We start from the raw sequence: 576,716 nt of genomic DNA, 5'->3' as shown, positions 1-576,716 counted from the left end.
CAGTGTATTAACCATTATCAATTGTTAATACATAAAAGGTAATAGGCATATATAAAATCAAACATTGCAATAACAGGCTGGGAGCAAAAATATAAACATAAATCAGTAAAATCAGGACAGAAACATGTCCTGAATAACAAGGGAAAACAGAAAAAACAATAAATAGTGTTGGAACTGGAGAACCCACCCCACCCTCACAACCCAAAACTAGATGGCTACTCAAAAAAGCAGCTAGCTCTACAAAAAAATATGTTACCCCAAAAATAACTTCCAGTTCCGTATCATTGACATAGGCTCCGTATAGATAATATAGCAAATACTAACTAATTTATGCACTAGAGAGCAAAATTACAAATAGGAACAACTTCGTCAGAAAAAATATAAAACTTAATACAAAGAAAATTTTTAAAAAACTAACCTACCCATGAGAAACTATGAAAAATTGAAAGAGAAAGATAAAGGGGGGGAAGGGAGAAATTATAAATTTAAAGAGAGTACATATCAGCTGTTTAAAAAAAAGGCAAGTCTTATACCATAAATCAACAGGGAGGCCTTCAATAAGAAACTCCAAGCCTCCGAAACAAATTAAGACCAATTGTAGTTCTCTATAATTAAAGTTATTCAGAAGTAGAGTAAATTACACAAGTAAAATCTAAAGTCCGCAAGGAAACATTAAATTTAGATCATCTATTTCAGAAAATCGCACCAAGTCCAGGGAGAGACTGACTAGAACCCTTAGAATCTCAGTAGTTAATGTCTGAATTATTCAAGTAGGGTCTGAGTTCGCAAAAAAAAACTTTAAATCAAGAAGTACTTATCAGCCATTTAAAAAAATCAAACCGGGTCCGAAGAAGTCAAGATGGCTGGAAGATTTCCAACAAACAACTCAGCCTCCTTCACTGATTTAAACCACTTATATTCTCCAGTAGTAAGCGTAATTCAAAGATCAGCAGGGTTACGAAGAGAAGGTTTGAGTCCACGATTAAAGAGCTCTTTCATTACACCTTTGAACTCAGCACACATCTTCAGAACTTGGGGGGCATAATCTTCCACGATACGAATGGTGGTATTTTGGAAAGTCAGAGTACCTCTTCGGCGTGCCTCCATAATCAAACGGTTTTTCACCTGATATCGATGAAAACACAGGATAATTGGCCGTGGTCGAGAACCCAAAATAGCACAAGGGACATAAATCCTGTGAGCCCTTTCTAGCTCAGGTGGAGTCGGGAGAAATTCTTTCCTGAAAATCTCACAGAGAAAAGAAGAGAAAAATTCAACGGAACAGCCCTTTTCGATGGCCTCCGGCAAACCGAGAATTTGCAGATTACAGCACCTGCTCCAATTTTCGAGATCTGCCATTTTGGAAGTAAGTTTACTGTTTTGCTCCGTTAGGTTGGAGCAGAGAGTTTCTAGATGTTGAACACGGCGTTCTAAATCTTCAGAGGTTAGGTCGATGCGAGATAGATGTTCAGCATGGTCATCCACTCTGGCGTTAATCTGATCCAATTTTGACTCCAGCTGACTGATAGAAGCTCTAAATTCAGTCTTAATATCCGTTAGAGTATCTTGTCGATGCTGTTCCAGGATAGAGAGAATCTCGGCCGACAGAGCCGTGGGAGTTTCTTTTTTCCCCGAGTTTAGTACTTTTTGTAGCCATTATAAGATAGATGTATTTGCAGGCAGATAAAAGAAAGCAAATAAAATAATGAACTAAGGTTTAAAAAGGGAGACACATAGTGCGAAGATAAGAAGTATAACGGAGCAAAAGTTTGAAGCGACTAAACAATCGCCATCTTACCGGAAGTCTGTGATACATCCTGTAGACTTTTTGTATGAACCAACAGTCATTTGCATCTTGGGAGGATTTACCACATTGTTAACATCTTTAGTTTTTTGCAACATTCAGGGACATCTTTTGCATTTTACATTCTAACCTCCTTTTCTGTAGTTCTGCTGCACCCTTAGCAGGATCCAATTCGTCAGTTTTCCCGAATGAAGCCATTGCCACATTATTTTCACTTTAAGTTCAGTGTGTCTTTCACTGTTACTAAGTGCTGTACTCATGTGGTTGTTAACATCTGTGACGACCTTCTCATGCTGTTCAACTCTCACTCTTTCATCCCGTAACTGTTGCTGCAATTCATGATATTTTCTGACATTCAGATTCGTACTCATCACCAATTTGTTAGGTCTGTGCACAACTACATATCACGACATCAAAGGTTATGAGGAGAAAGCTGGGAAATGGGTCTGAGGAGGGGCAAAAAGGATCTGACATGATTGAGTGGCAGAGCAGAATTGATGGACCAAATGGCCTAATTCTGCTCCTATGTCTTATGGTCTTATAAAAACATGCACACAGGAGATAGATTTAACTGTTGTATTCACATTGCAACGAGAGAGAGAGAACAATATGCTTGCGTAGACAACAGTGCATGCAAAGACAACAGATCAATACATAATGCTGGGGGGGACGTCATTGTTCTGAAGGAAATAAATCAATACATTACAGTTTAGATGTTTCAGAAAGGACAGGGAGGGAGGCCAAAGAGGTGGAGGTGTGGCACTGTTGATCAGAGATAGTGTCACAGCTATAGAAAAGGAGGAAGACAAGGAGGGATACTCTACAGTGTCCCTGTGGGTGGAAGTTAGGAACAGGAAGGAGTTAATAACTACTGACCACCCAGTAGTAACAGGGACATCGAGGAGCAGATAGGGAGACAGATTCTGGAAAGGTGTAATAATAACAGGGCTGTCGTGGTGGGAGATTTTAATTTCCGAAATACAATTGACATGTCCCTAGAACGAGGGGTTTACATGGGGTGGAGTTTGTTAGGTGTGTTCAGGAAGATTTCTTAAACAACATGTAGATAAGCCGACAAGAGGAGAGGCTGTACTTGATCTGGTATTGGGAAATGAACCTGGTCAGGTGTCAGATCTCTCAGTGGGAGAGCATTTTGGAAATAGTGATCTCAATTCTATCTCCTTCACCATTGCATTGGAGAGGAATACGAACAGACAAGTTAGGAAAGCGTGTAATTGGAGTTAAGGGAAATATAAGGCTATCAGGCAAGAACTTGGAAACATAAATTGTTCTCAGGTAAACATACGGAAGAACTGTGGCAAATGTTCAAGGGATATTTTCATGGAGTTCTGCATAGATACATTCCAATGAGACAGGGAAAGGAAGATAGGGTACAGGAGTCATGGTGTACAAAGAATGTTCTAGTTAAGAAAATAAGAGCTTACGAAAGGTTCAAAAAATTCGGTAATGACAGAGATCTAGAAGATTATAAGGCTAGCAGGAAGGACCTTAAGAATGAAATGAGGAGAGCCAGAAGGGGCAATGAGAAGACCTTCGCAGACAGGATTAAGGAAAACCCCAAGGCATTCTACAAGTATGTTAAGAGCAAGAAGATAAGACATGAGAGAATAGGACCAGTCAAGTGTGACAGTGGAAAAGTGTGTATGGAACAGGAGGAGATAGCTGCGGTACTTAATGAACACTTTGCTTCAGTATTCACTATGGAAAAGGATCTTGGCGACTGAAGGGATGACTTGCAGTGGACTGAAAAGCTTATGCTTGTAGATATTAAGAAAGAGGATGTGCAGCAGCTTTTGGAAAGAATCAAGTTGGATAAGTCACTGAGACTGGATGGGATGTACCCCAGGCTACTGTGGAAGGTAAGGGAGGAGATTGCTGAGCCTCTGGCAATGATCTTTGCATCATCTATGGGGACAGGAGAGGTTCCAGAGGATTGAAGGGTTGTGGATGTTATTCCATTATTCAAGAAAGGGAGTAGGGATAGCCCAGGCAATTATAGACCTGTGAGTCTTACTTCAGTGTCTGTTAAGTTGATGGGGAAGATCCTGAAAGGCAGGATTTATGAACATTTGGAGAGGTATAATATGATTAGGAATAGTTAGCATGGTTTGTGAAAGGCAGGTCATGCCTTAAGAGCCTGATTGAATTTTTTGAGGGTGTGACTAAACACAGTGATGAAGATAGAGCAGTAGATGTAGTGTTTATGGAATTTAGCAAGACATTTGACAAGGTACCCATGCAAGGCTTATTGAGAAAGTAAGGAGGCATGGGATCCAAGGGGAAATTGCTTTGTGGATTGAGAATTGGCTTGCCCACAGAAGGCAAAGAGTGGTTGTTGATGGGTCATATTCCACATGGAGGTTGGTGACCAGTGGAGTGTCCCAGGGATCTGTTCTGGGGCACCTAATCGTCGTGATTTTTATAAATAACCTGGATGAAGAAATGGAGGGATGGGTTAGTAAATTTGCTGATGACACAAAGGTTGGAGGTGTTGTGGATGGTGTGGAGGGCTGTCAGAGGATACAACGGGACATTGATAGGATGCAAAACTGGGCTGAGAAGTAGCAGATGGAGTTCAACCCAATAAGTGTGAAGTGGTTCATTTTGGAAAGTCAAATATGATGACAGAATATAGTATTAATAGTATGAATTTTGGCAGTGTGGAGGATCAGAGGAATCTTGGGGTCTGAGTCCATAGGACACTCAAAGCTGCTGTGCAGGTTGACACTGCAGTTAAGAAGGCGTACAGTGTATTGGCCTTCATCAATCGTGGGATTGAGTTTAGGAGTCAAGAGGTAATATTGCAGCTATATAGGACCCTGGTCAGACCCCACTTGGAGTACTGTGCTCAGATCTGGTCACCTCACTACAGGAAGGATGTGGAAATCATATAAAATATGCAGAGGAGATTTACAAGGATGTTGCCTGGATTGGGGAACATGCCTTATGAGAATAGGTTGAGTGAACTCAGACCTTTTTCCTTGGAGCGATGGGGGATGAGAGGTGACCTGATAGAGGTATATAAGATGATTGTGGCATTGATTGTGTGGATAGTCAGAGGCTTTTTCCTAGGGCTGAAATGGCTAGCACAAGAGGGCACAGTTTTAAGGTGCTGGGAAGCAGGTACAGAGGAGATGTCAGGGGTAAGTTTTTACGCAGAGAGTGGTGAGTGCGTGTAATGGGCTGCCAGTGACGATGGTGGAGGCCGATACAATGGGGTCTTTTAAGAGACTCCTGGAAAGGTATATGGAGCTCAGAAAAATAGAGGGCTATGGGTACTCCTAGATTATTTCTCAGGTAAGGACATGTTCAGCACAGCTTTGTGGGTCGAAGAGCCTGTCTTGTGCCATAGGTTTTATATGTTTCTAGTTATCATTGGATGAGGGGGAGGAATATTTGAGCAAGAGGGGATGCAGTCATGAAGGTCTGGAATGATCAGGTGTAAGAAAGTTATTGATTGAGATTGAGTGAGGGTTTCAAGTGTGCGAGATGAAGTATGCTGCTGCCTTTCAATGGCCCAGTGGAGGCTCTGCTGAATCCATGTTACAGTAAATGTGTCTTAATGAAAGCTTGTCTTTTTGCTGATCGTTTTGAGTCGTCAAATTGATCTTCAACTACACCTCTGCTGCGAAATCTTAAAATCTCTTTTCAGTTTAATAATGTTTAATTTATATTTTAAAGGAGACAATTATAAAAGCCAGGTCTGTTCGTTGATGTCTAATTTAAAATGTCGAATGTCGATCTAACAACCTCCTTTTGAAGAGCAACATGAGAAACAGCCTGCATCAATAAATTATTAACCTGACTTTGTAGAACACTGTGCACAATTGAGTTGGTTATGCATTCAAAGTCCTCCACATATGTATGCATTCTAAATGCATGAATGCCCCCTTGTGTCTGGGGCGTTTTGTACATAATTTATAAAATCATGTCATTAATATTCTGCAATGACAACATCTTAAAAACAGTAAAATGATTAATGTGCTGATATTCAGCAAATACCACCATTAAAGTAAGCCATTAGTGAGGTTTTTGAAAACTATTTATCTGTTTATTTTCCCTTGTATGCATTTTTGTGAAGTTATTTTTCCACCTCTCATTAGTTCCTCATGTGTTAAACAATCCTCATGTGTTAAACGGGGAGGTTTGCTAGGGCTACGGGGCAGACTTTAAACTAGTAAGATGGGGGGGCGGAAATCAATTTGAGGAAACTATGGGAGAGGAGGTTAGTTCACCAGTAGAGCAAGTAAGTAGACAGTATGTGAGGGAGGAAAGGCAGGAGCTGGAGAAGGGATGCGCTCAGCCCGAAGTTGTAGGGGAGAAGAAAGAAAAGGATAATAAATTTGAATGCATTGCTAGGGATGAAAAGAGAGGAGGAGGTGGAGAATATCTTAAATGTATCTATTTTAATGCTAGGAGCATTGTAAGAAAGGTGGATGAGCTTAAAGTGTGGATTGATACCTGGAATTATGATGTTGTAGCTATTAGTGAAACATGGTTGCAGGAAGGGTGTGATTGGCAACTAAATATTCCTGGATTTAGTTGCTTCAGGTGTGATAGAGTAGGAGGGGCCAGAGGAGGAGGTGTTGCATTGCTTGTCCGAGAAAATCTTATGGCGGGGCTTTGGAAGGATAGATTACAGAGCTCCTCTAGGGAGACTATTTGGGTGGAATTGAGGAATGGGAAAGGTGTAGTAACACTGATAGGAGTGTATTATAGGCCACCTAATGGGGAGCGTGAGTTGGAAGAGCAAATGTGTAAGGAGATAGCAGATATTTGTAGTAAACACAAGGTGGTGATTGTGGGAGATTTTAATTTTCCACACATAGATTGGGAAGCTCATTCTGTAAAAGGGCTGGATGGTTTAGAATTTGTGAAATGTGTGCAGGATAGCTTTTTGCAACAATACATAGAAGTACTAACTAGAGATGGGGCAGTGTTGGATCTCCTGTTAGGGAATGCGATAGGTCAGCTGACAGATGTATGTGTTGGGGAGCACTTCGGGTCCAGTGATCACAATAGCATTAGCTTCAATATAATTATGGAGAAGGACAGGACTGGACCTAGAGTTGAGATTTTTGATTGGAGAAAGGCTAACTTTGAGGAGATGCGCAGGGATTTAGAGAGAGTGGATTGGGTCAAGTTGTTTTATGGGAAGGATGTAATAGAGAAATGGAGGTCATTTAAGGGTGAAATTATGAGGGTACAGAATCTTTATGTTCCTGTTCGGTTGAAAGGAAAGGTTAAAGGTTTGAAAGCGCCATGGTTTTCAAGGGATATTAGAAACTTGGTTCGAAAAAAGAGGGATGTCTACAATAGATATAGGCAGCATGGAGTAAAGGAATTGCTCGAGGAATATAAAGAATGTAAAAGGAAACTTAAGAAAGAGATTAGAAAAGCTAAAAGAAGTTACGAGTTTGGTTTGGCAAATAAGGTGGAAGTAAATCCGAAAGGCTTCTACAGTTATATTAAAAGCAAGAGGATAGTGAGGGATAAAATTGGTCCCTTAGAGAATCAGGGTGGTCAGCTATGTGTGGAGCCGAGGGAGATGGGAGAGATTTTGAACGATTTCTTCTCTTCGGTATTCACTAAGGAGAAGGATATTGAATGGTGTAAGGTGTGGGAAACAAGTAAGGAAGTTATGGAACCTATGACAATTAAAGAGGTGGAAGTACTGGCGCTTTTAAGAAATTTAAAAGTGGATAAATCTCTGGGTCCTGACCGGATATTCCCCAGGACCTTGAGGGAAGTTTGTGTAGAGATAGCAGGAGCTCTGACGGAGATCTTTCAGATGTCATTAGAAACGGGGATTGTGCCGGAGGATTGGCGTATTGCTCATGTGGTTCCATTGTTTAAAAAGGGTTCTAGAAGTAAGCCTGGCAATTATAGACCAGTCAGTTTGACATCAGTGGTGGGTAAATTAATGGAAAGTATCCTTAGAGATAGTATTTATAATTATCTGGATAGACAGGATCTGATTAGGAGTAGCCAGCATGGATTTGTGCGTGGAAGGTCATGTTTGACAAACCTTATTGAATTTTTTGAAGTAGTTACGAGGAATGTTGACGAGGGCAAGGCAGTGGATGTAGTCTATGTGGACTTCAGCAAGGCCTTTGACAAAGTTCCACATGGAAGGTTAGTTAAGAAGGTTCAGTCGTTAGGTATTAATGCTGGAGTAATAAAATGGATTCAACAGTGGCTAGATGGGAGATGCCAGAGAGTAGTGGTGGATAATTGTTTATCGGGATGGAGGCCGGTGACTAGCGGGGTGCCTCAGGGATCTGTTTTGGGCCCAATGTTGTTTGTAATATACATAAATGATCTGGATGACGGGGTGGTAAATTGGATTAGTAAGTATGCTGATGATACTAAGGTAGGAGGTGTTGTAGATAATGAGGTGGGTTTTCAAAGCTTGCAGGGAGATTTATGCCAGTTAGAAGAATGGGCTGAACGTTGGCAGATGGAGTTTAATGCTGAGAAGTGTGAGGTTCTACATTTTGGCAGGAATAATCCAAATAGAACATACAGGGTAAATGGTAGGGCATTGAGGAATGCAGTGGAACAGAGAGATCTAGGAATAACAGTGCATAGTTCCCTGAAGGTGGAGTCTCATGTAGATAGGGTGGTGAAGAAGGCTTTTGGAACGCTGGCCTTTATAAATCAGAGCATTGAGTACAGAAGTTGGGATGTAATGTTAAAATTGTACAAGGCATTGGTAAGGCCAAATTTGGAATATTGTGTACAGTTCTGGTCACCGAATTATAGGAAAGATATCAATAAATTAGAGAGAGTGCAGAGACGATTTACTAGGATGTTACCTGGGTTTCAGCACTTAAGTTACAGAGAAAGGTTGAACAAGTTAGGTCTCTATTCATTGGAGCGTAGAAGGTTGAGGGGGGATTTGATCGAGGTATTTAAAATGTTGAGAGGGATAGATAGAGTTGACGTGAATAGGCTGTTTCCATTGAGAGTAGGGGAGATTCAAACGAGAGGACATGATTTGAGAGTTAGGGGGCAAAAGTTTAAGGGAAACACGAGGGGGTATTTCTTTACTCAGAGAGTGATAGCTGTGTGGAATGAGCTTCCTGTAGAAGTAGTAGAGGCCAGTTCAGTTGTGTTATTTAAGGTAAAATTGGATAGGTATCTGGACAGGAAAGGAGTGGAGGGTTATGGGCTGAGTGCGGGTAGGTGGGACTAGGTGAGATTAAGAGTTCGGCACGGACTAGGAGGGCCGGAATGGCCTGTTTCCGTGCTGTGATTGTTATATGGTTAATCCACTCATTGATTGCATAGGCAGCTGACATTTTACTGTGCTATTGTCTACCGCAGGGTTTATCAGCCAGGGATCTACTGAACCCTAGGGTTCAGTGAGAGATGGTGATTTAAAAATATAAACATGGTGTGTTTTAAACTTCATACAACACTCCATGCTTGTGCTCTCAGTTTTGGACAGTGAGTGATCTCACATTCTGTGAGTCTAACAGTGCGCAGTTGGACCAGGTTTATTTGGTTGTGCACATTCTCAATTTTTTGACACAAGATAAGGGAGGCTGTTGATAATTAGTGAGCGCTGTATTGCACGAAAGGGAGGACGGTAGGTTGTTGAGGAGCGTGAACTGTGTTTTCTGAGCATTGAATGGACTGCCCAACTTGGCTGTGACATCAGCCTCTCCCTCCTGAATTACTTCCCCTTAGGCACTGCCAACCAACTTATGGGAGCAAACAAACTACCAGTGCAGTAGAAAATTGGAGGGAAATTTTCATTCTGAAGATGGTCCAATGTGGCGATTTTTGAAGAGGAGGTATGAGATGGAAGATAGGGCTAGGCCTATGGACAATTCTGATAAGGTTAATGATGAATAATTACAATCATTTCACAGTACTAGTGCAACAACGGACATTAAAAAGGCCTGTCTTTACAACGAAAGCTACTTATCAATGGGTTTTACATGGACTGGTGATCGAAGTTGTCCTATTCCATTGTGCCATGTCTGCTGCAAGTGTAGCAATGGTTTGCAACAAAATTGAAAGGACACTTAACTGCAAATTACAGACATGTGACATGTAAAGCTGCTGATTATTTTAAACGACTATTGGAATCTCAATACAAACAGATTACGGCTTTTGAAAGTAAAGTCACAGTCAGTAAAGACTCAGGAAGCAAGCTATTTAGTAGCTTTAAGTCTAGTCCACGTGAGAATGTTGAAAAAAACTGTATGGAAACCTGGACACACACCAATCTCCTGCTACATAGAGAAATCTAGTGGCTTAGCAGAGGAAATGTTCTCAACAGGGTGTTTGAGCTGAAAGGTGAATTGAAGGAGTACTTTCAAGAAAATAGGAGGCCAGATTTTGCTGAGTGCTTTGAAGATGAAGAATGGCTGCAAAAACTAGAGTACTTAACAGACATTTTTTATCATATGAACCAGTTGAATAAGTCTCTGCAAAGCCCTGGAGAAAATGTTTTGACTTCAAATGACAAGATTCTTGGATTTAAAAGGAAACTGAATCTTTGGAAAAATAATGCTGCAAAAAGAAATCTTGAAATGTTTCCACTGCTGCTTGGGCTTGAGAGTGAGGAAGGATATCAGAAAGTCTCGGGAATTATTGACAAGTCTGACATAGCAGTATTTCAGTGAAGTAAGAGAAATTACAGTGGTGTGAGAGAGGAGTTGACCAAAGTACAGTTGAAGTCAGAAGTTTACATACACTTAGGTTGAAGTCATTAAAACTCATTGTTTAACCACTCCACAGATTTCATATTAGCAAACTATAGTTTTGGCAAGACGTTGAGGACATCTACTTTGTGCACAACATGAGTAATTTTTCCAACAATTGTTTACAGAGACAGATTATTTCACTTTTAATTGACTATATCACAATTCCAGTGGGTCAGAAGTTTTACAAACAAAATCAAAAGAAATCAGCCAAGACCTCAGAAAAAAGGAAATTGTGGACCTCCACAAGTCTGGTTCATCCTTGGGAGCAATTTCCAAACGCCTGAAGGTACTACGTTCATCTGTACAAACAATAGTATGAAAATATAAATACCATGGGACCACGCAGCCGTCATACCGCTCAGGCAGGAGACGCATTCTGTCTCCTAGAGATGAACGTACTTTGGCACGAAAAGTGCAAATCAATCCCAGAACAACAGCAAAGGACCTTGTGAAGATGCTGAAGGAAACAGGTAGACAAGTATCTATATCCACAGTAAAATGAGTCCTGTATTGACATAAACTGAAATGCTGCTCAGCAAGGAAGAAGCCACTGCTCCAAAACCACCATAAAAAAGCCAGACTACAGTTTGCAAGTGCACATGGGGACAAAGATCTTACCTTTTGGAGAAATGTCCTCTGGTCTGATGAAACAAAAATTGAACTGTTTGGCCATAATGACCATCATCATGTTTGGAGGAAAAAGGGTGAGGCTTGCAAGCTGAAGAACACCATCCCAACCGTGAAGCATGGGGGTGGCAGCATCATGTTGTGGGGGTGCTTTGCTGCAGGAGGGACTGGTGCACTTCACAAAATAGATGGCACCATGAGGAAGGAAAATTATGTGGATATATTGAAACAACATCTCAAGACATCAGCCAGGAAGTTAAAGCTCAGTCACAAATGGACAATGACCCCAAGTATACCTCCAAAGTTGTGGCAAAATTGCTTAAGGACAACAAAGTCAAGGTATTGGAGTGGCCATTACAAAGCCCTGACCTCAATCCGATAGAAAATTCGTGGGCAGAACTGAAAAAGCGTGTGCGTGCAAGGAGGCCTTCAAACCTGACTCAGTTACACCAGTTCTGTCTGGTGGAATGGAACAAAATTCCAGCAACTTACTGTGAGAAGCTTGTGGAAGGCTACCCAAAATGTTTGACCTAAGTTAAACAATTTAAAGGCAATGCCACCAAATACTAATAAAGTGTATGTAAACTTCTAACCCACTGGGAATGTGATGAAAGAAATAAAAGCTGTAACAGATCATTCTTTCTACTATTATTCTGACATTTCACATTCTTAAAATAAAGTAGTGATCCAAACTGACCTAAGACAGGGAATGTTATCTGGGATTAAATGTCAGGAATTATGAAAAACTGAGTTTAAATGTACTTGGCTAAGGTGTATGTAAACTTCCGACTTTAACTGTGAATTGGAAGGAGCTGGTGGCATGAACTGACAAGGGAAGTCAAAGCCATTGTAAAAGCAAAAGAAAGGGCATACAACAAAGTAAAAAATAGTGAGAAGTTAGAGGATTGGGAAGCATTTAAAAACCTACAGAGAGCAACTAAAAACATCATTAGAAGGGAGAAGATGAAATATGAAAGCAAGCTAGCAAATACTATCAAAGTGGATAGTAAAGTGCACCGCTAGAATATGAGGCGGGAGAAATAATAACAAGGTACAAGGAGATGGCTGATAAACTAAATGCATATTTTGCATCAGTCTTCACTGTGGAGGACACCAGCAGTATGCCTGATGATGTAGTGTGTGAAGGAAGAGAAGTGGGTGCTCAAGAGAAGGTGCTCAAAAGGTTGAAAGACCTACAGGTACATAAATCACCCAGACAAGATTAACTGCATCCTAGGGTCCTGAAAAGAAGTAGCGTTAGAGATTGTAGTGGCATTAGAAATAGTTTTTCAGAAATCATTGGTCTCTGGTATGGTGGAGCGGACTGAAAAATTGCAGATGTCACTCCACACTTTAAGAAAGGAGGAAGGCAGCAGAAAGGAAATTATAGATCAGTTAGCCTGACCTCAGTGGTTGGGAAGATGTTAGAGTCAATTGTTAAGGATGAGGTGTTGGAGTACTTGGTGACACAGGACAAGATAGTACAAAGTCAGCATGGTTTCCTTCAGGGAAAATCCAGCCTGACAAACCTGTTGGAATTCTTTGAGGACATTACAAGTAGGATAGATAAAAGGGGATGCAATGAATGTTGTATATTTGGACTTTCAGAAGACCTTTGACAAGATGCCACACATGAGGCTGCTTACTTAGTTAAGTGTCCATGGTATTACAGGAAAGTTACTAACATGGTTAGAGTATTGGCTGATTGCTAGGAGGCAGTGAATGGGAATAACAGGATCCTTTTCTGGTTGGCTGCCAGTGACAAGTGGTGTACTGAAGGGGTCGGTGTTGGGATCATTTCTTTTTATGCTGTATGTAAATGATTTAGATGATGGAATAGATGGCTTTGTTGCCATGTTTGTAGATGATATGAAGATAGGTATGGGAGCAGGTAGTGTTGAGGAAACAGGTAGGATACAGAAGGACTTGGACAGATTAGGAGAATGGGCAAGAAAGTGGCAAATGAAATACAATGTTGGAAAATGCATGGTCGTGCACTTTGGTAGTAGGAATAAATGAGTGGACTATTTTCTAAATGTGGAGAAAATCCAGGAATCTGAGATGCAGAGGGACTTGGGAGTCCTTGTGCAGAACACGATGAAGATCAACCTGCAGATTGAGTCACTGGTATGGAAGGCAAATGCCATGTTAGCATTCATTTCAAGAGTTCTAGAATACAAGAACAAGGATGTGATGCTGAGGCTTTATAAGGCACTGGTGAGGCCTCACCTTGAGTATTGTGAACAGTTTAGGATTAATAATTTTTATGCAGGGGTTTTCTGAGACTGAAAATTATTTTAAGGGTCCTCCAAGGCAAAAAGGTTGAGAAAGGTTGGTCTACAGAGTCTGCTTTTCAAAATCATCAATCTGGCATACTAATTGATTTGAGGATGGAAGGCATCTTATCCAATATTAGATATTTCAAAGCAGCAGGTATGCCATGCAATTCACTGTCTGGAACTTTCCCTCCACTGGTAAACCGTTGTTTGCTTCTAATGCAATGATAATATGCAGATCATGATCAGCAGGTTCTTTGGTGAATTATCCAAATTTTAGTATTGAGAAATCAAGTTATACACTCTCAACACCTGAAGCAGTAGCATACTGTAGCTCCTGACAACCTGGATAATTTCTCTTATCCTAGCTGAACTTTACATTGCAATGAGCATTCATGGACAATTTGATGCAGAAGGTGGAAAGTCTTTGAAATATCTATTCAATTGTGTATAGGACTTTTAAGTTGCTAACTCGAACACAGTATTTTCTGGTCAGATAACTACTCAGTCAATTGCTGCAGCTTCTACCTTGGTGAACCAAGGTGTTTTTGCATTTTTTAGAATCTCAAGATGCTGCTGGATATTAAGAGCTTAAAGTACTGTAGGTGTACCCCATCAGTGCTTTGCTCGGTGGTACAGAAACTGAGCCCCAGTGTTTGCTTCGCAGATGACAAGCTATATTGTATTCAACTGCAAACAGCTGCAACATTCATGCACTCAAAGTCTTAAACTATTTTTTGTATGACTATTTTACTGAAATGTGCTTGCTATCTTTTATGTGCTATAAGTGCTTTGTGCTGTGTTTGACTATTGGTACTGTGTTTTGCACCTTGGCCCTGGAGTAACACTGTTTTATTTGGCTATACTCATAGATATTCATGTATGGCCAAATGACAATTAAACTTGAACTTGAAATATTAATCTTAAGGTCTTTAACTCCTTTGCTTGCAGATAAAATTGAGGAGGTTGAATAGCTTTCATCTTCTCAGAAAAATTCTCTGTCACTTGGAACCAAGAAACTGTCAACAATGAGGTCATTAAGTGAATTAGGCTTCTGCAAATGCAGACTATGTTGTCCACTTCTAGACTTGAATGACTGGACTACATGAAATGCTTGCCAAAGGCTGGGTACTGAATCAAGACCTGGTCATTGTACAAAGCAAAGCCAAAGCTCTGATGCAGCAAGGTTGCATTCTCAAGAAATTTTCACTGAAGACTGGAAGAAAACTGCTCAAAACTGTTACTCTGGGAAAGCGGGTCAAATCTGAGATTGGTAGGCAAACCATGAAGCAGAATATGCTCTGGCTTTTATTTGGTGAGTGCATTGAGAGAAGGTTTGCAATTCCACTATTGGCTTCTTTTTCCCACACCACTGCCAAGCATTACTGACTATAACTTAGTGGCAACTCCTTTCATCTTCCTAATTGTTCATCATCTTCCCTGTTTATGGTGCATTTGGATTGACCAGGCGGATACAAAAAAGCGAACATGGCTGCTCCACTTATTCCCTTCTCAAGAAATGTGTCATGTATCAAGTTGTAACTTTATGAATATTGACTGTAATATTTTCAATTATCTTGCACTTCACTACTATCTTAGTATGCATGGTAGAATGTTGTTACCATCTTGCAATGGCAGGACACCAGGAAATCTAATGGAACAGAGGGACCTGGGATTACAACTATATTATAGCCCATTGAAGGCAAACAGGGTGTGAAACAGGTGTTTAGCATTCTGAGCTTCATCCTTCAGGCCGTTGACTAGAGGAGTTGAGACGATATGTTGTAGTTCTATAATTTGTTGAGGAGGTCACATTTGGAGTACTGTGTAATGTTTGGTCAGCTTGTTATCAAGAATGTATGGTTAAGTGCAGAAAAGTTTTAGGTGGATGATACCAGGATTTTAGAGCCTGAGTTATAGAGAATCAAAAGTGAAAAGGGTCAGTAGCTTTAAATTCCTTGGTGCTAGCAGATCACAGGATCTGGCCTGGGACCAGCATGAAAGTGCCATCACAAAGAATGCACAACATCACCACTACTTTGTTATAAGTTTGTGTAGATCCGGCATGTCACCATAACTTTGAGAGACTTCTACTGGCTGCATAAAAGCCTGTATGGAAACGCCAATGTCCTGGAGCAGAAAGTGGTGGATACTGCACAGTCCATCATCCCAGGCAAAGACTTCCCCACCATTAACATGGAGTGCTGCCTCAAGAAAGCACATCCATCATCAAAGACACCATGCTCTCTTGTTGCTACTGCCATCAGGTAAGAGGTCCAGAAACCTTAGTTCTCACACCACCAAGTTCAGGAACAGTTATTACACTCCAACCATCAGGCTCCTGAACCGGTGTGGATAACTTCACTAGCCAGAATGCCAAACTGATTCTACAACCTTTAATGCACTTTCAAGGACTCTTACAACTCATATTCTCTGTATTTTTTTTACACACAGCTTGTCATGACTTGCACAATGATTGATTGTTAGTCTTTGTGTATCATTTTCATAGATTATATTGTATTTCCGCATTTTTCCTGCAAATGCCTGCAAGAAAACGAATCTCAAGGTACTATACAGTAACATATGATTATTTTTAAATTTTATTTGAATAATACCATATGGTATTTAATTTGATAATAAATTTACATTGAACTTTTGAGGTGTTCATAGAAATGTTTAAATTATAAGAGGCACAGGTAAGAGGGATGGCATAGGGGAATCCAAAACTAAAGGGGCATAGATTTAAGATGAGAGGGGGAAAATTCCAAAGGGACCCAAGAGGCAGAGGGTGGTAAATATATGAAATGAGCTGCTAGAGGAAGTGGTTGAGGCAGGTACAGTAATGCCATTTAAGAAATACTTGCATAAGGGAGAGGAGCCTGGAGTGATATGGATTGGGTTGATTGTAGAAAAGCTAGGTGTAAAAGATGGTTGGAATAGATCCATTGGGATGAAGAGCTTGTATTCATGTTGTATTCCTCTGACTCTTCCCCCACTTCAAAACAATGAAACTGATAGATTACGTCAGTGAAAATGTAATCCATTAATATCATCTTGAGTTAATGACCGTGTATCTCTGTGCAGCCCATGGGACATCAACATCTAATTCAGAAAATCTATTTCAGACCAAATCAGTACATGCCTGTTTATTCATTTAAAGTCAGTTGTTGGTTAATTTTATATTTGCGAAGTCTATTACACAAGATGGCAGAGAACCATAAGAAGACACAAAGTAAGCAAAAATATTAGCTTTTAATACTTTTCTTTTATAATGGGGTATTTCTGAAAACTAATAGTAAGACTTTATTGCAATGTTTTTCTTTCTCAGTAATAGTGCATAAGCTGTAAGATTTAAAACTTACCCTCTTCTCAATTGATATGACAGAATGTAATGCATAAAAAGTAATTGCTATTTCTCTGAAACTCGCTCTCTCTGTATCTCATTCAGCTCCAGTTTTAATCAATGAATTATCATGTCATATTGTGATCTTCCAAAAGTATCGGTTGTTAATTCAACATGAATATAAATTTGAGTACAAAATGTTTCATACCATTTATTTCTTCCAAAGCATCAAACGATTATGACACTGAAAAAATGTTTAAGATGTTTCGTAACCATATGAATAAATAAAGTCATTTCTATTTATAGCATGTTTATAACAATGATTATTTTTACTGATGTAAATCTACATTATATGTCATCTCTAATCCAAAGAAAAATTGAAATTCTTAGAAAAGTTATGTGTGCACTTCAGAAAAATTCATCCATGTGTAATTTGTATTCCATGTTTTTATGTGAACTTTTAATTTACTAGTACTACAGAGTATTAATGACAGCCACAGGCCTGGGTCAAGCTTATCAAAGATATGCTATGCTCTCAAATGGGATCCAAGACTTGCCACTGAGACACTATGTCCAGAGTTTTCTCACAGGCTAAGTATATCAAAGCTACATGGATTTCTGATAGCTTCAATAAAACCACTACAAAATGGTATCCTAAAGGATTGCTAATAACTATATACCCGAACAAAAGAAGTCATTTGAGAAGAAAATTGTGACCTTAAAATGGAATGGAACCAGTAAAACATTTTGGGTCTCATGGATTGTGACAATAAATAAAAGCCAATTTCACTTGAAATTTCTAGGCAGAGATAAAATACTGGCTGAGATATTGCAGCACAGAACAATTTATCACTTCACAGATGAGAGTGGAAAGAATAGTTGCTTCTCATCCTCTTAGTTTAAACCCCCTGAGGCTGATAACTATGATATGCTATTTACATATCTTTGTGTTGGCTGTCTCCCTCACTGGTTCTGTCTGACATGTTTGGCTGTGTTTTGATATGCTGTGCTTTTTTTTTGTGTTTCATCCACTTCAGCAGATGTTGGTCACAGTACATCGTTCCACATAAAGATTAACACAAACTGTTTTAGCAGACTGCATGGAACTTTAACTAATTCCAGTCTTTATTTTGTGCTGCAGATTTTTGTTTGTTTTATGCCTTCCTATTGTCTTCACTCATCATTAAGCTAATCCCATCATTAAATGTGGAAAGTAATGGATGTTGAAATTTCACACATTGGGTTTAATTAAACAGAATAGTACGGAGGAAAATTGGATTCTATTTCATATGCCATGAGTTTGCAAATAATATTCAAAAATAACCACATACAAAGGACAAGCAGTCATGTAAGTACAGACAGTTGGGCAGAGAGGATGGGTGGCTTTGTAGGTTTAAAAAAGATGAAAGCAAATGCTTAGAAAGAAGTGACATTGGATCAGAAGATGTAGGATCCTTGAAGTAGAGTTGACAAATTCCAAGGGTTTAAAAAAAGACCTGTATAATTCCAGTATTATATACAGACCTCTGAACAGTAACCAGAATATGGAGTAAAAATTACAATGGGAAATAGAAAGGACTTGTAAAAAGGGCAATGCTATGAATGTCATGGGATTTCAAAATGCAGGTAGATTGGGAAAATTAGGTTGGTGTTGGACTCCAAAAGAAGGGACTTGTGGAATGCCAATGAGATGGCTTTTAGAGCAGCTTGTGTTTGAGCTCACCAGGGAAAAAATGTAGGGTAATGTAATGGGTGACAGATGACACAGGTTGTTTATAACTGTTCTACATCATTCACAAACTCTATCATTGAGTTGTCATGTTCAGTTTAAGAGATTGTGTCTGATGTAGTGACGTCAGGGTAAGGACACTGCTTTTGTGATGAAAGTAAAGGACAGCGGCTTTTGGTAAGCATATAAAACAACTCTTGCATGTTTTATTCACAAAGTCCTACACTGGTGACCCCAATACTCTCAGACGATTCCAGAGTTAGTCAATGACATGTTGACCAATGCAATCAATTTGAAGCTGCTGGAGTTTAGGGAGCAGAACTCTACTATGTGGTGTACAAGTGTAGCTTCACTGCAGCCAGAGTGGTGAGTCTATTAGAAGACCCGCCTGTGCGTGATACATATGTCACTTTGAAAGCTCACGTGTTACAGACTTCTGGATTGTCTAATTCTGAGCATGTCAAACAGTTGTTCTCCTTGCCTCGGCCTTCAGAACTAATAGAGCACATGCTATCTCTCCTGGGCAATCACCATCCATCTCTGCTGGGCCAGCACCATCCTTCTTTTATTTTTAAAGAACTCTTTATGCAACAAATGGCTGATCAAGTTCACACAACCCTCACTAAAGACTGGGGAGCTTGCCGATGGTCTACACTCAGTCTGTACTCATTCCCCCTCCTTACCCTGTCTCAATAACCCCTGTTAGCAGAGCCTCCAGCAATCTCACACCCGGCTCCAAACAAGAGGAGGCTGGGTTTAAGTTTTTACCACATATGCTTCAGCAAGAATGCCAAGAAATGCCAACCGCCATTCAGCTTCAAGAGTGCCAGCACGTCAGGACATTGGAGGTGACTGAACACCATGGGTTCGAGCTGACTAGGTCATCTATAGTTTATTATAGACATCCTTTCAGGGCGACGCTTTCTGCGTGACACAGGCACTCAAGTGAGTGTGCTGCCAACGTCGTCCATTGATAATAATCCAGAGAGCGACAGACCCTTGCTGGAGGCTGAAGACAGCAGCAGGAGCCAGACTTATGAGCCGATGTGTGATACTCTGCTTTAGTGGAGGATGCTACTCATGGGACTTTGTCTTGGCTAAATTTGCTAGACATGCACACCTAAAGACTGTTAGTAGATCTTAAGAATTGCTTGGCATTGTGTGGCGATCAAATAGTCCTTGGGCTTCACCCGTCCCCATGGTCACTAACCCTATGGCAGTTACCATCCATGCAGCCATTACCACCGCCTTAATGAAGCCACCACCCCCGACTGTTACCCAGTTCCATGTATTCAAGACTTTTCAGCACGTTTAACCTGAATGACGATTTTCTCTTAAGTGCAATTAGTGACTGCCTGTGTTCACTGAGGACATTCCCAAAGCTGATGTTCTAACCCTGTTTGGCCTATTTGAATTTCTGTGCATGCCATTTGTGCTGACAGATGCAGCACAGACTTTCCAGTGACTGATGGGCTCTGTGTTGAAAGACTGAGGTTTTCTTTTTCTTTACCTGGATGACATACTTTTTGCCAGTGCATCCAAAACAAAACACTTAACACATCTCCGCACACTTTTCAAACACTGAAGCCAACATGGGCTGATTATTAACTCCGATGAATACCAGTTTGTGTTGTTTACTATTGACTTTCTCAGCCATCGCATCTCAGCAAAAGGTGCGACACCCCTGCCATCAAAAGTTGCCACTATAATGGACTGTCCATTGCCCCACACTACCAAGGCACTGCAAGAGTTTTAGGTTTGGTGAAATTCTATCACCATTTTATTCCACGGGCTAGTGAATTTATGCTCCTCTTGTATCGTGCCCTTAAATGCAGTGCCCCAAATTGCATGCGTGAGTGGTCAGCGGACATGACCAGAGCATATGAGGACACCAAACGAGCTCTCTCAACAGTGATCTGGATGATGGAATTAGTATCTTCGTGGCCAGGTTTGTGTATGATACGAAGACAGATGGAAAAGCAGACAGTGCTGAGGAGTCAATAAGACCTGGACAGATTAAAAGAACGGGTAAAGGAGCGGCAAGTGGAAATCACTGTGTGGAACTGTATGGCCATATACTTCGGTGAGACAAATAAAGGTATAGACTTTTTTTTAAATGGGGAGAGAAAGTTCAGGAATCAGTGGTGTCGAATGACTTTGAATTCCTAGCTCAGGATTCCCAAAAGTTTAACTTTCAGGCTGAGTAGGTAGTAAAGAAGACAAATGCAAGTCCAGAGGACTGAAATATAAAAGCAGAGATGTAATGCTGAGGCTTTACAAGACATTGGGCAGACTGTGTTTGGGGTGTTGTGAGCAGTTTGGGCCCCTTTATGTAAGAAAGGATGTGCTGGCATTGGAGAGGATTCAGAAGAGTATGACAAGACTGATCTCAGGAATAAAAGTTAATATATGAGGAGCATTTGATGACTCTGGGCCTGTACTTGCTGGAGTTTAGAAGTATGAAGGAGATCTCATTAACAGCTATTGAATATTGAAAGGCCCTGTGTGGTGAACTACATATACCTGTCTGGACACGCCCCCCCCCCCCCCCCCCCACTGACTGCTCCTGTGGCTCCTCCACGGACCCCGGTATAAAGGCGATTGGAGGCACAGCCCCGGTCTCAGTCTCCAGGATGTTGTGTGGTGGTCACTTGCTGCTTGTTCTTTTTTCCAGCCAATAAAAGCCTATATCTCGCCTCACGTCTCCGAGAGTTATTGATGGTGCATCACCCTGATAGAGTGGCTATGGAGAGGATGTTTCCAATAGTAAGAGAGTCTAGGACCAGAGGGCACAGCTTCAGTACAAGAATGTCCATTTTGAACAGAGATCATGAGGAATATCTTCAGCTAGATGGTGGTGAACCTGAGGAAAACTGTGCCACAGGCGATTGTGGATCTAAGTCATTTTCTATATTTAAAGCTGAAGTTGATTGGCTCTTGATTGGTAAGGGGATCAAAAGTTATAGGAAGGAGGCTGGAGAATTGGGTTGGGAGGGAAAATAAATCAGCCATATTCGAATGGTGGACAGAAACAATGCTCCTATGTTTTATAGTCTAATAACACTATAGTCTAATACAGAATAAAGATTTCACATTTTGCAGTTTTCAGTATGGCATGGAGTACTTCAGCTATAGGTTAAAGGACAAACCTCTGGGTGTACTAAACACCAACATTTCCTGGATTCTGTGGATATTTCCACCATGCCCACAATTTATGTTCTACTCTTGAGATTACGGTTTCATGATCAGCTCATTTGCTATATTTCACATCAAGCTCTGTTTCTTCCAGCCCCTTGCTCCCTGTCATAAATTCCAAGCAGACAGTCTTCATGCAGATGCTAACCTGAGCATCAAATGTTGACCTGAACACTCAGTATCATGGAGAGATGAACAATTTTCAAAATGAGTCCACTTCAAGTCATTCAGAATTGTTGTCTGTGTGAAATATCTTTTCCACTTCATAACAGCAGACAATTTCCAGTGGATGAAACCAACGTACAACTGGGCCCATGAATCTCTGACCTTCCATCAAAATGCACGGTTGAATGAGATTGCTTTAATATTGTTGCAATAAGGAACGCTCAATATAAAACTGATCTATAGACTTCACAGAACTGTATCTCCAATAGGTCTGTGATGTCATTAATTCTCTCCAAGTCGTGTCTGTTCTGTTTACAAATGAGAGGCATTGATGGAAGGTAGCTTCTCTTCTCTGCAAAATCATGTTAAATATAGCCACCTACAGAATTAATTGGCAGAATACTTAGTATATACAGTATTGTGCAAATCACCCTCTATAGCTAGGGTGCCAAAGACTTTTGTGCAGTACTGTAGTAATTTTATGCAATGCACTGTACTGCTGCTGCAAAACAGACAGATTTTATGATATATGTGAGTAATGATAAACCTGATTCTGATATTGGTCTCTATTATAGACTGAGAGTGAAAGAGGTCTGAGAGAGGGGAATCATGGATGGGAAAAGGGGAAGGGAGAGGGGAGGGAGTGGAAGCACCAAAGAGTTGTTCTATAATTCATAAACCAATTGTTTGGAATTAAATGACCTTGCCTGGTGTTTCAGGGCGGATGTGTCTGCTCCCATGCCATCCTGCTGCCCCTGGAACTCCTCCACTGCCACCTGACCACAACCCTCCCGCATTACTCCACCCTTATCATTTGATCCCACCAATTCTACAAAGTCAACCTGCACTCCGTGTTGACAAATACACTACAGTGTAAAAGTCTTAGGTACCCATGCTTAAGACTCTTGGACAGTACTGTAATATAATTGTATTCTGTTGCAAACATAGTGATTGCTATGGTCACTTCAAAGCTCAAAGTAAATTTTATCATTAAAGTACACATATGTCACCATATACAACCCTGAGATTAATCTTCTAGTGAGCATACTCAATAAATCTACAGAATAATAACCATAATAGAATCAATGAAAGACCACTAAATAGAGTGCCTGATTAGAGTGCAGAGGGCAACAAACCGTGCAAATACAAATACAAGGTTGTTGTTATGACTCCGCTCAGCCAGGTGGTAATTTTACTTTTATACGATATACCGCATATAAAATGCTTACAGTCAAAACAGACATTCACAACCTTAGGTCGCTTAAAGCTAATTATGTGGAAATACATCACTGTACTTTCTTGTAGTTACTAAATCCAGGAATTCCTGGCCTAACAGTATTAAATTATATGAGAAAGGCGTCAAAAAAATGTAATTATCAACCTGGAGAAATGAGCTCTTCCAGTGGAAAAGTCTACCAAATGGACAATGGAAAGGATGTAAGGAAGTTTTCATAGCCTCCTTTAAGTATGGTCTTCAATAGTTCAACAGTTCCATTTAATATCAGAGAATGTATACAATATACATCCTGAAATTCTTACTCTCCTCAGACATCCTTGAAACAGAAGAAAAAACCTCTTCTTCTTCTTGTTTTACAGCGGTTGGCAACCCGATTAATGGTGCATTACCACCACCTTCTGTTCCGGAATGCGGATCAGACAATAGACTTCCATTCTAAATCTAAACTCACTCACTCACACTCTCTCTCTCTCTCTCTCTCTCTCTCTCTCTCTCTCTCTCTCTCTCTCTCTCTCTCTCTCTCTCTCTCTCTCTCTCATACACACACACAAATCTACACTTTATCCTTCCTTTCTTTGGCTATCCTAGTACCCTATTCCTACTTATCCATCATATCCTATAAAAAACTATTGTATCCCTTAAGAAAGCTAAAAGTACCCTGACCTGTGCTCTCTCACCCATGCCCAGTACCCCTTTTAATGTGAATTCCTGCACCCCTAATTCCCTTAGATTAATTCTCATCTTCTCTCTCGGTATCCCATACTTCCTGCAACTCAGAACTACATGTTCCACTGACTCCTCTTCCTGGCATTCCTCACACAAATCTGTCTGGTGTTTCCCTATCTTTTTCAATGTTTTGCTTAGTGCACAGTGCCCCAGCCTTAACCTAGTCCACACAGTTTCCTCTCTGTATCCACTGTCTCCCCAGTACCTCATTTGTATTTGATATAAATGCCTCCCTTTCCCCTCTCTGTCCCATCTTTCTTGCCACATTTGGATGATTTTTTCCACACACTTAGCTTCTGCTTTGCTGATACTAATGTGCATGTCTATATTTTCTTTCCTTAACACCCTCTTTGCCAACTCATCCACCCTCTCACTCCCCCTTCACCCCTACTTGAGCTGGAACCCATAGAAATTTTACGTGACCTCCCTGATTTGCAACTGTCATGACTGACTGAAGAACTTCATAAAGTACATCTTGCCGGCTGTTTGAGTGAAAAGACCTTAAACTTGCTAGAACTGAGGATGAATCTGAGCATATCAACACTTTGACTAGTCTAGCTTTCTTCACCCATTGCAACTCAACCAACACTGCCATCATCTCCACTGTATACACCGCTAACTTATTAGATGTTCTTCTGCTGATTCCAATTGCTTTTGCTGGTATAGCCACCCCAAACCCTGTCACTCCTGTTTCAGGTTCCTTAGCACTATCTGTATAAATCTGAGTATAATCACATAATAGTTAAATGCACTTACCAAATCAGTTTTATGTTTTTCTATCCTTTTTACCTCTAACAAATGCCAGTCTACGTCAGGCCATACAATCTTCCATGGGGCTACAACCAGATAAACAACTGAAGGAATTATCATTAGACTAAACACTTCACATTCTTTAGCAATATCATTCCCTACCCAACTAAAGTTATCCCTCTGAAACCTCCCATTCTCCCAGCACTCCTGCAACACTCCTTTTGCAGGCTGAGAATCATTGTGCCCCTGCAAATTAGCCCTGTTGCATCAATTGCATCCTTCTTAGTTCCAAAGGCATTATTCCCAATTCTACCTGTAGGGCTGATACTGGTGATGTTTTAAAAGCCCCACTGTACACTCTCAAAGCCTGAGCCTTTTCCTTACATCCAGTTTCCTTATAAGAGACCTAGCTACTGATACTTAGTCCAACACAAAGAAAAAACCTCAAAGAATAAATGACAGAAAGAATCACCAGACCCCAGAGCCCCCTGTCCCCTCCCATGCACAAGCAGCAGCAAGCAACATCAACACTCCTTCTCTCCCTCCCCCACTTTTTCTAGCATAAAGCATCAGCATTCCTACCCACCATACCAGCAACAGCAAAGCCCCAAAAGAGAGACCATGATCTACGGTACATCAAAAACTCACCGTTCACTCCAACATTTTCAACATCCCCCCAGCAGTCTCTCTCACCAACAATGGAGAGATAGATATTGTTCCTTCCACAGCGAGAGGGGAGACAGTGGTCCCTATTTCAATGTCAGTGAAGCGTTGCTTTTTATTTCAAGTTCCCCAACTCAAGAATCAACAGCAAACTCTCCTTCACCATCGAGAGAGAAAGAGAAAGAGAGAGAGAGAGTGAGACAGAGAGAGAGAAAGAGAGAGTGAAAGATCAACCAATTTCTCAGCGCAGAGCTCTCTGAAAGCCACTCACACTATCTTCAAAGTTCCCGCTACACTCCAGTACGCAACACCTGATTGATTCCTGGGAACTTCTTGCCTATCACTGCTCAAATGGAGTAAGGACATTCAGACATACACTTAACTCCTGCACAAGCAGCATTAATATCTCACAAACTCCTTACCCCATTAGCCACAATCTGCCCCATCTGTGGAAGACTCTGAGGTTCTCAAATTACTCTCAGGAGCTATTTCAGAACCCACATACTGGAGCAGAAGCAAGTAATTTTGTAAAGTCATCTTTAATATTGAAAGACTGCCTAAGATGACGAAAAAGAATGTGCAGTGGGAGATAAATTGGTGGCTTTGCCAATGATATCCAAATTCTGAACAATGAGTGAACAGTAAAATTACAACTCCAGTGCAATCATTACTGTCATGTAGGGAGGCATGACAAACAAGCTTGTATAGAAAAGGTTATAAATTGAAATGTAATTATGGTAAGATCTATTTCAATCTGGAAATCAGAGTGAAAAGTTGAGCAGACCACTGTGGAGAGCTCAGCCATTTGCTTTGAATACTTGTGTGCCATATTTTACAGCCATTTGCAAAGTGAAACGGGCTATTTATCTGTTGTCTCATCCGCATAGTTTCCTCAGCACCCATCACCTCCTCTCTCCCTTCTCCCCACCCCCTTCCTTCTCCTCACTATCCCGCCCTCTACTATTATAGAAGGAGACCCGGCGGGGGTGGGAGGTGTGAGGTGAAAGTGCCAGGCAACTGGTTGGAATGCTCAAGGATATCTTCAACCTTTCACTACTGCAGTTGGAGATTCCTAACTGCTACAAAGTTCAAAGTAAATCTATTATCAAAGTACATATATCTTATCATTTACTACCTTAAGATTTATTTTCTTATTGGGAGGGAGAAGAACCACAATAGAATTTACGAAAAAATCTATATTCTGTATAAACAGACATAGACTGACAAGCAATCAGTCTGCAAAAGAAGACAAATAACAAATAATGCTGAGAACATGAGCTGTAACGAGTCCTTGGAAGTGAGTCTGTAGGTTGCAGAATCAGTTCAGAGTAGTGGCGAATGAAGTTATCTGCACCTGTTCAGGAGATTGATGTCTGTAGGGTAGTAAGTGTTCCTGCACCTGGTAATGTGGAACCTAAGGTCTCTGTACCTCCCATCCAATGGTAGTAGCGAGAAGAGAGCATGGCCTGTATGGTGGGATCTTCGATGATGGATGCTGCTTTCTTGTGGCAGTGCTCCATGTAAATGTACTCCATGTAAACGATCAGAGGATAGATCAAGTGAATAGACAGAGGCTTTTGTCCAGGGCAGAAATACAAGGAAGAATAATTTTAAAGTGATTGGAGGTAAGTATGGGGGGGTTATCAGAGCTAAGTTCTTTACACTGCAAGTGGTGGGTGCATGGAATACCCTGCCAGGGGGTGATGATAGAGGCAGATTCATTAGTGACATTTAAGAAATTCTTAAATAGGCAGATGGATAATAGAAAAATGGAGAGATATGTAGGAGGGAATTTATCTTAGAGTAGATTTAAAAGTTAGCACAAAGTTGTGGGTTGAATGGCCTGTACTGTGCTGTAACGTTCTATGTACACAGTGGTGGGAGGGCTTTGCCTGGAATGAGCTGGACTGTATCCATCATTTTCTGTAGCCATTTCTGTTGCTGGTGTTTGCAGGCTGTGATGCAAACACTTAGGATACACTTAAATCCAAAGTGCATCATAATAGTGCTCAGGAAGAGCAGGTTTAGCTGCCTCAATGATTATCGCCCTATAGCACATACATCTACTCTGATGAAGTGGTTTGGGAAGTTGGTCATGGCTAAACCTTACTCCTGTCTGAGCTAGAACCAGGACTCACTACAATTTACCTAGCGCTACAACAGGTCTACAGCGGGTACCATCTCACTGGCTGCCCATTCATCCTTGGACCACCTGGTCAACAACAATACCTACATCAGGCTGCAGTTAATTGATTACACTCAGCATTCAACATAATCTTTCCCTCAGTACTATTCGACAAGGTTCAAAACCTGGGCTTCTGTACCTCTCTCTTCAAACGGATCCTTAACTTCCTCATCAGAAGACTATAGTCACTGAGGATTGTTTATTAAACATCCTCTCGCTGATAATCAATACAGGCTTGAGTGTTTAGCCCACGGTCCTCCTCTCTCTACACTCATGACTGTGTGGCCTGGCACAGCCAAACACCATATATAAACTTTCTGATGACATCACTATCGTTGGCAGGATTTCTGATGGCAATGAGAAGATGATAAGATGAATCAAGTGGAAGTGGTTTTGTAAAAAATATCTTGCACTCTGCGCCAGCAAGACCAAGGATTCAATTGTGGACTTCAGGAAGAGGAAGCTGGAAGAACACAAGAGCCCTCATCAAAGAGTTAGCAGTGAAAAAAAGTGAGCAATTTTAAGTTCCAGGCATTAGCATCTGATTTACTTAGTGATACAGAACAGCGTAGGCCCTTTTGGCTCTTAGAGCAATTTTCGACAACTCCAATTTAACCCTAGGCTAATCATGGAACAATCTACAATGCCCAATTAACCTACCTGGTATGCCTTTGGACTGGTGGGAGGGGAGAAATTGGACCACCCAGGGAAAAACTATGATTTGCACAGGGAAGAAAGACACTGAAGTTGAACTCCAACTCCCCGAACTGCAATAGTGTTGCACTAACCACTATGCTACTGGGGCACCTAGAGGATTTATCCCAGGCCCGGCATATTGATGCAATTGCAAAGAAGGTGTGCCAGTGGCTATACTCTACCAGAACTTTAAGGTGACTTGGTATGTCATCAAAGACTCTAGCAAATTTCTGCAGTTGTGTTGTGGAGAGCATTCTGATTGGCTGCTATGCAGGCTCCAATGCACATGACTGAAAAAGGATTCAGAGAATTGTACACTCGGCCAACTCCATCACAGGCATAAGCCTCGCTACCATCGAGGACATCTTCAAAAGGCAGCATCTCTAAAAAGGAGCATCAATCATTAAGGACCCTCACCATTCAGGAAATGGCTCTTCTCGTTACTACCATCGGGGTGAGGTATAGGAGCCTAAAGATACACACTCAACATTTTAGGGAGAGCTTCTTCCCCATTGTTTTTGATCGGTCCATGAACCGATGAACACTACCTCAATATTCCTCCCTTGCATTATTTATTATAACTTATAGTAGTATTTTGTTTTGCACTGTACTGCTGCAATAAAACAACTAATGGTATGATGTATGGCAGTGATACTAAACCTGATTCTGATAGTTAACAGCAGAAGTCTAGAATTCACCTTCACTTTTCCTTTAAAGTCAGTATGTACAGTTAATTGCACTGTATTTCTAATAATTACTGATGTAATCATTTTCAAAAAAATATGTTATACAAATGGAAAAATAAATATGTTCAATGTTCAAAGTAAATTTATTATCAAAGTACATATATGTACTTGGGGGTGCTTTGGGGTTCTAACGTTTTAACTGTTGTTCATTCTTTGAGGCACTCCTCTGTTTTTGTGGATATTTGCAAAGAAAAAGAATTTCAGGAAGTATATTTTATACTTTTCTCTGATATTAAATGCGCCTATTGAACCATAGATTTGTTTTCTTGTGGGCATATTCAGTAAATTCAAAAATCATAACCGGTTAACGAAAGACTGCATTCAACACCACGGACAAACAACCAACGTGCAAAAGACAGAAAAAAACTGTGCAAATGTAAAAGAAAAAGAAATGAACAACCAACAAATATTGAGAGCATGAGATGGAAAATCCTTGAACGTGAATCCATAGGTTGTGGGAACAGTTAAGTGATAGAGCGAGTGAAATTTTCCCTCTTGGTTCCAGAGTCTGATGGTTGAAGGGTAATAACTGTTCCCGAGCCTTTTGGTGAGAGTCTTGAGGCTCCGGTACCTTTCTCTTATTGGCAGCAATGAGAACAGAACATGACCTAAGTGCTAGGGGTACTTTGGTAATGGACACTGCTATCCTTTGACAGCTCTCTGTGTAGATATGCTCAATGGTGGGGAGGGCATTACTTATGATGGACAGGGTCATACCCACTTAGTTTTGTGGGATTTTCCATTCAAGGGCAATGGTGTTTCCATACTAGGTAGTGTTGCCACCAGTCAATATACCCTCCACTACACATCTACAGAAGTCTGTTAAAGTTTTAGATGCAATGCTGAAACTTTGCAAACTCCTAAGTAAACAGAGGTGCTGCTGTGCTTTCTTCACAATTTACTTACGTCATGGCCCCAGGAAAGATCCTCTGAAATGATAACACAGAGGAATTTAAAGCCACTGATCCTCTACACCATATATGTCAAACTCAAGGCCCGCAGGCCAAATCCAGCCCGCGGTGAAATTATCTTTGGCCCGCGAGATAATATCTAATTACTATTAAAGCTGGCCCCAGTAATCGAAGCACCTATGGCGTATGATATGGCTAATGCTGAGTTTATTCAGGTACCAGGTTTTTAGTGTTTATTCGGCAGTCTTCTTCATAAGAAACGGAATTTGTAAAGTGAAACACTTTGTAGTTATAGCAGAGACTGAGACACATGAGAGCAGGCTGAAAAAACGGAGGCAACGAAAGCTGCGTTCGCACGCGTCCGACTGATCCGGCCCACATGAAGCTGCATTTTGCTCAATCCGGCCCGTGACCTAAAATGAGTTTGACACCCCTGCTCTACACCTTCTGATGAAGACTGGCTCATGGACCCCTGGTTTCCTTTTCCTAAAGCCAATAATCAGCTCCTTGGACTTGCTGACATTGAGTAAGAATTTGTTGTTACAGCACCACTCAGCCAGATTTTCAATCTCTCTTTTATATGCCGATTCTTCACCACCCTTGACAGCCTACGACAGTAGTGTCATCAGAAAACTGAATATGACTGTGCTTTACCACACAGATAAGTGTAAAGCGAGTAGAGCAGGGGGCTAAGCACACAGCCCTGTGCTGATGGAGATTGTGCAGGAGATGCTGTTGCCACACCAAACTGACTGGGGTCTATGTTGTGTCTCTACAACTACGTATCAAATGAATAAAGGCACACACTCCAAGGAGAGTTAGCTGCTACATTCACTTTGCAAAGAGAGCAACACCTGCATAAGTTATCAGTCAATAATTCTTATGTAACTGTATATGTAACAAAACATTCAATTTCCCTTAAACAGAGTTCGAATATACAAAAAAAGGACGTTGTCTACCTTGTGCTTTAGAGAAATGTCCTCCTTGTCCATACCTTTAATGGACTTCCTGAATAATTTCGGCAAACCTTTCAGCTAACCTTTCATTGTTGGGTGGTGAGGAGCTAACTTGAAATGTTTGATGCCGTTTTTCTTCATAAAGTGTCTGAAATCTCTGACATGTATTGTGGTCTGTTGCCAGTCATAATGTGTTCTGATAAGCCTGTCCAGAGAGGACAGTTTTCAGAATGGAAACTGTGATGTGGTTGTCTTCATTGGTATGACTTCAGGCCACTTCAAATGAGCATCCACAGCAATCAGAAACATGGAATTCATGAATGGCCAACTAAAGTCAACATGCACCCTTAAAGCACCAATGCCATTGATGCACTATCAATAACTCTAGGAGACTGGAAGTGAACGATAGGCTTTTATTAACAGTGAAAATGGAGCACAACCATGTTGAAGACTGAGGGAGGAGTAGTGCCCCAATCACCTTTATACAGGGGTCAGCAGAGGGGCGTGTCTAGACAGATGTACATGGTTTACTGGGGCCATAAGGGAATGCATTATATGTCAGTCTGATGGGCAGAGATGGGTCATAATGGGTGAGCAGTTTATTAGTCTTTTTGTTTCCCTGAATGGTCTCACATTTTTCTGACCATTCCCACTTTGTCCTGTCTGTAACAGTGCATTCAATGGGTGCACCACTGTAGCAATGTTTGGGAGAAACTAGTAGTAGTAGTTTACAAGGCCCAAGTGCGACCTGAGTTGTGACACATTTTCCAGGTTCGGTGCCTGTAGCATTGCTTCAATCTTCTCTTGTGACTTACGTAAGCCATGCTTGTTCACACTATGAGATTTCTTCCTTGAAAAACTCACGTTTCTCTCTCTTTGCAAGCACACCATACTCACTCAGCCTAGTAAGCAGTTTACCAAGGGTCTGGAGGTGCTCTTCATCAATTTTGCCAGTCACAATGATGTCATCAAGGTAACATTGTGTTCCTGGAATATCTTGGAGCACTTGGTCAATTGCTCTTTGCCAAGTTGCTGAACACTAAAGATGAGACAATTATACTGGAACAGTCCCTTGTGAGTGTGGATTATGAGGAACTTCCTGCTTGGCTCCTCAAGCTCCATTTGCAGATAAACTTGTGACAAGTCAATATTTGAAAGCCTCTCCCTGCCTGCCAAAGATGCAAAGCTGTCTTCTATTCGCAATAGGGGATACTGCACAGTATGCAGCACTGGGTCGATGCTCACTTTGAAATCCCCGCATATGCGAGCATCCCCAGGCTTCCCTTTCTTTATCACTGGGACAATGGGCAACCTACTCAACCTTAGAGAGAATTCCGGATACCTCCAAACTTTGAAGTTCAGCATCCACTTTAGGATATAATGTGTAAGGTACTAGATGCACTTTATTGAATCTTGGTGTTGCTGTTTCATCTTGTTCAATTCTGGCCTTCATGCCTTCGAGTTTGCCAATACCTTCTCAACACCTTCTCATTAGCATTAAGCAGCTGTGCCAGTCTCTGGTTAGTGCTACCATTTGGGCTGCTGTTGCCTGTTGATGACACATTAAGAGCTTTGATGGTCTGTCATTCTAGTTGGATTTTTCTCAACCATTCACGGCCAAAAAGTAGTAGCCCTCCACTTTCAACATGTATACCTCTAACTGTTGTGTTTGGCCTCTGTATGTCACATTTACTTTCAGTTTGTCTTTGGGATACACTTTTTTGCTTGTGTTGATCTTTAGCAACACTGAGGTTTTTTCTAATGGTAGCTTAGAAGACAATCTGTTGTAGTCAGCTTCTGAAATTACAAGTAAAACTGTATCCAGCTCCATTTTCAGTTTTACACCAGACATATCTATTTTCATCCACATAATGTTGTGATCTGCTTCAGTAATGCTGTACAGTTCTAGGCATGACAGTTCACCTTTGTCAGACTCTGTGCTGTTTGATTCCGTTTCACATTCAGTCACTTTGTGTATTTGCTTGGTTTTGAGTTTGAAAAATTTCCCTCTGTGCAGTTTTTCTCTTTGGTTGTGCTTTTTGTCTGCCTTGTACACTCTTTCTCTGGGTCCTTGTCTGTGACACTTTCTGTAGACTTTTTCTTTGAACCAACAGTCATTTGCATCATAGGAGGATTTGCCACATTGATTACATTTTTGGCTTTTTGCACCATTCAAGGACATATTGTGCATTTTGCATTCTAACCTCCTTTCTGTAGTTCTGCTGCATCCTTTGCTGCATTCTCTAATGATACTGCAATAGTCAATGCCCATTCTAAGGTTAGATCTCTTTCTTGCAGTAGCCTCTTTTGAGTGCTTTGACTTTGCCACATACAAGCCTTTCCATTAATTCATCAGAAATTTCATCTCCGAAGTCACAGCATTGGGAAAGTTTGCACAGTTCTGTAATGTATTCAGAAAGGCAATCATCTTTTGCTTGGTTCCTTTTGTAAAATCTAAATCTCTCTGCCATAGCTAGTAGTTTTGGCTCAAGTGATTTTGCAAAATTGCAACAATTTTGTCAAACGTCTTGCTTGTTGGCTTCTCAGGAGTAACTAAGTTGCATAAGAGACTCTATGTTCCACCACCCATTAAGCTAAGAAGTGTGGAGACTGTCATTATCTCATCCATTACAATACAGTTCAACCCTCTCGATATACAATTCCCAATCCTCATTAGCGCCATGTCTCTCACTGTGTACTGTGCACCGTTATTCACACGCCCTTTTCTAGCATCCATGACCACATTCTCCATCATTGTACTCGCTCAGTTCACTTTTTCATCTCGCTGTCTCTCTCCCTTCCTCTGAATTCTATCATCTGTAACTGTCAGTGATAATGGCTGTTATTCAGGTTCATCCTCATCACCAATTTGTAGTGTCTGTAAAACTATATATCAAATAAATAAAGGCATGCACTCGGAAGGAAGTTAACTGGTACTATGATTTTTCAGAGAGAACAACAACTCAATGTGCACGCATAAGTTATCACTCAATAATTAGTGCTAAGAGGAGTCATTGCGCTAAAAGAAATAGATCTGTATAATAGAGTCTGCAAGTGAGGAAACTGGGGAGGTATTGAGGCCCAGGTCTTGAAGCTTATTGATAAGTTTTGAAGAGATGGTAGTATTGAATGCCAAGCTGTAGTCAATAAACAGCACCCTGATGTGTGAATGTTTGCTGTCCAGATGTCCCAGGGTTGAGTAAAGTGACATTGAAATGGCATCTGCTGTGGTTCTGTTGTGCCAGTCAACAAATGGGAGCATATCCAAGTCACTTCTCAGACAGAAGTTGATGAGTTTCATCACAAACTTCTCAAAACACTTCATCGTCGAGGATGCAAGTGTCGCCAGATGAATAGTCATTGAGGCAGGTTACCGTGTTCTTCTGAGGCACTGGTGTAATTGATGCCTACTTGATGCAAGTGGCTACCTCAGTCTACAGAAGCGAGTGGTTAATGATATCGGTGAACACTCCAGCCAGTTGATCAGATATGTGGGAATGCAGCAGGTGAAGACTGAAGTGGGACACTTCATTAAAAATGATGATGAAGGTCAGCTATCTCAATCAAGCTGCTGTCTTCAGTTGTGATGGAGAGTATGTGTGTTATTATAATTTTATAGATTTTTCATTAATATATTTAAATGCTGTGCAGCTGCCCTTTTCCTTTATCATCTTGACATTCAGAAGTTCCACTGGGGTTCTCAGGTAGTTCAGCAGAGATCAAACTCTCCATAAATATTGCCTACAATGATACTGCTTCAGTATGAAGCACCAAGTAGACGATGAGTAACTGAGCCTTATAGATTTGAATGGGTCTAATTTCAAATTCTGTCCTCTGAGCTGGTGAATCACAACTGAAAGAACAGGAACTATTTTGCAATTTGCCTCAACACACCTAGGTTCCTGTGTCTTGAAGGTCTAACCTGCTGGAAATGCATTGCAGTGGGCCTGGGTGAAGTGTGGTTTATATTGTGCATGACATTTCTGCAGTTAAATATCCAGTGACATATGCTGTTCAGAATTGAGTTTACATCATAGACATACAGTATGTGCCATAGTTTAGAAGTTGGCATAGCAGCGAAAATTAGTTAAAAACAATCAAGAAACCCTACGCAACTTCACAGCAAGAAATTGAATTCCAGTGAAATGTCTAATGCAGTGTTGTCATCAATTAAAGGGGAATTATGGTATAATAGGGCTAGAGGTATGGAGTAATTGTGTTATAATTAGTGAGTTTAAAGCATAGCAAATTATCTTAAGATTGTGTGGGCTTCATATATTAAAGCTAAGAAGGTCCAAAAGAGAGATTTATCAGGTGAGAAATTAAGGAAGCTTTTGAGAAATAAAAAAATGATACATTTCAGTTATGTTTTACATGGAAGCACAATAGTTAGATTTAAATAAACTATTTTATTTGAGCTCCCACAGATATGATCAGCTGAGAGGCTTCCTGCTTGTTTTGCAAATTATTTTGAGGGCGAAATGTTTCAAATGTTTGAATGTCAAAATATCATTATTCCCACGGAGAAACCATTGAGTCTGAAAACATGAAAATTTTGATGACAATAACAATGACAATATTATTATGGGGTTTGTTGTGGGTGCCATTATAGCTTTGAAAGCTTTTGAATTTGAGGTGCATTAAATGTCTGTGCTTGCTGTAATCTGCTTGTATTTGATCATCAATGGCAGGGATTAATGCCTGCTTAAGCTGTTACATCTCTCTCACTTCCCAGTGTGTCATGTAGACCTGAACTATGAGAATATTAGTGCATTTTACTTAAACAGTACGCAAGTACAAAAATTTGTCTGTTTATGTTTTAGGAATGGGAGGATTTTTAATGGAAAATCAAACCAGTCTGGATTAATAGTTTGCTGTTGAATGGTTATACAATTACATAGAAATAATGTCATCTTCTTATCAATGTCTATTAAATCTTCAATATTTTAAAATTTACTTACACACTTCAAAGTGCATTCTTACCAAAAGCTCATAAATATTAAACCCACCAATAACAAGTGGGCATAAATATAGGGTGAGAGGAAGGAATTTTGAAGGGGATCTGATAAATACATTTTTTTACACAAAGAGAGTTGTTGATCTCTGCAATGTGCTGTTGCAGGAGATGATGGAATCAGATACAATTAGTATGTTTTAGAGCAGGGTTTCCCAACCTGGGTTCCACAGACCCTTTGCTTAATGGTATTGGGCCATGCCATAACTGTAAACTGCAACATCAGGAACTGTAAACAAACTGTGCTAATACAGATATAAATAAATAGCAATAACTAACAAGCAGGAAATAACAATATAACAGAGCCCTTAAATGAGTGTAGCTATCCCCTTTTGTTCAAGAGCCAGATGGTTGAAGAGTAGTAACTCTACTTGAACCTGGTGGTGTGAGTCCTGAGGCACCTGTACCTTCTACCTGATGCCAGCAGTGAGAAAAGAGCATGGCCTGGATGGTGAGGCTCTTTGATGATGGATGCTGCTTTTCTACGGCAATGTTTCGTGTAGATGTGCTCAATGGTTGGGAGGGTTTAACCTGTGATGTACTGGGCCAAATCTACTACCTTTTGTAGGATTTTCCACTCAAAGGCATTGATGTTCTGATACTAGGCCATAATGCAGCCAGTTAGCACACTTTCAACCATACATCTACAGAGGTTTTCCAAGGTTTTCAATGACATGCTGAACTTCTGCAGACTCCTGAGGAAGTAGAGGTGCTGTTGTGCTATCTTCGTAATAATATTTATATGATAGGTCAAGGACAGGTCCTCTGAGATAGTGACCCCAAGGAATTTAAAGCTACTAAGCCTCGCTACCTTGGTTCCTCTGATGATTACTGGCTCATGGACCTCTGGTTTCCCACTCCTGAAGTCTACAATCTGTTCCTTGGTCTTATTGACATTGAAAGAGAGGCTGTTTTCATTACACCACCAGCCAAATTTTCAATCTCCCTCCTTTACGCTGATTCATCACCACCTTCGATACAACCCACAACAGTGGTGCCGTCAGCAAACTTGTATATGGGTTTGGAGCTGTACTTAGCCACACAGAATAGATGTAAAGTAAGTAAATCGGGGGCTAAATATACGTCCCTGTGCTGCCTTTTTCACCGAACTGTCTACTTGTGCCACCACTTCCAGCAAACTGTGCTCTTGTACACCCATGTCCTTCTATTCCACAACACTTGTCAATGCTCTGCTGTATGGATTCACTGTATAGATCCTACCCTGGTTAAACTGTACATCCACCTCACTAGCTCTCCCTAATTCAATGTGCCCTATCATTCCAGACCAGCATGCTATGTGGTACCTTGTCAAAGGGCTTACTGAAGTCCAGGTAGACAACTCCCATGGCCCTGCCTTTATCTAATCCCTTAGTTTCTTCTTCTTCCAAAAAAAATCCAAAATGTGACCTTCCTTGCCCAAAACCTTGCTGACTATTCCTAATCAAGCCTTGATTATCCAAATGGTAGATCTTGTTCCTCAGAATTCATTCCAGTAACTTCTCTGGTCAGTATTATTAGTTCACTGGCCTGTCCTTTCTACAGAGGAACAATATTAGCCACCCTCCAGTCTTCTGAAACTTTGTCAACAGCTAATAATGAAGCAAATTTCACTACAAAAAATATCACTACAAGAGCTTTCACAATTTCTTCCCTGATCTCCCATAAGATTATGGGCTACATTTAGTCAGGCCCTGAATATTTTCCCACCTTAATGCATTTCAAGGCTCTAAATACCTCCTTTCTCATAATATGCATGCGATCCAAGATCTTACTACTTATTATCCTCATTTCATTGGCATCCATGATCCTGTCCACAGTAAATACTGAGGAGAAATGGACTTTAAAAATCTCAGCCATCTGCTGCTGTTCCATACAGAGGTGACCCTGATAGTCTAACTGAAGACTTAGTCCTTTCCTAATTACTCTTTTACTGTCTATATAACTGAAGAACCTTTTGGGAATATCTTTAACCAATCTGCCAAATCCATCTGATACTTTCTTTTGTCCTCCTGAGCCTGGTCTTTAACTGTTTTCTGTTCATTAAGGGATTTATTTGTATCCAGCTGCCTAAACCTGATCTGTACATAACTCCAATGAGTGAAAGCATCTCAGCATCCCATCTTGCCAAGCCCCTTTAGAATCTTAAATATTTGGATAAGGTCATTAATTATTCTTCTAAACTCCAAAAAATTCATGCCCAAACTGTCTAGCATCATTTACTAAGACAATCCTCCCATTCCAAGAATTAGTCTCTAATGCTATTAAATCGTTTTTCGGTAAGGGGACCAAAACTGTTCTAGTATTCCAGCCATTTTACTTTTTACCTTCATTCCATTTCTGACATGGTCCTCCATGGCCTCCTCTTCTGCCAAAATGAGGCCACTCTCTGGTTGGAGGAGCAACATCTCTAGGTAGCCTTCAACATGATAGCATGAACATCTATTTCTCCATTTTCCATTATTTTTTCTCCCCCTTTCCTATTCTTCATTTCCCCGCTCTGGCCTTTTACTTCTTCTCCTCATCAGCTTACTACCTCCCCCGGTGCCTGTCCTCCTTCCCTTTCTCCCACAATCCTCTCTCCTCTCCAATTAGATTCCTTCTTCGCCAGCCCTTTGGCTTTTCCACTTATCACCACCCAGCTTCTTACTTCATGCCCTCTATCCCACCAACCTGGCTTCACCTATCACATTTTAGCTTGGCCTCCTCCTCCTTGCCCCATCATTTTATTCTGGTATCTTCCCCCTTTCTTTCAGCATGAAATGTCAACTGTTTACTCATTTCCATACTACCTGATATGCTAAATTCGTTCAGCATTTTGTGGGTCCTACTCTGGATTTCCAGCATCTACAGAATCTCTTGTGTTTAAGTATTCAAAGTATGGTCTTACCAAAATCCTGTATAACTAATAAAATCTCCTTATTCTTAAACTCCAATGCTTTTGCAATATAAACTAATATACTTTTTGCATGTTTAACCTCTTGTTTGATCCACTTGCTATTTTTTTGTGATTCCTGCACTGGAAAATCTAGACTTTCATAAATTACTCATTTACAATTTCTCTTTATTTTGATTCCTGTTGTTAAAATGCATGGCTTTGCACTTATCCATATTAAATACTAAATTCCTGGTCTTAACTCAATCACTCAATTTAGCTATATCTTATAGTAGTCACAATGCCCTTCTACCTATCTTTATATCAATGGAAAACTTGGAAACTCACCTTTTATGCCTTCTTCCATGTCATTAATGTAACCAGTAAAGATGTAAGGGCTTAGAAATGGTCCATATAGTATTCTGTTCACTCCATCCCTCCAGACTGAAAAGGACACATTTCTTCCAATTCTTTTTTTTTATGTGTGACAGACAGTTATCAATTCAAGCTGAAAAACAGTTCTTCAAATGCCTAGAGCAAAAGGAAAGGGGATCCAGTTAGGTATAAAGTTCACAGCTTTCTTGCACAGAGTAATATATCTCTCCTAGCAGTTTAACTCAATCAAGACATTTCCACATACTTTATAGCACTTACTCAGATAAGGTGAATGCTGAAAAGCTGTTTTATTACATCATCAAAACACTCTTTCCTTTTCATTCTAAATCTCTTAATTCCCCTTAAGCTTTTCCAAGACTATGTCCTATGTATTTATTTCCCATTCTCTCTCAGTTATGGAAGTCTTCTTCAGACATTTTTAATGAGTAGCTCAGCATAAGCTGCATGAATGCAGCCCACCAGTGGTTTTCTTGAAGCCATCAGAAAACTCCCTAAGAACTAACATGCCCGTTTCGGTGTCACAGAAACTTGCCTTGTCCCAGACCATGCTCAGGCCCACATCACAGTGCATGTTGATACCCTGAATTTACACCAGTGGCTACAAGATAAATGGGAGCATTTCAGGCGGTTTTGTACCCTGGACGCCTATGGGAAGGAAGGTAGGGCCTGATAATGACTTGATTAGGAAGGAAAATAAAGAATGAATGATAGTTGTTGTCATTTAGCACAAGCTCAAACTGGTTGCCATGATCTTTTATATGTTTGATGTTGTAGCCGGGAAAAAGTACGCACTCGAGACAACAACTACTTTTTTGGGTTTTAATTCCTTTATCTGTTTTAGATGTTTAAGTGCCAGAAGAGGGTCTTAAAACAAAACTGACAAACTTTACAATCAGATCCCGCCGTTACAATCTCCATTTAACGTTCGATCCACAGAATGGCCAGTTAGGATGGCCGAATTAAGGGGAGGTTTCTCTGGTGAGGGACGCTAAAGTTGGACTTGGGGCTTTAGTCTGAGGGGAGATGAAGTGGGAAGACGTAGGAGAGAAGAGGACATAGATTTTGACCCTGAGCGTGGTGCGTCGAAGACCGAGATCGATTGACGATCAGTGACGACAGAGAAACTTGAAGCTCCAACTTGTGCACTTCTGACTGTTTCATTAAAATAGACCCTTTTCTTTTTTTTCATTTTCTTTACTAACCCTTCAGTCAAATTAAGATTCATAAATATAATCTTTTAATTGTATGTGGTGTACTGTCTGTTATTTTGTGGCACTAATTCGTTACAGGGTAGCAAATTACACAGCATTCACACAAACAGGGATTTGGGGTGGGAGCACGCCTTAATCTTACGAGTTTGGCAGGGCCAGAGGTTGTCTTCCCTTGATACACAGCCGAGGAAACAACAGGATTTCACTTAGATTTCTAGCATCTGCAGATTTTCACTTGTAGACAATTGCTTAAGCTGCACGGAGGAGAATATGTAAATTCTAACTGGACAGATTCTGCTTGAAAATGAAGTGGCCTATGTGTTTAAAATGACGTACGTGATCCATGTCATGTGCTTTGATGTTTCAGTTTACCATTGTAAATCAGACTTTCATTTGAGGCATTGCACAATTTTTATTTCAGTTACACATTCTTAAGCGTCTTTTATGTTTCATGTAAGACCTCAGATTTTAATTCTCTTTAGATTACCCATGCTCTAGTAATTATTTTATTTTATTGGATTACAATGAGGGATATGAAACATATATTGTATAGATTTTGTACTTAATATCGGATTTTAAAAGAGTACATTTAAGAAATGAAATAAAATTACATTGGCAATAAATTTAATACTATGTTTAAAATGTGTTTCTAGCTTTCCTTATAAAGATGCAAAGCGATACTCAGCAACACAAATATTTCCAAGATGCTTAATCAGATAAAAAACTGGACAAGGAACCAACAATAGATGATACAGGAGGAGAGGAAGAGTAAAAGGAAAGAGTGACCATAAACTGAATCATTCAACTATCTGATAATGGGATGAAATGAGACTGGGTGTAAAGAACACGCAGGAATCCAGTCTAAGAAGGAGCCCAAGCAGGCAAAAAGGGTGGAGGAAATCACAACATGAGAGATAACAAACTAATGAAAACATACGTAGAATTTCGTATTTAATTTATGCCTTTCACAGCTAACTGGGGACTTTTGAACTGCAGCATTACTGTGGTAATTTTGGATACTCTAGGAGTAGAGCCCATGATGTTTTGCCAAACGTTCAAAGGTTGAAAGGTCAAAATTAATGTCAGAGAAATGTATATAATATACATCCTGAAATGCTTTTTATTCGTAAACATCCACGAATACAGAAAAGTGCACCAAAGAATGAATGACAATTAAATGTGAGACCCCCAAAGTCCCCCCCCCCACCCAGCTCCCCCTCCCATGCATAAGTGGAGGCAAGCAACAAATCCCCCTCTCCCCACCGGCAAAACAAAAAGTGCACCCACTACCGAGCGCAAATGTGAGCTAAGCAATACCAAAGACACAGACTAAAGTTACCCTAAAGGCTTCACATTTCATCCAACATTCAACAAACCACAGGTTCTCTCTCTCCTTGGCAAGAAAGAGGGAGGTGCCCCCTATTTTCACAACATGCAGGAGACATAACAACAATCCTCTGGTTTACGATGTTAAAAGTCCTTTTCAATCTAACGCTTCCTTCCTACATAGCCCTCAATTTCAAAGAACACACACAAAATGCTGGTGGAACGCAGCAGGCCAGGCAGCATCTATAAGGAGAAGCACTGTCGACATTTCGGGCCGAGACCTTTCGTCAGGACTAACTGAAAGGAAAGATAGTAAGAGATTTGAAAGTAGTGGAGGGAGGGGAAAATGCGAAATGATAGGAGAAGACTGGAGGGGGTGGGATGAAGCTGAGAGCCAGAAAGGTGATTGGCAAAAGTGATACAGAGCTAAAGGAGGGAAAGGATCATGGGATGGGAGGCCTAGGGAGAAAGAGGGAGGGGAGCACCCAGAGGGAGATGGAGAACAGGCAGAGTGATGGGCAGAAAGAGAGAAAAAAGGGAGGGGGGGAGAAAAACTAAATATATCAGGGATGGGGTAAGAAGGGGAGGAGGGGCATTAACGGAAGTTAGAGAAGTCAATGTTCATGCCATCAGGTTGGAGGCTACAAGTCCTATCACAATATGCATATTATATATAACCTTGTGATTAGTCTCCTTACAGGCAATCACAAAATAAAGAAACCCAATAGAAACCATTTAAAAATCAAACACCCAATGCACAGAAAAAAACAAACTGTGCGAACAATAAAAGTAACAAAATAACATTTAGAAATGAAGTTCTCAAAAGTGAGTCCGTAGTCATGAAGCTAGTCATCACTACAGCCGATCCAGGAGCCCACTAGTTGCAGGCCCTGGCCTCGGATCAGTGCAGTGACAAGTAAACCAAGTGAGCAGTGAGCTGTATGTTGCCTTTTTCTCTTCTTTGGCCCTGACACATTGATCTTTCCAATCTGGCACAGCACTTCAATCAGCCAAACTTTGGGTTGCTCCTTGCTTTCGGACCTAGGCCTTGCCACTTCAGTATGTTCTCGGATCTGGGACCCGCTGCCTCAATTCGGCCAGTACACAGCCTTTTCAATCTGTCTCAGGGCTGAAGTTGGCCAAATAGTGATTCATCCCTCATTCTCGAGCCTGAGCCCTGCAGCCTCGACTCTTCCTTACCCCAGTTCCGTCACTTCAAATCACCTCCAAATTTGCTTCAGCAATGGCCTAACATTGGCTCATTCCTCGCTCTCGGACACAGGCCCCGCAACCTTGGTTCAGCCTGTGTATGCCCTGCTGCAACCATCCTGCACCTTTGAGACTTCAGTTCACACCGCAGAAATGCCACGTCGTGCAGGCAGTTCAAACGCTCAACTCTGAAAGGGAAGATACAGGCTATTGATTGTAATGATTGTTTCTGAGAAAAAGTGTGATTAATAAAGCAGTTAGTAGTTTCGTTTCCCGCCGGAAAGTTGTCGCTTGCACCATCATATTACAGAATAGTTTCTTAAATGACCATAATGTATTCGCTTCTGCCACCATCCCTGATAGATGCTGGTAAATCTAGTAGAGCAGATTTTAGCATCAAAGTGTGTTTATATGGTTTATTTAATAAAACTTAGCTCAATGACAGTTGACTTGAGTGTAATGTTCATTCTTCCATTTACTGCTCCTGAATATAATTTTCTTCCAGTTTTGCAAGTCTTGATTTATCAAAAGGATTTAGCAAATAGTGAAACAATCTTTGCAGATCTGGGTGGTGGTGGGTGGGGTGGATTTGTAATTTTGATGCAAATACTTTGTAACCAAAAAGGAAAATATACTTTTACTTTCTGACATTAAGCAAGAACAAAGAGGAGGTCAGTAAAATGCTATTGGAAGCATGGATTAGTAAGGAGATCAGGATCAATGCACATAAGTTCATTAAAGCATATCTTGTCTGAACATGAACCACGGAATGATTTTGAACAGGAAATCCTTTAGTCTTGTTGATCTATTTCCTACAATTGGGTGTATGCACAATGGTTTATGGGTCAATGAGTCTTTTGGGTTATTTTTGTAAATTGGTTAGATAATAACTTTCCACATTCACGGTGAGTTGCTGCTTCTTGCAGCCACATAAAAGTTCATTTGTTTATGTCAATTCTCAGTAGAATGACCTAGTCAGTTCCATTCATTTCTCATTTTCCCACAGGCCAGCAAGTTTATTTTTTCTCAAGTACTTTTTTAATCTCCTTTCCAAATCAAAGTGGGTGAAATTCATCTAACCAAGATGGAATTAAGAATTAATTCCTTTACAGACAGTTAATATGGACTAATCCCAAGTGTATTATCAAAGTGGGTGGGTGATTCACAAACTGTAATTTGGAAAAAGACAGAGGACAGTTTGAGTAATAAGGAGCTATTAAATATGCTCGTTCTGTACCAAGGAATTATATTTTCTGTGTCAGTGTTGGAGTCATTGAAGATCAGTTAATTGCTATTTATTCAAATAAATGAAACTAGCCTTTTCAATCATGTTAATAAGCCTGGCACTTAAAAGGGATTAAATGAATTAAGGAAAGTATTTTTGCACTGCAGAGGGAGAGAGTATGTCATTTAAAAAAAATCTTTTTAAAGGATCTGTGCAATGTTAGCAACACCAACATTTCTTCCCCATTGCTAATTGCCCTTGAGAAGATAGTGAGCTGCCTTTTCAAACAGCTGCAGCCCTTGTTATGGAACAATAGAAGCTGTCACACAGTTCATTCTCCAGTTATTCAGAAATATATTTATTACTGATATTAAGAAAAAATGTGAGGGCTCAGGAAAACTCAGGAAATGACAGGAGCATTTACTTTTACAATTTAGTAATGAAAAAGCATGAAATCCTCTTACTGGGGTGCCTTGGCGCGACTCAGGTAACAGCAGTATTCTCAATGGATATGATTAAATATTCCCGTTTCAGCCTGATGCAGCTAAAAACCACAGTTGCTTCCAAGGTCAGTATAGTCACCAAAGATGTCTTAATGATTTTAAATGAAATATTGCTGCTTAAAACTGATGGAAACAACACTGATTGTTGTTGGAAGTGCCCACAGAGGATACCTCGAAGAAGGCGCATGTGTAGATCAGGGCTACAAGTGCGCTTAAGGAAATGGGGTTTTAAACTCCCTATACTGACTATCATGCTGGTGAAGTGCAATTTCCTGTGAATAAAATCGATGACCTCAGAGCTAGGGTGATGAATCAGAGTGACATAAGGACCGTGTGTGTCCTTTATTTCACAGAATCCTGGTTAACCCCTTCCATATTGGATGGAGTATTCCAGATTGACGGGTTTACTATACACTAGTGGTCAATAACATTTTTAAGCCTAAGATCGCCTACCTTGGTCTTAGTGAAAGGCAAGATCGACCCCAAATTGATTAGTCACATGCATGCGCACCAGGGCAGAAAAGACCGGAAGTAAAACCCCGCAACCCGGAAGTAGAAGTAGAAATAATGTATGAACACCAGAGGTCACCACCCTTTTTTTGCACTGTGGACCGGTTTAATATTGACAATATTCTTGCAGACCGGCCGACGGTGGGGGGGGGGGGTGCGTGGTTAAACACGACGGGGATACAGCGATACTCGAAGCAGGTTCTTTATGTCCAGTCTATTCCACAATCTAGTTTTTGCGGCTTTCAGCACTTAGCTTCTGTCCCGCTTGCTCACGTTTTTTTCTTGATGCACCAACTCTCCGAGACGTGAGGCGAGATATCGGCTTTTATTGACTGGAAGAAAGAACAAGCAGTAATTGACCACCATACTACATCCTGGAGACTGAGGGCAGGGCTCAGGCCTCAATCGCCTTTATACCGGGGTCTGTGGGAGGAGCCACAGGAGCAGTCAGCAGGGGGGCATGTCCAGACAGGTATATGTAGATCACCACATTCACCCCCCACTTTATTTTAAAAGCGAGTCCCCATGGGGCGAAGTTTCTTACAAGTATATTTACAGGTTAAGTCTATCAGGTGGTCGAATCTGTCGCTGTGATCTACGTAGCACCGGCTGTGATTGCACAGGTACCGGTGGTGATTGCACCGGAGACGGTGTTGTGCTGGTTCCGGCCTAACTGGAGGTGTCAGCCCACTAGGCGTCAGTGATCCCTCATGCGCGTGCGAGACGGCCGGTGTAGGAGTGTCGTGAGGAGTCTGTATAGGGCTCGGTGTGCACGGTGTCACCTCAGGTACAGGGGTCGTAGTTACCGTGGAGTGTTTGGGGTAGGGGTCTGCTGCTCCTGTGGGCGCCAGGTCGCGGATGGAGACCGTGTCCTCCCGCCCATCAGGTAAGACCACGTAGGCATACTAGGGGTTCGCATGTAGAAGGTGAACCCTCTCGACCAGCGGGGAGTATTTATTGCTCCTCACATGTTTCCGGAGCAGCACTGGCCCTGGGGATGTCAGCCAAGCTGGTAGGGTGGTCCCAGTGGCAGACTTCCTGGGAAAAGAAAAGAGTCGCTCATGAGGGGTGGCATTGGTGGACGTACATAACAGGGAGCGGATAGAGTGGAGTGCCTCGGGGAGGATCTCCTGCCATCGAGAGACCGGCAACCCTTTTGACTTAAGGGCTAAGAGTGTGGCCTTCCACACCGTGGCATTCTCCCTCTCCACCTGTCCATTTCCTGGGGATTATAGCTCGTGGTCCTACTAGTAGCAATGCCCCTAGCCAGCAGGTACTGGTGCAGCTCATCACTCATAAAGGAGGACCTTCTATCACTGTGGATATAGCAGGGATATCTGAACAGAGTGAAGAGCTGGCGCAGGGCTTTTATGACAGACGTGGCAGTGGTGTCGGGGCAGGGGATGGCAAAGGGGAACCGCGAGTACTCGTCGATAATGTTGAGAAAGTAGACATTGCGGTCGGTGGAGGGAAGGGGGCCCTTAAAGTCAACACTCAGTCGCTCAAAGGGGCGGGTGGCCTTGATAAGTTGTGCCCTTTCAGGACGGTAGAAGTGCGGTTTACACTCAGCGCAAACTTGGCAGTCCCTGGTCATCGTCCTGATGTCCTCAAGGGAGTACGGCAGGTTCCGGGCTTTCACGGAATGGTAAAATCGGGTGACCCCCGGGTGGAAAAGATCTGCATGAGGGCGTATAGCTGGTGAAGCTGCGCGCTGGCACACGCTCCCCGGGATAGGGCATCGGGGGCTCATTGAGCCTTCCAGGCCGGTACAGGATATCATAGTTGTAGGTGGAGAGTTCTATTCTCCACCGCAAAATTTTATCATTTTTGATTTTGCCCCACTGTTGGTTGCTGAACATGAACACAAAGTGAACCTTTTGCCGGCGAGATAGTGCGTCCAGTGCCTAATAGCTTCCACTATGGCCTGGGCTTCTTTCTCCACCGCGGTGTGCCAAATTTCAGGGCCTTGAAGGGTAGGAGAAAAGAATGCTACCGGCCTTCCTGCCTGATTGGGGGTAGCAGCCAGTGCGAAATCGAAGGCGTCACTCTCTACTTGGAAGGGAATGGTCTTGTCCACCGCATGCTTCGTTGCTTTGGCAATGTCCCCTTTAATGCAGCTGAAGGCCGCGCGGGCCTCGGCAGAGAGGGGAAATGTGGTAGACTTGACCGGGGGCGGGCCTTGTCTGCATAATGGGGGACCCATTGGGCGTAATAGGAAAAGAAGCCCAGGCACCGTCTGAGGGCTTTGAGGGTGGTGGGAAGAGGGAGTTCTAACAGGGGGCGCATACGGTCGGGATCAGGGCCAATGACCCCGTTTTCCACGACATACCCAAAGATAGCGAGCCGGGTGGTTCCGAACACACACTTGTCCCTGTTGTAGGTAAGGTTCAGGGCTTTGGCCACTTGGAAAAATCGTTGGAGGTTGGCGTTGTGATCCGACCAGTCGTGACCACAGATGGTGATATTATCCAGATAGGGAAATGTGGCCTTCAGTTGGCACTGGTCCACCATCCGGTCCATTTCCCTCTGGAAGACAGAGACACCATTTGTGACACCGAAGGGGACGCGCAGGAAGTGATAGAGCCTGCCGCCCACATCGAAGGCAGTGGAGGGGCGGTCCTCTGGGTGGATGGGGAGCTGGTGATAAGCGGATTTCAGATCTATTGTCGAGTACACCTTGTACTGAGCTATCTGGTTGACCATATCCGCGATGCGGGGTAGGGGGTACGCGTCAAGCTGCGTGAACCTATTGATGGTCTGGCTATAGTCCATGACCATCCTATTTTTCTGCCCAGTCCGAACAACAACCACCTGGGCCCTCCAAGGACTTGTGCTTGGCTCAATGATCCCCTCCCTGAGCAGCCGCTGCGCCTCTGACTGAATGAAGGCCCTGTCCCCCGCGCTGTACCTCCTGCTTTTAGTTGCCACAGGTTTACAGTCGGGGGTCAGGTTGGCGAACAACGGTGGGGGAGGGATCTTGAGGGTGGAGAGGCTGCAAGTGGTGTCAGTAGCACAGCTATCGGCATGGTGCTGGGCGGGATGTGCGGGTCAGTGTGTGTGTGTGGTCAGTAGCGGGGTATATGACGAAGTCCCACAAAACTGAGGATTCCTGACAGTGAGTAGTGGGAGGGGCCTGTCATACGCTATTGTCACCCTTTTTAGGTGGCTCTGGAAGTCCAGCCCCAATAGCACAGGCCCGCACAGTTGAGGCATGACCAGTAGCACAAAGTTCCGATATTCTGTGCCCTGCGCCACCAATGTCGCTACACAACCCCCCGGATGTCTGTGGAATGCGATCCAGAAGCCATGGCGACCCTCTGGCTTACCGGCCGTGTCATAAGTCCGCAGCGTTGCACCGTGTCCGGGTCAATAAAACTCTCAGTGCTGCCCGTGTCAAACAGGCAGTTAGTCCTGTGCCCCTCCACCAGGATGTCCACCATTGACCTTGCAAGCTGGTGTGGGGCGCTTTGGTCGAGGGTTGCGGAGGCCAGAGTTGAACTGCCGTCTTGGTGCCCGGTAAACACCGGTGGGTCGGGGGCGGGGGATGTTGGCGCCGACAAAGATGGCGGCCCCCATGCCTCGCACAAGACGGGCAGACAAGATGGCGGCCCCCATGCCTCACACGCAACGCTGCCCGACCCCGCTCATGTTTAGATTTACAGACCTTGGCGAAATCGTCCTTCTTCCCGCAGCTGGAACAGGTCGCTTCTCGGGCCGGGCAGCGTTTTCGGGGGTGCTTTTCGAGTTCGCAGATGTAACACTGCGCGGACTTGTGACTGGCAGCAGCTGTGGTCGGTTTTGGGGAGTTCGTGGACTCGCGACTGGCAGTGGCGGTGGTGAATTCGCTCACGGGAACCGGCAGCGGCGGGGTCTGAGGTGTCCACGGAACCGGCGGGGGATCGCGCAGCTGGACAGTGTCAGTGTTCTTTATGTCCAGTCTATTCCACAATTTAGTTTTTGCGGCTTTCAGCACTTAGCTTCTGTCCCGCTTGCTCACGTTTTTTTCTTGATGCACCATCAATAACTCTCCGAGACGTGAGGCGAGCTATCGGCTTTTATTGACTGGAAGAAAGAACAAGCAGTAATTGACCACCATACTACATCCTGGAGACTGAGGGTCGGGCTCAGGCCTCAATCGCCTTTATACCGGGGTCTGTGGGAGGAGCCACAGGAGCAGTCAGCAGGGGGGCATGTCCAGACAGGTATATGTAGTTCACCACATTTCTGCTGGAAAAAAACTCAACGGGTTTGTCTTTAAGTGCGAGGTGCTTGGGCTCAAGGTGCCAAAGCAGTTTTGAGTGCTTCATTGCCCCATTAGACAGCCTCCCGCCTGCCCGCCACCAGATGCCTTGGCCAGATGCAGCTGTTCCCTTGCCGGGGCCGTGGCGGTGGCAGTCCAGAGAGAGCGACTGACTGACCAAGCGAGCAGTGCGACAGGGCGCGCCTGACCCCTTGTAGGATCTATCGGCTGACAAAAGTTTGGCTCGAGGGAAAACTTTCAGTAGATCGCAGCGAGGTAGCTGCTCTGCTACTTACGAAACCCTGAGCCCAAATTAGGTTGTCTGCGAATATTTTAGCACCGGGTTCCCCATGAACATTCAGCATGCTAAACAAGTTTAGAGGCTGCGCCTGTCTGTCCGCCCTCCAGGACAGCACTTCTCGCCGGCCGCACTAAGCGGCCGATTACCCGAGGCCAACCAGAGATCCCCAGCGCTAGGGTATCACTGCGGTTAGGCGACTGATGACCTCGCTTGGGTAATGACCTTGCATGTATTCAAGTTCAACAGTGAGCGTGATAGGGAATGAGGAAAGGTGCAGCTGACTCATATCGTTTCCTCGCGGCCCAGTGGTTGGGAACCATTGGAGTACACTGTAGTGCGTGGCGGGGCAGCTACAAGCATGTGCACTGGGCAGAAAGAACAAAACTAAAACCCCGCAACCTGGAAACAATCTCTCAACAGTATTTGTGGGGGGTTTTTTTGGGATCTACTGGGAAAGTCTCAAAGATCAACCAGTCGATCACGATTGACAGGTTGGCAACCACTACTATACACTGTTAGGATAGATCTATAGAGTCTCTCAAAAGCAGAGGTGGAGGAGTTTGCCTCATGATCAGCTCTTCTTGTTGCGCAAATATATCAGTGCTGTCCCAATTCTGCTCACCAGACCTGGAATATCTAGTAGTAAAGTGTCGTCCATTTTACCTACCACGGGAGTTCTCTGGAGTAATTTTGATAGCAGTTTACATTCCACCTCAGGCCAATGATCACCCCAGGCTTCAGATGATCTGAGCAATGGGATCAACATGCACGAAACAGCGCACTCTAATGCCTTCACCATTGTTTTGGAAGATTTTAACCAGGCCAAACTGAAAAAATCACTAAGCAATTACCATCAACAGATCACTTGCAATACCAGAGGAAACAACACACTGAACCATTGCTACACCACCATCAAAATGCCTACAGTACTATTCCATGCCCTCACTTCAGGAACTCTAGCTGTACTTCTACTCCCTGAGTACAGGCAGAGACTGAAGACTGCAGCACCAGCAGTGAGGACCAAGAAGGTATGGACAAGGGAAGCACAGGAGCACCTACAGGACTGCTTTGAATCAGTGGAATGGACTGTATTCAGGGATTCACCTTCTAACCCGGATGAGTATGCTGCAGTTGTTACCAACTTCATTAAAGCTGTGTGGATGAGTGTGTGTCCACAAAGACTTAATGTACGTTCCCAAACCAAAAGCCGTGGATGAACCAGGAGATACGCCATCTGTTGAAGGTTAGATCTGTGGCATTTAAGTCTGGCAACCCAGGCCTGTACCAGAAAACCAGGTATGATTTGCAGAAGACTATTTCAAGGGTGAAGAGACAATTTCAAATGAGGGTGGAGGCAATATCAGATGCACGGCAACTTTGGCAGGGTCTGCAAAACATTACTTCCTACAAAATGAAACCTAATAGCATGAATGGCAGCGATGCCTCACTACCAGATGGACTCAACACCTTCTATGCATGCTTTGAAAGGGAGAACACAACTACAGCTGTGAAGATCCCTACTGCACCTGATGACCCTGTGATCTCCATCTCAGAGGCCGATGTTAGACTGTCTTTAAAGAGAGTGAACCCTCACATGGTGGAAGACCCTAATGGAGTACCTGGTAAGGCTTTAAAAACCTGTGCCAACCAACTAGTGGGAGAATTCAAGGACATTTTCAAACTCTCACTGCTACGGGCAGAAGTTCCTAGTTGCTTCAAAAGGGCAACAATTATACCAGTGCCTAAGAAGAATAATGTGAGCTGCCTTAATGACTATCACCCGGTAGCACTCACATCGACAGTGATGAAATGCTTTGAGAGTTTGGTCATGACCAGACTGAACTCCTGCCTAAGCAAAGACCTGGACCCATTGCAATTTGCCTACCTCCACAATAGGTAAACGGCAGACGCTATCTCAATGGCTCTCCATCCACGGGCTTTAAAACACCTGGACAACACAAACATCCACGTCAGGATGCTGGTCATCGACTATAGCTCAACATTTAATACCATCATCCCCACAATCCTGATTGAGAAGTTGCAGAACCTGGGCCCCTGTACCTCCCTCTGCAATTGGATCCTTGACTTCCTAACCAGAAGACCACAATCTGCATATTGCTGGTAACACATCCTCCTTGCTGACGATCAACATTGGCGCACCTCAGAGATGTGTGCTTAACCCACTGCTCTACTCTCTGTATACACATGACTCTGTGGCTAGGCATAGTTCAAATACCATCTATAAATTTGTTGACAATACAACCGTTGTTGGTAGAATCTCAGATGGTGACGAGAGGGCGTAAAGGTGTAAGATATGCCAAATAGTGGAGTGGTGCCACAGCAACAACCTGGCACTCAACACCAGTAAGACAGAAGAGCTGATTGTGGGCCTCAGGAAGGGTAAGACAAAGGAGCACATACCAATCCTCATAGAGGGATCAGAAGTGGAGAGAGTAAGCAACTTCAGGTTCCTGGCTGTCAAGATCTCTGAGGATCTAACTTGGTCCCAAAATATCAATGTAGTTATAAAGAAGGCAAGACAGTGGCTGTACTTTATTAGGAGTTTGAAGAGATTTGGCATGTCAACAAATAACACTCTAAAACTTCTATAGTTGTACCGTGGAAAGCATTCTGACAGACTGCATCACTGTCTGGTAAATGGGGGGGGGGGGGGGAGCTACTACACAGGACTGAAAGAGGCTGCAGAAGGTTGTAAATCTAGTCAGCTCCATCTTGAGTACTAGCCTACAAAAGTAGCCAGGAGATCTTTAGAGAGCGGTGTCTCAGAAAGGCAGCGTCCATTATTAAGGACCTCCAGCACCCAGGGCATGCTCTTTTCTCACTGTTACCATCCGGTAGGAGGTACAGAGGGCTGAAAGCACACACTTAGCGATTCTGGAACAGCTTCTTCCCCTCTGCCATCCGATACCTAAATGGACATTAAATCTTTGGACACTACATCACTCTTTTTTAATATGCAGTATTTCTGTTTTTGCACATTTTTAAAAATCTATTCAGTATTCATAATTGATTTACTTGTTTATTTATTATTATTATTATTTTTATTTTATTTGGGTTTTTTTCTCTCTGCTAGATTCTGTATTGCATTGAACTGCTGCTGCTAAGTTAAAAAATTTCATGCCACATGCCGGTGATAATAAACCTGATTCTGAAATCTGTTTATTTATAAACTGAATGCTGGGCTGATTGTAGTTGATGAGAGAAAAAGGAGTGAAAGTAACTTATCAAGAAGCTAAGATCAGAGGAACAGAACATCAAAGTGTATGGTGTACAGATCTTTCATCAAGATTATTTTTAAAAAAACAACCAAGTAGATGGTTGGCTGAGATATGTTCCAAAGCGATATTACTATTTTTATATAATAACAAAATATGCAGGGTTCAACATTCTTCTGATAAATTTAGGAGTTTTGGGCATTCTGCTTTTGCATCACCTTGTGTATGCAATTTTTCTGTTTAGGTAACTCCTTGGCCTTCATAAAGCGATGTATTGAATATAGAAAATGGGATGTTATGTTGAAGATCTATAAGACATTGGTGAGGCCTAATATGGAGTATTGTGTGTAGCTTTGGTCACCTACATCCAGGAAAGATGTAAATAAGGTTGAAAAAGTACAAAGAAGGTTTGCTGGGTCTGGAGGGCCTGAGTTATAAGGAAAGAACGACTAGGTTAGGACATTATTCTGTGGAACATAGAAGGTTGAGAGATTTGTTGGAGGCACATAAAATTATGAGGGGTATTGATAGGGTAAATGCAAGCAGACTTTTTCCACTGAGATTGGGTGGGACTACAGCTAGAGGTCACGACTTAAGGATGAAAGGTGAAAAAGTCAAAAGGAACATGAAGGGAAGCTTCTTCATTCAGAGGGTCATGAGAGTGTGGAACAAGTAGCCAGCACGAGTGGTGCATGTGAGCTCGATTTCAACATTTAAGAGAAGTTTGGATAGGTACATGGATGGTAGCAGTATAGAGGGCTATGGATTCAATGCAGTTGATGGGAATGGGCAGGTTAAATGGTTCAGCATGGACTAGATTGTCCAAAGGACGTGGTTCTGTGCTGTACTTTTCTATGACTCTATGACCACGTAGGTTTTCTCCAAGTGCCTTGGTTTTCTCCCATGTCCCAAAGACATACTAGATTAACTGGATACAGTAGATTTCCCCTGGTCTGCAAGTAAGTGTTATATTTGCAAGAGCTGAAATGTAAACAGGAGAAATAAATTATATTGGTGAATAGGGTTTAGTACAGGTGTTCCCAACCTTTTTATGCCATGGACCACTGTTATTAAAAGAGGGGTCCGTGGACTCCAGGTTGGGAGCCCTGATTTACTGTAAGTGGTTATTTGGTAGTCAATGTGAACATGGTAGGCCAATGGCCTGTTTCTGTTCTGTATCTCTTCATGACTCAAACTCATCATTGGATCCTGAAGGCTTTCCCACTCTCACTTGATCACATTCCCCACTAAAGTTATCATGATTTAACGTTCAAAGTCACAGCAAAGCTTTCCTTTATTAATGTACAGCATATCATCACCTGACATCGAGGACTCACGCATTCATTACTATTTCCCGCAATCAGCCTTCCTTTGAATTTGTTTTTGCACGTAACGTCTTTCTGTATTTTGTAGATTACTAAATATTATTTCCGGGGCTGGGGTGAAGAATGGCTGTACCAACTGAAGCAAATACAGACTCCTTGTGTAGCAGCTTCTGAGGTGTGAAGTTATTCCAATTGCTTTGTGTTTCAGGTCCTTGAAACCTGGAGAGTCTTGGCCCAAAACATTCTCCTCCATAGATGCTGCCTGACTTGCTGAGTTCTTCTAGGATTTTGTGTGTATTGGGTAAATTTACTGCTTGTATTTCAAAGACAACCTCATATATTGCTGCTTTCTCATTAGTTTTCTACGTTTCGGCCTGCAGTGCCCTTATGTGTAACCATCATTGCTTCGAAAGTTTGATTCTATTGATATTGACAGCACGTTATCACAGCCCACAGGATACTCAGCCAACTACCGCAAGAATCTTTACAGATCCGAAGCTGTGGAGAAGGAAAGCAGCAGTTCACACTACTTATAACACATACTGACTCAGATTTATTCTGATTTGCTATAACTTCACCACGGGTGAAGCAGCAACCCCACAGATGACTGTAATTTTTTGAAGATTAAAATTGTTGAAATCAGACTATCTCCAATTTTTCAATGGAAAAATGAGGACACTAAAATGACAGCTGGTGGATCTCAATAAATTTAAATGGAGTCACACTGCCTGGGCTGACAGGTAAGTTAGGAGGAAGCAGATGACAGTCTGTGCAACATCAGGAGGTATGTGACTCTTCCTTCCTGCTTGAATACCTTCTTCTAACAGGCTTTCATCTAGTAACAATACAGTATCACTGAACAAAAAGGGAGTTTAAATTGCTCTCCCAATTAGGACCCAATTACACTTAAAGAAAGATACCATTGTCTTTGAGCTGAAAAAAAAAGACATCATAGAAGATCTGAACATGAATCAATGCATCTGCCTGAATTTTGCTGATTTTGTTCAAATCCCTGTCCATTTAGCAGAATTTCTTTGGAGCTGCTCTCATTCTGTTACCTCAATTTCATGCAAGATGCAGCAGAAATCTGGGCTTGATTTAATTGTCCACAAGTATCCATTACAGAAGATCTTGCCTTTTATTGGTATATATTAAAAAAATGATTGTACATACAAAATAGATATTCAGTTTTGGAGATTCATAAAGCTCATTTTTCAAACTGTTTCCACAGAAATTTTAAAACCAATTTTTCTTTTCCTTTTTACATTTTTGAAAAGTTAAAACATTCCTCAGTTTTGTCAGAATCACCTATTCCTCCCTCCAAAAGTAGTTTGTTTGCCAAACAAACATAATGTTGTGCTTTAGAGGTTATTACTGTGGATCAGAAGGTTATGTAATGAAATAAACGAAAGAGAAGGGAAATCATTGTTCCATTCCAGCAAAGAAATCAAACACAAACCTATAACTATCATATTCTTTTACAACATGAAAGGGGTCTTTCAATCCCATTCTCACACTTATTTCCTTTCACGTCCATCACCTCCTGATGTTTTTGCTTCTAACAGTGTGTAACTTACAGGAGTTAACCAACCTATCGATGTACACATCTTTGGAATGTGGGAAGAACCCAGACTGCAGAGTCACATGGAGATACTGATTGAACCCAGGTTGCTGGAATTCTAAAGCAACATTACTACACTAATGCCACTCCATAGATCCGGGGTTCCCAACCTGGGATCCATGGACCCCTCGGTTAATGATCAGGGTCCAAGACATAACAGAGGCCGTGATGGACTGGTTGACTGGGTTTTCAAACTTGGTCTGGTGACATTTTTAATTTTATACAATTCAACGTCTAATATATGTATATCCTCACTGTTTTTAGATTACTGTCTGTAATCATTTAATTCTACCAGAACTACCTTTGTAGAACGATATGCCTTGTTAAACTGCTGTAAGATTGCAGACAATACAAAATGTCACCCTGTTCCCTCCAACTTGTAGCTTACAGGTTGAAGGTAGAATTGTCGATCTTGTGGAAAAAAAATAAAATTCCTCAGCTGTCATATACGAAGATGGTGAAAAGTTAGAGTGATATATGGTTGTCATTGCTCCTTAGAATGTGCATATTGTAGAACCTGTGAGTTCTTTGTTAATTTATTTATTAACTGCATTTATTAATGTAACTTGACATCTAACTGTTTATAATTATGTAGTAAATTATATGAATTCATTTCCATCTTTCACCTGCTTTCTTTTATATTCCTGTCTTGAACTCATCAGTAATTACTATGTCACCATATGAGATTTTCCTTAAGGATGTTGCCATATACAGAGCTTATTCCAAATGTTATGTATTTTGCCAAATGTTTTCAATCAATCACAAAGTAATGAAGAAGAGCTCGTCAGCTTATTTGACCTAGTGCTTCAAGAATGGTATAATAATCATAGCTGATTGCTTTCTGGCAATGCTCCACAGATCCACCAACTTTGAACGCTTTTTGTCAATCTATTCTATGGAAACATAAAAGTGAAAAAAATAATTTGCAAATAATAATCCTAATATTTTACAATACTTATGGGTGTTCTATGTTTGTGTGAATTGCGCACTTATAGAGTGATGACATTTCAATCCTACACTTGACTGTAGAAGACTATGGAAATTGCTGAGAGATAATACTGAGGCAATCAGATTCACTGCTACAATGGAGGAAATTGCATAGTAACTTCTGAAGTTCATACTTGTAAAATCAAACATGGAAACACAGAAGCTGCTGTCATTGCCAGCCCTTGACCTTTCCTGCCCACCTGGCTTCATCTATCACCTTTCAGCTAGTCTCCTTCCCCACACCGCCCCCCCCCCACCTTTGAATTCTGGCACCTTGCCCCTTTCATCTCAGTCCTGAAGAAGAGTCTCAGCCCACAATGTTAACTACCTATTCATCTCCATAGCTGCTGCCTGACCTGCTGAGTTCCTTCAGCATTTTACATGTGTTGTTTTGGATTTCCAACATCTGCAAATTTTCTCATCCTTAAGTCATTAATAGTGTTCTGCTTTTATTTGATAGAATCAGGGATTACAAGTGTTAGTGATGAAGTCAGCAGTTATTGCCCATCCTTAATTGGTATAGCTTCTGGGTGATGTCACGATAGTTAAGAGAGTTCATTTCAGAAGCTAATAGGTTTAGAATAACATTTTGGCCTGATAACAGTAGCAGTTCTTCTTTTATAGTGGATTTGAGTTAACCAGATATGTTTTCACAACAATCCAATACATTCATTGTTGATATTAACCTTTTTATTCCAGATTTATTAAATTAACCGTGATAGCAGTTGAACTCATTTCTCTGGGTCATAAGTTCTGGCCTGTTAGTCAGAATTATAACATCTCTGCTATGATTCACACACCCTGCAGGTGGAATCAAAAAGAATTCCATAAATTGATAAGAACTTAAAACTTTTTTGCATTATCCTCTTTACTGATGTATATTAAATGTGATGTAACTTGGGTTCTAAAGCTGCACTAAGCCACAATTACTGCTGAACAGCCCTTCTGATCTTGAATAGAATTTCATTTCCCGACAACACTTACTTCAAGATTGCCTTAGCTTTAAATGATTTAATCAGAATCAGGTTTGTTATTATCAGCCTGTTTCATGAATTTTGTTAACTTAGCAGCTCAATGCAATACATGACAACATAGGAAAGAATAAAATAAATAAGTAAATCAATTACAGTAAGTGTATATACATATATGTATGTGTGTGTGTGTATTAAAATAGAGTAAAATAGTGCAAAAACAGAAATAATATATATTAAAAATAAAGTGAGATAGTGTTCATGGGTTCAATGTCCATTTAGGAATCGGATGGCAGAGGGGAAGAAGCTGTTGCTGAATTGTTGAGTGTGTGCCTTCAGGCTTCTTTACCTCCTACTTGATTGGAACAATGAGAAGAGAGCATATCCTGGGTGATGGATGTCCTTAATAATGGACCGCTTTCCTAAGGCGCTACTACTCCTTGAGGATGTCTCGAGTACAATGGAGGCTAGTACCCAAGATGGAGCTGACTAATTTTACGACTTTCTGTAGCTTCTTTTGGTCCTGTGCAGTAGCACCGCCCCCCCCCCCCACCCCCTGTACCAGACAGTGATGCAGCTTGTCAGAATGCTCTCCATGGTACATCTATAGAAGTTTTTGAGTGTTTTAGTTGACAAACCAAATCTGTTTGAACTCCTAATGAAATATAGCCACTGTCTTGCCTTCTTTACAGCTGCATCAACCAGGTTAGATCCACAGAGATCTTGACACCCAGGAACTTGAAACTGCTCACTCTCTCCACTTCTGATCCCGTTAAGAGGATTGGTATGTGTTCCTTCATCTTACCCTTCCTGAAGTCCACAATCAGCTCTTTCGTCTTACTGACATTGAGTGCATGGTTGTTGCTATGACACCACTCAGATAGCTGTCCCCTCATCTCCATCTGAGATACTACCAACAATGGTTGTATCATCAGCAAATTTATAGATGCTATTTGAGCTCTACCTAGCCACAGAGTTGAGTATAGAGAGAGTAGAGCAGTGGCTTAAGTACACAACTCTGAGGTGCACCAGTGTTGCTTGTCAGCGAGGAGGAGATATTATTACCAATCTGCAGAGATTGTGGTCCTCAGGTTTGGAAGTCAAGGCTCCAATTGCAGAGGGAGGTACAGAGACCCAGGTTCTGTAACATACCAATCAGGATTGTGGGAATGATGGTGTTAAATGCTGAGCTATAGTTGATGAACAACATCCTGACATAGGCATTTGTATTATCCAGGTGATATGAGTTTAATATGAGTTTCTATAAATAAAGGAAAAAAAAGTAACTGAAGCTTCATGTCCAAAATAAAAAGTAGAAAATGCTGCAAACATTCATTAGGTCACACAGCAGCTATGGCGGTGATGTGGGTGGGCAGGGGGTGGGCAGGAAGGAAAGCCATAGTACTATGGAAGCTACACAAATGGAATATAATAGTGGGTGTGGGTATAAGGTGAGAAAGGAAAGATTTAACTACCAAGTGTAGGATTGGTTAATGGGAGGAGAAGCCAGAGGCAGGTACAATTACATTTAAAATACATTTGAATATTCCTAGGCTCCTGGTTTGATGTTTGATATTCTATGTATTGTTCACACACTTTTTGTCATTTGTGCAATTTGTTCTTTTTTTGTGCATTGGGTGTTTAATGTTTTTCTCGGAATGAGTTCCATGGTGTTTCTTTGTTCTGTGGCTGCCTGTGGGAGGATGAATCTCAGAGTTGCATTCTGAATGCGTACTTTGATAATAAATGTACTTAGAACTTTTGATTGATACATGGATAAAAAAATTTGAAATAAATGCAGGCAAGTGGGACTAGCTCAGGTGGACACCTTGGCTGGTATGAACAAGTTGGGCCATAGGGCCAGTTTCCATGTTGTCCAACTCTTTGACTTCAATGAATATAGTATACTAGATTGAAAGGAGTGTAAGTGAATCACTGTTTTACCTGGCAAGCTTCTTTGGGGTTCCTGGATGATGGGAAGAGAAGATGTGGATGGAAAAATGTTCTATCTTCTGCAGTTGCTTCAGAAAATGTAGGAATGAGAATGATTGTTGGTGACAGTAGAGTGGGCCAGGGACTTTCAAATGGAATGGTTACTTCAAAATGTTACAAGGGGAGGGGTGGGGAATATACCTCTGACTGTGGGAGTGTAGAGTTGAGCCATAGTCATAGAGCATGGAAACATACCTTTTGGCCCAACTCAGCCATGCCATCTGTGTTACCCTGAGCTTGTCCTATCTGCCTATGCTCAGCACGTAGCTCTTTAAATCTCTGCTGTCCATGTCCTTGTTCAGCTGCCTTTTAACTGTTGCTAATGTGCCTGCCTCACCATTATTTCTGGCATTTTCTGCACCACCCTATGACTGCCCCGATATCTCTTTTCAGTCTCAAACCTTTGATCTTAAAGCTATGCCTTCTTGTTTTTAGCACACCCTCTCTGATGAATGAAAAGACTGTGATTTCACCCCCTCTGTCCCTTATGATCTTATACGTCTCTATTTGGCCTCTCAATTTCCTATGTTCTAGGCAATAAAATCCTATTCTACAAATCCTCTCTCCTTGTTGAAGGTTGTGGGGAGTTGCATAGGATGATTTGTTGAAGACAAGGGCTGGCGTTCAGTTTCAGTCAGCTCGAGGTCACGACTAACATTTTTTTGGATATTTTTTCACAAACAAAATCTGTAGCATTGAGTCTGATTCTCCATTAACACAGCCAGAGGATTGTGTTAACAGCCAAAAGCAGTCAGTGGTCAAATGAGGTCTCTTTTATGAAGTAATGTGTATATTTTCACAAAACCCCCAAAATCCATCTCTGTATAACTACAAAACTTCTTGAGCTTGAGCTTTGTTCTGACAATTGACATAATCAAAAACAACACACACAAAATGCTGGAGGAACTCAGCAGGTCAGGCAGCCTCTATGGGAGTAAATAAACTATCAATGTTTCTGGCTGAGACCCTTCTTCAGGACTGGAAAGAAAGGGAGGGAATGAAAAAGTAGGGAAATTTTTACCGGAAGGAGAAATTGATTTTCATGCCATCAGGTTGGAAGCTACACAGATGGAATATAAAGTGTTTAATGGAGGAGCATCATCATCAAAGCCATATTGGCTTGCAGTTAACAATGTCTTAGGAAGGTGGAAGATCAGCACAATATTTTCAAGAGTAAATAGGGATTATAATAAATATTGGCCTTTCCAGGAGTTTCCAAATCTGAAAAAAGAATAATAAAAAATCACCTTTAAAGATCTTCAATGTGTTTTAGCAACACAATAAGACGCAACACTAATTCTATCCCAGACAACCTGAAAGAAAGTTGAGACAACAAATGTATCATAAATCTTGAATAGAATACAAGATACTGCAACTTCATTATGGACATCCCATGCCTGGCTGTGAAAGGACAAGGGATTGGTATGGGGCTAGCAACCCCATAACATAAAATTACAGTGCTACAGAAATACCAACAGAAATGCCAAAGTCCTCATTCCTGGGAAAGAAAGGATCTTTGTCTAGAAGATATAAAATGGCCTATAGTTGGGCATAACTTGAAAGACTGGTCTAGGACAGGGGACTCTAGTGAGCTGCTGATGGTGGCCTGTGCCCCAGTAGGGGTGATGGGCTTAAGTAAAGTAAGCAACATACTTCAGAAGCTATGAAGTTAGCTTATATACATATTAAGTATATAAGTATATACTGAGACAACTAAGATAAATCCTCTGCTAACATGGTACATTAACTTTGTAACTGGAGTTTGATGTGATGCCCTTAGGTTGAATTTTAACCATTAATCTCATAGTGGATTAATTCGATAGAATGTAAATTATATGTTGGCTCATTTGCAAAGTTATTTTTTACTTCTTTGTCATGTTTTTGTAAGATGGCTGTTATATTTATTATTACTCTTTGCAAAATTATTCACCAGTCTGTCTGACCAATACCTTCAAATGTCACTGGGATGAAATAATAATAGTGGTGGGACAATTGGACTTCATTTTCAGGATTCAGAACCTTTGAACCTAATTCTGATATCAATTTCACAAAATTTATTATGTACAAAGTACGTAAATGGCATACATCATTATGCCACCAGTCTCATGTGAATGCCTCACTAAAGTAAAACTAAGTAGACACATTTCCCGGCTCACATGTTTTCCTTTCAGTTCGTTTTTTGGAATTACAAAACATAACATATTCCTGCTAATTCTGATTTTAAAATGAAACATCTGGAAACCCACATTGTTTTAAGATATATGGTAGGGACTAAGGATGCATGGTGGCAGAAAGAATACATACTGTGTGCATTGGGAAGGGTGAAATCAATTACCATTTTTTCCATTCATTACTTAACATGTTATTTGCGCTTTGTTTTTTAGTAACAATATTGAGCATAGGTACCTTGGTTCCTCTTTGCAATGAACCGGTAAATAGAAAACTTAATTTTTTTAAACTTCAAAGACGAGGTCAGGATTCCCTGCAGCAGGTCCATAAATCAAAAGGTGACATTCTGCCATGTAAAACTGAGCTCCAAGGTTAGTAATTAACGGGGTTGCAAAATACTCTTGCAACAAATAAACAGCATGTTCATGAATCCTTTTGTTCATATAAAGAAACATGGTTTTTTTTTTCAACCTGTAGAGCACTGTAGAACTTAGCAAAGTGAATGTTCTAAAAGGTGAGAAGGTATAAATATTTTAGTATTCCAGTGCAGATAAAATGGTTAACCTGTGAAATGATATAGTTTTGGAGTAATATCTAGACATGGAACTCCAATTTTCAGGATAGCTTGAGGAACTGTAGCATTTGGGAGACTAGTTAACACATAATAATGAAATGCCATTGTGCTCATTATCCATAAAATTGTCATGCCCATGTATCACAGTGTTAGGAAACAGACCAAAAGAAAAGATTTACCAGGCCTGAATCCTTACAAACTGTGTCACTATACCTGAAATGAGAGATCTGGGAAACCATTAAAGTTGATGTTGTCACATTAAAAAGAAACCTAGCAAATGTTATTAATTTAATTTCAAATCTCAGCATTGTTACAATTTTGATTGAAATTCTCTTGTGGGATGCTATTCACAGCTATTCAGAATTTATTTCTCAGTTTTACAAAATGAAGTACCTTGTAATAATATAATGATGTTCAAAAAACTGTTATGGATATCAGACTGCCAAGAAAAGTAGAATATTAATCATTACTCTCTGCTGAGTCAGCTCAGGCTTCCATATGACAAATGTTTCCTCAGTTTGAATTGCTCTATACTTTCTCATTAATAGAAGTTGTGTGACTTTAATACAAAACTTCTATGGAAATGTTATAACTTAGAAAAAAATTGGCTGCCCATTTATATATATCTGGATTTTTTTTTCCAGTACATTATTGCTCTGTTGGTCAAATGAAGTGGAGACTTGGCACAGACAGAAAATTTGACTGTTGTCCAAATTCTCTGTCTGTTAACTATTGAAGCCATATATTCTTCATGACTTTTTAAATCTGTATTTCAACTAAATCCACTGGAATGGGTATCACAGCTCCAAATTTGGTCATGGAAAATAAATTTTGCAACTCCTAATTTGTTCTTAAGGTAACAAGGCTGATTCAATACCCAGGACTCCAAGGCTGTACCATTTATAAAATTTAACATAAAACAAAGGCAGATAATTCCCTTCTGTTCAAGTTGCAAAAATGACTGGGATGTAGATCTGTATTTCACTGAATGCTCCAATATACAGAAATATACTGAGAGACCGTAACCTCACTACTAACCTCTTAGGACAGACGGGAGTGGGTCAAGTATTAAAACAGCAAAATGTGTGGAACATAACCCTGACACATTAATGATGGGCTGCCAGATAATCTAACTATGCTTTGGCAGAACATTACCATAACATTTAATTTTGGGTACCGCAATACAACTAGTAGAATTATTTTTAAGTTGACTAGACATACATACATACATATAGGAAATTCGAAAAATCCAGGAGACACAAAAGAAAGAGGTTGCCTACTCCAGATTAAGTCCACACAGATGGTATCTGGTGGATGATTGAACAGATAAATGTCAATGATAACCTTCAGCAGGACTCTGTCATCATTGGATGCTATCTTGCAATAGTGAAAGCATTTGCTGAACAACTGCTATGGCTCAGGAGGGTAGGGAAAGGAAGAGGATGGCAGCAATGATAGGGGACTCTATAGTCAGGGGGTCAGCAGGCGATTCTGTGGATGCAGGAAAGAAGCATGGATGGTAGTTTGCTTCCCAGGTGCCAGGGTCTGGGATGTTTCTGATCGTGTCCACAACATCCTGAAGTGGGAAGGTGAACAGCCAGAGGTTGTGATACATATTGATACCAACGACATAGGCAGGAAAAGGGAGGAGGTCCTCGAAGCAGACTGCAGGGAGTTAGGAAGGAAGTTGAGAAGCAGGACCACAAAGGTAGTAAGGGATTACTGCCTGTGCCACGTGACAGTGAGTATAGGAATAGAGTGAGGTGGAGGATAAATGTGTGGCTGAGGGTTTGGAGCAGGGGGCAGGGATTCAGATTTCTGGATCATTGGGACCTCTTTCGGGGCAAGAGTGACCGGTACAAAAAGGAAAGGTTGCACTTGAATCCCAGGGGGACCAAAATCCTGGTGGGGAGGGTTGTTAAAGCTATTAAGGAGAGTTTAAACTGGATTGCAGGGAGGTGGGAACCAAACTGAAGAGACAGAGGAAGAGGTGGTTGGTTCACAAATAGAGAAAGCTTGGAGACAGTGTGAGAGGGAGGATAGGCAGGTGATAGAGAAGGGATGTGCTCAGACCAATGGTTTGAGATGTGTCTATTTTAATGCGAGGAGTATTATGAACAAAGTGGATGAGCTTAGAGTGTGGATCAGTACTTGGAGCTATTATGATGTGGCCATTACAGAGACTTGGATGGCTCAGGGGCAGGAATGGTTACTTCGAGTGCCAGGCTTTAGGTGTTTCAGAAAGGACAAGCAGGGAGGCAAAAGAGGTGGGGGCATGGCACCATTGATCAGAGATAATGTCACAGCTGCAGAAAAGGAGGGAGACATGGAGGGATTGTCTACGGAGTCTCTGTGTGTGGAAGTTAGGAACAGGAAGGGACAATAACTCTACTGAGTGCATTTTGTAGATCACCCAATAGTAATAGGGACATCGAGGAGCATCTGGAAAGGCGTAATAATAACAGGGTTGTTGTGGTGGGAGATTTTAATTTCCCAAATATCGATTGGCATGTTCCTAGAGCGAGGGGTTTAGATGGGTACATGGAGCTTAGAAAAATCGAGGGCTATGGCTAACCCTAGGTGATTTCTAAGGTAAGGACATGTTCGGCACAGCTTTGTGGGCCGAAGGACTTGTATTGTGCTGTTGGTTTTCTATATTTCTAACTACTTATCAGATTCAAACCACAAACAAGAGAAAACCTACATATGCTGGAAATCCGAGAAACACACACAAAATGCTGGAGGAACTCAGCAGGCCAGGCAGCATCTATAGAGTTCCAGTCCTGCTGAAGGGCTTCGGCCCGAAATATCAACCATACTTTTTTCCATAGATGCTGCTTGGCCTGCTGAGTTCCTCCAGCATTTTGTGTGTGTATTGCTATTTATAAGATTCTTTTTTTTTTGTTCAAAGAAACATTGAGTTACATGAATGCTAATTTTGAAACAATTAACTTATTTTTCAATGCGTCTTTGGTCAGTTAGAACAGAAATTACTTCGTTTCAGGTTTCCCTTGGGTACTTTGCTTTGAATGCTCATCATAAATATTCCAAATATATTAATATGTTTGATAATTTGCCTCTGGGAGGTGGGCTGACCTTGAATGCTACCTGTGTGAAATGCAGATGTCCTTGGACAATATTCACATATTAGATTAATTTAGGCTGCAGTTAAAAACAAAGTTGCTTATTTCTGTATTGCCAACAGTATACAATTAAAAAAGCAATTTCATGTATCTCATTTTCATTGAAGTTTCATTTATTTGTTAATCTATGGCATGAGCACAATTTGATCGACAAAGAAAATGGTCATTCCAACATGTCACAACTTCACGTTAACAAACTGTGCACCCAGCCATAGTTTCTAGAGTAATACAGTAGATAATTTATCTTTGGTGTAATTCTGATGGGAGTGTGGATGTTGTATTTATGTTGGTGCTATATTCTACCAAGATATGGAAGTCATCAGATCACGAGGACACAATTTTAGATACTCAAAGCAATGTTTTAAAAGATGTAGCTTAACAGACAAATTTTATATCAACATCAATACTGTGTCAAAATTTGTATCAAGATTTTCGATTTCATTGAATACTCAGTGTTTCTTGCAACCATACAAGTGGAAACTATTTTGGTAGGCTAACTACTGCCGGCCAGAAAGCTTAAAAATTTCCTCTATTTCACTGTCCATCAAGTCTTTATTGTTTAGGAATGTGATGGATTCAAAAAGAATAAATTGCCAACTGTTTTGAATTGGTATCTTCTCCAGGATTTGATTTTAGATTTACCCAAATGTAGTTAAAATTTTGTCCTGTTCAGTTCTAAATTTAAAGAAGAGAAGTATTGATTCATAGTGAAGTTAATAATTCAGAACTGTCACGACTGACATTTGGAACCTATACATAAACAGTTTATCATTTACCGCCTAGAATATAACAAAGCTCAGACCTAAGAGGAATTCTTAGCTAAGAGCAACACATGTACAAACTGGTGGAGGAGCTCAACAAGTTAGGCAGCATCAACGGAGCGGAATAAACAGTCTGCATTTCAGGCCAAGTTTCTATAACAGATCTCTTCAACTTAGGAGAGATTACATTTAGCTGTGATTACTGGCACAGATGAAACAACTTCAGGTATTTTTCTGCATTTATTAATATTCCAGGAACTTCTTAACATTATGTCCACCACTGAGAGGAATCATAGGGCTTATACAGACAGACAGCACAGAAACAGGCACTTCAGTTCACCGCACATGCTAAGCATCAGCCGTCCATTTAAAATGGCACACTCATTCCATTTGATTCTCTTTAGATAAGACCATGAGATATAGGAGCAGAATTAGGCCATTTCGTCCATTGAGTCTGCTCCACCATTTCATCATGGCTGATCCAAGTTTCCTCTCAGCCCCAATCTCCTGCCTCCACCACCTCTCCACTCATCCCTTCATCCCCTGGATCCCATCAAAAATCCATCAACCTCTGCCTTAAATATATATAAACACTTAGCTTCCATAGCTGCCTTTTCCACAGATTCACCATGCTCTAGCTAAAGAAATTCCTCCTCACCTCCGTTCTTCAAGGAGGCCCCTCTATTCTGAGGCTGTGTACTGTGGTCCTAGACTCTCCCACCATAGGAAACATCCTCTCCACATCCACTTTATTGAGCCCTATCACCATTTGATTGGTTTCAATGAGGTCACTCCTCATCCTTCTGAATTCTAGGGAGTACAGGCCAGAGCCATCAAATGCTCTTCATATGACAAACTACTCAACCCTGGAATCATTTTTGTGACCTCCTTGTGAACCCTCTCCAGTTTCAGCACATTCTTTCTAACATAAGGGGCTCAAAACTGCTCACCATACTCCAAGTGAGGGCTCACCAGTGCTTTATAAAAAGTTTCAACATTACATCCTGGCTTTTATATTCTAGTCCTCTTGAAACTAATGCTAACATTTGCATTTGCCTTCCTCACCACAGACTCAACCTGTAAATTAACCTTCAGGAAATCCTGCACAAGGATTCCCAAATCTCTTTGCACCTCATATTTTTTGTATTTTCTCTCCATTTAGAAACTAGTCAACCCTTTCATTTCTTCTAGCAAAGTGCATGACCATTCACTTCCCAACACTGTATTCCATCTTCCATTTTTTTTTTTGGCCATTCTTCTAATATGTCCAAGACCTTCTGTAACCTCTCTACTTCCTCAAAACTACCTGGCCCTCCACCTATCTTCATATCATCTGCAAACTTTACAACAAAGCCATCAATTCCATCATCCAAATCATTGACACATAACGTAAAAAGAATCAGTCCCAACACAGACCCTGTGGAACATTACTAGTCACCGGCAGCTAGTTAGAAAAGGCTCCCTTTATTCCCACTCTTTGCCTCCTGCCAATCAGCCACTGCTTTATCCATGCTAGAATCTTTCCTGTAGAACCACAGGCTCATAGCTTGTTATGCAGACTCATGTATGGCACCTTGTCAAAGGCCTTCTGAAAATCCAAGTACACCACATCAACCGATTCTCCTTTGTCTATCCTGCTTGTTATTTCTTCAAAGAATTCCAACAGATTTTCTCCTGAGGAAACAAAGCTGACTAGGACCTATTTTATTATTCGATCCGGGAATCTCGTTCTTGCCCACAGAACTTCCTGTCCATTCCCGTAACTAACCAATCCCCATTACCACAGCGTGCCTCTTCTCCCCCTCCTCTCCCGAGTCACAGAGCCAGAGACTTGATCACTGTGACTTTCCTCTATTAAGTCATCCCCCCAACAGTTTACAAATGATATACCTGTTGTTAAGGGGGATGGCCACAGGGGTACTGTGCACTGGTTCCTTCACCCCATTCCCCTTCCTGTCACCCAGTTTACTGTGTCCTGCATCTTGGGTGTAACTACCTGGCAATATGTTCTATCCATCACCCTTTCAGCCTCCCAAATGATCCAGAGTTCGTCCATTTTCAGCTCCAACTTGTTAACGCAGTTTGTTAGAAGCTGCAGCTGGTTGCACTTCTTGCAGTTGTAGTCATCAGGACACTGGAGGTTTCCCTGCCTTCCCACATCCCCCAAGAGGAGCATTTCACTATCCTGCCTGGCATCCCTACTGTCCTAACTGACCAGATGTAAAGAAGAGAGGGAAAAAAACTTGGCCTTTTCTTTTCCTTGTTTTCCCTAAGTGAAGCCTCTCTTCGCTGAAGCCTTGAAGAGCTGAAGCCTTAAGATCACCACTCTGATGATGGCTGCAGTACTTAACCCTGCCTTCCTTAAATTTGCTCCTGCTAATCAATCCCAAATGCTGACTGATCACTGGTCAAAGCTTGATACGCTGCTCCAACCTGTTCTTGCCTTTTTCCTCGGTCAGTGAACCTGATTGAAGTCCCCCCTCCTCTCCAGACTTCTAATGTCTGAATTGGCCGCTGCTCAAAGGTGCCCACCGGCTCCCCCTAAATTCCACCATTCACTTGGGGCAACATACAGTCGCCAATTCATACACCAACCCATGCTTTTTTGTCCAGTGAGGGGGGAAACAAATCATCCATGGGATTACAGGAAAAACACATAAACTCCATATAGGAGGACAGGATCAAGCCCAGGTCTGTGATGCAATGACTATATTAGCCATGTTATTGTTCCACACATACTAAATATGTCTGCAATATTTTTAAATGTTCAACTGACTTCAGGTTTGTTAAAAATTAAATGGAGATTATTTTCATTATGCATTGTTTTTTACTGTTTTATGGCTTAATGCTTCTTATTACTTCATGACCTATGGTCCTTTAAACATTTAAGAGACATTGAACAGCAAATAAAATCTATGAAAGTAAAAATAAGCAATTTTTCATGGTTATGAATGTATATTGCATTGAAAGGTTTCATGATGAAGCATAAGGCAAAGAGGGTTATTTTGAAATTCATAGTTTTAACACTGTTCAAATCAAGGTATTTATAAATTAATTTAAAATAATTGAATGCAGATAACTTTGAATTTTCGATCTAAATCTCATCCTTAATAGATCCTAAATTATAGATAAGGATCCCAGGCTGACAGATTGCCATGACAACTTAAAGAATTCACATCTGATATAAATGTCACTGGCATCATATAATTAGCATAATTACACATATACTAAAGAGCATTAATTTGCCCAAAATTATAGCAAAGTATTCCATCAATATTGTGCACAACTTGCGTTTCTAAATGTTTGAAATGCCAAGCATGCTGCAAGTGTAAGTGCTAATTACAGAGACTGCATAAGGTTGCAATTGAATTCATTTCATTTCTGTTTGAATTTTTGCTTTCCAGCTAATAAAATGAATGCCTTGAAACCATCAAGCATTCTAAGCAAAAATTGCTTTCTCGTTACAAAGTTCGGCTGTGGAGTATTACCCCATCTGTTGAACAGACAGTAAACATCGGAGTGCTTGTACTTGTAATATTATAATTTTCTGCCTGAAGCACCCTGGAGCACCTTCTCTAAGCCTTCAAAAATGTTTCACTCAACAGAATATCAAATGCACTCTTTACTTGATTGACAAGGGATGTTTTGGTGCGATTATGAATGGGTTGATTATGGCAGTTTCCTATATCCCCTGACACACCATCCTAGCAATGACTATAGGTTCCAAAGTACATCTGGAATCACCTTCCGCCTGATCAGGAAGGACTTGAATCCACTCTGGTTTAGTGGGTTCGGAGGTGCTTTTGAGGGCATTATCTGGGATAATGCATTGCACCTGTGCTTACTCGGGACCTCTGTGTGCTCCTAGTACATAGCACTGAGTTCTTAATACTGTCCTTTCTTTCTTTCTTTTTTCAATCTTTTCATTGATTAAAAAAAAGTGTATATATAAATAGGAGGAGAGTATTTCTGGTAAATACGTCAGATGTACCTGATCTGGATTTACAACCAAACTTATTTACAGCTATTTTTGGGATTATTCCATCGGAAGCAGGATCCATTCCTGCTTCCACTCAGCGGATGATAGCCTTTTCAACCTTATTGGCTAGGAAAGCCATTTTACTTAAATGGAAGGCCTGTAACCCTCCTACCACCTTTAATTGGCTTTCCTCTATCATGTCCTGTTTACGTCTAGAGAAAATAAGAAGTCAGACATTAGATACATCCTTTAAATTTGAAGAAATCTGGTGACCTCTTAATACTGTCCTGAAGGCTTCTTTCCCTTTTGGAGCAGTAATGAGCTAAAGAATCCCAGAGGCGGTATCATAGTGTAGTGGTTAGCACAACACTTTACAACACAGGTGACCCGGATTCAATTCTCACCACAACATGTAAGGAGTTGGTACTTTCTCCCCGTGACCGTGTGGGTACAGGTTGCTAGGTTACTTTGACAATGTAACTTGCCCCAGGATTAAATCAGGAGGTTGCTGGGAGGTGTGACTCAAAGGGCCAGAAGGCCTGCATTGCACCGTCTCTCAATAAATAAACATCAGGGGTTGTTGCTTCTTGTCAAGGAGGCTTTGACAAACCTGAGAATATTTTGTTCACCTGGTAATCTCCTCCCATGGCAGAGCTCAGATAAAGTCTCTGTTTCCGGAGATTAGGCACATGAATGACATGCATTTTATGTGCATTTACACAAGTTCAATTTTTAAGCACACATTTCTTATATAATCACTGAACACCCTTTATAACCCTGTTTTTATTGATCCCATGCAATTTAAAGCCAGAACTTAAAATGCAATCACTAAGATGTTTGAAATCACATGAGAGCAAATATAGCCTCTTGCCTACCTCTATTGGTTTGCTCATGGAATTCAAAACACGATCGCTATTTTTTGTGAAAGAACTGAGACTATCCAAAGTTATAAACTTGTTAATATGTCATAAGTAACTACCACTCAGTAGCACTTATGTCCACAGTGATGAACTGTTTGGAGAGGTGATGATGAAACGTATCACCTCCTGTCTGAGAAGCAACTTAGATCTGCTCCAATTTGCCTACCAGAGCAAAACATCCACAGCAGATGTCATCTCATTGGCTTGTCACTCAACTAGAACATCCAGATAGTAAAGATGCATACATCAGGATGCTCTTTATCGTCCAGTACCATCCTCTTCTCAAAACTAATGAATAATCTCCAAGGCCTTGACTTCAGTATCTCTTTGTCCAATTGGATCTTGGATTTCCTCACTTGCAGATTCCAGTCAGTTCAAATTGGCAACATCTCCTCTACAATCTCCATCAGCAAAGGTGTACCACAAGGCTGTGTGCTTAGCCTCCCACTCTACTTGCTTTAAACTTATGACTTTGAGGATAAGCACACCTCCAATGCCATATTCAAGTTTGCTGATGACCCCTCTGGCATAGGTCGAATCAAGGATGGTGATGAATCAGCATATAAGAGGATACTGAACATCTAGCTGTTTGGTATCATAACAACATCTTGCTCAATGTCAACAAGACTAAAGAGTTGATTATAAACTTCAGGAGAAGGAAACCCAGTGATCCATGAGTTTCAACAGAGGATCAGAGGGTTAGCAACTTTAAATTCCTAAGTGTTGTTACTTTGGAGGGCCTGTCCTGGGCAAGCACAACAGTGCCTCTACTTTCTTAGGTGTTTGTGGAGATTTGGCAATAACATCTAAAACTTTGACAAACTTCTAAAGATGCAGAATGGAGAGTATATTGATTGGCTGCATCACAGTTTGATATGGAAACACCAATGCCCTTGGACAGAAATTATTGGATACAGCCCAGTTCACCATGGGTAAGGACCTCTCAACCAATGAGCACATCTATCACAAAAAAACATCACCCATCAGGGACCCCCAACACCCAAGACCTGCTCCCTTCTCACTGCTGTCATCAGGAAAGTGGTACAGGAGCCTCAGGACCTGCACCACCAGATTTGGGAACAGTTTTTACCCATCAGCCATCAGGCTCTTGAACTAAAGGGGATAACTTAACTCAACTTCACTTGCACCATCATGGAAATGTTCCCACAACTCATTTTCAAGTACTCTTCATCTTATGTCCTTGATATTTATTGTTAATATATTTATTATTATTACTTATTCTTTTTTTATTTGCAAAGTTTGTTGTCATTTTGCTCTCTGGTTGAACACCCTAGTTGGGTAGATTTTCATTAATTCTGTTATGGTTATTATTCTACAGATTTATTGAGTATGCACACAAGAAAATAAATTTAAAGATTTGTATATGGTGATATATATGTACATTAATAATAAAATTTACTTTGAAGAACTGTACACTATTTGTGTAGGGACAGTATGAAAATTCACAGTGAAGTCACAGTAATTTTAACATGCAGACTAGAAACAAAAGTATCTGAGTGGAAGAAATTGCTTTTAGCCAAGCTTGCTGGTAGTTCAGACCTATTTTGGATGCATCAGGATATCTAAAGTTTATGATAACACAAATGAACTTGTTTTTTTTAATGCAGAAAAGATGTTGCAGTTCATTCAGATTCAGATAACCAAAATGGTTGAAAATAAGGGCAAGGATGAGGGATTGAAATTTAGGAAAATGGGTGAGGGTCTGCTCAAAACTAAGCTGTACTGGAGTATCAGCAAATACTACAAACGGGGGGCACACTTGGACCATAAGACATGGGAGCAGAATTAGGCCATTCAGCCCATCAAGTCTGCTCCGCCATTCCATCATGGCTGATCCCAGATCCCACTCAACCCCATACCCCATGTCTGTCACTTCAGTAATTCTCCCAGCAGTACGTAATGTATGTGGATGTTTTATTTGATGAAGTGACAGAGTATTTATTGATTTACTTGAATGAGAGATCATAGAAATCTACAAATTTGGAATGAGAATCAAAGGTTCAAGGAGAATATTAATGTTTCTATAGTCAAGTTGACAAACCTATATCAGCATCGTAATTTTGAGAGCTTTGTGGGCTGAATGCTGTGGAGCAAGTTTGTATGAGGGTAACAGCTGAAGAAATTCAATCTAAATACATGAGATTTGGCCTGTAAAATTACCACAACTTTCGAGCTAGCTTTAAATATTAACCAATTTAAGATCATGCATAACATCAAGGTTAAAACTTTACATAAACTCAAAAAATAAAATTCAGATATCTGAAACTAAGCTCAGGTTGATGAGTGAATCTGGCATGAAAGCCCCCTGATTATTTGACCATTGACATAACTACATCACACAAATGTACATTTGCACAAACTCAGCAATAATATGTGTTTGTATAATGGTAGATACCATATACTTAATCATATCAATAACAATGGGTGGCTATGCCCCATTACCTTATTCTTCTGCCTCATTTCAGGGTAGCATTCTAACTGGTTGCATCAGCATCTCATATGGAGGGGCCACTGCACAGGATTAGAAAAAGCTGCACAAAGGATAGTTGCCTCCACAGCACTGAAGACATCTTCAAAAGGAAATGCCTCAATAAGCTGGCATGCGTTGCTAAGGAGCCCCATCACTCAGGACATGCCCTCTTATCATTGATACCATCAGGGGTGTGATACAGTAGCACAAAGACTGTCAGGTGTAGGTAAGCGTGCCCGACAAACGCATTAGTGCAAAGGGGTTTTATTTAGTGCCAGGAGGAAAAAGTGCAAAAGCTACCCAAAACTTTTGAAGAAAAATATTTACAAGTAGACAAATGGAAAAAAAACGTACAAAAAATTTAAAAATATACAGAGGCTTTCTCCATGACACACTTTTGTCTTTAACTTTCCAATATAACTATAACTGGCCATCAAATCCAACTTCTACACCTCTCTAGTAAAGTCAGACTGAGTGTGACTGCCTCCACCTGGCCAAGAAGGAACAGGAAATTCAACTGTCGGTCTGGGGGTGAGGGGGGTAAATCATGTGACCAGACCATAATAATTTTTCAGATGCAGAATTGGAACATTTTAAACAGGGATTTTAATCATCTACAGATTTATCCCATAACAAATGTCTTAGTTACACCCATAGATCAGTGTTCACATGCTCAGATAATTATAAAAGAATAATGCCTCCCCCCAGTGGTGTTGCCTGCGTAGGGTATAGTGCGCCTGCTCCCACTAGCCCAAGCATTATTTTAGGACGCCCTGAACTGTCCCTCGGGTCTTTTAGGGCCATTCTGTTGTCTACAAACTGATGTAATAGTGTGAGTGAAAGAGCATGTTAACTGAAGGGATTGCTTGATTAGCCAGAACAGCGATTGTTTTACTGTTGGGATGTGTAAATGGTGAACTGCAGAATGGGAGGGCGAAGTGTGTGAACTACTGGGAAAACTGGACCAGGGAGAAAACGAGGAGGAGTGACTAACTGGGAAAAGGGGCAAGGTTAGTAGGAGAACTAGCATTGCCAACCTGTTCTGTCACATCTTATTCAACACAGGTAGAGTCCTTTCAGATGACTCTCCAGTTTGCACAAACCTCCGCTGGAACCTCAGTTGCTAGGTCTCTGGCAATGCGTTGAATTTTGCTCAGGGCACCTCCTTCAGGTCAGGGTAACAGTTGGACCTTGCCTCATCCATGGCTCGACCAGTCAGAAGAGGTACGAGTTGAAACGCCCACTCCTCCATTGGCCACCCCCATGTCTTGGGCAGTCGTTCGAACAGCAGAAGATAATTCTCAATATCCTCTCCCTCTTGGAAGATTGGCATCTTGGGTTCTGACCGGTAGGCAAAGTCTCCACATCTTGGCTCAGATGTAAGACACCTGTGGTGGATGTGAGGGCTGATCTTGAACACCTGGAGGCCCAGGTAAACAGACAGCACTGGGGTGCTGCTGGTGGAAGCAGCAATCTTGGGCTTCTGCTCTCGGAGGGGTGGAGAGACGCTATGAACTTTGGAGTACCTGATGCAGTGGGTGCTCCTGGGTCAACACTTGTCCTTACGAGACTTCATCCCTGGAGCATCTGGATTAACTCTGGTCTTCCAAGAGCACAGCCCAGCTCTTTTCAACATCTTCATCCCTTTCTTGGCTTACCATCCCACCTCTGTCACACCTCGCTCTCCAAGTAAACAAATGAAAAGAAAATGTATGTACAAATATACAGAGGGTTTCTCCTCAACACATTTTGTCTTTTACTTTTCAAAACCACTATTCACCCATTCGTGAGTAGTGGTTGATTTATATTGGAAAGTTAAAGGCGAAGTGTGTCATGGAAAAAGGCTCTGTATATTTGTAATTTTTTGTACGCACATATTTTTTCTTCATTTGTCTACTTGTAAATAATTTTCTTCACAACTTTTAGGAGCTTTTGCACTAGATAAAACCCTTTGCACTAATGTGCTGTTGCGACTTACCACCTGTGTTTTTCCAACTGGTGACCCCCACTGGGCACACTAACCCATACCTGATAGCGAACTGACACAAAGACACACACTCGGTGTTTCAGAAACGGCTTCTTCCCCCTCCTCTATCAGATTTCTGAATGGATAATAAACCCATGTAAACTACCTCACTACTTTTTCCACTCATTTTCACTGATTTAATTCATAGATACACTGTACATAGATTCAAGATTAAAGTACATTAATTATCAAAGAATGTATAAATCAGACAACCTTGAGATTTGCTCGCTCACAGGTAACCACAAAGCAAGAAACTCGAAAGAACCTAATTTAAAGAAAAAAAGGAATAAAAATAAGAATAAATGAAGAAAAATAAATACAAGTCATGCAAACAATTGCATTCTGAGCTAAAAATGAGTCCCCAATTCTGAACCCCGGAGCAACCCTTAGTACATCCAAAGCATCGCTTATCGGTTCATCATATAAGTGGGCACGGAGCACAGCAGCCGACACAGCTTCATGGCCTCAGCGCTATGGAGATGACCATCGTGGAGAAAAAGAGAAATTGGCTCTTGTTCCGACTGCCGCAATGTCTTTTTCAGTCTATCTGGGTCGGCATTTAAATTAACCCAACAACGAAACAGAGAAAGGCTCCAGCACCCTGGAGCGTGAGCAAACTTGGCACTCACCTCCAATTGGGGCCACCGTTTAAATTGTGTAAACAGCAGCATTGTACCTTGCACTAGGACCCAGGCAGCACTGCTGCGAAAGGCCCTGGGCCTAGACTAGGCTGCTGTGCAACTCGCTCTGGGCCCAAGTTTCATCGCCCAGCCCAAAGCTGCTCTCAAGCTGTTCAAATCAGTTTGGCAACAAGAGCAATCCAACTTCATACCCGGGCTAGTTGTGTGAACATTGAAATTGAAACACCCCTGCCCAGGCCTCGAGTCCTTCAGCGCCCGGCACAATCCCACTTCACTCCTGAGCTAGCTGGGCGGGTATCGGAACTCAATTCATCCCCTGAACTCGCCTCGCCAACGCTTGCCCCTTCACTGTTTGCGGCGATAACTTAACTCAGTTTACCTCAGAAAAGGTATTTTTAGATGGATTTTTTAGCCTTTTGACTACAAAGAAGCTGTTGCACGTGTTCAGTAGTGCTATCATAACAGGAAAATATATGGAGACAAATGTAATTTAGTGTTTTTGAGTATTGCACTGGACTGCTGCCACAAAACAACAAATATCACGACTTAGGCCAATTACTTTAAACTTGACTCTGTGCTGCAATGCGGATGTACCTCTGCTTGTGTTAAACTAGTTATTGTCCATCTTGTTCAAGGATGACAGGAAACCTGTGTGGGATAGTATTTAAAATGAAAAAGCCATTGTTCTGGGGCAGTTCCACTCTCTTGATGTTAGAAGACAGCGCCAGTGGGATGAACAGGCATCACAAACTGGTGTCTTCCTTGGTTGCAGTGGATGACCGTGAAGTCTTCATGCCTTGTCATGCCCTTTGTTCTCCACTGAGTGTTGAGTACTGGCTTCCCAAACATTGGAGCTCACTGCAGGTCTCATCTGCCCAGTCCGCTGGAGCTGACTTCGCATGTTGGGACAGGCTTGTCCCCATCTCCCCACCTACCAAAGTGGTGTACAGGGGTGTGGCTGCTGTCGCTGAGTGTCCAGCTACTTGGAGACGTAGGTGAGAGCTGAGTGTCCAGTGGGGACCAGAGGTGAATGATCTGCCCTGGAATGGGCACAAAAAGCCACATCACCAGAGGTGCTACCCCTCTCTGAACATCCAATACACCCCAGTAAGTGTTCACCAACTCAATTGCCAAGCAACTTGTGCATTGGCTGAAAAATATATCAAAGCTATCAGCACTATGATCATTTTTATTGACATTTATATTATTCACGAGACCAATTGTTGTTAAACATCTTCATTGTTCTAAATATATTTGTCATATCGCCAAAGGCTATTTGTTTGTTATTTCCAATCTAGAAAGTTATCAATATTATTCAATATTTGCCAACGTTAAACAAACCTGGCCTTGCAAAATGAGGTGACTCAGCATTCCCTATGGCAGAGCAGATACTCATTACTTCTTTTAAAAACAGCAAAAGTGAGATTGGTGTGAACTTTCAGTGAAGAGAGAAATTAATGTTAACATTTCAGAGCTTATGAAAAGTGATCAGCCTAAAATATTAACTCTGTTTCTCTATCCATAGATGTTATCTGACCTCCAGAGAGTTTCCAAGAATTTCTGCTGATATTGCTAATGACACACTGCAACACTAATGTCTACTGAGCGGCTGTTCTGAGAATTTATCATTCGACTACACATCATTCAGACTTGCAAATTGTTAATTTTGAAACCGTACCATTAAGATTTAGTTAGACTATTTCTTTTCTGTTTTATTAGTGCTTATTATGTTGTACATTGAAAAACATTCACATTTTAAGCCATTTAAACCACTGTCAAATAATGTTAGAAGTAACTAAAATAATGGAGGTTATTGCAATATTCTGCCATACTGTTGAGCCTTACAGAAACTACTTACAGAATATAACTGTGTATGAGTAGAGTGTGGCTTGTTTTTGCTTATTTAAGCTGTACAGCACATGAAGGCCAAGCATCCTCTGCATCTCATTTGTTACAGGAGCATTAATCAACAATTATATGTGTTAACAAGTCTCGTGCTCACAGGAAAATATATGCAATAATTTTACAGAGTTGTCTTTAAAAATACAAATTTAAAAATACCATTTTATGTGTGAAATGCTGCCAGGTGTATGCTCATGTATAATACAAAACTGTCAATCAGTCAAGTCACTTGAAGTGGTTGAGGCAGCTACATTAACATCATTTAATGGGCACTTGAACATTGTCATGGATAGGAAGATTACAACAGTTTAGAGGGATGTGGGCCAAATGTAGCCAAGTGGGACTAACTTAGATAGGAATCCTGGTAGGGGTGGACTAATTGGTTCGAAGGGTCTGTTTCCATGTTGTATGACTCTACGAGTCAGTGGCACTTTCTGCTGTGTTTGCTTTTGAAAACATTCAGTATAACGTAATAGAGGTTAAGGAAGCACTTTACATAATGCTCTGGGCCTTCGTAAAAGTAAATAACCGCTGAAAAAATGGAGACCTGTGATTTGTGGAGTTTCCTAGTATCATTGCTTTTTGCCATCTTTGTCGATGATTTGGTTGCAAATATACAAGGCTGGAGTAGTAACTTTGAGGTGACACTAAAATAGGTCATGGTTTTGACAATGAAGATGGTTATCAGGATTTCAAGAGGGATCTTGCTCAGCTGGGTAAGTGTGTCGAGGCATGGAAATGGAGTTTAATTAGAGTAAGGTGTTGCATTTTGGGAAAACAAATGAGGATTTCACAGTGGATGTTATGGTTCCAGAAAGTGGTGTTGCAAGTAGACAGGATGGTGAAGAAGGCTTTTGACATGCTGACCTTCATCAAACAGGCCAGAGAGTGTTGAAGATTGGATGTTATGTTCTACAAGACATGGGTGAGGAGACTATAGGAAAGATGCCATCAAGCTGGAAAGAGTGCGGAGGAGGAGGCTGCTGGTCTCAAGGGGCTGTGTTATGGAGAGATGTTGAGTGGGTTAGGATGTTTTTTCGTTGGTGCATAGGAGAATAAGAGGTGATCTTACAGAGATGTATAAAATTATAAGGAGCATAGATAAGGTGGATGGGCTAGTTGTGGAATCAGGAATTGGAGGGGACAGAGAGGGGAGAGATTTAACAGGAACCTGAGAGGCATCTTTCTCACCCAGAGAGTGAGCAGTATATGAAATGAGCTGTCAAAGGAAATAATTAAGGCAGGTATATTAACAACATTTAAAAGACAGGTGTGTGGAAGAGAAAGCTTTAGAGGCCTATGGGCCAACACAGGCAAATTGGATGAGCTTAGGTGAAAATCCTAGACCATTTGGACCAGTTAGGCCAAAGAACCTGCATTTGCATTTAACACTAACTCTAATTACCAGGTTGAAGCTAAGAGCATAAGAGGAGAATAGAAGCATTATAGAGAGAATGTGATTGTAGAATGACAACTGAATTTATGTGTTTATAAATTGTAAGCAGAGGTAAGCTGAAAACTTAATGGGAATAATAGTTCCTAACAGTTTATGTTCAGTCGTAAATTACAAGGCTAGGTAGTTCAGAACAATATGTTCAGAGGTATACTACTTTGCTGGATTGGTTAGTGAGCATACCATATTGCTCTTTACTCAAAATGAATACTGACAAAATATCACTTGATGTGGGAGTAGCCAAGGATAATAGATGGTTGAGAATTGATAGTAATGATGTATTGGTACTACATAGAATGATTAGGCTGAGTGGATATATCTTCTAATCCTATGGGAAATAGGGCTAGAGAAGTGGAAAGACCTACCATAACATCCCATGGATGTGAGGAGGATACCAGAGGATGTTAAAGTGGCAAACATGATATCTTTGTTTAAGACAGAGTGTAAAGAACACTTGTGATAACTGCAGGTCATTCATTTGAACACTTGGTCTGTAAAGTTTTCAAATAACAATCAGGAAAAAAAAAAATAACAGGCGCCCTGGAAGATTCAATTAATTTTAAAAAACCATCACAGCTGTGTGAAATGGAAATAGTGTTTGAAGAACGTAATTAATTTTTCCATGGTATGCTGAGCTGTGTCCACAGTTCTCTGCAGTCTCTTGTAGTAACTTGCAGAGTGGTTGTCATACCAAGCCATGAGGTATCCAGATAGGGTACATCGATAAAAATTGATTCAATGAGGTCATAACAAATTTCTTTAACCTCCTCAAGAGGTGGAGGTATTCATGAGATTTCCTGGCCTTTGCATCTACATGGTTGAACCAGGACTGGCTATTGGTGATGTTTTCTGGTTAACCTTCTCAATTTCATTATCGTTGGTGAGGATAGAAGCATGGACACCTTCCTCCTTCTGGAAGTCAATGACCAACTCTTTTGTTTTGCTGATTTTGAGCGGAAGTTTATCGTCATGACACCATGCTTTCTTTCTCCGTCCTGTATGCTGACTCATCATTATATGAGATAAGGTCCACTACAGTGAGATTATCTGCAAATTTGTGGATTGATTCAGAGAAAATACTGGCTACACAGTTGTAAGTACAGTACAGGAGTTGAATAGGGAATAGAAGACACAATCTTGAGGAGCACCAATCTTTAGAATAATCATTTTGAATGTCTTGCTACTATCTTACTGATTGTGGTATGTTAGTCAGGAAGTCAAGGATCCTGTTGCAGAGGGAGGTGATGGATTCCTGAATCCAGAGTTTGGTGGTGAATTTGCTTTGAATTACAGTACTAAATATAAAGTTGTACTCAATAAACAAAAGTCTGACATAGTTGTCTTTACTCTCCAATGCTCGAGGGATGAGTGTAGAGCCAACGAGGTAATGTCAGCCATAGACCTGTTTCAGCAATAGGTGAATTGCAGTGGGTCGAGATAGTCTGGGCAGCTGGAGCTGATGTGTGCTCTTACCAGCTTTTCGAAGCAATTTGTGATGGTATATGTCAGAGCCACTAGGTGATAGTCATTAAGGCTTGTTACCTTGTTTTTCTTAGGTACCAGGATGATAGTGGCCTCCTTAAAGCAAGTGGGAAACACATTTTGAAGCAGACAAAGTTTAAAATCATCTGTGAATTCCCCAGACAGTTGGTTTGAACAGGATCTAAGAACACAGCCAAGGACACTATCTGGGAAAATACTTCCCGGTTCACTCTTCAAGTCATGATCTGGTTTATCATCATTGACGTATATTGTGAAATCTGTTGTTTTGCATCAGCAGTACAATGCAATACATTAAAAAAATTACTGCACATTACAATAAGAAATAGATTAAAAAGTATGTTACAGAACAGAGCAAAATAGTGAGATTGTGTTCATTGATTCATGGACCATTCAAATATCTGATGGTGGAAGGAAAGAAACTGTCCATAAAACTTGGAGAGGCTTCAGACTCCTGTGCCCATTTATTAGTGAGAGCTGAGAGATGTGACAAATAAAGCCAATCTCTCATGTACATCAGAAGCATACAGTCAAATGTGTGTTTTCATCCAATCAAGTCAGCAAAGATTGTGCTGGGGACGGCTTGCAAATTTCAATACACCTCAGGTGCCAACATAGCATGCCCACAAACGACAAAACCGAACCCTCCTGAAGGAGGAAACTGGAGCACTTGGAGGGAAAAATACGCAGAGGGGGCAGGTCATGGTGTTGGGGTCCAAACCGAGGGACGGGCTTGTTCAAATCTCTGCTCCAAGGCTCGGCTCTGCACTGAACTATGGGGCTCTCTTTGCAGATTTCAGTTCAGAAAGCTATTTCCTTGCAGTTACTTTTCGTATGATGTATTATTTTTCTCTGCACATTGGGTCTTTGATGGTCTTCTTTTTTTATATGGGTTCTTTTCAGTTCCTTGGAGAAATATCTCAAGGTTGTATAATCTATGCATGCTTGATAATAAAGGTACCTTTCAACGTTAAACTCCTTACAAGCCATGGAAGGTATTGAATTGTAATCGGTGATTGCTGGCATAATAAAGTGATTGTGTGAATTGCTATGCTACCATGCTGCCCTCCTCTGTGATGTTAGTAACTTGATGTCCTGGATGGCAAGGGTCCCCGATGATGCATGTTGACTTCCTGAGGCACCACTTTGTTAAGATGCCGTTGACGCTGGAGCAGCTAGTGCTGATGGTGGAGCTTGCTGAGACTACAACCCTCTGTAGCTTTTTTTCATCCTGTGCCTTGGAACCTGTTTCACTGCTGACCAGTTGAGGAGGACTGGTGTGTGTTCCTCTGACGTCCCCTTCCTGAAGTCCACACTCAATTCCTTGGTCTTACTGATGTTGAGTACAAGGTTGTTGCTGTGATACCACTCAATCACCTGATCTATCTCCCATGCTTCCTCTTCGCCATCTGAGATTCTGCCAACAATAGTTCTTGTAGCTATCGGGTGTCCACTGGTCTTTTTGGTAATCACATGCTAGGACTTTTTGTCCGGTCTCAAAGCTCCTTGCTGCTTCACATGGCAACTGTCCAAACTGTTCCCACTGGAGGTCTGGTTTCAGGAGGTCGACGTGAGCTCTCAAATTCCTGCTTCTGAACAGCATTACAGGTGTTTGATTTGTTGTCGCATGAACAGAGTTCCGATACACAAAAAGGAAGTTGTCCACCTTGTGCTATAGAAAAATGTCTTCCTTGTCCATTGCTTTAATTGACTTCCTGAAGGTTTGGATAAACCTTTCAGCTATTCCATTCACTGCTGGGAGGTGAGGAACTCACTTGAAACGTCTGATGTCATTTTTCTTAATGAGCAGTTGGAATTCTTCTGATATGTACTGTGGTCCATTGTCACTCACAGTTTGCTCTGGTAAGCCATTTCTGGTGAACAGAGTCCTCAGAATGGAGACAGTCTTGGCTGAGGTGGTTGACTTCATTGGTATAACTTCAAATGAGTATCCACAGTAATCAAAAACACGGAGTCCAAGAATGGCCCAGCAAAGGCAATAAGTAATCTTTGCCATGGTGATGACAGCCACTCCCCCAGGTGTAATAGTGCCTGTGGGGGTGCATTTTGAACTTTCTGGTAACCCAAACAACTTTCGGCCAAATGTTAAATCCATTTATCTATTCCCAGCCACCAGATGTAGCTCTGGTCAAGACTTTTCATCTTGACTGTACCAAGGTGTCCTTCAGGCAGATTTTCTAACAGTCTGGTGCACAGCTTAGAGGGAAGCATAATACAACATCCTCGCATCAGTATTCATTACAGTACTGACAGTTAGTTTCATCTAGCTGAGAACACTGGAAGCATAGGGATACCATGAGCTGGCCATCATAGCATGGTGATTTCATAGACTTTTGACAATGTTGGGTCATTCCTTGTTTCCCTTTGTATTTTGGAATTTTTTACTAGCAACTGGTCCACCAAATCAGTGTGGAACACTTCTACTGGGTCACAGTGTGAAGACTTTTCTTCTTCAGCTGCCAATGTCGGAAGACATGATAAGCCATCAGTGTTACTGTGTTGCTTGATACCCTTAAACTCTATGTCATACGTGAGGGCTCCTAGGAATAGTGCCCAACGTTGTAACCAGTTAGCAGTCATCACTGGAATTCCCTTCCGAGGATAGAAAATGGAGACAATGGGGAGCTGATCTATCACTAGTGTAACTTTTGTCCATAGGTGTAGTAGTGGAACTTCTTTATTCCCCGTGCTAGACTAAGGGCCTCTCAGTTGATTTGTGCATATTTGTGTTCTCCACTCATCAGTGATCTTGAAGCAAACACAATCGAGTGTTCAGATCCATATTTCATAATGTGTGACAAAACGGCTCCAATGACATAAGGGGATGCATTGCATGCCAGTCTGATGGGTGATAATGGGTGAGCAGTTTATTGGATGTTATTAGTCTTTTTGTTTCCTTGAATGCTTTTTCACATCTTTCTGACCATTTGCGCTTTGCTTCTGTCTGTAATAATGCATTTAATAGGTGCAGCACTGTAGCAATGTTTACGGTGGTGGTAGTTTACAAGGCCCAAGTGTGACCAGATGTGTGACACATTTTCTGGTTTAGACGCCTGCAGCACTGCTTCAGTCTTCTCTTGCAGCTGATGTAAGCCGTGCTTGTCAATGACATGTCCATAATATGAGATTTCATTCCTGAAAAACTTACATTTCTCTCTCTTTGCAGACTGTACTCACTCATTCCGGTAAGCACTTTACCAAGGTTCTGGAGGTGTTCTTCATCATTCTTGCCAGTCACAATAACGTCATCAAGGTAACATTTTGTTCCTGGGATATCTTGGAACTCTTGGTCCAAGCTTCTTGCCAAATTGCTGAAGTTGATGTGATGCCAAAGATGAAACAATTATACTGGAACAGTCCCTTGTCAGTGTTGATTGTGAGGAACTTCCTGTTTAACTCCTCAGTCTCCATTTGCAGATAGGCTTGTAACAAGTCAATCTTTGAGAACTGCTGCACTACTGCCAAAGATGCAAAAATGTCTTCTATTTGTGGCAGGGGATACTGCACCGTACGTAGCACCAAGTAGATGCTCACTTTGAAATCCCCACATATGCAAATGGCTCCCCACTTCCCTTTCTTGATCACAGGGACAATGTGCATGGCCCAATCACTCCACTCAACCTTGGAGAGAATCCTAGACACCTCTAAGCTCTGAGGTTCAGCACCCACTTTAGGAGTGGTGCTGTGAGGATTACATTCCTTGACTTCTCTAGTGCCTTTAACACCATCCAGCCCAAGATCTTAAGGCACAAACTAACGGAGATGGGAGTAGACTCTCACATGGTGGATTGGATAGTGGACTACTTGACAGATAGACCTCAGTATGTGCGGTTGGGAGACTGTAGGTCTGACACGGTGGTCAGCAGCACAGGAGCGCCGCAGGGGACCGTGCTCTCTCCGGTCCTGTTCACCCTGTACACATCAGACTTCCAATATAACTCGGAGTCCTGCCATGTGCAGAAGTTCGCTGATGACACGGCCATAGTGGGGTGTGTCAGGAATGGACAGGAGGAAGAGTACAGGAAACTGATACAGGACTTTGTGATATGGTGCAACTCAAACTACTTGCGTCTCAATATCACCAAGACCAAGGAGATGGTGGTGGGCTTTAGGAGATCTAGGCCTCATATGGAGCCAGTGATCATTAATGGAGAATGTGTGGAGCAGGTTAAGACCTACAAGTATCTGGGAGTACAGTTAGACGAGAAGCTAGACTGGACTGCCAACACAGATGCCTTGTGCAGGAAGGCACAGAGTCGACTGTACTTCCTTAGAAGGTTGGCGTCATTCAATGTTTGTAGTGAGATGCTGAAGATGTTCTATAGGTCAGTTATGGAGAGCGCCCTCTTCTTTGTGGTGGCGTGTTGGGGAGGCAGCATTAAGAAGAGGGACGCCTCACGTCTTAATAAGCTGGTAAGGAAGGCGGGCTCTGTCGTGGGCAAAGTACTGGAGAGTATGACATTGGTAGCAGAGCGAAGGGCGCTGAGTAGGCTATGGTCAATTATGGAAAACCCTGAACAACCTCTACATAGCACCATCCAGAGACAGAGAAGCAGTTTCAGTGACAGGTTGCTATCGATGCAATGCACCTCAGACAGGATGAAGAGATCAATACTCCCCAATGCCATTCGGCTTTACAATTCAACCGCCAGGAGTAAGATATGTTAAAGTGCCGGGGTTAGGACTCAATGTATTTAAGTAAACTACTTAAGAACTTTTTAAAAGCTATTATTAATGCTTTTTGAGAGGGTGATTTTAGATGCATATCATATTTTTACTGAGTTAAGTATTGTATGTAATTAGTTTTGCTACAATAAGTGTATGGGACATTGGAAAAAATGTTGAATTTCCCCATGGGGATGAATAAAGTATCTATCTATCTATCTATCTATCTATCTATCTAAAGCACTCGAGGTGCTTCATGGAATCTTGGTGTTGCTGTTTCATTCAGTTCAATTGTGGTCTTCATGCCTTCAAGTTTACCAGTCCCCTTCCAATAGCATTAAGCATCTGTGCCAGTCTCTGATTAGTGCTACCATTTGGGCTGCTGTTACCTTTTGGTGTCAGCCTGAGAACTTTGATTGAGTGCCAGCTGAGATGGATTTTTCTCAACCATTCATGTCCAAAAAGTGCTGCCCCTCCACTTTTCAACACATAAAGTTCTATCTGCTGTGTTTGGCCTCCATACATCACATTCCCTTCAGTCTGCCTTTTGGAGACACTTCTTGCCTGTATAAGTCCTTATCATCACTGAGTTCTTCTTTAATGGTATCTTAGAAAAAAATCTATTATAGTCAGCCCCTGGAATTATAGACAAAGCTGACCCTGTATCCAGCTCCATTTTCAGTTTTACACTGGAAACATCTTTTGTGATCCAGGCATGACAGTTCACTTTTGTCAGACTCTGTGTTGTCTGATTCTGTTTTACAGTCGATACAGTTATGCGTTTGCTTAGTTTTTTTTTGTTTTAAACTTTACACTCAGTTGTCCTTTTCGTCTGCCTTGCACGCTCTCTCTATGTGACCTTGTCTGTGACACTTTCTGCAGAATTGTTCTTTGAAACAACAGTCATTTGCATCATGGGAGGATTTGCCACATTGATAACATCTTTGGCTTTTCACACCATTCAAGGATATTTGTGCATTTCACATTCTAACCCCCTTTTCCCTAGTTCTGCTGCATCCTTTGCTGCAGTCTCGAATGATATTGCAATGGTCAATGCCCGTTTTAAGGTTAGGTCTCTGACAGTAGCCTCATTTGAGTGTTTTGACTATGCATGGCACAGACAAGCCTGTCCCTTAATGCATCAGAAGGTCCATCACAAAAGTCACTGTACTGGGAAAGTTTGCACAGTTCTACAATGTATTCAGAAAGGTTTTGATCTTTTACCTGGTTCCTTTTGTAAAATCTAAACTCTATCAACCATTACCAGCAGTTTAGGACTCATGATTTTGTAAAATTGTAACAATTTTGTTGAATGTCTTGCTTTTTGGCTTTTCTAGGGTTACTAAGTTGCATAAGAGACTCAAAAAAAAATGCTGGTGGAACACAGCAGGCCAGGCAGCATCTATAGGAAGAAGTACATTCAACGTTTGTACATTCGAATGTACTTCTTCCTATAGATGCTGCCTGGTCTGCTGCGTTCTACCAGCATTTTGTGCGTGTTGCTTGAATTTCCAGCATCTGCAGATTTCCTCGTGTTGGGGCTTTCTTTTGCTCTTCCATGTAGTTGACATTACAATACAGTTTCACCCTCTCGATGTACGAATCCTAGCCTTCATTAGCACTATCAAATTCATCAACTTTCCTGACTGAAGCCAGCGCCACGTTATTTTCACTTTAAATTCAACATTGTTCACTGTTACTCACTCCTCCTTTGGCTTTCTCATGCTGTTAAATTCTTGCTGTTTCGTCCCGTAACTGTTGGTGCAGTTCATGATATTCCTGACGTTCAGGTTCGTACTCGTAGCCAATTTTTTTGTCTGTGCATCTGGGTGATGGCTTTAACTGGTGCATTCACATTGCAATGAGAGAGAGAACAACGCACATGTGTTGACAGCAGCGCTTCACAGATAACAGAGCGCGAAGGGGGGAGAGCCAATGCTCCAAAAGAAATAGATCCATACATTGCAGGGTCACGGCATTTGAGCTCTGCCTACCACAAAGTCATGAGTGTAGATAGGGTAGAGCAGCAGGCTAACTTGAGGTACGCCTGTGTTGATTGCCATTGAGGAGGAGATGTTTTTTCCAATCCACATTGACTGTGTTCTTCCAATGAGGAAGTCAAAGGTCCAGTTTCAGAAGGACCTGCAGTGGCAGTAGGCAAATAGCAGCTGGCCCAGGCCTTTTCTCAGGCAGGAGTTAATTCTGGAAATGAGTAACCTCTCACAGCATTTGCGAGTGCTACTAGGCCACAGTTGTTGAGGCACCTCATCCTGTTCTTCATGGGTACCATTGTGATTGATGTCTTTTTGAAACAGGTGACAACTTCCAACTACAGCAGTGAAAGGTTTTCAGTGCCTGATCAGGTACAACATCGAGGCCTGGTGGCTTGCGAGGAAAATAGCTTTCAAGGAAAATCATGGGTGAATTGGATTTATTCACTCGTTATGTGGCATGTTGTACGACATGGGAGATTATAGTCTTGGTCACGATTGTTCTTGGGAAATTTTTCTACAGAAGTGTTTTGCCATTGCCTTCTTCTAGGCAGTGTCTTTACAAGAAAGGTGAACCCAGGTATTAACAATACTCTTCAGAGATTGTCTGCCTGGCATCAGTCGTTGCATAACCAGGTCTTGTGATATGCACCAGCTGCTCATATGACCATCCACCACCTGCTCCCTTGGCTTCAGGTGACCCTGACTGGGAGCTAAACAGGTGCTACTTCTTGCCCAAGGGAGGGAAAGAATGCCTTATACTTCCTTTGGTAGAGATGCATCTCCACCCTGCCACCCTCAATTGATGGACAGGCATTTCAATGTCATAAGAATGTGAATGTATGATTAACAGTGGGGATGATATTAATTGACTGTAACTGTTAGGAATGCCATTAAGAACTCTGTAATGCAGGCACTGTTATTAACCTGAAATTTGTTGGCCTCCTGCTCTGTTGTGATTCCACTATGATTCAATGAACTGCCTCTTCAGTTAGGCCATACAATGGCTTAGCAACCTCAATTTTATAAATGTTGCTCCCGTTTTGTACAACAACCTAAGTGAAGTAAAATACATTGCAGATTCAATTCCAGTAAATCAATTTTGTCTTAGTGCTTTGAACCTTTCACATCACAGGTTAATTTAAAGATGCCTGCAATCAAATAGATTATTTGAATCTCAAAAGCTGACTGCACAGATGGGGTTATAATTCAACTAGTCTGTGTAATTGAAGTCATTATCTTAATGTGGATTCTTGCTAAAATAAAATATTGGTCAACGGGCAAATTAATCTGACAAAATATGTTTAGCCTGGATGTAGTGTTCTGACAACGTGAGACTCTAAACATTTCAGAGAGAATTTTGGCCACTGCAGTCACTGTGCAGATTTGTTTTATAGAACACTGTTACACGATCAGAAGTGTTTTAGGTTTGCAAACATTAATGCAAGTAATAGCACATCTCTGTTATTAGGTGATTGAATTAGTTTGTGGATGACAATTTTATAATAACTGTAGACAGAAAATATCAGGAATAAACATTAATAAATAGTATTGGAAATTTCATCTTTATTTTATCTTGAAGCTAGTCTTCCTCCCCCTTTTCCACCCCTTCCTCCCTTCCCCTTCCCCTCTTCCCCCACCTCTTTTCTCCTCACCTCCTTCCCCCACTTCCTCCTTCTACCCCCTCTCCTTTCCCTCTCCCCCTCCTCTCCCTTCCCTCCCCCCTCCCCTCCCATCCTCTCAAACCCCCTCCTTCCTCCTCTCCCTGCCTCTTCTGCCTCAGCAGTCCCTTGAGGCCAAAATGGGAACACACCTTCCTCCGTAGAAGAAACAGGAGCTACCTGGAGAGGGCATTTGGTTGTCAAGTTAGTGTGTTGCTATCCTCCTCTTGTTCACACCAGGCTCCCACGTGCTTCCATCACATGGACTTGAATTTCTTCCTGTCCCATCGAAAGTTCCTTCTGTATCTCAGTTGTCATGGTTCATGGTTTCCCAGGAACCATCAAAAATGCAGCACTACCTCAAGGAGTATTTCTGCACATTCTTGATATTTTCATAGGTACAGTACTTGATAATTTCTTCCTGTGAAAGAGCTCAAAATCGAGATGGATAGTAATTAAGGAATCCATGCTGGGCATTTTGGGCTGAAAGTCACTGATATTGGTTTGCTTATCTTTCCAGTGTTTTGTACGATATTGCAGAGCTGCATTAGTGATATCGTTTCAGTGCTGGAAGAGTCTGCAGATCACAGATGTAAGCAAGAGGTTAGCAATCACTGCTGGTTGGATGAGGTAGAGGAAAGGCACTGTTGGCACCAGTTGCTGATTTTAATTTCTTTCATGTCAGTGGATGATTGGCTACAGGTATTGTGAGAATGATCTCTGGGCTATTTGTGATATTTATAGGTAGTTCTCCATACTAAAAAGCACTCTAAGTTTTCAATAAGGTTTGATCTACCAACATATCTTTGCCTTCTTGTGAATGCCGAGGATTTTAGAGAAGTAGAAAAAAAACTGTCATCTTGTAATATTTGGGCTTTTTGCAACACAAGTACCTTTTAGGAAAACAAATTTGCTGTCATTACTCAGCTCACCCTAAATGTGATTCAAATCCCACTAACGTAGCTGACAATTAATTACATAAGAAACTTACCTACTTACTTTTCTGTCTGTCTGTTTGTCTATCTTGCAGACCAGGCCCTTCCAACCATTTAAGCCATGCTGCCCTACAAACTCCGATTTAAGATTAAGCTAATCACAGAAAAATTTACAATGACCAATTAACCTGCTAACTGGTACATCTTTGGACTGTGGGAGGCAACCAGAACACCTGGAGAAAATCCATGCATTCCACGGGAGAGCGTGCAGACTCCTCACAGATGAAGTGGGAATTGTACTCCAAACTCTGATGCCCTGAGCTGTTAATAGCGTTACATTAACAATTGTTTGGGGGGAGGGGGGGTCACGTGATGACGTAGGATCGAGACGTTGGGAACCCAGCTCCCTCGTAAAAAGTAATGAAATAGGGTTTAAATGAAGAAGAGTTAACAAATACCTACTAGAAACTATTTATAAGTAACTCAGGATTATCTTTTGATATGGCTCCTAAACCGAAACAGAAGAAAGCTACTACTTCGAAGACTGCGCAAATCGGCGGGGGAAAAGGCCTAACCGTCTTGCCGAAGCCTCGGACTCAAGTTGGATCTCCTCCCGGCGAAGTGCATGGCACTTCTGATGATGCGGGACAGGAAGTTGCAGCAATGTCGGCGGTCTCTAAGAAGAAACGGCAAGAACAACGCATGCGCGAAAGTACGCATGAACAGATATTAACAAAACTACAAATCCCAACTACGGCTGGAAGTAAAACTGGAAGTGAATCGGAAGTGGAATCAGACTCTTTGGGAAATTCAGAGGAAGAAGAAGAGGAAAAGAAGGAGGAGATTAAAGGAGACATAAAAGATATCCTGATATATATGACGAATGAATTAAAAGCTATAAGAACAGATATAAGAAGGATGCAGAATACACTCAATAATGTGGTGGAAAAACAAAAGAAGATGGATAATAAAGTTAAAGAGATCGAAGTAAAAGTGGAAGAAAACTCTGAAAGAATAGATAAGATAGAAGACAATAATCTTGCCTGGACAATAGAAAGAAAATGGATGTTGGAAAAAATAGATGCGCTTGAAAACTCTAGTAGACGAAATAATATCAAAATTGTTGGTCTTATGGAAGGTAAAGAGGGAGAAAATCCAATAAAATTCTTTCAAGAATGAATTCCGAAAATTTTGGAAATGAAAGAAGGAAGCCAAGTAATTGAAATTGAAAGAGCACACAGAGCTTTAAGACCAAGACCTCAACAAGATCAAAATCCAAGATCAATTTTGATAAAATGCTTAAGGTACCAAGATAAAGAAATGATCTTGAAGGCAGCTATTCAAGGTGCTAAAAAGAGAAAAGGGCCATTGATAATAGAAGGGAAAAGAGTTTTTTTTTATCCAGACATAAGTTACGATCTTCTGAAGATGCGGAAGGAATTTAATCCAGTGAAAAAGTCTTTATGGGAAAAGGGCTATAAATTTTTATTGAGCTACCCAGCAAAATTGATAATTTTCCTGGATAATGAAGAAAGAAGATTTTTCGTTGACTACTGGAAAGCGGAGAAATTTGTACAAGAATTACCTGATGTCCACGAAGAGAAGTAAAGAATTATAGAAATGAAATGGACTAATGATGAAGACTGAAACAAGGTTGGACTTGACGGACATTTATAAAAAAAATAGTTGAGGAGTATTAATTGGGAGTAGAGACATTAATTATTATTTTTTTCCTTCACTAATATATTTTCTTTTTTTTAGTGGGGGAGCTGGAAGACCTCCTGATCGATGGCTGCAAGTTTCACGTGTACAATCATGGCGATTGCCATGACCCGTAAAATGGGGGGGGGGGGGGTAATGTTGTGTTCTTTTTATTTGCAACATTAGTGGGGGGGTACTTTGTTTTTTTTTACTTATATATTAGTTATCTTTCTTCTATTTTTCTTCTTTTTTGCCTGGATAGTTAGGGAGAAACTCATAGCAACATGGAGAATTTTAAAGAGTTCCCAAGGTATTATGAATGATTAATTTACTTAATTTTTTAAGTTTTAATGTTAATGGAATTAATGGACCTGTGAAAAGAAAAAGAGTTTTAACATATATTAAGAAAATGAAAAGAGATATAGCTTTTTTACAAGAAATACATTTAATAGAAACAGAACATAAGAAATTAAAGAGGGATTGGGTTGGAAATGTCATTGCAGCTTCATTTAATTCAAAATCGAGAGGAGTTGCAATTTTGGTTAATAAATCTTTACCAATTAAAATACAAAATGTAATAATTGATTCTGGGGGGAGATATGTGATTATACATTGTCAAATTTTTTCAGAATTATGGAGTTTTATGAATGTTTATGCACCAAATGAAAATGATGCAAAATTCATACAAGAAGTTTTTTTGAACTTGGCTGATGCACATGATAAAATATTAATAGGTGGAGATTTTAATTTTTGTTTAGATCCAGTTTTGGATAGGTCAACTAAAATTGCTATAAAATCAAAAGTAATAAAACTAACTTTATCATTAATGAAAGATTTAAACCTGATTGATATATGGAGGAAAATTAATCCAAGAGAAAGAGATTATTCATTTTATTCAAATAGACATAAAACTTACTCAAGGATTGATTTTTTTTATTATCAAAAAATATTCAAGATAGAGTGAAAAGTGTGGAATATAAAGCAAGAATACTGTCAGATCATTCCCCCTTGATAATGACAATGATAATGATGGATAAGGAGGAATCGATTTATAGATGGAGATTTAATTCAATTTTATTAAAATGTCAAGATTTTTGTGATTTTATGAAAAAATAGATTCAATTTTTTTTGGATACAAATTTACATTCAGTTGAGGATAAAATTGTATTATGGGAAGCAATGAAAGCATATTTAAGGGGTCAGATTATAAGTTATACATCTAAAATTAAGAAGGAATACATGGCAGAAATAGATCAATTGGAAAAAGATAACATAAAGTTAGAAAAAGAATCTCAAAGATATATGACAGAAGAAAAACAAAGACAACTTGTTAATAAAAAACTTTAAAAACTACAATATAATACACTCCAGACATATCGTACAGAAAAAGTAATTATGAGAACTAAACAGAAATATTACGAATTAGGTGAAAGATCACATAAAATTCTTGCAGTTGAAAACATAACAGGCTTCTAAAACAATAAATGCAATTAGAACAAGTGTAAATAAGGTTACTTATAAACCTTTAGAAATTAATGAAACTTTAAAAAATGTTTATACTGAACTATATCAATCAGAATCACAAAATAAGATTGCTGAGATAGATAAATTTTTATCACAAATAACCCTTCCAAAATTAAATTTGGAAGAACAGAAAGGATTAGATAAGCCCTTTACATTAAAAGAGGTTGAAGAAGCTTTAGGATCACTTCAGAGTAATAAATCCCCAGGAGAAGATGGTTTTCCTCCTGAATTTTATAAAAAATTTAAAGATTTATTAATTCCTCCTTTTATGGAATTAATATACCAAGTGGAAAGAATGCATAAACTCCCACAATCTTTTTTAACAGCGATCATAACTGTATTGCCAAAAAAAGATAGAGATCCTTTAAAACCAACATCATATAGGCCTATTTCTTTGTTGAAGATAGATTATAAAATAATAGCAAAAATTTTTATCTAATAGAATATCTAAATATTTACCAAAATTAATACATATGGATCAAACAGGTTTTATTAAAAACAGACAATCAATGGATAATATAACCCGGTTACTTAGTATAATTCATTTGGCACAAAAAAGAGAGGAAATGAGTGTGGCAGTTGCTTTGGATGCAGAAAAAGCATTTGATAGATTGGAATGGGATTTTTTATTTAAGGTATAGGAAAAATATGAGTTAGGAAAATCTTTTATACAATGGATTAAAACCTTAAATACTAATCCTCAAGCTAAAGTAATTACAAATGGTCAGATTTCAACACCATTTTGTTTAACGAGGTCAACTAGACAAGGCTGTCCATTATCACCTGCTTTATTTGTATTGGCAATAGAACCATTAGCTGACTTAATTAGAACAGATTCAGACATTGAGGGCTTTAGAGTTAATCAAGAAGAATATAAGATTAATTTATTTGCTGATGATGGTTTGATTTATTTAACAAACCCATTGCAATCTTTGCAAAGATTATCTTTTAGATTGGAAGAATATGGGAAAGTATCAGGGTATAAAGTAAATTGGGATAAAAGTGAAATTTTACCCCTTACCAAAGGAAATTATAATCAATGTTGATTAGTAACTCAATTTTGATGGTCAATAAATGGGATAAAATATTTAGGTATTAGAGTTGATAATGATGTAAAAAATTTATATAAACAAAATTATTTGCCATTATTAAAAAAAATAAAAGAGGATCTTGATAAATGGATGATGTTACCAATAACATTAATAGGTAGAGTTAATGCTGTAAAAATGAATATATTTTCTAGATTGCAATATTTATTCCAAACTTTACCAATACAATTACCTCAGAAGTTTTTTCAAGAACTAAATAAATATGTAAGGAAATTTCTTTGGAAAGGAAAGATGTCAAGAATATCATTGGAAAAATTGACATGTAAATTTGATTTAGGAGGGTTACAACTTCCAAATTTTAAGAATTATTATAAAGCAAATCAATTTAGATTTATTGCGTCTTTTTTTGATGAAGAATAACCGGCATGGGTTAGAATAGAATTAGATAAGATAGATAGATAGATAGAGATAGATAGATAGATACTTTATTCATCCCCATGGGGAAATTCCAACTTTTTTCCAATGTCCCATACACTTGTTGTAGCAAAACTAATTACATACAATACTTAACTCAGTAAAAAAAATGATATGCATCTAAATCACTAACTCAAAAGCATTAATAATAGCTTTTAAAAAGTTCTTAAGTCCTGGCGGTAGAATTGTAAAGCCTAATGGCATTGGGGAGTATTGACCTCTTCATCCTGTCTGAGGAGCATTGCATCGATAGTAACCTGTCGCTGAAACTGCTTCTCTGTCTCTGGATGGTGCTATATAGAGGATGTTCAGAGTTATCCATAATTGACCGTAGCCTACTCAGCGCCCTTCGCTCAGCTACTGATGTTAAACTCTCCAGTACTTTGCCCACGACAGAGCCCGCCTTCCTTACCAGCTTATTAAGACGTGAGGCGTCCCTCTTCTTAATGCTTCCTCCCCAACATGCCACCACAAAGAAGAGGGCACTCTCCACAACTGACCTATAGAACATCTTCAGCATCTCACCACAGACATTGAATGACGCCAACCTTCTTAGGAAGTACAGTCGCCTCTGTGCCTTCCTGCACAAGGCATCTGTGTTGGCAGTCCAGTCTAGTTTCTCGTCTAACTGTACTCCCAGATACTTGTAGGTCTTAACCTGCTCCACACATTCTCCATTAATGATCACTGGCTCCATATGAGGCCTAGATCTCCTAAAGTCCACCACCATCTCCTTGGTCTTGGTGATATTGAGACGCAGGTAGTTTGAGTTGCACCATATCACAAAGTCCTGTATCAGTTTCCTATACTCCTCCTCCTGTCCATTCCTGACACACCCCACTATGGCCGTGTCATCAGCGAACTTCTGCACATGGCAGGACTCCAAGTTATATTGGAAGTCTGATGTGTACAGGGTGAACAGGACCGGAGAGAGTACGGTTCCTTGCGGCGCCCCTGTGCTGCTGACCACCGTGTCAGACCTACAGTCTCCCAACCGCACATACTGAGGTCTATCTGTCAAGTAGTCCACTATCCAATCCACCATGTGAGAGTCTACTCCCATCTCCGTTAGTTTGTGCCTTAAGATCTTGGGCTGGATGGTGTTAAAGGCACTAGAGAAGTCAAGGAATGTAATCCTCACAGCACAACTGACCCCCTCTAGGTGAGAGAGTGATTTGTGCAGCAAATACGTGATAGCATCCTCCACTCCCACCTTCTCCTTATACGCAAACTGAAGAGGATCCTGGGCGTGCCTGGTTTGTGGCCTCAGATTCTGTATTATCAGCCGCTCCATGATAGGAGATGATAGGAGAAAACATACCAGAAGATTTTATATATAAATGGGAATCCAAATGGATACGGGAAAAAAAAGAATCTCCTATATTAAGACACTTGATTGATTTATGGAATAAGGTAAATATGGACAATGAGATAAAGAAATCTTTAGCAAAAAGAACTTTAATTCAAAATAGGCTTATTCCTTTTACAATGGATAATAAACTTTTACATAATTGGTTCCAAAAGGGGATTAAATATATAGGTGATTGTTTTGAAGGAGGTATATTGATGTCGTTTGATCAATTAAAAAATAAATATAAAATATCAAATAACACTCTTTTCTGTTATTTTCAATTAAAGGCTTATTTACGAGAAAAGCTGGGACAAACAACGTTGGTGCCAAAACCTAGTGAAATAGAAATATTAATTCAAAAAGGAAAAATTAAAAAATTTACATCTTGTATGTATAATTTGATTCAAAAACAGACAACTAAATCAGGAATTCATAAATCAAGACAAAAATGGAAATCTGATTTGAATGTCAAAATTGATGGAAAAAACTGGTCAAGATTATGTTCTGATAGTATGAGAAATACAATAAATGTTCGACTTAGATTAATACAATATAATTTTTTACATCAATTATATATAACACCACAGAAAATAAATAGATTAAATTCAAATATGTCTGACCAATGTTTTCGATGTAATCAAGAAATTGGTACTTCTTTACATTCTACTTGGTCTTGTTTTAAAATTCAACCATTTTGGATAAATTTAAGACTTTTATTGGAACAAATTACTGGAGTACAACTCCCACATAGTCCAGTATTATTTTTATTAGGAGACATTGAAGGTACAATACCAAAACTTAAATTGAATAAGTATCAGAAAAAATTTATAAAAATTGCATTGGCAGTAGCCAAAAAAGTTATCGCAGTTACTTGGAAATCTGATTTATATTTAACTATGGATTGTTGGAATAATGAAATACATGGTTGTATTCCACTTGAAAAAATTACATACAATTTAAGAAATGAATATGATAGATTTTTGAAAATTTGGCTCCCCTACTTACAAAAGATAGGACTAAATACATAGGTCCTTTGAAGATAAAATTATAAAGTAATTGGGGAAAGTAAAAATAAATATTAAAATTATTTTGAACTCCATGGAGCATGTGGGGGTCCTCCGATATCCAGGCAATCTTTCTCTCTTTTTTGTCTTTCTTTAGATAAGGGTTAAGGGGAGGGGGGGAGGGTTAATATTATTTTTCTCACTTTTTATCATTACATTTATTCTTTGTAATTTTCTAAAATTTAATAAATAAATAAATATTTTAAAAAAAACAATTGTTCCAGCATGCCCATCAAACTGCCAGGTTCAATCTTTAGAGTAAGTTAGGATAGGCAATAAATACTCGTCATACCAGCTCTGTATACTTCCTGGCAATAACTTTAATAAAAGAACCTCTATTTTTCAGAGGGAATGGAGCTGTATTCCAGAAACAGTTGATGTTTTGGTCTGAGACCCTTCTTCAGGACTGAAAAGAGAGGGTGAAGATACCGAAATGAAAGGTGGGGGAGGGGAAAGATAACAGCTAAAAGGTGATGGTTCACTCTCCTCCTATCAGATTGCTTCCTCTCCAACTCGCTACCTTTCCCAACCACCTGGCTTCACCTATCACTGCCTAGGTATTCTCCTTCCCCTCTCCCCACCTTTTTATTCTGGCATCTTCCCCCTTCCTTTTCAGTCCTGAAGAAAGGCCTTGGCGTGAAACATCAGCTGTTTACTCATTTCCATAGATGCTGCCTGACCTGCTGAGTTCCTCTAGCATTTTCTTGTGTTGCCAGCAATCTACGTCTATAAGCCTTTCAAAGATTCAAAGTACATTTATTATCAAAGTATGTATACAGTATACAACCCTAAGATTTGTCTTCCCACAGACAGCCACAAAACACAGAAATTCATGGAACCTGTTCAAAGAAAAACATCAACTGCCCCCTACGTGCAAAAAAAGTCAAGTAAATGGCAAAAAAAAGCGATAAATAAAGAACATAAAACACAAAATCAGAAAAAGTCCAGGCATATTCAGTTCAGTTCAGTTCTAGTACTATCCAGGACTGTGTCATTCATTATCTGCAGGCTGCCCCAGATTTAAATTGTCCAAAATTAGCAATTAAAAAAAGGAATGACTAACTGCACATCATAACTTGAAATAGAGAGTCTAATCCACAGGTCTCCGTTACTGTCCTCCGACAGCATCAAGGTGGAGAGAGAAAGAGACCATTTGAATGCAGGCACCTTTCTCTGGGAGCAGTGAGCTTTAAGAGGGAGAAAGAGCTTTAATCAGCGAGATTGGCAAGACGTGAAGTTGATCATAGTCTTGTGTCCTGGCTCCAGACTTTTTTGGCCTCAAGGCCAAATACCCTCAGAGACAGCAAAGCACCAGATCGCTCAATCAGCTCAAAAATGCACCACCAATATGTAGATCACAAGATCACAAGACAAAGGAGCAGAAGTAGGCCATTCTGCCTATCAAGTCTGCTCTGCCACTCCACCATGAGCTAAACTATTCTCCCATCTAGTTCCAATTTCCAGCTTTTTTCCCATATCCCTTGATACCCTGACTAATTAGATACCTGTCAATCTCCTCCTTAAAAACCCTCAATGATTGGGCCTCCACAGCTGTATGTGGCAACAAATTCCATAAATCCACAACCCTCTGGCTAAAAAAAATTCTCCTCATCTCTGTTTTAAATGGGTACCCTCTAATGCTAAGACTGTGACCTCTTGTCCTGGACTCACCCACCAAGGGAAACAGCCTTTCCACATCTACTCTGTCCAACCCTTTCAACATTCGCAATGTTTCTATGAGATCTCCTCTCATTCTTCTATATTCTAATGAATACAATCTAAGAGCCGACAAATGCTCCTCATATGTTAGTCCCTACATTCCAGGAATCATCCTCGTGAATCTTCTCTGAACTCTCTCCAACATTAGCACATCCTTTCTAAGATAGGGGGCCCAAAGATCACAGACTCGACTGTAGAATAACCACATTTGAAAGAAAAGGAAGACTCCAAAGAAGTAAAAGAAGGCGTTTCGTGAACCATCTGAAAGATGTCGCTCTTGGTTGCATTGTTCACTGGCACCAACTTCATCATCATGCTCTTCCATCCTTTGTGTGTATATTTATTATTGTTTTTTGTTTATTGTGTTTGTTATGCTGTATCAGATCTGGAGTGATAAATATTCTGTACACTTGTGTACAGGAAGTTGCCGAATATTGAATCTTGAATATAGATATATGTATAATCTATAGGTATTACTGCATCCTCACTAATTCAGCTGCAATTTATTATAGAAAACATAGTCTGCTTTATGTATTTAATGCTTGGAAGTGGCTGATTTTACTTAAACATTTGAAATAATAAACAAAAAACCCTTAAAGTAAAAATGAAAAGGCAAATAATTTCAATCCTAATTATAGAAATTAATATCACTAAAAGTCACATTTCAAATTTAGCTGCATTCTTTTTAACTGGTTACCAAAGCTCCTTGTAATAGTTGTTCATTGACTTTGTGTCAATGACTAAGTAATGCTGAAGTCAGCTATAATTTACTTCCTCCCTTTAATCTAAATGCTGTTGAAATCCCCTGTTAATCTGCAATTAGATAATTATAGCTTTCCTTTGAAGCCTTGGTCGGAGCTAAAGCCTTTTGAAGCGGCCTGAGGCTGTACACTGCTGAGAGAAACCAGAAAACTTGCTAGGAATGATCAAACTAATTAGGCTATGAAACTGTTCCAGATCAAATGTCTAACTTAATAACACAGAAATAAACTAAAAAGGACAATTTATGGATTTTTCAAATTCTAATTTCTCATAGTTTAATTCTCGACTGGTTGTCAATGTGTGGGAAATAGCTTGGATTCTTTAATATTTATTTAAAAATAAGCATAGAAACAAGCTCTTCCAGACCCACAGAGCTGTGCTACCCAGCAGCCCACTGATTTAACCCTAGCCTAATCTCAGAGTAATGTACAATGACCAATTAACTTACTAACTGGTAAATCTTTAGACAGTGTGAGGAAACCAGAGCCCCTGGAGGAAACCCATGCATTTCACGGAAAGGGCATACAAACTTTCTTAAAGGACCCCAGAATAGAACTCTGATGTCCCAAGCTGTAACGGCATCACGTTAACAGCGACACTACCATGGTGCCCGATACCACCGTCAATTTGATCATTTCTTATAAATCAGTCATTTTGAAAGTGAAGCAAATCACCTCATGATTTGAAAAATTTTGTCTGCATTATAATAGTTGTAACTTTGCACTGATATTTTATGAATCATAACACATCCAAAGTTTATTATAATACTTCTGAAGAATTAATACACCCACCAGAATTTTGAAGGGATTTAAATTTTACTCTCATCTCCCTCAGTTGAAATTATCATTCACCTTGTCCTATGGCTGGATAATTCATATTCTTTCCACCCTAATTTTATGTTGTGGGCTAAATGGTGCTTTATTTGTTTCCTCAGTGCAATGTCACCAGTTTCACCAATGTCACCAAATGGCCTTGTGTGTCAGGAGACACTTCTAGTGGATTAAATGTTGTTGTCTTGCAATCTAATTTGTTCAGGTCCTGTGTAGTTGCACACATTTGCAAAATGTAAGATTATCACACCAGAAGATCCCACCCCTGAAGCTTTTCAGGTAAACTTTTGACTGTCAGCTCTGTCCCATCCTATATGAGGCTGCCTATCAAATCTGTCAAGCACTAAGGATGTTTCAAAGTGTTTTGCTGTTCAAAAACAGTCAAAATCCATTAAAAGTAGATGAAATGCTTAAACATTAAAAATGTTTCATTCGTTTAGAAACATTAAATTAGAGAGCAATTTGTAAAACTCGATTCATACCATATTTTTGCTGTTTCTTCTGTCTTCTGTCTGACATGGGGAGGATTCCCCAAGGAAAATGTTGGGGAAAGTGGAGCTAAGGAGACAGTGGCACCTAACGGCAACTCCTTTGCTTGCATCTTCAGAAACAGCTCTATTTCTATCCTTAATATCTCTATTTTTCCTTTTCAGGGTTCATTTGAAAATCCTGACCTGGAGTTACACGTTAACTTTGGTTCTTTGCGGTCTTGGGTTCTCACGACTGACTGTTTTTCGACGTACCAAGGGTGCGGCCTAGAAGATAAACTCACTTTTGGAGTTCCAAGATCTTGTGGCTCTGGAGATAGGCGGACTTGTGGTTGGTGCCTCTGCAGGGAATTGGTGTGTCATGGGAGACGGAAGATCAAAAGATCTGAGTTCTCTGGGCACAGAGCTTGGAAAAAGTGACGCAATAGACTTATAACATCATAAATCAGCCAGTTGTTTGCTATGTCTCCCCTCTCGCTGTGAAATGAGGACACCTCTTTTTCCTTTATTAGTGAGAGAGAGAGCCTGGGGTATGTCGAATTACCGATGAACAGGTGGTCTTTGGGGTACTGCAAGTCTGTGTCTTTATTGATGCCCCGGTGGAGGGCACCGATGCTTCTTCCTGCTGGTGGGAGAGGGGGATCATTGCTTTCCTGCTGCTTACGTGGGGGGGGGGGGGTGGAAGCTGTGGGGTGGGGTTGGGATTCTAATAGTTAACTGTCATTCATTCTTTGGGGCACTCCTATGTTTTTGTGAATGGCTGTGAAGGAAAAGAATTTCAGGATATATATTGTATACATTTCTCTGACACTAAGTGTACCTTTGAAACCTTTGAAATGCAAAAGTTTGATCGTCTGCTGCTGGATCTCATTGTCAGAATACAAATCCCAATGAACATACTTGACTTAGAAAAATTCTGTATTCTTGTGGGCTGCAATGATCCTAAAATTGATAAAAACAGTTATGTAAACAAATGCTAGCCATTTGGCAGAAAAATGTCTGTATTTAACAATAAGACCATAAGACAATTAAGCAGTATTAGGCCACTCAGCCCATTGAGTGTTCTCCGTCATTCCATGATGGCTGATTTATTATCCCACTCAAACCCATTCTCCTGCCTTCTCCCTGTAACCTTTAACACCCTGACATCAAAAATCTATCATCCTCAGTTTTAAGTACTTCAATGACCTGGCCTCCACAGCTGCCTGTGGCAATGAGATCCACAGATTCGTCACTCTCTGCCTAAAGAAATTCCTCCTCATCCCCATTCTAAATAGACATTTCTCAGTTCTAAGGTTGTGGCTCTGGTCCTAGATTCCCCTACAAGAGGAAACATCCTCTCCACATCCATTCTATCTAGGCCTTTCAACATTCAAAAGGCTTCAATGAGGTTTCCCCTTATTCTTCTAAAATCCAGCAAGTGCAGACCCAGAGTCATCAAACACTCCTCATGTGATATGTCTTTCAATCCTTGAATCATTTTTGTGAACCTGCTTTGAACCCCTCCAATGTCAGCATGTTCTGCCTTAGATAGGGAGCCTAAAATTGCTCAAAGTACTCCAAGTACTATAAAGCCTCAGCATTACATCCTTGTTTTATATTCTAGTCCCCTCAAAATGAAAGTTAACTTTGAATTTGCTTTCCTCGCCAGTGACTCAATCTGCAAATTATCCTTTAGGAAATCCTGCACGAGGACTCCCATGTCTCTTTGCGCCTCAGATGTTTGAATTTTCTCCTTGTTTAGAAAATAGTCAATGCTTTTATTTATTCTACTGAAGTGCGAGACCATACCCTTCTCAACACTGTATTCCATCTGCCACTTCTTTGCCCATTCTCCTAACCTTTCTGAGTCCTCTGCAGCCTTCCTGCATCCTTAACACTCCCTGCCTCATCTCCTATCTTCATATCATCTGCAAACATGGCCACAAAGCCATCAATTCCATCATCCAAATCATTGACATACAACGTAAAAAGAAGCAGTACCAGTACCAACCACTGTGGAACACCACTAGTTTCCTCACAATTAAAAAAAGCTCACTTTATTCCCATTCTTTATCTCCTGCTAATCATCCAAAGCTGTATCCATACTAGCATCTTTACTGTAATACCTCGCTAACAAGTCTCATGTGTAGCACCATGTCAAAGGCCTTTTGAAAATTCAGGTGCACAACATCCACTGATTCTCCATTGTTTATCCTGTTGTTATTTTTTCAATGAATTCCAACAATTTTGTAAGCAAGATTTTTCTCAAGGAAACCATGCCGACTTAGGCCCATTTTATCATATGCCTCCAAGTACCCCGAAACTTCATGCTTAACAATTGACTCCAACATCTTCCCAACCACTGAGGTCAAGCTAACTGGCCCATAATGTCTTTTCTTCTGCCTCCCTCCCTTCTTGAAGAGTGCAGTGACGTTTACAGTTTTCTCTGGAAACATGTCAGAATCAGGTGATTCTCGATAGATCATTATCAATGCTTCTACAATTTCTTCAGCCTTCAGACCTTCCAGCTTTCCAAGCACCTTCTCTCTAGTAATAATGACTGCACTCACTCCATCCCCCTGAGTCTCCCTAACATCTGGCATACTGCTTGTACTTTCCAAACTGAAGACTAATGCAAGATGCTTATTCAGTTCATCCACCATTTCCTTGTCCCTCATTACTACCTCTCCAGTATCATTTTGCAGTGGCTCAATATCTGCTCTCGCTACTCTTTATATATCCGAAAAAGCTTTTTGTATCCTCTTCGATATTACTGGCTAGCTTACTTTAATATTTCATCTTTTCACTCCTTATGGATTTTTTAATTGCCTTATATTGGTTTTGAGAAGCTTTCCAATCCTCTAACTTCTCACTAATTTTTGCTCTATTATATGCCCCCTCTTTTGCTTTTGTGTTGGCTTTGACTTCCCTTGTCAGCCACAGTTGCATCATTCTGCCTTTAGAATACTTCCTGTATCTACCCTGCACCTTCCAAATTGCTCCCAGAAACTCCAGCCATTGCTCCACTACCATCATCCCTGCTAGTGTCCCTTTCCAATCAACTTTGATCAGATCCTCTCACATGCCTCTGTAATTCCCTTTACCCCACTATAATACTGACACATCTGACTTTAGCTTCTCCTTCTCCAATTGCAGAGTGAATTCTATCATATTGTGATTGCTGTCTTATAAGGGTTCCTTTACCTAAGTTCCCTAATCAAATGTGGTTCATTACATGACACCCAATTCAAGATAACAGATCTCCTAATGGGCTCAACCACAAGCTGCTCTAAAAATGCATCTCATAGGCATTCTACAAATTCTCTCACTTGGGATCCAATATCAGAACCAACCCAATTTTCCCAGTCTACCTGCACATTGAAATCCCATATAACCAGTGTAACATTGCCCTTTTGACATGCATTTTCTATCTCCCATTGTAATTTGTAGCCCACATCCTGGCTACTGTTTGGACATCTGTATATAACTCCTATCAGGGTTTCTTTTACCCTTACAGTTCCTTAGCTCTACCTACAACAATTCTACATCTTCTCATCCTATGTCACCTCTTTCTAAGGATTTGATTTCATATTTTACCAAAAGATTCACCTCACCCCTCCCTACCTACCTGTCTGTCTTTCCAATACAATGTGTACCCTTGTATGTTAATCTCCCAGCTAAAATCTTTATTCAGCCACGATTCAGTGATGCCCAAAGTATCAAACCTTCCAATTTCTAAATGCATTACAAGACCATCTACCTTACTTCATATACTGTGTGCATTTAAATATAGTATCTTCAGTCCTGTATTTGAAACGGTTAATCTGTGAGGAATGTTTGATGACTCTGGGCCTATACTTAATGGAGTTTAGAAGAATTAGCTGGGAATGAAACCTATTGAATATTGAAAGGCCTAGAGAGAGTGGACATAGAGATGTTTCCTATAGTGGGGGATTCCAGGACCTGAGTGCACAGCCTCAGAATAAAAAAAGTAAGTCCCTTTAGAACAAACTAGAGGATGGTGAGTCTATGGAATTCATTGCCACAGACAGCTGTGGAGGCCAAGTTATTGGTATATTTAAAGTGAGCAAGGTTTATCATTGTAACAAAGCTTCAAATAATATTGATGGAATCCAATCAACTCTGAAAAGAAAAACAATTTATTTGCACATTTTCAGTGAAAGGTTTTTCATAGCAGTTGGTTGCTCATCAATTTTTATGTATAGTTTTCCCATAAATCCTATTATATTTCCTTATTTTCCTGTAAATGTCTGCAAGAAAATAAATTTCAAGGTAATGGTGACATGCACTGCATGTACTTTGATAATAAATTTATTTGGACTTTGATATATAAAATTTGTAAACAATAGTTTCTCATATTTTAATTTTCAGATTCTGAACATTTAAGAACTCAAGTATTTTATATTGGTAGAATCTATCTTCTAGTAAGCGAGATATGTGGAATTAAGCCATATTACAATGTAATGTTCAGTACTGAATTTCTATTTCACTTGAATCTTTTAATTTCCTAATAATTAGGTAAATTGAAAGATTAGAATATTTTCAGTTGCCAGCTTTAAAACACAGTGGGAGTGGGAGTGGGAGTGGGAGTGGGAGCCCATCCATCCATTAATTAAAAGATTAGATGTTGCATTGACATTCCTAAAGCCAAAACAGCAGAAAAAGACAACGGTGGAATGTAATACAACCCAATATCATATTAATAAATGCCACAAAATTCTGTAATTTAAGCACAATATTTGTTTTGCTGTAATTCATATACAAGCAATCTGAATTATTACTGTTCCTAGTTAAAATAATTTTAAGTATAATATGATCCAACTATACTCAAAGCAGAAACAGAAACTCATAGACCTTATAAATTGAAATGAAACCATGAAGGACTTGCAGTGAGAATGGTGCATGTTGGTGATAAGAAGTTCAAGTGAAATATTACAATTCATTCAATAGGTTTCAATAGGTTCATATAATGTCAGAGAAATGTATATAAAATATATCCTGAAATTCTTTTTCTTCACAAGCATCCACAAAAGCAGAGGAGTGCCCCAAAGAATGAACAACAGTTAAACGTTAGAACCCAAAGTACCCCAGAGCAACCCCCTCCCACACATAAGTAGCAGCAATGCAATGAACCCCCCCCTCCCTCCCCCACTAGCAAAAAAGCATCGGCTCCCTCCACTGAGCACTCAAGCGGCACAGTCACAGTCTTGCAGTACCCCAAAAATTATCTGGTCACCCGTTAATTCGACATACCATAGACTCTCTCTCTCTCTCTCTCCCTAATAAGGGAAAAAGAGGTGTCCTTGTTTCACAGCGAGAGGGGAGGCATAACAAAACAACTCGCTGATTTATGGTGTTAAAAGTCTATTGCGTCGCTTTTTCCGAGCTGTATGCCCGAAGTACTTGGGTCCCTGGGCACACAGCCAGCAGCCAGCTCACTGCTTTCGATCTTCCGTGTACTCCCACGACACATCAGGCGGCGGCACCGACCTCGAATCCACCCACCTCCAAATCCACAGACATCCAGCACCCTTAAGGATCACTATTCTTCCAGGCCACGTCCTTGGAATATCGAAAAGCGGCCGGTCGTGAGGCCCTGAGAGTGGGTCCCCTTTCTGCAGGGAACCAAAGAGAGTGTAACTCCAGGCCAGGGTCTTCAAAAGAACCCCGAAAAGGAAAAAAAAAGATATTAAAGATAGAAATAGAACTGATTCCAAAGATGCAAGCAATGGAATCACCTTTAGTTCCATTCTTGCCTTTAGTTCCATAAAAATATCAGCCTCTATTTTTCACTTACAAGTGAACCATTTCCAGTAACTTGTTATTATTTAATTAAAGTACATGCTATTTGAAAAAAGAAGTTGCCCCTTCCTGAAAAGACACAAGGACTCATTTTCTGACTTCATCTCATTGATATTGAGACTTCGTTGGTTGTACAGACACAAATTGCATGAAGCAATGATAACCCAATTACTTTTCTGACAGAGATTTTGAGTGGAAAGAAAATGGGACTTCTGTTAAAGTAAATTACAACGGAAAGCTAAGAATTAAAGTGAAAATTCAGATTTACAGAGAATATTGTATTAAAAGACAATATTGTAGGATCACATCTGTACTAATCTAAAATTAATTCACCAAACTTCAACTTCCTGCACTAGGTATATAATCCTGTATTCATGTTTCTCCAAGTACATAGTAAGTATAGTGTGCCTCTAACATCATTTGAGTGTTGGGTTTCAGATCTTTATCACCAACCATGTGATTGTGTGTATTTATTTTGTATTTCATCCTGCTGCCAATTACTTTAATCCTATGACTGCAGAATATTCACTCATCTCCTCAGAGCAATCCATCTTTTCAGTTTAACCTCTCTCAGCCCCTCACAACCTTAGATACTTTACGTAAGTTTCCTCTCAGCCTCTTATGTCGCAAAGGAAACAATGCTAGGTCACACATTTTTCCTCATTAGTGCAAGAATCCTCTCCTGGCTATGTGCTCATAAAAAGGCTTCTATACCTTCTCTAGCACATTTACATCTTTCCCCTGATTACAAGAAAGTATACAGTATCCAAGCTGTGATCTAACTAGTACTGCATGCAGTTCTGAATTTATCTCTTTGCTCTTATAATCTACAACTCATTTAATGAAGTAAATGATCCTTTATGCCTTTTTATCAAAATTGTCTTTTGTACGATCAGAAGGACTTCATGGGAGAACCATATCTCCTTCATTAACAAAAGGTTCAGCAGAGCATGTAATTCTTGCAGTAGGTGGTAAAATTCCATCTTCTCCAGAACATACTACTGCCATCACAGAGAGCATCCTCTCATCAGCCATTAGTGTCTAGTTTGGTGCAGTATCCTCTCACTATATATGCAAACTACAACAATTTGTCAGGTCAGCAGGAAAGGTCATTGGCTACAGTCTACCATCACTGCAAGACTTGTATGTGTCTTGGACAAAGAAGCAGACAGGGAAAAAAAACATTGTGGACTCTACACACCCAACAAACTACATTTGATAAAAGCTCCCACCTAGGAAGTGCTATAGGCTATTAAACAATAGCTTTAACATCATCTTAAAAGTTCCTTCCCCATGCAGTTAATCTGATTGAATCTTAGCCCCAATGCCCATTATCTATTACCTTTGTCACTGCACTCTACTGTAAACACTTTAAATCAGTTTTTATAATGCTATTTACATTGCAGATACATGCTGGGATTTATGTACTTATGCATATTTTATTTCATACCTGTACTTTTACACCTAACTTTATTTTTTACATACAGTGGATCCCAGCCGTTGTTTAACCTGGGCAAGCGCTTATTTGGGACAAATCCAAAAGAACAAAAACTAATTGAGAAAATCATCAGGATTCACTTTGTTTGGGACACCATGTGCTTAATTGGGACAGGAGATTGTTGCCAAACAGTTTCTAACTATCGTCAGTCATGTGCACCTTGTGTGGATGTTAGACACTATACTGTGTTTAGAATGAACAGTTTTTATATAATGTTAGTCATGCGTGATTGTGTTATGTTATCCATTTGGGCTTATAGATGCCAATTAAAAAAGTAGTGATCTTTGATAATATGGGATGAGCTGCCAAAGGTAGTGGTTGAGGCAGGTGGGTTGATACCATTTTAAATGTATTTTGACAGGTAGATGGATAGGAAATGTTCAGAGGGATATGGGTCAAATGTCAGCAGTGAGACTAACCAGACTGAAATCCTGGTCAGCATGAACCACTTAGACCAAAAGGCTTGATTCCATGCTGCATGGCACCGGAACCAAATAATGAATCCTGTTAAATCCACTATAGCCTTCCAATCACATAGGCAATAAGTATTAATGGCCCAACCATTACTCCAAGGTTCAAGACACAAAACTAGTTTTCAATCCAATTACCTATCTGCCTTAGATCCCATTTCTGCATTACAGCAACTTAGCAATGGCTTGCTAATGTCTATGTAGACCATATAAAATGTAATGGTCTCGTTTATTCTTGAACAGCTTCAAAATTTATAAGCATACTGAACATATTAAAACCTGAATAAACTATTTTAATTACATAAATAGACCATTTAAATAATATTGATTTATCTCTTCACTTCTAATAATTTCCTACAAACCTCTACATCATTTTAAAATCCTGTATTACTTCATTATTTTATTCTAAAGAAATAGACTCTAGTCTGTCCAACCTTTGAATATTGTATCACAAATATTCGTTCAGACGAAACTGTAGCCAAATTATAGAACTCATTTCTCCAAACTCTAAAAATGTCAGGACAGTTAGAGTTTACAGATTTGAGATTGAAAGATGCTTGTTTTGGTATCCAGAATACAGAGGCAGGTGAGTAAATTTGTGTGGACTAGCATAATTCTACTCATAATATTTCTTATTCATTATTTGCCATTTCTTAATTTTTCTTTGGTTTTGAAAGAATATCAAAGTTAACATCCAACACAACTACTTTAGTTTCTACACCACCTTTTGCTTCATAGGTGATTTTGGGGCAAAATGACTTGCTCTCCAGGTAAAGCCTAGTACAAAGATATAACCACAAAGTACATTGCAGATGCTGTGGTCAAATCAACATATACAAAAGCAGGATGAACTCAGCAGGTCGGGCAGCATCCGTTGAAATGAGCAGTCAACCCAAGGGTCTCGGCCCGAAACGTTGACTGCTTCTTTCAATGGATGCTGCCCAACCTGCTGAGTTCATCCAGCTTTTGTACGTGTTGACAAAGATCTAAATCTGCTTAAATTTCTGAGAATGACTGATGCTGAGTAGATAAATCTATGAAAACAATGGATTTAACAGTACACAATTCCTTTTCTTTAAATAACTTGCAGAAATAATTTGTGTTTAACATTGCAAAGGATTTTGATTTGTAGGATGTGGAAAACTGTTTCTAATTCTGTTAACTCAAAACCAATGAGAACAAATCTAAAGCAAATACTGGGAGATCAAACAGTGTATGTAGAATTTTTTTGCCACATCATGTGCTTGAAATAGGTGGGGCAAAGCATAAAGGGGGATATGGGTATAGGTTGCAAAAGAGTAATTAAGAGGATATTTATTCAGCATAATTTTACTTGCAGCTCTGCAGCTTTCTAGATCTATTTGTTACAGTATGCATGCATGCCCACTTTTATAGGTATGTAATTGGCTACTATCTAGCACAAGTACATTTGGATTTTCATTTTTTCCCCAGCAGGCTGGCATGCATTAGATTGTTTTATATTTACTAATATTTTATATTTTAAGACCTTATAATTGCTGCTTTCTGTGATGAATGTTTGGTCCAAGTTCTGTTAGCAAGATAACATTCAATTGCTGAAACATTTGCAAAACATCCTCTCCTTAAATCAAGGGCACCAAGCTTATTACATTCCTCTGATTGCCTGGGGTTAACGCAGAGTACAGATGAGGGACCAGCTGCAGAATTTCTAAATTAAATGGGCTCTAGGCAAGAGGTTGGCAGTGAGATGATTAAATTAGATCTTGGACTTCTTAAGAATCCTGCTTTATATTTATTTTGTAAACTACTGTAGGGAGCTTTATGAGATTATTATCCAATAAAATTTAACACTGACCCATATACAATATAGGAGGACAAATGACTAAACATTGTTACAAAGATGTAAGTTTTAGGAAGAAATTCAAAAAGTAAGAGGGTGAAAGAAGTTTAGGGAGGAAATTCCAAATCTTTATGGCCTTGGCAGCTAAAATCACAGCATTAAAAACATCTCCCAAGACGTGCCCATTTCTCATTACTACAATCAGAGAGGAGGTACAGGAGCCTGAAGACGCATACTCAACATTTTAGGACCAACTTCTTCCTCTTTGCCATCAGATTTTTGAATGGACAACGAACCAACCCTTGAACACTACCTCACTATTTTGCTCTCTTTTTGCACTATTTAAATAAATTAATGTGAGGGAGTGTGCAAAAAGATGAGTCAAAAAATATATACATACTCATCTCCTTCTACCTTAGGCTATGAACTTATCAATCATCCCTGATGAGTTATTAACCTCAAACTTTCTGCATAATCACTCAAAGAGTTGAACTGCATGTGCATGTAACGAGAGCTGTATAACATCTCCTTCTACCTTAGGCCACAAACTTATCAATCACCCCTGCTGTGGACACTTTCTGGAGGTCCAAGATCCGTATGCTCTATGACCTCTGGACTAAGTGCGTAAATGTAGGAGGGGACTATGTTGAAAAATAAATGTGCTAGGTTTTCTAAAATTGACTCCTTCTACCTTAGGCCACAAACTTACCAATCACCCCTTGTGTTGCATGGATTCTCCAGATATTACAAACAGCTAGCAAACAGCAGAATACCTAACTCAATATGATGATGCAGTCTTATAAATACTAGTAAATTATTTAGATTTTATATCTAGAATGAAGAATCCTCTGAAGCAATTATTTATCAACCTATGGTTACTAATTTGGAACCAAATTGGCATCAGATGTTCATGGCTAGTTTGTGAAGCATGTGTTGCTGAACACGTTCATGATGAGAGCCTTTGTACTTGTATAGGTTAATGTCCAGCAGAACTGTGCAGACGAAGCAGAATACAACATCAAACGGCTCACAGTTTGATAACTGTATTGGCACAATTAGAAAATTGGCTAAGGAGGAAGGAGTAACAGTATAACATTCTTTCTCAAATAGAAGAGAGATGTACCGTGAGGTTTCCCTTAAGATCATGGCTTTTGGTAATGCATATTAATAACATGGACTCTGATAGAGACATTTCGAATCATGAAGGGTATAGACAGAATATTTGGAAAGAACCTATCTCTTTCATGAGCTACTGGATTTGGGATAACTGTAGTTGACAAATGAACAAACAGTAACTTAAGATTGGGATCTAGAACGCACTGCTGAGGTGACAGTAGAGGCAGTAAATTGAATTGTAGTATTCAAAAATGAGCTGGATAGATATCAGAAACAAATTAAGTTACAAGAAGGAGCTGGATAGATTTTACATAGAGCCAACAGGCCAAATGGTCTCCTTCCTTGCAGTAAAAATCATGCAATTTCATGCTTCTGACTGACAATTAACTAGAATTACCCGCTTCTCAATCAATCTGCCAGTGACTTCCAGATCAGAATTGGAATCAGTTTTACTATCACCAGCATATGTCGTGAAACTTATTAACTTTACAGCAGCAGTATAATGAAATATGTGATAAATAAATAAAGAGGAAAAAAAATAGTTACATGAAGTAGATATATGTCTATTAAATAGTAAAGTTTAAATAAGTAGTGCGAAATAACAGAAATAAAAAAACTAGTGAAATAGTGTTCATGGGTTCAATGTCCATTTAGAAATCGGATGGCAGAGGGGAAGAAGCTGTCCCTGAATCACTGAGTGTGTGCCTTCAGGCTTCTGTACTTCCTTGCCAACAGTAGCAGTGTGAAGAGGGCATGTTCCGGGTGGTGAAGGTCCTTAATGCTGGACACTGCCTTCCTAAGGCGTGGCTCCTTGAAGATGTCTTGGATACTATGGAGGCTGGTACCCATGTCAGAGATGACTAATTTTAAAAATTTCTGCAACTTATTTTGAACTTGTGCAGTAGCAACCCCCCCCCCCCCCCACCCCAAACCAGACAGTGATGCAGCCAGTCAAAATGCTCTCCATGTGCATTTGTAGTTAGGTCTCAGACATACTGACACCCAGGAACTTGAAACCCAAGTTACTATTGCCTTAGATGTTCTAATGTTCTGTTGGGAGGACTTCTATCTTCCAGTTTTCATTGATGGTGCACCATGGTAGTGGTTATTTCGGAGTTTGCAGTTCAATTGCCACACCATTCTGTGCGTCCACTCACCCGTGGAATGGGTGGGTTTTCTCTGAGTGCTCTGGTTACCTCCCACAGTCCAAAGGCATAGCGGGCAGGTTAATCGGCCATTGTAAATTGTCCCGTGATTAGGTCAGGGTTAATCAGGGTTGTAGGGTTGCTGGGGCATCACAACTTGAAAAGCTGGAAAGACCTACTCCTATCGCTAAATAAAAAATAAATTCATTCTGTTGTGCAGCTCTAAACTAACCCATTCAACTTTCAAGACTTGTTTAAAATTCTTCAATTTGTCTTTAGGTTGCTTAGTGACCACATATCTCCTTCTCCTTGAAAATAGCTGCACCAAGCCATGGACAAAGGTATACTTCCAATTTTATTAGAAATTGTAAAATATATTTTCAATACAACTTGCATTTATCAGCAGTGTCTGTGCACACCTGAGGTATCGAGAGAGTGGCCATACAAGACATCAATTCTCATGTAATATTGATTTGATGCCATTCCCATTAAATTGGCCATTGGCAATCCCATGAACATTACATTTTAATCACACACAGGAAATCTGTCAGGAAGAATCACTTTTTGTGTGCTATTTAAATTGTCCTCAATAACTTCCAGGCTAGTAAGTGATTGATTGAAATCTTTGGAGGAAAGTGAAGTAATCGATTTTCCCAAGTAGGTGACATTCTTTACACACTGCAGGGAGTACAATGATTGGGTTCTCAAGTTGTATGATCCATTTGCCTGAAGAAATAAAAGCTTCAATGCTTGTTCCTGTTGCCCTGCAACAAAATAGTGAGGAGATGATGTGCCCAGTAGGACTACCTAATAAAAGTGAAAGGAAGAAGAGGGACTCTGAGCATAAAACCATAAGACATACAGGAGGAACAGAAATAAGTCATTTGGCCCATCAAGTCTGCCCCACCATTTGATCATGGGTGATTTATTATCCCTCTCAACCCCGTTCTCCTGCCTTCTCCTGTTTTAGATGCTCCTGTTCTTCTTTATATTTAACCACACAATTTGAGTTCGTCATTGAACTCAAGGATTGCTTTTACTCATGAAATGCTCATGAATGTCAGAGGTTTATTTCCTGTGTCTATCTGCGATATAGAGGATTCGCCACTAAACTTCTTCTGACTGAGAGCAATGAAACCATCCCGAAAACGCATGTCTCCAGAAGGTAAACAAGTGGGTGCTCTGGTACGCTGGAGACATAGAGACTTCCATACTGCTCTTCCAGCAAATCTGCCTTTCAAATGACTATACCTCATTAGGAGTTTGAAGAGATCGGGCATGTCAACAAATACACTCAAAATCTTCTACAGATGTACTGTGGAGAATATTCCGACAGGCTGCATCACTGTCTGGTATGGTGGGGTAGGGAGCTACTGCACAGGACTGAAAGAAGCTCCAGGGAGTTGTAAATTTAGTCGGCTCCATCTTGAGCACTAGCCTACAAAATACCCAGAACATCTTCAAGGAGCGGTGTCTCAGAAAGGCAGCGTCCATTATTAAGGACCTCCAGCACCCAAGGCATGCCCTTTTCTCACTGTTACCATCAGGTAGAAGGTATAGAAGCCTGAAGGCACAAACTCAGCGATTCAGGAACAGCTTCTTCCACCATGTCATCCAATTCCTAAATGGACATTGAACCCTTGAACACTACTTCACCTTTTTAATACATATTATTACTGTTTTTGCATGATTTTTAATCTATTCAATAACGTATACCGTAATTGATTTACTTATTTATTTATTATTTTCTCTCTCTCTCTCTCTCTCTCTCTCTCTCTCTCTCTCTCTCTCTCTCTCTCTCTCTCTCTCTCTCTCTCTCTCTCTCTCTCTCTCTCTCTCTCTCTCTCTCCCCCCCCCCCCCCCGGATTATGTATTGCATTGACCCGCTGCTGCTAAGTTAACAAATTTCACAACGTGTGCCGGTGATAATAAACCTGATTCTGATTCAAATGTCTGCTCTTTTCCAAATAAGATAGATGAGTTAGTGCTGTCTTCAGGACTAACAAGGATTATGTACATATTTCTGCCTTTTGTTTTGCTAAAACATGGCTTACCTCAAGAAAACTTTGTTCAAACGCCAGGATATCAGCTATTTAGAGCAGATTGTAATAGTGCACTATGTGACAAGTCACATGGTGGTCTGCGCATGTTTACAAATAGCAGATGGTGCAGGGAAGTATCTGTCATTTGTTCTTTTTCCTCTGTTGACTTAGAGAACATAAGAACATAAGAGATAGGAGCAGGAGCAGGCCAATCGGCCCCTCAAGCCTGCTCTGCCATTCAGCAAGATCATGGCTGATCCAATCTTAACTCTAGTTTTCACCGAATCCCACAAGGCAACAGTGCCAACCAACAGGGCACCATGCCGCCCATTTTATTTTATTATTCATCCCGCCCAAACCCATGTGATCACCCGGGGGAAAAAAAACCGATTTGCCAATTGAGGAGAAAAAATCTGGAAAATTCCTCTCCGACCCATCCAGGCTATCGAAAGCTGGTCCAGGAGATCACATGGCTGATCTAAACCTAGCCTCATGTCCACTTACCTGCTCACTCACCATATCCCCTAATGCCATTTTTATCCAGGAAAATGTCTATCTCCGTTTTGAATTTATTGAGTGTAGTAGCTTCCACAGCTCTCTGGGGCAGTAAATTCCACAGCCCCACTACCCTCTGAGTGAAGAAATTTCTCCACATCTCAGTCCTGGAACGGCATCCCCTTATTTTAAGATTATGTCCCCTAGTCCTAGTTTCACCCATCATTGGGAACATTCTCCCCGCATCCACCCGATCAAGCCCCTTCACAATCTTATATGTTTCAATAAGATCGCCTCTCATTCTTCGGAACTCCAATGAGTGGAGTCCCAATCTACTCAACCTCTCATCATACATCAACCCACCCATCCCCGGAATTAACCTAGTGAACCTTCTCTGCACTGCCTTGAGAGCCAGTATGTCCTTTCTTAAATATGGACACCAGAACTGCACGCAGTACTCCAGGTGTGGTCTCACCAATACCTGGTACAACTGCAGTAAGACCTCCCTGTTCTTATACTCCATCCCCCTAGCAATAAAAGAGCATTCCATTGGCCTTCTTGACCACCTGCTGCACTTGCATACTAACTTTTTGTGTTTCCTGCACCAGGACCCCCAGATCCCTTTGCACAGAAGCACTTTCCAGTTTCTCTCCATTTAGATAATAACTTGCTCTATTATTTTTCCTGCCAAAGTGCAAGACCTCACACTTGTCAGTATTATATTTCATTTGCCAAATGTCTGCCCAATCACTCAGCCTATCTATGTCCCCCTGCAGGGTTTCAATGTCCTCCGCACTCATTACACTCCCTCCCATCTTTGTGTCATCAGCAAACTTTGATACGTTGCACTTAGTCCCTTTCTCCAAATCATTAATATAGATTGTAAAGAGTTGGGGTCCCAACACCGACCCCTGCGGAACACCACTAGTCACCAGCTGCCAGTCTGAGAATAAACCATTTATCCCAACTCTCTGTTTTCTGTTAGAAAGCCAATCCGTGCTCGCTTCGGCAGCACATATACTAAAATTGGAACGATACAGAGAAGATTAGCATGGCCCCTGCGCAAGGATGACACGCAAATTCGTGAAGCGTTCCATATTTAAAAAAAAAAGAAAGCCAATCCTCCACCCATGCCAGAATATTATCCCCAAGCCCATGATTTTTTACTTTAAGTAATAATCTTTGGTGTGGCATCTTGTCAAATGCCTTTTGGAAGTCCAAATACACCACATCCACTGGTTCCCCTTTATCTACCCTATATGTTATGTCCTCAAAGAACTCCAACAAATTTGTCAAACATGACTTCCCTTTTGTAAAGCCATGCTGACTTTGTCCTATTAAGCTATGTTTATCCAAATGCCCTGTTACTGTTTCCTTAATTATCGATTCCAACATTTTGCCAACCACAGATGTTAGGCTAACTGGCCTATAATTCCCAGCCTTCTGTCTATTGCCCTTTTTAAATAAAGGAGTTACATTAGCATTTTTCCAATCTGCCAGGACCATTGCCGAGTCCGGCGAGTTTTGAAAAATTATCACTAATGCATCCACAATCCCGACCGCCACTTCCCTTAAGACCCTAGGATGCAAGCCATCCGGTCCAGGGGATTTATCCACCTTCAGTCCCATTAATTTATCAAGTACCATTTCCTTGGTGATTTGAATCGTAGTTAGCTTCAGTATTGGGATATTTGAGTGTCCTCTACTGTAAAAACTGATACAAAATATTTGTTCAGCGTTTCTGCCATCTCCATGTCCCCTACCATTAATTTCCTGGTCTCATCTTCTAGGGGACCAACATTTACTTTAGCCACCCTTTTTCTTTTTATGTAACTGTAAAAACTCTTACTATCTGCTTTTATGTTTTTCGCCAATTTACTTTCATAATCTATCTTCCCCTTCTTAATCAATCTTTTTGTTATTTGCTGCTGATCTTTAAAAGCTTCTCGAACTTCAATCTTCCCACTAGATTTAGCTGCCTTATATAACTTTCTTTTTAGTCGTATACTTTGCTTTATTTCTTTACAGCCACGGATAACTATTTTTTCTTTTATACCCTTTTTTCTTCAGTGGAATATATTTTTCTTGATAGTTGTAAAATAACTCCTTAAATATACACCACTGATCAAGTACCGATCTACCCTTTAATCTATTTTCCCAATCCATCTTAAGCAATTCCACTCTCATACCATCATAGTCTCCTTTATTTAAGTTCAGTACGCTTGTTTGAGATCCAACCCTCTCATCCTCTAATTGAATATGGAATTTGACCATGTTATGGTCACTCATTCCAAGGGGATCCTTCACTAGGACATTTTTTATTAGTCCTGTCTCATTACACAGGACCAGATCTAAGACTGCTTGACCCCTTGTCGGCTCAGTAACGTATTGTTCAAGGAACCATCCCGAATACACTCAATAAACTCTTCTTCAAGGCTGCCGTGTCCGACTTGATTAGTCCAGTCAATATGAAAGTTAAAATCCCCCATAATTATAGCTGTTCCCTTATTACAAGCCCCAACTATTTCCTGATTTATGCTCCGACCAACTGAGTTACAGCTGTTTGGAGGCCTATAGACTACTCCCACCACTGCTTTTTTCCCTTTACTATTTCTTATTTCTACCCAAATTGTTTCCTTATCCTGATCCTTTGAGCCAATATCATTTCGCTTTATTGCAGTGATTTCTTGCTTTATTAACATAGCCACCCCACCTCCTTTTCCTTCTTGCCTGTCTCTCCTAATTGTCGAATACCCTTGTATGTTTAATTCCCAGTCCTGGTCACCCTGCAGCCATGTTTCCGTAATTGCCACAATATCATAACCATACGTAATTATTTGTACCGTCAACTCATCAATTTTATTCCTAATACTACGTGCCTTCAAATAAAGGACTTTCAAATACGTTTGACACTTATTTCCTACCTTTTCCTTTTGTACAACTTTACGCTTATCTCCGTACATTCTTTCCCCTCCTGACACACTCTGTCTTTTTATTCCTCCACTTTTACCTACATCCATTACCTTCTTCATTGTCTTTTTAATTATTTGCTCTCTAGAATCTTCCCCCCCCCACTAGTTAGTTTTCATTCATTCACTAGAGGTTCTTTTCATTCATTGTAAACCATTCTACTTACCCAGGGAATTTCACTCTGTTATCCTGGCTGGTATTTACATTCCCCCTCAAGCAAACACTCAATCTGCACAACAGCTGTTGGCTGATAACATTTATGATTTGGAAAATAAATTTCCTAATACTGTCATTTCTGTTATAGGGGATTATTTTAACCATTGCAATATGAAACATGATCTGCCCAAATACCACCAGATGATTAGCTGCCCTACACGTGAAGACAGAACTTTGGAACACTTCTATACCAACATTAAAGAGGCATTCTGCCATTTTCTCCAGGAACCCCTTGACAACTCTGACTACGGCATGATCATGTTGTTCCCAACTTTAATTGAAAACTGGGATGGTCTAAATGAACCAGGACTATCAAACGCTGATAGACTCCTAGGCTGTTGCAAGGCTGAAGGACTGCATAGGCTCCATGGATTGAAAGGCTGGTGTAGAAGTATAAATGAATATGCTCATTGTAAACACTACATATCCTTCCAAAAAGATGTGTGTCTTCCTAAAAAGATACAGCAATGAAAAGCTGTGATTCATCTAGGAGATGAGGACTCTCTGATCTGCAAAGGATCATGCCTACAGATATGGAAACAGGGAGGAATATACTGTATTCTGCTAGAGAGAGACTTCAACAATAGTCAGGCAGTCTGGAGTTCCCTGCAAGTCTTACCAACTTCAAACAGAAGTGCTCCCAAGTCCTCCCCTACCTTGGTCAATCAGCTCAGTCAGTTTCGTTGCCCATTTGATAAGGACAATCAATATCTATCTCTTCTCACTTCCTCTGATCCTGATATGCTGAGTTTTTACACCTCTGTGTACTTTACTTTCTGTGAAGCAAGAAGACATTTTGCAAACCATTTGGATAACAGAACCTCAGGAAAGCAGCAGGCCCTGATTGTGTCTCACCTAGTACTCCAGGGCACTGAGCAAATCAGCTAGCACCTGTCTTCACTGAGATATTTAACATCTCCTTGCAATTATGCAGGAGTCAGGACTGCTTTAAAACTGCTACAATCATTCCAGTTCCTAAGAAAGACAAGATCTCTGGACTTAATAATTAGAGAGATGCTCTGACTTCAGTTCTTCCCACTTCAGTTTAGGAAACTTAACATCTCAGGGCATAGCCTGATGAATTAATACTCAGAATCAGATTTAATACCACTGGCATCAAATCAGTAGAAAGATGTGACATAGGATCAGAAGATGTTGAATCCTTGTGGGTTGAGTTAACAAACTACAAGACTAAAAGGACCCTGGACCCTGATGGCAGTTATATACATGACTCCCAACAGTAGCTGGGATGTGGAACACAGATTACAATGGGAAATACAAAAGGCATGTCAAAAAGTCAATGTTATGGTAGTCATGGGAGATTTCAACATGCAGGTTGATTGGGAACATCAGGTTGGTAATGGACCTCAAGAGAGTGAGTTTGTTGAATGCCTATGAGATGGATTTTTAGAGTAGTTTGTCATTGAGCCTCATAGGGGATCAGCTATACTGGATTGGGTGTTATGTAATGAACTGGAGGTGATTAGGGAGCTTAAGGTAAAAACAACCCTTAGGAACTAGTGATCACAATATGATTGTGTTCAATTTGAAATTTGACAGGGAGAAAGTAAAGTCTGTCACAGCAGTATTTCAATGGACTAAAGGAAATTACAGTGGTATGAGAGAGGAGTTGGCCAAAGTAAATTAGAAGGAGATGCTGGCAGGGATGACAGCAGAGCAGCAATGGTGTGAGTTTCTGGGAAAATGAGGAAGGTTGAGGATAGTTGTATTCCAAACACAAAGAAATACACAAATGACAAAATCATATAACTGTGGCTGACAAGGGAAGTCAAAGTTCATGTGAAAGCAAAAGAGAGGGCATGCAACCAAGCAAAAATTAACAGGAAGATAGAAGATTGAGAAGCTTTCAAAAACCTACAGAGAGCAACTAAAAGAATCATTAGGAAGGAAAAGATGAAATATGAAAGCAAGCTAACAAACAACATCAAAGTGGATAGTAAAAGCTTTTTCAAGTATGTGAAAAATAAAAGAGAGATGAGAGTGGATACAGGACCACTAGAAAATGAGGCTGGAGAAATAATAATGGGGGACAAGGAGATGGCAGATAAACTAAATGAGTATTTTGCATCAGTTTTCACTGTGGAAGACATCAGCAATGTGCCAGATGTTGAAGGGTGAGGGAAGAGAAGTGAGTGCAGTTACCATTATAAGGAAAAAGTGCTCAAAAAGCTGAAAGACCTAAAGGTACATAGGTTACCTAGACCAGATGAACTGCACCCTAAGGTTCTGAAAGAGATAATGGTACAGACTGTGGAGGCATTAGAAATGATCTTCCAAAAATCATTGGACTCTGGCATGGTGCCAGAAGACCAGAAAATGTCAAATGTCACTCCACTGTTTAAGAAAGGAGGAAGGCAGTAGAAAGGAAACTATAGACCACTTAGCCTGGCCTCAGTGGTTGGGAAGATGTTGGAGTCAGTTGTTAAGGATGAGATTATGGAGTACATGGTGACACAGGGCAAGATAGGACAAAGTCAGCATGATTTTCATAGGGGAAAACCTTGCCTGCTGAACCTGTTGGAATTCTTTGAGGAGATTACAAGTAGGATATATAAAGGGGATGCAGTGGATTTTTTTATATTTAGACTTTCAGAATGCCTTTGACAAGGTGCCACATGTGAGACTGCTTACTAAGTTAAGAGCCCATGGTATTACAGGAACGTTACTGGCATGTTTAGTGCATTGGCTGATTGGTAGGAGGCAGTGAGTGGGAATAAGAGGATCCTTTTCTGGTTGGCTGCCAGTGACTAGTGGTGTTCTGCAGAGGTCAGTGCTGGGACCGCTTCTTTTTATGCTGTATATCAATGACTTACTGTAGATGATAGAATAGATGGCTTTGCTGCCAAGTTTGCAGATGATATGAAGATTGGCGGAGGGACAGGTGGTGTTAAGGAAATAGGTAGACTGCAGAAGGACTTAGACAGATTAGGAGATTGGCAAGAAAGTGGCAAATGAAACACAATTTTGGAAAATACATGGTCGTGGACTTTGATAGTAGAAATAAATGTACAGACTATTTTTTAAATAGGAAGAAAATCCAAAAATCTGAGATACAAAAGAACTTGGGAGTCCTTGTACAGAACACCCTAAAGGTCAACTTGCAGGTTGAGTTGGTGGTAAGGAAGGCAAATGCAATGTTAGCATTCATTTCAAGAGGTCTTGGATACAAGAGCAGGGATGTGTTGCTGAGGGTTTATAAGGCACTGGTGAGGCCGCACCTTGAGTATTGTGAACAGTTTTGGGCTCCTCATCTAAGAAAAGATGTACTGGCATTGAAGAGTGTTCAGAGGAGGTTCAGAAGGATGATTTTTTAAAAAATATTTATTTATGAGATGTGGGTATTGCCAGCTAAGCCATCATTTATTACCCATACCTAGTTGCCCTTGAGAAGGTGGCGATGAGCTGCCTTCCTGAACTGCTGCAGTCCCTGAGGTGTAGGTACATCCACAGTGCTGTTAGGGAGGAAATTTCATGATTTTGACCCAGTGACAATGAAGGAATGGCAATTCAGGATGGTGAATGACTTGGGAGGGGATTTCCAAGTGGTGATGATCCCAGGTATCAGCTGCTCTCGTCCTTCTAGATGGAAATGGTCATGGGCCTGTGTTGTTGCAGTGCATTTTGTAGATAGAACACACTGCTGCAACTGTTCATCGATGGTGGAGGGATTGGATGTTTGTGGAAGGGGTACCAATCAAGTGGGCTTCCTCATACTGGATGATGTCAAGCTTCTTGAATGTTGAATGAGCTGTTCTCATCCAGGCGAGTGGCAAGTATTCCATCACATTCCTGACCTGAGCGTTGTAAATGGCTTTGGGGAGTCAGCAGGTGAGTTACACGCCACAGGATTCCTAGCCTTTGACCTGTTCTGGTAGCCATGGTGTTTATATGGCTAGACCAGTTCAGTTTCCTGGCATTGGAAACCCCCCCAGGACGATGGTAGTAGGTGATTCAGTGATGGTGATGCCCCTGAATGTCAAGGGATGATGGTTAGAGCCTCTCTTGTTGGAGACGGTCATTGCCTGGCACTTGCTTGACTCAAATGTCTTTTGCCACTTGTCAGCCCAATCCTGGATATTGTCCAGTCCTGCTGCATTCCAGGAATGAAAGGGCTTAGGCAAGACCAACCTCTCAAGGAGGTGAGTGCCACGGGACATTGTCATCCAGATGGTTCACCTTGCTCTTCTTGGGCACTGGTATGATTTTCACCCTTTTGAAACAGGGCGGGATTTCTGACTGCAGCAGTGAGAGATTCTTCTAAACTCCAGCAAGTACAGTATAAGCCCAGAGGCATCAAATGCTCCTCATATGTTAATCCTTTCATTTCCAGAATCGCTCTATTCCCCTCTGATCTCTCTCCAATGTCAGCACATCCTTTCTTAGATTAGACTCGCCCTGTGGCATTAACGTCAACCATTACAAAATGCTTTGAACGGCTGGTCATGGAGTGCATTAAAGCCTTTCCCCCAGTTAAATTGGACCCTTTCCAGTTCACTTATTGCTCGAATCAATTCACTGATGATGCTATAGTCTCTGCCCTCCACTTTGTCCTGTCCCACCTGAAAAGTAGTGTATCATATGCCAGATTGCTGTTTATAGATTTCAGTTCAGCGTTTAACACCATCATACCCCAGGAACTGGTGAGGAAACTGTCCTTGCTGAGTCTCAACACCTCCCTCTCTAACTGGATCCTTAACAATCTGTGTAGGCAGCAATGTCTCTGCTCCCATAGTGCTAAGCACTGGCGTTTCCCGGGGCTGTGTGCTCAGCCCGCTGCTGTTCACACTGCTCAAACCATGTCATCTAGTTTGCAGATGACACAACCGTGGCTGGCCTCATCAACAGCGATGATGAGACAGAGTACAGAGAGGAAGTTGAGCAGCTGGTAGACTAGTGTAAGAACAACAACCTAAGTCTGAACATACTTCAGGAAGGTCCAGATAAACCATCACACTTTGTGCATACATGGCTTCTCCACAGAGAGAGTTAAGTGAACCAATTTCCTGGGAGTTCACATCATGAATGGCCTCACATGGTCCCTCATGTGCCTGAATAAGAAGGCACAGCAGCACTCCCACTTCCTGAGGAGATTGAGGTGAGTGAGGCTCCACCCACCACCCCACCATCTTAACTGACTTATACAGGAGCAGCATTGAGAGCATCCTGACAAGCTCCTTCTCCATCCGGTGTGGGAGCACTGGATTGGAAATCCCTACAGAGGAATGTGAGAGCGGCTGAGAGCATTATAGGGGTCTCCCTACCATCCACTGGGGACATTTATCAATACTGTTGCACTCGCATGGCATTTAGTAATATTAAGGATCCCACCCATCCATCCAGCATCCACTTTGACTTTCTGCTATCAGGAAGGAGAATCTGATGCATAAAGAAAAGAATGGTCAGGATGGAAAACAGCTCCTTCCCTCAGAGCAATAGGTTTCTGAACTCACTGCTGCATCGCATTTGAAGTGTCACCAGATAAGTTGTACTGTTGTGTGTTATATGTGTGTTTTGTGTACTACTGTGCTTTACCCCCTGCTCTGGAGGGTGTTGTCTTGTTTGACAGTATTCATGTATATAGTTAAATGACAGTAGACTTGACAACTTGATAAGGTGGCCAAACTGCTCACAATCCTCCAAGTACATTCTAACCAATTCCTAATGAAGCCTCAGGACTACATCTGTGCTTTTACAGTCTACTCTAGACCTCTCAAAATGCATTTGCTTCCCTTACTACCCACTCAACCTGCAAATTAACTTCTAGGGATCCTACACTCAGACTCCCAAGACCACTTTCACCTCTCATTACTGAATATTTTACCCATTTAAAAATAGTTTACACTTTTATTCCTTCTACTAAAATGCATGATCATACTGTTCACTACACAGTATTCTATCTCCCACTTCTTTGCCCATTCTCCAAGTCTGTCCAAGTCTTACTACGGAGTCTCTGACTCCTCAAATTACCTGCCCCTCCACCGATCGTTGTATCTGGCACAGACCTGGCTGCAAAGACATCATCCAGAACAGTGACATACAGTATAGTGCGAAAAGAAGCAGTCCCAACACTGACAGGTGCAGAACACCACTAGTGCTCTTGGACTACAGTTCAACATTCAACACCATCATTCCATCCAGGCTCGACAGGAAGCTCAGAGACCTCGGCCTTCACCCTGCCTTCTGCAGCTGGATCCTGGACTTCCTATCAGATCACCAGCAGGTGGTAAGAGTGGGCTCCCTCACCTCCACCCCTCTGACTCTCAAACACAGGAGCCCCTCAGGGCTGTGTACTACGTCCCCTCCTTTACTCCCTGTATACACATGACTGTGTTGCCACCCACAGCCCTAATCTGCTACTTAAATTTGCGGACGACATTACATTGATTGGCCCAATTTCAAACAATAACGAGGTGGCCTACAGGGAAGAAGTCATCTCTCTGATACACTAGTGTCAGGAAAAAGACCTCTCCCTCAATGTCGCAGAAACAAAGGAGCTGGTTGTGGATTACAGGAAGAATGGAGACAAGCTAACCCCTATTGATATTAATGGATCTGGGGTTGAGAGGGTGAACAGTTTTAAGTTCCTCGGCATCCACATCACATCACGTGGTCTGTACACACCAGCTGTGTGGTGAAAAAGGCACAACAGCACCTTTTTCACCTCAGTTGGTTGAGAAAGTTTGGTGTGGGCCCCCAAATCCTAAGAACTTTCTACAGGGGCACAATTGAGAGCATCCTGACTGGCTGCATTATTGCCTGGTATGGGAAATGTACCTCCCTTAATAGCAAAATTCTCTAGAGAGTTGTGTGGACAGACCAGGGCATCTGTAGTTGTGAGTTTTCCATGATTCAGGACATTTACAAAGACAGGTGTGAAAAAAGGGCCCGAAGGATCATTAGGGACTCGAGTCACCCCAAACACAATCTATTCCAGCCGCTATCATCCGGCAAATGGTACCACAGCATAAAGGTCAGGACCAACAGGCTTTGGGATAGCTCCTTCCACCAGGCCATCAGACTGATTAACTCACACTGATTTGAGTGTATTTCTATGTTACATTGACTGTTCTATTTATTGTAAATTATTATAAATTACTATGATGCATATTGTACATTTAGACAGATATGTAACGTAAACATTTTTACTCTTCATGCATGTGAATGATGTAAGAAATAAAGTCAGTTCAATTCAAATCTATAGTCACTGGCAACCAACCAGAAAAAAAACTTTTATTCCTACTCTTTGCCTCCTGCCAATCAGCCAATCTTCGGTCCATGCTCATATCTTTCCTGTAATACCATGGATCTTGTGTTTAGCAGCCCCATGTCAATCTTGTCAAAGGCCTTCTGAAAATCTAAGAAAGCAACATCCACTGACTCTCCTTTGTCTATCCTGCCTCTTATTTAAGAATCCCAACAGATCTCCCCTTAAAAAAAAGTTGACCTGTGCCAGTTTTATCATGTGCCTCCAAGTACCCCAAAGCATCCTTAATAATAGTCTCCAACATCTTACCAACCACTGAAATCAGGTTAACTAGCCTATAATTTCCCCCCTCCCTTCTTAAAGAGCAGAGTGACATTTGTAATTTTCAAGTACTCTTGAATCATTCCAGAATCCATTGATTCTTGATACCTCCACATATTGTACAGAAGTGTGCAGAGATAGTTTGCCAAGACCTAATGCCTGTGATATCAGCACCAAAGGTGAGAATCTTGATGAAGTGCCCAGGAAAGTCTTCGTGTGTTTTGAGGGTCATCCTTATACTACCAGTCATAATCATGAAATAATTGTATCTTCTTTTATGCATCAATTGATATCAATAACAGTGCGTTTTCTGTTGGGAGGCAGCTTTTTTAATGAGTGTTAACATTTCTAAATAGTGGCATGTTTTTAAAAAATCTACATTCCTGCAAAGACTTTCAATTCCTTTAGGACCACATCTTGTCTTAAATCTAATTAAGCTTGCAATTAAGTTTAACCATGCTTTATACTTTGATACTAAAATTAAGATTGTTTCATGGAATTGCACAATGTTGCACCTTAGCTGGGTTTTTCAAACATTTAATCCACACTTAATGTTTCACTGCTCAACCTTTCAAATGAATTATCTCAGGTACATACACATTAGTTTTCGAAAACTTTCTAATGGCGTACACATGTAGTTCAATCCATGTTTCTTGTTTCCTTTAGTTTCTTTGGCAATTATTTTAAAGCTGTGGTATTTGGTTACTGATCCAGTTGTCAGTGAATACAAAACCACACTTATTCTATTAAAATATTTTAGGAGAGAGATTTAAAATTAACTATATATATATAGTTCTGTGCAAAAGTCTTAGACACATAGCTAGGGTGCCTAAGGCTTTTGCACAGTACTGTAGTGATTTTATGTATGCACTGAACAGCTGCCACAAAAAAAAGCAACAAATTTCTCGAGAGTGATGATAACCTTGATTCTGATATGGGACTCTATTGTGGGCAGGGAGAGGGGAATCGTGGTTAGGAAAAGGGAAAAGTAGCGGGAAGCACCAGTGAGACAATAAATCAATTGTTTAGAATCAAATAACCTTTCAGTCTCAGGGCTGACTGTGTCTGCACCCATGCCAACTCCCCCACAGCACTCCTTCTCTGCCACCTGTCTCACACCCCTCCCACGTCGCTCCACCCTCACCATTCCCAACATCCTTTACTCCTGTCAGATTTACAAACTCGCTCACCATTCCATGTTGACAAATAACATACTGTCCAAAAGTCTTCACCACCCTAGCTACAGTATCAGTCACCAGTCATCAATTATCTTTGCCATCATCTGCTCCTAAAGTAAGAGCACAATGCATTCCTTTAAACTCAATTTGCAGCATGTACGTAGTACAACCAGAGACCAATAATCTAATTTATTGGTATAGAGCCTAAATGCACATTTATCTTCAAAACAATTTGAAAGAGAAACAGGAGAAAATCTGCAGATGCTGGAAATCTGAGCAACACACACAAAATGCTGGAGGAACTCAGCAAACCAGGCAGCCTCTATGGAAGAAAGTACAGTTGACATTTCGGGCCAAAACATCGATGGCAATTTGAAAGCAAGGCTGAGTTCTCATCAGTTAATTATCCTGATGTACTCAAATACTTCTCACACTTCAACCTATTCTAATATTACTGTAATGGAGAATGTGCCACACAGGGCTTTGAATGGACAGGTTCTAAGTTCTTATAAAAATATCTGCCGATTTAGCCGGGTAGAGAAAGCAGGAAGGCAACATGTTATGCATCAAATGGATGAACTTAATGTGATAGACTAAAAGTTGGGAGAATTTCAGATAGCAACGAGGAGATGTATAGGAGTGAAATATTTTGGAATTGATTGTGGACTTCAGGAAGGAAGAATCAGGAGAACATATCACCAGTCCTCATTGAGGGGTGGAAAGGATAAGCAACTTCAAATTCCTGGGGTTAACATTTCAGAGCATCTGTCCTAGGCTCAATATATTGATACCATCACGAAAAAGACATGCCAGCTGTACAATTTCCTTAGGTGTTTGATGAAATTTGGTATGTCACCAAAGTCTTTTTTTAAATTTCTATCGATATACAATGGAGAGCGTTCTAACTGGTCACAACCTGCCAGGTATGGAGGCTCCAATGCACAGGATCGCAGGAGCCTGCGGAGGGTTACCAACTGATCCATCTCCACCCTGGGCATAATACTCACCAACGTGAAAGATATCTTCAAGAGATTGTGCTCCCATCACTCAGGATCCTCATTAGCCTGGACCTGCCACATTCTCATTACTACCATTAGAGAGGAGCTACTGGAGCCTGGAGACCCACGTTCAACAACTCAGAAACTGTTTACTGCCCTCTATCCTAGATTTTTGAATTGTCTATGAACACTCCCTTGTTATTCAATGTTTATACTTATACTTATTTTTGTAATTTATAACAATTTTATGTATTGCTGCCACAAAAGTTGAAATGTCATGTCATATGAATCAGTGATAACAAATCTGATTCTGATCTTAAAGTATAGAATACTGGTAATTAACAAGGTAGGCATATATTAGTTTTTTGTCTATGAGTGAGGGGAGTAAATTGCTCATATTTTCCTTGAACAAGTGGAGATTGATAGTTAAAGGCTGTTCTGTATTGATGCTTGAAAAGTGAATGAATAATAAAGAACATAGACCAGAAATTGTTCTACATGGGTAAGCCTGGAGACAGGATGTGAGGCCATGATCAATTCCATTTCTCGCCAACCTTGCTGATTAAATCACAGAGGAAAATCAAAATTATTGAAGAGAGCGTGCAAGGCGAGAGGTGTTCAGCGACATCTACCAGCCCCTTGTTCACTGCTGCCAGAGGAAGATGTCTCCATGTGATGATTTCTCTCGCTCTCTCTCACTCTCTCTCGCTTGCTACATCTGAAGGAAAGTATCTGTGTTCAAATGGTTTCTCGGTTTCGATGCTGTCAGAGGATGGTGCTGGATTTATGGGTTTTGGGCAAGGTTTAATCGATGTGGTTTGTGGATTAGACTCTGTAGCTCAAATCCCAGTTTATGTGGGTCAAAATATGGAAAACAGTAACCCGATTGGTTGAGGACTAACCAATCAGGAGAGATGGACAATGGAAGTTGTGTCTATATACCACTGGACTAGACATGCCTAGGCATCACCCCTGATGAGGACGGCAGAGTTTGTCGTCAAAATGTCACTTAAAATCAACAACTGGACCCGGCTAGAAGCCTGAGAAAAGTTTATCTATCACATACGCTGCAAAAGCACTTGATCGTTTTTTGGACTCTGTAGTTCACGTTACAATGCATTTCCAGTTTTTTGTTGCAAATTTGGGAGATTTTGATGCGGGGGGGTAAGCTGCAGTTAATGAACTGAGTTGAACAGAATATGCTTGGACTCTATTGATTTTGTGTTTTATATTCTGTGTTTTTCACTTTTTTTTGGTTGCCTTCTGCACGATTTGTTTTTTTTTGTGTGGGGGGGCTGATGTTTTTTTTCTTTGAATGGGTTCCATGGTTTTCTTTGTTTCGTGACTAGGGGGAAGATGAATCTCAGGGCTGTATTCTGCTTACATATTTTGATAATAAATGCACTTTGAATCTTTGATACATTCCTAATCTGGGAAAATGGGATTAATATAGATAAACAAAAAGATCATCATAGAAATCGTCTATGAGAGCACATTTTTCTGTGTTATACAACTCTATTATTCAACTTCAGCACAGAGCTCCCTGTTATTTATCAATTGCAAAGCCCTGCAGCTATCAGCACTGAACTACTTATATTTCATCATCATCATATGACATGGGCGAGCATGGTCTTTCCATGACCATGATTGTTTTTGGCTAAATTTTTCTACAGATGTGGTTTGCCATTGCTTTCTTCTTGGTAGTGTCTTTTTGAGACGAGTGACCCCAGCCATTATCGATACCTCTTCAGAGATTGTCTGCCCGGTGTCAGTGGCCGCATAACTAGTACTTGTGATATGTACTAGTTGCTCATATGACCATCCACCACCTGCTCCCATGGCTTCACATGACCCTGATTCATGGGAAAACAAGGTGCTATACCTTGCCCAAGGATGACCTGCGGGCTAGCAGAGGGAAGAAATACCTTACACCTCCTTTGGTAGAGATGTATCTCCACCCCAATCTGCCACTTACATAATCAGTTTGTAAAGAGACTTACAAGAATTGAAACAACAATTTGCCATTGACTGAATAAATTCTAATGGAAAGAGTGAACAGCTAAAGTTCCCGGGTGTCAACATCTCAGAAGATCTGTTTTGGACGCAACACATTGATGCAGAGACAAAAAAAAAAGCAGGTACGTGGCTCTGTTAGGAAATTGAGATTTGGTATGTCACCAAAGACTTGCAAATTTTTTTAGATGCACTGTAGGGAGCACTCTGACTGCTCGCATCACAGCCTGGTATTGACGCTCCAATGCAGAGAATCGCAAGAGGCTGCAGAGGGTTGCGGACTCAGCCTTTTCCATTACAGGCACATCATCGAGGATACCTTCAAGAGGTAATGTTTCAAGATCATCAATTCTTTTTTTTTTGCACTACTTATTTTGTAATTTATAGTATTTTTTTCTTTCCATTGTGCTGCTAACATAAAACAACAAAATTCACGTCATATGAGACAGCGATAATAAACCTGATAATGATCTGTGTTCAAGAGAAAATAGAGCAGCTCTGCTGAATTTTTAAAACTTGGTGGAGAGGAACTTCAGCCACAATTTCACATCCTCATCTCTCATGTCTGAGAAAGATCTGATAGGAATCTCAGGGTCACAATTGGGGATAGCTAGCATGAGAAGACATAGTTTTTTTAAAATAAAGAATGGTTAACTTCAGACAGGGATGAAGAGGATTTACTCTCAGAGTGTAATGACATTTTGAAATTCTCTAGACTAGAGAACTGTGGAAGTGGAATCAATGAATACATCCAAAACAGAAACAGAAAAGGCTAGAAGTACTCAGTAGGTCAGGCCGTATTCATGGGAGGAGGAATGGAGACAATGCTGCAGGTCAGATATTTTTCATCTGAACTGCACTTATGCTGGACTTTGCAGATATTTGAATAAGGAACCTACGGAGAGATTGGAAAGGTTTTGTTGAGAGCAAGACTGGAACAGACACAGTCTTATTAAATGGTGGAGCAGACTCATGGGATATTTTCGCAATTTGTTTTTTTCTCTACACATCGGATGTTTGACGGCCTTTTTTTTGAGGGGGGGGGGTGTTCTATTGTGTTTCTATGTTTTGTGACTGCCTGTAAGGAGATGAATCTCAAGTTTGTATATAGTATACACAATTTGATAATAAATGTACTTCAAAATTTGAACCATGTTTTATGTTCTTACAAGTGATGCTACAATATTGGGAGAATGTAGGAGAGACCTACAGGGCCCTTTTTCTGCACAGGCTCATGAAAGCACTTCAGGTTTATAGCTGGGAAGACAGTTCCAAGTAGATAATTGTGAATGGATCCAGATGAAGTGTCTCGGCCCGAAACGTCAACTGTACTTTTTTTCCATAGATGCTGCCTGGCCTGCTGAGTTCCTCCCACATGTTGTGTGTTCTGCTTCGATTTCCAGCATCTGCAGTTTTTCTCTTGTTTAAGGCTACATCTACACTACACCGGATAAATCTGTAACCGAAGCTTTTTCTCTTCATTTTTACCCTCCATCCACACTAAAATGGCATTTTAGTCCCCCGAAACCGGAGCTTTTCAGAAATGCTGTCCAAAGTGTGTAATTTTGAAAACGCCGGAATGGCCGGAGCAGTGTGGACGGGGTAACCAGAGAAATCAGAAAACGCTGTCAGACGGCAGCGCGCTATTTCATTGTTTTCTTGAACGCAGCCTAACAATTTCAGGACAGATGGCAACAAGACTAAAGCCAGAAGAGTTAGAAATGTATTCACCAAACACTTTGACCCATGACTTACTGAATAAATAAGTATACTCACTTTGCCCTGTTTTCTGTCCTTGCTCATATGAAGGTGGTTTACCTATTTATGCAAGTACTTCTCTGAAAATAGATGTGTAACAGCCTAATGTAACATTGTATGGAAATACAAGATAACACTGATGCAGACATGTTTCATACATTTAACAAGGTGCTTTATTAATGCAACAGAGTTAGTCAGTTCTTCAATGTTCGTTGTCAGCCGGGTCAATCTGTCTGTGAACTCCCTGTCGGTTGCCTCCGTACACTCCAGTATTTGTTTTCTTTTTAACTTTTAAGTTCTCTTGCGTGAGAGCCAACAGCTGTCTGTCATTTTAAGTTTTTCTAGTCTGTAACTACACAAACACGCACTTTCACGGCGAGATTCGACACCAAACACGTCGCTTGTTTTTGGTAGATGTGTCCTGCACATGTGCAGTAGGAGATTCACCGAAATCTCCGTTTCAATGTGGACAGAGATATTTTTAAAAACGCATAGTGTGGACGCCTATTGTTTTTACGCGAAACAGGCATTCTCAAAATTATCCGGTCTAGTGTGGATGTAGCCTAAGAATCAGAGATAACTGTTCATTAATTGTGAAACCACGTGCAGCTATCCTACTCTAAAAAAGCAATAATTAGACCTCACATGATTCGGTGATAATCATTATCATAGTCTTGACAAGATAATGGGGAAAGTCATTTGCAGATCAATTAAGTTTAAATCTTGACAAAACAAAGTACTGTACATAAACTATAAGTAAAAAGGGGTGAGTCACATATTATCCAGAACAATGGGTTAATGTCAAGAAGGAAAATGCCTGGGATTAGAATGATTGTGTTTAGAGAATGAGAGTGAAAGGGTGTCTTGGAGACAGAATTTGTACTCTGATTGATACAGAGATTATACAAGAATCTAGGTACAACCATGAGTATGGGATTCAAAGTTTCTCACCATAAATTCGAGGCTGATCACTTCAGTTTTGATGCCAATATTCTGTGTAAGTTGTGGCTATTTGTACTTGGGAATCAATAATAAACTAACTTCCTTATGTATGTGTATCTATGCCCACTCTCCATACACCCGTATGCTAAAGGAAAGTAGATGGAATCTCTTCTCCTTGACTATGAAGTTTGGAACACCTAATGCAGCAGTGAACAGCAAACCATGAGGTATGGCAGGGGATAGAATCAGAATCAGAATCAGGTTTAATGTCACCACATATAACACAAAAATACAACTGCAGATGCTGTGGATCAAAGAATATGTACACAACGCTGGAAGAACTCAGCAGGTCAGGCAGCATCCGTGAGAAAAGAGTGCCAACGTTTCGGGCCGAGACCCTTCAATCAGGAATGGGGGTGCCCGAAACGTTGGCTACTCTTTTCTCACAGATGCTGCCTGACCTGCTGAGTTCTTCCAGCGTTGTGTACGTATTAATGTCACCACATATGTTGTGAACATTATTATCTTTGCAGAAACAGTACAATGCAATACACAATAATAGAAAATAACTGTGAATTACAGTGTGTGTGTATATATGTATGTATGTATATATATGTGTGTATGTGTGTGTGTGTATATATATATATATATAGAGAGAGAGGGAGAGAGAGAGAGAGAGAGAGAGATTAAATAAGTAGTGCAAAAATAGAAATTTTTTAAAATAGTGAGGTGGTGTCCATGATGCATTGTCCATTGAGAAATCGGATAGCAGAGGGGAAGAAGCTGTTCCTGAATTGTTGAGTGTGAACGTGTGTCTTCTGTACCTCCTTCCTGATGTTAGCAATGAGAAGAGAGATGTCCTGGGTGATGGGGTCCTTAATGATGGACATCGGCATCATTAGCAATAGCCCATGCCTAAAATTCTGAAAGAGATCGGAAGCCTGACTTCCATAGGCTTGGCAGTTGAGCATGTGTGTGAGAGTCTATATTGGAGTTTGCAGATGCCACTGAGCAGAAAGAATGCAGCTAACCATTGAAGTATGTTGGTTTCAAATGAATATGGGTTAAGGTAGTGAATTCTGAGAACAATTAAGTATTGTCATTCTTCAGCCCAGTTAGGTTAATATTAGTTGAAGGAATTATAAACCAGGTAAAAGATTCTATGAGGAATGAAAATCCCATCAAGTTGTCAATAATTTCCATTGACTACCAATATACCCAGAATTATACTCCAGCAAAGCCAATTTTCAGCTGTACTATTTTGAGTAAGATGAGTAAGAGCCAATGCATTTTACAGATGATGCTCATTGCAATCTCTTTCTCCTATAGATGAAGGAAATTAATGTTTCAGATTGTTGATAGAGAGCCAGTCAAGCAGGTTGTTTTGTCCTGGATGGTGATAGGAACTTTGAGAGTTATTGGAACTGCAGTTATCAAGAAAGTGAAGACTTTTCCATCACCCTCTTGATTGTGTGCCTTATTGTTGATTGAAAGGTTTTGAAGTGTACAGAGCTGTCTTCAGGGCTCCAAATCTCTGATCTATTTGTGTAGCTTCAATATTTATATGGCTGGTCCATTGGAGTTTCTGTTGATGATGATGTCATTGAATGCCAAATGTATGTGTGTGATTTGTTCCTATGAGAAACGGTCATCACATGATGCTTGTTATTACATGCCCAGCCCTGAATATTGCCTAATTATGAAAACGAACAATCATTTGAAAATTACCCCTATGAAATAGCTTAGATTGTCACTGATGCTGGCCCTTAAGAATTATGGTTTCTAAACCCCTTTGCAAGACTGAACAATAAAATTTATGATTGCACAGAGTAGTAAAGTGACATCTCAAAGTGATATCAAAAAAAATCTGACTTCAGGCATGCAAACCCTTCGTCCAAGACGCAGGTTGAATGAATATCCTAAATGGGAGGACTTTATAAATAATTTAAGAAGAGCTTAATGTCTAAACAACTGAAAGGTTAGTTGATAGGGTAATAAAACATCAGAACTGAGTTGCCATGCAACCTGGAAAACTTCTTATCCACAACTATTCCCCAAATCTATTAATGTTTTAAACATTGAGATTTTCACACCTGGGGAGATCTGCTGTGCAAAATTATAGGAATTTTATTCCCCTCCATATGTTATGATGTCAACAGTCATTAATCAAATTCTTTAGTCATCAAAACATGGGATGAATGAGAACTAATCCTACTAAATTTGTTTTATTTGCAGATTGTGCATAATTCATTTTGATGTTGATTCTTTTTAATATATCTGAACTTGTGAGGATAATTCCACAAGAATGTGTACATTTTCCCCAAAGTAACTCCAGCAAAATATTTGCATCAAAATAATCTTGAGCTCTGTCATAATCATCTTGTCTTAGCCTTCGATGATGGGAACAATGAGTCTCTTTGTAACATGCTTTTAATCTGCCTATCTGTAATTTAGCTTGTGACTGATATGTTAGATGTGATTGCAATAATAAACTACATAGGGCTGTCAGAGCTACTTCCTGATAATATACTGTGTTCATTGATTGATTGGTATTGTAACTAAAAGCTCATTGTTTCAATTGCTGTTCAACAATCACCCAAAATTTTTCTTAATCATCAAGTGGAGAGCTTAGTTAATGCGTACTTCCTTCTCCTTTAGGGCATGAAGATGAATCCATTTCAGGCTGAAAGGATGACTAATGTGACTGTGAAGGATATGACCATAACTAGAATTGTCAGATTTCATTCTTATTAGTTGAACTAAAATGGGTGTTGTATATAGTACTAACACCTATTCAGTGACCACAAAATAATTACAAAATTGGAGAAGAACTCTTCTTAAAAATGTATCTTTTCCTCTACTATAGTACAGTGTAACCAGTACGATACCCAACTGAACAGTCAGAAGACATTTCTTCTGTCTCATCATTGCTGCCCGAAAGTTTGGAAGGAGTGGCAGAGCCTTGGAAAAACCTTACGCCATGGCAGCTAGAGCAGCAGCAGCAAAGGTTGCCATGGGGATGAGGGGAACCATCGGGGCTGGGTTACAGTGTCTGAAAAGGACACAGAAGGCTAATCAGGCTTTCAAGTATGATGTGCCATACAATAAGGTCTTGGCCATTTTGATGGTAACCTCAGCTTTGCCTTTCTGCCTATTCCCTGGTGACAGTTCACTCTCCTATTATCAAGAGAGTATTCAGCTCCACCTCAGGGACTTTGCTTCCACAATCCTTTGAAGAAAAGAGTTCCAAAGACTCAAACAAATGAAAGAAATTTTCAGTTCATTCTATCTTAAGATAAAAGTAAGTGACAACTATGGCCATAATTCTAATTTCTCCTAAAGAATGGACGCATTACTCACCATTCACATTTACATCCACCCTGTGGACACTATTTATGGTGTGTGTGTGTGTGTGCGTGTGTGCGTGTGTGCGTGTGTGCATGTGTGCGTGCGTGCGTGCGTGCGTGTAACTTTGTGCATGGTTTTCTTTTTGCTTTGTCGAGATGTAAAACTAATGGTTGTAGGTCAAACATCACTGTTTCAATTGCTAAATTTAAGGCAGAAATAACTATTGTGTATATTTATATCATTGTGTACCCAAATTAAGTTCCAAAAATACCTGCTGAGTTAAGCTTAATTGTGCTTGGAAATTCCTAATCTAGTTTTGCATTTGGTGGAATATATCTGCAATACCATAAGCTCAAAATGTCATTTCCAATTTGTGGCAAATTACACAAATGTGTCCCATTTCTCCAGTACTTCCTAGATATTTTCTCACTTTTTGTCTTCCTATATTGAATGAATCCCCTCTGGAAGTCAGGCCTGCTGGTTTCTGCAATTACAGCCAGGTGCCTGTTTCAGTCATGAATAGAATTTCCTAGTTGTAAGATGCTGCTCTATGAAATTCCCCACCTGAGTCTGATTGTGTCTCATTGCATTTTGAATTTGCTTGTCTTGCATTGAAGGAAAGTGATCCTGGATGTTTCTCCTGTCCCATGTCAGAATCTAAGGTCAATTATAACATTTATTATAAAGTTTATCCTTGTGCACATTTATCTATATTTTGTTCATTTATAACTCTCCATCTATTGTATTAATTTTGTTTATATGGGCTACAGATTTATTTGCACAAATCCAGGTCCTTGATTTTGTTGCTGTCATCGAGGGTCTTGATTTTCGTTGTGTCAGGGGAGCTCTGAATTCCAACTTGTGAAATCACCCTGGGTACATCCTAGGCACCGATGATCGTGATTCCTTGGTCTAGGTGAAGTCCCAGAATTGAGCGATATATAAATAGGGCTTCAATCCACAAGCATTGGGAGACTCAGAGACAGACAGACAGACAGACTTCCAGGGCATCTCAGGGCGACCCGTGTAGCAGCAGAACTCTCAATGGATGTGATTAAATATTCTTGTTATAAAGAAGGCAAGACAGCAGCTATACTTCATTCAGAGTTTGAAGAGATTTGGCATGTCAACAAATACACTCAAAAACTTCTATAGTTGTACCACGGAGAGCATTTTGACAGGCTGCATCGCTGTCTGGTATGGGTGATGGGGGGTGCTACTGCACAGGACTGAAAGCAGCTGCAGAGGGTTGTAAATCTAGTCAGATCCATCTGGGGTACTAGCCTACAAAGTACCCAGGACATCTTCAAGGGGCAGTGTCTCAGAAAGGCAGCATCCATTATTAAGGACCTCCAACACCCAGGCATGCCCTTTTCTCACTGTTACCATCAGGTAAGAGGTACAGAAGCCTGAAAGCACACACTTAGCAATTCAGGGACAGGTTCTTCCCCTCTGCCATCCAATTCCTAAATGGACGTTGAACCCTTGTACACTACCTCAGTTTTTTAATATACAGTATGTTACTTATGCTTTTTGTACGATTTCTGATCTATTCAATATACATAAATTGTAATTGATTTACTTTTATTATTATTATTATTATTATTTTCTTCTATATTATGTATTGCTTTGAACTGCTGCTGCTAAGTTAACAACATTCACGATACATGCTGGTGATAAAAAAAACCTGATTCTGATTCTGATAGACTCTTTGGTCTTTTGTTCTCATGCTACTAGTTCTTGAAGCCAAAAAGAATCCAGCCACTATTAGCAAACATTTAACAAACCTACAGTGCTTAACTTGTACAGCCACCTTACGTGCTGTGAGATCACAAAGAGTTAAAGTGTCACTTGGAGTTGTTCAGACGTATATCTAATATTTCTTACAAAATTTAATACGTCACAGCACACATGAGCAACTACCTTGCTATTCCTCTTTGGCACTGTTTATTTATTTATTGTAACTTATAGTAATTTTTATGCCTGTAACGCACTGCTTCCAGAAAACAACAAATTTCATAACTTTGACAGTGACAATAAACCTAATTCTAATTCTGATTCCCAACTGGAGAGGATGAAATTAACACATTCACTCTAGTTTGTCTACCATATTGGTTGATTTTTTATATCCTGTGCAAATGGTTCTCCGAATGATGTTAATTGTAGTCAAATGGAAAAACTCATCTGCAGTGATACTTCTAAACTCACTAATCTGAAAATTGACATTTCTTACTTTTTCGTAGAGTATAGTATCATAAATTATTTTACAAAACAGTCTCCTACTTGGAAAAATCAGTTTTTTTCAGCCCAGCTTCACATTAAACCATGCTAATAAAAGACCAGCAATCAAACTGGATATTTTGCATCCTGACTGTGACTTGAAACCTTCTTGACCTCAAATATAATATCACATTTGTTCATTAACTCTTCTTCATTGAGATCAGGCTTTTGGACACCCTCAAGGTCTGAACATTGAGATTCCAATCTGTGGCTAATGATCTCTGCCACATCTCACAGTTGGTTGCCCATTACTGCATTAGAAAGGTCTTTAAAACTCCATATCCATGAATGGAAGACTTACTTTGATTTACTTTCATTCCACGGAAGCAGGCACTATGGACATAGACATTTGTCTGCGTGCAGGATTCCCCGAAGTGCAGTCGATGCATGTTGCACTTTTGTCCTTACAGATAAATCCTTATCAATTTATTGACCCTGACTAAAAGCTTGGGAGTTTTCCATGGATCTCTTGCTGAAAAATATGCTTCTCATGTGCAACATTTATCACAAGCCTGCATAGGTCCCTCTGAAAGATTTGGAACTCTCTTCCAAACCTGCTGAAATTTTTTGAATCAATTTATTCAGTATTACCACTCGTATGCAGCCAGAAGAATGCTGATTGTGTTGTGGTATGCCATTTAAGAACTGTCTGCAAAGATCATACTACAAGCTGAGTACAATGAGAATTGGCAACATCTCCATAGGGAATGCCTTGCATTGACAATTTCAATACTGGATTACACTGGGAACCTGCCATTTTTGTTAAGTGAAACTCAGAAATGAAGTTCTTGTTCTTTATGGAATTTTTGCAAATTGCGCTGGAGAACCCACCACATTGCTTTAATATAAGTAATGTGGAAAATTTCCTGTGGCAAACTTCTAAAACATTTGGAACTGCAAGTGTACATTACTTGTTTGTAGGGTATGGTATCATAACTTATTTTACAAAACAGTCTTCTACTTGGAAGAATCAAAAAATCCATATTGCATCTCTTCAGAATTTAGTAGTCTCTGGCCCAAGTGCAGCTTTTGCCATTTCTTATCATTTCCCTTTCCCACTGTTGGTACAGTTAAAACTCCAATTTGTTAAATTGCTATGATTCTTAATCTGTTTTGTTAATCTTAGATAAAGAACTTTATCATCTATTAAATACCTGGGAGTTTTCAAGTATGTTATCGCTGCTTCATTATCCTCAGAATAATCTCTGTTATTTATTTCAATTAATTCTAACATCTTGATGAACACAACCCAATCTATTCAAAAGCTCCCTATATATTACCCACCAGAAAAGAAAGTCTTTTATTTGAATGTCAGCAAAACTTTTGCTATCCTACAATCCTCAAGTGTATTTCATGTGAGCTTTTGGCTTTGTGAAAGCACTAAAAATATTAATCAATGACTGCATGCTTCTCTATTCATTAGTGCTAAGCAATTAGCTGAAACTAACACCAGCTGTTTATCATTTACTTTATTTTACATTCAGTGCAATGTTGATGAAGGACTGTTCTTTAAACTGTATTATGGGAAAGACCTAGTTCTTCATTGGTCACTGTTAAAAGACGGTTACTATCTCATTATGGTTTCAAAAACTCCTGAAGTTGTAATGGATTCTCAGAGCATCAGTCAAACTTTAGTTGCAAGTTATAAATAGTTGCAAAAGTACAAATATATTGTAGTAACTTTATCAAAGTTCAGTGTGAAGATAGCAGTGTGAAAATAAACAAAATCTAACCTTCCTTACCAACACGTTGTTTTTATATTCCAATACTGTCGTAATTTATCTACCAGGAAGAGTCAGGTCCCAGAGATTCCGCCTCGTGCATGGGATTTGTTGCTTTTCTTTGAGGAGGTTTTGAACAAGCCTTGAATTTTACTCCCCACCACTTAATCTCTTCCCAGGACAGAACTTGGAGAGAGTACATGTTTTAAGAGCCTGGTGTAGTGCATGCAAATGACCTGGCCAGCCCAACACAGCTGTTGGAGAGTAATTAAAGCCTTGAGATTAAGATTATTGACCTGAGAGAGCATACTAATATTGGTTCATTTATTCTTCCAGTGAATTTGGAGAATTTTTCAAAGACTGCATTGGTAGTATCATTCTCGTTCCCTGAAGACCTGCTGTAAGTACTACTCGTTTCAGAAGCATACGTTCATTGCTGGCCTGGTAGACCACGAGTCTTCTATCATGTCTGAGGTACTGAGTTTTAAACATTCTTTTTTCTCAATTAGCCAAAGACTGTTCTGGTGCATTGATGGACCTGGTGAATTTCATCATTGCTGTCAAATTTTACTGAGAGTTAACTCCTAAAATATGGAAGTCCTCCACTCTTTCCAGGGATTTGTCATTCATATTTATTGTCAGACCATAATCAGAATCAGGTTTAATATTACTGGCATATGTCATGAAATTTGTTGCTATGCTGCTGCAGTACATTGCAATACATAATAATAAAAACTATGAATTATAGTAAGTATATATAATAGTTAAATTAAATAAGTAGTGCAAAGAAAGTAGTGAGGTAGTGTTCATGGGTTCAATGTGCACTCAGAGTTCGGATGGCAGAGGGAAAGAAGCTGTTCCTGAATCACTGAGTGTGTACCTTTGGGCTCCTATACCTCCTCTCTAATGGTAACAATGAGAAGGGGGCATGTCCAGGGCAATGGGGATCTTTAGTGATGGATACCATCTCTTGAGGCATCGCTCCTTGGAGATGTCCTGGATGCTGGGAAGACAAGTTTGCAACTTTCTGCAGCTTATTTCAATCCTGTGCAAGACCCCCCTCCCATACCAGACAGTGTCGCAGCCAGTTGGAATGCTGTCCACTCACCAAGAGCTTCTTCCCTACTGAAACTGTGGATTTTGTCTATTCAGAGGCAGTTTGAACCCAATCTTCACCCTGCAACAGCTTCAAGACAAATGCACGGGCAGCAGCAGTCACTTTAAATGACCTTTCTCAGCCTCATGAAAACACCTCCCTTGGAAAGGACTGTGGAACTTCTCCATCATGATTGTAACCAGGGATCTACAACAGAATATTCTCAGTGAAGGCAGATGTCATCAAGGCTCTGCCATCTTCCTACCACTTTACTAGTTCTTGTTGCAATATCACATCTTACCTCCAACAAACTTCATGTACGAGTTGAGTTTCTTGTGTTAATAAAAGCGTAATAACTTAATTTTGAAATCTAACCCACAGTAATAAAGAATTACAAAATTATTCCATATGCATAACATTTTACTAAAATCGGGTTTAACTCCTGTTTTAATGCGTATTACTCTCCAGCATGGTCAAACGTTATTTAATCAGAATGATTAGTGACCAACTGGTGAAGAGCAAACACGTGAAGAACACATGGTGTTCAATGAGGTAATCTTTCTCAGGAACTGTCTAGCAGCACAGGGAAGTTTAATCTATGATAGATACACTGCAGTTATGTCTTTTCAGTAGCATTGCCTTAGTGAATCAGGAAGCAAAGATTGCTGTTCAATGGGGAATTTTATTCTTTTATTGATAACTGGGCATGGGCTTCAATGATGTGCTGCAGAAAGGAAACAGTAAAAATCTATTGAAATGTTTTTTTATTGCAGCCTGTTAAAGGTTATAAGCTTTGATGACATTCTCTTGATTGTTATTTTTAAGGAAGGGATTAATTAGTTTTATTTAAAGTGAGCTGATGCTCATAAGAAAAATGGCTAATGTCAATATTAGAATAATAGGCAGAAAAATGCCAAGTAGATATTTTAATCATTTCCCCAGTGATATTATTCACAGTTTAGAGCTTACAAATCCTTGTTGATTTCTTAAACTTTTATCATAGCCTAAGCACCATAACTATTTGGTGCAGATTGCATATTGATTGGCAGATCCTCACAAAGTTATAACAAAATAAAATATAAGTAGATAAAAGTAGGTATGATTAAACACGCCATTCATTAGCATAAAGGATTAGGTGCATCAAATTGCACAATGTTTCTGAGCCATAAATATCACCTTTGTTGAATATCTTTGCAAGTTGTTTTAATAGCTGTTTCTGTAACAATTTTTTTTTAAATGACCAGTCTGGCTTAGAAACATAGAAACATAGAAAGCCTACAGCACAATACAGGCCCTTTGGCCCACAAAGCTGTGCCAAACATGTCCTTACCTTAGAACTACTTAGGGTTACCCATAGCCCTCTATTTTTCTATGCTCCATGTACCTATCCAGGCGTCCCTTAAAAGACCCTATCATGTCCACCTCCACCACCATCGCCAGCAGCCCATTCCACGCACTCACCATTCTCTGCATAAAAAACTTTCCCCTGATACCTCCTCTGTACCTACTTCCAAGCACCTTAAAACTGTGCCCTCTCATGATAGCCATTTCAGCCCTGGGAAATAGCCTCTGGCTATGCACATGATCAATGCCTCTCATCATCTTATACACCTCCATCAGGCCACCCCTCGTCCTCTGTCGCTCCAAGGAGCAAAAGCCAAGTTCACTCAACCTATTCTCATAAAGCATGCTCCCCAATCCAGGCAGCATCCTTGTAAACCTCCTCTGTACCCTTTCTATGGGTTCCACATCCTGTACTGGGGTGACCAGAACTGAGCACAGTACTCCAAGTGCGGTCTGACCAGGGTCCTATATAGCTGCAACATTATCTCTTGGCTTCTAAGCTCAATCCCAGAATTGACGAAGGTCAATGCACCATATGCCTTCTTAACCACAGAGTCAACTTGTGCAACAACTTTGAGTGTCCTATGGACTTGGACCCCAAGATCCCTCTGATCCTCCACACTGCCGAGAGTCTTATCATTAATACTGTATTCTGCCATCATATTTGACCTATCAAAGTGAACCACCTCACACTTATTGGGTTGAACTCCATCTACCACTTCTCAGCCCAGTTTTGCATCCTGACAATGTCCTGCTGTGACCTCTGACAGCCTTTCACACTATCCAAACACCCCAAACTTTGTGTCAACAGCAAATTTACTAACCCATCCCTCCACTTCCTCATCAAGGTCATTTATAAAATTCACAAAGAGTAGGGGTCCCAGAACAGATCCCTCAAGCACTGGTCACCGACCTCCATGCACAATATGACCCATTTACAACCACTCTTTGCCTTCTGTGAGCAAGGCAATTCCAGATCCACAAAGCAATGTCCCCTTAGATCCCATGCCTCCTTAATTTCTCAATAAGCTTTGCATGGGGTACCTTATCAAATGCCTTGCTGAAATCCATAAACACTACATCTACTGCTCTTCCTTCATCAATGTGTTTAGTCACATCCTCAAAAAATTCAATCAGGCTCGTAAGGCACGACCTGCCTTTGAAAAATCCATGCCAACTATTCCAAATCATATTATGCCTCTCCATATGCAAGCAGGCTTTGTCCACTGAGGCTAGGGGAGAAAAAACCAGAGGACATAGGTTAAGGGTGAAGGGGGAAAAGTTTAATGGGAACATTAGGAAGGGCTTCTTCACACAGAGAGTGGTGGGAGTGTGGAATGAGCTGCCAGATGAAGTGGTAAATGTGGGCACACTTTTAACATTTAAGAAAAACTTGGACAGGTACATGGATGAGAGGTGTAGAGAGGGATACGTGCCGGCTGCAGGTCAGAGGGACTAGGCAGAAAAATGGTTCGGCACAGCCAAGAAGGGCCAAAAGGCCTGCTTCTGTGCTGTAATGTTCTATATGTTCACATATCCCACCTCTCAGGATCTTTTCCATTGTCTTACCTACCACTGAAGTAAGACTCACTGGTCTATAATTTCCTGAGCTATCTCTACTCACTTTCTTGAAAAAGGGAACAACATCCGCAACCCTCCAATCCTCTGGAACCTCTCCTGTCCCCATTGCTGATGCAAAGATCATTGCCAGAGGCTGAGCAATCTCCTCCCTCACCTCCCACAATAGCCTGGGGTACATCTTGTCCAGTCCCAGTGACTTATCCACCTTGATGTTTTCCAAAAGCTCCAGAAGATCCTTTTTCTTAATATCTACATGCTCAGGCTTTCCAATCCACTTTAAGTCATCCCTACAATCGCCAAGATCCTTTTCCCCAGTGAATACTGAAGCAAAGTATTCATTAAGTAGCTCTGCTATCTCTTCTGGTTCATGCATACTTTTCTACTGTCACACTTGATTGGTCCTATTCTCTCATGCCTTTTCCTCTTGCTCTTCATATACTTGTAGAATGCCTTGGGGCTCTCCTTAATCCTGTCCGCCAAGGCTTTCTCATGGCCCCTTCTGTCTCTTCTACTTTCATTCTTCTGCTCCTTCCTGCTCACCTTATAATCTTCTAGATCTTTATCATTACCTAGTTTTTTGAACTTTTCATAAGCTCTTCTTGACTAGATTTACAACAGCCTTTGTACATCATGGTTCCTCTACCCTACCATCCTTTCCCTATCTCATTGGAACATACATATGCAGAACTCCATGCAAATATCCCCTGAACATTTGCCACATTTCTTCTGTACATTTCCCTGAGAACATCTGTTCCCAATTTATTCTTCCAAGTTCCTGCCTGATAGCCTCATATTTCCCCTTACTCCAATTAAATGCTTTCTTAACTCATCTGTTCCTATCCGTCTCCAACGCTATGGTAAAGGAGATGGAATTGTGATCACTATCTCCAAAATGCTCTCCCACTGAGAGATCTGACACCTGACTAGGTTTATTTCCCAATACCAGATCAAGTACAGCCTCTCCTCTTGTAGACTTATCTACATATTGCATCAAGAAACCTTTCTGAACACACTTAACAAATTCCACCCTATTTAAATCCTTTGTTCTGGGGAGATGCCAATCAATATTTGGGAAATTAAAATCTCCCACGATGACAACCCTGTTATTATTACACCTTTCCAGAATCTGTCTTCCTATCTGCTCCTCAATGTCCCTGTTACTATTGGGAGGTCTATAAAAAACACCCAGTAGAGTTATTGACCCCTTCCTGTTCCTACCTTCCACCCACAGAGACTCCATAGACAAGCCCTCCATTACTTCCTCCTTTTCTGCAGCCGTTGACACTATCTCTGATCCACAGTGCCACGCCCTCACCACTTTTGCCTCCCTCCCTGTTCTTTCTGAAACATCTAAAGTCTCGTTGTTAGCTGAATCCCTGAATCCAGAGGACCAATAGACCCCTCTTAATCTGGCCTCTACCCTTTGACATGTGTGACCCTACCAAGAGCCAAAACACAAGACCCTGACTCCAGCCAACATAGCTCTTTGGGGCATTGAGGCACGCAAGCCTCTAAACCCTACAACAAGTTTGTGGTCCTCTTGGAGGGTTTTAATAGAGAAAATTCAAATAAAAAGTAACTTAAAATATTGTGAATTTTTGTAATGTATGAGTGTGCAGTTTGAGGTGCTGTCATGATTATTCATCAAGGCCACAAAGAAGTACTTCACCCTGTTGTCTTAACACCTCATTAAGGAATCACCTGGGGATAAACACCTTCTAAACGAGTCTCCATCTGACACTTTAATGTACCTCTAATTAGTCTCTCCAAAATCCATCAATCGAATAAATAAATTCTTTCTGTCCATTCAAAGAAAAGCTAGATCACACAATCTAGAACGTGCTTATCATTAAATACAAAAATCACAGTAAATTCAAAACAATAATTTTATTTTTACTTACAGTATGAATATTGTATCTGTTGTTCACCTTCCTCTGTCTCTGAATGCTGAGACCTGTTTGCCCATTCAGTTAGCAGTTAAAGTCAGCCACACTGCTTTGAATCTGGAGTCATATATTCACCAGACTGCCTAAAAATGGCAATGTTGCATAGCTGAAAGACATTAGTGAATTGGTTAGATTGTTACACCAGTCTTGCAGTTTTATGGTCAATGTTACTGATGATGCTTTTTAAAATATTAGTTAACATTGAAATTCAGCTACTGCCATGATGAAATTTTAATACTTTGGATTAATAGTTCAAATTTCTGGATACTCGTTCACTGACTTAATCACTGCCTCAGTCCCTAGATTACTGATTATAAATTTAGCATTGAACTCCTGGTCTCTATTTGGTTTAAAATTACTTTTTGATTAAAGACCCTAAATATTTGATAGTAAAAACACAAAAGGAAGTCGTTTGGATAGATTATGCTACTAGATAGTAATGTTTATAAAATTTACAGTTCTTAAATTGCCATCTGTATGTTGTTTTACTCCATTAGCCTTTTAAGATATCAGACTGATATGCTCTGTCTGCAATTGCGTTGCCCATTCTTCAGGGAATTTCAGTTCCTGTATTTGAATTAAAGTGCTTAAATATCAGTTCCGATACTTTCATTGAAATCCATTCAACCAAAAGTGATCAGCAACCACTAGGTGTATCTTTCTACCAAAACCTTTCAAAGTTGCAGGCACAGTTTCTAATTATATAGTGACAATTTTTGCATCTACAATTTACAAATCTTTTAAACCTTCAACCAAAAAGGCCACTAATAGAATAGATCTAAGCAGTAATATTATGAACTAATTATTTGAATGTCAAAGTATCACTTTATCCTTGTTTTCAATTAAGGTACCTCAATTTTTTTCAGCAATCTGGGAACTATCTTGATAACATAAAACTGAATGGAGACTAGGAAGTCATTTCATAACTATCTTGATTCTTTGCTAATAACGTAATCAAACATGGGGTGGGGGTGGGGATGGCTTCAAAACTGCCATAAAATACAGTTAATATCTCACTCTACTCCCACCGACCATTCAGTCTGTAGCCTCCTGTACACCAGCTCTGGTAACAATAAGTCTGCAGATGGCACTGAAGTAGATAGTCTTGTAGACAGTGAACCACATTTTCTCACTCATCTGGTCTCTCATATCACTGACCAGCTAATACTTGTTACCCTCCTTTCCAGTCTGTTTATTCACTCTCATAGATGTTACCTGACTTTCTGAGTTCCTCCAACAGTTTGTGTGTGTTGCTCAAGATCTCCAGCATCTTCAGAATCTCTTGTGTTTGTCTCTAGTACTCTGGTCCAAATTTCATTTAGATGGTCCCAAAGAGTGGCACACATTTTTTTCATATTTGACACCTGAGTCCTGAGAGAAGTTCCATCATGACAGGAGGACAGAGGAACTGCTAAAGGATGTTCCTAAAGACTTATTGAAAAATGTAACATCCTTGTCGACTTGTGAGTCTGGCCAGTGATATAACAAATAAAATAGGAGAATTGAAGAAGACAGTAAAAATCTCAAGGTTTTTCAGAAGTATACATAGTGTATGCCTAGCAAAAATGGCGGAACCTCAGCACCTCCCACCAGTTATCCATCTCCCACTAGCACACATGACCAATTTCTGGAATCAGTGGATTCCATTAAGACATATTTGGCTGCTTCAGAATTCACAGGACTGGAGTAGCGGGAATGCATCCTCAAAGACTAAAATGAGAATAGATATTCCTTCAGGATGCTTACCGTGCACACCCCAGTGCTTCAACAGTAGCTACGACTGCAGCCTCAAAGTGGAGCAAGGAAAACATTGCTTGTAACTAGCCATATGAATTTAATGAATAATCATTAGCTTTTTTGTCATCAGCTGAGGGAGATATAAGTGAAACTTTGGGCCATGCAGTACATTGCTTCATTCATGGGTCGTGAGTGGCTGCTGTTGGAAGAAGAAGAAACTACATGGCTGTAGTTTTGCCCTTCAACCTTATGCTCGGGACCATAGTACTGCAGCATTATACGGCCTCTGAGGTTTTTATGCAGCATTAACAGATTTGATGGCAGCTACAATGATATCAACCATCAGACTATGCAACATTGTGGGTTCTACCAATGTAATGACTGACATGGCCAGCTATTTTCTTTATTTTGCCAAGCCTGGAGTCAAACTCTGCACTAGGACCTTTTGAAAGTTGTGATAATGTCATTGAGGCGTACTCATTAGAGCACCAAAATAGGTCCATCAGCTATCATGCAGGTGTCAAATGTCAAGTACAAATCACTCTCCATATCACCCTCAGCCTCCCATAACCAAGGCAATTTGGATCCATTCTGTCAGCTTGCCTTGGATCTCATGGGTTTTAGTATTTTGGAATAGCCTTCCCTGTGGGACCCTGTAAAAGGCCTTATCAAAGTATTTTTCTTTTAACTTCAGAAACTCAATCAAATTAATTAGATAGGAACTTCGCCAATGAATCCACTAAAAAGTTTCCTTTTTAGTTCCGTGTGCTGGTCCTCTGCATTTAGTGTTTGGTTGAGAACATCTGTGATTTGATTTCTATAGCACCTGTTACCTTGTCACGTGCAAAGGGCTTGCAAATTCCATCGTCTGAAGTGAGTGCAGACAGCTGATTTTAGGCAACAAGTGCAAAATCAAGTCACTTCTTCATTATTACAATTTTCTCCCTCTGACTGGCAAGTTTTCAGTTCTTGAGTATCCAAAATGAAAGAAAAGATTTGATTGTGTAGTGCAGGGTCCAGCAAACTTTTTTATACCATGGACCTTTACCATTAACCAAGGGGTCCACGGACCCCAGGGTGGGAACCTCTGATATAGGGGGAGAGGTGAAAGTGAGAATTGGGTGCTTAGACAATCGGCAGTTTTCAAGAGTTGCCCAGAGGAATGAAAGGGATGAGTGATTAAGATAGTAGACTCATCATCATCTCAAACACTCTGACTGGCCTCAGCATCAGAATTGGCTTGGAACACAATGACCAGTCCTGACCTCACCAGGAAAAAAGTGTGCAGCACTGCTTGTTTTCAGATGTAATCTTTGGGTGTAGGTAAGATGCAGAGAGAAAGTTGGGAGTGTGTGAGTGAATACACTGGAGGACATTCTATGTGATATCCCTGCCAAGGGTGAAAAACTTTTATTGCCTGTGGTGTATTTTTGATGTGTAGAAGTGTTAAATTATGTGAATAAGTAAAACCATAGGAATTAAAGAATGCATCAATGATATACAGCACTCCATTTAATTTCCTAATTTTCAGCCTTGTTTTTTTAAGTCCTTCCATAGTTTTTCTTTCATTCTCATTATCTTTTTAATCCCTTCAGACTTATAATTCTCTGAGGTATATTGCAAGGAAGATATCCCAGACACATCTTGCAACTAGCAGCTCTATGTGATATTAACAGTAGAGAAAGAAAACTACTTAATTCTGGCTGTGTTTTATAGCCGGGAGCTGAATTTTTCAAACAGATATCATTTTCTTCAAATCTTGACTTCAAAAGTAAATGAGCAAGCCTGTGTTCTCCAGCTTGGGCGAGTTACCCATATGGAAAACTCAATGATAAAAAGAAATTGAGCTAGGTAAATGAACCTTAATTTTAGCAACAAATTAGTTCCAAATTCAAAACTATTAATTTCAAAAGAGATCACTAACACCGTACAAGTTAGCATACTGTAGTTGTTCTAATGAGATAGGCTCCACCAGAACCACGCTGGGACCAGGGTCGACGCAAATCATGTAGCTAGGGCTGTGTATAGGGCTTTAAACTAAATAGTAAGGGTGTGGGTACAACAGCTTGGAAAAGTATGGATAAAATCAAAAGGAAGTATAGAGCATGAAAGGTTATGAAACTGTTTGAATAAAGAATAAGACAGGAAGCTTAGAAAGGAATAAGGATTTATCTTCATGGTAACATGGAGACAAAATTGAAAAAGGTGGTGAATACATTTGTCTCTCTCACACCCTGTCTCTGTCAACCTGTCTCCCCAGTCCCTCTGCCTATGTCTGCCCCTCCTCCTCCACCTTTGCTCTTCACCCTCCCCCCCACCCCAGATGTAGTCATGATGATTCCCTGGGTGCCTAAAACCACAGTTACAGTCTCAATGTACGGGCTCAGCTGTTCATGACATTGATGAGGACATTTCCTTCAGCTAAGGATGAATAGTACCCAGTGGCTGAGTATACCCTACAATCATTAAAGATAAATAGATTTAGGACAAGTACAGAACTGAAATGGAAGAACAGCCACAAGCATACTGGATGGCAGAACAAGTCTGAGAGCCGATCACTCTACTCCTGCTCTTATTTGTAGTTATACTGGCTTGCCAATATGATTATCAGAGTACTATGTTTCTGTTGATAATTATATTGGAAATACAGTTACTTCGTTTCTGCTAGGTTCTGTGCTTTTGCGGCTGCATTTTGAAAATATTATCTCTTTAGGACTCAATTATATACATTTTTGAGGTTTAATACAGAGAGCGGATAGCTTCAGCAACTAAATTCAGTCACCAATATTCAGATCCGAATATGGACTGCAGATTAAATTTAAACCGCAGCTCTGAACAATGGGTTCTTAAGAGCTATGAACCACAGTTAATTGGAAGACCAGACAATGTTGATTTAAAATTTATTTGGGTATCTGTATTGTGGGTGTGAAGAGGGAGGTGTGAAGTTTCTGTGTAGCTCAAAGGAAGCATTGTGGATGCATTGTAAATATGGAACTGACCTTTGATCTTTTGCATATAAAGTGTCGTGAAGCATTGGACCAAGCAGGTCACTTCCTCAGAAAGGGGTTCAAAATGATTCCTGCTGTGTCTCATTTTGTCAAATAAAGAGACTACTTCATATCTATCAGCTACTCCTCTCCAGTAACTTTGTTCACAGGGCTAATGTGTCTCTTGGCCACTCATCTGGGAGAGGAAGTGCATTGGAAAACTTCACATTGACAACTGTATGGTGTCCCCCGACCTGTGAAGGCAGCAAACTCTGATCTGTCCCTCTTAATCCTTGCCTTCATATGACTTTTGCATGTGTACTCCAAGCTGCTGTCACTGGAGAGCACAGAGGTGTGAGGAGGATGGAAATAGAAGATTGGCTCTTGTTCTTCCCCCACCCCTCAGGATCCATCATTTGGGGCAGTGCCAGCCACTGAAAATGTCCAACAGTCCAAACTCCATCAGAATGAAAGAATCATATATGTGTTTCCAGGAAACAAGTCATTCATCTGAGGAATTCTTCTTCATTACTTCAGAATGCTGCCATGGAAACCTGCTATCAGAATAGTCTTGGTTGCAGTAAACAACTTTACAGGAATGCAATGGCTATTTACCCTCCTGAAAACCACCAATGCTGGAAAACACTGGCATCTGAGTTCTCATTTTATCCATAATGACATGAAAGTAATTGACATAATTTCTTTACAAATGCAGTGCCTGGCTGACATCTCTGATGCTGAAGGAACTCAAAGGCTGTACCTTTGAAGAGGAATAAACAGAAGACACAGAAGAGGAGGGAGATCTGGTGGGAATGAAGTTGAAAATCAATGTGTAATTTCCTTCCACAGAGAGAACAGTTCACATAAGAGAGCGTGGCTGAAGGTCTTCTCAGCAATGATCACATTATTCAGGAATGTCATTCTCATAAAATCAGCCCCAAAATGCTACTTCAACAGCAGCCCACATGAAAGAGGATACATCAAGCACACGTGGGGACTCTGGAAACAATGAGGGCCATCGTCCACATTCATGGAAAAACAACTGGTTACTGAGTGATCAAACATTGTCAACAGAGGATTGCTATCACATCTTGAATTAGCAGCCATACAATCATGATGCACTCCAGCAAAATCACCGCAGAACCAAGCTGATCGGGAAACAAGAGTTCAAGCCCCACCTCCGCAACTCACAGATGCTGTAAAGCTGAAAGCATTGCCTTGTACACGGGAAATCCACGTTCAAATCTCACCTTAGGGCATATTAACGTTGGCTACTGCAATCAGAGAGAAGATCATGGCTAAACTGGCGACTGTCAATGAACAAGCTGGGCTCCCCAGACTTAGTGATAAAATTCCATCAGACAGCATGCTAAAAGCAGCCAATGAAGCACTACTCACAATTGCTACCTCCATTATAACTGAATTTGAGAAATGCTGAAACACAGTGGAGAGTACTGTCATAACCCCCCATGGAGATCTCGATTGGAAGCCAAGATGAAAACCACAAGGGTGGAAGTGAGCAGACAAACTCAGCTGCAGAAAGTTGTGAAGATCAAAGATTAATCTCAGCTACCAAGGAAGTACAGATCAGTGGTCGCCAACCACCGGGCCACAAAGCATATGGTACTGGGCCGCGAGGAAACGATATGAGTCAGCTGCACCTTTCCTCATTCCCTGTCGTGCCCACTGTTGAACTTGAATACATGCGAGGTCATTACCCACAACTATTCGATGAGTAAAAAACAAACGTCGCTTCAGAGTTTCTTTAGAAGAGGTGGTAGGGGACATAAAAGGCCCAACGATAATGATAACACAGAGACAGCTGAGGCCGAGACTGAAAAAAAAGAAAACTTCCTTCAACAGAAAATACGATGAGTCGTACATAAAATATGGCTTTAATGCGCCCGGTGACTCGCATGCTCCAAGCCCCCTGTGTGTGATATGTGGAGACAAGCTGTCTAATGGGGCAATGAAGTCCTCAAAACTGCTTCAACACCTTGAGTCCACAATTAAAAACAAACCCGTTGAGTTTTCTGAGCGGAAAAAGCGTGAATAAGTGGGACAGAAGTAAGTGCTGAGAGCCACCTCCTCCACAAATGCTGCTTCTCTGAGAGCATCGTACTTAGTGGCTAGCCGTATTGCTGAGGCTAAGAAGCCTTTCACTGTTGGTGAAGAATTGACGAGTCTACTGACGTCAACAACAAGGCAATACTGCTGGTTTATGTGCGATATACAAAGCATATTTCAAGACGATGTGCATGAGGATATGTTGTGTGCACTGCCACTGCCAACTAACACAACTGGGGCAGAATTATTCAAGTCAGGCAAACCAGACTGGTCATTCTGTGTTGTAAATATGCACAGACGGGGCTGCAGCTATGACTGGACAGCTGTCTGGTTTCACTACCCGAATCAAAGAGGTTGCTCCTGAATGCCAGTCGTCACACTGCGTCATACACAGGGAAATGCCGGCTAGCCAAAAAATGTCACCTGATCTTAATAACGTATTGAGTGACATTGTTGAAGTTATCAATCACATCAAAGCAAAAGCTTAACTCAAGTCTTAACTCATATCTGTTTGAGCAGCTTTGCGTTGAAATGGATGCAGAGCACAAACACCTTCTCTTACACACTGAAGTCAGGTGGCTGTCAAGGGGGAGAGCCCTGGCCAGGGTTTTTGAGTTAAGAGAGCCGCTACAGAGATTTCTTTCAGGAGAAAAGTCACCACTGGCTGCACACTTCAGTGACGAGGAGTGGATAGCAAAACTCGCTTATCTGTGTGACATCTTCAACCTGCTCACTGAACTCAATTTGTCACTTCAGGGGAGAATGACAACTGTCTTCAAGTTGGCAGATAAAATGCCTGCTTTCAAAGCCAAACTAGAACTGTAGGGACGTTGAGTGGACAGGAGTATATTTGACATATTCCCAACATTAGCTGGGATTTTGGGAGAGACTGAAGCTGCACCATCCTTCTCACAGTTGGTGCACGATCACCTATCTTTGCTGTCGACAGAATTCAAGCGTTACTTCCCAACTGCAAATGACCCAAGAAGTGCAAAGGAATGGGTCCGTGACCCATTTGTGAATGTCCCCAGTGAATCATCTATGTCAGCGTGGGAAGATCAACTCCTCGAGCTTGCAAATGACGGTGGGCTGAAAAGTATGTTTGATATAACATCTCTGCTGGCATTCTGCATCAAAGTCAAGGCTGAATATCCTGAGATAGCCATGAAAGCACTGAAAACATTGCTTCCATTTCCAACATAATATCTCTGTGAAGGGGGGTTTTCTGCAATGAATGCAACAAAAACTAAATTGTGGAATAGACTGGACATAAGGATCCCTCTTCGAGTATCGCTGTCTCCCATCACCCCTCAATGGGACCATCTTGTTGTAAGGAAACAAGCCCAGGGTTCCCACTGATTCAGCGATATTGGTGTGTTGCAATGATTCTATACGTTCATACGAGGAAAATATGTGTTGTGTGTTTAATATCCAAACGTTACTTAAAATGTTATGATGCTATTGACTTAAAAGTGACTTATAATTGACTTATCACTATATTCATGCAAGGAAAATATGCGCTGTGTGTTTAAGATTAAATTTGTTAGATAAACCCTTTTAGAAATGAAGTTAAGTGTATTAGCCACTTATAAGTGCCTTATAGTTGACTTATCACCTATATTCCAGTTGTGATTTACACCCTGCCCCCCCCCCCACCCCCCGTCGGCTGGTCCGCAAGAATATTGTCAATATTAAACCAGTCCGCGGTGCAGAAAGTTTGGTGGCCCCTGCCATAGCTGATACCCAGGAAACTGCCAAGCGATGCATAACAGCTCTGGCTACTGGACTACAGAGGTACACTGAGGATTCATTCACCAAGCGAATAAACGCACTCTTCTCCAAGGACCAGGAAAAGTATTCACACAGTTTCAGAGTAACAAAATGCCAGTACATGAGTGAACCAAAACAGAAACTGGAAGAACATACGGAAGAAAGAAGCATTACATGATGGCTGAAAGACCTACTTCCTCTACAGTAGCACCACCTCCGCTCCCCCCTCCCCACCTACCGGACGGTGATGCAGCCAGTTAGAATGTTCTTCACAGTACATCTGTAGAAGTTTGTGAGTGTCTTTGGTGACATACCAGTCTCCTCAATTTCCTAATAAAATATAGCCACTGTTGTGCCTTCTTTGCAGCTGCATCAATACATTGGATCCAGGATAGATTGTCATAGATACCCGGGAACTTGAAGTTGTTCACTCTCACTCTTTCTATGATTATTGCTGGAATGTGCATCATGCAGTTAAAAGTATGTTAAAATGAGCAGCAAATCGCCCCGTTCAATTTTACTCATGAATTATCTGCAGTGTAGTCCATTCCAGCTATGGTTACAGTTGTCTAGAGTACCACCTAATAACTGAAACCTACACGTTTCTATTTCAAAGCAGATGTTCCACAGAACTTTCCAACTAGTTAAGTTCTTCTGAAAGCACTCATGTAACATGAAAAATGTGGCAGATAAGTTGTATCATAAATATGATAAGAAAGTCACTATATAATCTATTTTGATTCTGTTGGCTGACTGATAAATATTTTGCCAGGAAATTGGGAGAACACCTGCGCCATTTTGCAGGTCTTTCACATCAGTAAGGATGTCTGGATAAAATCCATGTCTGGGTTTTATGGTTCATCTTGAAGCTGTACCTCCAACAATGCATATACCTTTGTTACTGAACTTCAATGTTAATTGTGTTAATGTGCTCAGATCTCTCAAACAGAGCTTGAATTCAAAGCCGTTCAACTATAAGACCAGTACAGGATGACGGACACATTAGCACTGCCAAGAAACTCTTAATTATTATCCTTTACAGAATAGGAAAATATCCCCTTTTTTGGAAAAAAGAGCAGATGCTGCATAAGTAAATCTGTCCAGATTTATTCTTGGAATGCTGGCCTAGTCTTGGTCAGAATGTTCTTCAAAAAAATAATTAATGGGTATAGTCAGTCAGGACAGCGATTGGTATCAAAAATGGATTTTTGAGAGCATTTGATTAATGGAAAATGGAGGGCTTCTTTATACATAGTCTCAAGGAAACTGGTGATTGACCCAGGTACAGTTCTTTCAATTACAGTGTCAGCTCTTGTCCATTGTTCGTTGCTGCTCTCTACTGCCTGCTGTTGATCACTGCTTCATGAGAAAACATTCCTTCCATCAATTTGTTTGGCCTTTAATACCTATAAAAATATATTCAGAGGGAGGTGTTTTTTAAGAATTAATTAGTGGATTACATCTAAATTATTCCGATTTCTAATGAATGTTTTAAAAAATTGTTTTAAGGTCTTGTTGAGAAAGAAGCTGGCAGTTGAATTATTAATATACAAGCACTTATATCTAGATACAGGAATGATTTCTGCTTGGAGTAACTCCATAATCTCATCTATATTTTTATCCATAATATACATACCTTTGGTAAATGTACAATATTTTAGTTTTTGAGTTACGGTAGTTACTTAAAGAGACTACAGCTGCTTCTCACACTTTCTTTTTAATTTATTAAGAATAATTGATGGATACATGGCGTGCCTATTACACAGCTCACAGAAATTCCGTGATCACTCTGTTCCTGCAAGACGCTTTGAAGCTTTGAAGCAGAATGCTCTTTTCAAGATAATGGCTGCTGCTGGCAAGGTTTGTACAATAGGCTTTCTTTTAACGGAATTATTAACAGACAGAAGTCATGCGGGAGATGAATTGAAATCTCCTTCCAGTTGGCCACACTGGGGCTATTATAAGTGAATTCTTAGTTTCTTTACTCTGCTGTCAGAAAAGGAAATTGGCCAGAAGATGTGCATCTCTCCCGCAGGATCAAAAACATTCTCTTGTCAGATTATGGTTGAATGAGAGCTTAGAGAAAAACTCTAGTGCTTGATATCTATCTGAGATGTTGTGTTCACCTAGGCCTAGATTTCAAATTATCCAGAGGAAATGCAGTGAGTAGGGTTCAATTTATCTTGTTATATGATTCTTCATCCAGGAAAAGGAGCTGTGCCAAGAAGCTTTCCATTTCGGGTTTTTAACTGTTTCATTAAACATGAGAAGTTATGCTCACATAATTTGCAGAAGGAATTTCAAAAATTTGCAGCTGAGCTGCCAATAGAGAGACAAAATATGGACAAGAAATATTACATTTCAATTAATTGCAGTAATTTGAAAAATTTAAGAGATACATTAGGTTCTAGGGGTAAGGAAGCTTAAACTCTCTCAGCATATTTTATATTTTTAAATAAACATAACCTACACTAATATTTCTGATATGCAGTCATTGTTTGCTGTATAATACAACTAATTGTTAAACACTTTCTGACTTATTTGTTTCAGAAAAATAAATGAACTACAGTGCCGATAGAAAGTATTTAACCCCCTTGAAAGTTTTCATGTTTTATTGTTTTACAATATTGTAGCACAGCGGATTTAATCTGGCTATTTTGAGACCGATCAACAGGAAAGACTCTTTCATGTCAAAGTGAAAACAAATTTCTACCAATTGGTCTAAATTTATTACAATTATTAAGCACAAAATAATTGCATAATTACAAGTCGGTATTTAGTTGATGAACCTTTGGCAGCAATTACAGTCTTGAGTCTGTGTAGATAGGTCTCTATCAACTTTGCACATCAGGACCCTGCAACTGTCCCCACTTTTCTTTACAAAACTGCTTAAGCTCTGTCGGATTGCATGGGGATTGTGAGTGAACAGCCCTTTTCAATTCCAGCCACAAATTCTCAGTTGGAATAAGGTATGGACTCTGACTTGGCCACTCCAAGACATTATCTTTGTTGTTTTTAAGCCATTCACAGAACATAGAAATCTACAGCACATTACAGGCCCTTTGGCCCGCAATGTTATGCTGACCATGTAACCTACTCTAGAATTTCCCTAGCACATAGCCCTCAGTTTTTCTAAGCTCCATGTACCTATCTAAGAAGCTCTTAAAGGATCCTGTTGTATCCCCTTCCACCATCGCCACTGGCATTGCATTCCACACACCCACCACTCTCTGTATGAAAACTTGCCCCTGACATCCCTTCAATTCCCATCACCAAGCACCTTAAAACTATGCCCCCTCATGTTAGCCATTTCAGCCCTGGGAAAAAGCCTCTGGCTATCGACATGAGCAATGCCCCTCATCATCTTATACACCTCTATCAGGTCACATTTCATTCTCCATTGCTCCAAGGAGAAAAGGCCAAGTTCACTCAACCTACTGTCATGAGGCATGCTCCCCAATCCAGGCAACAACCTCGTAAACCTCTCTATAGTGTCCACATCCTTCCTGTAGTGAGGTGACCACAACTGAACACAATACTCCAAGTGGGGTCTAACCAAGGTCTTATATAGCTCCTGATGAAGGGTCTCGGCCCGAAACGTCGACAGTGCTTCTCACTATAGATGCTGCCTGGCCTGCTGTGTTTCACCAGCATTTTGTGTGTTGCTTGAAAATCCAGCATCTGCAGATTTCCTCATGTTTGCGTCTTATATAGCTGTAACATTACCTCATGGCTCTTGAACTCAATCCCATGGTCGATAGTCCAACACACCATATGCCATCTTAGCAACACTGTCAATCTGCGCAGCAGCTTTGAGTATCCTATGGACTTGGACTCCAATATCCCTCTGATCCTGCACACTGCCAAGAGTCTTACCATTAATACTATATTCTGTCTTCAAATCTGACCTACCAAAATAAACCACTTCACACTTGTTTGGGTTGAAGTCCATCTGCCACTTCTCAGCCCAGTTTTGCATCCTATCGATGTCCCGCTGTAACCTTTGACAACCCTCCAGACTATCTACAACACCCCAACTGTCATCAGCAAACTTACTAACCCACCCTTCCACATCTTCATCCAGGTCATTTATTAAAATCACAAAGACGAGGTTTCCCAGAACAGATCCCTGTGGAACACCACTGGTCACCGTCCTTCATGCAGAATACAAAGCATCTACAACCACCCTTTGCCTTCTGTGGGCAAGCCAATTCTAGTTCCACAAAATAAGGTCTTCTTGGATCCCATGCCTCATTACTTTCTGAAGGAGCCTCGCAGAGGGAACATTATCAAATGCCTTACTGAAATCCATATACACTACATCCACCGCTCTACCTTCATCATGTGTTTTGTTACATCCTCAAAGAACTCAATCAGATTCTCAAGGCATGACCTGCCCTTGACAAAGCCATGCTGGCTATCCCTAATCAGATTATCTCCCTCCAAATGCTCATAAATCCTGCCTCTTAGGATCTTCTCCAACAACTTGCCCACCACTGAAATCAGACACACTTGTCTATAATTTACTGAGTTATCTCCACCCCTTTTCTTGAACAAGGGTACGACATTTGCAAACCTCCAATCCCCCAGTACTTCTCCCATCCCTATTGATGATGCAAAGATCATCACAAGAGGCTCAGCAATCTCCTCCCTCGCTGGAGTTTATCTCACCCAGTCCTGGTGACTTGCCTATCTTAATGCTTTTCATAAGCTCCATCACCTCCTCTTTCTTTATGTCTATATGCTCAAGCAGCTCAGTCCACTGTAAGTCATCCCCACAACTGCCACGGTCTTTTTCCCTGGTGAATACTGAAGCAAAGTGTTCATTAAATATCTCCACTACCTCCTCCATCTCCATGCACACATTTCCACTATCGCACCTGATTGGTCCTATTCTCACACAGCTTATTCTCTTGCTCATCACGTACTTGTAGAATGCTTTGGGTTTTTTTAAAATCTTGCTTGCCAAGGCCTTCTCATGGCCCCTTCTAGTTCTCCTAATTTCATTCTTGAGTTCTTTCCTGCCCCCCTTGTAATTTTCTGGAGCTCTAACAGTACCTAGCTTCTTGACCCTTTTGTTAGTTTTTCTTTTCTTCTTAACTAGATATTTTACATCCTTTGTACACTATGGTTCTTTAATCCTACCATTCTTTCCCTGCCTTAATAGAACATACCTATGCAGAACTCCATGCAAGTATTTCTTGAACATTTGCCACATTTCTGCCACACATTTCCCTGCCGCCAATATCTGCCCCCAATTTATGCTCCCAAGTTCCTGCCTAAGAGCATTATATTTCCCCCTACCTCAATTAAGTGGTCTACTCCTATCTCTCTCCCGCGCAATGGTGAAGGAGATAGAGTTGTGGTCAGTATCTTCAAAATGCTCCTCCACCAAGAGATCTGACACCTGACTTGGTTCATTTCCCAATACCAGATCAAGAACAGCCTCTCTTCTAGTTGGCTTATCTACATATTGTGTCAGGAAACCTTCCTGAACACACCTAACAAACACCACCCCATCTAAACCCCTTGCCAATCAATATTAGGGAAGTTAAAATCTCCCATCACAACAACCCTATTATTATTTCACCCAGAATCTACCTCCCCATCTGCACCTCGATATCCCTGTTAGTATTGGGAAGTCTGTCAAAAAAAAAACACCCAGTAGAGTTATTGCCCCTTTCCTGTTTCTGACTTGCACCCACACTGACTCAATAGACCATCCCTCCATGGCTTCTTCCTTTATTGTAGCCATGACCCTATCCCTAATTAGCAATACCATGCTCCCACCTCTTTTGCCTCCTTCTCTGTTCTTTTTGAAAAATCTAAAGCCTGGCACACTCAGCAGCCATTCCTGCTCCTGAGACATCCAAGTCTTGGTAACGGCCACAATGTCACAGTTCCACATATTGATCCACACTCTAAGTTCATCCACCTTGTTTATGATACTCCTTGCATTAAAATAGATACATCACAAACCATCAGGCTGAGTGCATCTTTGCTCTAACATCTGCCTATTCTTCCTCACAAACTCACTACAAGCTGTCTCTACTTGTGCTTCAATCTTCCCATCCTCTGCTTCTTCGTTTTGGTTCCCACCCCCCTGCAAAGCTTGTTTAAACACTCCCCAATTGCATTAGAAAACTTCCCTGCCAGGATATCGGTTCGCCTCAGATTCAAGAGCAACCCATCCTTTTTGTACAGGTCACACCTGTCAGGAATAGGTCCCAATGATCCAAAAATCTGAATCCCCACCCCTGCTCCAATCCTTCAGCCACACATTTATCTTCCAAGTCGTTCTATTCCTATACTCACTGTTGCATAGCACAGGCAGCAATCTCAAGATTACTAGCTTTGAGGTCCTACTTCTCAGCTTTCTTCCAAATTCCCTGTAGTCTATTTTCAGGACCTCTTCCCTTTTTCAACCAATGTCGTTGGTACCAATATGTACCATGACCTCTGGCTGCTCACCCTCCCATTTCAGGATATTGTGGACACGCTCTGAAACATCATGAACCCTGGCACCTGGGAGGCAAACTACCATTCTTCTTTCTACTTCATGCCCACAGAATCACCTATCTGTCCCATTAACTATAGAGTCCTCTATTACCATTGTCATCCTCTTCCGTTCCCTAGCCTTCAGAGCCAGAGGGCCAGACTCAATGCAGAGGCACAGCCACTGTTGCTTTCCCCAGGTAGGTTATTCCCCCTAACAGCACTCAAAATGGAGTACTTATTGTTAAGGAGTACTTAGTCCTGTGTAGCTTTGGCCTTATTCATGTCATCATTGTCTTGCTGGAAAACAGATCTTCTCCCAAGTCACAGTTCTCTTGTAGACTGCATCAGGTTATCAAAGCAATGAGATAATGCTGAGGTTTTACAAGACACTGGTCAGGCCGCACTTCGAGTATTGTCAACAGTTTCGGGCCCCATATGTCAGATAGGACTTGTTGTCATTGGAGAGAGTCCTGAGGAGATTCCTGAGCATGATTCTGGGAATGAAGGGGTTAACATATAAGGAGTGTTCGACAGCTTTGGGCCTGTATGCACTGGAATTTAGAAAAACACAGGGGATCTTATTGAAATCTACCAAATGTTGAAAGAACTAGATAGGGTGGATGTGGAAAGGATGTTTCTTATGGTGGGGATATCCAGAACTAGAGTCTGTATCCTCAAAATTGAGGAGTGATCTTTTACAACAGAGGGACCTTTTTTTAGCCAGAGTGTAATGAATCTGTGGAATGCTCTGGTGGAAGCCAGGTCTATGGGTACATTTACTGCAGAAGTTGATTGTTTCCTGATTGGTCAGGGTATCAAAGGATATGGCGGTAAAGCAGGTGTATGGGGTTGAGTGGGATCGGAATCAGCTATGATGGAATAGCAGAGAAGATTCGATGGGCTTAATGGTGTAAATCTGCTCCTATGTCTTATTGTCTTCACTGTATTTTGTTGCAATCATTTTACCCTCTATCTCTATTTTTTCAGCTGATCTATGTAAAAAAAAACAAATTAAAGCCACTGTAATTCGAAGTTGTAGAACAATAAAACATGAAAACTTCCAAGACAGTTGAATACTTTTTATAGGCATTGTATATAAGCAGTTTGTGCCTAAATAGTCAATAACTTTTTTTTTTCACTGCATCCCTTCTCGAGCTGTCGTTCATTGCTACAAGCCACATTCTAGGAATGTGAGTGATGAGTTTCAGGGGTCTGCTATAGGAGCAAGAGGGACTGGGGCAGAAGATTGGAAAGGCAGAATCTTGTCATAAGGGGACAGGAGGCCGGACCCAAGTGCAGGATGCAGGCACAGAAGTACTAGGGGCAGGACAGGAACAACAAAACGATAGACAAGATGTGGTGACCGTGGTGTGCGTGAGGGACGTGACAGTCAAGGCGATTTTGGGGGTTCCGGGACAGTCTTAGAGTTTAGGCAAGGAGGATCCCGGAGTTCAGGCAAGGCAGGATCCCAGAGTTCAGGCAAGGTCCAGGAGTTTGCTGGGCCTGAGCAGGTCGCGGGGCACCTGGGTAGGTTGCGGGGCATGACCCGTCGGCAGCGAGGGATGGAAAGTGGCAGAGTCCCCGCACCGGGCAACAGCAGTCCGGCCAGGCTTGCCCGACAGAGGCAAGGGATATGAAGGGAACTAGGTCCAGAGTGACTGCCAGACTTACTCGAAGAACTCATCTTTAATGAGGGGAACTCCAAGCCAGGGCAACTGGAGGAACAGGATAAGCAGGACAACCCCCCAACTCCACTCAGTCCCAGAGCCCCCTATGTACACCACCAGCCGATGGGCATCAGGTGCGCCTCCTTGAGCCCAACAAACCACGATGATCCACAGGTGTGACTAATTGGGCTCAAGGGCAAAAGGAGGGACGGCTACAAGACCCGGAGTCCGCGGACCGGATCAAGACCCGGAATGCGGGCTCCAGACCGGACCATAACAAATCTAAGTTCTGGAAATGGCCAAGGAAAAAATAGAAACATGGAGAACCTACAGCACAATACAGGCCCATCGGCCCACAATGCTGTGCCAAACATGTGCTTACTTTAGAAATTACTTCAGATTACCCATAGCCCTCTATTTTTCTAAGCTCCATGTACCTATCCAGGAGTCTCATAAAAGACCCTATTGTTTCCGCCTCCACCACCGTTGCCGGCAGCCCATTCCACACACCCACCACTCTCTGTGTAAAAAAAACTTACCCCTGACATCTCCTCTGTACCTGCTTCCAGGCACCTCATAACTGTGCCCTCTTGTGTTAGCCATTTCAGCCCTGAGAAAAAGCCTCTGACTATCCACACAATCAATGCCTCTCATCATCTTGTACACCTCTATCAGGTCACCTCTCATTCTCCGATGCTCCAAGAAAAAAAGGATGAGTTCACTCAACCTATTCTCATAAGGCATGCTCCCCAATCCAGGCAACATCCTTGTAAATCTCCTCTGCACCCTTTCTATGGTTTCCACATCCTTCCTGTAATGAGGAGACCAGAACTGAGCACAGTACTCCAAGTGTTGTATGACCAGGGTCTTGACACCCCCAAGTGGAGTGTTGGTGATCCTCTATAGCTCGACACTACCAATCCATTATGCCAAAAGCATATTATTTTGGGACTTGCAATTCTGATAAACCATGTATCATATAGGGTGTTAGCATATAGTAATTAATGTTGAATTGACCTACTGAACCTATTCCTTCTAACTATTATGGAAAGCACACTCAATGAAGAACTATGTGGTGTGTAGAAAATTAAAAACTATTTTTTTCTTCCTTAGGCAGAGTGAAACTTGGGTGAAAAAAAATCAGCATTTCATAATTAACCATTCTACGCATGAGTGTGCTATTAACATTTTATTCTCTTCCTTGCTATGATTAATGAATTTACTTTTATGTAGAAGATAAATTTTAAGGCAATTAAAACTTCAGCATGTTAACTTATGTACCTACCATTAAGGCAGCCTGTTGGTAATTTGCATTTGACCTTGTGATGATACCAAACAGACTTCAACCATTAGTGGGGAATTTTCTTCAAGCTGCTCCTGTTCCAGCAGTGTGACTTTAGCAGAGGTGTGGAGAAACGCCCATTGTGTATATGAGTGTTGTTTCTGACCAATAGACCATATTGAAGGAGTATTGAAGCAGTGCAAATCGCACCAAGGTACTGCTCAGCCACTGTGTTCTGATGAGAGTACCAACCATCACACACAGCACCTAGCACATGTAGTTATGAAAGCAGAGAGACATACAGTCACTAAATAATATTGCCCACATCCCTGTAGACTGATGGTGCACGGATGCTGGCCTAGACCCAGGTTTCTGCAAGAACAAGCAAACAGTGGTTCCTCATCACACACCAGGTCAATGCATCAAACTGAAATGTCCACAATACCTTTCCTCCCACAGGGCAGATTTGCAGATTGGCAGAAAGCAAAGAGTGGGAATAAAAGGGGCCTTTTCTAATTGGCTGCTGGTGACTAATACTGTTCTGCAGCCATTAGTTCCAAACTTTTCACATTATACTGTGGCCAGCATTTGGTCCATGATGACAGACGAGAGAAGCTTGTTTAACTCAACAACTGGTTTTATTGCGACAAGCACAAAAACAGACCAGTCACACAGACCCGGGGAGAGAACCCACTCAGTCACACAGAGAGGGGAGAGGTGATTGTCACACATCCCAGTTACATTCAGGGTGGCCCACAAACACACAAGGAAATAACTGTATAACCCAAGCTAAAACATAACAATAAATGAATTTGAACATCCCACCATAAACCCACAAAATCATTTTAACGCAAGAATAATAGATAGCGCTGGTCATTATGAATGCTGAGGCAGGCTGTTGACTGCACTGCCCTCACCTTCTGGGACGTGCAGTGCATGAACAGCTCCACATCCTGCCTGTTCGCAGGCCAGTAAAGTGTTTGTGCAGCCTGCTCAAAGTCTTTGCAAACTCGAAATGGCCGGCTCTCACCAGCCCGTGCACTGACCACGGCACTGCGATGTGGAGCCGCCGGGGGACCAGCAACTGCAGGAGATGCCTGTTGCAGTTGGAAAACTGCCACTGCCGGAACAGCAACCCATCGTGCTCCTCCAGCGTTCCCCACTGCGAGTACAGGGCTTTGGTCTCTGGGTCCAGGGCGGAGATCTCTGCCCACTCCGGCCATCGTCCCACACTCAGCCATTCCCTCTCCCGGGCCAACACGGGATCGCTCACCTGTTCTTTGCTCAGCTGCTGCTCCATGGTGGGGAGGTGGTCGCCGGCTGGCACCTGAAGGGCCGTCACCGTCGCTTGCCCGTGGTTCAGCTGTGTTGTGCTGGGCCGCTGCCGGGTGTGCTGCACTGCCCCGGGCCGCTGTGAAACCGGTGGTGCTGGCTGCCCCCGCTGGGACCGCTTCCTGGAGCTGCCCTGCCGGAGAGCCACGGCTTCGGCACCGAGGTAGAGCGTTGCCCCCGACACATCCACACGGGCCCTCCAGCGGGGCAGCAGGTCCAGGCCAAGGATGCAGGACTCTCGGATGTTGGTGAGACACACCTCGTGCTCCACCGTGTTTCCCCAGTGCGATGCGCAGCCTTCTCTTCCCTCGCATCGCCGCACAGTCACTGGTGACCGTCGCCAGCTGGGCCGCAGTCGTTGTCCACCCAGGCGGGGATGCTGGTCCGTGTTGGGGAGGACACCGGGACGGATGATGGTGATGGTTGACCCCGTGTCCACCAATGCCCGGCATCTGATGCCCCCCACCACGCAGTCCACGTATAAACCTCGCTCTTCCCCCAAACTGCCCACCGGAGGGGCGACACCGGACGGATTCCGCTGGAGGTCTGAGGTGGCTCCGGCCACTCAGCATTTCTCAGCTGGGCCGTGGCGTGGTGCTGGTGCGGGGCAGACCGGGGCCAACTGGCCTGCCTCACCGCTCCGGTAGCAGAGGTCGCTCCGTGGCATGTGGCAGGGCTGGCATAGACCTGTCTCAGGGGCTCTTCCTCCGCCTCAGTGACGCAAGCCTGGGCTCACGGCATGTGGGGTGATGCTGGAATGTCTTGGGGGGCTAAAAGTGCTTCTGCCCTCTCCGCCTCTGCTAGTGCCTCATCCAGTGATGTCAGGCGAACATGCTGCCAAAGGCGCTCTGGTGTCAATGTCTTTACAAAGGGGTGGAGAGCAAACTCTTCCTGGGCTGTGGGAGGGAACTGGGGGGAGCCGTGTCGTGCACAATGGCGGAGATCTGCTGCCAGCGCCCCCAAGCTTCCGCCTGCACTGTGCTGTCTGCTGCCCGGTTCTTCCTGCTGGAGGGTTTCAGCCCAAAACATCCACTGTTTATTCTTTTCCACAGATGCCTGGCCATCTGAGTTTCTCCAGCATTCTGTGGGCGTGTTGCTTTAGAGTTCCAGCATCTGCAGATTTTCTCTTGCTCTCCTTGCTTCCTGCAATGTCCTCTGCCCGAAACACCGCTCCGGTGTCACTACGAGGACCTGGTAGTCACACTGCTCAGTCAGCACTGGGTTGAGAAGGGTCTGCAGGGCAGCGCCCTCCAGCGCCGGGGCAAGGCGCACTGACTCCTTGGTGGGGCACCACCTGTTGTGCCACGCGGCAAGTTTGACTTGCTCCAGCCGCCTGGCGCCATTATACCCGGGTATGTTCAGGGTGGACCTTGTTTCGTGAATTGCTGAGGCCCTTTGGTCTTCCTATTCCTTCACCGGTGTCGGTGTATCTGCCATGTTGCCTGTCCCCCCCATGGCTGCAAGGGTGGCGGGTGTACATTCTACCATGTCTTCTAGGTCGGGGAGCCTGGGTACGCTCGCTCTGTCAGGGTTCCCTAGGAAGCCGCGATGCTCATTTCCCTGGTACCCCCTCCGGGTCCCACTTCAATGGGCTGAACGGCCTAATTCTGCTCCTGTGTCTATGGTATCTGCCTGACCCATTGAGTTCTTTCAGCTGATTGTTTGTTGCCAGAGAGAGCAGTATTGCAGTCTCTTGTGTTTTCAATAATATTAAGCCTATCTCTGAACATAGTACAGCACATGAATAGGCCATTTGGCCGAATTATGTAAACTAGTAATTAAATGCCCAAAACTGATCCCTTTTGCCTACACAGTATCCATATTCCTCCATTCCCTGCACATTCAGGTGCCTATCTAAGAGCTCTTTCATATAAACCTTCTCCACCACCCTTTGTGCCTTCCAGGCACTCACTGTGTAAAACAAAACACCCCGCACATCTCCTTTGAACATCTCTCCTTTTAAATGTACACTCTCTATTATTAGTCTAGTACTAGACTATTATTACTCTAGCATTAGACATCTCAACCCAGGAGATAAGATACTAGCTGCCTACTCTGTCTATGCCTCTCATAATCTCATTCATCTCCCCTCAACCCCACCTCTCCAAAGAAAACAGCTCAAATTTGTCCAAACCCTTGTTGTAGTATATATGCCCTCTAATCCAGACAGCATCCTGGTAAACATTCTCTCAACGCCTCGATTTGTTTCCTCCAATGGGGCAACTCAAACTGTATTCCAATAAAACTGCAGATGCAGCCTAACCAGAGTTTTATAAAGCTGCAACATAACTTATCAGCTCTTTAACCAGGTCCCTCAATGAATAAAAGCAAGCTTGTGATATCCCTTCTTTACCACCCTATCAACCTGTGCAGCTACCTTCAGGACCAATTTTCGTCAGGTGGTTCAAGGTTGATTTTTATCACAAGCACTAAGTGAAGCGGCAGGAATAATATAGGGGCTCGCATGGTTAATGGGCCCAGTCAAGAATATTGAGTTCTTAAACGTGAGCTGCATCCCTTAAAGTTGATTACACTACCCCTTGTGCTTTTCACCCTTATTGAAAATTTTCTCAGTAGTTCTGGAACTACTACCTGCAAGAATTGCAGATTTTGCTTGAAATGGTGGGGGCATTATATTAATTTATTTCTTCTAGTAAATTTTAGTTTTGTGGAATCATTAATCAAGTGAGTTACAATTCAATCACTGCAAGAATTTGAAAGAAAACAAACAAATTAAAGAAAGAAAGCAGTATTAATTTTGATGCAGAAAACACCTGTTTTGATTTTAGCAACAATGGATAGAATATGCCAACAGATAACTAAGGTGACATAGTCTTATTTGAACTTGGATCAGGATCAAAATCAGAATCAAATTTAATATCACTGGCATATGTTGTGAAATATGTTGCTTTGCGGCAGCAGTACATTGCAATCATTCATTCATTATGTGCTGTGTCATTTGACATGGTTGATTGTGGTCTGTCCATCACCATGATTGTTCTTGGCAAATCTTTCAACAGAAGTGGTTTGCCACTACCTCCCTCTGGGCAGCGTTTTTAAAAGATGGGTGACCCCAGCCATTATCAGTACTCTTCAGAGATTGCCTGTTGTCAATGGTTGCATTACCAGGACTTGTGTTGTGCACCAGCTGCTCATACGACTGTCTAACAACCACTCCCATGGCTTCCCATGACCCTGATCAGGGGCTAAGCAGGTGTCACACCTTGCCCAGGTTGACTGCAGGCTAGCAGAGAAAAGGAGCACCTTACACCTCCTTTGGAGGAGAGGTCTCTCAACCCCACCGCCGATCATTGCAATGCTAATAATAAAGACCATAAATTGCATTAAGACCAGAAGATAGAAGAGCAGAAGTAGGCCATTCAGCCCATTGAGTCTGCTCCACCATTCAATCATGGACTGATCCAATTTTTCCAGTCATCCCCACTCCCCTCAATCAATAAGGAATATTAAAAAATAAATTAATTTAGAGAAAAAAGAGAGCAAAAAATATTGAGGTAGTGTACATGGGTTTACCATTCAGAAATCTGATAGCAGAGGGCAAGTGGCAGTTCTTAAAGTGCTGAATGTGACTCTTCAGGCTCTTCTACCATCTCCTTGGTGATAGCAATGAAAAGAGGATGCTAAGCATGCAACTTTGAGGTGTGCCGCTGTTGATTGCCAGTGAGGAGGAGTTGTTATTTCTGATCTGCACTGACTGTGCTCGCCTGGTGAGGAAGTGAAGGATCCAGTTGCAGAAGAAGGTACAGAGGTCCGGGTTTTGGATCTTGTTAATTAGTTTTAAGTGTATGATTGTGTTGAACACTGAGCAGTAATCAACAAACTGCGGTAGGCATTTCTATTGTCCAGATGATCCATTGATCAGTTGGTAAGTGAGTTATTAGACACCAAGAAGGCTGTACAGGTTCAAATTTAAAATTACTTTTATTATCAAAGTATGTATACTATATACACCCTTGTGATTCAGCTCCTTACAGGCAGCCACAAAGCAAAGAACCCCAATAGAACCCATTAAAAGAGAAGATTGTCATACACACAATGTGCAGAAAAAAACACAAATTGTGCGAACAATAAGAGACCATAAGATATAGGAGCAGAATTAGGCTATTCAGTCCATTGAGTCTGCTCTGCCATTCATTCATGGCTGATCCTGCACCCCACTTAACCCCATACACCTGCCTTCTCGCCATAACCTTCGATGACCAAAATAACAGCAAATAACATTCCAAAATGAAGTTCACAAAAGTGAGTCCACAGTGGACTCACATCCGATCCAGGAGTCCATTAGTTGCAGGCCACAGCCTCAGTTCAGCCCAGAGAATAGTAAACCTTGCAAGCAGCAAGCTTATCACCAGCCCTTCCATCTCCTTTAACGCCAACACCTTGACCTTTCAGTATGGCCTGGCACTTAAATTGGTCAGACGTCAGCTTGTACCTTACTGTTGGGCCAGGGCCCCACCACCTCAACTCTGAATGGCCTGAGTTGTTGTTTGAAATCAACCCTAAGTCTACTCCAACAATGGCCCATACATTGGATCGTTCTCCACTCTTGGACCCAGGCACCACAACTACTACTGGAGATATAAGGCTGCTAGATCTTCACACAATATTCCTGCTCCTCTAATGCCCTTCCAGGTAATAATGCCCTTCCATCACCTGTTGAACTATGTTGAATTTGCATTGTTTGAATGGCAATCAGGCTGCTAATTAAACCCTACACTACTGATTGCTCCCTGTTGACTGAAAAGACAGACCCAGAAGAATTTAGTAATATTGAAATCTCTATCAGTTTCTTAGTGCCATGAAGGTGTTTAGAATCAGCACAAACACACATTTATTTCCTAAGACAGTGCATGGAACTCTAGCTTACAGATCCAGATATAGACTGGTGCAATTAACATCAAGTTTGTATTTTGGTAAAATGTAAATAGTTGGAGACAATTAAAATGAACTAGCACAATGTTGGTCCAATAGAATTTCTCTGTGAGTTCCTCATCTCAGCATGTCATTACAGGGAAATCTGTCAGTGTCTGGAAATGTTACATGAAAGGAAATGAAAACAAAAATTGTCATTACAGTTTATATAAGCCTATGAATCGCAGGGGAATTTAAAACAAAAATAATTTTGGGAATAAATGGTCAAAAATGGTCTTAATGCAGAAAAGATCTTTTGTATTGATCTTTTAAACATACTAAAATCTTATCAATTAGTGGTGGGAACTTAAGTTCCATACAACACTTTTCTATCAATTTGAAAATTGGCAACTTTGCTGCCTATTTCAATCAAAACACACAGATAGAAACTTGTCATTGCAGAATGGTTGCCCATTCTAGGCCTTGCACAATATTTGTTTCTATTGCCATCAAAAGAATTTAGTAAACAATAGCTCTACAGCACAGAAGTAGCCACCTTGATCCTCATGTCCGGGAGCTAACAAATGCCTACTTTACTAATCCCCAGTACTTTACAGAGCCAGGCATCCTGATATGAACTGCAGTTCTCTGTTCATCTGGACGCTCTTTAATTGTTGCAAAAGTACCCATCTTCACCACCTTCTCAGGCTTTTTTTGGATTTCACCTATCACGTGGATAAACATAAATCTTCCTTAGATGCCAAAAGTATAATACTGAATGACCACGGATGCTGCAAATTTGAAAGAAAACAGAGAATGTGTTATTTCAGATGCAAAATTTTAACTCTGTTTCCCTTTCCACAGATACTACCTGATCTGTTGTCTAAGTTGAACTAGTAACGGGCTGAGCCAAGACGACATTCCTTCTCAGAGGGTCATTAGTCACATTCAGTCATTAACTGACAGAAGTTCTTATTCAATCAATAATTAATGGATGGGTGCCAATCTCCCACTCCTATGATCAAAACTTGTTTCAACTCTCTACATACATCTGATGATCAAGAATTTTTAGAAACTCTTGAAATACATTTGGCTACTTAAAATAAATTTAAAAATAATTAAGGATTGAAAAACTGTTAGGATAAATAAAAATTTTAAAAACTAACTTAAAACATACATATCAATGAAGTAAGGAAAAACAAATAAGAAACTTCTTTCTTAATGAATACAAGTGACTCCAATCAAATGGATTTATCATAGTTTATACAGCAGTGGAGGGAGAGACCAGATACTCTGGCATTTGACTCCAATACATTCAATATTTCTGTGCTGTGTTGCACAGCTATTACAAATTGTTGGCCAAAAGTATACAGGATATAGCCCAAGGCCTGAAATTTTTGCTCAAGTATTAAATCTTAAAGGATGCCATATGCCTATTTGAGATGCAGGACCTGGAACTCAGTTTATATGAGTTTATTTACTTATTTACGTCCCATAGAACAGAGGAGTAACCAGTGTTTCTGTTTTGAAGGACACTGCTGAATTGCTGAAGAAGGAAAAGGAATAACGTTCTCACTTGCTGGGTTCACATCAGAAAAGGGCATGGAAGTAGAGGGGAACAAGAGTCAGTCAGAAAGGTGTTGCTGAAAATTTCTGGTGTGATCTGGGTACAGTGACCTTAACAGTTACAATAGTGGCCTATGACTTTGAAGTCTAATCTATTGTCCTGTGATCATGATGTCAAGGTTCACTAAAGAAGCATAAACACTTAAATCCAATTAACAAAATTAATCAGAAATAAAAAGTCAGTATTGGAAAAGCTGTAAAAATCCAGTTGGGTTCACTAATGTCCTTCAGTGAAGGAAATGATAGATAGATAGATAGATCTATAAATGTCCTTACTTAGATTGACTTCACTCCAGGCATGTACAGCCTCTCAAATGTCACATCAAGCAACTCAGTTCATGGGCAATTTGCAATGAACAGTCAATGCTGTTGTGCCAAAGATACCCACATTAATGAAGGAGTAAAAAGCTCCAAGTCATGAGGTTTATCTTCTCTATTCTAGTTTAAGTTGCCACTGTTCATCCTTAAAGACCGTGCTGCAGCAATTAACTCATCCAGGATTGGGAAATTCCGACCCATATTGACCAAGATTTTGAAGACATGCATTTAAACTTGAATAGAATTCTGCTAGAGCATGAGAAAGAGGTTGTTTTAGCAGCAGCAAGACCTTTGTTTGATACACTGGAGTTTACAACAAAAATTTGGGAATTCAGAGTTCAATTTTAAAATAGCAGGATAATGTATTAAATATGGCATACCATACCCGGAGGAACAGTGGAACAATGGAGAATAAAATAATGCTTTTCACCAGTAAATGAATATCATTTCTATTATTAGCTGGTCTATCTACAATTTATTTGGACTACACTAGAAAAACAATATAAGCAAAATATTTCAAAAGATTCAAAGTACATTTATTATCAAAGTATGTATGTAGTACACAATCCTGAAATTCGTCTTCCCACAGACAGCCACAAAACAAAGAACCACCATGGAACCATTCAAAAAAAACATCAAACACCCAACACGCAAAAGGAACAAATCATGCAAATGGCAAAATATGAGCAGAAAACAGACAGAATATAAAACGTCAAACTACAGAGTCCTTGAAACAATCTAAATATGTTCAGTTTGGTTCAGTTCAGTTCAATTTAGCATCATAGCATTTGTTGACTGCAGGTTGCAGAGCCAGGCCACCGCAATCAAAATTGCATAAAAAAGCAATTAAAAAAAGGAGTAGTTAGAAACACATATAACATGAACTTCAGAGCCCAGTACACAAACTGCATCGATTAAACCATGCCCAAGATCCAAGACTCTGGCAGCAGTGAGCGAGACAGAAAGAGAGACTAATCAAATGCAGGTACTGTCCTCTGGCAACAGTAAGTGAGAGGGAGAGAGAGAAAACATTCAAACTCAACATATGTTAGGAAAACACAATATTGATTTAATTTCTTCTTTCCTAAGGCAGTATAATGAAGACATCAGTCATAGCAGTGAACTGTTGCTGCCTGTATTATACACCAATTACATTTTAACGACATCTTCTATATAGAATGATAATAATTTAGCAGATGCAAAAACTGGAACATGCAACTCATTCCAATGAAAGAAACAGCTTAAAATCAAATGCAGTTGCCAAGCCACAAATGTGACATCATAACGTAAGACGTCAAAGGACTGCTCTGTATTGTAGATAAAACAGCATGGAGATTGAATTTTGAAGGTTGTTTCACAATTAATAAGGTTTATTTTGATCATGTGCAAGAAAATTATCTGAGTATGTTTACAGTAAAATGTCAAATGATACCCCTCAGATCTTAGTAAATTCATAAGCTGTTAATTATTATTATAATTTTTAACATGTGCAACAGTTGTAAACTTATCAATTTTTATAAGAAAGTGTTTTAAAAATACACCTCATTTGTTAAAGTTCTGTTTGTGTGGGTTACAAACAATTCCCAGTTCCTTAAACAGAACACAGATCCATGAAGCACCATAAAGGCCCTTCAAGATCTAAGAGACTCTTAAATAACCCTCATGTATCTGCCTCTACTACCAACCCTGGCACTGCATTCCATGCACTTACCTGTCTCTGTGCAAAACAAAAACGACCTCTGATATAACACCTACACTTTCTGCAAATCACCTTAACATTATGTCCTCCCACATTAGCCATTGCCGCCCTGGCTTTTCACTATATTAATTTCTCTTACCTTTGCTCTATTTTTCTCAATCTTTCTTCATATGATATACGCTCTAATCCACACAGCATGCTGGTAAACCTCTTCTGCACCCATTCTAAAGTTTCCACATCCTTCCTATAATGAGCTGACCAGAACTGGACACAATACTCCAAGTGTGATCTAACCAGAGTTTTTATTGAGCTGCAACATTACCTCATGGCTCTTGAACTCAATCTCCCAACTCATGAAGGCCAACTACCCTATCAACTTGTGCAGCAACTTTGAGAGCTCTATGGACAGATCCACCTGTTTCTCCACACCTCTAGTTCTGCCATAAACCCTGTATTCTGCCTTCAAGTTCGACCTCAGTCAGTCTGGATCTGGAGCAGCATCTCCAACACCATTACACTGAGCACAGGGCCCCCCCAGGGCTGTTTGCTCAGTCCACTGCTGTTCACTCTGCTGACCCATGTCTGTGCTGTAACACACAGCTTGAACCACATCATCAAGTTCACCGATGATGGTGGGTCTCATCAGCAAGTACGACGAGTCAGCATACAGAGATGAGGTGCAGTGGCTAACAGACTGGTGCAGAGCCAACAACCTGTCTCTGAAAGTGAACAAAACAAAAGAGATGGTTGTTGACTTCAGGAGAGCACGGAGTGACCACTCTCCACTGAACATCGATGGCTCCTTGGTAGAGATCGTTAAGAGCACCAAATTTCTTGCTGTTCACCTGGCAAAGAATCTCACCTGGTCCCTCAACAGCAGCTCCATAGCAAAGAAAGCCCAGCAGCATCTCTACTTTCTGCAAAGGCTGAGGAAAGTCCATCTCCCAGCCCCCATCCTCATCACATTCTACAGGGGTTGTATTGAGAGCATCCTGAGCAGCTGCATCATTGCCTGGTTTGGAAATAGCACCATCTCGGATTGCAAGACCCTGCAGCGGATAGTGAGGTCAGCTGAGAAGACCATCAGGGTCTCCCTTCCCACCATTACAGATATTTACACCACACGCTGTATCCGCAAAGCAAACAGCATTATGAAGGACCGCACACCCCTCATAAAACCTCTTCTCCCTCTTGCCATCTGGGAAAAGGCACTGAAGCACTTGGGCTCTCACAACCAGACTATGTAACAGTTTCTTCCCCAAAGCCATCAGATTCCCCAATACCCAGGGTCTGGTCTGACACCAACTTACTGCCCTCTACTGTGCCTATTGTCTTGTTTATTATTTATTGTAATGCCTGCACTGTTTTGTGCGCTTCATGCAATCCTGGGTAGGTCTGAGGTCTAGTGTAGTTTTTTTTTGTATTGTTTTACGTAGTTTAGTGTAGTTTTTGTATTGTTTCACATAGCACCATGGTCCTGAAAAACGTCTCATTTTTACTGTGTACTGTACCAGCAGTTATGGTCGAAATGACTTGACTTGACTTTTAAAGCGTATCACTTCACGCTTTTCCAGGTTGAACTCTATCTGCCATTTTGCAGCTCTGCTCTGCATCCTATCAATGTCCTGTTGCAAACTAGGACAACCTTCTACACTATCCACAACACCACCAAAGTTCATGTCATTTGCAATTGAGTCATTCATTGCACTGATTCATTCCTTTTAAAATCTGTACGTTGGCGGTCATGTATCTGTGTTGTGAAATTCAACAGTAACGATAATTAATCTGTTTTTATAGCTTTGTTGAAATGTCTGCATGTTATACTTTCCTTCTGAAATTTTGTGTTATTGAAGTCAAATTCAAAAATGTAATAGGCAAGTAATGTGCATCTGGCATAGGCATCCAAAGATTAGAATTAAAGATTAGAATTAAACTTCTCAAGTTTATTTTTAAATAACTAGAGCTATGTTCCTTACTAAAGTTAAGAATGGTTCTTAACTAAAGTTAAGGATAAAGTTAAGAAAGTTAAAAATTATTTTCAACATTAACATCTGTGAATTAATCAAGCAAAATAGTTTACATATTCTGGCCTGTGTCAATGACAAGAACAACATGCATTTAACTGACATCTTCATTTAATATAAAATTTCCAAGACAGAAGCATAATTGGGGGGAAAAAAACAATGAAACAGAGCTAGAGGAGAGGTCAGGGTGACAATAGAATTGTGTGCTGTCCACAATTCCTTCATTCCTACTTAAGCACACAGTGTCCGATATGTTCGATATCAGCATTGTGGAAAAGCTGCAAAGCTGATCATCTGTAAGCAGTGACACTGAGTAAACGAAAACCCTGACCACAAACTGACTTGACAGCCTTCTGTCATCAGAAGGACTTTTCCACTGTTTCTGAATGAATTTAGGAGCAGGAGAAAATATTTTTAAAATGTGAAACACAATATTAGTAATTCATAATAAGTAATCTGAAACTGTATTAAGTTTATACAAATTCATCAGAAAGTCAGAGGTGCCCTTTTTCAGAACTCCAGTGCATTCCAGAGTACTACATACTGTAGCTACCCAATGTCTGCCAAATATCAATGTGATCTGTCCCATAAGGAAAACATTTATTAGTATAGCGTACCTGTATGTCCGTAATCCCATAAAATGCATGTCTATCTCTTGGAATGGACAAGATGATTAAGTTACTCTATGATCCATATTGTACTGTCAAAGCAAAAGTAGCGCAGATAAAATAAATCATCAAACATAAGTTACTCCATATTATAAAATTCATACCTAAACAGAAATTGGTTGTTTTATTAACTAGTTTGAAGAATTTTTATACCGTACACTACATCTGCATAGCTAAGTAATCAGCAAATGAAATGCTAAGACTAGGTCAAATGAAACAATTATAGCAATTATTTTAAAGCATTTAATATATCAGATAATATATGATTATTTTAACAATATGCACTAATATCTGTTGGGATCTAGCATAGACTTGCTGGGCTGAATGGCCTCCTTTGCATTCCACTATGTCAGTTGTTATGTACCCCATAACTGGGTCACTTACCAGCAAAGATAGAGAGGTCCGTTGAAGTCTGATGGTACTATTTTTAACAGTATTTATTGATAAAAATACACAAAATAATATCAATGCAAACATACAGATAATATACTTCGTCAATACTAAATCTAAAAGCGCGGGTATAATAATAATCAATAAGAAATAGCTCTATCGTTGTCTAGGGGATAATGTATTGTCCGATGGAAATATAAAAGTCACTGTAGTTCATTCAAGCTGCAGCTTTTTGGTTGGAGAGAAAGACGGGTTAAAACTTGCCCATTCCTTTTATGATGTCAATCCTTCGAGAGTCGTTGGGAGTTGATTTCCCCGTTGTTAGCTAAAAACCGTTCTGCCATGGTAAAGGGCCCACCGATTCTGGGGCAAATGGAAAAGGACGCACGTGGCCTTTCCACCAGTTTTTGCTATTACGGGATCGCTAGCGTTTCTTCTGGTGCGTCTTAAGGGGCTGTTTCTCAGACCCTCTTTTATCCTGACTCACAGGGTCTCAGATGTCAATCAGGGTGGGATGATGCAATCCCTCCACCAACCCCCCCCCCCCCGGTTCATTGCCTGGGGGGTGGGGGGGGGGGGTTCGATGCATCGTACAGGATTCAATACACAATTCCGTCTCCAAGAGACAATAGCCATTATCAATGGTTCCGCCTTTTGGAGGCCAGGACACATTCCAAACTCTTTGTGGATTCTGCATGTCTTTCTCTCATTTCCTGGGTCTCCTGACTCGAATCAATAGCGATCCTGCGATTCTCAAAAAGGAGGGGGCCACGGGCGTAACACAGTGAAGAATGATGGTGTCATACTTCACAATTTAGTCATGCATATAAATACTCTACCTCCATGTCAACAGGAAGTCACATTAAAATTACTTTCTTAAGTTAATTTTATTTGAAGGTTTATTGATTTTTATCAACAGACCCAAGAAATACTTAATGTGAGTTAAGCCTGTATGTTTGACCAATAAAAATGTGACTTGAAAATGTGTCTCTGATTGCCTTATGAAAGATATTAGGTCTGATTGAAGATTGAATCAGTGGAGCAGCGTGTAATAGTACTCAATCACAATCATGCAGAATAAAATCTATGGAGACCAGCCACAAAGTGACACGTTAGGGCAAAGGTCCACCTGATTATGGGGAAAAGTAAACTACTGAAAGTATCCCACATAATGAAGCATTTAACCTAATCATATCCATTCTGATTTCCAAAGATTTATGGAAGCAGTGAAACCATAAAACAAGGTTTATTGCTTCTAACATCAGTAACCTCATTTATCCTGAAAAACACAGCTATTGCTTTCTACATCACTCCTGGCATCAACCAAATTCTTTTGCAATCAATCTATTGATTTGAAGTGTCAGTCATGGCTCAGTTATCAGTGCTATTGCCTCTGAGTCAGAAGTGTGTGTGTCTTGGTTCCATGCCCATGCCAGGGGCACAGAAATCTAGGCAGACCTATCAATGGAATGGAAAAAGTCTATTGTGCGTTTTAAGATGCTACTTCCTCACATAAGACATAAAATAGAAGCCCATCTAGTCTCTTTGGTGGATAAAAAAAATCTTAAATTTCAATTTTGAAAAAGAGCAGGTATGTTATCCCGTTTTCTTCATCATCCCCATCCAAGATCACCAGAACTCATTACTGGTCATTATTACTGTTGGGGATTGCGTACAAACTGACTGTTGCGTTTTCTTAATTGAAACACATTTCAAAGAATCGGACTTGTCACTGAAAAGAGCAATAGATGTAATGTGGATATTCACCTGTTATAAAGCAATACACTGTGAATAAAACCAAAACCAAACCACAACTGTTTCCATTTCAGTTGCTCTCCTTTGGAGAATCAAATATATTTCTTCGTCAGATTTTCTTTTCTGTTTTATTCTAAATTTCCAGTCGGTGCAGTTTGTTGACTTTCAGTCATCATATAATATCTCACCAGTCACCAGCTTTTCAATCTATAGCACTTATAAAATTGTTGCAGTTGAACGTCTGGGCAATGATAACCCCTGGACTGCCAATGGTCACAATGTCAGAGATGTTAACATAATTAGCATTTAACTGGCCACCTGCCTCCAAGTAAAATATCAGTATGCTTGAGAGTTGCGACTTTAGGACCTGAGTTATAGGGAAAGGACTTTATTCTCTAAAGCAGGAGATCCCAACCTTTTTTATGCCATTGACCCTTACCACTAACTGAGGGGGTCCATGATGGGGAATCCTACAGAGCATAGGAGAATAAAGGGAGATTTGATGGAGGTATATAGAATTATGAGGGGTATAGATAGGATAAACGAAAGCAGTCTTTTTCCACTCAGGTTTGGTGGAACTAGACGTAGAGGTCATGGGCTAAGGATGAAAGGTGAAATGTTTAAAGTAAAAATTACGGGAAATTTCTTCCTCAGACTACTGAGGGTGTGGATAGAGCTGCCAGCGGAAGTGGTAGGTGTGGTTTCAATTTCAACATTTAAGAGGAGTTGGCTAAGTACAGTACGTGAATGAGAGTGGAATGGTGGGCTATGGTCCAGTTGGAAGTTAAAATGATTAGGAAGAGTAATGGACTAGATGGGCTGAAGGTCCTATTTTTGTGCTGTTGTACTCTAATTGAATGTCAAAGGGATATTGTTAGTTCTTTTGCTTAATAAGTTCATTGCATTGTGCCTATGTGGCAAGAATGTTACTCTGTTTAAGTGTAAATGAGAAAAATGTCTTCAGGTGATATAATTTTATGGACTTAGTAATACAATTTCTTGCCCTTAGTTGCCAGTTCCAGAACACATTCTAAAAGTCGACAGCAGCAAAATGACTGCAAAATTAATTGCATACTTCTGTGCTCAGATCTGCAATAAATTGAAGCTGTTTATAATTAAAATTGCTAATGATGGTCTTTCCATCTTAATTTATCTTGATTTACTTAGATTGTGAATAATTAAATGACCTTCTACAGTACCTTTCAAAGGAATTAGGTGAAGTTTTCAAGTTTTATGAAGACACAATTTGATTGTGCTTCTTTTGATGCTGAGATACATCCTAGGACACGCTGGGACACATCATCAGGGATGTAACCTGGGGTTGTTGGGTGTTCTGGGTCTTTCAACATCAGGCACTCTTGCCCAGGTGACTCAGACGGTATTGGTCAGGTCCCGGTTTGTGTCCCAGCAGCATTTTTTCCACGGCTCACACCTCTTGATCCATAACCGTCTGGAGGCTAGCTCAGCCGCCTTTGTGACGGTCCTGGTGGCTCTTTTGAATGGATTGAAAATAAACTGTTTGAAAACCTTATACTTATTGTATTTTTATTGCCATGAAAAAGTTTGTTTGAAATGCAGTAACCTGTCAATTCATTCAAAGCCAATCCATTGGTTATCTTGCTGAATTAGGATTGTGTTTAACGCAGTGTCCAGCTCCATGATCATCTCCAGCCTAATGCCAATGATTACACTATTCTTTTGAATTAATTATTTGATGGAAGGAGCTGGAAAAGATGCTGCCAGAGGTTTTTGCAGACCCAGGCAACTACTTACAGTTTGTCCACAAAACAGTTTATTCTTTTTTTCTCATGTCTCTTTTCCCCTTTCAAGGTGGCTGGGGTTCTGCCGGAGACTGTGATCTACAGCTGCAGCTCAAACTATGATTCTCCATAGGCAGTGGGTTCTCGTTCTTTGACTTGCCATGTGGCCTGGTGCAAACCAGGCGATTTGTGCCTTCAGTGGGTGGCCCCATTTATGAGTCAGTTCCTTTCCAATGTTGCCAAGCGAAGCGTCACGGGAGACTGGAACATCGGGATATCAGGCCATGTGCGTTGTTGTTGTTGGAAGAAGACCTCTTTACTCGAGCGATCCTTCTCTCACTCTCTTCATGGAGGGTCTCTTGTTCGAGTCTAGGGAATTGAAGAGGTAATGTGGCAGATTATAACATTATAACAGTGAGCTGCTGGTCTTGCTAGTGAGAGAGAGCTTGTCTGTGAAACCGAAGTACTGGGTTATGGACTGTGGTCTTCTGACGGAGTCTAGACCAAGGTCTCCTCTGCTATTGCTTGCATGGTGGGGGGAGGGGGAGGTGCTTTTACTGGAGCAAGTGGGGAAAGGGTTGATGTGTCTGTTGCTGCTTGTGCCTGGGAGGAGAGCTTTGGGGTGCTGATATTCCTGTCATTCATTCTTTGGGTTTTTTATGTTCCATGGATGTCTGTGAAGAGTAAGAATTTCAGGTTGTGCACTGAATACACTAACTGATATTAAATTGAACCATTGAATCTCCTACCTGTCAACATCTGATGGCCTCATAGCTGTGATCATAATGCAGGAGGGAATGTCCACAATCAGTTATGCAGTCTCAGGCTATGCAAGCTGGAAAACCTTGAGGCTCTCTGACAGTTCGTGTTGTTGAAGGTCTATTCCAGTTCCTCAATGCCCTGAATGACCAAAGACATCTCGTTTCAGTTTAAATACATTTTTTAAACAAATAGACATCAATTAAAATAAATAAAATAGTAGACTTATTTGAGAACATACATATGCAGTAAACAAGAAAACTTGAAATTTGTCGTTTATTAGAAAATGGATCAAACCAAAAAGGATCTATCAATTTAAAAAGGAAACTAGCCATTTAATTTCACTCTCTGTTCATGGTGATGTCACTATCAGAGCTGCTAGATCACAGCACAACTGAGTCGGTTCAATCCTGACTTTGACTGGAGTCTGCACGTTCTCCTTACTACCATGTGGTTTTCCTTTGCAGATTGGCGACTGTGAGCTTCCCCGCATGAATCATGGAGGATGAGGACATAAGGGGAATAAAGGAATACCTTGGGATTAGTATGAGATTCATCTAAATTGGTGTTTGATGGTTGGAACAGATTTAGTGGCCAATGGGCTGTTTTGTGCTGTATCCCTCTAGCAATCTGACTCTTTGGCTCTATGCAAGTAATCAAGGTCTTCGCAGTATCTCAGATGAGGCTGGCATAAAACAAATGTTGGGGGGGGAGGTGAGGAAAGAACTACATACAAAATGTGCCCAAACCTTCAGCTCAATATGAACAGTGCCAAATTTTGAGAAAGAACAGTTCATCCCACCCCTGTAGCTTCCAGTCAACCATGGCTGGGATGCTGAGGGATTAAATGGGCCAAATGGATGCGCAGACTCTTTGCCCCTGTAGAGCCAGCCTTTGACTTGTTGTACAAGATGATTGAGGGTGAGGGTGAGGGGAAGGGAATCAATAAGGTAAAATACCACCAGTAACCACACACAAAATGATGGAGGGGTCTCGGTCCAAAATGACGACTGTTTATTCATTTCCATAGATGCTGCCTGACGTGGAGTTCCTCCAGAATTTTGTGTGTGTTGCTCCAGATTTCCAGCATCTACAGACTCTGTTGTGTTTAAAATACCAGTATTCCCATCATTTTGTCTCATTAAAGTCCTAGAAGAACTGTTGCCTCTGAGCCTTCAGAACCCAGGCTCAATCCAAATCGCTAGTGCTCTCTGCATGGAGTTTGTATATTCTCCCTGTGACCACATGAGCATCTCCAAGTTCCTCATTTTCTTTCCATGTACAAAAGAAATGCAGGTTGGTAGGTTGCTTGTCCATTATAAACTGTTCCTAGTGAATAGGATCAGTGGTAGAATCTGGGGAGAGTTATTGGGAATGTGGGACAAATAGAATTTGCATAGACTTGTTGGGCTGAATAGCCTCCTTCTGCATCATAAGGAACTATAGAAATTCAGGGCAGTTGCCAGTAATAGGTTTGAATGGTGTTTAGATATATATACAGTTTGTTCATACTTTATGTGCTGTGTCGTATGACGTGGGCAATCATGATCTTTCGTGTCCTTGGCAAATTTTTTCTACAGAAGTAGTTTCCATTGCATTCTTCTGGGCAGTATCTTTACATGACAGGTGACCCCAGCCATTATCAACACTCTTCATAGATTGTCTGCCTGCTTCACTGGTCCAATAACCAGGACCTGTGATATGCACAAGCTGTTTGTATGACCATCCACCACTTGCACCCATGAGATAACATGACCCTGATCAGGGGATAAGCAGGTGCTACCACTTGTCCAAGGGTGGTCTGTAGGTCAGTGGAGTGAAGGAATGCCTTACACCTCCCTTGGTAGGGATGTATTTCCACCCCACCACCCAGATACGTACAGTACGTCTTGTTAAAAACAAATCAATGTGGTTCACAAAGGTGAAAGAATTAATTACTGACAAATTCAGTCATAAATGCCCTTGAAACAAGATAAGTTTGTAATGTGTTCAAATATGTACATCCTTCCATTCAGAACCTGATACAAAAGCTTTTAGTTCCTTGAAGAAAATGAACTAATTTGCTGTTGTAAATATGATTTATTTGCTTAATATTAGTGTATCTTTTAAACTCACTGATAAGCAAATATTGGCTTATTATTGTCACATGTAGTAAGATACAATAAAAAAGTTCAAATTCAATTTATTGTCATCTGACTGACTGTAAATATATATGGTCAAATGAAACAACGTTCCTCCAGACCATAGTGTACCCACAATACATATATCACACCCAGCACATTAAATAAAATATTACCACAGCAACACACATGATAAGCTGGAGGAACTCAGCAGGTCAGGCAGCATCTAGGGAAATGAATAAACAGTCAATATTGCAGGTCAAGACTTTTCTTCAGGAGGAAGCTTCCAGAATAAAAAAGTGGGGCGAGGGGAAAGAGGATAGTTGGAGGGTGATAGGTGAAGCCAGGTGGGTGGGAAGAGTAAAGGGCAGGAGAAGAAGAAATCTGATAGGAGAGGAAAGAGTAGGATAGAAGAAAGGGGAGGAGCAGGGGATCCAGGAGAAAGTGATAGGCAGGAGGGCAGGAGAGAAGAGGTAAGAAGCCAATGTGTGGAATAGAGGAAGAGAGAAGGGTGAGGGAATTTTTTTAACCAGAAGGAGAAATTGATATTCACGCTATCGGGTTGGAGGCTACCCAAATGGAATATAATGTGGTATTTCTCCACCCTGAGGGTGGCCTCATCTTGGCTTGACAGGGGCCCATGAACTGACATGTCAGAACTAGAAGGGGAATGGGAATTAAAATGTTATATTTAACGTCACTGGGAAATTTGGCTTTTGGCGAATGGTGCGAAGGTGCTTGATGAAGGATATCCCAATTTACAATGAGTCTCATCAATTTAGAGGATTACCTGCAGCACAGGTAAAGGGTAAACTGTTCACTGTCCTAGTGACAAGATCTCAGTGGTGGCAGGATATTCATAGTCTCACAGTCTGGGGGAAGCAGCTAATACCCAGTCTGGCAGTCCTTGCCCTGAAGTTTGTCTTGCATATTGTTTATACAGGCCAATTCATTACTCAGTGCATTGAGCTAGAATAAGGTAAAACATTAACAATGCAGAGTAAAGTATAGAAGTTACCAACAGAGTGCAGTGCAGCTAAATCATAAAAGTTCAAGATCATAACAAGGTAGATTGTGACGCCAAGAGCCCATCATAAAGAGGTCCATTCAGGAGTCTGCTAACAGGTGGATAGAAGCTGTCCTTGAGCTTGGTGGTACATTCTTTCAGGCATTTGTATCTTCTTTCCATGGGAAAGGGGAGAAGAGAGAACATCCAGGGTGCAAGGGATAGTGCTGGCTGTTTTACTGAGGCAGCGAGAAACATTGACAGGGTCCTTAAAGGAGAGACTGAATTCTGTGATGTTACTGATATTCTTAAATGCAACCTCCAATCTATGAAAGGTTTTCAAAATTCCTCATTCTCCTTAGCATCACACTTTTGAAAAGACTGAATATAGTTGGCTCGGGCTCATGCATCCTGATTGGATGCATGATCAGTGAAGCATGAGACCATGACAAAGTGACCTGCTCTTCATCGCCTCTCTCAGCCTGTGAACTGTATATTACAGGTTTAACCACACCAGTCCCTCTCAAGATGCATTGTCATTATTACATTATATTCTATTATAACTAGGTAATCAAAGACAATGATTGCCCATGCCTTAAAGACATGGCACATAATGATGATGATGACTGCGCATGTTCCCAAGATATCCACTTGGCCTCTCCATTTTCTCATTTGACCAGTAGTGGTATCTTGTCATGTAAATGCTAAGCCAATGTTCATTAATGTCCAGTTCTAACTCACAGCCACTTCTTGAAACATTGAATGATGAATGAGCAGATTTTTTTTAAACCAACAATGGACTCATTGTAGGCTCAGCTCTTTATCTATCCAACTCCCTAGCAAAGGCCTCTCTTCCATCGTATGGTCTGACTGCCCTTACCATAGCTCATCTGCTGGCTAGACTGGGGTCCATGGCATAATAAAGGTTGGGAACCCCAGGTCTAGGCATAAATATACCAATTCTTGATCAACTTCCCTCATTATATCTTCCACAACTGTGCAGGTCATGTCCTGGCTCATAATAAGTCTCTTCCCCATCATTATTTTGCTCATTAAGCTATATTGACTCAACCTTGATTTTAAAATTGTCATCCATGTTTTCAAATTCATACATGACCCTCACAACCCCTTTAACTGTATCCTTCTTCAGCCCTATAATTCACCAAGACCTCTGCCAGCCTTTAGTTCAAGCCTTTTCAACGTCTCTGAAATTAATTGGTCACTAATGCCAGTTTTGGCATCAGCTCAAGCCTTTTCAAGGTAATATGTTAAATACCTCTCAGCCCATGTATGTTTTTTGTTCATCTTTAAGTATATCTCCTCTACCAAACTTTTTGCTGAATCTCTTTGTCGATTAGTTTCAAACTTAACTGTTACCACACTGTGAAGTACTTTTGGAGAATTTATGACTTTAACAACACCATATAAAAACAAGCTGTCATCTGAAAGCTCCTGTCTCTGTAAATTTATTAAGATCCAGGTTCATTCATGTTGCTTTCTTGCTTAATTCAGAAGATTTCAACATTACCTGAGATATACAATTCTGCTAAACCAGCATCAGTATTGAAAAATCACAAACAAGAGAAAACCTGCAAATGGTGGAAATCAAAGCAACATACAAAAAGTGCTGGAGGCACTCTGCATTTGGGGGGTGGTGGGGTTTGTCTCTATGTCATAATTCCTTTAGCAACTTCTGCTTCTAAAGGAGAGTCCCTGGCTTGAAACGTCAACCGTTTATTCAGTTCCATAGATGCTGCCTGACCGGCCGGTTTCATCCAGTACTTTTTGTGTTGCTTTAGATTTCCAGCAATTGCAGACTTTCTCATGTTTATATCTTTTGTTTCATGTATGTTTCCAAATGTATGATGCCAAATGGATAAACTTTACTCCTGCAAAATGCTGGAGGAACACAGCAGGCCAAGCAGCATCAATGGAAAAGAGTAAACAGTCGACGTTTTGGGCCCTCTTTTTTCCATAGTTGCTGCCTGACCTGCTGACTTCCTCCAGCATTTTGTGTGTGTTGCTTTGGACTTCCAGCATCGACAGATTTTCAAAATACTATCTTAATCCACTTCTTCAAGAAATTTCAGGCATTATCAAAACATTTGAACTGGTGATGATAGCAATATTTTAATGGAAATTGTAGATAATTGAAACATTAAAATGTTAGGAAGTGAGTTTGAAGAACTTAACATGATTATAAATAAACTATTCTCATGTTTCCATCCAGATACAGGAATCGATTTTAACTCTTCCATCGTCGGTGACATCTCTTCCATCTTCATCAGGGATGGGCCAGTGGTATTTATACCCCCATCGTCCATCCTTCCTGATTGATTAGTTTCATGGTTTTTGGAAGTATTGCCAGGATCCTGAAGAAATACAGGATTAATATCATTCACAAATCTGTAAGAAATCACAGCTTATGTGGGTCAAAGATGATCAGAAACTCAGGATGGCTGGTGTTTACAGGATTCCCATGCGGAGCTGTGTATACTGGCCAGACGGGACATACGCTGGAAACCCGCATCAAGGAGCACAGGAGGGGAATCTGTTTGGGTTACCCAGAGAAGTCGGCGGTACAGGCAGTCCCCGGGTTACGTACGAGTTCCGTTCCTGAGTCCGTCTTTAAGTCGGATTTGTACGTAAGTCAGAACACGTACATCCGGTATTATTTAGCATCAGTTCATGAAATGTTTGTCTTACTATATAGTATATATTTTACCTTTCTATGCATATAAAACACTTAAGAAATGTATGTATTCCAATAATTAAATCACTGCGTTGCTTAGTAATAATTGTAGCTTTCATCGGGGCTGGACTTTTCACAAGCTCCATTATTCTCATTTTATCCTTTAAAATTGTTTCGATCGTTGACTGACTGTAGCCTAATGCTTTTCCAATGACCGATGGCGTTTCACCTCTTTCCAAACGCTTTATTATTTCCACTTTATTTTCAATCGCGATTGCTTCCCATCAATGGAACAGAATCACTGCGGGTGGCGGCTCCCGAGCTTCGCCGGCTCCCGAGGTCCGCTGGGTCCTAACGACCACCACACTGAGACAGGCTAAATGGGACAAGTGGGGGCCGTGCTGGGTTTGGGTATTTGATCCTCCACAATATTCTGTGTGGGAATTTAAACTGGAGGTGGTAGTGTTTTTTTTTTACGAGGACGAGTTGCAAGCTCGATATCAACCCGGCACGGATGATACGGGAGTCACTGGATCGACATCAACCCGGCACAGGAGCGGTCTGTCACTGAATTGAATCTCCGTTCTCGAGCCCGGTGCTGATCTCATTGCGCCACCATCCGACCGGAACGGGGGGAGGGGGGGTTCAGGGTGAATCTTACTAAGAAAAATTTAAGCCAAATACAAAGTTAAACACTCAATACAGTGTCAATGGCAATGACTTAAAATGGCGGGTGGCATGCTGCTTCCCCAGTTCATAAGTACAAGTTGTCCGTAAGTCAGACGTTCGTAACTCGGGGACTACCTGTACAGAACATTGCATTCACAATGGCCGTAGGATTGATTTCAATGGCACAAAACTACTGTGCCGAACTGAACCAATGGCTTTTGTGACTGCCTGGTGAAGAAAGCCACTGAAATAAAACCAGAGTAAAAGAATTTTAACTCTCTAAGACAGAACTGGAATTCAATTGTAAACAAGGTGTGACAGTGGAAACCTGATTGGATGAAGACTAACCAATCTGAAGGGACGGACAACAGGGATATATTTACCATTGGACTAGACATACCTAGGCATCATACATGAAAAATTTGGCAGAGTTTGTCATCAAAATGTCAGTTAAAATCGATATCTGTACCTGGGGCTGGAAGCCCAAGAAGAGTTTATTTGTTGTTTACATTTTGTTTGAATAACTAGGAATGAGCATGCTTTCTTTTTGCCTATATTTTTCTGAGCTCCTGCTCCGGTGGCTCAGGTTCAACCCTGACCTCTAGGGCTGTCTGTTCTCACTCAGAGCTCATGGGTTTCCTCTCAAACGCAAGAAGAGAAATACAGGCTGGCAGGTTAATTGGTCACATTAAGTTCCCTCTGGTCTGTCATATATGGTAAAATCACAGAGGTGTAGATGGCATTGTGGAAAGGAAAATGAGATTGATGCGAATGAAGCTTAATTGTCAGCCTGGACTCAGTGGGCCACAGAGCTTGTCTCCATTTTGAACATGACCCATGACCATATGAATACTTCTGTAGGGGAAAGAATGTGGGCTAGTAACTAGTAAATAAAGACATGGATTATGCTAATGTGGGGGGTTAGGCAAAACCGAGAAGTAGAGACATGAATCGCATGTAAAATGTACTGCGTATGTTAATCAAAATGGTTTCTTTGTTTTGTTAAGAGTAGGAATGCTTCTTTTTATGATAAGTGCTTTCTCTCACAGTTGTTTAGCTTTAGAACTGCTGATAACGGGATTGTATTCATTTGTTAACCAATGGGGAATTGTTACTTTGTCTCGTGGGTCTGGGAGGGGGTTGTTTCGCGGTCTTTTCGGGAGTTGGGAAGAAGACGCCAAAGAAGGTGGACATGCGCTGCACTGCTCGGTCGACCACGAGGGTGGTCCCAGGTGCGAGGACGTGGAGGTCGGAGGAAAGTGATGAGGGATCGAATGGTTTGATGGTTGAGCTCCAACAATGTGCACTAAACTGACTGAACTCTGATAAGTTGGCACCTTTTACTTTATTTTCTTTTCCTTCATATATACTGTATTGTTAGTACTCATTTAGTTCTAGTAAAATCCTTAAAGTATATTCTATAATGGTATCTGGTGTGAGTTTGATATTGTGTGTGTGCGCCGCGGCATAAACTTAATTCCCACAGCACCTGCAAGTACGGGAGGTGGGGTTGGTGTGCGGCTAGATTTCCTTTTCGCCTACACATATACCTGCCTGTTGGGTAAGTGTTACATGTAACAGTGATGATGTCCAAGATTCAGGAGTTTTATTAATTATGTTATAGCAGGCACCCATTGTTGTAATAGAAAACTGGATTTACTGTTAGACCTGAGGACAATTACTGTCTCTGCAATATGGACACAAACACATACAAATGACAACATGACAACATGTATTAGGTAATGCGACAATAGTCCCTCAGTGATCGTGCACTTCTGTCTATCTGTGCTGTACTTTTTCTGTAGCTTCTACACTTTATCTGTATTGTTATTGTTTTTACCTTATTTTAGCTTAATGTACTGGATAATGATTTGTTCAGCATGAACAGTATGAAAGACAAGTTTTTCATTGTCTTTTTGGTACATATGACAATAATAAAACAACACAAAGATCAGTATTGAAGTAACTTATAACTAAAAAGCCAGTCCTTAATAAACAATAGCTATTAAGCTAATCAAAAAGCAAAAAAACGAAAATTTTGGAAAGCTAAAAAAATGCATTTTCAGCAAATCAGGAAGCATCTGTGAATAATGAAGCAGAATTAATATTTTAAGCCAATCATCCTTCATCAGAATTGCTTCAAGTATTAATATTGGAAGTCAGTGATATCAGTAGCAATGGAGAAAACAAAGGAAATATCTGTGATGGATTGGAGACAAAGTTACCCAGATGAAGTAATGAATTTGCATCTCTCTAGCTAGTAAATTACTGAAGACGATTACTAAGAATACACCAGCACTGTGAGAGGTTGAACAACAGTGAATGGTAAAAACACCCACGAGCGAAAATCTGCAGATGCTGGAATTCCGAGCAAAACACACAAAATGCTGGAGGAACTCAGCAGGCCAGGCAGCATCAATGGAAAAAAGTACAGTTGACATTTTGGGCCAAACCCCTTCAGCAGAACTGTTGTAAAAACACCCAACAGATCAGGCAGTTTCAGCAGTAAGATAATTAAGACAAAGTTATACATATACTTCCTAAATGGACATTGAACCCTTGAACACTACCTCACCTTTTAAATATACATTATTTCTGATTTTTGCACAATTTTTAATCTATTCAATATACATAATTGATTTACTTAGTTTTATTATTTTTTTCTTCTATATTATACTCTGCATCGAACTGCTGCTGCTAACTTAACAAATTTCATGAAACATGCAGTGATAATAAACCTCATTCTGATTCTGATTCCTTACATCATTTCTAATACAATCAGTAAAGGCTGTTTATCTGAAATAGTCAAACTATAACTGTAATCTAGTAGCTATTTTCAATGTCTTTTTGTTCTCCCAATATATTTTGTTGTCAACACAGTTCTTTGAATAGCAATAAGTCATAAAATTCTGGAAATATTGAGGAAGTCAGGCAGCATCTGTGAAAAGAGAAGCTGAGTTGCAATTTCAGGTTGTAGACATGTCACCCACACTCAATAAGAAAGTGATTATGGAAAGTAGTTTTCAAAAAAAATTCTTAAACCCCAATTGGTGGAACGGTGCATTTTCAATACAGTTTCTAACTTCACCTACTTTTGAAACTATTCTGAGTATTTTACATGGAATTGTACTTTCTTGTGATTTAAACATGTTTTTCTGTTTTTGATGTTGAAAAAGAAAAAATAGTTTAGTTATCATACAAGGGGTGATTGATATGTTCGTGGCCTAAGGTAGAGGGAGTCAATTTTAGAAAACCTAGCACATTTATTTTTCACCATAGTCTCCTCCTACACTTACACACTTAGTGCAGAGGTCATGGAGAATACGGATCTTGGACCTCCAGAAAGTGTCCACAGCAGGGGTGATTGATAAGTTTGTGGCCTAAGGTAGAAAGAGATGAGTTATACAACTCTTGTTACATGCACATGCGGTTCAACTCTTTGAGTGATTATGCAGAAAGTCTGGAATTAGATAACTCATCTCCTTCCACCTTAGGCCACAAACATATCAATCATCCCTGCTGTGGACCACTTCTGGAGGTCCAAGATGCCGCCTTCTACAAAGAAGGGATTCATATGCTCCACAACTTCTGGACTAAGAGTGGGAATGTAGGAAGGGACTATGCTGAAAAATAAATGTGCTAGGTTTTCTAAAATTGACTCCCTCTACCTTAGGTCATGAACTTATCAATCACCCCTCGTAATTTTGGCAAATTCTACATATAAACATATAGGAGAGTGTGGGACTAAGGTACACAGGCTCAGAATAACAGGATGTCCCTTTAGAACGGAGGTGAGGAGGAATTTCTTGAATCAGTGGACTTTATTGCCCGTGGACTGTGGAGGCCAAGCCTTTGGATACATTTAAAGGGAAAGTTGATAACTGTTGATACAGAAGGAAAGCTTTCATATCTGTGGGGCATGGGAACCAGTTCCGATGAGGTGGCACCAATACAAACAGGACAGTCTACACCCGGGCAGGACCGGGATCAATGTCCTAAGTGAACTGTTTGCTGGTGTTGTTGATAATGGTTCAAACTAATATGACAGGAGGGCAGGGATCTGCATGGAAAGAGAGAGAGAATCAATGCAAAAATCAAAGCAAAAGTCAGAAAAAATATAAGAGTGGGGTAGATGGGGATAAAATGCAAAGGACACAAAGATTACTGGATTCTAAAAGTACACTGAGTGTAAGGGTACTTTACCTGAAAACACATAATATTCGAAACAAGACCATATGAAGAGCATTTGATGGCTCTGGACCTGTATTTATTAGAATTCAGAAGAAAGAGAGGTGGCCTCATTGAAACCAATCAAATGGTGAAAGGCCTTGATAGAGTTGATGTGGAGTGGATGTTTCCTATGGTGGGAGAGTCTAACACCAGAGAACATGGCCTCAAAACAGAGGGACTTACTTTGAGTACGGAGTTCAGGAGGAATTTCTTTATCCAGGGAGTGGTTATTCTGTGGAATTCTTTGCCACAAGCATCTGTGGATTCCACATCTTTATGTATATTTAAGACAGAGGTTGATAGATTCTTGATTGGTCAGGGCATGGAGGGATATGAGGAGATTGGGGCTGAGAGGGAAACTGGATCAGCCTTGATTAAATGGTGGTGCAGACTCAAAGAACCAAATGGTCTAATTCTGCTCCAATATCATATGGTTTTATGGAAATTATTTCAGGATATAGATGTGGAGAAACTGCTCTTCCCGAAGAGTAGTGAATTCTCTGCTCAGGAAAGTAGCAGCAACAACATCGTTAAATATATTTAAGATGCAGTGATAACATTATTGAAAACTCAATGAGCCAAACAGCCTATTTCAGCTCCTATGTTTTAGATACAAACTAACACGTATTGTGGAAGTTCTTCAAGACATTTGGTACTAAAATAAACAGTTAATCTTGGTCAGGTGCTGTAATGTATGGACATATTTCCTTTAGCGCAATGACTCCCCTTAACACTGATTATGGACTGATAACTGCATATGTGCATTGATCTGTTCTGTCTCTCTGCAACCTGAATACACCAGTTAAAGTCACCTCTGCATGTGTGCTTTTAATTAATTGATGTGTAGTTGTACAGACACAACAAATTGGTGATAGGTTCGAACCTGAATATCAGTGAATATCACTAACTGCACCAGCAGTTATGGGACGACAGAATTCAGACGAAGGGAGAGAGACAGTGAGAGGAAAGAGTGAATCAGTGTGGAGAGGCAGTTGCTTATGATAACAAAGGGATGTGTGAGTACCAGTGCATGGTGAGAAATGTACAACTAGCAAAGCTAATTTATTAAAAATAACATGTTGATGGCCTTAGTTGGGAAAGTAGACAAACTTGATAGCACTAATGAGGACTGGGAATCGTAAATCAAGAGAGTTGAATTGTATTGCAGTGCTAACAATGTGAATGAGGAAAAGAAAGTCTCCACACTTCTGAGCTTAATGGGTGTTAGAATGTACCATCTTTTACTTAACTTAGTAACTCCTGAAAAGCTAGCAAGCAAAATGTTCGGCAAAATTGTTACAATTTTACAATCAGAAACAAGGGGAAATCTGCAGATGCTGGAAATTCAAGCAACACAGACAAAATGCTGGAGGAACTCAGCAGGCCAGTAGTCAGTATCTAATGAAAAGAGCATAGTCTACGTTTCCGGCCAAGACCCTTCAGCAGGAGTCCAGTACTGTGTGTGTTGCTACCATTTTACAAAATCACTTGAGCCCTAAACCACTGGTTAATAGCGGAGAAGTTTAGATTTCACAAAAGGAACCAGTCAAAGGATGAAAGTCTTTCTGCATACATTGCAGAACTGCGCAAACTTGCCCAGTATTGTGACTTTCTGATGTATTAAGGGATAGGCTTGTATGTGGTATGCATAGTCAAAGTATTACAAAGTACTGTCAGAAATAGACCTAACCTTGGAATTGGCACTGACATTGAAATATCATTAGAGACTGGAGTAAACGATGCAGCAGAACTACAGAGGATGAGTTTAGAATGTGATTCGCACAAAATATCCCTGAAAAGGCCAAAAATGTTATTGATATGGCAAGTCCTCCCATGATGCAAGAGACTGCTGGTTCCAAGATGCATGAAGTGCCACAGACAAGGTCACAGAGTGTGCAAGTCAGATGAAAAGCACAGACAAAGAGAAAAATCATAGAGTGAAAAGTTTCAAACACAAAATCAAACAAATGCATAAAGACACTCAATGTGCAACTGGATCAGACAGAGTCTGACAAAGGTGAGCAGTCATGTCTCGAACTGTCCAGCATTACTGAAGTAGATAGCAAAATAATATGGACCACAATGGATGCGTCTGGTGTAAAACTGAAAGGGTTAGGTTTGTCTGTAATTTCAGAGGCTGACTACACCAGACTGTTTTCTAAGCAACCCTTAGAAAATACCTCAGTGATGATAAAGACATACACATGCAAAAAAGTGCCCCCTAAAGGCAAACTGAAAGTATATGTGATGCACAGAAAGAAAACACAGCAGTTAGAGCTATACATGTTGAAAAATGGAGAGCCAGCACTTTGCAAACTGCAATGGTTAAAAAGAATCCAACTAGACTGGCACACAATCAAATCTCCCAATGTGTCATCAACAAGCAACTGCCCAAATGGTAGCATTAACCAGAGACTGTCACAGCAGCTTAATGCTAATGAGAAGTTGTTTGAGTAGGGTATTAGTAAACTCAAAGGCATGACTGCCAGAATTTAGCTGGATGAAGCCGCAAAACCAAGATTCCATAAAACACGTCCAGTGCCTTACACACCATGTCCTAGAGTGGATGCTGAACTACAGAACTCGGAGGTGTGCGGTACTCTCTCTAAAGTTGAGTGGAGTGATTGTGCCACGTTCATTATCCCGGTGATCAAGAAAGGGAAGGCCAGAGCTGTTTGCATATGCAGGGACTTCAAAGTGACCATCAACCCTGTGCTGCATACTGTGCCACAAATAAAAGAAATTTTTGCATCTTGGGCAGGTGGGGAGAGGTTTTCAATGATTGACTTGTCACAACACTATCTGCAAATGGAGAAGGAGAAGTCAAGCAGGAAGATCCTCACAATCAACACTTGCAAGGGACTGTTCCAGCATAATCATCTCATCTTTGGCATCGCATCAGCTCCAGCAACTTGGCAAACAGCAATGGACCAAGCACTGCAACATATTCCAGGAACACAATGTTACCTAGATGACATCATTGTGACTGACAAGAATGATGAAGAGCACCTCCAAACCCTTGGTAAAGTGCTTACCAGACTGAGTGAGTACGGTCTGCACTCAACAAGAGAGCAATGTGAGTATTTCAAGAATGAAATCTCATATTGTGGACATGTCATTGACAAGTATGGCTTACATCAGTCACAAGAGAAGACTGAAGCAGTGCTACAAGCACCCAGACCGGAAAATGTGTCGCAACTCAGGTCATACTTGGGACTTGTAAACTACTACCACTGGTTTCTTCCAAACATTGCTACAGTGCTGCACCCATTGAGCACACTGTTACAGACAGGAGCAAAGTGGGAATGGTCAGAAAGATGCAAAAGCGCATTCAAGGAAACAAAGAGACTAATAACATCCAATGAACTGCTCACGCATCCCTGCCCATTAGACTGGTGTGTGATGTGCCCCTTATGGCATTGGAGCCGTTTTGTCACACACTATGAAAAATGTATCTGAACACCCAATTGTGTTTGCTTCAAGATCACTGACGAGCGCAAAACGCAACTACGCTGAGAGGCTCTTAGTCTAGTATGGGGAATAAAGAAGTTCCACCACTACCTCTACGGACAAAAGTTTACGTTAATGACAGATTACCAGCCCCTTGAATCCATTTTGAAACCCAGGAAGGGAATCCCATTGATGACTGCTACCCGGTCGCAATGTTGGGCAAATTTCTTAGGAGCCCACTCTTATGACAGAGATTTCAAGGGTACCAAACAACACAGCAACATTGATGGCTTGTCACATCTTCCACTGTTGGCAACTGAAGAAGAAAAGTCTTCATTCTGTGATCCATCAAAGGTGTTCCATACAACATTGGTGGACCACTTACTGGTAACAAATTCTGAAAAACAAAGAGAAACAAGGACTGCTCCAACATTGTCAAAAGTCTGTGACATTACCATGCAAGGATGGCCAGCTCAGGGTAATCTGATGTTTCCAGTGAGATGAGACCAACTATCTGCATATATTTCAAAGAACCCTGATATGTGGATCTCGTGTTGTGGTTCCCTCTAAACCGTGCACCAGAGTATTTGAGAATCAGCATGTAGGACACCTGGGTATACTCAAGATGAAGAATCTTGCCCAGAGCTATGTGAGGTGGCTGGGAATAGATAGATAGACTGAAGACTTGGCCCAAAGCTGTTCAGCCACAAAATTCAAAATGCACCCCCACAGGCACCATTCCACACGTGGGAATGGCCATCTTCACCATGACAAAGAGTACATAATAACTTTCCTGAGCCATTCATGAACTCCATATTTCTGATTGCCGTGGACACTCATTTGAAGTGGCTGGAGGTTATACCAATGAAGTCTACCATCTCAGAAAAGACTGTTTCTGCTCTGAGGACTACCTTCACCAAAAGTGGCTTACCTGAACAAATTCTCAGCGACAACAGAGCACAATACACATCAGATGAATTCCAACTGTTCTTGAACGAAAATGGCATCAAATATTTCAATTCAGCTCCTCACAACCCAGCAACGAATGGGTTTGCTGAAAGGCTTGTCGAAAACCTACTAGAAGTCCATTAAAGTGATGGACAAGGAGGACATATCTCTACAGCACTAGGTTGACAACTTCCTTTTTGTGTATTGCAACTCTGTTCATGCGATGACAAATCAAATACCTACAATGCAGTTCATGAGCAGGAATCTGAGATTTCACATAGACCTCCTGAAACAGGATCTACAGAAGGAAGTGCAGGATAAACAGTTCAGCCAGTTACAAGGAAATTTGAGGTAGAACAGGAAGTCCTAGCACATGCTTACCGAGGAGACAAATGGACACCCGGTAGGATAGGTACAAGATCTGGACCACTGACATACACAGTGGATGATGTAGATCATACGGGATGTCATGTCAACCAGATGCTTAATGCTCAACTGAAGAACACACCTGAGTTGACTGCGTCCAACAAGCTGGACACATTACAGCCATCGGACTTGCCTCTCTCTGATGATCTGTCACTAACAGCAACTTGATACCTACAACAGAGAATGTTGTCTTTGACAAGACACCTGCCAAACATGATGTCACTCCACAGGTCCAGATGCACTATCCTGAAAGGAACAGAGCACCACCCAAAAGACTGAATCTTTAGTACTGTGAAATTAGTTATGGACTGTTACTGTGAAAGCAAGTTTATTTGAATATGGGTTATTAAAGGGAAATTGAATGTTTTGGTATATATACAGTTTTATGTTTCATTAATCTAAAGGGGAAGGAAGTAGAATGTATGAATCTATTTCCTTCAGCACAATCACTCCCCTTATCACTGATTATGGACTGATAACTACACACTTGCAATTGATCTGTTGATTCTTTCTCACTGCAATGTGAATATACCAGTTAAAGCCACCTCCATGCATGTTTTTATTTAATTAATATGTAGCTGTAGAGACACAACAGGTGTGATTCTAACAAAGTGGTATTAGCTTTGGTGGCAATTTATCCAATCACTACAAGTGTTAATCATCCATTTTTGTTGTCACAGCTGACTAGGTAACTTCTTCATTTTTAACTTCCCTCACACTGAATAGTGGTGAACTCAATTGCAAAGAAAAGTCTGAGGAAAAAAATCCAGCAAGGCTTGATTGGATTCCTTAGCAGACAAGGTAGTGTCAGAGGGTCCAACAAACTCACAGGCAAATTCAAACTCCCAGAAAAACATTAACTAGAGTTTCAGAAACTAGAGATTCTCTTGCAACAGATGACTCCAAGACTAAGAAAAGGAACAAAGGGCTACAAAGGCAAAGGGCTACAAACTCACAATCAACCTAATAAGTAGGTGAGCAGGAAGGGGTTGGCCTTATCAACTCTGCCTCCCTCTGGTGGCCAGCTTGAGCTGTGACATCTCTATGGTATTCACTCAGCTGACATCAGTTTCTGGAAGATGCTTGTCAACAATACAAACTCATTACAGTTTAATATATTAGGTGAAAATAGAAGTTTAGAAATGCAGTTTTCTAATGCTGGAAAATCCCCTAAGACTTAACCCATGCTGTACAACAAAGCCAAAATTCAATATAATATTCATATTCCTAAGCATTTGAAAATAGAACCAAAATTCAACATGTATAAATATAAGTTGAAATTAAAGTAAAACATTTACAAGAGCAACATTTTTATAGAAGATCCTTAACATGATATCATGTTTCATGATACTTTGCAGCATCTTATTAAAATAAACTTTGATTCCTACACACAAACAGATATTTGGTTAGGTGAACCAAAAGCTGTGCAAACAGTCAGCAAAGAGGTATTAAGTAAAAATTTCAGGTGATATGATTTGGGGAAATGTAAGGCCATCTTCTTTAGTGGGATGAATGGAAAGAGAGAAAACTATTGTGATGGAGGAAGACTATGGAAAGCTTCAGTATACAAGGTTTGAAGTTGGTTGAACGTTGAACACCTAAGATCGTAATGTAGACTAAGTAAGTAAAATATAGGTCTTAACTGCAGAGAGGTGGAATATAAAAGCAGATACGTGTTACCACAATTTTCAAGATGTTGTTGAGGGAACTCCTACTGCAGTGTTGTGTACAATGTTGGTTTCAAAATTGATATGTTAACACTAGAATCTTATCAGGGCAACATCAAGGTAAATTTATTATCAAAGTACATATGTATATGTCACTATATACTACCCCGGAATTCATTTTCTTTTGGGCAATCACAGTAAATACAAGAAACACAATAGAATCACGAAAAGATCGCACCCAACATGATGGGCAACAGCCAAGGTGCAAAAAAAAAACCCAAATGGTGCAAATAAAAAAAGGAAGAGAAAAAATAAATAAATAAATGATAGTTATGTTAAATCAAAATGAAACATGAAGTTGACAAGAGCTAGAAAGAAATCAGTCTAAAGACCATAACAATAATATGGAAGAAAATAATGAAGATGCAACCCACCGAAGCACTGATGAAAAGACAATTATTTCAACTGCTTCACAATCAGACATTAACAGCAATTACACAGATCCAAAGCCTTCACAGAATGCTGATGATGAAGCTGAGATCACGGACAAAATTACCCCAATAGTTAACATTGCACTGACAGAATATATGGGCATTGATCTAACAAAAAGACCCTAGATACCAAAACAAAATGTGTCATCAAAATTTGCAAAATCTGTTAATACTTTCAACAATATTATATTACCACCACAATTAGGAAAACTTGAAACATTTGAAGAACTACACACAATAACATTCTGTGCAGTATTAATGGAAGTGCAGTGCAATGCTTCAAAACAAAGGCACTCATTAATAGAGACTGAAAACTGAGTAATGAAATAAGAACACAGAAATAACAGAAGAGATTAAAAAATAAAACTGTAATCTTAAGATCAGAAGTAACTGGATAAATGAAGTACTGTATAAAAAGGATAACTCAAGCAAAAAAATTAAGAGAAAAGCTTAACTAAAACAAAAGCTTGGTACATACAAATCCAGACTAAATAGATGCATGAAATGTACCAGACAAAGAAACAGAATTATCAGTTCAGAAACAGTGAAAAGGCTTTGTACAGGACTTTGAAATTAAATTTGGCACATCAAAATGCTACCATATACTACCCCAATCCTAGCACAGAATTTCCAGCAAACACAGAGATAATGGACTTTTGGTCTAATATCTGGTTAAACAAGGTGATGCACAATTAAGCAGCAAGCTGGATTAGGGAGGAAAAAGAACATACAAACATATTGATAAAATGCAAATACCTGAAATTACAATGGATATGCTGAAAGAGGTTATACAAAGATACCTGCAGCTGGAAAAGTAATGGAAGTGATAGGATTCATAATTATTGCTATAAAAATTGAATTGCCTTCATCCCTACCTATTAAAACATACAAACAATTTTCTTATAAGTCCTGGAAAAAATGCCTGAATTCTTGACAGAAGGTAAAACATTTATTTTACCTAAAGGGGAAATCACAAAATATCCATCAAAATATTGTCCTGTTAATTGTTTTCAAACTATATAAAATTGTAAAACCATGTATCTTGCAACTAAACACCACCTACTTAGATAACCACAATATACTTACAGAAGAGCAGAAAGGATACCGTAAGGGTATGGAAGGATGTAAAGAACAACTGATAAGAGATTCCATAATCCTAAATCAGCTGGAGGAAAAGCAGAAATTATTCATGTCGCTTTATTGACTACCAAAAGGCATGTGACTTTGTCGCACACTCGTGGTTAATAGAATTTCTCAATATGTATAAACTACAAACAATATTTGTGAAATTCCTGCAAAATCTAATTGTGTGCATTGGCGTACTGTAATCACTCTATCTATTAACAATCAAAAAAGAACAACCACCATTATCAAAATAAACTGAGGCATTTCCCAGGGCAACTCTCTAAGTCCACCATGGTTCTGTCCAGCTTTAAACCTACTCTCCAATTAACCAAATCAGACAAAAATTAGGTATCAAATAGGAAAAAAATGCAATGAGCTATACCTTAACACAACTTTTATACATGGATGATTTGAAATTAAATGTTCCTTCATCAGTTAAGCTAAAGCAATTCACTCAAATAATAGTCAAATCACAAACAAGAGAAAATCTGCCCATGCTGGAAATCCGAGCAACACACACAAATGCTGGAGGAACTCCGCAGGCCAGGCAGCATCTAGGGAAAAAAGGACAGTCGACGGTTTGGGCCGACACCCTTTGGCAGGACTCTGGCACATAGAACAAGGTGGGAGAAGCAGTCAATTGAATGTGAGTACCTGGGGTCCTCAGAGGGTTCAAAATAAGCAGCTTGAAAATGAATCTGGAAACCGTGTGGTCGAAGCTGGTGGCGAAGCCATGTTCCCAGAAAGGCTACATGGCTGGAGTAGCAGGTCTGGGTAAGAGTTGGAGAGCAGCAGGGATCACAGCAGGGGAGCAGTGCGAGAGAGTTTCACTGAACTCCCCTTGAAGGGAAGATTTAAACTTCTTCATAGTAGCCATCCCGGGAAGAGACTTCGCAGAGTAGTAATCAAATCACAAACAAGAGAAAATCTGCAGGTGCTGGAAATCCAGGCAACACACACAAAATGCCAGAGGAACTCAGAAGGCCAGGCAGCATCTATAGAAAAAAGTACAGTTGACATTTCAGGCTGAAATGTTGACTGTACTTTTTTCCATAGACGCTGCCTGGCCTGCTGAGTTCCTCCAGCATTTTATGTGTGTAATTCACATAGTAGAACTATTTTCTAAAGATATATACATGAACTTTGGACTGGATAAATACAGAATATTAAACATAATGAAAGGTGCAATAGAGCTAGTAGAATACAAAACAGAACAGCAGGATACAATACACTGATGGATGAATACAAAACGTGCAAGTATCTGAGATATCAACAAGGAAAGAAAATAGATCACAGTGTGATAAAGGAAAAACTTTTGGCAGAACTTACTTCAAGGCTTATGAAAATCTGCCAAACAGAGCTCAGCAGTAAAAATATAACAAAGGCAATAAATACATTCACAATACCTATGTTAATGTATTCTTTTGGCATAGTATCTTAATCTAAAACTGATCTGGAAACTTATAAAGGAAAATAAGAACCGAAGTGACGAAGTTCAGAAAACTTTATGTGCATTTGAATGTGCTTAGATTAACACTACCTAGAACAGAATGGGGAAGAGGAATAGCAGACATTGAAAATCTACACAACCGTCAAACTTCTAAGGATATACTTACATCAGCGAAAACAGGATTCAGCACTCCACACAAGCATGTAACACCACTAAGAGGTAACACCACTAAACCTAAATGTGAGCACAAGCCAGTAAAATGAAGACTATCAATATTGATAAAAAGTTAACCAGTGAAAAAGCATGACCCTCCATAGAAGACATCCCCACAATCTAAGCAGACTAGATGTCAACAAGAAAGTGTTGAACATCTGTCTCAGAGTTGGAAACCTCTACCCAGAAACAGGAGGGCTCCTTGTGGCAATACAGGACCAGGTGGTTAATACAAAAAATGATCAAGAATGCATAATAAAAGACCAACAAATTTAAGATCTTAAATGTAGAAATTGCCAAGAAAAAGCAGGAACAATCCAACACATTATAGGATCCTGTAGCGGTTTAACACAATCTGATTACTTACACAGGCACAAGCAAGTGGCAAACATCATTCATTAAAATTCCAATTCATAAAAGAAATTATACCTTACCATAAATACAAGCCTAATCCAGTTTTAGAGTCAGAATGCCACAAATTATATTATGACCGATCAGTTATTACAAACAGGACAATCCATAATAATCCTCCAGATATAATAATACAGGATAAGCAAGCAAGAACAACTTATTTAATAGATATAGTCATTCTAAACAGACATAACTCAGTAAGAGAAAAACACCAGAAATATGCTGAATTAAAAAAGGAAATACAAATACTTCAGTATATAAACAGGGTATACAATGTCCTGATAGTAACATTTACAACTGGTCTCATTCCAAAGACACTACACAATAGCATTGAACAATTAGGGGTACACTGCAGTATCTGTGTACATCTGCAGAAAGCCACAATACTAAATACCACAAGAACAGTCTGAAAGTTCCTTGTAATTGACAAATGAGTGTGCTTGGCTATGCTCATACCTCAGGTTTTTACCAGCTTGAGCTGAGATAAATAAATAGAAATAATAGTAATAATAGTGATAATAAATTAGCGATAAATATCAAAAACATGAGATGAAGAGTCCTTGAAAGTGAGTCCGTGGGTTAAGGCAACAGTTCAGTGATGAGGCAACAAAAGTTAACCCCACCTCTTCGAGACCCTGATGGTTGAGGGATAATAGCTGTTCCTGAACCTGGTGTTGTGGGTCCTGAGTCTTCTCTATCTTCCTGGCGGAAGCAGTGAGAAGAGAGCATGGTCTGGATGGTGGGGGTCTTTGATGAAGAATGCTGCTTTCCTGTGACTGTGCTGCATGCTGCTGTGCTTCAATGCAAGTGGATTGAATCACAGCTGAAGGGGATTCCCCATGAGGAAAGGTTAGGCTTCTGCCATATCAATGACTCCGATAGTCCTGGAGATGTGTGATGAGGTCTTATGCCCCATTCACCAAATTCCTCTGAAAATCTTTGACTATTCGTCACCCAAACTTTTGCCCAATCAAAACATTTAAAATGAATTAAATGAAATAATTAATTAAACATAATCAAAAAAGGCATGCAAATTAATTATTTTTAAATAATGACAAGCACCAAACACAGTTACTGAAATAAAAAGCAACAAAGACTTTCCTTATTGGTCCCATTCTTTTTCACAGTTCTATGTTCAAATGCATAACATTTCATCTGTATAACCTGAAGCAAGATTCAGGAGCAAATTCTCCAGCATATGTATTGAGGGACCTCAGCATTGATTTGCTCCATAGCTGGACTCCATGGGGATCAGAAGTGGTGCCTAGCCAGTTATTTTAAGACTTCTCCATTGGCACAGGAGTCCAGAAACGTGTCAGTCCCTAATTTGAGAAGTGCCTGCTGTTCCAAATTGAAGAGCTGGCATATCCTGCTAAATCTAGCCAAGTGTAATGGAGATTAACAATGAAGATCCATTAATTCGCATGCACACTTCAGGCTGGATTGAACATCTTGTTTTACAATAGCTAATTATGCTCCACTGTGGTATGTATAATCTCATTTTATCAAGGATTGTCTGCTGGAGGTTATCTCTCATGTTCCTTGTGGTAACCATTATCTCATTCTCACAATAAAACTACAGGTGTCCTGATGTGTAAAAGCTGGTGGTGCAGTTTAATCACACCTTTAAATAAGAAGCATGTTTTTTTTTAATTAGTTTATAAAGACTCAAGTTTAATTGCACGCCTTTGTGACATTTAACATTATTTTCTTCAAAATTGCTTTATTTCAATTTTGCCATGGTTTTAATTAATCTATTGTTGTGCCTCACATTTTAAAATTAATCTCTAATTTCATTTCTTCCTAACATAAGATCCTCTGAAAGAAATTACAAAGAAAAACATCTTAATAGGTTACTTCCTTGTTGATGTATTACAATTACATTAATTACTACAATTACATGAAAAGGGGTTCTGCAAAAGGCAATTAAAATGATGAATAATATTCCTAAACCTGTGAGTTGCCTTCATCTCAATTTCTGAAAGGCTGATGCTAAGCTGATCAATGGGAGTAAAATATAATATACAATATCTGGCCCACTTAATTTGTCAGTGTGGATGGGCACGATGAAATTCTGCCATTTGTGCCATTTGTACCGGTAATCATTTGAAATAGTGAGGTAAACATTCAAATATAACTTAAGATTTCAGTAGTTGAAACAAATAATGTGGATTAAGATAATAGCTCACCACAGACTTCTTGAGAACATTAAGAAATGGCAATAAATGCCAGCCTTTCTTGTGCCACTCAGATCCAGAAAAATGAATAGTAATGTATATTTAATCTAATGTATATTTTAAATTAATTATCTGGGATGTGGGATTCTTTGACACGGATAGAATTTGTTGTGCTGCCTTCACTACCTTTGGGAAGGTGAACTGCTTTCTTCAATCGCTGCAGTCCTTCTGTTTCCAAGTCCTCCTGTGAGGTGCAGATTTATGTAAGAACATAAACCACTGAAGCAAGAGTGGACTGATTGGCCCCTCTAATGCAGTCAGCCAATGAATAAGATGATATCTCATCTAGTGTTGACCTAATTGCCACTTCCCTCACTATTCATTAAACCCCCAATTTTGGTATCATCCACAATTTCTTTTTATCCAGTTATCATCCAGATCATTGATATGGATGACGAACAACAGACCCAGCACTGATCCCTGCGACACTCCCACTGGTCACAGGACTCCAGTCAGAGAGGCAACAATATACAGCTGCTCTCTGGCTTCTCACGCAAAGCCTCATCTTGAATGCCTTCTTGACCAACCTTCCATGTGGGACCTTGTTAAATGCCTTGTCCAAGGGGATCACCCTTCTCAATTTTTGATTTCTTCCATGTACAGTAGTAAAGGCAACATTGTGAACATTGAATGCAGAGCACTAGATAAGAGGTCCACTCCTGACCTAATAAAGAGGCCACTATGATTTTGTGACAAATTATTTCATCTTTTATTGCTATAATGATCAGTGGTTTCCCACTTCCAAGTTAAAACCAGTTTTGGAGAAGTATACATGTTACACAGAAGTTTCATTTCATTCAATTGTTTTCTACGTGAAACAGCCTCTAATTAGTCCATCTCAAGAAAATGAGTTATGGAGAGAAGTTGAGCAGGCTAGGACTTGATTCATTACAGCCTAGGAGAATGGCAAGGTAATATTATATAGGTACATCAAATCATAAGGGTCATACACAGTGGCCACTTGATTGGGTATCTACTATACCTAAAAAAGTAACTACTGGGTGTATATTTGTGGTATTCAGCTGCTGTAGCCCATCCCCATTCCAAGGTACATCATGTTGTGCATTCAGAGATGCTCTGATTTCTCTCATTAACAATGTGTTTTCACCCAGAGAAATGCCGCTCACAAAATGTATTTTGTTTTCCACACCATTCTCAGTAAACTCTAGAGACTGTTGTGTGTGAAAATCCCAGGGGAACAGCAGCTTCTGAGATACTCAAGCCACCCTGTCTGTCACCAACAATCATTCCATCATCAAAGTCACTTAAATCACTTTTCTTCCCCCATTCTGAAGTTTGGACTGAATACCAAATGGACATCTTGAAACAGTCTGCATGCTTTTATGCATTGAACTGCTACCACATAATCGGCTGATTAGAAATTTGGATTAACAAGGTGCACAGGTGTACCAAATAACATGATCACTGAGTGTATCTTCCCAGTTCTATTTTCATTAGTACATGCTACAGCTAGTTGACTGGAGATAATCTCTTTTCAAAATCCTTAAACTTTGCTTCCAAGAATAGAAATTAACAGAAAGAAGTGAAGAAACAACTGAATATTTTTAAGTCAAGAAAGAGTGTGACTTGGAAGGAGGGGCACTGCCAGTGGAGATGTTGCCATGCAATGGTTGTCCTGTCTTCGTTGGTAGACTAGGACATGTATATTCTGGATGGTACACCCACCAGCTAGAGCTGGTAGAGGGAATGAATGCTTAGTGTGGTGGATGGAGTCAAATTCATTTGTTCTGGGTGGCATCGAGCCTCTTGATTATTGTTGGAGCTGCACTCGATGATGAGTATTCCATCATGTTCAATCATCAGCAAGAGTTATTTACTGGTGGATACTCAATCAAGGAACCGTTCTTGTAGTCACAGTTGCTCCAGTGAGTTCCTGGTCAAAATGATTCCATCCCTTCATTCCCCCCATTACCACCATTCTTAATTCGACCAACACACACACACAAAATGCTGGGAGAAAGGGATATAGATAGGGAGATAGATTCTGGGAAGGAGTAATAATAACAGGGTTGTTGAGGTGGGAGATTTTAATTTCCAAGATATTGATTGGTATCTCCCTAGAGTGAGGGGTTTAGATGGGGTGGAATTTGTTAGGTGTGTTCAGGAAGGTTTCTTGACACAATATGTTGATAAGCCTACAAGAGGAGAGGTTGTACTTGATCTGGTAGTGGGAAATGAACCTGGTCTGATGTCAGGTCTCTCAGTGGGAGAGCATTTTGGAGATAGTGATCACAATTCTATCTCCTTTACCACAGCATTGGAGAGGGATAGGAACAGACAAGTTAGGGAAACGTTTAATTGGAGTAAGGGGAAATATGAGGCTATCAGGCAGAAACTTGGAAGCATAAATTGGAAACAGATGTTCTCAGGGACATGTATGGAAGAAATGTAGCAAATGTTCAGGGGATATTAGTGTGGGGTTCTGCACAGATACATTCCAATGAGACAGGGAAAGGGTGATAGGGTACAGGAACTGTGGTGTATAAAGGCTGTTGTAAATCTAGATAAGAAGAAAAGAAGAGCTTACAAAAGGTTAAAAAAACTAGGTAATAATCGAAATCTAGAAGAATTATAAGGCTAGCAAGAAGGAGCTTAAGAAAGAAATTAGGAGAGCCAGCGGGGCCATGAGAAGGCCTTGGCGGACAGGATTAATAAAAACCCCAAGGCATTCTATAAGTATGTGAAGAGCAAAAGGATAAGACATGAGAAAATAGGATCAATCAAGTGTGACAGAGGAGATGGCAGAGGTACTTAATGAATACTTTGCTTCAGTATTCACTATGGAAAAGGATCTTGGCGATTGTAATGATGACTGAAAAGCTTGAGCATGTAAATATTAAGAAAGAGGATGTGCTGGAGCTTTTGGAAAGCATCAAGTTGGATAAGTCACCAGGACCGAACGGGATGTACCCCAGGCTACTGCGTGAAGTGAGGGAGGAGATTTTTGAGCCTCTGGCGATGATCTTTGCATCATCAATGAGTACGGGAGAGGTTCCGGAGGATTGGAGGATTGCAGGTACAGTATTGTTCCCTTATTCAAGAAAGGGAGTAGTGATAGCCCAGGAAATTATAGACCAGCAAGTCTTACCTCAGTAGTTGGTAAGTTGATGGAGAAGATCCTGAGAGGCAGGATTTATGAATATTTGGAGAGGCATAAGATGATTAGGAATAGTCAGCATGGCTTTGTCAAATGCAGGTCGTGCCTTACAAGCCTGATTGAATTTTTTGAGGATATGACTAAATACATTGATGAAAGAGGAGCAGTAGATGTAGTGTATATGGATTTCATCAAGGCATTTGACAAGGAACCCCATGCAAGGCTTATTGAGAAAGTAAGGAGGCATGGGATCCAAGGGGATGTTGCTTTGTGGATCCAGAACTGGCTTGCCCACAGAAGGCAAAGAGTGGTTGTAGATAGGTCATATTCTGCATGGAGGTCAGTGACTAGTGGTGTTCCTCAGGGATCCGTTCTGGGACTCCTACTCTTCGTGATTTTTATAAATGACCTGGATGAGGAAGTGGAGGGATGGGTTAGTAAATTTGCTGATGACACAAAGGTTGGGGGTGTTGTGGATAGTGTAGAGGGCTGTCAGAGGTTACAGCGGGACATTGATAGGATGCAAAAATAGGCTGAGAAGTGGCAGATGTAGTTCAACCCAGGTAAGTGTGAGGTGGTTCATTTTGGTAGGTCAAATATGATGGCAGAATATAGCATTAAGAGTAAGACTCTTGGCAGTGTGGAGGATCAGAGGGATCTTGAGGTCCAAGTCCACAGGACACTCAAAGCTGCTACACAGGTTGACTATGTGGTTAAGAAGGCATACAGTGCATTGGCCTTCATCAATCGTGGGATTGAGTTTAAGAGCCGAGAGGTAATGTTGCAGCTATATAGAACACTGGTCAGACCCCACTTAGAGTACTGTGCTCGGTTCTGGTCACCTCACTACAGGAAGGACATGGAAGCCATAGAAAGGGTGCAGAGGAGGTTTACAAGGATGTTGCCTGGATTGGGGAGTGCAACTCGGTCTTTTCTCCTTGGAGCAATGGAGCATGAGAAGTGACCTGACTGAGGTGTACAAGATAATGATAGGCGAGGCATTGATTGTGTGGATATTCAAAGACTTTTTCCCAGGGTTGAAATGGCTAGGATGAGAGGGCATAGTTTTAAGGCACTTGGAAGTAGGTTCAGAGGAGATTTCAGGGGTAGGTTTTTTACGTAGAGAGTGGTGAGTGTGTGGAATGGGCTGTCGGTGGCAGTGGTGGAGGCAGAAATGATAGTGTCTTTTAAGAGACTCCTGGATGGATACATGGAGTTTATAAAAATAGAGGGCTATGGGTAAGCTGAGGTAGTTCTAAGGTAAGGACATGTTTGGCACAGATTTGTGAGCTGAAGGGCCTGTATTGTGCTGTAGGTTTTCTATGTTTCTCCATGTTTTCACTAAGCAGGCGAGGCAGCATCTATGGGGAAAGTACAGCTGATGTTTCGGGCCAAAACCCTTCGGCCGGACTGAAGTAGATTTAAAAGGTAGGGGGAGGGGAGAGGGAAACACCGGGTGACAGGTGAAACCTGGAGTGGGAAGGATGAAGTAAAGAGCTGGGAAGTTGTTTGGTGAAAGAGAAAGAGGGCCATAGAAGAAAAAAAATAGGAAGGGAGCACCAGAGGGAGGCGATAGGTGGGCAAGGAGTTAAGGTGAGAGAGGGAAAAGGGGATGGGAAATGATGTGGGGGTGGGGGCATTTCTGGAAGTTTGAGAGATAGGTGTTCATGCCATCATGTTGAAGGCTATCCAAACAGAATATAAGGTGTTGTTCCTCCAACTTAAGTGTGGCCTCATCACAACAGTGGAGGAGGCCATGGATGGACATATTGGAATGGGAATGGAAAGTGGAATTACAATTGGTGGTCACTGGGAGATCCCACTTGTTCTGGTGGACAGAGCGTAGGTGCTCAGTGAAGCGGTCTCCCAATCTACGTTGGTTCTCATTGATACTCAGGAGGACACACCGGGAGAACCAAATACAGTAAGTGATCGCAACAGACTAACAGGTGAAATATGGCCTCAGCTGGAAGGACTGCTAGGTCTCTGAATGGTAGTGAGGGAGGAGGTGTAGCTGTAGGTGTAGCACTTGTTCCGCTTGCAAGGAAATGAAAAAAAAGCAATGGTTTTCTTACAAGTAGCAGGGTTGGACGAGGTGTAGTCAAGGTAGCTGTGGGAGTCTGTGGGTTGTAATAGACATTTGGTGGATAAGCTGTCTCTGGAGATAGAGACAGTAAGATCGAGAAAGGGAAGGGAGGTGTCAGAAATGGACCAGGTGAATTTGAGGGCAGGGTGGAAGTTTGAGGCAAAGTGGATGAAGTCTCACATTCTTAATCTGACATTATTTTTTGATGTAGTCCTTTCCACTGGATACTAATGGTGGGGGATTCATGAATTTAATGTCAGAGAATTTTAATTAGAATTGGAGTTGGAACTGGAATTGATTTGTTATTATCCCATGTAGCGAGATACAGTGAACAGCTTGTCTTGTATTCTGTCATGGTGGTCACTGGCAAGACTGGACCCAAATGCGGATGAATGGCAGACTCTATCATGGCAATGTCTCAACACAAAATCAGTGGAACAGCAGACTCCCCTTGAATTGATAGAAACAAGAGGTTAGACAAAGGTATAGACAATAGACAATAGACAGTAGGTGCAGGAGTAGGCCATTCAGCCCTTCTAGCCAGCACCACCATTCACTGTGATCATGGCTGATCATACACAATCAGTACCCCGTTCCTGCCCTCTCCCTTGATCCTGCTATCTATAAGAGCTCTATCTAACTCTCTCTTGAATGCATCCAGAGACTTGGCCTCCACTGCCTTCTGGGGCAGATTCCACATATCTACCACTCTCTGGGTGAAAAAGTTTTTCCGCATCTCTGTTCTAAATGGCCTACCCCTTATTCTTAAACTGTGGCCTCTAGTTCTGGACTCACCCATCAGCGGGAACATGTTTCCTGCCCCCGGTGTGTCCAATCCCTTAATAATCTTATATGTTTCAATCAGATCCCCTCTCATCCTTCTAAATTCCAGTGTATACAAGTCCAGTCGCTCCAATCTTTCAACATATGACAGTCCCGCCATTCCGGGAATTAACCTTGTGAACTTACGCTGCACTCCCTCAATAGCAAGAATGTCCTTCCTCAAATTTGGAGACCAAAACTGCACACAATATTGCAGGTGGGGTCTCACCAGGGCCCTGTACAGCTGCAAAAATACCTCTTTACTCCTATACTCAATTCCTCTTGTTATAAAAGCCAGCATGCCATTAGCTTTCTTCACTGCCTGCTGTACCTGCATGCTTGCTTTCATTGACTGATGTACAAGAACACCTAGATCTCGTTGTACTTCCCCTTTAACTAACTTGACTCCATGTAGATAGTAATCTGTCTTCCTGTTCTTGCCACCAAAGTGGATAACCTCACATTTATCCACATTAAACTGCATCTGCCATACATTTGCCCACTCACCCAACCTGTCCAAGTCACCCTGCATTCTCAGAACATCCTCCTGACATTTCACACTGCCACCCAGCTTTGTGTCATCAGCAAATTTGCTAATGTTACTTTTAACCCCTTCATCTAAATCATTAATGTATATTGTAAACAGCGGCGGTCCCAGCACCGAACCTTGCGGTACCCCACTGGTCACAGCCTGCCATTCCGAAAGGGACCCGTTAATCACTACTCTTTGTTTCCTGTCAGCCAGCCAATTTTCAATCCATGTCAGTACTCTGCCCCCAATACCATGTGCCCTAATTTTGCCCACTAATCTCCTATGTGGGACTTTATCAAATGCTTTCTGGAAGTCCAGGTACACTACATCCACTGGCTCTCCCTTGTCCATTTTCATAGTTACATCCTCAAAAAACTCCAGAAGATTAGTCAAGAATGATTTTCCCTTCATAAATCCATGCTGACTCAGACTGATCCTTCTACTGCTATCCAAATGTGTCGTAATTTCCTGTTTTATAATTGACTCCAGCATCTTTCCCACCACTGACATCAGGCTAACTGGTCTATAATTCCCTGTTTTCTCTCTCCCTTCTTTCTTGAAAAGTGGGACAACATTAGCCACCTTCCAATCAGCAGGAACTGTTCCTGAATCTATAGAACATTGGAAAATGATTACCAATGCATCCACGATTTCTAGAGCCACCTCTTTAAGTACCCTGGGATGCAGACCATCAGGTCCCGGGGACTTATCAGCCTTCAGACTCAACAGTCTATCCAACACCGTTTCTTGCCTAATATAAATTTCCTTCAGTTCATCCTTTACCCTAGTTCCTTTGGCCACTATTACATCTGGGAGATTGTTTGTGTCTTCCCTAGTGAAGACAGATCCAAAGTACCTGTTCAACTCATCTGCCATTTCCTTGTTCCCCATAATAAATTCACTCATTTCTGTCTTCAATGGCCCAATTTTGGTCTTAACTATTTTTTTGCTATTCACATACCTAAAGAAGCTTTTACTATCCTCCTTTATATTCTTGGCTAGTTTACCTTCGTACCTCATTTTTTTCTTGGCGTATTGCCTTTTTTGTTATCTTCTGTTGCTTTTTAAAAGCTTCCCAGTCCTCCGGTTCCCCACTCATCTTTGCTATGTTATACTTCTTCTCTTTTATTTTTATACTGCCCTTTACTTCCCTTGTCAGCCACGGCTGCCCCTTACTCCCCTTAGGATCTTTCTTCCTCTTTGGAATGAACCGATCCTGCACTTTCTGCATTATTCCCAGAAATACCTGCCATTGTTGTTCCACTGTCTTCCCTGCTAGGGTATTGTTCCATTGAACTTTGGCCAGCTCCTCCTTCATAGCTCCATAGTTCCCTTTGTTCAACTGTAATACTGACACATCCGATTTTCCCTTCTGCTTCTCAAATTGTAGGTTAAAACATATCATATTATGGTCATTACCTCCTAATGGTTCCTTTACCTCGAGGTCCCTGATCAAATCCGGTTCATTGCACAACACTAAATCTAGAATTGCCTTCTCCCTGGTAAGCTCCAGTACAAGCTGTTCTAAGAATCCATCTCACAGAGATGGTATCCATCTCGTATACCAGCAGAGCATCAGAGGTACAACCGAGCAACACTGCAAGACAAATCATTCTCCACAAATGCATCGGACTCCACCACAGCACTAACTGAGTGTCCCCTTTAAATAGTCATCACAGAAACCTGTGCCAGTCCCAGTGAACTTGACAAGATTAAACAGAAAGCACCAGGGCTTAATGGCTCTTATTTAGATGACAATTAGTAAATACAGGTGCTCGAGAAACCTAGAAGCCCCACACTCCACAGCAAGCCGTAGAGGTCTTTGACACATACTGTTCATACAGATCCAATTATTACACAGTGCATTGAAGTAGAACTATAACAATGCTGTATTACAGCTAAAGAAAAGTTCCAGTGCAGATAAACAATAAGGTACAAGACCAGAACGAAATAGATTCTGAGGTCAAGAGTCCATCTTTGATTATATTACTTTTCTATCATTAAACAATGGTTAGACTCCCTTTTATTGGAGATGTTATTGGAATATTTTGTGGTTTGAACGTTATTTGCCATTTCCTAGCCTGTACTGGAATAGGACTGATTCAGTCTTCTGAGGTAGAGAGAGTGGAACTAACCCAGTGCAATGGTATTTTCACTTTAAGAATTCTCCCGCACAGGTTTTTGTCACCATCGGATATGATGGACAACCAGCACTTGAATTGGACATATCTGGGCAATTTCCATCTTTGCTACATAGATGCTAGTGTTACAATTATACTGGACTAGTTTGCTTTGTTGAACTAATTCTGCAAAGCAGCTCTTTGGTATACAGATGAAATGCTTAACGTTCCCATAAAATTATCTGTATTCTGTGCTTTTAGTCATTTCATATCTGTAGAGTTTATCAAATGAGAAGAATATTGGCTTCTGGGGTGGTAGGAGATGTCAACATGTCTTCACAGCAGTTTTTTCCTCATTGCATTTGAACCTCCAGTCAAATGAATGAACGTGCAGATACAGTGTTGGAACAAACCCTGTGGAGACTCCCCTGTAGTTAATAGGGATTCAAGATGGCAGAGCAAGTGTCATCAAGGTTAAATACATTTACTTTTTCATAAAATGGCTGGCATTAACAAAATGCTTTTAAAAAGCAATTTGAACTGACTTACTGAAAATTGTTGTTATTTTGTCATTCAAAAGCCCCGAGAATAAATTCAAAGCTACTTTGACTATTTGATCAGCAAAGTGTAGATTCACTTATACCACAGTCCACTTTTATAGTTCAGTTCAAATCTCCCTGATATGGCATTCTTTCACCTCAGGTGAACAAGAAAACGTTATTACAAAATTCAAGTTGAAATAATTAGACATATTGTAAGAGGATGTATCTTCTGCAAATCATCGCCTATTCAGAAACTGTCTTCAGATTAGTTAACTGCACAGTTACCATGTTAAATTTAACAGAATTGTTATGAAGAAATAATTTTTACAACCACTTGCTCAGTCAGACTCTGACTTCCATCTGCCTACTCCTCCCTGGGAATGAAGTCACCAATCTGTAATCGGTATTTTACTACACACTCTACACATGGCTAGCACTTCTTCACATTCCTAGCAATTCATTTACTGCTCATTGGCTCTGTTTGCTCTCTAGTTAGTTATTCTTTTCACTATTTTCATCAATTTTCTACTTGTTTATCTGTCTTTCTCGTAGTTATCTTCACTCTGCTTGCTGTAACATTCCTTTTTTTATTGCCCTCATATAATCCAAACAATTTTTCTCCATACTATCTCCAAAGTCACCTGCCTTAATTTGTTTGGTCAGCTCTCAATTGCTTATCTGTTCCAATTATTTGTGCCCATTATCTTCATATCTCTTTTACTGTCACCAACAAATTAGTTACTGGGACACTGACTCTATTCATTTCCTGATTTGTTTCCTGTTCCTTGTCGCTAATGATACCCTGCTTAGGTCTGTTTTCACAAGATTTGACTGTGATTTTATTTAGTTTCACATGGATGAAATTCATTTCCTTCTGGTTTTTTCTGTTCATTCCCTGCACTGATGAGGGTCGGTTTGGGTTGTTTGGACGCAAAGCAAAAACAGTAATGTAGAATATATCCATGATAAAGTGCAAAAAAAGTCATTTCCTTTTCTATTGGATTAAATAACTTTCCTAACATGGGAATTCATGAAAACTCAAGTGAGTACTGGAAATGCATTTACAAAGAGTTTTTGCTGTTCTCCGAAGTATGATGAAGAGTTAGCTGGTTGGAAATCTACAGGATGAAGACATTTTAGACTAACAGCAATCATCTAGCATGGTGACTCTTAAAAAGAAAAGGTTTTGAAGTTCTCAGTGCTCCTTCTCCATTTTGAGAGGTGATGGGACAATGCTCAGAGTCATTGAGAATATTGCAGTTTTTCATGGAGACATTGAAAGCATCATTGAATCATTTTCCCTGTGCAACTAGCAGTCAGTTCGGGGCACAGAGGTCTGAACAGAGTGCACATTTCAGGAGTCTAGAGCCAAAGATGCCAACAATATGGTTGGCCCATGGAGCTCATTGAGTGCAGTTAGTACCAGAATGCTGAGGATGCTGACCGTGGGGGAGAATGCTCGTGAAATGTGGAGGTTTGAGAAGGGGAGCGTGGTTAAGATTCAGATTCACATTCAGATTTATTTATCACATGTACATCAAAACATACTGTGAAATGTGTAATTTGCATTAACAAACAACATACCCAAGGATGTCCACAATACTTGACAGAACCACACAGAAGACGAACGGACAGAGCATACCAAGTGACAAACAAACAACAACAGCATAACAAGTCCCATTCCTCTCCCAGCACACATACATGGTCCTCTAACCCAAGGACAGGCTGTCTTTTAGCCTCTAGCCTACAGTGGACCTGTGGATTCACAGGCATTAAGCCCTCAACTTCCCCAGTAAACACGTCAGGATTCATAGACTTGGGCCTTGACTTTTAGACTATTATCAACCTTCAGGCGGTGATGTGGACTTCTGATCGATCTTTGGGCTACGATCTTCGGAATACACCCAGGCTTCACCAATGACAACGACACTGGATGAGGACCTGAACTCCAGTCTTCAAGCTCCAGATCTGCCGACTGAGGGACCCTGAACAGGAAGCCACGGATTCTGGTCTTGACAACACGTGTACCTTGGGGCCCCACATGCTCTCTGGTGTGCCAGTCCAACATCCGACCATGTCCAGGTCGCTTGCCTTCAAATGTGGAGTGGAGGCTTAGACTCTGGCCTGACATCCAATTGCCCCACATCCTTGTCCCTAAACCCTAAGCTGACCCTCAACTCCCCCTCTTTTGTTTTTTTCTGGTCCCCAAAACCACCCCGACAAACTTTTAAAAAATCCTAAAAATCAACTAAGTCTGAGCCATGACAACGACAGAGACTGCAGCTCCACATCAACTTGAATAGCTATAGAAGGATAGTTGTTGGCTCACTTATCCTTCCAGTGTAATTGAAGGATTCACCCGTGAGCTTTCTTTGGTGCTCTGAGGTTTTTGCTATATGTAAAAAATTCAAAGATCAAAGAAAATTTATTATCAAAATACAGATATGTTACCATTTTCTTACAGGCATTTACAGGAGAAAAAGAAATACAATAGAATTTATGACAAAACTATGCATAAACTCTTAGCCTTTGACAAGGTGCCACACATGAGGCTGTTTAACAAGATAAGACCCCATGATATTACAGGAACGATACTAGTATGGATAGAAGATTGGCTGTCTGACAGGAGCAAAGAATGGGAATAAAGCGGCCTTTTCTGAAATTACCACAGCATTGGTGATGGGACCACTTCTTTTCACATTACATGTCAATGATTTGGATCAGGGAATCGATGGCTTTGTGGGCCAAGTTTGTGAATGATATAAAAAGATAGTTGGAGAAGGAGGTTGTTTTAATTATTTAGGGATACAGCACTCGAAAGACCCTTTCAGCCTGGTAGTAACCCCCCATTTAAATCTAGCTTAATCATGGAACAGTATTACAATGACCAATTAACCTACTAAGTCCTTGACACAGTCTCTGGTCTGTGGGGAGAAAATGGAGCACATGGAAGGAACACACACATTCCATGGGGAGGATGTACAAACTCCTTACAGAGGAGACCGGATTGAACTCTGAACTCTAACGTCCCTCCCTGTAATAGAGTCACACTAATTTATCTGCTACCTTTACGTGTTGAGAAAGAAGGGAAATTGCAGAAAGACTTAGACAGATTGGGAGTATGGGCAAAGAAGTGGCAGAAGGAATATAGAGTAGCAAAGACTATGGTCAAGCACTTTGGTGGGAGGAATTGTCAATCTTCATAATTGAAAGAAAATTCAAAAATCAGAGCTGCAAAAGAACTGGAGAAACCTTGTGCAGGATTTCCTCAAATGCAGTGTTATTATTCATTTTGGGAGGACTACAATATAACAGCAAGGATGTAATGCTGAGGCTTTATTGGGCACTGATGAGGCCTTATTTAAAGTGTTACTAGCAGTTTGGGGCACATTATCTAAAAAGAGTTGTGCTGGCCTTGGAGAGGGTCCAGAGGAAGTTCACGAGAATTATTTTGGGAATGAAAGGGTTAAAGTGTGAGGTGCATTTGAAGGCTCTGGGCCTATACTCACTGGAGTTTAGAAGACTAAGCAGGGATCTCATTGAAACCTAGCAAATATTGAAAGGCCTAGATAGAGTGGATGTGGAGAAGATGCTTCCTATAGTGGATGAGTGCAGGTTCATAGGGCACAGCCTTAGAAAAGAGGGATGTCCATTTAGAACAAAGATGAGGAGGAACTTCTTTAGCCAAGGAGTAATGAATTGATGGAATTCATCGCTATGGATGGCTATGGAGGCCAAGTCATTGAGTTTATTTAACTGTGGCTGGTAGTTTCTTGATTAGTCAGGGTGTCAAAGGTTACAGCAGAAGGTAGGAAAACGGGGTTGGGAGGGATAATAAATAAACAATGATGGATCGGGGAGCAGACTCAATGGTCTGAATGGCCTAATTTTGCTCCTCTGTCTTATGCTCTTTTGGTTTAAGTGAACTAGCACCGACAAGCTACAAAAGTGCAAAAGAAGACAAACTGCAAGTAGAAATAAAATAGGGATTGATGACTGGTTGCCCATCCATCCTGATGATGACAGAAAGGGACCTGGGTGGCCTTTTACAAGGTGCCACACAGGAGGCTGCATAACAGTCTACAAGCCCATGGTATCACAGGAACGATTCTAGCATGGTAAATCAGTGCCTCGTTATCAGGAGCAAAGAGTTGGAATAAAAGAAGCCTTTCCCACACTAGATGTGTTCCACAGAGGTTTGTGCTGAGACCGATACTTTTTGCATTATATATATCAATAATGGAATTGATGGCTTTGTTGCAAAGTTAGCAAACAATATGAAGATAGTTGGAGAGGCAGGTAGTTTTGAGGAACTGGAGAGGTAACAGAAGGACAGACAGAATGGGAGAATGGGCAAAGAAGTGGCAGATGGAATACAGTGTAGGGGAGTGTATGATCATGCACTTTGGTAGAAGAAATGAAAGGGCAAATATTTTCTAAATGGAGAGAAAATACAAAAATTGGGATGCAAAGAGATTTGGGAGACCTTGTGCAGGATTATCTCAAGGGTAATTTGCAGGTTGAGTCTGCGGTGAGGAAGTCATTCAGTTCAGGAGGACGAGAATATAAAAGCAAGGATGTAATGTTGAGACTTTATAAAGCACTGGTGAGGTTTCACTTGGAGTACTGTGAACAGTTTTGGGCCCCTTAGAAAGGTTGTGCTGAAACAGGAAAAGATTCAAAGGAGGTTCATGAAAATGATTCTTTGGATTGAATGGCTTGTCATATGAAGAGTGTCTGTTGGCTCTGAGCCTGTATTCACTGGAATCCAAAAGATCTCATTGAAACTTATCAAATGGTGAAAGGCCTTGATAGGTTGGATGTAGAGAGGATGTTTCCTATGGTGAATAGGAAACTCAGTAGTGGAGAGGACTTTGCCCCTGATGAACTGGGCTGTATCCACCACTTTCCATAGACTTTTCCATTTCTGGACATTGGTGTTTCCATACCTGACCATGATTCAACAAGTTAAGATATTCTCCAGTGTGCATCTTCAGAAATTTGTCAAACTTTTTGGAGACATGCTAAATAAACAGTTCAAGTAGAAGGGTCTGTGAGTTAAACTCGCTGTAGACTGTGAATTTTGTGTTGTTTTTGAGGTATGGATCTTCACACACCCTTTAGCTCAATTGGCTAAAGGTTGTACTGATGCACTGAAGTGAATTTCATGAGATCTGGCTGCCGATATATTGGAAGTGGTTCAGGTTTTCAAGAGTCTCATCATAAATATTCTAAAGGTGGTCGTGACAGTTTGCTATGCAGAGCACTGGATAAATGGTAGGATTTCAAAGCTCTTGTACATTATTTTGGTGAATGAGCCTCCAGTGCCTTATACTATCATTTCAGTTCCATCATAAAATTACATCCTTGAAATCACTCCCATGATACCTATTTCTTTTACAATATTATCTCTGAAGTTCATTTTGCTGCTTTGGTCCATTTTTAACCAGTAATTATCATGACAGATGTCAACATCCAGTACACCTTGTGCAATTGATGAAATGCCTCATTATCTCTGAAGGATTAATGATTCCCTTGCTTTCATTGTAAAACTAAGTGATAATGGATGAACAAGGTCATTATATTTCATCATCTTAAATTTAAAATTAACCATTCTTATACACTTAGATCAGTTAATCAAAACTGATTTCTATTCAGCGTTGAACTACGCGGGAAAGTATTTAGGAATTACCCATTAGTAGTTACCTACTGACCTAGTGCATGTTGAAATAATGATATGTTTCAAATGACTGGGAAAAATTTACAAAGGTATATTATAAAATATTTGTAGTGCTAAGAAATAGCCTTCCAAAGGCTTTTAAATGCTGCTAAAATTTCAATAATATTTAAAGAGAAATATGTTCATTAAATTTCAGTCCTGCACAACTTGTCACAAAAATAAATATTAGTAAAAGAATTCAATAAATTATCTACTCTGTGTGTAAAGAAACATTAAATGTCATGCATACTTCTCCCATAATGTATTGTCCTTCTTTTTGTGTTCGTGAAATCTATCCTCACTTGATGATAGTTTTGCTAAGGATATCGAAACTCATTATTCACCCATCACGGCAAACTTTTCCAGGCAATCTGAATTTCTCTCTGCTGGAAGTAGTGGAATTCCAAACATGGCAGACCACCCCACTACATGAGTGCTATATAGTCAGCTTAAGAAATATGGCTACATAATGCAAGTTGAAGTGAGACTTAATTAAATTATACAAATATCCTTCTCTTTCGTTTGATGAATCTTATTAAATATTACAACACTGCCACATATTCCATATTGCCTACTGGCAGGTTCCCAGTCATCAATGGCACCTGCATAAATGAGTTAGTGCTTCAGATCAAGGGGATTTTGTCAGCTCCAATAAGATCTCATCACAAGTCACACACCCTCCTCCCCACCCCACTCCACTTTCCACCAGGATGGGACCCTTTGCGACTCTCTAGTTTTGTAAAGCCCACACTCCCATCCAACCCTGGAGCTTTAGACTGTAGGAAGTGCAGAAACCTGTCTCGACACCTCCTCCCTCCCCATAAATAGCCTTCCAGATCATACCATGATTCACGATCTCCAGCCTCTCCTACTGCATTCAGTGCTCTCCAATGTGGTCTTCTACATATCAATTAGACCAAGCATGGGCTCCATTGACATCTTGTTGAAGCAAAGTACTGAAAGGCAGGTGTGTGGAACATTTATTATACCAAAATGTTTGGTTCCTGGTGGTAAATAGGTTAAATTACTTTTTCCTGAAGAAGGGTCTTGGCCCAAAACATCAACTGTTTATTCTTTTCCGTAGATGATGCCTGGCCTGCTGAGCTCCTCCAACATATTGTGTGTTGTGGTTTGGATTTCCCAAATCTGCAGACCTCCTCGTATTCTTAAATTACTTCTCTTTGTATTCATCCTAAGAAAGACAAAATGTGATATTCAATACTAAATACTGTCTAATATGGACCATTATGCCTTGAAATTAATCAACACATCTTTTTATTTCACCAGCAAACACGAGGAAGTAACGAAGGGTCTCGGCCCGAAACGTCGACATCGCTTCTCCCTATAGATGCTGCCTAGCCTGCTGTGTTCTACCAGCATTTTGTGTGTGTTGTTTTTTATTTCACCAGGTCAGTTTTATTAATCATCACACTGGAACATGTAAACACCAAGGGAAGAAGATGCTTTAAAAACATTTGTACATTTCTAAAAGAATTAGAATTTTATGGGAACACATCCATCCTTTATAAAAGAAAAACATCAAAATGATGAGAGGTTGTAGAGGAACATTAACTTATCTTTCCTCTCCAGAGAAGTTTGTTCTTGGTGTTATCTGCTTTTGGTTTTATTGTGACTACTCAAAAATAAATTATGTAATTACAGTTTCCAACTACCCCAAAACTTTGAATTTTTTTAAATTTACTCTTCATTCTATCATCCGTGGTGTTTTCAGGAAAGATTTTACCAGAAAACATCCTCTCCAATTATTACTATATCCATTGTCCATTGTCCAAAATATGTTAAACAAGAATAAATCACTGTCTATTGCTTCGTAAATTTATATCAAATTAAATCAAGTTTAATTATTATTTAAGTTATACATAGATACAGCTAAATGAGACCACGTTCCTCTGGAGCCAAAAGTGAGTAACATAATTGAAAGAAGGATATTCACTGGAAAAAAAAATAATATATGTATAGTCCAAGAGCCTGAGTGACAATGTCCGGCAATTGATGGTACAGAACCCTGGCAGTGTACAGATGCACGCAATCCAGCCTGTCATTCCAATGCTCGAACACAAGAGGGCAACACTGATGGACAAGGCCAGGCCCCAGCCAAGCTCAATCACACTATAGTGCTTCCATGGCCCTCACCTGGCCTGCAGGAGCAGGCAAGACCTGCTACACCATTCATAATCGGCATTTAGCCTCTTTACTGAATTTCGATTGCTGTAATAAAGTTTCTATTTGAGGTGTCATAGGGAGAAAAGAACATTTTCTGAAACTACAACAGGATTTAGGTCAGTTGGAGACTTGAGCGGAGGACTGGTAGATGGATTTTAATCCCAACACATGAATTTTTTGGAAGTCGAACAATTGCCCCGATGAGTGTTGATGAACGGAATATGTCAATTCTTTCCTGAACGTGTCATCAAAAGTGGATAATGTGGTGAAGATAGCATATGGGAGGTTTTCCTTCATTAAATGAGGCATAGAATATCAGATCTGGGTCATCATGTTGCAACTTTATGAGTCATTAGTTAGGCCACCTTTGGAGTATTGTCACAAACACAACGAAATCTGTAGATGCTGGAGCAAATTATACAAAATGCTGGAGGAACTCAGCAGGCCAGGCAGCACCTATGGAAAAGAGTTAACAGTCAATGTTTCAGGCCAATACTCTTCATCAGGACCGGGGAGAAAAGATGAGCGGTCAGAGTAAGAAGTTGGAAGGAGAGGAGGAAGAAATACAAGGTGGTAGGTGATAGTTGAAACCGGGAGGGGTGAGTGCTGGGGTAAACAGCTGGGAAGTTTATTGGTGAAAGTGATAAAGGGCTGGAGAAGGGGGTATATGATAGAAGAGGGTAGATGACCATGGAAGAAAGGGAAGAGGGAGGAACCCCAGAAGGAGATGATGGGCTGGTAAGGAGATAAGATGAGAGAGAGAGAAAGAGGAATGGGGAATAATAGGTGGCAGGCAATTACCAGAAGTTCGATGTTCATGCCATCAGGTTGGAGGCTACCCAGACGGAATATAAAGTGTTGCTCTTCCAACCCGAGTGTGGCCTCATGGCGGCAGTGGAGGAGTCCATGGACTGACATGTCGGAATGGGAATGGGAAGTAGAATTGAAATGGGTGACCACTAGGAAATCCCGCTTTTTCTGCTGGATGGAGTGTAGGCGTTCAGCAAAGAAGGAGAACTTAATTTGTTTCAGGTAACACCGATATACAAGAACCACACCAAGAGTACTGGATGTAGTAAATGACTCCAACAAACTCACAGGAGAAGTGTTGCTTCCCCTGGACGGTCTGTTTGGGGCCCTGAATGGCAGGAGGATGTGGATGTGGAGAATGGAGGAGGCGTAGCAGCAGGTATGGCACTTGTTCTGCTTGCAAGGGTAAGTACCAGGAGGGTGATCAGTGGGGAGGGATGAAGGACAAGGGAGTTGCAAAGGGAGCAATCTCTGCAGACAGTGAAAAATGGGGGTGAGGGAGGGGAAGTTGTGCTTGGTGGTCGGATTCCATTCGAAGTGATAGAAGTTAAGGAGAATTATGTGCTGGACACGGACACTAGTGAGATGGGAGCTGAAGACAAGAGGAACCCTATCACCGGTGGGGTGGCGGGAAGATGGGGTGAGAGCAGATTTGCGCGAAGTGGAAGAGATATTGTGAGGGCAGCATTGATGGTGGAGGAAGGAAAGCACCTTTCTTTGAAGAGGGAGGACAACCTTCTACCTTACTATCAGAACAATATAATTGCACTGAAGAGGGTGCAGGAGATATTCATGTAGATGTTGCCTGAGTTGGTGTGCTTCAGTTGTAAGAAGAGATTGGATAGAAATGAAGGAGGCTGAATGGTGACCTGATATAGGTAAGTAAAATTCTGGAAGAATTAGATAAGGCAGATTGTAAGAGTCTTTTTTTTCCCCTTGGTGGATGTGTCTAACCCAAGAGGACATAGGTTTACATGGAAAGGAAGGAGATCAAAGGGGAAGGCTTTTCACACAGAGAAGGATTCACTTCAGGAATACACTACTGAAGAGGTTGTGAAGGCAGATACAATGACAACATTTAAGAGGCATTTTGACAAGCATTTGAATAGGCAAGTTATAGAAAGCTATAGACCTAACAAGGGCAAAATAAGTTTGTCTTTGTAGTTGCAACTGTCACTATAGTTGTAATGGGTTAAGGGGCTTCCTTCTGTGCTGTACAATGCTATAACTATGATTTCTTATTTCAATAATGGAAAATCATTAAGATGGGACCTATTGTACTGAGAAACGGAAATTATCCCTCTTTTCTCTTAATATCTGTGGAATTTCAATGAAGCATGACCAGTCCAGCAAGGGTTACTGTATGACCCCAACAGTCTATGGTCCTTTGGTCATATCTGTGAGTAGAATCTTGGCATAAAATCCGTTAATTCAGCAGGGCTAAAATCAGCTGACTCAATAGGTCAGACAATGCATTTGCAGAGAGTAAGAATTTTGTTATTTCCAGTCAATGATCTTTTAGCAGAACTTGAAATAATTAATGGACATTAAAAACGTTGACTAAAATGTTATGGCACACATGGCACCAATGACATAATAGAAAAGGAGAAGATCTGCACAGTGAGTATAGGGAGTTGGGGAAGAGGCTGAAGAACAGGACCTCCAATGTATTAATCTCTGGATTACTCCTGGTGCTACATGCCAGTCAGGGCTTAAATGGGATGATAGTACAGATGAATGAGTGGTTGAGGAAGTAGTGTAGAGGGCAGTGGTTTCAGATTTCTAAATCAATGGGATCTCTCCTGGGGAAGATATGACATGTACAAAAAGAATGGGTCACATCTGAACCCGAGGAGAAACAATATCCTTGTGGGAAAGTTTTCTAGAGCTGTTGAGGAAGGTTTAAACTAACTTGGCAAGAAGGTGGAAAACAGAGTGATAAGGCTGAGGATAGGGAAATTGGTATACAAGTCAATGCAGTGTGTAGTGAGAATGTGTGGAAGGACAGGCAGATAACAGGGAAAAATTGGAGTCAGTGGGATGAGTTGAAGAGTAACATGGAGGCAAACTTGAAAAGGGTGATGAATACAAGACTGAAGGTGTTATGTATGAATGCACGCAATACACAGAACAAGGTAGATGACTTTGTAGAGCAGTTTAAAATTTGCAGGTATAATGTTGTGGGCATCACTAAGTTGTGGCTGAAAGAAGATCATATTTGGAGCTTAACATCCAATGATACACTTTGTATTGAAAGGACACGCAGGTATGCAGAGCAGTGGTTGGCTCTGTTGGTAAAAAATGAAATCAAATCCTTAGAAAGAGGTGACATATGATTAGGTGATGTAGAAACCTTGTGCGTAGAGTTAAGAAACTGCAAGGGTAAAAAGACGCTGAAGGCTCCTGAACAATAATCAGGATGCAGAATATAATATTACAACAGGAGATAGAAAAGGCACGTAATAAGGGCAATGTTACAAAAGTTATGGGGTTTTAAATATACTGGTCAATTTGGAAAATCCGGTTGGTGCTGGAACAGCTTGTCATTGAGCCCATGAGGGAAAAGGCAATTCTGGCTTGGGGGTTGTGTAATGGACCAGATTTGATTAGGGAGCTTAAGGTAAAGGAACTCCTAGGAGACAGTGATCACAATATGATAGAATTCACCCTACAGTTTGAAAGGGGGAAAGATAAAGTCAGATGTATCAATATTACTGTGGAGTAAAGGGAATTACAGAGGAATGGCAGGGGAGTTGGTCAAAGTTGATTGGAAGAGGACAGTACCAGGTATGATCACAGAACAGAAATAGCTGGAGTTTCTGGGGTAATTCAGAAAGCACAGAGTAGATGCATCTAAAGATGATGATGAAGTATTCCAAAGGGAGGACAAGGCAACCATGGCTGACAAGGGATGTCATAGATAGCATAAAAACCAAAAAACCATGAACAAAAAAAAATGAAATACTCTTGAAGTTAAGCTCATAAATAATATCAAAGAGGATACCAAAAATTTTTATCAATGGATAAATTCATTCCACACTCTCATCACCCTTTGAGTGAAGAAGTTCACCATCATGCTCCCTTTAAACATTTAACCTTTCACCCTTAACCCATGACCTCTAGTTGTAGTCTTACCCAACCTTAGCAGAAAAAGCCAGCTTACGTTTATCCTACTTAGGTCCACTACCTGCCCAATCTTGATGTCGACCATAAAATTGCTGATCCTGTTAACCACATTATTATCCAGATCATTGATGCAACAACCTAGCACTGATCCCTGTGGCACTCTGCTCAGCAGAGACCTCCAGTCAGAGAGGCAACCATCTACGACCACACTCTGGCTTCGTCCACAAAGATAATGTCTAATCCAGTTTACTTCCTCATCGTAAACACCATGTGACTGAATTTTCTTGACCAACTTTCCATGTGGGACGTTGTCAAAGGCTTTGCTAAAGACCATGTATACAACATCCACTGTCTTGCTTTCAGCAACTTTTTGGTAACTTCCTCAAAAAGCTCTATAAGATTTGCTAGGCACAACTTATCATGCACAAAAACCATCCTTAATCAATTGCTGCCTATCCAAATACTTATATGTCTGGGTAATTTAGAATACCTTCCAGTACATTTCCCACTACTGATATCAGGCTCACAGGCCTATAATTTCCTGGCTTATTCTTAGCACTTTTCTTAAACTACAGAACAAAATTAGCTATCCTCCAATCCTCCAGCTCCTCATCCACAGCTAAGGATGTTTTAAATATCTCTGCTAGGGCCCCTGTAATTTCTGCACAAGCTTCCCACAGGGTCTGAGGGAGCACATTTTCAGGCCCTGGGGATTTCACCACCTAACTTTGCCTCAAGACAGCAAACACCTCCTCTTCTGTAATCTGTATAGGGTCCATGACCTTGTAGAGGGATCTTGTTGCCTCACATCTAGAGACCCTGTGTCCATCTCCTGCGTAAATAGAGATGTAAAAGATCCACTTAGAATTTCCCCCATCTATTTCAGCTTCATGCGTAAATTTCCACTTAGTCCTCCAGAGGACCAATTTTATTCCTTGCTATCCTTTTGCTCTTAATATATCTGTAGAAGCCCTTTGGATTCCTGCCTTCATATACCTGCTATGCACCTCCTTTTCTTAATTAGATCCTCAATATCTCTTGAAAACCAAAGGACTCTAAACCTGATTCATAGTCTTTCACTTTGTCAGGAACATACAAACTCTGTAGTCTCAAAATTTCACTTTTGCTCTCCCACTTACCAAGTGCACTTTTGCCAGAAAACAGCCTGTCCCAATACACATTTGCCAGATCATTTTTGACACCATCAAAATTCCCTTTCTCCAATTTTGGATCTCAACCATAGGACCAGACCTAACCTTTTCCATAATTACTTTGGAACCAATGGCATTATGATTAGTAGATGTAAAGTGTTCACCTACAAAAACTACTGTCACCTGCCCTGTCTCATTCCCTCATAGGAGATCTAGTATCACACTCTCTCTAGTTGGGAATTCTATGTACTGATTAAGGAAACGTTCCAGAACCATTTGAAAAAATCTTTCCCATCTAGCCCATTTACACTATGGGAGTCCCTGTCAATATCTGGAATGTTAATATCACCTATTATCACAACCTTATGTTTCTTGTGAACTCTTGACAAATTTGCTGCTCTAAATCTTTATCAATCTTTTTATTGAGTTTCAAATAGATAAACGTAACAATGATAATGATTCAAAGAGATCAGAATTACATTAATAACAGTTAACGTATACACCAACAGACTCCGAGTGACACGTGTAATCTGAGCTTCCCAATCTCTTAGTAACTAAACAAAAGATTTTTACAAAAGGGAAAAAAAAATCCCCTTAATCTAACAAAAAAAGGCAAAGTAAAAACAAAACAAAACAAAAGCTGGGCTGCCTTGTTTCATTGGTAAAATCATTATTTGTCATTAACTTTGCTCCTCTATACACAAACAAAAATATATTAAGAAGGATGCGGAAAAGGTTAGCTTACATTATATGAAAATGTTGAATAAATGGTCTCCAAGTTTCTTCAAATTTAACCAAAGTGTCGATAGCGCCATTCCTAATTTTGTCCAAATTTAAATATGTTATAGTTTGGGAAAACCATTGAAATGTAGTAGGGGGATTAGAATCTTTCCATTTAAATAAAATGGATTTTCTGGCTATTAATGTAACAAATGCAATCAAATGGCAAGCTGAAGGGGTTAATTGACTAGAGTCCATCACTGGTAATCCAAAAATTGCAGTAACAGGATGATGTTGTAAATCAATACGCAAAACTGCTGAAATAATAGTAAAAATATCTTTCCAATATTTTTCCAAAAGAGGACAAGACCAGAACATATGAGTCAAGGAAGCTACCTCAGACTTATGTCTGTCAAAAACAGGATTTTTATGGCAATAAAAATGAGTTAACTTATTCTTGGACATATGGGCCATATGAACCACCTTAAATTGTATCAAAGCATGTCTAGCACTCATTGAAGAAGTGTTAACTAGTTGGAGAATTTTCTTCCATTTCTCTATAGGTAAAAATGCCTGAAGTTCTCTTTCCCATTCATTCTTAATTTTATCAGATGTACCTAGACGTATTTTCGTAATCAGATCATAAATAATCGTTACTAAACTCTTCTGATAGGGGTTTAAACCTAAAAAAAATTCTGTAATTTTAGTTTGATGTGATATCGGAAAAGTGGGTAAAATAATATTCAAAAAGTTTCTAATCTGGAAATATCTGAAAAAATGTGATCTAGGCAAACTATATTTATTAGACAACTGTTCAAAAGACATGAGGCAGTTATCCATGAATAAGTCATGAAAACATGTTATTCCCTTCGTTCTCCATGAAAGAAACGCTTGATCAGTTCTGGATGTTTGGAAGAAAAAATTAGATATAATAGGACATGATAGGATAAATTTGTTCAATCCAAAAAATGTACGGAATTGAAACCATATTTGTATTGTAGGTTTAGTTATTGGATTAGTCATTTGTTTATTCAGTTTAGTAAGTGCAAAGGGAAGTGAGGCCCCTAAGATAGAAACCAATGAGAACCCCTGTACAGACTTGCGCTCGAGGTTCACCCATCGTGGACAATGAATTTCATCCAGATCTTGTCTCCAAAATGTTAAATATCGAATATTAATTGCCCAATAATCGAATCTTAAATTCGGCATTGCCAAACCACCCTCCTTTTTTGATTTCTGTAAATATTTCTTACTTCAGCTAGGATTTTTATTCTATAATATCAAAAAAGGATTTAGAAATGAAAATTGGTACCATCTGAAGTAGATACAGAAATTTAAGTAGAATAATCATCTTAATAGTATTAATTCTACCAATCAACAATAAGGACAATGGGGACCATTTAGTAAACAATTGTTTTACATGATCAATTAAGGGTAAAAAGTTAAATTTAAATAGATCCTTATGCTTCTTAGAAATTTTAACACCCAAATAAGTAAAGTAACCAGTAACCAGTCTGAATGGTGATTGTCTATAGATTGGAACTTGCATATTTAATGGGAAAAGCTCACTCTTATTAAGATTCAATTTATAACCAGAAAAACTACTAAACTGAGCAAGTAGTGATATTATTGCAGAGATAGATTTCTCTGGGTTAGAGATATATAGTAACAGGTCATCTGCATATAGTGATACCTTATATAACCCATTCCCACGAATAATGCCAAATATATTGGGTGAATCACAAAAAGCAATTGCCAAGGGCTCCAAGGCAAATAGTAAGGGACTTAAAGGACAGCCCTGTCTAGTACCTCGAAAAAGCCTGAAAAAGGGGATCTCTGATTTTGGTAAGTACAGAAGCCAAAGGTGTATGATATATCAATTTATTCTAAGATATAAACTTTGGACTAAAATTAAATTTCTCAAGTGTATTAAATAAATATTCCCATTCAACTCTATCAAACGCCTTCTCAGCGTCAAGTGAAATAATACATTCTGGAGTTTTAGATGAAGGAGTATTTACAATATTCATTAACCTCCTAACATTAAAATATGAATAACAATTTTTAATAAATCCTGTCTGGTCATCAGAGACAATTTGTGGCAATAAATTTTCCAATCTAATTGCCAATATTTTGGAAAAGATTTTGAAGTCCACATTCAACAAGGATATAGGTCTATATGACGCACATTCAGTGGGGTCTTTATCTTGTTTAGAAATTAAAGAAATAGATGCTTCATAAAATGATTGTGGTAATTTACCTACAAATAAGACATCCTTAAAGATTCTGCATAACCAAGGGGAAAGTAGATTTGAAAAAGATTTGAAAAAATCTACTATGTACCCATCCAAACCAGGTGCTTTACCAAAATTCATCAAAGAAAGTGCTTTCTTTATTTCTTCTTCCATGATGGGTGCATCTAATGCTAAATGTTCATTAAGTGGTAATTTTGGAATATTCAATTTCCTTAGAAATTCATGCATTATGGTAGAATCATCAGGAGATTCTGATTAGTATAAAGAGGTATAGAATTCTTGTACAGATTTATTAATTTCATCATGGTCAACCATCAAACTACCATCCCATTTACAAACTTTAATAATCTGACATTTAGCCGAAGCAATTTTCAATTGGTTGGCCAATGATCTACCCGATTTATCACCATTTATATAAAATTTTCTCTTAGTTTTAAGTAATTGATTTTTATTTGGGGATGTTAATAACAAACTATGTTGCATCTGAAGTTCAACTCTTTTTATAAAGTTCTAGGTTAGGAGAAGCAGACTATTTTTTATCAATTTCTTTAATCTTATCAACCATTGTACTTATTTCATTATTAATTCATTTTTTCAATCCAGCAAAATATGATATAATTTGGCCACAGATGTATACTCTAAAAGTATCCCATGATATCCCACTGGAAATTTCTTCTGTAAAGTTAGTTGAAAAGAAAAAGGCAATCTGTTCTTTAATAAAGTTAACAAAGTTTAAGACCTGAAGTAGAGTAGAATTGAACCGCCATTGCCTAGTGCTAAAAGTTACATAAGTTAATTTGATTGATAGTTTCAAGGGCACATGATTGGAAACTGTGATTGCATCATACTCACAGACAATAACAGGTGGAACTAATTGAGAGTAGATAAAAAAGTAGTCAATTCTAAAGTAATTATGACATACATGAGAAAAAAATGAAAATTCTTTTGGGATGTAAAAACCTCCAAATTTCTAAAATTCCGGAGTCAACTAAAAAGGAATTAATAAGAATAACGGATTTGTTTGGTGGTACCTGATTGTATGCAGACCTGTCCATCAAAGGATTCAGGCAACAGTTAAAATCTCCGCCCATTATCAACATATATTTATTTAAATTGGGAAGAGATGCAAGTTGCTTTAAATCGAACGGACAGTTGGTGGTCTATAATATAATCCCAATAACATTGTCATGCCTTTCTTATTCCTCAGTTCTATCTATAAACTCTCATCAGTCAAGTTCTCCAGTCTGTTCTGACTGAGCACTGCCATGACATTTTCCCAGACTAGTAATATCACCCCTCCGCCTTTGATCTCTCTCACTCTATCATGTCTAAAACAATGGAACCCCTGAGCATTGAGCTGCCAGTCCTGCCCTTCCTGCAACAAAGTCTCACTAATGGCTACACTGACATAACTTCACATGCTGATCCATGCCCTGAGCTTATTCACCTTTCCTACAACACTCCTTGCATTGACATATACACAGCACAGAACACGTACAGCACAGGGCAGCACAGGACTCTAGTAGTTAGCACAGCACTTTACAGTACAGGCGACTGAGGTTCAATTCCCACTGCTGCCACTAAGGAGTCTGATGTTCTCCCTGTGACCCTATGGGTTCCCTCCAGATGTACCAGTTGGTAGGTTGATTGGCCATTGTAAATTGTCCCATGATTAAGCTAGGATTAAATTGGGGGATTGTGGATGGGGTTGCTTGAAGGGCCAGAAGGGTCTATTCTGCGCTCTATCTCAATAAATAAATAAATTTGTCTCGCCATACTTGACATCTTGATTCTTGACTTTGAATACAGTCTTAACAACATCTTTCTCCAGCACCACTCCACTATCTGGCACTCTGGTTCCCATCCCTCTGCAACTCTAGTTTAAAACCCCTTACTTCCAACATGCAGCATGAGCAAACCTTCCCAATGGGATATTAGTGCCCCTGCAGTTCAGATGAAAACCATCCATTCTTATAGGTGTCACATTCCCTGGAAGAGAGCCCAATGATCCAAAAAGCTGAAGCCTTTCCTCCTGCACCAACTCATTAGACATGTGTTAAACTGTGTGATCTTATCTTAGCACGTGGCACGGGTAGCTATCTTGCAACCACAACCCTGGAGGTCCTGTCCTTTAACATAGCATCAAACTCGATGAGCTCACCCAACCTATCCATGTCATTGGCACTGACATGGACCATGACTTCTGGCTGCTCACTCTCTCATTTAAGAATGCAATAGACTCAATCTAGGATGTCTCAAATCCTGGCATCCAGGTAGCAACAAACTATCGAGAAGTCTCATTCTCATCCACAGAACCTCCTGTCTGTTCCCCTAACTGTCGAATCCCCTATCACTCCCCTCGTCCCATCTGAATCACAGAGCCAGACTCATTGCCAGAGACCTGACAGCTGTGACTTTCCTCTGCTAGGTCATCTCCCCCAGTGGTATCCAAAATAGTACCCCTTCTGTTGAGCAGATTGACAACAGGAGTACTTTGCACTTCCTGCATCTCTCCTTCATGTTACCACTCCCCACCCCCCCCCACCCACCGATGGTCACCCAGTTACCTATGTGTTTCCCCTTGGGTGTAACTAAATCCCTGTATGTCTTGTTTATCAATCCCTCTGCTTCTCAAATGATTTGGAATTCATCCAGTTCCAGCTCCATCTCCCTAATACAGTCTGTTAGAAGCTGCATCTGGAAGCACTTCTTATAGGTGTAGTCTTGCCTTCCCACATCCTTCAAGAGGAGCATTCCAGTATCCTGTCTGGCATCCTCTCAACTCCAAATGTGCAAACAAGAGAAAAAAATAACTAATGAGAAAGAATCTACTATGGTCTATGCCTCTGCTTGTCAAAACCTTGATGAGCCAAAACCTCAAAGTCCCACTCCAACACTGACCCACTCCCACAATAGCCACTCCACATAAACCTAACTTCTTTTTGCAAATTCCAGCAGGAGTCTTAAGTATTTTTCTCAGTCTTCACTTGCTTAAGGTAAAAGCACCCTTGGAGCAAGTGATCATAATATGATTGAATTCACCCTGAAATTTGAGAAGGAGAAGTTAAAGTCAGATGTATTAGTAGTACAGTAGAGTAAAGGGAATTACACAGGGATGAGAAAGGAGCTGGCCAGAGTTGATACGATGATGGCAGAGCAGCAATGCCTGGAATTGCTCGAAGCAATTTGGAAGGCACAAGATATATACATCCCAATCAGGAAGATGTATTCCAAAGGAAAGATGACAGAAGTTTGACCAATAAGAGAAGTCAAAGCCAACCTAAAAGCCAAAGAGAAGGCATACAATAGAGCAAAAATTAGTGGGAGGTTAGGGGATTGGGAAGCTTTTAAAGACCAACAGAAGGTGACTAAAAAGTAATTAAGAAAGTAAAGATGGAATAAGCAAGTAAGCTAGCCAATAATATTAAAGAGGATGCCAAAAGTTTCTTCAAATACATTAAGTGTAAAATTGAGGTGAGGGTAGATATCAGACCACTGGAAAATGATGCTGGAGAGATAGTAATGGGGGACAACGAAATCATGGCTGATCTGACTAAGTATTTTGCATCAGTCTTCATTGTGGAAGTGACTAGTGTCAGAGGTCATGAATTGGGTGAAACAGGTACTTGGGAAACTGAAAGGTCTGAAGATAAGGTCTGTAGATAAGTCAACTGGACCAGTTGGTGTATACCACAGAATTCTGATAGATGTCATGAAGATATTGTGGAGGCATTGGTAATGATCTTTCAAGAGTCACAAGATTCTGGAATGGATCCAGAAGACTGCAAATTGCAAATGTCACTCCACTCTTCAAGAAGGGAAAGAGGCAAAAGAAAGGAAACTATAGGTCAGTTAATCTGACCTCAATGGTTGGGAAGATATTAGAGTTGAATATTAGGGTTGAGGTCCTAGGGTACTTAGAGACACATGATAAAATAGATCATAGCATGGTTTCCTCAAGGGAAAATTTTGCCTGACAAATCTGTTGGAATTTCTTTGAAGAAGTAACAAGCAAGATAGACAAAGGAGAATTGGTTGTTGTTGTGTGCTTGGATTTTCAGAAGTCCTTTGACAAAGTACCACACGTGATGCTGCTTAACAAGTTATGAGCCCATTGTATTTCAGGTAAGATTCTAGCATGGATAAAGCAATGGTTGATAGGCAGGAGGCAAAAAGTGGCAATAAAGGGAGCCTTTTCTGGTTGGCTGCTGATGACTAGTGGTGTTCCATTGGGGTCTGTGTTGCAATTCATTCATTTTGAGAGGATTGGAATATAAAAGCAAAGATGTAATGTTGAGACTTTCTAAAGGACTAGTGAGGCCTTGCTTGGAGTATTGTGAGTAGTTTTGTGTCGCTTGTCATAGAAAGGATGTTCTGAAACAGGAGAAGGGTTCAAAAGTAGGTTCAGGAAAATTATTCTACTATTTAATGGCTTGTCATATGAATATTTTTTGATGTTATGGGCCTAATTCATTATAATTCAGAAGAATGAGGGGTGACCTCATTGAAACCTACCTTCATACAGCAGATGTGTTTCATACTTCATGTGCTTCATGTGCTTCATACACCATAGTTTCCTATGGTGGGAGAGTCTAAGACCAGAGGACTCAGCCTCAGAATTGAGGGTTGTCCTTTTTGATCAGAGATGAGGGTAACTTCCTTAGTCAGAGAGTGGTTAATCTGTGGATCCTTTGCCACAGGCAGCAGTGGAGGCCAAGTCTTAATGTATATTTAAGGTGGATGTTGATAGATTTTTGATTGGACAGGACATGAAGGGATATGGGAAGAAGGCAGGAGATTGAGCCCAAGAGGAAAGTTGAATCAGCCATGATAGAATGCCAGATCAGACAGAATGGGCCAAATGGCTCAATTTTGCTCCTATTATCTTATGGTCGTATAGACTAAGATAGTCGCAATATTCCAGAATTTCAAGAGTGTAAGGGGATAGAAGTGGGTGTAGCTGCTATTACTAAGCAGACGATGCTCGGGATGATGATAGGTCAGAATTAGTCACCTGGACCAGATGGACTACATCCCAGGGTTCTGAAAAGTGCATAGTGGAAAAGATGGTGGAGGCATTAGTAATGATCCTACAAGAATCACTAAATTCTGGAATGGTTCTGGGGGATTGGAAAATTGCAAATGTTACTCCATTCTTTAAGAAAGGAGGGAGGCATTAGAAAGGAAATTGTCGGCCAGATAGCCTGACTTCAGAGGTTGGGTAGATCGTGGAGTCCATTATTAAGGATGAGGATACTTCAAGGAGCATGATAAATTAGGCCAAAGTCAGCATGATTTCCTCAAGGGGAAAACTTATCTGACAAATCTGTTGAAATTCTTTGAGGAAATAATAGGCAGGATAGAAAAATGAGAGCCAATAGATGTTGTGTACTTGGATTTTCAAAAGGTCTTTGACAAGATGCCATACATGAGGCTGCTTAACAAGATAAAAGCCCATGGCATTACAGAAAAGATACTAACATAGATAAAAATTAGTTGACTGGCGGAAGTAAAGTGTTGGAATAAAGTGGACCTATTCCGATTGGCTGCTGCTGACTAACAGTGTTCTGCAGGGGTCAGTATAGGGTCCACTTCTTTTCACGTTATATGTCAATAATTTGGATGATGGAAACGATGGATTTGTGACCACATTTCTAGACAATAAAATGATAGGCAGAGGGTTGGTAATGTTGAGGAAACAGGGAGCCTGCAGAAGGACTTAAACAGATTGAGATAATGAGGAAAAAAGTGGCAGGTGTAACATAGTATAGGGAAGTGTATGGTAATGCACTTTGGTAGAAGGAATAAAGGCATGGGCTATATTCTAAATGGGAAAGAAATTCAAAAATCTAAGGTGCAAAGGGACTTGGGAATCCTTGCACAGGATTCCCTAAAGTTTAACTGGTTGAGTCAGTGGTAAAATGGGAAAAGCAATGTTAGCATTCATTTCGAGACGACTAGGATATAAGAGCAAAGGTGAAATGCTGAAGCCTTATAAGGCATTGGTCAGATTGCACTTAGATTATTGAGAGTAGTTTTGGGCCCTTACCTGAGTAAAGATGTGCTGGCATTGGAGTGGGCCCAGAGGAGGTTCATGAGAATGATTCCAGGAATGAAATTGTTAACGAATGAGACTGGTTTGATGGATCTGAGCCTGCACTCACTGGGGTTTAGAAGAATGAAGGGGGATCTCATTAAAACTAACAATTATTGAAAGGCTGAGATAGATAGAGTGGATGTGAAGAGGATGTTTCCTTTAATGTGTGAGTCTAGGACTACAGGGCACAGCCTCAGAGTAGAGGGAGATGGAATTAGAACAGAGATGTGAAGAAATTTCTTTGGTGGTGAATCAGTTGAATTTATTGCCACAGATAGTGGTGGAGGCCACATAATTGATTATATTGAACACAAAAATGGATAGGTTCTTGGTTAGTCATGGTGTCAAAGGTTACAGGACGAATGCAGGAGAATGTGATTGAGAGGGATAATAAATCAGCCATGATGGAATGGCAGAGAGACTCGAATGGCTGATGGCCTAATCCTGCTCTTATGTCTTATGGTCTAAATAGAGAGGCAGTCAAACATGTAAGAGGAGGAAAGAACAATAACGAAGCTCTAAGAAACAGTGGCAAGCAGCAGAGATTAAATCACGGGAGATAATGGTGCAAGTAAAAGAAGTAATGGAAATGAGACAAGGAATTCAATAAAACATGCATCCAGGGAAGGCATAGCAGAAATTTTACAAGACGCAAATTTAGATCATCATAAGAAACTGGTGATTAGATCTAGTAATTACCATAAAAGGCTGTTTGGCTTTGAAATCCATTTTTTATATAAAATGACCAAAGGATTTAAATTTTTTGTGATCTGCAACATATGTGCATCTGTGAATCCAACAGCTGGCAATATAATTTAAATGGATCTCTTGCACCTGGGAGGATTTGCTTTGCTAAGTTTGAAATTAAAATAATTGTTTTTTTAATAAGCAACATCTGTTGTTTATTGTATTTTGATGCAAATGTTCTGCTTTGTAGACCAAGTGAAGGGGTTATTTGCTGTAATTTAGAAAAAAAAACTCATGCTTTTTATTTAAACAAATGTGCTGATAGTGCTGAGAATTCAAAAGAAATGCAGTTATGAAATATGTGAATTGGGGATAATATGTGAAAAGAGCCAAAGACATTGATTTCAAAAATAAGTGGCAAACAATATTCACTGAATTCATGTCATGAACTACATTTTTCTTTTATCAAGGTAAATTGCAAATTGAATTTTGCCTGCCTTTCTGGGGCAAATTTGTAATGAATTGACTATGGTCAACTGTTAAGGCCCTTGTCATATTCCAAGGAATATTTATGGTACCACATTTTCTGTTTTCAGTATTTCATTCCTTTGTAAGGAGATCAAAACTGCATATGATACTTCCAAGTGTTTTCTCACCACTGTCTATGTACTTGCAGTAAGACATCGTTTTTCCTGTACTCAAAACCTCTTGTTATGAAGGCCAGCGTACCACTTGTGTTCTTAACTAATTTCTGAAACTACATGCTTGTTTAAGTCATCGACGTAAAAGGATAAAAAATGCATCAACATTTCTTAAGCTATTGCAATTTAAGTAATATTACTTCTTTCTTCAACCAAGGTAGATACTTTTAGATGTTGAAAGTTCAAAGTACGTTTATTATTAAAGTACGTATACATTAAATAGCCTTGAGATTCGTCCCCTTACAAGCAGCTACAAAGGAAAGAAACCCAAAAGAACCCATTAAAAAAGTCTGTCAAATACCGAGAGAAAACAAAAACAAATCATTCAAACAGTCAAAGTAAGCTAATAGCATTCAGAAAGAAAGCAAGTGCACAGACACGAAGCCTAGAGCAGCCAGAGCAGGCCACAGTTCAGCCTCAGTTCAGTGCAGGGCTAAGTAAACGGCACAGAATAGCAAGCAGAACCAGCCTGAGCCTCATCTCTGGTTCCCACACCCTGCCTTTGTAATCCATCTGGCCGAGCATTTAAATTGTCCAAACATCGTGCCGTTCCTCATTCTAGGACGTGGGTCCTGTCAAATCGATACACCATCTTGTTTTGGTCCATACATGAACCTTTCAGCTTGACTTAGTGCTAAGATCAATCAAACCTTGATCTTGGTTTAGGTGGATGGGCTTCAAATCTGTCTCCCTTCCACTCTGACTTAGATCCATTCCATTCACCTTGACTTTGCCTTGAATATGTCTTAATCTCACCTCAACTTCGCTCGCACCTGCACGCTTCGACCCTTGACTCAACCTCATAATTCCATTATATGTGGTGATCACTTACTATAATTTTACAAGAAAAAGTATTGATAAATAAATATTAATTAACCATATAACAATTACAGCACAGAAGCAGGCCATCTCGGCCATTCTAGTCCATGCTGAACGCTTACTCTCACCTAGTCCCATCTATCTGCACTCAGCCATTTCTTTCCTGTCTATATACCTATACAATTTTTTTAAATAAAAAAATCGAACCTGCCTCTACCACTTCTACTGGAAGCTCGTTGCACACAGGTACCACTCTCTGAGTAAAGAAGTTACCCCTCTTGTTACCCCTAAACTTTTGCCCCTTAACTCTCAACTCATGTCTTCTTGTTTGAATCTCCCCTACTCTCAATGGAAAAAGCTTATCTATGTCAACTCTATCTATCCCCCTCATAATTTTAAATACCTCTATCAAGTCCCCCCTTCAATCTTGTATGCTCCAAAGAATAAAGACCTAGCTTGTTCAACCTTTCTCTGTAACTTAGGTGCTGAAACCCAGATAACATTCTAGTAAATCTTCTCTGTACTCTCTCTATTTTGTTGACATCTTTCCTACAATTTGGTGACCAGAACTGTACATAATACTCCAAATTTGGCCTCACCATTGCCTTGTACAATTTTAACATTACATCCCAACTACTATACTCAATGTTCTGATTTATAAAGGCTAGCATACCAAAAGCTTTCTTCACCACCCTATCCACATGAGATTCCACCTTCAGGGAAATATGCACCATTATTCCTAGATCACTCTGTTCTGCTGCATTCCTCAATGCCCTACCATTTACCATGTATGTCCTATTTTGATTAGTCCTACCAAAATGTAGCACCTCATATTTACCAGCATTAAACTCCATTTGCCATCTTTCAGCCCATTTTTCTAACTGGCCTAAATCTCTCTGCAAGCTTTAAAAACCTACTTCATTATCCACAACGCCACCTATCTTAGTATCATCTGCATACTTACTAATCCAATTTACCATCCCATCATCCAGATCATTAATGTATATGACAAACAACATTGGACCCAGTACAGATCCCTGAGGCACACCACTAGTCACTGGCCTCCAACTTGACAAATAGTTATCCATCACTGCTCTCTGGCATCTCCCATCCAGCCACTGTTGAATCCATTTTACTACTTCAATATTAATACCTAACGATTGCGCCTTCCTAACTAACCTTCCGTGTGGAACCTTGTCAAAGGCCTTACTGAAGTCCATATAGACAACATCCACTGCTTTACCCTCGTCAACTTTCCTCGTAACCTCTTCAAAAAATTCAATAAGATTTGTCAAGCATGACCTTCCATGCACAAGTTCATGTTGACTGTTCCTAATCAGACCCTGTCTATCCAGATAATTATATATACCATCTCTAAGAATAATTCCCATTAATTTACCCACCACTGACATCAAACTTACAGGTTGATAATTGCCAGGTTTACTCTTACCCTTTTTAAACAATGGAACCACATGAGCAATACACCAATCCTCCAGCACCATCCCCATTTCTAATGACATTTGAAACATAGAAACATAGAAACATAGAAAATAGGTGCAGGAGTAGGCCATTCGGCCCTTCAAGCCTGCACTGCCATTCAGTATGATCATGGCTGATCATCCAACTCAGAACCCTGTACCTGCTTTCTCTCCATACCCCCTGATCCCTTTAGCCACAAGGGCCATATCTAACTTCCTCTTAAATAGAGCCAATGAACCAGCCTCAACTGTTTCCTGTGGCAGAGAATTCCACAGATTCACCACTCTGTGTGAAGAAGTTTTTCCGCATCCTGGTCCTAAAAGGCTTCCCCTTTATCCTTAAACTATGACCCCTCGTTCTGGACTTCCCCAACATCGGAAACAATCTTCCTGCATCTAGCCTGTCCAATCCCTTTAGAATTTTATACGTTTCAATAAGATCCCCTCTCAATCTTCTAAATTGCAGTGAGTATAAGCCTAGTCGATCCAGTCTTTCTTCATATGAAAGTCCTGCCATCCCAGGAATCAATCTGGTGAACCTTCTCTGTACTCCCTCTATGGCAAGAATGTCTTTCCTCAGATTAGGGGACCAAAACTGCACACAATATTCTGTCAGATATATTTCTGTCAGAGCCCCTGCTATTTCTACACTAACATCCCTCAATGTCCTAGGGAATATCCTGTCAGGATCCAGAGACTTATCCACTTTTATATTCTTTAAAAGTGCCAGTACTTCCTCTTCTTTAATCATCATAGTTTTCATAACTACCCTACTTGTTTCCCTTACCTTACACAATTCAATATCCTTCTCCTTAGTGAATACCAAAGCAAAGAAATTGTTCAAAATCTCCCCCATCTCTTTTGGCTCCACACATAGCTGTCCACTCTGACACTCTAAGGGACCAATTTTATCTCTCACTATCCTTTTGCCATTAATATAACTGTAGAAACCCTTTGGATTTACTTGCCAAAGCAACCTCATATCTTCTTTTGGCTTTTCTAATTTCTTTCTTAAGATTCTATTTACATTCTTTATATTCCTCAAGCACCTCATTTACTCCATGCTGCCTATATTTATTGTACATCTCTCTCATTTTCCGAACAAAGTTTCCAATATCCCTTGAAAACCATGGCTCTCTCAAACTTTTAACTTTTCCTTTCAACCTAACAGGAACATTAAGATTCTGCACCCTCAAAATTTCACCTTTAAATGACTTCCATATCTTTATTACATCCTTTCCATAAAACAAATTGTCCCAATCCACTCCTTCTAAATCCTTTCGCATCTCCTCAAAGTTAGCCTTTCTCCAATCAAAAATCTCAACCCTTGGTCCAGTCCTATCCTTCTCCATAATTACATTGAAGCTATTGGCATTGTGATCACAGGACCCGAAGTGCTCCCCAACACATACCTGTGTCACCTGACCTATCTCATTCCCTAACAGAAGATCCAACACTGCTCCTTCTCTAGTTGGTACTTCTATGTATTGCTGCAAAAAACTATCCTGCCAACATTTTACAAACTCCAAACCATCCAGCCCTTTTACAGAATGGGCTTCCCCGTCTATGTGTAGAAAATTAAAATCTCCCACAATCACAACCCTGTGCTTACTACAAATATCTGCTATCTCCTTATAAATTTGCTCCTAAAATTCTCACTGCCGATTATGTGGTCTATAATACACCCCTATAAGTGTTACTACACCTTTCCCATTCCTCAGTTCCACCCAAATAGCTTCCATAGATGCGGCCTCTAATCTATCCTGCCAAAGCATCGCTGTAATATTTTCTCTGACAAGCAATGCAACACCTCCTCCTCTCGCCCCTCTGATTCTATCACACCTGAAGCAATGAAATCCAGGAATATTTAGTTGCCAATCACACCCCTCCTGCAACCATGTTTCACTAATAGCTACAACATCATATTTCCAGGTATCAATCCATGCTCTAAGCTCATCCACCTTTCTTACGATGCTCCTAGCATTAAAATAGATGCATTTAAAAATCTCTCCAACTCTTACTCTCTGTTTATCCCTAACGGTGCAAACAACTTTATTATCTTTTTCTTCCTTCTCCCTTACATCTTCAGTCTGAGCACTCCCCTTCTCTGTTACCTGCCTATCCTCCCTCACACACTGTCTATTAGCTTTCTCTATTTGAGAACTAACCTCATCTCTCCTAGTCTCTTCAATTTGATTCCCACCCCCCAACCATTCTAGTTTAAAGTCTCCCCCGTAGCCTTCGCAAATTTCGCCGCCAGCAAATTGGTCCCCGTAGGATTCAAGTGCAACCCGTCTTTTTTGTACAGGTCACACCTGCCACAAAAGAGGTCCCAATGATCCAGAAACTTGAATCACTGCCCCTGCTCCAATCCCTCAGCCACGCATTTATCCTCCACTTCATTCCATGCCTACTCTCACTGTCACGTGGCACAGGCAGTAATCCCGAGATTACTACCTTTGCAGTCCTTCTTCACAACTCCCTTCCTAACTCCCTATATTCTCCTTTCAGGACCTCTTCCTTTTTCCTACTTATGTCATTGGTACCTATATGTACCACAACCTCTGGCTCCTCACCCTCCCACTTCAGGATATCTTGGACGCGATCAGAAACATCCCAGACCCTGGCACCAGAGAGGCAAACTACCATCCGGGTCTCCTGATTGTGTCCACAGAATCACCTATCTGACCCCCTAACTATCGAGTCCCCTATTACTACTGCCTTCCTCTTCCTTTCCCTACCCTTCTGAGCTACAGGGCCGGACTCTGTGCCAGAGGCACGGCCACTGTTGCTTCGCCCAGGTAGGCTGTTTCCCCCTCCCCCAACAGTACTCAAACAGGAGTACTTATTGTCAAGGGGCACAGCCACTGGTGTACTGTCTAGTACCTGACTCTCCCCCTTCCCTCTCCTAACCCTGATCCACTTGTCTGCCTCGCATGGCCCTGGTGTGACCACCTGCCTGTAACTGCTCTTTATCAACTCCTCACTCTCCCTGACCAGATGAAGGTCATCGAGCTGCAGCTCCAGTTCCCTAACACTGTCCCTTAGGAACTGCAGCTCGACGCACCTGGCACAGATGTGGACTTCCAGGAGGCTAGGAGACTGCAGGAACTCCCACATCCGACACTGAGAACAAGCTGCCCTCACACTCATAATTCCCCCTTTCCTCAAATAACATGAAAAATTGAACCTAAACCTACCTTGCCTCACCCGCTTCCGCCTAAGGCCATTGAGCCAAAGCCCTTAAGCCTACACTCTGCTCCCGGCTCACTCCGCTGCCCCCTGTATAAGGCTGTGTTCCTTTTAAATCTTCCGCGCTTCACTGCCCAATGTCACATGCCTATGTAGTCCTGCCTCTCTTAACTCTGATGAGAAGAAGTAAAAAAATCAAAATGGCTCCCGCCGCACTCCTGTTCCGATTCTCAGACTTCATTCTCCAAATTAATAAAGTATTTATTTGTATTCTTTGTTTTGTTTTCCGAAAATAAGTAGTCACTGGGCTTCACTAGCACCATCATAAACCAGAAGCCAGAGCGTGGATGCATTCCTCCACTACCACAAATTATGCTGTTGAGTACCCTACACTGGTGGATATTGCAGGCATCAGCACACCCAAAATGCAATGGGATAGCCTTGTCTTGAAACCTTGGCCCTCTTAATGGTCTCCTACCAGGTAAGTATCCATATTATACTGAATCTGTCATGTATTACTCAACTTGTTTAAAGTCAAATTTATCGTCATATGGACAAGTATATGTATGCACAGGTGGAATGCCTCAATGACTATTGTCCAGTAACACTTATATCCACTGTGTGAAGTGTTTTCAGAGGTCAGTGATGAAACACATCAACCCCTGTCTGAGAAGTGACTTGGATCCATTCCAACTTGCCCACTGGCACAACAGAACCACAGCAGCTGCCATCCCTCTTTGGCTCTTCATTCAACCCTGGAACATCTGGACTGCAAAGATGCATATATCAGGATGCTCTTTATCGACTACAATTTGGCATTCAGCACTATCAACCCCTCAAAACTAACCAAGAACCTTCAAGATCTTGGCCTCAATACCTCCTGGTGCAATGGATCCTCAATTTGCTCACTGGCAGATCACAGTCAGTTTGGATTGGCAGCAACATCTCCTGCACAATCCCTATCAGTGCCACAAGGCAATGTGCTTTATCCCCTGCTCTATTCGCTTTACACTTATGACTGTATGGATAAGCACAGATCCAATGCTATATTCAAGTTTGCTGATGACACCATTGTTGTAGGCTGAATTAGAGGTGGTGACGAGCAGTACGCAGAAGAAAGATTGAAAATCTGGCTGAGTGGTGCTACAACAACAATGTATTACTCAACGTCAGTAACACCAAGGAGCTGATTATAATCATTATTAACTTCAGGAGGAGGAAACCACGAGCCAGTTCTCATCGAGAGATCAGAGATGGAAAGGGTCAGCAACTTCAAATTCCTTGGCGTTATCAATTCGGATGACCTTACTTGGGCCTAGCACATAAATGCAATTATGAAAGAAGCACAACAGCGCCTCTACTTCCTTAGGAGTTTGCGATCATTAAGCATGACATCTAAAACTTTGATGAACGTCTAAAGATGTGCGGTGGAGAGTATATTGACTGGCTGCATCACAGCCTGGTATGGAAACACCAATGCCCTTGAATGGAAAATCCCACAAAAAGTAGTGGAAATGGCCTAGCCCATCATGGACTCCCACCATCGACACAGAGCGTTATTGCAGAAAAGCAACATCTATCATCAATGACCTCCACCACCCAGGTCAAGCTCTCTTCTCACTGCTGCCATCAGGAAGAAGGTGCAGGAGCTTGAGGACTCACACCACCAGATTCAGGAACACTTATTTCCCCTCAACCATCAGGCTCTTGAAACAAAGCACTTCACTTGCCCCATCACTGATATGTTTCCACAACCAATGAACTCACTTTCAAGGATTCTTCATCTCATGTTCTCAATATTTATTGCTCATTATTATTATTATTATTACATTTTTCTCAGCTCAAGCTGGTAAAACTGAGGTATGGATCTAGCCAAGCACACTCATTTGTCAATTGTTAGGAACTTTTGGACTATTCTATTGGTGTTTAGAATTGTAAATTTCTGAAGATTTACATCTTCAGCTCTAATTAATTAATGCTATTGTGTAGAGACTTTGGAATGATACCCGTTTGAGGATATTACTATTGGGACAATGTATATCTTGTCCAAAGTTTTTCAATTTCTCCTTTTAATTCAGCATATTCTGGTGTTTTTCACTGACTGGTTTCTGTAAGCTATGTCTGTATGAAATGGCTATATCTATTAAATAAGTTGTTCTTGTTTGATAATGCTGTATTATTATATGCAGACAGCAATTATGGATTCTCCTATCTTTAATAACTGATCAGTCATAATATAATTTGTGATATTCTGACTCTAAAACTGGATCAGTCTTGTATTTATAGTAAGGTATGATTTAATTTATGAATTTGTAGTTTAAAGCTAGACTTTGATAAATGATTACCACCTGATTGTGCTTGTGTAAGTAATCATATTGTGTTAAACTGCTACAGGATCCTGTAATATGTTTCTGTTTCTGTTTGAATTCTTTCTGGGGTTTTTTCTCAGCAGTTTCTATGTTTATCATCTTGAATTTGTTGGTCTTTTATTATGTATTTTTGATCATTTTGTGTGTTAACCACCTGGTCCTGTATTGCCACAAGGAACCCTCCTGTTTCTAGGAAGAGGTCTCCAACTCTGAGCCAGGTATTTGATGCTTCCTTGTCAATACCTAGTCTGCTCAGATCATGGAAGTGTGTTCCGTGGAGGGTCAAACTCTGTCATTGGTTAATTTTTTTGTCAGTAGTGATAATGACTTCATTTTTCTAGGTTGTGCTCTCATTTACATTTAGTGGTGTGCACTTCTTAGTGGAATTGCATATGCCTGTGTGGACTGCTGATTCCAGTTTTTGTTGATGAAACTATATCCTTAGAAGTTTTATCTGACTGTTGTGTAGATTTTTAATGTCTGTTATTCCTCATCCCCCTTCTGTCCTAGATAGTGTTAATCTAAGTGCATTCTAATGCACATAATGTTTTCTGAAATCTGTCATTTCAGTTTTTATTTTTCTTCATAAATTTTCCAGATCAATTTTGGACAAATGTATTATGATAAAAGAGTACATTAATACAAGTACAGCAAAAGTGTTTATTGCCTTTATTGTATTTTTACTGTTGAGCTCCATTTGACAGGTTTTCTTCAACCTTGAAGTAAATTCTGTCAAAAAATTTCCCTTTGTCATTACCAAGGTCTATTTTCTATCTTTTTTGATGTCCCAGATACTTATACACTTCATATTCATCCATTGGTTGTACTGTATCCTGCTGCTCTGTTTTGTATTCTACTAGCTCTAATGCACCTTTCTTCATGTTTAATGTTCTGCACTTATCCAGTCCAAAGTTCATGATTATATCTTTCAAAAATAGTTCTGAAATTTGAATTAATTGCTTTAGCTTTACTGATGAAGGAGCATATAATTTCAAATCATCCGTGTATAAACTGTGTGTTAAGGTATAGCTCATTACATGTTTCTGGTTTGATACCCAATTTTTATCCATTTCAGTAACTTAGAGAGCAGGTTTAAAGCTAGACAGAACCGCAGTGGACTTAGAGAGTTTCCTTGGAAAGTGCCTTCTTTTATTTGATAATGGACGCTATTCTTTTTTGGCTGTTAATAGATAGGGTGCTTACAGTATGCCAATACATACAATCAGATGTTACAGCAATTTCACAAGTTTTGGGTGCAGTTTATATATATTAAGAAATTCTATTAGCCATGACTGACGGACAGAATCAAATGCCTTTTGATAATCAATATAACAATATGAAAGAATTCTGCTTTTCCACCAGGCTTGATTTAGAATTATGGAATCTCTTACTAGTTGTTCTTTACATCCTTCCATACCCTTATGGCATCCCTTCTGCTCTTCTGTAAGTATATTGTGGTTATTTAAGTGAGTGGTGATCGGTGGCAAGATGCATGATGTTATAATTTTATGTATAGTTTGCAAACAATTAATAGGATGATATTTTGATGGATCTTTTGTGATTTCCCCTTCAGGTAAAAGATATATTTTACCTTCTGTCAAGATTTCAGGTACATTTTCAGGATTTTTAAGACGATTGTTGATATGCATTCATGGGTAAGGATGAAGGCAAGTAATTTTTTATATCAATAATTATGAATCTTAGCAGTTACAGTACCTTTCCAGCTACGGGTATTTTTTATAACCTCTTTCAGCATATCCATTGTGACAAGTATTTGCATTTCTTCAATCATGTGTGTGTGTTCCATTTCCTCCCTAATTCTGCTTGCTTCTTGATTGTGCATCAACCAGTTTGACCAGATTTTAGACCAAAAGTCCATTTTCTCTGTGTTTGTTGATATTATTATTATTGTTACTATTTCTTCTTTCTTCTAATATTTGCAAAATTTGTTGTCTTTTGCACACTGCTTGAGTGCCCGGTTAGTGTGGTCTTTCATTGATTCTGTTATGGTTACTGGATTCATTGCGTATGGCTGCAAGTGAATGAATCACAGGGCTGTAAATGGTGACATTTAGATATATATACTTTGATCATAAATTTACGTTGAACTTTGAATGAAAAGATAAATGCAGAAGCAACGCAAATTGTATTATCAACATTCACAAGAAAAATACATAAATATAAATTACATACATGAAAGAAAACAATTAGAACAGAAAATTTTGTAAGTGCAAAGTGATCAAAATGGTCACTGTATTGCTATAATTAATGAATAGGATTGCACCAAATGGTTCAAGAACTGAATGTTTGAAGGGTTGAAGGAAAATGGTGCTAATAGAAACAGTACTCTTCATATCAGGGCTTCAGTATTTTGAATGCCGGTCTGCTACTGGGTCATGAAGTATATTTCCTTATCATTGATGGGAAATGGAAATGGAGACATTATCTTTTTTTATGCTTTATCCCTAATTGTTTCTGATCAGAGGAGGAAGTTAAGTTCAACCATGGTGGTGCATTTGGAATCATGCTGCATATGCCAGCATGTAATTCCTTTGGCCTGCATAGGCATTTGAAGTGATAAGCATGTGTCATGTCAATGGCCATTTTTGGGTAGTGTCTTGTTGTTTTAAAATCCTAGGCTTCATGAATCTACAACACTTGAGGAGCAATTAAATCAACTGGAAATGATATCTGTGGATCAGTGGGTTTTTAGGTGGTGAGGCGGTCAATGAGTTGTTGATGGGTGATCAGAGGGAATAATTGATCTATAAGTTTGGAGATTATCAAATACTCGATCTAGTTGGGCTTTCCAGCTGGACAATCAGTGTCTTCATTCTTTACATATCAGATTCATAGAGGAGCTCTGAAAAATGTAATAGTCTTCATAAAATTGATATTAAAACATTATTTTTCAATGAATCTGGATTGCATATTGCAGAAAATCTTGGACTTTATGAAAACATTTCTTTCATACACGACCTGAAGGTACTTCTGGAAAAGACACTATTGTAAAAGAAACTGGCCCTGGCATATGACAATCCCAGCGTTATTATTCAAAATAAACTACTTACATGCCTTTCATTATCTTGACCTTGTAAGTGACTGACTTTGTAACCGTCAGGAATGGAAGCCTCTCATTCTATGTAAGTTGTATTACTTCCCCTGAAAAAGCATGCCACGTGTTTCCAAGGAGAACAACAGTTATTTTAAATGTTATTTTTTGTATGTTTTTTATATATAAGTTATGTAGCAACAATACTGTGCTGTCAGGCAGCATCAGTTCACAAGTTGCAGAAATTTTCACTGTGTGAAACCCATGCTATCAAAAGCCAACTATCTGCATTGGATTTCTTCAGCATTTCCAAGCGTCCAGAGCAGAAAGAAATTCTAAGTAGTGTACCTAATATTTCATATGGCAGTTTCAAACATGAAATATGTAAAGAAATTTTTAAGTCCTTATATAAGTCAGACTTTGTGGTCTGTATTTCCTCTGTATATTGACACGAAATTACCACATAATTTTTATAACTAAATCCAACCGGACAACGTGCTGCAATTAAGACTTCAAGCACAGACAAGCTTATTTTACAGCCAATACGTCAAAAGTGTTTACAAGCAAGTTATACATCCTGAAGGTTTTTGGGGACTTTGGGACAATGTGATTTATGCTACAATGAATAAATGTTCTTGCAGCTGTATTATCGAATAAAATTGGGCTGTTGTGACTGCCAAGATTTTGCAAATATTATATTTTTTCTGCATATGAGTTCTGGTCATATTTTGTTCAATGCACTTTATGAAAAAGGACAGCTGATTAAACACTGCATTAGACATGTCATTATTAACAATGTTTTGGCACCAAAATTTATTAATATCAAGATTTTTCCACATTATTTTGAAATAATAGTTGCAAATGAAATCAAAAAACATTATTTCCATATATGCTTGAGATCAGCTTTCCTAATATAACATTTCAAAATTTCTAAGTCTTCCAAATTGCAGGTGGAGTTTCCCCTGTGGTTAATGCTATTGATGGCAAATCATAAACACATGAGTTTCTGCAGTTACTGGAAATCCGGAGAAACATATTCAAGATGCTGGAGGAACTCAGGAGATCAGACAGCATACATGGAAATGAATAAACAGTCAACATTTCAGGCTAAGACCCTTCATCAGGATTGGAAAGAAAGTGGGAGGATGCAGAATAAGAAGATGGGGGAGGGGGAGGAAGATTCTGGAAGCCTTTTGGTTGAGAATGGTAAAGGACTGGAAAAGTTTGGTCCAGGAGAGAAAGGGAAGGAGGAGGGGCAACAGATAGAGGTGATAGGAAGGTGAGGAGAAGAGGTAAGGGGCCAGAGTGGGGAATAGAAAGAGAGCGAAGGAGAGGTAAATAATTATCAGAAGGAAAAAGTGATGTCCCTGCATCAGATTGGAGGCTACCCAGATAGAGTATGAGATGTTGCTTCTCCTCGCTGAGAGTTGCCTCATCATGGCAAAAGAGGAGACCATGGACTAACATGCTGAATGGGAATGGGGATAGGAATTAAAATGTTTAGCCACTAGGAAGCTCCCCTCTTGACAGATGGAATGAAGATGCTCGACAAAGTGGTCGCCCAATTTATGTCAGTTCTCTCCAATGTAGATGAGGCCACACTGGTGCACCAGGCACAGTAGAAAACCCCAACAAGTTTGCAGGTGAAGTGTTGCCTCGCTTGAATGGACTGCTTGGGGCCCTGAATGGAGTGAGGAAAGAGGTGAATAGGCAGGTGGAGCATTTCTGTCACTTACAGGGCTAAGTGCCAGGAGGGAGACTGCTGGGGAGAGACGAGTGGACAAGGGAATCATGAAGGGGTAATCCCTGCAGGAAGTGAAGAGTGGGAGGGAGGGGAAGGTAAAAGCATGCCTGGTGGTAGGATCCCCTTGATGACAATGGAAGTTGCGGAGAATGATGTGTTGGATATGGAAGCTCATGGAATGGTAGGAGAGAACACGAGGAACTCTATCTGTGTGAAGTCATTTCTAATCTCCAATCTTGCCTGTCATCTTCCTCTGGTGTCTCTCCACCTCCCCTTTCTCCTGTGGTCCATTATCGTCTCCTATCAGATTCCTTCTTCTTTCACCCCCACCACACTGTTTTATTGTGGCATCTTCCTCTTTCTTTACAGTTCTGAATAAGTGTTTCAGCCTGAATCATTGACTGTTTATTCATTTCCATTGATACTACCTGACCTGCTGAGTTCCTCCAGCATTTTGTTGTGCATTGCTCTTGATGGCAAGTCTTGATTTAGAATAGTTCTTCAGAATCTGAAAGACAATTGCATAATACACTAAACTATCAATTTACTCCTTGCTGGTTTAGTTTGTTTCAAGCCAGCATGCTTAAATCCTCTGTCCATTCTATCTTTTTAATCCACATCTAAATGAACTGCATTCCACACAGCATGTGAACAAGTGATGGATTAGTAAAATGAAGCCGTTGACAGCCGAGGCTAATTGACATGTGGATCAGAATACCCCACAAGTGTGCAGTAAGCATAATGTTTGGTCAAACATTCTTTCAAAGTGACATCCCGGAGATGCCTAGTGTCCCAACTATTTTCTTTATAATGGAAGTCTGGCTCAGCCAGATGGGGAAGAAGAGCAAGTAAAACAATAACCTGTCTTTGTAGAACCTTAGCTGCACGAGTGAAAATGTCACAAATATTCAGCATTATACAATACAATATCTAAATTAACTATGGGTTTAATTAGCTGCAAATACAAATATATCTTTAGGAATATCTTCTTATTGTTTTACATTTAAATCAACAAAAAAGTACTTTTTTAACTAAAATAACTACAATAATTTACAAATTAAGTTATCACATTTCTGCACATTTATCTCCCAGGAGCTGGCATTTAAATGTAATTAATTATTTATTATGTTATAAGTAGATGTCACAAGCAATTCTGGTACTGATTGTACATTCCTAATTGTCTCTGAACTGAGAAGTTGATCACAGTGATAATATACAAGTAGCCCGGTTAGGGATAGTAGATTTATTTTTCTGCAGAACATTACGGAACCATAGATAAGGATTTGCTGATATATTCTCTGACCTTGACCCTTTGTGCAAAGTCACAAGACTTTATCCACTACTGTGTTGCCATTTTGATGCCTCATTCCTGACAATAAACTTACTAGCTCCCTCAAAAAAGTTTCATTTCATAATAGATCTCCGTAAACTTCTAGACCTCTGGGCTAAGGTATTTGATCTCCTTTTCTCCACCGCTTCAGTTTGGAATTCAGAGGACCATTTGGCATTTCGGGTACTTAGCCTTGTGTTTGCTCTGCCACAACTCGATGCATGCAGTCTACCCAAGGATGCAACTCAATGAAGAGACTTTCGGTCGGTCACATCCAAGGACATGTTGATAATTTTGATTGTTATTCCCCATTTTGTCCAATTTATAAGCACTTACCCTAGGCTGGCAGTTTTTAGAATCACAAATAGAAAGAAAACCATAACTTATTTGGCTCTTTGTTTATCCATCCAACTCAACCTCCCAGCACTAAGGTCCATGGTTCCTCAAGAAAACCTTCAAGAACTTTATAATTGTGATGAATATATCTTTTTTCAGAAAGGAGGTCCAGTCTACCCATCATACTCTGAATGAATTATTTCCTTCATCTCACCTTTAGATTTCATCATCCCATGAGTGATTTTATTTTCCCTTCATCTGCTACTTGCTTTAAATCAATAATCTCTGTATTTTAATACTTTTCCTAAAGGAAATACAGCCTTTCTATTCATTCAGTCCAGAGCCCTTATAATTTTGTCCATCATAATTAAGACTCAACACAGCCTCTTCTATTCCAATGAAAACAAAGCTAGATTATCTGAAGTTTTCTTATGGCTGCAATTTCCTGCTCCGAACAGCATCCACTGCCTATCTCCAGTGCAATCATATTTTTCCTACAATTTGCTGACCTGAACTTTTTGAAACATGCAATCTTACCCTTATTAATAATGTATACAAGTGTAGCATAACTTCTCTGCTTTTATATTCTACTGCTCTGCTAATAAAAGTAAGCATCTCATGTTCCTTTTTCAGTGCCATATTAACAATTCCTGTTACATTTAAGAATCTGAGGACATGCACTCTTTGTGCATCTATCCCAGTCAATAGACTGCCTTTTGTTTTATATTCCCTGCCTTGTTGCAAATTCCCAAATGCATTATCTCAATCCTGCACTTTTACTGCAACCATTACATGGTACTACATTCATCAAAGATGTCATCATTCAGTGAAGCCGATAAACCAAAGATCTATTTACACTACCGGTGGTTAAAGAAAATAGTAAATTCTGGTGCTGGTTAATTAAATGTGCTATTAAACAGACATTATCTCAGGAAGCAACTCAGCAATGGACTTATGCAATGTTCAATGGACATTTACCGGGATAGGTGTGTAAAAAGGGCCCGAAGGATCATTGGGGACCCAAGTCATCCCAACCACAAGCTATTCCAACTGCTACCATCCGGGAAGCGGTACCGCAGCATAAAACAGGACCAACAGGCTCCGGGACAGCTTCTTCCACCAGGCCATCAGACTGATGAACTCATGCTGATTTGAGTGTATTCTATGTTACATTGACTGTTCTATTTATTATAAATTACTATGATTGCACATGACACATTTAGATGGAGATGTAACATAAAGATGTATGTGAATGATGTAAGAAATAAAGTCAATTCAATTCAGTTCAATTCATGTCACCGAAGGTAATACCGCAGCTCTGCCCTGCTGTTGGTGAGATTTTACTCATTGCTGTGCCGTTCTGTTATCTGTCAGGACGCTCGCTCATTGCGGTTCTTCTATCAGCCTAGCAGCTGCCTCTGATGTGCCAGTAATGTACGGAATAATCAAACTTTTATTGCATATAAAACTCCACTAAGTAAAACAATAGCAACTTTCCTCATGGGGAAAGAGTAAGTGTATCATCAGTGCTTTGATGAGCTTTCTCAAGACTTACAAAGAATATCACCAGGGTAATACCTCATTTAGATAACTGAAAAGACAGTTTATTCTGATTTCTGTTATAATATCTGACAAAAACTAACAAATTAGAAATTCATGCACAAATGCACTCATTTGAAACATGCTGCTTTTTGCCTAAGCTTCCACACCAGCTTATAAAAATACTGACAAACACAAAATGTGCTAGGATTGGGCTTTTTAAAAAATTTGATTTAAAGATATCCCTTGGTATAAAGGTTGTAGGTTGATTGAAGTGTTTCGTGATTGCTTTAATCATAACATTTAAACATTAAAATCATTACCCATCTGTTATTCAACAATGAATAATACAATTATAAATCACCAAAATTATTTAATTTTTTAAAATTTAGAGATACAGTATGGTAACAGGAATTTCTGGCCCAACAGGCCCTCACAGCCCAATTACACCCATGTGACAAATTAGCCTACTAAATTGTGCACCTTTGCAATGTGGAAGGAAACTGGAACACCCAGAGAAAACCCATTCAGTCATGGGGGGTCATGCAAACTCCTTATAGACAGTGGCAGGAATTGAACTCGGGTCACTGGCGTAGTAAAGCAGTACACTAACCACCCTGCTGCCATGCCATCAATTTTCATGAAGATACCTTCAGTTTTCCAGTTAATTGGTTCATTATGTGCCGTGTCATATGATGTAGGCAATCATGGTCTTTTCACGATCATGATTGTTCTTGGCAAAATTTTAGAACCTTTAGAAGACAGGTGATCCCAGACATTATTAATGCTCTTCAGAGATTGTCTGCTTGACATCAGTGGTCCCATAACCAGGACTTGTGATCTGCACCAGCTGCTCATACAACCATCCACTACCCACTCCCATGGCTTCACATGACCCTGATCAGGGGCTAAGCAGATGCTACACCTTACTCTGCAGGCTAATGGAGAAAAGGAGTGCCTTACACCTCCTTTGGTAGAGGTGTATCTTCAACCCGCCACCCAGTTTATTCATGTTTTTTTAAAATGGCTTAATATTTCAACAGGCATGAATGGTTTCAAATACAGATGTCCAGTGTAATTAATTTGTTTTAAGCCAGTTTTCTGAGTATACCCTGCTACAAGAACAAAGTTTTTAAACTACTTGCATTCTACTTGTGGTAGCGAGCTACATTCAGGTAAACAGTTTAAAAAATCTCTTCCTGAGACATACCAGTACATAGTTTCATGTATCCTACCCCAACCCCCCTCCTCTGGCTTTTGCAATACAACAAAATGTTACTGGAGTTGGTATTCTGCCCATTAGAAGATATAAGTGGAAACATTACTCAAGCATCAGATTTTGTAGTGTGACAAATCTGCGGAAATTGCTTCTGCATGTATTCCATTTCAAAGTCTCTGTGTAGTATAGCAAATTTACTACTTGACTGACATATTTATACAACAAGAACACTATGTGACTGAGATATTGCTCATTCAGTAGTTACTGGAAACAATCTATTTATTGGTTCAATTTTTAATTTATTTATGATAGTTTTTGGCAGCAACCAGAAATACTGTAAAAGCCTTCTAGTTTTAATTTTGTTCTGGAAATGCAGCATGATTGGTGATATTCACTGATGACTGATAGAACTGGCATTATATCCAATCTGTCTTCCCAATATTTGTAATCAGTTCCTATCTTTCCTTGCAGATATTGAAATGTCTGCAATTGGCCCATTGTGTGAAACTTACCAATTTCTCTGCTTCCTTACTCTTTCTCTGTCTATTTTCCCCTAACTTCTCAAAATCTAGTTATGTCCAGTCTTAACTGTTGTTAACTTTGAACTCTTAGCTAAATTTAAATTTATTTAGCATTTTCTCAACTTTTGATTTGTGGGATGAGAAGCGGTGTTAATAATGCACAGTAATGTAGTTATAAAGAAGGCAAGACCACGGCTATACTTCATTAGGAGTTTGAAAAGATTTGGCACATCATCAAATACACTCAAAAACTTCTATAAATGTACCGTAGAGAACATTCTGACAGGTTGCATCACTGTCTGGTATGGAGGGTTGGTGGGGGTGGGGGGGGGGGGGGTGGAGGTCTAAAAGAAGCTGCAGAAGATTGGAAATCTAGTTAGCTCTATCTTGGGTAATGGCCTACAAAGTACCCAGGACATCTTCAGGGAGCAGTGTCTCAGAAAGACAGCGTCCATTGACCTCCAGCACCCAGCACACCCAGGCCCTTTTCTCACTGTTACCATCACATAGGAGGTACAGAAGCCTGAAGGCACACACTCAGCGATTCAGGAACAGCTTCTTCCCCTCTGCCATCCGACTCCTAAATGGACATTGAACCCTTGGACAACCTCACTTTTTTTTAATATACAGTATTTCTGTTTTTTGTACATTTTTAATCTATTCAATATAGGTATACTGTAATTGATTTACTTGTTTATTTATTATTATTATTTTTTCTCTTCTAGATTATGTAATGCATTGAACTGCTGCTGCTGCTCCAAAAATAACAATTTCCCGTCACACGCCAGTGATAATAAACCTGATTCTGATTCTGATTCTACAGTGGTGCTTTGAGTGGCTGGTGTTGCAGGTACTCCCTCTTGGACTCTCGCTGGCGATTTAAGGCATCTGATCCAAGAATAATAAAGGAATACCAATTAATCTCGAAGTCAATATGTTGTGTGACTTGGCGGGAAACTGAGAAATGATGATCTTTCAAACATTGCGTTGTTTGTTCTTCCTGACTGCATGGATCATGGAATCAAGGGCTCAATTAAGTGTAACCTTGGGGAGTCACACCGATTCATCCTTCTTTTACAGCCACAATCATCCTGTTTTGGAGAGGATAGTGATCCTGGATTCAGTGTCAGAGCATGAATTGGTATTAAAGATGATTAATGTTGTTAAGTTTCTTGAATGCTGTTGCAGTTGTATCTTCAATGTGGTTGATTAGTACTCTATTATACCCTGAAATGAGCCTTATAGATGATAAAATAGCATTGACAAATTGGAATGTGAGCCAATTTTTGTAAATGAGCTTGTTTGTATAATTTCCATTTTTGACACTGTTAAAACATGTTTCTGAGTTTTACTTCATACTGTAGAAGGCGTTATTGAATGTTCTCTGCAATATGAAAGAAAACTTGTTTTAGGCAATCTGTGAGGATTTTGATTGAGTAGCTTCAACTATATTTCTGTAGATTCTAAGGTTATGAAGGTTATGTGGGAATTCCAGACAAATTGGGCAAGTTTGCTGATAAGGTAGAGCTAATTTATTTAGAAATATTGTCTTAAATTACTGCCTTTTGAATCGCTCAATATTATACATTATCAGACAGCACTGTTTCAAAGCACAAATGTCGGTACCACTGATATTGCACAACTTAGACAGGACGTAAGAGGAATAAATGGATGCATGCAGACAGAATACGTGTGGAAAGTGTATACAAGTAATTCAGTATAAGTGTGATCCCAGAGGAACTGCAACAGTATCAGTTCTTCAGAAATGGAGAAAGAAAATTGAGGCAACCTAAATAAAACCAAGAGGAAAAGTTTCAGTTTGTGTCTAAGTGTGAAAGAAACTTGCAGGGTTAGATTATCATTGACAATGTATCCACCAGTGGCCCGATCCAGAAATTGGTCTTAAATTCCAGAAGTGAGCTCTTTTGCAATGGTGTTTCTGGATCTCCTCATTCGTCACAAACTTTGCAATGATCTCCCTGTTTAACTGTTACTGATATTTTGAGATGCACCATGGGAACAGGACCTTGCGATCTATCAAGCCCCGTGCTGCCCTTTTCCACCCATGTGACCAATTGACATTTTGACCCTTACATTTTTGGAATGTGGGAGGCAGCCAGAGCTCCTGGAGGAATGGCACGTGGTCATGGGGAGAATGTACAAACTCCTTACAGATGGTGTTGGGAATAGAACCCTGGTCGCTGGCGTTGTAATGGCCACCCTAACTGCAAAGCTAATGAATATAGCCATTACTTTCCACAGACGTTGTGCTACACGTTATGGAAAAGGAAACCATGATCTAAGGGGCTGAATTGAACTTGAGAAGCTAAACTTCAAATTCTTCTAATTAACTCCAAATTGTTATAAGATTCTTATGGACAACTTAATAAGGTTTTTTTTGCTCCATTTTTTGATGTAATCTGAATAGCCATTGAAGGTTTCTTTTGCCTCAACTGGCCATCCACATAAAATACAAAATATTCAAAACATTCCCTTTGATACCTGCTGTCGTGCCATGGACTACTTCACATGAAATGTGGGCATATTGCTGTTGGATTGTCACATATGTAGAACTACGTGATGGTGTAGAACAGTATAATGCCCAACAGATTGGTTATGTTATTTCTAAAGCGAAGCCAGTCAGTTGTTAAATTGGGAATCATCAGCCTTTAGTTAAATCTATACGCAAACAGATTAGGTGAAGCTGGTTGGAAAGTGAATGGAGAAAGACAGTGAATAAAATATCAGTTGAACCACTTATATTATTTCATTGACTATGTTTTTTTGAAAATACATAAACATTGCAAGGTGAAATACATTCAGTGGCCACTTTATTAGGTACACCTACACACTTGCTCATTAATGCAAATATCTAATCAGCCGATCATGTGGCAGCAACTCAATGAAGGACAGAAAATAGACATGTTCAAGAACTTCAGTTGTTGTTCAGGCTAAACATCAGAATGGGGAAGAAATATGATCTAAGAGACTTGGACTGTGGAATGATTGTTGGTGACAAACAGGGTGGTTTGAGTATCACAGAAACTGTTGATCTCCTGAGATTTGCATGCACAAGTCTTCAGAGCTTGCAATGAATGGTGTGAAAAACAAAACGAAAAAAAATCCAATGAGCAGTAGTACTGTGAGTGAAACCACCTTTTAATGCCTTGAGCCAGACTGGTTCAAGCTAACAGGAACGTGATACTAACTCAACTAACCATGCGTTACAACAGTGGTATGCAGAAGAGCATCTCTAAATGCATAGCATGTTGAGAGTTGAAGTGGATGGGCTATAGCAGCAAAAGGCCACTTTATTATAATAGGAGGTACCTAATAAAGTGGCCACTGAGAGTACACACCATTTGCTGCACCTGTGCTATTTAGTAAAATAGCTGGAGGGCATCTGTTCACAGAGCCTTTTAATCCTGTGAGCTGTGAATCTGGTGATCAAGTCTCTCAACTAGTCTGCTGCTCTATCTGCTAATGTTATTCTGGCAATTTAATTTTTTTTTCTTGAGGTTTGGTTCCATAGAGGGGTATGGACTTTCCTGAAGACATCGCCAGTTGCGCATTAGACCTACTGATGTACCTTCATATTTATCTGGCTAATGAAGATTGGCATGAAAATAACTGAGTGTTAACGTTGATAATGGCACTAAATTTGCAGACAACAGTGAGACACCCATGCTTATGTCCAAAAAGGGTTTGGACTTACTGTGCTTCCCTCAGTGGTAACTTTTGATTGGTTCTGTGTTGCATTGCAAGGCCGTATGTGACAAAAGGGCTTCTTCCTGCAATGGAATGAAAACATGTGGTGAGAGTAGGTGGGTCAGTGGGTGGGTTTGCAAATTAAGCCTTGCACACAAAAATGATGCAAAACCCATGGGTTATCTGTTAAGCCATTTCAAAGTGGGAGAAAACACAAAAGTACATTAAAAATATGTGTATAATGTTAACTAGTTAATTGGACAAGAATGAAAAAATGATGAAAAAACTTAAATCTCATGTTCGAATTCTCTGGTCTGATGCATATTGCCTTACTCCTAGAGCTAAATCCTGACCAGATACATCCATATACATTCTTAACAATGTTGTTCACGAATACAATTCTAATGATGATTTTTTTCAGCCCCCAGGACATGGCAATAAAGTAAAGTATGGCAGATACTCAGGCTGTGCAGTGGGGAAAAACAGATAATTTTTCAGATTAATGAGCATCCTTTAAAACCTTCCCCATTTCTATTTGTCCTCAAAAGGCAGACATGGGCTTTCTTCTTAAACCACTGAAAGCAATTACGTGCAAAGAACTTTGCTTGTCATTTATTTTCTGATACTAAGTAATATTCAACCAACTTGAAAGGGAATTGACATCAAATGCAAGTAGGAATGAGAAAGATTCTGATCTTCGCTGTATGAACATCTTGAACATTTTCTATTTTATTTCGGATTTCAGGTAACCACTGTATTGTAACTGTAGCCATTTGTCTTAGGAGTGTGAAATAGTGAGAAATAATATCAATCTTGCTCAAAGACAAAGTGTATTTTCAGTTTGTTAATTTAAAAGAATATTGCAGATGCCCCAGTTGTGTTATCAACATCTGTGTTATTATTTTGGCTGAAGCTTCGTGTGTAATGTATGTCTTAACATGATGATGCCTTCACTAACTGCAAAGCTCTTTGGAGTAAGACCAACAAATCCTCATTTTCTTGATTCCTCTTTTGGTTCTATTGATTTCTCCAATGATAATATTAAATTTCTTTACTTCACTATTATCAGAAACTTGGTTCTTAATTAACATGTGTATAATTATTTGTGTATGAACTGTGAATATGTGTTTTGCATCTCATTGATACCCTTATTCTCCACTATAACTTCTTCCATTTCTTCCACTAAGGATTGCTCTTGCTACTCCTTAATCTGTTTTTATATTTCTTGCTGGTTTACTCCCATTCTATTGAATTGAATTGAATTGTCTTTATTTCTTACATCCTTCACATACGTGAAGAGTAAAAATCTTTATGTTACGTCTCTGAATGTGCAATGTGCAAATTATAGTGATTTGTAATAAATAGTATATACAGTAAGATATACAGCAGAACAGAAAATATAGCTTAGAAATATAATTGTGTCAGCGTAAATTAATTAGTCTGATGGACTGGTGGAAGAAGCTGTCCCAGAGCCCGTTGGTCCTGGCTTTAATGCTGTGGTACTTGCTTCCTCTGTATGTCCGAGTCCCAATTTGTTGGTATTTAATACACAACTAATCCTCTGACACTGTTTCTTTTAAACTAATCCTTAGCTGCTTTCATTTATTTGCTCATGGGGAGTGGATATCCCTGGGAATGTGAGGATTTATTGTCCATCCCTAATTACTTCAAACTGAGGCTGTGAAGAGTAAATCACTGGGTCTGGAATTACATTTCAGCCAAACCAGATAAGGATGATAGCCTTCCTTACATGAATGGCATTAGAGAACTAGGTCGAGCTTTTTTTTTGTAATCAGTATGTGATTTATTTACATTCCCCAGTCATGACTTATGGTTGGATTCAAGATGATGTCTCTGAATCAATGGTCTAGGACTATTTGTCCAATAACCTAAGCATTCTGCTACTTCGGAGAGGAACAGCTTCTTTTCCCTCTACCATAAAATTTCTGAATGGACAATGAACCAACCCACAAATTGTAATTTATAATTTTAATGCATTTTCTGTATTGCTGCTGTAAAACAGCAACTTTTCATGACATATGCTATAATAAACCTGATCCTGATTCTGATACTCCCTTAATTAGCATGGATCTACTTTTTTCTATGAGTTTTCAATCTCTTAATGAAATGTAAATTCATTGAGAATCATATTTCTTTACCATTTTAATTAACATCAGACCTTTGAGTCTAATTTTTGAATTTCCCTGTATCAAAGACTGTCTAATGCTTAAGTCATTGACTTTATTCATGTTTAAGGCCCTCATTTTTGAATTATGTCATCCTCAGTGGAAAATCATCTCACTCTGATCACCATTCCCTGAAGATTGCTATATTATGGTATTACTAATAAACTTGTCCCCACTGAATAAAACATAACGTATAAGTGCCTTTTCCCGGATTGATTCTTTGGCATATTGGTCCAAGAAACAGTTTCAAATGCACTGTAAGAATCTGATCTTTAAATTACTTTTGACAACTTGATTTCTCTAAACTCTAGGTCTGCTGGCTTTCATCAGTCGGGTATTGAGTTTAAGAGTAGTGACATTATATCACAATTATACAAGTCATTGGTGAGGCCACAGGTTTTGATCACCCTGTAGTAGGTAAGGTATTATCAAGCTGGAGAGGGTGTAGAAGAGACTTATCAGGATGTTGTCTGGATGAGAGGGCATGAGTTTTAGGGGGATGTTGGCCATGCAGATCTTTATTCTCTGAAGCACCGAAGAACGAAGTGACCTCATGAAAGTTTATGAAATTATGCAGAGCATGGATATGGTGAATGGTCATTGTCTTCTTCCTATGGTTGAGGAGTCCAAGCCTAAAGGGCACAGATAAAAGATAAGAGGGGAGAGATTTACCAGCATTTGGTTAGATGGAGTCCAGTTAAGAGGAGTCTGCATGGTTTTTGTGTGGGAAGCCATGTTTGATAAATATTTTAGAGTTTTTTGAAGATGAAACCAGAAAGATAGATTAGGTTAGGGTAGGGATGTCTGTTTAGACTTTAGGAAGACCCTTTGACAAAGTTTCATATAGTAGGCTGGTCTAGAAAGTCCCATGGAATGTTTATTTTATTGAGATACAGCCTGGAACAGGCCCTTCTGGCCCTTTGAGGCATGCTGCTCTGCAACCCCTGATTTAACCCTAGCCTAAAGATGGAAAGATTTAGACCGACCAGTTAACCTACTAACTGGTACGTCTGTGGACTGTGGGAAGAAACTGGAGCACTCGGAGAAGCCCTACGCATTCCATGGGGAGGATGTACAGACTCCTTGCAGATGATGTCAGAATTGAACTCCGAACTTTGACATCTTGAGCTGTAATAGCATTGCGTTAACTGTTATGATAGTGTGCCGCAGCGAGCTAGCTGTTCAGGTGAGTTCAGAATTAGTTCAGAGGTGGAAGGTGAGGGTGGTGGTTAATGGTATTATTCAGAATGGAGGGCGATGATCAGTGGTGTGCTGCAGGAGTCGATATTGGGCCCATTTTTATTCATTAGTCATAGAACTGATTTGCATGCAAATCGCGTGGCCAAGTGGTTAAGGCTTTGGGCTGGTGACTTGAAGGTCATTAGTTCGAACCTCAGCCGAGGCAGCATCTGTGTCCTTGAGCAAGGCACTGAACCACACACTGCTCCTGCATGTTTATAGCCCAGTGGCAGCAGTTGGTGCAGTTTGGACAGGACAAGACAAATCCACAAGGCTTGAGCTGCAAGTTTGCTGATTCCGCAAAATTGGGAGATGTTATTGATAGATAGTGAAGAAGGTTATCTCGATTACAAGGGGATCTTGATCAGTTCAGGAAGTGGACCAAGGAGTGGCATATGGATTTCAATATAGCTACGTGTAAGGTGATGAACTGAGGGAAGTTAAACCAGTATAGGATGTGTGCTATTAATGATAGGGCACTAGGGAGTGTAATTGAACAGAGGGATCTAGGAGTGTAATTGTGTTTTTTGTTGAACGTAGAAGCCTATATAGAGAGGGGGAAGAAAAATGTGTTTAGCATGTTGGCCTACATTAATCAGGGTACTGGGTACAGGAGCGGGGAGACTAAGTTGATGAGACATTGATATTGAAGTGCCTTGTCCAGTTTAGGTGACCATTTTTTAAGAAGCACATGATGGAACTGGAAAGATTTATGAGGATGTGGCCAGGACTTGAGGGCCTGAGTTATAGGGAGCTAGATCTTCATACCTTGCATTCCTTGCAGGAAAAAGTGCTTTGAAACTGCCTTTTCCTGGAGGTAGGAGAGATCAGAACTAGGGGGCAGAGATTTAGGGTGAGAGGGGAAAGATTTAAAAGGGACTTGAGGGCAATTTTTGCGTGTGAAGATGGTGAGTATATGGGATAAGGGAGTGGTTAGGTGGCATTTCAGAAGCACTTAGATTTGGCACATGGAGTGGTGGTTCTTAGAGCGTTACTGGGCAGACACGGGAAATTGGGCTGAAGGTCCCCTATTGCTCCATGACTATATTGCAGCGCTGTCTGAACGGTTACCAGTGACTGTTTGTTCACATTTTCAATTAATTAAATTAACTAATAATTCAATATTCTAGTGCCATTTCGTCGTCTTGTCAAGGAAAGTTTAAAAAAGTATTGTCCACCTTGTAGAATTGTAGGAAATCAGATAAAAATCTTGTTGGGTAACAGAAATAGCAATACTTTCCAACTTTAATTTGTAATCATTAATGGGTTGAGATCTCTCGCGTTAACGAAAAGCTGCATGAAATATCACTTGCATTTTAAACGGTAAATTGTTTTTTTAACTTCATCTGTCATTGAAGATTTCGAGAGGTTGGATACCCGAGCATGCCTTTCCTGTGTCGGAAATGCTAATGTGGGAATGTTGTGAGCCCTCTGCAGGATTATTGCGATCTGACACCAGCCGGGATTGCATGGCGCCGCCTGACTGCACCCGCTGACTTTCTGCAGCCTTTTTTGATGGGATTCTGCTTGAAATCAACAAGGACTCCGCGGTTCATACGGAAGAGCGTGGCGCAAATGAAACGTTGAATTCACCATGTCCCCTTTGCGTCTACAAGCATTATCTGGTCACTATCAACTCTTTGGGCTTTTTCTACTCAGCGTGTATATATCTTCTGCACAGTTTGGTAAGAATAAGTTTGTATTTTTTATATAAATGAAGGTATCTTTTAATATAACTTTTTACATGATTGTTAAATATTCTAACGCTTAAGTTATATGGCGAAAGAGCAATGTGTTTGTCAAAAAAGCATTTTGCTGATAATACATCTCCGTGTTTAATCAGTCTGCGTTATTAGAGTTGGCAGCTGGATTCTACTTTACTTTAGCGGATAGGGAAAACACACGAGCATGTCAGTGATAAGTTTTCCCCGTGAGGCATTTTTATGGCTGCCTTTTGTTATGCCTAAATCCTGGGAGGTCACGGGCGGAACTTGCAGACAACGGGAATGCGAAAGAAAAGTTGAAAAGATCAAACGAGACTGCGGGTGCTCCGCGCAGTGAAAGGTGCTGGTTTCTACGCTGCTCTTTGGTAGGGGCACGTAGTCAGAGTCGCTTTTGTTTGAGAGGGGGTTGCACACATGCATTTGTAATCTTAGAAGAATGATCTGAGGGGAGGTGATGAATTTGCCCAGATTGCAGACTGATTGAAAACAAATTTGGCGTGTTTCTGTAAGGTGTGGACCAGGCATAATAGTAATCACCACAGACGCCTGTGTCCGATACTGACAACACTGTCAAAGTATTAAATCAAAAACTTGCCACCCCAAAGCTCTTGAGCTGACTTCTTTTTAGTGGTTTGTTTAATTGCAAGTACTTATCCTAACGAATAGACAGATTCAACGCAACTGTAATCTAATAGGTTGAAAGAGATGTTTACTGTTGTTGAGACAAACTTTTTATCAACCTTCAAAGCTTGTCATGTAGTCAAGTCTCCTTGAGATAGGAAATTGTAAAATTTAAAGAAAAAACATTTTTAATGTCTGTATTTGTGTTGTAAGACCTTGTATTTATTTTAAAACAACACTTCAGTTTTGTAGAATGATGTTAAAAGGATCTGCAAGTGTCCTCTTGTCACAAATGTGGTTGTAACTTACCAGGACACTTTGATATATAACCATTGCTATTAGCAGGTAAATGTGCTAATTCAGTGCCAGCTTTGATGCAACTGAAGGTAAACTTGCTTATAAAGCAAGTAAGTGTCCCTCTTGTTTTAAAATAAAGTGACCAAATGGGTGATACATTTTCCAACTTAAACACAAAACAAGAAATTTCTACCGAGTCTTCTTCATACACAAGGAAGATATAAGTTATGATTATGTGAACTTATCTGACTATTCTAGCTCCAAATTGACAGCAACTTTCATTTATATAAAATTTTAAATGCAGCAAATTATTTATTAATGTATTTGCATAATATCATTTTGTTTGTTAGATGAGTCATATGTACTGTGTTGTGTATGTTGTTCGGAGGAACATTGTTCCATTTGACCATATACATGTGTACAGTTGAATGACAATAAACTGAACTTGAACCTGAACTTGAAATTCCCCTTGGTTCTTCAAAGAAATAATGGGGAAAAAATGGCCACTAGGAACATTATCAGAGATTAAGGCAGCATGGATTGCCAAATTCGAATTTCAAGTAACTACAAACAAAAAAAAGAGTGGTCAATAAAGTGAGAATTGGACACATGGGTTTACAAAGGGGATTCCAGAGTTTGGAATATAGAAACTAACTTTGGAGAGTAAATTAATTTCGGGAATTGTCGAGAAATGAGAATGAATGAGTCCAAATATCTTAGAAAGTTTTAGAATAAAAATTAAAAACAAAACTTCAGCTGCTAGAGATCTGAAATAATAACAGAAAATGCTAGAAACACTCAGCATTGTGGAAATTTAATGTTTAAGGTGCTGAACACCAGGGCAAGAGCGATGACTGATTAGGGATGGATAAAACTATTGAGGAATTCGAAAACTGGGGAAGAATATAAAAGATTATGATTAAATAAATATGTTTTTCAGGGATCTAAAAATAAGTATAATCTTCATGCTTGTGTTGCCAGTGTTTTGTTAAGGCAGTTTCATGTCCATGACTTATTTAACTTCTGAAACATAATAAAATAGGACAGGTTGGGGTAAACACAATATGATCATTTAATGTTATCCTGTGGTAGAAGTGGCAGCTTTTAATATTTGTTTTACAATTGCGTATGATTTGCATTGGAACAGTGAACAAGAATGACTTTAGAAAAGACTATCTAAATGGAGTTAGAAAGGTAACCAGTTACAGGTATTAGTAGATGTTATGGTGGGCTATCTTTTAATCAAGTAAACAATAAACCACAATGGGATGTGGAATACATTAGGAGGATTCAAGCTTTATACCTATAGTAGTAATTTTGGAAAGATGATGCTGTAATGAGAACTGATTTATCAGTAGTTAGAATTGTACTGTATAGAAAGATTTACAGTATATGCTCCCCATCTACCTCCAGGAATAAAGAAAATTTGAATTAGTAGGTATAAATTATTTTGATAAACTCTTCCTTACAGTTTTGGATAACAGTACAATAACACAATCCAAATTTTATTTTGAAGAATTCCAGATGTGAAGATATAACTTCCTGGATTAAAATCAGACCAAAACAGTGGTAGTGGAAACCAATGTGAATATTTGTTTTTATTCAATATTAAAGAAACATGGTAATGTGTTTGATGGAGGCACAATCAAAGCAAGGAATCCAAAAGTAAAGGAGAGAAAGTCGTGTTTGGTGAGAGGTAGAAGTTGACTGTTTTCATCCCAACTCCAAATTGATACTGTGAAAGGGATGACCATTAACTCTTGGATGAAGAGAGGATAAGAACATGTCAAGAATTGTGTAGATGGCTGGGGAGATTAGTGAGAGTAAAATGACGGATACAGGCTGTGAAGAAAATAAAATATAGTGTTCTGATTCCTGTGTTTAATTTATTGTGGTATTGGGAATCAATGTTGGTTAGTGAGGGGCCATGTTAATTTACATGGGGATTTTTAAAATCCACGAATGGGATGTGGAACAAAGGAGCACAGAAATAATTGAATGTGGAAGTTGTGTACTGATACTGAGACACATCCTATGATGTGCTGAAACACATCATCAGCTATGTAACCTGGGGTCACTTGGTGTTTTGGGTCTTTCAATATCAGACACTCTTGCCCAGCTGACCCAGCCAGGGTTGATCAGGCCCCAGCTTATGTCCCAGCCGCATTGGTCCATGGGTCACACCTCTTGATCCATAGCCAACTGGAGGCTCACTCAGCAGCCTCTGTGACACTCCTGATGGCTTTTTTCTTTGCAGCCCTGTAATGCCAATGTACAATGTCCTGTGTATGTTACTCAAAATGGCTTTTTTGGTTTGTTAAGAGTAGGAATGCTTCTTTGTCTGATAAGTGTTTCTCTCGCAGTTGTTTAGCTTTAGACTTGCTGATATGGGGATTATATTCATTTGTTAACCAATGGGGAATGTTATTTTGTCTTGTGAGGCTGGGAACTTGGGGGGGGTTTCGCGGTCTTTTGAGGAGAGACGAGAGGAAGACGCCGAGGAAGGTGGATGTGCGCTGCACTGCTTGGTTGACCACTGGGGGTGGTCCCAGGTGCGAAGACGTGGAGGTCGGAGGCAAGCGACGAGGGGTCGAATGGTTCGATGGTTGAGCTCCAACAATGTGCACTAAACTGATTGAACTTTGATAAGTTGGCACCTTTTGTTTTTTTTCTTTCCTTTCATATATATTGTATTGCCTAGTACTCTTTTAGTTTTAGTAAACTCTTTAAAGTGTATTTCATAACGGTATCTGGTGTGAATTTGATACTGTGTGCGAGCGCAGGGCATAAACTTGATTCTCACAGCACCTGCGTGTACGGGAGGTGGGGTTGGTGAGTGGCTGGATCTCCTTTTCCCCTAGACATATACCAGCCTGTTGGTTAAGTGTTACACCAAGGAGAGGGTAGATTCTGCACAGTGAGCACCCAGCAAAACCTCCACACCCTACTTCTAAAATTTTAGTCACAGAGGTCAAATTAGGTGGTCTGCAGTCAAAAAGATAATGTGATCCTATGCATGTTAATATGCAAAATGTGAAGAGTCTAATTCTTTTTAAGATGGTGTCTTGGGCTTGAGGATAGATTCAGTGTTGCATGCAAAAGTATTAGACAATGTCAAGTTCAGTGGCTTCAACCTTCTCAGAATTTGACTAAAAGAAGTTCAGTTTCAACTGAGTTAGTCCTGACAAAGGGTCTCGACCCGAAACGTCTACAGTGCTTCTCCCTATAGATGCTGCCTGGCCTGCTGTGTTCCACTAGCATTTTGTGTGTGTTGCTTGAATTTCCAGCATCTGCAGATTTCCTCGTGTTTGTCAATTATGCTTAAGTTGAGAGGGTGGTGGAATGCTGGGGAAGATGGTTTGATGATCTTTGCCAAAAGCTGCAAGGAAGATAAAATATAAGGTGGTGGGGGGAACAAGAAGAATGAGTTGTGGGGTGGGATTTGGAGTAGAAGTTGTTCAGCAGCAGATAGATATAATCCATTCCCACATTGAGTTGAGGTTGGCTGAAAAGAGTTCTCCAACTGGGTTCAGTTTCCCTTTTCTTGGTGTGAAGTCTTGCTGGTTATGAAACATCAAACTCAGCTCTAGGTATCTGACAATGTTCCATTGCCTTGTCAGAAAACTGATGGTACGAAGATTCAGACTCTTCAACAGAAAAGCTAGCTGTATTTGATATCACAGGGGTTCCCCAGATGTCCTTCAGCCCAAAATAAATTTTAAAAAAGCATACATGAGAGAAGATTGAAGAAACATATGTGATTGGGATGTCAGCAGCCACAGTGAGAGCGGTGGTCAGCTGGCTTTACTGAATCAGTGAGTGAGCGAGTAAGTTTGCTCAGTTCTCCCAGCTCTTCTTGCCTCAATCCATCGCCCACTTGTTGCACCTCAGTTGGGATGAGGAGGTATGTACCCTCCTGGCAAAAGATGCCTGCAGGACATGTCAATCCCCACCCATCCTACCAGTCTCACAAATACTCATTTTTAGACACTGAATGGCCACTTTATATACACAGTATAGGAATAAGGTAGTTGAACTTGCAGTACAGATGCATCTTGGTGGGTGTGATGTTGTAGGCATCAGGGATTCATGGCTGAAAGATTACATCTGGGCGATTAATGTCCAAGGATGCACATTGTATCAAAAGGATTGGCAGGGAGATAAAGGCAAATAACGGCAAATGCAATGTTACCATTCATTTCAAGAGGACGAGAATATAAAATCAAGAACGTAATGCTGAAACTTTATAAAGCACGGGTCAGGCTTCACTTGGAGTGTTGTGAGCAGGTTTGGGCTCCTTATTTTAGAAAGGATATGCTGAAACTGGAGAGGGTTCAAAGGAGGTTTGCGAAAATGATTCTAGGATTGAATGGCTTGTCGTATGAAGAACATCTGATGGCTCTGTGACTGTATTCAGTAGGTTTCAGAAGAATGAGGGTCGACCTCATTGAAATCTATCAAATGGTGAAAGGACTTGATAGAGTGGATGTGGATATGGAGAGGATGTTTCCTATGGTGGGAGAATTAAGACTAGAGGATACAGGCTGAGTTTAGAGGGGCATCCTTTTAGAATGGAGACGAGGAATTTCTTAAGCCAGATGGTGGTGAATCTATAGAATTCTTTGCCACAGGTAGCAGTGGAGGCCAAGTCCTTATGTATATTTAAGGCAGAGGTTGATCGATTCTTGATTGGTTAGGAAGTGATGGAATTCGGGAAGAAGACAAGAGATTGGGGCTGAGGAAAATTGGATCACCCGTGATGGAATGGTGATGCAGACTCAATGGGCCAAATGGCCTGTTTCTGCACCTATATCTTCTGGTATTGTGGTCTTATAGTCTTTACTAGGCACAGGAGATACCTAATAAAGTGTCCACTGACTGTATGTTCATGGTCTTCTGCTGTTGACCATCCATGTCAAGATTCAACGTTCAGAGATGCTCTTCTGCATACCATTGTTATAATGGTTGTTTGAGTTACTGATGCCTTCCTGTCAGCTTGAACCAGTCTGGCCATTCTCCTCTGACCTTTCTCATTAGCAAAGCTTTTTCACCCACAGAACTGCCACTCACTTTGTGTTATTGAAGCCATGGGATAGTGCAAGTCCTTCAAAAAGATAAGTGGCTGGTAGAGAAAATAGTCCTGTACACCTCTGCCTTGTGGAAGTAGAGGCTGAAGAAATGGAACTAGTACTGCCCACTGTGATACCAATAACACATCTGAAGGTTTTAATACATATGACTGATGTATTTACATAGATTGCAAAATGAACTACAAAAAATATATAGTTTGTTTTGTGATAGGCTAAGATGTGTATCAGGAATATTTTTGCCATTTTGAAGTGATGTCAACCAAGATATTGTTGTGCATATTCTGAGGGGACATTCTCAGAGTCATGTGTGATAAAGACTGGTCAGTATTGGTAGGTCAAATTACCTTTTGTATGTTTTCGTCTATGAGGATACACCAGTTATCTGGGAGTGAATTGGATCAAGTTGCTCGGATTGTCTTATTCAGAGGTCTGGGGCATTGAGTAAATCCTGAAGCAAAACATTCTATTGCCAGAAGGACATGGTTGGTACAGAGTGGTCTCCAGTTAGCAGATGCTGGGTGTGAAAGGATGCTGCTTGACTGAGATAAAGCAGAGGAAACAGTGAGAAATAAAGCAACTGAGAATGTGAAAAGCAGAAGCTGAAGGAGAGGAAGATGTATTACAGGAAATATGGGCAACAACTTACTGTCTTTGGCAGAAGAGCAGCCTTCCCTTCAAGCAAACAAAATTGAGTCATCTGGTTCATCTGGAATGTTCGCAAAGCAATAACTGATCTTCAGTAAATGTCAGAGCTGTCATCAGCTTAGAAGGTTTCATTCCAGCAATGTGGGGCAACATACTGGTGCAACTAGTACAGGTACTGCCTCATTGCTGTCACACCCCAATTTAAATTGTTATGTTTCATTTGTTGTCTGAAAGGAGTTTCTGTTTTTCCTGTGACCAGGTATGCATTTTCCCCTCAAGTATTCAGATTTCCCTTCCATTCCCCAAAGACATGTTGGTTGGTTAGTTGGCAAATGTATATTGACCCTTCTGTGTAGGTTCATGGTAGAGTCTGTGATAATTAACTAAACCAGGGAAAAATGGAATACAGAGAAAATTAGTGGTGAATGGGGTTATTCTGTGAGCTTGCATAGGGTCAATCACTTCCAATGTTATTAGGAAATATAGAAATGAGATTTTTTATATGTGCAATGCAATACTTTGGAGAAGAATGTTAAAATGAGAGAAACAAGAGTGTTAAACTTTCAAGCTACAAAGCTAACCAGAGATAAACTGATGAAGGTGCACGTCAGGGAAGGTAACCTGAAAAATACGCACATGCAGGATGCTATTTTTGAAATGCTTCCAGGCAAAATGGAAAATGCCACTGATATTAAAATTTGTACCTCTCAAGTTGGCACAGAATCTTTGGGGGGTGGGAATGGAAACAGAAATGAGATTTTCAACTTTCCAGCATATACAATTTTTTTGACTTTTTGAGAATGTGGTGTGTTGCATTTATAGAATTTCAGAATGAAGTATCTGCAGTATCAGTAATGTGCAGCAGAACAGCACAAGCCAAAGCCACGTGCACAGACACCAAGACAATCTGACTAAGCTTGGCTGGGAGCAGACCAAATATGCCATGCATTTTCAATATGAATGCAATGAAGAAAGCACAAGTGGAGCACCGAGGCTGAAGGAAAGATGAGAACATGATTACAATAGTTTACAGATCAGTGAAGCTGCTGGAAATAATATGTCAGGATGAGGCCAATCTAAATCCATCTAGAGATGGGAGCAGTGTTGGTAGTATGTATGCCTACGACAACAATAAACTTGAATTTGGAAGCATGTCATGCAATCAGAGCTGGAGGGAAGTCTACACTTTGATGCCCGAGTGTTCATAATAAATGTGCAAGCAAGAGACATATGATTAGAAAACAAAGAAAGTCTGAAGAGAACATAGACTGTGGTGGGCATCTATCACACATGCCTGATCAATGTTGCCCAGAGAATCAAAATGGAGAACGCTTGCTCCATAGAAGTGATAATCGTGCTTAAGGTAATCAGTTTCATTCACAGTTTGGGCAAAGGAAATTTGAGTTCCTGACAGCTGTGTATAGGTCCTATTGGTTTGCTGTCACTACAGCATAGCAGTTCTGTGTGCGAAATGTCCTGAGGGCACAAGCTTTGAATGAGAAAGGAATGCCAATTGTCATAGAAAAGGCTAAAAAGGCAATAACAAAAGAAAAGGGAAAAAGGATAAGCAAGATTTGGGAATAAGTAGAGAAGTCATCCTGAAATTAAACGCAAGAAGGTGGTGGGCGTTGAAAGATAACTGAAGCATAGACTGTTACCAATTTATTTCAAGGTATTTAGTGGTGCTAAAAGCCTGTAAACTTGTATTTGATCCAGTTAGTAATGATCATTATTGGATGTTTGTCAAAATCTGTACAAACAGTGCATCACATGGTGTGCTCAGTTATGGAGAAAATAATCTGACGGTTATAGACTTTTGAAGTGAGCTCAGATATTGTTAAGTTTGTGTTTGACTTTATATTATGGGTTTCTTACTTTTTTTCTTAAAGGAGAAGCTGCGTAACCTTCTTTCAGTACAAAGTTTGACATTGTTTTCCCATGATGCACTGCAGTTCCTGATGCTGTTTTTTATTTTGCTAATAAATAATAAAATAAAAAGACATTCTGCTGTTATCTCTGTGAGTGATTGAGTGATACTGAAATAAAATCTCTGTTATATAGTATATACCAAACTTAACAAGTAGTAGTTAAGAAACCAGTTAGCCTGCTGCATTCCTCATAACTGCCCTGGTGTTGGTTGAGGGTTCATTGAATCTGGGGATCACAGCATATTTGTTGGGTATTAGCAAACTCCTGCCTGAAATAAACGAAGAATTTTCTGAGACAAGCTGATTCAAAATGGTCAAGCGTTGGCCTGCCATTGTATGAGAAGTGATGCTTAACTTCATGCTACCACCCTTCCCCTGTCTGTGCTCGCACCACAATTATTCCCAAGGGTTTAAGTCATTGTACATGGACATGGAGCCAGCAACTGGATGCAGCACATGTTGCTGCTCATGGGGAAAATGGCCTCTGTGGAATCAGCATAACCTATTATAGATAAGCATTTCTTTACAGTTTTGGTAAGTAGTGCAATTAATATAAATCAAACTGCCAAAACAAACCACAAAGGAGAGAAGATTGTATCTTTATATTGATATGCGATTTATTTTCTGGATGAATGCTATATCCCTTGCGTTATGTTTTGTAATTTCAAAACATTAAACTAATTCAAGTGAAGACGTGAGAGTCCAAAGTGCAGGTCCTACTTAGAGTTTACTTTAAGAAGGCATGCATGTATCATGTGATGATGTATGCAATTAACATATTTCTACATGCAACCTGTAATTAATTATTTCAATGAACAATAATACCTAATCAATATATACATATAAGATTATTCAAATATTACTGAAATTATAAATACAAAACACTTCTCCATGCTTAGCTATAAACTCCAACTCAAGAGAAAATATATCCCGACTATTTACACAGTATAGCATATAACACAACTACTATATACAGTCAGCCTTCCTTATCCGTGAGGGATTGGTTCCGGGAACCTTCGCGGATACCAAAAAACGCGGATACTCAAGTCCCTTATTTAACCTGTTTCAGTGCAGTGGTCTTTAGGACCCGGCGGAGCTCTGAATCCGCAGTGTTTCTGTTCATGAAAATAATCACAATCTCCATTGAAAATAAAGCGGAAATAATAAAGCGATTGGAAAGAGGTAAAATGCCATCGGTCATTGGAAAAGCGTTAGACTACAGTTGGTCAACGATCTGAACAATTTTAAAGGATGAAGTGAGAAAGGCCCTGCCCCAATGAAAGCTACAATTATTACTAAGGAACACAGTGGTTTAATTATTGAAATACATATGTTTCTTAAGTGTTTTATATGCATACAAAGGTAAAATATATACTATTTTCTAAGACAAACGTTTCACTAACTGATGCTAAATAATACTGGATGTAGCTGTTCCGACTTACTTAGTAAGAGAACTTATGATTTTTTAAAATCCCGATCCACGATAACCAACGCACATACTCCCATATACTTTAAATCATCTCTAGATTACTTATAATACCTGATACAATGTAAATGCTATGTAAAATAGTTGTTATACTGCATTGTTTAGGGAATAATGACAAGAAAAAAGTCTGTACATGCTCGAAGAACGAGTGCTGGAAGAACACTTCTGGGTTTTCCTGATTCGTGGTTGGTTGAATTCGTGCCTGCAGAACTCGCGGATAAGGAGGGCCGACTGTACAGACATCCACAGCATAGTAAATTTTAAATTGACCCATTCATGACAGAAGATTTCATCGCAGTAGAGGCTTTTTTACTGTTGTGGGATAATATCTTTCCTGACAAGGAGGATCCCTTTGCTTGTCGGGAGTCACTTATGGTTGTGAAAACAATCTCAGGTTCTAGGGCTTCCTCTGTGGTGGTTGTAGGAGTTGACTCTGAGCTTGTAGGAAGCGATTCTGACAGCTCTGGAAACCTTTCTTCTCCTTTTCTCCCTCTGGATCTACTTTGATCCATTTTTCTTTCTCATGTTCCTGTTCTCTTTCACACCATTCACTTTCTTGTTCACATTCTTTCTCCCCATCTCTTTCTTTTCCTGGTTTTTGTATCTTGATTGTGGGAAAGTCCAGTTAGCTCACTGAAGTATTATCTTATTAATCCTTCTATTGCTCTCTTTCCAATCTGATCTCTCCTCTTGGTTTCCTCATGCACAACATCATCTCACAAATCCTCTTCATATTTCTATTGACTCCTTTTTCTTTACCTTTCCATTCATCCAGCTGGGCATTGGTCATTGCATCTATTTGTATAAGCAGCCTATTGTCTTCCACTTGAAGTTCATGCATTAACCTTAATGCAAGCAGAGTAGCTTCTGGTTCTTTATATTCACAGTAGTTGAAAGCTTGCAACTTTCGTGAAGGTCATTGAACACTCTTCCAGCTTAAAACCAAGCCACATTTTGCAAGTATCAGAAGCTTTCTCAGCTATATTACCTACAAAAGCTGTTGTAACCGGACTACTGCTTTTGTTACTTTCATGATTCCTCTGAGCAGCAAGGTCTTCCTTTAGCCCAATATGCTTTTCAGTCAGTTGCACAGAGGTTGGCACCAGCACCTGTTTGTCCATTGTGGGGCAACGGTTCATAATGTACAGCGTGGAGATAGTTTTGGCATCATCTAGTGCCTTCTTTAATTTGCTTTCAGTTGGCTTCATTGCAGGGGGTGTGGCATGCAAATTGTTGATGGATCTCCAATCAAGTGGTACTTGCCTCAGCCAATCACATGTCAACATTGCTGGTCCTTCTGTTTTTACCACATACAAGCTCAATGTGGCTTGTTGGTTATGGTACTTCACAGTTATCGGATACAACAGGGTCTTTTAAGAAACTCTTGGATAGGTACATGGAACTTAGAAAAATAGAGGATATGGGCAACCCTAGGTAATTTCTAAAGTAAATAAATGTTCGGCACAGCATTGTGGGCCAAAGGGCCTGTATTGTGCTGTAGGTTTTCTCTGTTTTCTCTGTTACTTATGCTTTTCTCCAGCATAAGTTCTTAGTTGAGTATCTGCAAGCTTCAGTTGAGCAGGTGCAATCTTCATGGCTCTCCACACGGCTTTAGACCACCTGGACAACGCAAACACCTATGTCAGGATGCTGTTCATCGACTATAGCTCAGCATTTAATACCATCATTCTCACAATCCTGATTGAGAAGTTGCAGAACCTGGGATTCCGTACCTCTCTCTGCAATTGGATCCTCACCTTCCTAACTAGAATGTCACAATCTGTGTGGATTGGTGATAATATATCCTCCTTGCTGACGATCAACACTAGTGCACCTCAGGAGTGTGTGCTTAGCCCACTGCTCTGCTCTTTATATACAGATGACTGTGGCTAGGCATAGCTCAAATAACATATATAAATTTGCTGACGATACAACCATTGTTGGTAGAATTTCAGGTGGTGACGAGAGGGTGTACAGGAGTGAGATATACTAACTAGTGGAGTGGTACTGCAGCAACAACCTGGCACTCAATGTCAGTAAGACAAAAGAGTTGATTGTGGACTTCAGGAAGGAAAGACAAAGGAACATATACCTCATAGTGGGATCAGAAGTAGAGCAGTTTCATGTTCCTGGGTGTCAAGATCTCTGAGGATGTAACTGTTTCCAGCATATCGATGCAGTTATGAAGAAGGCAAGACAGCGGCAATACGTTATTAGGAGTTTGAAGAGATTTGGCAAATCAACAGATAAATTCAAACTTCTATAGATGTACCATGGAGAGCATTCTGACAGGCTGCATCACTGTCTGGTATGGAGGGGCTACTGCACAGAACTGAAAGAAGCTGCAGAGGGCTGTAAGTCCAGTCAGCTCCACCTTAGTTACCAGCCGACAAAGTACCCAGGATATCTTCAAGGACTGGTGTCTCAGAAAGGCTGCGTCCATTATCAAGGACCTCCAGCACCCAGGGCATGCCCTTGTCTCACTGTTACCATCAGGTAGGAGGTACAGAAGCCTGAAGGCACACACTCAGTGATTCAGGAACAGCTTCTTCCCCTCTGCCATCCGATTCCTAAATGGACATTGGACCTTTGAACACTACCTCACTTTTTTAATATACAGTATTTCTGTTTTTGCACAATTTTTGATCTATTCAATATACACATTGTAATTTATTTATTGAGTGTAATTATATTTTATTTTAATATTTTTTCTTCCATATTAGGTGTTACATTGAACTGCTGCTGCTAAGTTAACAAATTTCACAACACGTGCTGGTGATAAGAAACCTGATTCTGATTGTGATATTGATACCTTTTATAAACACACTGATTCTCACAGCCAGCTGGACTATACCTCCTCACACCCTGTTACTAGTAAAAATGCTATCCCTTCCTCTCAATTCCTCTGTCTCTGCTGCATCTGCTCTCAGGAAGAGGCTTTTCATTCCAGAACAAGGGAGATGTCCTCCTCCTTCAAAGAAAGAAGTTCCCCTTCCTCCAGCATCAATGCAACCCTCAACAGCATCTCTTCCATTTCATGCACATCTGCTCTCACTCCATCCTCCCACCACCCTACCTGAGATTGGATTCCTCTTGTCCTCACTTACCACCCCACCAGCCTCCGTATCCAACATATAATTCTCCTCAAATTCTGCCATCTCCAACGGGATCCCACCACCAAGCACATCTTTCCCTCCCCCCACTTTCTACTTTCCGCTCCCTATGCGAAGCCATTGTCCATTTGTTCCTCTCCACAGATCTCCCTCCTGGCACTTATCCATGCAAGCAGAACAAGTGCCACACCTGTCCCTACACCTCATCCCTCACTACCATTCAGGGCCCCAAACAGTCCTTCCAGGGGAAGCGACACCTCCTGTGAGTTTGTTGGGGTCGTATACTCTTGTCTGGTGCACCTGGTGGGGCCTCCTGTATATTGGTGAGACCCAGTGTAGATTGGGAGACAGTTTCACCGAGCACCTATGCACCATCCGCCAGAAAAAGCGGGATCTCACAATAGCCAGCTATTTTAATACCGCTTCCCATTCCCATTTTGATATGTCTATCCATGGCTTCCTCCACTGTCATGATGAGGCCACGATTAGATTGGAGGAACAGCACCTTATATTCTGTCTGGGTAGCCTCCAACCTGATTGCATGGACATCAGTTTCTCAAACTTCTCTGGTAAAGCCTCCACCCCTTCTTCACCATTCCCCATCCCCTTTTCCCTCTCTCACTTTACCTCCTTCCTTGCTTCTCCCTCCGTTCTTCCATAACCTTCTGTTCTCTTCTATCAGACTCCCCCTTCTCCAGCCTTGTATCTTTTTTCACCAGTCAGCTTCCTTGCTCTTTAGTTCATCGCTCCCCCTTCGGGCTTCACCAATCACTTTGTGTTTTTCTTTCCCCTCCCCCACCTTCTCAATCTACTCCTCAACTTTTTATCTCCAGTCCTGCTGAAGGGTCTTGGCCCGAAACGTCAGCTGTAATCTTTTCCATAGATAACACATTTTTGTGTTATTTTTGCTTCAACAATTTATAATATTTCAGAAATGTTGCTTTAAGTGTACACATCTCCTGTAGACATTATTAACCCCAGTGATCCATAGTTTTGCAATCCGTACCTATTAATCATTCATGGAATATAAGATTAAAATCTGGTTTGATCATTTGCTTTTTACTATGTAAATTATCTTGATGCAAAGAGTGTTTCAAATGTACAACAAATGAAGGGAAATTTTAACTATAAAATAAAGTGCAGATCTTGGACATTGAAGATACTTTGCACAATGGTGCCTTGCCTTAATGTGTTGAGAATTGCATATTCTCAGAGATATTAATATTCAAAGTCTCTGTTCTTAAAGTGACTAATCATCTCCAGTGATGTCAGCCCAATAAAGGCTGTTTTGTAATGTATTGTAACAAAAACTGTTATATTAAAGTCTTTTGTTACTTACAAATACTGTCTCATAGTGTACAGAGATAATTGACACTACAACACATATACATAATACAAGTTATTTACATAACATTTTTAAAGCTGCATTGTGATCTTTATTAAAATCGAGGAACGATTGCGCAGGCGCGTGGATGTCAGTGAGTTAGACCAGCGGGAAAAGAAAAAGAGGTGATCATTTTTTCTTTGGCAGTTTTAATCGAGGAAGGGCTGCGCAGAACGTGGACGTTAACAATTTAGACTGGCGGGAAGAGTTTAAAACAAAGACAGCTTTTTCGAGCGGGCGACTGAGTAGGGGTAGACAGAGTCAGAAGGCTTCAGTGATAACAGGTTGAGGTGAGGTAGGTTACTTGTGAAGAATAGAAGCAGGAAGTATGTCCGAGGCTGGTGTTCTGTACTGGGTGTCAGATGTGGAAAGTCTGGGAGACTCCCAGCCTCTTGGAAGGCCACATCTGTATCAGGTGTGTTGAGCTGCCGCTCCTTAGGGACCACAATAGGGAACTGGAGCTGCAGTTCAGTCTGGTCAGGGAATGTGAGAAGGTGATAGAGAGGAGCTATAGGCAAGTAGCACTGTGTCTTTGAGAGACAGATGAGTGGGTTACAGTCAGGAGAGGGAAGGGCAAGGGTCAGATACCAGAGAGTACCCCTGTGGCTGTCCCACTTAGCAATAAGTACTCCTGTTTGCGTACTGTTGGGGGGGGGGGGGGGGCGAACAGCCTACCTGGGGGAAGCAACAGTGGCCGTGCCTCTGGCACAGAGTCTGGCCCTGTGGCTCAGAAGGGTAGGAAAAGGAAGAAGGCAGCAGTAATAGGGGACTCTATAGTTGGGGGTCAGATATGCAATTCTGCGGACGCAGGAAAGAAACACAGCTGGTAGTTTGCCTCCCAGGAGCCAGGGTCCAGGATGTTTCTGATCGTGTCCACAGTATCTTGAAGTGGGAAGGAGAACGTCCAGAGGTCGTGGTGCATTATTGGTACCAATGACATTGGTAGGAAAAGGGAGGAGGCCCTGAAACCAGACTACAAGGTGTTAGGAAGGAAGTTGAGAAGCAAAACCTCAAAGGTAGTAATATCAGGATTACTGCCTGTGCCACACAGCAGTGAGTATAGGAATAGGATGATGAATGCGTGGCTGAGGGATTGGAGCAGGGGTCAGGGATTCAGATTTCTGGATCATTGGGACCTCTTCTGGAGCAGGCATGACCTGTACAAAAAGAACAGTTTGCACTTGAATCCGAGGGGGATCAATATCTTGTTAGAGAGGTTTGCTAAGGCTATTGGGGAGAGTTTAAACGAGAATTGCTGGGGGGTGGGAACTAAACTGAAGAGATGGAGGAAGGGGCTGTTGGCTCACAAATAGACAGAGCTTGTAGGCAGTGTGGGAGGGAGGATAGGCAGGTGATAAAGAAGGGATGCGCTCAGACCGATGGTTTGCGATGTGTCTATTTTAATGCAAGAAGGATCATGATGTCGTGGCTGTTACAGAGACTTGGATGGCTCAGGGGCAGGAATGATTACTTAGAGTGCCAGGCTTTAGATGTTTCAGAAAGGACAGGGAGGTAAGCAAAAGAGGTGGAGGTGTGGCACTGTTGATCAGAGATAGTGTCACAGCTACAGAAAAGGAAGTCATGGAGGGATTGTCTAGAGCCTCTGTGGGTGAGGGTTAGAAAGAAGAAGCGGTCAATAACTCTATTAGGTGTTTTTTATAGGCCACCCAATAGTAACAGGGACAACGAGGAGCAGATGGGGAGACAGATTCTGGAAAGGTATAATAATACTTTTCATGGTTGTCATGGTGGGAGATTTTAATATCCCAAATATTGATTGGCATCTCCATAGAGCGAGAGATTTAGATGGGGTGGAGTTTGTCGGGTGTGTTTCCTGACACAATATGTCAATAAGCCTACAAAAGAAGAGGCTGTACTTGATCTGGTATTAGGAAATGAGCCTGGTCAGGTGTCGGGTCTCTCAGTGAGAGAGCATCTTAGAGACAGTGATCACAATTCTATCTTATTTAACATAGCGTTGGAGAGAGATAGGAACAGACAAGTTAGGAAAGTGTTTAATTGGAGTAAGGGGAAATATGAAGCTATCAGGCAGGAACTTGGAAGCATAAATTGGGAACAGATGTTGTCGGGGAAATGTATGGCAGAAATATGGCATGGTTCTGCAGAGGAACATTCCAAGGAGACAGGGATAGGATGGTAGGGTACACGGACCATGGTGTACAAAGGCTGTTGAAAATCTAGTCAGAAGAAAAGAAAAGCTTACAAAAGGTTCAAAAAACAAGGTAATGGTAAAGATCTAGAAGATTTAAGGCTAGCAGGAAGGAGCTTAACAATGAAGTTAGGAGAGCTGGAAGGGGCAATGGCAAGGCCTTAGTGAGTGTGATTAAAGAAAACCCCAAGGCACACTACAAGTATGTGAAGAGCAAGAGGATAAGATGTGAGAGAATGGGACCAATCAGGTGTGACAGTAGAAAAGAGTATATGGAACCAGAGGAGATAGCAGAGGTACTTAATGAATACTTTGCTTCAGTATTCACTACAGAAAGGATCTTGGCGATTGTAGGGATGACTTGCAGTGGATTGAAAAGTTTGAACATATAGACATTAAGAAAGAGGGTGTGATGGAGCTTTTGGAAAGCATCAGGTTGGATAAGTCTCCGGGACTGGATAAGATGTATCCCAAGCTACTGTGGGAGGTGAGGGAGGAGATTGCTGAGCCTCTGGCAATGATCTTTGCGTCAACAATGGGGACGGAAGATGTTCCGGAGGATTGGATGGTTGCAGATATTGTTCTCTCTTTCAAGAAAGAGAGTATGGATAGCCCAGGAAATGATACACCAGTGAGTCTTACTTCAGAGGTTGGTAAGCTGATGGAAAAGATCCTGAGAAGCAGGATTTCTGAACATTTGGAGAGGCATAATATGATTAGGAATAGTCAACATGGCTTTGTCAAAGGCAGGTCGTTCCCTACAAGCCTGATTGAATTTTTTGAGGATGTGACTAAACACATTGATGAAGGAAGAGCAGTAGATGTAGTGTATGTGGATTTCAGCAAGGCATTTGATAAGGTACCCCATGCAAGGCTTATTGAGAAAGTAAGGAGGCTTGGGATCCAACATTGCTTTGTGGATCCAGAATTGGCTTGCTCACAGAAAGCAAAGGGTGATTGTAGACGGGTCATATTCTGCATGGAAGTCGGTGACCAGTGGTGTGCCTCAGGGATCAGTTCTGGGACCCTTTCTCTTTGTGATTTTTATAAATGACCTGGATGAGGAAATGGAGGGATGGGTTAGTAAATTTGCTGATGACACAAAGGTTGGGGTGTTGTGGATAGTGTGGAGGGCTGTCAGAGGTTACAGCGGGACATTGATAGGATGCAAAACTGGGCTGAGAAGTGGCAGATGTAGTTCAACACAGGTAAGTGTGAGGTGGTTAATTTTGATAGGTCAAATGCGATGCCAAAATCTAGTATTAATGGTAAGATTCTTCGCAGTGTGGAGGATCAGAGGAATCTTGGGGTCTGAGTCCATAGGACACTCAAAGTTGCTATGCAGATTGACTCTGGTTTAGAAGGTATACGGTGCATTGGGCTTCATCAACCGTAAGATTGAGTTCAAGCACTAAGAGGTAATGTTACAACTATATAGGACCCTGGTAAGACCCCACTTGGAGTACTGTTCTCAGTTCACCTCACTAGAGGAAGGATGTGGAAACTATAGAAAGGGTGCTGAGGAGTTTTACAATGATGTTGCCTGAATCAGGGAGCATGCCTTATGAGAATAGGTTGAGTGAACCTTTTCTCCTTGGAGTGGCCGAGGATGAGAGGTGACCTGATAGAGGTGTATAAGATGATGAGAGGCATTGATCGTATGGATAGTCAGAGGCTTTTCCACAGGGCTGAAATGGCTAACACAAGAGGGCACAGTTTTAAGGTGCTTGGAAGTAGATACAGAGGAGATGTTGGGGTAAGATTTTTATGAAGAGAGTAGTGACTATGTGGAATGGGCTGCCGGTAATGGTGGATGAGGTGGGTATGATAGGGTCTTCTAAGAGACTCACTGGATAGGTACATGGAGCTTAGAAAAATAGAGGACTATATGTAATCCTAGGTAATTTCTAAATTAAGTACATGTTCGGCACAGCATTGTGGGCCAAAGGGCCTGTATTGTGGTGTAAAATTTCTATGTTCCTAAAATTAAATAATAAAAAATGTTGTATTCAATAGAAATTCATTGCAATATACGTTTTATCTTATAGTATTTAATCAAGTTCCTGGCTTCCTAAAGTTTCCAGCTGCCCTGTATGGATTTTATAGACAATAGACAATAGGTGCAGAAGTAGACCATTCGGCCCTTCGAGCCTGCACCGCCATTTTGAGATCATGGCTGATCAATTCCTATCAATACCCAGTTCCTGCTTTGTCCCCATATCCCTTGATTCCCCTATCCATAAGATACCTATCTAGCTCCATCTTGAAAGCATCCAGAGAATTGGCCTCCACTACCTTCCGAGGCAGTGTATTCCAGACCCCCACAACTCTCTGGGAGAAGAAGTTTTTCCTTAACTCTGTCCTAAATGACCTACCCCTTATTCTCAAACCATGCCCTCTGGTACTGGACTCTCCCAGGATCTGGAACATATTTGCTGCCTCTATCTTGTCCAATCCCTTAATAATCTTATATCTTTCAATCAGATCCCCTCTCAATCTCCTTAATTCCAGCGTGTACAAGCCCAGTCCCTCTAACCTCTCTGCGTAAGACAGTCCAGACATCCCAGGAATTAACCTCGTGAATCTACGCTGCACTTCCTCTACAGCCAGGATGTCCTTCCTTAACCCTGGAGACCAAAACTGTACACAATACTCCAGGTGTGGTCTCACCAGGGCTCTGTACAAATGCAAGAGGATTTCCTTGCTCTTGTACTCAATTCCCTTTGTAATAAAGGCCAACATTCCATTAGCCTTCTTCACTGCCTGCTGCACTTGCTCATTCACCTTCAGTGACTGATGAACAAGGACTCCGAGATCTCTTCGTATTACTCCCTTACCCAACTCTATACCGTTCAGATAATAATCTGTTTTCCTGTTCTTACTCCCAAAATGGATCACCTCACACTTATTCACATTAAACGCCATCTGCCAAGTATCTGCCCACTCACCCAGCCTATCCAAGTCACCCTGAATTCTCCTAACATCCTCATCACATGTCACACTGCCACCCAGCTTAATATCATCAGCAAATTTGCTGATGTTATTTTCTATGCCTTCATCCAAATCGTTAACATAAATGGTAAACAGCTGTGGTCCCAATAGCGAGCCCTGTGGCACTCCACTAGTCACCACCTGCCATTCCGAGAAACACCCATTCACCGCTACCCTTTGCTTTCAATCTGCCAACCAGTTTTCTATCCATGTCAATGCCTTCCCCCCGATGCCCTGAGCTTTGATTTTACCCACCAATCTTCTATGTGGGACCTTATCAAATGCCTTCTGAAAATCGAGGTACACTACATCCACTGGATCTCCCCCGTCTAACTTCCTGGTTACATCCTCGAAAAACTCCAACAGATTAGTCAAGCATGATTTACCCTTGGCAAATCCATGCTGGCTCGGCCCAATCCTATCACTGCTATCTAGATATGCCACTATTTCATCCTTAATAATGGACTCTAGCATCTTCCCCACCACCGATGTCAGGCTGACAGGTCGATAGTTCTCTGTTTTCTCCCTCCCTCCTTTCTTAAAAAGTGGGATAGCATTAGCCATTCTCCAATCCTCAGGAACTGATCCTGAATCTAAGGAACATTGGAAAATGATTACCAATGCATCCGCAATTTCCAGGGCCACCTCCTTTAGTACCCTAGGATGCAGACCATCTGGACCTGGGGATTTGTCAGCCTTCAGTCCCATCAGTCTTCTCATCACCGTTTCCTTCCTAATGTCAATCTGTTTCATTTCCTCTGTTACCCTATGTCCTTGGCCCATCCATACATCTGGGAGATTGCTTGTGTCTTCCTTAGTGAAAACAGATCTAAAGTACTCATTAAATTCTTCTGCCATTTCTCTGTTTCCCATAACAATTTCACCCAATTCATTCTTCAAGGGCCCAACGTTGTTCTTAACTATCTTCTTTCTCTTCACATACCTAAAAAAGCTTTTGCTATCTTCCTTTATATTCCTGGCTAGCTTGCATTCGTACCTCATTTTTTCTCCCCGTATTGTCTTTTTAGTTAAGTTCTGTTGTTCCTTAAACACTTCCCAATCATCTGTCCTCCCACTCACCTTAGCTCTGTCATACTTCCTTTTTTTTAATGCTATGCAATCTCTGACTTCCTTTGTCAACCACTGTGGCCCCTTTCCCTCCTTTGAATCCTTCCTTCTCCGAGGGATGAACTGATTTTGCACCTTATGCATTATTCCCAAGAATACCTGCCATTGCTGTTCCACTGTCTTTTCTGCTAGGCTATCCATCCAGTCAACTTTGGCCAGCTACTCCCTCACGGCTCCATAGTTTCCCCTGTTCATCTGCCACACTGACACCTCCGAGCTGCCCTTATCCTTCTCAAATTGCAGATAAAAGCTTATCATATTGTGATCACTACCTCCTAATGGCTCCTTGACTGCGAGATTGCTTATCAAATCCTGTTCATTACATAGATAGATAGATAGATAGATACTTTATTCATCCCCATGGGGAAATTCAACATTTTTTCCAATGTCCCATACACTTGTTGTAGCAAAAACTCATTACATACAATACTTAACTCAGTAATAATATGATATGCATCTAAATCACTAACTCAAAAAGCATTAATAATAGCTTTAAAAAAAGTTCTTAAGTCCTGGCAGTTGAATTGTAAAGCCTAATGGCATTGGGGAGTATTGACCTCTTCATCCTGTCTGAGGAGCATTGCATCGACAGTAACCTGTCGCTGAAACTGCTTCTCTGTCTCTGGATGGTGCTATGTAGAGGATGTTCAGGGTTTTCCATAATTGACCGTAGCCTACTCAGCGCCCTTCGCTCAGCTACCGATGCTAAACTCTCCAGTACTTTGCCCACGACAGAGCCCGCCTTCCTTATCAGCTTATTAAGACGTGAGGCGTCCTTCTTCTTAATGCTTCCTCCCCAACACGCCACCACAAAGAAGAGGGCGCTCTCAACAACTGACCTATAGAACATCTTCAGCATCTCACTGCAGACATTGAATGACGCCAACCTTCTAAGGAAGTACAGTCGACTCTGTGCCTTCCTGCACATAACACTAAATCCAGAATAGTCTTGTCCCTGGTCGGCTCTCGTGCAAGCTGTTCCAAGAACGCATCCCGTAGGCACTCTACAAACTCCCTATCCTGTGGTCCAGCACCAACCTGATTCTCCCAGTTCACCTGCATGCTGAAATCCCCCATAACTACTGTGACATTACCTTTGCCACATGCCAATGTTAACTCCCTATTCAACTTGCACCCAATATCCATGCTACTGTTTGGTGGCCTGTAGACAACACCCATTTGGGTCCTTTTGCCCTTACTGTTCCTCAGTTCTATCCACACAGACTCTACTTCTCCTGACCCTATGTCCCCCCTTGCAAAGGACTGAATCTCATTCCTCACCAACAGGGCCACCCCACGCCCTTTGCCCACATTTCTGTCCCTACGATAGCACGTATACCCTTGTACATTCATTTCCCAGGTCTGATCTCCCTGCAGCCATGTCTCCGTTATCCCAACAACATCATAGTTACCCATTCGCACCTGGGCTTCAAGCTCATCCGCCTTATTTCTGACACTTCGTGCATTCAGATATAGAATTTTTAGCCCATTTCTCCTCTCTCTGTTTGAATCGCTGCCTATTGTGCTTAACCCAGCTCCCCGAACTCCCATCGGGCTATATGCCCCTAGAATTTTGTTGTCTTTCCTAAATTTACTTATTCTTTCAACACATTTAACTCCATGTTCCGTCAGACCATCCCTCTGTACATGAGTCCTCCTTATCACTTGTTCCGCCCCACCTTCCTCTACTACACACTTAATATTCCGGAACCGTGTAGTCCCCACCTGTCCTTTATTCTTCCTCTCGCTATCCTCTCTCACATTCTGGATCCCCGCCCCCTGCAAATTTAGTTTAAACCCCCCCAAGAAGCACTAACAAACTTCCCTGCAAGAATGTTAGTACCGCTCCAGTTCAGGTGTAAACCGTCCCTTCGGAACAGATCCCGCCTTCCCTGGAACAAAGCCCAATTATCTACAAACCTGAAGCCCTCCCTCCTGCACCATCCTCTCAGCCACGTATTAATCTTTATAATCCTTCTGTTCTTTGCCTCACTCGCACGTGGCACAGGTAGCAATCCTGAGATTGTTACCTTGGAGGTCCTGCTCTTCAGCTTCGCACCTAACTCCCTGAACTCCCTACGCAGGACCCCCTCACTCATCTTACCCACGTCATTGGTCCCTACATGGACCACAACATCTGGATTCTTGCCCTCCCTCTCGAGAATAACCTACACCCGATCTGAGATGTCCCGGACCTCGGCACCAGGGAAGCAACATACCATCCGAGACTCCCCATCTTCCCCACAAAATCTCCTATCCGCCTCCCTGACTATAGAATCCCCTATCAATACCGCTCTCTTCTCTTCCCTCCTCCCTTTCCTAGTCAAGGGTCCAACCTCAGTGCCAGAGACAGGACCACTGCAGCTTGTTCCTGGTAGGTCATCCCCACCAACAGTATCCAAAACGGTATACTTATTTTTGATGGGAACGGCCACAGGGGTGCTCTTCTCTCTCTGTCTGTTCCCCCTGCCTCTCTTGACTGTCACCCATTTGCCTACCTCCTGTCTTTTCGGTGTGACTGCCTCCCGATAACTCTTATCTATCTCTGCCTCCCGAATGATCCGTAGTTCATCCACCTCCTGCTCCAATTCCCTAACTCGGTCTGATAGGAGCTGCAGCTGGATGCACCTATTGCAGGTGTGGTCATCAGGAACAACTGTGTTGACCCTGACCTCCCACATACTGCATACGGAGCACACCACTGCTCTAACTGTCTCCCCCATTACCTGATCCTAGATTAGACTTGCCGAAGTCCTCTTGCGTCGAAGCCCGCTGAGCCAAAGCCCAGCACTCTGCTCCTGCGCACTCCGCTGCCCGCACCGACGCTGCCCGCTCCCGAAAGTGGGTCGCTTTTTAAAGCCCGTGCTCGCCGCTGACGTCACCCACGCTTGCGCAGCTTTACCTTCCTCCTCAGGTACTCTCCAGGTAGGTCCGAGGTCTCAGCCTACCTACAATGGCTGATCCTCCGATCTCCAGTCGTATGTTGATCACGAACACTCCTTACTCCCGCTCCGCTGCCCGCACCGACGATATATATAAATATATCTATCTATCTGATCTCTATATATACACACATATACATGCATACATATATCGCTATAAAAGCTATACTTTTATTTAAAAATAACCCATTCCCATTAGATTTTTAAATCTTTATAGGTCACTGGCCTTTGACTAAGATTTGGAGCCCACTAGAAATATTAATCTGTTTTTTAAAACAGTCTGTGATTGATAGTTTTGATGATGACCTGCCAGTCACCAAAATTAGTTTATTATAGTTCAAAAAATCATTTTGCTTGAAGTGGTTGGCAGCTGAAAATTCATTTTATGTTTTGCTAAATATGCTGTATCACTCAAATCCCTGGAGAAGTTGTATCGTAAAAACCTGTGGCTACATGAATTTTCTGATGTTTAATAAGACACAATCTAGTTGTAATTTGCCTGTTGACAATTTCAAAGGAAGCTATGCATTCTGCAGGAAATGATGGATTATATAAACGAGCAAAGACTGCTAAGTTAAACTGTATATACAATATTACTCAAATATTACAGAAATATTAAATACACAACAGTCCTCCCTGCTTAGCTATAAATTCCATCTCAATATAGAATGCAAGTCAATGCAAATATGTAATGTATTTCTCTAGTTGTATATACAGTTAATTGCTGTGAAGGATCTTTTACTCTTGTGGGACATTGACTTTCCTGAAAAGGAGGGTCACTTTGCTTGTAGCTGTGAAGCAATCTCAGGTTCGGGAACCACTCCCCTGGTAGTTGTTGGAGTTGACGCTGGGACTGCAGGAAGTGTTCTGACAGCTCTGGACACCTTTGTTCTCTAATGATTGACTCTTGTTTCTTCAACTGATGGATGTATCATCTTCAGAAGATATCGAACACAAAATCCACTCTGTTGGAGAGTGCTCCAGTTTGGTCCTTAATCTTTCCAAGTTCCCAATTTTGATCATCTCTGCTGTTCCCCACCAGGGCTGCTTGTCCAGGAGTGAAACATTGAGCCTCCTTGTTTGAGGAGTCTTCATTTAGTCTCATTTGTTTGTCTTGCTTATTCCACTGAGATTGGATGTGAAGAGATCAAAGTGTGAACAAATGGGATGACCCAACATAGCAGTTGAGTTTTTGGTTTTTGACTGTGTTGCCTTGCAATATGGAAGGAAGAAATCTGTGAGCTTCTGATTCGGTGTAAATGTAGTATGTTCTGCTGGCATTGCTCTTAGTGCATTTTTTAGACTCTGGACAAACCTTTCGACCAAGCTCTTTGTAGTTAGGTGCAACGGTGCAGTTGTAATTTGTCTTATTCCATCTATTTTCAGGAATGACTGAAACTAGTCTGCATAAAATTATGGTCCATCGTCACTGACTAATTGTTCTGGAACACCAGTCCTTGAAAAGAGGCTTCTCAACTTGTCAACAGTGTGCAAGTCTTGTAGAGGAGGCTGTTGGGACCACTTCTGGCCACTTCATAGCTGCATGCACTACTACCAAGCAACTTGGTCTAGCAAAATCCAGTGCAGGCCATTCCCTGGGATGGAGAGGCGCTGCTCTTGGCATCCCCGTAATCAACATTTCCATGATTAGTTGTCCTCTTGAATTCAATCTAGTAATTTTATCCTGAGGCAGTGTGGAATCTTTTCTGGTTTCCCTTTGGATCATCTCTGCTGTAGTAGAGGCACTTTAGATTTGCATTAGGGAGAATACGTCAGGACAAGTGTCCTCTTTTATAAAGTTTTCAAGTATTTTCATTTCCAAGAACAAACAAAACAATCCAACAGCATTTTCACGATTAGTTGTCCTCCTGATTCGATCTTGTAAATGTGTCTTTCATGGAACAGAGCCCATTTCTGCATTCATTCTGTTGCCGTTAGTGGAACGCACTACTGTGGATTGAGAATGGACATTAGTGGTTGATGATCAGAAATGAGGGTAAACTCACTCCCATACAAGTACTAGCTGAAATGTTTTACACTCCCAACCAGACACAAGGCCTCTCTGTCAATCTGTGTGTAATTTTGCTCTGCAGCGGTAAGGGAACTTGATGTAAAGGCTCTGGGCATTCATTTCCATTACTCATAACATGTGAACACAACTGCAAATATACTATAAGGTGAGTATCATAGGCAAGCTTTACCGGTCAGGATGTGTGTATACTTAGTTTCTCTTCAGTGAGATGCTTACGTACATATGATTTAGTGGTGGTGTAATGATGTATGCCATTCACATACTTTTACATATAATCAATAGTGAATTATGTAAACAAAGAATGTTAATCAAACAATATATTTACAATATTACTCAAATAGAAACAGAGAAAACCTACAGCACAATACGGGCCCTTCAGCTCACAACATTGTGCCGAACGTGTCCCTACCCTGGAAATTACTAGGCTTACCCATAGCCCTCTATTTTACTAAGCTCCATGTACCTATCTAAAAGTCTCTTAAAAGACCCTATCGTATCCGCCTCCACCACTGTTGCCGGCAGCCTATTTAACTCACCACTCTCTGAGTAAAAAACTTACCCCTGACATCTCCTCTGTACCTACTCCCCAGCACCTTAAACCTGTGTCCTCTTGTGGCAACCATTTATCCCTGGGAAAAAGCCTCTGACTATCCACACGATTATTAATGAAATATTAAACACACAATAATTTTCAGCTATTAACTAATAGAGGCCTGGTAGAAGTTCAGTTTCTAGGCTAACGGCCAGAACTTAGCTCCGAGTTTCAATCCAAGCATGGTAGTAAGAAAACTAATATAAAATAATTAAATGTGGATGCATGGTTAGTATCAGTTATGTTGATCTTCAAGCTACCAAATTGTTGTAAAAATACATAAACTTCACTAAAATTCTTTAAGGAAAGGAAGCTTGTTGTGCTTTCTCATTTTGACCAATATGAAATTCTCCTCTGAAATGGCCTAGCCTTTCCTGGGGAAGAAATGGCTAATATGAGGGGGCATACATTTCAGGTGTTGTGAAGAAAGTGCAGAGTGGATGTCAGAGGCAGGATTTTTTTTCACACAGAGTGGTAGGTGTTTGGAATGTGCTGCTGAAGATGCTTGTCCAGTTAGATACATGAGCAAGATTTAATAGACTTAGATAGGCACGTAGATGAAACATAAGTGGAGGTCTATGTAGGAGGGAACGGTTAGCGTGATTTTAGAGTTGTCAAAGGGATGGCACAACGTGGACCGAAGAGTCGATATCGTGCTATTCTGTTCTATGTTCTCAAAATGCTTTCATTACTGAGAACATAATAAGAACCTGGGTTCATTAACTTCCCTATTTTAGTAGAAATAGAGAGGCCCTATTCACAAATGTATCAGATGAGTTTCAGAGCACTAATGAGTGAGGCTATGAGCAGATCACTTTCTGTCAATTGTGTTAGGTGTCTGTTCCTCAGAGTGTGAAAGAAAGAGGAGGAAGAGCAAGAGGAGGATGCTACTTTACATTTTACAGGTAGAAAATTAACAGATTTACTATTCCCCAATCACTGTTACAATCTTTTAGTTTTTTCATAGTGGTGTAATTTGATTAGTAGGCTATAATTGGAACAGGTTTGCTGTGTGGGTTACCTCAGGGTTTTTAAATATCGCAAGAATGCCATGTGAATTTTAATGAGAGGTGCACAAATAGCGGTGTATTCTTTCAAGTTCCACATCTGAGTACAGACAGTAAGCACTTCAGAGTAAAAGTAATACTTTATTAAATATTCTTCCCTTCCTTAGGACATCACAATGTTCTACAGAGAATTAAAAGCTGAAGTGTGGTTATTGGCATTTACAGGCAAGCATGTTCTACAATGTAAGGTACAATAAATAACATTTTATGGCTGTATTGGTTGGGTTGGATGAGAACTTGCTGTTATCCGTATCTAACAATAAAACTCTTTCAAATGGCATTGTGATACTGTTTTTTATAATCTGAACAATCTTATCATCTTTGTCGGTAAAGTACACCATTGTTGCTGTGCATTCAGCCCCTGAAATAGGATCATTAGACCGGAATTAGGCCACCACCCATCCGCCCCACTGATACTCAAAGGCATTCTTCAGCTGTCCATCGATTTTTGATGATGACTGAGGCCTGGGCAGGGTTGTATGGAAGACCTGCAGTTGTCCAAGCTGCAAGTCTCCCCTCTCCACACCACCGATGTTGTCCAAGGGAAGGGCATTAGGACCCATACAGCATGGCACCAGTGTTGTCGCAGAGCAATGTGTGGTTAAGTGCCTTGCTCAAGGACACAACACGCTGCCTCAGCTAAGACTCGAACTAGCGACCTTCAGATCCCCAGACCGATGCCTTATCCACTTGGCCATGTGCCACACATTCAAAGGCATTGTGGTCCCCAAGTCAAACACACGAAGTACTGAAGGTCAGGCAGCACTTGTTAAAGAGAAATCGAGTTAATATTTCAGGTCTAAGACTTCTCATCAGTTTCAGCAGTTTTGTGGTTGTTGATAATTTCTGCCATCTGCAGATTTTTTCTGATTTTCATGGTCTCCAAATTCTTGGGGATATCATATACTTAATGGGATTAGAAATGTAAATAGTGTTACTCTAAGGCCAGGTCAGTGACTAGCTAGTACATAACATTTAACTCACCTTCTGACCGCTCACTACATTGTGATTGTTTTATTTATTTATTTATTTAGTGGTACAATGCGAAATAGGCCCTTCCAGCCCTCCACAGCGTCTCCACAGCAACCTGTGACAAACCCGATTAACCCTAACCTAATCACAGGACAATTTACAATGGCCCATTAACCTACCTGGTACACCTTTGGACTGTGGGAGGAAACCAGAGCATTCTGCCGGGAGGATGTATAGACTCCTTCCGGAATTGAGCTCCAAACTCGGGATCACCCCAAGCTGAAGCAGCGTCACTCTAGCCACTATGCTAGGAGACACAGATTAGGAGTGTGGTGAAATACCCACCATTGCCTGAATAAATGTAGCTCTAACATTGTTTTAACAAGCTCATATTATTTAGGAAAAGAACCCTCTTGATTTGCATCCTATCAAACACTTCATTTGCTCATTTCCTTCCCATCAGCTTCAAGACGTTCTGTAGCAACACTTGGTGATATACTTAACACCCCAGGATCCTAAGGTTTTCAAAGACTAGAATGTTAGTAGGTACTGTACACAGTAGCATGGCTACAAGTGCTTTCTTGTCCAAGTACGGCCAAGTGCCATTGTGCAAGATCTACAGGAGTCTTGGGTCTTGGTTTTACCCCTCAACTATCAGGTTGCTGAACCAACATGGACAACTTCACTCACCTCAACTTTGAACTGATGCGTAACCTACAGACTCACTTTCAAGGACTCTTCAAGTCATGCTCTCAGTATTATTTATTTTTATTTGTACAAGCTGGCTTCTTTTGCACATTGGTTGTTTGGTCAGCCTCTGTATATAAAGCATACTGGTTTTTATGTAAATTCTATCAATTTTCTTTTTTTTTGTAAATGGCTGCAAGGAAAAGAATCTCAGGGTAGTACATAGTAACATATATGCACTTTGATAATAAATTTACTTTGAACTTTGAAGTACATATCATCCACATATGAATGTAGTTTTTTTGGTCATTAATTGTGGCTGGGTTTATAGGCATCCGTTAGTCTTGTGAGACCGTGGATTTGTGCCTTGGAAGGTCTCCAGGGCACAGGCCTGGGCAGGGTTGTATGGGAGACCGGCAGTTGCCCAAGCAGCAAGTCTCCCCTTTCCACGCCACCGATGTTGTCCAAGGGAAGGGCACTAGGACCCATACTAGGCACCGGTGTCATTGCAGAGCAATGTGTTGTTTAACACATTGTGCCTTGCTCAAGGACACAATGCGCTGCCTCAGCTGCAGCTCAAACTAGTGACCTTCAGATCACTAGACTGATGCCTTATCCACTAGGCCATGTGCCAGCACTGTGGCTGGGTTAAAAGCCTGTAATTCCCTCCAAAGCACCATTACGTGGAACATATCGTACATGGGTAGTGCCAAATATACTCCGTTCCCCACCATGCCATCCATTTACAATCATAGCAATGTTGCTTCCACTGTATCTTCTGCTTATTAACTGTCCTCGTCACATGAAACAAAGCAGCCAGAGACATTTGGGAACAGTTGATAATTTAAATAATTACAAATAATCAAAGTAAAACAATGTCTTTTCAAACCAACAATATACTGGGCTTCATAAGGCTTTGGGGTTGCTGCACTGCGTTTTGAATTCAGAGGGAAAGGAGTAAAGAATCAGGGTAGCTGATACACCACATGTGGCCAGGACGAAGCTCAGTTGTGGAGTGTATTCACCCTCTTGCCTGGTATGGCACTGTTGGAATCACTGCGGAGTACAGGAGCGGAGCACAGGAGCGGAGCAGGAGGTCTGGACTGCTGCCATCTGATCTCCAGCACATTTTGTACTCCTGTGCCACGAACATAGGTTTTACAGATCTGGGATGTGTTGGTCTGTACACTCCTGCTGGCCAAGGTTTGCCTGTTGAACTGCTGTCTTGCTGTCCATGTGATCTGGTCCAGAAGTGTGCATCGCCAGGCTTTAGGAAGACAGTTCAACATCAGCTTCTCAGGAATTTGTTAACGGGTGTCGATTGCTGGCTTTCTAATGACTCTCACATTCAACAAAGGAGATTGCAGTCATCAAATATCCAACCCATTCAGGCCATTGTGTCAGGGCTAGTCCTTTGAATGAAATCCACTCTCATTCAGTCCCCTGACAATACATGTTTTACCAATTCCATTTGAGAAGGTGTGATGAATGCAAGATGTTGCAAGGTGAAAATTCTGTGGTATCCTACAATAAAAACTGGAAACAGATTGTGTAGCAGCTATTTGTAGGTTTAATATTCTATATGTTTAATATTTGTAGCAGCTATTTGTAGGTTTAATATTCAAAGTTTCTATATATTTTCCTTTATTGAATGCCCAATATTTCATTTTATTTTACCTTACTGTGAACAAACTGAGATTATGAGATGGAGAACAGAGGTTACAAAGCAGATGATGTTCTTTCCCCTACTATTGTTTAAATTTCAGCTGGAGGGAGAAAAATCTTCAAACGTGAGTCATTTTTTTAGGCATTTGAAATGTGCTTTGGGGAATTTCATCTGATTAGCTTCCTGTTGTGAGTTTGAATTTAAGATATTGCATTCTGTAAAACACAATTTAGTTTTGAAATGTCAAGTTAGAAGCAGAAGTTTGTATCAATCATTGAAAAGTTTTTCGACCCACAGTGCATGTCCTTTGCAAATTAATCAAACTGACATTGCTTCTTATTTTTCTACAAGGTATGCTATCTGTAAAATTGTAGTCTGAGTAATTAAGGACTATTGCAGATATTTCTCCTAATAATTCACTGTGATGTGTCCTCCTGCTACTATGAAAGAGTACAACTTTTAGGAAGATGCTGCATAACATGCAATCCAAATGATTAACTTCTTATCAGCCTGTTACTGAAAATTACGGGTACCAAAATGTAAGATGTTAAAACTGAAATTGTATAGCAATAAAATAGCTTATTTCAAAACTGCACAGGCTAGATATGCCTCAATTCCAATTTAAGTTGTTGATAAAGGTTATAATGTGGAATTGCTGTGGAGGGGAAATGAAGACCCAGAAAAACTTTTGTTTTGACCGGGCAACACACAATAGGCTGGAGGCACACAACAAGTTAGGCAGCAATAGTCAGGATGGGAAACAGCTTCTTCACTCAGGCCACTGGGCTTCTGAACTCCCTGAGCAATCGCATTTGAAGTGTCACCGGTTAGTTTGTACTGTACCGTACAAAGTTTAGTTTATGCACTTTACTTTGTTTGTCTATGTAATTAATGTGGAGATTTAATTCTCACTTTCCTAAGTTATTATCTGTTACATGTGTGTTATGTGTACTCCTGTGCTTTTCACCCTGGTCCTGAGAAATGTCTCATTTGGTGGTATACGTGTATATAGTTAAATGACAATAAACTGGACTTGACTTGATCTATGGAGAGGAATAAATGAGCACATTTTGGGCCACGATCCTTCATCAGGTCATCGAGACCCTTCATTTTGACAGCTAGCCCCAGTTTACCAATCACATTTAACCAAAGTAAACGTTTGTTGTTTTATACACAAGGACAATAAATGTGCAAGGTGCAATGGAAGATTTTCTTGTAGCAGCATATTAGCAATACTTGAAGAAAATCATAAATCAAACATGAATTATACACATTGTTTTTACAAAAAAAATCCACAATTAGAACAACAAACAAAGTATATTTTAGTGCCGAGCAGTTATAGTTTTCCTAAACAGTAGTCATTAGGATTTTGTTGATTGGTTCAAGAATTCAATGGTTGAAAGGAAGTAACTGTTTTTGAACCTGCTGATGTGTGACTTCAAGCTTCTGTACCTCCCACCCAATGTTATCTGCAAAAAGATGGCATGGTCCCAGTGGTGAGGGATGTTTGATAATAGATATTGTCTCCTTGAAACAGTGCCTCTTGCAGATACTACCACTGCTGGAGAAAGATGTGCTTGTGATGTATTGAGCAGAGTCTACTACAGGCAGTCCCCGGGTTATGAACGAGTTCCGTTCCTGAGTCCGTCTTTAAGTCAGATTTGTACGTAAGTCGGAACAAGTACATCCGGTATTATTTAGCGTCAGTTAGTCAAACGTTTGTCTTAGTATATACTTTACCTTTCTATGCATATAAAACGCTTAAGAAACATACGTATTCCAATAATTAAACCATTGCGTTGCTTAGTAATAATTGTAGTTTTTCATCGGGGCAGGGCCTTCACATGCTCCATTATTCTCACTTCATCCTTTAAAATTGTTCCGTTCATTGACCGACCGTAGCCAAACGCTTTTCCAATGACCGATGATGTTTCACCTCTTTCCAAACGCTTTATTATTTCCACTTTATTTTCAATCGCGATCTCCTGTCAATGGAACAGAAACACTGCGGGCGCCGGGTCCCGAGCTCCGCTGGGTCCAAAGAACCACCGCACTGAATTCCCCGGGTCCTAAACTCCTCTGTACTGAGACAAGTTAAATGGGACAAGTGGGGGCTGTGCTGGGTTTGGGTATTTGATCCTCCACAATATTCCCCGTGGGAATTTAAACTGGAGGTGTCAGTGTTTTTCTTATGAGGTCGAGTTGTGAATTCAACATCAACCTGGCACGGATGGTACAGGAGTCACTGGATCGACATCAACCCGGCACAGGAGTGGTCTGTCATTGGATTGAACTCGTGAACCTCCGTTCTTCAGCCTGGCACTGATCTCACTGTGCCACCAGCCGACCAGAATGGGGAGGGGGGGCGGGGTCAGGGTGAATCTTGCTAAGAAAAATTTAAGCCAAATGCAAAGTTACACACTCAACACAGTGTCAATGGCAATGATTTAAAATGGTGGACAGTGTCATGATCCGACTTAAAATGGCAGACGGCGTTCTCCTTCCTCAGTTCGTAAGTACGAGTTGTTCGTAACTCGGGGGACTACCTGTACTCTAATGGGGCAGCACGGTAGCATAGTGGTTAGCGCAACACTTTACAGTACTAGCAACCTGTGTTCAATTCCCGCCACTGCCTGTAAGAGGTTTGTATGTTCTCTCAGTGACCATGTGGATTTCCTCTGGGTATTCCAAAGACACACCAGTTGGTAGGTTAATTGGTCATTGTAAATTGTCTCGTGATTAGGCCAGGATTAAATTGGGGAATGAATGGGAGGTGTGGCTCAAAGGTCCAGAAGGGCCTACCTCACACTCTATCTTGATAAATAAAATAAATAAATCTTGTGTTCCCGAACGTTTAATTTGTCATACTAGACCATGATGCAACCATTCAGGATACTTTCCACAGTACATGACTTTGTCTACGTGCTGGGCCCAGGATGGGTTATCCAATTATGTTAATGCCCAGTAATTTAAAGCTGCTGACTCTCTCTACTACTGATCTCCCAAAGCAGATTGGTGCATGTTTCCCTTCCCTTTCCTAAATCAGTTTTGCTGACATTAAGCAGGAGATGGTTTTTGCAGCACCACTTAACCAGGGTGATCAGTCTCACTCCAGTAAACTGTATCATTGCCACCTGTGATTCATTCAATAATGGTAGTGAATCGGCAAATTTGAAATGGCGTTGGAGCTGTACTTAGCCACACAGCCTTGTGCATAGAGAGCAGAGTAGGGGGTCTAAGCTCTCAGTCTTGAGGTGCTCCTGTGTTAATGGCCAAGCAGGAAGAGATGTTATTAACCCTCAGTGACTGAGTTCTGCTGATGAGGAAATTGAAAATCCTGGTGCAGAGGGAGGTACAGAGGCCCAGACTCTTGGAGCTTGAATTGAGTTTAGATGGGACAGAGCCACATGTTGCTGCAGTGTAGTTAGCTGTAACTGTAGTTAGTGTGAACTGTGCTCACCCCTGCATCCTCCAAAGACAGCTGGCTTGTCACTTTCAGCACTTTACTCAGCTGCAAAGAATTTACTGAGAGTTTGGAGAGCTAACTAGCCGGACATATTTTGTTAGTGCTTTCTGGAAATCAGAATCAAGTTTATTGTCACTGACAGACGCCATGACATTTGTTAATCTGTGGCAGCAGTACAATGCAAGATGTTAAAGAACATGATAGGTTATAATAAGGAATATAAAAACCGGATAGTGTTTTAAAAAAAAAGAGCAAAATTGTGAGATCGGGTTGATCTGATGCAGAGGGAAAGAAGCTGCCCTAAAGCATTGAGTGTGCATCTTCAGGAATGGTAATAGTAATGGGAACAGAGCGTGTCCTGGGTAGTGACAGTCCTTGGTGATCAATGCAGTTTCTTGAGGCACTGCCTGTTGAAGATGTCCTTGATGGTGAGGATGGAGTTGGCCAGTCTTCAACGTCTGCAGCTTTTTACAATCCTGTACATTGAAGCCTCTGTAAGAGGCTGCAAAAGCAAGGTGAGGATGTAATGGCAGCTGAAGGGGCTCAGGGTAGCGTGCCATAACTCGGCCATTTTCTGACTGATTCTATGGAAGAGCTTGTTCACTGTGCACGGACTGGGAGCATTGCTGCATATACCTTGGAGATTTAGAAGCCAAACCTGCATCTTGGAGTTCTGAACTATTATATGATCATGTTCACTGCTTATACAGTGTTAATTTGGACATTAGATGAAGGCTATGATAGCCATTAACAGCAGCGATGGTAGAAAATCTAACAACAGCCTGCTCACTTTGCACCACAAATATCCTGCTGCTCACTATCAAGAGATTCCAAGGGTGATGGGATCAGCACAGAGCACACCGGAGGTCATCCCTGGTACCTGGGGTCTGCAGGTAGTGGATGAGTTCAGTGTCTTTTGGGAGAATCAGTTAACACAAAGAGCAGAAACAGACAAAATGCGTGTCTTAAAATAGTATGCAAAATGTTTCCGATTTGTTTCCTGCACTGTAAAATGAGACCATTGGAATTAGTTATGATTGTCACATGTGCTGAGGTACTATGAAAAGGTTTTGTTTACCATCCTGACAGTTATCCCGTAATTACATTGTGGCAGTGAAAAGTAAACAAGATGCAGAATATAGTATTGCAGTACAGGTAGACAAACCCAACAGAAGCCTTTCGAACAACACATCACCTTCCATATGGACAGGTTGCTCCTTCAGATTCGTTATCAAATTCTCGAACTTTAGATAACATACTCTTTTTTCCTTCACAATATAAAAACTATTTCTGCCTGTCATCCTTTATCTTCCTTTTCTCTGTGTAGTCTGCCTTGCTGGACATATCCCATTATGCAAAACAAATAAACCTTCTCCCAGCTACCATATTGTAATTGTGCATTCTATTAAAGAAAGTCCTTTTGGTTTCATTCACGTTTTGCTGGATAAAGTTTTCATCATCTGAAATACTAACTGTTTTCCTTTCTATAAACATTATCTAGCTTGCTCAGTATATTCAGCATTTTCTACTTTGTTTTTATATCATGTAGACCTTTTTTCTCATCCAGCTTACCAGACAGGCACTACCACTTTAACATTGAAAACTTATTCCACAGACCAAGCAGCCAGATGTGCTAGTAACTACACTGTTGAACCCTCTGAACCCATCCTAGCAAATCCTTTATTGTCAACCTTCATTTCCCACTTTGTCCCCTTATGAAAAGTAAGTTGCATACAGTATCTCTTTTTCAGCTCTGACAAAGGGTCACAGGCCCTAAATGTTGACGATTTCTTTCCTTAGATGATGCCTGACTTGCTAAACTTTCCTGCACTTTCAGGATTATTTTATTATTTTCCCACAGAATTGTTTGGCTAAACAAGGATTTTCTGAAGTTTCTGTATTCTGTCCTAACCTTAATTGCATTCTCCAAGCATATTCCTCTGTGTTATTGTTGGAAATTATGTTTTTTATAATTATTTTTCGCATAATTGTGTGACATTCCCTAAAGAATAAGTGGAGTCGCTTAATGAAGGTTCCTATGTGTGGTACAATATCTTTTCCAGCTTGGTATTTGCTCATCTTCATTACGTGCTGTGTCGTGTGATGCAGACGATCGTGGTCTTATCCGTGACAATGATTATTCTTGGTAATCTTTGCTACAGAAGTGGTTTGCAATTGTCTTCAGCAAACATGAGGAAATCTGCAGATGCTAGAAATTAAAGCAACACACACAAAATGCTGATGGAACGTAGCAGGCCAGGCAGCATCTATAGGGAGAAGCACTGTCGACGTTTCGGACCGAGACCCTTCGTCAGGACTGACAATTATGTTGCCTGACAAAGATGCTGCCTGGCCTGCTGCATTCCACCAGCATTTTGTGTGTGTTGCAATTGTCTTCTTCTGGGCAGCATCTTTACAAGATGTGTGACTGCAGCCATTGTCAATACTCTTCAGAGATTGTCTGCCTGGAATCAGTGGTCGCATAACCAGGACTTGTGATATGCACCAGCTGTTGAAATGACCATCCACCACCTTTTCCCATGGCTTTGCATGACCCTGATTGGAGGGGTAAGCAGATGCTACACCTTACCCAAGGGTGACCTATGGGCTAGCGGAGAGGAAGGAGTGCCTTACACCTATTTTGGTAGAGATGTATATTGAACCTATATTTGATATTTTACTATATTGTGGCGACCCACTTCCTAGCGCACTCGAACCGGCTCACAAATAGCCAGCGCACAGGCATAAGGGCCAGGTCTGCTTCACCAACAAAGGGAAAGCCTGTGGGGGTTTGTGAGTACGTGCCCCTTACAGCATCCGCGCCCGGGGAGGGCAGGATGAGGGAGGCTTTAAAGCAAGGCTGTGAAGTTCGAATAAAATCTTCTTTAATTGCAGTTTACCGACTCCGTGTCGTTATTTTAGCGCTGCGTGTAGCACACCGCTACAATTGGTGACCCCGACGGTCCAAACGATTTTTGGACCGGAGATGAACGACGCCGCATCTGTTCATGCGGTTTCGTTGAAACTGCCAAGCTTCTGGATGCTGCGACTTCACCTCTGGTTCCAGCAAGCAGAAGCCCAATTCCACTTTCGGCAGATAGCCTCAGAGGACACACGTTACTACTACGTGGTGAGCTCCCTCGACCAGGACACAGTGGCCCAGGTTGCGGAGTTCGTACAGTCTCCCCCAGCAGACGGCAAGTACACGGAATTCAAAGCCCTGCTCCTAAGGACTTTCAGACTCTCACGCCACGAGCGAGCTGCCCGTTTACTGCACCTGGATGGCTTGGGAGACAGACCTCCATCAGCTTTAATGAACGAGATGTTGTCTCTGGCCGACGGACACACACCCTGCCTCATGTTTGAGCAGGCATTCCTGGAGCAGCTGCCCGAGGACATACGCCTGTTGTTGTCCAACGTGGATTTCAGCAACCCCCGGAAGGTGGCAGCCCAGGCGGACTTGCTGTGGAAAGCCAAGAAGGTGAGTGGGGCGTCCATCGCACTGATCACCCGGCCACGCTCCCAGCAGCAAATCAGTCCAGGCCCGGCCGCAGAGCCAGGGGTGGGGAGCCCAACGAACAATGGTGTTTCTACCACCAGCGGTGGGGCGCAGAAGCCCGCCGTTGTCGCCCGCCCTGCCAGTTCTCGGGAAACGCCAGGGCCAGCCGCCGCTGATGGCTACGGCGGCTGGCCATCAGGATAGCCTCCTGCATGTGTGGGACAAGAGGTCGGGACGCCGTTTTTTGGTCGACACCGGTGCCAAGATCAGTGTCTTAGCTCCGACGAGTTACGACACCCGCAACAGGGCACCGGGTCTCCCCCTGAGGGCCGTGAACGGCAGCACGGTAAGGACCTACGGCACCCGTACGGTGCAGCTACAGTTCAGCTCCAGCCGGTTCACGTGGGACTTCACACTGGCCGCCGTAGCCCAAACGCTTCTGGGTGCGGATTTTTTGCGGGCTCACAGCCTACTGGTCGACCTGCCGAGGCAGAGGCTGGTCCACGCCGAGACCTTTCAGACGTTCTCCCTGGGAGAAGCCCAGTTGCCAGCCCCACACCTCGACTCCATCACGCTGTCCGACAACGACTTCACCAGAGTCCTGGCGGATTTCCCATCGGTTCTGGCACCGTAGTTCACGGCAGCCATGCCCCGACACAGCGTACAGCACCACATCCCGACCCAGGGACCACCCCTCCACGCCCGTGCTTGGCGGCTTCCCCCGGACAAGCTCCGACTAGCGAAGGAGGAGTTCAAGAGGATGGAGGAATTGGGGATCATCCAGCGGTCCGACAGCCCATGGGCCTCCCCCCTGCACATGGTGCCCAAAGCGACAGGGGGCTGGAGACCATGCGGCGACTACCGCAGACTGAATGAGGCTACAACACCGGACCGCTACCCTGTGCCGCACATTCAGGACTTCGCAGCAAACCTGCACGGCGCACGGATCTTCTCCAAGGTAGACCTCGTCCGAGGATACCATCAAATCCCGATGCATCTGGACGACATCCCCAAAACGGCTCGCATCACCCAGTTCGGCCTTTTCAAGTTCCTCCGCATGCCGTTCAGCCTGAAGAATGCTGCACAGACGTTCCAGCGGTTAATGGACGCGGTGGGACGCGACCTGGACTTCGCTTTCATCTATTTGGACGACATCCTCATAGCCAGCAGCAGTCGTCAGGAGCATCTGTCCCACCTCCGTCAACTCTATGCCCGACTGAGTGAATACAGTCTAACAATCAACCCGGCCAAATGCCAGTTCAGGCTGAACACCATTGACTTCCTGGGCCACAGGATTACTAAAGATGGGGCAACCCCTCTGCCCGCTAAGGTAGACACAGTCCGCCATTTCCCCTGACCCCGCCACGATCAAAGGCCTTCAGGAATTCGTAGGTATGGTCAATTTCTATCACCGCTTCCTCCCTTCAGCTGCCCGAATCATGCGCCCCCTGTTCGCCCTGATGTCGGGTCCGGGCAAGGACATTACCTGGGACGAGGAGTCCGCCGCCACTTTCATTCAAATGAAGGAAGCCTTGGCAAACGCCACGATGCTAGTGCACCCCAGAATGGACGTCCCTACCGCCCTCACAGTGGACGCATCCAACACGGCAGTCAGTGGGGTACTGGAGCAACTCATCGCGGGCTGCTGGCAAACCCTGGCGTTTTTCAGCAAACACCTGCGACCACCTGAGCTCAAATACAGTGCTTTCAACCGGGAACTGTTGGCGCTATACCTGGCAATCCGGCATTTCAGGTATTTCTTAGAAGGTAGGCCCTTCACTGCATTCACGTACCACAAGCCGCTTACCTTTACGTTCACGAAGGTGTCCGATCCCTGGTCGTCCTGCCAGCAGCGCCATCTGTCCTACATCTCTGAATACACGACGGATGTCCGGCACGTCTCGGGTAAGGACAATGTCGTGGCGGACGCGCTCTCTCGCCCTAACATTCATGCCCTTTCCCAAGGGGTAGACTTTGAGGCGCTGGCAGAGGCACAGCTGGCAGATGAGGAGATCCCGAGTTACCGGACCGCAGTCTCTGGTTTGCAGCTCCAGGACCTCCCTGTAGGCCCAGGTGAGAGGACCCTACTCTGTGACGTCGCCACCGGCCAACCCCGTCCCGTCGTCCCGGCAAACTGGCGGCGACGCGTTTTCGACTCTATTCATAACTTAGCGCACCCCTCCATCAGGACAACCGTCCGGATGGTCTCCAGCAGGTTTGTTTGGCACGGACTCCGCAAGCAGGTCAGTGAATGGGCCAGAACATACATGCACTACCAAGCAGCCAAGGTGCAGCGGCACACCAAAGCTCTGCTGCAGCAGTTCCACCCCACCCACTGGCGTTTCGACCACATTCATGTGGATATCGTGGGCCCCCTGCCAGTGTCGCGAGGAGCACGGCACCTCGTGACTATCGTGGACCGGTTCACCAGATGGCCAGAGGCGATCCCACTCACGGACACCACCTCCGAATCTTGCGCCCGGGCACTGATCACCACCTGGGTGTCCCGTTTTGGTGTACCGGCCCACATTACCTCCGACAGAGGCGCCCAGTTCACCTCCAGCCTGTGGTCAGCTATGGCCAGCCTTTTGGGGACACAGCTGCACCACACAACTGCCTACCACCCACAGTCGAACGGACTAGTGGAGCGTTTCCACCATCATCTGAAGTCGGCTCTCATGGCCCGCCTGAGAGGAGCTAACTGGGCGGACGAGCTTCCCTGGGTCTTACTCGGCATCCGCACGGCGCCCAAAGACGATCTGCACACCTCGTCGGCTGAGTTAGTGTACGGCGCACCCCTGGTCGTCCCAGGAGAGTTCATACCACCCCCAAGGGGGCAAGAGGAAGAACCCGCAGCAGTCCTGGGCAGACTACGCAAGAGGCTCAGCAACCTGGCCCCCATACCCACTTCACAGCATGGGCAGAACCCGACCTGCGTACCCAAAGACCTGCAAAACTGTAAGTTCATTTTTGTACGAAGGGGCGGACATCGGGCACCGCTGCAACGGCCCTACGAGGGGCCGTTTACGGTGATCAGGAACAACGGGTCCACGTTCGTGCTGGACGTTGGGGGGAAAGAGGAGGTTTTCACGGTGGACCGACTCAAACCAGCCCATGTGGACTTGGCGCAACCGGTCGAGTTTCCGGCACCGCGGCACAGAGGCCGACCTCCCAAACAGGGTCCGGCCCAGACTGTGGACATTGGGGGGGTGTATCACCGGTTCTGGGCGAGGGGGGAGTTATGTTGTGACCCACTTCCTAGCACACTCGAACCGGCTCACGAATAGCCAGCGCGCCGGCACAAAGGCCAGGTCTGCTTCACCAACAAAAGGAAAGCCTGTGGGGGTTTGTGAGTACGTGCCCCTTACAGCATCCGTGCCCGGGGAGGGCGGGATGAGGGAGGCTTTAAAGCAAGGCTGTGAAGTTCGAATAAAATCTTCTTTAATTGCAGTTTACCGACTCTGTGTCGTTATTTTAGCGCTGCGTGTAGCACACCGCTACAATATTACCTTTCTCTTGCACCCATTTTTGTCCTAATTTGAGCGAACTAAGTTGAGTCCTAAAGGTAAGATGTAACAACTGTCTGTCCTTAAGTAATCCTTGACTTCCACCAAGTAGAGAAGTTTCATTAACTTTCCATTGCATCTGCCATGGACACCCATGGTCACCATGACAGACAGACATACTTTATTGATCCCGACATAACCCAATTTCCCTCGAGATCAGTAAAGTATGTCTGTCTGTCTGTCATGGTGTTCACGTTCCCTATGTTATGATTCCCACTTATAATTAAATCCTTAAACTTATGTTGCAATTTTCCTCCTTCCCTTTCAGTCTTTAAAAAATAATGTTAAATTTCAGTTTGAGGTATCATCCAAATGGGATTTTTTTTTGGTGACATGCCAAGTGTTATAGATTACAGAGCCTGTTTGCAATTTGTTTTAAGGATTTGTCCCATCACTTTCTATGTAGATCAAAGGTTCCAAATCTTTTCTGTGTCATGGACTGAGGGGTCCATGGACCGCAGGGAAGGGCCACACTAGACCTTGTATTGTGAAATGAGCCTGCCTCAGTGTATGAAATTTCAGTAAGCAGGAGCATTTTAGGAACATTAAACATTAATTCTGTAAGTTTGTAAGCAAACTGCCAAGGTGGTGCCGTGTATGCAGCTGTGTAGTGTACTCCGAATTGGCATTGTAACTTCCTGTTTATCTCCCTACTTCTTTCTGCACATCTCGTACAAGAAACTGGAAGTCACATCGGATATGGTTGATTGACTCTTTTGAACATTGGAAAGATTGCATTCAATCATAACGTGCTGTCATTCTACTACTGGGACCCCCTGCTCGCATGAACCACAGCAGGTTTATTCTCCACACCAGCATTACCGAGGAAGGGTCGCTGGAAGCAAGGAAGAAGAGCCAGTGTCTTGGTTCGGCTGAGATGGCGCACAAATCGGCCGCCGTTCCCTGGCATATTCCTGGCTAACGTACAGTCCCTGGACAACAAACCATGTGAGTTGAGAGCCAGAATCTCCTACCACAGCAAAACAAAGCACTGTAACATCGTATGCTTTTCCAGAAGCAGGTTGTCAGAGCAAGTACCAGACCAAGCCCTCGAACCCGTCAGGTTCTCTGTGTTCTGAGCAGACAGATCTAAAGACCTCTCTGGGAAAAGTAAAGGTGGGGGAGTATGTTTCATGGTGAACAATGGTTTGTGCGCCCCAGGTAGCGCGTGCACCCTCAAATCCCTTTGCTCCCCTGATCTGGAGTACCTTATGCTGCAGTGTTGATGCCTGTTATTATAAACAGCAGTGTATATCCCACCACAGACCGATACCAACCTGGCTGTCAATGAACTTTATGAAACCATCAATATCCATGAAACCACAAACCCAGAGGCTACTTTCATCATCATTGGAGACTTTAATCAAGCATCGCTAACCAGAGCTTATCCAAAGTTCTGCCAACACATCGAGGTGAGCACACAGGGAGGAAACATACTCGACCACTGCTATTTTCTCGTCCACAATGCCTACAAAGCACTTGTCTACCCTCCGTTTGGAAACCCTGACCATTACTCTATCTTGCTCCTACTCGCCTACAGGCAGATATTGAAACAGGAAGTGGCCATAGTGAAAACTATCCACTGCTGGTCCAACCAGTCAGATTCAATGTTACAAGACTGCTTCGATAGTGTCACGTGTGAGGTATTTTGAGCTGAGAACATCTCCAAATACACAGAAGTGATCACCAGCTTCATTCAAAAGACATTGTTCCCCAAAAATAGGTCTGAGTCTACCCAAACCAGAAGCCTTGGATAAATAGTTTAGTGTGTGTTGCTCTCAGCATGAGGGATAAAGCCTTCACCTCCGGAGACCAAGAGGAGCTCAAGAGATGTCACTGTTACATAGAGCCATCAAGGTGGCAAACGGCAACACAGGGACAAAACCCAGTCACAACTCTGCGACAACGCACAGCTTATGGCAGGACTGTACACCATCATGGACTGCAAGAGGAAATGCAGCAGGACAGCCAACATTGCTGCCTCGCTCCCAGACGACCTAAATGTTTTTCATGCTCGATTCAAGACTGAACCCTCGAGGAGAGCCGCTGATGAGACCTGCACCTTGGTCATCTCCAAGGCTGAGGTACATAGAACGTTCCAACATGTCAACAGCTGCAAGACAGCGGACCAGATGGCACCCCAGGGTGCATCCTCAAAGTGTGTGCTGAACAGCTGGCTGGTGTGTTTGTGGACATTTTTAATCTCTCCTTCTCCCAGTGTGTAGTGCCTTCCTGCTTCAAATTGTCCATCATTGATCCTCTACCTAAAATCAAGGTAGCATGCCTGAAAGATTGGTGCTCTATTGCACTCACCTCAATTATAAGCAAATGTTTTGAAAGGCTAGTTAAAGACTATATCTGCAGCATGCTATCACCCATGCTGGACCCCTAACCATTTGTCTACTGATGAAGCCGGTCTGTAGATGACGCCAGAGCCACAGTACTCCACACCATCCTCACTCACCTGGAGAAGAGGGATGCATACGTTAGAATGCTGTTCTTGGACCACAGTTCAGCATTCAACATCATAATTCCTTCCAGACTTGACAGGAAGCTCAGAGACCTCGGCCTGCACCCCACCTTGTGCAGCTGGATCCTAGATTTCCTATCAGATCGCCGATAGGTGGTAAGTATGGGCTCCCTCACCTCTACGCCTCTGAGCCTCAACACAGGTGCCCCCAGGGTTGTGTTCTGAGACCCCTTCTCCATTCGCTTCATACCCACGACTGTACTGCCACTCAGAGTTCCGATATGCTGATCAGATTCACCAGTGGCACAACTTTGATCGGCTGTATTTTCAGCAGTAATGAGACGGCCTACTGAGGAGAGGTTGACAGCCTGACACAGTGGTGCCAGGATAACAACCTCTCCTTCAATGTCCAAAAAACAAAAGAGCTTATTGTGGACCACAGGAAGAACAGAGACAGCTCAACATCAATGGGTCTGCAGTTAAGAGGGTGAGTAGTTTCAAGTTCCTCGGTATACACATCACCGATGATCTCACCTGAACTGTACACCGGCTTTGTGGCAAAAAAAAACACCACAGAGTATCTTCCACCTTGGGCGACTGAAGAAGTTCGGCATGGACCCCCAAATCCTCAAGACCTTCTATAGGGGCACCATTGAGAGCATACTGACTGGCTGTATCACCGCCTGGTATGGGAACTGCACCAGCCTTGATCGCTGGGCACTTCAGAGAGTGGTACAGACAGCCCAGCGCAACTGTGGATGTGAACTTCCCTCCACTGAGGACATTTATAGCAGCAGTTGCAGAAAGAAGGCCTGGAAGATCACTGGGGACACCCGTCACCCCAACCAGAAACTGCTTCAGCTGCTTCTGTCTGGCAAACGGTACTGCAACATTAAAGCCAGGACCGACAGGCTACGGGACAGCTTCTTTCTACAAGCTATTAGACTTATAAATTCACATGTCTGTACATTGCAATGGATTCATAATACAAACATTTTTACTCCATGTTGTAGGATGCATGTAAGATATAAATAAGTTCTAGATTCTTAAAGATAGCTGAAGTTATAGATAAGACTAGTCCTTGGGTGAAAATGCTAAAATGGTAATAAAATAATAAAATAGGAACTGAGGGAAGTAGATTAGAAGCAGTTGAAGGGCCTGCTTATCTGATGTACTCTTCTATCTTCTGTATGTTCTAATAAAGTAACAAGATTGGGTTTATTTGGAGCATATTGTTCTGATCCAGCCAAATATCTTGGCATTCACAGCTTTCAGCCTTCTGTTGGAGATCCTCCATCCTGAGGGAAACTCCTTTCTGGAGATGTGCCCATTAGATTTTAATTCCAACACAAACTTCTGTTTAAAATTTGATTTTAAGGGAAACTGACTTTGGATTATAGAAGGTTAAATTCATTTCTGTGAAAGGAAATAGTAGATTGTCACTCATATCCACTGAATGTGAAGTCTCTCAAATGTATTTATTGCTGTTACTAATGATGCTTTATTCTTATTCTTTGTGCTTAAATGGGAATGACTGTTTTGTCTGGATAGTGAGATACCAATAAAATCATTGCAGAATAGAAGCATTTTGAAATAATACATTTTTATGGAAACATAGGAAACCTACAGCACAATACAGGCCCTTTGGCCCACAAAACTGTGCCGAACAAGTCCCTACCTTAAAAATTACTAGGGTTACCCAGAGCCCTCTATTTTTCTAAGCTCCATGTACCTATCCAAAAGTCTCTTAAAAGACTCTATTGTATCCGCCTCCACCACCGTTGCTGGCAGCCCTCACGCAGTCACCACTCTCTGCGTAAAAAAAAACTTACCCCTGACATCTCCTCTGTATCTATTCCCCAGCACCTTAAACCTGTGCCCTCTTGTGGCAGCCATTTGAGCCCCGGGAAAAAGCCTCTGACTATCCACATGATCAATGCCTCTTATCATCTTATGCACCTCTATCAGGTCACCTCTCATCCTCCTTCGCTCCAGGGAGAAAAGGCTGAGTTCACTCAACCTGTTTTCATAAGACATGCTCCCCAATCCAGGCAACATCCTTGTAAATCTCCTTTCTATGGTTTCTACATCCTTCCTGTAGAGAGGCGAGCAGGACTGAGCACAGTACTCCAAGTGGGGTCTGACCAATATAGCTGCAACATTACCTCTCGGCTTCTAAATTCAATTCCACGATTGGTGAAGGCCAATGTACCATATGCCTTCTTAACCACTGAGTCAACCTGCACAGCTGCTTAGAGTGTCCTATGGATTCGGACCCAAAGATCCCTCTGATCCTCCACACTGCCAAGAAGAAGAAAGCTCTTAACACCGAGTGGAGTCATCGGGACGCTGTTGTGATGGCGTTTTTTTTATCAGGCTTTCTTACTTTTACGAGGCCAAGTTGCTAGCTCGACGCTCAACCCAGCACGGATGGAAAGGGAGCCGGCTGGATTCGAACTCGGGAGCCTTTGCTCCTAAGTCTGGCGCTGATGCCACTATGCCACCAGTGCCAAGAGTCTTACCATTAATACTATATTCTGCCATCATATTTGACCTACGAAATTGAACAACTTCACACTTATCTGTGTTGAACTCCATCTGCCACTTCTCAACCCAGTTTTGCATCCTATCAATGTCCCGCTGAAACCTCTGACAGCTCTCTACACTATCCACAACACCCCCAACCTTTGTCATCAGCAAATTTACTAGCCCATCCCTCCACTTCCTCATCCAGGTCATTTACTAAAATCACAAAGAGTAAGGGTCCCGGAACACACCACTAGTCACCGACCTCCATGTAGAATATGACCCATCCACAATCACTCTTTGCCTTCTGTGGGCAAGCCAGTTCTGGATCCACAAAGCAATATCCCCTTGAATCCTATGCTTCCTTACTTTCTCAATAAGCCTTGCATGGGGTACCTTGTCAAATGCCTTACTGAAATCCATATACACTACATCTACTGCTCCTCCTTCATCAATGTGTTTAGTCACATCTTCAAAAAATTCAATCAGGCTCGTAAGGCACGACCTGCCCTTGGCAAAGCCATGCTGACTATTCCTAATCATATTATACCTCTGCAAATGTTCATAAACCCTGCCTCTCAGGATCTTCTCCATCAACTTACCAACCACTGAGGTAAGACTTACTGTCTATAATTTCCTGGGCTATCCCTACTCCCTTTCTTGAATAAGGGAACAATATCTGCAACCCTCCAATCCTCCGGAACCTCCCCCGTCCTCATTGATGATGCAAAGGTCATCGCCAGAGCCTCAACAATCTCCTCCCTCGGCTCCCACAGTAGCCTGAGGTACATCTCATGCAGCCATTTTTATGCCGCAGATAATTCAGTTTTTCTTTCTGAGGTGAAAACTTTGTCCAGAACAACACCTCAAATCAATCTTCAATGACCTCAGAAAATCTGTGGAATGACTTTTTTCTCTTTGACAGAACAGTTCCAAATCTTCTTCATATGCATCTCCTAAATTTAGGTGCTAAGGTCCAGACTGTATAAAGTATATAATTTATTGGACTACTTTTCTGAAACAGATTCAAATGGTTAATATTATGGTTGGATTTAAGACTTGTTCATATATGATTTTTTTTAATTCATTTATCTATCAAGTCATATCTATATTGCACTAGCTAATTCTTTAGATGAGACACATGAGACTATTATTGATCTAGGACAGAGCTGTGCAAATGAGTGATAATTAAATAGTTTATAAGATTTTTAAGTGTTCACACTTCGAAAATTGTCCTGAACAGATAATATTAATACTTATTATAGTTCCTAGACGTGCTTGATTTGAACCTCTATAGGAGTGTGATAGATGGCTTGAAAAATAGGCTCGGAGCCAGGTATCCTGAACAATAATTGGTAGGCAGCACAGCCCGAACATAGCATGTCTGATAATGCAATGGTTAGAGATCTGTCTTTCCTTGTGTATTGGAGATTTCTTAAAGGAGTTTCTTAAGAAATGGATTGTTAAGAATGTGCCTTATGCCAGTTATCTGATTCCATGCAGTCAAGCCTCAGAATTATTGGCTTTTTGATCTAGCAGAATTCTTTCTCATAATCTATATTGTGCTTCCGATTGGACATTGTGTTTATAATTCTTGAAGGTCAGTCATCAGAAGTTTTTGCTGCTATGATAATAGTTGGCTCAAATCAAAGAGATTGGTTATTGATTGGGCTCACCTGAACAGTTAATAAATGAGCCTTTGAAAACGTTCTCCACAACTATCTGCGAGAAGAGAAGAGATTATCTGTTATCTCATTTCAGACATCCAGTCAATATTCACACCAGAGATTGGGAGAAAATGTGTCCTTGCATTCAAATCATAGTGTGTTGTGTTCTGCTGCCTCTTATCTCCATTGGTAGCACTCTTATTGCTTACACAGAGGTCACAGGTTCAGATCCTGCTCCAGATTCTCATGCACAAATAAGTGAGGCTGTCTCAGTGCAATACCTAAGGAATGCTGACATGTCAGAGGTGCAAGCATTCAGAGGAGCCTTTACAACGTGGCTTTATCGGTTTTCCCAGATGGACATGAATATTTGGAAGAACAGAGGCAGTTGTCGTGATGTACTGACAAATATCTGTTCCTCAGTCAACATTACTAAAATTTTCTCTGTTAAATTGCTATCTGTGGGAGTGTGTTGTGTGTAAATAGCCTGGTCTGTTTGTAATGTTGCAGTACCATGATACGTCAAAGCCTTACATTTGCTTTAAGCTTTTTTGGACATTATAAAAGATACTAGCAATTTGCACAAGAAGTGTGACAATCAAGTAGATTATCATCTCTACAAAAAAAAAATTGGCATAGACCCTTTGACCTTCATGAGTTTTTAATCAATGCACAAATAGCATTCCATCTGGATGCAATACAACTCGGTAAGGCAACTGTTCTGCCTGAGATCACGTGAAGCTGCAGAGTTGTGGGCACAGCATGTCACAGAAACCAGCCATTGCACTCTGACTACACAACTTGCTTCCTCAATAAATCAGATAACATAATCAAAGACCCCATCGACCCCAGACATTCTCTCGTTTCTCCCTACCGTCGGAGAGAAGGAACAAAAGCCTGAAAACGGCTCAAGGACAACCTCTATCCCACTGTGGTGAGGTTATTGAATGGTCTCCTAGTATGATAAGATGGACTCTTAACCTCACAATCTACATTGTAATGGTCTGTCGCCTTATTGCCTGCTTGTACTCTACATTCCCTGTAACGGTGATACCTAATTCTGCACTCTGTTATTATTTTTAATTGTACTGCCTCATTGCACTATTGAAATGATCTGTCTGGATGGTATGAAGAACAATTTTTTACTATACCTCAGTGCATGTGACAATATAAACCAATTTACCAACTTATTAATCAGCAATTATTTTTTTACCCAAAAGATTGGACTCTATGGCCTGTTTAGCATGGGTGACCCTACCAAGGGCCAAAGCATAAAACCCTGACTCCAGCCAACTTAGCCCTCTGGGTCATTGAGGCACACAAGCCTCCAAACCCTATGTGGCCATCTTGGAGGTGTCTGCAATGAACAAAGCTCGAATTTGAACACTTGCTTTGATTTCAGCCATGGAACAAGTAGAAAATTGTGGATGTTGTCCACTCGTCGGGTTAAATGTGCAGCTGCCTCAGCGCCGAGCTTCCAGGCTCTCAGGTGTCGTCTGCATCGTATCAAAGTGCCTGCTTTGATTTCCTTCAGGTGGTACCGTTTCTTCTCGTATCCTGAAAGATGAACTGGTAGCTGATTGGCTTCTGTAAATTACTGTTTAATAAGTTAGTAACAAAGTGTCAAAAACAGACTTGATGGCTTGGTGTGAGAGAGAATAAGTTGTCCATACAGCAAACATGAGGAAATCTGCAGATGCTGGAAATTCAAACAACACACACAAAATGCTGGTGGAACACAGCAGGCCAGGCAGCATCTATAAGAAGAAGCACTGTCGACGTTTTGGGCCGAGACCCTTGAGACCTCCTGACGAAGGGTCTCGGCCCGAAACGTCGACAGTGCTTCTCCTTATAGATGCTGCCTGGCCTGCTGTGTTCCACCAGCATTTTGTGTAAGTTGTACATAGAACAGTGCAGCATTTTACAGGCCCTTTGGCCCCCAAAGTTGTTCCAACCTTTTAACCTACGCTGAGATCGATCTAATGTTTCCCTTCCCCACAGCCATCCATCCATTTTTTTTTTCAATTTTGTGCCTGTCTGATAGTTTCTCAAATCTCCCTGTATGACCACCCTTGGAGGTTGTCATGGCTTGATGGGCCGAATTATCATTTTTTTGTATTTTTATAATAAGGTAGCTTATTATGTTATTGTTAGTTTTCACCTTGATTGTGTTTATGCTGCAGAACAAGTTAACTTCTTGAACTTAGAATGAGCTAAATTTGCAAGGAAATTTGACCTTATTAACTTGTGGAAGAAGACCATTTGATCCATTCAGTTTATGCCGGCTTCCATTTGAAGAATCTGCAGAGAAATCATTCTGATAACTTATGACCTATTCTTTCACACATGTCCATCCACCCCTTAGAAATTTTCAGCAGAATGGTAGCCAATTAACCTATCAGCATGTTCCTGGGATGTGGGAGGAAGCTAGAGCACCCCTGGGAAATTCCTGCAATCACAGAGGAAAAATACAGAGAGCACCAAGGTCGGGGTTGTAGCCCAGTTACTGGAGCAGTGTACCAGCAGCACTAACTGCTGCTGATTTGTGTGGTCATTGCTGGCATTTGAGGACTTTCACTCGTGTATGTGCTGACAATCTCAACTTGCTAACAACTATTTGCTGGCAATTTCCCATCTTCACTCTGACACTGGTGTCCTAAAGACCTCCAACAGCTGAGCAGGATTTACACGGAGCAGCCTATAATGTACAGGAGTCCAATTGTTCACGTGCCAATCTGTTAAATTAGTTTTGGTTAATGGTGTATATATAATAGAAGCATACTGTATATTTGAATTAATAACTAATTAGCTTCGTTTCAAAATGCTTTCCCTAATTAATATATAAGAGGACAACTTGTTGATTTGCTTTTGGGAGTCTGGTTATGCAATTTTTCAAGTGCATCAATTTTGCTGTAGTTATGGTTGTAGCCTCTGGCTGCTTAGCTTGTGAGACTGAAGGTCCAGATATGTGTCACTGAAGGATAATATCAAAATAAGGAATGCTTTTCATGTAGCTTAAATTTACTTTGATGTTCTGCCTGAAATTATCCTCTTTTTGGCAACTCAGTTATGTTGTAAAAGTAATGCCAAATTGACAAACCTTTTGCCCCTTAAAGATTAATCTGGGGGTCATTACCTAAGTGAATTTTGTTGAATTGTCCTAATAGCAAGTTTGCTAAATTTTGGGGTGGTGACCCAGTGTAGTAATATGGCTCACGACAATTCAAATCACTTTTCTGTTTAAGATTTAAAGCTGTCTTACTGTCAGCATCCACCTTACTGTGAACCCTCATTAATTACTACAACTTCCCCTTCTCTTACTCCCCACTCCTTCACCTCACTGCTGTGCTTTCAATGCACATGTTGAAGCATTCATAGTGTAACAGTCCAACTTGCAACTGTTTAGAAATTCTCTCGCAAGATACAGTGCTGATTGAACCATAAAACCAAGGCTCATCTAAAAACTAACCAGAGCCTCCTGGATTCCCTTTGGTGTGTTCTGTCTACCACTTCAAAGTACTGAATCTCTTGTCTGATTCAATATTGCTGTTCGATGGACGGAGCTAAAAATGGGTGCACGTCCTCAATGTCAGACCACAGAACATGGGAGCAGAATTAGGCCAATCGGCTCCACAATTTAATCATGGTTGATTTATTATCCCTCTCAACCCCATTCCTCTGCCTTCTCCCCTTAACCTTTCACATCCTTACTAATCAAGAACCTTTCAATCTCTGTTTTAAATATACTGAAAAACTTGGCCTCCACAGCAATCTGTAGCAATGAATTCTACAGATTCACCACTCTCTGGCTAAAGGAATGTTACCTCATCTCTGTTTGAAAGGGATGTCCTTCAATTCTGAAGCTCTGTCCTAGACTTCACCACTATCGGAAACATCCTCTCCATGTTCTCTCTGTTTAGGCTTTTCAACATTCAATAGGTTTCAATGAGATTCTCCCTCTTTCTTCTGAACTCCAGCAAGTACAGTCCCAGAGCCATCAAAGGCTCCTCATATGTTAACGGTTTTATTCCTGAGATTGTTCTTGTGAATCTTCTCTGGACCCTGTTCAGTTAAGTGAGTGTGTCAGTGGTGACTGATCAGAAGAGGGAAAGTTAAGGTCAGTTTATTGTATTTTTAGGAGCTGAAGCATTATTAAGTCTAGGTTTTTAGTGCAAGATGAGCTATGTTTGAGAATTCAATGGCCACCAGTCAACTAGCCACAGGAAACATGCAGCTTTTGAGTGGCACTTTCAGATTTGCATCATTGTATCTGTGGTCATGGGGTATTATCCTAGGAGGATTTGCAGAAGGAAAATTCAAAATACCATAGAGCTGTTATATGTCACTTCTAAGTTCAAAGTAAATTTATTATCAAAGTTCATATACGTCATTGTAAACAACCCTCAGATTTATTTTCTTGTGGGTATATACAGTAAATCCAAGAAACACAATAGAATCGATAAAAAACTGCAACCAACAAGATGGACAAACAACCAATGTTTAAAAGACAACAAAATGTAGAACTACAAAAGGAAAAAACAATAAATAGATAAGCAATAAATATTAAGAACATGAGATGAAGAGTCCCTTGAAAGTGGTTATAGGAACAGTTCAGTGATGGGGCAATGAAGTTATCCCCTGTGGTTCAAGAGCCTGATGGTTGAGTGTAATAACTGTTCCTGAAGCTGGTGGTGTGAGTCCTGAGAGTCCTGTACGTACTTCCTGATGGCAGCAACGAGAAGAGAGCATGTCCCAGGTGGTGGTGGTCATTGATGGATACTGTTCCTTTGTGATAACGCTCTGTGTAGATGTGCTCAATGGTGGGGAGGGCTTTAACTGAAAAGATCAGCTGAAATTTTCAGCATGGGTTACTAATGGAATATCTATTGAGTATACTTCTGTTGTACTACCTTGAATTCTTACTGTATTAAATCAGTAATCACTAATTTCACTTGAGATGTTAAATATAGTAACAAGGTTTTGCAAACTAAAGGTACGGTTGAGAATCAGTCATCCTCTTAATTAATTGTAACTTTTGTTTCCTGTAGCCCCAGAATGCTACCCAGGGGGACATGAAGTTCTCTGGAACCCCTCCCGCAGCATTCACTTCGATTCTACTGAGCTCCAGCAGTCTGCAATCCAAGACCTCATATGTGATCATTCACTGACACCAGGATGGTATCGCTTCATGATTCGAGACAAGCCAGCAGAAGTACCAACAAACTGCATAGAAGTTAGTAATATGTGCAACATTTGTATGTTTTAAATTTAACTCAACTTAATGAAATGAACTGAGTGCCAGAGCTATGAACAATCTAGTCTCTTCGAGTCAATTAAACTCTAAACATGTAAATTAACAGAATTTATAATGGATGGCACAGTAGCATAGCTGTCAGCATGAACCCCAGTAACTGGGGTTCAATTCTCACCACTGTCTGTCAGGAGTCTGTACATTTTTCCCACGACCACGTGGGTTTCCTCCAGGTGTTTCGGTTTCCATCAGCGTTCCGAAGATGTATGGATTAGTAGGTTAACTGGACACCTATAGGTGTAACTGGACAGTGTGGGTTCATTGGGCCTGAAGGGCTTGTTACTGTGCTGTATCTCTAAATGAAAAACAACTACTAATAATGATTTTTTTGGACCATTCGCACATATGACCTTTCTAATGATGTTTCTTCTCAGATGAATAAGTGTGGCACACAAGCTCCTGTTTGGCTTTCTCTTGATGGTTCCAACTCATTGCCTCGCCATGGTGAGATAAGGAAATTAACGGCCTGCGCTACATGGCAGTTCTCAGGCAGCACCCGAGACTGTTGCTTATTTCGGATCCCCGTCTCTGTAAGGAACTGTGGAGCCTTCTTTGTCTATTACCTTCAACCTACTCAGGGATGCATGGGTTACTGTGCAACTGAAGGTTAGCAGATAAATTACCATTTCATAATAGCATATTAGAATGGAAAATTCCATGTTTGAGGACTTTACTTATTAGAATGCCCATGTTAGAGGGATACCATTCAATGAACAGCTAACTAACTTATGAAGCAATGTTCTGTAAGTAAATCAAGGATTTGTTTCACAAAGCATACCTTTGTTGAAAGTGTGGAAGAATATTATGTTTGGCATTTAGTTAAGTAAATTCATCAAGGCAGACTGCATCCACTAGATCGGGGATTCAAAACTTGGGGTCCACAGGCCCCTTGCTTAATGGTAGGGGTCCATAGCATAAAAAGGCTGGGAACCTTTATACTAGATGGTATAAAATTAAGCTGCTAGCTCAAACTTTGCCTTTAATTTAACATCCAATCAAGGGCATACCACTCACTTTATAGCGACAAATTATCCGAGTTCAATTATGGCATATCAAAGCTATCTCATGTTATCTGTTCAGCAGTATACCAATATAAACTCAACTATTTACTCTGAGGTGCACAAAGTACTGAATGAATGATCTTTTGTCTTGGTGAATGTAAAATATCCACAGCCCTATTGGATGAAGGTAATTAATTGAGTGAATTAATAAGCAATAAATGTTACAAAGGCAGTTAAGTTATATCACAGAAATTCAGCATTAGTGATAAGCTAATTAGTAATGTATGGTTAAAATCGGTGCCTAGGGCTGATATAAAATTGGTAAGATTAATTTAAATTTAAACTCTGGAGATAGTGAACAATTCAACACCATTAGATAACCAATCTGTTGAACTGATTAAAGTTGAAGCATTTGGAGTAAGTAGTGCTGCTGGAACAGACTGACTGTAGTTGGGATGTGTTCCCAAGAATGAGGGTGCTGGTGGAGCTGGTGGTAATAGGGGCCATAAACAGATACCCAGCCGAAGGCACGACTGCACAAAGAATCTAATTTAAGTCCCCGTGTGCACTTAAAAAATCACTGCCCTTCACTGCCTTCCGCTGACAAAGTGATGAACCTCAGACAGCAGATGAGTTTTCCATCTTTCTGGATGCAAGGTATCCAGCCTTTCTTGCTGGTACTTCTCTCACTGGTTACCCTCACTGCCAGTGCAAGAGGTAGTTGATTTCCAAGTAATGCAAATGTATTTGGTGATGTACCTTTTTGTTGAGCTTGGAGTTGGCAAGTCGCAGTCGTAAAATTAGAAGGTTTACTTGATGTTGACTCAATATTTCTGATCTTGTGAAAATATTGTAGCTACTAACATAATGTCTTCTTCTTCGGCTGTCCATCAATTTTGATGTTGACTGTGCTGAGAGTTTAGTCCCTGCAGGCATGTCACACCATCCAGAAACTCTACTCCAAAACAACTTGCTCAGTACTAAGACAGACGGTGTTGTGCCCCCACCATACAGTTTTTCTGGGCTTCCAAATCTGATGCTAAGTGGTACACAGGAGTGTTACAGACTTAGCGGAAAAGGAAGCTGCCGCGCAGTGACAACTAACTAGTCTAGTGATGTCATCCGTTGACCAGCACTCCGGTTCCTCCACATGCCACCAAGGTCGTTGTACCATTGACCATTTTGGATTCATCTGCCACAGACACCATCAGACGCCCTGCTGCCGGCGTCCTCGTTTGGTGCAGCCTTTGCCTGAAGAGGCATAACCTACAAAGTAGCAAAGGCATACTTACCTCCCTGACTCAGCCAGCCACGATCCTACTACTAGATCTAGTCTAGTAGTGTACCGATGGTACATCAACTTCTCGGCTAGGTTAGACCTTCCAGAGAACGAATCTCTGCCGTGTTTCGCTAGTGCTCGGCCAGTTTCACTCCTACACCACGATGAGGCACCAAGGTAGGATTTTGTAGGAGACTAAAATAATGATTTGGTAGTTAGTGCTACTACTACTTGGCTCCAGTGACTTCAAGTGCTGTTTATTGGGAGTCTGCATGTTTGCCCTGTGTACCGCTTTGTGTTGTAGCCAAAAATTTCCACTTTATCTGACCACAAGACTTTATTCCACATCTTTACAGTATCACCTTAGTGACACTTTGTAAAGATTTTACAGGCAAGGAGATATAAATTTTTTAGAGGTACGTGTGGTGTAAATCTAATACTGTGCATCAGCCAGGTAACACCATCCCTACTGCAAAGCATGGTGGAAGTAGCATCGTGCTATGGAGATGCTTTTCAGCAGCAGAGTCCAGAAATCCAGTCAGGATTGATGGGAAGATGAGTGTTGTTACATAGAGGGAGATCTGGCATTAAAAACCTGCCAGTGTCTGCCAGAAAGCTTAAACTAGGGAGGAAGTTCATCCTTCAGCAGGACGATGATCCAAAGCACACTGCCAGAGCAACCATGGAGTGGCTTCAATTGAAGAAAATTAATGTCCTTGAGTGACCCAATCAGAGTCCTGACCTTACCCCAGTTGAAATTCTCTGACAACATCTCAAGATTTCTGTCCACTGTCGTTTCCCAACTAACCTGGCACATTTTGAGCAATTTTGTAAGGAGAAATGGGCAAATCTTGCTCCACCACATTGTGCAAAGCTAATAGAGGCCTATCCAAAAAGACTGCTGGCTGTAATAGCTTCAAAAGGTGGTCCAACTAAGTACTGAGCAAAGTGGGATGAATACTTTGGAACTGCTGGTATTCCAGTTTTTGAATTTTTTTCATGCTTTACAATTTTCCCTTTTTTTTGGGCTCTACTGTGGTAAAAGGCAGCATGCGATTGACAAATAAACATTCTCAGTGAAATTAATCAAAATCCATGGTTGTAATAATCTTTTATGTAAACAGAGGGATGGGGGCTGACTAATTTTTCAAGACACTGTACATCCTAGAAAAGGGTCTGAACAAAGCCATTAGAGTTACTTGGCCACTTTTGTGCTGTACAGTTCTATAGTTTGAGAAATATTCTCTGACTAATAATTGTTACCATCAGTAGGGTTATTCATAGCTATGAAAATTCAGGCTGAAGGGGCTAGGCACAAGTAAAGCTGGAGCATTCACTTGCCCAAGGAGAGGGATCAGACAATATGATGAATAACGTTCGATCCAACATGTAGGAAGTAAAGGGGTAACAACCTTCATTTGTAAAGAACAATGTATTGAATTTAATTAAAATGTTCCAATTATTTGGTAAAATACTATTTTGGTGCCATTTGCCCAACTGCCTGGGAAATAGAAGCTTTTATTTTTATTTCTGCTGTGTATGGTACCTACAAATGATTTCCATTTGTACAAAAGAAAATACAAAGGACTGCAGAAGTCTTTGAAAAAAAAACTCAATTTCATTGCAAATGTCCTGGGCTGAACTCTCGTTATTCTGCTCAGAGAATGATCAGAGTAACCTTTGGATTAATTGTTCATGGCCATGAAAAACATAAATCGCTAATAAAAAATTGTACTCTTGTTCTTCAAACAAGTTCCACTGCTTTGAAAATTAAATTAAACTGGATGCAATTTGTCTCCTTGAAAGTTATCCATCCTAATTAGTTAACTTTTCTTTCCATCTAAAATAGTCTTTGCAGAAACAAAGTCAACACCCTGTGCTCCTGGAGAAGTGGAAATAAATGGGACTTGTCGAGGTAATGAAAACTTTTATAAAATTAACAGAATTTCATGACCATACAATAACCTTTTATGTTCACTCTGAGTTTTCAGGTTAGTTCGGTATTGGGATCTCACACGGGTATTTTCTTGAAACATAAGTTTTGCAGCATGCTGGGAAAGAACATTATAATATGTAATTCACATTCATTATTTTGTTCTTTCGAAGCTAAAGTGGCCTTTTAAAGCTAGAAAGTCTAAGGCTACATCCACATTACACCGGATAAATCCGTAACCCAAGCTTTTTCTCTTAGTTTTTACCCTCTGTCCACACTAAAACGGCGTTTTCGTCCCCCGAAACCAGAGCTTTTCAGAAACACTTTCCAGAGTGTGTATTTTTGAAAACGCTGCATGGGCAGATCAGTGTGGACGGGATAACCGGAGAAATCTGAAAATGCTGTCAGATGGCAGCGTGCCATTTCATTGTTTTCTTGAACACAACCTAACAATTTCAGAACAGACGGCAACGAGACTGAAGCCAGAAGAGTTAGAAATGTACTCACCAAATGCTTTTCCCATAACTTACTGAATAAATAAGTATACTCACTTTGCCCTGTTTTCTGTCCTTGCTCGTATGAAGGTGGTTTATCTATTTATGCAAGTACTTCTCTGACAATAGATGTGTAACAGCCTAATGTAACATTGTATGGAAGTACAAGATAACACTGATGCAGACATGTTTTATACATTTAACAAGGGGCTTTATTAATGCAACAGAGTTAGTCAGTTTTTCAATGTTCGTCGTCAGCCAGGTCAATCGTCCGTGAACTCCCTGTCGGTTGCCTCTGTACGCTCCAGTATTTGTTCTTTTTTTACTTTTAAGTTCTCCTGTGCGAGAGCCAACAGCTGCCCATCGTTAAGTTTTTCTAGTCTGTAACTACACAAACGCACATTTTCACGGTGAGATTCGCCAAGAAACATGTCGCTTGTTTTCGGTAGATGTGTCTTGCGCATGCGCAGTAGGAGGAGATTTGTCGAAATCTCCGTTTCAATGTGGACAGAGGTATTTTTTAAAATGCATAGTGTGGATGCCTACCGTTTTTACGCAAAACCGGTGTTTTCAAAATTATCTGGTCTAGTGTGGATGTAGCCTAATTTCTGCTCATAAACAAAGGATGAGATCATTCATACTTTAATTAGTGGTTGTTGAGGGAAATTGCTGATTGTAAACTGTAAATTACAGGTTCCATTTCAAAGATGAAAGGTCGGAAATTCTTTTTGCTCTTTTAAAGCTACCACACATTTTCAACAAAATCCAGCAATTTGAAATGTTTCAGATCTGGATAGCAATAGGTTAAAGGCATACACAGGGTAACAGTTACATTTAGGTCTACACTGCCATGATTAGGGTACAAGATATCTGTATTCTTTGTATTAGAAAATCATTTGTGAATAATGGTACAAAGTGCAATTTGTGTTAAGTTAGGTGCATCTCAGTAATATGAATTTAGTAAATAACTTAATTGTGCAGAACAAAGTTTCTTAGTTATAATTTATCATCAAGCATTAACAAGATAGGGAATTATAGCAGCTGCATTACAAGGCTATTGATACAGGAGCCTGGGCCAGTGATCCCGAGGCAGCAGTTCAAATCCCTGTATGGCAGTTGGGAATGTATATTCAGTTGGAAAACTATTAACTCAGTTCATTTCTGCACAGCTACTGATCGACATGCTAAGTATTTCTAGCATTTTCTGATCTTATTTTTGAGTAAGTTTAAGCAACGTTAGAGGACAGAATGATGACTAAATTAAAGAAGGGAATAAAAATAAAAAGAAAGGGGAGAAAGAAGATGAGAAATTAATAGGATGAAGAGAAGAAAGGAAGGAAACATGTGAAAAGAAAGGAGATGATACAAATAGTGTTTATCTCAGAGCCAAGTTTTTAGCATAAACATCTGCTTCACTAATTGAGTGATCCGATTTTGCTTTGGATGGGTATGGCAGAATTTTTCTTTTGTCATTGGGAATTTTTACTTCGAGTTGTCACCTTAAATAAAATTTAGAATATTTATTTTGAGGAGCATTGTCTTGGACTGTACTATTGATAAGACCTTGCACACAAAAAACAGCCTATCAGGAGATCACAAACATATTAATGCATTTTGTGTTACCTATTGTCATCACCTGTTGCAATAGTGGGTTTCCTTAATTTGCACGATGCATGAAAGATGTGGGGCCCTGAGGATTTACAGGTGTTTTGTTTTGTAACTCCAAAAGAACACCCTTCTGTGGATTGAAAATGGACACTGGTGGTTGATGGTCAGTAATGAGGGTAAACTCTCTCCTGTACAAGGACTGATTGAAAGATTTTGCACCCCAAACCAGACTCAAGGCCTCTCTGTCAATTTGTGATTTTTTTTTTCTCTGCAGTTGTAAGGGATCATGATGGAAAGGCTATTTGGGGCATTCACTTCCATCACTCATTACATGTGACATAACTGCACCTGTAACATATGGCGAGGCATCACATGCAAACTTTACTGGACGATGAAGATGCTGTGTCCGAAAGTCACCATTTCCTTTACATTTTTGAAAGCTATGTCACACTGCTTTGTTCACTGTCATTTCTTCCTGATCTGTGGTAATGAGTTCAAGTGTTGAAGTGCAGTAGCCAGGTTTGGCAGAAATCTGCTTTAGTAATTGACAAATCCTAAAAAAAGACCACATATGTGACATCTTCTTTGGTCTTGGGGCTTTCACCACTGCGTGAGTTTTCTCAGCACATTTGTGTAATCCTTTTTACATCATTAATGTGACCACAGTAAGCGATGCTTGGGTTAAAAAAATACACAATGATGTCATTTAGTTAACACTGTCTGCCTGGGCAACCTTGCAGCACCTGGTCCATCGCTTTCTGCCAGAGTACAGGTGCAGGTGCTAGTGCTACCCCAAAAATAACCCAGTTACAACTATAAAGCCCTTTTATGAGTGTTTGTGTTGAGAAACACTTCGGTCTCTTTTTTTTCCATCTCCATCTGTAGGTAGGCCTCAGCTAATTCCACTTTGTTGAACTGTTTCCCTTCATAAAGGTTTGCAAAGATATCCTCCTTCCTGGGCAGAGGGTACTGATCTACTTTCAATACTGAGTGATGGTGACCTTAAAATCACCACAGATCCTGACAGACCCATCTTCCTTGGCTACTAGGACCACTGGCATTGTCCATGGGCTTCACTCAACCTTGGAAGGAATTCCTTCAGCCTCCATGCAGTCTAGCTCATGGGCTACTCTATCATGGATGGCATAAGGAATCTGATGGGCTTTGTAAAATTTGAGTGTTGCATTTTCATTTAACACAATTTTACCCTTGATGTTTGACTTTTCCAATAGCATCCTTGAACACTGCTGTTGCATCATCCAGCACCTTTCTTAATTCACTTTCAGTTGACTCTATTGCAGAGTGATGTGGCATGCAAATAGTGGATGGCTCTCCAATCAAGTTGTAGTTGTCTTAGCCACTCACAACCCCACAATGCCAGCCCTCCTAAATTTATCACAGACAAGCCCAATGTAGCTTGTTGGTTGTTGTATTTCACTGCTACGAATGTCATTCCCACAGGGGTTATCTTTTCACCAGTATAAGTTCTTAGTTGGATATCTGCAGGCTTCATTTCAGCATCTTTGAAATGCCATTCAAACAGATTTTGTGGAATGACTGAAACAGAAGAGCCTGTGTCTAATTCCATCAGAATTAATTTGCTGTTCACTTCTGGTGTAAGCTATATTGCTTGTCTATTGTTAGTTTCACATGGTAAATCTCAAGGCTACCCAATCTTGAGTCACTATCATCACTGTCAGATTTTTCTTTGACATCATGCAGATTAGTGCTCTTTTTCAAACTATAACTTGCCTTATCTTTTTCTCTACCCCGTGTTGTCTGTTTTTCTCGGTTCAGCATGCTCTTTGTTTGTGCCCTAATTCATTGCATTTTCTGCAAGTTTCAACTTCAGACCTGCATTGGCCCATGCCCCAGGCAAAGGAAGGCCAGGCCAGGTTTTGTCAGACATTTCAATTCTGTTCATGCCTAATTTCTTTCCCGACAACTGTTGTTGCATGAATGAAATCACTGTAGAAAAGTACTGGTAGATATGAAGCAACTTTTTTTATTTGACAAACAAGATACATCAGGCATCACATGAAGGTACTTTGGGTTGAAAGATCTGCCTATGCCCAGCACTAGACATATTTTATATGCTAAAGATCTAAGAAAATTCAGGACGTCAAACAAATCCATATTTACAATCTTCCCACCATCACACCCAAAAGAAGTGTTAATCACTGTTGCATCCATGCAATGCAATGTTAATCGGACTCATGCTTATGCAGACCATCTGCAAAGTGCCTGTTTCCTGGTCTGCCTGGTATGTAAACCTATTGTTCAGAGCTGCATTGAAACCAAATCCACAATTCAGATCTGAACACTGACAGCCGAAGTTTACTGCTAAATGTGCTGAACCCAGAAGTCGCTCTAACACTGCAACTCACTTGTATCTCTAGCCACTGTTTCCACTGATATGGCCATTTCCACTGTTCTTTTAAACGTGAGATGTTCTTCAGTTAGGAGTTGTTTTTGAATGCATTCTCGTAAGATTCCACAAACTAAACAATCTCTTAGTGGATCATTAAGCCCATCACTGAACTGGCAATGCTTAGGCAATCTGTTCAATTCAGCCATGTATGCTGAAATGGATTCCACTTCCTCTTGATTCTGCTTATGAAACTAACAGCATTCTGCAATCAAGAATGTTACTGGTTCTAAATATTCCTGCATTACTATAATGATATCAGCAAAGTTGATTTTAGCTGGTTTAGTTGGAGCTGCTAAACTTCTAAGCCAAATGTATTGCCTTTCCACACACTGCACTCAGCAAAATTGGCACTGGCTTTTCATTGGCCATTTGATTTATTCTAAAATGCTACTTAATTCACTCAGTAAAAAATAACCAGTTATCTCTTGTGCGATTGAGTGCATCTATCTTTCCAATGTAGCGAGCTATTTCTGCTTTTTTTTTAAATTTAGGATTATTATTATTCCCTGTTAGGATTTAGAATTATTAACTCACTGATTATGGACCTGTGAGCTTGTTCATTTTCTGCTTGTTAAAAATCTCGACCATCTCTGTCCCTTTTCGAAGAAACACGTGCTGCGCTGTTTTATCCTCAATGATTTCTCACTGTGCCTTGTTTTTAATTCAAATGTCTCTAGAACGCGGGAAGTCTGGAATGCTTGTGCTTAGTTTTATTTTTACTTTAGTGAGATGTGCACGTGGCCTGATGACGTATGCTATTCACACAGTTTTATATATATGCCATAATGAATTATGTAAGCAACAAAGAATGCTTAATCAAATAATATATTTAGAATATTACTCAAATATTACTGAAATAGTAAATACACAACTTCAGCATATTCTTAAAAGTTATCTTCACTTATATTTGGACTTGGAGATAGTCAGTTTTTACTACAATAGGTGCAGAAACAGGAACTTCCTTCATAATTGGACAGTGGGGCAACCTTCACATTGTACTGCTGAAGTTTTAGAATTTGTGTCACTGCTATATTAGCCAAGGAAATTTAAAATAAGCAATAGTGCTGCTATTGTTAGTAACATCCATGTGTCATAAATAAAATTAAGCTTTAACATTTTAAGACAAACATTTAGAATTGTTGTTCATTAACAAATCCTTCAGAATATTAAATAAGCCAGATAGATTCCAAGAGCTGATTAATTAACCTAGACAGAACGGCTTTACAATGGGTAATCAAAACTGCCCGGCATCACTGGCACTAGCCTACCTGCCATCAAGGATATATACACAGAAAGGTGCTGGAAAAGGGCCTGTAACATCACGAAGAATACGACTCATGCAACACCCACAAAATGTTGAAGGAATTCAGCAGGCCAGGCAGCATCAATGAAAAAGAGTAAACAGTTGACATTTCGGGTCGAGGCCCTTCATCAGGACTGGAAAAACAGATGAAAAGCTACCTTACTTGTGGACTGTTTGTCCCATTCCCCTCAAGGTTGAGGCTATGTAGCATCCATGTCAGGACCAGTGTGCATCATTCCTAATGAAGATGGCAGAATTTGTCATCGAAATGACAGTTTAAATTGATACCTGTAACCACCTGGAAGCCAGTAAGATGATTCATTATATTTATTGTGTTTTTTTTATTGTGTTCTTTATCTTGTGGTGATGCATAGGATCTGGAGAACAAATATTTCATTGTCCATGACTTGTGTACAGGAAATGACATTAAACAATAATGAATCTTAAATTTTTCAAGGTTTCTGTAAAGTTCAGACCTTATCAGGCTATTATTGCTTGCAACTTGTGCAGTCACTTTTTGTTTTTTTAAAAAAAGGTCCATGTCAACAAATATTATAGAAACATATAAACCCTACAGCACAATATAGTCTCTTTGGCCCACAAAGTCCCTACTTTAGAGATTACTAGGCTTACCCATAACCCTGTTTTTCTAAGCTCCAGATTATCATTAAGTGAATCATCTTATGACAAGGGGAATCAAAATTAAATGGAAGAAATAGTTGAATTTGTTTCTGAGTTGAATAAATAGTCTGCCAACTTTCTCAAGAGTGATATTTTTAACACTCTTCAAATTCAGCATAAATTAGGCTCATTTACCTATTAAGGAGGCATGGTCACTTGTAAGATTTTTCCTCATACTTATTCTCTTGCGAACCTCCTTACATCATTACTAATAGTGAATATACATGTAATAGACACTGATCACTGTTGTTTTGCTTCGTTAAGCATAGGGTTGGGTCATAATTGTATGGTTACAGACAATTCAGGGCTTTTATGTACATATTCGTTCTATTCCCCATGCTTAAAAGCGTACACTTGTTCTAAAATTAAAGGGTGTCAACATTGAACAGGTAATTTTCCTTGAATTTTTCAGGACAGTTCTGCTTGTGTTATTTAAGGAGTTGCTAGAAGTAGGCAGTGCAGGTTTGGGGAATGCACAGCTGGGGCCTGTGCAGGGAAGATTTCCAGAAAATTGATGACAGTCTGACAGTGGCGGTATCAAGGTCTAGATGGAAGTATGAGATGGTGTCAGAGAGATGATAATCAGCCTTTGTAAGGCTTTGTATTCAATTTGCTAAATAGTAACAACACCATACTTACCTACAGGGATGTTGACAATGTTGGGACTGATTTGACAATGGAGTTTTACATGTTCAGACAGGAAATATTTGGAACGAGTAAGTGGAGTGGAAAAATTGAGACTGTCCATTTTACATAGCAGTTGACAATGAATAATGCTGGTGAAGGCAAGGGGCCAGATGGAGGATTGGGAATTTAGAAGATGGAAGACTGTCTTCAGAGAACCTTCACAACCCTCCCTCACTGGCTCTGCCACTAATTTTGTCATTTTTTTAATCTCTCTTCAGCCCCAGCTCATCGCAAATATCCCCCTTGTTCCCTTCACCCTACAAACCCATCCCTCCTCTGCAACTGAATTTCTGTCTTTGCTTTATTCTGATGAAAGCTCATCAATTTGAGACCCCAGTCCATTTCTTTCTCTACAGATGCTGCCTGGCCTGTTTAGAATTTGCAGCATTTACTGTAAGTGAACTTACACCCTGCAAAACACACAAACTATTGTTCTCATTAGAGGCCACATTAATGCTGATTTCACTTGTTGATTAAATTTGAAAACAGTAAAACTTCAGGATTCAAGATTGTTTAATGTCATTTCATTTGCACAAGTATAAAGGAGAACAACATAATTGATAGTCTGCAGTACAAAAAAACATAATATATGAATATAAATACTTAAGACATACTAAAATTAGATTGGTTATATGTCTATAAGGCAATGCTAGGCACAGGAATAAGGTGACTTTGACGGGAAATGATAAAGTAGCAGTGGTAGAGTGGAGGTGTTGCTCATCCTTTCTGCTTGGGGAAAGTATCTATTTCTGCTGGTCCTGAAATGGATGCTATGTAGCTTCCTCCCTGATGGAAGTGGGTCAGACAGTCCATGAACAGGGTGAATAGGATCTTTCATGATTTTGCTGGACTTTTTCTGGCACCTTTCTGTACATATGTCCTTGAAGGCAGCTAGGCTGGTACTGGTGATGCCAAGCAACTTCAGCTCACAGAATCGAGAACATAAAGACGTTCCACAAAATGGCAACTGCCATCTCCAAGCACATGCCAAGAACAAAGACAATAGATCTGTCTTCTTCCACTGTCCTTAACCTTTTTGACTTCAGCATTTCTTCCATATTTCCATTCCACCATGGCCAACAAGGTCATGAAGTTGTAGGGTTGGAGGAGTGACAAGGCCAGGAAGGGAATTGAAAACAAGGGTGCAAATCTTTGAATCAATGGATTGCTTAATCAGCAACAAACACAAATCAACGGGACATGAAACAAATTAGGAACTGGCTGCTGCTTTGAAGAGTGTCTGGTTCATACATGATAACGTCAGAGAGACTGGCCAAATGTTCACTCAGAGGGTCTGATAAATAGTCAAAGGCTATGTTCTGGAACATGCTGCTGCCCTCAAATTCATGCCTATCTTTCCTGATTTTTTTTTTTGTTGAAATCCTTTCAATCAGACTTCTGCTTCTGCCACATAGCCAAAAAAGGACTTGACAACAACCATGACTAATATCCCAGGTAATCCTTAATAAATTGATCCCTTCTCATTCTCTTGGGCGTCCAGAGTCTTTGATATGGTAACTGCACAATTCTCATCAGTGTCAGACAGCAAAGATGACTATGACACATGCTGTAGAGAAAACAGTCTCAGTCCGATAATTTTATAGCTTCTTTGTGCTACTAATAAAATTAAAAGCTGCCTTAGTATTTATTGTCGGCTATTGTAAACATGTCAAAATAAGACATGCTATTTGCCTCTGAGGTATGAGCAATAAATATAGCAAAGTGTTGCATATAGAACACACAGAAGGCTGGATATAATGTTCTTGCATAGAACTGAAAGTAGTATTTTTTATCTGCAGAATGATTAAGAACAGATAGGCCTCAGGTAGTATTTTTGTTTAACTCATTCAAGGGATATGGTCTTCACAGGCTGAGCCATCATTTAATTGACCATCCCCATTTGACCTTTCGAAGATGGTGGTGAGCTGTTGTCCCTGAGATGAGGGTATACTCACAATGCAGTTCGAGAAGGAGAGTCATGATTTTAACCCAGTGACTGTGAAGGAACTTGCTTTACACGGTTTCTGGGACATTAAAGCAATGTTATGGGTTGCCCGATTGTTGCTTATGAAAATCGCATAAATTGCCAATGACTTCAGTTGCCAGCTGTTGGGCGCCCTGTGAAACTCCATGCTGATACTGACATAGTCGGTCACCAGATGTTCTCTGTGGGTGTGTATGAGTTCTCATTATGGTTATGATGAAACACAGCATATGGGAACTCACCAGGCAGCTCTAAAAGGGATATCCAACATGACAAGCAATGTTTTTTTAACTACTGCAACTGAATTAACTGATGCACAATGATTGTGCAGCATGAGAGTGTTCTGCATATGTGGACAGTAAAGTCACTGCAAATCTTCCCTTTTATGCATCATAACCCGAGCAATAAAGGCCAGCATTCCATTAGCCTTTCTAATTACTTGTGGTACAAGCATTCCAACCCTCAGTTCCATCAACAGGACTCCCAGATTCTTTGTTTCACAATAGTTTGAGTAAACTTGGTTTATTTAAATAATTATTCCTTTTTTTTAGTGTTTTTCTCAAAATGGATAACCTGACATTTTCTCCTCAGTATACTCCTTAGGCTATCAGTACCCCTTTCCAGGCTCTTTGTTACCTTGCAGTTTATTAATCTGCCCCTCTTTGTGTCATCAATTTGGTTGTAGTACACTTAGTCCTTCATCGAGGTGGCAGAGTATATTGTAATCTCTTTTCTTGGTGGTGATCATGATTAGGGCATTTTGGTGATGCCTGGCATATTTTCTTTCATTATCTTACACCACTCCACTATGACCAGATCATCAACAAAAGGTGTAAGGAAGGCTTTAATGGCCAAAAAAAAAGTATTTATAATTTCTAGAGTAAGCAACATTTTAAAAACCAAAATCAATGATCCAGGCTCATGCGTGCCGGCACATTGACTTTGCTTCTTTCCTGGAATGCAATCAGTCAGCCTCCAGACAATGTCATTGTTGGTCTACTGGTTCATATGTGGAATTGTCCACTGTTCTGTGCTGGATGTAATTGCTCCTAACACTGTGTAAAGTCTTTCCCAAATTGATGTTCGATTCCTCTATGTTATTAGGCAATAAAAACAAATTCACATGGTGGCTTTCCCCCTACGCCAGTGATTTCATGGTGTGTACAGCTCAGTCTTCCTTAAACCATATAATCAAAAGCCTCATTGGTGTGACCTTCCCTTCTGCCACACGAGCTTTACCCTTTGCTTTTGAAGCAATGTGTTACTGCTCTTTCATTCATCAACTGCATATTCTGTCTTACTGCATCCTTTAGGATATGTGTCGTATAAACTCCTGACATGGTGCTTGTGAATTTGTGGAAAAGGCATGCTCATTATCAGTGATTTCTTTATTTAAAACACTGTCAGAGAAGTTGTTCTCAAGTTTCCAAAATTTAGAAAAGATCCAGTCTTAAGCAGAAAGGATAGAACAGCCATATTTTTACAGCAGTTTTGGCTTGTATATTAGCAAAAGCTGTTCCAGATTGTTAACTATTCATCAATAGTTCTAGGTTAGTCTATTCACTATGCAACACAGAGCAAGAGACTCTAAGATAGGTACATGGGGCTTAGAAAAATAGGGGCCGAGTGGTAGGGTAACTCTAGGCAGTTTCTAGAGTAGTTTCATGGTCAGCACAACATTATGGGCTGACGGGCCTGTAATGTGCTGTAGAGTTCTATGTTCTCTTAATTAATCAAAGCTCATTTTTTATTCTGTGTATAAACATCAATGTAAGTATGTTGACCCCAGGCCAACAGCTTAAAACATGAATTGTACTGTACTCCCTGAACCAATATTCACTCAGAGCACCTCTATAATTTATAACACTGACATAGAGGATCTCCTATATGGGCAATGGATCCTCCTTCTCCTTCTCCCAGCCTCTGTCATGGGGGAGCTTCTTTGTTATAGCTAGTCTCAGGAGTTCTCGCCCCTTTCCCTTTGATCCTTACTTTTAAACACTTCTTTTCAGTTCAAAAGTGGTGCTTCAGTCTTGTTGGCTCAAAGTAATCCGGCTGAGCTCTGTCAGATTCCCATTAGACGTAGCCAAGGGCTACACAACTTCGTGCCTTGGGTAACTTCATTTGTTCTGTTAGACCCTGGCTCAAACCAGTCAAACCACATCGCCCAAACACTGAGCTGAGATGACAAGATTATTTCTGCAAACCTGCAGTTGTACACAATAAGCAGCTTATTGTGAGAACGATCTCGGATTTAGCAAGTCAATAGCAGAAAACTCCTTGTCTCCATGTTCAATTGCTCTGATTAAGTTAGAGCAAGAATCAGTTCATCCAAGAGTTCACAAATGGAGATTAAAGAGCAGCTTCACAAAATGGCAGCCTCCATCCCTTCAAGCACACTGCAAGAACAAAGGCATTTGATTTGTCTACTTCCATTGTCCTTGATCCATTCAAGTTCGATCTACTTTAATCCTGTTCTTTCTCTTTCTCACATACCTTCTCTTTCACACCATTCTCTTCTTTATTCACATTCTTTCTCTCCATCTCTTCCCTCTTTTTTTCTAGTTTGTGCATCTTGATCTTGGGATGTCGCATTAATCCTTCTATTGCTCCCTTTACGATCTGATCTCTCCTCTTGGCTTCCTCATTCTCAACATCATCTGACGAATCATCTGTTTTCGTATCTCCATTGACTCCTTTCTCTTTGGCCTTCCAATCATGCAGCTGGGCTTTGGTTTTTGCATCTACTTTTACAAGCAGCTTTTTGTCTCCAACTTAAAGTTCCTGCAATGATCTTAACGCACTGTAAATTCTGGCTCTTTATACTCACATAAGCCAAATACTACAACTTTCCTGAGGCTCCGTGAACTCTTTTCTAGCTTAAAACTCAGCCACATTTCACAAGTAACTGTCTGATTAACATATCAGAAGCTTTCTGAGATGGGTCGCCTACAAAAACGGTTGTAGTCAGAGCACTGCTTTCAGTATTACTCTGAGCAGCATGGTCCTTTGTTGGTCCAAAATACTTTGGTACCAGAGGTAGAAAGGCTCGCACCAATACCTGTTTGTCCTTATTGGACAACCGTTCATGGTGTTCAGCATGGAGACAGTTGTGGCATCACTCAGTACATTCCTTAATTTGCTTTCAGTTGGCTTAATTGCAGGGGATGTGGCATACAAATTGTGGACGGATCTCCAATCAAGTTGTAGTTAGTTGTTTCAGCCAATTATGTTCCCACAATGCTGGTCCTCCTGTTTTTACCACATACAAGCTCAGTATGGCTTGTTGGTTGTTGTATTTCACGGATATGGATGTCATTCCCGCAGGACTTATCTTTTTTTCCAGTATAAGTTCTTAGTTGCATACCTAGTATTTTTGAAATGCCGTTCAAACTCACTTTGTGGAATGACTGAAACAGCTGAACCAGTGTCTAATTCCATTTTAATTAATTTGTCATTCACTTCTGGTGTAAGCCACATTGCTTGTCTATTGTTAATTTTCATATTGTACATCTCAAGGCTACACAATTGTTTGTCACTCTCATCATTATCAGAGTTTTCAACAACAACATGCTTTTTGAAACTGCAACTTGAGTTTTTATCTTTTTCTCTTCTCTCTGCTGCCCATTTATTTTTGTCTGCCCAACATGCTCTTTGTATGTGTCCTACTTTGTTGCATTTTCTGCAAGTTGTGCCTTTAAACCTGCATTTACTTGCTGTATGTGAGCCACAAATGTAACACAATTTGCTTGGCCGGACTGGTTTCTGTTCATACGATGACATTTTGTTCATGCTCACTTTCATTCCTGCCTGCAACTCAATGATACAATGATGACCCCCATCACCCAGGGAATGCCCTCTTCTCTTTGTCACTTTCAGGAAGGAGATACAGAAGCCTGAAGGCACACACTCAGTTATTCAGGAACAGCTTCTTTCCCTCAGCCATCTGATTCCTAAATGGATATTGAACCCATGAGCACTACCTCACTTTTTTGCAATACATATATTATTTCTGTTTTTACATTATTTTTAACCTATTCAATGTACATATATATACTTACTGTAATTGATCTGTAGGTATTAATCTTTCTGATGTCGACAGCCATTTCTGTTTTTTTTAATGATTATTATCATCCAGCACTCTCTTTATGAACCCATGACGACTTCCATTTTTGGCTAAAGCTTGATTATGTCTTCCTTTCTGAAGACCGTCTCTGCATGTGTTCGGCTGTTTTCTTTTCTTTTACTTGTCATTCTTCTTGCTGTTTTTTTTAGTTCAAATGTTTTGCTTTGCTTTAAAAGGTTGGTAGTCATCTCGGGTTTGTTTTAAAAACTGCTTTGCCACAAGTGCTATGTTCTGTAACTTCAAAACATTAACTTAATTCAAAGGATGACATGGAGTCCAAGAATGCAAGTTTAACTTTGTCTTAACTTTGTGAGGAGCAAGTGTATCTCATAGTTGTGTGATGATATGTGCAATTGAAGTATTTATATATGTAGCTCGCAATTAATTATCTAAACGAACAGGAATGCTTAATGAACCAGTATATATACAAGAATACTCAAATATTATTGAAATGTTAAATACGCAACTGAGCAAGTATGTATAAATTGTGGAATTTGTGACCACATCTGAAATAAGAATGTTTATGTCTTTTTTTTCCAGCCAGACTTCCTAATTTGCCTACTAAGCCACTGATTACACCTGAGTTAGTAGGCCCCAGTATCCATCTCAAGTGCGCTTATGTTAGCCCAGCGATAAATGGCAGTGTGGGATATGTGGTGGTATGGTCCCGGATTTCCTCACTTCACATGAAGGAAGAGCTAAAGAGAGACACAACCTGGCAGATGTTCTCATTTGTGGAGATGGATGGTACTTCTTTAAGGCTGGGGGACACGGTAATGATTTCTATATCAACTATGTCCAGAATTCATTTGTGATCAAACTCATTTTTAATCAAAAGGCTGAAAACTGCAGATGTTGGAAATTTGAAATAAAGATAGAAGTTGTTGCCAACGCATCTGTAGAGAAGGAAACTGTAAACATTTCTTCCAAAGGGTTATCAACCTATGTTTCCTTCTTCACAGAGTATCCCTAGCATTTTCAGTGTTACTCATTCTTGAATCTTGTTCAGGTATCTTTGAAAGACTTTGGGATAAGATATCAACAGTAAGGTTATTCTTTTCTGTCCTTGCTTGTTAGTGGCTCCAGTACTGTTTCACTAAAGGTCAGTGTAAGCCTGAAGAACAAGACATTTCTTTTGACCGGGATTCCCAACATCTGTCATTTTGTTACTTTTCATTCACAGAAGCCAGTTAGAAGATCACATGAAGTGTTCTTTCTCAAATGTGCCTTGGGCTTCATTGGAACCACGTAGATTGTCAAAGACAGACAGGTTCAAAAATTAAAGTGACAAATACAGGAAGCTTGAGATCTCATGTAGGAATGAATGAAATGTTTTGCAAACTGTCCAACAAACCTGTATGTGGTTTACCCAGCACAGAGGAGATAACTTTGTAATGTGCATTCATATCCAATACACTTCTGATTTATGGAATAGGACAACTTGCAACTGTCATACTTAACATATTTTTGTAGAAAGTGGCTTGGATTATATTGTTGGCTGATTTTCAGTTTATTTCAATTGCAGATTTTACATCTGCTCAGAAATCTACGTTAGATTTAGGCACATGGAGACTTAATTGGATTGAAAACTGGCTTGGCCATGCAAGGTGGGATTAGTTTAGACTGACATCATGGACGTCATGTGATGATGGACTTGCTCATATGCTTTACTGTTCTATACTCTGTGCATCCGTTTATGGCAGAGGGTTTCTTTTCATGAAATATCTCTACCATAATTTGTTTAATTTATAATTTTCTCTCATTAAGCTGAAAAGCTGAATCAAATAGATTGGAGGATGTCCTTCAAACAAACTATAATGCAGAGATTAGATAGTCACATGCAAGTGATGTGTGGCTTAGAGAATCAGTGCTGCAGAACTATGACTGATTAATTTTCCCTACAATCTGTCAAACCTATTGAATAGTTTCCCTGTGCTTCATGATCAAAGCATTAACATCAATATAATATGCTCTTTCCAGTATACTATAATGAGGTTGTTGTTTTATTGAAATATCGGCTGTAACAGATGTTTTGCATACAAGGTTTTTCAGTTCTCAGGGTGTCTAAGCTTAGCAATAGCAGCTATGTCTCATACAGAATGTGAATAAATATCTTTGGATAATAGCCCAGTTTGAGCATGACTGCACCATCTGGCAGTCCCAGCAGATACCAAATGGTTGCAGGTTATTTTATTTAGAGATACAGCACCCTTAACAGGCCCTTCTGGCCCAATGAGCCCCGTGCTGCTCCATTGCACCCATGTGACTTGTTAACCTACGAACCCGTGTGTCTTTAGAATGTGGGAGGAAACCAGGACACTGGGGAAGCACGGTCATGGGGAGAATGTACACACTTCTTAATTAATTACTTTCTTAAATCAATCACCCCTAATGAGGCAGAGGCTGCCTACAGCAGCTCGTCAGAGTCCACAGTCCTGGGCCAGTCTTTCAAGCTGTCCCCAGGTGAAGCAGGTCTTTTTTTCCTCTCTCGGGATGTGGTCTTTGGAGTGTGTGTTGCTGTTTCTTTAGTGCTGGGTTTATGAGATGGGATTGCTAGACGCATACCCAATTCTCCTCCTCTCGCAGCCGGGCTAGAGTTAATCTCCTTACTGAACCAGGGCCATTGGCACTGTGATAGCACTATGCTAATCACTATGCTGCCCTGCCTCCCCTATGGTACCATGCAACGAGATACAGGCTGACTTGTTCTCTGCAGAATGGGAAATGTGACTCGTGATAGCATCTAAAATAGTATCACTTTAAACTGTTCACAGGAAATCGGTGATTTCTATTGCTTGCATTCTGATTCACAGGTATACTGCAGCGTATCAGCTTTCTTGCAGGACTTTCCAGATATACACAGCTCGTCCAAGAGTAGTGAACCATTCTTTGCTGGAATTAAGGTGAATGAAAATATTCTCTTCAGTTCAAAATCTCAATGCCTTTGTAGCACTTTATGGTAGTGTTTGTTGAATTTCAAGTTAAAGTGGATTGCAAGGAAGTATCCTGTGATTTTTAGATCTGGACCTTAGTTGGAGATGTTTTATCTCAACTAGTGATATGATCCATCATATTCAAAGCAATGCACACCCAAAATGCTGGAGGAACTCATTAGGTCCAGTAACATCTATGGAAAGGAGATATTTTGGGCTGGGACCCTTCTTCAGGAGTCATTCAATTATTGATGGAGAGCCATTGAGATAAAATATTTCCATTTACTAATCTGCTTTTTTTTTTGCAGAGTGCCAAGGTCAATAATAAAAATCATAGTTGCATTAAAACACATCTTCTGATGTAAAGTTAAAGTTGGGTGGATTGTCAGATGTGCAACTGAAGCTTACTTGCAGTTTCACAGGCACATAATGCCAAATATACATTCACATGAAAAGTGTAAATTAAACGTAAAATACAAAAAATAGTATTAAAATTTTTTTAAAAACATCCATTGAGATGCAATGTGGTCAGTGTGACCCTTGCGTTTTTATACTGAGGAAGTGATTAGGATTATCTGGCTTGAAGAGAAGTAGCTGAACTTGAATCTTGTGGTGTGGAACCTCAGGCATCTGTACACCCTGCCTGATGATGCCCTTGAGAAGATGGCATAGTCTAGAGGGTGGAGATCCTTGATGATAAATGATACCTTTTGGAGGCAGCACTTCATGTACAGCATTATGCAGCAGTTTATGTATCACATGTATCTAGCTAGGGTGCCTAAGACTTTTGCACAGTACTGTAGTAATTTTATCTATTGCACTGTACTGTTACCATAACAAAACAAATTTCATGACATACGTAAGTGATGATAAACCTGATTCTGATATGTGTCTCTGAGAGTGGGAAGGGGGCAGGGAGAGGGGAATAATGGTTGGGAAAAGGGGAAGGGAGAGGGGAGGGAGTGAGAAGTACCAGAGAGACATTCTGTAATGATCAATAAACCAGTTGCCTGGTGTCTCAGAGCTAGGTGTGTCTACACCTGCGCCCACCCCTACCCCTGTCACTCCTCCTCTGCCACATTTCCCACACCCTTCCTGCAGTGCTCAACCCTCGCTATTTCCAAAATGCTTTGCTCCTGCCAGATTTACAAACTCGCTGTCCACTCCACGTTGACAAATATAGATAGTACTGTGCAAAAGTCCCAGGCACTGTAGCTACTGCGTATATATGTGCCCAAGAATTTTGCACAGAATACTATATATTTCTGATGGTGAGCAGGGATGTGCTGGTGATGTATAGGGTCGAGTCCTCTACTCTCTTGAGCTTCTTATGTTCTTTGTTATTCACATTGCGAAACCAGGCTGTGATGCAACCAGTCGGGATATTTTCAACAGTACATCTGTAGAAGCTTGTTAGTGTTCAGTGACATTCCAAAAGTCTTTAACCTTCTAAGAAAATAAAGATACTGCAATGCCTTCCTTATTATTGTTGGGCCCAGGATAGGTCATCTAACATGTTAATGCCCAGGAATTTAAAGCAGCTAGCTCTCTCCACCACCGATCCACCAATGTATACTGACACTTGTTCATCCTCCTTCTGCTTCCTGAAGTATAAATTAATTCTTTAGTTTTATTGACACTAAATGAAAGGTTGTAGTTACAACACCCCTCAATCTGTGTCCTGTCTTGCTCCTGTATGCTGATTCGCCACCACCTTGGTGTTCCAAGGCATTTCATCGAAGCAATATTGCAGCCCATAAATGTGGTAGAAGGCTAAAAGATGGATTAAGTACAAAAGGTTCACGGAAGCAAGAAACGTTGACTCTTGAACATGAGATAATCTGTAGATGCTGAAAAAGAAAAGTGTCTCGGTCGGAAATGTCGACTACTTACTCTTTTCCACAGACGCTGCTTGACCTGCTGAGTTCTTCCAGCATTTTGAGTGCGTAACATTGATTTTTCATTCCTCTTCATAGATACTGCGTGGCCTGCTTAGTGCCTCCAACATTTTCTATGAGAAGGTCGATTAAAAATGGGTTTTCAGAAACATTCTAAAGATTGGAAAATTCAGGAGGGAGGCTGAGGATGAAATCCAAGCACAAAAACCTTAACAGCTGGTTGCAAGGGTATAGAAGTCACAGTCAGATATAAGGATTGGTGATAGCGGAGGAGAGAAGCCATGAAGGGATTTGAAAGCACTTTAAAATTGGTGTCTCGGCCCGAAACGTCGACAGCGCTTCTCCCTATAGATGCTGCCTAGCCTGCTGTGTTCTACCAGCATTTTGTGTGTGTTGTTGTTTAAAAATAGTGTGTTCATTAGTAAGCATTGTGAGAAAGAAGACATAGTATGCTTTCAGCAATAATTTATTCTGTAACAGCACCCAAGTTCGAAGGGTTGGCCACCATGATACTGGAAAATAATGCAGATCATACATAGGCAAACTTGATTTTTATTCCATTTGTCCACATTCTCTGTAATCAGTTACCGGTATGCATAGTCACAGACAAAGAAGAAATTCTCCTTTTGGCTTTTGAGAACTATAAAAAAACTGCTGTATGGCATTTTAAAAAAAAAGCAGACTTTATAATTACAAGATATTGTTAAGATACAGTGATCTTTGATTAAAACTGATTTTTTTATCATAACCCTAATACAATAATTAATTGAAAGTAATTAACTGGGATGTCGTTTGAGATGCAAACTTTGTACTCCAGTGAGCTAATATTTAAAAACTAACTGTTTACTCTAGTTGCAAAGTTTGCTGGTTGAAATTGATCTCTTTCACATAGTTTGAGCCAGAATCTTTGCACATAGCTGAAGATGAAAAGGAGCATCCTCTGTCAATCAAAAGTACTATTCCTATCCCTTGCCTGGAGGATAGCCAGAATCTAAACAATTGTAAATTAACTCTGCAGTTAACCATCAATGACTCAGGTAAGAATTAAGGTTGTGAATGAATGCAACAAATTCGATGTTATGTAAATTGTGGTTTAGCAAATGATAAAATCGATCATACTTTCATTGTTTGGTGTTAAGTCTTTTTATGAATTGAAACATTCTTGCATGTTGTACTTCATTTATTTATTTCTTTTAATGAGATCTTGTTTTATGCTTTCTGACCGTTCAAGCTGTGCCGCCCAGTGAGCCCCAATTTAACCCTAACCTAAACACACAACAACTTACAATTACCAATTAACCCGTACATCTTTGGACTGTGGGAGGAAACTGGAGCACCTGGAAGAAACCCTCGCAGTTACAAGGAGAACGTACAAACTCCTTACAGACAGCGATGAGAATTGAACCTGGTTTGCTGGTACTGTAAAGCGTTGTGCTAACCTTATCAAAATGGTTCACTTATTTCCTTTGATGATAAAGAGTTAACTGAATGTGAAAAAGATGCCAAAATAATATATTGAATAAATTTTCTTTATCCACAAAATAGCATTTATATGCTGTATCAAATGCTTGTAATCTCTATGTCAACATTTCAGATGTCAAAAGCAGTATTGCATACTCCAAAGATGTAAAAAATTATTTTGTATTTGCTGATGTCCATATGAAAGTCCATTTAAACAGTCTTTATTTTGGTACTTACATTGCCAAGTCTGTATGAAAATAATGTGATATCCCACACAAGGATGATGTTGTGAACAAATTTACATTGGATTTACTGACTTACATGTGAAAGCCAATTTAACCAGTCTTCACCTTGTACTTGCATTGCGAAGGCTGTTTGAAAATATTGTGATATTTATCAACATGCATTGTCCATCTCTCTGATAACAAGAAAGAAACTGTAATGCTCTCTGCTCTGGACTACAAATTACCAACATGCAGCTGTCTAAATTAACACACTTTTATATAAATTGGTCTGAAAAGCATGACCAAATCAACTTGTTAAAATAATGAGCAATATTTATAGAATAGTACTGGATGATTTCCAGGATTCATTTTTTTAGCAGATCTTTTGCACTGTAACCTTAATTACAAAGTTAAAAACCAATCAGCAGATTTGGAAGCCAAAAATAAAAATGACATTTCTGGAAATACTCCAAAGATCAGACAGCCTTTGGTGAGAAAAGTAGATTAACTGTTCAGGTTGATGACCTTTGTTGTTGGGTTCTGAGGAAAGATCATTGACCTGATACATTAGTTCTTTTTCACTCTCCACAGATGCTGTCTGACCTGCTGAGTAGTTCCAGAATATTTATTTTTAAAAGAGTGTAAAATTATTTGAGCAAGACACTGAACAAGTAACAATTTACATAACCCCTGCTGGTGCATTTCTGAATCAGTCATTAATTTCAGATTCCTTTAAACTGATAAAATTACTTTGACCATTTGTTTCTCCCTTTGGCGATCTTTACAGTGTAAAACGTAATAAAAATCAGTTATAGAGACCTGGGGTGTTTCAGCTAAAATAGCTAATGGCAGAAAAATGTTTGGATAAGGCAAAATAAAGACATTAAAGTGTTATTGTAAATGCGAAGATTTTGTTATAGATCACTGAACAGTTTGGGAATGGGTATATTTGAATTGGATTGCCATGGATGAAGTTTTTTTTGCAATACAATAATATGTTTCCACACTCTAGCTTATATCAAAAGAACATGTTAAGTTTGAATTTTATTGAATCAATGTTAATAAAATGTATTTTGACAGCTGAACAACAAGCACAAGCAGTCAGGGCTAAAGTGCAAAAATATAATTTTCGTGGAAAGGAAGGCATTTCAGATTGGTGTATTCTTCATCTCTGGTAGAACTTGCACATTAGCTACTTTATGTACATACATTACAGAAGAAATCCATTCACGCCACCAATTCCATGCCAACACACAGAGCACAATGCCATTAGAACCATTCCTTATTAATATTTCTCTGTATTACTGCAGCTTATTCTCTCCCACAAACGACCATCAACTACTGTGGTTCTTCTTAGAATTCATCTACAATGAGAGTAATTTACAGTAACCAATCAAGCTAGCTGCATATTTTGAAATGTTGAAAGTAAGCAGGGCAACTAGAGGAAGCCCATGTTTCCACAGGGGTCATTCAGGATCAAGTCATACCCGGTCTTATTGTAACATCAACTCTCCATTCATAGAGTCATGGAAAAGTACCATACAGAAGAAGGCCCTTTGGCCCATCTAGTCTGTACTGAACCATCTAAGCTGCCTAGTCTCAATGACCTGCACCCAGACTATTGTCGTCCATAATCCTATATTTGTACATTTGGCAGAAACTTCACCTCCTGCTTATTAAGAACCTTTCTCACTTGAAACATTTAAAGGAGAGAATTCCAAAGATATGTGATCCTCTAAGAAAAAAACTGAGTTCCTCTCATTTCTTCAATATTTTAAATAGTGATCCCCTAATTCTCCATTATCCCATGAGGTGAAACATCCTCTCCATTTCCGCTCTGTCAAGTCTCTTTAGAAACTTGTGTATTTCACTCAGTTATTTCTCATTCATATAAACTCCAGCAGGTCTCTTCAGTCTTTCCTCTGAAGACAAGCAGCCATTCTAGGTAGGAAGACTCTGAACTGTTTCCAACACATTTACATTCTTCTTTATGTAAAGAAACCAGTACTATACATACATTTCAAAGTAAATTTATCATCAAACTACATCTATGTCACCATATACAACACTGAGATTTGTTTTCTTGTGGCATTCTCAATAAATCCATAATAGAATAATAATCTCAACAGAATCAATGAGAGACTGCACCAACTTGGGCGCTTACCCAGTGTGCAAAATACAATAAACTGTGCACATACAAAAAGAAAGATACCACAATAAAAAAATAAGCAATAACTATCAAGAACATGAGTTGAAGAGTCCTTGAAAGTGAGTCCAAAGTTTGTGGGGACATTTCAATGATGGGGCAATTGAAGTTGAGTGAAGATATCCCCTTTGGTTCAGGAGTCTGATGGTTGAGGGGTAATAACTGTTACTGAACCTGGTGGTGTGAGTCCTGAGGCTGCTGTATCTTCTTCCTGATGGCAACAGTGAGAAATGAGCACGTCCAGGTTGGTGGGGGTCCCTGATGATGAATGTTGCTTTACTGCAATAGTGTTTCATGTAGACGTGTTGAATGGTGGGAAGAGCTTTACCTCCCCTGACTTGGCCGTATCTGTTACCTTTTGTGGGATTTTCCATTCAAGGGCATTGGTGTTTCCATACCAGTTTGTGATACAGCCAGTCAATATACTCTCCACCACACATCTATGGAAGTTTATCAGAGTTTAAGATGTCATGCCGAATCTTCACAAACTCCTCAGAAAGTAGAAGTGCTGCTGTGCTTTCTTTGTAATTGCCCTTATGTGCAGGATCCATGACAGGTCTTCCAAAATAATAGAACAGAGAAATTTAAAGTTGCTGGCCCAGATTCCGTCCACATGCAGATGGAGCTCTTGCTGCAGTCTCACCAATGCCCTATATAACTGAAGCACTATCTCCCTTCAATTCATTCATCAATAAACAATAATAATTTGTTAGACCATAAGACATAGGAGTGGAATCAGGCCATTTGGCTGATTCATGGCTGATCCTTTTTTCCCCACCTCAACCCCATTCCTCAGCCTTCTCCCCATAACCTTTGATGCCGTGTCCAATTAAGAACCTATCAATCTCAAAGTACAACAACCTGGCCTCCACAGCTGCCTGTGGTAACAAGTTCCACAAATTCACCTCAGATTAAAGAAATTTCTTCACATCTCTATTTTAAATAGATGCCCCTCTATCCTGAGGCTGTGCTCTCTTGTCCTAGACTCTCCCACCATGGGAAACATTTTTTCCACATCTACTCTGTTTAGGCCTTTCAATATTCAAAAGGTTTCAATGAGATCCCCCCTCAACCTTATGAATACCAGAGAGTACAGACCCAGAGCCATCAAACGTTCCTCATATGCTAACACTTTCATTGCTGGAATCATCATTGTGAACTTCCTCTGAACCCTCTCCAATGCCAGCACATCTTTTCATAAATGAGGAGCCCAAAACTATTCACGATACTCAAGGTGAGGCCTCACCACTGCCTTATAAACCCTCAGCATCATAGCCTTACTCTTGTATTAAAAACCTCTTGAAGTGGATGCTAACGTTGCATTTGCCTTCCTCACCACCGACTCAACCTGCAAGTTAACCTTTGGGGTGCTCTGCACAAGGTCTCCCAATTCAGTTTGAATCTCAAATATTTGGATTTTCTCTCTGTTTAGAAAATAGTCTGCACATTTATTTCTGCTAACAAAGTGCATGACCATGCATTTTCCAACATTGTATTTCATTTGCCATTTTCTTGCCCATTCTCCTAATGTCTAAGTCCTTCTGCGGCCTACCTGTTTCCTCAACACTACCTGCCCCTCCACCAATCTTCATATCATCTGCAAACTTGGCAACAAAGCCATCTATTCCATCATTGAAATCAGTGATATACAGCATAAAAAGAAGCAGTCCCAACACTGACCCCTGCGGAACACAACTTGTCACTGGCAGCCAGCCAGACAAGGATCCTTTTATTCCCATTCGCTGCCCCCTACCAATCAGCCAATGCTCTAACCATGCCAGTAACTTTCCTGTAATACCATAGGCTCCTAACCTGGGAAGCAGTGTCATGTATGGCTCTTTGTCAAAGGTCTTATGAAAGTTCAAATATATAGTATCCACTGCATCCCCTTTATCTATCTGACTTGTAATCTCAAAGAATTCCAACAGGATCATCAGGCAAGATTTTCCCTTGAGGAGACCATGTTGGCTTTGTCCTATCTTGTTCTGTGCCACCAAGTATTCCATAACCTCATCCTTAACAAATGACTCCAACATCTTCTCAACCAGTGTAGTTTTCTTCGCTGCCTTCCTCCTTTCTTAAAGAGTGGAGTGACATTTGCAGTTTTCCAGTCCTCTGGCACCATTCCAGTGTCCAATGATTTCTGAAAGATCATTGCTAATGCCTCCACAATCTCTGTGGCTACCTCTTTCAGAACCCCAAGGCGCAGTGGTGCAGTTCATCTGGTCCAGGTGACCTATGTACCCTTAGGTCTTTCAGCTTCTTGAATAGCTTCTTCCTTGTAATAGTAACTGCACTCAATTCTCTTCCTTCACACACTACAGCATCTGGCACACTGCTAGTGTTTTCCATAATGAAGATGGTTGCAAAATACTCATTTAGTTCATCTGCCATCTCCTTGTATACTATTACTATTATTTTATATCTCTTTTATATTTTACATATTTGAAAAAGCTTTTACTATCCACTTTGATGTTGTTTGCTAGTTTGCTTTCATATTTCATCATTTCCCTTCTAATGATTCTTTTAGTTAGTTTCTGCAGATATTTAAAGGTTTTTCAATCCTCTATCTTCTCACTAATTTTTGTTTTGTTCTGTGCCCTCTCTTTTGTTTTTACATTAACTTTGACTTCCCTTGTCCGCCATGGTTGTACTATTTTGCCATTTGAGTACTTCTTTGTTTTTGGAATACATCTCTCCTGTACCTTCCTCATTTTTCCCCAGAAACTCTTGCCATTGCTGCTCTTTTATCAACCCTACCAGCATCTCCTTCCGATGTATTTTGGACAATTCCTCTCTCATACCACTGTAATTTCCATTACTGCACTAAAATACTGCTACATTAATCTTTACTTTTTCCCTATCAAATTTCAAGTTGAACTGAATCATATTGTGATCACTGGCTCCTAAGGGCTCTTTTACCTTAAGCTCCCTAACCATCTCCAGTTCATTACATAACATCTAATCCAGGATAGCAGATTCCCCTAGTAGGCTCAGTGACAAACTGCTCTGAAAAGCAATCTCATAGGCATTCAGGAAACTCACTCGCTTGAGATCCATTACCAACCTGATTTTCCCAATCGACCTGCATGTTAAAATCCACCAGGACTATCATAACATTGCCCTTTTGACTTGTCTTTTCTTTTTCCCATTGTAATCTGTTGGGCACATCCCAGCTACTGTTGGGAGGCCTGTATGTAACTGCCATCAGGGCCCTTTTAACCTTGCAGTTTCTGAACTGAACCCACAAGGATTCAACATCTTCCGATCCCATCTCACATCTTTCCACTGATTTGATGCCATTCTTTACCAGCAGAGCCACGCCACCCCCTCTGCCTACCTTTATATCCCTCTGATACAATGTGTAACCTCGGACATTCAGCTCCCAACTACAACCACCCTTCAGTCATGATTCAGTGATGGCCACAACATCATACCTGACAAAATATAAGAGTGCAACAAGATAATTGACCTTATTTCTAATACTCCACGCATAGAGATATACTTGAGTGCTGTAATTACTACCCTTTTTGATTTTTCATCCCTGTTGCATTTATATCCACCCTGCAGGCTGTAATTTTGTCCTATCATCTGCCTGCCCTTCCTGACAGCCTGACTGCACGCTATCTTTGCTTTTTTACCATCTGTCTTGAGTCTCTTCACTCCAGTTCCCATCCCCTGTCAAATTAGTTCAAACCTTCCCCAACAGCTCTAATCAAACCTACCTGCAAGTATATTGGTCCACCTCAGGTTCAGGTGCAACCTGTCACTTTTGAACAGATCATACCTCTCTGAGAAGAGATCCCAATGATCCAAAAATCTGAAGCCCTGCCCCCTGCACCAGCTTCTCAGCCACACATTTATCTGTCAAATCATCCTGTTTCTACCCTCACGAGCACATGGCATAGGTAGCAATCCAGAAATTATTATCCTGGAGGTCCTGCTTTTCAGCTTTCTGCCTAGCTCTCTAAATTCTCTCTTCAGGACCTCATTGATTTTCCTTCCTCTGTCATTGGTACCAAGATGTCTGGCTGCCCTCCCTCCCTCTCTAAGATGCTGTGGATGCGATCCGAGATGTCCCTGACGCTGGCATTTGGGAGCTAACATACCACCTGGTTCACCTACTTACTTGCTGTGCCTTTGTGTTCATTTAGATAACATGTTTTATCATAGAACATAGAACAGTACACCACAGGAACAAGGTGTTTGGCCCACAGTGTTTTGCCGAACCAGCTAAAAAGCAAATCAAAAAACACCCTGAAACTAATACCTCCTACCAACACCATGCCCGTATCCCTCCATCTTCCCTACATCTGTGTGCCCACCCAATTGTCTCTTAAAAGTCTTCAATGTATTTGGCTCTACTACCCTATCAGGCAGCATTTTCTAGGCATCTCTGACTCTCTGAGTAAAAAAACTTACTCCTCACAACCCCTTTGAATTTACTGCCTCTCACTTTCAATGTATGCCTTCTGGTATCAGACATTTCAAGTTTGAGAAACAGATACTCTCTGTCCACTCTATCTATGCCTTTCATAATCTTGTAAACCTCTATTAGATCTCCCCTCAGCCTCTGGAAATCCAGAGAAAACAACTCAAGTTTATCCATCTTTTTGTCGGCCATGTGGAGCAATCTATGTTCTAAGCATACACCGGTATCTGTCCTCCTCTTTTCTTACGTTATATCGACGACTGCATTGGCACTGCTTCCTGCACACATGCTGAGCTCGTCGACTTCATTAACTTCGCCTCCAACTTTCACCCTGCCCTCAAATTCACCTGGTCTATTTCTGACACCTCCCTCCCCTTTCTAGATCTTTCTGTTTCTATCTCCGGAGACAGCCTATCCACCGATGTCTACTACAAACCTACAGACTCTCACAGCTACCTAGACTATTCCTCCTCCCACCCGGTCTCCTGCAAAAATGCTATCCCTTTCTCTCAATTCCTCCGCCTCCGCTGCATCTGCTCTCAGGATGAGGCCTTTCATTCTAGGACAAAGGAGATGTCTTCCTTTTTTAAAGAAAGGGGCTTCACTTCGTCCACTATCAACTATGTCCTCCATTGCATCTCCCGTATTTCACGCACCTCTGCCCTCACCCCATCCTCCCGCCAGCCCACCAGGGATAGAGTCCCCCTGGTCCTCACCTATCACCCTACCAGCCTACAGATTCAACGTATAATCCTCCGTAACTTCCGCCACCTCCTACGGGATTCCACCACCAACCACATCTTCCCCTCCCCCCCCCCACTCACGGCTTTCTGCAGGGATCGCTCCCTATGCGACTCCCTTGTCCATTCATTCCCCCCCCCCCCATCCCTCCCCACCGACCTCCCTCCGGGCACTCATCCCTGCAAACAGAAGAAGTGCTATACCTGCCCCCACACTTCTTCCCTCACCACCATCCTAGGCCCCAGACAGTCCTTTCAGGTGAGGCACCACTTCAACTGCGAGTCAACTGGGGTGATGTACTGTATCCGGTGCTCCCGATGTGGCCATTTATACATTGGGGAGACCCGCCGCAGACTGGGAGACCATTTCACCGAACACAGGCGCTCAGTCCTCCAGCAGTGGCGGGATCTCTCTGCTGTGGCCACACACTTTAATTCCACATACCACTCCCACTCCGACATATCTGTCCATGGCCTCCTCTACCGTCAAGATGAAGCCACACGCAGGTCGATGGAGCAATACCTTATCTCCCGCCTAGGTAGCCTTCTACCTGCCGGCATGAACATTCAACTCACAGACCTCCGTTGATACCCCTGCCCCCCCCCCCACCTTACCCCCATCCCTATCTATTATTTTAGTCTGGTTCTCTTCCTCACTATAATCTCCCCCCAGCCCTACCTTTCTTTCTCTTTTATTTCCCATAATTCTCCACCTTCCCCCTAGCCCATTTCCCTCCAGCCTATCACTTCCCAGCTTTCTACTTCATCCCTCCCCCCACTTCTTATTCCCCCCCCCCCCCGACCATCCCATGTTACTTCACTCCTGATGAAGGGTTTCGGCCCGAAACGTCGTCACTCCCTCCTCCCATAGATGCTGTCTGGCCTGCTGAGTTCTGCCAGCATTTTGTGTTTTTATTTATTTCCAGCATCTGCAGATTCACTCGTGTTACCAAGTTTATCCAGCCTCTCATGATAGCACATGCTCTCCAAACCAGGCAGCATGCTGGTAAACCTCTTCTGCACCCTCTCCAAAGCCTCAACATCCTTCCTTTTGTGAGGTGAGCAGAACTGTATGTGATATTTCAGATATGGCCTAACCAGAGTTTTATAAATTTGCAACTTTATAGTTTTCCGTCCAAAGGGATCAACTGCACATTTTTCCTTATATCCTATTAAATAAACTTTATCCATGCACTTAACCCATCCCCTCTGTAATCCCCTTTTGTCCTCTACCCATCTTTGTCTCATTAGTAACAAACGAGAGAATCTGCAGATGCTGGAAATCCAAGCACATCTGTACAGTATTTTTTTCCCAAAGATGCTGCCTGGCCTGCTGAGTTTCTCCAGCATTTTGTGTATGTTTGCTTTGTCTCATTAGTAACCGTATCGTTGGCGCCTTCATCCAATAACTTGTGAGAAGGTGAGGCCTCAGCATGCCACTCATTACATCTTGGTTTCCTATTAGTTATCTGATCTTCTTTCCAGGCTAGCAGATTACTTTCTAGACCATACGCTTTTCTTTATCACAATCACCTTTGATGTGGTACAATATCAAAGGCCTTCTGGAAAACTGTAAGTTCCCCTTTATCCATTACTTCTTCAAACACCTCCAACAAAGTGATCAGACAAGATTTTTCCTTCCCAAACCTTCGCTGGCTTTGCCTGATTACTGTGAATGTTTCAAGGTGCTGGACTGTTATAACTTCAGCTTTTAGAATTTTAATAACAGATGTTATTAATTGTTATTTAATAACAGATGCGACTTGGGCACCAGTTTCTGCTTTCAGTGTCCATCACGTTTTGAATAAAGGAATCTCATTGCAATTTTCCAATCAAGTAGAGTTTTACCCCATATCCAAGAAATCTCAAAAAATTTCAATCGAAGCGTGAACTATCTCACCTGCTTTTCTTTTAAAACCCTTCAATGAAACCTAATAGGACCTTGTGGTTTTTCAGCAAATGTGCCCAACAATTTTCTCAGTACCATATCCATAGTTTTCATAATTTTCTTAAGTTTCTCCCATCCTTCCAGTTCCCAAACACTTGAAATCCATGTTACTGTGCCATCTTGTTATATGCCAGATCTAATTGTGTTTTTCAAAAACAAAGTTGTAAGTAAATTTTACTATCTGATCTGGGACTACTAACTAAGACAACTTGTTATCTTAAATGTCAGATAGGCTGGAGGAACATTTGGAGTTTGCAGTATTGTATTGCTATCTTCCAGCTGCAGTTTATGTAAATTTAAACTTGCAATCTCACTGTATCAAAGTACTTTGCATAATTTCCACTGAGTCAATTTCCAGATTGAATGATAGAAATTAAATTTAGAAGACTTCTTATGACTTGGACTGATCTCAAATTCTACTTCTAGTGCCTAGAGCATTAAGTACAATAAATGATCTGTCAATCTTTTCTGTTCTGAAATTGCAAAAAGTTATGCAGATGAATTTGGAGAAGTGATTGTATTATTGTTTAGAGTGAATTGCCGAGTGGATGATTAGCTGGGCTCTGATACAAAGATTTAGAAGCAATTGACACAAAACTGGAACCATGAATATTCATACAAGAAGAACATGTCTTGGCAATAAATGTAATTCACCCACTCCCTCACCAAAAAAAGCTGAAAATCCATTGTGAAACAGTGTAAAGCTGTAAGTCTATCAGCTATTAAAGACAGAAAGTTCCAGGGCATTCAGCAACTTATGGGAGGACTGTATATAAACCTAAACCATGCTTCAGTGTCCTGCCTTAACGACTACTGTCCCTTTGCACTCACATCCATCATCATGAAGTGTTTCGAGAGGCTCGTTCTGAAACACATCAAGACCCTGCTGCCCCCCTCACTGGGCCCCATGCAGTTTGTGTATCGTCTCAGCCACTCAACAGATGACACCATAGCCACCATCCTCCACCTGGCCCTCACCCACCTGGACAAAAAAGACACGTACTTTCAAATGCTGTTCATAGATTTCAGTTCAAAATTCAACACAATCATTTCTCTGCATCTGACTGGAAAGCTGAGCCTGCTGGGCCTGAACACCTCCCTCTGCAACTGGATTCTAGACTTTCTGACTGGGAGACTTCAGTCAGTCCGGATCGGGAGCAGCATCTCCTACAACACCACACTGAGCACAGGGGCACCCCAGGGCTGTGTGCTCAGTACACTGCTGTTCGTTCTGCTGATCCACGACTGTGCTGCAACACACAGCTTGAACCACATCATCAAGTTTGCCAATGACATGACTGCAGTGTGTCTCATCTGCAAGAATGACGTCAGCATACGGAAGAGAGGTGCATTGGCTAACGGACTGGTGCAGAGCCAGCAATCTGTCTCTTAATGTGAACAAAACAAAAGAGACGGTTGTTGACTTCAGGAGAGCACGGAGCGACCACTCCCCGCTGAACATCGATGGCTCCTCGTAGAGATCGCTAAGAGCACCAAATTTCTTGGTGTTCACCTGCTGGTGAATCTCACCTGGTCCCTCAACACCAGCTCCATAGCCAAGAAAGCCCAGCAGCGTCTCTATTTTCTGCAAAGGTGTGGTGAACTACAGATACCTGTCTGGACACGCCCCCTGATGACTGCTGCTGTGGCTCCTCCCACAGACCCCTGTATAAAGGTGATGGAGGTCTGAGCCCGGCCTCTCTGTCTCCAGGATGTAGTATGGTGGTCACTCACTGCTTGTTCCTTCTTCCAGTCAATAAAAGCCGATATCTCGCCTTTACGTCTGAGAATGAGTTATTGATGGTGCATCAGAAGGCTGCGAAAAGTCCACCTCCCACCCCCACCCCCCCCCCCCCCCATCCTCACCACATTCTACAGAGGTTGTATCGAGAGTATCCTGAGCAGCTGCATCACTGCCTGGTTCGGAAATTGCACCGTCTCGGATCGCAAGACCCTGCAGCGGATAGTGAGGGCAGCTGAAGGGATCATCAGGGTCTCTCTTCCCGCCATTACAGACATTCGCACCACACGCTGCATCTGCAAAGCTAACAGCATTGTGAAGGACCCCACATACCCCTCATATAAACTCTTCTCCCTCCTGGCATCTTGCAAAAGGTACCAAGGCATTCGGGCTCTCACGACTAGACTGTGTAACAGTTTCTTCCCCCAAGCCATTAGACTCCTCAATTCCCAGAGTCTAGTCTGACACCGACCTACCTACTTATCTGTACTTATCTTTCTCACACACACACACACACACTCCTTTTGCAATTTTTGCTCATTTCTTTCTCAATCCCTGCTAAGACATTGTTTACATTTACATAATTTATTATTATATTGTAATTTGCCCTTTACTGTGCCTATTGTCTTGTTCATTAATCATGGTACAGTCTTGCAATGTCTTGTGCACTTTATGTAGTCCCGTGTAGGTCTGAGGTCTAATGTAGTTTTGATTTGTTTCACATACTCTAGTGTCGTTTGTATTGTTTCCAGGTTGTCTAGTGTAGTTTTGTGTTGTTTCATGTAGCACCATGGTCCTGGAGGAACATTGTTTCATTTTTTTACTGTGTACTGTACCAGCAGTTGTGGTTGAAATGACAATAACAGCGATTTGACTTGACTTGACTAAATGTCTTTGCAAGTTTTGGTACATTACTCCACTTCCTCTAGGCCCAGTTGGATGGGCCTACAACTAGGGGTCATGGGTTAAAAGTGAAAAGTGGAACGTTTGAGGGGAATATGAGGGAAACTTCTTAACTCAATTTCAGAACAAGAAGGCGGCGGGAGAGCACCTAAGGATTTCCAGTGGGAAGATATTTTGAGTTCTCGGGGGAAGAGAGAGGCCAGACTGCGCAGGCGCATGACGTCAGCCAGTTGAGCGTGAACAGTTTAAAAAGAAGGCAGCCATATCCAGTGGGCAGCAGAGTGAGAGGCAGCAGAGTGTAAGGGCTTTGGCTCAACGGGCTTCGGTGGTAATGGGACAAGGCGAGGCAGTTGTTGATTGCAAAAGGAAGTAGTATGTGTGTGAGGCTGGTTTTCTGTGGTCAGTGTCAGATGTGGGAGGTCCTGGAGTCTCCTGGCGTCCCGGATGGCCACATCTGCACCCAGTGCATCGAGATGCAACTCCTAAGGGACCGTGTTAGGGAACTGGAGATCCAGCTCGATGACCTTCGTCTGGTCAGGGAGAGTGAGGAGGTGATAGAGAAGAGCTATAGGCAGCTGGTCACACCGGGGCCACACGAATGGGTCACAGTCAGGAGAGGGAAGGGAAAGAGTCAGGTACTAGAGAGCACCCCTGTGGCTGTACCCCTCGACAATAAGTACTCCTGTTTGAGTACTGTTGGGGAGGACAGCCTACCTGAGGGAACCGAAAGTGGCCATGCCTCGGGCACAGAGTCTGGCCCTATGGCTCAGGAGGGTAGGGAAAGGGAGAGGAAGGCAGTAATGATAGGGAACTCTATAGTCAGGGGTCAGACAGGCGATTCTGTGGACGCAGGAAAGAAACTCGGATGGTAGTTTGCCTCCCAGGTGCCAAGGTCCGGGATGTTTCTGATTGCGTCCAAGGTATCCTGCGGTGGGAGGGAGAACAGCCAGAGGTTGTGGTGAATATTGGTACCAATGACATAGGTAGGAAAAGGGAAGAGGTCCTGAAAGAAGACTACAGGGAGTTAGGAAGGAAGTTGAAAAGCAGGACCTCAAAGGTAGTAATCTCGGGATTACTGCCTGTGCCGCGCGACAGTGAGTATAGGAATAGAATGAGGTGGAGGATAAATGCGTGGCTGAGGGAATGGAGCAGAGGGCAGGGATTCAGATTTCTGGATCATTGGGACCTCTTTTGGGGCGGATGTGACCTGTACAAAAAGGACAGGTTGCAATTGAATCCCAGGGGGACCAATATCCTGGTAGGCAGGTTTGATAGAGCTGTTGGGGAGGGTTTAAATTAGTTTGGTGGGGGGTGGGAATTAGAATGTGAGTGCAGGAATTAAGTAGAAGCACAAGGGCATGATGCTAAGAGTTCTGAGTTGATGAGGAAGGACAGGCAGGGGACAGAACATAATTGTAGCCAGTTAAAGGGGTTGAAATGTGTCTATTTCAATGCTAGGAATATTAGAAACAAGGAGGATGAACTTAGAGCATGGATTAGTACGTGGACTCTACGATGTTGTGGCTGTTACTGAAACTTGGCTGGAGGAAGGGCAAGATTGGATGATGCAGGTCCTCGGGTTCAGGTATTTTAAAAGAAATAGAATGGGAGGTAGAAAAGGGGGGGAGTGGCATTGCTGGTCAGGGATAGTATCACGGCTACAGAAAGGGAGGACGCTGCAGAGGGAGTGTCCACAGAGTCAGTCTGGGTGGAAGTCAGAAATAGGAAGGGATCAATCACTGTGCTGGGAGTAGTCTATAGGCCCCCAAATAGCCCTCGGGACACCGAGGAGCAGATAAGCAGGCAGATTTTAGAATGGTGCAGGAAATACAGGGTAGTAGTTATGGGTGATTTCAACTTCCCTCATATTGACTGGCACCTCCTGAGTACAAGGGGGATAGATGGGGCTGAATTTGTCAGGTGTGTTCAAGAAAGATTCCTGACGCAGTATGTGGACCGGCTGACAAGAGGAGAGGCTATACTGGATCTAGTTCTAGGTCAGGTGACAGACCTCTTGGTGGGGGAGCATTTTGGTGAGAGTGACCACAACTCCCTTAGCTTCAGCATAGCTATGGAAAGGGATAAAATCAGATGAAATGGTGAAGTGTTTAACTGGGGAAGGGCTAACTTCGAAGGGATGAGGCAGGAACTAGCGAGAGTAAATTGGAAACAGATGTTCAAAGGGGAAAGCACAGAAGTAATGTAGAAGTTTAGGGACCACTTGAGCTGGGTTCAGGATAGGTTTGTCCCACTGAGGCAAGGAAAAAATGGTAGGAAAAGGGAACCGTGGCTGACGAAACATGTGAGGCAACTCATCAAGAGGAAAAAGGAAGATATAAGAAGCAGAAAGTAGGAGGGGCTCATGAGAAATATAGGGTAGCCAGGAAGGAGCTAAAGAAAGGACTTAGGAGAGCTCGAAGGGGGCATGAGAAGGCCTTGGCATGTAGGATTAAGGAGAACCCCAAGGCGTTCTATGCATATGTGAAGAACAGGAGGATGATGAGAATGAAGGTGGGACCACTAAAGGACAAAGAGGGCCTCCACAGTGCCTGGAGGTGGAGGAGGTTGGAGAGGTCCTAAATTAATACTTTGCTTCAGTATTCACAAGTGAAAAGGATCTCGATCAGGGTGAGGTTGAAGTAGAGCAGGCCTGTGTGCTGGACAATGTGGAGATTACAGAAGAAGAAGTGCTGAATCTTCTTAAAAACATTAAGATTGATAAATCCCCAGGGCCGGATATGATACACCCCAGGTTGTTGTGGGAATTGAGAGGAGAGATCGCTGGAGCATTAGCGATGATCTTTGAATCCTCTTTGGCTACAGGGGAAGTGCCGGAGAATGGCAAATGTAGTTCCCTTGTTCAAAAAAGGTAATAGGGAGAAACCTGGGAACTATAGACCGGTGAGTCTTACATCGGTGGTCTGCAAACTACTGGAAAGGATTCTTAAGGATAGGATCTACGAGCATTTGGCTTTGTGAAGGGAAGATCGTGCTTCACGAGCCTGATAGAGTTTTTTGAAGAGGTAACAAAAAAACTTAATGAGGGTAGGGCAGTGGATGTGGTCTACATGGACTTTAGCAAGGCATTTGACAAGGTCCCTCACGAAAGACTCATCCAGAAAGTTATGAGGCATGGGATAAGTGGAACCTTGGGGCTGTTTGGATAAAAAAATGGCTTAAAGGAAGAAAGCAGAGGGTAGTTGTGGAAGGAAAGTATTCTGCTTGGAGGTCGGTGACTAGTGGAGTATTGCAGGGATCTGTCCTGGGACCCCTGATATTTGTGATTTTTTTAAATGACCTGGATGTAGAGGTAGAAGGATGGGTGAGTAAGTTTGCAGATGACACAAAGATTGGAGGAGTTGTGGATGGAGCTGTAGGTTGTCGAAGGTTACAAGAGGATGTAGACAGGCTGCAGAGTTGGGCAGAAAAATGGCAGATGGAGTTCAATCCGGATAAGTGTGAGGTGATGTATTTTGGAAGGACAAACCAGAAGACTGAGTACAGGATTAATGGTCAGTTACTTAAGAGTGTGGATGAACAGAGGGACCTTGGGGTTCAAATCCTTACATCCCTCAAGGTTGCTGCACAGGTTGATAGGGTAGTTAAGAAGGCGTATGGGATGCTAGGCTTCATTAATGGGGATTGAGTTCAAGAGTAGAGAGGTCATGTTGCAACTCTACAAATCTCTGGTGAGACCGCACTTAGAATATTGTGTTCAATTCTGGTCACCTCATTATAGGAAGGATGTGGAAGCTATGGAGAGGGTGCAGAGGAGATTTACCAGGATGTTGCCTGGTTTGGAGAACAAGTCATATGAAGCAAGGTTAGCAGAGCTGGGTCTTTTCTCTTTGGAGCGTAGAAGAATGAGAGGGAATTGGTAGAGGTCTACAAGATTATGAGAGGCATAGATAGGGTGGACAATCAGTACCTGTTTCCCAGGTCACCAATAGCAAACACCAGACGGCATATGTACAAACTTAAGGGAGGGAAGTTTAGGGGAGACATCAGGGGAAAGTTTTTTACACAGAAGGTTGTGAGTGCCTGGAATGACTTACCAGGGATGGTGGTGGAGGCTAAAACATTAGGGGTATTTAAGAGCCTCTTGGACAGGCACATGGATGAAAGAAAAATAGAGAGTTATGGGGTAGTGTGGGTTTAGTACTTTAAGGATTATATGGGTCGGCACAACATGGAGGGCTGAAGGGCCTGAACTGGGCTGTAGTGTTCTATGGCCATGAGAGTGTGGAATGATCTGTCAATGCATGCAAACTGAATTTCAACGTTTAAGAGAAGCTTGGAGAGGTACATGGATGGTAGGTGTATGCAGGGCTATGGTCCCCATGCAGGTTAATGGGAGTAGGCAGTTTAAATGGTTTGTATGGACTAGATGGGCCCAAGGGCCTGTTTCTATGCTGTACTTTTCTATGACTATGACTAAATGGACTAGAGGCAGTAGGGAATTGCATTGACATGCTGAAAGATTCTATTTGCTCGAAAGAACAATTGCTGTATATTCAATGTTGGAAAGCTCATTTCACAGAATTTGAAAGATATGATCGTGTGCTTTGGTATGTCACCAAAGACTTCCTCATTTCTATAGGAGTGAGGTGGAGAGCATTCTAATTGGTGAGGCGCAGCCTCCAAGAAACCTATGTCCAATACTAAAGACTCTCGCCATTCAGGACGTGCTTCTTCTCATTACTATAGACAATAGACAACAGGTGCAGAAGTAGACCATTCGGCCCTTCGAGCCTGCACCGCCATTTGGAGATCATGGCTGATCATCTACTATCAATACCCGGTTCCTGCCTTGACCCCATATCCCTTGATTCCCCTATCCATAAGATATCTATCTAGCTCCTTCTTGAAAGCGTCCAGAGAATTGGCCTCCACTGCCTTCCGAGGCAGTGCATTCCAGACCCCCACAACTCTCTGGGAGAAGAAGTTTTTCCTTAACTCTGTCCTAAATGACCTACCCCTTATTCTCAAACCATGCCCTCTGGTACTGGACTCTCCCAGCATCTGGAACATATTTCCTGCCTCTATCTTGTCCAATCCCTTAATAATCTTATATGTTTCAATCAGATCCCCTCTCAATCTCCTTAATTCCAGCATGTACAAGCCCAGTCTCTCTAACCTCTCTGCGTAAGACAGTCCGGACATCCCAGGAATTAACCTTGTGAATCTACGCTGCACTTCCTCTACAGCCAGGATGTCCTTCCTTAACCCTGGAGAGCAAAACTGTACACAATACTCCAGGTGTGGTCTCACCAGGGCCCTGTACAAATGCAAGAGGATTTCCTTGCTCTTGTACTCAATTCCCTTTGTAATAAAGGCCAACATTCCATTAGCCTTCTTCACTGCCTGCTGCACTTGCTCATTCACCTTCAGTGACTGATGAACAAGGACTCCTAGATCTCTTTGTATTTCTCCCTTACCTATCTTTATACCGTTCAGATAATAATCTGCTTTCCTGTTCTTACTCCCAAAGTGGATAACCTCACACTTATTCACATTAAACGTTATCTGCCAAGTATCTGCCCACTCACCCAGCCTATCCAAGTCACCCTGAATTCTCCTAACATCCTCATCACATGTCACACTGCCACCCAGCTTAGTATCATCAGCAAACTTGCTGATGTTATTCTCAATGCCTTCATCTAAATTGTTGACGTAAATCGTAAACAGCTGTGGTCCCAAAACCGAGCCCTGTGGCACCCCACTAGTCACCACCTACCATTCCGAGAAACACCCATTCACCGCTACCCTTTGCTTTCTATCTGCCAACCAGTTTTCTATCCATTTCAATGTCTTCCCCCAGATGCCATGATCTTTGATTTTACCCACCAATCCCCTATGTGGGACCTTATCAAATGCCTTCTGAAAATCGAGGTACACTACATCCACTGGATCTCCCCTGTCTAACTTCCTGGTTACATCCTCGAAAAACTCCAATAGATTAGTCAAGCATGATTTACCCTTGGTAAATCCATGCTGGCTCGGCCCAATCCTATCACTGCTATCTAGATATGCCACTATTTCATCTTTAATAATGGACTCTAGCATCTTCCCCACTACTGATGTTAGGCTGACAGGTCGATAGTTCTCTGTTTTCTCCCTCCCTCCTTTCTTAAAAAGTGGGATAACATTAGCCATTCTCCAATCCTCAGGAACTGATCCTGAATCTAAGGAACATTGGAAAATGATTACCAATGCATCCGCAATTTCCAGGGCCACCTCCTTTAGTACCCTAGGATGCAGACCATCTGGACCTGGGGATTTGTCAGCCTTCAGTCCCATCAGTCTACTCATCACCGTTTCCTTCCTAATGTCAATCTGTTTCATTTCCTCTGTTACCCTATGTCCTTGGCCCATCCATACATCTGGGAGATTGCATGTGTCTTCCTTAGTGAAAACAGATCTAAAGTACTCATTAAATTCTTCTGCCATTTCTCTGTTTCCCATAACAGTTTCACCCAATTCATTCTTCAAGGGCCCAACATTGTTCTTAACTATCTTCTTTCTCTTCACGTACCTAAAAAAGCTTTTGCTATCCTCCTTTATATTCCTGGCTAGCTTGCGTTCGTACCTCATTTTTTCTCCCCGTATTGCCTTTTTAGTTAAGTTCTGTTGTTCCTTAAAAATTTCCCAATCATCTGTCCTCCCACTCACCTTAGCTCTGTCATACTTCCTTTCTTTAATGCTATGCAATCTCTGACTTCCTTTGTTATCCACTATCTACTATCATCAGAGATGAGATACAGGAGCCTGAAGACCCACACTCAATGATTTAGGAACAGCCTTTTCCCCTCCACCATCAAATTTATGAATGCTCCCTATGTCCATGAACACCAACTTGTTATTTCTTTCTTCACACTATTTATATTTTGTCTATCTTTGTACTTTACTGCTGCTGCAAAACAGCAAATTTCACACTATATGTCAATGATAATATATCTGATTCTGATTCTGGAGCTTGGAACAGATTAAGGTGAATGGCAGTGTAAAAAGAGCACAAAATTTCAAATAATCTAAAGCAAAGACTTCATACGAAAGACATTTTGTTCAGAACAGGAGGGTATCAGAATGGAATCTTCTGCCACAAGTAATTCTTAAAGTGAAGTCCATTGGTTCATTTTGAAGAAATCTAATTAACCTCAGAAAGGTGAACCTTAAAGTTTATGAGGAGCAACCAGCAGAATGGGATAAACAGCTTGAGCACAATGAAACACTCATGGTCTACTCTAAACGAACTGTTGCTGCTCAGTGCACTTTTGTGCTTCCAGAAACAGTGTTCCTTTATGCAGTTATTGCTTTAACAATGTCAAAATGCATACGTATATTTCTACTGCACTCAGATTGCAGAAATGAGAGCTAAAATGTATGACACTGTAGTGGTATTTACAGTTCCTATAATTTCCTCTTGTCGGAGATGAATACTGACAATTATTGTGATTCATGACACTTTTAGCCATCATCAATATACATATGAAATTGAAGAAACAATTACCAAGAACAAATTTAGGTCTGATTTCTCTGTTCCTATGCTGAATCAGAATTTCACATTTGTGTCTCAAATTAAGAATGATAACGTCTCAGAATCAATTGTCTTTGTGTTATGTTATGAGCTGATTCTCTGTATCTATGAAGAAATGAGACACGTTCAATATCTTTTTAATGATTTCATTTGCTGTTGTATTTCCAGACAGTCAGAGTTCTTCACCCCTGAATGTAGCACTCTCCTCATGCCAGGTGGATTTAATACGGATACCTTGTGTGGCTGGGGGCTGCGCAAGAAGTACTCTGTTTGTGACAGCTGTGACAGACTTTGCTCGAGATGGAAATCGTGTCAGCAATATTAGGATTGAGCCTATTAAATCAAACAATTTCTTGTGGCATGGTTACACCCCAAAGGATATGAAGGTGAGATTCTAATAAATCATTTTAACAGCATCAGCAGGTTACTTTGAATTTTAATTTCAAAAAGTTTTGATGGTTGTCATTAGGTATCAGCCTATGAAATTGCAAATCATATGCCACAGGGAAAATATACACAACTGAACAACTGAGAAACTTTGTTACAGACTATTCAAACAATTTGTAGTCCCAGAAATGTATTACATAATGGTCCATTTGGTTTTCTCATCAGATTACAGGGATTATCTAATATGATGCAGGGGTGATGCAAGCAATTAGGGGCATCAAGCTAGCGTCTGTGTTTTCTTCCTTCTGAATCGGTTAACCTAATAGAATAATTCACTTTACTCCACTCCTGATATATTTAACTTTGCTCTTTGTAACTGCCTGAATTCCATGATTTCAAAAAAAAATCACTGGAATGCCAGTATTTAATGAATAATTATGATTGAACATCTGCTTTTACCTTTGTCCAGTACATGTTTATAATTGCCATATTAATGGTTCTTGTTTTTAAACATTCGGTCATCAGCTGAAGCTAAATTCCACAACTGTTAGAGTGGGATTTGAATTTAGGTCTTTGGACATTAGTCTAGAACCATGTACTGCTAGTCTGGTCATCTAACCTCTGCACTACCAACGCTTACCTAATTATATTGGACCAAATGCTCTCTCTCAACTTGCCTGCAAACTTTGTTATGTACCCAAGAACTGGGCCAAGCCACATTGAAGCTAAATCTATCCTGCTTAAGGATTAGCTTTGTTAGCTTTACATACATCTAAACATTGAAACATACAATGAAATTCATTGTCTTGCTTTAAGAACTAGCACATTGTCACCAACAGAGCATGCCCATAACTCATTAACCCTAACCATACCTGTATGTCTTTGGGATGTGGGAGGAAACCTGAGCACACAGAGGAAATCCAAATGGCCACAAACTCCTTACAGACGGCTGCGGGAATTGAACGCTATCAGTGATCGCTGGTGCACTAACCACTGCACTACAGTGCCACCCTTGTCCATCCGCTTGCTCACATTCAATCTTCATCCTTTCTGCAATAACTATTTGAACGATTAATATCACCAAACTCTTCCTAACTGCTGTGTAGATTTCCTTCTTTTTGTAATGTAACCATTGTTGTAATCTTATCTGAATGAATAGGGATTACCAGTTTCCATTTCAAGCTTTGGTGTCATGACAGTGTTTATTATTAATATCACAGCTTCGACAAGCTTTCTTTTCTCCATTTTTGCTATGAAAATTTTATTCCTTGAATTACATAATTTACAGTTCTGTTCGTTCTGTGACTCCATTTAATTACAGCTACTATATCAGAATTCTGCACATTATTCAAAGCGCTGTCTCAGTCTTATTTCTACATTTTAATAAATATAAGATTTAATTTGGTTCTGTTGGATTAGTAACTGAGGAATCTTTGGATTTGGAAAATTCTTTTTTCATTTTACCACATGAAGTGCCTGAACAAAGTGCATTTGATAGTATAGTATGGAAGAAGCTTGCTTCAGTGAAGATTTCTGAGCTTTGATTTATAAGTCAGTGGATTGCATTTTAAGCAACAGACTTAATGCAGAGGAACTCAGTAAGCCAGGCAACATCTGTGGAAATGAGTAAGCAGTCAACATTTGGGGCTGAGATCCTTTATCAGGACCTTTCTTGTGTTTGTGGTTGCATTTTATATCAGATTCCCAAAACAGGAATAATTGTAGGTGGACATTGCATTGTATACAGAGGAATTAGCAGACTTTTCAATATACCGGCCTGGAAAATCTTAAGCATGCCCATATATTTTATGAGCTCTGCATATGGATATTGGTTATTATTTGGGCTGCAAGAAAATTGCGATGATTACCCAGTCAAATCCCACAATTCTGCAGGTCTTTTGGGATAACTCCAAATGTGAATCATGCTTGCAATGGTGGGATAATTTCTGTGTCAGATGTGATTCGATTTCATTTTGAGCATAGTCAGGAAATTAAATCACCTTGTTCTGAGGTGCAGCTTTTATTAGGCATATTTTAAACAGCCATTTTTAATGGTGCTACTTTAGGAGCAGCTACTTTCTGCGAAGGCTGAGAAAAGTCCATCTCCCACCCCCCATTCTCATCACATTCTACAGGGGTTGTATTGAGAGTATCCTGAGCAATTGCATCACTGCCTGGTTCAGAAATTGCACCATCTCGGATTGCAAGACCCTGCAGCGGATAGTGAAGTCAGCTGCGAAGAACATCGGGGTCTCTCTTCCCACCATTACGGATATTTACACTACACGTTGCATCCACAAAGGAAACAGCATCATGAAGGACCCCATGCACCCCTCATCAAACTCTTCTCCCTCCTGCCGTCTGGGAAAAGGCACCGAAGCATTCGTGCTCTCAGGACCAGACTATGTAACAGTTTCTTTCCCCAAGCTATCAGACTCCTCAAAACCCAGAGTCTGGACTGACACCTTACTGCCCTATTGTCTTGTTTATTATTGATTGTAATGCCTGCACTATTTTGTGCACCTTATGCAGTCCTGGGTAGGTCTGTAGTCTAGTGAAGTATTTTGCTGTGTTGTTTTTTATGTAGTTCAGTTTAGTTTTTGTACTGTGTCATGTAACACCATAGTCCTGAAAAAAACTTTGTCTCATTTTTACTATGTACTGTACCAGCAGTTACAGTCGAAATGACAATAAAAGTGACTTGACTTGAGCTACCAACTGGAATGCTAGAAGTCCACTCAGTTAAGTTCTCTTACCCACTTCTGGCACACTCTTTTGGTACTAATGCCCTGCTCTTTCCCATCTCGCTGATGGCTCTTAACTCTGCATTCACTTCCTTGATCTGCGCTTCCTGAACTGGGACTTAACGTCAGCTTGATTCTTCCTTACTTCCTGATCCAAGCACTCCCCTTCCCCGCTCCACACCCAATTTTGTTCTGACTATTCAACGTGCTAACTCTGGGCCTGGTTCCTCAGAGTAGTCCAGCCCTTACTGAACTCCACAGATACTCAACCATCTGAACTCCACAGAGATCATTATTGAAACCTCAACAATTTACACTCAATGTACAGTAGTCAGACTTGTTGTTAATGCAAAAGTAAGTTATGAAGAGGACATAAATAATCCCAGAGCTCCAATTGAATTATACCTGGTCCTATTTCGTCTGTTTTAAGTTCTTGTTTTTTTTTGTGCCTTAATTAGCAATCAGCCCTCTTTAAGCAACATCAAAATGGAAATTTTGGTATTTTTTTGTTGGACTTTGTATGCACGAATTGGTAGCCATATTGGCAGTGTGATCATAATGCGATCTCTTGAGCCGAGTTGAGTGTGATGTTCTCCTAAAGGGTTGTCTATTGGTGGGTTTCTCAAGTACCTGTAGAGGCCAATCCAGGATCCACATATTCAGGTGCAGTGTGGGATAGAGTAAGTGGTGGTTGTGGATAGTGGTTGGGTCTTTTGGATGTTCACTCTCTCCTTTCACAGCTGTGGCACAGCAGAAGTTGCTCTCATGTAGCGCAGCTCCCTCTTGAATAGGTTTCTTCTGGGTGTATCCATTGAGTTCAATTTATTCCCAGTGTTTAGATATAATGTTGAATTTCTTCAGGCTGATTTTGATGTTGTCTTTGAAGCACTTCCACTGCCCACCAGAGGCTCACTGGCCTTCCTTCAACTGGGAGTAAAGGATCTCTTTGGGGAGACTTAAGTTAGGCATCTGGTTGGCCTGACCTGTCCATTGGAATTGGTGTTGCTGTTCATGTTGGCCACCTCCAGTATGCTGGTTGTTACTGTGCTTGTCCTTTCAGATGATTCTAAAAATCTTTTGTAAGGCTCTTGGGAGTATTGTTCTAGGGTTTTAGTTGTATCTTGTAGGTGGTCCATGATTCATTTCCATGCAGGAATGTAGGCAGGACATCTCCTCTATAGACCACAAGTTTTGTTTGAAAATGTAGGGTGCAGTCTTCAGAGACTCTTATCCTTCATCTTGCATAGGCTTCACTAGCACTGCTCAGGTGGGGGATGATTTCTGTGTTGATGTCTGCTTTTGAGGAGAGAATGCTGCCAAGGTAGGGAAAGTGTTCTGCATTTTCAAGGGCAATATCGTCATTTTTTCTGGAGGGTTGAATAAATGGTAGTGGCTGATACAGGACCTGTGTCTTTTTTAAATTCAGAACAAGACTCAAGGCACTATATGCCTTGGCAAAGGCATTCAGTTATTCTGCCGAGTGTGTTGTGATGGCATTGTCATCCAGATATGAAGCTCTATAATGCTGGTGATGCTGATTTTGATCTTGGCCTTGATCTGGTTAAAGTTGAAAAGCCTCTATATCTGACTGTGGCAGATCTTGTCCAAGGAGGGGAAGGACGGCAGCAATAAAAATGGCAAATAGTGTGTGTACAATGATACAATCCTGCTTGACAGTGAAGGGTTCTGATTCAACACCATTATTGCTGAATACTGTGGCTGACATGCCATCATGGATTTGTAGGTACTTGTCTGGACAGCCATGTCTTGATAGTTTACACCAGAGAACTTGGCAGTCTACTTTTTCAAATGCCTTTATCAAATCTGACTCAAGGGATGCCTTTGTTCATTGCATTTTCCTGTAATTAACATGTTGTGAAGATAATGTCTGCAGTACCTCTAGATGGTCAGAATCCACACTGTGATTCAGGGAGTACTTCAGATAGTGGAAGAAGTTGGTAGACAAGGATACGTGCAAACACGTTACCTGTTGCTACTAGAAGGGAGATGTCTTTGTAAGTGTCCCAATCTCCCCGGTTTCTCTTCTTGAATATAGTCACTATTAGAGCATCCCTGAGCTTTGAGAGCAGTTCTTCCTTTTTCCAGATATTCAGGAGTAGGGCATGTAAGTGGTGCAGGAGTGCTTATCCATCTTCTTGCTAGGATCCTGTCAGGAATGGTGGGCTTGTTGCTTTACAGGCTCCTGATGGCTTCATGGACCTCTTTCATACTGGAAGGTTCTCACATGTCTTCTCTTAAGGTCTCTGGTGGATTTGGTTAAGAACATTTGGTTCAGCAGAACTGTTGCAGTTAAGAAGTTCTTGAAAGTGCTCTCTCCATCGATTGTTGATATTCTTCCAATCCTTTAGCAACTTCTTTCCATCCTTTGAGCGTAGAGGGTTTAATCTACAGTAATTTGGACCATAGACCGATTTGGTGGCATTGAAGAAGCCTCTTGTGGTACCAGAGTCTGCCACTCTCTGGATTTCTACAAAGAGTTCTTTAGCTCTCTCACCCTGTGCTGATACTTGCCTTGGCTCTGGTGTAAGCTTCTCTTTTGGTCTTGCTGCCAATGTCATTCTGCCAGGCGCAAAAGGCTTTCCTTATCTTGGAGATATTATCCAACTTCATGTTGTTTTCATCAAACCGATCCTGATGTTTTCTGGACTTGTTTTTGCAGGTGTTGAGGACGGTCGATTTAAACAGAGCCAGTGTTCTTCAATTTCCTGCAGATATTCCTTTTGGAGGTTTTCCCAGATGAGGCCTGAAGATGCTATTGGGTGGCAGTGTCAAGCCAGCTTTCCATGTTTAGTCTTGGCTTGGTTTGCTTCTATGGACCCTTCTCTTTTCTGTGAGTCTGATGGATCAGGTGATGATCTTTCCAGCAATTATCTCTGCCAGTCATGGCCTTTGTGATATTTGCATCACGGTGGTTCCTAGCTCAGTCGATGGCAAAGTCAAGGAGAGTTCAACCAACCCTGGTATTGCAGCCCCCTGAGAGAGTTATCTTAACCTTGGGGGTGCTTGATAGTGTCAGCTCTAGACAAGCAGAAAAGGTCTCTTTTTCATTCAAGAGTTCATGCATAAGCACTCTTGTGTTTGCCATCTGGTTGTTGGAAAGCATTGAACGGATTGTCATAGAAAGTTCAGAACGTTGACTGACCAGCTGTTTCTTTATTGAAAACTCAACACCATGAATCCTGGGCTCGTCAGCTGCCTTCCCTTGAAGAAGGTGTAACCACCCTTCTGCCCCTTCAGTTGCCCTTCATGTGCCAGATGGGTTTCAGAAAGAGCTGCTAAGTCAATCTGGCATCTCCTCAGTTCTTTGGAGATATTTGCAGTTTTCCTCTCTGGTCAGTCACTGGTTGCACTACCTTTAAGAGTGTGCAAGAAGATCATGTTTCTTTCTTTCTGGCTGTATATGGTGATCCCTCTGGGTACTGTAATCCAGACGGGAGGTTTCGAGGTAGGCTATTTTTAGAGTATCTTTTCCAGCCCCTTCCCCGAGTTGGGTGAGCAGAGTGGATCCTTAATAGGGCTGATCAGTTGTGGCTGCAGCTGCTGAGGGGCTTCCAGACTTCACAATCCTGCCCCCTTCACCACTTGCTGATTGCCACGGGACTTAATCTGGGATGTTAGGGTGTATTCCTTTAATGGAGAAAGCCTGTGTTTGACTTTGTTTAAAGTGAGGAGGCTGATGCACGGGCAGCCACCACATGGCCCTTGACAGATCTGGGTCAGGGTCCAGTGGCATGGGCTGCAAGACTACTGGGAGCGATTCACTGCTGCAGCCTTCCTCCACCTTCAGTGCCGTTGTGATGTGTCATCACCTTCTGCCACCTTCACTGTTGAGGTCTCAGTTGATTGCTCTCAAGATCTCAGGAGCTCACAGACCCCTCCACCACAGCGAGGTGATGATCCCCAGAGAAGTTGTCAGTCCAGAATGTCATACAGTGCTGGTCCATGGACAGAGGTGAACTTCTACGCAACGACTTTGAGTCAGTAGGCTGGTTCACATCGAAAGACTCAGCAGCTAGCCTAGATAAGTATGCCACAGCTTTCACATACTTAGTCAGCACTGTGTACCAAAGAGGACAAAGTAACTGTTCCCAAAACGGAAACTATGCATGAACTGGGATACCCACTCCCTTCTGAAGTGGGACTGCAGAGTTCAAAACGTGGAACAAAAAATTGAGTTATGACCTTTGTCAGGCTATCAGGATGCCAAGAGACAATACCATTGCAGACTCGAGCTGTCAGTTGTAATTTACACGCTGCAATGGACTACAAAATTATGTCAGTCATTATCGCCAACAACAACGCATCCCTTCCCAATGAGCTTCACACATTTCTAACATAAAGGGGAAGGAATGTCACCAGCTGCCCCCACAAACTTCAGAGCACTTGTACCCACGGTCACTGTGGCAGACATCAGCTCACTCTTCCCCAGTAACCATCGGGCATTGATGGACACCCCAATGGTGTCCTTAGATCCTGTGCTGATCAGTTGGTGGGAGTATTTGCAGATATCTTAATATCTCCCTGCATCAATCCTAGGATCCCACCTGCTTCAAGAAGATCTCTATCATCCTGGTACCTAAAACAAAAGAAGGTAACACTACCAGATTGATCACGACATTACCAGATTAATCCTGACCTTACCGGATCGATCCTGACATTATCGGATCAATCCTGACATCACCGGATTGATTCTGACACTACAGGATTAATCCTGACGTTACCAGATTGGTCATGACATTACCAGATTGTTCGTGATGTTACCAGATTGTTCATGATATTGCCAGATTGGTCATGATATTGCCAGATTGTTCATGATATTGCCAGATTGGTCACAATATTCAAAAAAACCAGCAACTCGAACAATCTCGACCCACTGCAGTTTAACAGATACCATCTCCCTGGTTCTACACTCATCAATGGATCATCTAAACATAATGACACCATTGCTGGACAATTATTTATTGACTACAGCTCTGTCTTCAATACTATAATTCCAAGCAAACTCATCTCCAAACTCCTAGATGGTAGGCTCAGCACCTCCATTTACAATTGGATCCTTGACATCCTAACCAACAGAGTGCAATCAGTTAGGACAGGCAGCAACACCTCCATCATGATTATCCTCAACACTAGTGCCTCACAAAGCTGCATCATCGACCCCCTAGTCTACTCCCTATAAACTCATGACTGTTCTAACTCCATCTACTAGTTGCAGATGACACTATCAGAGTGGGCCATATCCCCAATAATGATGAGTCAGAGCACAGGAAGGAGATGAAGAGCTTAGTAGCACGGTGTCATGTCAACAAGCTCTCCCTCAATGTCAGCAAAATAAAAGAGATGGTCATTGATTTCAGGAAGAGCAGCGGTGTGCACACTTCACTCTATATCAGTAGTGTTGAGGCTGAGAGGATTGACAGCTTCATGTGACGAGGAGCAAACATGACAACTGCTCTGTCCTGGTTCATCCACATGGGAATCATGGGCAAGAAAGCTCAGCTGCAGCTTATTTAGAGGCTAAAAGAAAATTGACATTTTGTTTGACCACCAATTTTTATCGATACACCGAAGAAATTATCCTATTTAGATGCATCATGGCTTGTGATGACAAATACTGTGCCCAAGACCACAAAAAACTGCAGATTTGTGGACGCAGTTCTGCACATGATGGAAGCTAGTCTGTCTTGGTGTAACAGCCAACAGGATCAAAGGCTCCATCCAATCCAAATGTTCTTTCTTCTCTCTCCCTTCCCTTCAGCATGAAGCCTTGAGGACAGCTTCTGTACCGCAGTGATAAGTCTGTCTGCCCAACACTTTCTCTGTAACTATAGCTTTTTCTTCTGCATTTTGTTGTTGTTGTCCCTTGCACTTCCTTAGTGCACTGATGAGTTGAAATCATCTATAAGGACGGCAAGCAAAGCGAAGTTTTTCACCGTATCTCAGTTCATGCGACAGAAATAAAGCAATTTACCTATTTACACTCCCTGTATTACTGTCATGATGATTGTTAAAGTGTAATGCTTAGATATTAACTAGTGTAGACATCCTGTGGATACGTAAGCTCAGCACGATCAATATGTCTTCCTCAATTTTGGTGACACAAGTCTGGAGAGACTTTAAATTAGGCACTCTGCAAATACCTGATCAGCAGTCAATTCAAAAATGGCAAGAAATGATTGACAGAAGCAGAATTTCAGGAAGCTGTAGTTAGAACAAAAGTGATGGTAGTCAGTGCCTAACCAAATGGTGTGGTGGTGGGCAGGTGGCTGGGTGTTTGCTTCAAAATCAGGTTTATTATCACTGACCTCTGTTGTGAAATGTGTTGCTTTGTGGCAGCAGTACAGTGCAATATATTTAAAAATTACTGTAAGTTGCTATAAGAAATCTATAGAAAGAAATAAATAATGCAAAATAGAGCTAAATTGTGAAGACGTGTTCATGGGCTCTTGAACTGATCAATATCTGATGGTGGAGGGGAATAAGCCATTCTTAAAAATTTGAGTGTGTGTCCTTGAGCTCCTGTACATTCTCTCTGATGGTAGTACTGATAAGAGGGCATGTCCTGGTTGGTGAAGATTCTTATTGATTCCTAATTCAAAGCAGGCGACAGTTAATTCTTAATCCATGCTGCATCTGTTTAAAACTAAAGTTCTAAATATTTGAAGTGCAATGGAGTGAATTTTTTTTCTGTTGAATGTAGCCAGCTGCTGCTAAGCTTCATGACCCAACTTTGCTCACTGGTGCATGTTACATTTTGAAGAGCCACATCTTGAACTCTCACTTTAAGCACCGTTGGTCACGAGGATGCTTATCAGGAAATCTTAAACAGTGAAGGAACAGAGGAGCAAAATCTGAATTTACTTCACAGTGTAGAATTTACATAGCTATGAAATAATGTAGTAAAAGCAGCATCGTTGAACCTCTAAAGGCACTTACTCTCAACATAAATTTAAAACAGGACGTTTTTGATACAGTCTACACTTTAACCAAAAAAAATTACATTTTAATGCTGGCCAAAGAACCGGAGGTAAGAAAAGTACTCACCTTAAGTCCTGACGAAGGGTCTCAGCCCGAAACGTCGACAGTGCTTCTCCTTATAGATGCTGCCTGGCCTGCTGTGTTCCATCAGCATCTTGTGTGTGTTGTTTGAATTTCCAGCATCTGCAGATTTCCTCGTGTTTCACCTTAAGCCAAGTGCACTTTTACATCTAATTGTCGATCTGTTGTTGTATAGTTAGCAGACCATTTGTGCATATAATAGGTGAAGTTAAGTATTGAGTAAATTTTAATAGTTTCTTTGTATAATGACTTTTTTTTGTTTTTCTTCATATAGGTCACTGTACAGGACATTCCAACAGGAAATTGTTATTCGTTCACTGATCCCCATATTATTACATTTGATGGAAGGTCAGTTTTTAACAGTGTTGTCAGTTTTGTAAATTGTTGTTAGCCCTGGAAATACAGGTAATTGGTGATCCCACTGGAATTGTTGTATGGATTGAGGACTGCAGGACTCTTCTATTGCCTGCCTCCCAACACGTTTAAAATGGAAGCACACAAACACTGATCAGTGATACACTGGTCACCAAGCGCATCCAAAACATAGTATAGTATCTCCTGACTTTGCATTTTGTCTCCAGCCTGCATGAATAGACTGGTTTTCAAATCCTCTCACAGTCTTTCAAATCTCCATGTGGTATCCCCTTGCTGCTTTGATAACCTCTTCTGTCTCTCGATTTTCTGAAGTATTTGCATTCCTCCAGCTCAGGGTTTGAATGTTTTTTTGATTTCTATTCCAGTTGTGTCTTCAATTGCCTTGGCACTTGGTTCAGCAATTCTCATCACAAACTCCTCTGCCTCCTTGCCCCTCCTTCCTTATTTAAGATGCTCCATACCTCTTTGAACAGTCTCTTGAATGCAGGTCATTCCCCCCCACCCGCATGAGGCAATGTCTGATTTTATTTGATAATCTGCCTGAGCCAAGTTATTTTTCTAAATTAATGGTGCTGTGTAAAGGCAAGTTATGGATCTGAATGCTGAATTCAAACCAGATAATGAGTGCTAGCACAACTGAAGCATTTTATTTATAACGTATAACTGAGCATCTAGTAGATGCTCATTAGTCTGCAGAAAGCCATAGGCACAGCAGGTAGCTGAACATTTGTGTTGGTGGCAAGCAATAGTGCGCATGTACAATGATGTAACTACTAGTCTAAATTTTTAAGTAAGTCCTTACAAGTTTGCAGAGAGAAGCGGACTTGATGCCAAACAACAAAATAGAAGTAGGGAAATGCCAGATAATTCTTTGAGAATGCATTACGTTGCAATAAGATCAGCTGATCCTTTACCTCCACTTCGTACCACTGCCTGATCACCTTAGTCTTCATTCATTAAGATTGGTCTCAGTCTTGAAAATGCACAGTAAGTAAGCATCCAGAGACCTGTGAGGTAGCAGATTCTCTTTATCTTCTCAACATACCCATAATGGCTCATACGTTGCACAGAGATTCATCTATCTACTTTAGATTCTGCAACTAGAAGTCACAGGCTATAATATTTTTTTCTGTCAGTTCCTTTCATTGTCCAAGATGTTTGAGATGCAATGTCTCACATTCTGCTAAGTTCCAGTAAAGATAGGCTGATCTTACTTAACGTCTTCTCACAGAATTGTCAGCTCAAGAAGCAGTCTAACACACTAGTACTGCACTGACTCAAAGTCAATTGGATCCTCCTTGGATAGAAGGGCAGAAACTGTGGTCACAGCAAAACTCAATACAAGTGCATCATGTCTTATTTACTGTTGCAGTCCAACCCTATTGCATAAAAACCCAACATGCCATTTGACTTCCCACTTGCCTGCTGTAATAAAAGTTAATTTCTGGATCACACAACCAGCACATCAGGATTTGTATGCTCATGAACATTTCTTGGTGCTTTACTGTTTCAAAAAAATACTTTTTTTATTCGGCCTCCTAAAGCTCCTTCCATCTAATTGCCTGCAGGTAACCCTTGGGCAAGGTGTAGCACCTGCTTAGCCACACCCCCCCACCTTGATCAGGGTCACCTGAAGCAGTTGGTGGGCTGTCTTATGAGCAGCTGGTGCACATCACAAGTCCGGGTTATGTGACCACTGGGGCCAGGCGGACAGCTCTGAAGAGTATTGATACTGGCTGGGGTCAATAAAGACATTGCCTAAAAGAAGGCAGGAGCAAATCACTTCTGTAGAAAAATTTTGCCAAGAACAGTTATGGTCATGAGACTATGATCGTCTGTATCATACAACATGGCATATAATGCTGATGATGACCAAAGTACATAATTTTATTTCCCCACATAACACGCCATCTACCGGCTTCTTATTCCTTTGCTTGATCTCTCCAAATCCCGTTAAGTCTTCCTTTGTCCTTCTCACAGTTCACTTTCCCAGTGTGCAGACATGGCAATGATAGAAATCAGAAAGATGTTGTCACTCATTTTCCTATTTGGTTGGATAACAGTGCAGCTCATCCAGTGCTGAATGTTGGACAAGCAAGTCTGGCAGGTCTTGAGTAGGCTAGAAAAGCAGAATCTCCAGGTCAGGTCAGACTGTTGTTGTTAGAGTTTACCACTCTTCTCTGTACCAGCATTTTTTGTTTTCATGTATGGAAAGAACAAAAGTTCAGCATTTTGTTAGTTGAGAGAGATGATTTTCAGCTTGGTAGGCCCAAGAAGAACTGAGATCTAAATGAAGCAAGGAAACTTTACAAGCTCATTGTGCAAACTAATCTTCCACATACTTTATCGCCGTCAAGAGATTGTGTGATCCTTTTTTAAAAAAAAGACTGAAGGTTACAGTGACTTTCCCAATTATAGACGATGGTGCTGCTGTTAGTCAGTGTGGCACCTTGCAGTGTGAAAGGGAGTGCTAAATTTCAAACACAATTTGAGACAGGAATACAGCAGTGTTGTTGACTTTAGGGTAGAGTTGTAGGTTTGCAATGTGCTGAGTGTGTGCCGAATGATTTTCTTTTCTCAGTTGACAACTCACATAGTGTTTTATCTTATTTATGGGGACTATGAGCTAAGAAAAGGAAGTGTGAACACATATACACAGTCCAATCTGGCCGGCATATCTCCTCGCATTGGCTGTTTCCAAGATAATTACTTTTCAAAAAGGTGCATAGATCTGCATGACATCAAACTGTTTTATTACTGTACTCGCCTTTTGGTTCTACTTAGTTATTCGTTGTGATCAAGTGCATAAACATTGCACAAATGATAGCTTTATCATCAAACAGTATTGTATATCAGTGGATGCTGGAACGTGAGATTCAGCAAAGCAGGAGTAGGTGAGTCAACTGACCTTTATCCCTCTTGGATGAAATAAATACCAATTAGATCATACATTGTTATTTGGAAAGTAATTTTAGAAAGAGAAGTTCACCCATGATCATTTGCATTCAACTTGGTGGCTGCGTGTAGTATTCCACTTTTGAATTCCTGCCCCATTGAGTCAGTGTACCTTAAACAGGCCAGCACATAGGCACCCCAATATAGTCTGCTTTGTAAAAAACAGCTGAGGGTGACCTTTTACCCTTTATATTCTCACCTGAAGTACTCTGAAGCCAATTGCCCCATGGTGCCTGGACTCATCCAAGTGGCAAATAGATGTTTGTGGGTGTTTTAAAGGCAGGAAGGTAACTAGTACCTTTAAATTTAAGGATTCACAGAAAAGTTTTTATTCAACTTCTGTGAATTTATCACAATACTTTCTGTAGATTGAAAATCAAAGTTGGATATATTGAGTTAGTTTATAAATATAGCATTGTCCTTATTTTTTTGTTTTATGAGGTTGTGAAGAGACATTTGTTACCTAAATTCTATTTTCTATATTCTAGTTTCTTCTCCTGATTTAAACACGCACACATGGATAAAAACACATCTTCACATATCTGCTTTGTCCTATCTCTCCAAAAGTAGAACCTGTTCTGCAAGGCTTTCAGGCAGTAGGAAAACAAAAGAAACAGAGAGAAATCTTATAAAAACACAAAATGCTGGCAGAACTCAGCAGGCCAGACAGCATCTATGGGAGGAGGTAGTGACGACGTTTCTGGCCGAAACCCTTCATCAGGAGTGAAGTAACATGGTATGGTCGAGGGGGGATAAGAAGTGGGGGGAGGGATGAAGTAGAGAGCTGGGAAGTGATAGGCTGGAGGGAAATGGGCTAGGGGGAAGGTGGAGAATTATGGGAAATAAAAGAGAAAGAAAGGTAGGGCTGGGGGGAGATTATAGTGAGGGGGGAAAAAAGAGAGAGAAAGAGAACCAGACTAAAATAATAGATTGGGATGGGGGTGGGGGGGGCGGGGGTATCAACGGAGGTCAGTGAGTTGGATGTTCATGCCGGCAGGTAGGAGGCTACATAGGCGGGAGATAAGGTATTGCTCCATCGACCTGCGTGTGGCTTCATCTTGACGGTAGAGGAGGCCATGGACAGACATATTGGAGTGGGAGTGGTCTGTGGAATTGAAGTGTGTGGCCACAGGGAAATCCCGCCACTGCTGGAGGACTGAGCGCTGGTGTTCGGCGAAACGGTCTCCCAGTCTGCGGCGGGTCTCCCCTATGTATAAATGGCCACATTGGGAGCACCGGATACAGTATATCACCCCAGTTGACTTGCAGGTGAAGTGGTGCCTCACCTGAAAGGACTGTCTGGGGCCTGGGATGGTGGTGAGGGAAGAAATGTGAGGGCAGGTGTAGCACTTCTTCCGTTTGCAGGGATGAGTGCCCGGAGGGAGGTCGGTGGGGAGGGATGGGGGGGATGAATGGACAAGGGAGCTTATGTTCAATATGAGTTCTGGCCAATCACGAACCAGAGAAAATCTACAGATGCTGGAAATCCGAGCAACCCACACAAAATGCTGGAGGAACTCAGCAGGCCAGGCAGCATCTATGGAAATGAGGACAGTCGATATTTCGGGTTGAGACCCTTCGTAAGGTCTTGGACCAAAATGTCGACTACTTTTCCCAAAGATGCTGCCTGGCCTGCTGAGTTTCTCCAGCATTTTGTGTGTGTTTGCTTTGTCTCATTAGTAACCGTATCGTTGGCGCCTTCATCCAATAACTTGTGAGAAGGTGAGGCCTCAGCATGCCACTCATTACATCTTGGATTCCTATTAGTTAGCTGATCTTCTTTCCAGGCTAGTAGGTTACTTTCTAGACCATACGCTTTTCTTTATCACAATCACCTTTGATGTGGTACAGTATCAAAGGCCTTCTGGAAAACTATAAGTTCCCCTTTATCCATTACTTCTTCAAACACCTCCAACAAAGTGATCAGGCAAGATTTTTCTTCCCAAGCCTTCGCTGGCTTTGCCTGATTACTGTGAATGTTTCAAGGTGCTCGACTGTTACAACTTCAGCTTCTAGAACTTTAATAACAGATGTTATTATTTTTTATTTAATAACAGATGCGACTTGCCGAGCAATTTCTGCTTTCAGTGTCCATCACGTTTTGAATAAAGGAATCTCATTTGCAATTTTCCAATCAAATAAAGCTTTCCCCATATCCAAGAAATCTCAAAAAATTTCAAAGTGCGAACTATCTCACCAGCTTTTTTTTTAACCCTTTGGTGAAGCCTAATAGGACCTTGCGGTTTGTCAGCAAATGTGCCCAACAATTTGCTCTGTACCATATCTATAGTTTACATAATTTTCTTAAGTTTCTCCCTTCCTTCCAGTTCCCAAACACTTGAGATCCATGTTACTGTGCCATCTTGTTATATGCCAGATCTAATTGTGTTTTTCATAAACAAGGTTGTAAATAACTTTTACTATCTGGTCTGGACCATTTGGAGTTTGCAGTATTGTATTGCTATCTTCCAGCTGCAGCTTGTGTAAATCTAAACTTGCAATCTCACTGTATCAAAGTACTTTGCATAATTTCCACTGAGTCAATTTCCAGGGGGCATTATTGGAAGTAGATTCCCCCTTCTTCAGCCCTGTATCTCTTTCACCAATTAACTTCCCATCTCTTTACTTCACCCCCCCCCCCACCCCCGGTTTCACCTATCCCCCTGTGTTTCTCCTTCCCCTCCCAAACCCCCAGCTTCTAACTCTGACTTCTCACCATTCTTTCTCTAGTCCTGCTGAAGGGTCTCAGCCCAAAACATCAACTGTTTATTCATTTCCATAGACGCTGCCTGGCCTGCTGAGTCCCTCCAGTGTTTTGTGTGTGTTGCATGAGTTTTGACTCTAAACCCAAAATAACATGCCTGTTTTCTCAGCAATGGCTTTCTTTCCCCTTTCACTAAAAGATTGCTTTCATTATCTCTGTGCCATTATGATGTAATTGGGCCTAAATTGTAACAAAATGACATAGTTGTTTTGATTTGCATTAAGATAATGTTATTTGTTGCAGCTGTTTTGAAATTTCAGCAGATGTTCAAAACTGCTGTGATAAGAGTTGCTGCTTTTGGCATTTTACATCAAAGTCTGGAAATAGGCATATTGTTAATTGAATAGTTGGTCAGAATTGCATGGAATTACACTGCATGGAATTCATAGTGTATCCTGGATTGCAGGAGCTTTTTCTTCTGAGTTTGTCAAGTTTTATTTGAAGCTTTCACAAACTAAATGGTTCACAGGATTCCAATAAGTGTGAGGTATGACATTTTGAGAAGTTAAATCAAAGTGGAACTTTTTCAGTGAATGGTAGAGGCCCGCGGAGTGTTGTAGAACAGAGGTAACTTGAAGTCCCAGTATGTGGTTTGCTAAAAGTGGAGTCACAGGTAGACAGGGTCGGTGAAGGAGACTTCATTAATCAGGACATTGAGGTTGATAATTGTGAGGTCATGATTAGGTAGTGTAGGATACTGATGGCACAGAACTTCCATTGGGTGAGAAAGGAATGAAAGGGTTAATGTATGAGGAGTGTTTGATGGATTTGGGCCTCAATTTCATTGATACCCATTGAATATTGAAACACCTAGACAGAATGCATATGGCAAGAATGTTTCCTCTAATGAGGGAATCGAGGACCAGAGGGCACAGCATCAGAATAGAAGAGATGAGGAGGAATTTCTTAAGCCAAAGAAACCTGTAGAATTCATTGTCACAGATGACTGTGGTGGCTATCGGCATGAAATGTTTATGCTGTAAAGCTAGAAACCACAGATTAACAGTGTAATAACTGTCTTAGTGTATCAAGAAGGCATTTCACAATATTACACCGACTTAGAATTTGCAAGATAGTGCTGGAAACCAGTGGTGATGTTCTGCAGACAGCTCTCAAAATGACTAAATACTCTAGTAGATAATATTTCTGAACTCCGAAATAATAGCTGCAGCCTGTAGTTTCCCTTTTAGGGATGTACTTTTGGACTGACTAACCAACCTGACACTCTTGTGATCTCCTGGGAGATATGGCGAACTCGGCTGAAGAGCGCAGGTACGGCTAGGGCGGCTGTTGCTAGGGGCAGATGCTGCACTAAGACCCGATAGCGGAAGATGAACCTGTGGTCGGCTCCATTGCTCTGCGCCGATTAATGTGCCAAGCAAGATTAAAATTGTCGAAGGTGTGAGTGGGAAGCGAACAAGTGTTCGGGGCCATCTGCTTGCATTTGGCTGGTCTCACTCTCTTCTCAGTACTTCTGACGGGTGGGAGGTGCAGGGATCTTGGGTCGTATATGGGCAGATTTGGGGGCAGTTATCACCCTGCAGCCATCGGGTTCCGGGACAGGCTTCACTCACCTCAGCACTGAACGGGCTCCGCAGTCTTACACTCATTTCTGGGGCTTCTGCAGCTCTGTGTTTTTGTTTTCTTTTAACTATTTGCACAATTATCCTCTATTGTAAACTCGATATGCGGCTGCCTTGTTTTGTGTTTTTTTTAGTGAATTCTACAGTGTTTCATTGTTTGCCTGCAAAAAGATGAATCTCAAGGTTGTATATGATGTACATACTTAGATAATACATTTGAACTTTGAACTGTATTGTTTCTTTTCACAACCATAATTGCTGGAAATATAAATAAGTGTAGCAATCACCAAATGACTTTCTGTGTTTGTGTGCTGGTATTTATCCAGTTAAATATTAAAGCATTTGATATCTCTGTGAATTTAGATAAGGAGGCTCTGCCAACAACTTCAAGTGAGTGAGTCACTTTGGGAATTTTTGCAGAGCCTGAGATCATGTAACAGATACTTGTGGAGATTATGTGCCAGATGTTAAAAATCAAGAGGGACCTGTTGGTACTGTCTCCGGAGCATATGATCATTTGAGTTACTAGGCATATGGCAAGGGCCAATAAAAAGTAGGTTTAAGCTGAATGACCATTGTGGGAACGGCCATTGTTGGAATTGAACGGGGTTAGTGTGGGGAGGTAAGGCTTTGGCTCAAGAGGCTTTGACAAGGAGAAGCGGAGGTGAGAGTAAGATTCCTGTTAAATTTCTCTCTCTTTATTTATTAGTGCCTAATCAGAGTAGCAATAATGTATCCCAGGTCTGTGATGTGCTCTTCATGCAAGATGCTGAAGACCTGCAAGAGCTTCAGTCTTTCTGACTGCTATATCTGTGTGAGGTGCATCTCGTTGCAACTCCTTACAGACCGTGTTAGGGAACTGGAGCTGGATTATTCAGGAGAATGAGTTGTTGATAGATAAGAGCTATGGGTGAGTGGTGATAAAGAGATGGGGAGTGGCATTGCTAATCAGGGATGGAAAGGGAAGACATCATGGTGAGGTCATTTGCTGAGTCAGTATGGGTGGAAGTCAGAAACAGGAAGGAAGCAATCATTCTATCGGCGGTGTTGTACAACTCCCCCCCCCCCCCCCCACCAATAGCGACAGAAGCATTAGGGAGAAGATTGGGAGGCAGATTTTGAAAATTGCAAAAATAACAGAGTTGTTGTCATGGATGACTTCAATTTTCCTAACATTCATTGGTATTAGTGAAAAAGGTATAATGGCAGCCGTTGATCCCGAAGGATCATGGGTTTGCCCTCTGGTGGACTGTGTCCTCTCCAGGGCGCAAGCCTGGGCGGGAAGATTTGAAGAACCAGCTGTTGCCCATGCAGCGGGCTCCTCCTCTCATGTCACTGATGTTGTCCAAGGGAAGGGTAAGCGCCGATGCACCTTGGCACCAGTGTCGTTGCAGAGGTTGTCAGAGTGAAGTTGTAAACAACATCAAACTGCCTTAGGGAGCCTGGCTCCAGATTTCTTCCTTGGGGTTTACTCCCAAAGCCCGCCCCATGGGTGGGTATGGCTAAAGGCAGTGGAGACTTCCTTCTCCTCGGTGGGTTGCCATCTAAGCTTGATGAGCTCCACCTGCCCGAAGCAACTGGTTTTGAGGTGCCAGTGCTCTGCCTTTGCCTGTTCCCTTGGCAGTAGAAACAGTCCCACCAGGCTCAGTAGCTAAGCCACATGTGAAGGCTAAGAGTTGGACTTGGTTGTCAAAGGTCGCACACCATTTAGAGCACTAATGGGAGCTTATCCACACTACCACCCCCGGCTATGACAACCTTAGGGACCGAAAAGGTATAGGTGGGGCAGAATTTGTTAGGTGCATCCAGAATGGATTCCTGATACAATATGTAGCTAATTGAAGGAGAGGCCATACTGGATCTGGTACAAGACAGTGAAGCTGGTCATGTGCCTGATATCTTGGTGAATGAGAATATTGGAGACAGAGATTACAACTCCCAGAACTTACCCATAGCCTTGGACAGCGATAGGAGCAGACAGTATGGGCAAGTATTTAATTGGGAGAGGGCCAATTATAATGCTATTAAGTAAGAACTTGGGAGCATGAATTGGGAACAGATTTATTCAGCGAAATGTGTAACGGAAATGTGGAGGTTGTTTAGGGAGTACTTGTATGGAGCGTGCAGGAGTCATGAATCTATTTTCAATCTGCATTTTATTTTGTGTTGTGCATTTATTATGTTTATTATGGTAGTTAGTCACATGGATGGGGGTGTGGTAGAATCTTTATATATATTCATGCATTTGTCTTTGGAAGTTCCGTTAGATTCTAGCAAGAGACAGCTGGAAGTGATATCTTTTCAATTGACTGCTTAAATTCACTTAAACATCTCTTAATTACACTTAAAATCAATTAGTCAGCTTAAGTTAGCTTAATTACATTGAGGAAACCTTAAGTACATTTAAAGTGCTAAGACTGTTTATTTTGTTAAACTGCTAGTTTTACTTTCATTGCTTCAAGATTGTTTGTTTTGCTGGTTTGCAGGAGCAGTACCAGAAGATTGATAGATAGATATTTTATTGATCCCAAAGGAAATTACAGTGTCACAGTGGCATTACAAGTGTACAGATATACAAATATACAAATATTAGAAGTAAGAAAGAATAAAAAATAAGTGACCTCAAACAGTCCAACAGGAGGGATTCGTCACTTCCCCTGCTATAGGTTGACTCATTATAGAGCCTAATGACCAAGGGTAAGAATGACCTCGTATCACGCTCTTTGGAGCTGCTCAGTTGTTTTAGTCTGTAACTGAAGGTGCTCCTCTGTTCAGCCAAGGTGGCATGCAGAGGGTGAGAAACATTGTCCAGAATTGCCAGGATTTTCTATAGGGTCAACACGAGGAAATCTGCAGATGCTGGAAATTCAAACAACAACACACACAAAATGCTGGTGGAACACAGCAGGCTAGGCAGCATCTATAGGGAGAAGCGCTGTCGATGTTTTGGGCTGAGACCCTTAGGGTCCTTTGTTCTACCACAGCTTCCAGTGTGTCCAGTTTGACTCCTATCAGAGCCAGCCTCTCTAATCAGTTTATTGAGCCTGGTAGCATCACCCTTGTTGATGCCATTGCCCCAGCAGACCGCTGCATAGGAGATTGTACTGGTGACAACAAGCTGGTTGAACATATGGAGGAGAGGTCTGCATACTCCAAAGAACCTCAGTCTCCTCAGGAAGTAGAGGCAACTCTGGCCCTTCTTGTACACAACTTCTGTGTTGGTGTTTCACTCAAATCTGTCATCCAGGTGTACCCGCAGGTACTTGTAGGTCCTCACCACATCCACATCCTCACTATCAATAGTAAGAGGGAACAGTGCAGCCTTACTCTTCCTGAAGTTCATCACCATCTCCTTTGTCTTACTGATGTTGAGCTGCAGGTGACTCAATTTGCACCATTTGACAAAGTCTTCCACCAGGGCCCTGTATTCATCCTCCCCTCCTCCCTTTATACACTCAACTATTGCTTGAGTCATCAGAGAATTTCTGCAGATGACATGACTTAGTGTCCTATCTAAAGACAGGTATACAGGGTAAACAGGAAGAGAGCCAATACAGTCCTTTCTGTGGCCCCAGTGCTGCTCATAGCCATGTCTGACACACAGCTCTGAAGCAACAAAAAACTGTAGTCTGCCACAATAGAATGGAAATGCCAACCCTCAGCAATGAAGGTTGTACGGTATTGAAGGCACTTGAGAAATCAAAAAAACACGATCCTCCCAGAGCTGCCCTGCTTACCCAAATGGGAGTAGGCTCGGTTCAGCAGGTGGATGACAGCATCATCGACTCCAATGTTCTCCTCGTAGGTAAACTGCAGGGGATCGAGGGCTGATCTGACCAGAGGTTGGAGGTGAGCCAGGACCAGCCTCTCTAGGGCCTTCGTGATGTGTGAGGTCAGGGCCACTAGGTGGTAGTCATTCAAGACTTTCAATTGACCCTTCTTGGGTACTAGACCACACAAGATGTTTTCCACAGAGTCGGGAACCTTTCCAGGCTGAGTCTCAGATTGAAAAGTGGCAAGTATTACTTCATTGTTCAAAAAAGATTGTAGGGATAAATCCTGAGAATTAAGACTCACTGGTCTTCTATATGTCAGTGATGGACAAACTATTGGACAGGATTCTTAGAGAAGGGTTTATGAACATTTTGAGTAGTGTAATCTGATTAGGTATTGTCAACATGACTTTCCGAGGGACAGTTCATGCCACACACTCCTGATTGAATCAGGTTATGGTGAATCAGCACCTTCAGATGGTTCCTCTAAACTTGGGTATTTCATTTAGTATCCATTGTGCTTCCTTTTTCAACCATTTGTTCTGAAATTTCATGAATTTCTTGCATTTAATTTTGCTGTCCATTGCATATATAAAGCATGTGATTCCATATACTTTCTTTCCAGCTTTAGTAATTTGCCTTACCAATATTTTGAGTATTTCTGATTTTATATTTATTTCTATGTTATAGGAAATGTTGATAGACTCTAGCAGGACTTTATTAGAGCAACTTCTTACTCACATCCATCTGTTAAATGTTATTTATACCTGAGATCTTCCAGCAAACTAACAAGTTGATATTATTTTATTGCAGACGATATGACAACCATAAAACTGGGACTTTTGTGATGTATAAGAGCCTCTTGCGAGAATTTGAAGTTCACATACGTCAATGGGACTGTGGCAGTCGCCATTATGCTGTGTCGTGTAACTGTGGAGTCGTTGCTAGAGAAGGCGCTGATATCATTGCATTTGACATGTGCAATGGACACTTTCAGGAGACCAGGCCTCATCTGTCAGTCAAAAGCAGTGGGTCAGAACCACACCATGTCAAAATAATGGATGCGCACCATGGGAAGAAAATCACGGTGGGTTCTTCCTGAAATCATTGCTAACTGCCCATCATAACATTGCTTTATAATGATTAGAGTGAGCTAATTTGTATTTTAAATCATAACATATATATCAGTGTTGTCTTTACATACAGTACAACTTATTCACATTATATGCAGAAGACAAGTTCCTCGTAGTCAACGCATAATGTGAATAATTATTCAAATGGAGAAAATAGGGATGCATTCCAGAGGGCTTCCTAAATATGTTTTAGCAGTAATTTATTCACATTTTCATACCAATATGACACAACAGTAGTACCACAAGGCAACATTGATATTATATTTCATCAATTTAAGAGAATATTCAACGTAATAACTCATAGAAAGTTAACATAGTAGGGTGTATGGTACTCACCAACAGTGGCAGGTGTGTTCGCTCTGGGAGATGAGTGCTGTCGGGATCATACCAAGCACAGCAAGGGCTGAAGGAAGACTCACAGAACTCTTAGAACTGCCAGCAGCAGGAGATGACACCGGTTTGAAGAAAGTGCTGAGGGTTGTTTGTTTGGCAGCATTTTGTTTTTCAGCATAAATTTGCTTGTAGGGAAGAAGGGTTGACGGCAGGGAATGACTGAAATGCTGAATCCGTTCTAAACTTGGGTCCACGTCCATTGCCATTTGTGCTAAGTGTTCCAACTTCCACCATTCCCTCACCGTTGGTAACCTTCCAGGATTTTCAAAATCATCTGTTGCTTGCAGCATCTGAGAGTTAGTTCACTGTAAGAAAAAATATGCCTTGAATGTGGATCACATCTTGGTCGAGTGGCTGAATCAGCGATGTTGTGTTTGGTGGCAGGAAATGCACTGTTATGTTAGGATGAATGCTGTCCAAATGTTTAGGATGGGCTGGCACATTGTCAAGCAACAAAAGAACTTGAAAGGCAAGATTCTGTTCCTGGCAGTAGCGTCCCAGAGCTGTGTTACCTTCACCTGATGCCACGCTGTTTATAATTCCCAAATTTTTTTCAAGTGGTTCTCTGCCACTCGGCTGCTGGCCCAGGACATGACATCGGACACTTAGAAGGTATAGTTAAATATTTCAAGCACAAAATCACTGCACCGTAGGTAAAACCAACAGAAGTTTAAGAGCACAAGATCGCACATCCACACCTTGCCAAAACCAACGCGAGACTGGCGGGAGTGAGATTGTGAGGCGCACGCACCTGACTTGTATTGGCGGGAAAGCAGGGCTCCTCACATAACTGTGAGTTTTGGATGCATATAAGAAGATGTTGGTAGAAGTAGGTTCCTCGCATAGCTGTGAATCCGCATTGTCCGAAGATGCATATAACGAGGATATTGTGTTTGTCTGATAAGACGGAAGGTTATGTTCCATTGTAACAAATACATTTGTGGACCAGAAAAATAAATGTGGTACTTAGTTTAAAGGGAAACTATAATATAATAATTTTTTTGAGATGTTAACTGCCATCAGAAAGTGGATAATGTATTCACAAACTGAGACAAGTATCCTCATGTATATGCAGTGACCACAAGGCAATGAATTTTAAATCAGTGTTTTTAGCTGTAAGATATTTCAAGATATGTACTAGTCCTACTTATCGTGGACTCTTTTTGCTCAACCTGTTCAAAATATTGACGTACACGTAGTGAAGCAGGTGTTCTTGGGATTTAAACCATAGATAAGTGAATAACAAAAATTACCACCATTACTGGTCATTACTGTTCCAATGAAATTTGCATTCAATGCTGCAGATTTGGCATTATCAGAGACAAAGTTGATTGAGCAAAAGTAATGTGAAAATTAAAAATTAGAATCCTTGCTCTGAATCCCCATTGATAGCAAAGTGAGTGGAAGACCGCAGATCTATATATGGAAATTCATTTGGGTTTTCAAATTGTGAAGTCTTTTATTCTTCTATATTTACTTGGTATTTTGAATTTTAATTTAAAGTAAGTAACATGATGTATTTAAAGCAGTGGATTACATGTTGTTATGGACTTGGGCTTTTTCTGGTTTCTGTTTCCGCAGATCATGTTTCCATCAGGGGCATTTGTCCGTGCAGACGTAAGTGACTGGGGAATGAGCATAACAGTACGGGCTCCCAGTGTTGATTTCAACAACACTAGGGGGCTCTGTGGGATCTTTGATCGCAGTAGTAGTAATGACTTCCACGGTGCTGATGGGAAGCCCATGGCAGCTGCACTTTGGAATAATGACCCCACTGATTTCATTGAGGAATGGAGGTATGTATTAGAACAAAATCTGCACTGTCTCTTTAATGTAAAAGATAAACATAACTTCAAAATGTGCAAAGTGATGGATCACAGAATTTATGTGATAGCTTCTCTGGTGATACATGTCTTCGTTTTAACCACCACTGAAACTACTTCACCTCAGTTGATTATGTTTGAGTTCCACCTGCTCCAGAAATTTCTTTCGTTGTAGAAAATTCTGATTAAACCAAGGGTTCCCAACCTTTTTTTTTCCATGGACCAATGCCATTAAGCAGGGGGTCTGTGGACCCCAGGTTGGAAACCCCTGGATTAAACTATAACACTTGCATTTTAAGAACATGTATTTTTTTCCCTCAGATTTTGAGTAAATTGCAGAAGGCACAATATATTGCTTCAGTAATAAGGTTGCCAAATTATTCAAAACCTTTGCATTACTTTTTGGGAAGTCATTGGCATGTGCAATAGAATGCCTAATAGACTTGTAAAGAGTGTGTGGATCATGATATCATACTGAGTTAGCTTACAGGCGTGCTGATTTGGAGTTTTAAGCTCCAGCTAACACCTACTATAAACTTGATTAGCTAAATGTAAGTTTATTAGCAAGAAGAGGAAATGTTCCAAACCCGTTGCCTTGCAATTTCTACATTTAATGAGATTGTTGATTTACTGCTTTCTGCTCTCTGCAATGGCTGTTCAGTAATTAGAGCCTACAGCAGGTATTTTTGGCTTGCTTACAGATGCTTTAGTCTCAGGTAAGTAGTGTGCACAGATACTTAAGGTCCTTGACTTGACATCAATCTTTTGCACAGACTGACTTCTCCCCAGTACATGTGCATGAATATCCATTCCCTTTGAGGCACATGCTGGACTTCAGAATGAGGCACAGAAGGAAGTATTACCAGCAAAGGGAAAAAGTGAAGCAGTTCTTAGCAGGAGTTCAGATACATGCAGGTTTTTCAGAAAACATTCCTTAAGTAAGCCTCAGCAAGAAGCAGTAACATATATGCTTTACTGGGGAATTTGTTATTGAAATTTGTCAGAAGCAGGATTCACAGCTGCAACCTTGGAACAGGCTGATGGCTACTTCGCTGAAGCCAGCATGTCCATGAATCTTGTGTGTAAGGACACTGAAGCTGAAGCAAAGGCAATTGTTTTATTGTTCAATTTTTCATCCAGCTGTATAAAGGACATTCTGTACTTTAAGAGGACTGAGTACAATTCAGTCCCTCTTTCCTAAGAGGATCAGGTGAAGAAGGTAGACAGCATCATGAGGATTGTTGGGTGCAAGTGTCATTGACTACACGCAGTCAACTTGGAGATTGTCACAGATAGAAAGCATTTCTCTCACCCAAAGTCCAACTGCCATGTGATCATCAACACCATCAGGCCATGTTCATCATCCAGGTCACTGCCTAGAATTCTGGTGGCAATGATAATCCCATCATTCAGAATCAGATTTATTATCACTGACATGTAAAACATAGAATAGTACAGCACAGTACAGGCCCTTCGGCCCACAGTGTTGTGCCGACCCTTAAATCCTGTCTCCCATATAACCCTCGCGCCTTAAATTCCTCCATATACCTGTCTAGTAGTTTCTTAAATTTCACTAGTGTATCTGCCTCCACCACTGACTCAAGCAGTGCATTCCACGTACCAACCACTCTCTGAGAAAAAACCTTATTCTAATATCCCCCTTGAACTTCCCACCCCTTACCTTAAAGCCATGTACTGAGCAGTGGTGCCCTTTGGGAAGAGGTGCTGGCTGTCCACTCTATCTATTCCTCTTAATATCTTGTATACCTCTATCATATCTCCTCTCATCCTCCTTCTCTCCAAAGAATAAAGGCCTGCTCTCTTAATCTCTGATCATAATGCATACTCTCTAAACCAGGCAGCATCCTGGTAGATCTCCTCTGTACCCTTTCCAGTGCTTTCACATCCTTCCTATAGTGAGGCGACCGGAACTGGACACAGTACTCCAAGTGTGGCCTAACCAGAGTTTTATAGAGCTGCATCATTACCTCGCAACTCTTAAAATCTATCCCTCAACTTATGAAAGCTAACACCCCACAAGCTTTCTTATAAACCCCATAAACTACCCTATCTACCTGTGAGGCAACTTTCAGGGATCTGTGGACATGTATCCCCAGATCCCTCTGCTCCTCCACACTACCAAGTGTCCTGCCATTTACTTTGTACTCTGCCTTGGAGTATATGTTGTGAAATTTGTTGTTTTGGGGCAGCAGTACAATGCAAAACTTAATAAATACTATAAATTACAATAAAATTAAATGGTGAAAAAAATAACAAGGTAGTGTTCATGGATTCTTGGACCAATCAGAAATCTGATGGTGGAAGGTAAGTTGTTCTCGAAATGTTGAGTGTGTGCCTCCACACCAATGGTAGTAACATGAAGAGAGCATTCTTGAATAGTGAGGATCTTTAATGATGATTGCCACCTTCTTGAGGCACTGCCTCCTGAAGATGTCTTCTAAGTTGTGCCCTAGATGGAACGACCTGAGTCTACAACCCTCTGAGCTGCTTGAATTTCTGTGCATTCATTGATCTATCACTAAACTGTTCCTACTTCATCTCATGTTCTCAATATTTATTGCTTATTTATTATTATTATTATTATTATTATTATTATTATTTCCTTTTTTGTATTTGCACATTTTTCTTTTACACATTGGTTTTTTGCCCATACTGTTGGGTCTGGTCTTTCATTGATTCTTTTATGCTTCTTGAATTTACTGAGTATGCCCACATGAAAACAAATCTCAGGGTTGCATATGTGACATGTATGTATGTACTTTGATAATAAGTTTACTTTGAACTTTGGTGGCCCTATACCATACCTGGCTTTGATGCAATCAGTCAGAATGCTCTCCATCGCATATATCTAGCAATTTGCAAGAGTCTTTGGTAACGTACCATATCTCCTCAAACTCCTAACGAGTTAAGCTGAAGTGCCTTCTTCATGATTGCATCAACGTATTGGATTCAAGGTAGATGCTCTGAGATTCTGATGTGCAGGAACTTGAAGCTGTTCTACCTTTGCATCATTATCCCCTATGTTTTTCCAACTTTCCTGAAGTTCACAAGCAATTCCTTGGACTTGCTGACATTCTTACTCCTGTACACCTCCTCCTCACTATCTGAGAATCTGCCAACAACAATTTTGTCATTGGTGAATTTATAAACGTCATTTGAGCTGTCCCCAGCCTACAATTGTGAGGCTAGAGCAGTGGGTTAAGGATGCATCCTTGAGATGTACCTGTGTTGATTACCAGCAAGGAGGCAATGTTTTTACTGATCCACACTGTCTGTGATCTCTTGGTAAGGAAGTGAAGGGTCCAGTTCCAGGGGAAGATCCAGTTTTTAAAGAGTGTTGATTGGTAGTGAGGGGCTGATGGTGTTTAACACTGAGTTGTACAGTTGGCCCTCCTATCCGCCAGTTCCGCATGTTACTTCAGTGTTTCATATGCATAGAAAGGTAAAATATGTACTATATATGTATACATATGTATACATTTTACCTTATACATATACATTTTATGTATATGTAATATACATGAACTGACAGATACTGTGACATCCTACATCAGTTTTTGTGAGGATGCATGTGTACCCACAAAAACTTTCCGGACCTTCGCCAACAATAAGCCATGGTTTACCCCCAAACTCAGACATCTTCGCCAAGCTAAGGAGGACGCCCACAGGAGTGGGAATAGGGCCCTGTACAGGCTGGCCAGAAATGCACTGACCAGAGAAATCAGAGTGGCCAAGCGGTTCTATTCCGAAAAGTTGAGGAGTAATTTCTCAGCTAACGACTCATTGTTGGTGTGGAGAGGCCTGCAGGAGGTCACTGGCTACAGGAGACGCCCTGCCCCCCCCTGCTGAGGTTAACAAAGCTTTGGCTGACGACCTTAATACCTTTTACTGTAGATTTGAGAGGGTCCATCTTACACCTGTCCCTCCCCCCTCTTCGGTCTCTCTTCCTGCCTTCCCTCGACCATCACTCACTGGCACTCATCCCCCAATCACTGCAATCACCTCCCCACCATCTCTGCCCAGCCCCCCGGATCACAGCTTAGAATCAGCGAAGGAGAAGTATGTCGACTGTTCCAGCGACTTAAGACCCGAAAATCTCCAGGCCCAGATGGGATCTCCCCCTCCTGTCTACGAGCCTGTGCTGATCAGCTGGCTCCCATCTTCACTCAGCTCTTTAACAGATCTCTGGAGCTAAGTGAGGTTCCGACTTGCTTCAAGCGCTCTACCATCATCCCGGTCCCCAAGAAACCGACCATTACAGGACTGAACGACTACAGACCTGTCGCACTGACATCTGTAGTCATGAAATCCTTTGAACGCTTGGTGTTGAACCACCTGAAGACCTTCACCAGCAGCCTGCTGGATCCCCTGCAGTTTGCCTACCGGGCAAATAGGTCAGTAGACGATGCAGTCAACCTGGGACTGCACTATATCCTGCAACATCTGGATCATCCTGGGACCTATGCTCGGATGCTGTTTGTGGATTTCAGTTCGGCGTTTAACACCATCGTCCCTCATACCCTCTGCTCCAAATTGTCTCACCTTACTGTGCCACCTGACCTCTGCGATTGGATTTACAGCTTCCTGACCAACAGAAGTCAGCAGGTAAGGATGGGACTGCTCACCTCGGATGTTTGAATCACCAACACCGGCGCCCCCCAGGGGTGTGTCCTCTCTCCACTGCTGTTCTCCCTCTACACCAATGACTGCACCTCCTCCAACCCCTATGTGAAGCTTTTGAAGTTTGCAGACGACACTACCGTCATCGGACTCATCCAGAATAGTGATGAGTCTGCATATCGACAGCAGGTGGACCAACTGGCGCTCTGGTGCAGTCGGAACAATCTGGAGCTGGACATGCTCAAGACAAAGGAGATGATAGTGGATTTCAGGAGACGTCCCTCCGCTATGTCTCCCCTCACAGTCCTCAGCAGCCCTGTGTCCACCGAGGAGAACTTCAGGTTCCTGGGAACCACCATCTCTCAGGATCTGAAGTGGGAGCAGAACATCAGCTCCATCCTGAAGAAGGCCTAGCAGCGGATGTATTTCCTGCGGCTCTTGAGGAAATACGGTCTGCCTCAGGAATTGCTGCTGCAGTTCTACACTGCAGTCATTGAGTCTGTCCTGTGCACTTCCATCATTGTGTGGTTTGGAGCCGCCACCAAGCAGGATAGAACCAGACTACAGCGCACAGTGAGGACTGCCGAGCGCATCATTGGAGCCTCCCTGCCCTCTATTGTGGACCTGTACTCTTCCAGGTTGAAGAAGAGGACGGGGAACATCATAAAGGACTCCTCCCATCCTGCGCACGGACTATTTGATCTGCTTCCGTCTGGTAGGCGCTTCAGATCCCTCCAGACTAAGACTAATAGGCACTGGAGAAGTTTTTTCCCTACTGCGGTCACTTTGCTGAACAGTTAACTGTTGGCTAACTATTACTTGGATTGCACTACCTGTATGTATAATCTATATTTTCATTTATATTTATCATTATTATTGTTATGAGCAGAGAGACAACATCTGCCGGAAGTAAATTCCTTGTATGTGCATAGGTACTTGGCGATTAAAGTCTGATTCTGATTCTGATTCTGATATACTAAGAAAAACATTTGACTAACTGACACTAAATAATACTGGATGTACCTGTTCCGACTTCAAATCCGACTTAAAGATGGACTCAGGAATGGAACTGGTTCATAACCCGGGGATTGTCTGTACTTTTAAGTCATTTCTAGATTACTTATAATACCTTATACAATGTAAATGCTATGTAAATAGTCATTATACTGTATTGTTTAGGGAATAATGACAAGAAAATATAGTCTGTACATGCTCAAACAACGAGTACTGGAGAGAGAACTTCCGGGTTTTCCCGATCCACGGTCAGTTAAATCCGCGCATGCGGAATCCGCGGATAAGGAGGGCTGACTGTACAGTATACCTTCAAGACTCCTGCGTTACTAATTATTAAAATAACATAAGTATTTTCAGTGCTCCTTTGTTTTCATTCCTTTTTCAATCAGACATTATAAATGATACTAGATTTTAAGTATACAATGATAAAGACAATGTAATAGTGAATTCTGTGTTGATAATGCATTGAGGCATTCAACATGTTCAGTTGCTTTCTATTCCTAGTAAATTATGGTGTAATCTAAAGTAACAAGACTAATCATGTTGCTGTATGATTGGAACATACATTCTCAAAGAACATGCTTGAAATTAATCAAAATAGAAGTGGAAAATAATTTTTGTTATCTAACTTTTTGGTCTGTTTGCTTTAGAATACATCCAGGGGAAAGTTTGTTTGACAAGACACCATCCCACTCTGTGAAAGAGAAAAGAAGAAATTACTGCAAGTGTCAGAAGAAATATACAATGCCCCTCCATTCTGTGAACAAGTTGACGGGTGGCCATTCTCACCTATTGTCTAGTTGCAGTGCTTATGAAAATGTGGATTACACATCATTAATTCCTTATTTGGATATTACAGCAGAATACATAAACAACCCAGATCTGTCCTTGTTTAGAAAGCGTGACGTAGTCCAGTCGTCTGAGAGGACAGATGGACATATGGCCCTGCTGAAATACATTCAATCACAAGGCGCCAAAGAATTCACCACCAAAGGCAAGTCATTTACATTTACTGATCACTCAGTGGGATATTCCAGATGGCCAGACATAATGGATTTTGCTGAACCAGAGGTTATGCTGCGTAGAATAAGAAGTCAGGGTCCTTTTGAGTTCTTACCAACATTCACATTCCAGAGCCTAAGCCAAACCGATCTGGAAAGCTTCACTTACTTTTTCCCAGAAGACCATCTGTCCAGGAATCGACCTGGTGTGCAACCAACATGGCCAACTCCAAGTGGACTGACATCAGTTAAGGCCCTGGAGGTATGCCAACAAGCCCTAGGGAACTCTACCATTGGTGTAGTGTGTCATGACCTTCTCGGAAGAAGGCTTATTGAGGCTGTGGATACATGTATCTCAGACGTGCAGCTTAAAGATGATCTTGCTTGGGAGGAAGGGATGCGGCCTTTCCTTGACAATGAGTGCGAAAGAAAACTTTTGGAAAGTAGGGTTCAGTGGGCCCATGGAACAAATGATCCTCATGTTAAAGAGATTGTTAGAGCTCTCCGTTGTCCAAACTCATGCAGTAACAATGGACATTGCACAGCATGGGGTTGCCAGTGCTTTGTCAAATACAGCTCCTATGACTGCAGTATTTCCAATGGTAAGCATAAGAATATTTTTAATGATCGCAGTTTCTTGAACAAAATAATGACCTTGAAAATACACTTTTTATGCCAGATGTTGAAGCTACATAAAATCAAATTGCCTTAAAAGAACTTGCTCTTTCAATTGCCATTTTGGTGGGGAAAATATCAATGATAAGCATTAATCCTTGCCAGATCACATTGTAGTTGACAGATGTTCAAGTCCTTGTGGATCTATCTATGAAGACTGCAAGAGGATCCGAGCCAAATATGAGCTGCTAAAACTATTGAGTCTCAATGTCAGCTCTGTGGAATTGTAAAAAAAAAACCTGTTCTGTTTTAATTAATTATTTTATCATGAAATATCCACCAAGATCAGCTTATTGCTTCACTTTGATATTTTGCAAGTTCAGATCAAAGAAATCCAGGCTTGATTATACCATTTATTTGTGATGAGTATTTTTATATTAAGCTGTATATTTGTGGAGAGATGGCTGCCGTTCATCTCTGTCATTCCTCATGATTCATTCATTGGCTCTGGCATTTTGTTTGGAGGGTCAAATGTAACTCTCTGAAATCTGGTTGATCTAAACTTCGGCTGTAGTGAAAAGAAAGCTAATTGAAAAAAAATGATTATCAGACATTTGGCATCGGATCATCTAAATTACATCAAAGTTAAATTATGTGTTTGTCTTCTCAGTGCTTAAATGGATGAAATTGAGTTTCATTTAAGACCAGATACCAGACAAATATAGTAGTCAGTGAAGGTGACTTACTCATACAGACAATTAGGATTTGCTGGAAACTTTCCTCGTCTTACATTGTTACTCCCCCTCATCTAAGGGATGTTTTGTGAGACCTTTCAAAGTAAGACATGTTAACTTGTTCCCTTTGCACCTAAATTATACTTAGTCACCTGTTATGGCCTGGATTATGCTGGAAAATTAAGTGATTATCAGGAGCTTTGGGATATTCATGTATGTCAGTGTGAAAGCAAATGTTTGAATTCACCATTAGCCACCATTTAGATGAACTTATTTTCCTGCTGGTCTCTATTGTGGGGAGTTTGCACTTTTTGGCGGTGTGGAGGGGGCACAGGGGGTGCTCCTCTGCTCATTTCAGTGGAATGGAGTGGCCAGGAGGGTGAAAGGTTAGTCTTAATTTATTTGTTTTCTTCCTATCAAGTGTCTGAATGTTTTAGTTAATGTCAAGAACATCGTGACATAGAAATTAAGTCAAACAGCGCAACATTTTTAGTCATAATATAATGAAGAAATAATCATTGAATATATTGACCTTGATTGCAAAGTCTTGAATTCTCAACCCCACTTCGACATTGACCTATTTCTCTGTGGATTCCTCAATTGTTACAGCCATATCCATTGCAGACGGAGTAACAGAGTTAATATTTGAGTCAAAGAAAGTCTTTGACTTAAAACATCAATTCTGTTTTTTTTCTTTTCCTACTGATGGATATCGTCATTTTTATTTCAGAATTTTGCATTTTAAATTTTCTCTGTTCGGGTATAACTCCTCTGAAATACTTACAATGTAAGAGCATAAGAATTATGAGTAGGCATACTTTTATCCTACTCTTCCATGCATTTGGATTTTCCACTTTTATGCCACCATGGCACTACACACATTTCTCTTGATTCCCTTCATAGCCAGGACTCTATTCGCTCTTTGTTTTTGAATGAAAATCTTAATTGATTTCTGTCTTGAAAAACAGTTTTTTTAAGTTGGGCAGCCATTGTGTGAGTGGGTCAGTGTTGGAGTGGGGAGTTGAGGCTTGGCTCATCAAAGCATCAATGAGGAGTGGTGTCGACCATAGGTAGATTTTTTTTCATTATTTATTCTTTGCTTCTTTCTTATTGCACATTTAGACCAGTGGGGATGCCAAACAGTATATTGGAATGCTCCTCTTGCGGTTGTGGGAAGACAGGGAGAACAACAATGTCCTTGACCTCTACACCTGCAAGAAGTGCATCCAACTGCAGCTTCTAACAGACCATGTTAAGGAGTTCAAGATGGAACTAGTTGAACTCCAGATCATTCAGAAGGCCAAGGAGTTGATAGACAGGACATATGGGGAGGCAGTTACAACAAAGGTGCAGGACACAGGTAACTGGGTGACTGTCAGTATACCGCTTTAGATAACTTTGGGTGGGGGCGGGGCAGAAATGACCTAGTTGAGGAGGGCCACAGCAGTCAGGTCACTGGCACTGAGTCTGGCTCTGTGGCACAAAAGGGAAGAGGGGAGAAGAGGTGAAACGTGGTGATAGGGAATTTGTTGGTTAGGGGAACACAAAGGAGGTTCTGTGGACAAGAATATATTCCAGAAGTTCAAACTAGAGAGAGCGCGATACTAGATCTCTTATTAGGGAATGAGACAGGGCAGATGATGGAAGTTTGTGTGGTGGCATAAGTTGCATCAAGTGAAGATAATGACATTTGTTTCAAGGTAATTATGGAAAAGGATAGGTCTAGTCCTCAGGTTGAGATTGTAAATTAGAGAAAGGCCAATTTTGATGATAACTAAAAGGTTCTGGCAGTTGTAGATTGGGATATGTTGTTGTCTGACAAAGGTGTGCTTGTTAAGTGGAAGACCTTCAAAAGTGAAATATTGAAAATACAGTTTACATAATTCTGTCAGAATAAAAGGCAAGGATAACGAGTTAATGGAACCTTGGTTTTTGAGAGATATTGAAGCAAAAGGAAGAGGTCCCGGAGGACTGGAAAATTGCAAATGTCACTCCACTCTTCAAGAAGGGAAGTATGCAGAAGAAAGGAAAATATAGGCCAATTAGTCTGACCTCAGTGGATGGGAAGATGTTGGAGTTGATTGTTAAGGATGTGGTTTCAGGGTACTTGGAGGCACATGATAAAATAGGCTAAAGTCAGCATTGCTTCCATAAGGGAAAATCTTGCCTGACAAATCCTTCAGAGATCTTTGAGTAAATAACAAGCAAGATATAGTCTTGATAGGCCCTGGGATTGCTTCATCGGTCTCCCTGGTAACTGCTTGCCAATACAGATGCCAAAGCAGAGTGATCTTATTGCGAATCTGTTCATAGCCATGAATCATCATAATGTGCACATGAGAGCTGAATTGTTTTTATTTAAGCCTTAGTTCTGGTGAAGTTGGTTTACAAGAGGTTTCTGTCATTGGATGCCTGATCCTGCTGGAGGATTTGAGGGTTCATGTTGCATATTTCCTTGTGACATAGGAGGCAATTTGATTCACTTACACAATATGGGGCGGCACAGTAGTGTAATGGTCAGGGTATCACTAGTACAGCACCAGTGATCTGCGATTGGGGTTCAGTTCCCACTGCTGTGTGTAAACAGTTCTCCCCATGGGTCACCTCGAGGAAAGATGTGAGCATATGTAGAAAACTGGCTGATTGACAGGAGGCAAAGTGTGCGAATAAACGGAGCCTTTTTTGATTGGCTGCCGGTGACTAGTGGTGTTCCGCAGGGGTTGGTGTTGGGATTGCTTCTTTTTACATTGTACATCAATGATTTGGATGATAGAATTGATGGCTTCAAGGTCAAATTTGTGGATGATATGAAGATAGGTGGAAGGGCAGGTAGTATTGAGGAAGAAGAGAGGCTGCAGAATTTGGCCCATCGAGTCTGCTCCATCATTTCATCATGGCTGATCCAACTTTCCTCTCAGCCCCAATCTCCTGCCTTCTCCCCATATCCCTTAATGCCCTGACCAATTAAGAATCTATCAACCTCTGTCAAAATATGCATAAAGACTTGGCTTCCACCACTGCTTGTGGCAAAGAACTCCACAGGATCACCAGTCCCTGAGGAAAGAAATTCTTTCTCAACTCCTTTCTAGAAGGACACTCCTCTATTCTGAGACCGTGTCCTCCGGTCATAGACTCTCCTACTTTAGGAAACATCCTCTCCAAATCCACTCTATCAAGGCCTTTCACATTTGATAGGTTTCAATTATGTCACCTCTCATTTCTCTGAATTCTAGTGAATACAGGCTCATAGTCATCAAATGCTCTTCATAAGACAGGCCATTCAGTTTTGCAAGCCGCCTTTGAACGTTCTCCAGTTTCAGCACATTCTTTCTAAGGTTAGGGGCCCAAACCGCTCACAATACCCCAAGTGAGGCCTCAACAATACTTTATAAAGTCTCAACATTGCATCCTAAGGATATGCCGGATTAGGAGAATGGACAACAATATGGCAAGTGAAATACAAGGACAGAGAAAACTTAAAAATCTGAAGTGCAAGGGGACTTGGGAGTCCTCATGCAGGATTCCCTATAGGTTAATTTTAAGGTTGAATCAGTGGGAGAAAGGTAAATAGATAGATAGATGCAATATTATAATTCATTTTGAAAGAAATAGAATACATAAGCAAGGAACTAATGTTGAGGCTTTATAAAGCACTGCTGAAAGCCTTATTTGGAGTGTTATGAGCAGTTTTGTGCTCCATATTTAAGGAAAGATGTGCTATTGATGGAGAGGATTCAAAGAAGGTTCACAAGAATGATTCTGGGAATAAAAAGGCTGATTTTATGAGGAGGAATTGATGGCTCTGGGCCTTTACTTGTTGAAACTTAGAAGAATTTAATTGCATCCCATCAAATGTTGAAAGGCCTAGTTAGATTGTTGTGGAGATAATAGGTGAGTCTAGGACCAGAGTACACAGTCACAGAATAGAATGGAGATGAGGAGGAATTTATTTCGCCAGAGAGTAGTGAATCGGTGAAATTCATTTCACAGGTAGCTGTGGAGGCCAGGTCACTGGGTATATTTTTAAGGCAGAGGTTGGTAGTTTCTTGATTAATCAAGGTGTAAAAGACCACAGGGAGAAGGAGGAGAATGGGGTTGAGAGGAAATAATAAATCAGCCATGATGAAATGTTGGAGCAGACTCGATGGGTTAAATGGCCTAATTCTGCTCCTATATCTTACGATCGTATGGACTTAAATTTTCTAGTAATAAAAGCTAATATGTTATTTACCGTTCTAATGGGTACTGCATTTGTACATTTTATGGCTCAATTATAAGCACATCCGAGTGTCTTCAAATGTCATCTCTTCCCAACTCCACACTTTGACATGCATGATCTTTGCCAGATCCCTCCAGTCACTTACACCATCTGCATTCATTTGTCTTTACAACTTAATAGAAATTCATACAACATAGAAACAGGCCCTTTGGTCCAACCCAGGCATGCCAACCAAGCTGTCTATCTCAGCTGGCCCCATTTACCTGAGTGTGGCTCATATTCCCCCAGGACTCTCACATTTTGATTACATAGCTTTGTGTTTTCAGTGCATTTAGCAACTTTACCCCGATCCATTCATCTAAGACATCTATATAGACTGTAACCTGCTGAGGCTCCAGCTTTGATCCTTCTGGTGGATAATTTGATAGATGTTGCCAGACAGTAAAAACCCAGTGATGCTCCCAGGTAGTCAGCTTGTCATCCATCCACACCAATATATTACCTCCTTTACAATTTATTTTTTGGATCAACCTGTATGCAGCACTTTATCATATGCCATCTGTGTATTTAAGCTTACTCTCTCCATTGCAACACATACAAAATGCTGGAGGAACTCAGCAGGCTTTGCAGCATCAATGGAAATTAACAAACTGTCGATGTTGCAGGCTGAGACCCTTCTTCAAGACTGTGAAGGAAAGGGAACAATGCCAGAATAAAAAGGTGGGGGGGGGGGAGCGGCTAGCTGGAAGGTGACAGGTGAAGCCAGGTCGGAATGAAAGGTCAAGGGCTGGAGAAGAAAGAATCTGATAGGAGAGGAGAGTGGACAAAAGGAGAAAGGATACCAAGTGGAAGTAATAGGCAGGAGAGAAGTTTATGCCACATGTTCCTTCTTCAAACAATTTCAGAGTAAATTGGGACTAACTGCTATTGATAACAAGGCAGTACTCCAGGGAGCTTGACATCTTTATCTCCTGGCAAAATTGAAGACAGTGATCAATAAAGGGAAAATACTAATAATTGAAATAGTACCTCAATCAGGAATAGGGTTGTGACTGTCAGAGGTCAGCCATCATCACCCTGGGACATTGCCACAGCAGTTTTGTTTTAGATCCTACCACGTTAAACTTTTTCACCACCCTTTCGTGATAAAGTCAGAAGTGTGGATTCTTGCTGGTGACTGCATAATATTTGGGCCATCTTGGCATCAGAAAATGAAATTATCTATCCATGCATAGACCAAGACTTGTTCCAAACTCAGCAGCCAATTAAGTTATCATTTTTAATACGAGGATGCATCAGGCATTCGACAAGGTTACCAGCCACCCTTAACATTCACTCCTTTTATCATTGAATCATTATCGCTGCAGTGTATGCAGTTTACAAAATGCACTGTAATTATTCAAATATGCCAACCTGTCAGTTCCTTCCAAGACAGCAGCTTCTAGCATCCTGACTTAGATGCATTCTGTATTCTACCAGCATTGCAGGATCAAAATTGTGAAACACTTTACTCAACAAAGGGTTGTACTTTCACCAGGAGTCTGTGCAAGTTCCAGGCAGTAACTTGCAATAACAGTTAAAGAATGGCCAGTATGTTCTAGTTTTGCCAGCAATCCTTCATGCCATAAATAGACGATAAGCCACCAAACATCAAGTCTATCATACTTCTTAGTCTACCAAAGCAGTTCTTGCCCTGTTTTTGACAGTTACTATTAAATAAAGAAGCAGCTAAGCAGCCTATATTTTTTCACCTTTTTTTTGTGAAGTGGAACTTTTTAGATCACTGGGGTCCTAATTAATTGGCTTTGTTCAGGATCTCAACATGGAGATTAGGCTCTGCAAATTCCCATTGTGAGGATACCAAGGATTTATTTCAGAAGTCCAAGCTGATGATCCCAAGTCCTGTGTAATATATTTCATTAACAGATTTTTCAGCTACACGTCTTGCCATGATAAGAAATACTGAAGTGACTAGCTAAGAAGTTGACGCACAGAACTGATAATAGTTACCATTTGCCACCTTTGCTGTTTACTAGTTTGGACAGTTTTTAAGTTTTTCTTTAAGCTGAGATTTGATATAATTCTTAATTTTCCTTTTGAGCAGCTCCAGAACATTAAGCTTTGTGTAGCTATTTGTAGCTTTTCAACAATAGCAGTTGGTGTTGGTTAAGGGTCTCTTAAGAAATGTTAATGGGAGGTTCAAATATGCCAGAAATCTGTCTCCCTTCTAACTGATGCAAATTGATTCTCTCTCAGTAACATGCATTTGGGAAAACATTCCATACACTTTTGTACCTTTGAATGTTTTACATTCCAATCATTGCTACTAGGATGGAACCTATCCAACCAGTTACATCTGCCATTTCCCTCTTGCCTTCTGGCAGAGCAGGCCAAATTTCTAACACTCCCAAAGCCCTGATGATAGTGGGCTTGCATATATTTTACTTTCATCCAATTTCCCTCAAGCATGCTGTGAGGTCATCTGATTTATGAGGCAGTATTCCCATTTCTTTAATCCCATTTCCATTGAACTCCTGATCACCTTTCTTCTCCTTCCGCTACCTGTATTAAGTGATATTATTTACAGTTTTCTCCAACCTGGTATTATGCCCTGTTAAAGTTTTGTAACTCCAAGACATAACAGCAATCAATAATTGCAAGAAAGAGATGGAAGCCCAGGGGAATGGGTCATAGTTTGTTCTTTACTTCAGCGAGACGTGCATATGGCACGTGGTAGTGCGATGATGTATGCCATTTACGGGCTTTTATATATAACTCACAATATGTTACATACACAACAAAGAATACTTATCGAATGATATATTTACAAGATTAATCAAATATTACTGAAATATTAAATACACAACACTCCTCCCTGCTTAGCTATAAACTCCAGCTCAATATAGAATGCATCTCAACAACACTTATTCTATGCTCTATTAAGAGACTACTAGATAGGTATATGGTGGAATTTGAGGTAGGGGGTTATATGGGAGGCAGGGTTTGAGGGTCGGCACAACATTGTGGGCCGAAGGGCCTGTAGTGTGCTGTATTATTGTATGTTCTATGTTCTATATACATGATATATTATGTAACCACTACACAGACATCCCCAGCATAGTAAATTTTAAATTGTCCTATTCAGGCCAAAAGGATTAATTGCTTTGGAGACTTTCTTACTAGGATAATGTCCTTCCTGATGGGTGAGGCTCTGAAGCAACCTCAGGTTTTAGAGCTTGCGTGTTGATTGTAGGAGGTAATTTTGAGACTATTGGAAGTGGTTCTGACAGCTCAGGCCACCTTTATTTTCCTTTTCATGTTTTTTTTCTCTTTCACACCTTTCTCTTTCTCCTCCATGTTCCTTTTCTCTATCTCTTCTCTCCTTTTCAATTTTTTTTACTTTTTCTTCTTTCTAGGAAGTGCATTTTGATCTTGGTTTGGTGCATTTAGTTCACTGGACTATTCTCTGATTAATCCTTCTATTGCTCCCTTTACGTTCTAATCTCTCCTCTTGGTTTCCTTGTCTACAATATCATTTGATAAATCCTGTTTTCATATCTCCATTGACTCCTTTTTTTTTACCTCCCATTCATCCAGCTGGGCTTTAGTCTTTGCATCTACTTTTACAAGCAGCGTTTTGTCTCCCACTTGAAGTTCGTGTAATAATCTTAATGCATGCAGAGTAGATTCTGGTTCTTTATATGTACAAAAGCCAAATGCTTGCAACTTTCCCAAAGCTCCTTGAACTCTCCTCCAGCTTAAAACCAAGCCACATTTCACAAGTAGTGCTCGATTAACGTATCAGCTATATTGCCTACAAAATCTGTTTTAGTTTGACCACTGCTTTCATCACTTCCATGATTGCTCTAAGCAGCATGGCCTTCCTTAGTCTAATATGCTTTCCAGCCAGAGGCACAGAGGTTAGCACCAACACCTGTTTGCCCTCTGTAGGGCAACATTTCAGGTGTAGAGCACAGAGGCAGCAGTGGCATCATCCAGTACATTTCTTAATTGGCTGTCAGTTGACTTTATTACAGGGAATATGACATGCAAATATTGGATGGATTTCCAATCAAACTGTAGTTGACTCAGCCAATGCTAGCCTTATGTTTCTACCACATTAAAACCCAATTTGGCTTATTGATTGTTGTATTTCACTGTTATGAATATCATTCCTACGAGAGTTATCTTTTCTCCAGTACAAGTTCTTAGCTAGATATCTGCAGGCTTCAGTTTAGCATCTTTAAAATACCCTTCAAGCTCATTTCGTGGAATGACTGAAACAGGCGAGCCAGTGTCGATTCTAGTGTAAGCCATATTGCTTGTCTATTGTTAGTTTTCATATTGTAATTCTCAAGGGTACCCAGTCTCGTTTCATTCTCATCACCAGATTTTTTTCATCAATAGCATGCAGATTAGTGCTCTTTCTGAAATTTCAACTTGACTTTTTGAAATTTCAACTGCTTCTCTTCCCTGTGCAGTCCCTGTGAAGATTCCACAAAATAAGCAATCTGCCAATGTATCAGTAAGCCCATTACTGAAGTAACAATGCTCCGACAATCTCTTCAGACTGCCCTTCATTTTAGTTCCACTCATGAAACCTAAAGCATTCTGCAATCAACAACGGTGTCAGTTCTAAATATTCCTGCATTACTTTCACAATATCAGCAAAGCTCATTTAGGCTGGTTTTGTTGGAGCAATTAAATTTCTAAGCAAAATGAATAAATACATGTACTCAACAAAATTGGCACTCACTCTTGTTGGCTATTTTATTTGCTTCAAAATACTGTTCAATTATTTCATATGCTCTTATTATGATTATTATCACTTGGTACTCAAGATTTATGAGCCCATAAATTCTACTGCTTTCTGGCTTTTTTTAAAACTTGATTGTATTTTCCTTTGTGAAGAATACTCCAAAAAAAATGTGATGTTCTCTTCTTAACTGGACCGTTTTTCACTGCACTTTTTTAACATCTTGCTGTGCTTCAATAGATCAGGTTTGGTTTAAAAATACCTCATTGCCATTGTTATGTTTTGTAACTCCAAAACATAAACAACTAATTACAAGAAAACTATGGAAGCCCAAGGGAATGGGTCTTAGTTTGTTCTTTACTATAGTGAGATGCGCACATATTACGTGGTGGTGTGATGACGTATGCTATTTACGTACTTTTACCTATAATCTACACTGCATTATGTAAGCAACAAAGGATGCTTAATCAAGCAATATACTTAAAATATCACTGAAATAATACAACATGCCCTTTCTTTACATTTGTCATCATTGCACATCCCCTCAAAAGCTTTTGAACCAACGTGCAGTCTACCACTCATCTCTAAATCGCATACTTTCTCCAAAATTCTTGAATGTTTTGTTTCCTGTAGGACTCTGGGCTTGAGCTCGGTTTACTTTTAGAACTTCATACCTTTTTTCTTGGATGAGTTCAAGATGAGCTTTTTAACAGTGAGAGATTGGAAGTGAATGCATTCACACTATCAGTTTCTTAATTAGATGTCTGAGTTAAGAATATCTATAATGCATTGAGGAATTGTTGATGACTGATCAGTAAGCTTATTCATGGGGTCTTCTGAGATTGGTTGTACTGTGGCAGAGTTTCTTCCAATTCATGCTGAGATAATCTAGTAAACAAGATATTGGCAAGAGATTTTTTTTCAGCTCAGCAAATAACTGGAATTTACCAAAATATGTTTAAATTCAATAGGTTGCATCAAAGTAGTTCCATGTTGTCTGATTTCTTCATGTTTGCTGTGAGCTCATCTTATTCATGAGGCAGTGCCCCTGTTTCTTTAACCCTATTTCCATTGAACCCTTGATCATCCATCTTCTGTTCTGGCACTTATATTCCTTGAGATTCTTAATACCCTCCATCCTTTGATGTGTCCAATGTGATTTTGTAGGGACAGTGTGTATTTGACAGATCACATTATACTTACAATGATCTAATTTTTTGAGTTTGAAAATGTTAAAGGATGGTGATGAGTTTTCATGTGTCAGACATCCCTTTGACCAAAACAAATGCAAAGCCAATTACTTTAGTAGCAGATACTGTCACGGTGAGAATTTTACAATAAACAGTAATCCATCATACTCGTTGCAGGTCATAAACTCCGGAGAAGCATGATGTGGACAAGTTTTATTCATCACAATGAGTGTTTAAGTAGTTTTTAGGGAACCCAGAAAGCAAATCATAAATATTTATATTGAATGTTCTAATAAAATTAAATATGCTTAAAAGGAACATTTCAATCCTTAAATATTTATTTCTAGCTTGCAAAGAAATTTGGCCCATGATCAGTGTACAAGGAAATCAAACAGAAATTAAAATTGGCTGAGGTGGAAAGTTTGTGGCTCATCCCATTAAATTCCATCAAGCAAGTTCAGTTGAAGTCACTCCCTTATGGGATATAATGTCAGTTTCTAAATATGGTGTCATACAGCACAGACTTTGGCTCATTATGTCCACGCCAATCATCAAGTACCTATCTGTATGAATCACATTTATGTCTTCATGATTCTGGTACTCGTCCAGATACTTAAATGTTTTGAGAGTGCTTGTTTCCTCCAGCTATTTGGGCCATTCCTTCCAAATTCCAGCCATCCTCTAGATGAAAATGTTCTTCCTCAAACTCTCTCAACATTTTACCTCCTTTCTGTAAAGATTAGTATCTAGATTTAGGTAGTTGTGTCACAGGGAATGTTCTCTTCATCCACCCTTTCTACACCTCTTAGAATTTTGTACATGCTGTCAGCCACCCCTTAGCCTCCTCTTCCTTAAGAGAATCAACTCCAACCTATTCAAAGATCAAAGTAAATTTTATTATTGAAGTACATGTATGTCACTATATACAGCCCTGAGTTTAATTTTCTGTGGGCATACTCTGTAAATCTATAGAATTATAACAATAACAGAAACAATGAAAGACCGCCCAACTAGGGTGTTCAACCAGAGTGCAGAAGACAACAAGCTGTGCAAATACAAAAAGAAATAATAATAATATTCAAAATAATAAATAAGCAATAAATATTGAGAACATGAGATGAAGAGTCGTTGAAAGTGAGTCCATTGGTTGTGGGAATATTTCAATGCTGGGGCAAGTGAAGTTATCCCCTCTGGGTGAAGAGCCTGATGGTTGAGGAGAGGCAACTGTTCCTGAACCTTCTGGTGTGGGTCCTGAGGCTCCTGTAGTGAGAAGAGAGCATGGCCTGAGTGGTGGGATCCCTGATGTTGGATGCTGCATTCCTGCGACAGTGTTTCCGTAAATAATTATCTCTCATTGAATCCCCTCAGTGCCTCTGCATTGTAATCAATTCCTTCTTATTGTATTAACTGTACCTAACCATTTGATAACTTCTCTTATATCCTGTGCAAAGGCTAATAAAGACAGTTGTTCCATATGTTTCTTCTCTACTTTTAAGTGTGATGTTAACTCATTGAGGACACTACCTACCTTGCAAACTGCCTTTTCTAAAAGCTCTCTTCAGGAAAGCACTATAGAGCTATTGAAACATAAACTTTACACCATTTTAAAAGTTTCTCCTGCCAGGCAGATAATCTGATCAACCACTGTAGTTAGCCCCACATCCTCTATTACTTCAGGCACCGAAATGCACTGTCAAGACTTCAAACTATTTGTTATAATGTTGTTTACATTGCAAATACATGTTGGTATTTATGCACATTTTATTCAATATCCATGCTTTAACTCCATATAATTCTTTATTCTTTATAATTATCGAATGTTTTTGCTTTTCTTGCATGTCTTGCCAACCCACCAAAGCAAATTCCTCATACATGTAAACGCATATGGCAGATATCCTTCTTCTGCTATCCCTGGACTTCTGCAGCAAATTCCCTCTGTTCACCAATATTTCTTAAGGCCCTATTATTCATTGTGTTTTATGTAATGTGCATAACAAACAATATATGAAGAATTAGGCAATTCAGACGTAATACGCTTAACAAAAATATATTTGGTAGCCATGATTGACCTTCTAAAATTCTTTGCTATTTCCAAGTGAAAATATGACTGGCAGTTGATTCATTGCATTTGTCCAATACAATGCACCTACCTGGACATATATCCGTAATAGGGTTAAATGAGGTATCAGCAATGAGTTACGTACACTGGTTCCTCTTCCCGTGTAGACCTGTACTGAAATTGGAAAATATTGATCCTAATATTTTGAAGTATATTTGTTTCAAGGGCAAATATACGTAGAATGAAACATTGTGTAATTTACTATGATTGTATGTAATTTTTCAATGCCAAGAAAATAAAACCACAAATTCTGCTGAAAAGGTTGAATGAGATCAGTAAGCATTAATTATAGTTCTTGTAGTGAGGAGAGGAATGAAGTGAAAATGCTGAATGACTGGTATTTCCCCCGTCGTTATTCATTTATAATCTCTCAGCAATTTCTAGGTACAGTAGTCTTGAGTGGATAATGAAACAAAATGTGACAGACTGTAAATCCTTAGCATTATACACCCATGACTTTGCCTTCACAGAGGCTGCTTGAACTGCTGTGTTTTTGATAGTTTACAGTAGTTTAATCTAGCTCCAAAATCCTCCAAGGTTGGGTACGTGTTTCCCTTTCTCTCTGCCATTCTGTTCTTTCAGCTTGTCCATTCACCAGAGACCTGGTTTGAATATTAAGACCTGGTTGAATATTAAACGTGATCAGTTTCTATGTTTGTGTACTGCAAACTGTCCTTTACCCACGTAGCTAGCAAATCCAGCTGCTGTTAACCACTTTTCCTGTAGGCATCGCTACAGTACGTTATGAGAATGTTTAGATCAGGAACTTGTCTGCTGTCCTCACATGAACTGCCAGGTCCTTCTCTTGGCAATTGCATCTGGTTTACACTGGCGTAATTAACATTGAAACCGGGTAATGTCTCCAGGCTGACCACCATTGTTTATAAGTGTATCATTAAATGTTTTTGATTATGAAATGGCAAATGTTTGCCCCCTATGCAGAATAAGTTATTTTTAGGGAAATGAAAACCAAAGTCCTCCGTTAGGTAAGCAGCACCTATGGGGAGAGAAATAGAGTGTATGCTCTATTAATTAGTGATCTTTCATCAGAACTAAGAAGATAGGGATGAAAGTGTGTGTGTGGTGCAGAGGACCAGGAGAATGTGTGTGTCAGGGTGGAAACTGAGAGGAAATGGACAACACAGTTTGATCTATCCTGAGAAAGGATCATGAGGGCTTGTTCATGGGAGCTAATCTGTCTGGAGAAGGTGAAACTAAAGGGAGTGTACGGGAGCAAATAGTGTCAAGTAATACTGAAGCAGTGAGGTTGTTAAATATCTGAAATAAATGGGCATTTTGGATTTGAAGGTAGGTCAAGCAGCACAAAATCAAATTACATCAGAAGTGGCCCGGGATTGAAAAGCAAACCAAAAATCTGCTGCTTCCAGAGTTTTGAAACCAAAACATAGACACGAGAGATTCTGCAAATGGAGATTCTGGAAATCTTAAGCAACATTCACAAAATGCTGGAAGATCTCAGCAAGTCATACAGCACCTCAGGAGGGGAATAAATAATTGACGATTTGGCCCGAAACTCTTCATCAGGACTGGAAAGAAAGGGGGAAAATCTGGAATGAGGTGGGGCAGCAGAAAGAGTATGAGCTGACAGGTGATAGGGAAGGTGGGTGTATGGGGGAAGGGAGTATGAAGTAAAAAGCTGTAAAGGGATAGGTGGAAGATGTAAAGGGCTGAAGAAGGAGGAATCTAATATGAGAGTATGGTGGACCATGTACAAAAAAGTACAGTCATCAGGCCACAATCACAGCAGCTTATCCTGCCCCTCTCCCCACAAACACGACCTACCAATCTTTGTTCTCCCAAGAGAACCGCCTAGTTCTGACACAAACTGGAAGGGCTTGTTATCTGAAATTGCTGAGTTCAATATTGCTTCTTGAGGGTTATTTCATGCTCATATGAAAGTTATGTTGCTATTCCTCAAATACACATTGCTTTTGATGGGACTTGTGTAAATGACCATATGTGTTGAGATCATAGTGGGAGTAGAATGGGCATAAAAGCAACAGGCAGGATTACTCTTATGGGTGGAATGGAAGTTTTTTGTGAAGCTGGTGTCTAATGTACATTTAGTTTCTCAAATATATCTCCCACAATGGGAAGGTGCTGTGAGATATTAGTCACTAATCCATTCCCTGAGATGGAGATATACAGTAGGTTGAGAAATGGATGGGAAGTTTCAAGGATGGACAATGTAAAATGAGAGCACGATGGTCTCATGGCCTTCATATTGTCACAGACATTCCTTTTGTTTCTCCCATTGTTCTCCTTTCTCTGCAACTTAAAACCTGTTTTCCAATTTTCTGTTGAAAGGCCATCAACCTGAAATGCAACTATTTCTTTCTCTACAGACCTGCTGAGATTTTCAGATTTACTTAATTTAGAATGTTAGCTTTTCAAAGCTTGCACTGGACATGGAGTATATGAACAATTTGATAGGATTGGATGAGTACCAGAGAAGGGAGGAGAAAATATTCAGCCATGTCAGAATTATTGCTGGACCAGCAATTGAAAGGTTCCAGAATCCAAATTTAACCCAGCTGTTTTCCTTTCCTCCTTCTCTTCCTGAAGATGTAACCTGCATAGCGGTTATTAGAACTAAGGTTAGATTTTAAAAGATCACAATGTAAACCAGTGTGGTGATAAAAAATAAAGTCAGTTTATTTAGTTGATGTAACAGGTACATTAAGATCGAGTGTAACGTCAGTCAAAATGTTTGACTGTTGTTCTGTATGCCTTCCACAACCTCTCTAAGCTGAATTTTTCAGTATTCTTAAAGGTCGTCTACAATTCTGTGGAGAAATATCTTCATCCATTTATTGTTGCATTTCAACTGTGTGCAATCATTTATTTTGGATCTTTTTGAGTGTGGAGCAGAAGGCAACTAAAGCCTCAATTTATGCTTGTCGATTCAACAATCTGCATTTAATTCCCCATGCTTTCAGCACCTGCAAAATTTGCTATTTAATTTTTATTGTGGAATTTCCATGCTGAATGAAACCCACCTTGGAAACATTTCTTGTGACTGTCTGTCCAGATCTTCCAGACACCCTTCGTCACACCAGTTTGCCGTCCCTTATGAGCTAACCTTCTGTGTATTTGGGCTTCTCTCTAATCAGCTCTTTGCATGGGTTTTCTTGCAAACTTGTGTTCCCTTTCTCTCCACCATGTATTTAATTACTTCCTGACAGGGAACAGAAATATGCACCATGGGGAATTGTGATCTTGTTAACTGTTTCTTTCCCAAGGCTGGAATATTATTTAAAGATCTCTTATCTTGTTCATGGCTCCATATTTTAGGTCTGTGTATTGTAAGAACCGGATTAGTTGAAACTTTTTAACCCCATCATTGCATTGTCTTTAATTTTACAGTGCTTTGTGGCCTGAATATTTGGATAAGAAACCTATTACTTTACAACCAAATACATTATATATGTTGCTGCATTGATCACAAGTGATACATTGCTTTCTTTACATTCAATCACTTTATCATAAAGCCGTCGGAGATATTGATCTTACTGAATCAGGTTCAAATGTATTATCACTGACATACAGTCCTGTACAAAAGTCATAGGCAAATGTAAAAAATCCTATAAAGCAAAGATGCTTTCAAAAATAATGGAATGAAAAGTTGCTAAATATAAAAAGATTATCATAAAGAATAGTAAACAGTAAAATACTAAATCAAACAGTATTTGGTGTGACTACTGTTACGTACCCCATAACGGGTTAAAAGAACCAGCAGAAATGGAACACACCTGGAGTCTGGTTTTGCTGCAAACAAAACACTATTTATTAGTATCTACCAATAATAGTAAACTTAAAACCAGATAAACCAAGCATTAACAGTGTTAGGCATACATAAGCATATATAGGTGTGAGTATATGTTTCCCAAACTCATCCAAGCTTAGCTGGTAAATGATACAGTCTTATGATAGTATGTGAGAAAGTTCAGTTCACTACACGAAGTTACTGTTGTTGGTAAGAGAGCGAGAGATTTGTAATCCAAAGGCGTATATTGTGAGAAGGCAATTACATTGATATTCCACAGATTCCATGACAGCAATACAAAATAGCAGTAGGTTTTATCTCCGAAGTTGTTCCACTCCACACACGAAGTATCACCGACAGTGATCTTCAATGAATATCCTTTCAACACAAGTGGTACCACACCCGAATTCAGCTAAGGGACATCCCAAAATGGTGGATTATCATCAACAGTAGTTTATCAGAAAAAAGGGACCATCTTTAAGGGAACCACCACCCAGGCAAGGGTTGACACACCGGTAGATTCCACACGGTTACCCCAAACACACAACGTGATAGCCACTTATCCAGTTCCACGACATACGAAATAATTCCAACAGTGATTTGCCAAAGAGGTGCCTTTCTTTAGTGAACTACCACACCCAGATAAAGGGTAAACACACATGTGGTATTCACAAAGGTTTTCCCTTCACCAGAGAACCCAGTCCTGTGGATTAACTACGTGACAATCACACTTCCTTAGCCGAATGGAAACAAACTCACCCTTATGAGCTACTTAGAGAGAGTCAAAACAGTGATCTCATTGTCACTAGGTTTCTCCTGTTCCAAACCTTCCTCTCTTCTCTTCTCTTCCTGCAAACTTGTTCTAGTTGCAGATAACTTGTGACGGTCATTTATCAATATTCATGATCGATCTTAACTGACCCTTTTGGGCTACTGAAAGTTTAAACCAGCAACTAACTCACTGGCGTCTTTCATTGATTGAATCCATCTTGACTCTAAGTTGTGTCTTTCTGTGTGTCCTTGTACATTCAAAACAAGCCATAGGAAAATTGTAAACAAGCTGCAGAGAAACCATAACATCGATTGTCCATCAAATAACTCCACCTCTCTTTACCATAGCAACTCAGAAGCAGGCAGTGTCCTTGCATAAGTCCAAACACACTGTAGTCAGTAGAAATCCAATAGAGCAAAAGTCAGTCTCATTCTCCCGGTGTTTTAAAGTGACAATCCACAGAAAAAATTAACCCTAGGGGTACATAACAGTACCCTTTGCTTTTGAAACCTCATCAGTTCTCTGAGGTGCACTGTTGTACTGTTTTATAAGAAAATTGGCTCGTAGGTTGTTCCAAACATCTTGCAGTACTTGCCACAGTTCTCATGCAGACGTTGGCCGTCTTGCTTGCTTCTGTCTCTCTAGGTAATCCCAGAGAGCCTTGATGATGTTGTCTCTGTGGAGGCCATACTATCTAAAACCGTATAGAACATCTAGAGTGCCTAAGACCTTTGCACAGTACAAGATGTTGCATAATTTATTGTCTTGTGGCTGAGTACAGTTCACAATCTCTGTAAATTATGATGAAAAATAAATAACGCAAAAGAAGAATTGTGAGGTAGTGTTCATGGGTTCATGGACCATTCAGAAATCTAATGGTTGAAGGAAAGAACTGTTAAGGGCAGATCTTCAGCCTCTGTACTTCCTCTCTGATGGTAGTAATGAGAAGAGGGGATGTCCCAAGTGGTGAGGGTATTTAATAATGGGTGCTATCTTCTTGAGTTATGGCCTTTTGAAGGTGTCCTCACTGGTGGAGAGCCTTGTGCCTGTGATGGAATGGCTGAGGCTACAACATTCTGCAGCCTCTTTTTATCCTGTGCATTGGATCCTCCATAGGAGTTGCTGATGCCCCCAATCAGAATGTTCTCCATGGTATATCTGTAGAAACTTGCTAGAGTCTTTGGTGACATACAGTTTTCTTCAAACCCCTAATGGAGTAGAGCTGCTGGTGTGCCTTCTTCATGACTGCATCAATATGTTGGGCCCAGGGTAGATCCTTTGAGATGTTGATGCCCAAGAAATTGCTCACTCTTTCCACTTCTGACCCCTCCATCAGGACTGGTGTGTGTTTTCCTGACATCCTCCTCCTGAAGTCCACGATCAGTTCCTTGGTCTTGCTGACATTGAGTCATTGAATTTGTTGTTGCTGTTGTTAGTTGTTCCATTGCTTTCTGTTTGCTGTTGAGACCCATTTGACATAATAAGGATTTTTATTCCCTCTTAGTGCCTTCAATTTAGGATTAATCCCTGCTGATTTACACATCATATCAAATATCCTGTTAAATTTTATTCTGCCACCAACTAATTAACAACCGAGCAATAAAGGAAAGGTTATTCCAATACTTGGTTGCTCGTCTAACTGGGTACTCATCATTAAAATCTGGGTTGCAAATTTGGCAGATTACTCCACCAACAGTAACTTAGGGCAGATGAGTTTAATTCAGTGTCAATACAAGCACAAACCCATCAGACACCAGTGAAACTGGACTCCTGGCTGGTGATTTTCCTTTCCGTCACTATGGATTTTGATCACCTAATTGTCTCTTGCCAGCAGTGCAGAAACTAGAGAGAACAAGGACAATGCTCTTTGTTTATGGGTGAGACAGTAAGGCATATTGTTGATTAATTTCTATTTGTATAAACTTACTGAAATAGCACAGTTGTGATATTGATATTTATAAATGCCTCCTTTCATTTAATTACAGTTTGCCTCTATATGATCTGTATATTATTCCAATGGTTTTGACATGCTCTAAGAGGCTATTATGTTTTGTGCTTCTCCATAAGACTGTCGACTGTGGTCTTTCTCCTCCATGAACCATTTGTTATTGGAATTTAGTTCATTTGGCTGTTTTTTGCACAAACATAATGCACAAAGATTTCTCCTTACACGGCCACATTGACTTACAATAACTTGTAAAACCAGTTATCAGCAGGAGAAACATGTCAGACATTATATTAATTATGGAGTCAAGAATGTTATTGAGCATATAACACAGCGATCTCCATCTCTTGTCTGTCCTCTTGCAGCAGGACAGTCAATAACAATTACATGAAAATATCAGCATGATTCGCATCTCAACACTCACAAAATGCTGGAGGAACTCAGCAGGTCGGGCAGCATCTATAGAAATGAATAAACAATGGACATTTTAGGCTGAGACACTTCTTCATGACTGTCTCAATATTCAGTAAATTTTAAAAAAATGCCATCACTTTCTTAAAACAACTGAGAGGGAATTAAAATCCTTATTATGTCAAGTGGGTCTCAACAACAAACAGAGAGCAATGGATCAATTAATTTCTCATACATATTAGTGAAGGAATTTCATAATGTGCATTGTGTTCATTAAATACAATTACACTGTGCTGCCCTTTATTCCTTTTTTTTTTGCTTAATGTGACTTTACTGTATTAAAAAGGTAGAAATGAACCTGCGACTTCCTGGTAACAACATCAGCAATGAAGTGAGGGTATTGCTGCAAGGGCTAGTATCAGAGCAATGCCAGAGATCAACCTTGAACATCAATGCTGGGATAGTTTCCTCAAGACTTGGGGGGCCAATAACACACACTTTAGGGTGCAGTTTGTCAAATGCACCACACAGCTTGAGAATAACTCCCTTAGACTTTTGCTGTTTTGTATTGGTGCTCTGCATTAGCTGACTTTATTGAGTGCAAGGTCAATTTAAGCATTTTGCCCTTAACCTACTTCAACAATGCATATGGAATATTTAATTTGTCCTCTGTCCTCATTTAGGTGTGGTGCTTCACATTAATCAAGAGTGTTCTGCTACTTCACCCAACTCATTCAATGATATCTGGTCAGCTTTTTTTCTAATAATTAATTCCATCATTACACACAGTATCAGGATTACTGAGCGTTATTTACATGTTTGATTTGCAGTCACTTTCTGTTTTCGTACATTAGCTTGTTTTCAATGCAGAGTTACTTGTACCACAGCCAGCGTTGCACTCGGTGATGGTTCATAATCACAGACTTCCTTGGTAGTCATTTCCAGCAGTCAGATTAACATACAATTTGTTAATAATTTATTATTTTTGAACTGTTTTGGTTTATATATGTACTCCACCTTTCATATATCTAAGTCACTGATCTCGGCAAATTGCTATGGGGGAGGCCATTTTGCCTATGTTCTGCCTGGTGAATGCTTGGATAAAGTAATTATTCAGTGTTTACAGTATAGTGCTGACCTGCTAGGTTGAACCTGTTATTATCTTTTATGTTTATTACCCCTTTTCTGACTGCTGCTTTACTAATGAAATATAACATAATGCCTTAGTTATAATTTATTCCTTACAGGTTGATCTCTGCCTTCCTAATCAACATTTTAAAGTGGTTGTGCATATATTTGTATTCTAAATCCATCTTTTCCTGCACAATTTTATAAAGTGCTTTTTATTCCTTTACTTCATGTTGGCTTATTTTTTAAGTTAATAAACTAATCTCAGCCAAGTCTGTTTTTTCTATTTCTATTTAAACTACCATTTGTAAACAAAGTGTGAACCATATACTGAAGTATTGTGGAACAGTTTCCAGTCTTTGCAAAGTTAAATGTGCCTAATTTCTAGTCTTTGGGAAACTGCAGTTCAAATCCCTGGGGTGTGCTGTCACGACAAAACAGAATAGCTTTACAAAAGCATCCTCTGACAGCAATGTGAACTTTTCCATTTCTAAAATTAAAGGCTCAATGAGATGTGCAATTTATGACAAATTATAGAAAGCTTGTCACTGAATACATGCCCTCTAGGATTTGGCTTAAAGAATCTTAATTTGTTTTATGTAAAGCCCTGGCTCCAAAGCGATACTTGATGTAATAACCCATTATGCATCAGAACTCTTCTGCAATAGAATGAACACTGCGCTGAGCTAGAAAGAGTCTCTGCATTATAATTGGTAGTTTATGAGCCAAAGAAGCAATACTGCCTTCAAACTACAAGATTTGTTTTGCTTTTAACTATGCAAAATAGGATGTTTTGTTTGAGCAGTTTACTATTCCCATCTGCGGAGATCTTTTGAGATGAATTTTGGAGCACATCATCTCTCCGATGAGTATTCTACCTTTGGTTACATTCTCATCTGTTACTTCGTCACTGAAATGTGACAATTTTGACAGACTCCTGATCTTTTTGCATTGTTTAACACTCTGTACCCTGGAGGTTATCCAAAATTCTTAAGCACCAATACCAAATGCCATTCAATCATCATCCCTACTTTTTTGAAGTAACAGTTTGCTCTCTCTCGCTGTTCTGATAACAGACATTCAACCTGGAACCTTGTCTCTTCCTCTAGCCACACAGCTGGCCTACATTTGCCTATTTAAAGAACATCTCAACTTTGGAGTGTGCATCCTAGTTTTTAGATAGCTCTGGACCTTTCTCTCTTCCTAATCTCCTCTAGCACAGGAATTGTCCAGGATCTCTAACCTCTTCCAAAACATTTATTAGAAGTCATTTCAAGCAATGAGTAATGAACAGGTCAGATATTTTGGAATGTTTTATAAAGGCTGTCAACAGCATTGTTTCCGAACAAAGCAATTTTTACAATTCCAGGCATTTTCCTACTTTGATAAATTGTGTTTATGTTAAATTTGAAACATTGATAATAATACACACTTAAGTAAGACAGATGCTTTAAAAACCCCAGCAAATCATAAATTAACACTTGCATTTTATATTTTGAAAAGTGGTGCCTGAATGTGGGTTTCACTGTATTAGTATTTGAACATTGTTCATGGTACAGGTTTCAGTTTCTTCCACATGTTGATCTATTAATAATTAGAAGCATTAAATCCATTTTAAACAAATCTTTGTTTTCTGTGAACCTTAATATACATCAGCATTGTTTAGTTAATTAGTTAATAAAATAGTAATTGGGAAATGCAGTGTATTTGATAGTAACTTTCTTAATTGTATTCATCAGAAAGGCCTTGTTCTTTTTGAAAATAGCTAACTAGCAACAGTTGCTGTTGGAATCTACTTAGAAAAATTATTTGTATCTTATAATTAATCTGACAGTACATAGACGACACGTAATGGACTTCTTTCTATAAATATAGAATCTGCCTAAATTACACATGAGCAGTGGCTATACATTAATTAAATCAATATTTTAAAATTAATATCAAGAGAGAGTCGAGAGCTTTCAAGTCAAGTCCAGTCAAGTGTATTATCATTTAACCACAGTATATCCATGTATATCCGTCAAGTGAGGCAATGCTTCTCCGAACCCGAGTGTAAAGCACAGTGGTACACATAACGCACATGTATCACACAATAGTGAAACTTCAAATGTGATGCACAGGGAGTTCAGAAGCCTAATGGCCTGAGGGAAGAAACTGTTTCCCATCCTGACCGTTCTTGTTTTTATACATCAGGGTCTCCTGCCTGATGGTAGAAAGTCAAGGAGGATGCTGGATGGATGGGTGGGAACTTTAATAATACTAAGGGTCCTGCATGTGCAGTGCTCCTGATAGATGTCTCCAGTGGATGGTAGAGAGACCCCTATGTTCCTCTCAGTTGTTCTCACAGTCCTTCATCGGGACTTCCAGTCCAATGCTCAACTGCTCCATGATGGAGATGCAGCTTGTCAGGATGCTCTCTATGGTGCTCCTGTAAAACTCAGTTAAGATGGGGGAGGGGATCCTCACTTGCCTCTATCTCCTTAGGAAGTGGAGGTACTGCTGTGCCTTCTCATTGAGGGACCAGGCGAGGTCATCTGTGATGTAAACTCCCGGGAACCTGGTGGACATAACTCTCTCTGTGGAAGAGCCATGTATTTGCAGAGGGGGATGATTCATCTGCACCTTCCTGAAGTCCACAATGATTTCCTTGGTCCCCTCCGTGTTCCGACTTAGTTTGTATTTCTCATACCAGTCACCCAGCTGCTCCACTTCCTCTCTGTCCTCTGTCTCATCATTGTTGTTGGTGAGGCCAACCGCTGCTGTGTCATCCGCAAACTCGATGACACAGCTTGAGCTGGTTCCTGCGACACAGTCGTGCGTCAGCAGTGGGCTGAGCACACTGCCCTGGTGAGCGCCAGTGCTCAGCATAATAGCACGGACTGACTGGCCTTTCTCTTAAGAAGTTTCTAGGAGTGAGTATCACCAGTATCCTATCATGGACCAACTGCACTGACAGCATGGAAAATAAAGCTCACCAACACATCTGCCTCTTCAGCTGGCTAAGGAAATTTGACATGATCACTGTGAGCTCACCACGTTTATTGATGCACGATGGAAAGCATCCAGTGTGGAATCATTGCGGCTTGGTATAGCAACTGCTCAGTGCAAGAAACTGCAAAGGACTGTGAACTCAGCACTGTGCGTCACGTCACGGAAGCAGTCTTCCCTTAATGCTTGCTGTCCACATTTCTCAACTGCCTAAATATCCAGCATAATCTAACCTAATCATGGGACAATTTGCAATGACCTCCCAAATGGTATATCTTTGGACTGTGGAAGGAAATGAAGGCAGCCAGAGGAAACCCAGGCAGTCACAGGAAGAACATACAAACTCCTTACAGACAGCGATGTGAATTGCATCTGGGTCACCGGTACTGTAAAGCGTTGTGCTAACGACTGTGCTACCGTGCCGTTATAAGACTATTGAATGGTTCCCTGGTATGATAAGATGGACTCAATCTCACAATCTTTCAATGGGCTGGGTTGATAACACCCAAAAGAACCCAAACCAATTCCAGTGTCCAGGAAAAGTGGTAATAAGTGCACAAGCACAACAGAGTAATTTAAGCTTAATTTATCTTAAAGCAGAAAGGAAAATAAACCGCTCTAAATACTGAAGTCAGTTACAAAGATTTCAGGGCTCACAATTCTTAGTCATCACTTGATTGTTGCCATCATCGGGGGAACTTCAAATTCTGACTGGTGAAATCACCCTGGGTCTGAACTAGGCACCGATTGATTGTGATTCCCCGGTCTAGGTGAAGTGTCAAGAACTGAGTGGAAGGTGCCTCAATAAGTAGGGGCTCAACCCATAGTGAGACATCCAGAAACAGGTAAACTCTTTAGTCTTTTGTTCTCATGCCACTGGTGCCTTGAGACTAAATAATCCAGTGTCTATCAGCAAACATTTTGCAAGCCTATAGTGTAAGAATATAGCCACTAGTAACAAACTTTTAACAAACCTACAGTGTTCAACTTGTACAGACCCCTAGCATGCTACAAGCTCACAAACAGCTGAAATGTCACTTGGAATTGTTCAGACCTCTATCTAATATAAAGTTTAATACATCACAACACAAATCTTCCTTGTTTTGATCTTACACTTTACTGCACTGCACCATCTCTGTAGCTGTTACACTTTATTCTTCACTCTGCTATTTTACTTTGTACTACCTCAATGCGTTGTTGAAATGAGGTATTCAAGACAAGTTGGCTAGTTGAAAACTTGTCTAGTATTCAAGATAAAGTTTTTCACTTTACTCTGGTACATGTGACAATAATAAAGCAATTTACCAAATTTACCAACATTTATAGAGTCAAACGTATTTAACATCAAGCCACCGATTTTGGTAATATTGTTAGGATAGATGAATGCTAAAAGTAAGCTCAACAGTTACTGATTTTTTAATATGAATAATTAGAGTAGAAGGTTGGTAAACTAGCTGGCGGTAGTGATTGCATGATTAACATAAATCTCTTTCTCCCTGTGGAGGCTGTTGCCGTCTCATTAATGTGTTTGTAGCATCCAGCCAGTGCCAAACATGCTGTTAAATTAATTAGCACTTCAGTCAGGGGTCCCAACTTTAAGTGTCAGTACCAGTAGTAACCAGCCAATGCTTATTAGAGCCGGCGATGTTCTACTTCAAGGGGAGGAAGACTGAGTCTTCAGAACTGGTGCAAGTGAATGGAGGGTAAATGTATTTTGATCCAACAGTAATGACTCAAAACGAAAGTGCGCCTCATTTTTTTTCCTCTAGTGTTGCCCAGACTCTTCAAGGGAGTTAGTAAAGAGGTTGGTCTCTGAAAAGTGGTAAGTCGGCAGGTGGATGCCTGGAGCCAAGATTTATAGAGTTTGGGCACTTGCCACTGGTAAATGTACCATGCGACATCTTGTGTTTTTTATATTGTATTTTGGACTTTTAAACTCTTCTTAATGGATGCTAATATATCCATCTAAGAGTCTCCCTATTACATTTGAAGCACCTGCTTCAGAAAGTCTACATTTTTATCCATCTCTCATTATCAATGTATGTTTTATAGTATGAATCAATCTGAGGAATGTCCTTACACTGTCCATGCTGTTCTGTGCTGTCCAATAAGATCAAGCATAATAAAATAATGTTAGTTCATTGTCACATTAATTTACGTGGGCAAATTATGTTCGGCTGTTAATAATGTTAAACATTTGTTCCACTTTTCCGCCTTGTCATTTCCAAACACTGAATCTTTCTCTTTCTGTAGTTGGATTTAGTACTTAGCTGCTAATATCTACAGGATTTGGGCGGCATCTTTTGATTCCATGGTAGATGCTGTCTCCTCAGTGCAGCTGACATTTTTCACAAATTCTCTGTTTACTGTCCCAGCCATTATAAGAGTCCTTGGAATCTTCCATACACAGTAACAACAAATGCTGTCTCCAAAACGTTGTGAGGAATAACTCCTGTCAGGAGATTGCATTCAGCAGTGGATAATGTTGAGTACTGAATAGCTGGATTTGGCAGAGTTAACAAAATTGCAACTACCTAATGAGATAACATGACATTATGTATCCCAGGAATCAAATGGATCATTGCCAGTCATCTGGGACAGAATATCAAAGTTGCAGCATAGGGTTACTCAATGTTACCTGCTCGAAATGTCTTATTTTTTGCTTTGTGTTTTAATACTCTGTCAGCAATTGTAACAGTAATTGCCAGTGCTGAATGCATGGTAACATTTACACTACAAAACAGGTGACATTGTTCTAAATTCAGTAGTTTGCTCATGATTGGTAGGTACTGTCTTTCCAGGAGACACTGATCTTCTTGCAGACTTCCTTTAATTTCTGATTGACGTAGAAATCTTCTGGACAACTATGAATTGTTAGCTATGTTCAGATGCAATGAATTTAAAATTGAAGTAATTAAAGCCATTATATATGCATTTACATTGAAATTAACTATATATTTTTTAATTGACATCAGCATTTCTTTGCCATTAGAATGATGTTTCTGCATGTCTACTTAATGCAGTGCAAATTTATTGTGGACATTTTTCCATTTTTAAGATTGGCCTCCTGAGATTACTGATCTGGAGAATAGTGGCTTCTGTGATATTCGAATCTATGAATGCAATAGAATCAGAGTATTTGGCCTGGGCTTCAGGGACTCTCCTCACCTCCGGTGTGAAGTTATCAGCCTGACGGTAAGGGCTTTCTTGTGTAATGATTTGAAAGCATGAGTCCCTTTAGACTTCTTTCATCTTTAGTGCAGATCAAACTATAAATAAAATTGAACTGCAACAAAAATTTGCATTAACTGACATGAACTGTCAATTTAGTGAATGATTATGCAATGGCAACCATTTGTGGAAAAAATGGGATACATCTATCAGTAAAATTCTGATTTATGTTTAAGATCAGGAGTCAAAGTTCGAAGGGTACCCCCCAGCTTCTAACTCTGACTCCTCATCTTTTTTTTCTACAGCCCTGATGAAGAGTCTCAGCCTGAAATGTTGACTAAACTCTTTTTCATCGATGTTCCTTGGCCTGCTGAGTTCCTCCAGCATTGTGTGTGTGTGTGAGTGTGTGTTGATTGGATTTCCAACATCTGCAGAAGGAAAGAAGAATATTTCTATAGTTACAATGCCCTCATAATACTTCTTTAAAGTTAGATGTAGTTTTCAATTGGATCTTCCCATCAATACACACAAAATAAGTGTTAATTACTCTGGTCTCTGAATCCTATTCATGCAATGGAGTGTTTATTCTATTCATGCATATGCAGACATATACCAGTAAAGTGGTTTTTTCCTGGTCGGCAATTTACTGTTCCAAGCTGCATTTTGAATTCAATCCACAGTCCATATTCAGGGCTGAAAAGTTATTTGCTATATACCAAACTCCAGAATACACTCTAAAATATGTAACTTCTTGCAATCAAAGCCAAAATGTCTGCAAATCATGTGTAGATTCTTTCTTGCCAGCTCAGTAACATAAAACTGTCCTTTGCCAACTAAAATTATTTAAGTCAACATGTACAAGCTAGAAGCAAATCTTTACTGGTTAGAATAATGTTGATTATGGACCAATAGTGTACACCAGTGATCATGTGAATAGGTTGGATTCAGTTGTTTGGATTCAGGAATTGTGGTTTTGAAAGGATTATAGCTTTCTACAGTGAAATGATCATATTTTGAGATACACTGGCCCCACTCACAGACCACTGATCTGACAGACTTGAGAGACACAAGATTTCTATATCTCTTAGATACTGACTATCTAGGTTTACAGAGAGCAATTCCAACAGAAGGATTAATGGTAATTTGTGTGTTATCATGGACAGTGTGAGAGGTTACAACCTGGGATGAAAGTGATCACACATGAGGGTAGATGTTGTAGTCAAAATACAGTTGTGGTACACCAGAGCATTATACATGGAATTTAATGGTGGCAGATATGACAGCCTAGGCTGAAAGGACAACTGAACAACTGAAAGCAAGATTTGCCTGGAAAGAGGTGACCTATCAATCTGACTAAAGAATACCAAGTGACTAAAACCATTGATAAATGAACTTGTGATACTGTGCCCATGGTCTGTGTTTTTTTTTAAATCAATTATGCTATTGTTTGCACTGTTGTAACTATGTGGTTTTGTGCAGGTCTTGTAGCTTTAGTTTTTGGTCTTGTTTTGTCTGGTGGGTTTGGAGCTCCTTTCCGGAGAATGCGCTAAGATGGTAGCGTGATATTAATACACAGCAGCCTCTACAGACTCTGGATTGGGGATTGCCAAACATTAAGTGGATTTTCTGGTGTAGTCTGTTTTGTCATATGCTTTTGTGATATCATTCTGGAGGAGCGTTGTCTCATTTTTTAACTGCATTGCATTTGTGGTAAATGACAGTAAACTGAATCTGAATCTGAAGTTACATGGCAGTTAATGGAAATGTGATATATCCAGAGGTGAGTTTGCAATAACACTGGGCAACATCTGGATTTAATAGATCCTATCCAATATAAATACTGAAGGCATTATTTAAAAGGTTTTGATCTTCAGGGCTGATTGTCTTACCGTCTGCTGGTATTCAAGGCCAGTGTAGTGTCATAGAACATAGAACAGTACAACACAGGAACAGACCCTTTGGAGCTTGATGTAGTTAAATTGGTAATCAAATGGCCAACTAAACAAATGCCTTCTCCCTACAAGATGTCCATACTTCCTGCACATTCATGTGCCTATTTAACAGCCTGTCATATTTGCCTTCACCACCAGGCAACACATTCCAAGCACCCAACACCTTCTGTGTAAAAAAAAACTTGTCCCACACATGTCCTTCGAACTTAAATCCTCTCGTCTTTAATATGTACGCTCTCCCTCTCGTATTAGATATTTCCACCTCGATAAAAGATACTGGCTGTCTACTCTATCTATGCCTTTCAAAATCTTATAAACTTCTCTAATATCTCTTCTCAGCTTCTGCTGTCTCAGGGAAAACATCTGGAGTTTATATAACCATATAACAATCACAGCACGGAAACAGGCCATCTCGGCCCTCCTAGTCCATGCCGAACTCTTAATCTCATCTAGTCCCACCTACCCGCACTCAGCCCATAACCCTCCACTCCTTTCCTGTCCATATACCTATCCAATTTTACCTTAAATGACACAACTGAACTGGCCTCTACTACTTCTACAGGAAGCTCATTCCACACAGCTATCACTCTCTGAGTAAAGAAATACCCCCTCGTGTTTCCCTTAAACTTTTGCCCCCAACTCTCAAATCATGTCCTCTTGTTTGAATCTCCCCTACTCTCAATGGAAACAGCCTATTCACGTCAACTCTATCTATCCCTCTCAAAATTTTAAATACCTCGATCAAATCCCCCCTCAACCTTCTACGCTCCAATGAATAGAGACCTAACTTGTTCAACCTTTCTCTGTAACTTAAGTGCTGAAACCCAGGTAACATCCTAGTAAATCGTCTCTGCACTCTCTCTAATTTATTGATATCTTTCCTATAATTCGGTGACCAGATCTGTACACAATATTCCAAATTTGGCCTTACCAATGCCTTGTACAATTTTAACATTACATCCCAACTTCTGTACTCAATGCTCTCATTTATAAAGGCCAGTGTTCCAAAAGCCTTCTTCACCACCCTATCTACATGAGACTCCACCTTCAGGGAACTATGCACTGTTATTCCTAGATCTCTCTGTTCCACTGTATTCTTCAATGCCCTACCATTTACCCTGTATGTTCTATTTGGATTATTCCTGCCAAAATGTAGAACCTCACACTTCTCAGCATTAAACTCCATCTGCCAACGTTCAGCCCATTCTTCTAACCGGCATAAATCTCCCTGCAAGCTTTGAAAACCCACCTCATTATCCACAACACCTCCTACCTTAGTATCATCGGCATACTTACTAATCCAATTTACCACCCCATCATCCAGATCATTTATGTATATTACAAACAACATTGGGCCCAAAACAGATCCCTGAGGCACCCCGCTAGTCACCGGCCTCCATCCCGATAAACAATTATCCACCACTACTCTCTGGCATCTCCCATCTAGCCACTGTTGAATCCATTTTATTACTCCAGCATTAATAACTAACGACTGAACCTTCTTAACTAACCTTCCATGTGGAACTTTGTCAAAGGCCTTGCTTTATCTAGCCTCCTCTTCTGGGAGAAGTCCTTTCATCATGTCAGCATCCTGCTAAACCTCTTCTGCACCCTTTCTAAAGCCCTAATATTCTTCTTATAAAGGGGTGAGCAGAATTGAATCCAGTACTCCAGATATGGTCTAACTAAAGCTGCAACATAACTTACCAACTCTTTAACTCAATTCAAAGTTCAAGTTAATTTATTATCAAAATACATATATGTCACCAAGTACAATCCTGAGATTCATTTCTTGAAGGCACACTCAGTAAATCCATAGAATAATGACCATAACAGAATCAACAAAAGACCTCACCAACTTGGACATTCAACCAGAGTACAAATACAAAATTAATAATAATAATAAACAATAAATATCAAGAACATGAGATGAAATGTCCTTGAAAGTGAGTGCACTGGTTGTGAGAACATTTCAAGGATGGGGCAAGTGAAGTTGAGCAAAATTATTACCTTTGTTTCAAGAGCCTGATGGTTAAGGGGTAATAACTGTTGATGAACACTGAGTCCAGATGCCTCTGTACCTTCTTCCTGATGGCAGCAGTGAGAACAGAGCATGTCCTGGTTGGCGGAGGTCGTTGATGATGGACGTCACCTTCCTGCGACAGTGTTTCATATAGATGTGCTCCCTGGTGGGGAGGGCTTTACCCTTAATGGGTTGGAACCCCCCCCCCCCCCGGAGAGCACAGTATGGATCCCTGTAGAACAACACTAGTGCTGACCTCCAACCTGACTAATTACCATCTTCTAAGCGCATACCAATATTGGATCCATCAGCCAATTCACCACAGGCCCACGCATCTTAATGTTGGGATCCAGTACTGGTTTAGTTCTGTTAATGTTGCTGCTTACTAAGGAAATAGCAGAGATTGAATCCCAGTAAATCAGTTCTTGTTGAAGGCAGTACATTTACAACTGAAAACATTCCTGATGCATCAGTCATTCTGCCCTATGTGCGGGATGAAATTGTCAACATAGACTCTATGTTTTAGTTATTCATGGGAAAGCTCATTGAGCACTAGGAATTGAAAATTGTCAACTTTGTTCCCACACTGTGCACAGTGACTTCATTTAATACTGCCAGTTGTAAATATCCCTTTGCAGTGTGCCTGTTCGCTATTAGACCATAGGACATAGGAGCATAATTAGGCCATTTGACCCATCAAGTCCTTCTGCCATTTGAGTAAGGCTGATTTACTTTCCCTCTCAGTCCCATTCTCCTGCCTTCTCCCAAAATCTTTGACACCCTTACTAATTAAGAACCTATCAACCTCTGCTTTAAATGTACCCAATGACTTGGCCTCCACAGCTGTCTGTGGCAATGAACTCCACAGATTCACCACCATCTGGCTAAAGAAATTCCTCCTCATCTCTGTTCTAAAGGGATGCCCTTTTATTCTGAGACTGCACTCTGGACTTAGACTCTTCTACTATTAGAACCGTCCTCTCCATGTCCACTCTATGTCGACCTTTCAGTGTTCGTTAGGTTTCAATGAAATCCCAGCTTATTCTTCTAAACGCTGGTGAGTGCAGGTGCAGGGCTTTCAAACACTCCTCATGTGTTAACCTTTTTATTCCTGGGATCATTCTTCATATCCTCATCTGGACCATCTCCAACACCAGCACATCTTTTCTTCGATATTGGACCCCAAACTGCTCAGAACTCTTCAAATGTGGTCTTTGTTTAGCTTCAGCATTATATCTTTCCATTAAATCAACCAGTCACTGCCAGAAGGCTACTAAACTCAAGTGTTCCAGCAACACTTAATGCTTCCAGAATAGACAATGACTACCATGGCAATCTTTTTGAGGATAGTGAGGCAGGGAATTGGTTGCAATGGCAAAAATGGATGGTATGGTGATGAAAATTCCTGAAAAGTTTGGCAAAAGTATGAATACAAATTTCAATTTCTACAATTCATAAATTTTTAGAAAAGGGGGTCACCAAGCTCATGCTCATGTAAAGAAGGGCATCCTTCTGAAGTTTCTGTGTTGTGGAAGACCAGAATATCTTAATTTTGATGATGTAGGAAAAGTATCCTTACCTTGCCAAAGTTAAAACTGAAATACATAACAACATATTTATTTTATTAAGTGATATTAACTGATTTATATATTTTGCTGAACTTACGTTGTAAGCCTGACAGATGATGTCACTTGTAAATAGTGATTAGTCATGGTATGTGGTTTATTATTGCTTTGATCTGCTCAGGATTTTCACTGCTTCACGGAGCTTCTTTACAAAGCTGGAGTAAATTGGCAGGAAATCAAGTGCAGAAATCAAGGGATTTATCATGGAAAGTTGAGTGCACTAATTCATTTGTCCCAGTCAAAGAGAATACAGCAAGCCTGTTTAGCCTTGTAGCCCATGCAGAATCTCATTTGCACCATATCTTGTTGCCCAGTATGTAGTAACATAACAAGACAAAATAAAATCCTTTATGTTTTAAAATATCTTCAGTTCACACTTTTGATTCTGTCCATAGCCTGTTAAAAACATTCTGTTAAGTGACATAGCCCTCAAGACTTCTTGTACTTAACAGTGAAACCATATCTAGTTTCAGATCATGATTTTCCGATGGTCTGTTGCAGCAAGAATAGTCAGCAAATTCAGATCTTCTTGTAACTTGTTTGTGTTTTTGACATTAAACTAATGCTCCCTCTATTCCCTAAATGGATATTATGTCCATTGTAATATTATAGATGCCTTAAATAGTAGGGTTGTGTATTCTGGCTCCCTCTGTCTGCTCTGCTATTCAAGAAGACCATGGTTGAATATTTATTTCATTGCCACTCTTCGGAATTAAATTCCATATGTATAATTCCCTTGATATGTAAAACTCTACCCATCATGTCTTAGGCAACATTGATCCCCAAATGTAAATGCCTTCACCTACAAATATCCTTGGCTCTAGAAATCTCTCCCAAGATCTCTCTCTACTTTGCTGCTGCTTTAAACCATCTAATAAATCCTGATTCATCTTCTTGTTTAATGATATTCTTGTGAAGTGCCTTGTTATGCTGAGAGTGATATACAATGTAAATTGCTTTGGTTACCTCTCAACAACCATGGAAAGCAGAATATCTCAACATTGTCTCTTGCTCTAGGCAAATTAATTGGTACGCTTCATCTATTCTAATAGTGATTGCACTTCAAAGGTAGTGCATGGGTTATTAGACACTTCGCCTAAATGACAGGCACCGCAGGAATCGAAGCACTTTTTTTTCACTGACATGCATTTACAATATGGATACAGGTTAAAACTTACCCTGCTCAATTCTTTAGATGATTAACTATTGTCTCTTCAATTGCATTTATAAATTAGTAATGGACTGAGTAAAATGTTATAATGGTGGGACATTTTACCATTGTTGGAAGCAGGCACTTCAGATGATCTGAGATAGTAGTTAATAAAAAAACAAGTACAATGGAATTTAGTCAGGTAATATTTATACGGTTACTTTAGTATTTTATCATGAAATGAGAAAAAGTATCTGTATCCCTTTTGGGCATTTCATATGCATGCATCATTTTACTGTTTAAGTAAGGTTCATTACAGGAGTTTTTCTTTTCAGAAGTGGAGGAGCTGGAATAAATTTGGAGGCCTACAGATAATCAGGCCCAATTAGCTCCAGGAGTCAAATAGGCAACTCCTTTCTTTTTGGTTATTTGTCTTCAGAGTCTATGTGTTGTTGAGAAAGCCAGCATTTACTGTACATTCCTAATTTCCTTTGAGAAGGCGGTCAAGTGCCACCAATCACTGTCACCTCACCTCTACAATTCAGTTCAGTAGCCTTTAGTGTTTGTTTGGACCAGGATTGTGGCAAGTTCTGATGCTAAGTGGCCCAAGTGAAATCCAAATTTGGCATGAACAGATTATTGGTAAGTGCCATTGCTACTTGATAGTATTGCTGATTGCGCCATCATTTTGTTGATGTTAGAGAGTGGACTAATTGGGCTATAATTAGCCAAATTGGACCTGCCATTTTTTGTGAACAGGCAATTGTCTTTATTGTTGGGTAGATGCACTTTTGCAACTGTACTGACACTGTTTGGGCAGAGGTACAGATAGATCAGGAACTCAGATCTTCATTTCTACAGCTGGCATGATATTTGGCCAGAGCATTTTTTTTGTATCCAGTGCTCTCAACCATTTTAATATCACTGGCCACTGCTGGTGGGTATCACTGGAGGAAACTCAGAGAGATCACCCACTTCACTAAAAGGTGTTGTGACTAATTCATCCTTTCGTTTAGTAAGCATGCCTAGGCTCTTTTTTTAAAGATAGGGCTGGTTTCAGAGCCTCCTGCAATCATCCATAATTTGGTTATCCTTTCCATTCACAATGGGATATGGCTAGATAGTAGAGCTTTGATTTGATCCATTGCTTGTGAAATGACATCTTTGTCTGTTACATGGTGCTATAGAGAGATTCTGCAGTACTAGAGCTGGTGCACAATGTTCCTCTGCGCCCTCAGAAAATAATTAAACCTCCTTTAATTCCTCTTTGGAGAGGTTGACCATAACTCTGGTTAGAGATTGCATTTGTCATTATGCACACCCTCAAGACCCTAATTTTCATAATTAAAGGGGACTTTCAAGCTGATAAAGGCAGGTTCTTTGTTCATCTAGCGTTACATAAATAATTAATAACTGATGAGACCAATGCAAAAGTGCCAACAGGGGCAGAGATCACAACTTCAAACAATGTCACTGCTACTCCATTTTTTGTTTCCAATTGAAGAATGGCCAGTACTTTTGTTAGAAACCATTTATGTTCAAAATTAGTATTTATGGTTAAATGCTTCATATGGAGCTAACACAGTTACGACATGGACACTCATTTTGTTTGTCTCTCCTTTTAATGTTGATCACAGTTTATAAATAATCGGTGGGTTCCAGGATCTAAGCATAAAACAAAGGCAGAGTTCCTCAGCACCAAAGCTGCTGATTGCCCAATTCCGGCATTACCAACTTCTGAAGCTGAGACAGTGGACTTCATGTTTTCAGATAAACCTTTTGCCAGGTGGCAAGTAAAGGTATGATATTTCCAAAATATTTGGTGTCATATTAGTACTGAAAGTTCAAATATAATTTATTTATAGTACACATTGACTGGAGTACTAAAAATGTCTGCACTACATAAGGCTTGAGGGTCTGTGTGATCTGCTTGGTATTTCTTCCTTCCACACTTTGTTGGTGCATGTGAAAATACAGCTAAGTATCCCATTCATGAGGAATGTTCTGTGCATTAAGGCATAAAGTCAAAACTATTTTGAAACAATAGTTCTTTGAGCATGTTTCTGAATTTTCATTCCACGAAGCAGGCTTACAAGGAAGAATATGGAACAAATAATGTTTTTAAAATATAGATGATTTTTTTTCAAATGGTAGGTGGATTTCCTTTAAAATATAAACATTTTTTATCCAATGTATGAGCCATTTGCAACATGACCTGACTAGTAGTCTTGGAAGGCGTCACTTAGACATGGACTTAGAACATGTGTTTGTGAATAGTTCTCAATCACGTGAAGTTTTCTGCCATTGTATCTGGATTTGCTTTAGGCAGTTTGGCAGGGATCACTTGGTCATCAACTCCGTTATTAAATTACCGTAGATTCCGGATTTTAAGCCGCTACTTTTTTCCCACATTTTGAACAGCTTTGAACTTTGCGGCCTTTAATACGGAACGGCTAATACATGATTTTTTTTCATGCCACCTCGTAAACATTTTGCCTCGTAACAGTAGACCAATAAAATTGATGAGTAGTTCACAGAGGTCCAATGAAATTGTACGATAAATCAAGCGCACTTTCACAATTAAATTATTGTAAATCAGTCATTTGTACTCACCCTCATCAACATGGAAAACACTCGAAGCATTGTGCTGCCTTATGGCAGTTATTTAGTTTATAATATTTTCGCTTAGTAATTCATTTTCTAGTTAAAGTTAGAAGAGTTTTAACTATATTTGTTTTCTGTACTACATCGCGGGATGCTATGACGTCACACCCGGTTTCGCCGCGTCTTGTGGGAAAAATACCGTTTGCGATAAAACGGGACGGAGGGAGGGAGCGCATTACGCGAGCGGCTTTGGATCTGAGCGAACGCTGCTTTTAAGTTAAAGGCGATCAATAACTTTTCCTGGTAGGCTGCAGTATATATATTTTTTACCAGTCGTTAGGAGATATTGGAATGTTGTTCAGTAAAGAAGTATACGCAACGTATATTTAAAAGTAGCCGCGTTACGGGCACGGTTCAAAAAAAAGCATTTGCAATATGTATTTGTTTTTGTTACCATATGGATTTAATTAAAAGTTAAAAAATCCTCACGTGTAATATCTTTCTGTGTAAATATCTCATATTACAACGTGGGACACCTGCGGCCTAAAATCCGGTGCGGCCTGTACAATTAAAACATTGATTTTATTTCTAAAATTAGAGCCAGTGGCTTTTAATCAGGTGCGCTCTGTAGTCCGGAATCTACGGTACACAAATTAGATCATCTTTCTTTTCCTGGGAATTCTTGTGCTTTTACTCAAATTTGTTTTCGTCTGATCATATACATTTTCAAGTAGTAATAAATAGAAATGTTTTGCTGCTTCATTGAGAGAAAACTGATTAATAAATTACCATGGTAAGGAGCAATAATGATGCTTAAGAGGCACCCGATGGAAGCTTGTAGGAGCAGGGTATAGAGCAGGGGTTCCCAACCGTTTTTATACCATGGACCCCGACCATTATCCATATGAACCACAGGCTGGGAAACCCTGGTATAGAGAGATATGGAATTAATTCAGGCAAGTGGGGTTAATAGAGATAGGCAAGATGGTCAGCATTGATGCAATGGGCCGAAGGGCCTGTCTGTGCTTCACAGCTCAATGAGTCTGTGATCTCTATCCAAACATGTTAATGTCCCAAGCTTCCATGTTTTACAGCACAAGCAGAAATCCAGAATGTGTTTCTGTTTCAGTATCCTTAGTAGTTCAGATCAGGACTGCCACTAAAGCTCAGCACTGTCTAGAGCAGGGGTGCCCAGTTAATGATAAGGGTCCATGACATAAAAAAAACGTTGGGACCCCTGGTCTAGAAGGATATATGTTTCTGGTATACTAAATAATTTCACTGTTTCAGAGTGTTCCTTTTGTTTAGGAAGTTATTTCTGTCACTATAGTTATTTACTCTTTCCTTATGCTTTCATTCTCCATCTGCTATATTCATTGTAAACTATTCAAGGTCAATATAGGTTGTAAAGTTTGAAACTCAAGCCACGAGAGATGGTACAAAAATGAGCATACAACAGCTGGGAAACAAATGGAGTGAGGCTGAACAAGGAAGTGGGAAACAGAAAGTTGATTTTCCCACTGTGGTTTAATTCCATGCGACATTCTGTCTGTATCTTCTTCCAGCAACAGCTCTTTGATTCTCAGATTTTGTAGCAGCTCTGCACACAATCTTTAGTTATTAAAGTTATTGGAAAGCAGCCTCTGGAAGCAATCACCAGTACGTGTCACCTGTGAATTCAATCCTAGGTTTGAGCAATCCATGGCATTTAGCAAGGAATTGAGACATGTCCCAAACAGAATCTGTGAAGTATTGATAATTGAACATGAAATAATATGAAATATTTTGCTGAATGTTGTTATTTTTCCATACTCGACAGATTACAAATGATGGATCCTTGTTCAGTAATTCAAAGATTTTGACAATTTATGATGGCATATGCCAGCTCTGTGATAATGTTCCAACTGGACTTTGTAAGTTGAAGGTAATTTAAGATTCTTGACTATTGAAAAATATGTCTAAATTCAGAGTTGTAACTGTAAAGGTTGAAAAGAATGCCAACAAAGGACTTACTTATAAAAATTGAGTTGGTATTCAGTTGATACCTAGTGAGGAGTTGTGTTACCATAGCTGAGGTCATCAAATCAGGTTTTGTTGAAATGCAATAAAAAAGAGATCACAGCTCAGCAATTCATTTGACCACATGCACACAACCATGAACCGTTTTACTACTGAGCATATACAAGTGCTCAGATTCAAAATTTTAGATCGGGGTTCCCAACCTTTTTTTATGCCATGGACCCCTGCCATTAACCAAGAGGTCTGTGGACTCCATGTTGGGAACTCCAGTTCTAGATCTACCCCAACTAATGAGAGCCAGAGACTTTAAAGTACCTGCTCAACGTCATCAGGAAATGTGACAATCATAAGGATTTCAATTTTGGGCAATGACATCAAGGAAAAAATTAATCAGGGAAGTGAGGTGAGAGTGCTCGGAAGAAGGCACGATTCAAATAAATGTGGGAATTGTTTAGGAATAGATAAAGATGGGCAGAGGTAAGGAGCAAAAATAGGGAATTAAGTGGGTTGTACTGGGTTAGTATATCTTGAACCGTGACAGAAAGAGGGGTGGAAGTTCTTAGGAGGAAGCATGTGTGGAAATCAGCAGGTGGTGGATGCTGGTATGAACCTGGTTGATTAAGATTATATAACAATGCTAAATAGACTTGAATAGGGACACTTGAGAAATAAAACTTAAAATATTAAAATATTGTTAATTGATTTCAGGTGAGAATTTTGGAATTCTTTATTATATTGAAATGTGTCCATGCTGAAAGAATTAGTTTAATGAACTACCTGATTTGCTTCTACCTCAGAAAGAAGTCACGACTATATAATCCAACATAAATTTTTTAAATTGTTTCATTTAAATCATCCAGAATTTCATAAAAATGTTAACTTTGTCACTTTTATTAAACAATCAGTAAGAATTAAATATTTAACTGTCAATTTGCTGTAGGAACAAGCCCACGCATGATAAGATTTGGATGTTTGCCAGTTTCTGTTCTGTGACAGAAGTGGTGTGATTTTTGACTTGACAGAAGGCATGACACTTCTGGCCTGCATTTATTTCCTCTTGGCTAACCTAACAAAATCTGGCATCTGTTCTTACGTTTAGCCATTTAATCTCAGCTATCTCAAACTTCCCTTTGTCATTCCTTTTAGGGCATTTTTTCAGACAATAACTGAGGCCCATCACAAGTCTTCTCTTCACCTTGTCCTGTTCTAATTAAGTGTTGCCTTCAGGATATTTATCATGTCCATGCCGTTGTCTTATTTATTTATTTACTTATTGAGAAACAGCATGGAATAGGCCTTTCCAACCCTTTGAACCATGCAACCTAGGAATCCCTGGATTTAATCCTAGCCTGATCATAGGACAATTTACAATGACCAGCCTACCTACCAACCTGTACGTCTTTGGACTGTGGGAGGGAACTGGAGCACCTGGAAACCCACGTGGTCGAACAGACAAACTCCTTACAGGCAGTGGAGGGAATTGAATCCAGGTCGCCTGTACTGTAAAACATTGTGCTAGTCGCTACATTACCGTGCTACCCTATTCCAGCATCTGTGAAGCAGGGCTGAATGTAGTATTGTTCACCCTAGTTGCATGTTTCAGATTTAATACAGCAAGGGCTGCATTTTACATGTAGGATAATAAATATAAATATTGGTGTCTGACAAAATGATAACCAATGGATATGAACCAATGAACTTGGATCCCTTTTTTATGTTTCAATGATCAGATACCTCATGAACAAATAATAAAGTTCACTTAGTTTCAAGGAGTTAATTATATGTACACTGGAATGATTACATCAAGAATGGTCAGGAGCTAACACCAATAAAAACATGTAGGGTTTGTCACTGGTCATGAAATACAGCAGAACAGGACCTGTGGGAAAAAATGGCTGAAAAATGGCAATTGGAGAGAGTGTGAGGTGTTGCACTTTGGGAGGACAAACTAGGGTAGGACTTACACGGTGAGTGGGTGGGTACTGACAAGTGTGGTAGAACAGAGGTATCTGGGAGTAGAGTTCTGTAATTCTATAAAGGTGATGTCACAGGTAGAGAGGGTCATAAAGAGAGCTTTTGGCACATTGGACTTCATAAATCCAAGTATTGACTACAGCATTTGGGATGTTATGTTGAAGTTGTATAAGACATTGGTGAAACCTAACCTGGAGAATTATGTGCCAGTAATAAAGGTATCAATAAGATCGAAAGAATGCAGAGAAAATTTACAAAGATACTGCTTGGACTTGAGGACCTGAGTTATACGAAATGGTTGAATAGGTTAGGATATTATTCCCTGGAGTGTAGGAGAATGAGAGGAGATTTGATAGAGGTATATAAAGATAGGGTAAAGATACCTAGCTAGGGTAAATGCAAGGAGGCTTTTTCCTCGGAGGTTGGCTGAGGCTAGACTGGAGGGTGAAAGGTGAAATACTTAAGGGAATATGAGGGGGATCATCTTCACTCAGAGATTGTGGAACGAGCTGCCAGCATAAGTGGTGGATGCGGGTTCGATTTGAACATTTGAGAGAAATTTGGATGGGTACATGGATGGGAGGGGAAGGGAGGGCCACAGTCCGGGTGCAGGTTGATGGGATGAGGCAGAATAATATTTTGGCATGGGTTAGATGGGCTGAAGGATCTGTTACTGTGCTGTAGTTTTCTGTGACTACATGACTATAATAGCTGCAAAAATATCAAAAGAACAAATAGCAGTGGGAAAACTTGAGCTTAACAGTAGTTCATTATTATCATATGTACTGAGATACAGTGAAAATGTTTTGTATGCGTTCCGTGCAGGCATATCATGCCGTATATAAGTAACTTGAGGAAGTACAAAGAAAATGCAGAATCTAGTTTGAGATCTTGGTGAGATAGATTGAAGAGATTTTTTTTAGCATATTAGAGGTATGTTCAAGTATCTGTTAACAGTGGGATAGAAGCCGTCCTTGAATCTAGTGATATGTCTCTTCAGGCTGTCGTACCTTCTGCCTGATAGGGGAAGGGGGAAGGGAGAATGTCTGGGGTTGGTGCAGCCCTTGATTGTGTTGGTTGCGATCTCCGAGACTGAGAGATGCGTAGGCAGAAACAATGAAAGGGAGGCTGGGTCAGTGATGGATTGAACTACTTTCACAACTCTGCAAATCCTTGCAGTCATTAAATTTACAAGTAAAATCATATTACCTGGAGAAGATTGACACAATGATCACAAATTTGTATACTTGATTGGATCAAGGAAGAATGAATCTTCAGTCACTTGCATAAAAGCAGGTTACAGTATTGGCTTCCAGTTAGCTGTCATGTTTCGTTAAGTGTAATGCTAGTATCCAGTAATGAATTCTCCCCTTAATATATCTGATAGATTTTAATTAGTGATATTATTATTTTATTAATATAATTTAATATTACAACAATTATTAATTGTTTTAACCAGAATCAAATATTGAAGTATATTTTTCAGTGTCCCTTTTTGAATCAAATGTGATGGATTTGTTTTCTTAGGAAAAAACATGCAATATAAATGGACTTTGTTACAGTGAAGGAGACCCAAATCCAACAAGTCTTTGTTTGCTGTGCAACCCAGACATGTCCAAGATCACCTGGTCCATTAATGAAAGTAAGTTTTTATTCAAAACCTTTGAATTGAATTAAGGAAGTCTTGCCTGGAAATCAGATTGATTAACACTGCATATTTCAGTACTACACAGTTGAATGTTTTTCTTGCTGTGTGATGGTGTATAAAGACTAATTTCTAGGCAATTTTGCATTGTTTCAGATATTCCATTATGCGTTTCCTGGCATGTAGATAGGCCTGCATTTGTGATACGATCACCATGTCAAGGGCATATCTAAAGTTCTATGTAGGGTCTGTTTAGGAACATCGTGGATGAAATTAGCCCATGTCCCTGGATTGAATGCCAATGGCTATTTTGGTTGTGAAGCATCAAGCTGTAATTCCATTATGTCTCTTATTTGCCCATTATTCTTAAACTTTCACATCTCAAAATACCAATACTGCTATCCACCAATTCCCTAACTCTCCAATTGGCTCAGACTCTGAACTAACATTCTCCAGAGATCTTTGACCTAATGAACTTTGAACGGATTACACAATGCATCCCCATTTCATTCACAGCCTCATACCTGTTCTCCTGCTCTGCACTATCAAGCCAACTCCCAAATTCCAGTCAGGAATCTGACCAATGGCCCTCTCTTTCCTCTAATTCATTTTCATGAGGAGCTTACACACTTGAAAAGATTTGTTCAACAACAAGGTCACAAATAATGGCGAGTCCATAACCAAAACAGATTTTTGCTGTTCGGGCCAATAACAGTGCAGAACACACATTGAGGACATTAGGATTTCTTGTCATTTCTGATTTTTATGAGAAAAAAATTGAAATGAGTAAATGAGTTATTTGAATTTACTACTAACGGCTTTTTTTGTGTTCCACTAAGACAATCGGCCACCTATTTACCAAGAGTCTCCTACTAAGCTCCAGACATTTTTTGGTGAAAATTTTGTTTACCAGTTCACAGCAGTGGATCCTGAAGGGTCAGCTGTGCTGTTCTCACTGGAGTCTGCCCCAGAGAATGTCAGTCTATCACCTGCCGGCCTTCTGATTTGGAAAGTGAATTCCCAAAATTCAGCCAGCTTTGGCTTTACCGTCTCGGATGAGTGTAATGCACAAAGCACATATTCGGTTCAGGTGAGTGTAATGATTTCCACTTCAATGAAAATGTCAGGCATATTTTTGTTTATTGGTCAATAACTTCCATACAGAATATGAAATACCACAGCAAATTTATGATGACAAATACTTGAGAAACTTGGAAGTATATCTTCTGAAAACCCATTGAAATAGCAGATAAATAGCAGAAGAGTTCTGACATTGTGAACTGGGGTTCCATGTGTATCCCTTTGTCTCACCATTTTTATATCTATTTGTGCAAATGTATTTGTTGAAGAATTGCGGCTTAATATACAAGTAGAATATTTCATAGTTCCAAATTTGACTTTTTCTTGCCATGGATGCTTCTTGATCTGTTAAATGTTTTGCTATTGTATATTTCCACTGGAGTCACAGTTTTGATACCTAAGCACAATGACGATGAAGTATTTAGCCCCCGCTGCCCAACAACTTCTTTCACATTTTACTGTCTCATTTTCGAAATTTAAAATATATAGAAGTACGATTTTTTGAGCTAATCTACAAAACATTGTGTATCATGTCAAATCAAAAGAAAAATTCCCAAACCTTGCAACTTATGAAAAATTAAAAACCAAAATTATGAGGCTGAGAAGATATTCATCCTCTTTATAATTACTACACTAACTTTCCTCAGGTGCAATATTATATATTACCTTACCAAATCATCCAGTTTGTTGATGTAGAAAATTGGAGAGTCACCTGTATAAATACTCCCCTGTCTGTAAGATCCAACAGTAGGGTAGATCAAACAGATCAAACCAAAATAATACAAAAGAGCATTCAGGACAAGTCAGGAAAATGATAATAGAGAAGCACAAATCTGGGGAAGGGTACAAGACCATCTCAAAGGCACTGAGCATACCTCAGAGTTCAGTACAGCCTATCATGAGCAAGTGGAAAAAATAAAAACTGAACACTGAGCAAAAGGGATGAATACTTTGGAACTGCTGACCTTTCAGTTTCTAAGTTTTTTAGTTTTTCATGCTTTACAATTTTCCTTTTTTGGGGGCTCTACTGTGAAAAAAAAAGGAATGTGTGATTCATAAGTAAAAACTCTCAGTTAAATTGATTGAAATCCCTGGTTGTAATACTCATTTATGTGAACAAAAGTTTGGGGGCTGAATTCTTTTACAGGGCACTGTATATGAGACAGTCCTTGATAGGCAAACAACGTGTGACAGAGTATGTTGTTACACGACCCTGGTAATAGCAAATCAATTTGAAACTGGCGGAAGTACAACTCTGGCTGAGTTTATACTTAACAGAAAGGAAGCTAGCATCACAAACACGAGAGAATCAACAGATACTGGAAATCCAAAAAATGCTAGAGGAACTCAGCAGGTCAGGCAGCATCTGTGGAAAAGATTTGACTTTTGATGTTTTGGGCTAAGGTGCTTCTTCTCGGCCTGAAACATCAACTCTCTACTCTTTTCCATAGAGGGACCTAGCATCAATATGATTTCATTGGGGAAGTATCGTTGGACAACCATCTTTGCCTACTTTAATTATGAACTTCTCTCCACCATGTCAACAGTAGGATGTTTGCTAATGATGAGGCATTGGATATCCTGCATGATTATCTTTGTACATTCTCACCATAACTGTGTGGGTTTCCTCTGTGTGCTCTAGCTTCCTGCTCCATTCCAAAGATGGACGGTTACTGTTAGTGGGTTGTGTGGTTGTTATATTAGCGACAAAAGGATGGCAACGCTTGCGGGCTGCCCAACATAATCCTCACTGATTTGATAAGACACAAATAACAATGCATTTCACTGTTAGTTTCAACGTACATGTGAAAATAAAGTCAATCCTAAGTCGATGTTCAAAGCCTTCAATGCATTAATCAGCAAAGTGGTAGAATTTTTTCAACTTGCTTGGATAATTGTGAGGAGTTTTATATGAACCAGAACAAGCTATCATCGCTCCATTGACAGTAGTGGGCTCAGTACCTCCATCACTTGACATTGTGCCTCCAGTTTGTACTACCTGCTGCAGCAATTCACCAAGCCTCTTTAAAAGTACCACAAAATATCTCTCTCTCTCTCTCTCTCTCTCTCTCTCTCTCTCTCTCTCTCTCTCTCTCTCTCTCTCTCTCTCTCTCTCTCTCTCTCCCCCTCTCTCCCTCTCTCTCTCTCTCCCTCTCTCTCTCCCTCTCCCTCTCTCTCTCTCTCTCTCTCTCTCTCCAGAGGACAAGGGCACCACGATCCGTGGTTGTCGGCTTGTATTCCATTCCAACTAGATGTAAAATACATCAGAGAAGGATAAGAATCAGACAAACTGCTAAAGGAACTTAAAGTTCTAAGTAAATATTATCATCGAAGTACACATGTTTCACCATTTACGACCCTGAAATTCATTTTCCTCTGGGCATGCTTAGCAAATTGATGGAATAGTAACTATAACAGGACCAATGACAGATCAACCAGAGTGCAGAAGACAACAAACTGTGCCAATGCAAATATAAATAGCAAAAATAGTGAAAGCATGTAGATAATGAGACAAAAAGTCCTTAAAGTGAGATCATTGGTTATGGGAATACCTCAAATGATGGGGCACGTGAGTGTAGTTATCCCCTTTTATTCAAGAGCCTGATGGTTGAGGAGTAGTAACTGTTCTTGAACCTGGTGGTGCGAGTCCTGAGGCTCTTGTACTTTCTACCTGATGGCAGCAGTGAGAAGAGAGCATAATCTACAGCATGGGGATCTTTGATGATGGATACTGCTTTCTTACGACAGCGTTTCATGTAAATATACTTAATGGTAGGGAGGCTTTCACCCGTGGTGTACTGGGCTGAATCCAGTACCGTTTGTAGGATTTTCCATTCAAAAGCATTGTTGTTTCCATACCAGGACTTGATACTGCCAGTCAATACACTCTCTACTACACATCTATAGAAACTTGTCAATGCTTTAGATGCCGTGCTGAATCTCCCCAGACTCCTAAAAAAGTAGAGGCGCTGCTATGCTTTCTTCATGATTGCATGTACATGCTGGGTCAAGCAGCAAATATGAAGGCAAAGAAATAGTTTACACGTTGGCTGAAACCCCTGCAAGAGGACTGAGATTGTGGAGGGCAGATGGCCAGTATTAAAGCAGTGAGATGGATGTGTGAGAGCAACTGGATTGCTACGAGTCAATAAGGCGGGTCACTACAAATTTATCAAGAGTAATTAAGGGTGACCACCAAGTTCAGTCCTTCACAATGATGTCCACAGCCTGCAGCTAAACAAAAGAAAAACCCAATAGAACTCAAGTGACCAGCCAATTCATCTTGCCACTGATTGCAGGCCCACTTTTTCCAGATGTGTGATGTCTCCTTGTATCCCCAAAACGGTCTGTTTCTGGAAGGGAAGGCAGTTAGGCTGGCAGGGGTGTCAAACTCATTTTAGGTCACGGGCCGGATTGAGCAAAATGCAGCTTCATGCGGGCCGGATCAGTCGGACGCGTGCGAACGCAGCTTTCGTTGCCTCTGTTTTTTCAGCCTGCTCTCATGTGTCTCCATCTCTGCTATAACTACAAAGTGTTTCACTTTACAAATTCCGTTTCTTATGAAGAAGACTGCCGAATAAACACTAAAAACCCTGAAAACCTGGTACCTGAATAAACTCAGCATTAGCCATATCATACGCCATAGGCGCTTCGATTACTGGGGCCAGCTTTAATAGTAATTAGATATTATCTCGCGGGCCAAAGATAATTCCACCGCAGGCCGGATTTGGCCCGCGGGCCTTGAGTTTGACATATATGACATACAGCAATAGTATCACATGGGATGCTGGGTAGAAGGGAGAGTATGTAGGACATAGGGGGTGCCACCATAGCATGGTGGTTAGTGTGATGCTATTACAGTTCAGGGCATCGGAGTTTGGAGTTCAATTCTGGCATCAGCTCTAAGAAAGTTTGTACGTACTTCCCATATGCACATGTGTTTCCTCCCACAGTCCAAAGACTTGCTGGTTGGTAGATTAATTGGTCATTAATTTGTCCAGTACTTAGGCTAGGGTTAATTATGTGTGTTTCTGGGTGGCAAAAAGGGCCTGTTCCACATTGTATCTATGAGTAAAAGAATAAAATTTAAAAAAACCCTCCCTCCATGAAAAAATATCTTTGACAACCAATTAAATAGCACTTGTTTTGATAATCAAAAACTTAGAATGTTTCAAAAATACTTTGATATTCAGAGGCACTCTGAATCTTAAAAAAAGTCAATTAAAATATTAACTTCTAAAAATTATTAAAGAATTCAAAATTAAATCTAATTTAAGTCACTTAAGCCACTTTGAATATTTAAAATCATTAGAGCAAACTTAATTAATTCCAAAAATCATACATTACCTTATATTTCTCCTTCACAGCTGTTTCTCTCCATTAAAATAAATGAGTTTGCTGCCCTTGTGTCAGGTCCAAGGTGATGTGGATTCAGTAAGAAGCTTTCCAGTAGAACTGTTGGGGATTGCATGAAGCTGATTGCCTGAAGTTGGTACGATGCCACGGTACTTCATGAGGGATCCAACTTTCAAATACAGCAGGGAAAGGACTGTTGAGTTTAGCCAAAATGTTCAGGAATTCCTACTTGTATAGGTTACAAGAACTTCATGGGGGATAAGTTCAGCACGTAGCTGCTGGCATTTCCCTGTGAGCTTCATCCGAATAAATTGTTCTTTTTTTTGTATACTTAAACAAAGTTTGCATTATGATGGAATATAAAACTACCTATATAACCATATAACAATTACAGCACAGAAACAGGCCATTTCGGCCCTTCTAGTATGTGCTGAAAGCTTACTCTCACCTAGTCCCACCGACCTGCGCTCAGCCCATAACCCTCCATTCCTTTCCTGTCCATATACCTATCCAATTTTTTTTTAAATGACAATATAGAACCTGCCTCTACCACTTCTACTGGAAGCTCATTCCACACAGCTACCACTCTCTGAGTAAAGAAGTTCCCCCTCGTGTTACCCCTAAACTTTTGCGCCTTAACTCTCAATTCATGTCCTCTTGTTTGAATCTCCCCTACTCTCAATGGAAAAAGTCTATCCACGTCAACTCTATCTATCTCCCTCATAATTTTAAATACCTCTATCAAGTCCCCCCTCAACCTTCTACACTCCAAAGAATAAAGACCTAACTTGTTCAACCTTTCTCTGTAATGTAGGTGCTGAAACCCAGGTAACATTCTAGTAAATCTCCTATGTACTCTATTTTGTTGACGTCTTTCGTATAATTTGGTGACCAGAACTGTACACAATACTCCAAATTTGGCCTCACCAATGCCTTGTACAATTTTAACATTACATCCCAACTCCTATACTCAATGCTCTGATTTATAAAGGCCAGCATACCAAAAGCATTCTTCACCACCCTATTCACATGAGATTCCACCTTCAGGGAACTATGCACCATTATTCCTAGATCACTCTGTTCTACTGCATTCCTCAATGCCCTACCATTTACTATGTATGTCCTATTTGGATTATTCCTACCAAAATGTAGCACCTCACACTTATCAGCATTAAACGCCATCTGCCATCTTTCAGTCCACTCTTCTAACTGGCCTAAATCTCTCTGCAAGCTTTGCAAACCTACTTCATTATCCACAACGCCACCTATGTTTGTATCATCTGCATACTTACTGATCCAATTTACCACCCCATCATCCAGATCACTAATATATATAGCAAACAACATTGGACCCAGTATAGATCTGTGAGGCACATCACTAGTCACCGGCCTCCTGTAACATATTTAGTATGAAGAGAGTTACGTTGATCTCTAAACTTTGGATTAAACTAGCTATAATTTAACCTAATCTGTTAGGAGGGCAGCAAGTTTGTGTGTCTGACTTTGTGGTCCCTTCAATTTGAGTAGAGAATAATAATTGATCCAACCATGAGTCCCTGTGCAAGGTAAGATTAAACTCAGTTGGGCTTAATCTCATGTGGACAAATGCATGCATGCACAGATGCAATGAAAACCTTACAGTCCATTCAGCTTCAATTACTTATCACATGTACATTCAATTTTAGATTCAATTGTCACTCAACCATACATGAATACCCATAAATACAGACAAACGAAACAGCGTTATTCAGGGGATAAGTTGCAAAGCACAGTACCAACAACTGTACACAGCACATGATATATAAGACAGCAAACAAATATAAGATTTCAGTAGAGTCACATGGAAAAAAGTAGTCCAAGACCCCGAGTCCCATGAATGTTGCAGAAGTCTGCAGTCACACACAGTACAACTTGTCTTTTGCTGAGCGATTACTGGGGGCAGCACTGACGCCAGCTTGGACGCCGCGACACACACACACCACCTCTGGTGGAGCGCACAGACTTGAACACCTCTCTCTTGGGCAGCAGTAAGCAGTCGACACCATGGCTCATGGCCTAGTCCGTGCTATGTCCAGGGCCATGCTGCTCCCCTGCCGTCCACCAATAAACCAGTGAATCGGACATGCAGCATTCCACAATGTCCAACAGGGTCTTGCGATCACAAGAGAAGTGACTGAGGCAATCGCTCGCTGTTAAACTGCGCACCACCGTCGCGCACCGACTCCTCCGGTGCCTCTGACGCAGGCAACAGTGCATCCACACCAAGTCCAGCTCCTTCATTTTCTCTGCCAATGAGCAAGTCGCTGACAGGTAGACGTGCAGTACTTAAAGTTCTTAATGTCCAGCTGGGTCTTGCGTTGGTAAAAAATATGTTTGAAAAGGACAAAAAAACACCTTTAGCTGGTCCTGCAGAGGCCGCTGTGGTTGATCGAGCCACCATCTTACCAGTAAAAACGTACAGTGAAATGTACTGTTTGCATTAGCAATAAACGTTAGCTAAGAATCTGCTGGGGGCTGCCCACAAGTGTCACCATACATTCCAGCACCAACATAGCATGCCCACCATATAGCATGCACACAAGCAACAACAATGAAACAAGAGCAACAAGAGCAAAATAACCCCCTTCCTCCCTCCCACCCACCAGCATACAGATTCATATGGCAATCACAAGAAAAATCTAAATTAAGCATAAATTATGCACAATTTTTACAAGAGAAAACACAATTAGAATTTTTTTTTAAAGTCTAGTTCATTGCAAAGTGATCCGTTTTGCTAAATGGTAGTGGTGATTAGGATTTTGTCAGTTGACTCAAGAACCAAATGATTAAAGAGAAGTAACTGCTCTTGTCTCTGGTGGGGAACTTCAGGCTTCTGTACCTCCCATTAAATGGTAGCTACAAAAAGATGGCATGGCCCAGGTGGTGGGGATGTTTGATGATAGCTCTTGCCTTTTTGAGGTGGCACCTCTTGTAGATATCACCAGTGGCAGGGAAGGATGTCTTTGATATATTGTGCAGTGTTCACTACTCTCTGCAGATTCTTGAAGTCCTGTGCATTTGAATTGCTATACCATAGCACTATGAAACCAGTCAGGACCCTTTCAGCACGAAATCTGGAGCAGTTTTTAAGAGTGTTTGGTGACAAGCTGAATGTCTTTAACCTCTTAAGAAAGTAGAGATGTTGGTGCACCTTCCTTATGACTGTATCTCTGGACTGGGCCTAGGACAGGTAATCTGATATGCTTAAAGCTGCTGAATCTCTCCACTATTGTTCCTCCAATGCAGAGAGATGCATGGTTGCACTTGTTCCCCTTCCTGAAGTGAACAATCAGTTTGTTAGTTTTGCTGACATTGAGTGGGAGGTTGTTTTTGCAGCACCACTCAACCAGATGTCCTGTTTCACTCCAATAAGGTGACTTTTCACCACCTATGATTTGCCCACAACAGTAAGTGCTTCTTAGTGAATTTGAAGATGGCATTGGAGCTGTGCCAGTGCCAATGGACATGTGTGCATAGAGAGCAGAATGAACAAATGAGCACACAGTCTTGAGGTGCCCCTGTGTTGTTGATGGTCAGTGAGTAAGATGTGTTATAACCATTATTCACCAATTGAACTTTGCTGATGAGGAAGTTGAGTTTCCAGTTGTGGAGGGAGATACAGAGACACAGGTCTTGAAGTTGCTGATGAATTTAGATGAGATGATTATGTTGAACTGCAAGCTGTGGTTAATGAACAGCAGCCTGATGTGTGAGTTATTATTCTCCAGAGCAGAGTGAAGAACCACAAAAATTGCATCTGCTGGTGATAGGTAAATTGGAGCAGATCTATGTCATCTCTGAGGCAAGGGTTTATTTGCAACATAACCAACCTCTCGAAGCACATCATTACGGTTGATGTAACTTCTAGGTGTTAGAACATGAGGCAGGTCATTATGACCTTTTCAGGCAGAATGTCTTAAGGTTACACAGTGGTTTTACTTCCAGAAAATCCTGAACCTGCTACTCCTTTGCTGAACGTGTTGCTCTTTATGTTAAATTCTTTCATGGGAGGTTTTTTTCCTTGATTTGCCTTATTTAGGTTTGTTTGAACATTGGAGATATCATATAGGAACATGTACTTTTAGGGAGCAGTTGTTTAGCAATTATACAGCATTATAATGAATTAGTAACCTGGAGATGAATGTTAGTATTCAATCATGGTTACTGGTGAATTTATGTTAATTAAATATTATGGAATAAAAAGCTGATACCAATAGTGATAGTCATGAACCTATTGGTAATTGCTGTAAAACCCATCTGATTCTCTGATGTTCTTCATAATATTATTCAGCCTGGGATAAATGTGATTCCAAACAAAAACTGATATTCTTGTTTCATAATTGTTCTCTGAAATAGTCCAGCAATTCAGTTTGTTGCATCAAACTGCATCATTTGAGAATGAAATCAAGCAGACCACCCAAGGGTGATCTAGATTTGGATTTGAAAATACCAAGCCCTGTTGACAAGGCCAAATTTACCATACAGCCATCTGCACAACCATCTGTGGCTGTTCATCTAAATTAGAACACCAGTTGTACTGATAAGCAAAGCAGCATCCCGGCACAAGTCAAAATATCAAACACTTTAAGTCTGATATCTGAGTTGTGTTCCCATTAGCAGGACAAACTAATGGAAGCTAATGTAATTCTTCAGCACTATCTCCAATCCTCATGAAACCACATGTCAATCAGTCATGTATAAGCAAGGAAGCTTCTTGATGCTATCATCAACTAGCTTTCCTTAGCCGTTGAACCAATTGCCCAAGTACACCTGACCATAAAAAGAAAAAAAACAGGGCAACTCCACTAAGACTAGCCAATGCCCCATCATTCTGTGCTCAGTCACCAACAAAGCGATGGAAGGTGTTTTGAACAGGACTCTGTGAAGAAGCACATGGTCACCAATGTTAATTGCCTTCATATGTACTAAGAATTGCAAGTAACAGGTTCCCCTGCAAGTCAAACACTATCCTGACTTTGAAGTGTATTGATGACCCTTTCCCAACACTGTGTCAAAATCTCAGAAGTCCTTGCTGTATGTCAGATGGGTTGTGGAATTACTAATAAACTTTAACAGGAAGTTGGAAGTTAGAGGAGCTTGAGGAGATTTGGAATGTCACCAAAAGCCCTTGCAAACTTTAACAGATGTACCATGGAAAGCATTCTAACTGTCTTCATCACCATCTGGTATGGGCGGTGAGGGGAAGGCTACTGCACAGGATCGAAGTAAGCTGCAGAGAGTTGTAAAATTAGTCAACTCAATCATGGGTACTAGCCTTTATAGTATCCTGGACATTTTCAAGGAGTGGTGTCACAAAAAGGCGGATCAATCATTAAGGACTCCCATTGCACAGGTCATGCCCTCTTCTCATTGCTACCTTCAGGAAGGAGGTACAGGAGCCTGAAGGCACACACTCAGTGATTCAGGAACAGTTTCTTCCCCTCTGCCATCCGAATTTCTGAGTGGACGTTGAACCTATAAACACTACCTCAGTACTTTTTAAATTTTTTGTACTATTTGTTTAATTTAACATATATTCATACTGTAATTCACAGTTTTTTCTTTATTATCATGTATTGCACTGTACTACTGCCGCCAAGTTAACAAATTGCCGGTGATATTAAACCTGATTCTGATGCTGATTCTAAATTGAGAGCTGAAAAGTAAATGTAAATACCTGTTTTGGTGCTTTAGTAATCAATAATACATTTGACATATGAATAAAAAAAATAGGCTGAGTTCAGTTTAGGTAATGGTAACACAGGAGAGTGTCGGGTGATCCCTGCAATGAACTTATCCACAACAATTTGGCCAAAACTTGATAGTTAATAATATAAAGGTAATAAGAAAAAGAAATGAAGCTCTGAAAGAAACATAGAAATCTAGAGCACATTACAGGCCCTATGGCCCACAATGTTGTGCTGACCATGTAACCTACTCTGGAAACTGCCTAGAATTTCCCTACCCTATAGCCCTCTATTTTTCTAAGCTCTATGTTCCTATCTAAGAGTCTCTTAAAAGACCCTATTGTATCTGCCTCTACCACCTTTGCTGGCAGTGCATTCCACACACCCACCACTCTGTGTGAAAAACTTACCCCTCACATCTCCTCTGTACATACTTCCAAGCACCTTAAAACGATGCCCCCTCGTATTAGCCATTTGAGCACTGGGAAATAGCCTCTGGCTATCCACGTGACCAATGCCTCTCATCATCTTATCCACCTCTATCAGGTCACCTCTCATCCTCTGTCGCTCCAAGGAGAAAAGGCCAAGTTCACTCAACCTATTCTCATAAGGCATGCTCTCCAATCTAAGCAATATCCTTGTAAATCTCCTCTGCACTCCTGTAATGAGGTGACTAGAACTGAACACCGTACTCCAAGTGGGGTCTAACTAAGTTCTTATATAGCTGTAACATTACCACATGGCTGTTGAACTGAATCCCATGGTTAGTAAAGGCCAACACGCTATATACCTTCTTAACAACACTATCAACCTGCACAGCAGCTTTGAGATCCTATGAACACGGACCCCAAGATCTTGCTGATCCTCCACACTGCCAAGAGTCTTACTATTAATATTATACTCTATGTTCAAATTTAACCTACTTCGCACTTATCTGGGTTGAACTCCATCTGCCACTCCTCAGCACAGTTTTACATCTTATTGATGTCGTGTTGTAACCTCTGACAACTCTCCAGGCTATCTACAACACCCCCAACCTTTGTGTCATCAGCAAACTTACTAACCCATCCTTCTACTTCCTCATCCAGGTTATTTATAAAAATCAGAAAGAGTAAGGGTCCCAGAACAGATCCCTGAGGCACACCACTGGTCACCGACCTGCATGCGGAATATGAACCATCTACAACCACTCTTTGCCTTCTGTGGACAAGCCAATTCTGGATCCACAAAGCAAGGTCTCCTTGGATCCCATGCCTCATTACTTTCTGAATGTGCATCACATGGGGAGCCTTACTGAAATCCATATACAATGCATCCACTGCTCTACCTTCATCAATGTATTTTGTTACATCCTCAAAGAATTCGATCAGGTTTTTAAGGGATGACCTGCCCTTGACAAAGCCATGCTGACTATCCCTAATCCGATTATGTCTCTCCAAATGCTCACAAATCCTACCTCTCAGGATCTTCTCCAACAACTCCAACACTGAAGTAAGACCAATGGTCTATAATTTCCTGGTTATCTCTACTCTCTTTCTTGATTAAGGGAAGAAGGTTTGCAATCTCCAATACTCTGGTACCTCTCCTGTCCCTATTGATGAAGCAAAGATCATCGCTAGAGGTTCAGCATCTTCTCCCTCACTTCCCACAGTAGCCTGGGGTATATCTTGTCCAGCCCCGGTGACCTATGTAACTTAATACCTTTCAAAAGCTCCAGCACATCCTCTTTCTTAATGTCTATACACTCAAGCGATTCAGTCCATTGTAAGTCATCCCCATAATTGCCAAGGTCCTTTTTCCTGGTGAATACTGAAACTAAGTATTCATTAAATATCACCGCTACCTCTTCCGATTCTGTGCACGTTTCCACTCTCGCTCCTAATTGGTCCTATTCTCACATTGTTTATCCTCTTGCCCTTCATATACTTGTAGAATGCCTGGGGTTTTTCTTAATTCTGCCCGCCAAGGCCTTCTCATGGCCCCTTGTAGCTCTTCTAATTTCATTCTTGAGCTCCTTCCTGGTACCCTTGTAATTTTCTAGAGCTCGAACAGTACCTAGTTTGTTGAACATTTCATGTTTTTCTTCTTAAATAGGTTTTCTACATCCTTTTTACACCATTGCTCTTTTACCCAATTATCATTTCCCTGTATCAATGGAACATACTTATGCAGAACACAATGCAAATGTTCCCTGAACATTTTCCATATTTCTGCCATGCACTTCCCTGATAATATCTTCTCCCAATTTACATTCCCAAGTTCCTGCCTAATAGTATCAAATTTCCCCCTACTCCAATTACCGGTAAATGTTTTCCCAAATTGTCTGCTCCTATCCCTGTCTAACGTTATGGTAAAGGAGATTGAATTGTGATCAGTATCTCCAAAATGCTCTCCCACTGAGGGATCTGACACCTGATCAGGTTCATTTCCCAATATCAGATCAAGTACAGCCTCTCCTCTAGTTGGTTTGTCTACATATTGCATCAGAAAACCTTCCTGAACACACCTAACAAACTCCACCCCATCTCAACTCCTTGCTCTAAGGACATGCCAGACAATATTATCACCCATCACAACAACCCTATTATTATTGCCCTGTTCTAGAATATGCCTCCCTATCTGCTCCTCAATGTCTCTGTTACTTTTGGGGGTCTATATAAAAAAAAACCGGTAGAATTATTGACCCCTTTCTGTTCTTAACTTCCACCCACAATGACTCAGTAGACAATCCCTCCATGACGTTCTCCTTTTCTGCAGCCATACTATCCCTGATTAGCAGTGCCACTCCCCCACATCTTTTGCCTTCCTCCCTATCCTTTCTGAAACATCTAAAGCCCACCGCACTCAGCAGCCATTCCTGCCCCTGAGTTATCCAAGTCTCTGTAATGGCCAGAACATCATCGTTCCGTGTATTGATCCACGCTCTAAGTTCATCCGCCTTGTTTATGATACTCCTTGCATTAAATTAGACAAATCTCAAACCATCTGGCTGAGTGCTTCTTTGCTCTATCATCTGCCTATCCTTCCTCAGAAGCTCCCTACCAGCTGTCACTACTTGTGCGCCAACTGCCCCATCTTCTGCCTCTTCACTTCAGTTCCCACCCCCCTGCAAATCTAGTTTAAACCCTCCCCAACAACATTAGCAAACCTCCCTCCCAGGATATTGCTTTCCCTCCAGTTCAGGTGCCTCAGTTCCTGATGAACTGATTATTTAATGCCCCTCTGAAAGCTGAACTGGAAAGCAGTTTCTCTATCTTCAGTTTCCACAAGGTCACATTGTGTTTTCCAGTGTGATTCAGCACACTTTGATGAATGATCACGGCACTTTAATCCAAATTGCTTCTGGTGCATCTCAAATCTATTTGTTACAATAAAGCTTTAGAAATTTCATGCTTATTCGACCAATTTTCCAGTTCTAATAATTTAAAGAAGCTCTAAAAATTAAATCCAAAGAACAATAATAAGATAATTTTAAAGGACCATGTGACCATAAGACAGGGCAGAGGGAAGCCATTCAGCCCATTGAGTCTGTTCTGCCTGATATATTTCCCTCTCAACTCCATTCTTCTGCCTGCTCCCATAGCGTTTGACACCCTTACTAGTCAAGAACCTATCAACCTTAGCTTTAAATATACCCAATGACTTGCCCTCACAGTCATCTGTGCCAATTAATTCCACAGGTTCACCACCTTCTGGCTAAAGAATTTCCTCAGCTCCTTTCTAAACAGACATCGTTCTATTCTGAGGGCTGTGGCCAGAGGTCCTAGGCTCTCCCACTACGGTATTGGAAACATTCTCTCCAATTCCATTCTTTCTACAAATATCAATATTCATTAGGTGTTAATGAAAACCCTATCATTCTTCTAAACATCCAGTGAGTGCAGGCCCAAAGCCTTCGAATGCTTCTCTTTCATTCCTGAGATCATTTTCGTAAACCTCCTCTGGACCTACTCCAATGCCAACATATCTTTTCTCAGATAAGTGGCCTAAAACTGCTCATAATACTCCAAATGCTGCCTGACTAAATGCCTTACGAAGCCTCAGCATTAGATCCTTGCTTTCATATCCTCATCCTCTTGAGATGATTGCTAACATTGCAATTGCCTTCCTTACTACCAACCCAACCTGCAAGTTAACCTTTTGGGAAACCTACAGTAGGACTCCCAAGTATCTCTGCACCTCTGATTTCTGAATTCACTCCCCCATTTAGAAAATCATCTATTCCTTTATTCCTTCTACCAATTCATGATCATGAACTTCCTTAGACTGCATTCCATCTGCCACTTCTTTGCCCATTCTCCAAATCTGTCCGAGTCCTTTTACAGTCCCCCTGCTTCTTCAGCACTACTTTCCCCTCCTTCTATCGTTGTATAATCCACAAACAACCGCAAAGTCATCAATTACATTATCCAGATCATTGACAAACATGTGAATAATAGCGGATCCAACACCGACCCCTGCGGAACATTACTAGTCACTGGCACCCACTGCCTATTTTTATACTGTTCCTCCAAGTACCCCAAAACCTCATTCTTAATAATGGAATCTAACATCTTGCCAACTGATGAAGTCATGCTAACTGCCTATAACTTCTTAAAGAGTGGAGTGACATTTGCAATTTTCTAGACCCCTGGAACCATACCAGAATCTAGTGAATCTTGAATGATCACTAATAATGCCTCCACAATCTCTTCAGCTCACACTTTAAGAAAGGTGGGGTGCAGTCTATCTGGTTCCGGTGACTTATCTACCTTCAGACTGTTCAACTTCCCTAGCACCTTCTCAGAAATGACAACTACACTCGCCTCTTCCATTTGACACTGTCAGGTTACTGGCACGTTGCTGGTGTCTTCCACAGTGATGACTGACACAAAATACTTACTGAATTCTGCTCTGAATCTCTTTATTGCTAATTGCCGACAGGACATCAACCATCTCGACTTCACCACACCGTGTTCAAAATCCAACCTAACTCCTTCCGAACGCTCTGCTCTCCGCTCCCTCCGCACCAATCCCAACCTCACTATAAAACCTGCTGATAAGGGGGGAGCTGTTGTTGTCTGGCATACTGACCTCTACCTGGCTGAGGCACAACGACAACTCTCTGATACCTCCTCTTATTTATCCCTTGATCATGACCCCACTAAGGAGCACCAGGCCACTGTCTCCTATACCATCACCAACCTTATCAGCTCTGTGGATCTCCCATCCACTGCCACCAAACTCATAGTTCCCACACCCTGCACTTCCCGTTTCTACCTCCTACCCAAGATCCACAAACCTGGCTGTCCAGGTAGACCTATTGTCTCAGCTTGCTCCTGCCCCACTGAACTCATTTCTGCATACCTTGACACTGTCTTATCCCCCCTTGTTCAATCTCTTCCCACCTATGTTCGTGCCACTTCTCATGCTTTGAATTTTTTCAATGATTTTAAGTTCCCTGGCCCCCACCGCCTTATTTTCACCATGGATGTCCAGTCCCTATATACCTCCATCTCCCCCCACCCCCCCAACCCCCCAAGACGGTCTCGAAGATCTTCGCTTCTTTTTGGATTCCAGACCTAACCAATTCCCTTCTACCATCACTCTCCTCCAATAATTTCTCCTTTGGCTCCTCCCACTTCCTCCAAACCAAGGGTGTAGCCATGGCACCCGTATTGGTCCCAGTTATGCCTGCTTTTTTGTTGGCTTTGTGGAACAGTCCATGTTCCAAGTCTATACGGATATCCATCCCCCTCTTTTCCTTCGACTGCATTGGCGCTGCCTCCTGCACGCATGCTGAGCTCGTTGACTTCATTAACTTTGCCTCCAGCTTTCACCCTGCCCTCAAATTTACCTGGTCCATTTCCGACTCCTCCCTCCCCTTTCTTGATCTTTCTGTCTCCATCTCTGGAGATGGCTTATCTACTGATATCTACTTTAGGCCTACAGACTCTCACAGCTACCTGGACTATTCCTCTTCCCACCGTCTCTTGCAAAAATGCTATCGCCTTCTCACAATTCCTCCATCTCTGCCGCATCTGCTCTCAGGATGAGGCTTTTCATTCCAGGATGAAGGAGATGTCTTCCTTTTTTAAACAAAGGGGCTTCCCTTCTTCCACCATCAACTCTGCTCTCAAACACATCTCTCCCATTTCCCGCACATCTGCCCTCACCCCATCCGCCCGCCACCCCACTCGGGATAGGGTTCCCCTTGTTCTCACCTACCACCCCACTAGCCTCCAGGTCCAACGTATAATTCTCCGTAACTTCCGCCACCTCTAACGGAATCCCACTACCAAACACATCTTTCCCTCCCCCCCCTTTCTGCTTTCCACAGGGATCGCTCCCTACGCGACTCCCTTGTCCACTCGTCCCCCCCATCCCTTCCCACCAATCTCCCTCCTGGCACTTATCCTTGTAAACGGAACAAGTGCTACACCTGCCCTTACACTTTCTCCCTCACTGCCATTCAGGGCCCCAGACAGTCCTTCCAGGTGAGGCGACACTTCACCTGTGAGTCGGCTAGTGTGGTATACTGCGTCCAGTGCTCCCGGTGTGGCCTTTTATATATTGGTGAGACCCGATGCAGACTGGGAGACCGTTTCGCTGAACACCTACGCTTGGTCCGCCAGAAAAAGCAGGATCTCCCAGTGGCCACACATTTTAAGTCCACGTCCCATTCCCATTCTGATATGTCTATCCATGGCCTCCTCTACTGTCAAAATAAATCCAAACTCAGGTTAGAGGAACAACGCCTTATATACTGGCTGGGTAGCCTCCAACCTGATGGCATGAACATTGACTTCTCTAACTTCCGTTAATGCCCTTTCTCCCCTTCTTACCCCATCCCTGACATATTTAGTTGTTTGCCTGTTCTCCATCTCCCTCTGGTGCTAACCCCTCCCCCCGCCTTTCTTTCTCCCGAGGCCTCCCGTCCCATGATCCTTTACCTTCTCCAGCTCTGTATCACTTTCACCAATCACCTTTCCAGCTCTCAGCTTCACCCCACCCCCTCCAGTCTTCTCCTATCATTTTGCATTTCCCCCTCCCCCTACTACTTTCAAATCTCTTACTATTTTTCCTTTCAGTTAGTCCTGACGAAGGGTCTCGGCCCAAAACGTCGACAGTGCTTCTCCTTATAGATGCTGCCTGACCTGCTGCGTTCCACCAGCATTTTGTGTGTGTTGTTTGAATATCCAGCATCTGCAGATTTCCTTGTGTTTGCTCTTTGAATTCATCTATCATTTCTTTGCTCCCCTTTACTACCTCTACTGCATCACTTCCATTAGTGCGATTTACAGCCTTTCCTCTCTTATACTCTTTATATATCTGAATACCTCATCTTTTCTCCCCTTATTTCTTTTTTAATTGCATTTTGTTGAATGTTAAAAGCTTCCCAATCCTCTAACTTCCCACTGTCTTACTATATTGTATGCCCACTCTTATGCTTTTATGTTGTCTTTGACTTTCCTTGTCGGTCACAGTGGCCTCATCCATCTTTCAGAGTTCCTGTTCTTCTTTGGGTTGAATCGATCCTGCGCCTTCCAAATTACTCCCAAAAACACTAGCCAATGTTGCTGTACTGTCATCCTTCCTTGTGTCCTCTTCTAGACAACTTTGGCCAGCTCCTTTCTCATTCCTGTGTAGTTATCTTTACTCAGTTGTAATATCAATACATCTAGTTTTAGCTCTCCCTCTCAAACTGCAGGGCTGCAGGGTGACTTCTGTCCAGTTGTGATCACTGCCTCCTAAGAATTCCTTTGTCTTAAGCTTCCTAATTAAGACTGGTTCATAAAGCAACACCCAATCCAGAATTGCCTTTTCAGCCAGAAGCGGGTTTAACATGCTATCTTGTAGATATTTTACAAATTCCTTGTCTTGGGATCCAGTACCAACCTAATTTTCCAAATTAACCTTGATATTGAAATCCCCCATGACCATCATAACATTGTCCTTTTTAGATGTTTTTTTCTATTGCTGTTATAATTTCTACCCCAGATCCTGGCTGCAATTTGGAGGTCCATAAATAACTCCCATCAGAGTCGTTTTACTGTTGCAATTTCTTTACTTACAAGGTTTCTACATCTACGAGGGGGCATAATTTTAAGGTGATTGGAGGAAAGTAGGTCAGGATGTCAGATATAATTTTTGACTTAGAGTATGGTAGGTGTGTAGGCTGCACTACCAAAGGTGGTGTTAGAGGCAAATACATTAGGAACATTTAAGAGACTCTTAAATAGACAGACAATGGGAAAACAATGGAGAGCTATGAGTCAGGGAAGGGTTAGATTCATCTTAGTGTAGGGTATATGGGCTGCAGCACATCATGGGCTGAAAGGCCTGTACTGTGCTGTACTGTTGAGGTTCTATCTTCTGATCCTATGTCACTTCTTTCAAGGGACTTGATTTTATTTTTGCCAGCAAATTCACTCCACCCCCTCTGCCCACCTGCCTGTCCTTTCGATACGATGCATATCCTTGGATGTTGAGCTGAGGTCTCCTTTCAACCATGACTGTGATGCCCACTATCTTGTTGCATGGGCAACTGCCGGTCTTCCATACAACCTTGCCCAGGCCTGCGCCCTGGAGAGGACTTTCCAGGCGCAGATCCATGGTCTCACGAGATTAACGAGCATACATACAGTCCTGTATCACCATCCTTCTGTTCAATTTTGTCTCCAATTTTGCCTGAAGTTAAATTCTCATTCCTTTCTAAACTTCTGGTCTTATTCTTTATTCCGGAGACTTTAGTAAACTCTCCTGCACTCTTCCCTTTTAGCTTATCTAAATTTCCCATGCTGTTGAAACCCTCCTCCCTCCTATTGTTTAGTTTAAACCCACATCCACAGCCCCAGTTACCGGTATATGATTTTCAGTATCTCATGAGAGCAGCTCCCTCCTTCCCCGGAACTGGAGCTAATGTACCACAAATTCAGACTGACTTCAACACTAATCCTTGAGCCACCCATTTAACCTTCTGATCTTATTAACCCTTTAACAATTTGTACAAAGCCGAGGTACCAATCCAGGGTTTATAACCTTTTTGCTCTATGTTTTAATTTAGTCCCTAGCTACTCAAATTCTCTCAGTGGAATCTCTTTCCTTGTAGATCAGATAATATGTCCTGAAGCTGGGCATCAGTCAGACAACACAAAACCTTCTAAGTGAGAGAAAGGCTTACTATTCTGCAGCATCTTTCTCATCTTTTGATCATTCCAATACAATCTTTACATTTGAATATGTTCAAAACCTGTCTATCTTGTGCTAGTATTAATTATTGCATCCAGAGTGAAAACTCCACCCTCCAGTTTTAGTGCACATATCATGTTTACATTATTTGGCTTCAAAGGGGAGAAATGGGTTAGGTTGGCAACATTTAGCGTACATTACACTGACAAGGTTTGTCTCTGAAGAAGATCTTCAAGAAAAATCTTGATATTGAATGTACAAATTATTTCAATAGTTAATTTCATTATGTGCGATAAAGTACCAATCATAATTAATCATGCAATCTTTCTTGTATTCATACGGTTTTACTGGTTCTTGTGGAGGCACTGATGGACTTGCCTCTTGCTGTACAGAAGAAATTGTGCTCTACATTCTCCAGTGTGGAGAGTAGATCTCCTGGGGGGTAAAAATTTAACAGTACCAGAGGATTAGAGTAGAGTTAATTAGTTGTAAAATGGAAAATAAAGCTTTAATTATTATTATAGTCAGCAAAGCTTGCACCTTTATGATCTGAATTTGTAAAATTGCTTTTATATTTGGTTTGGGTAATATAAAATGTAAAATAGCCTAAGGCCATGGAACCTCTGAGAAGAGAAATACACTCTACAGTAAATTCACAGAAATAATTTAAACTCTTCTTATATGTATATTAGTAAGTACAGAACATCACTTTACATTTGTGATCTTCGTTCATCGAACTGCTAAATCACGTGTTTCTCATTTTCCTTTACAGGTTGCCGTGAAGCCATGTGGCTGCATGAATGGTGGAACATGTGTTACAAATATCAATTTCCCCCCAGGAAGTGGTGAATACCTCTGTGTGTGTCCTGTCGGATTTGAAGGGGAGTCTTGTCAAGAAAATGTAGATGAATGCAAATCAAGTCCATGTGGTGTGGGCACTTGTCTGGATGGTATCAACAGCTACTCTTGCAGATGTCCAGCTGGCCTCACAGGTAGCAAGGCATATTTACCTTTACAAAAAAATTATTGGTAGAAGTGTTAGGTAAAATAGGAGTTAAAGCGATCTTGTATTATTGCTTTTGCACTACGTGTTGCAGAACAAGAATATTTACCCTTTGGAATTACCATGATTACAACAATGCTTGTTCCCCTCAACTGTTTTATTCTGACATCTTCACCCTTCCTTTTCAGTCCTGATGAAGGGTCTCGGCCCAAAATGTCAACTGTTTACTCATTTCCATAGATGCTGCCTGACCTGCAGTGTTCCTCCAGCATGTTCTGTGTATTCCTGTGGGTTCCCAGCATCTATAGATTTTCTCGTATTTGTGAATTGTTTCTGATCTTATTGTTGGTCATATAAACAATTTTAAATAATTCACTATATATGAGAAGATTTCCTTAAAGCTTTAATTATAAGTTTGTCTGAACGCCGTTCACCATGTTTTCACATAAGTTCCCCTTTCTACACAGTGAATGGAAAACGATTAGCAGAGTGGATGGAATTTCGGGCTTGCACTTTGTATTTGTAATGAAGAAGCTGTTTATGAAGTTAGGAGGTCACACTGAGGAGAATGTTATTCCCTTGGTTTGTATTAGTGCTGCTGCTTGTGTTCCCATTAGTTCAAAGGGAGTTCAGGTAATAGAGTTTCCAAGTATTGGTATTTTTAAATGAAATATTATCAAAGGTTGAGAGATTAATAACGTCAAAAAACAATTTAAAAAGACTGCAGAGGGGGGAAATCTGAAATAAAAATGAAGATTGCCAGGAACTCCCAGAATTTTAGGCAGGATATGTGGAAAGCAAAACAGTTTGCTTCAGGACAAAGATCATCCATCAGAACTGGGGAAAAGAGAAAGTGAAGTGCAGCTATTTTTTAAAGTAGTTTGTAGCTATTAGTATTAGTGAAACATGGTTGCACGATGGGTGTGATTGGCAACTAAATATTCCTGGATTTTGTTGCTTCAGGTGTGATAGAATCAGAGGGACAAGAGGGGGAGGTGTTGCGTTGCTTGTCAGAGAAAATATTACAGCAGTGCTCTGGCAGGATAGATTAGAGGGCTCGTCTAGGGAGGCTATTTGGGTGGAATTGAGAAATGGGAAAGGTGTAGTAACAATTATAGGGGTGTGTTATAGACCAGCTAATGGGGAGCGAGAAATGGAGGAGCAAATTTGCAAGGAGATAGCAGATATTTGTAGTAAGCACAGGGTTGTGATTGTAGGAGATTTTAATTTTCCACACATAGACTGGGAAGCCCATACTGTAAAAGGGATGGATGGTTTGGAGTTTGTAAAATGTGTGGCGGATAGTTTTTTGCAGCAATACATAGAGGTACCAACTAGAGAAGGGGCAATGTTGGATCTTCTGTTAGGGAATGAAACAGGTCAGGTGATGGAGGTATGTGTTGGGGAGCACTTCGTGTCCAGTGATCACAATGCCATTAGTTTCAATATAATTATGGAGAAGGATAGGACTGGACCCAGGGTTGAGATTTTTGATTGGAGAAAGGCTAACTTTGAGGCAATGCGAAAGGATTTAGAAGGAGTGGATTGGGACAATTTGTTTTATGGGAAGGATGTAATAGAGAAATGGCCGTCATCTAAAGGTGAAATTTTGAGGGTGCAGAATCTTTATGTTCCTCTTAGGTTAAAAGGAAAGGTTAAAAGTTTGAGAGAGCCATGGTTTTCAAGGGATATTGGAAACTTGGTTAGGGAAAAAAGAGATATCTGCAATAAATATAGGCAGCATGGAGTAAATGAGGTGCCCGAGGAATTTAAAGAATGTAAGATGAATGTTAAGAAAGAAATTAGAAAAGCTAAAAGAAGATATGAGGTTGCTTTGGCAAGTAAGGTGAAAATAAATCCAAAGGGTTTCTACAGTTATATTAATAGCAAAAGGATTGTGAGGGATAAAATTGGTCCCTTGGAGAATCAGAGTGGACAGCTATGTGCGGAGCCAAAAGAGATGGGGCTTTTGACAATTTCTTTTCTTCGGTATTCACTAAGGGGAAGGAATTTGAATTGTGTAAGGTAAGGGAAACAAGTAGGGAAGTTATGGAAACTATGATGATTAAAGAGAAGGAAGTACAGGCGCTTTTAAGGAATATAAAAGTGGATAAATCTCCGGATCCTGACAGGATATTCCCTATGACCTTGAGGGAGGTTAGTATAGAAATAGCAGGGGCTCTGACAGAAATATTTCAAATGTCATTAGAAACGGGAATGGTGCCGGAGGATTGGCGTATTGCTTACGTGGTTCCGTAGTTTAAAAAGGGTTCTAAGAGTAAACCTAGCAATTATAGGCCTGTCAGTTTGACGTCAGTGGTGGGTAAATTAATGGAAAGTATTCTTAGAGATGGTATATATAATTATCTGGATAGACAGGGTCTGATTAGGAACAGTCAACATGGATTTGTGCGTGGAAGGACATGTTTGACAAATCTTATTGAATTTTTTTGAAGACGTTACGAGGAAGGTTGACGAGGGTAAAGCAGTGGATGTTGTCTATATGGACTTCAGTAAGGCCTTTGACAAGGTTCCGCACAGAAGGTTAGTTAGGAAGGTTCAATCATTAGGTATTAATATTGAAGTAGTTAAATGAATTCAACAGTGGCTGGATAGGAGATGCCAGAGAGTAGTGGTGGATAACTTATTGTTAGGTTGGAAGCTGGTGACTAGTGGTGTGCCTCAGGGATCTGTACTGGGTCCAATGTTGTTTGTCATATACATTAATGATCTGGATGATGGGGTGGTAAATTGGATTAGTAAGTATGCAGATGATACTAAAGTAAGTGGCGTTGTGGATAATGAAGTAGGTTTTCAAAGTTTGCAGAGAGATTTAGGCCAGTTAGAAGAGTGGGCTGAGCGATGGCAGATAGAGTTTAATGCTGATAAGTGTGAGGTGCTACATTTTGGTAGGAATAATCCAAATAGGCCATACATGGTAAATGGTAGGGCATTGAAGAATGCAGTAGAACAGGGTGATCTAGGAATAATGGTGCATAGTTCTCTGAAGGTGGAATCTCATGTGGATAGGGTGGTGAAGAAAGCTTTTGGTATGTTGGCCTTTATAAATCAGAGTATTGAGTATAGGAGTTGAGATGTAATGTTAAAATTGTACAAGGCATTGGTGAGGCCAAATTTGGAGTATTGTGTACAGTTCTGGTCACCGAATTATAGGAAAGATGTCAACAAAATAGAGAGCGTACAGAGAAGATTTACTAGAATGTTACCTGGGTTTCAGCACCTAAGTTACAGGGAAAGATTGAACAAGTTAGCTCTTTATTCTTTGGAGCGTAGAAGGTTGAGGGGGGATTTGATAGAGGTATTTAAAATTATGAGGGGGATAGATAGAGTTGATGTGGATAGGCGTTTTCCATTGAGAGTAGGGGAGATTCAAACAAGAGGACCTGCGTTGAGAGTTAGGGGGCAAAAGTTTAAGGGTATCATGAGGAGGAATTTCTTTACTCAGAGAGTGGTAGCTGTGTGGAATGAGCTTCCAGTAGAAGTGGTAGAGGCAGGTTCGGTATTGTCATTTAAAGCAAAATCAGATAGATATATGGACAGGAAAGGAATGGAGGGTTATGGGCTGAGTGCAGTTTGGTGGGATTAGGTGAGCGTAAGCATTCGGCATGGACTAGAAGGGCCAAGATGGCCTGTTTCCGTGCTGTAATTATTATGTGGTTATATAGTTAAGTTGTTGAGAATTGGGAAAGGCTAGAAAGGCAAGAGGCATTTTTCTGATATAGTAGGAAAAATAACTCTTGCTTATCTAGTCTTTCCCCTCTCGACAACTTAATGCTAAATTGTTCTCTGTCTTTCCCACTTATGAGGTTACCATGTTGATAAGCTGTTGGTGAAGCCATTTGCTTTATAGGTTAATGAGAGAAGGAATATGAAATAGCTTTGCCAGAATTGTAGGAAACATCGCAGGGGTTCCCAACCCGATATCCACAGTTAAATAGTAGGAGTCCATGGCATAAAAAAGGTTGATTCTATTGTGTTTCTTTGTACTTACTAAGAAAATGAAAATGAATCTCAGAGTAGTATGTGCTGGCTTATAATGTATGTATTGTGATAACAAATTTACTTCGAACTTTGAAGAAACATAACTGGCCAGTTCTGATATAAACAGAGAAGATAAGTTACCTGAAATAGTTGAGTTTATTGACTCCAGGTGACTGCAATATGCTGAGATGGAAGGTGATGTGATATTCCTCAAACTTACTTTGAGCATCTCCAGAACAGTATAAGAGGTCACAAACGAGAATTATATAAAAACACAGATGTAATTTTGGCCCTTGCATTTCTCATAGCTAGACCTTAGATCTCAAGCAAGTGGAGTTGTAGGAAGCAATGTTCATTTTGAACTGAGTGTGTTGACAGTGAACTGGTTGGTTGTTACTTAAAAGAAGAAATTAAATTGCCCTCAGATTATCCCGTGGTGGGACGAAGGTGTAAAGGGATTGTACTCCCTTGGAAAAGATAAGCTGGTTGAGACCAAAACACTCAGTTACCTTGTCCTCAACATTTCCTTCAAATACAGATGAAGCAGTGATTCACCTACACTTCTTCCATACAAGTAAACTGTGTTCAGGTCTTACAGTGTGGGTGAACCCTTATATTGAAGTCCCACACAGATTGGTGACTGCTTTGCAGAGGACCTGATTGACCTACAGGAACCACACCGAGCTTCCAGTTGTCTGTCAGTTTGTTTCCGTGACCAATTCTACTCTAACCTATCTCTGACCTTCTACACTGTTTCAGTGAGGCACAGGTCACCTTGATTAAGTACTGCCTTAATATAAAAAGGATCTTATTACAATAAGCTACAAATTTCACTTGACCCCACCCTATCAAAAGTATGCCCTTTGACCTCTTCGTCACTCCCTCATCCTCTTTGCAACTAAACCTAATTCACTTTCGTTCTTTTTCAGTCTGATAAAGTGTTTTTGACCTGAAGCATAAACTTTTTCTCTTTCCACAGATGTTACCTTCCTTCACTTTTCCACCTTTGCTTGCTTAATGTACCCTGCTTTTATATGTTTTCTGCAAGAAAGATGATAGAGACCATTCTTGTTGGCATCTATGGAAACCTGTGAAGGACAATGTCTGAATGTGGTCTCTTCTCAACCATAGCTCTAAACACCAACATAATTGATCATAACTGAGGCCCTTCATTGGTCAAGGTTGACCATGGACGTTGCGTCCTAGCTGTCTACATGATACACAGGCTGGGTGATGCACCATCAATAACTCACTCTGAGACGTAAAAGCGAGGTATCGGCTTTTATTGACTGGAAGAAGGAACAAGCAGTGAGTGACCACCATACTACATCCTGGAGACTGAGAGGCCGGGCTCAGACCTCCATCACCTTTATACAGGGGTCTGTGGGAGGAGCCACAGGAGCAGTCATCAGGGGGCGTGTCCAGACAGGTATATGTAGTTCACCACACTGGGGCAGTATGAAATGGAGAGAAAGCTGCTGCCCATGTAGCAGGCTCCCCCTTTCCACACAGCAGATGAATCCAAAGGAACAGCAGAGACTGATACGGTTTGGCATCACCAGCTTTGTGTGAGTTGCCAGCCAGCATTGAACTCAATGTAGGACTGCCTTAGGGACTTCAGCTCAGGAATTTTTCTTGGGGTTTACTCAAGCCTTCACCATGAGGTGATATAGCTACAAGGCAGTGGAGGTTTGCAGTCAGAGTTTTCCTGCGGCTAGTTGAGTTGCCAACCTCGGCTGACGAGCCCCATCTATCTGAAGTGACTGGTTTCAATGCACCAGTAACCTGTCTTTGCCCCTTCTCCTGTCGGTAGAAATGGTCTCACTGGGCTTAGTACCTAAGCCACATGTGAAGGCCGGGAGCTGAACCTGGTTGTCAGAGGCTATCTGAGATGCACAGCATTGGGAGCATTTAATAGATAGTGGGACCTTACCCCACTGCCTCCCCTAGCTGTGACAACCTTAAGGAACCAGATGTGGTCATAACTACATCATTGGCAAACATTCAGTAAAACCCTAATCCAACAGTAGGTTTGGAAGTATATCCCTTCCACTTGTAAATCACAGTAAAATGCTCTGCTATTGAATTTATATGATATCTCATATATTTTGTCCAGTAGTTATTTAAAAAAATATCCAGACTAGGGGAGATTTAACAGCAATTACAGCTTTTCCTACTTTTAATTCCACTTTTAATAGTCCTCAACTCTGACAGATGTTCAAGGACTAACAATGTCATCTATAACTATGTCCAGTCCCGGTTCATTAATTTCTAAAATGTCTGCTTAAAAATGTTCCAGTGAGAATAATGCAAGCCAGTTGAATTTATTGTCAAAACACTAGAATCTCATTATCCGTATTTGTTCACAGTAGATAGTAAGTGTAAATTACATTTAAGTCATTGCAGTTGTTTGACATATACAGGAAACTAAGTTCTTGGAGGATTAGGTGGGATCTGCGTTTTGGTAAATTGTAGAATACCCGCCAGATAACCTTAGTCTTGTGGGATAAGAGATTATAAATTTACAGAGATGGATCAATTGTTGGTTAATGGCCTCATCAGAAAGCAAAAGAATCATTGATATCCTATTAAATATTCTGAGATGACACATTCTTTAAACTTGTGTTGGTGGTACTGTTTAGGAGTAATTGGTCTCCAGTAAAAAAAAATGACTTTCATCGATAAACAGTGCTTCCAGGACTTTAATCATCTAGGGCCACATAAAGCTCCACCAGAGTTTCCTCTGGCATCAACATGCTCTTGGGCTGGGCCCAATCTAACTAGCAAGAGTCCCACAAATATTATTCTTACACATGTGATGTTGGGAGGCTAATGCTTCACCAAGGAGGTGAACGGGTTTCAAGTTTAGTGGACAGCAATAAAATTCTTTAACTTTCAAGTTTTACTGAGCTAGGTTTTGGGGAGCTCAATAACACAAATCTAAATCTTCAGGAATTGTAAGCTTTGGTTAATAATCTTTACTCTCACTGAATCTATTATTTATTCATTTGATGGATGGGAGTGTCACTGATGAGGGTGCCATTATTGTCCATCCATAATTGTTCCTAATCTTTGCAGCTTGCTACTTCATGGGATAGTTAAGACTCTGCCACAACATTTTGGGTTTGGAGTCACATAGCAGCAGGTCTGGCTCAGGATGACATATTTTATTTTGAAGAACGAGTGTGAACAAGATGGATTTTTATAACAATAAAGTACTTATACACTTGATATTACTGATAATAGATTTGATTCCAGATTTACTTAATTACATAAACGTAAATTTCCATGCTGCCTTAGTGACAGTTGAATTTGGATCAGTGCATCTAACACCCAAGCTGGTCATGGTAGCAGAGTGTAAAACTATCACCAGGTCACCTTTCAGAATATAGTTGCCCCAGCACTGGTCCCCAAGGAGTGGTAAAAAATTCTGAAAGCATCTGCAAAATGCAGTAACTTGATCTGGTTTCTTATATAAACCAACAAAACCTCATCTACCCTCCCCCAATCATCGACTACTGCCACCACGTTTTCTGCAATCCATTGGTAGTCTTGTGTGGAAGGAATTATAAATCAACCAAATCAATTTACTGGCTCAAGGCATATCATTCTTGCCTAGTGATATTTTATCTTCACTAATCAAAATTTGTGCTGCAAGCATACAGGCCTAATTTAAAATTTTGACCAGTAATAAGAAAGATCAGATTTTCATTTCAAAATCTCTGTGTGGAAGCCTCGCAGGTAGCTCACCGGAGCCGTGATAGAAGTCTTCGAGCCGCTGTAGCCTTCCCCTCCTAATCAGCATTGGCTTACATTTCTCTCACCTGCACCTACCTTGAGCTACGGCTTTGATATCATTCACGTACGTATTCTCTGACACCGGGTTAGCTGAATTTTAAACTTTTCACTGAAGAATTATCTCCAGTGATTAAATGAAGGAAAAATCGGTTCTTAAAGAGATGCTAACTATTTTTATCCCAGTTCCAGAATGCATCTACAGGGAATAGTTTCTGAGAATTTACCATTACACCTAATTTAGTAGAGAGCCCTTTTGGTTCTACAGGAATCTCTTTCTTTGATTCTAGGTCAAACCTCTCCAGAGATGGCTGAGTAGAATGTAGCAGCTAAGCCTGACATCATGTTTCAGAGACGAATGCATTAGAAGAGTATTCGAGTCTTCCTGACATTTTTACCAGGAAAAAGGAGCATGTTCATTTTGAGATCTTTGTGTTGACTTGCAGAAAGTTGTGGCTTGCTATCAAAGCTGGCATTTACTTTTCATCACAAACTATGTGACTTGCAAGGCTAGTTCAACTAAGAGTCAACTACGTTTTCGTGGATCAGGAAAGGTGTGTGAAAGTGACAGATTGCCTTCTGTAAAGTACATTTCTATAAAATCTATAAAATTCTGTAAAGTTGGGACTTTATGACAGCTCTCGCTGACTCCTGACAGTGTATCAGTGGGATCACCTGGCCTTCTTCAGGTGGTTTTGGTTTTGGATTATTACAAAGATACATTAAAAAGCTTGGTTTGCATACTGTTCATACAAATCAGATCGTTACATAGTGTATTGAAGTAAACCAATAATGATGCAAAAAAAACTATAAAAGCTACAGAGAAAGTGTAGTGCAGGTAAACGATAAAGTGCAGGATCACATCAGGATAGATAATGAGGTGAAATTTCAATAGGTTTCAAAAGGTACATTTAATGTCAGAGAAATGTATACAATATACATCCTGAAATGCTTATCCATCTTATCGTACCAAAGTTCCATTCAATAGTCTTGTAAGGTTGGGATAGAAGCTGTCCTTGAGCCTGGTGTTTTATTTTTTTCAGGCTTTTGTATCATCTGCCCAATAGGAGAAGGGAGAAGAGAAATGTCCGGGTGGGTGAGGTCTTTGATAATGCTGGTTGCTTTACTGAAGCAACAAGATCCTGATGACAAGCAGAACATTAACTGGAAATCTGGAAGACTACTCACTTGCACAGTCAGAAAGAGTGATATACTTTGGTGCCTTGTAACAGCCGCAGATTAGATCTGACGAAAATCCGGAAAAGGATTGCAAAGTGTATTCCTGTGCCTGGTCTTCAGCAAGAAACCTTTTGTGCAGATAGCCCAACTATCAAGTTAATCTTTTACCTGCCTGTGTAGTCCAGGAACTGAATCTGGGCTCACTTTCTTGCTGTCATGCCTGCCCTCTTGTTGGTTTGTATGCATGACCAGCCAACGTACATGCATTCCCTCTGCTGGCTTGGCTGCTTGCCTCAGCTAGCATAGCAGTACAGCTAGCAGAGCTGCTGTCACACACTGTTAAAGACTGGTGAGAAGGCTGGGAAGTGAGGCTGAGGAGGAAAGAAAAGGATCAGCCATGATTGAATGGTGGAGCAGACTCAATGGTCCAAATGGCCTAATTCTGCTCCTATGTCTTATGGTCTTTGATCTTATGGACTGGGGTTCAGTCCTGATCTTGTGTGATGTCTCTTGTAAGTACTCCCTGCATCCCCTGGGTTTTCTCTGGATTAATGTTGGGTTAGTATAAAAGGATGGCTGGTGGTAACCATGGACTTGATGGGATGAAGGGCTTGTTTCTGTCCTACATGACTCCTTGATCAATATTGAAAATACTCAGCTGGTTGGACACATCAATGGAAAGTAAAGTGGAATTAAACTTTCCAAGCAATGGTCTTTCATTGAGCTCAGCATTTTAATCCAAATAATTGCCTGAACATAATTTTCCCAGTTGCTCTGGTGGTCTTTGATTTCATGACTCTGATGAAACTGATGGAGCAGGGCATTTTATTGTCAGAGACGTCCCCACCTCTACAACAGTGCCACTTTCCTACACCATCTCCATATCACTTGGCTCTACTAACATCCCCACTAACAAAATCTAACAATCACTGTTCAGAATGAAGCTAATTGCCGGGCCTCTGGAGCCCGCTGGAGCAGAATATTCTAAAGAATCACCACCTTCTGTGTGAAGTAACTCAGTTGAAAAGTATCTCTCTCTTATTCTGAAACTGTGCCCGCTTGTTCAAGTCTCCTCAGCCAGGGCCAACATTCTCCCTGCCTCCAGTCTATTGAGCCCTGACATTACTTAGTACATTTTGATGAGATCTCCTCTCATGCTTTTAAACTAGTATGGTGGGGAAGCTACTGCACAAGATCAAAGTGAGCTGCAGAGAGTTGTAAACTTAGTCAGCTCCATCATGGGCACTAGCCTCTGTAGCATCCAGGACATCTTCAAGTAGATATGCCTCAAAGAATCCCCATCTCCTAGGCCATGCCTTGTTCTTATTGCTACCATAAGGAAGGAGGTACAGGAGCCTGAAGACACACACTCAATGATTCAGGAATAGCTCTGTCATCCAGTTTCTGAATGGACATTGAACCCATGAGCACTACCTCACTACCTCTTATTTTATTTTTGCTCTACTTATTTAATTTAACTATTCATATATGTATACTTACCATAATTCACTATTTTTAAATGATTATGTAATGCTTTCATGCTGTCATAAAGCAACAATTTTCACAGTATATGCTGATTCACAGTATTAAACCTGATTCTGATTCTGAACCGTATAGAGTCAGAATCAGCTCTAGTGTACTCAGTCTCTCTACATTCTGTATGCCTTCTCTTCATTGCACACCCACTATGCCAAGTTTATCTAATTTTAGTTAAGGAAGCCAAAACTGTACACGCTACTCCAGATGTGGTCTCACTTAATTGAAGTAAGATGTCCTTACTTGGGTGCTACAAAGCAGTTTTATTGATAACGGAATTTGTTACAAGTTAAGACTTGAATAACAGAATTGTGGATTACTTGAAGTTTACAGGGGATAGAATGTGTCACTATCCAGAAATACTTGTAAGTAAAGATTTCAAAGCTAGCAGTAGTAAAATCAGGGAAGTTTACAGATATAGAAATCAACATTTTTTTTTAGTATTTGTAAGGATAGTCCATCCAAAATTTTCTCAGATGCAATCCTGCAGAAGGAACTGATTCTTGATCTTTTTGTGATACTCAATAATAAAGAAAAACAGACTTCTGATGACAGATGTCCCATTAAGTTTGTGTACGAATGATTTAACCAGATTAAGGCAATAAACTTATTATTGTCTCAGACTCTTAGTCATTGAAGCAAGGGTGACATTTAGCTTCAAGTCACCTATCCCTCTAATTCTCCACCTCACTTGCACTTTGACCCACTATTATTACTGTTGCAACAATGCCAACGTAATTTGAAGTGGCAAGTGTGAGAGAGGAGGAGAGGGAGACTGCTGCAGAGGGGAAGCCATTTCAAAAGAACAAGCCTTGCTGAGAGTGTTTTATTTCAGCCAATAGAAGAAAGGGAGGTATAAACGGGGCGGCCATTGCTTGAGTGGGCCGGTGTTATAGTGGGAGGCTTTGGATTAACAGGCTTGGGCAAGCACAGGCCAAGGCTCTAAGTAAGTTTTTTCTTTCTCTTTCTTTGTCTATTGGTACGAAGCTAGTCTGCTAAGAATGGATCAAGGTTTAGTGGTATGTTCTTTGTGAGAGATGTGGGAACTCTGGGAGCCCTCCAGACTCCCTGATAACTATATCTGCCTGAAAGGCATCAAACAGCTGCTCCTTAGAGAACACGTTAAGCAACTGGAGCTGCAGTTCGATTATTTTCAGCACATATGGGAGAATGAGGAGGTAACTGTTAGGAGCTACAGGATGATAGTCACCCCTAAATTACAGGAGGCAGAATCCTGGGTGACTGTCAGGAGAGAGAAAAAAGCTGTCATTGCAGAGTTACCCCTGTGACATTCCCTCAAGAATAAGTATACCACTTTGGGTACTGTTAGGGGCAACCTACCAGGGTGTAGCCGCTGCAATTACCAGCCGCACCACCAACCGGGCATATTAAAGTGTCCCGTAGCCGACCGTCCTCCTGATAATCTGGTAAACGACTGAGCTGTTGCATTGCACCAGCCTAAGTAGATGGGGCTGGATAAATTGGTTTATGCCATTCTGCTACAGCCAGAGGGGTGTTCTCTGGAGCTGCTTCATTTATGCCGTATCTTTTTAAGGAGAGGAATATTTTCTCTCCCCTGCAATTTACTATGGAATCGAATATAAACCTGCAGTCAGGAGATGAGTGGTGTCTCTTGGTTTGAGGAGTATTTACTGTGTTGTTGTAACCAAGTTCTGTTCTGTTTAGCTGATTCAAGTTTGGACTCTAGAACAGTTCTGACAGACAGACATACTTTATTGATCCCGAGGGAAACTGGCTTTCGTTACAGTCACACCAACCAAGGATAGTGTAGAAATATAGCAATATAAAACCACAAATAATTAAATAATAATAAGTAAATTATTCCAAGTGGAAGTAAGTCCAGGATCAGCCTATTGGCTCAGGGTGTCTGACACTCTGAGGGAGAAGTTGTAAAGTTTGATGGCCACAGGCAGTTGAGTTTGTAAACACTTTGGGTAATAAAGCCCCTATTTTTTTTCTCCTTTACCTGCTCTACCAGATTTATTCTTCCCCTGGTCCTTCACACAGGGGAAGCCTGGCTCTGTGGCTTAGAGGAGAAGAGGTTAGAAGAAGAACACATTTGTGATAGGAGATTCCATAATTAGAGGAGCATAGAAGACATTCTGTGGACATGAAGGTGACACCCAGATAGTTTGTTGCATCCTAGGTGCCATGGTCAGGGGTGTCTCGGATCGGGTCCACAGCATTTTAAAGGGGAAGGGGGAACAGCCAGAAGTTGTAGTACATCTTGGTACCAGTGACAGAGGTTGGAGCAGGGGGAGGAGGTTGTGAAGAGAGAAGACAGGGAGTTGGGGAGAAAGCTGAAAAGCAGGACCTCCAGTGTAGTAACCTCGAGTGCTGCCTATGCCACGTGCCAGTAAGAGTAAGAATAGGATAATCTAGCTGATGAGTTGGTGCAGCGGGCAGGATTTCAGATTTCTGGACCATTGGGATCACTTCTGTGGAAGGTATGACCTATAGAAAAGGAGGGGTTACATCTGAACCTGAGGGGGACCAATACCCTTGTGGGCAGGTTTGTTAGAGATGTTGGGGAGGGTTTAAACTAATCTTTCAGGGGGGTGGGAATCAGAGTCAAGCATGGGGCAGTTGCTAGACAAGTAAATGCAGTGTGTAGTGAGACAGTGAGGAAGGGCAGGCAGATGACCAGGCAAAATTGCAGTCAGTGGGAAGAGTTGAACTGTAACATGGATCCAAAATTGAAAAAGGTGATGAATACAGGACTGAAGGTGTTATATTTAAGTACACACACTATATGGAATAAGGCTGATGATCGTTTCACACAGTTAGGGGTTGGGAGGTATGAGGTTTAGAGCATCACTGAGTCCAGGCTGGAAAAAAGATCATTGTTGTGAGCTAAGGATACAGCTAAGGGACACCTAAGGTTACAGATTGCATCGAAAGGGCAGGCAAGTAGGTTGAGGAGGTGGGGTACCACTGTTGGTAAAAATGAAATGAAATCAAAGTGATGATATGTAGTTGGATGATGTAGAATCCTTGTGGGTAGAGTCAACAAATTGTAAAGGTAAAAAAAACCCTGAAGGAAATTATGTACAGGCTTCTGAACTGTAGCCAAGTTGATTGAGTTTACTAGGGGAAAGCAATTCTGGACTGGGTGTTGTGTAATGAACCAGATTTGATTAGAAAGCTTAAAGTAAAGGAGCCCTTAGGAGACAGTGATCATAATGTGATGGAGTTCACTCTGCAGATCGAGAAGAAAAAGATACTGTCAGATGTATCAGTATTACAGTGGAGTAAAGGGAATTACAGAGGCATGTGAGGGGAGCTGGCCAAAGATGATTGGAATGCGATACAAGCAGGGATGACAACAGAACAGCAATGGGTAGTTTCTGAGGGCATTTTGGAACATTCAGAATAGATGTATTGCAAAGATAAAGAAGTGTTCTAAAGGGAGGATGCAGCAACCATGGCTGATAAGTGAATTCAAAGGATTGGGAAGCTTTTAAAAAACAACAAAAGGCAAATAAAAAGACCACAAGGAAAGAAATGATGAAATATGAAGGGAAGCTAGCCAACAATATAAAACAGGTTTTTACAGATTTATGAAGAGTAAAATAGATGTGAGAGTGGATGAGGTAGTAATGGGGGACAAAGAACAAGTGGATGAACATAATAAGTATTTTGTGTCAGTCTTCACTGTGGAAGACCTAGCAGTATGCCAGAAATTGGAGTGAGTCAGGGATTGGAAGTGAGTGTGGTTGCTATTACTAAGGAGAAGGTGCTTGGGAAGCTATAAGATCTGAAGGAGGATAAGCCACCTGGACCAGATAGACTACACCCCAGGCTTCTGAAAGAGGGAGCTGAAGAGATCGTGGAGGCATTAGAAATGGTCTTTCAAGAATCACTAGGTTATGGAATGGTTCGAGAGGACTAGAATGCAAATCCCAACCCACTCTTTAAGAAGAGGGGGAGGCAGAAGAAAGGAAATTAGAGACTAGTTAGTCTGACTTTAGTGGTTGGAAAGAAGTTCCAGTCTGTTATTAAATATGAGGTCTCAGAGTACTTGGGAGTACATTATAAAGTAGGCCAAAGTCAGCATACTTTCCTTCAGGGGAAATCTTGCCTGACAAATCTGTTGGAATTCTTTGAGGAAATAACAGGGAGGATAGACAAACCAGCATTTGGCTTAGATTTTCAGATGGCCTTTGACAAAGTGCCACACATGAGTCTGCTTAACAAGATAAGAGCCCATGATATTACAGGAAATATACTAGCATGGATAGAAGATTGGATGACTGGTAGGAGACAAAGAGTCGGAATAAACAGGGGCCTTCTCTTATTGGCTGCTAGTGACTGGTGGTGTTCTGCAGGGATTGGTGCTGGGCAGTGTTCCCTCTAATTTTAGTAGTCAGTGTGCGCAAAAATCTTATGTTGTGCAAATTTTTTTCCTGTGACAAAAGTATCTGCGCACTGAATGCGCACATGGCACAGTTTATGTAGGTTTACAAAATATTTGACATAAAACTGCACAGAATAACAACAAAATGACATAACAAATAATATGGTTTCATCAACTGCTAACGTGTAAAAATCTGCAGATGCTATTTCTTCAAACATGTCTTTCTGAACAATATAGTTGATAGTCTCCAGAAATTCGAACGCATAATTTTTGCTTCACCAGCTGTCTGGGAGTTGAACATACTGTACTTCTACATATGTTCATTAATGTGTTGAACTGAATGTAAAGAGTTACTCATTTTAACAGCTAACAACACACTGTCGATAAGAACTTTGATGTCCTCTGGGTTCGATCATTTTCACTCTTGCTCATCTGTGCTCAACCGTAATATGTGTAGCACTCCTGTAACGGGTAATGACGGGTTCTGTTGCCTGAGCTTTTGTACACCGTCCAAATGTGATTTACTTGCCAAATGATGCTTCAAAAAGTCAAGTTTCCAAATATGATCCCACTTCTTTCCACGAGCAAATTCTCCAGCAACTTTTGCATCACGACAATAGAAACATAACTCCAGTTTCCGAATCATATATAAGTATTTCTCATAGCTGAACATTCATGACCTCATGAGCTTTCAGTGTAATTAAAATTGAAGCCATTCAATTTTAAACAAATTTGCAGTTCTTATGCACTTCTCGCCCTTTGCTACTTTTGAATTCGACATAGTGAATCAGTATTTTTTTCAATAAAAACTTAGTAAACTATATACAGGATTTTAAACAGATCTTTGTAAACTTTATGATATGAACACTGTCCGCCAATGATGGCTGCCACTGTGATGCAGCTGTACAAACCGGAACAGGAAAGGTGAGGTGACGTTAATTAATGACATGCATTGTGGTATTTGAAAAACCGACTACCTAGTTAACAGAAAAATATAGCTAAAAGACTATTTTCAATAAGTATAATTATTAATTACTACATTATTTTAGGTAAATAACCTTTTGTGCGCACACTAATTTCCTTTGTGCGCCAGTTGAAAAACGTGTGTGCATGCACACACACACACAGCTTAGAGGGAACATAGGTGCTGGGAACGCATCTTTTCATGTTATATGCCAATGTCTTGGATTTTTGAATTGATGATTTTTGTGGTTGTTTGCTGATGATACAAAGATAGGTAGAGGGGCAGATAGTGTTGAGGAGGCAGGCGGGGAGTCTGTAGAAGTACAAACAGATTGGGAGAATGGACAAAGAAGCGGCAGGTGGAATATAGTGTAGGGAGGTGTATTTCCATGCTCTTTGGTAGAAGCTTGTTTAAACAAGGAGAAAATTCAATAATCAGAGGCGCAAGGGGACTTGGGCAGCCTTCTGCATGACTCCCTAAAGGTTAACATGCAGTTTGAGTTGGTGGTAAGGTAGGCAAATACAATTTTGGATTTATTTCAGGGGAACTAGAATATAAGAGCAGAATTGTGATACTGAGGATTTATAAGGCATTGATTTAATAGCACACCTGCAGTATTGTGAACAGTTTTGGGCCCCTTATCTTAGAAAAGATGAGCTGGTGTTGGTGATGGTCCAGAGGACGTTCATGGGAATGATTCCGGGAATGAGAGCATTAATATATGAGGAGCGTTTGAATTCTCTGACCTTGTTCTTGCTGGTGGTTAGAAGAATGAGGGGCAATCTCATTGAAACCTCTTCAGCATTGAAAGCCCTGGATAGAGTGGATGTGGTGAGGATGTTTCCTATAGTGGGTGAGTCTACAACCAGCGGGCACACCCTCAGAACAGAGGAATTTCTTTAGCCAGAGGGTGGTGAATCTATGAAATTCATTGCCTCAGACAGTTGTCACTGAATATATTGAAAGTGGAAGTTGATAGGTGCTTGATAAGTCAAGATGCCAAAAGTTAAAGGAAAAAGGCAGGAGAATAGGGTTGAGGAGGATAATAAGTCAGCCATGATAGAATGGTGGAGCAGACTTAGTGGACTGAATGGCCTAATTCTGTTCCTAAGTCTTAAAGTCTTATGGTAAGTCAAAAGAAATTTATTGGCACATTGCAACTTTTCTTGATTTTGTTAAAACTATTCATTTCCGGTATAAGATCAACCATCTATAATAACTGGTTCAAATGGTTCTGTTATTTTTAATCAGAGAACGTAGACTGTATACAAACTGAAATGCTTGTTTTTGCAACCACTAGAAACAGAACCCCAAAAGAATAACTGAGAAAAAACATTAAAACCCCAAAGTCCCCTCTCCCCCTCCCCCACGCAAGCAGCAGCAAACATCAAACTTCCCCTCCCCCACATCCATTTCAGCAAAAAATTGTCAGTGCCCATCACCCATCCAGCAAGAGCAAAGCACTTAAAGAGTCACCATGATCTGCAATCAGCAAAAAACTATTGTTTACCTGATAGATTGACATGCCACAGGTTCTCTATCTCTCCCCCCCTCTCTCTCTCTCTCTCCCTCTCGCTCCAACAAGGACAGAGAGGTATAACCATTTTTCACAATGAATGGGGAGACTGACGGTTGCTGTTTCGGTGTTATTGTCTGCTGTAGTACTTTTTTATTTGGAGGTTCTGCCACCATTGGGAGAAGGAGAGAGAGAATGTGACTACTTGGCTACAGTGACTTCCGTCCATACATCTGCCACAGTGAAATCCGAATGTTCCATCTCCCGTGACGCCTCAGTTTGGCAATACCCGCCTGGAATTGGTTGTCTTCAGGGCTGCACCCCAGAGGCACCATCTTCCAAGCTGTGCCTGGAGAATGTTGGAAAATGGTTGGCCGATGGGCTCAAAGAACGGGAACTCAACTGCTATAGAAGAAATGCAGTTTTAGTGCCAATTGTAGATCAGGACCTCGATAAAAGCAGAACCACCTAGAAAAGGGAAAAAAAGAAACATTAAAGAGAGGAATTTAAACTTTTTCCACAAATGAGCTTGAAGACATTTACATTAGTAGAGCTGTTAATGTGCAGATAAAATTATCGCTCATGTTCAGTACAGAAAAGTAGGTGATATGCATTCTATACTCACTCCTTACCAATTTACTATTATTTGATATTGTTCTATCCTAGAAATTAGAGGAGTATTCTTCTCTACAAGGAATACTTCACCAGACTGAACCATCCTTTAGCTTTATTAGCCATTTTGATGAATTACAGCAGCATTAAAATCTGTAATTTTTTGAGGGTCCTCCCTTACCACTTGCAATAAGCCAAGCTGTTGCTTATAGAGAAATATTGTCTGTCCATGAGGCCTGTGATTGAAGCCTTTTTAAAATAAGTAATACCATAAAGAGAGCACTGGGCAGTGCATTACTTCCAAAAGTATTTGGATAGAGCTTGGCGATGGTTTGATTTAGTGAACCTGTACTGACAGAGCTCCAACTTGAAATCAGCTTAACTGTAACCAAAATTAAACAGTTGTGTTGACAAGAGTGAAAGGTGTTGGGTAATATTTGCGAGATGCTGTTATTGGATTGAAACTGTTCTTTATTAAAATGTGCAATAACTTCTGGCAGAAGACTAGAGGGAAGAAATCCAAAGAATTGCAGCAGCAAAGACAGCTGAAAATTCATTCATATTCTGCAGAAAATACTAACATCTGCTCAGGCTGTTCTCAACTGGCCAGCATGGCTGAATTTAATCATCTTCACTCGCCAAAGTTCAAGAGTATTTTCTTCTAATTTATGTGGCCAGATGTATAAAGATTGCAATACTTATTACCCTCTTGCCACAACAGAGTTTAGGAAAACAACCATGGATTAGAACAGGTTTGGATCCTCCAGTTAATTCTTCCATTGAAACACAGAACACCCATCACAACATCTGATGGTTTCTTGAAAAATTCCAAATACTTCCCCAGCTAAAATCCATTCTAATACCCGAGTTTCTTTTGGGTGACATGCTTCCTCACAGCAGAGGTGAACCCACATCTCTTACCAGTTTATGTCAGCAAGCTCACTGTCTTAGTTGTTGTTCAGCCTAGTAACAGGCTTGACTACGTCCAAGCTGACCTTTTTGCCTATTGGCCCTAATCCAATTTGCTTACATTAGGAACATATCCTTCTGTGTCTTGTCTATTTAATTGTCTGCGAAATGCCTCTTAAACTTATGGTTGTATCTGATTCCACCACGTTCTCTGGCAATGTGTTCCAGATAACAAACACCACCAGAGTTTTTTAAAAAATCCCTGGACCCCCTATAAAAGTCCAATTTCTCATTTTAAAACTATACCTTCTTGTTTTGATACCCCTAACATGGAAAAACATTTTGACAATCTAACCTATCTATGCCTTTCATTACCTTGTATACTTCTATTAGAATATTCCTCAGCCTTCTTCATTCCAGAGAAAGCAATCCCAGCCTATCTAATCTCTCCCTGTGATCCAATCCTCCAATCAGGGCAATGTCTTGCTCAACACCATTGCACTCTGTCCAGCACAATAACATTCTTCCTATAGTCTAGCGACCAGAACTGCACACAATACACCGTTTAAATTTGCAATACAATACTCCAACTTTTATTTTCAATAGCCTATGAGACATGCCATATACTTTCCTGATCAAACTGTATTACCACCTTTAGGGAATTATGCACTTGGATTTCTAGGTGTACTGGGATATATATTACAAACAAGCAGCAAAAGTCCCAGCAACAGTCTCTGTGGTACAACACTAGTCACAGATTTCCATTCAGTGTAGCACCCTTACACCACTACTGCCTGCCTCCTTTCACCAATCCAATTGACCAGCTTGCCTTGGATCCAAGTAACTTGACCTTCTGGAGTCTACAATGTGTCAAATGCCTTACTAAAGGCCATAGATATAGGAGCAGATTTAGTCTGTTTGGCCTTTTGTGTCTGGTCCACAATTTGATCATGGCTGGTTTATTATCCTTCCCCATTCTCCTGCCTTCTCCCCATAACTGTTGATGTCCTTTGACAGTTGAGAGGGATAAGCCCTGATGGAATGGTAGAGCAGAATCTGCCATGACTTGTTCCCAACCTGTGGTTTAAGGACCCCTCAGTTAACGGTAAGGCTTCATGGCATAAAATATTGGGAACCCCAGTTCAAGGTGCTCAAATGGCTTAATTCTGCTCTTCTGTCTTATGGTCTTACAGTCCTTATTCCTTCAAACAAATGCATGACCATACACTTGCCTATTCTGTAGTTCATCTAGCACTTCTTTGCCCATTTGTTGGAAGTGTACCAAGCTGTAACTATTGGCAGTCTGGTGGGGTGAATGCAGCTGGAACTTACAGACATTGCATAGAATTTCTCCCTTGGATAGGATTGTTTGCAGTGCTCTCCGATCTCTCTCCCTCTCTCTCAGTAGCTCTCTCATAGTGTGGGTCAGTTTGCAGCCTAAGCTCTGCAGTTGAAAAGAGAGCTAAATGTGTATCAGCTTCCCATTGTTTAGACTAGAGTCTGGTCCAAGAACATCTCCTTTACATATACTAGCAAATAGCAGCATGAGAGTTTGGTTGTTCCAAGAATGGCCAACATTAGGCTCTCCACAGAACGATACAATCTTAATTCCCAGGCAAAATTCCAAATGACTATTGCACAAGCATGGGATAACTGTGTGTGTGATTGTCATGGAAACTGGATCAAAGGTAATTTTTGAACTAAAAGTGTTCAATTGAATTGTTGTGACTGGTGTGACATAATCACAGTCTGCTTTGCAAATAAGTGATTTTCAAACACGTAATATTGAAAAGGAAATGCTGTGCAACCTAATTTATAGCCAATTACGCTTCATAAAGTTCTTAAGTAGCTTTCCAGCTAAGTATACAGTGTGTTCCAGCAGTTATGGACCATAAAGCATACATGGACCCTTTACACCACTTATTAGCTTAATGTTCTTTTCTGTTTACATTCATTTTCCCTTTTCCAATAGCAACTTCTCAAACCATGAATTATAATGTAAAGCAGTGTGGTATTCACATTAGCTCAATATGGGCAAAGTCGGCAAAGGGTTAACATTGCTGGAGACACTACACACCCAAAAGGGTCTAAAAGTAGAATTTGACATGTTTGACCATTTGAGCACCTTGGACTGGGGTTCCCAATCCTTACCGTTAACGGAGGGGTCCGTAAACCACAGGGTGGGAACAATTCATGGCAGACCCCCAGAAACAAAGCTGCTCCTTATCAGATTCCATTAGCAGCAATATTCTCAACATTTTTGCCTTTAGATTCCTCCAGAACTCTAGTAAAGATAGATCCATTAGCTGAGCCTGTTGTATTGCTTCCTAGGGCTGATGATTATCTTCTGGGCTTCCTACTCTGACTAGAATGGGCAGATGCTCAAAGATTTCCAGCAGGTTAAGAGTGTCATTAATTACAGATGAGGCAATCTGTGCATTCCAGATAACCCAAGTATTTTCATAAATCACAGGGATTCCAATATGTTTGTAATCACTGTTCAGGATTTTACCAATGACAGTGCTCAGTAGCGAGAGGGTAGAATTTGTTGCCGCGGACAGCTCTGGAGGCCAAGTCATTGCGTATATTTAAGGCAGAGGTTGATAGATTCTCGACTGGTCAGGGCATGAAGGGATATGGGGTGAAGGCAGGAAATTGAAGCTGAGACAGAAGATGGATCAGCCATGATGAAATGGCGAAGCAGACTCGATGAACCAAATGGCCTCATTCTGCACCTACATCTTGAGGTCTCAAGACTGGAGCTGCAGGAAGAATGCATATTGAGTGTATATTGTGCACAGCTCCAGGAAGGATGGATAGAAACAGAGAGGAATTAAGGCTTGCGGCAGATCTGTCATAATGATATCCAATAGCAGGGCAGGTTTGAAGGGCAAGGTGACATACTCTTGCTTCTATATTCTTGTATTCTCAGTAGAAGGGGACAATATATTAACTGCATTGTTTGCTGCATTGATTTCCATCAACACAGTAAAACTCAATCAGTAACATCAACGAAAGCAATACAAGTAGCATGTACAACAGCTAGGATCTGATTTATTACCACTGACTCTCATGACATGAAATATGTTGCTTTGTGACAGCATTACAGTGCAAAGACATAAAAACTGCTGTACATTACAAAAATAAATGAATAGAATAAGAAGGTAGTGTTTGTTCATGGACTGGTTAGAAATCTGATGGTGGAAGGAAAGACAATGTTTCTGAATTGAGTCCGAGTCTTCAGGCTCCTGTATCTCCTCCCCAAAAGTAGTAAAAATTGAAAAAGGCATCTTCCAGTCAGCAATCCAGGGTTTCCCAGCCTGGGGTCCACAGGCCCCTTGCTTAATGGTATTGCTTTATGTTCCATGTCAGAAAAAAGGTTGGGAAACCCTGCCTTTCGTCCAATATCCACCTGAAAGTATTTGTGACACAGCTATCCTGCAATTATCCAAACATAGCTATCCCCGTGTTGATCCTAGTCAAATCACATCTTTCTGGTACAAAAATGAATATCCTATACAGTAATCAAGCGCATGAAACTGGATATTGATACAATTGAACATGTTTTATATGATTCTAAGAAAAACCAGGAACATAACATTTTGTTGGACACCGGTGATCAAGTCCATATTGAATTACAAAACTCTTCTCTTCCTCTTGATGCTGTTCTTACAACTAAACCACTGCTTTCATCTCAGTGACTGTTAGATCAGTACTGAGATGTTCTTGGCTGACAACCATTGGATTTTAAGCAGAGACTGTCCAAGTCCATCAGCGGAGCATATCCTCAAGCATTGGGACTTGAGCTAGTTTGTCGTAAGATTACATATGGAAGTGAGATTAGAAATAGAAGCATGAGATGGAATCGTGATCTCCAAGTCATTTTTTAGCATCATCATTCACAATTAGTTCCTCCCACTTTGCAAAGGAACACTCTACTCCAAATAAATGATGCACTGTTACACTGAGACTAAGGTGTCTCTATCCTTTAATGTGGATAGATTGGCATATAGGATCTGTATGTCCCACACTGTGGTCTCCTTTGATTCTACAGCTGATGTTACGTGTCCACTTCATTCACAGAAGAAATTTTACCAACATTCACCTGTCAATATCCTGCATCATTTCTGTAGTACTGGACAGAGTGAATGTAAATATTCTTCTGCTTCACATACTTCTTGCCACCTCTTAAAGATTATCATTCTTATCATTGCAAGAACCATTCTTACACCATGAGAATCTGTAAATTGTGCTATAAACACTTCATATGACACAATGGTTGTTATTGACAGACTGGCAAGAAAATGCCTACAGACTTTTAAACTGGCCTCAAAATAGCATCTGTAAAGTGTTTAGAGATTTCCACTCTGCTTGAGTATGTGACCATTTTGTGGTGCAAAAGCTGACATGAGTTAACTCATTTCTCTTCAAGCAGTCCTTCCTGGTGAAGTGATCTCTCTCCTACAAGTCCTTTGGGGCCATGTATTGTATCTGATGCTCCTGGTGCAGCCTTCTGTATATCAATCAGATAGGGGACTTGCTTTGTCAAGCACCTAAACTCTGTCTGCCACAGAAAGCAGGATCTCCTGCTGGTCTCCCAACTTTTGCTTCTGACCTCTCTCCTCACCTGCCTATCTCCTCCCCCTGGTGCACCTCCTCCTCCTCTTTCTTCCATAGTCTACTCTTCTCTCCTATCAGATTCCTTCCTCGCCAGCACTTTGCCTTTTTCTACCTATCACCTCCCAACTTTTTACTTAATTTCCCCTTCCCCACCCATCTGGCTTCACCTATAACCTAACGTCCTTCTTCCCCTTCTCCTACCTTCTTATTCTTAACCTTCTCCCTTCCTTTCCAGTCCTGAAGATCCTCAGCCAGAAACATCGACTGTTATTCATTTCCATAGATGCTGCCTGACTTGCTGAGTTCCTCCAGCATTTTGTGTGTGTTGCTCAAGATCTTCCAGTAGCTTCCCATTTCAATTTGACTTCTCATTCCCATTCTGACATGTCTATCTATGGCCTCCTCTATTGCCATGATAAGGCCAAATTCAGGTTAGAGGTGTAATCCCTCATATTCCATCTGGGTAGGCATGAACATCGATTTCTGCAACTTCCAGTAATTTCGCCCCCCTCCCTCCTTCCCTCATGGAATGCAGTCACGGGTGGTGGTAGAGGCTGATACATTAGAGTCATTTAGAAACTCTTAGATAAGACATGGGTGATAGAAAAAGATGTAGAGTTATGTGGAGGGAAGAGTTAGATTGATTTTATAGTAGGTGAAAGAGTCATCACAACATCATAGGATGAAAGGCCTGTACTCTGCTGCAATATTTTATGTTTTTCTCTGTTTTCCATTCCCCATTCTGGTTATTCTCTTACCCCCTTCCCTTCTCTCCTGCTCATCACCTCCTTCTGGTTCTCTCCTATCAGATTCATTCTTCTTCAGCTCTTTATCTTCTGCCTATCCTCTTCCAGCATCTTACTTCATTCCTCCTCCCCCACCCATGCACCTTCCCTCTCATCTGGTCTCATTTATCACCGGCCAGCTTCTACTCCTCTCCATCCCCCACCTAATTTAGGTTTCTGCTCCCTTCTTCGCCAGTCCTGTTGAGGGGTCTCAGCTCGAAACGTCAACCATTTTCTATCCATAGATGCTGCCTGACTCATTGAGTTCCTCCAGCATTTAAAGTTTATGGTCATCTGACTGTACATATAGTGTATATAACCAAATGAAGCAACCTTTCTCCTAACCACAGTGCACCCACAAAACCCTCATCATACACAGCACATAAAACAAAATATTAACACAAATAGTTGATAGAATATAATTCAAAGTGCATGTTGTGTACAGCACAAGTACACAACTTACTGTCCTAGTGACGAAACCTCGATGGTGGCAGGTATTCATTAGTCTCACAGGCTGAGCTTGTGTTTATAACTCATTTCTTTTGGGAGATTATGTGGTACTTGTGATAAAACCTAACTTCTTGTTAGATCATTTTAGGTAGGAATGTAAAAGTGAGTTAAATAATGGTGACAAAAAGCTGGTTAGGATAAGAAGCAATAAGGAACGAACATAGGAAGAAACCAATAGATGAAGGTCAAGGACCTCTGGCTAACATTATACATACATATATATGAATTTGGCTTTTTTTGACACTGATCAACAGAAAAAGTCTCTATCATTTCAAAGTGAAAACAAACCTCTACAAAGTGATCTAAATTAATTACAAATGTGAAGCACAAAGTAATTGATTGTACAAGTATTCGCTCCCTTTAATATGACACACCAAGTCAGCACTGGTGCAGCCAGTTGGTTTTAGAAGTCACATAATTAGTTAAATAGAGATCTGTTTTTGGAGAACTGTGTGCAGTCAAGATGTTTCAGTTGACTGTAGTAAAAATACAGAATCAGAATCAGATTTATTATCACCAGCATGTGACGTGAAATTTGTTAACTTAGCAACAGCAGTTCAATAGAATACATAATATAGCAGAAAAAAACAAAATAAATTACTACTAATATTAAATAAATAAGTAAATCAATTACAGTATACATATATTGAATAGATTAAAAATCATGCAAAAAAAATAATATAAAAAGTGAGGTAGTGTCCAAGGGTTCAATGTCCATTTAGGAATCAGATGACGGGGTGGAAGAAGCTGTTTCTGAATCGCTGAGTTTGTGCCTTCAGGCTTCTGTACCTCCTACCTGATGGTAACAGTGAGAAAAGGGCATGCCCTGAGTGCTGGAGGTCCTTAATAATGGACACTGCCTTTCTGAGACACTGCTCCTTGAAAATGTCCTGAGTACTTTGTAGGCTAGTACCCAAGATGGAGCCAACTAAATTTACAACCCTCTGCAGCTTCTTTCAGTCCTGAGCAGTCACCCCCACCCACCCCTCCCCCAGTGATGCAGCCTGTCAGAATGCTCTCCACGGTACATCTGTAGAAGTTTCTGAGTGTGTTTGTTGACGTACCAAATCTCTTCAAACTCCTAATGAAGTACTGTATAGCCGCTGTCTTGCCTTCTTTATAACTGCATTGATATGCTGGAACCAGCTTAGATTCTCAGAGATCTTGACACCCAGGAACTTGAAACTGCTCTCTCTCTCCACTTCTGATCCCTCTATGAGGATTGGTATGTGTTCCTTCGTCTTACCCTTCCTGAAGTCCACAGTCAGCTCTTTCGTCTTACTGGCGTTGAATGCAAGGTTGCTGTTGTCGTACCACTCCACTAGTTGGCAAATCTCACTCCTGTATGCCCTCTTGTCACCACCTGAGATTCTACCAACAATGGCTGTATCATTAGCAAATTTGTAGATGGTATTTGAGCTATGCCTAGCCACACAGTCAGGGGTATAGAGAGAGTAGAGTTTGTATCTGGAAGGTCCAACTGCTGGTGAGCCAGTATCCTGGCAGAATCCACACCATGAAGACAAAAGATCGCTCCAAGCAACTCCACGAAAAGGTTACTGAAAACCAGAACTCAGGAGATGATACAAGAAAACTTCCAAGTCATTGAATATCCCTTAAGTCAATCAACAAGAAATGGAAAAAATATGGTACGGCTGTAAATCTGCCTAGAGCAGGCCATCCTCAAAAATAGAGGGAGTATGCAAGAAGGGGACTAGTGAGGGGGGGGCACCAAGAGACTTGTGACAACTCTGGAGGAGTTACAAACTTCAGTGGCAGAGATGGGAGAGACTGCACATACAACAATTGTTGCCTGGGTGTTTCACAGCTTTACGGGAGAGTGGCAAAGAGAAAGCTACTGTTGAAAAAACTCACATGAAGTCTCAGCTGGAGTTTGCCTGAAGCACGTGAGAGACAGCTGGAAGAAGGTTCTATGGTCTGATGAAACCAAAATTGAGCTTTTAGGCCATCAGACTAAATGTTTGGTGTAAGCCAAAGGCGGCACGTCATCAAAAACAACCCATCCCTACCGTGAAGCATGGTGGTGGCTGCATCATGCTGTGGGGTTGCTTCACTGTAGCAGGCCCTGGAAGGCTTGTGATGGTAGAGGGCAAAATGAATGCAGCAAAAATGCTGGAGGAAAACCTGATGCAGTCTGCAAGAGAACTGTGACTTGGGAGAAGATTTGTTTTCTGGCAAGACAGTGACCCCAAGCATAAAGCCAAAGCTACACAAGAATTGCTTAAAAATAACAAAGTTTATGTACTGGAGTGGTCAAGTCGGAGTCCAGACCTCAATCCAATTGAGAATTTGTGGCTGGACTTGAAAATGGCTGTTCACTCATGATCCCCATGCAATCTGACAGAGCTGGAGTAGTTTTGTAAAGAAAAATGGGGGAAAATTGCAGTGTCCAGATGTGCAAAGCTGATAGAGACCTATCTGCACAGATTCAAGGCTGTGCTTGCTGCCAAAGATGCATCTACTAAATACCTACTTGAAGGGGTGAATACTTATGCAATAAATTAATTTAGTTTTATATTTGTAATTAATTTAGATCACTTTGTAGAGATCTGTTTTCACTTTAACATGAAAGAGTTTTTCTGTTCATCAGTATCAAAAAAGGCAAATTAAATCCACTGTGATTCACTGTTGTAAAACAATAAACCATGAAAACTTCCAAGGTGGGTGAATACTTTATGTAAGCTTCTGCTGCTCTAAAATGCCTGGTTATTTGAGCTACTATTTCCTTCCTGTCAGCTTGAACCAGTCTGGCCATTCTCATCTGACCTCTGTCATTATCAAGGCGTTTTCAGCCTCAGAACTACCATGCACTGAATGTTCTTTACGTTGTTTTTCACACCATTCTCTGTAAACTCTGTAGATTGTTGTGTGTGAGAATCCCAAGAGATCAGCGGTTTCTGAGATACTCAAACTACCCCATGGTCAAAGTCAGTTAGATCACATTTCTTCCCCATTCTGATGTTTGGTCTGAACAACTGAACGTTTTGACCATGTGTGCATGCTTTCATGCATTGAGTTTCTGCCCCATGATTAGCCAATTAGACATTTGCATTAATGAATATGCATAAAGGTGTACCTAATAAAGTCCACTGAGTGTATATATAAAGGCAACATTTTCCTGGTGGAAGAGAATTAGCTTTGAATCCATATGTTATTTTGTGAAATATTCATTTCCCCATCTGCTCTATGTTGTATTTCAGGACTCACATGCCAAGAAGATGTTAATGAATGTGAAAAAGTGCCGTGTTTTCCTGGAGTCCCGTGTCTCAATAGCTTTGGATCATTCCACTGTGGAAGCTGTCCCGGAAAGCTGAAGGGTGATGGCCGATCTTGCAAAGGTGGGTAGTATAGGCCTTGCTTAAATGAAGTTCACAGTAACTTTACATTTTTATAGAAAAATGCCATCTTTTGGTTTATGTTATCAGATTTATTATATAAATATGATCATTCAGATTGCCTGCTGTTTCTCTTTAGCCCATGAAATGTTAAACATCTGCACAGCATCTGCTCAGAAACTTTGAAAGGCTATTCTGTGCAAAATTAAGCAAATAGTTTTAAATTAACCTCTTCCTACAAAATTTGCTTATTTTTTTAAAATCTAAAAGGGTGGATTGCATAATAGAGCCAATAATGCTGAGTCCCAGATTTGCCATTGGATTGAGGAAATTTATTTGTAAAAAATATTAAAACACCTCTCCTGAGTCTTAATGATTTCTATTCATCAACTTTGAAGTACATGGCTGAAAAGTTTGCAGATATTGTTGGATACATTTTAAAGTACATCAGAACGTGTATACTCGTAATGGATTGGGAAATATAATCTTTGCAAACAATGCAAAGGATGATGTCTCAAAGTTTGGACCTTTTGCCTTTTTAAACATTATTTAATATTTAGATCAAGCACTTCAATTTTATGGTTTTGAAATGTCTCCGAATGTAGTTGTTATATTCAAATCTGCGCAAGTATTGATTAATGAAGGAAATCCAAATAGAACATAGAGACTAGGACTATATTCTAAAGCACTAGGTAATGAAGAAAACTTGCCTAACCTGGACTTTATTCTTTTAAAAGAAAAGGAGATTTGTTAGTGAATTTTCATATTTTCAAAATACACTATATTCAGAAAAAAAGTTTTGTCAAATCCAGAATTTTGACAGACAGACAGACATACTTTATTGACCCCGAGGGAAATTGGGTTTTGTTACAGTCGCACCAACCAAAAATAGTGTAGACAATATAGCAATATAAAACCATAAATAATTAATTAATAATAAGTAAGTTATTCCAAGTGGAAATAAGTCTAGGACCAACCTATTGGCTCAGGGTGTCTGACACTCTGAGGGAGGAGTTGTAAAGTTTGATGGCCGCAGGCAGGAATGACTTCCTATGACGCTCAGTGTTCAATCTTAGTGGAATGAGTCTTTGGCTGAATGGACTCCTGTGCCTAACCAGTACATTATGGAGTGGATGGGAGACATTGTCCAAGATGGCATGCAACTTGGACAGCATCCTCTTTTCAGACACTACCATCAGAGAGTCCAGTTCCACCCCCACAACATCACTGGCCTTACGAATGAGTTTGTTGATTCTTTTGGTGTCTGCTACCCTCAGCCTGCTGCCCCAGCACACAACAGCAAACATGATAGCACTGGCCACCACAGACTCGTAGAGCATCCTCAGCATCATCCGGCAGATGTTAAAGGACTTCAGTCTCCTCAGGAAGTAGAGATGGCTCTGACCCTTCTTGTAGACAGCCTCAGTGTTCTTTGACCAGTCCAGTTTATTGTCAGTTTGTATCCCCAGGTATTTGTAAACCTTCACCATGTCCACACTGACCACTTGGATGGAAACAGGGGTCACCAGTGCCTTAGCCCTCCTCAGGTCCACCACCAGAACCTTAGTCTTTTTCACATTAAGCTGCAGGTGATTCTGCTCACACCATGTGACAAAGTTTCCCAAAAAAGGCTTTGATTTAATTCAAGACAAGATAACAAAACAAGAAATACTGGAGTCTTTTTCCTCTTTTTTGAATGTGTAAAATTGGTTTCCAGTGCAGGTTAAACAGATGATTTAAGAAAGAAAAAACTAAATAAAAATCAAAAAATCCTTGGGATTACAAGAATTCCAAAATGAAAATGGAAGTACAGAATCCATTCCCTATTTCCCTCATTGTGTCCAAAGTATACAACATTGTTTCTGCAATGTATGGATTTATTTCTATTATAGCAACCTGCCCTCCCTTTAGCACTACATATTGATCTGTTGTCTACACATGTGCATTGTTCTCTCTCTCTCTGCAATGTGAATGCACCAGTTAAAGCCATCTCCCACATGCGTGCCGTTATTTAATTGATATGTAGTTATGCATAGACAGAACAGTTTCACTAATCAAGCACAAGAAATCTGAACATCTTCCCCAAAAGCCTGGTACAACCCCAGTGGCACTGGTGCTTGAACTTTCAAATGAGCTGTTTCATGGTTCCTTATTTCAGGGGAACCCACCAATCAGTCATTTAATTTAGGCTGAAGCATCATTTATATCTAAGAAAAGAATGGATCAGAGTCTAACTTTGTCTAGTACTAGCTGATCGTTTTACTGGCAGCTGCTTACAGCATACGAAATCTGACATGAAGCCATTGAGGCAGAGACTGGGAGAAGTAACTTGTCCGTGAAAAGCATATGAGAAAATAGGAGCAATTGTACGCCTCTTGGCCTCTGAGGCCTGTCCTACTATTTAGTGTGATCTTGGCTGTATGCTGTATGCGTCAATTCTTCTGTGACAGTTTTCCACAGACCTCGGTTCCCTGGAGACTCAAATGCTTGCAAATGCTGGAATCTGGAGCAACAAACAACCTGTTGGAAGAACTCAATGAGACCAGCAGTATCTGTAGGAAGACAGGACTGAAGCGGCATTTCAACCTGAAATGTTGACGATCCCTTTTCCCCCCAGATGCTAGTTACTATGAATTGTGTATGATGACATAGATGTATTTTGATATTAAATTAACTGTGAACTTTGAGTTCCTCTAGCAGATTATTTGCTGACCTCATTCCCTGATCTTTCAAAAATTAATCTACCTCCTCTTTAAATATCTCCTGTGATCAAGCCTCCACCACCTTTATATTTCAGTTGTCAATTGTCAAGCCTTTAATTTGCAAATTTATCCCCTTGTTCAAGTGGAGCTGGCCTCGTGGCAGGATTCTTCCTTCACGTGATAAGCTGCAAGATGCCCTGCATTCATCTCATACAAGCCCAGTTATTAGGTGTTGCACAGTGGCCACTAGTAGAACTGCTATCTCGCAGTGTGAGGTTTGGTCCACACTCCAGGTGCTGCCTATGTGGAGTTCGGATTTTCCACTAGTTGTTCCGGTTTCCTCTTCCATTCAGTCCTGTAGATCCATATGCCAACGGGTCACTGAAAACTGGTGCAAGGCAAGTGGTATAACTGTGGTAGTTGATGTGAATATGGGGAGGGGACTGTGAATGAGCGCTTGATGATCCATCCAGACTTGGTGGACTCATTTCCATATTGTATATCACTGTGACTCTATAAAGATTCTCCCATTAGGAATTCACTTGTTTCAATAGCATATAACCATATAACAATCACAGCACGGAAACAGGCCATTCCAGCCCTCCTAGTCCGTGCCGAACTCTTAATCTCACCTAGTCCCACCTACCCGCACTCAGCCCATAACCCTCCACTCCTTTCCTGTCCATATACCTATCCAATTTTACCTTAAATGACACAACTGAACTGGCCTCTACTACTTCTACAGGAAGCTCATTCCACACAGCTATCATTCTCTGAGTAAAGAAATACCCCCTCATGTTTCCCTTAAACTTTTGCCCCCTAACTCTCAAATCATGTCCTCTCGTTTGAATCTCCCCTACTCTCAATGGAAACAGCCTATTCACGTCAACTCTATCTATCCCTGTCAATATTTGAAATACCTCGATCAAATCCCCCTTCAACCTTCTACGCTCCAATGAATAGAGACCTAACTTGTTCAACCTTTCTCTGTAACTTAAGTGCTGAAACCCAGGTAACAGCCTAGTAAATCGTCTCTGCACTCTCTCTAATTTATTGATATCTTTCCTATAATTCGGTGACCAGAACTGTACACAATATTCCAAATTTGGCCTTACCAATGCCTTGTACAGTTTTAACATTACATCCCAACTTCTGTACTCAATGCTCTGATTTATAAAGGCCAGTGTTCCAAAAGCCTTCTTCACCACCCTATCTACATGAGACTCCACCTTCAGGGAACTATGCACTGTTATTCCTAGATCTCTCTGTTCCACTGCATTCCTCAATGCCCTACCATTTACCCTGTATGTTCTATTTGGATTATTCCTGCCAAAATGTAGAACCTCACACTTCTCAGCATTAAACTCCATCTGCTAACGTTCAGCCCATTCTTCTAACCGGCATAAATTTCCCTGCAAGCTTTGAAAACCCACCTCATTATCCACAACACCTCCTACCTTAGTATCATCAGCATACTTACTAATCCAATTTACCACCCCATCATCCAGATCATTTATGTATATTACAAACAACATTGGGCCCAAAACAGATCCCCGAGGCACCCCGCTAGTCACCGGCCTCCATCCCGATAAACAATTATCCACCACTACTCTCTGGCATCTCCCATCTAGCCACTGTTGAATCCATTTTATTACTCCAGCATCAATACCTAACGACTGAACCTTCTTAACTAACCTTCCATGTGGAACTTTGTCAAAGGCCTTGCTGAAGTTCATATAGACTACATCCACTGCCTTACCCTCGTCAACATTCCTCGTAACTACTTCAAAAAATTCAATAAGGTTTGTCAAACATGACCTTCCACGCACAAATCCATGCTGGCTACTCCTAATCAGATCCTGTCTATCCAGATAATTATAAATACTATCTCTAAGAATACTTTCCATTAATTTACCCACCACTGATGTCAAACTGACAGGTCTATAATTGCCAGGCTTACTTCTAGAACCCTTTTTAAACAATGGAACCACATGAGCAATACGCCAATCCTCTGGCACATGAGCATCATCCCTCATTTCTCTAAACCCCAAAGAAAGCATTTCCATGTTCTTTAGCTGTTGGTGATAGGATAACCCTCTCAGCACAACAGACAAGTTTATTGTCATCTGACTATACATATATACAATCAAATAAAACAATGTTCCTCCAGACCACAGTACACCCACAAAGCATACAGTATATCACACACAGCACATAAATATTACTGTAACTAAGTTAATAAAATATAGTTCAAAATGCATGTAGTGTGTAGCACAGGTTAACAGTACAGTAAGCAGTAAGCTGCTCGCTGTCCTAGTGACGAGACCTCGGTGATGGCAGGGTATTCATTATTCTCTCAGCCTGAGGCAAGAAGCTGTTATCCAGTCTGCCAGTCCTAGTGTTAATGCTCCTGTACCTGGTCAAAGAGATTGTGAGACAGGTGGTAGGGATCCTCAATGATTCTTCAGGCCCTTCATATACATTGCTGCTGGTAATTGTCACAGATGGGGGAAGGGAGACCTCTGTCATCATCTTGGCACTTTATACCTCTGCAGAGTCATGCTGTCTGATCTTCTTTTGAAAAGCATCAAATCCCATCTTTCAAAGCAAGCCTTCATTCATTTCTAGTTCTGACACGTTAAAAGGACATCTGTCTCTTTAAGCTGTTAATCTGTTTTTCTTAGTTTTGCTATGTAAAACATTGAGTCTCCTCTTATGTTAGAAGTACAAAATGAAAATAACTTGTCTCATAGACTTAGAGTTCTTCTTTATCTCATCTGCAACAGTGCAGCCAAAGAGTTTGTGAAGAGAAAGACAGCTGATTAACATACTTTTGTAGGTTTGTTAGAATCTGTATCTACTAGGGCAGAGATAATACTCTGCACTCTGAATAATAAGATATTGAATGAAATCATTAGAAGGAATAATTTACATCTCATTCCATATGGTACAAAATCTGTTTGATTCTGAATACTGAAAGGAAAGTAAGATCAGTGTAATCTGATGACACATATCACAGGCTGGACAGAATTGCTAACAAAGCTTCTTAATTTATGTCTGTAAATTAGCAGTCAAACAATTTATGTTCAGTATCTACCCAGTATCTCGTTGCTTGTCAGAGACTGTCAGAAACATCATTTCTGGAAGGAAGTTAATGTCTGGTGGATTGATTCTATTTTCTAATAATATTTTTTAATTAAAAGGTTAAAAAAAGGTGCACATTTTATGTTACATATTATGATCTCATAACATCCCAGTAACTTTACAGTCACTGTTGTAGCACTGAAAGAATTACATCATATTAACATACTTCATGATTCAAGATTGTTTAATGTCATGTCCTATACATAAGTGTAAGGAGAACAAAATAATTGTTACTCTGGATATGAGGCTACACTCAAAACAAAATGAAGGATAAAGAACACAATAATAATAATAATAATAATCTTGCTTTAAAATACCAACTCATAAAATAAACTGTACCTTACTTTAACTACAAGACTGATGCATTTTTAGAGTCAGAGTCAGAGATAAACAAGCAATAGCAACTTAGTCAGTAGATACTGCCATTCCAAGCACACATAACATACAGAAATCAGTAAGTGAAAAACACCAGAAATATGCTGAATTAAAAGAGGAGGATGAAAGACTATGGAACATGAACAGGGTACACATTGTCCTGAGAGTAATATCTATCATCCCAAAGTCATTACACAATAACATTAAACAATTAGGCCTACACAGCAATATTTATGTAAACCTCTAGAAAGCCACAACACTAAGCACCACCAGAATAGTCTGAAAATTCCTAGCAGTGTGCTTGGCTATGCCTGTACCTCAGGTTTCACCAGCCTGAGCTGAGAAAAAAATAAACATAAATACAGAAGATAGCTTCTATACAGAGATTGATTGTATGTCCATAAAGTGATGGTAGCACAGGAGTGTCTATACATAAGGTGTCTGATGGAGAATAATAATGTAGTGGTGGAGTTAGTGAATGAAGATGTTCATCAGTCTTATTGCTTGGGAAAGTAACTGTTTCTGAGTCTAGTTAGCCTGGTGTAGATGCTATGTAGCCTCTTCCCTGATGGGAATGGAACAAACAGTCCATGTACAGGGTGGATAGGATCCTTTATGATTTGACTGGCCCTTCTTTGGCACTTTTCTGTTTATAAGTCCTTAACAGTGCCAATGATACATTGGGCGGTTTCAACTACCCACTGTGGAGCCTTCCTGTCTGCCACAGTGCAGTTTCTGTACCAAACAGTAATGCATTTTGTTAGGATGCTCCCTACTGTGATCTGTAGAATGACATGAGTCCAGCCCTCTTCAGCCTCTTCAAAACATACAGTAAGGGTGTTGGTGGGCTTTCTTGACTGTGTAGGATGTGTTTTGGGACCATGAGAAGCTGTGTATGATGTGCACTCCCAGGATTTTGAGACTGTTTGCAGTTGCCACTGCCTTGCCGTTGATGTAAAGTTGTTCTGTAGATAATTACTATCTGCTTTGTCCTGCTGTCATTAAGGAAGAGGTTATTTGCTTGGCACCAGGCCTCACACTGTTCCACCTCCTCTCTGTGGGCCATTTCATCGTGATGCGTCCATTGTCGTGTCATCAGTGTACTTGATGGTGCGATTGCTCGGGTGTTTGGCTGTGCTGATATGTGTGAGCAGAGTGTACTGCAACACACAGCCTGGGGCCTCCTATTTTGAAGATGATGGGAAGGACTAGTGACTGTGACTATCTGAGATCTGCTGGGTAGGAAGTCCAGCACCCAGTTGCACAGTGGTGTTACTTAGGAAAAAGCACATCTTTGCCAGCATTGATTGGAAGATAAATAGTGGGTAAAGTTTGTTTTAAGATTTTACCAGAGAAACTAGACCTATAAATGTAATAAACTCTTTCATTTCTGAAGTATCAGCCTTGATATTATTCCCAGGGCCTCGGAGTTAGCCTTGAACTCAAAATGTTCCCATTAAGGGTAGAGATCCATTGAATAAATATTGACATGATTATCATACTGATGAGTATCTAGCTCCATTTTTAGATCACATTTACAACCTAGATTAAATTATATTTAAATTGCCTCAAGGCAAGTTATTTCTTGCCTTCGGAATGATCACCAAAGTATGGTGGGTACCTCATGTTAACTGATGAGATATGTCCTACAGACGTAAGTGAGATATTGAAACTCTGTGGTATTGAGTTGTGCACCAAGGCGAGAGTTGTCAGTAATTAATCCATGTTTACATCCAGACCACAGCCAGATGTTCATGCATTGCCCTAAGGCAACATATCACATATCACTTTCGATACCAGTAGAACTCACCTCCAAGTAGTTTTATCCCATAAAGTTCTACCACTGAAATCCATGTGCAAAATTAATTGTTTGTTTGTTGCACGGTTGCTGCAAAATTTACAATTTCCCAGTGTTGTAATTTCTCCCAAAAGTTTGCTCAGTGACATGTTACGTCCAGCTTGAAACTAATTGACTTTTGGTAGTTGCTTCTATTTAAGACCATAAGACATTGGAGAAGAATTAGGCTATTCAGTCTATCGAGTCCACTATCTAAAAACTGAAAGTTGAAATAACATTTTTAATTGGTTCCTATCTCTGTTGCAAACAGTTGAGGCTCAAGTCAAGTTCATGGTCAAACTTTTGAATCATATCTTACAATTCCTTTTACAAATAAGGTATGTAGTATTATACATGTCATTCCATGTGAGTTCATTTTGAAAGAATGATTCAGGTTATTTACTTTTATAAGATAGACTATTGACGTATCTAACCATTCATTCCTCAGTGTGAGTTTTCCTTCTTAGTATCTACATATGTGGAACTCCATACACCAGGCAGCAATATATTTCAAGCTCATTCTTATTCTAAGCATGCTATGGTAACTGTTTGGTCTATAGTAACATCTGAGATTTGTCATTTTATTGTTATCGAATGCACCACTTTATCTTTAGTTCAAGGATAATGTTCTTCCAAAATATTATTATGTACAATTCCTGAGAAGCAGATTTCAGATTTTAAAAATGATGTGAAATTGGCAGACTTGTAGAATTTCTGATGAATTGTATGTAAATTAATACTTTATTCTTCTATGAACATCTCTATCAATCTTGAAGAAAAGGATGTCAATTTGACACCCCATCTATGGCAATTTAGTATCTAAATGTATGCTGAAATTCTTCAGAGTCAGTGGAAATTTCCCCCTGAAATTTGAATGAAATTGTAATTTTAAAGCTATTCAGTCATTACTTTCCCCCGAAAAAGTATCTTTTTGTTGATGAAACACTATTTTGCTGATATCTAACTTTGTTTTCCATTGTCAGATTTAGGAATTAAGAATGCTGGGGATAGGTGGAAGGCAACAAGGAATAGTCTGAAGAAATAAAGCAATGTCTGAAGAAATAGACACCATATTCAAAATGAGCCAAATGATATCACAATACACTTTAATTAAATGGAAGTATATTCCAGCATGAGGCATGTGTTTGGATTTCGATAGCCCCAGATCTCTCCATTGCATCCTGGGCTCCATCCAACATGCATCACTGGGGGAGCATTAATTTCTTTCAGCTTAAAATTCTATTATATCAGAAGATGTGTTTTTCTTGACAATGACTGTTCTCTACTGTTGTTAAGGTATGGATTCATTTCAGTTAAAGTATTTAGGAGTCCATGAGCACACATCCCTAAAGCCTGAGAACAGGCCAGTAGAAAAATTAAAGCTGCATATCAGATACCTTCCTTTAATAGCCAAAACAAAATAAGAATATAAGGGAAGTGAAAATCTGCTGGAACTATGTTCATGATCAGTCACGCCACCTTACTGCATACTGTTCTGGTCAACACAATGAAGGAAAGAAATGGGTGCACCAAACAACTTACAGAAGAAACTTGTGAAAATGTTGCTAGGAAAATGTAGCTGTGAGGAAAGATAGGGACAGCTAGAGTTGTTTTCTTTGGGGCAGATGAGACAGGAGACTTAATAGAGGTAATTAGAGTATAAAGGGCTTACATGTAATATATAACTGAAAGCATAATTTTCAAGTAATTTGTAGGAGGATTGGAAGGCAGATTAAATTCCTTTTCATTCAAAAAGCGGTAAGGGTATGTAATTCACTGTCAAAAAAGGATCATTCGTTCATTATGTGCCATGTTGTTTGACGTGGGTAATTATTGTCTATGACCGTGATTGTTCTTGGCAAATTTTTCTACAGAAGTGGTTTGCCATTGCCATCTTCCAGGTAGTGTTTTTACAAGACGGGTGGCCCCAGCTATTGTCAATATTCTTAAGAGACTGTCTGCCTAGAATCATAACCAGGACTGGTGATATGCACCATCTGCTTATATGACCATTCACCACCTGCTTCCATGGCTTTAGGTTACCCTGATCAGCGGTAGGGGGTTAAGCAGGTGCTGCACCTTGCCTAAGGGTGACCTTCAGGCTAGCAGAGGGAAGGAGCGCCTTATACATCTTTTGGTAGAGATGTATCACCACCCCACCAACCTGTCAGAAAGGATAGAATCAAGTGCAGCACAATTATCATATTTAAACAGTACTTGGATATACAATGGAAACGACATGAGCCATAGAGCTACGGGTGAAAGTGAAATTATGCTGAGTTATGCTGTCTTGACTGTCACGGATGCAATAGACTGAATATCTTCATTCTGAGTTAGAAGTGCTTCTATGGTTCTATTTAATGTGATTTGCAACTGATTTGGGCAATATTAATTGTAGTTTTGGTTGAATGAATTCTCTTTCACTGGCATTGAATGTGTGAGCTTTAATGTCTGTTCAGTTTTATGAGACCATTAATGCACTTAGGTAATCAGTGAAATGGGCTAATTCCATGCCAACAGGGAGATGCAGAAGAACTGCCAGTTACAATCTGTAGAGGTGATTAGGTTGTTGACTGTAATTGAAGGTCTGGTTTAGTATTAGACCAACACATACAAAATGCTGGAGGAACTCAGCAGTCTGTGATTTTTTTTTTGCTTTATTTATTGGTCAATTGATGATTCATCCCCTGCCGAAGGGTTTCGGCCCGAAAAGTTGACTGTACTCTTCTCCTTAGCTGCTGCCTGGCCTGCTGAGTTCCTCCAGCATTTTGTGTGTGTTGCTTCGACCCTGCAATGGGTACTGAAACAACCTTTACAAATACTTCACAAATGTGTTCATTTACGCAAGATGGAGATCCCCAGTAAAGCCAGCATTGCCTGTTATTCCCTCATAGTCTGATCTGAGGAAGTAGTTAAAGGTCAGTTTGTCAATAGATCTGGAATCATAGATAGTCAAGACTTGGGAAAATGTAAAATTTGCTTTCTTGAAGATTATTAATGAAACAGAGAGGTTTTTACATCAATCTGAGCATTTTATCATCTCTGCTACTGAGATTTATCTTCTCTTAAATTCCAGATTTTTTTAAAGAATCTGAATTTAAATTTACCATTTATCCTTGGTGGGATTAACAGACTTATCTCTGGTCCAGTATTTTAACTGTAAAGATACTCTTTCCACTTTCTCAGAATTGAATTACCAAAATAAGGGAGTATTTCTTAAAAGGGTATTTACTTCTGGAGAAAAAACAATGTCCAAGCTTTATTTGGGAAGGTAATGACAACCAAAAGCAGGTATATTTTTCTCATGTTATAAGTCCTTCCTAGAATTCATAAGCAGTTTTAATTAAAACGTGACAGCTGTTTTATGACTGCCATTAATCTGCTTTGGTTAGCTCCACTGGAAAAGTAGGTTCAATTTTAACTTTACCTATCCAGTGTAAGGAGGTTAGTAGTGGCTGAGAATTGGTATTGGTGTATTTATTGCATTATTTACTCATGCAATTCAGCCACTTTTTCATGGATAAAGTTCATGGCCATTCAGACAGATGACTTTAATATGCCAGTCAGGGTTATCTGACATGTATAGAACTGACTGCAATTGTCCGTTTAAGGTATATGTGTGCAGAATCTACTCTGCTTACATTCTTCCAATTTATGTTTGTTGTAGTTAACTAGACCAGTGATTCCAGCAGGGGATAACTACTAGAGGCTGGTTAAAAGGAAAACTGCAGGAAATTGGTCCGTTTATTCTCTTGAGGCTGTCCTAGACTTGGAATACCAGTCAGTCCATCAAAAGCCAGAATCAGAATCTGAATCAGATACAATTTGTTAACTTTACGGCAGCAGTACAATGCAATACATGATGAATAAATGTAGAGAAAAAAGTGGAGTCACATTAAGTACCGGGTATATATATGAGTTACAATAAGTAAAGTTCACTGCAGCCTTTAAGGGTTTTTCTATATTCATTTCAATGCACTGTCTTCATAGTGACTCTTCATCCCCCTCTCATTCTCCAGTTTTGTGTCATATGCACAATTACATCTTATTTATTAAAAAAGTTGGATAAGTATATGGACAGGAAAGGAATGGAGGGTTATGGGCTGAGCGCAGGTCGGTGGGACTAGGTGAGAGTAAAGCATTCGGCACGGACTAGAAGGGCTGTGCTGTAATTGTTATATGGTTATATTTATTTATTTATTTAGATACTGTGTAGAATAGGCCAAATCTAGCTGTACCACCCAGCAACTCCTGATCTAACCCTAGTCTAATTATGGGATAATTTATAATGACCAATTAACGTACCGACCGGTGCATATTTAGACTGTGGCAGGAAACCAGATCACCCGGAGGAAACCCTCACAGTCATGGGGAAAGCATAAAAACTCCTTCCAGGTAGCAGTAGGAATTGAACCTGGATTGCTGGTTCTGTAAAGTGTCACACTTAACAACTACACTACCACTGCCATGTCTATGCACAGGTGCAATGAAAAACTTACTTGGAATTGCATCACAGGTACATACAGTACCATCATATAAGCCACATTCATGTGAAAAATGTAAATTAAACATTTTTACAAGAAAACATTACAGCAAAAAAGAGTCACAAGGTCCATTTTAGTGCAGAGTGATCTAAGTGGTCATAATTTTGCTAAACTGTAGTGATCTGGGTTACACTGCATGCTTCAAAAACTAAGGAAGTAGCTGGCCTTAAACCTGCTGGTGTGGGACTTCAGGTTACTCTGCCTCCTTCCCAAAGGTAGCTGTGATTAAATGGCATGGCTCAGTCTGTGGGGATCTTTGTTGATTATTTGGTGAAGATTTATCTGTAAAGACATCAGTCAGCCCCTAGCACATCCATGCTTAGATAGCATAACAGCTTGGTAGAATTGTAACTTCCAACATTATGATAGCCAGTTTCAGTGTTCAGTTCGTGCCTTAGACATCTGTGCTTCTTGTGCCGAACAGGGACAGAATCTGCAAAGCATCTGGCTTTAATGAGCTGAAGATTTCATTGGAAGCCTGGAATTAATGAGGATGTTTCACAATGTAAGGAGTTAAAGATGGATAACTGATTATGATAGTTCCATGTGTATTGTGATGTCTGTCCATAAACCATCTGCCGATACTAGGGAATAAGGTTGCTGTGTCCTGGAGACCCATTCAGCATTACAAAAGCAGCTGTGACTATCTTCAGTACTATATTTTGCCATTAATCACTGATTTTCACTGCAACTTACATATGTTCACAGTTATCAACACTAAATTTCAGCAGTGTAGTTGTCAGCTGGAATCTTGGTCTATATCCCCACAGCTCAGAATTCCAGCTGCATTATATGATCTAAGTCCAAGGTTCTATTAATTTCATTTAAAAATAAACTCAGCTTAAAAAGATTACATTTTTATCTTAGCGCAGCTCACAAGAAATATTGATAACATTAAAATGCAAAAAATGGGCTTAGTCTTTGATATTGTTATGCAGTTATTGCTAGAGGAGTTATTCAAATGAAAATCCTTGATCAAATATTATTGTACATTTTAGTAATAATGAACAAGTTGGTTCTACTGTCACATACTTAGAAATTATAACTTGGTTTTAGATGATAAATGTGCTTTTAGCCCTTTGCTGCTCCTCCTCACTAGCCCATCACCTCCCTCTGGTTCACATTATCTTTCTTTTTCTCCCACTCTCCTCTCTATCAGATTCCTTCTTCTTCAGCCCTTTACCTCTTCCATCTATCACCTCCCAGCGTCTTACATCTCGCACACACCTATCTTCCCTCTCATCTGCATTCATTTATCACTTGCCCATTTATCTTTGTTTCCCACACCTCCCCCTCCCCATCTTCTAATTCTGGCTTCTGCCCACTTCCGCTCCGGTCCCGATGAATGGTCTTGGCCCGAAATGTTGACTGTTGAAGTAGGTGATGTCTCTGAAGATATCTAAACTGCCGGTTTCCTCCAGCATGTAAACCCTGAGTAAAGCTTGCCACTAATAACTCCTGGGTGAAATTGCACAGTTTGGGACACTGGAGACTGGCCACATCTCTATGCAATCTACATCAACATTTCTCACCTTCTCCTGATACAAGTCTTTATCAGGAAATGCCACCTTTTTGCACAATGCTCGTTACTGGCCAGTCTGCTATAAATTGCAGCTGTAAGTTGATAGGACTCTTGATCTCACAATCTACCTCGTTATGAACTTGCATGTTACTGTTTACCTGCTCAGTGTGTGCTCTGCGTTTTTGTACTTTATTCTGCATTGCTATTGCTTTACCTTGTCCTAGCTCAATGCACTCTTTAAAGATTTGATCTGTACGAACAGTACGCAAGATTAGCTTTTCAATGTATCTTAGTACATGTGACAATAATAAACCAATACCAAACTGTAACCAATGTAAACCAGGCTTGGTATAAGCAGAGGCACATTGCAAGAGTTTGTTGACTTTCTAGCTTTTTAAAAGGATATTCTACTAAATCTGGAGACTATAAGACTATCAAGTCAAGTCAAGTTTATTGTCATTTAACCTCATACATGTATATAACGTATATAGAAATTGACAAGGTTTCTTCAAAGCACATAACATACATGACACAGGTTAGCTTATGAAGGTAAGGATAAAATCGACAGATGAATCTCAATAAATAACAAACTAAAAAGCATTAATATTTAATATTGTAAGGTACAGAACAGATTAACTGGTGACACCTCGAATACGATGCAGACGGGAGTTCAGAAGCCTGATGGCCTGAGGGAAGAAACTGTTTCTCATCCTGACCGTTCTTGTTTTTATACATCAGGGTCTCCTGCCTGATGGTAGAAATTCAAAGAGGATGCTGGATGGATGGGTGGGATCCTTAATAATACTAAGGATGGAAGGATGGATGGGATCCTTAATAGTACTAAGGACCCTGCATATGCAGTGCTCCTGATAAATGTCCCCGATGGACCGTAGGGAGACCCCTATGATTCTGTCAGCTGTTTTCACAGTTGTAGGGACTTCCAGTCCGATGCGCGACTGCTCCTACATCAGATGGAGATGCAACTTGTTAGGATGCTCTCAATGGTACTACTGTAAAACACAGTTAAGATGGGGGTGGGAGACCTGCTTGCTTCAATTTCCTTAGGAAATGGAGGCACTGCTGTGCCTTCTTGTTCAGTGAGATGATATTAAGGGATCAGGTGACACCATTAGTGATATGAACTCCCAGGAACTTGGTGCACTTAACTCTCTCTATGGAGGAGCCATGTATTTACAGAGAGAGATTGTTTGTCTGCACCTTCCTGAAGACTATATTGATTTCCTTTGTCTTCTCCACATTCAGGCTTAAGTTGTTCCTCTAACACCAATCCACCAGCTGCTCCACTTCCTCTCTATATTCCATCTCATCTTAGAACATAGAATAGTACAGCACAGTACAGGCTCTTCGGCCCACAATGTTGTGCCAACCCTTAAACCCTGCCTCCCATATACCCCCCCCCCACCTTAAATTCCTCCATATACCTGTCTAGTAGTATCTTAAATTTCACTTGTGTATCTGCCTTCACCACTGACTCCGGCAGTGCATTCCACGCACCAACCACTCTCTGAGTGAAAAACCTTCCTCTAATATCCCCCTTGAACTTCCCTCCCCTTACCTTAAAGCCATGTCCTCTTGTACTGAGCAGTGGTGCCCTGGGGAAGAGGCGCTGGCTATCCACTCTATCTATTCCTCTTAATATCTTGTACACCTCTATCGTGTCTCCTCTCATCCTCCTTCTCTCCAAAGAGTAAAGCCCTAGCTCCCTTCATCTCTGATCATAATGCATACTCTCTAAACCAGGCAGCATCCTGGTAAATCTCCTCTGTACCCTTTCCAATGCTTCCACAACCTTCCTATAGTGAGGCGCCCAGAACTGGACACAGTACTCCAAGTGTGGCCTTACCAGAGTTTTACAGAGCTGCATTATTACCTCACGACTCTTAAACTCTATCCCTCAACTTATAAAAGCTAACACCCCATAAGCTTTTTTAACTACCCTATCTACCTGTGAGGCAACTTTCAGGGATCAGTGGACACGTACCCCCAGATCCCTCTGCTCCTCCACACTACCAAGTGTCCTGCCATTTACTTTGTACTCTACCTTGGAGTTTGTCCTTCCAAAGTGTACCACCTCACACTTCACCGGGTTGAACTCCATCTGCCACTTCTCAGCCCACTTCTGCATCCTATCAATGTCTCTCTGCAATCTTCAACAATCCTCTACACTATCCACAACACCACCAACCTTTGTGTCGTCTGCAAACTTGTCAACCCACCCTTCTAACCCCACATCCAGATCGTTAATAAAAATCACGAAAAGTAGAGGTCCCAGAACCGATCCTTGTGGGACACCATTAGTCACAACCCTCCAATCCAAATGTACTCCCTCCACCATGACCCTCTGCTTTCTGCAGGCAAGCTAATTCTGAATCCACCTGGCCAAATCTCCCTGGATCCCATGTCCTCTGACTTTCTGAATAAGCTTACCGTGTGGAACCTTGTCAAATGCCTTACTAAAATCCATGTAGATCACATCCACTGCACTACCCTCATCTATATGCCTGGTCACCTTCTCAAAGAACTATCAGGCTTGTTAGACATGATCTGCCCTTCACAAAGCTATGCGGACTGTCCCTGATCAGACCATGATTCTCTAAATGCCCATAGATCCTATCTCTAAGAATATTTTCCAAAAGCTTTCCCACCACAGAGGTAAGGCTCACATGTCTATAATTACCTGGACTATCCCTACTACCTTTTTTAAACAAGGGGACAACATTCACTTCATGATTCATGATTCTTGATGAGGCCGACCACTTGTGTCATCCACAAACTTGATGACACAGTTGAGCAGTGTGAACAGCAGCGGGCTGAACGCACAGCCTTGGGGGGAGGGGGAGCCAGTGCTCGGCATAATGAGACGAGAGATGTTGCTGCCCACCCATTCTGTCTGTGGCGTTACTGTTAAGAAGTCCAGTATCCAATAGCAGAGGGAGGTGTTGAGACACAGCGAGGACAATTTCCCCATTAGTTTCTGGGATATGATGGTGTTGAACCCTGAACTGAAGACTATAAACAGCAGTCTGGCATACGAGACCACACTTTCCAATTGGGAGAAAAATTAGGCCATTTGTCCTATCGAGTCTGCTATGCCATTTCATCATGGCTGATTCTTTCACCCTCTCAGTCCCAATCTCCTGCCTTCTCCCTGTATCCTTTCATGCCTTGACAAATACAGAATATATCACCCTCTGCCTTAAATATACCCAATGACTTGGCTTCTCCAGCCACCTGTGGCAATGGATTCCACAGATTCACCACTCTCCGACTGAAGAAATTCCTCCTCGTCTCCATTATCAAAGGAGCCTTTCTATTCTGAGGCTCCCCCACCATTGGAGATATTCTCTCCACATCCACTCTGTCTCGGCCTTTCAACATTTGATAGGTTTCAGTGAAGTCATTGCTCATTCTTCTGAATTCCAGTGAGTACAGGCCCAGATCCATCAAGCACTCCTCATATGACAAGCCTTCCAATCCCGGAATCAATTTCATGAACCTCCTTTGAACCCTCTCCAATGTCATTCTTTCTTAGATAAGGGGCCCAAAACTGCCCACAGTACTCCATGTGAAGCATCACCAGTGCTTTATAAAGCAAAACATCCTTGCTTTTATATTCTAGTCCTCGTGAAGTGAATGCAAACATCATTTTTGCCTTCCTCACCACGGACTCAATCAGTGATTGGTTAGTGATTCCTGCACAGGAACTCCCGAGTCTCTTTTGCACCTCAGATTTTTGAATTTTCTCTCAATGTAGAAACCAGTCTATGCTTTTATTTCTCCTACCAAAGTGCATGACCATATACTTCCTGACACTGTATTCCATCTGCCACTTCTTTGCCCATTCTCCTAATCTGTCTAAATCCTTCTATAACCTCTCTAGTTCTTGAACACTACCTGCCCCTCCACCTATCTTTGTGGCCACACACTTAGCCACAAAGTCATCAATTGCATCATCCAAGTCATTAACATATAATGTAAAAAGGAGCAGTCCCAGCACAGACCCCTGTGGAACACCACTAGTCACTGGCAGCCGGCCAGAAAAGGCTCCTTTATTCTCACTCTTTGCCTCCTGCCAAATAGCTAATGCTGTATTCATACTGGTATCTTCCCTGTAATACCATGAGCTCTTTACTTGTTAAACAGCCTCATGTGTAGCACCTTGTCCAAGGCCTTCTGAAAAGCCAAGTATACTGCATCCACCAATTCTCCTTTGTCTGTCCTGCTTGTTATTTCTTCACAGAATTCCAACAGATGTTTCAGGCAAGATTTCCCTTAAGGAAACCATGCTGACTATGGTCTATTTTACCACGTGCCTCCAGGCACACCAGAACAACATCCTTAACAATTAATTCCAACATCTTCTCGACCACTGAGGACTAACTGGCCTATAATTTCCTTTCTTCTGCCTCTCTCCCTTCTTGAGGAGTGGAATGACATTTGCAATTTTCCATTACTCTGGAACCATGTCAGAATCTAGTGATTCTTGAAAGATCATTACTAATGCCTCCACACTCTCTTCAGCCACCTCTTTCAGAACTCTGGGGTATACACCATCTGGTCCAGGTGACTTATCTACCTTCAGAACTTTCAGTTTCCCAAGAACCTTCTCCCTGGTTTATGAGGACTCTGTCGGCCAGAATTGACCATGAATACTGTGTCCTAGCTGCCTAGATATGCAAGCCTGGGTGGCATTATGGAGTGCAAGCCCATGTAGCAAGCTCCCCCTTTCCATGCATCTGATGAACCCAAAGGAATGACAGAGACCAATACATTTCAGTACCAGCAGCATTGCAGGAATTCCCAGCCAGCATTGAACTCAATGCTTAGGGGCTCCAGCTCTGGATTTTGCTCTCAGGGTTTACTCACAAAGCCTTCCCCACGAGTGGGTCTAGCTGCAAGGCAGTGAAGGTTTGAGATCAGAGTTTTCCTTCTAGATGAGCTGCCAATGACGGTTGATGAGCCCCATCTGCTTGAAGTGACTGCTTTTAAGGCACCAGTAAGCTGCCTTTGTCCCTTCTCCTCCCAGTAGAAACAGGTTCTGCTGGGCTTAGTAGAAGACACGTGAAGATCAGGATCTGGGCTTGGTTGTCAGAGGCTAGTTGAGATACACACCATTGGGAGCATTTAATAGGCCGTAGTAGCTTATCCCCATTTCTATGCCCAGCTATAACAAACTTAAGGAACCTAGTAATGGCAAATTTACACACTTCTGCCCTCTGACTCTGCCAAACTTCCAACATACTGCTAGTGGTCTTGTATTGTGAAAACTGATACAAAGTGCTTAATTAGTTCATCTGGCATTTCCTTGCTCCCAGTTAATAACTCTCCAGCATAATTTTCCAGAAGACCAATATCTACTCATACAGTGGCATGCAAAAGTCTGGGTAAGCCTGGTCAAAATTTCTGTTACTGTGAATAGCTAAGCAAGTAAAAGATGACCTGATTTCCAAAAGACATGAAGTTAAAGATGACACATTTCTTTAATATTTTAGGCAAAATTATTATTTTTATTTCCATCTTTCACAGTTTCAAAATACTGTAACAAAAAAGGGAAAAGGCCTGAAGTCAAAGTTTGGGCACCCTGCATGGTCAGTTCTTACTAACACCCCCTTTGGCAAATATCACAGCTTGTAAATGTTTTCTGTAGCTAGCTAAAAGTCTTTCAATTCTTGTTTGGGGGATTTTTGCCCAATCTTCCTTGCAAAAGGCTTCTAGCTCTGTGAGATTCTTGGGCTGTCTTGCATGCACTGCTCTTTTGAGGACGATCCACAGATTTTCGATGATGTTTAGGTTGGGGGGGGGGGGTTGTGAGGGCCATGGCAAAACCTTCAGCTTGCTCCTCTTGAGGTAGTCCATTGTGGATTTTGAGGTGTGTTTAAAACCACTATCCTGTTGTAGAAGCCATCCTCTTTTCATCTTCAGCCTTTTTTTTTACAGATGGTGTGATGTTTGCTTCCAGAATTTGCTGGTATTTAATTGAATTTATTTTTCCCTCTACCAGTGAAATGTTCCCCTTGCCCTGCTTGTGCTGCAACACAAGCCCAAAGCATGATCGACCCATCCCTGTGCTCAACAGTTGGAGAGGTGTTCTTATCATGAAATTCTGCACCCTTTTTTCTCCAAACATGCCTTTGCTCATTGCGGCCAAAAGGTTCTATTTTAACTTCATCAGTCCACAGGACTTATTTCCAAAATGTATCAGGCTTGTTTAGATGTTCCTTTGCAAACTTCTGATGCTGAATTTTATGGTGAGGATGCAGGAAAGGTTTTCTTCTGATGACTCTTCCTTGAAGGTCATATTTGTGCAAATGAGATACTTGAGGACTATAAGAAATGCAAGAGAACACTTGAGAAGGAAATCAGGAGGGCTAGACAAAGGCATGAGTTTGCTCTAGCAGACAGGGTGAAGGAGAATCCAAAGGTCTTCTATAGATATGTTAAGCGCAAAAGCATAGCAAGGGACAAAATTAGTTCTCTGGAAGATCAGAGTGGTCATCTATGCTTGGAGCCGAATGAGACGGGGGCAATCTTAAATGGATTTTTTGCATCTGTATTTGCTCAGCAGACAGACAGCATGTCTATAGAAGTGAGGCAAAGCAACAGTGAGGTCATGAACATCCTTAGCCTCAGGTGAGGTTCTGGAGAATTGGAGGACAGGTAATGTTGTTCCATTGTTTAAGAAAGGCTGCAAGAATAAGCCAGGAGACTATAGGATCTGTGAGCCTGACATCAGTAGTGGAAAAGTTATTGAAAGATATTCTAAGGAACCAGATGTATGAATATTTGGATAGACAGAGACTAATGAGGTGTAGTCAACATGGCTTTTTCAGGGTAGATCATATCTATCCTAACAGAGATTTCTGAGGAGATTAGCAGGAAAGTTGATAAAGGCAAGACATTGGATGGTGTCTACATAGACTTTAGTAAGGCCTTTGACAAGGTCCTGCAGGGGACATTGATGAAGAAGGTTCAGTCACTCAGCATTCAAGATGAGGTAATAGATTGGATAAGACATTGGTTTCACGGGAGAAGCCAGAGAGTGGCAGTTGATAGCTGCTTCTCTGACTGGAGGCTGGTGATTAGCGGTGTGCCTCAGAGATCGGGGCTGGGTCCATTGTTGTTTGTCATCTATATCAATTATCTGGATGATAATGTCATAAACAAGATCAGCAAATTTGCAGATGACACCAAGACTGGGGTTATAGTGAACGGCGAGGAAGGCTATCAAAGCTTGCAGTGGGATCTGAACTAGCTGGAAAAATGGGCTGAAAAATGGCTGATGGAATTCAGTGCAGGTGAGTGAGGTGTTGGACTTTGGGAGGTCAAACCAGGGTAGGATTTAATTGGTGTGTGGTAGGACACTTAGGAGTGTAGTAGAACAGAGGGATCTTGGAGTACAGATCCATAATTCCTGGCATGTGGCATCACAAGTAGATGGGTTGTAAAGAAAGCTTTTGGCATGTTGAGCTTCATAAATCAAAGTATTGAGTACCAGAATTTGAATGTTATATTGAAATTGTTTGTCTTTGTTGATCCTAATTTGGAATATTGTATGCAGCTTTGGTCACCTACCTGCAGGAAAGGTGCAAATAAAATTATAGAGAGGGTAAATACTGGAAGGCTTTCTCCACTGAGGTTAGGTGAAACTACAGCTAGAGGTCATGTGTTAAGGATGAAAGGGGAACACGAGGGCAAATTTCTTCACAGAGAGTGTTGAGAGTGTAGAAGAGCTGCCAGGATGTGAGTTTGATTTCAACATTTTAGAGAAATTTGGATAGGTACATCATTGGGAGGTGTATGGAGGGCTATGTTCTGGATGCAGATTGATGCACCTTGGCAGATTAATAGTTCAGCATGGATTAGATGTGCCAGAGGGCCTGTTTCTATGCTGTAGTATTTTATGATTCTATGACTAATCAGCCAGGAGAGATGACACATCCTTTTAATCCTCCTAAGTATGGCTGCCTGTACTGTTTGCAATAAATTAATGAATATTTGCATAATCTTATAATTTACATGGACTCCTCTAAAATCTATTTGTCTTGAAATGTCTTACCTTATTTAACAATGCCAACATCTGCAGAATGTAGCTGAGGTCAGTTTGTTTAAAATATTGACCACTTTGAACAGCTGCATAACATCAGTCAGTGGTACACCATAAGAGTTGAAAGACTTCACATATACAATACTGTCAAGACTGAGGGCTAGCATTTCAAACCACTGAGGTTCACAATATTTCAGCAATGGGAAATCTCCCATAACACTCCAGATTCATCTTAACCATCGTGCCAATTGTCCATTTTGAATAATTTTCTGAGATATGACTAATAGACTTTCAGTGTTAAAAGTGCAATGCTTCATTCAAATTGAAACAATTAAATATCCTTTTCATATTGTCATGCTTCTCTGCACAAGCAATCACTTTTCACAAATTCTCTCGGCTATTCCTGCCACTTTCGATCACCCACGTAAAGAGATGCTCTCAGAGTGTAAGCAACATGTAGCAAAGTTTTAATCTGAATCGTGCCACCTCACTCTAATCACTGCATGTATTCAGAAACCATTCCTTAGGGGTGTATGTGACATGCACTATAAGAACTGAACAAACAGAGTATGATCTGTGAGCAACACACACAAAATGCTGGAGGAATTCAGTGGGGCACGCAGTATCTATGGAAATGAATGAACAGTCAACGTTTTGGGACAAGACCCTTCATTAGGACTGGAAGTGAAGGGGGAAGAAGCTAGAATAGGAAGGGAGTAGATTATGCAAATATTCATTAATTTATTGCAAACAGTACAGGCAACTTAAAAAAGCTCTAAGAAGGGAAAAGATAAAGTATGAAGGTAAACTAGCCAATAGTATAAAATAGGATACTGAAAGTTTTTTTGGTTATATAAAGAGTAAACGGAGGTGACTTGATATTGAACCACTGTAAAATAATGCAGGTGAGGTAGCAAAGGGGAACAAATAAATGGCAAATGAACTTAATGGGTACTTTGCATCAGACTTCACTGTGGAACCTACTAGCGGTGTGCCAGAGGTCCATGAGTTCAGGGAGCAAAAGTGAGTGCCACTGTTATTACAAAGACAAAAGTGCTGAGGAAACTCAAAGGTCTTATGGTGGATAAGTCACCAGAGTCCTGAAAGAGGCTGCTGAAGAGATAGTGGACACATTGGTCATGATCTTTCAAGAATCATTTGATACTGGCATGGTTCTGGAGGAATGGAAAATTGTAAGTGTCACTCCACTCTTTAAGAAGAGAGGAAGACAAAAGAGAGCAAATTAGAGGCCAGTTATCCTAACTGCAGTGGTTGGGAGTGATGGAATCTATTATTAAGGATGAGGTTTCAGGTACTTGGAGACTCATCACAAAATAAGTCAAAGTCAGCATGGTTTCTGTAAAGGATCTTGGGGTCTGAGTACTTAAATGCCTCAGAGTTGCCATGCAAGTTAATAGTGTTGTTGAGAAGATATTGTGATGTGTTGGCTTTGCTTCTTGGGAGACTGAGTTCAAGAGCCACAACGTAAAACCTGGTCTGCAAAAACACCCTGGTGTGTTCAGTTCTGCTCAACTCTTTACAAATAGGATGTGGAAACTTTCAGGAAAGTGCAGAGGAGATTTTCCAGGATACTGCCTGGATTAGAGAACATGCCTTATGAGGAAGGGTTGAGTGAGCTAGAGCTTTTCTCCTTAGAGCAAAAGAGGATGAGAGCAGACTTGATAGATACAATGATAAAAGGCATTGATAGAATGGACAGACAGAATCTTTTCCCCAGGGTGGCGATGGGTAATACAAGAGGACATAGGTTTAAGGTAATTGGAAGCAATATAGGAGCAATGTTAGAGGTAGGATTTTTATAGAGTGACAAGTACATAGAATTCTCTGACAAAGGTGATGGTAGAGGAAGATATATCAGGGACATTTAAGAGACTTTGATTTTCCACACCAAATGATATTTCAGGGGATTAGATAGTAAATGCTACAATAATCTGTTGGCATCCTAAACTCTCCATCATTGTTTCAACTTCCTGACCTGAAGATGAGGGACACAAATACACAGGTTTCTGGCCCTCACACTTCTACTTGGGATGAACGCTCTGTGAAATCTGAGTAGGCCACCATTTATTGTAAAAATTTGTATGAAATGATGCAAGGATATGTCAATATTTCTGTAGAAGAGATACCGAATCTGACAACAGTTTTTGGTTGCTGAAGGGATAATGTGGGAGAGAAAGCTGCTGATCTCATTGTTTATGTGAAACTGTAGGCTCCTTATGGGTCACATCTGTTATGTTTTGTAACTCCAGAGGTTAAACAAAAGAAGAACATGAGAGCCTGGGAACACAGGTCTATGTCATTTACTTCAGTGAGGTGTTCAAATATGATGTGGTGGTGTAATGGTATATACCATTCGTGTAATATTACATAATGAATTTTATAAACCAACAAAAAATGCTTGATCAAACAATATATTTATGTTACTCAAATATTACTGAAATATAAAATACACTACGCTCCTGCTTGTTTAGCTGTAAACTCCAACCCAGTAATGAGGCCATCTCAACTCAAATATGTAACTTATTGCTCTCTAATCATCTATATATACAATACTGTGCAAAAGTCTTTTTCTGATGAGTGCCGTCGAATATACTTTGAACTTTGATGTGCTTGAGTTTTCCAATGCCATCCTTGAACACTGCTGTGGCATCATCCAGTACTTCTCTTAATTCACTTTCAGTTGACTCTATTGCAGGGCATGTGGCATACAGAAGGTGAACGGATCTCCAGTCAAGTTGTAGTTGTCTCAGCCAATCTTGGCCCCATAATGCTGGCTCTCCTGTTTTTACCACATATAAGCCCAGTTCAGCTTGCCGGTTGTTGTACTGCACTGTTACAAATACCATTCCCACAGGAGTTTTCTTTTCTTCAGTATAAGTTCTTAGTTGCATATCTTCAGGCTTCAGTTCAGTATCTTTGAAATGCTGTTCAAACTCATTTTGTGGAATGACTGATGCAGCTGAAGCTGTGTCTAATTCCATTTTAATTCTATTCACTTCCAATATATTACTTGTCTGTTGTTAGTATTCACATTGTAAATCTCAAGGTTATCCAGTCCTGTGCCATTCCTATCATTTTAAGATTTCTCATCAATAGCATACAGATTAGTGCTCTTTCTGAAACTAAAACATGACTTTTATCCTTTTCTCTTCCCTGTGCAATTAATTTTTTTCATCAACCTGACATGCACTTTTTATGTGTCCTAACTTCTTGCATTTTCTGCAAGTTTCAACTTTAATCCTGCATTGGTCTGGTGTATGTGAGTAATTGTATTCATGCTCACCTTCATTCCTGACTGTACTTCTGTCTGCTGTTTCCATTGAACCAGTGATTTCATCTGTTCTTTTAAATGTGAGTTGTGCCTCAGTTAGGATTCATTTTTTGAATGCTTTCTTGTAATATTCCAGAAATTAAATGATCTTTCAGTGCCTCATTAAACCCATCACTGAATTTACAATTCTCAGACAATTTCTTAAATTCAGCCATGTGAGCTGAAATAGACTCCCCTTCCTTTTGATTCTGCTTATGAAACCTGAAGTGTTCTGCAATCAACAATGGATTTGGTTCTAAATGTTCCTGCATTGCTTTCCACAAAATCAGCAAAGCTCGTTTCAACTGGTTGGAGTGGTTAAAGTTCTAAGCGAGCTACGTGCTCTTCCACCAATTGCACTCAGCGAAACTGGCACTCATTTAATATCAGCTATTTCAATTTCTTTAAAATATTGCTCAAATCATTCTATATACATCAACCAGTTATCTATTGTTCAATCAAATGTGTCTATCTTTCTGGTGTAGTCAGCCACTTATGCTTGCTTTTTAAAAAATTATTATTATCACCTGATACTCACAGGTTATGAACCCATGAATTTGGTCCATTTTATGTTTTTTTAACTCAATGATCTCTCAATGACATATGCCATTAATGTACATTTACATATAGCCTGTAATAAATTATGTAAACAACAAATGCTTTATCAAACAATATATTTACAATATTACTCAAGCATTACTGAAATATTAAAAATACTACAACATCTGTGTCCTGTGAAAGCAGCAGTCAGCTTATGAGTGGAATTTCAAAGATTTCAAAGGTACATTTAGTGCCAGAGAAATGTATACAATATACATCCTGAAATTCTTTTACTTTGCAATCATCCATGAATACAGAGGAGTGCCCCAAAGAATGAATGACAGTTAAATGTTAGAATCCAAAGCCCCCCCAGCTCCCCCTCCCATGTGTAAGCAGCAGCAAAGCAATGATCCCCCCTCCCCCACCAACAAAAAAGGCATTGGCACCCCCCGCCCCCCCACCGAGCACTCAAGCATGCAGCAAAGCATCAATAAAGACACAGACTTGCAGTACCCCAAAGACTACTTGTTAACCTGGTAATTCAACATACCACAGGCTCCCTCTCTCCCTAATAAGGGAAAAAGGGGTGTCTCTGTTTCACAGCGAGAGGGGAGACATAACAAACAACTCGCTGACTTACAATGTTACAAGTCCATTGTGTCGCTTTTTCTGAGCTCTGTGATCAAAGAACTCGGGACTCTGGGCACACAGCCAGAGATCTTCCGACTCCCACAACACACTGATTTCCTGCAGAGGCACTGACCTTAAGTCCGCCCATCTCCAGAGCCATAAAGTCCCGAAAATCTGAAGGTGAGCTAAAATTCTAGGCTGCGACCTTGAGATATCAAATAATGGCTAGTCGTGAGACTCGAGCAGACCCGAAGTCAGCGTGTAAGTCCCGGTCAGGGTCTTCAAAAGAACCCTGAAAGGGAAAATAGAGATATTAAAGATGGAAATAGAGCTGTTTCTGAAGATGCAAGCAAAGGAGTCGCCGTTAGGCACCATTTTTTTCCTAAGCTCCACCCAAATTTTTCTCCTCACAAGTAACATCCGTCTGTTCATTGAGGACATCAATATTCTTGGTGGCACATTACTGTTTCTTCAGAGCTTCAAGTCTGTCAGTGAGCAGGCCACTTGTTGGACTGTGGTGAGACTGCATAGGGGGAGCAAGTATTCATGTGGCTTCCATATGTGCTTCAACAGTAGCTATGCCCCAGACGGGGAGGCACAAAGCAGGAGGCATTGTGGACTTTGGAGGAAGCTGGGAGGAATTACACCAGTTCTCAATGAAGATTCATTTGTTGAAATTGTGAGGAATGTAGAGTTCCTGGATCAACATCTTGGAGGGTCTATCCTGAGCCAAAGATATTGACGTAATCACATGGAAGCCATGCTAACATTTCCCCTTCTTAGAGAGTTTGAGAAGATTTTGTATATCATCATGGATTTTTATATATTTACTGTATGGAGTTATACAATGGAAAGCAATCTGACTGATTGCATCATATCGTGATGAAGTCCATAGCTTTTATGTTGATATATGAAGATAAACCTCTGTATTCATTTTGCATGTGCTCTGTGCTACTAGTTTGGTAACTTATATTCTATGCCACATATGCACAATGTCTGCCTGACTTCATTTTTATTTTTGTTTATGTAACAGAAGGTTCAATGTAGAAAACATCACTTAAGTTAACATTTTCATTCATAACCCTGCTTTATCTCAGATGAAAATTTGTAACAGCTGGAAAATAGAAGCTACCAAGTTTGCTGAGATTCTCTGCAGTTAATATTACTTGAAGGCACATTAAATCATACCTGTGGCAGTGTAATCTGTTTTAAATTAACTACTGGTACTAGTGGTCTAATGCTGGCATGCATTTTACAGAAAAAAACACTTGAATAATTTTATGAGATGTTGGAAAGATAAAAATATTCCAATATTTAAATGTTTTGAATATGATATCGATTTTGCGTTTGAGTAAGTTTTCCTCAAAAACTAGAAATTGTAACTAGAAATGGTATCCAGCACTATGAGGGTTGAACTAACATATTGCCAACTAACTTCAATATGGGATTGTATTATCATGGTCTAGTGGGACCCATTGTATACCTGTAGGCTTCTGAGACCTGGATAGCTACAGCAGGCACCAGATAGACATCACAGCAATATCTCTGTAACATCCTCTAAATTCATTGGAAGAGTAAACAAATCAACAAAATCAGCATCAGCATCCTCTGCCAGGCCAACATCTCCAACATTGGGATCTTCATCATACACGTTCAGCTCTTTTGGGCAGACCATGTCACATCACACCAGACTCCTGAAACAGGCATTCTACTTCCAACTCTGTCACAGAAAGACATTGCTAGGTTTATAGAAGAAAAGATTTAAGGATGGTCTCAAGGCCTTAGAAGAGTGAAGCACAGAAACAGGCCCTTTGGCCCACAATGCTGCACTAAACCAATTAAATTAGTAATCAAATGGACAACTAAACTGATCCCCTGTTCATGCACAATTTCAATATCCTTCCATTTTCATCCCATTCATGTGTTTACTTACACATCTCTAATGTATCTGCCTCTACCACCACACCAGGCAACACGTTTCAGGCACGCCCCTCTCGCTGTGTAAAAAAAACACCTGCTCTCACACACCTACAAGTACCTGAGGATGCAGCTGGATGACAGATGGGAGTGGAGTTGTGTACAAGCCCAGAGTCGCCTCTACTTCCTGAGGAGACTGAGGTCCTTTGGAGTATGCAGGCCTTTCCTTCATAGGTTCTACCAAGTCTGTTGCCACCAGTAAAATTTTCTATCTGGTGGTGTGCTGGGACAATGGCATCAACACGGGTGGTGCCAACAGACTCAAACTGATTAGAAAGGCTGGCTCTGTCATCGGAGTCAAACTGGACGTACTGGAGCCTATGGTAGAACAAAGGACCCTACGGAAAATCCTGGCAATTGTGAACACTCTCACCCCCTGTATGCCACCTTTGCCGAACAGAGGAGCACTTTCAGTATTGGACTAAGACAACCGTGCTGCTCCAAAGAGCGCTATATGAGGTAATTCTTACCCTTAGGCTCTATAATGAGTCAATCTATAGCTGGGGAAGTGATGACTCCCTCCTGTTAGATTGTTTGAGGTAACTTATTTCTCATTCTTTCTTACTTCTCTTCCCAAATTTATATATCTGTGCACTTGTAATGCTACCGTGACATTGTGATTTCCTTTGGGATCAATAAAGTATCTATCAATCTATCTTTAAAATTCCCCCCTCAATTTCAAGTTTATTGTCATCTGACTGTACATATATACAACCAAATGAAACAAAGTTCCTCTGGACCATGGTGCACCTACACAACATATATCACATACAGCTCTTAAACCAAAATAATATACTTTAAATAAGTTAATAAAAGGTAAATCAAAATGCATGTTGTAAAGCACAGCACAGGTAAACAATAAACAGCTTACTGTCTCCTGGTAAGACCTCATTGATAGCTGGTTACTCATTAGTCTCACAGCCTGAGGGAAGAAGCTGTTACCAGGCTGGCAGTCCTAGTCCTGATGCTTCTGTACCTCCTTCCTGATGGTAGTGAGTCAAATAGATTGTGGGATGGGTGGAAGGGATCCTCAATAATACTTCGGGTCCTTCATCTGCCACACTCCCTGTAAATGCCACAAATAGAGGGGAAGGGGACCCCAGTGATCCTCTTGGTGGTTTTTACTGTCCTCTGTAGGGTCTTGTAGTTCAATGCCTTGCAGCTTCTGTACAACACAATGATGCAGTCAGACAGGACACTCTCGATGGTGCTCCTGGAAAAGTGTTAGAATGGGGACAGGAAGCTTTGCGTACCTCAATCTTCTCATAATGTATAAACACTGCTGTGCCTTCTTGACTACTGAGGAGGTACTGTGAGTCCAGGTTAGATTGTCCGTTATGTGCACACCAAGGAACTTTGTGCTCTTCCCTCCTCTCCATGGGAGAACCATTGATGTTCAATTAATAACCTGCCACCTTAAATGCATGCCCTTTGTATCAGGTTTTCCAACCTGGGGAAAAGATACTCCCTGTCCATCTATGCCTCCCATAATCTTGTACATCTCTATCAGATCTTCCCTCTGATATTTGTCTGGGTTAAACTCCATCTGCCATTTCCCTGCCCATATCTACAACGGCTCCACATCCCACTGTATCCTTTGCCAGTCATCTACACTATCCACAACACCACCAATCCTGGCATCATCTGCGAACTGACTAACCCGCCCCAACATCTACACTTTCATCCAGGTCATTTATAGACATCACAAACAGCAGAGGTCCCAGTACAGAACAACATCAATCACAGAACTCCAGCTAGAATAAGGCCTTTCAACCAGGGCCCCCTGTCTTCTATGAGCAAGCCTTGTTAAAAAAAAATACAACATCCCCTGACACATGATGGCGTAGATGGTGCAAGAACATTTAGAGCATTTAGAACACTGAGAGCTTCCAGCCCATGCACTGAGAGTATACAGAAGCCCAGAATAAATGGTGAAAGAACAACCATGCCATGTGTTCTAGATTTCATCATTGCTCTCATCAGATACTACAGAACCCAGAGACAGTGGGGAATCAAGGTTATATGTTGAGTAATCAAAATAGGTTATCTACGCGCTTTACAAATAGAGCCAGCTTTCACATATTACAGTATAGAATGACCAAGACACTAAACATAAGGTGTTTGAATTATACAACTTACATTTAAAAAAATCAACTTTCACTTATGTAGTATGTTTTGTTGCCCAAGATATTTTATGGGAGTATAATAATGCAAGTCATGTTAAAAAAACAAGTTCTTCATCAGAAAGTTTGGCTTAAGGAGCATTTTAAAGATAGAGCAGAGAAGTTTAGGAAGGAAATACCATATCAGAGACCCTCTGTGGCTGAAAACACTGTTACATTGATAGAACAAGTAGACAGGGATGAGTAGTTGGTCAACACTGATATAATGTTGCATTTTAAGTCTGGAGGACATCACAAAAATAGAGAAGGGTGGAGTGGAGATGCCTTTTCAGAGGCGCAACCACATTTTCTGTTCTTAACCATTACAGTTGCTTACACTGTTGAAAAGTGGAGGCATTATTGTCTGGGAGATGGGAATTTTTTACAGGATGAGCAAAATTATTTGTGATAAAAGAAGGTAATGACAATGAACACAGAACTACAGAACTTGTGAGTTATAAGATTCTCTCTCTTTACTGGTACCCAAGGGTGTGACAATTAATTGGTATACTCTCAAAAACACTTGTAGTACGTTATGTATGCATGAATAGTTGTTATAAGTGTAAGAGCTGATTTTCCTGAAATCCATCTCAACTCATATACTCTTCCTAACTTCATATAATCAATTTGTCTTCATAATTCATCTTCAATTCATTTTTCAATACTAATAAATATATAAAATTATTTTATATTACAAGTTAGAAAATTTAATCAAGGTAAAAATTGGGTATATTTTGATCACAAGGCATTCTCATGACATGGTTCTGTATACAAGCCACAGCTATTTCTCCAAGCTTTGTTAGATAAATCAACAACATGTGGTCAAGAAGCAATCCCTTTCCATCTGTGCAACTGCAAATGGTTAATAATAGATTGCTAATGAAAAACAGCTGCACTGGCATTTCATAGTCCTGGTTCATATACTCTATGCTTTCATTTAGATTACAGTAACCATTACTAGATAAATGCGATTTTGGAATCCCTCCTGACTGAACCTTGGTTTATATTGGTCATTAGTTCCTGGCATCAGACCAAATTTTATTAAAAGCTACATGACCATTTTTAATTCAGCATGAGTTGCACATGATTCACTTCACTTATTGCAAAATTATTTCCTCTATTGCAAGCTGACATACTTTGACCATTTTCTGAAAAGTGTTATAAACAGTTTGAGATTCTGAACCCTGTATTTTTGATTTAAAACAAAGCTCATAAAACTGTTGGTTTTTCACAGCTACTACATTAGTCTTAAGTCATTTGACAAAATGACAGGGAAGGTTGAGCAAGATTCTGCTGTAGGTACATATGTGTATGGGCTTTCAATGTTACTTGATAGAATATTACAAAGCTAATCAATTTGGAGAGTAGACCATGGTTAGTTGGGCCAATTGTCCTGTTTCCTTACTGTATAAGTCTGTGACTCAGTGAGTTCAAAGTTCAAAGTACATTTATTATCATGGTATATATACATTATACAATTTTGAGATTTATCTCCTTACAGGCAGCCACAAAACAAAGAAACTTCAAAAGAACCCATTAAATCTTAAAAAAAAAGGACTGTCAACCACCCAATGTGCAGAGAGAGGAAAAAAACACAAAACGTGCAAGCAATAGAAGCATTAAAGGGATAACAGTATGTTGGATACATGGTTTAAAGAATAGGAGAGGGGCTGACCTTTGCTTAACACTCATACCACTGAGTACAAAAAGCAAAATGTGCAAGCTTTGGCAAAGATCAAAAAGACATAATAAGACTGGTAAAATGACAGATATAATTTATTCAGATAGCTGACAACTGTTGCATGTTGAAAGAGGAAACATGAAGGGTCAGTATTATCATTTTAAAGGAGGTGAAGTAGCAGAGGAACCTCGTAAGTCAGGAAAGTACAAGACATTTTGTCAGAACAGTCATAGAGGGAAAGGGATTGGGATACTTTGTAAATAGTAGTTTTGAATACATAGACAAAGAAAACTTTATAAATGAATGGCAAGAAAACCGCTCCTTTGGAAGTTTTCCTGGTATTGAAGAATGAGAATTGGTGGCTTTGAGAATGATATTGAGGATAAGAATTAAATTATCGGAGTTTTCCAGAACTTAGAATTATTCTTTTAATGAGAAGGAAAAGTTATTGAGATTCCTAAAAATTGTTAAAAATTTTTGTACAACTATAGGAAGAAAATAATTGGTAAAAGAATTACAGCTGAAATGCAAAGGGATTTTTTTTACCTGGGAGAGTATTGAGGTAAACAAAATGAAAAATGCTAAATATAGATGAGATTTTCAACTACAGATAGGAGGAAGACAGATGTTATAACAGAGATGGAAATAAGCAACTTGTGTGCCAAAGTGGATTAAAGTCCTATGTTCAGTTCGCTGTTGAACAGAATGCTGATGCTATATTGAACTGGCACGGCTTGAGTCAGGGAAAGCACCATAGCTGGTGGTAACACATGAAGGGTATAGTCAAGAGTCTGAATATGATAGCTTCAAACCTTTACCTTTATTTAGCCTTTATCTTTATTTAGATCACACATGAACATGCATTTTAGCAGCATGGAAAGGTAGTGGCAATAGGTCTACGATTAATGTGCTTCTGAAAACCAGTCTTTTCATTTCAACAAGCGGTTGTGGGTGAGGACAGAGTTATATACATTGACATTATTAGATATGGTATGGATGTGATTTCCCATGTAAGAAAGAAGCCAATTTACAGAAGCAGCATCATGAATTTGAAATCAGAGCAGAGGCGTTTGACGAGTATCATGAGATCAGGCAGGCCTGAAGATACTAAAAAAATTATGAAGGGCAATGTGAATATGCTATAATATAAACTAGTTACAGACAATTTCATTTGAGGTTAGCTTGCATTTGTGGAATAGCATTTCAATGGAGTCAGAGGGTTGCAGTGAAGGTGTGTTCAGGTTTAGAAACCAAAGGTGCAACAAAGGTGTTGGAAGAGGAAAAAGGAGTGATACCCACCAAAGACAAGCATCAAGGAAGGAATTTTTGAAGATCACGACCATAAATGTGTGATCTCTTAGAAAAATTAAGCATTTAGACATCAGTTATGTCAAGCTATAGAATTGAATTGATTTTAGTGGGAGTGGGGAATAAAGATGATAACGATGGAGTAGTAGGGAAAATAATCACATTCAGAGTCACGGATGGGCTGTTGAGCAAGCTGAATTGATGGTCAAGAAAAAAGAGTAGGGGATTCCTTGTTTGCCTATCACTCAGTGTGATCTTAGAGCAGTGTGTATTCGACAAATGAAGGTCGGTAGAGAGTGATCTGATAAACCAGATCCGTTGTTTGATCATTAAGCCAGATGTGCGCTCCGCTTCCTTAACTGTCAACTTGCACATGAGCAACTGTAGATTGGTATCATTCAAGGAACAGCAAATGGAAAGGAACTGAAGAGGATGAGAGATAGTAAAAGTCATGACAATTTTAACTAGTATGATATTGTTGTTGAACACTCAATAGCTTTCATTGTAGGGAACTACTGTTTTCTAGATTATATGTTCCATTATTGTCTCAATAGACAGATGCTAGTTAAAATGCTAAAGGAAGTTTGTAATGCTGGGTGAAAAGGTCTTTCCATTCAAAAGTAACAAATAGAAGCTTGTTTGTACTGTATGTTTTCTGGCTTGGTTACTAACGCATGTCCACTTAATGAGCTGTTCTTAATTCTGAGTCAGCCTTCTGTGTTTATATATATATATAGGTTTAACCACTGTTCCACAGAGCACAATTACTTGTGCAAATAAACCCTGCTTCCCAGGAGTTCAGTGTTTTGATCGAAAACCACCTCATGTTGGCTTTCTATGTGTCCGTTGTCCTGCAGGATTCTTTGGCACAGGGAAGACATGCATGAAGATTCCTCAATTTGGTGAGTTATATTTTAGCACCGAAAAAGCATGAAACCATGAGTGCAGAGTAAGTGCGGGCCAGTACGCTTAACAAGATACTGTTTTTATAATCGATTTAGTTCTGCATGTGCTATAACTAATTTATTTGGTTTTCCTCATCCTAAACCATTGTTACTTTGTTTTTTTTTAATAAGACAATAAGAAGATGTTTTAAGTTTACCTGATCAACCTGAAACATTAACTCTTATTTTAATCTCTCTCAAGATGCCACATGACCTGCTGAGTGTGCTGAATCTAGAATTCATTGCCACAACTGGCTGTGGAGGCCAAGTCATTGGGTACATTTAAAACAAAGTCTAACAGGCTCTTGATTAGTAAGATTGTCAAAAGTTACAGGGAGAAGGCAGGAGAATGGGATTGAGAAGGATAATAAAGCAACCATGATGGAATGGCAGAGCAGATTTAATGGGCCGAATAGCATAATTCTGCTTCAGATCTATTTCAGCATTTTCACTTTTTTTAATCAAACTTCCAATATATACAATGTTTTCCTTTCTAACCAGTAATATGTTATTTATTTAATGCATCAGATTATCATAATCAAAAATCTGAGTATATTTTGAATAGGCTAGATTTCACTGCAGTGGAACTCTCCAAAAGTAATTAGCTATCAAAGGTCCTATTTTTTTAGGTTAAATCAGGATCTGGTCTGATCCAACATCTAAACCCAAAGCTGTATTTCATTGTTACCGGATGAAAAGAGTCAACTCCCACTGTCCTTTAAAGGAAATCTGGGAACTGTCATTAAGTGGCTGTCTTGTCAGTAATACCCAAAACCTTCAGTTAAAAATAGTTAAGAATTAATGTAGATTAAATGATACATAGAAAGATATCCAGACTTTAGGAGATCTAGGCCTCATATGGAGCCAGTGATCATTAATGGAGAATGTGTGGAGCAGGTTAAGACCTACAAGTATCTGGGAGTACAGTTGGACGAGAAGCTAGACTGGACTGCCAACACAGATGCCTTGTGCAGGAAGGCACAGAGTCGACTGTACTTCCTTAGAAGGTTGGCGTCATTCAATGTCTGCAGTGAGATGCTGATGATGTTCTATAGGTCAGTTGTTGAGAGCGCCCTCTTCTTTGTGGTGGCGTGTTGGGGAGGAAGCATTAAGAAGAAGGACGCCTCACGTCTTAATAAGCTGATAAGGAAGGCGGGCTCTGTCGTGGGCAAAGTACTGGAGAGTTTAACATCGGTAGCTGAGCGAAGGGCGCTGAGTAGGCTACGGTCAATTATGGAAAACCCTGAACATCCTCTACATAGCACCATCCAGAGACAGAGAAGCAGTTTCAGCGACAGGTTACTGTCGATGCAGTGCTCCTCAGACAGGATGAAGAGGTCAATACTCCCCAATGCCATTAGGCTTTACAATTCAACTGCCAGGACTTAAGAACTTTTTTTTTTTTAAAGCTATTATTAATGCTTTTTGAGTTAGTGATTTAGATGCATATCATATTATTACTGAGTTAAGTATTGTATGTAAGGAGTTTTTGCTACAACAAGTGTATGGGACATTGGAAAAAATGTTGAATTTCCCCATGGGGATGAATAAAGTATCTATCTATCTATCTATCTATCAGAGTCTGAACAAGCCAGATTCATAAATCCATAATGCAGATAAAGCAATTAATAATGCTACTTTATAACGTAGGCATTTTGAATGAAAGTGCTATTGTACAGTCATGACCCTGAAAATCAATGGACCCATTGAAAATATTTCATAATAAATTGTTTCCAGGTGCTTCCCATCTGCATTTTGAATTCACACTGTGGTAAACTGATCTATTTTTCTTTATTTCTGTACGCTACATATTCCTCTTTTCCCCCCATTGTTTTCAATAAAATTTATTGTCATGCAATGATTTACATTAAAATTAACTTTGAATGATCTGATGATGAAAAAGGCTGCTTGTGTTTTTAGTTATTCTAAACTGAGTTCTCTCCAATTAAACACTATTGGGTTAAATAACTGTTTTAGTCGAAAATGAGAATGTTCTTAAATAATTGTGGGTGTTGCACTTGAATTTCTGAATTCAACTCCTTAATCAAATTCTGGGCTGAATTGTATTCCTTCTGGTTGTGTCCCAGCACCTATCACATTTCTGGAGCCACCCCTTTCCTTCCTATTTCTCGATGTCATGTTTATAGTTCAAGAAATAGCCCTTACTATCTGGATGTTGATTTTGAAGTCTGTTTTTTTCCCCTCATTCTTTGCATCCACTTGATTAATATTGATCTTATATATTTAAACATATCTGAGGTGTCTGCTTAGGGATAGGGTCAATTATTTCAAAGAAACTAACAATCTTTGACAAAATATAAGTGGCACAAATGCTACAGATCTTTTTAATGAAAACTCTAGGGTTTAAGATTTTTTTCTCTTTGATGTAAAATAGAAGAGACTTTGTTCAATACATTGAAATGAAATTGCAAAACATACCATTGAAATTATAATTTCATGAGCTGTAATAATTAATAACACAGCCCTACATAGCGCACTGAAAATAATCCTTCAAGCTTTGATTTGTGTGTGATATGTTCTGTTTTATTTTATGGAAATTAGCTGAACTTTAAGCAGATTTGAAAGTTCTAGTAACCTCTGTCTCACTGACTTCTGGTAGATGATGGCCTCCATGTATGTGAAAGTGGCAACAAATCTACTCATAAGTCAGTCAAAGTGAAGGGGATTAATTGGAGGCAAGATAAAACATAACTATTACCATAAAATATCAGCAAAATGTTACATGAACCAGTGTATTAACATCATGATCAAAACGTACTAATGGCACCAAAGTTAATTCACAGGCAGGGTAATGGGTAAATGACATGAAGGAAAACAGAGCATCAGACCTTGTCTCAGTTCTTTAGTACTCTGAAAAGCCAAGTCATACAAAGCATTAGAGCAATGTTGGACAATTAAAGAGGTGGAAGTACTGGTGCTTTTAAGAAATTTAAAAGTGGATAAATCTCTGGGTCCTGACAGGATATTCCCCAGGACCTTGAGGGAAGTTTGTGTAGAGATAGCAGGAGCTCTGACGGAGATCTTTCAGATGTCATTAGAAACGGGGATTGTGCCGGAGGATTGGCGTATTGCTCATGTGGTTCCATTGTTTAAAAAGGGTTCTAGAAGTAAGCCTGGCAATTATAGACCTGTCAGTTTGACATCAGTGGTGGGTAAATTAATGGAAAGTATTCTTAGAGATAGTATTTATAATTATCTGGATAGACAGGATCTGATTAGGAGTAGCCAGCATGGATTTGTGCGTGGAAGGTCATGTTTGACAAACCTTATTGAATTTTTTGAAGAAGTTACGAGGAATGTTGACGAGGGTAAGGCAGTGAATGTAGTCTATATGGACTTCAGCAAGGCCTTTGACAAAGTTCCACATGGAAGGTTAGTTAAGAAGGTTCAGTCGTTGGGTATTAATGCTGGAGTAATAAAATGGATTCAACAGTGGCTAGATGGGAGATGCCAGAGAGTAGTGGTGGATAATTGTTTATCGGGATGGAGGCCAGTGACTAGCGGGGTGCCTCAGGGATCTGTTTTGGGCCCAATGTTGTTTGTAATATACATAAATGAACTGGATGATGGGGTGGTAAATTGGACTAGTAAGTATGCCGATGATACTAAGGTAGGAGGTGTTGTGGATAATGAGGTGGGTTTTCAAAGCTTGCAGGGAAATTTATGCCGCTTAGAAGAATGGGCTGAACGTTGGCAGATGGAGTTTAATGCTGAGAAGTGTGAGGTTCTACATTTTGGCAGGAATAATCCAAATAGAACATACAGGGTAAATGGTAGGGCATTGAGGAATGCAGTGGAACAGAGAGATCTAGGAATAACAGTGCATAGTTCCCTGAAGGTGGAGTCTCATGTAGATAGGGTGGTGAAGAAGGCTTTTGGAACGCTGTCCTTTATAAATCGGAGCATTGAGTACAGAAGTTGGGATGTAATGTTAAAATTGTACAAGGCATTGGTAAGGCCAAATTTGGAATATTGTGTACAGTTCTGGTCACCGAATTATAGGAAAGATATCAATAAATTAGAGAGAGTGCAGAGACGATTTACTAGGATGTTACCTGGGTTTCAGCACTTAAGTTACAGAGAAAGGTTGAACAAGTTAGGTCTTTATTCATTGGAGCGTAGAAGGTTGAGGGGGGATTTGATCGAGGTATTTAAAATTTTGAGAGGGATAAATAGATTGATGCAACTCAAACTACCTGCGTCTCAATATCACCAAGACCAAGGAGATGCTGGTGGACTTTAGGAGATCTAGGCCTCATATGGAGCCAGTGATCATTAATGGAGAATGTGTGGAGCAGGTTAAGACCTACAAGTATCTGGGAGTACAGTTAGACGAGAAGCTAGACTGGACTGCCAACACAGATGCCTTGTGCAGGAAGGCACAGAGTCGACTGTACTTCCTTAGAAGGTTGGCGTCATTCAATGTCTGTAGTGAGATGCTGAAGATGTTCTATAGGTCAGTTGTGGAGAGCGCCCTCTTCTTTGTGGTGGCGTGTTGGGGAGGAAGCATTAAGAAGAGGGACGCCTCACGTCTTAATAAGCTGGTAAGGAAGGCGGGCTCTGTCGTGGGCAAAGTACTGGAGAGTTTAACATCGGTAGCTGAGCGAAGGGCGCTGAGTAGGCTACGGTCAATTATGGAAAACTCTGAACATCCTCTACATAGCACCATCCAGAGACAGAGAAGCAGTTTCAGTGACAGGTTACTATCGATGCAATGCTCCTCAGACAGGATGAAGAGGTCAATACTCCCCAATGCCATTAGGCTTTACAATTCAACCGCCAGGACTTAAGAACTTTTTAAAAGCTATTATTAATGCTTTTTGAGATAGTGATTTAGATGCATATCATATTTTTTACTGAGTTAAGTATTGTATGTAGTTAGTTTTGCTACAACAAGTGTATGGGACATTGGAAAAAAAGTTGAATTTCCCCATGGGGATGAATAAAGTATCTATCTATCTATCTATCTATCTAGAGTTGACGTGAATAGGCTGTTTCCATTGAGAGTAGGGGAGATTCAAATGAGAGGACATGATTTGAGAGTTAGGGGGCAAAAGTTTAAGGGAAACACGAGGGGGTATTTCTTTACTCAGAGAGTGATAGCTGTGTGGAATGAGCTTCCTGTAGAAGTAGTAGAGGCCAGTTCAATTGTGTCATTTAAGGTAAAATTGGATAGGTATATGGACAGGAAAGGAGTGGAGGGTTATGGGCTGAGTGCGGGTGGGTGGGACTAGGTGAGATTAAGAGTTCGGCACGGACTAGGAGGGCCGGAATGGCCTGTTTCCGTGCTGTGATTGTTATATGGTTATATGGTTGGAGTTGATAATGTAGCATGAAAGAACTCACTACATGTGAAGCAGCGATGATTGATTAATAGCTGTATTGAGTGATAGCATTTTCCCCGGAGTATGATTGCCTTGTCAATCTAACCTAGTTACAGTATCGCTATAGGAAATAGAAAAGGATCTTATGCAGGTAATCTATACGTAACTGCAGTGTCCTGGCTAAGAACATGTTTTATTGTAATACTACTGTTGTGAATTGAATTGAATTGAATTGACTTTATTTCTTACATCCTTCACATACATGAGGAGTAATAATCTTTACGCTATGTCTCCATCTAAATGTGCAATGTGCAATCATAGTAATTTATAATACATTACAATAAATAGAACAGTCAATGTAACATAGAATACACTCAAATCAGCATGAGTTAATCAATCTGATGGCCTGGTGGTCCTGGCTTTTATGCTGTGGTACCGTTTCCCAGATGGTACCAGATAGAACAGTTTGTGGTTGGAGTGACTGGGGTCCCCAATTATCCTACGGGCCCTTTTTACACACCTGTCTTTGTAAATGTCCTGAATCGTGGGAAGTTCACAACTACAGATGTGCTGGGCTATCTGCACCACTCTCTGCTGAGTCCTGTGATTAAGGGCAGGACTCATACAGTTCCCATACCAGGCAGTGGTGCAGCCAGTCAGGATGCTCTCAATTGTGCCCCTGTAGAAAGATTTGGGGCCCATACCAAACTTCCTCAACCATCGGAGGTGAAAGTGGCGCTGTTGTTCTTTTTTCACCACACAGCTGGTGGGTACAGACCACGTGAGTCCTCGGTGATGTGAATGCCGAGGAACTTAAAGCTGTTCACCCTCTCAACTCCAGATCCATTGATGTCAATAGGGGTTAGCCAGTCTCCTTTACTCCTGTAATCCACAACCAGCTCCTTTGTTTTTGCGACATTGAGGGAGAGGTTGTTTTCTTGACACCACTGTGTCAGAGATGACTTCTTCCCTGTAGGCCACCTCGTTATTGTTTGAGATAAGGCCAATCAATATAGTGTCATCGGCAAATTTAATTAGCAGATTAGAGCTGTGGATGGCGTCACAGTCACAGTGCTGTTAAGTGTTTTATTTTTGCAGCTTTTCTGTAAAACACAGTGTGTACGGTTACTTAAGCTTCACAGTTCAGTATTTTGGTTTCTGCCGAGATAAGGAGTCGTTTGCCCAGTTTAGGAATGTTGCGTCAGTCAGTCGGCTTCATCTTGATAACAGTCTGTCCAGTGGGATGCCATGGAACATTCAAGAGAGCTTGGTGGCATCGGATTTCTAGGAGGCACTCGGCTGGATTTGGGTTTTTGTTGGCAGGGGTTGGAGGAAGGAGGTGGTGTGGAGGAGAGCACAAGGGAAGATGTGGACAGAACACCCCTGCCCACCCCCCAAAGGAGAGACCCTGTTGTAAGAAGTGCTCTCTGCAGATGAATGGCTCCAAGGTGGAAGTGCCAATACTATGTTAGCCAGGTCGCTCGAGATGGTTTTGGAGCGAAGTTCGAACTGTGGCTGGAGTCTTTCACACAGAACGTGGGTTCAGCATGCGAGTAGTTAAACTGAAGCACCTAACTACCCAAGAATGAATCCAATGGTTATGCGCACATCTAAACTGGTTTAACCGCAATCGGTCCTTTTCCTTTTCTGTTAACTGTTCGTTACAGTTGAAGTGTCTGTAAATATACTTCCACTTTAAGTTTATGCCATTTTAAGTTCCGTCATTTCCTGGTGAATGATAACTTTGCATGGGGCAACATTTACACAGCATTCACCATAATTTCCGCTCCCTTATTGGAACGTTCCAACTTTCCTTTTAGGTTGAACCTGAATCATACCAATCCTAGGCGTGTGTTGTTTATCGAAGGTGGCCTCGCGATGCTGAGTCACAGAGTTGTTAGCCAGAGTTAGCTAATGAGCCTAGCTTGCTACGAGCCACGATGAGAGGGTTACATAACCATCTCCTCATAATGTGTTTTTATGCAGAAAGTATTCTGTTTATACTGGTAGAAATTGTGATTGTTTTTATCATTTATTTCCCTGTGCTCTTGAAATAAGTTATTATTTTGTTAAGTTAAATTGCTAGTTATGCATTAAGTTATCTGCCATGAATCCAAGCGTATTCCCAGTCCTGAGCCCAACTCATGAACAGACACACTATTGTCACTATGTACTCAGTGGTTTATTTGAGAGAGTGACTCAGATGACACTGCCGTGCGAGTTTGGAAAGCTCTGCGGAACTGACAACTGCAAACTATATTAATCGTGAATTTTGTTATTATTTCAACAATCTTCTGTATAACCCTAATGTGTCTGGCCCAAAAAACGGGCTTTAGGGTTATCGGAAGTATTGCAGCTAGGTGTTCAGTTAGGATGAAAATCTTTTCCTCTTTAAAGCTGCTTTATAATTATATTCTTTCAGTGTTCACAAGTTCATACGAAGTTAAATATTTCTGTGCATAACAGAAGTATATGGGAAACTTGTGCAGGTTCAGTCTATAATTTTCCTAAAGAAAACAATGCATTGTGTGAACAGATTCAGTTGTGCAACTCAGGAATAATACCCATTACTTCGTATCAGCTGTCCCCAATCGCACTCTGGACAGGAGGATCCCAACCCAGGCTCCATGGGCTCCTCAGTTAATGGTAGGTTCCATGGACTAAAAGGGCTGGGAACTCCTGCTCTAGACAGACGTCAATACAGATGTGCACACAATGGATAAAGGCATAACGAAGTTATGGATAACAGGATAGGTAGGCAGAAGGAGATAGTGAACACAGAGGGTTTGATGAATTCTTTTGAAATCTTTGGTAACCAGGGTTGAAATTCTGACAAGCAGTATTTCCAATGTTAAATATATATTTTGTAACAGTTATTTAGAAATGAGTACGCTTACATCTGTACATGATATTGATAAGACTTCTAAACAGTGCATAACATTAGAGACTTTACTGTGAAGGCAAGCTACTACATAGTCAATAGATGAAATGTTAATTGAGAAGACTTCAGAATACTTCTACAAATATTCATGACCTTAACTTTGTCTCTTTTCCTCTAGTTTCCCCGCATGTTGCATCAAAACTTCATCAACGTTGGGGCCCCACCAGAAGACCAAGCAACCTGCCAGGTGGTAACCAGAAAACTATGCTTGGGCGCGTTTCCATGTCTGGCAGGGCAACAATGGAAAAAGCAGTTACAAAAGACAAACCACCTCCAGTTCTCAAGACGGATAATCCCTATGCAGCATTGAGCTTGTCTCCTTCCATTGCCTCCTTGTCACAGGACACTGGTACTGCTGTCACTGGCACAGCTGCCATGAGCTCAAGAACTGTATCTCAGCTGGCTGTTCACCCCAAAGCTCTACAAAGGACAGTCATTTTTGGGCAGCCTGCCACTTCAGCACTGCGAGCTGTAACTGCATCTCAAGCTGTTTCCATTACTCGCTTCGCTAATGAGTTGGTTCCTATGGAAACAAAGGTCACCTGTGCTGACATGCCTTGTTTTAATGGAGTCCCCTGTGAGCCCACGCAGTCTGGAGGCTTTAAATGTGGCCGATGTCCTTTCGGATACACTGGTGATGGTATAATGTGTCAAGGTAATACAATCAGTGCAATGTTTGCAGAAAGCATCTGTATGGATCACAGTCATAATGAAAGTATAAATCATAAAGCTAATTTTATAGAGTAATAGCCATAGATAGGGTCAGAAAGTCACCCTTTGCCAGCAAGTTACAATACCATGATGGGTCCAGTGACCAGCATTCTGGGCCATTGATCCGGTAACTGAATTTTAATCTCTCCAAGTTAGCTGGGCTACTTAAATTCATTTAATTGAAGAAATTGGCTTTTTTTAGTAAAAGAAAAGGTTAACTTATCTCATCATTGATATCTATGAAGCTACAGGATTGTTATTAAAAGACATTTATTTAATTAATATTCTTCAAGGGAGGAAATAAGGTGACTCTATCCAGTTTACCATATATGTGACTCCAGTACCAGTAATAGGTTGGAAACTAATAACTCCCTCCTTAATTTTGGGCCAGGCTAAATATGCCGGCAGTACTGGCAACGTCTACATTCCGTGAATGAAGAAAACATCTGTAAGGGAGATATAATGTTGGTTGTCCTTTCTGATATTTGATCCTATTGACTTCAGTGGAATTAGATATAAGGAGGGATGTTAAGACAATGTTATCATGCATATTTAAAACTAATGCCTGAAGATGAATCATCTGATGATTTTCAGTTACATCCCTCTAATCAATTTACTTCACACTGCGTTCTCCCTTTTTGCTTAGCAATTTCACTCATGGTTTCTCTCTCAATCTCAAAAACAATGCTAACTTTGACTTATTTTATCATTAGTCTCCAAGTACCCTGAAACCACTGAGGTTAGACTAACTGGCCTATAATTTCCTTCCTTTTGCCTTCCTCCCTTTTTAAAGAGTAGAGTGACATTTGCAATCTGCCACTCCTCCGAGCCCATGCCAGAACCAAGTTATTCTTGAAAGATCATGACCAATGCGTCCATTATCTCTTCAGCAGCCTTTCTCAGGACTCTGGGGTGTAGTCCATCTAGTCCAGATGACTTATCCATCTTAAGACCTTTCTGTCTGCCTACCAATTCTTCCTTTGTAATAGCATTGTCACTTTTTCCTGCTCCCTGACATTCATGGTCCTCTGGCCCACTACTAGTGTCTTCTACAAAAGGAGCCTTTAAGTTCATCTGCCATTTCTTTGTCCCCCATTACTACCTCACTAGCATCATTTTCCAGTTGTCCAATATCAACTCTCAGCTCCCTTTTACTCTTTATAACTGAAAAAAACTTTTAGTGTCCAGCTTTATATAATTGGCTAGTTTGCCCTCATTTTTAATCTTTTCCTTTCTTATAACTTTTTTAGTGGCCTTTTGTTGGATTTTAAAAGCTTCCCAATCATCCAACTTTCCACTCAATTTTGCTACCTGTATGCCATTTCCTTGGCCTTTATGTAGTCCTTAACTTCTGTTGTCAGTCACGGCTGCCAACCCCTGCCACTTGAGAACTTCTGTGGGACATATCTATCCTGCACTTTGTGAACTATTCCCAGAAACCTAAGCCATCCCTGCTCTGTCGTCATCTCTCATGCCTCTGTAATTCCTTTTATTCCATTGCTATACTAATACGTGTGAGTTATGTTTCTCCCTCTCAAACTGCAGTATGAATTCAATCACATTACGATCACTGCCTCCTATGGGTTCCTTTACACTGAGCTCTCTGATAAGATCTAGGTTATTACACGACACCCAATCAAAGATAACTTTTTCCTGAGTAGGCTCAAGCATAAGCTGCTCTAAAAAGGCATCTCATAGGGATTCAACAAATTCCCTCTCTTGTGATCCAACACCAAACTGATTTTCCCAATCCTCTTGTATATTGAAGTCCTCCATTACAATTGTGACATTACCCTCATTACATGCCTTTTCCAGCATCCTTTGCGATCTCAGCCCCACATGTTGGCTACTATTTGGAGGCCTACATACGATTCCCATTATGGATTTTTTACCTTTACAGTATCTTATCTCCACCCACAAACATTCAACATGTTCTCACCCTAAGTCACCTCTTCCTAAAGATGTACGTCCATCTCTTACCAACAGAGCCACACCATAACCTATGCCTTCCTGCCTGTCCTTTGACGTAAAGTATATCCTTTGATGTTAAGCTCCCAACTATGGCCTTCTTTCAGCCATGATTCAGTGAGGCCCACAACGTCATACCAGCCAATCTGTAATTGCACCACAAGTTCGTCCTCCTTATTCCGAATGCTATGCGTGTTTAAATATAGCACCTTCAGACCTTCATTCTTTGCCATTTTGAATTTTACCCCTGTGGTTTGATTTAACTCTTTGCCTTGTCTGCATTTGTACCCCATCATTGGCTTTTCCTTCCTTACGTTCATGATACATCCATCATCTACTTGTAAATCTGCTGGCTCGTCCTCGGCTCTATCATCCTGGTTCCCATCCCCCTGCCATATTAGTTTAAAACACTCCCTACAGCTCTAGTAAACCTGCCCGCAAGAATATTGGTCCCCCTCAGATTCAAGTGCAACCCATCCCTTTTGTACAGGTCACACCTGCCCCAGAAGAGGTCCCAATTATCCAGTAATCTGAATCCCTGCCTCCTGCTCCAATTCTTCAGCCACACATTTATCTACCACCTCATTCTATTCCTATCCTGCTTCTCAGCTTCCTTCCTAACTCCCTGTATTCTGTTTTTAGGACCTCCTCTCTTTTTCTACCTATGTTGTTGCTACCGATATGTACTGTGATTTCTGGCTGCCGACATTCCCTTTTCAGGATAATGTGGACACATTCAGACACACATTGTACCCTGGTACCTGGGAGGCAAACTACCATCTGTGTTTCTTTTTCACATACACAGAATCGCCTGTCTGTCCCTCTGACTATAGAGTCCCCTATTACTGCTGCCATCCTCTTCAGTTCTCTGCCCATCTGAGTCACAGGGCAGACTCAGTGCCAGAGGCATGGCCACTGTTGCTTTCCCCAGGTAGGTCATCTGCCCCAACAGGACTCAAAAATGGAGTAGTTATTGTTGAAAGGGACAGCCACAGGGGTGCTCTACTCTATCTGAAGTTCTCCCTTTCCTCTCCCGACAGTCACTCATTTCATTAGTATTTGGTCATTGGTTTATTATTGAAAAAGGATCTCGTGCTTTCCCAAACTATACAACAAATAAACTCTCCTAGAGCTTCCAGCAGCTACAGATATCGATTTTATCTGACGTTTTGATGACAAACTCTGCCATCAGGGATGATGCCTGGGCATGTCTAGTTCAGGGGTATTTATACCCCTGTCATCTGTCCCTCCTGATTAGTTAGTCCTGATCCAATCAGGTTTCTGCTGTCCCACCTTGTTTACAGTCGAATTTTCTGGAAGGATCACCAGGATCCTGAAAAAATACCAGATTAATACCATCCACAAGCCAGTAAGGAATCCCAGTTTATGTGGGTTGAAGATGACCTGAGACACAGGACGGCTGGCCTTCTTAGGATTCCCTGTGAATGTGGAGCAGCATATATCAGGGAGACAGGATGCACGGTGGAAACTTGCATCAAGGAGCACAGGAGCTGATTCCGTTTGGGTAACCCGGAGAAATCGGCGGTAGCAGAACATTGCATTGGCGATGGCCATAGGATTGACTTCGACAGCACCAAACTACTGTGGTGTGCCAATGACTTTTGGGACCACCTTGTGAAGAAAGCCTTTGAAATAAAGCTCGAGGTAAAGAATTTTAAAAAAGATAAAGGTCTTACTCTAAGTAAGAATTGGAATTTGATTGTCAGTTAGGTGAGAGAGAGAAAACCAGATTGGATGAGGATTAACCTGTGAGGAGGGATGGATGACAGGGGCATTAATACCACTGGACTAGACACACCCAGGCATCATCCCTCATGAAGAGAGCAAAGTATGTCACCGAAATGTCAGTTAAAATTAATCTCTGTACCCAGCTGGAAGCCCAAGAAGAATTTATTTTTGGTTTATTATTGTTACATGTACCAGATATCATGAAGAACTTTGCTTCACATATCAGCTATACACATCATTTCAAACCTATGAGGTAGTACAAAGGGAATAGACAATAACAGAGAGCTGAATGTCATGTCACAGATGCAGAGCAAGTGCAGTGCAGGCGTAACAAAAATAAGGTGCAAGGCCCACGACAAGGTCGTCTGTGAGATATAGAATACATCTTTATTATACAAGAGGTACATTTAACAACCTGATAACAATGGGATAGAATCTATCTTAGAACCCGATGGGGCATGTTTTCAATCTTTTGGACCTTCTGCTTGATGAAAGGTGGGCGGGAGAAGAACAAATGTCAGGAGTGAGAAGAGTATTCAATTATATTGGCTGTTACATCCTTCCAGCCTGAAAGGGACCTCGATTCTGTTCTACGCCAATCATTATCCATCACTTTGCAAACTGGTTTGAGATGACACTTGTGAACCAGAGTAGTGCCACAGAAATACAAATATCTGTACACACCTTAAATCACCTTGGTTTTCAAGAGATATTGAGACCCCGGATAAGGAACAAATGAGATGCTTATGGGGTATAAGAAATGCAAGAGAACGCTTAAAAATCAGGTGGGCTAAAAGAAAGCATGAAGATACCCTATCAGACAGGGTGCAAGAGAATCCTAAGGAATTCTACAGATATGTTAAGAACAAAGGATTGCAAGGGACAAAATTGGTCATCTGGAAGATCAGAATGGTAATCCATGTGTGGAGCCAAAAGAGAAGGGAAAGATTTAAAATTATTTTTTTCCATCTGTATTTACTCAGCACAGACAGGGACTATAGAAGTGGGGAAAATTTCATGATCTCTGTACAGATCACAAAAGAAGAGGTGTTTGCTGTCTTGAGGAAAATTAAGGGTGGATCAATCCCTAGGGCCTGACAAGGTGTTCCCTCAGCCCCTGTGGGAGGCAAGTACAGAAATTGCTGGGGGCCTAGCAGAGATACTTAAGTCATCTTTAGCAACAGGTGAGATACCAGAGGAATGGAGGACAGCCAGTGATGTTCTGCTGTTAAATAAAGGCTCTGAAAATAAACCTGGAAATTATAGGCCAGTGAGCCTGACATCAGTAGAGGGAAAGTTATTGGAAGGTATTCTAAAGGACTGGATATACAGTATAAGTACTTGGATAGACATGGGCTGATTAAGGATAGTCAGCATGATTTGTCCCTGGTAGTTGGTGTATGACCAATCTTAGAAAGTTTTTCAAGGATGTTACCAGGAATGTTGATGAAGGCAAGCTAGTGGATGTTGTCTACATGGAGTTTTGCAAGGAATTTGACAAGGTCCCTCATGGGAGGTTGATAAAGAAGGTTCAGTCACTCGGCATTAAGCTGAGGTAGTAAATTGGATTAGAGGATGGCTTTGTGGGAGAAGCCAGGGAGTAGTAGAGGGTTGTCTTCCTTACTGGAGGCCTGTGACTAGTGGTGTGCTGCAGGGATCGGTGCTGGGTCCATTGTTGTTTGTCATCTATATCAATAATCTGGATGATAATGTGGTTAACTGGATCAGCAAATTTGCAGATGACACCAAGATTAGGGGTGTAGTGGACAGTGGGGAAGACTATCATGGCTTTCAGTGAGATCTAAACCAGCTGGACAAATGGTCTGAAAATGGCAGATGGAATTTAATCCAGGCTAGTACAAGGTGTTGCACTTCGGTAAGACAAACCAAGAAAGGTCTTACACAGTGAACGGTAGGATCTGGGAATACTGATCCATAATTCATTGAAAGTGGTATCACAAGTAGATAGATACATAAGACCATAAGACATAGGAATAGAATTAGACCATTCAGCCCATCAGGTCTGCTCCACCATTCCATCATGGCTGATCCCAGATCCCATTCAACTCCATACACCTGTCTTCTCATCATATCCTTTGTTGCCCTGACCAACCTGGATACAATCAACTTCCCCATTAAATATACCCACAGACCTGGCCTCCACCACAGCCTGTGGCAGAGCATTCGACAGATTTACTACTCTTTGGCTAGAAAAATTGCTCCTTACCTCTGTTCTATAAAGTCGCGCCTCAATTTTAATGCTGTGCCCTCTTGTTCTGGATACCCCCACCATAGGAAATATCCTGTTCACATTCACGCTATCTAGTCCTTTCATTATTCAATAGGTTTCAGTGAGATCCCCCTATCCCCTACTGCAATCTTCAAATTTCCAGTGAGTACTAGCCCAAAGCTGTCAAATGCTCCTCATTTGTTAATCCCTTCATTCATGGAATCATTCTCGTGAACATGTTCTGGACTCTCACCAATGGCAACACATCCTTTGTGAGATATGGAGCCTAAAACTGTTAACAATACTCTAAGTGGGCCTGACTAGTGCCTTATAAAGGCTCAGCATTATCTCCTTGCTTTTATATTCTATTCCCCTTGAAATAAATGCCAACATTGCATTTGTCTCCTTTACCACAAACCAAATCTGTAAATTAATCTTCTGGGAGTCTTGCACGAGGACTCCTAAGTCCCACTGCACCTCTGATCTTGAGCTTCTCTGCATTTACATAATAGTCTGTACTGTTGTTCCTTCTACCAAAACGAATTATCATACATTTTGCTGCACTGTATTTGATCTGCCACTTCTTTGCCTATTCTTCCAATTTGTCTAAGCCCTGCTGCAATTGCATTGCTTTCTCAGCGCTGACTACCCTTCCATCAATCTTTATATAATCCGCAAACTTTGCCACAAAGCCATCAATTCCATTATCGAAATCTTTGACAAACAATGTGAAAAGCGGCGGTCCCAATTCTAATCCCTGAGGAACACTACTTGTCACTGGCAGCCAACCAGAAAAGGCCCTTTTTATTCCCACTCACTTCTTCCTACCTGTCAGCCATTCTGCTATCTATGCCGGTATCTTTCCTGTAATGCCATAGGATTTTATGTTGTTAAGCAGCCTCATGTGTGGCACCTTATCAAATGCCTTCTGAAAATCCAAGTAAATGACATCCACTGCCTCTCTTTTGTGCACCCTGTTATTTCCTCAAAGAACTCCAATAGATTTCTCAGGCAAGATTTCCCTTTACAGAAACCATGCTGATATTGACTTTCATCATGCTGAAATTTCATCCTTAATAATAGACTCCAACTCTTTCCCAACCACAGAGGTTAGGCTAACTGGCCTCTAATTTCCTTTCTTTGCCTTCCTCTCTTCTTAGAGTGGAGTAACATTTGCAATCTTCCAGTCTTCCGGGACCATGCCAAAATCAAATGATTCTTGAAAGACCATGACTAATGCATCCGCTCTCTCATCAGCAACCTCTCTCAGGACTCTGGGATGTACTCCATCTGATCCTGGGGACTTATCGACTTTAAGACCTTTGATTTTGCCTAGTACTTTTTCCTTTGTAATAGTAATGGCATTCACTCCTGCTCTCTGACATTCACGGACCTCTGGCCCACTGCTAGTGTCTTCCACTAAAGTATCCATTAGGTTCATCTGCCATTTCTTTGTCCCCCATTACTACCTCACCAGCATCATTTTCCAGTGGTCCAATATCAACTCTCACCTCCCTCTTACTCTTTATATAACTGAAAAAACCTTTGGAATCTTTCTTTATATTATTGGCTATTCTGCCCTGATATACCTGATGTTTCAACTTTTCCCTTCTTATAGCTTTTTTAGTTGCCCTTTGTTGGATTTTAAAAGCTTCCCAATCATCTAACTTTCCGCTCACTTTTGTTACCTTATATGCCCTTTCCTTGGCTTTTATGCAGTCCTTAACTTCCTTTGTCAGCCACGGTTGCCTACCCCTGCCATTTGAGAACTTCTTCCTCTGTGGGATGTATCTGTCTGCACCTTGTGAACTATTCCCAGAAACTTCAGCCATCTCTGCTCTGCTGTCATCCCCGCCAGTATCCTCCTCCAATCCAGCTGAGCAAGCTCCTCTCTCATGCCTCTAAAACTCCCTTTATTCCATTGTGATACTGATACATAACTTATGCTTCTCCCTCTCAAGTTGCAGTATGAATTCAATTATATTATGATCACTGTTTCCAAAGGGTTCCTTTATGATAAGCTCCCTAATAAGATTTGGGTTATTACACAACACCCAGTCTAAGACAGCCTTTCCCCGAGTAGGCTCAAGCACAAGCTACTCTGAAAAACTACCTTGTAGGCATTCAACAAATTCCCTGTCTTGCGGTTCAACACCAACCTTATTTTCCAATCCCCTTGCATATTGAAATCTCCATTACAATTGTGTCATTACCCTTATTACACCTCTTTTCCAGCTCCCTTTGCAATCTCTACCCCACATCTTGGCTATTATTTGGGGTCCTATATTTGATGATCGTAATGTGTTTTTTTTTTACCCTTACAATTTCTTAACTCCACCCAGAAAGACTCAACATTCTCTGACCCTATGCCATCTCTTTCTAAAGAAAGGACTGCAAAGGAATCTTTTGGCACATTACTTTTCATCAATCAAAGTTCGAGTACAGGAGATGGAATGATATGTTGAATTTGTAAAAGACATTGGTGAGGCCCAATTGGAGTATTGTGTGCTGTTTTGCTCACCTAGCCACAAGAAAGATGTAACTAAGTTTGAATGTGTTCAGAGAGAATTTACATGAATGTTTCCAGGACTGGAGGACCTGAGATTGAACAGGTTAGGGCTTCATTTCTTGGAATTTAGAAGATTGAGGGAAAATTTGATAGAGGTGTACAAAATTATGAGGGGTACAGATAGGGTGAATGTAAGCAGGGTTTTTCGCTGAGTTTGGGTGGGGCTACAACTAGAGGTCATGGGTTAAGGGTGAAAGGTGAAAAGTTTAAGGGGAACATGAGGGGAAACGTCTTCACTCAGATAGCTGTGAGAGTGTGGAATGCCCTGCCAACACAAGTGGTGCTTGCAAGCTTGATTTCAATGTTTAAGAGAAGTTTAGATAGGCACATGGATGGTAGGGGTATGGAGGGCTATGGTCCCAGTGCCGGTTGATCAGAGTAGGCAGTTTTAATGATTTGGCATGGACTAGATGAGTCAAAGGGCCAGTTTCTGTGCTGTATTTTTCTGTGACTCTATCACCGGAATTATTAAAATTACAGATAATTTTAATCTGCATAGAATAGTTGTTATTTTGGGCATTCTTGATATAATGCTAATAGGTCTCATTTCTGCATATCTTTACCTAAAATAATTGTCCACTGTATGTTGCTAGTATCTTTTATTCCCATTACCCATCCCATCTCCATCATGCCACCCATAACCCAGAATATACTGCTCTGCTATGTCTACCTAATCGTGACTATTCAGTAACGAGAAAATCTGCAGATGCTGGAAATCCAAGCAACATACACAAAATGGTGGAGGAACTCAGTCAGCCAGATTTGAAAGGTGGGGGAAGAGGAGAATGAAATGCCAGGCAATAGGTGAAACTTGAAGGGGGAAGGATGAAGCAAAGAGCTAAGAAATGGATTGGTGAAAGAGGCTGAGGGCCATGGAAGAAAGAAGAAAGGTGGGGGAGGCACCAGAGGGAGGTGATAGGTGGGCAAGGAGATAACATGACAGAGGGACAAGGGGTTGGGAAATGGTGAAGAGCTGGGGGGTGGGGTGGGAGCATTGAACATTCCAGTGAACATCGATTTCTCAAACTTCCAATAATGCCTCTATCCCCCACCTTCACCATTTCCCATCCCCTTGTCCCTCTATCATGTTATCTCCTTGCCCGCCCATCACCTCCATCTGGTGCTCCTCCCCCCACATTTCAAATCTACTCCTCAGCTTTTTATCACTGGTCCTGCCGAAGGGTTTCGGCCCGAAATGTTAGCTGTACTTTTTACCAAAGATGCCTGGCCTACTGAGTTCCTCCAGCATTTTGTGAGTGTTGACTATTCAGTCACACATTCTGGGCAGCAACTACTTCTGCTAACAAAAACCAACAACTGTGATATTTATTAGCTATTTGCAGGTATCCCTGTGGAAAGAATATGGAATGTGCAGCTCCCAACACATGTCGCTGTAAGCCTGGCTACACTGGGTATAACTGTCATATAGGTAGGGAACTCTGCTTAACATAAAGCCTATCAAAATTCTCATCATTTGAAGCTGATAATTTTGCCGTTATTTTCTATGTCTGATTGATTGTGAGATGTGTTAATGCTGTTTATTTCGGCTGTAACTTTTTAAGCGATCTGCCGACCAGACTGCCAAAACAGGGGAAAATGTGTCAAACCTGATAAATGTGCCTGTCCCCCAGGATACCACGGCCTGACCTGTGAAGATGGTAGGAACAAGTTGTTTCTTCTCCCTGGTTGTCTCTGCACACGGATCTATAACATATTGATCTTGTACTGTGATACAATACTGTTTTTCATGAATGGGTAAAAATATCTTTGAAATTCAGACTGTTCTGAAATAGGACATTGCCCACTTAAGAGCAATGAGGCAAATCTTTTTTACATTGGAATCGTGTCCTTGAACCTCCCTTCCTCAAAGGACAATAGAAGCGGAGTCTGAGCATTCTTAAGACAGATGCAAGTAGCTGTAAGGAAATTGCAATTACATCAGATGTGATCTTGTTAAGTGGCAGCGCAGGTTTAGATAGCTGCATTCCTTCTAATTTAGATGCTTGTATTAAGTTTATTTATCTACTGCAGTTTCTTCATGCTGTGAGTGGCATTTGGAGCAAGGGCAGCTTTAACTATTTCCATATTGCCAATCACTTCTTGTGGAGGAGGATGCAGTTAATGTGGAGCAACATATTTGTCTTTGGTCTGGCATTAAAATCCAATAGATGCCAACTTTAAATACGCAGAACACATCCAAGTAATGCCACATCCCACTGTGACTGCAATTTTAACCCCAATTTAAAATTTTAAGGGAAGTCTCTTTGTATCACTCCCATCAGCTTAAATTGGTCTTTGGAGTAGCATGGTGAGTTTCCATAATGTCTGGCGATGACAGGAAACCTGTACAGGAGAGTTTTTAAAGTGGAAAAGCTGTTGCACTGGAGCAGTTCCACTCTCTCGACCTCAGAACTCCGGGTCCAGTGGTACGAACAGGCGTCACATACTGGGGTTGCAGTGGATGACCATGACATCATCTGTGCCTTGTCATGCCCTTCGCTCTCTACAGAGTGTTGCAGTACCGCCTTCCTAGCCGTTCGATCTCACTGTGCATCTCATCTGCCCAGACCGCCGGAGCTGACATTGTATGCTAGGACGGGCATGTCCCTGTCTCACCGAAGTATGAGGCCGCTGGCTACCTTCACCTGGTTTAGTCCCCCGTCGAAGCAGTGTACGGGTGCGTGACCACTGTCACATGCAAACAGCTACTTGGAGCTACAGGCAAGATCTAAAGAGGCCAGTTTAAGTCTTGTTAATAGTTTCCTTCCCCTACCAACTTAACATCCACCTCCAGACCCATTTTGTAACAAACCAGCAGCAATATTGGGCTTCACTCTCTTGGAATCCAATAGAATTACCATCAAATTGTATACAGAGCAACACACACAGAATACTGGAGGAACTTAGCAGGTCAGGCAGCATCTAAGGAAATGAATGAATGGTCGATATTTTGGGCCAAGACCCTTCATCACCAGGCAGCTTTTCTGTTGTGCTCAGCTGATTATATAAATGAAGTCTTGGACTTGTACTTCTCCAGGTCAAAGGTGGCACATGCTGACAGCTTTCCTTTCCTTCTGTTACCCTAATCACATTCACCAGCAAAAATTGCTTCTGGTGGGTCACTGCACTGCCTTTTCAGCCCATGACCTATGCAGCCACCGGTAATGCTAAACAAATTTGTTCAGTCACAAGTGATTTGGAATGTCCCGCTTCACATTGGGATAACTGTAATTGATGAAACTACAAAACTATTTACTTCGAACATTAGACACAACACAGTTTTAGAATAAGGTTTTATTGTCAATTAAAAGTGCAACAATATTTCATTTTAATGTAAAACAGACTGGATGGGCCAAATGACCTAATTCTACTCCAATGCTTTATGGTCACATAGAATCACTGACACAATAATGATTAGATATTAATCCAGTGATGAAGACGATATTTTTTATTCAGTAAGTGGTTCATAGACAATTGACAAAGTCCCTGCTGCACAGGCTCAATTAGCTTCCTATTAATTGAGGTTTCTTGCATAACCAGTAAACTGCTCAATTAATTATCAGTGAAGAACTCTGTTCACTATCATTTCTAAGATATTCTTCAGCCAAATATCATCATTTACCCCACAATCTGCCCGCAGTGGTTGCTGCACTTTTTTAATAGGTAAGATTTTCAGAGCAATATTAAAAATAGAAGAACTGAAATATTCTGTACTTACATTACCATTCTTATAGTTACAAATTACCAATGTAAATTCAGAGATACTTGTTAAGAGCTTTTGGGAATAATGGAATCATCCATACAAATAGACCACATTGAGTTGGTAAGAGTCATATGACACATTCTCTTTCACTTCCACCTTATTAGTAATGGTTTATGTTGCGGGAAGTTATTAAGGCTATCTAATAGTTTGAGAGAGCCATGGTTTTCAAGGGATATTGGAAACTTGGTTCGGAAAAAGAGAGAGATCTATAATAAATATAGGCAGCATGGAGTAAATGAGGTCCTCGAGGAATATAAAGAATGTAAAAAGAATCTTAAGAAAGAAATTAGAAAAGCTAAAAGAAGATATGAGGTTGCTTTTAAAGAGCAAACACGAGGAAATCTGCAGATGCTGGAAATTCAAACAACAACACACACAAAATGCTGGTGGAACACAGCAGGCCAGGCAGCATCCACAGGGAGAAGCACTGTCGACGTTTGGTCTCGGCCCGAAACGTCGACAGCGCTTCTCCCTATAGATGCTGCCTAACCCGCTGTGTTCCACCAGCATTTTGTGTGTGTTGTTGTATGAGGTTGCTTTGACAAGTAAGGTGAAAATAAATCCAAAGGGTTTCTACATATAACCATATAACAATTACAGCACGGAAACAGGCTATCTCGGCCCTTCTAGTCTGTGCCGAATGCTTACTCTCACCTACTCCCACTGACCTGCACTCAGCCCATAACCCTCCATTCCTTTCCTGTCCATATATCTATCCTTTTTTTTTAAATGACAAAATCGAACCTGCCTCTACCACTTCTACTGGAAGCTCGGTCCACAAAGCTACCACTCTCTGAGTGAAGAAGTTCCCCCTCATGTTACCCCTAAACTTTTGCCTCTTAACTCTCATTAATATTAATATTAATAGCAAAAGGATAGTGAGGGATGAAATTGGTCCCTTAGAGAATCAGAGTAGACAGCTATGTGTGGAGCCAAAAGAGATGGGGGAGATTTTGAACAATTTCTTTTCATCGGTATTCACTAAGGAGAAGGATATTGAATTGTGTAAGGTAAGGGAAACAAGTAGGGTAGTTATGGAAACTATGATGATTAAAGAAGAGGAAGTACTAGAGTTTTTAAAGAATATAAAAGTGGATAAATCTCCAGGTCGTGACAGGATATTCCCTAGGACCTTGAGGGAGGTTAGTGTAGAAATAGCAGGGGCTCTGACAGAAATATTTCAAATGTCATTAGAAACGGGGATGGTACCAGAGGACAGGAGTATTGCTCATGTGGTTCCATTGTTTAAAAAGGATTCTAAGAGTAAACCTAGCAAATATCGGCCTGTATGTTTGATGTCAGTGGTGGGTAAATTAATGGAAAGTATTCTTAGAGATGGTATATATAATTATCTGGATATACAGTGTCTGATTAGGAACAGTCAACATGGATTTGTCCGTGGAAGGTCATGTTTGACAAATCATATTGAATTTTTTGAAGAGTTACTAGGAAAGTTGACGAGGGTAAAGTAGTGAATGTTGTCTGTGTAACCCCTGGGTCGCCTCAGGCATCGCTCAAACTCGTTCTAGTCTAGGGGGAGCAGCCTTCGGCCCTGCCAAACTGGGTAATCAGATGGTGTGGATGCTGTGTGATGTCCCCGCCTCGCCCAAAAAAACAGACAGTACACCTTATGCGATTAAATGAGTACAATTTATAAAGATTACTATAACTAAGCGATTACTAACGATACAGTATATATGAATAAGAGAAAAAAAGAAAAGGCGCCAAACTTATCAAAGTCCAAACCACTTCGTGCACAACCGTTGGAGCTCAATTACTGAAGTCTTCTGGCCACCATTCGATCCCCTCCGACTTCCTCGACCCGCCTCCTGGGACCCCCACGGTGGTCGACCAGACGCTCCACACTCCTCTGTCTCCGTCTCCTCTCCTCCCCGAGAACCTTGGGCCGGGGACCCCCCCCCCCCCCCCCCCCCGCTCGGGGCCCGTTCTGTCGCCCAGCTTCCAGCATCCCGTCCTTTCTCTCTCACTCCATCGCGCCGACTCCCCAAAATCCCCGCCAACAATCAGTTTACAGTCCCAAACAAGCTTCCAGCACTTATCATAACAAAGTCGCTAGCATTCCTACTATTAACACAGGCGCCAGCATTCCTACTTATAACAAAACAAAGACGCCATTTTGATTACATACACAGTAACAAAGAAAAAGAAAAAAACCCCCGTTACACTCTCCCCCCACCAAATAAAAGTCATGTCCCCATGACTATTAGATAACTCGTCACCTTTCCTGCCAACACACCGTAACCCAAGCACAAGCAGTGACATCTCCTCCCCACACAGTAAACCTCACGCCCTGTTCCTTAGGCGCTATATAGGCCAACTATCTGGGCGTTCCCTAACCCTTCTGAGACCTCCATACCCCCCTCACCTAAACCCTTAGGCTAGGACACAGCTGGGGGTACCTTGGGTCCACTACCAACTCCTCTTTCAACCTCTCACTCATGCCCCACACTGCACACAGCTAACCCTCCCCACTACACCTGACTCAGTGGAAGAAGGGCCAAAGGTCTCTTCCTCAATCGAGGGAAAGTCAGCAAAAGGCAGCATGTACCACACATCCAGCACATCAGCCTTTGAATCCGTATTCTTCCTCATTTCTTCGATCGGTAGCTGCTGTTTGATCTTCTCCAAACGGAAACACGTGGCCTGCACTGCTCCTGCAGTCTCTTCAGCCTCCTGCAATTGAGATTATCATCTTCTCTGGCCCCTGGCTCAGCAGTTCTGACTCCTCCATCCCAGCCATCTCAATCTGGAATGCAGTTACTCCAACAGCTTCTTCCACCCCGACCTGAAAAGCAGCAGTTAAAGATTGGTCACCCTCCAGTTCAGTATTCACAGCACTTCTCTCCAGCTTTTTTTCTCCTCATGACTTCTTCCAGATCAACCTTCAGGTGTTGTACTTCATTTGAACTGTCGATGGTCGTCTTCAGGTTCCCTTCAAGCTACTGCTTCCCCCTTCCGAAATTTGTCCGCAATTTCTTCACCTCCGCAAACTCCCTTCTCCAGGCTCTCAGTTTGCTGTGGCCCTCAGTCAAACAACTTTCTTCGTTCTCTCCAACTTGTAAGTCTCTCAAATGGTTCCAGATCACTCTCTCCGGTCTCTAGTCTTCATTTCAAACTTGATTCCGTAGAGACAGACACTCACGAGCTGCGACCTTCGGCAGCCCTGGCACGTGTCCAGAAAACACTGTAACTCTGTAGTTCTCAGCCGCTCCTGCAACGACCTCACTTCATATTCTCCTGAGGCAAATCCAAATACCAGGAGATCATCCACATACGTCAAAATTCCAAACGCCTCCACACCCCCATGGTCTTCCACATGCCCTGCAGGAAGGTTGCAAGGGCTCCGGAGATATCCTGTGGTATCTTTTCGGACCGGAAGACTCCTAGGGAACTTATAACCGCCGTCTTCTCCTTGTCGGCCTCACTCATCGGGATCTGGCAACATCCACTCCTCAGATCCAGCTGAACCACTTCGCACCGCTCAGGCAGGCCATCGCCTCTACGGCCCAATATAATCCACACACACGCTGCCTACGTCTGCCACGCTGTAGGAGCCAGTCGCCGCAACCTCTGCCTCACAGAGGTGTCTTCAGCAGTCAACTCCCCTCTCTGGTGGTATTTCGCAGCGTCCACTAAGAGGGTCTCACCCTCAGATACTCCTCCAGGCCATACCACCACCGGCTCTTGTTTGAATTCGGTATCGGCCCAAGGCTGCTACACACGTCCGCACAAGCAGCTCGAAACTCTGGGTGCATCGATAATGCCTCCAAACAGCTCTCACCCGCCTCCTCCGGGCAGGCCCCCAAGCGCACCAACAGGATATTGGTTCTCTCCATAACCGAAACGCTGCCCGTCTCAACAGTGTCCGGACACATCAGCATTAACGATTCACAAACCTCAGTCACCTCCACATTTGCCTCTAAGAACTCCATTTTCACTGACCAACAACCGTCGTCTTTATAATCACCGGCACTGGTACCCCAAATCTCCAGTGCCGTCAATGTCATCAAGAGTAAAGGCTTCCAAAAACGGTTATAAAACAAACTGTACAGCAACTTAACCGGTGCCCCGGTGCCGAGGATGGCTTTAACTTGACCTCTATCCATCCGTAACAACACCTGAGTGCGTGGTCCCTCTAAGCCTTCAGGAATAGGGTCTGTTCCTTGCGGGAGTTCCTTGGTACATTGCTGGGAACGTGCTCCCCCAGAGACCCCAAGCCGTTCCCCCCACTGGGCCTCCTCTAAGTTTCCCGACACCTCTCGGATCAACGGAACAACTGATCCCCTTGACAGATCCCCCTGGCTCCGCAAGCAATTTATCTGCCCTCCTAACCAAAAGGGATACCCTAAAAACTTCCCACCAATCTCCTGCCACGGATATGATAAGCCCCCCAGCTGCGGCATTTGACTTCCAGTCGAACCACACGCATTTTCCCACACTTTCCCAGAACTGGCAGCTGTCACTTCGAGATAATTGCGCCCGACAGTTCTAACAACGCTACCAGCCCGCCTACTCAAACTTTCAACCAATCCCTGTTGCTTTCCCTCAGCCAAGCACTGCCACTCACCCAACAACTGAGAGGTCTGCTCCGCCCACGTCTCCGCCCCTTTAGGGCTGGACATTATTCCAACAACCGGGCGGAGCCCACCATAGCTGAAACATCCCAACCTGTCATTCCTCATTCTCCAAACAGTACGGACAACCCATGGCCCCACCACCTTTTCGTCAGCGCTAGTCGGAACTCGAACAACGACCTCCGGGCTACCAACAGCAGCCACCCCACCCAACACACATGCAGAGATAACCGGCAATCGCACACCCACAAAGGCACACCAGCTCTTCGCCGCAGACATAATTTAAAGAGGGCGATCACACAGCTTCCACAGAAATCAATCCCGGACTAGCCCCCACAATGTAACCCCTGGGTCGCCTCAGGCATCGCTCAAACTCGTTCTAGTCTAGGGGGAGCAGCCTTCGGCCCCGCCAAACTAGGTAATCAGCTGGTGTGGATGCTGTGTGATGTCCCCGCCTCGCCCAAAAAAAACAGACAGTACACCTTATGCGATTAAATGAGTACAATTTATAAAGATTACTATAACTAAGCGATTACTAACGATACAGTATATATGAATAAGAGAAAAAAAGAAAAGGCGCCAAACTTATCAAAGTCCAAACCACTTCGTGCACAATCGTTGGAGCTCAATTACTGAAGTCTTCTGGCCACCATTCGATCCCCTCCGACTTCCTCGACCCGCCTCCTGGGACCCCCACGGTGGTCGACCAGACGCTCCACACTCCTCTGTCTCCGTCTTCTCTCATCACCGAAAACCTTGGGCCGGGGACCGTCGCCCAGCTTCCAGCATCTCGTCCTCTCTCTCTCACTCCATAGCGTCGACTCCCTAAAATCCCCGCCAACAATCAGTTTACAGTCCCAAACAAGCTTCCAGCACTTATCATAACAAAGACGCTAGCATTCCTACTATTAACACAGGCGCCAGCATTCCTACTTTTAACAAAACAAAGACGCCATTTTGATTACATACACAGTAACAAAGAAAAAGAAACCCCCCGTTACATCTGTATGGACTTCAGTAAGGCCTTTGACAAGGTTCCGCATGGAAGGTTAGTTAGGAAGGTTCAGTCGTTAGATATTAATATTGAAGTAGTAAAATGGATTCAACAGTGTCTGGATGGGAGATGCCAGAGAGTAGTGGTGGATAACTGTTTTGTCAGGTTGGAGGCTGGTGACTAGTGGTGTGTCTCAGGGATCTGTACTGGGTCTAATGTTGTTTGTCATATATATATTAATGATCTGGATGATGGGGTGGTAAATTGGATTAGTAAGTATGCAGATGATACTAAGATAGGTGGCATTGTGGATAATGAAGTAGGTTTTCAAAGCTTACAGAGAGATTTAGGCCAGTTAGAAGAGTGGGCTGAACAATGGCAGATGGATTTTAATGCTGATAAGTGTGAGGTGCTACATTTTGGTAGGAATAATCAAAATAGGACATACATGGTAAATGGTAGGGCATTGAGGAATGCAGTAGAACAGAGTGATCTAGGAATAATGGTGCATAATTCCCTGAAGGTGGAATCTCATGTGGATAGGGTGGTGAAGAAAGCTTTTGGTATGCTGGCCTTTATAAATCAGAGCATTGAGTATAGGAGTTGGGATGTAATGTTAAAATTGTACAAGACATTGATAAGGTCAAATTTGGAGTATTGTGTACAGTTCTGGTCACCAAATTATAGGAAAGATATCAACAATATAGAGAGAGTACAGAGGAGATTTACTAGAATGTTACCTGGGTTTCAGCACCTAAGTTACAGAGAAAGGTTGAACAAATTAGGTCTTCATTCTTTGGAGCGTAGAAGGTTGACGGGGGACTTGATAGAGGTATTTAAAATTAGAGGGGGATAAATAGATTTGACATGGATAGCCTTTTTCCATTAAGGGGCAAAAGTTTAGGGGTAACACGAGGGGGAATTTCTTTACTCAGAGAGTGGTAGCTGTGTGGAACGAGCTTCCAGTAGAAGTGGTAGTGACAGGTTCGATTTTGTCATTTAAAAAAATTGGATAGGTATATAGACAGGAAAGGATTGGAGAGTTATGGGCTGAGTGCAGGTCGGTGGGACTAGGTGAGAGTAAGTGTTCGGCACGGACTAGAAGGGCCGAGATGGCCTGTTTCCGTGCTGTTATTGTTATATGGTTAACATATCATGACAATCATCAATTGATGCCAATCCATGTCCAAGCTTGCAGATCTCCCCAAAGGCAACAGCTTTCCTTTTGACTTCTCTGTCTGCACGGTAGTATACATTTCAGAAACAAAATGCTGGAGGAACTCAGCAGGTTGAAGTTCAAAGTAAATTTATTTTCAAAGTACATATATGTCACCATATACAACCCTGAGATTCATTTTTTTGCGGGCAATCACATTAACTACAAGAAACAGAAAAGAACCAATGAAAGACTGCACCAAAGAAGATGGACAATCACTGTTTAAAAGACAGCAAGCTGTGCATATACAAAAAGGAAGAAATAATAATAAAATAAAAAAAATATAAGCAGTAAATACAGAACCCGAGATGTAGAGCCCTTGAGTTCATTAGTTGTGGTAACAGTTCAGTGATTGGGTGAGTGAAGTTGTGTGAAGCTATCTGCCTATGGTTCAAGAGCCTGATGGTTGAGGGGTGTAACTATCCCTGAAGTTGGTGGTGTGAATCTTGAGGCTTCTGTACCTTCTTCCTGATGGCAGCAGTGAGAAGAGAACATCACCTGGATGGTGGGGGTCCTTGATGATGGATGCTGCTTTCCTACGACAGCGCTCCACGTAGATGTCCTCAGTAATGGGGAGGGCTTTACTTATGCTGGACTGGGCTGCATCCACTCTTTTTTGTAGGTTCTTCCATTCACACCATTGGTGGTTCCATACTAGTCTGTGATGGCACCAGTCAATATTCTCTCCACCACACATCTACAGAATGTGAGTGTCAGAGTTTTAGATGACATGCCGAATCTTCACAAACTTCTGAGATCAGGCAGTATCTCAGATTAAACAGTGGATGTTTTGGACCATGACCCTTCATTAAAATGCCTGCATATTGTGATAAATAAGGACTTTCATATCATCAGTTCAGTCTCTCTCCGGTGACTCAGAACACAGTCACAACAATCCTACCATACACTGACTGAGCCCAGTAGGCTGGGCCTCTGTAAAACCCTATGCCACAGGGGAATCCTCATGACCATCCCATGTACACTGATGATATGGAATGTTTGGTCTTCCCAGGTGGAACCCACATTGGCATAGGAGAACATGGCAAATCCACACAGAGAGCACCAAGTCACTGAGCTGTGAGAAACTCTTGCACTATCATGCCAATCTTAAATCCCTCTGACCCATCAAACACACCCTGTTAAGGCTCTTCTGTAATCCCTTTGTGCTCCAGTCTGAGTCAGGACCCTCTGGATCCCAGGTCTCACTCAGCCTGAGATATCTCACCGCCCAATGATCTGGATGCAGTAAATTTTCTCAGCAGAGCTTGAACTACTGCCTGAAGACATGAAGCAGAGGTATTTAGTACAGAACAAGGATCCTGTATGGTATTAATGGTTTGTGCTTCTCTGTGTAGCCCACTGCATCCCAGCTTGTGAACATGGTGGATCGTGTACAGCCAGAAATACTTGCTCCTGCCATTACGGGTTTGTTGGGCCACGATGTGAAACAAGTGAGTGTGCTATTGTTCTCAGGAATGTTTAACGTCAGCTTGTTTTTATTTAGGTTCTAGTAATTCCCTCTCTCCCTCAAATCAGGATGTAATCAGCCATTCAATTTCACTTAGACTGATCAAATGACTTAGAACCACCAGTTGATGAAGTAATATTGGCCTTTTAAATGAAACTTGATTCCACTAACAAGATCAATTATCTTGAGTGCAACAAATTCTGCGGATGCTAGAAATCCAAAGCAACACACACTGGAGGAATTTAGCAGGTCAGACATCTTCTGTGGAAATGAATAAGCAGTTGATGTTTCTTCAGAAGTGGAAAGGAAGGGGGGGGGAGGACGCCAGAATAAAAAGGTGGGGTGAGGGGAAGGAGGATAGCTAGAAGGTTATAGATGAAGTCAGGTGAGTAGGAAAGGTAAAGGGCTGGAGACATAGGAATCTGATAGGAGAGGAGAGTGAACCATAGGAGAAGGGGAAGGAGGTGATGGGCAGATGAGAAGAGGTAAGAGGCCAGATTAGGGAATAGAAGGAGAGGAGAGGGAGAGCTAATTTTTTTAACCAGAAGGAGAAATTGATATTCAGGTTGGAGGCTACCCATACGGAATACAAGGTGTTGCCCCTCTACCATAAGGGTGGCCTCATCGTGATGCAAGTGGAGGCCATGGACTGATGTGTCCAGACACGAATGGGAATCAGAATAAAAATGTTTGGTCACTGGAAAGTTCTGCTTTTTCTGGATGACACGGTCCCCCAATTAATGATGGGTCTCACCAAAGTAGAGGAGGCTGCTTCAAGAGCACCAGACACAATAGATGACCCCAGCAGATTCACAAGTGAAGTTTTGTCTCACCTGGAAGGACTGCTTGGGGCCCTGAATGGAAATGAGGGACAAGGTAAATGAGCAGGTGTAGCATTTTGGCCACATGCAGGGATAAGTGCTGGGAAGGAGATCAGTGGAGATGGACAAATAGACAAGTTAACCACAGAGGGAGCGATCCCTGCAAGAAGCAGAGAGAGGGAAGGAGGTAAAGATACGTTTAGTGGTAGGATCCCTTTGGAGATGGAAGAAGTTGCAGAGAATGATGTGTTGGTTGCAGAGGCTGATAGCGTCGTAGGTAAGACCAAGGGGAACTCTATCACTGTTAAGGCGGCGGAAAGATGGGGTAAACGCAGATATTTGGGAAATGGGAAAGATGCAGGTGAAGACAGCATCAATGGTGGAGGAAGGGAAATCCCATAAATTGAAGAAGTGGGACATCTATGATATTTTGGGTAGAAAAGCCGTATCCTGGGAACAGATGCGGCAGAATCAAAGGAACTGAGAAAACGTAATAGCATTTTTACAGGAGACAATGTGGGAAGAGGGATAGTTAAGATAACCATTGGAATCGATAGGTTTATAAAAGGTGACGGTCAACAGTTTGAGACAGAGACAGAGAGACTGAGAAAGGGGAGGGAGGTGTCAGAAATGGAATAAGTGAATTTAAGGGCACAGTGATGTTGGAGGCAAAGTTGATGAAACTGAAGATCTCAGAATGGGTGTATGAAGTGATACCAATGCAGACATCGATGTAGTGGAGGAAGAGTTGGGGAGAATTACTGGGGAAGGTTTGGAACGTAGCTAACGAAAGCTGGGTATAGCTGGGGTGTTTGTGGGTGTCCATGACTACACCTCGAGTCTGTAGAAAGTAGGAAGAGCCAAAGGAAAAAAAAATGTTGGATGTTTTTATATGTTTTTCTGCTCTATTTGAATATAAATTAATTTTGTGCATGATTGAGCTCACATTCATTTGCAGGTCGATTATCATCCATTTTGGCTTGACTCATAGTGACATTTTATCAGACTCAGGTGCACATCCAATGACATCACATGATGCACAAAGGCCATTGATTAATAGAAAAGGCAATTACAAGCACAACATATTCCTTTTTTTTCCATTTGTAGTACATCAAGTCATCAACCTCACAGTCAGCACAGAGCAATTTATTAGGACACCGACTTTTAGAAGGCAACAACTTCCAGACTCATTTTTATATGCTGCATATTGTCTATCAACATCGCTAACACGAATTGCATCATCTCCACATTATGCAGCTCAGTGAAAGATATTGTGATAATGACCCTTTGATCAGCCCAAAAGCTGCAGGGGCTTGGAGCCACTGATAGCACTGTCTGTTTGTCGAGCAGAGCACAGGAGAGTGTCATGTCTGTCTCTGCAGCCGCTTCTCTTATGCTGCCATAATCTGGCTGCATTGGAGTCCTCTTTACGATTCACTTCCCAGCCGCCAGCCTAGCAAAGATGTAGTAAATGCAAACTATGCAAATTGATACTTAAGTGCTAGTAAAGTTCTTGCATGTTTCACTTTGAACACCAGTTTGATAATTTTTAAATCTAGATTTCTGTCAGTTTCTTGACACCTTAACCATCACCACTTTGGATGATAGTGCTGCACATTATCTATTCAGAGCACCAAGAAAGGGTGAATTCCAATTTCTAGGCAAGAAAATTTAATGTCCCAATACAGAGCTCCATAGAATAAACCACCAGACAAGAGTGATACATTTGAGGTCTTAAAAGGGAAATAGATGAAGCAAAGAGGTTGAAGGATAGAAAAGTATTGCCTAATCCATTTGATTTAAATGGGAATTATAAGCACTTAAAGATTTTGGTTGGGAGGGGAGGATTTGCTGAGCTGAATGAGCAACAACTTGCTCAGTCACTAGAGGTGTCATATACACAGAGACCTTTGTGCCTTTGGCTTCTAGTTAGTTTAGTAGTCGCTTTTTGTTGTTATCTGTTAAAATAAGTTCACTCCGGTGAAACTAAGTAGTCCTAGATCTTCTTCCTGTCAATGTGCTGTGTTGAATACAGTTGAAACTGACACTACTTTATATTTTTAGTGATTTGCAATAGACACTGTCAAAATGGTGGAAAGTGCACTTCCCCTGATGTGTGCAAATGCAAAGCTGGGTGGACAGGACCCTCATGTGAAACAGGTAAATAGATTGGAACTTTGAATGTTAAGCTGAAGATGTACATTTTTACAATTCGGTTTATTTGCCATTTGTACATTGAAACATCCAAAGATAGTGAAAGGTGTTGTTTGTGTCAAGGACCTGCACAGTCTGCGGATATGCGGGGTGCAGCCCACAAGTGCCTCCATGCCTACAACGTACTAACCCTAACCCGTACATCTTTGGAGTATGGGTGGAAACAGGAGCACCCAAAGGAAACCTACACAGTCGTGGGGCGAACATATAAACTCAATGCAGGAAATGACCATTACAATTGTAAATGCTACACTAACCACCACACTACTATAACACTCTAGGTACCGTTTTCTCCTCAGATGAACATCAGGTGTTAATTGTCCAAAGAATAATAGGGCAATATCTGTGGGGAGAGCTGGCAGCAACTCTTCTCCTGTCTGGACACATTGCAATCATCAGGTTATGATATTAAAGTTATTTATTTCAATTTGTTTCTTTTTCTCTTTTGTTTTTCAATGCTGATTTTTAGATTATTGTTATCGCACCCTGTCATAGAGTGTTGCCTTGACAACTTTAGTCTGCAACCTATCACAGATTGTTATCTCAAAAACATTATTTTCCCCACTGCACTTTTCCCTGCAAATTAAAACATATTTCTGTTCTGTCTTCTCCCTCCCTGATGAAGGGTCCTATTTCTCTATGCAGTTATGCTGCCCGTGCTACTGTATGCCCCCAGCACTGTTTTTGTTTTGCCTTTCCAGCATCTGCACTCTTCTGCTCCAAAGAATATGTGATGTTCAGTTAAGCAACATATTCCCAATCTTGGCAGGCAACTAAATTTCCCTGACCTCATGGCATCATCATCACCGAGGCCTGATGTGGTTGTTCTGTCAGAAACCGTGAAGCAGGTGGTCACGGCAGCACTGAGAGTACCTTGGGAAGACTGGAGTGAGGAGGCGTTTAAGCATAAGAAATCCAAATACCAGGAGCTGGTAGAGCAGTGCCAGGAAGGCATGATGTGAGCCTATAGAGGTGGAGTTTAGAAGTTTTGCTGGCTGCTCACACTGCTGAACCTACTCTCTCCTTGGCATTATGGGAGCTACAAAGAGGAGAACCATCAGGACCATCACAGAGGCTGCTGAATGTGCCTCCAGACGGCGGTGGACCTGTGCACCAATGCTCCTGGGACACAAGCCTGGGCCTGATCAACCTTGGCAAGGATGTCTGATGTTGAAAGGCCCGAAACACCCTATCACCCCAGGTTACATCACCGATGATGTGTCCCAACACGTCCTGGGATGTATCTCAGCAGCATTCTAAAAAATGTGCTGTATATTCTCTTAGCTCTTAAATGGTACACTGATTAACTGTCTTCCTGGTTTTGTGCAGCTGTGTGTACCCCTGTGTGTCTCAATGGTGGCATCTGTATTCGACAGGACGTCTGTATCTGTCCTCGTGGATTCTATGGGCTTCAGTGTCAGAATGGTAAGTTCGCTCCCTATTCAGTGGTTAATACATTAATACTTATATTGAGATGCAATCTGGAATTACAGAGATGTTCCAAATAAATTGTACAAGAGAAGCACAGAAGTGAACTTTTCTTTCAACAACACGATGGAGATCACAAACCACATTCTAGGGGTTATTTTTAATAGTAACATAAGCGTTGGAAGATTGTCATTACTAAATGGAACAAGAACATACTCTTGTGAGCCACTTTTCAATCTTTGCCATGGAAATTTCAGCCAGTTTGCACACACGAGAGTGAGAAGTTCTGGCTTAGATCCTGATTTTTATTTATTTGTTGAGATACAGCATGGAACAGGCCCTTCTGGCTCCTTTAAGCCACGCCACCCAGCAACCACAATTTCACACTAGACTAATCACTGGACAATTTACAGTGATCAATTAGCCTATCAACCAATAAGTCTTTGAACAGTGGGAGGAAACCAGAGCACCCGGAGGAAACCCACATGGTCATAGGGAGAACGTAGAAACTCCTTAGAGGCAGCAGTGGGAAATCAACCCAGGTCGCTGGTACTGTAAAGCATTGTGCTAACCACTGTTATCATGCCACCCATGCTTATCAAACCCATCTCATTTTGTGAAATTATAAGAAATATTGCTTTAAAATGTAAGTTTATCTTTGCAATTTTGTCTTTTCCTTGTACCAGCACATTTCAAGCTAGTACAGCACTGTTAAAAATGCTGAGAACAGTGGGAATCAAAATACAGATAAATCATTAAGTAATTAATGTAAATATTAAGCACAAGAGATTCTGTAGGTGTTGGAAATCCATAGTAACACACAAAATGCTGGAGGAACTCAGCAGGTCAGGGCAGCAACTATGGAAAGTAATAAAGAATTGACGTGTCAGGTCAAGATGCTTCATCCAAGATGTCAACTCTTAGTGCTTTCCATAGATGATGCCCGACCTGCTGAGTTCCTCCAGCACTTTGTGCTGTTAATATAAATGTTATTTTATTAATTAGATAAATTTAATCTTTTCAGAAAGTTAGATGTTTTACTTAAAATAACTACTTAATGTTCAGTAATAAGGAAGCATGCATGAAAATTTAGCTTTACTTCATTCCACAACAGTTCAGAATAGCAAACTCAGGCTGGCAAAAACCCCAGATATCCAGACTTGGAACTGGAACACCTGAACAACATTAGTCCAGTTGTGAACCACAAAATTATTCCATCCAGCTCTGCAATAAAACAAATAAAAAGTTTGTAATTTTAAGATACATAATGACTTATAAAAACATGGTTTTGTCAGAACTAAATATAATGTAGCAAAGAAAAAAATTGAATGGAATTATTTATGGATAACGTGAAAACCAGTTTATTCCTTTACAGCTGTTTGCAATCCCCCCTGTAAGAATGGTGGCCAGTGTATGAGAAACAATTTGTGCTCCTGTCCTGAAGGCTATACGGGCAGAAGGTGTCAGCAGAGTAAGTTCTACCTGTATTTTAAAAATTTTATTTTTATTTATTTAGAGCTACAGCACAGTAACAAGCCTTTCCAGCCCAATGAGCCCTTGCTGGCTAATTAGATAGATAGATAGATACTTTATTGATCCCAAAGGAAATTACAGTGTCACAATAGCATTACAAGTACACAGATATACAAATATTAGAGGAGAAGTAAGAAAGAATAAAAAATAAGTTACCTCAGACAGTCTAACAGGAGGGAGTCATCACTTTCCTGGCTATAGATTGACTCATTATAGAGCCTAACGGCCGAGGGTAAGAATGACCTCATATCACGCTCTTTGTAGCAACGCAGTTGTCTTAATCTATTACTGAAAGTGCTCCTCTGTTTAGTCAAGGTGGCATGCAGAGGGTGAAAAACATTGTCCAGAATTGCCAGGATTTTCCGTAGGGTCCTTTGTTCTGACAGCCTCCAGTGTGTCCAGTTTGACTCCTATAACAGAGCCAGACTTTCTAATCAGTTTATTGAGCTGTTGGCATCAAGCATGTTGATGCCATTGCCCCAGCACACCACTGCATAGAAGATTGTACTGGTGACAACAGAGTGGTAGAATGGGTGAAGGAGGCCTGATACTCCAAAGTGTTTACATCCAGCCATCCTTCCTCTATACACTCAACTGTAGCTGAGTCATTGGAGAATTTCTGCAGAAGACATCATTCAGGGTAAACAGGAAAGGAGCCAGTGCAGCCTCCTGTGAGACCCCAGTGCTGCTCATAACCATGTCTGACACACAGCTCTGAAGCAACACAAACTCTGGTCTGTCAGTCAGGTAGTCCATTATCCAGGATACAATGGAAGTGACAGCCCTCACTGAATGGAGCTTTACCCCCAGCAATGAGGGCTATATGGTATTGAAGGCACTTGAGAAATCAAGAAACACGATCCTCCCAGAGCTGCCCAGCTTACCGAGTAGGCTCTACTCAGCAGGTCGATGACAGCGTTGTCAACTCCCATGTATCTAAAGTCCAAGATATACAGAGTAAGCTGGAAGGGAGCCAATACAGGCCCCTATGGGGCCCCTGTGCTGCTTACACCCATGTGGGCAAATTCCCAACTAAACCATGAATCTTTGGACTGTGGGAGGAAACCAGAGCACCCAGAGGAAGCCCGAGCGGTCACAGGCAGAACATGCACTCTACATACGGAGAGCAGCAGACTTGAATCAGGGTTGCTGGTGCTGTATTAGCTTTATGCTAACTGCTAGGTTACCATTTAACCACCTACACTACCTTGCCCTAGGTTACCACGCTGCCCTAAGTATTCTGCCAAATATTTCACCCAATCAGTTTACATATCAGGTAATTTAAGTATTACTATGGAAGTTCAGCTCTTCTTGAGACAAAAAGAAAGATGACCCCAATAAATTGCTAATAAAAACTGGATGCATGGAATTACTTGTATGTCTTTTTCTGACACAGGCTAGATCATCCCTTTTACAGTATTAATTTATCTTCATATGCGTCAGTTTAACAGATAAACATAGAGTTCTGTGGGAAAGTGTGGAAGATCTATATAGACCAAACAAAAATGCTGGATTTGTGAAGGAAAACCAATGATCTTTTAAAACTTGATTTACCGATTTTCTCCTGCTGCAGGTGTCTGTGAGCCAATGTGTATGAACGGAGGGAAGTGTGTCAGCCCTGACACTTGTGACTGTCCATCAGGGTGGAGAGGGAAGCGATGTAATCAGCGTAAGTACACTTTGCAATAGGTGGGAACATAAATAACAGATATTTAGCTGTAAAATTGAACTGACCATAGGAAAAGACATCAAGGCAAAAAATATGCCCGTGTTTCTTTCTGCCGGAGTTATTTAATGTTACCTGACATAATAGTTCCCTCTGCCAAACATTTCAAATGCTTCATCTTTTGCCTTTCAAAATCATTAATAAACACCACCTTGGCAAATACCTTGTACTGATTTATTCCATATCTTGGCCATCTTCTGTGTATTTATCTATTTAATTGTTTTTCTGTGATTTTTAATTTCTTTGCTTCTGACTAAGGTCTCACCAAACAATGTGCTGTGTAATTTATTATAACTTTGAAAAGCTTTAATTGTAACTGAACTAATTTCTGAGCTTTAATACAATGTAAGCCCATCTTCTTAATAATACTTCCAAGCAATTTCTTACTTCAGATAATAATTTTATTTAATATTACCCGATGGACACAGAGTTTATATTTTTAATCTGCATTAAATAGATTTTCAATTTTACTTGTGTATACAGCAATTTGTCTGCAGAAATGCCAGAATGATGGAGAATGTGTGGGACCGAGTACCTGTCACTGTCAGGCGGGCTGGGAAGGAATGCTGTGTCAGATCCGTAAGTAGCTGATGCTGGCCCACAATCATGTAATTACATATTGTGTCACAACTGTTGGCCATTTTTCAATGCACTAGCCCTTTAACTTATGGCCTTTATTACCTTTGTGCTGTGAAAAATTGTTCTTTAGCCTTTATAAACTGCCTGCCTGACCCTTGTGCTTCCCTGCATTTAATCAGATTGGCGGCCACCTAAACTCATCAGTCTTTGCGGTTCAGTGAACCAGAATCCATCTGATAGAGTCAGGAACATTCATGCTTACAAGGCAAAAGAGCGGACCTTAAACTATCTTTCTGAACTTTGTTCTCTTGTCTTTGTTGACATAAATTTCCTATTTATTTAATTGTTCCTGGAATTTTAAAAAAAGCTGTTTTTGCTGAAGAACATTGAGGTGAGTCCCCTCTTATAAATTTCTCAGGATGCAAGTAAGCATTTCAGTTCAATAATCTCCTTTTTGCTCTATCATTACCAAAACATTGTTTTTAATTTTAAAATCTTCGTGCATTTCTCTCAAATCTACAATGGTTGGAACAATCCCACCGTTTCATATATCTCTGACTGTGGAAGTCATTATTTCCCTGCAGAGCCTGGCTATCCAGAATGTGATGGAATATGTTAATAGGGAAAAATATGGATCCGACAAGCTGACATAGCAGAAATGAGAGCAGAGGTGGAAAATGGTTACTCAAATTGGCAAATAGTAGCTACAGATGCTCCACTTCAACCATTGTTGTTTCTCCATGTGGATAACGGATTTGGACAGAAATCAGACACACGGTTTTCAAAATTTGCAGATCACTGTGTTGGTGGAGCTGTTGAAAAGTAGCGGTGTTGTACAGAAGTTACACAGAACCTTGATTGGATCATACTTCAAGTTTGGCACAGACTAGAAGGGCCGAGATGGCCTGTTTCCTTACTGTAATTGTTATATGTTATATATGATGCGACAGTCCAGATCTACAATTTTTAAAAAGTTGATCAAGCCCCTAGAAAAGGTGCAGAAGAGGTTTATTAGAATGAAAGTAGAACTGTGAGGTTATACCTGTCAGGAACTATTAAAGAGGTTAAATTTCTTTTCTCTGGATCTAAAGACTGATGGCAAGGTATGCCACAGGTCTTTAGGATTTAGAAAATATTTAATAGTATAGAGAATTTGTTGCCAGTTGTGGGTGAAAGCAGGAACAGGGGCCATAAATTAAAAAGTGTCTAATAAATCTAAAAGGGGATTCAGGAACATCTTTCCCCTGTGAATTCTCACAGTGTAGAACTCAATACTACAAGAAATACTTCAGATAAAGTAGCACGGTTGCTAAGGGAAAGTGGATAAGCTAACTAGTCCATGCTGATATTAAAGCTCCACAAAAGTCTTCACCAGACTTTTTCTTCAAATAAGTCAATAAGCATAACCTTCTGTACTGTTCTCCCCATGAAATGCATCTAACTACAGGGTGCATGGTAGCACAGTGGGTAGTGTTATTGCTTTCAATCGTGCCGCTGTTTTAAGGAGCGTTTACATTCTCTCCGTTACTGTGTGGGTTTCCTTCAATTTCCAACCACATTCTAAAGATGTAAGGGGTCGGTAAGTCATGGGCAGACTAGGTTGACACCAGAGTGTGGTGACACTTGCAGGCTTCCCCTAGCACAAACTTCACTGATTTGATTTGATGCAAAATGACGAATTTCACTCGATGTTTGGACGTACATGGGACAAATAAAGTGTACCTCTGCAATCTTTTTTTAAACTATTTACCTGCAACAACTCCAGGTGTAAACAAGCTTCATATTCTCACTACTCTTACAGTAAAGAAGTTTATTTTGAATTCCCTCTTGGATTTCTTGGAGACTATCTTATCTTAATGGCTTTTACACTAAAAAATGTGGAACTTTTTGTCTCCATCCCCACGAGAGTTAACAGTCACCTGTTTCCTGTTTTAGAAACATAATTAGCAGAAGCACCTTGGCGTGAGAGGGGATTTCAGTCAGCATTCTCTCTCATGACCTTAGGCTATGATAATTGCAGTAAGTGCATGTGTTGGATGAGGTTCAGTTGTGATCTTGTTCAGAGTTAATGGACACCTTAAAACATTCTTTCACAGGTATGCAATAGAAGCTCAAAAAAGTTTGTGGAGTACAAATAATTTCTAGTTATACATATGGATTTATAGTGACATGTGTAGAGGAAGCCGTTACAGGCATGAGATTACAAGCAATGTGATTAAGTGAAAAAATTGAGTCCAGCAAAGCATCCCTATCATGACTGTTGAGGGCCAGATCAGCAGTATTTAGGTCTGGCGACCAAGTTAAACACAAGAGACAGGTATGATCTGCGGAAATCCACCTCATGTGTGAAATGGCTATTCTGGACCAAACTTGAATCGCTGAAGGAGGTTCAACACCTGTGATAGGGCTTGTATATTTTCACCTCCAACAAAGTGAAACCAAGTGAATTCCTAGTCTTTTTTTTGTTTTTGGAGTTTGTTTTTTTTCTCCACGTTGGTTTTTTGTCTACCCTGTTGGGTATGGTCTTTCATTGATTCCATTGTCTTTCTGTATTTACTGTTAATACCCGCAGAAAAAGGAATCTCAGTGTTGAATAACGACATATACAGTATGTACTTCAACAATATATATACTTCAAACTTTAGAAATTTGTTAATTGAGCCAAGGCTGAAGATTGAGGCACTGATTAAACCAGAAGATACCAGATCTATTTTAAGTAACAATCCTGAGTACTGATGCAGGGTCTCAGCCCAAAACATCAACAATTTATTCCTCTCCCTAAGTGCTGCTTGACCTGCTGAGTTCCTTCAGCATTTTATGTGTGTTGCTCTGAATTTCCAGCATCTGCAAAATCTCTTGTGTTTACAACTAGTAATAGATTGAACACGTCGTGCCAAACAGATTGGACAACAATTTATGTCTTAATTCTGAATTTGCATGTCATAACTAAATTTTGGTATTTGGACACTTTCTTGAATGCACTCTTCTATGGCTTCAGGTCTTACTATCTAAACAATCAGCTCCTATGTGAACCATTGCCTCATATTTATTTCTGATTATGTTTCCAGCTATCTGTGAGCAGAAATGTTTGTTTGGAAGTAAGTGCATCAGGCCGAATGTGTGTGCTTGCAGGAGAGGATACATGGGATTAGCCTGTGCAAAAAAGGTAAAGCTGGAAATCATAAATAAAGATTGTTTTAGATGTAACTAAGTTTGGACTGGAATCTCTGCCGCATTGATCTGTTAAGATGTTCGAGATCTTCCTAAAAGCAAAGTCTTCTTTATGTATCATAATTTTTAATAATCCCATTTATTCTTCTGTAACTTTTTAAAGATGTGTTACCTTTAGCCTTTGTTCCATGTTACACAACACTCATAGGCTCTGTTTACCAAAATCAGAACCAAATTTATTATCACTGACTTATATCAGAATCAGAATCGGGTTTACTATCACCGGCATAGGTCATGAAATTTGGTGACTTTGCAGCAGCAGGACAATGCAATACACACTAATAGAGAAAAAAACTGAATTACTGTCCATTCAGAAATCAGGTGGCAGATGGGAAGAAGCTATTCTTGAATCATTGAATGTGTGCCTTCACACTTCTGTACCTCCTTTCTGATGGTATGACCTGGGTGATGGTGACCCCACCATTTTGAGGCATCACTCCTTGTCCTGGATTCTACAGAGGCTGGTGCTCATGATGGAGCTAACTATGCTGATCACGTGAAATTTGCTGTGTTTGCAGCAGGAGTACAGTGCAAAGACATAGCTACTTTAAATTAACAATGGAATAACAAGGTAGGATTCATTCACTGTTCAGAAGTCTGATGGTAGAGTTACGTCCGTGGCCCCCTCCTTTTTGAGAATCGCAAGATCACTATTAAGTCAGTTCAGGAGACCCAGGAAATGAGAGAAAGACATGCAGAATCCACTAAGAGTTTGGAATGTGTCCTGGCCTCCGAAAAGTGGAACCATGGATAACGGCTATTGTCTCTTGGAGACGGAATTGTGTATTGAATACTGTACGATGCATCGAAGCCCCCAGGTAATGAACCGAGGGGGGTTGGTGGAGGGATTGCATCATCCCACCCTGATTAACATCTGAGACCCTGTGAGTCAGGATAAAAGAGGGTCTGGGGAACAGCCCCTCAGATGCACCAGAAGAAACGCTAGAACTCCTGTAACAGCGTAACAGCGAAAGCCGGTGGAACCAGCCCACGTGCATCCTTTTCCATTTGCTTCGGAATTGGTGGGTCTTGCCACGGAAGAACGGCTTTAGCTAACCTCGAAGGGAAAATTAGTCCCCCAATGACTCTCGAAGGATTGACATCATAAAAGGAATGGGCAAGTTAAACCTCCGTCTTTCTCTCCAACCAAAAAGGCTGCAGCCTACAGCTTGACTGAACTAAAGTGACTTTTATATTTCCATCGGACAATACATTATCCCCTAGACAACGATAGAGCTATTTCTTATTGATTATTATTATACCCGCGCTTTTAGATTTAGTATTGACGACGTATATTATCTGTATGTTTGCATTGATATTATTTTTGTGTATTTTATCAATAAATACTGTTAAAAATGGTACCATCAGACTTCAACGGACCTCTCTATCTTTGCTGCTAAGTGACCCAGTTATGGGGTACGTAACAGTTGGGGTTCTCATCTCGAGATTTGACACCAAATTGGGAGGCCAGTGAATCGGGCTTGTAAGTCCAAATTTGGATCTGGTACGCGGGTAGCCAGACAGGAAACCAGCAAAGACGGACGTGGATGAATTTATAGAAAACCCGACTCTAGAGGCGCTAGAGGCTGCCACCAAATCGGACTTGATAAATCTGGCAAAAGGGCTAAACCTTGCAGAGGTGAGGTTGTCAATGAAAAAGCGGGAGGTGCGAAGGGCAATAACTCAGTATTATATTGGGAAGAATGTGTTTGCAGCTGAGGTATTGGAAAATATCCCTGAAAAGGTACCAGCTAGTGGGACGGCTCAGTTAGAGTTGGAGAAATTAAGGTTGGAACATGCAAGTTAAAGCATCTGGAAGCAGCTGAGAAGGAGAAAGAAAGAGCTGAGAGAGAGAGAGAGAAGGAGAAAGAAAGAGCCGAGAGAGAGAGAGAGAGAAAGAGAGGGAAAGAGCTGAGAAAGAGAAAGAAAGAGCCGAGAGAGAAAGGGAGCATGCGCTCCAGCTAAAGGAGTTAGAGGTGAAACGGGAGCAGGACAGGGCTGAGAAACAAAGAGAGCATGAAATTCAGTTAAAACAGCTGGAAGCAGCTGAAAAAGACAAGGAAAGAGCCAAGAAGGAGAAGGAAAGGGCCGAGAAGGAGAGGGTGGCAGAGAAACAGAGGAAACATGACTTGGAGATGGATAAGTTAAGGCAAGAGCAACGAGTTCAGGGGTCAGACCGAGAGGAGTGGTTTAATGTTAGTCGGGAGTAGAGGTTAGTACCTCCGTTCGAGGAGACGGATGTTGATAGTTATTTCTTGCTTTTTGACAAGGTGGCAGTGAATCAGAAGTGGCCCAGAGATCAGTGGGTGGCGTTGTTACAAAGTGTGTTAAAAGGGAAGGCACAGCGGGCATATACGGCGTTGTCCATGGAGGAGGAAGAGGAGGAGAGTTATGACAAAGTAAAGGCGTCCATTCTCCGGAGTTATGAGTTAGTACCTGAAGCGTATAGACAAAAGTTCAGAAATTTAAAGAAAGGGTGGAATCAGACGTATACCAAGTTTGCCTATGAGAAGGGTGTGCTCTTGGACCGTTGGTGCTCAGCAGAGATAGTGGAAGAGGATTTTTGGCGTCTCAGGGAGTTAATTCTGATTGAGGAATTTAAAGGTTGTGTTTCGGAGGATATCCGGATGTATTTGAATGAGAAGCCGAATAAGTCCATATCAGAATTTGCTAGGTTCGCAGATGAATATGCCCTAACCCACAAGACAAAGTTTTCCTGGAATAAAAGTTCCCAGAGAGACCGTGGGAACGATCGAGAAAGTCCGCCGGCTGAGGCAGAGGTCCCACCGGGAGCTAGTGGTAAGATTGAGGGGGAAAGGCAAGACGGCCAGAGATTTCCGGGCGTGACCTGTTTTAATTGTGGAAAGGGGGGGCATATTGCATCCGGGTGCTTTGCTCCGAGGAAGGAGACAGGAAAATGGAAAGCAACAGTTCCTATAGGATGTGCCGTGGTAATCAGTAAATCGACAAGAGAGCCCCGGATAGACAGAGTACAAGAAGGATCTGAGACTTGTATGTCAAACGGAACCGTGTCTGTGAGGGAGGGAGACACACCAGTTCCAGTACGGATCTGGAAAGACATGGGTGCTGAATTATCATTGATCAGCAGTAAGGTACTAGATTTTGGTCGCAAGACGGGAATGGTAGCTGTGAAAGGAATAGGCAAAGGGATGGAAATGGTGCCCTTGCACAGGGTCATTATGAATTGTGAGCTAGTCTCTGGACCAGTTGAAATGGGAGTGCGATCAGAATTCCCGAGAACTAACGCGGACGTCCTTCTGGGTAATGATTTAGCCGGTGGTAAGGTTTGGACAGCAATGACGCTGACAAAACAGCCTGTGAGTGTTGAGGCTCCGCCCCTAGATTCCAAGATCTATACAGCATGCGCGGTCACTCGCATCATGTCGAGAAAGGCAGCTAAGACAGAGAGCAGTTTAAATCAGGCCAGTATCGATTTGGCCGAGACGTTTTTACCGACCCTGTACCACGAGGGTTTAGAGGGTGGTAAAACGAAGAGTAGTAAAGTGAAAGAGAGTAAGGGAGAGGAGGTAGATCTTCCCTTAGCAAGGAGAAAAGTTCTAGAGGCAGGAGATAAAGATGAGAAACAGATAGAGCTGTTAAAAGATCCAGAGTTGGACATGGATGATCTGTCTGGTTTAGCAGAACTGTTTGGAGAAGTTGAAAATTCTAAAGGTGTTCCCGATAATGAAATGAGGGCAGTCCTAGATGAAAAGGGTGCCCTTACCTTGAAGAAGTCTGCTGGGTTGGCAGATGAGGTTGTTTCAGCCCGTGGGGTTGAGTTTACTCCGGAAGGGAGTTGCCCAGAGATTAGCTGGGAGAATCAGGGGAATTTAGAATTTGGACCGGGTACGGGTATTGAAAGCCTGGAAGAGGCAAATGTCCCGTTTGAGTGTGTCCAAGATGGGGATGCACGTGGTACTGAACCTAGTAATGGAGCTCAGAAAAAGTCTGAGGTATTTGATTCAGTTGAAAAGGAATGCAGTCCTTGTGGGTCAGATAGACTTGGTTCAGTGAAGAAAGGGTTAACCTTGGTAATAGTGGGAAGTGAGAGTTCCCAGGTGTTTGTGCTCGAAGGTGTGTTAAAAGTTAATGCGGAGATCAAAAGTGGGGAGATGAATATTATTATTGAGGGAAAAGGGAAATATGTAGTTCCCAAATCGAATGAAGAAAATTTAAAGGCTGGATTGATATCAAAGGCAGCAACCAGGCTCCAGTCATTTCAATGGCGTGGTACCACAAAGCCTGCGGATCACTTACAGGTTGAGGTGGAAGGTGACGCGGCCCCCCACGCTATTGTTATTCCAGAGTGTGGTGTGAAAAGGCAGAATCTGAAATGCTGTTTGAACAAAGAGTTCGAACTGAAAACTAATAGCCTGAAGGGTCCTGAAGAGAAAACTAGCAACTTGCGTAAAATTAAAGAATTGGGTGGAAATTCAGAAGATGGTCTAAGTTTGGGACACAGTGTTGATAAAATAACTCCTATGGAAGAAGCGGGCGAAAGCCTATTTCGCCAGGGTACCCAAGCTCCCCACATGGGAATTAACCGGAAAAGAGGCGAGGGTTAATGGGGACACCATTTTTAAATAGCAAAAGCCGGTTTTACGGGATTTCGACAAAGCATGTGAATAATAAAGACAACCCCATGGAAGCCTGCCTGTTAAGTTTGAAAGCAACATAAAGATTAGTATTTGCATGAACTTTTGTAGTATACACGTAAGCTAAGATCACAACTCTTTAGTTTTTGTTTGCTGAAGGAAAGAAATAAAAATAGGTGGTTATTAAATTGAAGTCTGATGCTACAAGACTTTAGTAAGGTACAAGATGTTAAGATATTAAAGGAAGTGACACTGTAATCGTTAACTGTTTAGATGCTGAATTGAACGCATACCTGTATTACTCTGTAGAAGAAAAAACTTTGGTGTTGTGTTAGATTCTAAAATCCTGTAAGACTCTGTATTACTTCATTTTTTTCCGATAGTAAAAAACGCGTTGAAGAAAAGGGGTGTTACGTCCGTGGCCCCCTCCTTTTTGAGAATTGCAAGATCACTATTAAGTCAGTTCAGGAGACCCAGGAAATGAGAGAAAGACATGTAGAATCCACAAAGAGTTTGGAATGTGTCCTGGCCTCTGAAAGGCAGAACAATGGATAACGGCTATTGTCTCTTGGAGACGGGATTGTGTATTGAATCCTGTACGATGCATCGAAGTCCCCAGGCAATGAACCGAGGGGGGGGGGGGGCTGGTGGAGGGATTGCATCATCCCACCCTGATTGACATCTAAGACCCTGTGAGTCAGGATAAAAGAGGGTCTGGGGAACAGCCCCTTTAGACACACCAGAAGAAATGCTAGAACTCCTGTAACAGCGTAACAGCGAAAGCCAGTGGAACCAGCCCACGTGCGTCCTTTTCCATTTGCCTCGGAATTGGTGAGTCTTGCCATGGAAGCATGGCTTTAGCTAACCTCGAAGGGAAAATCAGTCCCCCAATGACTCTCGGAAGGATTGACATCATAAAAGGAATGGGCAAGTTAAACCTCCGTCTTTCTCTCCAACCAAAAAGGCTGCAGCCTACAGCTTGGCTGAACTAAAATGACTTTTATATTTCCATCGGACAATACATTATCCCCTAGACAACAATAGAGCTATTTCTTGTTGATTATTATTATACCAGCGCTTTTAGATTTAGTGTTGATGACGTATATTATCTGTATGTTTGCATTGATATTATTTTTGTGTATTTTATTAATAAATACTGTTAAAAATGGTACCATCAGACTTCAACGGACCTCTCTATCTTTGCTGGTAAGTGACCCAGTTACGGGGTACGTAACAGTAGTAAGGAGAAGAAATTATATCCCCAAGAGGGAGGTCCCTTAGTAATGAATGCCACCTCCTTGAGCCACCAGCTCTTGAAGATGCCCTTGAGAGTGGCAGAAATTGTGGGTGTCACGTAGCTGCCTCTATCTATAACCCTGTGCAGCCGTTTGCAATCTTGTGCTTTAGAACCTCAGTGCCAGGCTCTGATGCAACCAGTCAATTTGCTCTCCACTGTACCTCTACAGAGATTTGTAAGAGTCTTTGGTAACATACCAAATCTCCTCAAGCTCCAAATGAAGTAAAGTGTAGAGTGACCAATTAGTGGGGTACCAAAGGTTTGCAGACATCCTAGAGTCATTTGCTCGTACAGTCTGCTGACTTTAGTGAAGAGGGAAGTGATTTTTTTTTTGTTTAATCTTAATCTACTGAGAATATTCTGAACTCCGGGAGATACAGATCTTCTGTGAGTAAGAGTAGTGTGTTAAAGAAATTCCCACCAACCTGATTATCAGGCAAAGGCCAAACATTATCGGGAGTTTAAATCAGATTTTTAAAAAAAAAATTTTAGTTCTTAAGAGATTATAAATGCAGCTTTTAATTCTGTTGTGTGCCAAACTGTAATTAATTTTTTTCTTTGAATATTGTTTTGCAAATCTTTAGTTAGGTTTTTGATGTATTATTAGAAAAAGATCACAACAGAACTATAACTGTTTACGTGCTACCAGCAGTGAGGTGTCAGGATTATAACAAATGAAGTGTGAACTATTTAACTTGTTTCACTTGGCTAGACATTGATAAGCAATTCCAAAGTATCGCTCAGCACTGTACAGTTGAAAAGTTGCACAACCCAGCATGGAGCAGTTTTATAATGTCTGTGCTTTTAGTACCTGTTGGGAAATTTATCACTTCATTTTTCAACAGGGTATGTGTTTCCCCTTAGCAATTTTTAATGGTATGATCTTTGTCAACTGATATTACTCACAGAATAGGCAGGCTATTTTTCTAACTCCTGTCCACAATGTGTATTTTTATAGGGGGCAATGCTTTGACCTCATTGAGGTTTCTTACCTCTTATAGCTTTAGGCATAAACATCCATGCTCAACATTCAGGGAGAACATAGTTCATCTATATCTTCTTCATCTCACTGGAGCATGTAACGTAGGCATGGTTACCTCACTGTACCGCAGGCTTCCCTAAAATACCAGGTCTCATAAAAGACATTCTTATCTTCTAAGGGGTTCTTCTGGAAACGTATACCAGAAGCGTTCAGCTATAATGCACAGTGTCACTGTGTCAGCAACGTATAATGAGCTTAACTCCTGCTACACCTTGGTAAACTAGACTGCCCAGTCTATGTGAACTCCTGGAATAGATGCACATGTCCCCCCATTATTGCAGTATCCTTATATGCATTAGGAACAGTGTCCAGTGAATCATAGCTGCCACAGCACAGAAACAAACCCTTTGGCCCATCTAGTCCATTTCAGACTTGGTCCCATTGACCTGAACATGAACCGTAACCCACCAAACCCCTCCCATCCACGTACTTATCCAAACTACATTTAATTTTTACAATTAAACTTACATCCAACACTTCCTCTGACAGTCATTGCACACTCTGAGTGAAGACATTCCCCCTCAGGCTCCCCTGAAATATTTCAACCTTCAAACTTGAACTATATTTCTACCCTAACCCAACCTCTGTGGCAATAGTCTGCTTTCATTTGCCCTATCTATTCCATTCCCTGTACTGAAAACATTGCTATTTTCAAGAAGTGTGCAGAATGAACTCAAGCAAGACTTGGCAAGGTTGCTACATACAAACTACGTAGTATTAGGTACTTTTATCCACAAATACCTGTAGCTAACGTATCATGGCTATTTTGTCCATTCTAGCAGATATGGTAATGGATGTATTTAAAGCTACTATCTAGAAATTGTTTTTATACTCTCATGAGATGCATAAAACTGACACTGCCTTTAACACTAAAAGATACCTGTATTTTTCTACAAATGGCGCAGTGAATTTAAAGGGGATGGAGGATATTTTGCCAGTGAGCCAAATGCCAAGCCATTAGAATTTCTGAACAATGAGATAGCACTTAATGTGTTTTAGATGAAAATTGTTCTCTGCAAAATATCCTTGGGTGATTTATCTGATGCTATGGTAAGCATCAAATGATTCTTTCCTTTGGTGATGAAAGTGAGACTTACTGTAACCACAGTCTTCACCACAAGAGCAGTCCAGGTACAAGAGTATGAGTTTCAAATAGACTTGCAGACCATGGAAAGAACTACAGCAGTTTGTATTTAGTTCTCAAGCTGGGCAGTTAGATTCCTGGTGTCAGTGGATTATTCATTTAAATAATGGATAAAGCAACACATTCACAAAGGATGGTCCTCATTTTCGTACAGCATGTTAACAAAGGTTGGATGCTATACATAAAGCTTCCAATTGTTGGTAGCAAGGAACTGAAATTTTCATTTGTAAATACTGATCCCATTACGTACACATCAGACTGCAGAAAAATGTCAGAATGTGCTAAATTGGATCAGCCCTGTCCAATTTTCTAATTGGTATAGAGTCACCCAGATTTTATTACAAAGGGATCCTACTCCTGGATAATTCCATTTGTGGTCAATTTTCCAGCTAACTTTCTAGGCAATTTTCCAGTGATAGACAGTCATTAACTAGCTCAAACGTTATGTCTCTGAAAATGTATCCTGGTGATCAACATGTTGCTCTCTAATTTGAAACTCCCCAAAATTTGTGTCAGTTCAATAGCAGCAAAGCTCATGTAGGCTCAGACCGTTCCTCTGTAATGCTCTTGTGTGTCAGCAGGCAGCTGAGAATCACTGGATCCAGATTAAGACAATCATGCATAAAATAAACATTGTTAAAAATTCACCCTTACAAAAGAAATTGTAAAGTACTCTGTGGTTTTATGATTAAGCATGTAGTTTAATCCAGTCTTTAAAATATGTAAAATAACACATGTTATCCCTTGGTTTCTCTCCAGCCCTGTGAAAAACATCAGCGGGCACAGTGTCCTCTATGTTAGGCATAAAACAAGTTAATTTAATAATAATGTGATGAGGGATCCTTTATTTTCCTGGCATCCTCTGTATTTAGCATCCCATTTGATCTTAGGGTCTGTACTTTTACCATGCCAGTTATTAAAATTGAGTCTCTTTTAAGAACATTCAGCTATCTCAAGAATGGTTACCATGTAGACTAACATGTTGCTTCCATGTTATTATCAAATGGAAACAATAATTTGATTTGTTCCCCATATTTTCCATCTATTATAGCTTCCTGTTGGACGTGGATAAGCTGGAAATGTTGCAGCTGGTTATTCTGAGGAGTGAGCAGTTACAGCAATGGATCACAGATTTATAGAGCTACACAGTGAAATGATGTGAGGAAGGCATCATGCTGTATGTCTTTGGAAATCAGTACATCTTAAAGAAGTGATCTTAAACTTCCACAAATATTTATGTTGCCACATATCTGAAACATTAATTGCAGGAAGCAAAAATGTTTGCTTGTAAATTGCTGTATAATTTATATGTAATCAATTAAATATAATTTTTGAGGTCATGTTACAGGATGGTAGATGGTATATTTCTGGTCCCAGTATTGCCCTGTAGTCTGACTACCTCATATAGATACTTGTTTTCTCATGGAGCCGATGTCCTCAACTTCACACGCCAGTGTTTGCAAGATGACCACTAATCTGCATTATATTTATGTAGTGTAACATCATGATGTGCACTGCTTTTATTGCAATGTTGTTGACATTTTAGACCCTCTCCCCTTGGTGACGTTTATTCCAATGAAAACCTATTAGTATTGCCGTAAACATCCTTTTGTCATTCTCCTTGCATGTACTGCTAACTTAAAATTTAGTAGATGTCAATTCTCACACAAAGTCCCATCTATTGCAATCATAGATGAAACTGGAATGTCAGTCTGTATTAAAAAGAGTGGTGGGAGTAAGACTAACATGTTCTTGCAGAGCTCTGCATCTTTCCCTTGTCTTAGATGGTTCAGAAGTTCTCAGCTGCAGCGGAAAATTCTCCTCTCCCTACTATTGACATTCTCCAGTTTGCCATGAGCAAAAAATATTTTTAAAACCCGAGTCCTCCTCCTCAGAGATCGCAGTTCATTCCTTGCAGAAAGCAATTATGTTTGGCAAGTAAGGTGAAGAAGCACCCACTGGAGCCTTGAAATCTCCCTGAGCTATAAGGCTGAGCATTTGTATCAGGTTAGAATCTATTTCTGACAAGGGTAACACACTCCTGAATTTACAAGACCATCATAAGACAAAGAAGCAGAATTAGGCCTTTTGGCCTGTAGAGATAATCCGCCATTCCATCATGGCTGACTTGTTATACCTCTCAACACAATTCTCCTGCCTTTTCCCCGTAAACAAACCTATCAATCTGTGCTTTAAATTTACCCAGTGACTTGGCCTCCACAGCCATTTGTGGCAATGAATTCCATAGATTCACTACCCTCAGGCTAAAGAAATTTCTCCTCATCTGTCCTAAAGGGATATCCCTCTATTCTAAGGCTGTGCCCTTTGCTCCTAGACTGGCTCACTCTAGGAAACATCCTCACCATGTTCTCTTTGTCTAGGTCTTTCAATATTCAATAGGTTCCAATGAAATTCCACATACCCTCCATCCCATTCTTCTGAAGTCCAGTGAGTACAGTCCCAGAGCCATCAAACCAAACAAACATCACTTGCAGAATTCTACCTCTTTTAAAATGTCAAATCTATTTCATATCTGGTAGAAAAGTAACAGGAAAAACACAGGAGTGAAACCAATTGAGTCTAAGTCTTTTGAAGAGCCAACAGAGGCATAGTAAGCTTATATGTGGTAATATTCTGTAAATCTTTAACCTGAATGAATATCTAAATATTCTGGGCAGTGTCATGTAGGGTAGTGTGAAAAGAGTATATGAAAACGGTGACTAATTTAAGATGAATTAATAATTTCATTTAATCATATTCTCATAAGCAGGGAATTTACTTCAAATAGCTTTTAGATTTCAGTATGACTGTTATCCGGTCATATGAAACTTCCTGCTTACCACACCTTGATCTGCATTTCCCAGCTTTTGCATGTTCCTTAGATTGTGTTCACTCTTTCATTAAACATTCGACCAGATTGTTTCATGAGCAGCTCATTACAATGACACACATGATCACATGTTATCCCTGTATCCCCTCCATCCAATCCACCTTCTCTCTGTAACATAAAACTAACTTGCTTTCTCTCTTTGGCAGTTCTCTTTTTCATAGCCTTCAATCTGAAAGCCATATTTGTCTTTCCATTGAAGTTTTCCTCAATGAAAATAGGCTATTAATTTTTAGGTCAACCCACACAAATTGCTGGAGGAACTCAGCAGGTCAAGCAGAATCTATGGAAAGGAATAAAGAGCTGACATTCTGGGCTGAGACCTTTCATCGGCCCAAACTTTAGTTCTTTATTCATCTCCATAGATGCTGCCTACTCTGCTAAATTCCTCCAGCATTTTGTGTTGGTTGCTCTGGATTTCCAACATCTTCAGAATCTCTTGTGTTATTAATTTTTAAGCTTTATATTGAGGTTGTCTATGTAGTCTGTTGCACAAGGAGATTTGTAAACAAGATGATATTGCATCCTAGTGTTTAGCATACATTTACGTGAAAATCGAAAAATCTTGTACTGTAGATTCAAAGATTCCTCCTTCAATCTTCAACAGCAACTGTGGCAACTAAGACAATTCTTGGACATTTTTTCCACATTTTCCACTCTTTTGTAATGAACTAACTTATTGATTTAATGAAAATATTAGTTTTAAGAAAATGTTTTTGTACAATTTGCTTATGTATATAAAAAGGAAATTGAGTATATCCATATCATAATGTTTAAGACCATATTTGTAATATTTTTTATTCATTTGTGAAATCTAATTGTAAGTCCTGATGTATATAGACAGTTCCATATTGGATTATATCATACATATAATATAATAAAATGTTTTGAAAAACAGCTTAAAATATTCTTTGATTCATGTATTGCCTTCATAAAGGTTTTGTTGAATAGACAAGTATTCTTCTAAGGCAATCAAGCGAGGCTTCAGGAAATGACAATAGCCTATTCTTCATCATTGCCTGTGCTAACCAACAATTTAGCTCTGTATAATTGGAATTACCCTGTCACTCAGGAGCTTGTTAAAGGACCGCAGCAAATCCATTTCCACCACAGTGTGGTATTCTGTTCCAGCAGCAGTAACCACTTCAGTACTCTCCCAATTACAACTTGAGGAGAAAAATGGATGTGAATGACAAGCAGATATATTTTGTCCTTGAAGACAGAGCTACTAAATCCACCAATTTGTTTTCCAGAATGCAGGGTAAAGTTCATGGTTTACCAGAGCATCAGCCTTCAGTTCCTAACTATTCCAATATTAATGTGCTGGAGTTTTACTTAGAAATCAATTAATTTGTAAGACGTGCAATATCAGTAATATTTCTGAAATCCTGAATTTTGCACTGAGCTATAATTTGGTGAGAATGCTAATTTCTGACAATCTATACATGTTGTGCAGAAGAGATCGGATTGAAAACTGAGCTGGGCTGAAAATAAAGCTTATGTACTCAAATTAAGGCGTTGGGTGCTAGTTTTTGCCTACTGGATGAATGGCAGAATTCTCTGCTGTACAAGAAAAACAAATATAAAGAGCTGAGTCCAAATATTCAATAATACTGACTTTGCAAATACTGTATAGTGGTTTGCATTGGAGTTAGTGATGAATGGGCTAAGGAAAATCAGAATTGACTTGAAAACAAACTGCTCTGCACTCAGAACAACCCCACATTACTAAATTCCACTTTAACTTTAGTTTCAAATGTTGAAGAGTTCAAATATGAGAAAATAGCTTTGTCTATTACCCAATAATGTACATTATTAGATTATAGTCTTAAGTCAATGACATTGTAAGCAACAGATCATCATTTATTCTCTGCCCTGATTGTTTCTCTAATTGTAACTTATAGGGTTCGAAGCTGGTAGATTATCACACTAACACAAATCTCCAGAGTACAATGTAGCACATATTAATAAATACATTTCAGATTGAAGAAAAAGGTAATACCAGCCAGATAACAAAATGACATTGCAAGTCCACAAAAATCACAGCTTCTATTTTTAGCCAGAACATACACTTGTGCTTCAGTTTGGCACAGTGTACAGTATGTGACTTAGCTCAGTGACTTGCCATAAGGACTGATGACCAAACTCCATGATGGCACTCAGTACACTATCGAGAACATCAGAGGTGCCATTTTTTGGATGGTATTGCAAAGTTTTCCTAGTCCCTCCTTTATTCCTAACTCCAAAAGGAATATTCAGTTTATTCTTCAGCACCAATCATGCCAATCCTACCTCTTGAATCATTGTTAAGGTGAGACACCTCCTTGGCAACAGATTAAAAGCTTTACTTCAGTTACAGATCCCTAATGGTCTTTATTAAAGATAGTAGATTTTCATATAGAAGTTAAAATATTCTAGATTAATTAAATGAATATGAAGTCCCCTGCCATTGGGATTTTAAATCTGATGATTAGACTACACCTTTAGATTCCAAAGCCAATAACTTGATTTCATGCAGACAATTCCGTTCAGTAGAAATGCTTCATAAAAGTAAACAACCAAACAATTGTAAAGACAGAGAATCACATACTATAACAGTTTCCAACGTCGATGCCTCTCTCAGATGAGCTCATTCTTTTTTTATGCTTGATTCGATGTCGCCAATACTGAGCGCCTGGGGAGACCTGCAGTTGATGCGACCGGCAGCTTGGTCATCTCTGAGGCCAATATGCATAAGTATTTCCAGTAGCAAGGTCGCGGAACTGGACGGCATCCCAAGACGAGTACTCAGGATGTGCACAGCACAACTGGCAAGTGTGTTTACAGACATTTTTAATCTCTCCCTCTCCCAGTGTAGAGTGCCCTCCTGCTTCAAAACATCCCCCATTGTCCCTGTACCTAAAAAGACCAAGGTAACATGTCTGAACAACTGGTGGCCTGTCGCACTCACCTCAATAATAAGCAAATGCTTTGAGAAACTGGTCAAGGACTACATTTGCAGCATGCTACCACCCAAACTGGACCCGCTACAATTCACCTACTGACACAACCGATCGACAAACAATGCCACAGCCAGAGCTCTACACACCGTCCTTACACATCTGGAGAAGAAGGAGGCTTATGTGAGAATGCTGTTCTTGGACTACAGCTCAGCATTCAACATCATAATTCCCTCCAGGCTCGACAAGAAGCTCCGAAACCTTGACCTTCACCTTGCCTTGTGTAGCTGGATCCTGGACTTTCTGTCAGATTGCCAGCAGGTGGTAAGAGTGGGCTCCCTCACCTCTACCCCGCTACCCCTCAACATAGGTGCCCCTCAGGGCTGTGTACTAAGCACCCTCCTTTACTATCTGTATGCCATGACTGTGTCGCCTCCCACAGCTCCAATCTACTAATTAAATTTGCTGACAACTTTACACTGATTGGCCTAATCTCAAATATAACGAGGCAGCCTACAGAGAAGAAGTCATCACCCTGACACAGTGGCGTCAAGAATACAACCTCTCCATCAAAGTCGCCAAAACGAAGGAGCTGGTTGTGGACTATAGAAGGAATGCAGATAGGCTAACCCCTATAGACATCAATGGATCTGGGGTTGAGAGGGTGAATAGCTTTAAGTTCCTTGGCATAAACATCACTGAGGATCTCACCTCGTCTGTACATACCGGCTGTGTGGTGAAAAAGGCACAACAACGCTTCTTTCACCTCAGATGGTTGAAGTTTGGTATGGGCCCCCAAATTCTAAGAACTTTCTACAGGGACACAATTGATAGCATCCTGACTGGCTGCATCACTGCCTGGTATGGGAACTGTACCTCCCTTAATCACAGGACTCAGCAGAGAGTGGTGCAGACAGCCCAGCGCATCTGTAGATGTGAACTTCCCACTATTCAGGACATTTACAAAGACAGGGTGTGTAAAAAGAGCCCGAAGGATCATTGGGGACCCGAGTCACCTCAACCACAAACTGTCCCAGCTGCTACCATCCGGGAAACGGTACTGCAGCATAAAAGCCAGGACCAACTGGCTCCGGGACAGCTTCTTCCACCAGGCCATCAGACTGATTAACTCATGTTGATGTAACTGTGTTTCCATGTTATATTAACTATCCTGTTGTACATAATATTTATTATAAATTATTAAAATTGCACATTGCACTTTTAGACAGAGATGTAATGTAAAGATTTTTACTCCTCATGTATATGAAGGATGTAAGTAATAAAGTCAATTCAATTGAATTCAGCTATGGCAGAGCTCCCCATTTCTGGGATGGAAAGTTACCCAAATTCATTCTTATTTAAAACATACTCCATCAAGGCTATGTACCCCAAAAGCATAATGTAATTTGAAAGACACGTTAAAGTAATAAAATTGTAAAATGCTTGGCTAAAAAACCAAAGTAATTTGTTTGCTTTGAGAATGAGAGCTCAGTGGAACTTATCTACTAAAACTGTACAGCACTAGCATTATCAATGAAAAGAGTGAACACTGGTATTATTGCCCCTCAATATAACCAGAGCAAGGGATGTCAGAGGCTACCTACTCCCCCTGATGTTTTTCCAGCTTGTTCATTTCTGTGGCATCCATGCAAGATCATTGCATTATCACTTGCAATGTTTGGGCTTGTGTTAGTCAATGGCCTCAAGAATACTAAACTTTCCAAGGGAGGCAATCTCACTTCATGTATTATCTCAAGCCACTAGTTTCAAAAATTTTCAATTTTTTCAACTGTTAAAGCAACTTGACTC

The 576,716-nt window shown here is 40.9% G+C and overlaps 1 protein-coding gene and 2 non-coding genes across 3 annotated transcripts; 2 read left to right on the top strand and 1 right to left on the bottom strand.

Annotated features, from left to right (window-relative positions):
* The first annotated feature begins 116,869 nt into the window (after positions 1–116,869).
* LOC140722383 (U6 spliceosomal RNA) lies at positions 116,870–116,976 on the top strand. Its single transcript, XR_012097603.1, has one exon. It is a non-coding gene; the product is annotated as a U6 spliceosomal RNA (small nuclear RNA).
* Positions 116,977–243,645: 126,669 nt separating this feature from the next.
* Positions 243,646–243,804, bottom strand: LOC140722333 (U1 spliceosomal RNA). Its single transcript, XR_012097586.1, has one exon. It is a non-coding gene; the product is annotated as a U1 spliceosomal RNA (small nuclear RNA).
* A 20,225-nt stretch (positions 243,805–264,029) lies between these two features.
* LOC140714540 (von Willebrand factor D and EGF domain-containing protein) lies at positions 264,030–572,865 on the top strand. The gene is made up of 31 exons (XM_073025817.1): positions 264,030–264,243; positions 317,336–317,520; positions 317,973–318,204; positions 321,728–321,793; positions 335,666–335,898; positions 337,939–338,028; positions 340,849–340,993; positions 361,317–361,534; positions 371,634–371,707; positions 383,623–383,896; positions 385,917–386,131; positions 392,464–393,416; positions 420,537–420,673; positions 429,037–429,198; positions 431,823–431,927; positions 435,524–435,638; positions 436,481–436,731; positions 456,747–456,966; positions 485,005–485,142; positions 519,815–519,859; positions 528,306–528,842; positions 538,748–538,843; positions 538,977–539,072; positions 549,338–549,433; positions 552,336–552,431; positions 553,815–553,910; positions 555,289–555,384; positions 557,020–557,115; positions 557,656–557,751; positions 560,820–560,917; positions 570,133–572,865. The coding sequence occupies exons 1-31, from the start codon at positions 264,153–264,155 to the stop codon at positions 570,151–570,153; spliced, it is 5,373 nt and encodes a 1,790-aa protein (XP_072881918.1). The 5' UTR covers positions 264,030–264,152; the 3' UTR covers positions 570,154–572,865.
* Positions 572,866–576,716: the final 3,851 nt, after the last annotated feature.

The sequence above is a fragment of the Hemitrygon akajei genome, chromosome 2 (assembly GCF_048418815.1).
Source record: "Hemitrygon akajei chromosome 2, sHemAka1.3, whole genome shotgun sequence".
NCBI classification, from domain to species: domain Eukaryota; kingdom Metazoa; phylum Chordata; class Chondrichthyes; order Myliobatiformes; family Dasyatidae; genus Hemitrygon; species Hemitrygon akajei.
The sequence above is the reverse complement of the archived record's forward strand: the minus strand, read 5'-3'. Positions and strand labels throughout refer to the sequence as shown.

Coding starts and splice junctions, on each gene's coding strand:
- LOC140714540 (XM_073025817.1), top strand. CDS start 264,153: ATGTCCCCTTTGCGTCTACAAGCATTATCTGGTCACTATCAACTCTTT. Junction 435,639..436,480: donor CACCTGGTCCATTAATGAAA/GTAAGTTTTTAT, acceptor TGTTCCACTAAG/ACAATCGGCCACCTATTTAC. Junction 552,432..553,814: donor AGGACCCTCATGTGAAACAG/GTAAATAGATTG, acceptor GGTTTTGTGCAG/CTGTGTGTACCCCTGTGTGT.